This window comes from Panthera leo, chromosome F2 (genome assembly GCF_018350215.1).
Source record: "Panthera leo isolate Ple1 chromosome F2, P.leo_Ple1_pat1.1, whole genome shotgun sequence".
NCBI lineage: Eukaryota > Metazoa > Chordata > Mammalia > Carnivora > Felidae > Panthera > Panthera leo.
The window spans coordinates 58,890,395-59,467,110 of NC_056695.1; the positions used below are offsets into that span (position 1 = coordinate 58,890,395).

Below are 576,716 nucleotides of genomic sequence, written 5' to 3' on the forward strand. Positions count from 1 at the left end.
CCCCGCGTCAGGCTCTGGGCTGATGGCTCAGAGCCTGGAGCCTGCTTCCGATTCTGTGTCTCCCTCTCTCTCTGCCCCTCCCCCATTCATGCTCTGTCTCTCTCTGTCCCAAAAATAAATAAACGTTAAAAAAATTAAAAAAAAAAAAACTCTGAATCCATTATTGCCACAGATTTCCCATTCTAAACACTCAAGAAAGACACTTGCAAATTTGCAAATATAATGCAAATCAGACAAGACCAAAAACTGCATTAGAGCTCCTCAGTTAAACATTTCTGATCACCTGAGATAGTACGTGTGTGAACTGCAACAGTTCCTTTTTCATAAACTAGGAGCCTAGGTCTCTGGCATCCTTTTCTTATTGGCTCCCCTCCACCTCTTGTTTGGCCTCTCAAGTTTGGAGCCAATCTGCTTAAAGAAAAATTGATTTAAGAGGAGTCCAAAGAACTGACTTCAAAAAATAAACTTCTTGAAGAAATCCCAAGGCCTTGGCAAATAGATACAAAAATCTTTAATGTCTCTTACATGACTGAAAACTAACTCAACCAACTCTTCACCCTGCCAGGTTGTTCCTTAACACATCCCAGCATCATGATATAATAATCTCTTTAGCTTTGACTTGGAATATTTGTACTTCTCTTCTTTTTCATTTTCACAAATTAGATAGGGTTTGAGGAGGAAGACGGCAAGCTTCCTATTGTAATTGTGATATGCCTCTGTTGACACTCATTAAGTTTATTTTGTAAATTGAAACATTTTAACAAATCGATGGGCAACCTGGGAAAGACATTTTCCTATGAATTTTAACATCATTGCTAGAACTCAGGAGATTATCTTAAACATATGAAACCATTGGAAAGGGCCCTGATGACTAAGACACCAGGTCTGTGTTCCTACCTTTTTTTAAGCAATAGATTTTCTGAAACTCTAATATGTCATATGTATACAACTCCTATCTTTTTTTGAATTTTATCTCTATTTTGTGATTGCTGGACCTCAAACTCCTGCAAAGTTCTCATTTTGAAGATGCTGCTAAGGAATTCTCACATGACTTCATAAAAAAGTCTGATGATGTATTACTTTATTTTCCCCCACTTCTGGGTCCCCTATTGTTCTACCATTTATACACTCTTATCAAACACTAATACACTGTCTTGAGGTCACCGCCACCATACTTCTGCAAGGTGCTTCTGCTTTCTGCCTTTACCTGTCACCTCTCATGATTTTCTACCAAGAACTATCCTTATCCAGTTATTCTTGCTTCCTAGAGGGTTATCACCATCTCCTACTAGAAACCACTGCTAATCCTACTCTGATCTGATCCTAGGAGCCCTTTGATAGGATGTTCTGGGGCAAAGTGATCAGTTACTCTCTCCACTTGTTCTTCAGATGCTCTTTCAAAGTGGTTATAAGGCTGTGTATTTTGTTCTCTAATAACTACAGAAGTGTCAGTGAAACCACCATTTCAATCTCATGCAAAAATTTTATGACTCCTTGTCTTCCTTTCTCATCATTCTCTTAAGATAAGAGTGCATGGAGTACTGGGCCAAGAAACAAGTCTGAGTGAAGCCCACCTAGCTCAGCAGCATCTGTCCATTACAAAAATAAATGCTTTATGACCGGGGCACCTGGGTGGCTCAGTCACTTAAGCATCTGGCTTTTGGTCTCAGAGTAGGTCATGATCTCATGGTTGAGGGTTTGAGCCCCATGTCAGGCTCTGTGCTGATGGTGTGGAGCCTGCTTGGGATTCTCTGTCTCCCTTTCTCTCTGCCCCTCCCCATTCATATGCTCTCTCTCTTGCCTCTCTCTTTCTCTCCCTCTCTCAAAAATACAAAAATAAATGAGTAAATATTTTAAAAATAAAAAATAAAATAAATGCTTTATGACTAGGTCACATTTATCTACCTGACACGGAAACTTGTTTCTTCTTAGCTTCTTAAGCCAACAGACTTCTGATGAGACATGTGTTTTATCTGAATTACAATATTAAGCAAGGTTCAGGTTGAGGTTCATTATACATAAAGCAATGCAATTGGACATGATGAGCTGAAAGGGTTTGTGTAAACATGGCTCTCTACAGTCATCTACTCCTACACTCTTCTGTATTGAGTAATGCCTTCATATAACTTACATTCAGCTTAGTCTTATTTCCTTAAAAAGTTCCTTAAAATTCCTTAGTCTTATTTCCTTAAAAATTAACAATATGTTTGTTTCCAAAATATATATGTTTGTCATATTTATTTGGGACTGCTCCATATTTTGAAGGTCCTAGAAGGACCTCTGCGGAAAGATTATATCATGCACTTATGGTGCATGTATATGTTGAAAGAAGTGCTCTTTTCAAACACAAGGGTGGCATTAGTTAGGCAGCATCTAGGAATCTACTCAAATGAATTAGTAGTAGTAGTAATTAACTATGTGCCAGTTGCCATCCAAAGAACTTTATATGTGCTAAAAAAATAATCTTCACAACTCCATTGGAACATATCATTTTGGTTACCACTCTAAAGGTAGTGGTGTACAGATGAAGAAACTACGGCTAAAAAAAAGAGTAACTCCTTAAATTATTCAATGTTTAACTGATAGATCCTGGTTTTATCCAATCCGTTCTGTTCCTGACTAAAAGTTTTAAAAGTTTTAACCATTGTATTATATTACCCTACTATCTGTTGCCCAATACAAACATCACAGCAAGAGCAAGTAACATTGAAAAATGTGGGGGAATAATTGAATAACAGTAACTTATCCTGTCCTCAAGTAAAAGACCCACACTCTGAGAACAGATCTGAGGCTTTATATCAGTTACAAATAAGGGAAAATTGTCACCTGGAAGACAGGGCTTATACCTACATGGGTTTGGACATTAGACAGAGAACAGAGAGAACCCTAACTAGTAGAACCAGTGTAGATGGAAGATATTAGATCTCAGATTTTAAAAAAAAATGTCAGAGAAAATTAAAATACACATATAATTAATATATTAAAGTATGTGTGTGTGTATACATATATATATATATATATATATATATATATATATATATATATATATATATAACTGGGCGATTCTGTTGATTGAACACCAGACTCTGGATTTGGGCTCAGGTGATGATACCAGGTTCGTGGGATGGAACCCTGAATTGGGTTCCACGCTCAGTGTGGAATCTGCTTAAGATTCTCTCTCTCTCTCTCTCTCTCTCTCTCTGCCCCTGCCCTTCTCCCCCACTCGCACTCTCTCTGCAAAAAAAAAAAAAAGAAAAGAAAAAAAAAGAAAAAACCACCAGAAATATTTGTCAATAAAATATTATCATATGGACACTGTGAACTAAAGTCTTCCTCCTGACTCTATAATTTGCATAGGAGAGATTCTGCTTCATTAAAAAAAAATTGCTTAGGGGAAGCAATTGATAGATCACTGATAGATACGAGTAGTAAACTAGGGAATGTTGATTCTCATTTGTCAACTTTGAGGGATAAATTTCAGTCACTGTTACCTATATATATTCACTTCCTAGAGAACAAGTCTTCATGTCCAGAATATGTTAAATATCATAGCTATTTTCTCAATGCCCACTGAAAATTTAGAAGAGATATAGAGATGTAGACACAGTATTTTAGAAGGCTAGGCTCATGTTCAAAATATTACTGCCCCTCAGTAATACATGGTATGTGAATGTAATATAATACTGTAAAGGGGCCAGAAAATATATCATGAGGTACAGATAAAATCACTCTTTTTAAAAATTTAATTTTATTATTTTTATTTTTATTTTTATTTTAAAAAGAGAGAGAACCAGAGTGGGGAGAGGGGCAGAGGGATAGAGAGAAAGAATCCTAAGCAGGCTCCACGCTCAGCACAGAGCCTGGTGTGGGGCTTGATTCCACGACCCTGGGATCATGACCTGAGCCAAAATCAAGTCAGATGCTCAACCAACTGGGCCACCCAAGAGTGCCTTAATTTTATTTTATACCTGGAGAGATGAACATATTTTCGTGCAGAAGTTCTGGTGTTGGCAACCACTACCATTTAGAAATTCTTTCCAATTATTTGTAACTTGAAATCAGATTTAATTAAAACACTATTCTGAAGGGAAATATAAATATGTCTGTTGGAAAGAATAAGTGAAAAATAGACTGTGTTCATGTACAAAAAAAAATGTTGTACTACACAATGAACAAAATTAAGGAGTATTAAATGTCGATATTAAAGCCGAAGACAAAGACAGAAATAAATTTTCTTTAATCAAAGAGCAAAACTTATTTGCCTATAACTAAATAAATTCAAATGATAGGCATAAATTAAAACATAAGCTAAATTTAAAACATAGATAATATAAGAAAGAATAATAACCTTAATCTGAAATAAAGAATTTCCAAATATTTTTCCATATTGACCTATCATTTGTTTATTGTTATAGTTGGAGCTGAAAATTATCTGGCAAGCAATGCATTTATTTATTCATTATGTAAAGAAATACATAATGATACATGCTAAAGGGATTATACCAGGACTAGAGTTAAAATAATGGAAAAGACTACACTCTATCTGAAAGAAGATTATGATTTAACAAGGCATCTCTATCCCTGTGTTCTACATAGAACTGATTTTAAGAAAATTTTTAAGAAAATATATTTTGAGCACTATATGCTCAATCAAATTAAATATTTGATTATTTAACATCAAATCAATTAGTAAATATTGCTTTTACTCCCTCTCTTGAAATGTATTTTCTGATATGTGAATTAGCATCTTCTTTAGAAGTTAGCTCTTAAAAAGAAAAATTAAGAATACTCAAAATGACCCTTAAAAGTTTCCTAAATCTTTTACAGGATATAATAATATATATGGCTAAATTTATAGGTCATGTTGGAAGAAAATATATAGTCTAATGCTATTTCATTGTTTTCTTGGTAGAGGCTCACACGAAATGTTTGGCTTGAATTTAGACACCAAATTGTGTTGAAGATGTGTATCTTTAAACATTAGTTTCATATGCAAAGCTTCATATGCGTATGAAACTATATGTTTAACTATATGTAGTTTCATACATATATGAAACTATATGTAGTTTCATATGTAACATGGCCAACATATTGAAACATGAGTGGCAATTTAGACCAGTTCAGCCAAAAGCAAATTCCCATCTTCTAATTCAATTTTATTCTGGACAATGGAGAGGATCAGTAGGTGGAATCATGTACGATATTTATGTATTTTTTTCTTATATTTGTTTATATGGTTATTGTTTTATTTTCTTGTTTATCTACGTTCAGTGGTTGAAATCTTGCAAGTTGAATGTTTAATGAGATTTCCCTTTAATTAGAACTAATTTCTCCTTGCTTAACATGATGTTTGAAGATTTTCCTTGATCATAGAATTCATATGTGTGTGTATAGCACTTATTAATTATTCATAGAAATGGTGTCTCACAAAATTCAGTGACTTGAATGAATAAAATAAATGTATTAAATGAGCAACATGAATTTGCTGAAGTGGGAGAGAAAAGAAGAGCTGGAAATACTAGGTATTATATTTATTCCTAATTATAAATAATTTTAATACTCTTTGTTTTACTTTAAATTCCACAATTGACTGACACAAATATAGCCAGCTGATTTTTGCAAAGGTGTAAAGGCAATTAAATGTACAAAAAATTATCTATGCCATAAATGTTGCTAGAAAAATTGGACAATCACTTGAAGAGACAGAACTTCGACATATACTTTATATAAAAATTAACTCATAAAGGATCATAAACCTAAATATAAAATATGAAACTCCTAACTTTTAGAATAAAACATGGAAGAAAAATCTCTATGAACTTGGATGTGGCAATGAGTTTTTAGATGTAACATCAAATGTGTAATCCATAAAACATAAAAAATGATAGGGGCACCCTGGTGGCTCAGTTGGTTAAGCATTTGACTTCGACTCAGGTCACGATCTCGAGGTTGGTGAGTTTGAGCCCTGCGTCAGGCTCTGTGCTGACAGCTCAGAGCCTGGAGCCTGCTTCAGATTCTCTGTCTCACTTTCTCTTTGCCCCTCTGCCACTCATGCTCTGTCTTTCTCTCTCTCAAAAATAAACATTAAAAAGTTTTAAATGATAGAATATTTTATTATAAAAATGTAAGAGTTTTGGTCTTTAAAATATACTAAGAAAATGAAAAGACAATGCAGAGACTGGAAGGAAATGCTTACAACTCATATATTCTATAAGAGAGGTTTTTTTCCAGAATAAATATAAAAATAACACATAATACTCAATAGCAAGAACACAATGTATTTTAAAAGTAAAATACTAAAATCTAACAGATCTTTTCCCAAAAAATACGAAGAGATGGTAATTAAACATATGAAAAGATATCAAATATTAGGTAAATGTCATTAGGTAAATCCTAATTAATTCCACTAAGACAGAATACCACATACCTATTAAAATCATTAAATTTTTTTTTAAAAATGACAATATGTTCGTACTAATGAGGATGGAAGGCAATAAAAATTCCTATTCATCAATGGCAGAAATGCAAAATGGTTAAACCATTTTGGAAACAGTAAGGCAGTATATTATAAAGTGAAATATACAGTTATTGTATGACCCAGCCATCAAATTCCTTGTATTTACTCAAATGAGCCGAAATTTTATGTTCACACAAAAGCCTGTATGCAAATTGTCATAACTGCTTTATGTAAACAAGGTAATGGAAAAATGAACTGTGGTACATCCATACCTTGGAATACTACTCAGCAAATAAAAGGAATGGCTACTTATTCATGCAACAACATGAATGAACCTCGAATACATTTTGCTAAAAGAAAGATGCCAGGCCCTTAGCTAATGACTGGTACAGAAAAGTGAAAGCCAGGCTTCCACGTCATGAGTTAGGACAACTGTGGAAACATAATTTTCACTCTAGAGCTCTCCTGAGGGATTAGTCTGTGGTTAGGACTTTGCCCTGTATCTTGTTCTTGCTTGGATTTTCCCCCTTCCTTTTCCTGCCTCCTCTTGCTCATTTATAGATTTGCTCCTGAGAGTACTTCTTTAATGAATCACATGCATACAAATCCTTGTCTCAGTATCTGCTTCTAAGACAGTAAAATGAACTGAATTTAGAAGCTCTCTCTAAAAATTCCTTACTATTTTACATACTGATATTTCTTTAAGTGCACAGAGCATTTGTTGTTTGTATCTCATAAATATAGTAATACAATGAAGAGGCTTTATGTTATGTACTTAGCATATTTCTTGAAAAACAGTAACTTAAAAATTCTTAGTAAATGTAGACAAAAGGTAATTTTTGAATCTTAAAACAACTAAATCTGTTCCTTAATTTGATAATTCCAAGTATGTAATTAATGACCCTTCAATATTGTAAATGGAAAAAACTTATAAAGAAGGTTTTGCAATTCTTTAATATAAACTCGTGGATTCCAAAAAAGTAGATATCCTTTCTAATTTGCATACAATATAATAAGTTTATAAACAATGGAAAATACATGCAATTTAGACAAGAAGCAGTGAAAATAAGAGTAAAATATGCACAACCTGTCCACTTAGTTTTATTTTCCCTAATACTGCTTTAATGATCATATATAACTTCTATTAATTTATTTTAATAATCATTATTGGCTTATATTTATTTAAATTACAAAATAATTTGTATATGTAAATTGGTTTGATAAATATTCATGTAGCTTTAATATGGAATTCAATGTAAGAAAATATCAAATATTTTAGATAATGTGATAAACTTATGACATTTAATTCAAAGCAAACTAGCAATAACTACCATTTAATGGCATAGATTAAGTGATATTAACAAACCTCAGCAAATAATTACTGATGTCAAATCTAGGCACTTTGTTTCTCAACGTGTCATCAAGGGAAAAAGTATGAACCTGCTGTTTGAATAGAGATTCTGATTCAGTATGTCTTGTGTGGAAGTGTGGTGTCGGCATTCATATCAAGTACCATGGCTGATTTTTGCTCATTCTAGTGATGAAAATCTAAATATATCTATGCTGCCAATTTAATTTCTCCTCAGTTAAGACCATTGTTCTACCAAGTAAAAGAATCCTTACAGTTATCTGCATGGGTTGTGAAAACCTTGTTTCTTAGTACATTTAGAAGATATGATATCATGACATTATTTTCATCCTAAAAATACAAAATCCCAAGTGATTGCAAATTTTGAGAAACTAACATGCTCCACTTTTTATTTTATAAAAACTATCTGGTTGTCCTGCAATTGGTTTAAATTATGGTACCTCATGGCCTTGACACACAATTGCTACTTTTAGGGCATAATTTTGCAATATTATTATATTAAAATTCAATGTCTTTATATGTTCAATCAATTTAGTATACATGATTTAATAATTTATACAATTAGAATAAATAATTTCATTTATGTTGTTAAGAGTGCTATACAGACACTTCTCTATAATATATTGTGCTTAAAGTGCTGATTTGTGACTTCTGAGTGGTTTGTCCAAATTAATGTGAAATTTGTGTTGGGTCATTAATGTTTTTCTGTGTTACTTGGTAACCAAAAAAAAAAAAGTTTTAATATTGCAAATCATAAATCACTCACTTTCTAATTAAAAAAAAAAAAAAACCTGAACTCTTTGTGGCTCCAAATATAGTAGTGATCTTTAGTAGGTCTGAGTGTCAGTGGAGAGGACTGAATGTAAAATGCAAAGCCAAGGCTAGGCAGGAAAACAAGCGTGAGATTTCCAGGCAGGTTTTTAAGAGGTATTTTGTTTCCCAGAGGAAGAAAAATGTGTCAGCGGAAATGGGACGCTTTTAGGGATTAAGAATAAAAGGAAACTAGACAGAGAACTCCTGCAAGAGTGAAAAAAGGATAGAGAATAAATGATTATTAGTAACACAACATAAAGCTCTTTGTGGTTCTGTTTTGCTTGGCTCCTCACCCTTCCTATCCAGGAATGTCTCCAGCTGGGCTGCCCTCACTCTATTTACTAAAATAAAGCAGTTGTTTGATGAAATTATGCCAATACCCAGAGGGGGGTTCATTATAACTGTCTCTGACCAGTACAAGGTACTGTGAGGACTGAAATGTATTATTTGATCTTTAGAATAGTCTCCATAGCCTAATGTGAGATAGAATTTCGACAGCTCAAACACTCTTTCTCAAAATAATCAAAACAATCCATGAACCAAAGTTTTCCCGATTGCATTCCCCTTGGGGTGCAATTATCACAAAGTTCAGTTTTAGTTCTTGATTAAAACGTGAACTTGGATTTTATATCAACAATCAAGAAATATAACTGAAGAGAAGCTCCTATCTAGCATGGATCCCATTGATGGTGTGATGTTCTATGTGCCAATTTGAAAAGGCTAAAGTATGGGTTATTTAATTAGACACTAATCTAAGTGTGGCTGTGAAAATATTTTATGGATGTAGTTAACAACTGCAATCAGTCAACTTTAAGTAAAGATTACCCCTGATAATTCAGGTGGGCCTCATCCAATCAGGTGAAGGCCTTAGGAGCAAAGCGCTGAATTTTTCCAGAGAAGAAATTCTGCCTTAATACTACAGTATCAAATACTGGCTGAGTTTCCAATCTACTGATGTGCCCTATAAATTTCGGACTTGCCACCTCCCACAGTCATGTAACCATTTTTTTTAATCTCTCTCTTTACCTCTCTAAATCATGTTTATACGTATGTAGACAATCTGCTACTGGGTATTATGTTTCTCTGGAAAACCATGACTAATATAAGCAGCTATTTAAAATGCCAAATAATTATATATGTTAACCAGAAAAAATTAGATGTGTAAAAAAATCACTAAACATCCTCTTTCTTACCTCTATATCTAAACTAAATACTACAGATACAAATAACAGCAAAACAGATATAACGTGGGCAGAAAACCTTGAGTACCGGTCTCCATACACAAGGGCAGATGTGTATGTACCAGATACGCACATCCACACAGCCAAGTTGCTTTTTATATCCAGACTCTATTTAACGTTAGTGGTCACTGCGAGCTCTCTGAACACATTTTAATGGTTCTGAGTATTTTGGTCGATATAAGGAATAGAGTTGAGGAGGATCAACGACTGACATGTTTTAAAAGGACTCCAGAGAAGATAATATCGAAGAGATGATAAGGGAGCCGTGGCTAAGATGCACGAATAGGTTTTCCATGTAACTTTGACAGTAATGAATGGTACCTAATACCAGTTCTAGGTAAAGAATGCTCATGGTATATCCAAAAGAACAGAGAAGTCAGAGAAGCATGGAAACATTTGGCATTACTAAATGTCATAAAAGCAAGATGATAGAATAAAGAGCACAGAGTGTATCATTATTGAACTGTTTTACTTTCATTTTCAGAAAGCTATTAGCTTTTATCTTTACATTTAAACAACAATCTTAGTCTCAAAAGGCACCTAGTGAAGTCATGTTTTCTATTACTGTGCCTTCAGGTAAGTTTTCACCTAGATATAATCTCTTTATTTTATTCTGTATATAAAGAGCAAAAGACATTGACATGTTTCTTTGGTTCCTTCTGTCTGCGTTTAATATTCTCATCTTGTCTAGATTATATTTCAGTGGTTTTCATAGTGCAGTCAATGGATTCCTGTGTGTCTCTGAGATGTATTCAAGGTTTCATAAGGTCAAAACTATTTTCATCACAATACTGAGTCGTTATTGCTTTTTTTTCACTGGGTGTACTGATGGTGGAAAGGGAATTGGTGAGTGAAAGAGCATGACTTGAAACTGTGTTACTAAACTATGGTAGTCGTTTTATTTTTTACTCTCACACACTCACACGAAGAGAAAAAAAAAACAAAAAAACTTTTACTTAGGAATGTCCTGATGAAGCAGTTAAACATTAACTATACTAAATCCCTATCCCTGCCTATGTACTTTCTAAAATTCTTTGTAATTAAATGGAAAGCACACAAAAATGGTTCTGCCATGTTCTGAAATATAAGAGTTGGCTTGAGGAAAAGCACAGGTGCCATTGAGTTGCTGGCTGAACTAGCCACTTCTTTTGTAAAAGCAAATCGTTCTTACCTGAAAAACTGACCTGAAAAACTGACAATCAGTGGTTATTCAGGCTTGGGTATTAGGCTGACTTTTCTCACAAAAGAACAAAGTGACCCAGTCCTTTTAAGGAAAGCAACTGAAAAAATGGATTGCTCAGGATAGCGTTTGATCTCTCACGTGAAAGTTAGAGTTTTGAAAAACGTATCTGCCACTCCGAAACTTGCCAACACTTAAAGAATTTTCTGGTAAAATTGGTAGTGATATCAACAAAACCAATTTTCCACACTCTCTAGTAAAATGTGACAACATTTAGAAGATATGCAGAACAGTGAACTTTGCTTTCCAAACACTCAGTGATGATGGAACAAAATTAACCAAGGCTAAACAACATAGCACGAGTGCAAGAAAACCGAAGGATTTAATATAATACTCCCTTGAGAGGAGAGGAGACTTACTATAAATTGCAGCTATGACATCAAATAGAAATATTCACACTTATCTGAAAAGGCTATTGAGATATTTCTCACTTTTTCAATGGCATTCAAGTACCCCTTTAATCTTTTTTGAACAATTTAAGTCTTCTTCAACCACATATTTCTTCATATACTTCAACCAACACATATAGTGATATATTGAAGGTAGAAACAGACATTATAACCCAGATGTCTTCTAAAAGCCAAACATTAAAGAAATTTGGAAAATAAAATTCCAGTGTTTTTACTATTTGTTTCTATTTTCCAAAATATCTACATTATAAAAATATTATTTATGTTACCATATCATAAGTTTATTGTGTCACCTTAAAAGAATTAAGAAATATATTTAACGTTTCTATTTTAATATTTAATATAGTTAACATCAGTAGATGGTACCAAAACACAGAAAGAGCTCTTCAAAACAGTAAAAATTAATTTTATTAAATCTCCACCACTGTGTATATATCCTTTTAAAAATGCTATGCAATGAAATGGAAAGCACATCTAAAGTACTTCTGTTATGTGCTAAGCAATAATTTTTAGGCTGTGATTGGATCCTGAGAGCAATAAGTTTGTGAAAATATCCCATGACAGATTATTTTTTCAAAGGACATGGATTTGTGCTGGGTTCCATATTAGTGTCAATATTTATATATAGGAACCCTTTGCTATCTAAATGCTACCGAGTTAAATGTGAGTAAATTCCAAAATCCCTTGCTGTCTACATTCTTCCTGTTTCCTACCTACAACTCAAACATCAGCTATATCTGGATGACTAAGTAGTCTTTACTCTGCATACTCTTTAAATCCTTGCTCTCTGAAATAAAAAAACAGAATAGTTTTGGTGATTAAAGGTAGTTGTGTCTTAAAATATTGCCTTGCCTATTCCACTACTTTAAGATTTATGGTCATCTATAGTTTTGTCTGCCGGAGCACTCCAGCTCTCCAGGAATATTCCTTTGCAATTCAGTGCTATCGAGAGGCTTGTTTAGAGTCAGTATCTGGGGGGGCACCTGGGTGGCTCAGTCCGTTAAGCGGCTGTCTTCCGCTCAGGTCATGATCTCGCACTCCGTGAGTTCCAGCCCCGCATCAGGTCCGTGCAGAAAGCTCAGAGCCTGCAGCCTGCTTTAGATTCTGTGTCTCTCTCGCTCTGCCCCCCACACCCCCCGCTCATGCTCTGTCCCTGAGAAATGAATAAACCTTAAAAAAAGAAATTTAGAATGAGTATCTGTGTTCATACACAACAATGACCTCCCTTTTGCATTGCTGCTGAGGCTGTAGCAGGCACCCGCTGTCGGTTGAATTAGAGAAAAACCATCCATTGTTCTATTTGGACAAAATATCCTCGGTGGGTTTGATGCCCTCGAACAAAGGGAACTATTAACTCTAGAGCTTCCAGTTGTGATTTATCACAAGGGAAATGGGAAATCAAACAAGTAAGAGTCAGAAAGTGAAGGAAATGCACATGGAGCAAGAAAAGCAAGAATGAGAAATGAGGAAAAACAGCTTATTCTACTTTTGGGGTTCTTTCTGGTCTTATTCTTAAGAGATTGCCTATGTCTTTCTAATATCTCCAGTGGAAATCAAATTATCATAACTAATTAACTGCCAAAATTATCCATTATCCCCTCTGGTCTGGTTGTTACTTCAAAGTACACATTCAGTTTAAGGATCCTTGCGTAGAGGTGTATGAATGAGTAATGTAAAAACAGTTTTTGATAGGACCTCAAGTTTCTTTCTCCTCTGGTTTCCTTGTTTCCAGCATCCATCCCTGACAACTACTTCGCACAAGTTCCTCTTTGTTCATGTCCTCCTTGGCTTTGTTTATTTTTAGCATATATAAGTTTCTCTATTGCCTTCAGCTGCACCTATGACTTTCATTTCTATTGTGAGCTGGTTTTTCCCAAATTTGCACGTCCTACTCGGACTTCTCTTTTGACACAGAGATTCATTGAATTAACTGCTTACTGGACATATCCAAATGTTGCCATATAGAAGTCACAAGCTTTGCAGACTCAAAATTTAATTTGATAATTTCTCCCCAAGAACAACTCTTTCACTTCTACCCAATGAGTGCCTTCTCCACCTGCCTATTTCCTGAAAAGTAAAGCAGTTGAAATGCTTCTTGACATTAACAATCCCTTTCTGTAAAACTTTACCTATCCCATACTTTTATGTCCTAAAAACTGTTAATTCTGTCTCAACAATATATCTTGAACAACCTGTCCAACTCCACAGATTTTCATTATTTCTTACCTGGACAATCAAATGGGGACTAAATGATCTCACTGACTTTACTTTCCTATTTCTCTACTCCATTTTTTTTAGGCTATATTTATTACTTTGAGAGAGAAAGCATGTGCATGGGAGCAGGAGGGAGGCAGAGAGAGAATCCTAAGCAGGCTGTATGCTGTCAGCACAGATCCTGATGCACCAAAACCAAGAGATAGAGGCTTAACCAACTAAACTGCCCAAAATTGATTCTCAGGCCAAATCTGATCATGCCTCCTACTAGATTATATTTCTCCAGTGGCCTAGCATCACCACTATAAACATTTCAATCTAATGTCATAGTCTCTTATTTTTTTAATGTTTTTTTAAATTTATTTTTGAGAGAGAGAGAGAGAGGAAATGTGAGTGGGGGAGGGGTATAGAGAACGGGAGACACAGAATCTGAAGCAGGAATCAGGCTGTGAGCTGTCAGTACAGAGCCCAATGTGGGGCTCAAACTCACAAACTGTGAGATCATGATCTGAGCCAAAGTCAGATGCCCAACCGACTGAGCCACCCAGGCACCCCTAATGTTATGGTCTCTTAAATAGCTCTTTAAATTATTCAATAATTATTCAATTCTTATATAACATACAGTCTTATATTAGTTTCAGGTGTATGATATAATGATTCAACAAATCTTTTTTTTTATTTTTTTTTTAATGTTTATTTATTTTTGAGACAGAGAGAGACAGAGCATGAACAGGGGAGGGGCAGAGAGAGAGGGAGACACAGAATCTGAAACAGGCTCCAGGCTCTGAGCTGTCAGCACAGAGCCCGTCGCGGGGCTCAAACTCACAGACCGTGAGATCATGACCTGAGCCGAAGTCGGACGCTTAACCGACCGAGCCACCCAGGCGCCCCAATGATTCAACAAATCTATAAATTTCTCGGTGCTCCTCAAGATAATCGTACTCTTATTTTCCTTCATCTAGTTCACTCCTCCTCTCACCCACCTCTCCTCTGGTGACCATCAGTTTGTTCTCTATATTTGAGTCTGGTTTGTTTCATCTCTTTTTTTTTTCTTTTGTTCATTTGTTTTGTTTCTTCAATTCCACATGTAAGTGAAATTATATAGTGTTTGTCTTTGGCTGACTTACTTCACTTAGTATTAAATTCTCTGTGTCCATCCATGTTGTTGCGAATGGCAGGATTTCCTTCCTTTTTAAGTCTGAGAAATATTCCATTGTAGACATACCACATCTTGTGGTCTTGATGTTTCAGTCTTTTATTAGAGCAAATTTTCAAAGCAATTTATCAGATGCAGGTCACTGAATTGATCCTAAGAAAAGTAAAACAAACAAACATCCACGTATGGAAAAAAAAAAAAAAACAAAACACGGGCAAACTATATGCAGAAGAGGTTTTATATATACCACACACACGCTATAGAATGTGTATGTTCAAGTGCATACATGCATATATTGGAAGCTCTATAACATCATAACTGCTAGAAAACACCTGCTAAATAGGTAACACTGGCCTGAAGTCGAGAATTATCTGCTTACTCTGGAGTCAGAATTTTGCTGACACAGAGCAGCAAACATTAATGTGATCTGCTTTTGCTGTCAGCCAAATCACAGACCTTATAAATAATTTATGTTACAGATATTGCTGGCTACATAGTGCTCCTTCAATAAGTCTCCAGTTTAGGAAAACAAAAAACCAACCAAACAAACAACAACAACAACAAAACCCAACTCCAATGGTATTCTGACGTTTCGTAAAGAAACCTTAACACATCTCCACCCACACAAAAGATACACCCACCCACTGACCTATACTGAAAACTCTGCAAGAGAAAGGAGTATCAACTACCCTATGCCCAACACATACCACACCACCTGCCATAATTCAGAAGTTCAATGTATTTCGTAGATTAAATGAATGAATAAATTAATTGAAATAATACATTCCTGGGACACCTGGTGGCTCAGTTGGCTAAACATCTGACTCTGGATCTTGGCTGAGGTCATGATCTCCCGGTTCATGGGATCAAGCCCCACGTTGAGCTCTGCACTGACAGCACAGAGCCTGCTTGGGATACTCTCTCTCCCTCTTTCTCTGGCTCTCCCTTGCTCATGCTCTCTGTCTCTCACAATAAGTAAATGAACATTTCTTTTTAAAAATAAAAAAAAAGAAATAAAGCATTCCTGAAGGACTTAAACTATTTCTAAACCACTTTCTATGGCAACTGCACTCTTGAACCTTTGTCACAAATAAAAGATACATTGAAACAAGTTCTCTAACACCACATTATCTTTGTTTTCTTTTTTCTTTTTTTTTGACTTGAATAGCAGCCATGTACTGTCTGAAATGATACTAAGTTTCTAGTACTGTGAAAGCAAATTTACCCAATTTTAAGAGCAAGATATTTTAAGAAATGATGGTAATCTGACTATAGACAGACATAAAGTTTAGACAAAACAGAGAAAGAACTACAGAAGAAATGAAGCTTAAGAACAGTAGCCCTTAGTTCTGTTGTTTATTTGTTGGCTGATTTTAGGTTTTAAATCACAGACTTTTAAAATCAGACTTTCACCCAGGGAAACTGAGTCATTAGGCCACTGGTGGAGCCTCAGAATAGTTTTTTGTTTTGTTTTGTTTTTTAATAATAGATCTGAAGTGCAATGCAGTTTGGGCAATATTGCTTTCTGAAGACATTTTAACTGAAAGATATTTTCATAAACTTATTTCATTTATAAATATTTGCATCCCTAAAGTTTATCAATATTCATACAATACAGTATCACCCCTAACATGCCAGTAGAGAATGAACGGTTATGACTTTAAACACAGGGTCCTTATTAGGTTTTGTGATAATAATGTCAAATACTGTTTTTGCCAGGTTTTTCAACTACTTTGCTCTTATATTGTTGATGTATTTCTTCCACGTGACAACAGTTTGTTCCCAGGGCCTATGATTTCTTCATTTTAACTTACATGGCCACTCTAGATCTTGCTAAGAAAGTTCTATGTGATTTTTTTTTTCCATTTGAATGATCTGGCGTTAGCATCCCATGTTATTTAATTTTATAACCAAGTCAGAACTCTCTGACTTACTATTCTGCTTCCTTACTTTACTTGCTTTTTAAAGGAAAAAAAAATACTGGCAAAAGATTTTTTAGACATGACTAGAATATTCCAAAGTATCTCAAAGATGAAAACATATTTTTTTTTGTTGATGATATATGTTCCTTTTTATTCTTCTGGTGACATATCAAGGCACTTTCTTCAGGATAAACCATTAAATGTTAAATATAGAAGACAAAACCTTAAACATTTTTGGAGAAATGTTAATGTAAATTATACTTATGTATTTTATTTTTTATTTTTATTTTTTAATGTTTATTTATTTTTGAGAGAGTGGGGGGGGGGTGAGGGGTAGAGAGAGAGGAAGACACAGAATCCAAAGCGGGCTCCAGGCTCTGAGCTGTCAGCACAGAGCCTGAAGTGGGGCTTGAACCCACAAATCATGAGGTTATGACCTGAGTCGATGTTGGACGTTTAACCAATTGAGCCACCCAAGTGCCCTAAGTATAGCTTAGGCATTTTAAAAAGAATTTGCAACTTTCTCACTTCAATACCTTGTCTATTTACCGTCAAATTGATTGATTGCCCTGAATAAGATCAAATATTTCAGAACACTGGCAATTTGCTTGGGATTCACTTTTACATTTTGAACTGAATTTAATTCATGCAACTGGCCATGATGAGTCTGTAACTGGAGTGCTATTCCTTTTCCCTCTGTGAAGTAAACTTTTCCTCAGCACTTACACAATGTGGTGCTTAAGAAGGAAAACTGTCAGGAGCTTCATGACTTGGCATTATTTCAACCTTGAGATTGGAGGTATTCTCATCATATGCCATGTACAAACTTCTTTCTTTTTTGTTTGCTTCCTTTAGTTGTGAGAATATTAAAAGATCTATTCCAGGCATTCACTGGCCCCTGTGGCTTAAAAAGAAAAATGCAGAGGGGCACTTGGGTAGTTCAGTCAGTTAAGCCACTGACTTTTGGTTTTGGCTCAGGTCATGATCTTGTGGTTTTTGAGGTCAAGCCCCATATCAGGCTTCACAGCTGACAGTACAGAGCCTGCTTGGGATTCTCTCCCTCTCTCTCTCTCTCTCTCTCTCTCTCCACCCCCCCCCCTCTACTCACACTGTCTCTGCCTCTCTCAAGGTAAATAAATTTTTTTTAAAAAAAGAAAAACACAGAGAGATGATGCCACACACAGTTCCTCAATATATTTGTAAATCTTCAACACATCTCCACTGCAAAACTCTAGACACACTGAGTTCATTCATTTACTCCCATATCAGCTTGAAAATATCCTTTTATTTGGGGTACCTGGGTGGCTCTGTCAGCTGAGCATCTGACTCTTGGTTTCAGCTCAGGTCATGATCTTACAGTTTGTGACATGGAGCCCCCCCCCCCCCCCGCCCCCGCAATGTTAGGCTCTGGGTTCACAGTGCAGAGCCTGCTTGGGATTCTCTCACTCCCTCTCTTTCCGCCTCTCCCGCACTCACTCTCTCTCTCTCAAAATAAATAAATCAATAAACATAAATAAATAAACATAAAATTAAAAAAAAAAAAAGAAAATATCCTTTTATTCATCCGGCATAAGGCCTAAATCAAACATAGGTCCTCTTTCTCCTGACTCTTCATGTCTGTAGAGGTTGCTTTTGCTTAAATGGGCTTGAGTAATAGAATATAGAAGGGGCCCACAGCCACCCCATGGCTGAAGACAGACAGGTCCATCGGGCAACCCACCTCAGAATATCCATAGGCCCCAGCTGACCAAGTGGCTGCTTAAAACTAGGCACAGTTACCACAAGAGGGAGAATTCCATACATTGCCATACCTCCTCATGTTCCCCCTTTAAAAACAACGCACAGCCACTGCCCCCTTGCAGACAGCCTCTCCTCCAGCCTCTCCTCAGCTGTCCTGCCCTCTGTTCCCTTATGGTGCACTCCACTTCAACACCCCCTGGCAAGGCCTCTTCTTTGCTGTCCTGCCCACAGCAACCCTGCGGTGTATTCAACAAACTTCTATCTCCTTTGTTCTGCCTCAGGTGAATTCTTCCACCTCCCACGCCATTGGCTTGCACCCAATCATTGCCCCACATTTGAGAGCCTCCATCTGACAGAGAAATACCCCCCTTTAGATAGCAGAATGCCCACACCTTATTTCTGGTGATCAAAAGAGGTAAGAAAAGATCCACTCAAACACATAGTTTCTTCCTCAAGTCTGGTAGGATAGACTAGCATTTCATTTACTATGCTTTTTCATAAGCATTGCATATGTATTGAAAATATTTTCTCCATGAATAAATCTAATTCCATCACCCCCTAGGATACTACCTACTAACTCAACATTGTAGTCCTGGATCCATCTCCAAATCCTTAGTTCTCCAGAAAGTGACTTAGTTAAAGAGGCATTAAAATGAAATCTTAAACCTTAAATTAATGTACATTATATGAATTTTATGCTTGCTATTCCATAAGTTGTAGGAAAAGGCAGTTAACCAAATCCTAACCTCTAGCCTATGAATGAAGGGATCGGGCTGACTGCCATATCTGTCGTGTCACATCCTCCTTTTTTGGATGACTCCTATTTCCTAAGACAGCCCTTAATGAAATAATACACCAAAGTGAAAATAATTTCAACCTGTAAATCACCACGAGTGCAAAACATAACACTTCTGGACCCTGTACAGAGACATTTGAGTTGCCAAGATGAGATCGATCTATGTTCAGTAATTTGTATGTTTGAGTCCTGGAAGCAAAGCTGCATATAATATAGTTAGTTTAGGTCCTTATATATTTCCTTCTAATACTTCTATCATTTGCCATTTTCATCAGTTTGTGAAATTGCCCTCGGTAGAAAATGTTCTTCCTGTAGTATCCGTTGTTCCTCAATTTGTGAAGCTCACTATTGTTATATATAATTCCTGGCTCCTAATTACATGATCCAAACATGTGAATCACTTCTATTCTCCCAGTAATGGCAAATATTTTATCCAGTATTACCTGCATTTAAATGCCATTATAGTATAATTATCTCTGATACTCTATCACAGTGACACAAAACAAGGGCCCCATTCATTTTAAAGAGACATCACAATCTATATTATAATAAAAACTTCACATATTCCTGTAATTGATTATCACTCTTCATATTAACATTTTGTATACAGAGTAACTTATGTTTGTGGAGCTTCGCTCCAAGAAAATGGTTCTTGCACATAAATGGCTCTGAGACATGACTTCTAAGTTGTGTGACTAAGCTAGGATCTATATCTTCAAGCATTTTGCTTATTCCCCTTAAACACCATTTGGTATTTTCTTTTTATTTCTCTCCCTTTTTTTTCTGCTAATACAGATACCCCTATTTGCAAGACAACATTAAAAAATGTCCTGAAGTTGTGTTGTTCAGTGCACAGCAGTGGCGTTGGAAAATAAATAAAGGGCTGATAGACAAGAAAACCCTCCCAGTCACTCACAGTCAACTTCCCCTCCCCCAAATACTGTTCCCTCAATGTGAATTTCTAAGTTTCTTCGATTATGTTTATTATTCTACTTCTATCTACACACCTCCTCAAGAAAACATGCCTGGTGAAACAACAAGGAAAGTACAAGACGAACAGGTTGGCTAATTCTTTGCATTCTCAAGATCAAGAATTTAAAAAGAAAGATGTTAAACAGTGAACCATGGCTAAAGATTTGTCCTGGACTGCATTCTGTATTCAGAGACATGACTAAGTAATAATTTCCCCCACTTGAAATAAGTGTTCCTATTTTGCTAGAGATTTAGCCATAATTTAAAATACTCTTAAAAAAAAAATACTCTTTTGTCCTAAACTATTTACAGAAGAAATTTTAAAGCAAAGACTTTGCAACTGAAGAATTGACTGCATTTCTTTTATGTTTGCAATCCAAAACATTGAAATGTATGTCTAACATTAAGGTAGAAATGTACAATTTTCTGAAGATTAATTTCATGAGCAAAGCTAATCCATTGTTCAGTGTGTTACCCTCCTCTCTCTGTTCCCCTATCCCTCCACATCCATACTAATCTATAAGACATTATTCACCATTACCTGATTGAAGAAAATTTCCTAGTTCTGGCAAACATAAGCTCATGAAATCCCTAGAGATGAGTAGAAAAGACAAACTCTTTCACAAAGAATGAATTGTGAGTTGCTCCTATAAACTCGAAGTTGAAGAAAGGAACAGTTGTAATCATCTAACAATTATGTATCTGGGAAGAAACTGTTTCATAAAAATCACATGCCATTCAACCCTCTTGAGATATTATTCTTCATCTTGAAGTATATTCAAGGAGACGAAAATACAATGTGACCTTTACCAGAATGCTCACATTTTAAGATGCTCTATCCATTCCTGATTCTTTTCCTGTAGATCAGTCTTTTCTAGCAGCTGCTACGTTGCTGCAGTCCCTTTGCTTGACATCATTTTTCCAAGTGGTAATTTATTATCTCAGACTTCAGACTCACATTTGACTGAATCCTAAACGTATCAGATGCTAAACAATTCCTGAGGGATATTATGCATGTCACCTATAAGCCATTCTTTAAAGTACAGTGATTAAGCAACATCACCAAAGCATAGGCACTTTGCCAAACTACCATCATTAAAAAAAAAAATCGAGAGTTATTGCATTAAATACAGTGATTGTGAGTAAGATGTATACAAGAAATACTAGACAATTTGTACCAATAATCAAGAAACCTCTTGGGATTAAAGCAATTCTTTCCCAAAAGAAGGTCTCAGGGAAACTTTTAAGAATCAACACTTAGGTCTCTGCTTTACAGACAGACAGATTGTATTATCTTATTTACACAGTAGGTATTAGAATCTCAGTAGTATGGAAATATACGAGAGTTGTTTTCCACTGCCAGCACACTTAGGTGGTGGGCCAGATCCATTTCCACCCCCACGTTTTCACTTTTTTATCTGAGGGTAGAATGCTCACACCACATCGTGCATAATCTCTAGAATGACACAGCAATGCAGTTACTTGCCAAATTACCCGATTTCCGAGGACAATGAATCAGATGCTATCCTTGCCTCTGTAAAATGCGGGATGTTGTCTGAGCTATGTGTCAGTGGAAATGCTGTCAGGAAAATGTATCTGAGAACGTAAAGGAGATAATCAAAATATTTTGCGAGCAAAGCTGACTGTGCTCCTTCCATCTTTATCAACTCTCTTTCATAAAACAACAGAGCTTTGGAACAAATCTACGTCCATTTTATATCTTATCAAGTGAAATTGTCAAACTTTCTGTGACTGTAAGAGAACAACCATATTATTTCATGTTTAGTTTTCATTTCCGCATTTGCTTGTGATCCTCCCCTTACCCTCATGTCATGCTTTCTTCCCTGTCTCAGTGTGACATGGTAGGAGAGAGAAAAATTAGCGGGAGTGACATGAACTTGAAAGCCTTTCTTCATATATTTTCAATCACTTCAGGCTAAATTGTTTTAAGGGTGAATTCATTTTTTTTTCTCAAAAGACTAGAAAAAGCAAGATCAAAACGTATGGGTATGTCAAGCTGTATTTGAGTTTCATAATATCAGTGGTAATATAAAAATCTGTGCATTGTTCTAGTTTTTCTTCTGTGCCTCATATTTGCAGTCTCCTCTAATGACTGTTGGAACTTCTCAGTCAATGTGCAAGATGTAAAGGTTTTACTATTCCCCATGCCCCTGGAATGTAAAAGTTAGGTTTTAAATATTCAATGCTTGAAATGCCAAAATGTGTTGCTGGAAGAGGATATATAATCCCTTTTGCTGGAAATCTTTAAGAACAGAACAGACACCTCTCCTCCTGTGTTAGTTTAAATGTAGCTGTGCCCACAGGCAAGGAAAGACAGTAACTGACCTCTGGAGATACTTTTATGCTCTATGATTTACAAAATGGCTCTATACGATTTCAAGGTAGTGTGGACCTTCACATGCTTAGAAATTTATGAAAGTTGCCTAATTTATATAGCACATTTAAGAAACACATTTTAATGAATTGTAAAAGCCCTAGTCTCGATTTGTTAACTTGATTCAATAATCAAGTAATAATCATTGAATATCATAAATATTTGTGGTCAGATGAAGAAGGTGCCCACAAAAATATGCAAATTCCTGGAATCTGTGATTGTTAATTTTATTTGGAAAAGGGGTCTTTGCAGATGGGAATAAGGCTTGTGAAATGAACAATCCTGGATTAAAAGGGTAGACCCTAAATCCAGTAACAAATGTCCTTATAATAGGCAGAAAGAGACTGGAGATAGAAGAGGTGGAGACACAGAGAGGGGAGAAGGCAATACGAAGACCAAAGCAGAGATTGGAGTGACGCAGCCAAATGCCAAGGGGAGCCCCAGTATGCTGCACCAAAAAGAAGCTGAAGGGGCCAAGAATGGATTTTCCCCTAGGCCCCCAGAGAGAGTGAGGCCCTGACTGATTTATGATATCTAGCCTGCAGAATTGAGAATAAAATGCTGTTGGCTTAAGCCACTAAGATTGTGCTAATGTGTTACAAAAGCCAGAGGAAACTAATACATCATGCTTTAGGAAAATGTTAAATATGAATCTAAAATAATATGAGACAATCACACTGAATCATTTGCCTTTGCATAAATTTTATTATGCTTGTCATATTACTTATAGTTAAAAGATCTAATTAACAAATTTGATAGACTCTCTCTCTCTCTATATATATATATACACATATGTATACATATATATGTATACATACATATATACACATATATATGCATACATATATATATACATATATATGCATACATACATATATATATATACATACATATATACATATACATATATATATACATACATACATATACATATATATGTATGTATGCATATATATGTAAAAACTTCACAAAACCTATGCACTAAGTACTGTCAGGGAAGGAGACATTCCTCTGCACTATGGTCTTTCTATCTAGACCTAGAATCAAATTGACATGGGACAGATTAACAGGAAAAACTCAAATTTAATAGGCATACTATGGTGAATCCATATAGACATGAAATTCCAAGGACAGTGAAACAACATGAAGCTTATATGAGCTAAGGAGAGGGGTGGGAGTCTGAGGGTACAAAGGGGGGAAAAGCTCATTAACAAGAAAGTGAAAGATGTTTGGAAAAACAAGGTTGCTGTACTATGCAGGTAAGTTCCTTAGGTAAAGAGTAGTCTCTATTAATAGCTCTCTTCCTGGTACAGGCTCTCCTTTCCAATGTAAAGTTAGGTGGTTGAGGGGGAGGGAAAGCACTTTTCCTGCATCTGCTGGGTTTTGAATACTTTTACCTCAAAATCATCTTTATGTCAAAGTGGCGCATTTGGGGGCAGCATGCTCTGGGCCCCTATAGTACTCAACTTGGGAACTGGACCAGTATCGTCAACTGCTTATTTTGACTCTTTCCTTCCCCTTCTCCATTCCACCCCACCATCTCCCTAGAGGTTGTCATTAAGAAATTTGTGTCCGTTATTTCTTATATTTTTGTATTCCTTTATCCCATATTTATATTTCCATAAAATAAGATAAATGTTTACCCTTTTATAAGCATTTAAAAATGGTACATTCTGAATATAGTCTCCTACAACATGATTATTATGCAACATTATAGATATAAAGTTTATCTTTACCACAGTTTTAGTTCATTTATTTTCTTTGCTATACAACACTTCATTGTATATCTATATGTAAGGCTATTTGGGTTGTTTGTTTCCAATTTTTGATCCAATAAATGTACTATCATGAATATCCTCTAGTATATATCTCCTGGAGCATGTATACAAGGCTTCCTCTATAAATTTAGAAATGGAATTAATGGGTCATCAATAAATGCATTGCTTTCAAAGAGTGCACTAGAATTTAGAATTCTACCAGCAAGAACTGGTGTTTATTCATATCCCTGCCAACATTTGTAATTGTGAACCAGTTTTTTTATTCTAGTGACATAAAATAATATTGGTTTTGGTCTGAACTTTCATTTCTCTGATGTGAATAGAGTTGAGTGCATATGATATAAACCAAAGTCTCTCTGTGGCTGATAAGAGCTTATTTGTCCTGATCCCCAATTACTTCTCCTTCTTCATTTTATCAAGTCTTCTCTTGTTCCAGTTTAATTACACTAAGCTTCTTGTTGATCTATGAGTTTATCAAACACACTTGACATTCAGAGTCTTTGCTCCCAGGTTTCCTTCTGCCTGGAAAGTGTTTTTTTTTTTTCCCCCAACAACTTCATGATGTGCCTTTCATTGTTTTTTTCAGATCATTTCTCAAAGGTCACTTCTTACTGAGAACCTCCTTCGAATGGAAATCTCCTTACCCCTTTACCTTACCTTACCTTTTCTACTTTATTTTCTCCATTGCACTTATTTATTTCATTTATTTTTTGTCTGCCACCACTAGAATATGTTTTGTGAGAATAAAGAATCTATGTGCTTTTTCTGTAACAACATATATTACATCCAGAACACTGTTTAGTATACGTTGATGCTAAGTAAATATCTGGTGAATGAGTAAAGAAATGTTTCCTTTCTATATCTTTTGTTCATTTTTCTATTGTTTTGTTGTTATTAAGATTATGAATTTGTAGAAGCACTCAGTATTGTCATCACATGTACAAAATTCTTTGTTGATCATTTTTGGTGCAAACATTTCCCCCAACTTGTGATTTGCCTCTTTGACATCCCCACAGTGTACATTAATGAACCAAGGGGAGAGAGAGACAGGAGAGAGAGAGGAAGAGCGAGAGCTAATTTCATTGTAGTCAAATTTATCCTGTTCATAATACCCCTTCTTATGCTAAAGCCGTAAAAATATTTGTATATAATTTTCTTTGAGTTTTTTAAAGCTTGACCTTTCACGTTGATGGAATTGTTTGAGCATAGTGTGAGTGCTGTGACTTCTTTCCCTATATGGGTAATCACTTTTCTCTGCATCATATATTGACCAGTGTCTCTTTTCCTCTGGGGTCTGTAATGTCCCATATCTCAAAATTAAAGTTTTTCTATATGTATGGGACAATATCTGGGCTCTGTAATCTGTTCCTAGAGCCAATTTCACTATTCTAATACTAGTATTGTATGGGTTTAAATAATAATAATTAATAATAATTCTTGACAGTTAATAGAATATGTCTTATAAGCTTATTATTCTTTATCAAGAGTATCTTTGCTCTAATTGACCTTTGCTGACCCAGAAATTGTAGATAAAGCAATCAATTTTTCCCACTTTTATGAGAATTTTTGTAGGTTTTTAACTATAATTACATTGTGACTTCTCATCAGTTTTAGGACTATTGACAATGTTGTCCTATAAAGCACTTCTTTCTGTGGTTTTTACTTATATCTGTAATTATTTAGCAACATTTAAAACTATTTTTCGGGGCGCCTGGGTGGCTCGGTCGGTTAAGCGTCCGACTTCGGCTCAGGTCATGATCTTACAGTCTGTGAGTTCGAGCCCCGCGTCGGGCTCTGTGCTGACAGGTCAGAGCCTGGAGCCTGTTTCAGATTCTGTGTCTCCCTCTCTCTCTGCCCCTCCCCTGTTCATGCTCTGCCTCTCTCTGTCTCAAAAATAAATAAACGTTAAAAATTTTTTTTTTAAATAAAACTATTTTTCAATAAATCTTGAATTGTTCACCTGAGCTTAACCCAATTATATCATGATATATTCTTTATACATTACTGAGATCTACTAATATTTTGCTTAAGATTTTACATATTTAGGAATGACATTGGCCTATAATTTTTTCTCATACTTTTTTCTAGTTTTGATATCAATGATAAGTATTATGATGTAAACATCAGTTATAGTTTGGTTAGTTTTTTATATTCCCTGAAAGAGTTTAAGTAAGGTTGGAATATTTTTTTTTAGCTCAGGTAGAATTTTTCTGATAGAAAAACACCTGGCCTGCTGCTTAGAAGAATTATTTCTTTATATGGCATTAAAGACATTATTCAAATTACAATAAATAGGAAGAGGGAAGAAAAAAAAAAACTAAAAAAGCAGAAATGATTTAGCTAGTAAACAGAAAAAATAATTAAGGAGTGCAGACTATTCTTATCAACAAAATAGAGACACGCCATCCCATATGAAGAAAATGTTCTTTAAGAAAATAGTGAATTCTTACCATTGTTAAATTCCCAGTTGGATAAACAGTTTTCTAGGAAAATGTATGTTTCACAGTTTGAGTCAAGCAGAAAACACAAGTGGAAAAATGACCTGAAAAAAGACCTAAATTATTATTTATGATGCTAGCATTTAGTATCACTGAATTCAGAGCAGGAAATATACAGTTTAACTTCACCGGGAACTGGAACAAAAAAACATGAAGCTCAAAAGCACTTAGAGATTATCATTAATTCTCTCCATTTCTCCAATGCAACAGAATCTTTCATTTCTTTTTTCTCTGTATGCAACCTTCAGCCTTTTGGGTCTACAATCGCACTGTTCAGTACAATAGTTTTTATTTATTTAAATTTAAATTAATTAAAATTAAATGAAATTAGAAATTCAATTCCTCAGCCCCACTAGTCACATTTCAAATAATCAAGAGCCACCATAGCAGTAGATAGCAGCCATCATACTGAACAATGCTGATGTGGCACATTTGGAATAGTGAACATATGTAACCCTCCATCATCTACTTCATCATGAACATATCCAGCAGTGGCTGCTCAAACCCAACTTGATAGTAGTTCCTAAAGATACTAATGGCAACTTACTGAGTTCTGTGGTTTTCCAATTCTAAATTGCTGAGGAAGATAATTTGATGGTTCCAGTTGGGTCTACCAGCTGAATTTTATCTAATCAATTAAAGCAAAGCAACGGGTAGATTATATAATCGGAATATAACCAGGATATGATCTTTCACTGGGAACAATCTCAGAAAGAAACAGCTCAATGTGTATTGCAAAAGGTAATTAAAAAAGAGTATTAATGACTCAAATTTATTTAATGTTTAAAGCAATGTAAATTAGCTGCTAGATTTAACTAACAATATGGCTGCCAAATTGCTAGTTTTGTTTTGTGTTTTGTTTTTTAATATAACATCCAGTATTGGTAGGGTTGAGCCAAATGAACACTCATAATTTTCTAAATGCACTGTAATTTAATATAATATTGTTGAAGTGCAATTTTGTAATATTTGCCAAAAGCATTTTAAATGGCAGTATAAAGACCCAGGAATTTACACAAGAGAAATATTCAGAGAAGCATATAAAAGTTTATATAATTAAAATCTCTAAGTTTTCAGTTTTAACAGCTAACAATGAAAACAAATATAATGTTTATGTCAAAGTATAAGATGAATCCATACTATCCCATACTGGCAGAGAATAGGTGCCCAATTGATATGCATATAATAGCTAACATTTTTTGCTATTATTACTTTATGACACGTGGAAATACTGATGATACATTTCAAATAAGATTATAGAACTATAACTAAAAATAGAAAAAAAATTAGCTGGATGAGCATAATATTTATCTCTGGAAAGTGATATCATGGGCCGTTTTTTATTATGCCTTCATATATATGTTAGGTAAAAGCTAGATGTAAGCAGTGGAAGGAATGCCCTGAGGAACCTTCATTGACCTGAAAGATTTCAGAGTCCCAAGTCCTTGAGGGAGGAATGATAGAGTAGGCAGTTAGACACGAACTGGAGGCAAGGATGATGATATAAAGAGGTTACACTTTTGAAGCCCAGGGGCACAACATTCTGACCTTGTGGCTTCCAAGACCCTAGGGCTAACATACCAAGAGCCACAGGACCAGAGCATGCACTCTGGAAGAGGAGACCTCTACACCTCTGCCCCAGGGTGACCCTTACACCCATTATTTAATGGGGGTTACAGTCATCCCCAATGGGGAGGGGCTGCCATGACTAGTCTGGTACAAATCTTTTAGGATCAAAACTCCCCCTCCAAACCTGTGGGAGGAGTCCCCCAAATGATTGGAAGCAGCCTCCATTAGAGACCGCAAAAAATCCAATCCTAAAACAACCTAGAGACTGGTTCTACCTCAGGGAACCTGCTTGTTCTGCCCTAGAGAATATACTGTTGCTTTAATAAAACCATTTTCTGCTTTCACTTTGGAAGCCAGTCTCTAATTCTTTAGTGCATCGGTGCCAAGAGCCAGGACACAATGCTTTTCACGCTGACATATACATCAGCATTTTATTTCAACTTTGTATATAACGTGTGTTCTGTTTTTACAGTAATAAATTGCAATGTTATTTAAACCTCTATAGTCTAAAATGATAACCTTCTTGCATACCTGATAAAGTCTCTTTTATTACTCATTTTAAAAATTCATGAATGTTTACAATTCCAGAAATTTTTCATTGTTGGAAACAAATGTATCCTTTAAAAAAAAAAGTTTTCCTACAAGTGCATTTCTAATAAAACTGACAGAAGCGGAATATAATGATCTCTTAACACTTTGTTTGACCAATTTGAGTTCATTTTGTTGACCTTAAAAAAAAAAAAGAAAAGAAACAAAAGAAAAGAAAGAGAAAAAGATCTAGGGGTGCCTGGGTAGCTCAGTAGGTTGAGCATCCAACTTCACTTCTGGTCATGATCTCACCACTCATGAGTTCAAGCCCCGCATAGGGTTCTGTGCTGACAGCTCAGAACCTTGGTTGACCACAGGCAAGTCTGGAGAACAGAGGAGGGATTTGCTTTTATAGAGGAAAAAAGGAAGCTGGAGGGGCTGTTGTACCTTTTCACAGGCTGGATGTGGCAGCTTCTCATTGGCTGAACTGTTGCTGGGCAAGGAGAAACTTTTTTCTCCCTACACTAAGGTGTGTAAAGTAGGCTTCTCCCAGTTGGAGAATTCCAGATTTGCTTCTTAGGGGTGGTGGTAGTGCCTGAGAGGTCCCCTTTTAGGGATTCCCAACTCCGTTTTTATTTTATTTTCTTTTTCCCAACTCCATTTTTAATGAACTTTCCTTTATTTATTTTCACAATTACTTTGTTAGGGCTGCTGTAACTAAGTACCACTAATTAGGTAGCTTAAACAATGGAGATGTATCATTCCACAGCTCTGGGGGCTAGAAGTCCAAGGTCAAGGTATCAGCAGGGCTGGTTCCTGAGAAGCTGTGACAAAAAATATGTTCCATGACTCTTTCCTAGTTTCTGGTTGTTTTTGGACAATCTCTGGCATTTCTTGGCAACGGGTGCATCACCCTGATCTGCTTTCAATGTTACACGATGTTCTCTTTGTCCAAGTTTCCCGTTTCTATAAGGACATATTCATATTGGATTAGGGTTGCCTGAATGACATTAACTTGATCAACTAAAAATACCCTATTTCCAAATAAAGTCATATTCACAGGCACTGATGGTTAGAATTCAACATCTTTTGAGAGACAAAATTCAGGGGTGTCTGAGTGGCTCAGTCAGTTAAGCCCCATACTCTTGATTTTGGCTCAGGTCATGATCTCACGGTTCCTGGGTTCAAGAACTGCCTTGGGCTCTGCACGGTCAGGAAGGAACCTGCTTGGGATTCTCTCTCTACCTCTCTCTCTGCTCCTCCCCCACTCACTCACACGCTCTCTAAATAAATAAATAAATAAATAAAGATTTGAAGGGAAAAAAAGACTTCAGAGACAAAATTCAACCCATAACAGGGAGTAAACTAGAAGAAATAGCCCACTGCTGTTTCTACATCAGATATACAAAGTCATTCTAGTCAGAGCACTGATCAGCTACCACCACCATTATTCTCCAATTGTATGAGAGCTGATTCCCGAGGAAATCTGCTTTGTTCTCCCACTATTACAACACCTGACACCAACTCTATCACTCTACTCATTAAGGGACTAAGGTGTACCCAGAGAGAAAGGAAAATAGAGGGTAGAAATTTGCTCAGAATATGTAATCCCTTAGAGATGCAATTCCATTTGAGATACTGGGAAATGTCCATAGGAGTTCGCAGAGAGGGAAGGATTAACACCAAATTTCAGTAGGTAAACCAGATAAATGGGAGGTAAGCGAGTGGTGAATATAACATGTGGGCCACCATGTCAGAAATCTTGCTTATGAAAGAATGGTAATATTGAGGAAGTTGTTATGGAAGGTCAAAGTTTTTAATTTGGTTAGTTTTAAGTAGAAGAGAATTCAGTTGAGGATAGAGATATAATGAGAAAAGTGGAAATTGTGTTTTTAAAAAGGGGAAAATACATATGATAAAAATACATATGATAGAAATTCTAGATAGGAAGGGATTTACAGAAGTGGGACTATCAGTTGTGGACATAAGGAAAGCTAAAGTCTTTTTTTTTTTTTTAATTATTTTTCTTAATGTTTATTTATTTGAGAGAGAGAGAGAGAGAGAGAGAGAGAAGGGGAGGGCAGAGAGAGAGAAGGAGACACTGAATCCAAAGCAGGCTCCAGGCTCTGAGCTGTCAGCACAGAGCTGGACGAGGGTCTCAAACACAAACTGTGAGATCATGAGCTGAAGTCTGACACCTAACTGACTGAGCCACCCAGGCGCCCCAGGAAAGCTAAAGTCCTTTGCCCCTCTACTACAAAGAGGGCTCCCAGGCTTGCAAATGGCAGAAAATAAACAAGTGTTTCATTACAGAATTATTATTGCATATTTTTTATGTTTATATTTTGTATACATTTTGTCTCAAGTGGTATTTATCCCATGTCTTTGTAATCCCTGCAGTAGTAAGGTCACATGTAGGAATCTGATGAAAGATGATAAATCAAGGGCTAAAAGAATAGTGCTGTTAACACTCTGGATGTAGTTGTGATGATGCCTTGCAACTCTAAGATTTTTAGTAAATAAGTGATAATAAATGAAAAAGACTTTGGTGGCCTTATTCAGAAGCAAGGAGAGAGATTAAACTATCATTGTTAAAAAACTGTATTTTGTGTTTCTAAAGTGCTGTTTCCTAAGTGATATTAATTTTTAAATTACTTTCTAGTATGTATTGTATCTATCATAAACTATAGAGAATAGGGCTAGCAAACATTATTTCACATTGATCAAGTTTTATCGTTATCTCTAAATTACATTTATTTTTTTTTCGGAAACTTCTTTCTCTGCCACAGTACATTTCCATATGAATTACAATTTGAAAATGAGTATGCCCATGCAGCCATTGATTGAAAGGTAATTTGTAGAACACCTATAACCGCTATAGTCTGCTCTATTATCCTAAGCTGTCATTCAAACAGTATCTTCTGGTTACACTTAAGAGTCAGCTCTATTCTCCCTGATGACTGACAGTGCCATAGTGCTTCTTAAATACAGCATTTTGAATTTCACCTCAGGTTTTGAATAATTACACTATCTAATAGTTGACTAATCAGAGCCCAAAAGAGGATTTCTGAAAATGAACTGATATGAGCCTCCCTAGCTTGCTCCTCCAAAGGGCCTCTGTAAATGTAGCAAGCTTGACATTCATTTGAAAGTTGCTATTATTATAGGTAACATTAGCCATGAGCCAGAAAATGTGAATTCCCTTATTTGAAGAACATGTACTACTATTGCTACTAGAATTCCCCCAGAAGAGTATGAGATAATTCAACAATTTTCTGACAGCAAGCTATTTTTAATATTAAAATATAACGTGTTTTGAAATATATTAATCACATTAATGTTTATCTTAGGGATCATTTTTTTGTAAGATGGCCAATATACCCATTCTGTTAATATTTCTTTTCCTCTGTTGCCTTTGATAATAATTGAAATTTAACTTGTTACTGTTTTTTTCTTATGTTCATATTTATATGAAACAAGGGCTCCTGTACATATTTGTTTAGAAATTAACTGGTTATCATTAATTAGTTGTCACTTAGTATGTCACTAGCTTCATAACTTGAAAATAATGTTTGAAGAAAATCCGAAGAAATTAACGCCTTGAAATACTTTACTTTGCCAAAAGTGTTTTTAAAAAATGAAAATAATCAGGGGTGCCTGGGTGGGTCACTCAGTTGAGGATCCAACTCTTGATTTTGGTTCAGGTCATGAACCCAGGGTCTTGGGCTGAAGCCCTGTATTGGGCTCCATGCGGAGCATGGAACCTGCTTAAGATTCTCTCTCTCTCTCTTCTTCTGCCCCTCTCCCCTGTTCACCCTTTGTGTCATGCTCTCTTTCTCTAAAATTAAAAAGAAATAAAAATTTAAAATTTAAAAAATGAAGATAATCTTCTTAAAAAAACGTAAATAACTGCAAATAAAGGTGTCAAAGGTATAATAATCTGTGGCCAACCAAAATTGGGTTACTCTAGCCACCAGTATTGAAAACAGCACTATTCTTCATTTGCTCTACAAATTCTATACGTGATATTCTTGATTAAAAGTGAAATCTGAGGGGCGCCTGGGTGGCTCAGTCGGTTAAGTGTCCGACTTCCGCTCAGGTCATGATCTCGCGGTGCGTGAGTTCAAGCCCCGCCTGGGGCTCTGTGCTGACAGCTCAGAGCCTGGAGCCTGTTTGCGATTCTGTGTCTCCCTCTCTCTCTCTGACCCTCCCCTGTTCATGCTCTGTCTCTCTCTGTCTCAAAAATAAATAAACGTTTAAAAAAAAAAAAAGTGAAATCTGAAACTATACATTTTCAAGAACACTCCAGCAATATTTGAAGTTATGTATACTCTGAACATTTTAATTGCAACCAAAATGGTTAATTTAGAATAAATAAACCTAAATCTAAAAATGTATTGTTTACTCAGTATTTAGCATAAACATATATTTCTATTTGTATATTCTTGCATATGTATATTTATAAATAAGTATGTATAATATATATTTATTATATGTAATTATTAATTATATTTTGAATTTTATGTAAACCTGTATTTGTGTATAAATATGTATATAAATAATGTATACAGCATAAAATATACATAAAGATACATGATATTATTATTATATACATATTTGGGTATGTATATATGGTCTGTTGTGGCAGTCTGTTTCTAAGGTGGCTCCCAAAGACCCTCTCCTTTTAGTATTCTACTCTTATACATAATCCATACCCCTTAGTGTGGGCTGGACCTAGTAATTTACTTATGAATAGAATATGGTGAAAAGCTCAAAGATTAGGCAACAAGAAGACCTTGGCTTCTCTCTTGCTCACCTTCTCTTGTTCTCTTTCTTGCTTTGATGGAAGCCAGCTTTCATATAGTGAGCTTCCCTGCAGAGGGGCTCATGTGGCAAGTAACTGAGCAAGCCTCTGGCCACCAGCCAATGAGAAACTGAGTCTCTCACTTCAACCACCTCTAAAGAAATGAATCCTGTCAATGATAATAACTGAGCTGGGAAGCAAGTCCTTCCCTGCTTTCAAGCCCTGCAGCCTGTTATGCCTTCAGTTAAGATTACCATCTAGGCCATTACCTTGATTGCGGACCCTGAACCATAGAACCTGGCCAAGATATGGCTGAATTCCTGAGCAACAAAACTGTGAGATAACAGGCTGTTGTTTTAAGCCACTGCATTTTGGAATAATTTGTTATGCAGCAAAAGCTAACTTATGCATCTATGTATTTATCTACAAATGCACATAAAATGATATAAGTACCATTTATTGGGGGTTTTACTACCAACCCTCCCACTTACAAAGGTAGTAGTAAAAATCTTAGCTAAGTGTCATAAACTACTCTTGCTATTTATGTTCCTATAAATCGTTGCACAAATAAATTCAATTCTAGATAATGGGAAATGTAGGTTTTTCAAATGTGAACTGTGGAAAATTCTGTCATTAAAGCCTATAGATACCTTTTGGTGACTCCTCCTCTTTGCTGGTTCAACAATAACATAAATATTTTTAACCTTCTCTGACTTTGCAGGCTGAGTGCTATTTCAACATGTCTTAATTTCTTTTCTTAAAAAAAAAATTAGCCTCCTTCCTCCTGCTTCCCACCATGAAATGACATCCCTACTTCTTTTTTCAAACTCTGCTTCTGATGTAGCAGCATGATACTTTCCTTTTTAATTATATCATGTGTTCTTTTTTGTGTCTATGCTGACTTTGGAAAATTAATTCCTGGAGTTCATAGCTATATGCTTCAAAGATAGCCTTCTCAGAATGAAATAAAAAAGAAAGTGCAGAAATTCATTTCTCAATTCACATAATGATTCAATGTTTTAAGGAAACTCAAATTATGAATGCTTACAAATTGAAATATTCTGCTTTAGTTTTGGTGCAATAATACTAATGGTAAAAAGAATATCTATGAGCTTTGAATAATATTTATTAGCTTTCATATTTTTTCTCCTAATTAAAAATTCCATATTAGTAGTATTATTCTCATTTTTCACATGAAGAAACAAATGCGCAGAGATGTTAATTAACTCCTATAAGGTCACAAAGATGGTAAACAATTGTGTTAGAAACTGAATTGGCATACTGTGGGGTGCATGGTGGCTCAGTCATTTAAGTGTCCAATTTCACCTCAGGTCGTGATCTCGTGGTTTGAGGCTCAAGCCCCATATTGGGCTCTGTGCTGACAGTGTGGAGCCTGCTTAAGATGCTCTCTCTCTTCCTCTCTCTCTGCCCCTCCCCCACTGATGCTTTCTCTCTCTCTCAAAATAAATAAATAAACTTTAAAAAAAAGAAACTGAGGGGCGCTTGGGTGGCTCAGTTGGTTAAGGCTCTGACTTCAGCTCAGGTCCAGATCTCATGGTTTGTGGGTTCGAGCCCCGCATCGGGCTCTGTGCTGATGGCTGATGCTGACTCTAGTCCATGTGTATTCCTTTCCCCATAAAAATCCAGCACTGAATATCATGTGATCAAATTATGTTACTAACACCTCACATTTGTGTTCATTCACTGGCTTTCAAGGCCATTCGCTTTTACTTCCAAACTCATTTAGCTCCTGGCTTTTGTAATTATCTCCAACATCATTCATGTTTTAATTACTGTTACTTCGATACAGACAAGATGATTCTGCGGCAATTCTGTCAGTTCCTTAACTTCTGTCTTGTGATTCAATGCCAACCACTCATTTTCAAGTGTCATAACCTCCTAGAATTTATCAGTACCAGAATGTCAACTCTTCATTTTTTACTTTCCCATTTTCTAAAAAACAGCCAAAAAAAAAAAAAAAAAACAATATCAACAACAACAAAAACAAAAAAAAAACAAAAAAACACCTTATTTTTCTGGCTCACTTCCTCTATTTGTTAGTCCACCTCTGACAGTCCCTAGAATTCTTTAGTATCGTACTCTGGTATATTCACTTTTCAATGCACCTTCCCCCTCAGTGTCTTTCTTCCCTCCTTTTCCAGCTCAACAATCATTGTAGTTTCCTTGAAACAACAATCATTGTAGTTTCCTTGCGTTCTTAACTCTCTTGTTCTTTCTGTGCTTCCTCAAACTCTCATGGAAGAAATAGAATCCCAGTTAATGGCCTACTCATTGCCTTCACCCATCTAGCAGGATAACCTGCATTTATACTTTTAAAATATATTTAGAACCCAAGTACTTTTCAACACCTCCACAGCCATCACCCCATTCAGAGCCACCATCTTTTCTCACCCAGATTACCACAGGAGACTCTTAACTTGTCTCCTTATTTTCACCCTGGTTCTCCTACCATATGGACTCAACACAGTAACAATGGTTATCCCTTTAAAAATTATCATGTCACTCACCTGCACACACATGAGTGAGCACACACGCGCACGCACACGCACACACACACATGGACTGTCTCCCCACTTTACTCAAAGTAACATGAAATGTATTAAAATTATGTACAATTAAGGTGAACCTATGTCTTGGTTTACCCAAGAAAACTTCAGATTATGCCTATTTTCCTTGCATAGTTACTATTAATTCATATTTTCATTTTTAAAAAGGGTCTTAGTTTATGCAAATAACTATATTATTACTGTACACCCTTAAGTCCCTATAAAATCTACCTTACTTCCATTATTTCACCTCTGAATTCATGTCCTACTATCCACTTGTTTGATTACTTACCTTTGATTTCTCTCTTAATCATTACCCATGCCATGCTTAAATGCCTATATATATATATATATATATATGCACATATATATAAACATACATATATATTTAAAAATCTGTCTACCTCTATTAGAATATAAACTACTTAAAGGCACATATTTTCTATTTTATTATCTCATGTGTTCTAATATCCAAAACACTCTGCAAAAAAGGAATTTTATAATATACAATGAAACAAGACAAATAAGTTACCATAACCAAAAATCATCATTTTTTAGATTGAAAGGATCAACTCATCAATAATCATCCCAGCACATAAAAAAACCCTCTTATCAAACACAAAATATTTAAAATATTGTGTATAAAGGAATAGTCTTAAAACTCACACAGAAGGAATGACAGACAATTATAATCAAAGTTCATAAACAAAAATAATATAAGATCTTTTGTAGCCACTTCTAAAGTAGAAGAAAATTGAGAAAAAGTCTTAAATACTTTTAGGAAAATGTCCAATCTAATATTTTATCCCAAGACAACCCTTCCATCAAGCATTCATATTGAATAAGGATATTGCAAAGTATCTAAGGTCTCAAAATCTTACCTTTTATTCATCTTTTCTTCCGTACTTTGGGAGCTAGGACAGAAAGTGCTTCCCTAAAATAGTAAACCAAGAAAGAAGAACTAAGCAATAGATGATACACAAGAGGTAAGTGAATGCATATCTCAAGAGAATAGAGGGTGAAAATCCAAAGGTAGCAAATTTGAAATAGAGTGTGAAAACAGTGTTGAAATCGGACCAGGTTGGAGTATGGAGGTCTGGGGTTTTGATAGTCACTCAAGAAGGGTTGAGGCAATAGGCTACATATGCATAAGGAGCTGGAGCTGGTCTTCCTGAAGAAAATTAGGGGTCAGAGAAGTTATACCATCATGAAAAAAAGAGCTAGTAAAATTCTATCCACAAGCCTGAGCAAGAGAGAGGAAGCTTGACAACATTTCAAGACAATTACATGAAAATAAATAATTAACTGAGGAGAAATTGAAACCACGGACCTCAGATATGTATAGTATTCACGTGTTAATTCTTACAACTCATTGTATGTGAATCTTCAAGATGAGGAATTACTATCAAACTATTCCATAGCCTTGAGGCTTTTATCAGTAGAAACCATGAAAGGAATAAAAATGTGTCTCAAAAATGGAACAGACTGTGACAAAAAGTGGTAACTGGAACAGAATGTAAAGTCAAGGGAGGTTCCTGAATATAGAATAGACTTCAACCTATAGAGAGACAGAGAAATTGTGTTATAAATAAGGAACAGCTAAGTATACAGGTGAGTTGAGACTCAATAGTGAAATGATGGTTCTTTTCAAGTGGAAAGGGAAGGAACCAGAAAATAAGAAAGCAATCCTTCTTTTGTGACAGAAGAAAAGAGGCAGAGTATCAATGAAGATAATTAGCAAAAATATATTCATGCTATTGAAGTATATTTAAAAACATTTAGTCACTCAGACACTATTATGGAAGGTAATTGGTAAAAGATTAATGTGCTTGTAAATTTATTTTATAAAAACTTCTTATAATTATCTTTAAAAAGAGAGATTGAACTTCTAAAAATTAAACTGTAAAAAAAAAAAGAAACTACCATATGCAAGATTAATTTATTTAATAAGTGTTTATGAAGGACCCTACTATATGCCAGATATTCAATAAAATGATAACTGAATAAAGATAAAATGGTTGATAATTTGACTTCTATCTTTTTCATAATCAGTGCTAGCTTTTCTTGAATAATATTTGAATATTCTCTGAGGTGGAGGAATTGTGCAGATATTTCATGAGAAAATATATTTAGTTTGAAGATAAGATCAAAACACTTTATTCTGGAAAAATATCAAACCATATTAATGGAGAATGGTAGCTCCCACTTCCTATAATGATACCATCATAAGTTATACAATCTGAAATTGTAGAAATTATATTCAAATATGTTGACATTTACTTTTTGAAATGAAGTGAGAATCAGACCTGTTTTTCATTTTGTGTTATTTTTTCGTTGCAGAAATGAGCCATGGTATAAACAATGATTTGTTAAGATGTTGTCTGATACATTATATAATTATATTGTCACCAATCTCCCTTTAGCAATTATTCTTCCCACAAACATAAGAGAAGTCTTTCTTATGCAGCTTTATAAAAGGATAACAGGATATTATTAAGAGAAAATACACAACCTACACCTTTTCTTTAGTCTCACAAAAGATATTTCACTTAAATTATACAGGATACTTTCTGAAGACAAAGATTGTTTCAATAAATCATATTTCAGATAGAATGCATATAAAATCATGATTAAATTTCAAGATACAATATTTTCATTCCAAACCCTTACTGGGTTTGAAGTTATTATTGTATTGTAAAGAACCAAGATCAAAAAAATAATAATAAGTCTACTTATCATGATGGAAAAATGAGATAAAATTTTTAAAAAAAATCTATACAAATAAAAAATAAACAATCAAATGAATTTTTCAAAGTACTGCGTCTGAGAATAATTATATATATATATATATATATATATATATATGCATTTCAGAGCTACATTTCAAAGCTGTATTCTTAATATGAAAATGAAAACCAGACAGAACTTCCTGTTGAACCACTAAAGACTTAGAATCATATAATATGTATATACATATATATTAAGTATCCTTATTCATAAATCTTTGATTATTGCTTTTGAATGTATTCCTAAAATACACATACCTAAAACTATGTAATACCTAAAACTATATATATGGCTAAAGCTATATACATATCCAAAATTATGTATATCTAAAACTGTAACCGAAGCAACGTGAGTTCACTTCTTGGTGAGCCACAGACACACCAGGTGAGTTGTCGCACAAAGTAAACTTTATTTGCAGCAAATAAGGAGATCACGGGGAATAACTTCCAAAGCCATGACTCCCTGAGCAAGGGTGAATGGGTTCCTTTACCCAGGGTTAGGATGAATATTTAGGGAAGCCTTGTCACCATATGTAGAGACAGGCATAAGGCTGCGCCTGCACCTTAATGAGACATGCCTATTCATACATTGTATGTTATGTAGATGAGGCCTGTGTTCCTCCTTGGGCAGAGGTTTTACTATTATAATCTGGTAAAGGTTGTTGTGGGTCAGAGTCACTCTATGGTCCTTCTGTGCAGGTACAAGTTCAAGGTTTTGACCAAACTGGTCTGGGTGGTCTTGGCAGGTGGGAGATCTTCTCAGGAGAGTTGCTATCACTTGAGGAGTGGTTTTGGTTTCCATTTGTCTGAGTTAAGTGATAAACTGGAAAGAAGAGCTTAAGGAACAATGTGGGACAAAGGTCAGTGAGTACAAGCAGGTGGGTAGTGAAGGTCAGGTCTTGGGGTATAGCTGGTAAGAAAACTATATATGTTTAAAACTACATATATAATATTATATACAAAACATTATATATGTAATTATTTACATCTCAAAAAGGCAGAGAAAGAATTTATAATTGCAAGTTCTCTTTTTTAAAATTTTTTAATGTTTGGGGCACCTGGGTGGCTCAGTCGGTTGAGTATCCGACTTGGGCTCAGGTAATGATCTCACGGATCATTAGATTACATAACACATAACAACTGTTAGAAAGGTCAATATAAAGACACAATCAGTTTTCCTGTGACAAAGATCGACAACAAACACAAAAGTAATACAGAAGCATTTACATGACGCTAATATGACTGAGCAGTTTAAATTCATATAAAGTGTTTGGCGTCCAGAAGTTCCTGTTCTTTGTATTGTGTTATGGTTCTTACCAAGGAAAATTAAATTTCCAAGTATTTTGTGTAAATTCCTGCAAATTCATTTTCCTGGGTACGTACCTCTGTTATTGTCTCTGTCGCTGTATCATTATGTGACCTCTGACATGCTAATTAATCTTTCCTCTTTGCCTTCGCCTTTTCATCCATTAAATGTATATACAGGGAGATTTGTCAAGTTAGTGCAGATAGTAGTTCCATCAAAGCATCAAATTTCAAGCCAGAAGAAGAATACAACATAACAGTGGTGCCCAACAGCTCTGCTTTCAGGACCACTTTTATTTCTAACACCTGCACTTTACATCAAATTGCAAAGGACAGTTGCCTCTGGGAATAACTGGAGAATGTAAGTGTTCATGCTGACTCTTCAGCATTTGAGGATCGCGGTGTGAACAAAATAAATGTTAATTATTGTGGAAATGCAACATTAAATAGGCATTCTCAAATAAGTTGTCATTAGTGGGGGGGGGGTGCATGGGGTAATATGGAAAATACCACGGAAGGGCACAAACAAGTAAATAAAAACAGCATTTCCCAAGATGGATCAGTACAATATAATTTTCTGCTTAAAAAAAGAAAGGAAGGAGCAAAATCAGGAGATACATAAAGAAATACTGGCATGCATAGAAACAAATTTTTATTTGTGTGTCTCTACCTTCCTATGAGATGTGGCTGCCAGATTTTAAGTTACCTTTTTGAGACAAACACACAGATGAGGACACTTTGCAGAGCTGTGATGATCGATAGGATAGCTGCTAACCCCGTATGTCTACTCTGCTCTTGATGTGGCTAATCTGAATTGAGATGTAAGTATGCGGTGTAAGTATGAATTACACACCAAATTCAAGGCCTTCAGAAGAATGTAAGAGACCTGTCTTAGTCTGTTGGTCTGTTATAACAGAATACCATACACTGGGGTGGCTTCTAAATCTCAGAAAATTATTTCTCACAATTCTGGAGGCTGGAAAGTGCAAGATAAGACACTGATAGAGTGTCTGGTGAGAGCCTGTATCCTGTTCATAGACGGGCTGTCTTCTTGCCCTGTCCTCACATGGAAGCAGGGGTGAAGGAGCTTTCTGGAGTCTCTTATAATGACTCTAGTCCTATTCATGAGTGCTTCATCCTCATGACCTAATCACCTTCCAAAGATCCTACCTCAAAATACCATTACATAGGTTTCAAAATATAAACTTCGGGAGGACACAAATAAGTATTCAACCTGTAGCAAGATCTTGTCATATTTTTGTTATGTTCATTACATATTGAAACATTATTTTAGGTATATTGGTTTAGAATGCCATTAAAATTCATTTCTTCTGTTTCATTTTACTTTTTATGTGGCTATTGGAAAATTTTAAATGAAATTTGTAGCTGTCATTGTATTTCTGTTGTGCAGTGGTGTTATAGAAAGCGGAAGTTCCTGAGGGTGCTACCCAGAGGGTTTAGAGAGATGTTGAAGATGAGGCCTGAGAAAGTGAGTGTTGATAATCCCTCAACACATCAACATTCATGCCATAGAAGGCAAGACTGGTCCTTCTCTACCTCAGCTGTCACTGGTGAAAGTCATCCATAGATTGTGAGTTCGAGCCCCTGGTCTGGCTCTGTGCTGACAGCTCAGAGCCTAGAGCCTGCTTCGGATTCTGTGTCTCCCCATCTCTCGGCCCCCTCCCCTTGACAATGATTCATTCTCACCCTCAAAAAATAGTATTTCTTATACATTTTTAACCTATTAATTTCTAGTGTATATAGCAAGTATTCAGTAATCTTCTTTATTTTACTTCCTAGTCTGTGTATTGAGGAAAGTGATTATGCTTTACACACATCTCCATTCCCATACCTGCCATAATGTCTCATATATGGTACAAAAATGCCAATAAATACTGTTCAAATTAATACTTCACTTTGAAATTCTGTCTTGAAAAATTATATCTATATCTATATCTATATCTATCTATTCTATAGATATAGATATATCATTACCCTAAATTTAAATGCATTTATATAGAATATAGTTTTGAATAAATTTGTATATAATAAAATACAAACTTTATAATAGTAATTACTGGGTTTGAGCAACTTTAATTTACTTCTTTAAAAATACTGTATCACTGGGGTGCCTGGGTGGCTTAGACAGTTAAGCATCCAACTTCAGCTCAAGTCATGATCCCACGGTTTGTGGGCTTGGGCCCGCATCAGGCTCTGTGCTGACAGCTCGGAGCCTGGAGCCTGCTTCGGATTCTGTGTCTCCCTCTCTCTGCTCCTCCCCTGCTCATGCTCTGTCTCTCTCTGTCTCTCAAAAATGAATAAACGTTAAAAAAAATTTTTTTAATAAATAAACATTAAAAATTTTTTTAAATACTGTATCACTTAACTTCTCTACAATTAACAAATATGGTACAAGCAAGAACTTATCATGGCATTTTCCTTAAATTAAAAAAAACATCCAAACTTCCTTGTGTGAATGTATGATCTTTTATAAACTCAGGTCAAAATTCCCTGAATATATGGTGGGAGGGAAAATTGACTTATGCATGTTTCATTATTCACACAGCTGTCTTAATTACTAGTAAATTTGAAACAGTGAAGACTTATTTTTCTGTCATACACCCTTCAGCTATTTTTAACTTCTTTATCTTTTAACTGAAATTAAAAGAAAGTAGTTCTAATTTAATACAAAAGTTAATTGTTCAGCACATTCTGCCAGTCTGGTCTTAGGTCTGCAAGTACTTTGCCTGAAGCAATACAATTGTAGTTACTCAAAATACATACCATTTGGAGGATGTATGTATTTTAAGACTCACTTGGCAGAGGCTGGCCACAGAGTTACCTTCTGTTACAAGTATGTAATGATCCCTTCATTGAGCTAAGTATTATTTTTAGCGGTGTTAGTCTTCCATGGCTTGTAACAAAGAAGATAGAAAAAAAAAAATGACAAAAAATCGTGACTTTCCATTTTGTAACGTGTTACTATAAGGCACTACACTATATAGACTATACCACCCGGAGGACACAAGAGTAATAGGGAAAGGGTAAATTATTTTCCTTGGATATATTGCAGGTGTGTAATTTCTTAAGGAGGGGTGAGGGAAGAAGATATTCTGATAGCATTGTATCCAATATGCAGAAGGATTGTCAGGCCATCCTTTCAGAATTAAGTATCAAAGTTCAGAGGACTGAGTAAAATAAAAATCAATTGGAGGGGTGCTTGGATGGTTCAGTTGATTGGGTGCCAGACTCTTGATTTTGGCTCCAGTCATGATTCTAGGGTCATGGGATTGACCATGTCCAGCACTGGGCTGAGAGTGGAGTTTGCCTCAGATTCTCTCTCCCCCTCTGCCCTTCTCCACACTTGCTCTATCTGTCTCAAATAATAAAAAATAAAAAATCAATTTGAGACATTTTCTTCTCATTTATCCAGGACAAACTAAATGACTTTCATATATTCAGATTTGCTCTAATTAATATTTTCGATTTTTATATTCTTCAGATCTCAAAACTTCTTTGGTGTGGCCTACCAGTCCTGAAGATTTTTTAAAATTTTTGAATGCAAAGTTTAACTTTAACAGAGAATATGTCCATGCTAGATTACTAACCTTTCCTTTTATATCTTATTTTCTAAAAGCTCTTTTTATAATTTCTTCTAGTCTTTAAGCAATCTTTATGAAAGATATTAAAAATAAAGTGTTATAACAATAATAATAACAATAATAAGTATGCTTTCCTTTTTAGAGAAAGAAAAAAATGTTTCAAATTTCATAAAGGTGAACAGAATATAATTATGCTATCTATGCATCTTTCATAGGGATCTGTTTATTTAAATTTTTAAAAATAATAAAATGAGCTTTTTCATACAGCTTTGCTGCCAGACCACAGGTGACATAAAAACCACCACTAATCCTAAACCAAAATGGGAAAGGAAAGGACTCAAAGCAACATGTTTGTCATGGATATATACATTCAGGCAAGTCTATCACTACTGGTCATCTGACCTATTACTGAGGTGGGATCGACAAAGGAACTATAGAAAAAATTGAAGAAGGAGGCTGCTGAGAAAAAACCCTTGCAAGCATGCCTGGGTCTTGGGTAAACTGAGAGCCGAAAGTGGACATGGTATCGCCATTGATATGTCCCTGTGGAAATTTGAGACGAGCAAGCATTATGTGACCATCACCAATGCCCCAGGACACAGAGACTTCATCAAAAACATGCTTGCAGGCACATCTGAGGCTGACTGTACTGTTCTGCCTGTTGCTGCAGGTGTTGGTGAATTTGAAGCAGGTATCTCCAAGAATGAGCAAACCCGTGAGCATGCCCTTCTGGCTTCCACACCTGGCTGTGAAACTCCTACATGTTGGTGTTAACAAAATGGATTCCCTGAACCACCCTACAGAAGAGATACTGAAGAAGAAGAGATATGAGGAAATTGTTAAGGGATCAGCACCTACATTAAGAAAATTGGCTACAATCTGGACATAGCATTTGTGCCAATTTCTGGTTGGAATGCTGACAACCTGCTGGAGCCAAGGGCTAACGTGCCTTGGTTCAAGGGTTGGAAAGCCACCCATAAAGATGGCAATGCCAGTGGAACCACACTGCTTGAACCTCTGGATTGCATGCTGCCACCAACTCATCCAACCAACAAGTCCTTGTGTCTGCCCTTCCAGGACGTCTACAAAATTGGTGAAATCGGTACTGTCCCTGTGGGCCCAGTGGAGACTGGTGTTCTCAAACCCAGCGTGGTGGTGCCCTTTGCTCCAGTCAGTGTTACAACTGAAGCAAAATCTGTTGAAAGGCACCATGACGCTTTCCTGGTGACAACGTGGGCTTCAGTGTCAAGAACATATCTGTCAAAGATGTTTGTCATGGCAGTATGGCTGCTGACAGCAAAAATGAGCCACCATTGGAAACAGCTGGCTTGATGTCTCGGGTGATCATCCTGAACCATCCAGACCAAATCAGTGCTGGATAGGCACCTGTGCTGTGTTGTCACACAGCTCACATTACCTGAAAGTCTGCTGAGCTGAAGGAGAAGACTGATCATCATTCTGGGGAAAAAGCTGGAAGATGGCCCTAAGTCCTTGAAATCTGATGATCCTGCCATTGTTGATATGGTTCTTGGCAACCCTGTGTGTGTTTTGAGAGTTTCTCTCCTCTGAGCCGTTTTGCTGTTCGTGACATGAGACAGATGGTTGCTGTGGGTGTCATCAAAGCAGTGGACGAGAAGGCAGCTGGAGCTGGCAAGGTCACCAAGTCTTCCCAGAAAGCTCAGAAGGCTAAATCATATTATCTCCAATACCTGCCACCCCAATAGTAACAGTGGGGGAAGAGTGGTCTCAGGACTGTTTGTGTCAATCGGCCATTTAAGCTTGATAGAAAAGACTGGTTAATGATAACCATGCATCATAAAACCTCAGAAGAAAAAATGATTTCTGAACTGTGTGTGTGAGAGAGAGAGTTTTAAGTTATTAATTTTTAAAATCAGTACTTTTTTGATGGAAACAACTTGACCGAAAATCGTTTTACAAAATTTCAAGACCCATTAAAACAAATGCTTAATGAGAAAAAAAATAAGACGGGATTTTTGTTAATAAATTCTATTAATAATTCATGCTAATTAGTACCTTCAGTTTGTTTTCCGTTCCTTTTCTGGAACAGTTAATGTTCTCAGGTTATCCCAAATAGGTGGACAGCAAACGAAGCTTTAATGACTTTTTCCTAACATTATTTTGTTATTAAACAGGCTGCCTACTCAGAAATCTGAAATAAAATGTCACCATGGTTCAGAATTGGAAGCTCAGAGGAATTCCCAGGAAAGGTTTCTTTCACATGTGCTTCTCCAATGGAATTTTAGGAGCCATGCCCAACTCAGTTCCTCCTTCCCCTTAAGGTTTATTGCAAGATTCAACTTTGTCTTGGAAAACAAAGATGCAGGTGTTAGAAGCCAAGTCAGGTCAGAGTCAGGAGTTACCCTTGCTAGGACTCAAGTCACAACATTTCTTCTGAGTTGTAAGGAATTCATTCAGTGTGAGCTTCAACTAAACATAAGTGAAGAACAGAATGTGTGATGTTATTTGGCTAGCATACAACACTTTCACCAAGAAGGTTTAGATCATCAAATTAAATTCATTAAAGCCATAAAGGTCCTGATTTCACTAAATGTGCTTAGAGAATCTGATGTGTATGCTCTAGGCACCAGTCTAGGTGATAAGAATGCAATGTGAACAGGTCAGCGTGGACCTTATATTCACAAAGCTCAGGGGCCATTGGGGACTATAGGCATCAAATGATAATACAGCAGGATAAGCTGTTCATGGAAGAAAAACTCCCCAGCTAAATTTTGAGCTGTCAGGAAAGGCTGCAAGCACGCAGTACATAAGCTGAGGGACCTTCATGATGAATGGAGCAAGTCAGCTGAGTTATTGTCATGTGAGTGATACAAAGCAACATGGCAGTATCCTAAGATACGAAAGGAAGTAAACTGGAGTAATTTTGTCCAGGTATGGGTGGGAAGGAATGGAAGACAAAGACAAAGACTAGAGACAAGATCCCGTAGGATCTTGTCCACTAGGACGAGATCGTGAAGTTCCTCATAAACCATGCAAAGAAAGAATTTGCACTTTTTTGAAAATAATAGGAAACAACAAGCAGGTGAATCATGGGCTAAGATTTACATTTTAGGAAGACCCCTTTAATTAGAACAGGACCAAAGAGACAAAGCAAAGACTACTGAAGGAAAATAGGTAAGGAATGAAAGAGGTTTAGAGTCATGGTAAGGGAGGTGAGAGAAGAGAACAACAAACTTGAGCAATATTTAGGTGGCAGTATTAATACAATTTAGTGATTGATTAGCTTGGAGTGAAAGGGAAGAAAGAAACTCATGTTCTGTTTTCTGTCTTAAGTGATTGAGTGATATATTTACTGAGAGAGAGATCAAGGGAATGGCAGTTCTGGGAGAAAGATTGGGTCAGAAACAATGGTGAATTTATGTTTGGAAGTTTCATTCTCAATAGCTTTGAAACATCAACGTGAAGATGTCTACTTTAGGACTGGGTAAATAGTTCTGGACTTGGAGTTTAAAAAAAAAACTTAGAACAGCTTCTTGGGCTTTTGGCTACGATCAAGTGTAAAAAAAAAAACATAGAAATTATAGAGTTCATAACATACTGATTTTCATCCTGCCCACCCCATGCTTTTTTTTTTTTTTTTTTGGCAAATGAATCTTATGGGGGAGAAAATATTATTGTTATGCATACCTGTATTTTGTATTCAATGTGACATTTATATTTTCCATTTCCTGCCTTGTATCTCTTACCTAATTTTACAAAAGACTTCTTCACTCATATGATTACAGGGAATATTGATGATAGGATACACTAAAAATGCGACAGATTACTGGAGGTTCTTTAAAAAATATATTAATTATATCTTTCAAAATGAAGTCCCACAATTTTATGTGCTGCTTTTGAAATTCAAAAGTGATTCTAAAACATCTGTGATATAATTTATTCCAAACATCTCTGAATGAGGCTTTATTATCCCTATTTTATAGGTAAGATAAATGAATCTCCGTAAGGTTAAGCAGTATGACTAGCATAACACAGGTCATTTGTGAATTGAGCTGGAGCAAAACTAAATATGTCACTCAAGTCCAGTGATTTTCTTCTTCTCTCTCATAAGTTTTTTGTTGTTGTTGTTGTTTTAAAAGATATTTGACAGGTTTAGGTTCCCTGCAAAACTGAGAGGAAGCTTCAGGGTTTCCCGTATTCCCCACCCCAGGCATGCACAGCCTCACCTATTGTCAACATGCCCCACCAAAGTGGGACATTTGTTAACTATCCAAGAACCTACACTGACATATCGTAACCACCCCAAGTCCATTGTTTATGTCCTGGTTTACTCGTGGTGTTGTATATTCTGTGGTTTTAGAGAAATGTATAGTAACATGGGCCCATCATTACAGTATCATCCAGAGTATTTTCAATGCCCCCAAAATCCTCTGTGCTCCGCCTGTTTATCCCTTCATGCATCCCCAACCCCTGGTAACCACTGACCTTTTTTATTGTCTCCCTGATTTGGCCTTTTCCAGAATGTCATATAGCTGGAATTATACAGTATGTAGCCTTTTCAGATGGGCTTCTGTCCCTCAGTAGTACCCATTTAAGGTGACTCCATGTCTTTTCATGGCTTCCTAGCTCATTTCTATATAGTGCTTAATCACACTGCATCGTCTGGATGTGCTACGGAGTATTTATCCACTCAACTACTGAAAAGCATCTTGGTTCCTTCAGGTTTTGGCAATTATGAATAAAGGTGCTCTAAACATTCACAGGCAGGTGTTTGGGTGGACGTAAATTTTCAACCTCTTTGGGTAAATACCAGTGTGATTGCTGGATGGCAAAAGGTATGTTTAGTTTTTGTTTTTGTTTCTAAGAAACCGCCAGCTGTCTTTCAAAGTAGCTGAGCCCTTTTGTATTCCCGCCAGCAGTGAATAAGAGTTCCTACTTCTCCATATCCTCACTGGCATTGGGTTTTGTCGGTATTACAGATTTTGGCCATTCTAATATGTATGTAGTGGTATCTTGTTTTATTTTGTTTTCTTTTATTTTTTAAAAAACTTTTAATGTGTATTCATTTTTGAGAGAGAGAGAGAGAGAGAGCAGGGGAGGGGCAGAGAGAGGGAGACACAGAAACCAAAGCAGACTCCAGACTCTGAGCTGTCAGCACAGAGCCTGATGCGGGGCTTGAACTCCCAAACTGTGAGATCATGACCTGAACCAAAGTTGGACGCCCAACCAACTGAGCCACCCAGTCTCCCTGGTATCTTGTTTTAATTTGCATCTCCCTGATGACATATGTGGAACATTTTTTTTCACATGCTGATTTGCCATCTATATATCTTTTTTGGTGAGGTGTCTGTTAAGGTCTTTGGCTCACTTTAAAAAATTGGGTTGTTTTCCTACTTTTTTTTTTTTTTTAAGAGATAAAGTTTTGCTTCTTACCAATGAATTCTATTTGCAAGGTGGCTGGCCCACATGGGTAATGTCACTTGTAGAAATAAAATCACAGGTCCCCCAAAGTACTGAACTCAAAATAAATATTGGCAAGATAATTATTAAATCAAACCTAATTATGTAATCAATGAAAGGTTTATCTATTAAACTTATTTTACATAATATATAATTGTTTATCATATATGTACAGGCACACATATCTTTATACCAGGACTCATTGCTGGTTAACAATAAGTCTCTCTCTCTCTCTCTCTCTCTCACACACACACACACACACACACACACTAGTATAGCTTACATAGAATTTATATGGAATTTACAGAGATTTAATATCTTGCTTAAGTTTACCAATGGTTAAATGGTAAAGCTAGAATTCAAGCCCCATTCTTCTGGATCTGTATAAGCTATTTTGTTACACCAAAAATAATGCCATGATAATATTGGGAGAAAAAATAAGTGAAAAGTCCTATTTGGATTTTGGTTGGAAAAAATTTAGATATTTAATTTTGTTTCATAAAATGCTTCAATACAAAAAAAAAAAGTTTGCTGGCTTCACACTGTACTCCTATTATTTCATACTCTAAGAAGCAAACATTTCCTTTGGCTGTTCTTTTAGGGATTGCAAAATGAAAAACAAAATGTCTTTTTACTTCCTAAATATCAAAGTACAGAATAAATGCAACCATTTATATGCAACTCAACTGCATCAACTAACATATGGTCATTGTATTCTTTTGAATATTGCATCGGAAGATTGATCACCAACTGTCACCCACATGAACTGATTTGATGATCAAGATGGTCATATATAAAATGCTTGGTTACAGAATTTGGAAACCTCAACTGTTATAGCAATGAGTAAATCAAATGTTTCGTAGATCACACAGATAAATATTCATTCTAGTAACCTATCCCATTTCACTCTAAGGACAAATGCTTCTTCTTATTTCTTTATCCTGTATCATAATGCTTGTGCTCTCTCTCTCCCCCACTCCCTCCCTCTCTACCTATATATCTACCTGTATCTATCTATGTTATTTAGAATATGGGTTAGAGCCAATAAAGAAAATTCACCTCATTTAAATAATAAAGGGACTTTATTGGCTCATAAGCTGGAAAGTCTAGAGCAGAAGAAGACTCTGCTTGATCCACAGGTTGATATCTTTAAAGTTGCACATCCATTTGTTTGTAATTCTTTCAAATCTTCCTTTGCTATGTTGGCTTTAACCTTAGCCTGTCTTTCCTAATGGTTGTCAGGTGGCTGTCCATTTGGGCTACATGCATGCATTTATTTACTTACATCTAAAAGAAGAGCACTGCATCAAGTTGATAATTATTTATGAGAAGATACGGGCTTCCCTCCAGTTGAACTAAATTACGTCCACTGAACCAATCACTAGGGCCAGAGGAGCACCATCTGTTGGTTTATCTTAGTTTTAAACCATTGCCAAGCCTGAAACAATCACATTGACAATGTCAAGAACAACAGCAACAATAGAATTACTAAGATTCGCTTAATCAGGAGCATCCTGACTAGAGGTTAGGGTGGAATCCAGACTCAACCCTGTTTGAAACCTAAAAAAGTGTAACTTGGTCATCCAAAGTAAAACCTAGGCACTCGTTGTAAAGAGAAAGTATGGGATATGGAGATGCATCAACAAAAGTCCATCATTCACTCACTCATTCACTCATTCATTCACTTGTGCATTTATTAATTTATTCTATTCATTTATTTGCTCCTTCATCTTTCCAATTCTATGCATCTATCAATCATCTCTATTTACCACTCTATCTCATCCTTTTTCTATATATGTAGCATGCTTTATAGGTATGTAGTATGAACAGAGAAAAAAGAGGAATATTTCAAAGATACCCAGGAAAACTAAAGGCTCGAAATGATGTAAGTTATTGAGAACTATATTAATGCTCAATCTCAATTCAAATGGAAGAATGAAATTTTAAATGAGCACTACTCAAAAATGCTTATATTTATTTATTTGTTCATATATTTCCTGCTTATGTTTAATTTTGCTTGATACATGATACATAAAATAAAACATTCCATTATGTTCAATAAGTTACTCCTGAAATACCAGAATGATATTTACATTGTAAGCTCTATTGAATTTCACCATTATATGAACTCTCATAGAAGTACAGGACTAAAATTATAAGCATACACTGAGATATTAGTATTAATATTAGATATTCTTGTTGGAGAAGAAAAGCTGTCAACATAGGATCACTACTGAAATATAAATGAGACACCAAGACATTTTTCCAATCCTTATATTTTTTAAGGGTTCTCCAAAAATCTTAAAAAAATAATAATTTCAATGATTTACATTGTATGAAATTTTACATATAGAGGATAAGAAGAAATTTAGTGTCATGCTCTAGAATTTAAGGAAGTTAAAGGTTGAAGTAAAGCCACTTAATTATTAGTAAGTTTGAGGATTTGGTTAGTATGCTTAAGAAACAGAAAAAAAAAATTACCTAGTTGTTGAGAGAAGAACCAAATAAAGAAGTGGATATTTCAGTTGGAGGAGGGTCACATATATTTTGCTTTCACAACATATTAGATAAAAAAAGGTTTAGTTTTGAGGGATGAACAATTTGAGAGAGCTTGTTTCATTTGTTATTTAAATAGAGAAGTGTGTGTGTGGGGGTGGGTGTTTAGATCAAAGAACAAAAAGAATAACATTAAAAATAGAAAATAGAATGATGGGGGACAGGAAATTGCACAGGAAGAATTGTTTCTTCATTTGACCTGGTGGAGAAGGAAGCTTTCAAAGCAAAAAGATGTGTCTTTGAAACAGAAGAAAGAGAAAGCCTGGACATAATAAGTAATTTCAAGTTCAGAAAAGAGGAGAAAAAAAATGAAGAAATTCATTGAAATGGCCACAGAATTTCAGACAGTAGGATGCAGAATGCTCTGCTAATTGTCATATTAGAGGTAGAAAATTCCATGTAGTGAAATAGTGGAAAGACTGTTTTGAGTAATAAGGGATCAATGACCATGAAACTGAAAACCATCAGGTCCAAGTTAAAGGGAGGCGTCATAGGACAGGAGATTGCTGACAAACTGAGGAAGCTGGAAATGATTCAAATATGGAGGCCCTCACAAGCATAATCTTCTTATAAAGAGAGCAAGATAGGAGAAAAAGAAAAAAAAAAAGGAAAAGTAACAGATAAAAGAATCTATTAGTCCTCGAAGGGAGTTGAGCCTCTTATAAATTACATAGTGAAAACATCATAATTCTACCATTTAAATCAAATATATATTTTCAGACAGTATATGTTCTGATACCCCAAATAATTAATGAACTATTGACTTGTGCAAGTTGTTCTTTTCCGTTAAATGGATTCAGTGCTACAAGTATATTACAACTATTGCTACTCCAAACCTGTTTTCCTTCCTTCCTTCCTTCCTTCCTTCCTTCCTTCCTTCCCTCCTTCTTTCCTTCCTTCCTTCCTTCTCTCTTTCCATGCACAAATATTTTGAGTGCCAAATACATGCCAGTTTTTGAAACACATAGTACAGATTTGCAATTATCTCCAAGCTAAATAGTAAAGAAACAGACACAGACGCTTTGACTACAGAGTCGTAGGGTATGATAGTGACAAGCAGACAGTGTTATGGTAGAACATTAAATCTTGAAGGATGATATGACAGACTATAATATTGTTTACAAATAGCCTTTGTCTCCTCAGCTGGACCTTTCCTGAGACCCTTCCCTCACCCAATAACCTTGGCTATGTGATTTGTTTTTGCAATAAAATGTAGATGAAAGTGACAAGCAGAAGTTTTATAAGCCACTGCGATCACACCTATTTCTTTTATTTTTCTGCCACGGGACCCACAATGTCCTAGAGAACAGCCATTCCTTAAGCCTAGATCCCAGAATGTGGAGTACATGGAAGCAAGACCACAGCCTACCCACACAGACATGCCCATGAAAGAAAGGTAAATATTGGTAAGCTACTAAGACCCAGGCATTAAGGCCTGGTTAACATGGAGCTGAAAGCTCAATGCAAATATGTGCCAATAGTGAGAAATGGAAGGAAAGGTGAGGATAGGTGGGGGAGGGTGGTGGGGGAGAGGGATTGGCAGGAACCTGGTAAGTTTGTGCCTCGAGTCAAGGAGGCTTTCATTCTAAAAGCTATAGTCATTGAAAACAAAGACTCATGCATATAATCAGGTTACATTTTAAATGTGAAAGGAGTTGAAGTGTTTTGCTAATAGACTGAAGGAGAAATGTGACTGGAAACAGAAACTAAGTAGGAGGCTTTGTCACAATTTTATTCTGTGAGGGTTTTCCAGGTTGGGCCTGTTTGGCCACCACTCCTCCTACACATCTGCCCCCTCGCTCTTGACATTTCTTTATTTGCTGACCACTAATATTATTCAGTCTTCTTAGGGTGGCTAGGGTAACTCAGTCCCCAAAGATGCATTCCGAGTTATTGCTGATTCTTAGAAGTTTTCTTCAGTAAATTAGAAGAATGACTCTCCTCCACCAAAGCCAACTGATAAAGTACTTTCCTTATGGTTTTCCCCAGATCAGTTGCCTGAAGGAAAGTCTATGTGGTAAAGGCAGAGGGATACAAGGAACATTGTATCAGCATCAACAATCAAGGGGTGGGGGGAAGCAAAGCCTGAGTTTTGAGAGTCTCTCTTTGCCTCTGCAGCTGCCTTGGCATCATACTGCATGTGTCATTTTTGCATTTCACTTTGAACGTGAACTCTGCAGTCTGAGCAGGGACATCTACAAGCAGCTATAAGCATTACAGGAATTCACTTTTTGTTGTTGCCTAAGGGTGATCCAAGGGCTTGAAATCTGGAAAAGGCTTATTGTCCTGCTACAGGACCTGGGCTTTTTTATCTCATTCTGGTTGTAACCTGCTTGAAGCCAGAGAATGCGGGCAGGGATACTGTTACCTTTCTGAGCAACTCGGCAAGTTTTCTTGTAACATAAGAGCAAGCAGAGAAAAAGATAATGAAATTCAGCGTATGTTGGCTTAACTTTCAAAGATCTTCTGGAACAGAATTTCTTAAACTGTTTGTGGGCCTAGTTTATGTCCACTCTCATCAATCTATCATGCAGCAATACTTTAATAAAATTTAACAAAATGAACTGCTACGAAAACAATAATGACAAAGACATACAAAATACAAGTCTAGATTTTTTTAGATTCAGTAGACATAAAATTACTCTGTGTAATTTCTATAATAGTTTCTAAATATTTAATTTTAATTTTGGTATTAAATCATAGACTAAAAAAAGTTTACAGACAAGAACTGCTTTAAAAACAACTTCTTATTAAAATAAAAGAATAGTAGGGGAATCACATTATTTTTTTTTCAATATATGAAGTTTATTGTCAAATTGGTTTCCATACAACACCCAGTGCTTATCCCAAAAGGTGCCCTCCTCAATACCCATCACCCACCCTCCTCTCCCTCCCACCCCCCATCAACCCTCAGTTTGTTCTCAGTTTTTAAGAGTCTTTTATGCTTTGGCTCTCTTCCACTCTAACCTCTTTTTTTTTTTTTTCCTTCCCCTCCCCCATGGGTTTCTGTTAAGTTTCTCAGGATCCACATAAGAGTGAAACCATATGGTATCTGTCTTTCTCTGTATGGCTTATTTCACTTAGCATCACACTCTCCAGTTCCATCCATGTTGCTACAAAGGGCCGTATTTCATTCTTTCTCATTGCCACGTAGTACTCCATTGTGTATATAAACCACAATTTTTTTATCCATTCATCAGTTAATGGACATTTAGGCTCTTTGCATAATTTGGCTATTGTTGAGAGTGCTGCTATAAACATTGGGGTACAAGTGCCCCTATGCATCAGTACTCCTGTATCCCTTGGGTAAATTCCTAGCAGTGCTATTGCTGGGTCATAGGGTAGGTCTATTTTTAATTTTCTGAGGAACATCCACACTGCTTTCCAGAGTGGCTGCACCAGTTTGCATTCCCACCAACAGTGCAAGAGGGTTCCCATTTCTCCACATCCTCGCCAGCATCTATAGTCTCCTGATTTGTTCATTTTGGCCACTCTGACTGGCGTGAGGTGATATCTGAGTGTGGTGTTGATTTGTATTTCCCTGATGAGCAGCGACGTTGAGCATCTTTTCATGTGCCTGTTGGCCATCCGGATGTCTTCTTTAGAGAAGTGTCTATTCATGTTTTCTACCCATTTCTTCACTGGGTTATTTGTTTTTCAGGTGTGGAGTTTGGTGAACTCTTGATAGATTTTGGATCCTAGCCCTTTGTCCGATATGTCATTTGCAAATATCTTTTCCCATTCCGTTGGTTGCCTTTTAGTTTTGTTGGTTGTTTCCTTTGCTGTGCAGAAGCTTTTTATCTTCATAAGGTCCCAGTAGTTCATTTTTGCTTTTAGGGAATCACATTATTTAACATATTTTGGAACATAGAAAATTTACAGATTAAAATATCATGGAGGTAAGTTGTAAAACCAACCATCTAAAGACAGTTGTCCTGACAGCATTATTAATTACCTCTTATTAAAATTAAGCTCTCCATACTGATATCCTTACTGCCATATGGACATCTAATTTAGAATGAATCACTAGCCATATTTTATCAAAATAATGTTTTAAAAACAATATTTCAATTTAATTTTCTCAATTCCTGAAAGTTTCATTATCATTCATATATATTTTGTTCATAATGAATAAATACAGCAAAATGAAGAAACATGGAAATGGTTTAAAAATTCCAGTCTATTAAACAGAACCATAAAACCAAACTCTCTCTCATTTTTTTTTTTTTAATTTTAGAGAGAGAGAAAGAACATGAGGGAGGGAGAGGGGCAGATGGAGAGAGAAAGAGAGAGAGAGAGATTGAATCCCAAGCTGGCTCCACACTCAGCTCAGAACCCCACCTGGGACTAGAGGCGGGGCTTGATCCCACTGCCCTGACCATGACCTGAGCCAAAATCAAGAGTTGGTTGCTCAAGCAAGGGAGCCATCCAGGCACCCTGTTTTGTTTTTTTAATTTTTTAAATGTTTATTTATTTTTGAGAAAGAGAGAGAGAGAGAGGAGTGGGCGGGGAGTAGAGAGAGAGGGAGACACAGAATCTGAAGCAGGCTCCAGGCCCCTCACTGCCAGCACAGAGTCCAAGAGGGCTCAAACTCATGAACCCTGAGATCATGACCTGAGCCAAAGTTGGGTACTTAACCTACTGAGCCACCCAGGCACCCCCGAGTGCTTCTTCTTCTTCTTCTTTTTTTAATGAAGTTGCCTGAGTTCCTAAAAGCAAAGAACTGAAGAGTTAACTGAGCTTATTAGACAAATAAAATTGCCAAGATTTAAGCTCCTCCCCAAATTCATATATTGCTTCTATTTGGAATTGCTGTTGCGCTTGAAGTATGTATGATCTTAAATAATGAAAACTGTGTCACATTTTGCTCCTACTTATCTCTAAAGAGAATCAATAAGCCATGGTGATTAGCAACATTTCACTTGGTAGCATTAAAGTGCATTATGACCTTTACCAGTATGAAATCATTAATGATAATAATTGAAATGTTATGTTTATTTTTCTCCAGGATTCTGGCAGCGCCACTGAAAGCAGCAGTTAAGGCATTGGAGGAAATATAATTGAATTTCTCCATTGAGAAACCTCCACAGGAATGCTAATAATGTGTTTCAACATGTCATGTATCCTGTGTAATAATTCCTCATGAAGTTTCATGAGAGCTGCGTTTATAAATAACACCTGATAAATATGCTTTTAAGTTACACATAGAGTTCTGAAGCTGACGACTTGCAAAAAGACTGGAGGATGTTCATATATGCTTCAATGTTTCCACTAAAAAAGGATGCACTTTGTGTGGTCATAGAATAAGAATGGGATGGGATAAGGATACACAGTGGTCATCGGTGTGCTAGGGAGAGATAATCAGCAAACTTTTATCTAGTAATAAACAATGTCGTGGTGGGAGAGCATTTGATAGTCAGGGCTGCAGAAAGCTTTTCACTTCACTCCAGGAGCTACTACTGAGCAAGGGACGCTCAATTCTCTCAATTTTATCATAAGAAAATAAATTAAAAGTAGATAAGAAAATACCAACCACACGAACAACAGCAAACCTGTGGAGTGAAAATTTGTTAGCTGCCTAGGAGGAATTCAATAACGGGTAAGTTACTCTTTTTGGAAAAAGGCTGCTTCACACTGGGCCTCTGGGGACTGTGTGTTCATATGCCAGAGCACCTGCTATTAATTTCTTACATCCCATCTCAAGAAGAAAAATTCCTTTCTATGTCTTCCTCGCCTCTTACATCATGTTCTGGTAGGGGTATCTAAAAATAAACCAAGAAGACAGATAGTCAAGACACAGGAGTTTTTGAACAAAAATTCTCTATTAAGAACCCCTCAATTTTGTTATTTGAAAGGGCTCAAAAGTAACTTCAGGAAAATAAAAGGTTAATTTGATCAAGCCGTAAAGCTAGGAGGTGGTTGGGCTGCAACACAAATTTCATTCTGTCTTGACTTCAAAGCGCATTCAAAGAATCAACACTCTGTAACTATTTAGAAAATCTGCTTAAAAAGAACCTTCACACATGCTTCTTTAATTAAGCTATTTGCTAAGGGCTAGTTACAACAGTAAACATAATTTTCTCTAGCCCTTCATTTTATAGGCTAAATACACCATTTTCTTTCCCCGTTTTTTGAAGAATTGTTACCTTGGAAAATGGGCTTGACACTGTATCTTGAACATTCGACAACATCCCTAACATTCACCTCTGGATGGCATGTTCTTCATGCAAAAACATATCTTCTTGAAATACTTTCTCAAATGTTCATTTCTAAGTCTGCTTGTTAGAAGGAAAGTTTTTGACCAGTGCATTTGTTTCTTACGTGGAGACACATCAGAATTAATAGTGGGAAAGCAGATGGCTGAAGGAGTCCCCCCATGAGAGGCTCTCCCATTCTGCAGGACACACACGTTGTTGTAAAGGAATAAAATATGAGGGACAAGCTCATGGCACTCTGAAGTGAAAGCCAGGAAAGCACAGGCCAAGGAAAGGATCTTTATGTTGCCTGAAAAGCATTTCTCCTCAGGAATTGATTTTACTCTTGAGTCAATCCTTCGTATTATTACTTACGCCATTTGCTATTACGGCAATTACTCAACTTCAACAAAAGTTGAAAGGAAATGGAGGACTTTTTTTTTTCAATCAGATATATTAGGACAAGTCTCTTTATTATCAGAAAATTGGTACAAACTACTTTGCTATAAAACATTTTCCTAACGAGTGGCTAAGGTTTAGTATTTATAAAAGTTTGATTTGTTTTACTCTTTTCAAAAGACAATTTCATACTTTCTGTTCAAAAGCAACTTTTGTTGCATATTTTGCCCACTCACAATTTGAGTTGTAATAACTTGCTTCGGAAAATTAAGATATAGTTTTTTTCTATTTTGAAAAAATCATGGATTTGGAATTTAACTTGGCTGGAAAATTGCAATTGTCAATTTTATTGTGATTTCTGCCTCTTGGAAAAGCCGAAAAGAAATATATGCTGTGGTTATTTAATGCCCTCAAAATATACAGCATCTTTATTATTGATTCCTTCTGATTCAGTGTTAAATAGACCCTTTAACAATTCTATCTTAACCTAGAATTCAAACAAAAGACAAGATGCTGCAGAGGAGAGAGAACCAAACATCACATTGTGTAATGTGGTTTTCTTTTCTTTTTTTTTAATATGAAATTTATTGTCAAATTGGTTTCCATACAACACCCAGTGCTCATCCCAACAGGTGCCCTCCTCAATACCCATCACCCGCCCTCCCCTCCCTCCCACCCCCCATCAACCTTCAGTTTGTTCTCAGTTTTTAAGAGTCTCTTATGCTTTGGCTCCCTCCTTCTCTAACCTTTTTTTTTTTTTCCCTTCCCCTCCCCCTTGGTCTTCTGTTAAGTTTCTCAGGATTCACATAAAAGTGAAAACGTATGGTATCTGTCTTTCTCTGTATGACTTATTTCACTTAGCATAACACTCTCCAGTTCCCTCCACGTTGCTACAAAAGGCCATATCTCATTCTTTCTCATTGCCACGTAGTACTCCATTGTGTATATAAACACAATTTCTTCATCCATTCATCAGTTGATGGACATTTAGGCTCTTTGCATAATTTGGCTATTGTTGAGAGTGCTGCTATAAACATTGGGGTACAAGTGCCCCTATGCATCAGTACTCCTGTATCCCTTGGGTAAATTCCTAGCAGTGCTATTGCTGGGTCATAGGGTAGGTCTATTTTTAATTTTCTGAGGAACCTCCACACTGCTTTCCAGAGCAGCTGCACCAATTTGCATTCCCACCAACAGTGCAAGAGGGTTCCCATTTCTCCACATCCTCGCCAGCATCTATAGTCTCCTGATTTGTTCATTTTAGCTACTCTGACTGGTGTGAGGTGATATCTGAGTGTGGTTTTGATTTGTATTTATTTCCCTGATGAGGAGCGACGTTGAGCATCTTTTCATGTGCCTGTTGGCCATCCGGATGTCTTCTTTAGAGAAGTGTCTATTCAGTTTTCTGGCCATTTCTTCACTGGATTAATTTGTTTTTCGGGTGTGGTTTTCTAACCTACTTTGGGAAGTTCCTTCCCCTAGAAAGAGGAGGTAGTGTCAGTGGTGGTTTAGAAAAAGCAGAATGTTGTAGTCATAAGAAAGTATGGCCAAAGTCACAAGAATTTGGAATTTATCCCCTAATTCTTGGGTTGGTCATAGATACATGACTTCAGGGCAAATCAGTTAAGCTACCATTGATTTTCCTCATGATAATATATTAAAATGCTTATCTGAATTTATAGGGCCTGCATCCTTTTAACCCATTTTCCTACTTTCTTCAGCATCTTATGCATTTATATGTCTGATTATATATATATATGATATATATATATATATATATATATATATATATATATATATATATATATATATTTCAAGGCAGCAAGAGACCCTGGGCTTCCTTCATTAGCCTACAGGAAATGGACAACTTCTTATAGTGATAAAAATTAATCTTGTCTATCACCCCTGGTCATAAATGGAGGTACATTAAATTTTATAAAATGTAGAAAAATAAATAAAATACTAATTATATATGTAGCTAGTGCCCATGGCAGTGTAACTGTATGTAAAGACAGTTTTTTGATCTTCTATGAAAGAGGACATTAAATAATATATAAATTCTTTATAAAACATAGATCACCTAGGAATAAACATTCTTCAGACTTAGAGAAAAATGACAATTTTCTATGTCAATAAGAAATACAGGTCTGTCTCATGCCTTGAGAAACTGGATATTATTTCAAATCCAAATTTTCTTATTAACGTGTGTGCATGATTTTCTTTTCATTATAGAACATAGATATGCTAGAATATTATGAAATACGAGAGATTACAAATCTGTGTATTGGGACTTGCACAAAGCTGATTGTCTCAGAGATCTATTCTCCACAGTGGCACAGTAATTACCAGGAAAATCTACCAAATCCCTCCCACTCTCCTCTGGAGGTCTCTTTCCCAGACACACGCAGTTATCTGTCCATGATGCTCTTAATTGTGTGAGGAAAGACGCACTAGAAGTCCAGGTAGACAACCGGTATTCTCCAGCCCGGCCTCTGTCCCTTACAGGTGGGGATTCCTGCTTCATGCTTCTCAGACGTATCTACCGTGTCTGCAGCATCCCTGTAGTTCTGAGTCTTAAATAACAGTGTGGTATTTTTAGAACACCAGTATTCACTGCCTCTTGCCTATTTGTGTGTCCCTTACCTCCTTTCCTCCAGCCACACATGCAGAAGTCCTCATTCCCGATTGCTTTAGAAGGTCAGTCCCTGTTCACACTCATTTCCCTTGAGTTTATTCATCTAAAAGAACTGCTTACTTATTTCGTGATGTTGTTAGTCCCCCTCTGCCCTCCATTCACTCTGGGGGCAGAGTAGTCAACAGTTACAGCTGTGACTCCCAAACCGATTTTTTGTTATCTGAGCAAGCCTAATATCACACACAGTTGATTTAGCTTCTGTTCTCCTTTTCCAATGCACAATTACTCATTTTCTGAAAGGCAGGTAGAAGGTTCCTTCTAGGCTTGGCTTTTCTTTTCTTTTTTGCTTTTTTTCTTGCAGGTGATACTATTTCTGCACCTCAAACTATAGAGTGTCCAGGATTAACTTTACTCTTCAGGTACTGACTCAAGTCTTGGAGTCGTCCTGAGTGCATAAGTAAAAGGAGGGCCAGGGAGAGATTAATGGGACAAAACAAGTAACTTACCATTGGTATTTTGTTTACATATAAAACTATATTATGTATCCACATTTAGATTTGTTGGTGAATCCATGTTAGTTTATGTAACATTTAATAAAAGTAACAGATTTACAGTTTTTCAAAGGTCTCCATTTTTTATGAGAATCTTGGATTGTAATCTCAGTTTTGATGTCAACTGTTGTATGACAGTAGGTGAGTAGCTTAGTCTTCTTAAGAAGCATTTCTTTATCTATCACATAGGGTTTTAGGTTTCCTATTCTGCGGTTTAAAATTTCTATGACACTATGGTTCCCTGGGAACTACAAGGAATGAAGTGGCATGCATAAGCAAGGAGAAACACCCTGCCAATCGTTTCAGTTTGTGTAGGCAAAGAAGAAATTCTCCCATCCCACATTACTATACAGATGGGGTTGTAAAATCTGCTTTAATACATATTTTGACATGATGCTTGGGATGGTATGAAGATTTAAAATAAGGTTCCTGCCATGACGTTGTCTGAAGATGTTGCTCTATGTTGTGTTTTTATCTAACATCTAAGGAAGGGGGGAAATTTAATTGAGTTCCCAAAGTACTCAGTGCAACTCAGTTATATTTATATGCAATCATAAATTCTAGCATTCAATAAAATGGTGCATATTACACAGTTCTAACGGTTCTTAGAGGCTTACATACATCTCTTGTTCTAATAAAATTTTGGTTGCTATTTTGGGAGTAATTCCATGCTCCTAGAATTCCAATCAAATTTTGGTTTCCTCTTATTGATACTCAGTTTATTTCTAAGATATAGAGTTTTAACATTACCCTGTATGATACAATTTATACAATAATTTGTTGTCATATCATAGCCAAGACCACATTCATTAATTCGTGATTACTTAAAATACATTAACACTGGTGCAAAGATGCTTCTCACCTGCATAATTTCTAAGGAATACTATTTTTTAATTTGCACAAATTGTTTCAGACATTATGAGTTCCCAAAATAAGCAAGTTTATTACAATGTTTTGCTTACAGAAGCTATGTTTCAGAAAGTTGTGAGGAGTTTGATGACGTTTGGCTTGCTTGTTGCTCCATTTTTGGCTATTGTGTATATATATTTTTTTAATTTTTTAACGCTTATTTATTTTCGAGAGAGAGACAGAGCGTGAGTGAGGGAAGGGCAGGGAGAGAGGCAGACACAGAATCCGAAGCAGGCTCCAGGCTCTGAGCTGTCAGCACAGAGCCCGACGCGGGGCTCGAACCCACGAACCGTGGGATCATGACCTGAGCCGAGGTCGGACGCCCAAGCGACTGAGCCACCCAGGCACCCCTATTGTGTATATTTTTAATAGGAAAGTAAAATCCACAGGTTAACAAGAAGCTGATGACTCTGAGGGCAACCCCACACTTTGCTACCACATCTGTCATGTGGGTAACCGGCTGCAGCAATCACAGACCACACTCATTCTTTGCAATGCACTACTGTTTCACATTTCCCTACCTCCCCTGTGGTTGTTCCTTCTATCTTCCATGCCTTTTATGTCAAGGTCAACTAGAAAACTGCTACCTTGAAGGTTAATCTGAAATCTAATTTTCTAAGTCAAATATTGAAACCATCTAAGTAGTTTGGAATATTACAATAAAATATGGGATTCTAAAGAATTAGAGGCAGAGATATCTGTAGGTGATATGGGAGATTAGCAGATTTTGCTGCAAAAAGCAGATTATGTTTTGGAGACGCTGCTGCCCAGCCATGGTCAACCCCATGGTGTTTTTCCACAACGCGGTGGATGGCAAGCCCTTGGGCTACCATCGAGCTGTTTGCAGACAAAGTTCCAAAGACAACAGAAAACTTTCGTGCTCTAAGTACTAGGGAGAAAGGATTTGGCTATCAAGGTTCCTGCTTTCACAGGATTATTCTGGGGTTTATGCACTAGAGTGACGACTTCACTTGCCATAATGGCACTGGCACCAAATCCATCTATGGGAAGAATTTTTGATGAGAATTTCATCCTGAAGCATATGGCTCCTGGCATCTTGTCCATGGCAAATGGTGGACCCACCACAAACAGCTCCCAGTTTTTCATCTGCACTGCCAAGACTGGCTGGATGGCAAGCATGTGGTCTTTGGCAAGGTGAAAGAGGGCAGGAATATTGTGGAAGCCAAGGAATGCTTTGGATCCAAGAGTGGCAAGAAGATAACCATTGCCGACTGTGGATAAGTCTGAAAAAATTGACTTGTGTTTTATCTCAACTACCAGACCATTCCTTCTGTAGCTCAGGAAAGCACCCCTCCACCCCATTCTTCTGGAAATATCCTATAATCTTTGTACTCTACCTGCAGTTCTATGGGTTCCATATTTTCCTTATTTCCCTCCAAATCTAGCTGGATTGCAGAGCTAAGTTTCTGATGATGCAATAAAAATTGAACAGAAAAAAGCAAATTATGCTGACCTTTATGAAAAAAAGTACATGTCTACATTTCTATATATAGGCTACTAAAGAAAGCATTAGCAGTACTTGGATATAGGTAAAATGGAAACATTTCTTTTCATATACTTTTTTACTTGAATATTTTACTATATTCGTATATTCCTTTTCAATTAATAATGATTTAAAAATATCTTTCACACAGTTGTTTTTATTCCACTCCAGTAAAATTAATCATGACTTGCTTTTATCCTAAATTATTAGTCTCCAAATCCTTTGTGTCTAGTACTCTAATAAGAATTTTAAGGAACTTTATACCACTTGACATATTTTAAGAGGAACATCTAAAATTTCTCATTGAAAATGGAAATAGCTGCACAGACTTCGTGAACTGCTTCTCTCCTTTTGATTACAAGATTCTCTTTCCATCTTTGGCTTTAGATAGTGTGACTATAATGTATTTAGATGTGAATTCCTTTGAATTTTCCTTCTTGGAGTTTTTTAAGCTGCATGCATATGCAGATTAATATTTTTAATCAAATCCAGCAAGTTTGGGCTATTATATCTTCAAATACTCCTCCTGTTACTCTCTCCCCTCCCCTCTTTCTTATTCTTCTCCTTTTTTCTTCTTCCAGAAGTCACTTTAGACATACATTTTTATTCTTGGTAGTGCCCTGCAGGTCTATAAACCTCCATTTTTATATATATATTTTTTCTGGTTTTGGATCCTCAAATAAGACCGTCTCAATTGACCTGTGTTCAAGTTTTAATGTGTATTTATTTATTTTTGAGAGAGAGAGAGAGAGTGCACAGGCAGGGAAGAACAGAGAGAGAGAGAGAGAGAGAGAGAGACAGAATCTAAAGCAGGCTCCAGGCTCGGAGCTGTCAGCGCAGAGCCACAAACTGTGAGATCATGGTCAGATGCTTAACCTACTGAGCCACCCAGGAGCCCTCAAGTTTTAAATAATGTATCTTGGCAACAGCTCTGGAAATCAGAGGCCTTCCCACTTGCCAGGATTTGTTGTTGCTGCTTTTTGTTGTTGTTACTGCCACTATTTGTTTGCTCATTAGTGACTTTCTGTAATGAAACTAAAAAACTTTTTTTTTTTTTTTTTTTAGCCATTAGCTTCTTCATTGAGCACCAGATTTTCATCATGAGTCCCCATAGGAAGGTTTCAGATTCAACCAGACTCTGGTCCACAGTCCGAGGAGAGATACAGCATGCCGAAGTATTCACGTGGACAGAAACAGGGACACAGTCTTCAAGAGCAGCAGTAGCTGACTATGGGAACCCTGATCTTCCTTGAAGGAGTAAAGGTAGGAGTGTCGTTCCAGCCCCCAGAGTCAGGAAGGCTCCATCCACAGGGTGAGGGCTTGGAGAGGTGGCCGTGACGTCTTCAGGGACGCTGCCCTGCTGCAGCAGCCAAAGATGGCATCCCATAGGCTTTGTAGAGCAAATCAAGAAGCTTCCTCTTCTCATCTTCCGGGAGGAAAATGGACTTTGCCGCATTGATGTTCAGTCTCTTGAACTCCTCTTCAGTAAAGCCCATGTTCTGTTTGCTCATTAGTGACTTTCTTAGTGAACTAATTCTGTAAAGTCTAAATTCCCTGTCATACGTGGCCACTGAATTGCCTGCTTGATTATCTTGGTAATCTAATAATTTTACTGAAATATTCTTTTATTCTTTGAACTCTTTAAATCTCCCAACCTTTGCTGAAGGGCACTGAGCCTGTGTTTGTTTCAACTTTTAACATTCTGGTAGGGAGTCTACAGTTGCCCTAGGCAACTTATATAGAACCTCAAGATCAGCCAGAGGTAAGAGCGTAAGGCCTTTTCAGATCTTTCCTGAAGATGTCTGCATGTCCTTCTAGGTTTCCAGATTTATATAAGAGCTTTCAAAGCCCTTCAAGGCCATTCAATTCCTCCAGTTTTTCTCTTAGGGTTTCTTTTTCAGGCTTTTGTTAACTCCCATTGATGATGCCACCTCGGGCAGCTGTGAACTTAAAACAGTTGTTGCTGATTATTTTTTATAAATGCTCTGTAGGTAGAGATGTTCATAAAGAGTAAGCTCTCAGATTGAATAGAAACAAACCCTGAAAACTGAACTTTTCTGGGGAATTTTCAGATAAGCCAAATAACGCCAATTTTCTAGCATGATGCTTTTGGTGAACCTCAGATTTGTCTGTCCTGCCTCCCCCAGTGGCTACCAGGCTCCTGGTTTTCCTAGTTTCTGTAGTTGCAAGAATATTGGCTTCCAAAACTACCACAGAGATGTGGTGGGAGAGGAAATGATCAGGGCAAGGTAAAAGACAAGACTGGCTCTTACAGAGATTCCACTTTTTCTTTTTTTAAATAAATAATCATTGGATTTCTTAAGGCTTTCAGTTCATTTTAAGATTTCAGAAACAGTTGAATTTGCCCTTATGTGCAAGTGTTATATTTTTATAGGGGGCAGATATTGAGAGATCCTTATTCCACCATTCTAGAAGCTGCATCTCTAAATACTTTATAATTCAATTGAATGTGTGCTTCATTGGAAATGGTATATAATGATTTCTAGCAATGTGGCTGATGTGGTACTTGTCCCTTAGACTGACTTTCTTGCTCATATTTATGCTGTTTGTGCCTCTTCCTCAACTATGTTCATGATTTCTTTGAAGGAATGGGCCAGGCCTTATTTATTTTTTAATGCCACGAAACAGAGCATAGTAACTGTCCTGCAGGTGTTGAGTGAATGACTAAACAAATAGATGAAAATTTCACATTCCCTTTATTTTTGTCATACTGTATTTATAAACCCCCCTAAAAGTCCTCTCCAACATCATGTTGCATAATCTCTATTCAAGTTACACTGGTTTTCTTTTGTCTTCTTAAATGTATCTCTCCTCTCAAGATCTCCACAGATATTCTTTTCTCCTTAAATATTTTGCCTTGATTAAATTCTATTCATAATTCAAAGTATAATTCAATTCCACTTCTTTGGAAACACTTATATCTCTATATCTATATAGATATATCTCTACATCTATCTATATCTCTCTATATATCTACCATCTAATGTGCTAATTTAAAAGTTTAATATTCACTTCATATCTTATATCCTTCAGTTATATGGATAATAGCTATATACTATTGATTCTTGTTTAGCATTTAATGTACATTAACATTTTATAAATAGTAATGTCTCATTACAATTTCTAGTAGGTTGTCGTTTATCCATTAATTTGTACCACTGAGAAAAGAGAATTTATGTGTCAAGGTTATAAGACACTAAAAGACGGCATTTAATTATCCTATATTTGAATATGGAAGTTGAGAAAGAGCATGATATGGGACTAATGGACCAGCAAAAATGCAAAGTACCATTCAGCACTAAAGTAATTGGGCAGAACAGTGGAAAAGACTACGATAAAAAATTATTTCATTATTTTTAAAATTAAAGGGCAAGATAAGGTGGTCACTATCATAGGGTTATTAAGGTAAAACAAGCTGATCAGCACATTTCAAATGTAAAGTTATCAGCTAATCATCCAATGATTACCAATTTCTGAAGAGTACAAAAGAAAGCAATTTATTCTCACTTTATCAATCAAATCATGCAATCGAATGTTTTACCGAAGGAAAAACCTTCTTAATTTATTTTTATCTTTCCTTCATATAATTTAACCATCATGCATTGGTAGGCAAACTATAAGAAGATGGTAATTTTTATTTCATCTGCATAAGCATCAGGAAAAAAATGACTTTCTTATCAAAATAATGTTAAATGTCAAAGTCTTTCAAGCTTGACTACTAACATAGTGGTTGTTAATGTGAACCACAGACCCAATTATATCCTCAAATCTCTCTTACAAAAAAATTTTACTAGTAGAACTGTTACAAGCATGTTAGATCATAAACACCTAACAAAAAGTCAGCCTGAAGAGTGGTCTAGAAAGGAGAGGGAAAACATAACAGAGAGAAAATAGTTTTAAAAAAATCACAAAAACAAAGCTAAAAACATGCTTAAAAAGAAATATCTGAAGTAGCGAGTAAAGAAAAAAAAATCTCACATAAGGGAAAGGTCAGATGATTATACTTGGGGACCCATATGTCTTCAGTTTGCCTAAGACAAGGAAAGAAAAAAAGAGAGAATATTTAATGAACACTGATGAGCATGTAAGTGAAATACTTGTGCATAAAATTGATAAATACCAGATAAATGAATAGACAATGGATGGATAATAGATGCACAGATAGATAATTGGAATTTTGCTTCTGGACATGATTAGGTATCAGGGAGTAGTGATCCCCTGTAGCAAAAAAAAAAAAAAAAAAAAAAAAAAAAAGAAGCAACTAAAGGGGCACATCTAGGTGGTTTAGCCTGTTAAACTTCTGACTCTTGATTTTGGCTCTGGTCATGATCTCACAGTTCATGAGATCAAGCCCTGCATCAGGCTCTGTGCTGACAGTAAGAGGATGCTTGGGATTCTCTCTCTCCTGCTCTCTGCCATTCTCTCTCTCTCTCTCTCTCTCTCTCTCTCAAAATAAAAATAAATAACTAAAAACTTAAAAAATAATAAAATAAAATATTTTTTAAAAGGAAGCAAAGAGGAACCATTCACTTGCTCTAGCTTTCTCTCTGGATTCAATTTCTAGGATGTGTAAGCAGGAAGGGGAAAACCAAACAAGGCATAATAGTTTTAATGAATCAAATAACTGAGGCAGATGGGAATTGCATGGCGGGGTATTGAGAAGAAGGAGTATGCAATAAAAGAAGTCTCAGGAGTCCTTTCAAGTCTTTGCTGAAGACACGTAAGTATATGCATAGGGTGAAATCCACCAGTCTTAGCAGGAGTGATCAGAGAACTAGGAACTAAATGATTTCCAGAGCAATCATAGTTCTGGAAACTGAATTTCAGTCAGTCAGAGACCACAGTTTTCAAAGATCATGTGGGGCACTCATAGAGACCATAAAAAGGTCTTATGTTAGTGTACACATAACATCATATGGCTTAAAAACCAGCCTCCAATGGATAAAATTAAACCAAAGTAACTTAACTACCTGCCAAAACCAGCTCCGGTTCTCTTTCAAGAAAGATAACAAAATCTAGACACACAAAAAAACAAAATTCAAAATATCCAAGATCAAAGAAGAAAGAATGTGTAATGAACACCCAGGAGAAAAATTAGTCAATACACACACACAAACCCCAGAAATAACAGCTAGAGATTAAAATAGCTCTTATAACAATGTGCCACTACTTAAGGAAAAATATGGACATAATATGCAGAGAAATGGAAATATAAAATGAACCCTAAAATAACGTCTAGAGATGAAAAATACAGTATCTAAAAGGTAAAACTGACTACATGAGATTATAGGAGTTCAGTCACTGTAGGATAATAATCAATGAGCACATTGGTAGAAACTAACTGAAAAGAAAGAAATGCACTGAACAAAAATTGAATCACAATGACTGATAAACAGTATCTAGTGGTCCAACATACATGTATCTAGGCCAGAAAGCAGTAAGTGATGAGGGAATGAGGACAAAAACATTTCTGGAAGAAAAAAAAAAGTAGCTAATCCACTATGGAAAATAATATGCAGTTTCCTTAAAAAAATTAAAAACAGAACTGCATTATGATTACGTTTTCCACTTATGAGTATATATGCAAAGGAAATGGAAGTAGGATCTGGAAGAGATATCTGCACTCCATGTTAATTTCAGCATTACTGACAAGAGCCAAGATAGGGAAACAACCTAAATGTCCATCAACAGATGAATGAGGTAAAGAAAACATTGTATATACATACAATATTTGTATGCCATGTGTGACAATGTGGATGAATGTGGAGCACATTATGCAAAGTGAAATAAGCTGGATGCAAAAAGACAAATACTGCATGATCTCGGAGTATGATGATGGTTACTGTGGGCTGGGAGGAGGGGGAAATGAAGATATGTGGGTCAGTGGAAACATAATTTCAGTTATGCAAGATGAATAAGTTCCAGAGGCCTAATACGCAACACTGTGACCATAGTTAACACTACTTAATGGTAGATCTAAAATCTGCTAAGAGGGCGGATCTTAAGTGTTCCCATCACATACAGAAAAAGTAAAGCAAAGAGAAGGGAAGGGAGAGGAAGGGGAGGGAAAGGAAGATGGTAACTATCTGACGTGAGAGATATGTTAATTAGCTTGATTGTGGTAACTATTTCGCAAAGTAAATCTACATCAGATCACCAAATTTCCAACTTAAGTATGTACAGTTTTTAAGACTTTTTTTTTTTTAGCAGTTTTAAGTTCACAGCAAAATTGAGGGGAAGGTACCAAGAGTTCTCATATACTCCCTACACCCACACATGCATAGTCTCCATTATCAAGATTTCTCACTGGAGTGGTGGGTACATTTTTTAAAATTGAGGAACCTACACTGACATATAATCATCCAAAGACCATACTTTGCAATACAGTTCACTCTTGCTATTGTACACTCATGGGCTTGGACATGCCTTGTAACTATCAATAGAGTATCATACACAGTGTTTTCAGTGCCCCTAAGATCCTCTGTGTTCTGCCTATTCATCCCTTATCCTTGTCCCAATCCCTAGCAACCAATGGTCTTTTTTTTTTTTTTAGTATAGTTGACACACAATGTTACATCCTTTTCATGTGTACAACATAGTGATTAGACAAATCATTATACATTATGCTCTATTCACCACAAGTGTAGGTATGTTCTATCTTGACACATCATTATTACAATATCATTGACTATATTTCATAGGCTGTGACTTTTATTCCCATGACTTATTCATTCCATAACTGGAAGCCTGTATCTCCCACTCCCTTTTACCCATGTTGCCCAACCACTAATCTTTTTACTTTCTCCATAGTTTTACCTCTTCCAGAAGGGCATATAGTTGGAATTATACAACATACAGTATTTTAGTCTTTTCACAGTGGCTTCTTTCACTTAGTAATATGTATTTAAGGTTCCTCTAAGTCTTTTCATGGATGGATAGCCTATTTCTTTTTATTGTAGACCAACATTCCATTATCTGAATGTAGCAGTTGATTTATCCATTCACCTACTGAAAAAATTCTCAGTTGTTTCCAAGTTCCGGCAATTACAAATGAAGCTGCTATAGATATCCGTGTGCCGGCTTGTGTGTGGTCATAATTTCAGCTCTTTCCAGTAAATGCTTAGGAGTTTGACTGATATGGTAAGGAAATGTTGAATTTTGTAAGAAATCACCAACCTGTCTTTCACAATGGCTATACATTTTGCATTTCCATCAGCAACGAATGCAAGTTCCCCTTACTCCACACTTTCATCAACATTTGATATTATTAGGGCTCCAGTTGTGGGCCATTCCAATAGGCGGGTAGTGATATATCATTGTTATTTTTTTTAACGTTTATTTATTTTTGAGACAGAGAGAGACAGAGTGTGAGCAAGGGAGGGGCAGAGAGAAAGAGAGGGAGACACAGAATCTGAAGCAGGCTCCAGGCTCTGAGCTGTCAGCACAGAGCCCGACGTGGGGCTTGAACCCACAAACAGAGATCATGATCTGAGGCGAAGTCAGACGCTTAACCCACTGAGCCACCCAGGTGCTCCTCTCGTAGTTATTTTACTTTGCATTTCCCTGATGACATATGATGTGAAACATATGCATATTTACCATTTGTTTTTCTTCTTTGGTAAAGTTTCAGTTAAGGTCTCTGGCCTGTTTTTAATTTGTGTTGTATGTTTTCTTACTGTTGAGTTTTAAGTGTTATTTGTATATTTTGGATAACAGTCTTTTATCAGAGTTGCTCTTTGCAAATCTAATCTCCCATCAGTGGCTTGTCTTCTCATTCTCTTGACATTGTCTTTCACAGAGCAGAAGTTCCTAATTTTAATGATTTCCATCTTATCAATTCTTTCCTAAATGGACACTGCCTTTGGTGTTATATCTAAAAAGTTATCACCATATCCAAGGTCATCTAGATTTCCTTCTCTGAAATCTACAAGTTTTATGGTTTTGTGTTTTATGTTTAGGTCTGTGATCCATTCTGTGTTAACTTTTGTTAAAGATGTAAGGTCTGTGTCTAGATTTTCTTTTTGCAAGTAGATGTCTAGTTGTTCCAGCACTATTTGTTAAAAAGATAATCTTTGCTCCATTTTGTATTCCCTCTGCTCCTTTGTCAAATATCAATTTACTACATGTATTTGGGTGCATTTCTAAACTCTCTGTTCTTCCAACAATACCATATTCCTTGAGTACTGTGCCTTTACACTTTTTAATTGAATCTAATTGTAACTCTTCCTGATTATTTTTGTCCATTTCCATTATAATCTTAAATTGCTGATTCCGTTTGCATAATTTCTTCAAATGCCTGTTTAAAGATGTTTAATTCACTGTTAAGCATTGTGTGACACTCAGTTTTCTTTTGATCCTTAACTGTTTTCTTTGTGGGGTGGTTTCATCAGCTGAAATGTTTTGATTTGAAATTTTTTATAGAATTGTATGATTTAAGTTGATTGGTTTTTTCTCTTTGTAGAAGGCTGTTGACACTGGTTCTAGTTCAAGTACCCATTTCTTCTGTCAGTCCAGTGAAGTATGATAATTTTGTTGATTGGTGGAATGGTGAGGGGTATTTGTTTCTTTCATTCCTGTAAGAATTTTAATTTTCCCCTCTTCTTTCTTCTTTACTTCACTGTCACTTAAATATGGGGTACTTGCACCTCCCTATGTGTCTGATCTTCCCCATGACAGTGCTTCTCTGGGGTTCCCACCTGTATCCTGTACACCTGCAACCTCCTACTTTCCAGTGAGCGTTGTGAAGTATTGATTCCCAGACTTGCAGTCTGTTGGACCAAATGTTGGGCTGGGCTTTCTAGTGGTGATTTTGCCTATGTTTCATCTATGTTCTCCACCTTCTTCTTCTCTTTTCTCATATTCTGTTAAGTCCCCTCTCCCCTGACATGCGGGCATCTTGGGAAGAGTTCCGTTGGAATTTGGTGGTTGTAATAATCTCTGCCTCCAGGGATTTTTACAAAAGGTAGGCCATGTGTGTTTATCTCCTGGGATGTGCTCATTCTTTCTCCTTCTCCTCTCTCCATCTCTGCCTCTATCTCTTTATATCTTTCTCTCAGAAGATATAATGGCTGCCTCCATTATCCTCCAGACTCAGAAACTGTAGAAATGCGTTATTAAAAAATCCAACTTTAGTATAAAGCTTACGATTTTATTTCTAACATTTATTATTAACTTAAAAATAATTGAATAAGGCAGTATATACTTTAAACATTTATAATTACATATTTTTCAAATTTCCCCATAATTTACTTTATTAAATTGTCACAGGATTATATTTTACTAATAAGAGAACTGTAACTAGTCAGGGACTTGACTAAAGCCCAAGAATAGCAAAGATAGACTTAAACTGAGCCTTTTGAGCGTGAATTTATTTCTAATCCTGCTAGACAATAGCTCCCTGGGTCCAGACATCTAATTGAACAAAGTATTATTTTTTTTAGTGAATACTAATCTTTAAGATAACAAATTATTATTTTTTTAGTGAATACTAATCTTTAAGATAACAAATTATTATTTTTTTAGTGAATACTAAGCTTTAAGATAACAAATTCTGACCTCATTAACAGGGGCATTCACCCTAGTTCACCTTGGTTATGAAACTGTTTTTACTTCACCAGATGTCTGAGCATTGCTCTTAAATTCTTTATGTGTGTAAACATAAATAACAGAAAATTCTTTTTATTAAGGTTTATTGAAAAAAACGCAAGTGGCCTCAAAGTCCTCTACAAATAAAATTTTATTGGATTTCAGTCAGTAACTATGATATTATGAAACATAAAATACCTACCATAACTTTGCAAACCAAGAGTTATAATGATTTGTTTACTTGAAACAAAAAAAAACATTTAATTTGTCTCAAGTTCAAACTCACACGCCTGCCTGACTGTAATTTTTATTCCAAATATAACATTGAAAAGTAGCATCTCTTGTCACTTACTAGCCTTTGGGTCTCTGCTTTTATGTTTAATTTAATATCGACTTGTGACTTCTTTTCCTTTTATAGCTGATAACAAATTAAAATAAAATAATGATTTGCTTTTATTGCCAGACAAGATGCTAGATGTCCTATTTGCCATTCATAGTTTATAAGTAACAGCATGCTTTAATAAAAAGTTTAATAAAAACACAAACAAAAACTAAAATGTCAAAATGCTTACCTTTTGCCATAAAACCATTAGTTCTTACCACATCAAATCGAAGAACACATCACTGGTGTCTACATAATTCAAACAAATATTTTGACAAGTAGTAAACTCATGAAGGAAGCATTGTATGTTATAAAAATGAAGCATTTAGTGCTATAGAAAGAAAGTTTCTTGTCAAAACAATGTTCATCATGCAGTTGTCCAAAGGAGTCCCATAACTGGTGCTCACACTTTTATCTGCATAGCATGTGATTAGAAAACAAACAAACAAACAACAACAACGACAACAACAACAATAACAAACAGGGAAACCCAGGGGTGCCTGGGTGGCTCTGTTTCGGCTCAGGTCATTATCTAATGGTTGGTGAGTTCAAGCCCCGTGTTCAGCTCTGCACTGACAGGGCAGAACCTGCTTGGGATTCTCTCTCTGTCTCTCTTTCTGTCTCTCTCTTTCTGCCCCTCCCACACTCTCGCTCACTGTCTCTTAAATAAATAAAAAATTAAAAATCTAAAAATGCTAATTTGATGCTAAAATTGTTTTCAATTAGATATGAAATCCACATATATGTGGTTTGGCATAACTCTGATGGAAAAGAAAAGAAAAATTACGTTTTTGTCATTTTTAGGACTCTGAGTAAATACCAAAAAAACCCATGGTCCAGCCATTATTTGAAAATGAACAACTATTTGAACAATTGGTAAATTGAATATGTAAGTAGAATATTATTTCACAGAGTGACTAAATACAGCATGCTTAACTATTTTAATTGGTGGACCCAAGCCCCTAGGGTTTTTTAGCTCATATTAAAAATCCGTGTTTATTGTTCTGTCTGCCCGTTATGTCCCCCCAGTCAGTACCTCGGCTTCATGTTTTCTACCTTCAGCTCAGGAAAAGCTTTTAATATTATAATCAGCAAAAACAGCTATTTTTCCTCCTTACTTTTATTCTAATTTGAAAATGTCCTTCCCTATAAACTCATGTCTGTTAAACCTTAATAGTGAAATATTAAAGACAAATGAAAAGACATTTTTCAATTCCTTGTAAATATTGCCTAATATTAGGACTTTGTTTATGAAAAGTATTTAAATGTGTTGCATTTCAGAAGTATGCTAGTAAGTGCTATATTAGAAAAATCTAGGGGCGTCTGGGTGACTCAGCCCATTAAGCGTCTGACTTTGGCTCAGGTCATAATCTCATGTTCCAGAGTTCCAGCCCCGCATCGGGCTCTGTGCTGACAGCTCAGAGCCTGGAGCCTGCTTCGAATTCTGTTGTCTCCCTCTCCGTGCCCTTCCCCCACTTGCACTGCATCCCTCTCTCAAAAATAAATAAACATTAAAATTTTTTTTTTTTTAAAAAAAGAAAAATCTAGGTATCTGCTTCATTTGATTGCTTGTAAGGTTACTGTGTGTGTCTATTAATATCAGTGAACCAATTTTCCTATAATTCCACTGAAAGAATATCTTACACTATATACTAGCATTGCTAGAAAATATCTCCAAAAGGAGTAAACCAGAAAATCATATGTGGCTTTACTAGATTATAATAATCATTTTGCCCTTCATTATATTCACCACTGCAGAAAGAGCCTAAATTCTCATTGTCACTTTGAGCTCCCAGGTTCACTCATGCTTTTTCTTCTGTTTCAAAGATCTAACCCGAAACCAACAGCGTAGTATTTAAGAGTTCAGAATTTGAAAGCAGATGGCCAAGATTCAAATGTCTAGGTTACTTATCATTTCTGTATCTCACTTTCTTACATGTTAATTGGGAGGATAATAATAGTACCATGTCATAGAGTTGTGAGATGTAAATTACTTAACACATGTCATGTGGGTAGAATAGTGTCTGATGTACATGAAGTATGAAATTATTAGCTATAATTATGATCATGTTTTTAATTATGAAGATCAACCTCTTCTACATGATTTTGCCTTTTTTATTTCTAAAGGATTTCTATTTGGTTCTATTATCTACTGCTGCATAACAGAGTAGTAGATACTATTCATTTCTATATCCTCTCCAGCTATTACCCTATCTCAGGTCCCTATCTCTCTCTTCTTTTCACACCCAAATTTCTTTAAAGGATAGCTGAGGAACTCATCTGCCAACAATATCCTGGATACTTCAAAGCTACAGAGAACTATGATGCCCCTAAAAGAGGAACAGGGGCAGGACCTGGGGCACACTGTTTAACTCTGAGCTGATACCCATTATATCCTTTTTATTACTTGACTCCTTTTCCTCTGCCTCTCTCATTAAAGTCACTTTATCTCACCATATAATCTTAGGTACTTTCTTCCTCTTACTCATCTACAATCCAAACCCTCAAGGAATCTTATCTACTCCCTTGCTTCACCACAAATTGATATTTCTATAATTTCCAAATCAAGAATCCATCTAATTTTTTCCCAGGCTTCAAATCTCCACATGCTATTCAATACTTCCTCTATGTAACAGATGATTCAACATAAGACATCTAAAAATTCCAACTATTCAAGCACCCCATCACCAAATCTGATTCTTTTCCTACCTGATCTAACTCATTGCTTGCAACATCATGAATATATCTTTTCTTCCTTTCTAATTATTATAAAATAGCAGATATATAAAAAGCTATAAATAATAGCATAAAATATATAGTATACCACACCCAATTCAAGGAATAAACATGAAATTACTGAAGTCGTCTGTACTATATTACCTTTGCTAAACCCAGAAATAACCATTAGCCTGGAATTAAAGATTTTTTTTTTCTTGATGATAAACGTGTTAATGAACTCACTGATTCTTGATGTGTGGTTCAAAATAAATGAAGCTGAGTAGTGATTACATCATTTTAGTGGGTTTAAAATGGAGTTGAAGATACACCTCACATACTACATTGTATTTTATGCAGACTATTCATCTCTAGAACCCAGAGGGGGAAACTGCAGAATAACATAATCCTCATAAAGACTGTAGCAAGATAAATAAATAAATAAATAAATAAATAAATAAAATGTCAGAGTTGAGCAATAGGCTGTTACAACATAGAAGAGAAGCAAAATCTAAAAAGATGAAGTGCTGGGCTTTTCTTGTTAACACAAGTTCTTTTCGTAGGTCTGCGTGTATTTTCTATGTCCTTGGTCACGTTACTCACTCATAAAAGCTGCATAATATGGAGAATAATACTTCATGTAAACTGGATAAAGCACTTTACAAAATACTGGCCACCCACCAACTTCACAGGAAGATCCTGAGGAATAATGAGATCATGTTTGCCAGGTTTTATGAGATCCATGGATGAAAGCAGATATAAAAGTAAAAACTCCTGGAAGAAATTCTGCTGTGTTCTGAGCTATACATAGACAGGTATAGTGTCTATGCAAGAAGAATATGTAGTTTTATGTGCTAGCTGAACTGAAAGACATTGTGTGAAGTCAGGTGTATAAAGTAATGAAATAATACCAAGGAAATGAAGCCAACTGGAGGGCAGGGGGATCTTTCCCAGAAAGCTATAGTAGGTATTATTAAATACTAATTTTTCTTCTTTTGCATCAATTCCTTATTGAGGAACTGAGGTGCATTATATTTGCTTTAAATTAGTATGCGTTAACAAGGAAGGATAGTGTCCTACTTTTCTGAATCATTCTTTGCGAGGGTTCTGACCAAATACCTATTTCTGGTGAGGAAAGGCTATTTTTCTCACAGTATGATGGAGGACTAAAAATGGAATTTCAAAACTTCTATTGTTCATTCCAGTTTCCTGTTCATTGAGCCCATCTTTCCAAGTACATATGACAGGAAAAAGTTTCATAAAGTAAATCAAAATTTCTCAAGCTTTGTTCCATGAAGCATTAGATTGAGATGCTCCATGAAAAACAGTAAGACTCTAAGACCTAAATAAATGAGTTTAATGTTATTATTCCCATTGTTCACCACATGTTTTTTGTAACAAAATACGTAGTTAATATTTTACATATTAAAGTCTAAGAACTTGTGTTGTTCTAGAACACACATTCAAAATTAATCAAAACTTCTTATAGGTGTGACAGTAATTCTGGGCATTTAAGGAGCAAGCTTCAAATGCTTTGAAAATTTAGAAAACTAGGCACAGCAACTTAAGAATGGAAAAACGTGGTGGGTAAAATTAGATAGAACAAAATTATATGGAGAAAAAATTACAAATGCTTATATTTGGTGTGTTGGAGTAGAGTGAAAGTGTACATTTTTTTGTAAATAATTGGTTTAATCTATACTATTGTGTGGGAGATTTTGAATAATTTTCTTCTTTAATGTGTGCATTTGACAATGGGAAGAATAACCTGATGTTAGGTCTGAAAATAGTGTAGAAATAATAACTTCATCCTGAATAACTTAAAATTTAACAAAAAGAGTAATACATCTTATTCTATGGGCACACAGACACATCCACACATACAAATATAAACACCTAGACTTGATATATAGCAATTCATTTTCTTTCCTAACTACAAAATTAACAAGTTTTTCTTTAATAAGCACATAAGTCAACCATTCCAAGACTCTCAATAACGTAAAATGTTAATAGTGTTTTGATTATGTTTGAGTAATTTTTTTTCTTTCAAAAATATAACTGATGAAAAGATCAGCACTCAACATACAGCAAACTGGAAAATAAATTTGAAAATGTTTCATAAGTCACTTCTCAAATTTTAAAAGCCAGAAAAAAATAAAATTCAATAGTACTAGAGGAAAATGTATTTATTTGAAAATCAAAAGCATGACAAATAAAACTCCAAATAAATAAAATGTTGATGCTCAGATCATAATATTACAGGCAAAGTGTCTAAATTAGGAAGTTCATTATCCTCTTAGCATATATACTACATTATTAATATAGTATAGTATTCATTATTTTGGCTCCCAGAATGCTGAAAAAAGAGAAAGAATTGGTTCAGTAGTAAAAATTCAGTATCTGAACCCTCAACTCACTCAGTTTGCACCACATCCGTAAGTCTGAAGTTTCCTGTTATACACTGGTGCTGCGTTTTCTGTCTTATAACGCCATTGTGAGATTTAAAGCATCAAAAGCTCTAGTCTCAGTGTTAGAAGATCCAGGTGTTAGTTATACCCCTGGAAACTCAAAGCTTCATTTTATTTTTCTATAATGCAGAGATAAAGACACCCCTTCAAACACTTATGAGAACTAAAAAGGAAACATGGGGATTTAGTACTCTTAACTGTGAAGATCAAATCCAAATGTATATTGCACTTCTATTACTAACCTCAATTTTAAACCAAGTCTTACATGAAATCTTGATATTAAAAACAGGTCAAAATGGAACTAGTTATGGCAGAGCTACATTCCTGCTTCAAATTCTTCCAATCCTCGGATTCCTTCATCAGGAAGTTTCGTAAGACATCAAGATTCCCCCATCCCCAAAACAGCGTGAAAACAAGCTTTCCGTAACAAGTATTATTAATTTTTTATTCAAGTATAATTATAATCCAGTGTTTTATTAGTTTCAGGTTTACAATATAATGATTCAGCAATTCTATATATTGCTTAGAGCTCATCTGAATAAGTATATTCTTGGGGCACCTGGGTGGCTCAGTCAGTTAAGCGTCTGACTTTGGTTCAAGTCATGATCTCATAGGTTGTGAGTTCAAGCCCCTTATCAGGCTCTCTGCTATCAGCACAGAGCCCACTTCAGATCCTCTGTCCTCCTCTCTCTGTCCCTTCCCAGCTTATGCTCTTTCTCTCTTTCTCAAAAATAAATATTAAAAAATAAATCAAAGTATGAATAAGTATAGTCTTACCCCCCTTTATTTCACTCATCTTCCCACCTACCTCCTCTCTGGTAACCACCATTTGGTTCTCTATATTTAAGAGTACATTTTGTTGGTTTGTCTCTTTTTTTCTTTGTGCATTTGTTTCTCCAGATCTGGGCACATGCCACCATATCATCCTGCCTTTCCACTCTCACCAAGTTATGCTTGAGTTGTGAAGAGGTGTTACTTTAGGAATAAATAAGAACTAGAAGATTTCATAAAGACTAAAATAGATCATTTGATCAATAATGATTTGGAAAGGCACAAAAGCTTAATATACACATTTCTATTATGTTCATTTAAATAGTTATCTTTCTTTTCACTTAAGAGTTGAGTTAAATATCACTCCTGCATGTGAACAGTACCTTCCATTTGTTATTTTGTTCATCAACTCTCCCTCTGATTCATGGAAAGAAACATGACATCTTCAGTTGGGCAGAAATTCTTTCATTCAAAGACCATTATTCTGTATTGAAACAATGGAGCAAACCTGAATATTCTGATCTTTAATCCTCAATTTAGGGCCAGTACCTCTGGAGGCATGTGTGGGACTGCAGACTCCATTCTACCGGTGATCTTTGACACCTACACTTTTGCATATCAACACTCCAATTTGCAGTTTTGAGGCTGATGAAGTATATAAATTCCTTAATTAATGAGAACCATACACTTCACATCCCTGCTTTTCTTTTGATATTATAACTTTGCAGATGATTGCCAATCTCTTATATCATTTATTCCTTGTATTAATAAATAAAATCTTCAATATTAGTCACTATCAAAGACCTTAGAAGACAGGGTTAACCAGTGGGTTTGTGGGGCTCAATGTTGCTTGCAATAAAAAAATAAGTCCATCTTTTTTTTCTACCCTAATTTATATACCAGATTTTTATTACCATTTATGATATGATGTCTTGATGCATCCAGATCTTCTTCCAAGACCTATCACATTAATACTTAGATGGATCTCAGGAAGCCTTTAACTCACATACTGTTTTATAGGGGCACCATGATCTTGGAGCAAAGGTGTGCATCTCTGGTGAATTTGTGTTCTTTTTGGCCTACACTTCCAGTACCAAATTGTCTATCCATTAGAATTATCTTTGGCTCCATATATTAGATAACCAAATTATACTGCCTTAACCATATATGGCTTTATTTTCTTTCATAAACAATACAAACTGGTGCAACTACCAGAGGATATGATCAAGGAATCTTTCTCTTAATTCCACTTTCATTAATGTCTGTGTTTTGTCCAGCTCCTCACAGGAAGGATTTTTTATTTGGGGATAGCAGCTAATTCTTATGGGAAAAATGGTACAGCAGTATTTCTCCCATTAAAGCTTTAGTTTGGGATTAACATACCAAGATGATTGTTTTCTCAATTGGTTTCCAGAAATTTTTTTTTAAATATGATTCCAATGTTCAGAATTGACCGAAAGTGAAGTTGCACAATATTTGGAAGGTGAAAGTGAAACAGTATCCATTAAGTTCTGAAGGTTGCTATTGGTTAAATGTTGAGAGACAGACAAAGGTGGTGCCATTTTGTTCTTGCTGTCCCCAAGCCTGGTATTTGTATCTCCTCAGCTGCTAGCCAGGACAACCAACAGCACATGCAAACCACCATCAGATGTTTCACTGCAAATTTACAGAGTTAAGGCAAAAAAAGCAAACAATTTTCCATGGCCTTTGCCCTAGCCCTATATCTCAGCTGTACTGCAGCACCTGCATGTGCATAGCTTTCAGATTTCCATGTAAGGTCTGATTTATTCATCATAACAGGGTTAATGAATGACCTATCTTAGATAATTCTTCTTTTCAAACATTTACTTTCCTAATCTAATACTGACCTAGAGAAATAAAACATATTATAAAAGAATTCCATAAAAATTGTACCTCAACAAATTAGATAACCTACATAGAATTCACAAATTCCTTAAAATCATCAAATTACCAAAACTGACTCAAGAAGAAATAAAAAATCTAAACGGACCTATAACAAATAAAGACATTGAATCAGTAATTTAAAAAAATACCATGGGGCACCTGGGTGACTCAGTCGGTTAAGCCTCTGACTTTGGCTTAGGTCATGATCTCACGGTTTGTGGGTTTGAGCCCCGTTGGGCTCTGTGCTGACACCTCAGAACCTGGAGCCTGCTTCAGAACCTGGGTCTCCCTCTCTCTGACCCTCCCCTGCTTGCTCTCTCTCTCTCTCTCTCTCAAAAATAAATAAACATTTTAAAAAATCTTTTTTAAATCATGACAAAGAAAAGTCCAAGACCAATAAGTTCATTGGTGAATTCTTTCAAACATTTAAAGGATTAGTAGAAATCTTCGTAGATTTCTTAGTAGAAAACTCTTCCCAAAAAGTAGAAGAGGAGGTAGCACACCTTAACTCATTCTGAGGTCCCATTTACCCTGACACTAAAGTCAGACAAAGACAGTGCAAGAAAACTACACACCGTATTCCTTATGAATATAGATCCAACAATAGTCAACAATATGCCATCAAATTGAATCCAACAGCATATTAAGAGAAAAAGAAGATCTAAAATAAATAACACATATAAAGTGATTAACTTATCTAGCAGAGTATAAGCATTTAATAGTTGCCAGTAGTCATTATTATCATTATTCAATGTTTCTATTGAAGTCATCGTTATAATTTTTATATTTTATAGCACTGAGCCCACAGCCCAGCACATATGGTTATCTGTTGAGTTGGTATTGCTTATTTAAAGGCAAATGTATCTATCTTTGTGTGTGCCCAATACTGAAACAAAATCTATGGAATGATGGCATTGTTTACTAGACTATCCACTCCTGTAATAGAAGAATCTTTTTTATGTTTTTTAATTCCTTCAAACTAAAAATTGTTTGTGCATAATTATTGCTAATGCACGGTTGATGATATACAATACATGGCTATTTGAACAAATTAATGAACACACAGGTAAAAAATTTGGCTAAATTAGACTCCTTTATTCTTTAAAGTCAAAATAAGGCCTCGGTGTTGATAAATACTGATTTTTTTCTTCAAACTGTCAATAGTTTAATTAATAACATGTTATGATACCAGGAAGCCTCTTGGATGTGAGTTTACGAAGATCATTGGCCATGTTTTTTTCCTTGCATTTTCACACATTGCCAGTGACAGCCTGACAAGCACAGATGCTAAATAAGTGGGAATACAAGAATGACAGTAATTCAGCAAGTCAGTGACACAGGATGAGCCGATCTTTTGATAATGTTTTTCTGAGTTCTCTTTTTAAGCTCAAAGAAAATGCTACTAAATTGCATTTAAAAAAAAATCCAAGCAAACCACTGGATGAAAAACATAAATTTACATCAAGGCTCAAGAGTTAATCACCTTATATTATGAAACATTAAATCAAACAGAATGTTCAATAAAGGCAATGCCAAAGTTAACTGAATATTCTTTACTTGCTGAAAGAAAATCTTGCTTGAAACCAAAACAAACAAAACAAAACAAAATAAAAACCAAAAACCAAAAAACACCCCAGTTTTCATTTTAATGCCTTTACAAAGATTAAAGACTTTAAAAATATGATCATTACTTGAGGTAGAGAGCTTATTTGAATACTTCACAATAAACACTTTTATCATTTAGGGTTGTTTCCTTAGCACATTGACTAAATGCTTTTAAATATACTTTACACATTCTTTCTTAAATTTTTGAAGTCTTTATTTTAGTTTCAGTTAGTTAACATACAGTGTTATATTAGTTTCAAGTGTTACTTTTACACCTTCTTTACATACAAAGAGAGGAGCTGTGGATATCACTTGTTTTTAACTATTTCTTTAAAACAATGCATTTACAAAATGTAGCTAAAACTTCTGTGAAAAAGCTTTTTTCTTGCATAAAATGCAAAGAAAAGTACTATATTGTTTTTACCAATACCAAGACCCCTTTATAATAGCATGGACTTTTTGAGAACTATGATAAATAAAAGGAAGTTATTTATATCAGTTCTTCTTTCTCAGTTAGAGAGAACTTATATATACTATTTTGTCTTGCAGAATAACGTGGTAACTAATTAATGAATGTCTCCAATGGAGCTCCATAATGAATGGCCAGAAAATGGTTAATGTAGGAAAAAATAAGTCACCCTGCCTTGTTATTGCTTGATCTTTTCCTTAATTCAGGAATATATCTTAAGAGAAAATCCTTCCAAATTTCTCTGTAGAGTGATATAACTCTAATACACTAGACACATTAGGGAATATTTCCTTCATGGTTGTAAAATCTCTTTCACAGATATCTGTAGTATGGACACAACAGAGCAGGTCCTGAGAACTTCACTTTGCTGAAATAAAACTATTTCATTGATAGTTTTAAAATTTAAGGAATTTGTTTACTAAGTGAATTTTTATGCATAAAATCAACTTTCTATGCATTTTCAAAACATTAATAATCACATAAGTTTCTGAGATTCATTGATAACTTCCCCTACAGCATATCACTGAAACTCATATTTAAGTAGAAATCTATTAATTTTCACATCCTGAGACCAAGAATTATGCCTCTAAAAAGAATATATTTCTCTTTGGTAAGTATCATTGTGTTGTCTATCCTTCCTCGGGGTATATCTTCTCTTTTTATAGTATTTTTTGCTGTTGTCTATTTGGATTTGAGTAGTATAATGTCAAACACATATCACCAACTATTATTTAAATCTCCTTAAATTTGAATAACGTATAACTGCTTATAAAACTACATTTCTGACTCCTTTACCTTATACATTAGACTTTATGTGAGGAAAGCCCTTTTTCCATTCATAGCACATGCTTCAATTGGTAAGCATTTTAGAAAAAAGCAAAATAACCAATTCTACAAACTCAGTGCTTTAATTTAATTTGGAATATGGCTAATCAGGAAGATAAATTGAAGCATGCTGCATACAGAGCTCATCAAAATTCACATTGTTGGAAAAATTACTTTTCATTTGAAGATTAAATTTGTCTTTCTTAGGTTCAATTTTCAACAATTAGTTTGGCAACTTAGAGGTTAATGAGAAATTTGGTTGGAAAAATTCTACATGTTAGAAACTAATTTGCTAATTAATTATCATATGGAAAATGCTAAATGTCTATTTGAGATTATTATGAGACATTTTATCCTATCTCCAGTGTAATTTTTTTCTTTGTTGAAGTGTAATTGACAAATGTAATTGTAAGCTATTGAAAGTGTACAATGTGATAATTTGATAGATGTAAACATCGTGAAAGGATTCCCCATAAGGAGTTAACTAACACATCCATAACCTCCATAGTTAGCTTTTTATGTGTATGAGAGCCTTTAAGCTCTACTCTCTCAGCAAATTTCAATTATATAATACAGTGCTATCAACTATAGTCACTATGTTATACATTCGATACTCAGACCATATTCATCTTATAACTAAAAGTTTGTATCCTTTTACTAAATTCCCACTATTTTCCCTCACTCCAGCCTCTGGCAAACACTTTGCCACTCTCTGATTCTATGAATTCAACTTTTTTTTTTTTAATTCCACATATAAGCGATACCATGAAGTATTTGTTGTTCTCTGGTTCATTTCATTTAGCATAACGCCTTCCAGGTTCACCAATGTTGTCACAAGTGACAGGATTTCCTTCTTTTTAAAGGCTGAATAGTATTCCATTGTGTATATAGATATACCACATTTTCTTTATCCTTCATGTGTCAAAGGACACTTAGGTTGTTTCATTTCAGGCATTAATTCATCAAGAGGTTATAACATTTGTAAATGTTTATGTCCCCAACACCTAAAAATATGAAGCAATTATTAACAGATCTGAGGGGAGAGACAGACAGAAATACAATAATAGCAGGGGACTTTATTTTGGTTTTATATTCTTCAGCTCTGTTTAGGACATTTGTGTATTTTCTTCTCTTGTTGAAATTCTCATTTCGTTCATACATACGTTGCTCTCCTGGCCTTGGTGAGCATCTTTATAACTGTTATTTTGAACCCTCTATCAGGTAATCACTTATCTCTGTTTCATTAAGATCTGTTTCTGGAATGAGTCAGAGAAAGAAAAATACCATATGATTTCACTCATATGTGGAATTTAAGAAACAAAACAAATTGAGCAGAGGGAAAAGAGAGAGAGAAAGAGAGAGAGGCAAACAAAAAAACAGATTCTAAACTACAGAGAACAAACTGATGGTTACCAGACGGGAGGGAATGGGAGGAAGGGCTTAATAGGTGATGGGGATTAAGGAGTGCTCTCGTTGTGATGGGCATCTGGTATTGTGTGAAATGTTGAATGACTATATTGCACACTTGAAATTAATATTACAGGGTATGCTAATTAACTTGAACTTAAATAAAAAATAAAAAAAAAAAAGATTTGTTTCTGGATATTTATCTTGTCCTCTTATTTGGAACATATTCTTCATTTTCCTTGACGCTCTGTGTCGCTTTCTACACATTAGATAAAACAGCCAGCTCTCCCAGCCCTCACAGAGCAGTCTTGTGTAGGAGATGAACTCATCAATCAGCCTGTACGGAGCTCTGTTTTCTCTCAAACCTTTGTGTTGCGAGCCACCATTTTTGTACTTGGTGCCTCTCAGGAGTTTGGGATATGCCCAGACTCATCAGTGTCCCAAAGAGGAGGATCACTGTCTCTCCCAGATGGGATAAATATGGTAGGACAATATATAGTTATGTCCTTTCCAAAGAAAAAGCAGGAGATAGACTTTTTTGCTCCCTCTGTGCTGGGCCCAGGTTTACAGCTGTGGAGTGGTGGGGTGGAAATGGGGAAGGGACACCTGTGGCCATTTAGAACCGGTCCTTTGTTTGCTATGGTCCTGTGAGACTTGCTAATGCCAGCCCCTTTGGCTACTGGAGCCGGGAGATCTGGGTGCATGCAGTTCAGGTGGCAGTAGCAGAAGCTGGAGCACCAGATGTGTGTACTAGCTCCTTCCAGGGAAATAACCGGTGACTTGGTTTTATTACTGGGGTAAGCTGGGGAGAGAGGACCAGAGAGCTATCTGCTGGCTCCCCTGGTCTTTGAGGAGTATCACAGCCAGCTCCCAGGTTTTGCTAAATTAGAAGTCTAGCCCTCTGGCAACAGTTTGTAAAGCATTCAGATAAACTCCTTTCAGGGAAAGCCTGGGCGTTGGGTGGTTTTACCTGCTGCCTCTGCACTGAGCCCTAGGGAGATAGCTGTGATGTGTTAGCACACTCATTAAGAGTTGCTTTTGTTGTATATAGTCTTATGTGTCCCCCCACCTTGACCCCTGACACGAGTCTTTTTGGCTTTTAGAGCTAGGTATTTGGGAACCTGTCCCTTAGCGGGGAGACTTACAAGTTGGGGGTCTAGATGTGAGTCCAAGTTCTTCAATCCTGAGGGAGAAGTTGGAAATTGGGAGTTCCCTTAGGATTCCATGTCACTGTATTGTGGGTGGGGTTTACGGTGAGAGTTTGTCTCCGTCTTTCCTACCTGGTTCAAAGTGGGTATTTCCTCGTTCATTTGATGTTTATGAGTGGTTCAGCTAGTTTCCCCTTTCAGAGGGAATTTCTCCACATGTAGCTGTACATTCAGCGTGTCTATGGAAGGAAGGGAGCTCAGGAGTTTCCTTATGTCACCATCTTGGTCAACTTTTTTCCTGTGTAATTTTTCAAAAATGTTCTTCTAATTTGGAGAGTTTCATCCTTAGTGAGGGAGAAGACATACAGATTAAGCAATATATTAACAGTCTTATCTAAAATTGGGTGCTTATTCTACAACTTTTATTAATAAGATTTCTCCAGGGGCGCCTTGGTGGCTCGGTCAGTTAGGCGTCCGACTTCGGCTCAGGTCATGATCTCACAGTCTGTGAGTTCAAGCCCCATGTCGGGCTCTGTGCTGACAGCTCAGAGCCTGGAGCCTGCTTCGGATTCTGTGTCTCCCTCTCTCTCTGCCTCTCCCCTGTTCACGCTCTGTCTCTCTCTGTCTTAAAAATAAATAAACATTAAAAAAAAAATTTTTAATAAAAAAAAAAAGATTTCTCCAGTATAGTATGAATTTAATAAATCTTAGCTGGTATTGTTATTAACATTCTTACTGTTATTGGAGTTGTTACTGCCAAAGATCAAATAGCTAATAAATGATAAAGCTGGAATTAAAGTCCAAACAATCTAGGAGATTAAAATTAAGGGTCAAAATTGTAAGTAATATCCCAGTAGTAAGCATGTACAATATGAAAAATAAAACAAAACAGGTTTTTGTAGAAATTTTCTCTCACAAAATGTCTATATTGTGAGAAAATAAATTTAAAACTGGTATAGATTTAGATAAAGAACGCTGAACACTAATCTAAGACTGTGGGATTTGGGACTATTTTTTCCATGAGTAAAGGAACCATTAAAGATATTTTTAACAGAGGAATGGCTTACACACATTAGTATGTTTCATCTGGGATTGATGTTAATGATGGGTAGGAAACTTCTGAAAAATGAAATACAGAAGACCAATTAGAAAGGTATTGAAATAAGCCTATAAGACTTGATGCATTCACCTTCCAGTGTGGCTACGTTCCTACTGGGTATAAACCTCTCACAGATAATTATACAATCTGAAGAAATAAATGAGGCTTAAAGCAATTGGAACATGATCAAAAGCAGACAGATTCTAGAGGGGAGTCTAAATTTGGAAAAAGGGAATGACACTGAGTGAGCAACCATTTTTATGGCTGTTAGTCTAGGGGAAAGACAAGTCAGCATCAGTCGGGGAAACTAAAATAAAACTGAAGATTTTTCTGAACTGAAAAAACAGAAAGACTTCAGAACAACCTCAGCCACCAGAAATTAATTCAAAGACAGACAAAACCAAATGTGAGTAAGTAATAGAGCAACTGAAATCTCACACATAGTTTAATAGGAATGTTAATTGCACAACCACTGTTAAAAAAAATTAGTAGCTTCTTACATTCCTAAACATATATCTAACCTATAATGTAGTAGTTCCAGGGTGCCTGGGTGGCTCAGACAGTTGTGCGTCCAACTCTTGATTTTGCCTCAGGTCATGATCCCAGGGTCAAGAGACTGAGCCCCCAGTTGGGCTCCACACTGCCACACTGTGCATGGAGCCTGCCTGACTCTTTTCCTCTTCCATCTATCTGCTCCTCCCTCCCCCTCTTGCGTGCTCTCTCTCTCTCTTAAAAAATTTTTTTTTGGAGGGGGAGCGCCTGGGTGGCTCAGTTGGTTGAGTGCCCAACTTTGGTTCAGGTCATGATCTCCAGGTTAGTGGGTTGGAGCCCCATTTTGGGCTCTGTGCTGACAGCTCAGAGCCTGGAGCCTGTTTCAGATTCTGTGTCTCCCTCTCTCTCTGCCCCTCCCTCTCATACTCTCTCTCTCTCTCTCTCAAAATTAAACATTAGAAAAATTAAAAATGAAATAAAAATAAAAAAGAATTTTTTAATTAAAAAATAAAAATAAATAAATTGCTCATACCTTTAAAAAATGTAGCAGTTCCATCTCACAGTATATATGCAGGAAAAATGAAAACATATTCCTACATATAAGAAACTTCAGAGACTCTCATTCATACTAGCCCCAAACTGGAAACATCCTGGTGTCCAACAATAGAAGAATGGATAAACAAACTGTCATTTTTCATAAGGTGAATCAGGAATACAAACAACACCATGGATGAATCGGAAAAGAATCTTGCTGAGTGAAAGTCATCTTACATAAAGTACATAGAAAATAATCCCCAAGGCAAAACTAATATTGTGGGGAAAAAAATTAGAACTGTGGTTGACTCTGAAAGACAAGAGTCAGAACGGACTGGGAAGAAGCATGAGGGCACTTTCTGGGATGATGTTCATGTTCAGGATCTTGATAGCAGTTTGGATTGCACAGAATTTGTGCTTCACTCTTAAGATTTCTGGAAACCTCTGTGTGTGTGTGTGTATATATATATATATATATATATATATATAATCAAAAGTAATATATATCTTTTTATATATAATATATATTTCTATATCTGTATATATATATTTATATGGCATCGTTATTTGTATAACACAGTATCTGTGCCTGTATATATAGAACATCAAAGTAAAACTGGAAATCAAATATATATATATATACACATATAATGTTATGTCATTATATATCATTATATATATATGTATTACATCAAAAGTAAAACTAGAAAGCAGATATAAACTCTAAATATGCATGCTGGAATATAAAGAACAGATACTGCACTGATATTTGCAGTTTACTTTGAAATAATATGGATTGATGAATGGATTGAAGGATGGATAGATATATAGATATGTGATAAGCAACTGTAGCAAAATGTTAGTGACATAAATTAGGTGTCAGCCATGGGGGTTTTCACTGTGAAATTATTTCAATTTGCTTTTTTTTTTTGGTTTTTGTAATTAAAATATCCATAGTAAAAAACTGATGAGCGGTATAAGAGGGTAACATTGCTAATAAATAAAATTAATTACAATGTATTGAAATTTGCTACTTTACAAATGTTGTTAACCACGCCATCTCTTTCTCTATTATCTCACTTAATTATTAAAACAATGTGCAGCAGTTTTTATGATACCTATATTATAGATGAAAAAACCGGGACTTACACCTGGGCATAGAGTTAGTAAAACAAAGAACTCTGATAGGAATCTGTGTCTGTAAACCACAAAGCTTGCATCTTTAAATAAAACCCCTACACTAGAATTAAAGATTAAGAATTTGTGAAAGATAGTGAGATATAGTATTAGATAATACTATAATATGTCTGCAATTTATAGTTCACGAACTTGTAACGAGTTCAAATTTACTCAATCATAATGTCAATAACAAAAATAGACATAAAGGTTATAAAAGCTTATGTGGGTAGATAAAGTAGGAAGAGAAAATTACAAATTCAATTAAGACCATATTGAGTAATTGATGTAATTTTGATATCCAAGCAAAGATGTCTATCAGTAATAAGAAGTTTTCATAATGGAACTAAGAAACACACTAAGACTTCAAAATACATATTATAAATCACTTACATAGAAGTAGCTGTTAGAAGACATATATAAATGGAAAGATCTTCTGTGTTTGTAGATTGGAAGAATTAATATTGTTTAAATGTCCATACTACCCCCCAAAATCTACAGATTCAATACAATGTTTATCAAAATTCCAACAGCATTTTTCACAAAATAGAGTAAACAATCCTAAAATGTGTATGGAACCACAGAAGATCCCCAAAAGCCAAAGCAATGGTGAGAAAGAAGAACAAAGTAGTGACATCATGCTCCCTGATTTCAGACTATATTAAAAAGTTATAGTAATCATAAAACTCCTAAGAGAAAACATGCACACTAAACTCCTTGATAACAGTCTTGACTTGATTTCTTGGATCTGACTCCCAAGGCAAGGGCAACAAAAATACAAATAAACAGATGGAACTACATCAAACTAAAAATCTCTGTACAGAGATGGAAATCATCAACAAAATGAAAAGGCAACCGATGAATGGGAGAAGATATTTATAAATCATATTATCCTATTAGGGGTTAACACCCAACATATATGAAGAACTTACACAATTCAACTCCAAAAAAACCAAACAATTGGATTAAAAAATGGGCCAAGGACCTGAGTAACTTCCAAAGACATAAGATAGCCAACAGACAGACAAAAATGTGCTCAACATACCTAATCATCAGGGAAATGCAAATCAAAACCACCATGAGATATCACCTTACACCAGTTAGAATGGCTGAAGTCAAAATGACAAGAAATAATTAGTGTCAAAGAGGACAGAAGGAAAGGAACCCTTGCGCGCTGTTGGTGGGAATGTAAATTGGTGCAGCCACTATGGAAAACAGGACAGAGTCTCCTCAAAAAATTAAAAATAGAACTTACCACATGATCTAAGAATGCCACTTCTGGGTATTTATTGGAAGAAAACAAAACATTAATTCAAAAAGATTTATGTTCTCCTACATTCACTGCAGCACTGTTTACAATAGCCAAGATATGAAAGCAGTCGAAGTGTCCATTAATGGATGAATGGATAAAGAAGACGTGAGACATATATACAGTGAAATACTACTCAGTCATAAGAAAGAATGAAATCTTGTTATTTGCAACTACATGGAAGGACCTTGAGGGTGTTGTGCTAAGTAAAAGAAACCGGGAAAGACAAATACGGTTTTTCGTTTAAATGTGATATCTAAAAACCAAAACAAATGAACAAACAAAGCAAAATAAAATTCATAGGTGCAGAGAACAGATTGACAGTTGCCAGAAGGGAGGGGGGTTGAGGGAAAGGAAAATAGGTGAAGAGGATCAAGAGGGACAAACTTCCAGTCATAAAAGGATTAAGTCATGGGGATGTAATATATAGCATAGTGACTATAGTCGATGATATTGTATTATATATTTGTAAATTAGAAGAGTAAATCTTAGAACTTATCATAAGAAAAACTTTTTGTAACACTGTATGGTGAAAATTGTGATTATTTCTCAATGTATACAAACATCAAATTAATATGTTATACACTTAAAACTAATATAATATTATATATCAGTTATATGTTAATAAAAAAGAAGTAGCTGTTGACTATCGAAAGCCAGTGAGATTGGTTATTAGAGGAAATTACTTCAGTGTGAAAAAGAAATGAAGAGAAGAAAATATAAGGCAAAGAAAGGCCTGAAAAAGAAGGTAGAAGAAAACAAAATCAGAGGAAGAGAAGCCATGTGTGGGTCAGTACTCCCTTTACAAGAAATGTAACTCTATATTGGAGCACAGTGAAGTGATGAATTTGTATCAGGCAGAACATAACACTTCCAAGATGTTCTGAAATGTTCCGAAATGTCTGAAATATTTCCAAGATGTTCTGGAACGTTCTGAAATGTATGATTTAATCTCAGAAACAATAGCAAATGATCATCTCAAGAATCAGTTATGTCTATTTTATAAGGTACTATCTTAGAAAGTAAGAATACAAAGGTGAATACCAATGGATTCCTGAACTAGAATATATTATACTCGAGGAGGGATGAGGAATAAGGAATTAAATATCAATACTATGTTGGATCATGTACCAAGAGAAAACTATGGGAGTTAGTAAGCATATTCCCTTCTTGAAAGCAAAATCACATCCTTTCCTATGTAATCTCTGGCACAGACTTTCTGCAATGTGGTTCTTCACTGTATAGTTGTTAAGTTTAATCAGATTAATGTAATTCAGAGCCTAGTGGCATCAATAACATAGTTTTGAGATTCAAAATTACAGTGTTCATGTTTCTGACTAAATCCAGAAATGGAGGTAAAATCTGTATGATGCCTCTTTGGTTCATTCTGAAATCTGAGGTCCTATTGTTGACACAATGTCTACCGTTAGCAATAAAGTACTGGGTTTGCCAGGGCTCCTTGCTTTCTGTACACCATTTTGCAGAATTCAGTGCCAGAAACAGTACTCTATAACCACTTTCAATTCAATTCTACTTCATCAATGAAATTTTTTGAGTCTCAAGGCAAAGCTTTATACTGTACAGTCTAACAAATGACCTCAATTTTCTTCAAGTTTATTGCCAACGTGTAACCACTGACTCAGCATAACTATTCATCATCCTTTCTTATGATGAGTGAGTTTTCTGAATGCAGTTATCAGCATATGGCAGATTCTATATGACTGCTTCAAGGACTTTTGTAGAGGCTTGCATATGATTGAGAATTCATGAGCTGCTCCACACTTGTGTCTCCTCTCTGGATGTGCACATTTAGCAAATGATGCAGTGAGCTTTCAAGGGCTGGGCTGGAATTACTTACTGCTCCACAGTTTTCATTTTACCAGAAGCTTAAATGTCAAAAGGAATGTTCTCCACCATATAATCAAATGGCATCAAGGTGAAACACTTTTCTGATAATGAGAATATTTAATTTTTCAAGGGAAAGATTGTTTCTTCCCTATTAAAACTAATTGGAAAATTTACATCTGTTATTCCTTTAGCAACTAGAAGCTTCACAGTTTGTGTCTTTTTAGGGACATTATACTCTTGGATTTTAAATGTATGGCCAATTTCCCATATTTCTTTTCTTTTTTTCACTTTAAAGTTCCTAAAAGCACAGAAGATAATATTTTTGGTATCACTAAAAGCAACTAAGAAAGAATGCCTATCTTTGTAGAGAAGTGATATATTAATAATGTCAAATGAGACAGGTACTTAAAACTTTTTAATAATACTTGCTCATTCAGTATATAGTTTTTATATAACATCAGAATAACAATTATTATTTCCTGTTACGGCATTTTATGTCTACTGTCATCACACTAAAGTCCAGTTTTCAGGGGTGCCTGGGTGGCTCCATCAGTTAAGCGTCTGACTCTGGCTCAGGTCATGATCTTATGGTTCATGGGTTCAAGACTCACCTTGGGCTCTGTGCTGACAGCCCAGAGCCTGGAGCCTGCTTCAGATTCTGTCTCCCTCTCTCTCTGCCCCTCCCCCTTCACACCCTGTCTCTCTTTCTCTCAAAAATAAATATTAAAAAATAAAATAAAATCCAGTTTTTCTCTATATCCAAAAATCACACACACACACACACACACACACACACACACAGTTGACCTGTGAACTGCATGGGTCCACTTATATATATATTTTTACAGTACAGTACTGTAAATGTACTTTCCTTTATTATTTTCTTAATAACATTTTCTTTTTACTAGCTTATTATAAGAATACGGTATAAATATACAATATATACAAAATGTGTTAATCAACTGTTTATGTTACTAGTAAGGCTTCCAGTCAATAGTAGGCTATTTGTAATTAAGTTTGGGGAGTTTGGGAGTGAAATAGTATACACTATTTTTCACTGAATAGGGAGTTGGCACTCTAACCCTCACATTTTTCAAAGGTCAACAGTGCATATATTTATGTATGTATATACATATAGACACAGACAGAAACATAAAATTAGTTTCATATAGCTATATTTTATAGTCAAGTTTCATTACAGGGAATATATTTCTACCCTTTACCCTTTTATAGTACAGGGAGAATATGAGTTAATTTGGAAAGAAATTTCTAGTCTCAATAACAAGAAACTTTTATATGCATGGGAAGCTTTTTGCACTACATGAGAGTTAGATCTGTGCTTCCTAGAGCTTGAAAGGAAATTGGTCCCTAAATGTATTGCTAGTTAAAATTTCAGGGTTTTTGTTGCAACCAGGGCATAAACTTTTCAAATAACAGTAGGGTTTATAACCCTTAGTGTGAAACTTTAACAGGTCTGTGCCTAATGAATTTCTGGGAGACCAAATACAGGAAGCGGTTTGGGAGATTCAGTAGATAATGGCTGCCTTTGCAACCAGACACTAAACCAGGTTACCAGCACCTGGTGGTCTCATAATACTGATTTTTTTTGTGTGTGTGGTTGGTAAAGCATTTCTATAGTCATTCAAATTTTTTTGTTTTGTCTCATTTTACAAAGAATTATTTTTGATGAATAAAAATGTCAATGAACCAGCCATATGCTTTAAAAGCTATATCTATCTATATTCAAATACATATATATACAAATATGTGGGCATATCCATGAAACATCCTTAAGAAGAAAACAAAACTCTAACATCAGTGAATCCCTCACACAAAGAAAACATGGGAACTTGGAGACATTTTTAGGAAGATTTATATTTCACTGTGTATCTTAATTTGACTTCCAAATTCTGTATGCTGTGTATTTATAAAACAAATACAGTTTTACTATAAGTGTATCTAATCTTTTCCCTTTGTCTGATCTTGTATGCACTTTTTTTCTAAAAAACAATAAAGGGATTTGAAGCAAGTTTTCCTTTTAAATTTTATCGGAATCAGAATCATTTGTTCACTTTCTTGGTACTTTAGTTTATGTCAAATTCAACCACCTAATACTAAAGATAATGCTTTAGTTTACTCTGAGTACTTTACATTCTAAAACTCTAAGAACTTTCATGCCTATAACCCCATATTTTGGCCCCTTTACAGAATGTGACCCAGATACTGCCTATAAAACAATATGAAAATCTGAGAATAATGAAAATTACAAGCATGTTTTAATTGTAAAATTGACTATAAGACAGAAAATTACTTTTTTTTTTCTAATGGTACCTATGCAAAATGAAGCAAAGTGAAAATGTAACCACTTAGAAAGTTTTAGTCAAGATGCACGTATAGCAAATATTAATATGTCCAAGTCAATGAATCCTGTCTATCGCTGCACATTTTTCAAGAAAAAAAATAGCTGTAGAACTAATAGTAAACTGAAGAATCAAGAGGAGGAGGCAGTTCTGTGGTTATGAATGGTTAAGGTAAAACAACTGCTCCCCATTTTATGTTACTTCCATCTTCCATCCTTTGTCCAAAAAGCTAGGTTTGTTCTTTTTTTTTTTTTTTTTTTTTGGATCTCTTTATTTTTGTTTTCATTTGCCATTCCAACTGCATCCCATTAATGTCTTTGTCATATGCCTTTAAATATTCGTGTAGTACCTTGGCAATGATGGGGTTAAGCTCAAAAATCAGGCTCTCCCCGTTCTTCCTGTTCTTTTAATTCTTGTATTCTTCTTGGGCATAGGATGATCATACATGTCATTAGGACAGCCACTGATCTTAGACTCACATGTAAGGTTTCCTCCTAAATAACCCCGCGTGATCCTTGAAGGTGCATAAAATACAATACACATCTGATTGCGTGCTTCCCAAAATGGATTGGTTAGAGCTATTCCCCAGTTGGGGCACTCATCCAATGGGGGAACCACTCCCTTGGGATTGCGTCATGGATAAAGCTCATGAGAAAGTGTCCAGGATTATGTAGGAATTTCACACTTTTGTTTTTTCATGTCTCTCATTTGCCTTTACCCATGGGCTATTTGGCATTCTGGGTCCTGCTCTCAGATTAAAGGTACTTCTAGCTTAGATGAATGATGCCTAATATGATATAAAATAGCTGCCCTTTTTCAACAAAGGCCAGGACCTTCACCCTATCCATTAATACTAGATCTAGAGGCTTACAAAGGGTATTAATGATTGTCAAATATATCGACTCTCTCAAAATTGAAAGAGACAGCACCAATGTTTGCATCATTCAGTTCATCCACCAGCACCTACTGTAGCCTAGGTAGCAGTCGGGAAGGAAGGGGAGTGGACATCCCTATCCTTCAGAGTGCTCTAGAAGAGTGATGCCTCCTGCTACTCTGAACCCCAGGAACCTTTGGCGATATTCCTGATGGGATGCCGTTTGGAAGCCAAGGGGGGATTTTGGTAATGGACTCTTAGTTAATGTACTTTCCTCATTTTGTAGGATTTAACTATGGGATCAACTTCCTCAATCCCAAAGGATTCCCTCTTAGGCTGTCTTTTAACATGTTTGAGTCAATTTGGATTTAAAGAAAAAGTGCCAAACCCTACTTCCCACCCCAAATAATAAACATTCTACTATCCAGTTATCAACTGTTAATAGAAGATAGAAACCCAGTCCCCAGGGTACATAGCTCTCTCTTAAGCTCTTCTGCTCTCAGATCTTGAGAGTGTACTTTTTGCTTTAATAAATTTTCCCACTTCGGTTACTCGTCTGCTGTGCTGCATGTCTGTCCTTGAATTCCTTCTCCTTACAAGAACAAGAACCTTCAGCAATTCCTTTGGGTCTGGTGTGGGTCAAGTTCCCAGGAACCAGGGTCTCCCCAGTTCATCTGGCAACATCTTTTTGGCAACCACAAAAGGGTAAAGTAAGAGCGGACTGAGCAACTCTTCATCAGTGGGTCTCCAACTCGTGTCTTCCTTGTGTGGGATAGTTGCTTAGTTCACTGTTCTCTTTCTTATCTACCCGGCAAAAGGCCTAAAAAGCAAGCAAAAACCACTGGTTCACCAGATTAAATGCAATCTTAGTGCAGGGAGACTTCTGTCTCCCAATGAAACTCAGGGAAGGATGGGCAGGGGCTCTCTCTTTAGGAGGTATACTAGGCCTAAGAGGTCAGCAGGCTGGGGACACTCACCTGCACCAGGGATGATAGTTTGATGGTTCCAGGGAGATATCCCTGGGGCACAAACTATCCAAGGTGATGCTCTTGGGGTTCAGTAGGGACACCTCTAGGCCAGGAAACTGTCAATGTACATCTTTCTTCTAAATCCTGGATCCCATCTGACACCCCTTGGGATGCATCCTGAGAAACTGGAACTGGTTTGACCCTGACACTTTGTATGCTTCCTTCCTAAGTCTGCTTCTTTTGTCACACTGTTGGCTTCAATGTAAACTAGAGGAGGGGGAAGTATGACCAAAAAAATCCCATATAATCATGTCTTCATGGCCCTGTAACAAAATTTTGATCTGTCCATACTCCTTTAGGGGCCTGAGAACACCCATCTCTTCACCCTCTACCCCTCAATTCACCACCAGCTCAGCTGCCTCAGACCCTTCTACTTCTGTTAATCCACCATTTTACCTGTGTTCTGTCCTGTTCTCTATGTGTCCCCTCCTTGTCTCTCTTGCAAACAGGGTGCTGCTAAGATCTTATATATGCCTCCCTCTGTTTTTCCTGAAACACTCTTCTCTTTGTTTCTTCTTTTGTGTGTCAGATCTGAAATATACCTTGAGAGGACTGGATGAATATTGTCTGACTCTTGTATGGGGGTGGGGGGAGGGGTGTTGGTTGTTTCCTGGGTTAAGGGCTATGATAATTTGAGCCAAGTGTCTGGTTAGTCTGTCTCTGGATGGAGAATTTCAGGAATATTCCCAAGCAGCTGATGAAACTCCTTTTGTTTCAAGGAGGTTCCCCATCTTCTCTGGCCCAATACGGGCTGCCTATTTTCACCTTTTTGGGAGGGAAAAAAAACATGCCTCTGTTGATCTGTCTGGGTTTACGAGCTTTAGGACCGAGAGTCCTATTTCTTCTGTCTGTGCTTTTGTCTGCCTCCAGCCTTGCTGGTGGCACCTCACAACTTCTGCCTCCCCCTACCCCTCCTCCTGTTTGTGCACCACACTGGGCCCAGTTTACATTACTGGCTCCTGTACCATTTTCGGTGCCTCTGGCACCATTGGGTCCTTCTCCCCCAACTCTCACTATCAAGGAGCAAAAAGCATCCCAAGCTATTAGGCAACCTCCTTATGAGGTTCAAACCAAAGCACCTCCTAAATCAGCATGAAGGGGCCCAAGGGTTCCCTTGGACTGAAACCACCCGCTTCATATTGTCCCACAGGTGCCCCAAGTAAAATTCACAGTGGGGAACAAACCGATTGACTTTTCATGGGCACGAGTGCAACATATTCTGTATTAAAGCTAATTTCAGTTTGTTAGTTTAACTACGATAGACATGTCTTTAGAGTTATCAGTATTAAATATAAAACTTTTTACCAAGGTTTACTAAAAGTTAAACAAGCTCATGTTATCTTTGATGCAACTTTTCAGCAAAAGATGGCTTAAGATGATGGTTAATTTCTTGTCTCATAAGAGTTTTCAAGGGTAATTGTTCAGAACAAGTAGCTTGAATGAATAAAAATGTTTATACACAAAACTTATAAATAGCTTTTAAACTCTTTGGTAACTTAGAACTTTAAAATTTTGCTAAGTTAAATAACAAACTGGGTTGAACTCATTGTTTATCCAAGTCTTTTGCAAATAATATAAAGTACTAAAGCACTGATGATTGAACATAGATTTGTGCTTTAGCTTTTTATCATGGAGAAATTGAAGATACTTCAGTCTGTTGGTAAACATACTGTCTGCTTTATTGAAAGTTTGTACTATGGGAAGATATTGTTTTTAGAAATTATGCAATGTGTTCATAAATTTGCCAGCCTAAAGATAGTTCAAAATTGATTACTACTTAATTTTCACTGGAGACTAAGGTTGCTAAGTTAAAATTTGGGCATATCTAATTAAGACTGATGGAAATGATAAGGAAAACAACTCTGTATGTAGAAAGTAAGCAATGTGTAAAGAAGGTATGAGAAATTAAAATACATTTTGCTGAGGGAAAATGAAAGTAATTGTGTCCTAAAATGAGACTGGTTATTTAGAGAGAAAAGGCTTTGGACAAAACCTAAATGAAAAAGAAAGTTGTAGAAGGTTTGTGAAGGGAAACCTTTAGAAAAGAATTTTATATGTGGTCAGGACTAATATTAAAATAAATGGATATTAAAAGTACACTGGGGGGCGCCTGGGTGGCGCAGTCGGTTAAGCGTCCGACTTCAGCCAGGTCACGATCTCGCGGTCCGTGAGTTCGAGCCCCGCGTCAGGCTCTGGGCTGATGGCTCAGAGCCTGGAGCCTGTTTCCGATTCTGTATCTCCCCCTCTCTCTGCCCCTCCCCCGTTCATGCTCTGTCTCTCTCTGTCCCAAAAATAAATAAACGTTGAAAAAAAAAAAAAAAAAAAAAAAAAAAAAGTACACTGGTATAAGACTGAAATTCTACTTTTCTGCTAACAAAATCTGCTCTTCATACAAAGTTATACACAAAGTTTTTTTTTCTTCTTAACCTGCCCAGAAAACCGAAGCTTCTATGTTTTATCTATGAGTAGAAATTCAAAGAATTTGAAGAAACTTTTTAATGTGATACTCTCTGCCTGCTGCCTTGCCTTTGATTACTAAGTATATAACTATCAGCCTCACACACAAAAAAAGTGCAGCTCTTTCTGCCCATGGGTCCTGTCCCAGTACTACTTAAATAAACTTACTAAATTGCACTCTAAAAAAAAAAATTCTGTTGCCCCATTATGACAATAATTTATTAATCTATTTTTTGAAACTTTTAAAAAATTATTTCCAAATAGGTCATGAGAAAAGTTGATATTTTGCTGTATTGTAAATGGTGCTTTATTTTATATTTTATTTTCTAAGTGTGCATTCATAGTATTGAAAAAAACTTCATTATGTTCTTCAAACTGGCCTTTCCAGCAAAATTGCCTAAATTCACTATTAGTTTAACTAGTTTAAATAGATTGTGTGTTGTGTGTTAATTCTGTTTGACATTCCATATTATTAATTGTATCATCTCCAGTTAAGAATTTTATTACTTCCCTTCCAATCTTTAGGCCTCTTTTTTTGTTATATTATTTTGACCTCAATATCCATAATAAGATTGTATAGTAGCAGTGAAGATACTGAAAAAATGCTTTTTTCCTCCAAATTAAAGGGAACATAGGTAAACTTTCTAAGTATGATGTTCAATGTAAGTTTTTGGTAGCTAGTTTATCAAGTTGAAAAGTTGCTTGCTATTCCTAGTTTTCATTTTCTTATACAAATAAGTAAGGAATATTTTCAGATTCTTTTTCTTCTTCTTTTGAGATATAATCAAATTCCTTATATGTCAACTATTATAATGAATTCCACTGTTGTAGTTTTTAATGTTATTATTGGGAAATAGATCAGACATACAAATGAATGCATATACTATGTATTTTAAAGTTAAAAAAAAATTAATAAAACAAAGGTCCTGCTTCTAGTAATGGCAGAGTAACTTCTATTTGACAATCTCTCCTGCAGATAAAAATTCTGAACTCTGGACCAGATACACAATAACAACTGTCATTGAAGAGCAAACAAAAGAGAACAGAAACTGGAAGGTATCTGACCCTTAAAAGAAGGGAATAGTAAGAGAGATCCATGTTTATATGTCTTTTCAATGAGTGCAATCTCCATTCCACTCAATGCAAGACAGCTAGAATCTAAACAGAAATTACTGTCTTTTTTGCTCGAGAGTTATAGTAGGAAGTTTGGGGGTGCAGGAAACTCACAGAGGGAACCCCAAAAGAAAATAATCATAGGGGTGAAGCCCTGAAACCTGCATGTAAATGCCATCAAATCTGTGTCTCCTGAGTGCATTTTTAAGGGAAATTTCAAGGAACTCAATGATAAGCAACAGCTGGTAAGCTAAAAGAACTTAGAGCTTTCAGCTATGGCCAACCAACCAGATTTCTCAAAGAACAGACAAAAAAATAATAATAACATGAAACACAATTCTAGTGATTTGTGAGACAATATAAACAAGTCTAACATTCATGTGAAAAAGAGAAGTAGAGTGAGGCACAATATATGTTTAAATAAGTGATGACAGAAACTTCCCATATTTGACAAAAATCATAAATTTCTATAGATCCGAGAATAAAAAGAAAAAAAAAAAACACACCAAGGCACAAGATTCATGTTGCTGATAACCAAAGATACATTGAAAATCTTGAGAGCTACCAGAGAAAATGGTGCAATATATATATAGGGCAACAATAACAAAATAATATGCAATAATGAGTATTACTTTAATTATAATTTTAATTTTAATTTAATTAATATTTAATTAATTAATATTTAATTAATATAATTAATATTACTTTAATTATAATTACTTCTAATTACTTATTAGAAGTAATAGAAGACAAATGACAGTGGAATAACATCATTAAAGTTCTGAAATTAAAAAGAAATAAAAGCTTTTAATCCCAATTATGTAACAAAAAATATAGTTCAAAAGTACACAAAAAATTAAGATCAAGAAAAAAGGAATTTCTTATCAGCAAACTGGAACTCAAAAAATGTTCAAGTCATTCAGGATGAAGAGAAATGACATCAGAAAGAGATGCAGATTTACAGAAAAGAAGGAACATCAGAAATGATACATGTATGAATGAATATAAAATGTTACACATATATTTTTTAAATTTTTTAATGTTTACTTATTTTTGAGAGAGAGAGAGAGAGAGAGAGAGAGAGACAGAGACAGAGCACAAGTGGGGGAGAGGCAGAGAGAGGAGGAGACACAGAATCCGAAGCAGGCTCCAGGCTCCGAGCTGTCAGCACAGAGCCCGACGCAGGGCTCGAACTCACAGACTGTGAGATCATGACCTGAGCCGAAGTCGGACGCTCAACCGACTGAGCCACCCAGGCACCCCTGTTACCCATATATTTTTAAATTTTGTTTAGAATTTCACTTAAAACACAACTTGTAACACAATAATACGTAGTTTATTATGACTGCAGATATAATATAGGAAGCAATGACAGCATACAGGATGGATATAAATAGAAACTACCCAAATGTTCTTCAGTAGACAGATAAAAAAATGTGTTATACACATACAGTGGAATATTATTCAGCCTTTAAAAAGAAGTAAATTCTTCCATTTGTGATATAGATGAAACTGGAATACATTAGGCGAAATGAAATAATTCCATCACAGAAAGAAAAATACTGCATGATTACATTTATGTGAGCTATCTAGAATGGCCAAATTCACAGAAGCTGAGAATTCAGTGGTGATTGCTAGGGGATGGGGAGGGGGAAATCAGAAATTGTTGTTCAGTGGGTATAAGGTTACAGTTATACATGATGAATAAATTCTAGATATCTTCTATAAAATGAATGATGGCCTATCGCTAACACTACAGTGTTGTGTACTTGAAAATGTGCTAAGAGGTAGATGTCATGTTAAGTGTTACACCCACCAAACAAACAAACAAACAAAAAGGACAGGGTGCCATTTTGATTTTGGCTCAGGTCATGATCTCAGGGTTCCAGGCATGGTTTGGAGCCCCCATGTCAGCCTCGCCCCCTCCCCCCTCCCCGCCCCCAATCAGGGCCCACATCAGGCCCACATAGGGCTCCACACTGACAGTATGGAGCCTGTTTAGGATTCTCTCCCTCTCTCTCTGTCCCTCCCCTGCTGTCATGCATGCACACCCTTTCTCTCAAAATAAATAAATAAACATAAAAAAATAATAAAAAGGACATATGAAGTCTTTTGGAGATGATAGATATGTTTCTTTCCTTGATTGTGGTTATAGCATCACCAGTGGATGTATATTGCAACTCACCAAAGTGTATAATTAAATATGTGCAATTTTTATATATCAACTGTACCTTAATAAAGCTGAAAAAAATGAAACAGTACTACTGCAAAGTTGTAATGTTTTATATTGAGTCCTCTATTTTTAACTCTAAATTACTGTGGAAAACCAAAGACATATACTGTTATCATAATAGCAAAAATTAATATAATGCAAAAGGCAGAGATCATTAGATTGGATGTGAAACTTAGAACCAATGCTTTCTGAAAGAGGCAAACTTTATGTATCAAAACACAGATCTCTTAAAAGTAAAGAGATGAAAATATATATACTGTGCAAGCAGTAAGCATCAAAAAGCTGAAGGGGCTTCATTTTTCCATGCATATGTTCTCTTTTGACTTCTTGCTTTTCTCCCTTCCTGCCCTCTACCCTTCTTGCCATTCTTCCTTCCTTCTGCACTGATTCAGAGCAAAATTACTAGTTAAGCCATGTGTGGTTTGAGGCTATGCACCTATGTCGAGGCCAGGGGTCAGCAACCCAGCATGGAGTTTCAAAGCTCTGCAGGGTAAAGAGGGTCTCTGTCCAGGAGCAGAAAACACTGACTGGGAACATACCGGAGCAGGCTGAGTAGGACATCCACATGAGTGGTGGTAAAAGTCCCAAAGCAGGTTTCTGATTCCAAGCAAAGTAAGAATGTTTTCCAAGTGCTGGTGATGGATCATAACAATAACATGACTTACTAGACTTCAGTGTTACCTAAAAGCAAATAAATTCCTATATGAATGGGACACAGAAAAGAGGAGCACATAACCCTTGTAGTTATGAAAAATTAGAGGGAGAAATTTCCAGAAGCTAAAGAACTACAGAGTGATGGCAAAGGATAAAATAATTGTGCCAAGATGGAGGGTTCTGATAAAATTTTCCCTAAATTTACAGTTTTTCAAGATCCTGGGAATCCCTCCAATAATGGGAGTTTTTATACTGTGTAAGGTTTTTAAACCTTTTAAAGAGAGAAAGCTTTCTCTTTATTCCTAAAGCCCAATGTTTCATGTGTTTAAGATATATATTTATCTAGTTTTAGGACATTTCAGTCATATTTGGCAGCTGGGGAAAATACCTTACATAACTATATGCATAAGGTTCACTTTTTATTTATCAGCACATCCATCTGTTATCCACACAAAGAGTCAATATACATTTATGAAGTACTTTATTAAATCACCACGATAAGCAACAAAGAATAAAAACATGAACATTATTTTCTCTTGACATATCATTCTTGAGAATATCCAGGGTATCAATGATAAATACCATTTTGTTTGATTCTAAATCTGTATCCAATGCTGCCCTATGATATAAGGACCTTTAAAAAACATTAAAATACAATTTGGTTACTATCATTTGGTTATCCACTGCTTTTGTTGTTACCATTCTTGGTCCTTTTATAGCATACAATTGCCTACATTTGGTGTCAATACTTTCCCTCCTCCCACTCTCTGACTCAAATCAGGCAACCAGCTCTATCAATCTATTGAAAGACCTTTGTCAAGGTTGCCAATAGACTACCAGATTGTTACATCTTGATCAATTTTTAGCTCCCATCTCACTTAACACCCATTGACAACATTGGACACTCCCCTCATGATTCCTGGACATTATTCTTTCTTGGTTGTCCCTCTATTTCTTTGTTAGTGTTTTTGTTTGTTTTGTTTTGTTTTGTAGATCCTTCTTGTCCTCATGTCCTCTATAAATGGGCACAAACTTCAGATGCCTTCTCTTCCTAGATAATCTCATTCAGCCTCATGAAATTAAATAATATCTAAAATCATGATTCACAAATTTATTATTTCTAGCCTAGACATCTCACATAAACTTCTAACTTTTATAGCTAATTGCCTACTCAACGTCACTATTTGAATATCTATCTAGTGCTAAAACTAACTCTTGGTGAGTAGTAGCTTGCTACTATTGAATTCCTAAGATAGGCCTGAAGTTCAAGTCTTCACTATGGAACTTTGTGGAATAAATCACGGTAATTGCTCTCAAAAGATAACGGAGATCAAAGAAGGGAGCAAGATATGTGAGAATAGATAGTAGTAAAATGCTATAGGGATTCAGAGTAGACAGAGGTTAATTTTGGGTGGAGAGGTTGGTCAGTTTTCATAGTAGTAATGGATTTGAACTTAACCTTGAAGGAATGTTAAGTATTTTATAGTGAAAAATAGGGGAGAATCACCCCCACCAGGCTGTGTAAACAGGAGGAGTAAAGGCAAGAGGAATTTGGCATTTGGCATGTTTGAGAAATGATGAATGATTCAAAGTGATTAAACCATGAGACCAGTCCATGAGACCAGTCATAGCTGGTAAGGTAGATTGGAAGTTAAATTCTGAAAGTCTACTGTGAAATACTGGCCAAGAAGAAATAAAGAAACTTTTTCAGATAGGTGAGAGCAATTGAATAGGCAATCCCCCTTTAAGACAATGCTATATGCTTGCTGTTTTTCAATCCTGATACCCTCAGATGATACCTGTTTTTATGTAGGCTATTCCCCCTTCAATTGCAAATTCCTATTTTGCACTCACTTGCTACTCCTTTACTCCTGATAACTCCACCTCTGTCTTGCCTCTCACTTTTAAGTTTGTTATAAAATTAGTCCACTTGGACCATTGTTTTTCAGCTCTCTTTCACTATTACCCCTAAATTCAGCAAGAACTATCTATAACACTACGCAAAAAACGTTGAAACCCCCTTTGTACACTGTTCCAGAAACATAATGTATTTTACAAAACAGATATAGATATTTTATAGTTTCCATGGCTGAATTATTAATTTCTTAAATCTATCACATGTAAATGTAATTCCCCTTCATACCTGTCAACTCTGAGAGCTAGAATACAAAAAGTGTACTACTGTTGGAAGAGATTGTTGATTTCCTTTAAAATTAACCACCTCAACTAACCATATATTCCAAAAGTTTGGAGAGAATTCAAATTCCTGATCCAAAGGTAAAAATAGTCCCAATAAACTTGGTCTTTTATTCCAATCAGATCTTCACCTCTCCAGTGTGTTGGCTGCTTCATCTCATAGGATTCAAACATTCTGAGTCTCCCAGGAACAGAGAGCTTCAATGGTAACATATTAAGGAGACACAGATATTTCCCAAAATTGAAGATTTAATTTTGCCAAAGGATACATACTGGTTTCAATATTAATCTTTCTAGATTACAAAGTTTAAAAATACAGATGTCTATTGCACTGACACTATCTTCAAAGTAAAAGTTTATCAGCTTATGTAATAAAGAGCTGGCTTCACTTAAGGAAATGTTTACACAGTTTGAGTCACTGTCTGGAAGAGCAACGGAGGCACTCACACACTGAAAGAAGAGTCACACACGCAAACAAAAGAAATACGAACCAATGTGAAAAAAGATAATGATATAAATTGACTGAAGGAATATAGAAGAGAGTGTCAACCAATTTAAACAGGAGAGACTGAAGATTTTGCAGAGTAGTTAATTTGAACTGGGTCTTAAAGCCTTTGTGTGGGGGTTGGGGAGGTAGAAGAAATAAGGAAGGTAAAACAGGAATATGTGGGAAAATGTGGCACATTTAGGGAAAGTATATAATTAAGAATTTATCATACAGGGTGCGTTAGGAGGAGTCTAGGCAGGGATGTGCTGAACTTGGATCAACAAGTACGAGCATTGTATGTCATAAGGAAGAATTTCAACCTCATCCCAAAAGCAATAAAAAACTACTATAAGCTTTAATGCAACGAAGAAGAATAACTAGATTTGTGACATAGAGTGTTGCTTCTTATGGCAGAGACATGTGTATTAGTGGAGGTGGAAAAATCTGTAAAGATGATAAGTCCAGGCAGAGCATCAATGCAGGAGCTCAAGTATGGTGTTATGATAATGTGTAATAAGCAGACTTAAGTCAATAACCAGACTTAAGTCAAATTCAAGAGAATTTAAAAGAAAGATCCAAATAGTATATGATGGCAAACAAACAAAAACTGGATGCAGTTTGTGAATAATTGCTGAATAAGCTAATTGGTCAAAAGATAAAATGGACAGAGGGCAAATATCAATTATTTCAAATAAGCAAATTTGGGGGGCACCTGGGTGGCTCAGTCGGTTAAGCATCCGACTTTGGCTCAGGTCATGATCTCGCGGTTTGAGAGTTCGAGCCCCGCGTCGGGCTCTGTGGTGACAGCTCAGAGCCTGGAGCCTGTTTCCGATTCTGTGTCTCCCTCTCTCTCTGCCCCTCCCCTTTTCACACTCTGTCTCTCAATAATAAATAAACGTTAAAAAATTTTTTAAAAAAAGCAAATTTGGTACATGATGGTGTCACTGGTGATATAAGGTCAAGTAAAAGGATCTGTATTAATGTATGTGGCACAAAGTAGGAGAAAAGAGGAAGAGAATGGAGAAATCCCAAGTTGAGCTATTTTGGAGATATGTTTGGTCAAGTTCCATAATTGTGGGAGTTAATTTATAAATAGCAGGCTGAATTTTGCTTAATGTCAGTAAAATTTATCATAGTGTTTAAATCTATCATTGTCATTTTTAGACACAGCCTACTTTGAGCATATATATAGAATTTATAAATTAAATGAATACTCAAAGAAATAATAAGGTTATGTCAGTATTTGAATGCTACCTCAGCACATAATTCTCTGACATTGGTCAAAATCTTTATTTAGGTTCAGTTTGTCCTCTATAACGTAGGAAAACAATTCTTAACATGCGTCACTGAAAGGAATAAAGAACACTACATGTAAAACTCTTAGCCACTATGTCTAGCACAAAATGAGTACTCATTAGATAATATTTATTACTCTTAATAGAAAAGACCTTGAAAGATTTCTTAGTAAATTCTTACTGATATTTCCTGGAACTTAGCTAAATCAGAGTGGGAGGGTAAATTTTTTTCTATTGAAGGAATTAGAAAAAACAAACAATATTTTACAAGTGTTTCTTTGGGCAATGGACTTCATTATATTCTAAATTATAACCTTCCCTATCACCAAATAATACTCTTTCAGTGAACACTCAATAAATCACAGCTCACTCTCTTAAAAATGTGAATTCCAAATTTAGTTTTTTCTTGTTTCTTAATCTTTTCCATAGTATTATTTTACACACATATATGCCTCATTATTTCTACTATTCCTCAGAGATTCATTCCCTAGGATCATGGTCTTTGTTCTCTTGCCTTCTCCTTCTCTTTTAACAAGATTCTGTAAACCTTTATAGCTGTAGCTTATCCACACTTCCTTTCACACAATCCTTGCCAATTGGCTCCAAAAGTGTTTTTCTATGGCGCACTCAGAGACCAGGTTTTGCTGTGTCTCAAAATTTGAAAACCTCCCTGTGAAATGTATCTTAAGTTTTAGGTGGTCAAGAATATATTTTCATATTTAAATGGAATTCCCAAAATTTAAATTAAACTTGGTCATCACTGAATAAAAAAGGTGACTACGTCAAGTTCATCTGCTTCTTAGAAACCATTATTATTATTATTTGAAAATAATCTGTTTCCTTTGCAGTGTTCTCAACCCTGTCTGACTCAATGACTCCTTTAAAAACCATACTATAATGCCAAATCTATTATTCTAAAATTAAATTAAAAGATAATATATGCTACACATATACATAATTTTGTAACAATAGTAATGTCCTCTGTAATATAATGGGGGCTAAAAGAAAAATAATGTATAATTAAATTAAATGAACTTTAATATACAAATGCTCTGATATCACCACACTGGAAAACAAAATAAAGTGGCCACATATTTGCACATACTCATTTTATGAAAAATAGTATTAGAAGTAATGCCAATAAAAAAAGATTTATATTAGAATAAAAACTGTTGTTTTAATAAGTTAATAAAGGACCAGACTTTCTTGTGTATGGTAACAGAAAGAGGAAAAATAGCTTCATTTAAAGTAGAAATGTTATAGCAAGTTGAGAACTTTCAAAGTAGAGAAACCAAGAAATATAATGTCGTCCTAAATGACCTTATTGATAAGGAGAGTGTCTGCATGATTCCGTACGTTATGGCATAGCGTGTGTTATGTAAACAAGTCTTCTATCCTGAATTCTCACTACCTGTCAAGCATATATTGAGATTCTAGAACTTGGAAAAGATGAAAGGAAAATATTGATGAAGGGTTACAGAAGATGAGCTGGAAAGGAAAAGTAAGCTAAGAAGGTATAGGAAGTAAATTCCTCTGAACACATTTCGGAAGACTAAAATAAATAGGCAACCCCAAACAGGTGAACATTTCAATACGTAATGTTCACAATGTGTATTTTTAATGTTATAATTTTTAAGTGTATTGCAATTTTACTATTATTACGTTTCTTATGTTTCTTATTTAATACTATTTTGCTCAAATTTATTAAAATTGTGGTTTATGGGACTCAGTGGGTAACTATATGAATGACTAAGAAGACATTCAGAGCTATGTTAAAATTGGGAGAATTTTTCATTTTGTGACACCATCCCACTAATTTCAGTGGTGTTCCTCCAATAACTGTAGCAACCCAAATGCTTTTGCAGATTTCAAAAATGCTTTCTAGAAGAGGGGTAGTATCACCCATATTGAGAACACAACTATATCTTCAGCTCCTTTCTGAGATTTATAACATGGAAACTTTTTTAGAAGAATAGAGACAATGTGGATGAGTCTATTATAAAGAGGCAACAAGGCATATGGTTTCCTTAAATCAGACAAGTAAGGTTCAAACCCCAAATTTCCAAGTAAAAGTCTATGATATTGGCGATATTGGCCAAGTTAATTATCCTCACTGATGCTCTGTTCTTGGGTAACCAACCATCCTGGTTTGCTTGAGATTTTCCTGGTTTTAAAACTGAAAGACCCGGGGCGCCTGGGTGGCTCAGTCGGTTAGACGGCCAACTTCAGCTCAGGTCACAATCTCGCGGTCCGTGAGTTCGAGCCCCGCGTCGGGCTCTGTGCTGACAGCTCAGAGCCTGGAGCCTGTTTCAGATTCTGTGTCTCCCTCTCTCTCTGCCCCTCCCCTGTTCATGCTCTCTCTCTGTCTCAAAAAAAAAATAAATAAATAAAAAATAATTAAAAAAAATAAATAAAACTGAAAGACCCATGTCACAGGAAACCCTTAAGTCAAAGGCAAACCAAGCTGGATAGCTGGTTACCCTAATTTCCCCTATTGGCAAAATAGAATATCCTCATTAGATTTTTATGAAGTTGAGTCATAAATGAGAAAATATTTGAACACTACTTAAAACAAAGTCTAGCACATACAAACAAAATTGCACATACTATTATTATCATTATCATTATTTGATCCTAAATAGGCAATCAAGTAAAATAACTTGGAAAGTGAATATATGCTTTAATTTCAAAGCTAAAATCTCAATTTACATTTTCCTGTATATTGAGCACCTTAACATCTAGGCTAAATGATAAAATCTACAAAAGAACAATAGTAAGTGATAATTAATTAGTATTCTTATATATAGTGGAGACTCTTTTAACAAGTTTGACTATTTCATTTTACTTTCATAATTTTCTTATTTTTCTCATTAAAACAAACAGACTTAGTGATGTTAATATTTGCCAAAGATTACACAGTTATAAAACTGAAATAGGACACAAAACTTCACATTGATTGGACTCTCAATTCTTTGCTTTTTAAGCAACCTGCTCAATGGTCTCTTTTAAAATTCTTAATGCTTATATATTTTTGAGGGAGATAGAGGGGGGAGAGGCAGAGAGAGGGGGAGATACAGAATCTGAAGCAGGCTCAAGGCTCTGAGTTGTCAGCACAGAGGCCAACACAGGGTTCGAACTCGCAAACCGAGATATCATGATCATGACCTGACCTGAAGTCAGACACTTAAGCAACTGGGCCACCCATGCACCCCTCAAAGGCCTCTTTTAATGAAGGGAAAGGAAATTACAAATCGTTGAAATGAAGACCAAATTTCTCAGACTATGATACTAAAATGTTCAGCTTCCTCATTGTCATAAATTATACATTTATATTCCCGGTCAAATGTACCTTGCTAGTGAGCTTGAAAGAAGAGAAAGCAGAATCACCACACAGGATGGGAAAAGATTCTCAGATTCAATGATTCTTTGAAAATAGTATGTATCAATGAAATCCCAGCATTTCAGGTTATATTCCACCAGTAGCAGAGTCTGTGACAATCAGTTGAGAGTGTTTAGCTTATTTAAGTGTAATCCCAAGCAACACCAAGAAAGAAGAAATGTGAGAAAGGAAGAGGACAGCCAATAAAGAATGCACTATCAAGCCCAATATCACGAGGCAACTGGAAGCTTATCCTGCCAGGGAGCGCAAGGAGCCAGTGTAGAACATGTGACAGAGTTGTCCAGCGAAAGGTGACGGAGCTGGAGCATCAATCCAACAACCATCTCCAGTCACAAGCAGAAGGTAGCTCCCAGTAGACATTTACTCTCTACTATTTTTCTTCCAGAGCAGGCTTCGGCCACCAGAGAGAGCCCTCAGACAGTTGAAAATAGGTCAGGATGCACTAAAATACACAACCCAAGGAGATCTGGCCAGGCAACAACAGTGTCTGCTACACCATGGCAGTCTACTTATCTTTTCTCAATGCTACTTCTATTTGGACACATTCAAATACATTCTATTATCTACTCGGCCAGATACACTAAGGGATTTTAATTTTCTATGTCCTTGTTGAAGCTGTCCAGTCTTTGCTAAATCCCTCCATTTCTCTAGTTGGAAAAAGCATACTCTAAAAAACTTGTCTTAAATATAACCACTTCCATCCTCCTCTCTGGCTTCTCTGAGAAAAAAAGAAAAAAAAAAACACCTAATTTTTCACTTATGTTCTCTTCATATTATTCATGTCTTCTTTTTATATATATATAAACAAATTAGTATTTATGTATGTTTCTAAATCACTCAGAAGCTACCTGCCAATTTTGATCTATTTGAGAAGTTTCAAAGTACTATTTTGACACATTATATATATATGGTTACTTATACCTATACTACCTAGTACTTACCATGTGTTCAATAAAAGTCAAATTGGAACAAACATAATCATCTTAACCATTGAAATCTCAAATAATGGCCAAGTATTTTGAATACTAATGTAGATTTCTGTTCAATAAATGGTTAGTATAATATTGCCCATCGTTTAAAAATATTTACATGAGATTAATCTCAGAATAGCTTTTCCTGATTCCTAATTGTATATTTTAAAAAATTACTCATAGAATATATCTGAAAATTAATCCTCAGGTTAATTTTTCTGTATATTTTCACCTTTGTCTAGGTTGATTTACAAATATCACCATCTAGGCAGACAGTTTTTGGAATTTTCCTTTGAAAGTCTTCAGAATAAATATTTTTCAAAGCCTAAGGACACATAGGGACATACGTTTAATATTCTAAGGTTATTTTTCCGTAATTTTCAACAGATTTTTGTACAGAATATCAAACTTGTATTATGAAAGTGTTTCTCATGCCAACGCAATTCACTACTGATTTTCTTCAAATCTCAAATCTTGATCAAAGGCAAAGGACACCACAATGATTTCCCCTTCATTAAGCAAATAATTTTCTGTAAATAAACCACTAGATTAATTTTAAAGCTACTATTAGTTTACCTTAATGTAAGTAAGCTGTCTTTCACACTGAAATTTCTTGGTGTTTCAGAATTTATATCCAGAGGTACAATTGTAAAGGACAGGTTTATGTTTTTCTTCTAAGTATACCAAAGAGAAACAGAAACTTGGATGAGGAAGGACATGAAACATCATGTTTTGGTATAATATAATCACCATATAAATGATTTTTATTTAAAATAAAAAATTATTGGAAAGCTTTCCTAACCATTTCCACTAGATCTTTGTATCACCCTATTATGAGACGGTATAAAAATGTTAATCTATATACATTAAGATGCTTCTGACTTCAGCATGATGCATTTCATAATTTGACTTTATATTATGCATTATAATAATAAATTTGATTTCATATTTAAAAGATTAAATAAAATACAAAATTGTAGAATGTACAGCCAGAAAGATCTTAGTTCACCCCAACATTTTCATTTTACAAATAAAGAAGACGATGCCCTGAGAAGAGAAATTCTCGTAATATTGAAGGCTAAAAAAAAAGAAATTCTCATCCTTCTGGTCTCCTAATCACATTTATTTCAATACGCAACCTCCCCCTGATCTTTTCTTAAGTTAAGCCAATTAAGAAATCAGTCACAGGAGATGATAAGGGGCAGTCAAAATGGTTCAATGGATGTAATCTATCAATCCAATAACCACACTCTTTTTTCATGGGGAAGTATGAATAAGGAGCAGGAAGTGTTACTAGAATTATTGCCCTAGTGCAGTGGTTCTCAAACTTAGACTCAGGAATCTTTTAGACTCTTAAAACTACCAGGTACTCCAAACAGCTTTGATTTAACTAACTTTAAATCCATTGATAGAATATAGGAAATTTAAACTGAGAAATACTTAATTTAATTAATTGTTTAAAATAATAACAAACCTATTACATGTTAAAGTATGCTTTTTATGAAAAATACCTATATTTCAAAAAACAAAAAATACTTTTATATTTTCCCATATCTCTTTACTGTCTTCTGTAGTAGATGACTAGATTCTTATCATGAGAGAATGAGCGTGGAAAAAGAAAAATAACAACTTAATATTTTGAAAATCGTTTTGATCTCCTGGATCCTATGGAAAGGTCTCAAATCTTCATGGGTCCTAGACTGCACTTTGAGAGCCAGTGCATTAGTGGAAATCTCTGCACATAGAAATTGGAAGCTCCAGGAATGCAAACGTTCATTAACCACATGCAACACAACTACAGAAGCAGCTTGAGCTCTGGACTAAAAAGAATAAGATCCATAAACTCAATGACTTTTTATGAATCCCATAACCTTCCTGAAGTTGTTTTGTCAGACTTGTGATAAAGTTAATATATCAAAGGTTTATTTTAAAATACAAATGATATGATATCAAAATGCTATAAGTTTCTTAAAAATATTTTTCATAATCACTCACATTTTCATCCTATCATTTACTCACACAGAATCTTGTACTTTTACTGCAAAAAGTCTTATAGGTTTGTCTTTGGAAACCAATTCTTGTTATTTCTACATCTATTTCAGGTACTTACAAATTGTTACTTCCACTCCTTCCATAATATCCTTGATATTATAAGCAATGACAATAATAAATGAAATGCTAATATAACAAGACAAAAGTCTTTTCTTGCACTAAGTAAATGTTTCTTTCCATGTTCGCGGTATATTTTCAATAAATATCAAGTAGACAATAATATTAAAGAACAGAACATCATTGGTATTTGCTTTCAACTGAGGCTGTTAGCCTCATTTTCTTTTTCCTTGGAAGTTGTAGGAATATTTCATAGTTAGGAAGGATGCCCTGAGAACTCTTCCTGCCTTGAAAGTCAAAGGATTGGAAGTAAGACTAAATCAGACCACATATGTAAGTAAACTAATTTCCATCTACTTCATTAATCAAAGAGAAGTTTCCAAAGGACCAAATGATCTCTGGCTTAAAATATTATCCTGAGAGCAAACAGTCTGGGGACTGAAAACGGATTCATGAATTGGTGGGAAAAAAGTAGGCCAATAATAATAATCACTTAAATAATTTCAGGAGAGTCCAGAAACAAGATTTCAGAAAACTGAAATGGGAATGAAAAGGCACGATACAAGTGCCAAATGCAAATGATGGTGCCAGAACCTATGGCAGTGTGATAAGCAGGCTCAGAGCTGTAGGCTTTCCCTGGATTAGGGGACATCTGAGTATGTTCATGAGATAAGTAAAGGTAAAGACTGAAGGAAAAAAAAAATAAAAGAGTACTTAGTGGGCATATATTGTAAAATATCTATAACACAGACAACAATGTTAGCCTTGGGAACATGGAACATGAGTCCACCCTCTAATATTGAAAGAAAGAAGGAAATAAGTCACTCCTTTAATCAAAATTTATGTAGTGCCCGCCTATAGATGTCACTATATCTTGACTGTCAGTGATCACAACAGCCAAAACTCCTTGCTCTTGGGGCTTACGTTCTAGTTGGCACAAACCACCATTAAATTATTCAAAGTAATCATTCAATCAAAGGGAAAGAAAGAAAGAAAGAAAGAAAGAAAGAAAGAAAGAAAGAAAGAAAGAAAGAAAGAGGGAGGGAGGAACTGGTGGGGGAGTAAGGAGGAAGAAGGAAAGAAAGGAAAAAAAAAAGCTGGGACATCTGGGTGGCTCAGTTGGTTAAGCGATTAAGTGCAGACTCTTGGTTTTGACTCAGGTCACGATTTCATGGTTAGTGAGATCGAGCCCCATGTTGGGCTCCATGCCATCAGCGTCCTTGGAATTCTCTCTCCCTCCCTCTTTCTCTGCCCCTCCCCTGCTCATGCTCTCTCTCTCAAAATAAATAAACTTTAAAAAATTATTTAAAAAAAGAAAGAAAGAAAAGCAGGTAGAGAAAAGAGAAAGAGAGAAAAGGAGGGAGGAGAAGAGGGAGATAAAAAGAAATGGTAAATGTTATGGAAGATATTGTAGGGAATGGTGATCTAATTTTAAATAGGGAAGAGGTGCCCTTTGAACAAGGAATCTGAACAGACCTGAATGAAGACAAGGGTTAGCCATGTAAAAATCTGAGGTAAAAGAATTCCAGGCAGAGAAATGACCAGTGCAAAGTCCCTAAGGTGGGAGCATGGCTAATGTGTTAAAGCAAAAGCAAGGCAGTGAGACAGCTTAGAATGAGAAAGGGAAAGGGTAGTGGAGGGTGAAGTCAAAGTGATGATGAGGGTCTGGTTCATGGAGGATGTGACTGTCCATTTTAATATTTTTGGTTTTCATCTTGAGTGAAATGAGTAACTGTTGGAGAGTTCTGAACAGATTAGTTACACGAAAGGATTGCTTTATCTGCTGTGTGGAGAAGAGATTGTAGGGGTCAATGATAGAGTCAGAGAGACCATTAGGAGGCTGTTATAATAATGCAGGTGAGAGAAGATTGTGGCTGGAACCCAGATGGTAGCCATGGAGATGATCAGAAGTGGTGAGATTCTGGATATTTTCTCATTCTACCCTCACAGAATTTGCTGAAAGTTTTGATGTGAGGTGTGAAAGAAATAGAGGAGTCAGGAATGATTCACGAGCCTGAGGAAATTTATAAAGAGAGGGAAGAAAAAAATGGAATGAGTTGAAGTGATATGGACTTATACTTAACAGTAAAATATCTTTGAGGTCATATTCTAAGACAGAGTGTTAAGCAGTTCTAAGACAGTAAAATGTTTGAAACAGCTGCTGAGCAAAATCATATCGAAGTGGGATGAAAATTTTCCCACACTTTCTGAACTCTTTCAACCTACTCACCACTTTAGGGAGCACAGGGACATGGATGAGTCCCTTGACTGAAACCTCAGAATGACTATTCACACTACAACTCTGGGTGAGCTGGACCCAGTATATCTAATCCTTGAATACCTCCTGCCATTCACTACTCCATGACACTCATATGAGGCTACTTCTCTTCATTGACATAAACTAAACTCCATCCCTGGATGTCTGGCTTTTGCCTTCTGCCCCAACTAGTTTTTTCACGGAGGATAATTTTTTTTGAGTGATAGTAATCCCTTTCCAGAAATCCTTAAAAAAATCTAGGGAACAAAATGTTTGAGAAAACCCACTGACTCGTAGTTAAAATAATTGACATAGTTAAAATAAAAATTATTGGTCAAATATGTTGTTATTATTACCTGTGCAATATAAAATGTAAATTTATTGTTAGACTGTGTTGTACAAGATTTTTCATCTCCCAGAGTGATAGATATAAATATAAACAGCTATTATATACGACCTTGATGCGGAATTTGGTTGTAGTTACTACTATTCATGTAGCTAAGTCATCTTACTTCTACTATGGGATGTAAGGCTCAGCGTTCCAAACTGTAAGAGGAACAAAGCAGACATGTTAATAAAAAAGAACAAGTTTCTCTCTCCCAGAGCCCACTCATCACTCAGCATGTGTGACATCTCTTAATTTTCAAATCTGTAGACTGTGGGAAGAGTAGGAAAGAAAAAACATTATATATTTAGTTAAAATTTAATACAAAAAGATAAAAATATTGGCTCTTACAATTTCTGGACTAATTTCCAAACACATGAATCTCCTGTATCTAATTATTGATCTCAGAATTAAAACAAATCTTCAGTAATACCTTAAAACCTGGGTATTTTCATTGCTTAATCAGAAATTAATACACAGACTTATAAAATTATGAATTTAGTTCTAAAAGGATCTTTGGAGATTCCACTTCTTGATTTTGATTATGTGGTTTATTCATGTGTTCATTTAATTAAAAAAAACTTTTGAGCATCTATTGTATACCATTCATTGTGTGAGACACATTGAATAAGTAGTGAAAACAAGACACAAGACTCTCCCCAGGAGAGTTTTAGGACCAGTAGAAGAGGCAATTAATTAGAACCGTTACAAGACATGAAACTATAGAATACATAAGTTTCAGATTAACCAAAAAAGGGGCCTGAGTCGTAAAGGAACGTGTTTAAGAGGAGACCTTTAAGCTGAAGTCTAAAGAATGTTTAAGAATTAACCAGCTGAAGGTGTGAAACAAAGCCCAGTACATGTTAGAGTCTAGATAGGAGACTCTGAAAATCAGATAATTGTGACTCTAACAGCAGTTCCACAATGTGTACTTTTCAAAATGGCAAAGATTAGCAGATACTTATCCTCCTTCAGAATCTGGAATGGCATTGTGATATATTGGCTCTGAACTCTCCTCCATTTTTTTTCTAGGTTTATTTTGTTTTACCTTGATGTTAAAGCCCTAGAGCCACCCAGGTGCCCCTGTATGTTTTTTGTTTTTGTTTTTGTTTTGTTTTTTAATGGTGAGCTTATCTGGAGAGTGTGTTGTTCAGGGTGTGTGCTGGGATAATCTGAAGAAATTTTGAGGGTCTGTGTTGTAAATACTAGTCAGCAGTATTCAGTCCATTTGTGTTTATCGTTAATGGGAAACTAATGGATTTCACTGTTTTTGTGTCTATTTTCATGTCAATGTTTTAAATAATAAACATTTTATTCCTATGTCCATAAATGATCCAAATTTGATATGACAAAATAGTCACAGGTGACTCTAGTTCTATTCCAGATCTCAATAAATACAACGCTTTCAAGGGCATATTTTAAAATTCCTACTTCATGAATAGGACATTACTTTGGGCTTTATCTGTACTACTGAAGCTCATTTGCAGTTCCCTGCATCACCCAGGCTTCAGCCCTCAATTTCTCTCCCCAGGGATCTTGAACCCCCAAAACTCTAATGTCTATTTTAACTTTTTAAATTCCATTCTCTATTTAGCTTCAGCAATCTTCCAGCACCATCTTTGAGTTAACTTTTCATTTCTAGTATTTGATAATTTATCATTCTTGCTTTTGAGCTTAGATATGCACTCAATTATTTTAATGCATAGCTTTCTAATATAGAATTCTAAGTGTTCACATCTTGGTGTGAGGTAAACTCTCCCAATCAACACAGTCAATCAACACAATCCTCCATATCAACATGTCAACATGATCAAGTCTGGAGACAGGAAATCCTGTTTGGAGTATTACTCAAATTCATTATATATATATATATATATATATATATATATATATATATATATATAAATTCATTACTCAAATTCTATATATATATATATATATATATATATATATATATATATATGGTGTGTATATATATAATGTATATATATACTATATTCTATAATATATAGTAATGCCAAAGAATTAAAAGAAAAATTATCAGGTTATTCATTGGATTTTGAGTTTGAGAAAGAAGAGAAATTGGTCATGATTATGTTAATACTCCTGCAAATGGGATGACTGAGATGTCATTAACTAAAATAGGAAACATATGAGAAGGCTTAGGCTGGGAAAATTAGATTATAAGTTTCATTCTGGATACATTGATCTTGTTATCCCTTGAGACATCTATTCATAAACAGTTTGATATATGGTCTAATGCCTAGGAAGAGATTTGAACCGGATATCTTAAAAACTGGTAACAATCTGCATCTCATTTATAATTCAAATAAATTGAATGCGTTGAATCACCCAGCAGCATATGTAGATTGCAAAAAGAACAGATTTAAGGTAGAGTCCTGCATTATAGTGACATTTAAAATATGGCAAAGAACTGGAAAAGAAAACTAAAAAAGATCATTCTTACCAGTAGGAAGAAATGCAGAAAAAGATTATGACTAGACGCCCAAGGAATAAAATTTTCATAATGGAGGAAATATCAAAAAACAGTATAAAAACTTGCAGCTAAGCAAAATAAGGAGCAAAAGCTTCCTCTGTATATAGATACAACCACTGGTGAACTTGATTAGAAAAGTTTCAGGCAGGGGCGCCTGGGGGACTCAGTTGGTTAAACATCAGACTCTTGATTTTTTTTTTGTTTTACTGTTAATGATTTTATTTATTTTTTTAAATATATGAAATTTATTGTCAAATTGGTTTCCATACAACACCCAGTGCTTATCCCAATAGGTGCCCTCCTCAATACCCAGCACCCACCCTCCCCTCCCTCCCACCCCCCATCAGCCCTCAGTTTGTTCTCAGTTTTTAAGAGTCAGACTCTTGATTTTGACTCAGGCCATGATCTCATGGTTCAGGAGATCGAGCCCTGCATTGGACTCTGTGTTGACAGCATGACACCTGCTTGGGATTCTCTCTCTCTCTCTCTCTCTCTCTCCCCATCCCCTGCTCACACATGTGCTCTATTTCTCAAAATAAATAAATAAACACTAAAAAAAAGAAGTTTCAGTCAATCCTTAAGCAGTGAACTGCAAATTGCAATGGGATGGGGAAACAGAAATTTGAATTTGTGTAATATGAATTAATATTTGTGTAATATGAAAATGGAAATTTTTATTGTGGATAAAATTTTAATTTGTTAAACAATTAAAAATTAAGAGGACTTAATAAATGTTGATATATCGTAAGACTGAACATTGTAAGAGTTAATTCTCCTTAAACTGATCTATATATTTAATGAAATCAGAATAAAATTCTTACTAAGTTTTGTATTCTATGTAGAAATTTAGGAAACTCAGTGTACAATTTCTAGAGAGATGCAAAGGAGCTGGAAGGGTCACAATGAACTTGAAAAGGCTGGATAACTTACACTATTAGACACCTAACTTAATAAAACAGTAAGAAGTAAGACAGTGTATATTGGCACAAGATTGTGTCATCAAACAATGGAGAAAAAATAGAATTCCAAAACATACTCAGATTTTTATTTATAACAAAGGTGATGAAGTGGCATAGAAAGGAAGGGATGAACTTTTCAATAAATGGTGGTGGGTCAATTGAATATCCATATGGAAAAAGAAAAAACAAATTGCCCTTACTTCATAGCATTCACAGAAAATCAATTCCAGATGTGTTGTAGATCTAAACATGAAATGTAAAACAATAAAGCCTTTAGTAAACACTTAGAAGAATATTTCCATGACTTTGAAATACTCAGAATTTCTTAACTAGTACTCAAAATACATTAATCATGAGAGAAATTGATCAATTGGACTGGCATGGGACCCAACCCTGTATTTAATTTGCTAAAATAAGTGCCCCCTGTCCTGAAGAAATATTATATGGTATCCCATGTATGTGGATCAACTGCTTCAAATCACCTTGAATCGTAGTGCTGGCTGTGGACATGCAAGCAGAAAGGCAAATCCACACTCAAAATCCATGTCTATGTCTATGACAATGAACTGCTGACTCTTCCAAGATGGAAGGACTTGCAACCAACTAGCCAGGTGCCCCCTCAAGGAATAGTGACATATTTGTAATTCAGTGCTAGTCTCTGTTCCTGCAAGGTTCGTTATTTGGTAGCAGTGGTAACTAGGTCAGCCTTGGAAAGTGAAATCCCATGTCATGGAACCTATGCATAGCTACAATCTCTGCCATCATGGCTACTTTCATTGTGTACCCCTTGTTCCAGCATTGGAATAGTTGATGGCAAAGACTGGCTGGTCAACTGGCATTTTTGGGGGGCCTATATCATATTTAGTGCTTGTTCCATGGTTTGTGCCTTCTGGGTGGCATATGTATGCTATACAGATTCTTCATTCTTTGTTCCCATTCTCCTATGTCCATTTATATGCCTTTACCCCACACTTCCTTTTTCTCCATTTAAAAATTTTTAATTTTATTTTCTTCCAGGTTTCTGACGAGCTCTCAATACCATTTAGCACTGCCCATGAGTCTATATATATTACAATCTTTGGACACTTCTTCCACACAAATAGGATGGCAAGGGCATGACCTGAAGTTCTTCCTCGAGGGAGAATTATTCTTCACTAATCTCTTTCATGGCCACTCCTGAATGAGGCTGTGCTTTAGTTACTATCAAAGTTACTATCAAGTTTCAAACCAATCTTCTGTCAACTAACTTTGTTTATTTTTGCTCCCTCCTCTTTTAGTTAGTTACAAGAAACTCCACACATGGCTATGGTATAAGTGGAGGGAGGGACACTGGTGCAGACCTGGGATTCTTGGATATCTGCTCATGTTGCTTGCTTGGGCCCTCTGTTCCTGCTTGTGCTTGATCCCAGATAAACAACTTCCATTTTACAATGACTTATGTCTTGGCCCCTCAACTTTATGGAATGATGATTCTGACAGGATTCACTTCCTGATCACCATTAAGTGATGGCAGGGAACAGAGGGCAGGAGTCAACTTGTCCCTAATTAGGAACCATTGTTCTAGAGCAGCAATGATAACCAGCAATAGCTATTTGGTCCATTTTTTCTTATTGTTATGCTTTTCCTGCAATACCTGAGTCCCTCTCTTCCACCAGTCACATTCGCCCAGTTCACTACAGGTGAACATTTCAATAATTTGGCCATGGCTTTGTACCTGGGCTTGTCTGTGTTCTACCTATCACCAGTAAGGAAGTCTTCATGGCCAATCAAACAGTAGTGATCCAGTGCTGAAACCCCATTTTATCTCCTGTTTTCTTGGTACCAACTGTCACTGGTTGGGATATCTGGAAACAGACACTGAGACAAGATGTTTATTAGGGATCAGTATCTGTTAAGGGGAGGGGAAAGAAGCATGATTGGGAAGAGGGCCTAAACTGTGATGCAGGTCTGACATAACCTCAGCAAACCATGGGGGAGTGGTATATGGAGTGAGTCTTGCCCTTCAGAGTGTCCATTATTGGAAACAAATGGCCAGGCTTTTATACTCTGACCCTCAGCAGATGGAAGCTTCCTCAGAGAATATGTGAGCTCTCTAAAAAGTGGATCCCTGCAACCAAGGCAGACCCTGAAGATACTGAGAGCTGGAGGCTGTCTGCTGACCATACTTCCAGCAGCTGGTTGGCACGTCCCTCCTTGAAGAATATCTAGGTGGCACATCTCCACATTAACTATATACATATTTTTTTTCCACAAAATGGAAAGCTAGCTATACAGGAGTACAAATGAATAAGCAATTGTTATATGAAACCACATGAATCTTGTAAGTATAACACTGAGTGAAGGAGACCAGACCTTTCTGCAAAAAGGAAGACTATATACAGAATGAGTCTAAATACGTGCATTTCAAAAGTGGCAAAACCAACAGACATCGTTGAATGTCAATATAGTATTTATCTCCAAATGGTGAAATCCTAGGGATTATATGAGATCTTTCGGTGCACTGTTTATCTTCTATTTCTTTATCTGGGGGTGCAGATTACCACAACTAAATTCTCTTAATGATTGCACGTTTTTCTCAGCACATATAATACTTAAAAACTTTAAGAGAGTGTTAAAATATGGCTATTAAGTAGATGATAGAAATAGTATAGTAATTATGAATTTCTGTACTTAAAAGTCTTATTAGTTTACACTTCAGTGTTATAAAATTTCATAATGAAAATCACGGTACATCATTTAAGACTCAGTCATAAATTACATAGACCACAAACAATGGCTTAAATAAATGAAAACTTTATTTCTATCTCCTGCAAAAAGTTAGAGGCAAAAAGTTCAGAGGTGCCATATTAGCTCTGCTCCCCAGAGTCATAAGGGATGCAGCTCATTCTAGGTGATTATTTTCTATTCCTAAGGTAGGGACTTGTCCTCGGACACATGATAATGGATAAAATTGTAATAATAATATCCTATTTTATGCACTAAGACTGAGGAAGAAATAAATAGAAAGAAATAGGATATGAGTCAAATGTGATTTAAAGAAAGTTCTAAGAAACTGCCACAAGACTACAACCATACCTTAGAGATATTGTGGGTTTAGCTCCAGACGACTGCAATAAAGCAAATATCACAATAAAGGGAGCCAAATGAGTTTTTTCGGTTCCCCAATCCATATAAAAGTTATATTTACATTATACTCTAGTCTATTAAGTGTGAAATAGCCTTATGTCTAAAAACCAACATTCATTACTTAATTATAAATACTTTATTGCTTAAAAAATGGTAAACACCATCTGAGTTTTCACCAAGTTGTACATAATCTTTTTGCTGGTGGAGGGTCTTGTCTCGATGTGGATGGCTACTGACTGAATTGGTGGTGGTTGGTGAAGGCTGGGGAGGCTGTGGCAATTTCTTAAAATAAGACCACAATGAAGTTTGCCACACGGATTGACATTTCCTTTCACAAAAGACTTCTCTGTAGCATGAGATGCTGTCTTATAGCATTTTACACACAGTAAAACCTCTTTTAAAATTGGAGTCAATCAGCTCAAACTCTGCTGCTGCTTCATTAGCCAAGTTTATGTAATATTCTATATCCTTTGTTGTCATTTCAACCGTCTTCACAGAACCTTCACCAGGAGTAGATCCCACCTCCGAAACCACTTTCTTTGCTCAACCATAAAAGCAACATGAGATTTTTTTCCCACAAGATTGCAGCAACTCAGTTCCATCTTCAGGCTCCACTTGAAATTCACCTTCTCTTGCTCTTTCTACCACATCTGCAGTTTATTCCTCCACTGAGGTCTTAAACCCCCTGAAGTCATCCATGAGGATTGGAATCAACGTTTTCTAAATTTTGGAAAATCAAAATATCACGTTGATATTTTGGCCTCTTCCCACATGAATCACAAATGTTTTTAATGGCACCTAGAATGGTGAATCCTTTCCTGGATGTTTTCAATGTACTTTCCCCAAATCTATCAAAGGAATCACTATCTATGGCACTTACAGTCTTATGAAATATATTTCTTAAATAATAAGACTTAAAAGTTGAAATTAGTCTTTGATTCTTCGGCCGCAGAATGGATATTGTTAGCAGGCATGAAAACAACATTAATCCCACTGCACATCTGCCTCAGAGTTCTTGGGGGACCAGATGCATTGTACATGACTGGTAATGTTTTGGGAGGAATCTTTTTTCTGAGCAGTAGTTCTCAATGGTGGGCTTCTAATACTTAGTAAGCCATGTTGCAAATTGAGTGCTGTCATTAGTGTTTGTTGTTCCATTTCTACAGCACAGGCAGAGTAGATTTCACATAGTTCTTAAGAGCCCTTAGATTTTCAACATGGTAAATGAGCACTGGCTTTAATTTAAAGTCATCAGCTGCATTAGCCCCTACCAGGAATCAGCTTATCCTTTGAAGCTTTGAAGCCAGGCATTGACTTCTCCTTTCTAGCTAGGAAAGTTCTAGATGGTGTCTTCTTCCAACAGAAAGCTGTTTTGTCTATATTGAAAGTCTGTTTGGTGTTGCCACCTTCATTAATTATCTCAGCTAGATCTTCTGGATAACTCGCTGCAGCTTCTACATCAGCACTTGCTGCTTCACCCTGCACTTTCATGTTATGGAAGCGGCTTCTTTCCTTAAACTTAATGAACTAACCTCTGTTCACTGGGGTAGCACTTTTAATTTCCTTCAAGTACTCTTCCTTTTCATTCACAACTCAGCTAACTTTTTGGTGTAAGGGCTCTCTAGCTTTCTGCTTCAAATGGCTTTTGACATGCCTTCTTCACTAAGCTTAATCATTTCTAGTTTTTGATTTAAAGTGAAAGATGTGTGATTCTTAGAAACCATTGTAGGGTTATTAACTAATTTCAGTGTTGTTGGGTCTCAGGGAATAGGGAGACCTGAGAAGAGAAGGAGAGATGGTGGAATGGCTGGTTGGTGTAGCAGTCAGGACGCATACATTTATCAGTTAAGTCTGCTGTCCTAAATGGGTGTGGTTCTTGGTACCCCAAAACAATTACAATAGTAATATCAAAGATCACTGACCACAGGTCACCCTAACAGATATAATAATAAGGAAAAAGTCTGAAATATTGTGCGAATTACCAAATTGTGATACAGAGACCCAAAGTGAACAGATGCTGTTGGAAAAATGGGGCCAATACACTTGCTCAACGCAGGATTGCCATAAACCTTCAATTTGTAAAACAACAACAACAACAACTCCACAATAACTGCAAAGCTCAATAAAACAAGGTATGCCTGTATTTCTATTCATGCCTTTGGTCCCAAATTAGTCGCATGTCAATCACTTGGAACAAAGAGGTTTGGGAAATAAAAGATTTACTTTGAACAGTTATGTGCCCATTGAAAAACTGAGAGTTCTTTCACTCTGGAAGAAGGAGAAAACAGCTGTTTTTGTTCAGCCATCAATCTCTACAGCACAGGAGAAACTAACAATTTTTATGTTCCTGCTTTAAAAATAACAGTAGTGAGCTTTAAAATGTCATATTCACCCCAAAGAACTTTAGGAAAGAGTTAGCATGAATTATTCTAACATCACTTGGGAAAAAATGATCACCTGAGTGAAAGTGAGGTAATACAACATATAACTATGACCAAGGACTATGTCACTAATAGACTGTTATTAATTTTTAAAAGCACATTCTGTCACCAGCTGATTGCAAACATTTCTGAGGAGTGCCAAAGTTTCAGGAAACACAAAGTAATAGGTAGAGGAAAGTAGATGTTCTCACAGATATTACATTTCATTAGTTTAATCATATTGGAGAGTGCCCAAGAAAGTATACTTCCTTTATAATTTGTTAAGGTGAAAAAGTCATGTTCACCGAAAATTGCTCCTGATTTAACTCATCCTGAGATAAATATTCTGAAAAGCAGGGAAATATTTTACATTTCTCAGTTGAATTATAGCCACATGCATCGCACACATATAAGAAATGTAAATGTGGTGTAATGAAATGTATTTTTGAAATATGTAAGAAATTATTTTTCCATTTCTATAAAATTATACTTGAGTATCCTCCGCAATCGTCTGTCCTTCTCTACCTAGAATTTTATCTCCATTTCTTTAGAACTATATTTCTTGAAAATGATGACTTTCAACACTATTTCCACATCCTTACCTATCATTTGCTATTTCTGATTTTACAATCTGGTATCTTACGTACCAGTGTAGCACATCAGCTCTCACAAGTTCACCAGTTAATAATCAAATCTATCTGGTATTTTTTCAGCCTTTATTTTACAGATTAACTGTAGAATGTTTGATACTATTGACCACTCCTTCTGATCATTTATTCTTAAAATCCTGATCTTCCCCCTACAAACATCTCATACAATCTTCTCCATTTCACTTAATGGTGACTCCAAAATTTTGGTTACTCAAACTAAAATCCTTGGGAGTCATCTTAGATTGTCAGTTTCTCTTACACTCTTACTTCTAAGCCATGCAGAATTCCTCCTGGTTCCACCTTACATTTCATTCTCTCCACTGTAACCACTCCAGTCCATGGACAATACCTCTCACCTGACTGATTGCAAGGGCCTCCAAGTTGGTCTCCCTTCTTCTTCCTTTATTCTGTTACATAACTTAGCACTCAAAAAGTCTTCCAAAACATCGATCATACAACACCTCTCCTCAAAACCCTGAATTGGCTTCCAATTTCACTGCGAATATAAGTGAAAGTCTGTACAATGGTCTACAAAGCCCTGCAACGTCTGCCCCCTATTCCTGTTGCCTCTCTAAGCTTATAGCCAAACACCTTTGCATTTTTTTAGTGGCCAGCAAGCCTTCCTGCTACTATTAAAATATTGTGTTAGATTAATGTATTAGAAAACCTATTTTGATTGCCAGAAGGGAAACTTACTGACCAACCAAAGATCAGAAAATGCTAGCATGCTAGTGATCTCCAGAGCAACCAGAACAAATATTTAATGTTACCAGTACCCTTTCTCTCAACATGCCTTCTTTTTTTTCACATTGGCTTCATTTTCTCAGGCTGCCTTTCTCCACAGGTGGGAAATACGGCCTCCTGGCAGATGCTACACTCAGACCTTCCCAAGTTGAGCTCTCAGGTGAAAAACTCGAGGAAGACCTTTGACCAGTGTTATGGACTTCATATTTATATCTCCCCAAAATTCATATGTTAAAACAGCATTCCCGGTGTCATGGTATTCGGATACGGGTCCTTTGGGAGATAATTAGGTCATGAAGGTGGATATCACATGATAGGATTGATTAGTGCCCTTATTGGATACAGGAGACAGCTTGCTTTTTCTCCATGTGTCCATCATGTGAGGATACAAGAAGATGGCAAACCAGGAAGAGAATTCTCACCAAAAACAAATCTGCTGGCATCTTGACTGCTGGCACCACAGTTCCCAGAACTGGAAGAAGTAAGTTTTTTGCTTAAGTCACCCAGTCTATGGTAATTTGAGCTCTCCAAACAGACCAAACAACTAGGTTGGCTTGAAACATAGAAAGAGACTGAACTCAGGAAACAAATTCTTCTATTCAAATCCCATCTCTGTTACTTATTAACCATGTGACTTTGGAAAGTTATTTAATTTTTCTGGACCTTATAATTCCCAGTAGTAAAGTGTGGATAATAATAGTGCCTATCCAAAACAAATGTCATGAGATAAATGAATCTAAGTAAAGTGCTTAGAAATGCTATCAATCAACTGTGCAAGATTTTCCATGTCTATAGAATTGTATGTTTTAAATGAGAGAGGAGTATTTCCTAAAATTAAAAGGAGTTTCTATGCTCCAAAATTAAGAGTACAAGTTAGAGAAAAAACATCGACGGCTCTGAGAAAAATGTTCAACATTATATATTTATAATATATCACCATTGATGTCCTGAGATCTCACATAATCATGGTTTGGCACAAATTATAAATTGTGATTTTTTTAATTTTTAAAGATTCACAGAAGAAAGAACTGATTTTCTCTATTGATAGTAATAATATTTGTTGCAAAATCTTGACTTTATATGGGAACCATCTGAAAACACTAAAGGCTAAATATATGTCTGTGCAAAGGAAAACATTACTCAAGTGAGCACATTAACAGATGTCAGTAGTGTCTTGGAAAGCCTAAATCCATGGAGCTAGATCACTTAACAAATGACTGCTCAAATACTTAAATTATGCCAGCATAGCACAAAAGAAAGGGATTGGTGATTCTTTCATTGTCAGAATTTATAGTTAGCTGATTGGAAAGATTCAGGAGCTCCTGTTTGCCAGCAGTACAAGTATATTGTACTATGCTAAAAAAAGGTACAATAGTAGGAATAACGTAGGGGCTTGTGAAGCTCTGCCATTTGCCAAAAATTTATCATTCTCATTTTAGAATTCAAATGTTTACTGCTTTTACATTGTGTCTATTATGTAATAGTGTGTTAAAATCTAAGATTAGTTTAATTTGTTTCTCCTTGTGATTCCAACATAAAATGCTTATCAACAAGGCTCTCTACATGGTTATAATCTGAAGTAGCCAGATACCAGCAAGATATTTAATCCAAATACTGTACATGGAATTGTGGTTTCAGGGTGTCCACCAAAACATGGGATTTGATATTATGTATGAAAAGAATATAAGGATTTCAGATTATTATAAAGTTCATAAAGGTCATTATGGCTTTGCTAGACCCCCTTAAATTGAATACAGAAAATCAACACAGGAAAAATGAGTTGATTGAAAACGTGTACATGTATTTTCAGACGTGACAAAAAGGAATTCTGAGTATTTTCAGCAATATTATTCTGTTTGCGTTTGTGTGTGTACAGAACATGTAGGAATGTGCTTTCACACCTGCATAAATATATATTAAAAATCTCAGAGATGTTGATGGCTTCCACTAAATTAGCCACAAATATCAGGGTGTCAATTCCTTGTGACTGACTCTACATATTTTCAAGATGGCTGTAATGACATATCCACTCTACGGAATAGAATAGGTTTTAGTATGAAAATTAAAAGTTTAATAACAATAATAATAATTTTGTATTCATTTTTCACTGGATATTTTCAATATGTCTCATTCAAACAATAACAAATACTTACTAGATTATTATTTCTATATCTGTAGTAACTTGACTCATTATCTCCTCTGTTGGACAGTAAGATCCACAAGAATAAAAAGTCAATGTTGATTTTGTCCCCTTTTTACCATAGATTCATAGAGCACAGCCTCTGATTCAATAAATATCTGCTAAGTGAATAACCCTCCATGATATTGTCAATTAATTAATGATTCCAAAATAAAAGTAGCCTTCTCATGGACCCATGGTTATAAATAATCAATCTGGGATTAAAAGTCAGATAAAACTGAATACAGAATTAATGTTGTTTTTTTCCCCTACATAAACCCAAATGTATATGGTGTTAAAATATATAAAAATCTAACAGTTTTACCATTTAACGTGTGCAATTCCATGTCATTTAATACATTCACAATGGTGAGAAATTATCACCACTATCTAGTCCCAGGATACTTCATCATGTGACAAGGAAACCCATTCCCATTAAGCAGTGACTCCCAATCCCATCCTCCCCCAAACCCCTGCTAGTAATCTGCTTGTTTTCTCGATGAGTTTTTCTATTCTGGCTTTTTTTCACTCAGCATACTTGCATTGTTGATCCAATTTTCAACATTTATCAGTGTTTCATTTATTTTAATGGCTGAAATAACATCACATTGCACGGATGTACCACATTTTATTTATCCATTTAGCAGTTGATGGACGTGGGTTATTTCCACCTTTTTTTTTTTAATTTTTTTTGACGTTTATTTATTTTTGAGACAGAGAGAGACAGAGCATGAATGGGGGAGGGTCAGAGAGAGAGGGAGACACAGAATCTGAAACAGGCTCCAGGCTCTGAGCAGTCAGCACAGAGCCCGACACAGGGCTCGAACTCACGGACAGTGAGATCATGACCTGAGCTGAAGTCGGATGCTTAACCAACTGAGCCACCCAGGAGCCCCTATTTCCACCTTTTAATTATTACGAATAGTGCTGTGACAGACACTCATGTACAAGTTTTTTTTTTTTTTTTGAACAATAGTTTTTAACTCTTTGGGGTATATACAAGGAAAGAATTCCTCCTGAGTCCTGTGGTATTGATGTCTAATGTACTGTAAGTTCTAGTGATCTGCCATACAACAGAGTATCTATATTTACTAGTAATGTATTGTGCACTTTAAAATATATGAAGACAATAGATATGCTAAGTGTTTTTTTTCAACAAACAAAACAAAAAATACACACACAAAAAAAATCAAGGAAAGATGACAGATACATTAATTATCTTGATTATGGTAATGGTATTAAGGATGTATGTATATATCCAATGTCATTAAGATATATACATTAAATGTGTCCAATTTTGTATATAAATTATACTTCAATAAAGCATTAAACAACACTAGTGAGGATGTGTGTATGGGGCACAGAAATGAAAATTTTCACAGATATGAGGAAAAGTATGCCTACAAACTAAGATAAGTAGGAGAAAAGGAACATGATTTTAAGAAAGAATATTAGACATTTTTCCAAAAAAGACTTACAGATGACCAGTAGGTATATGAAAAGATACCCAGCATCACTAACCATCAGGGAAATGCAAATTAAAGCTGGGAGATATCGCCTCACATTTGTTAGGATGACTATTATCAAAATGACAAGAGATAACAAGTGTCAGGGTGTGGAGAAATGAGAACTCTTTTACACTGAGTTTGGAATATAGATTGATATACCATTATGGAAAAAAAATATAGGGTTTTCCCAAAAAAATTAAAAATAGAACAACCATAATATCCATCAGTCCCACTTCTGGTGTATATCAAAAAATATATAATTAATATCTTGAAGAAATATATTCACTTCCACATTCATTGCAGCCAATATTATTCACAATAGCCAAAACATGCAAACAACCCAAGTGTCCAGCAGCTGAATGGATAAAGAAAATATGGTATATACATATATAATGGAAAATTATTCAGCCATATTAAAAAAAGTAAATCCTGCTATGTGCAACACGGATGAACCTGGAGGACATTCTGCTAAATGAAATAAACCAAACACAGAAGGCAAAGTACTGTACAATCTCACTTACATGTGGAATCTAAAATCAAACTCACATAAGCAGAGAGTAGAATGGTAGTTGCTAGGGGCTGGGAAGTAGGGGGGTGAGGAAGTAGGCAGATGTTGGTCAAAAGGTACAAACTTTCAGTTATAAGATGCATAAGATCTGAAGATCTAATGAACAGCATGGTGACTTAGTCAATAATACTTGTGTACTTGAAATTTGCTAAGAGAATAGATATTAAATGTTCTTAGCCACACACAAAAAATGTCAACTATGTGAGGTGATGGCTGTGTTATTAGTTTGATTATGGCAATCATTTTACAATGTATATGTATATCAAATCATCATATTATACACCTTAAATACATGCAATTTTATTTGACCATTGTACATCAATAAAATTGGAAAAATAAATAAATGCCTTGATTAATTAAAAAATATTAAAAGTGAATCTGACTAAATTCAGGGGTCAGGAAAAAAAATTATATAAGGAAGTAGGCTTGAACTAAAAAATAAGTGAAGTGAGGAGGTTGAAAGAAGAATTTTCTGAGCAGGGTCTCCAACCCGTGTAAAAGCCCTGTGCAAGGATCTGAGGAAGTAAAAGGAGGCCAGTACATCTCAAGTTCAGAGGAAAAATTGGGGTTGGTATGAGATGTGGATGGATATGCAGAGTCCAGGCATATCATGGAGAATATGCTTGAGACACAGCTTCATTTGAGATATTTACTTTTTATCCAATGAACGATGACAGTTTCTGAAAGGTATTAAGTGTGGAACAGAGAGTAAAACCAACTTTGAGATTTTTAGAGATTATTCTGGTGATAACCTGTAAGACAGAATATAAGTAGATGAACATGGATGCAGTGAAATTAGTTAGAAATTTATTATATGACAAATTATGAATTGTGCCTGTCTGTACTTGTACCATCACAGCAGTGATGTGGGAAAACAAAATATGCACTATTTGGTGATTACTTGTAAATAGGGGCTGAAGGGAAAATAAGGGAAACATCCAAGTAAAGATGCCGCATTAAGAGTTAAATCTATTACAGTTCAGAAGAAAGGCATATAAAAAGTTGGAAGTTTTTAAAATACAGAAGATGACTGAAATCAAAGGTTTGACTAAGTTTAACTATGGAGAGAACATGGACTAAGGAGAGCCTTAAACCAATTTTTGTTTTTATATTTCCTTCTGTCATCTTCAATTTCTTTTCATAAGTGTTCCACGGTTTTCAGAGTATAGATCTTTTACCTCTGTATTTAGGTTTATTCCTAGGTATCTTATGGGTTTGGGTGCAACAAGCTTTTGCTTTTAATATTTAGTTACCAGTTAGAGGAAAATGAACTACCAACTAGAGGTTGACACAGAATTCCCAGACGATTAGGACTAAACCTACCAGAAAAGCACAGCATAATGAAAGCTTATGGGAGGAAAATAGACCAATTTTGAAATCAGTCCTTTGGATTTAGCAACATAGAGAGGGTTATTAACTTTAGGGAGAACTACTTCAGGAGTAGTAGATTAAGAAGTGAGTGAAGTAAGAAAAAACATGAGAAGAGTTTTGTTTTTTTTTTTTTTTGTTTTGTTTTTGTTTTTGTTTTTTTTTTTTGTTTGTTTTTTTTAAAGTATGGCTGTGAAGGGGAAATGGCGATTCAATGTTTTAGCAAGTTAAGGACCTATTGGTGGAAAGGATTCAATTGAGAGGGCATTGATATTTGGAGGAGACATGTCTAATGCACACTAGAGAGATTATCTTTCTATAGGAGAAGAAAGTAACGCATGCATAAAAGTAAAACATGCTATGACAGTAAGATTTTAGTAGTTTTGTAGTGGTAAGCAGCAAATGATAGCTTCATTTTTTTTTTTTTTTTTTTTTTCTGGAAAGTGTAATGAAAGACCATTTGAAAGGTGCTTCGAAAGGTAAAGATTTGCAAAGAAGGAGAGATCCCCAGGTGTGTCTCAATCTCTAGGAAATCTTTGCAAGTAGGCGAGGCAAGCTGGTCGCTGTAATCTGGTTCAATAGAATCCACTGGCGTGGAATTTTCCCATTTGAACACTGCTTTCCTAAATGTCATGTAATTAATACCAGTCAATTTGTTAAGTTAGAGCTCTCCATTTGCCGCGATTTTTTCTGACGGTTGCAAGTCCCAGATAAATTCTCATTTTCACGGATAACAAGCATCTCAGATACGGAGAGTATTAAACAAGATTAAAGGGCATGTGGACCCTGCACCGGCCAAGGGGCTGCCTTGCGCACCTCGCTGCGTGAGCACCCGCCTAGAGCCAGCATTGAAGCTACAAGATGGCTGACCAGGACCCGAGGGGAGGTAGCCCCTCCAACGAACGGTGGCCTCAGGCACGGGGGTTGTGGTCACCTCTCGCTTCAGGACACCCCCGGATGTAGTGAAGGGACCCTTGCGTCTCTGCGGCCCTGGGTGGCCAGCAAGCCGATGCCCCCCTTGCCGACTCTGGAGCCTCTCCTGGGCCAAAGTACCTCCTGTACTGCGGTGGTGTCTTGGAGCCCCTGCCCCGGTGCCCACGCGGTGCCTGCTGTGCCGCCGGTTTCGGGACCCACTCCCTTCACTGGCACCACGGATACCTTCATGAAGATTGTGAGACACGAGGTCACCAGTACCCTGTGGAGTGGCCTCCCAGCCCCCCGGTGGTGACTGTGCCGGCCACTGCTGTGTAGCTTCCCCATCAAAGACCTTTCCTTGCGGTCCGGCCCGGACTTCTGACCTCCCCGCACCCGTGGTGGCGGGGGCACTAGGCTGCGTGGGTACCCTGACTGTGATCAGCTCCCTGGAGCCGGTGAGGACAAAGCTTCAGGCTCAGCGCGTGTCACAGCATGGCTCGTGCCTGTGTTAGGGCCGCTGTGGCTCAGGGAGGCTGGCGCTCAGTGTGGATGGGCTGGGGCCCCCCTGCCCTTCGGGATGTGGCCTTGGCCTTTTCTGCTCTGCACTGGTGCGACGATGACTGGGTGGGCTCAGGCCAAAGGACCAGGCACCCGTGGGCGCCCACTGTGTGGCTGGTGACGTCTCAGGGATGGTGGCAGCGGTGCCCACTCTACTCTTTTCCACGGGGTGGAGACTCAAGGCCAGGTCGCAGCGGGAGCGCTGGAGGCCGTGAAAGTGACACCGGGCAGGCCCACTCCACCTGACTGCTGCCGCTGCAGAGGACCCAGCTGAGTCAGGCACTGGGGGGCTCTAACAGCTTCCTCTGGAGGATGAGGATCTTCAGGGCCACCCCCTCCTTCATGTGCCATCATGATCAGCTCTTTCGAGTTCAGTTTGGCAAAAGCTTCTTCCAGGGGCTCAATGGAAAACAGCCTGTAGGTTCTTAAAAGGAGCCAAGGTGCAAGGACCGCATCTCTTCTGAGGGTGAGGGTGCGGCAGGAGATGATGGAGCCAAGTGCCTATTCTCAGTACTGAGAAGAGGGGCCTCAGTTTCTCAATTAGGAGCACCGAGGGGAAGGGGCTGCCCCTCTGGGCCCGCCCAGGCCCCCCAACACAGCTTATTTCCTAGTGGTCCTCATTTCTGGCCCCAGAGAATGATCACTTTTCCAGCCAAGTTCAAGACCACATCTACTAACTGTCCCCTTCCCTCCACCATTTCTCTGTGTATTTGCTGTAACTGGGTCTATCCTCAAGAGACACAAAACCCTGGGCCTGGTGTAGTCCACACCCACACTCCTTGAATCTAAAAATGATGAATTTCTAGAAAGAAAGAAAGAAAGAAAGAAAGAAAGAAAGAAAGAAAGAAAGAAAGAAAAGGAAAGAGAAAGAAAGAAAGAGAAAAAAGAAAGAAAGAAAGAAAGAAAGAAAGAAAGAAAGAAAGAAAGAAAGAAAGAAAGAGCTTTACCTTGAACATCCTTCCTTGTCGTGTTCTGTTGGGAGCGTGTTCTCCCAAGTCTTTGCCTCTGTCTGGCCATTTCTGGAAAGACTCTACCATCTCAATCTTTAGGAATCTACTTTTAAGAAAAAGGAGATATTTTCCTTGTCTACTTCATATGCTTCATAAGTGACCAATAATATTCTCCATGATACATTTTGTATTCCTTTTTGTTACTCTGTTTAGTGTCAGAAGTCCACATACACCCTTCCAAGCTTTAAAAGATTCCAAGTAAAGAGTTGATGTAATATCTAGAATAACTGGCCCCCAAATATTTAGCCAGTTTTCAAATATATATATTCATATGTATTTATATAAATATATTTATATTTATATAATATTGGCCTAGAAGTTTCAAATAAATAATCTGAATTTTTGGCTGATTAATTATAAAGCTAAACATCTTCTTTCTTTAGAAATAAACTAGTATTAAATTTATACTATGTTATTCTTGAAGTCTAAGTGGGAGCAATTTTTTTAAATTTTTTAGAGGACCTAAGAAATGGAAATGGAGAAAATCATATTCAGTTCTCATTATGTAGCAAAAATATGTAGCTAAAATGGCTACTCATCTCTTAGAAACAAAATTCCTTTATTAATTATATGCCAATATTACAGTAATGCTTTGCTAACAGAGAAAAGAGTTTTGAAGCCAATAAAATAAAAACTACAATGAAGCTCAAATTTAAAAAAGATATGTGCACATGAAAATATCATCCAAATAAACGGAAACAAATTTCATGAGTTACCTATTATACTGTCACCTTTTATAAATAGGTTTTTCATGTTGTAACTCAAAGTTCAACATAATAATCTTATTTGGAGGGAAAATAGAGAAATTTATTCTATAAGTATATAAAACATTATCAGGAACAATTTAGAAAATTGTTTAGTGTTTAAGATGTGTTTTCATAAGTACCGAACTATCTCTGTGACAGGGATTTCCTTTTTCTTATTTATTTATTTGTTTAGAGAGCAGAGGAGAGGGGCAGAGAGAGAGAAAGAGAGAGAATCTTAAGCAGGATCCACGTTGAGCATGGAGCCCAAGCAGGGCTTCCTCCCATGACCGTGGGATCATGACCTGAGTCAAAATCAAGAATCGGATGGTTAACCAACTGAGCCATCCAGGTGCCCCAGGCAGGGATTTCTTAATATTAACATAATATCATGGTAATATACTCTCCACTACCTACTTATAGTAAATTTTTTCATTCCTCAAATTATCTAAATGGGAAACTGATATATTTTGTGTCTAAAAGAATGGCAAGAAAAGAAGTCCTATACATAAAATCAAGACTGTGGTCAGTGAACTAAGAATTTGCACCTGTGTATGATGTTGAGAAGATTTTGGAACCAGTGACTCCAGTTTCATATACCCCTTTCTATAGCACACAACTGGGTATAACAGTACTTTGTGAGGTTTTCCTTTCTTCTTGGAAATGGATCTATACGTATCATCATTCAATTAATGCAACACGCATGGCATTCACTATATACTACACACTGTGTTGAATATTACGCAGAGTGAAATTAGACATAGTTTTTGTCCTCCAAATTTCATAGCCTAATATATTAAAACTATTTCTGGGGGTCCATTGTTCTCTGTATCACACATAGAGAGTGGCCTCAATAATCAACTGGAATTCCTGAGTCATCTTCATGGTGCTTAACGCTCATTAAAATATTTATGTCAAGTGTTATGACTTCCCACTGTAAATAAGAAAAGATAACATTGGAGAGATTAAGGAAACTACCAAGGGGGAAAATGCCAGTAAGGAAATATCCAGGATTAGAAAACAGGTCTTATGATTCCATAATCTATGGATTATCGATTGTCAACAAATTCAGTTACCTTCATACAAGGATACATGTTACAAAAACTTCTGTCAGTATCTTTCCTCCATTCCTCTCTAAATCAATCTTACTCCTTATCAGGGCTCCTAGCCTAAAACCACACTAACTCCAAATCCCAGCCAGCCTTCCTATTATCACAGCATTCTTGATCCAGGCTGGGAGTAGAGTCAGCTGCATGTAAGTTTTCATAAAACAAATTCAGTTTAGTATAGTGTTTCAGGAATCTAAAGACCTCAGGGCCAGCTTTGGTCTAGAGGCTATTCTCATTACCATAGCAAAGTATGATCACAAAAGACCAGTAAATCTTATAAAGCATTTAAAAGAATAATAGACTGCCCCCCCCCCCCACCAAATAGATATAACCCTAAAATCCCCTATCTCCACATGTAGCCATGGAGATCACAAAACAGAAATGGGATTGAATTTGCCTTGGACAGTCTGTTTACACAAGGAAAATTTATTCAAGACCTGGAACTTCTCTTGGCACCTGACTGAGATTCTAAAATATTTTCCCTGAGCTCTGATCATGTACAACACTTCACACATGGATGATCATACGATCACACAAAGAGCCAGATCTCTCAGAAACCCCTGGAATGCCTAAAACCCTGTATGTGTATACATGATAAATCCAGAGAGTCTGAAGAGAAGGTCCCTTAATGCAGACTAGTAAATCTACATGGGGCTTAGTGAAATGTTTTGTCAATGAGATTTTCCTATGCATTTTTCCCGACCTTTTCTATAGCAAAACAGAAAACCCAGGAATATTAATATCTGGGCAAAATATCTTCAATGTAGGTGTAAAATTAATAATGGTGGGAAAGGCAAAGAAAAAGAGAGAATGGAGAACATATGCTTAGCCTCAGCCTCGTTTGCTTTCCCAAAACATGTTTTCAATACGATGATTCCTTGTGCAGCCTGAAAAATAATTCTGCAAGCTTTTTAACATCCATAAGATACAAGTTCTAATTGAGATAAAGCATAATAATATCTAGGAAAAGCATCATGGTGGTATTGCTTTGACAGTGCATTTGCCTAAACACTCTTTGTGCCCAAATGGGGATTTGATGTCCTTTTAGGTTTTCTGAAAGCTAGACTAATTAAAAGCATATATTAATTCAAGCCATATTACATATAAAATGTTCCAAATCTGTCTCTCAGCCCTGAAGGAGCACAATAAATTTAATCCTGTCTGCATCTGTGGGTGTGTTGTTTTGTAGTGATTCTGTAAATCTAAGAGGCAGCCTGTGGCTCATCTGTAATAGTAAATACCTCATTCACAAGGTTTTTCGTTATGCATAGTTTGTCTCCTGAAGGCATTTCACACAACAGGAGCCGTCTCTGATGAAAATACTTAATTCCTTAAAGCACCACAGTTCATAATAGTATGGGGAATTTTAACTATACAAGCTATAAAAATCTTAACAAATTGCCAGTAGCTACACCCTCACTGATGCATTTATTTCTTTACTTTCCAGGGTCACCCTGGTTAACCTAACCATTTAGATCAAAACATTGTATGGTAGCTGATGGATGACATGTTCCATTAAAGATGTTATGGGAAATAAGAAATAATTAAGTGCTACTCCATTCACCATAGTAGCTGGTATTAAATATTAGTACACCTGACCAAGAACTGTTCACCTAAGAACTTAATTGTAACAGATAACTTTATTTTGTGCATGAAATTTTGCTCCTCAAAATATGAGGCGCAATATCCAAGAAGGCTAAAACTGACCAAACACAGATGAAGTCAGAAAAACAAATACTACTTTTGGGTGAGACTAAAAGAGTATGCATTGCTGAATGTCAGAAATATATACAATCAGTTTTCATAATGGTGAGTTTATGGGTCTTTCTTTTGTCAAAGGACCACTGCATGACAATTGAGTCTTCTCTTGGAATTGCAAATACTGGTGTTGTCACTGAGAACACTGATACCCAGTCTTGCTATTATAAACCATGAGTATAAATTCTGCTCCTGGAATTTTGGTAAGCTTTCTGAAATGTGATCTGATTCCCTTCAATGAGCAGTTTTCAGCATGTTTACCTTCTGAGTTTTAATCTTGATAATGATCTAATTTCTTTACTCCAGATTCTGCCCAAACTTTCTTCTTTGGCATATCTAGTTTGCCCCAACCAGTTATTCATGACCAGGAGCAGTATTCCTTTCCAAGGACATGTGACAATGTCTGGATATACTTTTGATCACTACAGCTAGGAGGATGCTACCTGCATCTAGCGAGTGGAGGCCAGGAATGCTGTTAAATAGGCCACATTGCACAGGATAACCTCCCACATCAAAGCGGTATTCCGAATTTAAAAAGAAAAGGCAATAATGCTGAGGTTGACAAACCCTGATCTAGAAATGAATTTCCCCATTCTCCTGCCAAAATGGTTGCCAATTAGGAACAGGTTTATAATAAGAAGATAAAAAAGAAGAGATGTATAATGCACATTATATTTTTTAAACCCAGTATACTGTAGGAGGTCAAACTTTACAAGTAGGCAAATCTTATTATTAATTTAAATTTTATTGAGGTTAACATACACAGAGAAAAGTGCACAAGCCATAAATGTGAAGCTACCCAAAATTCCAAAATAAAACATCTAGGTAACCATAATCCTAACACAGAATGTTACCAAGACCCTAATAATGTCCTCTTAACTTTGAATATTCACCCGTGGACTCATTTCTGAGTTATTTTTTAAATTAATTTTTAATTTTTTAATGTTTTTTAAATTTATTTTTGACAGAGAGAGAAAGAGTGTGAGCGGGAGAGGGGCAGAGAGAGACTGAAACACAGAATCTGAAGCAGGCTCCAGGCTCTGAGCTGTCAGCACAGAGCCTGATGGGGGGCTTGAACTCACAAGCAGTGAGATCATGACCTGAGCCAAAGTCGGACCTTTAACCGACTGAGCCACCCAGGCACCCCTATTTATTTATTTTTGATAGAAAGGGAGAGAGACAGAGCGTGAGCAGGGGAGGGTCAGAGAGAGAGGGAGACACAGAATCTGAAGCAGGCTCCAGGCTCTGAGCTGTCAGCACAGAGCCCGACACAGGGCTCGAACTTGTGAACCGCGAGATCATGACCTGAGGGAAGTCAGTCGCTCAACCGACTGAGCCACCCAAGTGCCACTATGAGTTCTAAACTTACATATTCAACTGCCTCTTGACATAATGCCTTTCTACCAATTTTAGTGGAAAGTTGGAGAAGAAATACATAATTTTTTAGCACCATGTTAAGTCAGACAGGTTTATTTTAAAAGTAAACTTAAGGATATGGGGCGCCTGAGCAGCTCAGACAGTTAAGTGTCCAACTTTGACTCAGGTCATGATCTCGACATTTGTGAATTTGAGCCCCTCGTCGGGCTCTGTGCTGACAGCTCAGAGCCTGAAGCCTGCTAGTATTCTGTGTCTCCCTCTCTCTCTGCCCCTCCCCTGCTCATGCTCTCTCTCTCTCTCTCTCTCAAAAATAAACACTAAAAAAATTTTTAATTAAAAAAATAAATAAAAGTAAACTTAAGGATAAAGAGAAAAGTAACATCAAGTTAAAACACTATTGCACTACCATTTTTTTAAAACATAATCACTGATATATATTTAATCCATAGTTTTTGTGTCACCATAAATTATATTGTTGGATATATATATATATAATCAAAGTATTGTACATTTATCTTTTTAATGGATATCAGATCTCTCTCCAAAAATGCCATATCAATTCCCATTTAATTCTACAGTGTAGAAATATACTTTTCCTCTATATTCCCACCAGTCATAAGTGTATCAATACATAATACTTCACAATACTATTACATGCAAACCATACTTAGTTATATCTAGTGAATTTCAATGATACGCTGCTAAGAAATATTCTGAACGTATATAGCATATGATCCATCTATTGAAAATAAATTCAAGGCACATATGGGTATACATAGGGATGTAATTACTTAAGTTTAAAGTTATAGGAGAATACATACCAACTTACTGAAATCAGTTCATGAAGTAATGAGGGAAGAAAAGAAAAGTAGGCAGTGTGGGAGGTGGTGGTCTTAGTGTTTTTAGAAATAACTGAACAAATGCAAGCAAAATGCTAAAAATTTCAGCAAAAATTGATTGGTAAAAAAAGGAATATTCCAACACAAATTGAACGAAACATTTGTAGAAAGATCTGGAATTGTATTGGAATTCTCTTCCTAGTTAGACCCACTGGTTAAATATTGTTACAAATTCCTTAGGGAAGAGAAATAGGAGGCTGCCACCAGAAGCCACGTTCTGCCCTATATTTTTAGCTTTATATTAGTATCTGTTGTGCTGTGGGGTGTTATTATTAAAATATGTACCATAAAAAATATCCAGCTGCAGTTTTGTAGTCTTAGCCCACAGAGAGCACATAGATCGTGTCTCAACTCTTTTAATCCATTATTCTTAGTAGGATTCATGTGTTCACACAAATGTATGGAGAGATCATTCATTGCAGGTCGGCATTCCCGACATGATATTTGCCCCAGACACTAGCTGGAAGCTGGAAAAAAGGGTTCTCTAGGCAGATCTGCTTGGGAACTCTGAATGAAACAAAACTAAATAGATGGCTTTACTTTAGAGCTCTAATAGGCGATGTCTAATAAAATCCCCTAAGGGGAAAAATATGGAAAACTCGTAGTCCTCTTTTGAAGAAGCAGATATATGGAGATGGGTCTTGTGCTGACACAGCAAGACATTCGAGGTGCAGAACCAAACCATTAGAGCACTGAGATGTGCCTTGCTGAGAAGCCTTATAGAGTGGCAGGAGTTGTCTCTGGGTACTGATAAGGTTAGGGATATAACACATGGTGAGTTTGCTGTTCTGGCTCCTCTGACCTGCCAAATGCTTCAATCCATGTGGGCTGCTAAGACCAGTGACCTAGATGTGCCAACTGGAGGAATTAAGAGTCAACAGCTATTTACTTCTCCGCTGCAACTTTCTCCTTATATTTACCTTTTTCTCCTTTACTAGTTGTTTCTAGAGCAAACCAAAAGAAAGACAACAGATTTGGGGGCCCAGCAGGGACATCTCATAGATTTTAATATGCTATAGTGGATCACAGATTTCCAGGAAAGGGAGAATGTATACAGTACCTTACAGAATTTTTAGGAAGTTTTATTTATTTGTTTTGAGAGAGAGAGAGACAGAGAAAGAGGAAGAGAGACAGCATGCACGAGAGAGAGATTGAGGGAGAGGCAGAGAGAGAGAGAGAGAGGGAGAGAGAGAATACTTAGCAGGCTCTGCACTGTCAGCATGGGGGTTGTCGCAGGGCTTGATCTCACAAACCGTGAGATCATGGCCTGAGCCGAGATCAAGAGTCCCATGCTTAAGTGACTGTGCCATCCAGGTGCCCCAGCTTACACAATTTTTAACTACTGGATTTGTTAAGTCAGCCATACATTTCAAGGGCAAGCAATCATAGAGCACATTTTATGAAATAATGCCAAAATATAGTCAAATAATGTCTAAGAGTATTGCAGTAGCACAGGAGACCAATAAGAAAGCAGTGTTGGGGTGTCTGAGTGGCTCAGTCATTTGAGTTTGTGACTCGTGATTTCAGCTCAGGTCATGATCTCATGGTTCATGACATCAAGCCTGAGGCTATGTACTAACGGTGCAGAGCCTGCTTGCGTTCTCTCTCTCCCTCTCTCTGCCTCTCCCTCACACATTCTCTCTCTCTCTCAAAATAAAGAAACTTAAAAAAAATAAAAGTGTTGATGTGACTGGAAAAATATTTAGAAGATAATATTCACAGGACATACTATTAATAGAAAGGGAGAAGTAGGAATAGAATTTATGTGTTTGGTTTGGAAAGTTCAAGGTCAGTAAAATAGATCTTTCTGTTTTAATTTTTAATATATACTATTTATGTAAGACTAAAGAATACTTCTTTTCTTCCTATTTTGAATGATTTCTTTGACACATTATGATTCTACTTTTTAACTTAGTTCTGATATGGTCAAATGAAGCTGAAAATTTTTGCTTGCAGGGTAGTTAAATATAAATTAAAGCACCACACATCTGTATCATGCTTCCTTGTTATTTTCATCAATTTTGTGTTATTTGAGGCTAGTCTATACAGTCAAGTGTCAAGCCTGTCATTCAAATTTAAACATTTATTTCAGGCCTCTAACCCATATATTACAGTCATGCTTTTATTCTTTATAAAAAGCACCTGCAAAAAAAGGGTCATTGTAATAGATTTTAGTGTTAGTAAATTCAACTTATATGTGGAAGGATGAACGTTTGCTAAGATATGGTGTTGGTGATGGGTTGAAGTTAAGTGCATTAATAGAATGTTCTAGAAGTCATTTATTATACAAAAGATCTTCATGGTTATTAAAACCTATAGGAAATCAGTAAGTAATCTTACATTTGTATATTTTTTGGCCATGAATTTTTACTAGGATAAATTTATTTTTATTTTGACCATGATATTCAAAAAATGGTGTTTAGATCCCCATATTTGTTAACCACTCTAAATATGAATATAGCAAGCCTGAGACCTCAACACCAGTGCAGAGTTTTGCTTCTTAGAATGGGAGAACATGCACAATGGAACTGGAGGTTGCAGCTGGTTAACACAAATCAGTCCTTAAAAACCAATACAATGAGAAACCATCAACAAAATTAAAAAGCAACCTACTAAATGAGAAAATATATTTGTAAATCATATATCCAATATGGGATTGATATCCAACATATATGAAGAATTTATACAACCCAATAACAACAACAAAAATCCAAATGGGTAAAGGATATGAATAGACATTTTCCCAAAGAGAAATGGCCAAAAGATGGCCAACAGACACATGAAAGGATGCTCAACATCACTAATCATAAGAGAAATGCAAATAAAAACCACAATGAGATATCATTTGACACTTGTCAGAATGACTAGTATCAAAAAGACAAAAAAAAAAGAAAGAAAGAAAGAAAGAAAGAAAGAAAGAAAGAAAGAAAGAAAGAAACCCACATATGTTGGCAAGGATGTGGAGAAAAGGGAATCTTTGTGCATTCTTTGTGGAAATGTAAATTGATGCAGTCACTATGGAAAACAGTGTGGAGGCTTCCCCCCAAATTAAAACTGGAACTATCATATGATCCAGCAAGTCCACTTCTGGGTATTTGTCCAAAGAAAACAAAAACACAAATTCAAAAACATATATGCACCCCATGTTCATTGCAGCATTATTTGTAATAGCCTAGATAGGAAAGTCATCTGAATACTCACTGATGGATGAATGGATAAAGATGATGTGGCATACATTCATTCAATAGAATATTTACTCAGTCATAAAAAAGAATGAAATCTTGCCATTTGCAACAACATGGATGGGCCTTGAAGGTATTACAATAAATGAAGTAATTTGAACAGAAAAAGACAAATACTATATGATTTCACTTATATATGAGCCTCCCCCCCCCCCCAAAAAAAAAAGATAAAAGAAGGAAAAAAAAAGAAAAACCAACAAAACAAACTCAGATGCCGATAACAGATTGGTGGTTTCCAGAAGAAGGTATCTGGGGTGTGGGCAAAATGGGAAAAGGTGGTCAAGAGGTATAAACTTTCAGTAATAAAATAAATAAATCATATGGATGTAATGTACATCTTGGTGAATATATTCGAAAATATTATATTGCATATTATGTACCTTTATATGGTAAGGAATCTAGACTTCACGTGGTAATTATCTTGCTGTGTATACAGGTATCAAATCATTATTTGTACCTCCTGAAACTAATATATTGTGATAGGTCAATTATATCTCAATTAAAAAAAATATGAGACACCCCCTATGATGTCTTAACTTACAAGAGAAACTGTATCCCATGAAGAATTATTTTGACTGCTACAATGGGGTCATCAGATCAAAATCCCTGAGAGAAATCATTCTTACTGGGGTTTTCTTGAAGCAGAAGGCACATATTATAGATCACTGCCTCGATGCCTTCTGCCTACTAGAGAATATTTTGGACTTCAAGAAAACTCAAACTCCTACGGGAGAGATATGCACACTTACACATTATCAACATCAAACTCAAATCACTATCAACGTGAATATTTTTCAACATGTGTATCACTGTCATGTTACTAGTCCATTAAGTTAATTCTTTTGTTTAGGAGGTATTCATTGAGTATTGACTGTTTCCCTGGCCTTTTGAAGGATATACAATGGTAAGTTTCTGACTTCCTAGAGCTCACCTCCTGAGCTTAGTTGATTAGACAAATATTATAAACTTTAAAAATAAATAAATCATGAGGTACCTAAGTGGCTCAGTAAGTTAAGCGTCTGACTTTGGCTCAGGTCACAATCTTCGGTTCAGGAGTTTGAGCCCCATGGTCATGCTCTGTGCTGACATTCAGAGCCTAGAGCCTGCTTCAGATTCTGTTTCCCTCTTTCTCTCTGCCCCTCCCCCACTCATGCTCATGTGCTGTCTCTCTCTCAAAAATAAATATTTTTAAATAAATATTAATTTAAATATAAATAAATAAATCACGACACAATCCTCAATGAAAGTATAGACATATATAGGAAGCATATGATGAAGAAATAGATAAAATAAATGAGCGGGTATCTTTTTTATTTTGTGTGATTATGGAAGTTTTTTCAGAAGCAGTGAAATTTAAACCAAAATATATAATATGAAGGAAAAGTGGGTGTTTCAGAGGGAAAGACTGTGTATTTGAAGAATTTAAAGCAAATGTGGTTAGAGTATAGTGAGGTAGGGGAAATAGGGCATGAGATGTTCAAGTAGAAAGCAAGAGTTAAAGCAAGCAGGTCATGTTCATACTTAGTGGAAAGGGAATACTATGAGTTCATTTTAAGAATGGGAGTAATATGAGCCAGACATATGTACATGAACCTTTCTGACTGCCTTGGGGATATTGGAATATTAGAAAGTCAAACATAAAAATCCAGAAAACAGATACCCTAACAAACAAGGCAAAAGATCTGAAAGACACTTCGCCAAAGAAGATATATGATAAACACATGAAAAGACTCAAATTGTAATAACAAAATAAAAACTACCCAAATGTCCATCAACTGATAAACGGATAAAGAAGATGTGGTATATATTTAATATATGTAATCTTGACATTTGCAACGACATGGATGGAGCTAGTGTGTATTATGCTAAGTGAAATAAGTCAGTCAGAGAATGACAAATACCATATGATTTCACTCATATGTAGAATTCAAGAAACAAAACAGATGAACATATGAGGGCGGGGGAGAAGAAAAAACCATAAGAGACTGTTAAAAATATAGAACAAACTGAGGTTGATAGAGGGAGGTGGGTGGGGGCTGGGCTGGATGGGTTATGGGGATTAAGGAGGGAACTTGCTACGATGAGCACTGGGTGCTGTATGTAAGAGCTGAATAAGTGAATTCTACTCTTGAAACCACTATTGCATGTATGTTAACTAACTGGAATTTAAATAATCATTTGAAAACAAAAGAAATGAAAATTAAAACCATAATCAGATACAGCCATACACTTATTAGAAAGGCTAAAATCCAAAAAACCAACAAGACCTAATTTGGACAAGGATGTAGAACAGAAGGAACTCCCATTCAGTGGCAAAGGAATGCAAAATTGAATAGCCACTTTGGAAAACAAATTGGCAGAGTTTTGTTGTTTTTATTTTTAAGTTGTGCATAGACTTATACAACATAGCAATCATAAACCTAGGTATTCATCCAAATGAACTAAAAATTGATATTCACACAAAAATCTAAACATGAAAGTTTATAGCAGCTTTATTCATAACCACTAAAAACTACAAGCAACCAAATTTCTTTCAACAGAGGAATAAATAAGCTAACTGTGGTACATGCACACAATGTAATACCATTCATCAATAAATGGGAAAGAGCTATTGATTCATTCAACATGGATATATCTTAAATGCATTTTACTAAGTGAAAGAATCTGGGCCCAAAAGGTGACACATTACATGATCCCCCACCTTTTTTTTTGTATGACATTCTACATAAAGCAAAACTATAGAATGGAAAGCAGGTCAATGGTTGCCAGGGATTGATGTGGTGGGGAGGTTGACTATGAAGAGGACAAACATGGGAACGTTTATTTTTTATTTTTTATTTTAGTTTTTATATAATTTATTGTCAAATTAGCTAACATACAGTGTATACAGTGTGCTCTTGGCTTCGGGAGTAGATTCCTGTGATTCATCACTTAACATAAAACTCCCAGTGCTCATCCCAAAAAGTGGCCTCTTCAATGTCCATATCCATTTTTGCAAATATCCTCTCCCATTCCATTAGTCAGTTGTCTTTTAGTTTTGTTATCTCCTTTGCTGTGAAGAAGCTTTTAATCTTGATGAGGTCTCAATAGTTCATTTTTTTGCTTTTATTTCCCTTGCCTTCAGAGACTTGTCAAGTAAGAAGTTCCTGCGGCTGAGGTCAAAGAGGTTGTTGTTTTCTAGGATTTTGATGGTTTCCTGTCTCACATTTAGGTCTTTGATCCATTTTGAATTTATTTTTGTGTAGGGTGTAAGGAAGTGGTCCAGTTTCATTCTTCTGCATGTTGCTGTCCAGTTCTCCCAGCACCATTTGTGCTAAAGAGACTGTCTTTTTTCCACTGGATACTGCTTCATCAAAGATTAGTTGGCCATAGATTTGTGGGTCCATTTCTGGGTCCTCTATTCTATTCTACTAGCCTGTGTGTCTGTTTTTGTGCCAATACCACACTGTCTTGATGATTACAGCTCTGTAGTATAGGCTTAAGTCCGGGATTGTGATGCTTCCAGCTCTGGTTTTATTTTTCAACATTACTCTGGCTATTCGGGGTCTTTTGTGGTTCCATACAAATTTTAGGATTATTTGTTCTAGCTCTGAGAAGAATCCTGGTGCTATTTTGCTTGGGATTGCATTCAATGTGTAGATTGCTGTGGGTAGTATCAACATTTTAACAAGATTTGTTCTTCCAATCCATGAGCATGGAATGTTTTTCAATTTCTTTATGTCTTTTTCAATTTCTTTCATAAGCTTTCCATAGTTTTCAGTGACCATATCTTTTACCTCTTGGGTTAGTTTTATTCCTAAGTATTTTATAATTCTTTGTTCAATTGTAAATGGGATCGATACCTTGATACCTCTGTCTGTTGCTTTGTTATCGCCATATTGGATAAAGGGTTAGTATCCAAAATCTATAAAGAACTTACCAAACATGGGGACTCTTAGAATGATGGCACTATTCTGTATGGTGCTGAGGTTGGGACCCATGACTGTATATGTTTATCAAAACCCAAATGACTATGCATACAAAAGTGAAGTTCGAGGTGTTAAAAATAAATGTAGACACACACATGCATATACACACTAACCCAGGATGCAGTGCAGAATGTTTGACCACTGAATCTAAGTTTTAAATTGTATGACACAACTTCATTGAAATAGCTGTGGTGGAAAAGGGCTGACCTAAGGAACTTTGAAAGACAGTTTGATTGGGAACTGAAAGGGTAAAGACAAAAGGAACTGCTCATGAAGATTAGTCCTAAGAGCTCCAGAAAGAGTATATTTAAAAACTTTTTATACACTCCATAAAGTCAAAATATATTATATTTCTAAGGGGCACATGTTACTTTTCAAAATCAGTGAATTGGATAGGCAAAATTGGATTTATCGTATTAACAGAGTTAAGATACCTCAAAAATAAATATACGAGGCACTTAAAATTTGTGTGGTGCTGTGATTCAGTTTATTAAATAGTTTGAGATATTAGAGGTTGATGCTGTCTAGATTCATGTAGACAGCAATGGAAAGATGGGAAAGTAATCTACAGGCACTATTTTAGGCACACATATCAGAACCTGGTAGACTACTGTAAATTCAAGAATTAATAAGTAGGAAGATCCAACAATTGAACTCAAAAGATATTCTGTGACATGAAGATAGAGATTATCCTAACACTACAAAGTAAAACGAATGTTGGATAAATATTTACAACAGAAAACCAAAGAATAATCTAGGTTGTATCTGCATTATAGAAAAAAAAAAAAAGGAAAAAGAAGGAAGGTGGTAAGAAGGCTGGAGGGGGGAATATCAAATAAATGTGAGTTGATAAAACAAAGGAATCAGGTAACATAAATGGTAGCAATGAAAACAATATGAAAAGGGATAATGAGGGATAATGAAAAGGGATAATGAGGAAAATATTAAAAAAGAAAAACTATAGCCTATATTAAAAGCAATAATGATAAAATTTGAAATACAGACATTGAATTAGCAAACTAAAACCAAACTAGAAAAGATCTCAAGATAAAAAGAAAAAGAGAATCAGAATGAATATTTTAAAACAACAAAGGAAATGATAGTCAGGCAAATAAGACAGTCAAACCAAATAAGAGGTTGTCTAAGAAGGAACCAGATTAGATTTAAAAATGCAATAGAAGTCATATCACTGGAAGAAAGAACAAAACATTCTTCAGGTTCTTGACTAAATTAAGTATTAGAAACTTGTAGCAATTTGTACTATATCATCAACACAACATACCATTTTTTTTATACCTAAACCACTTTGACAAGAAAAATGGAATATATTTATGTCTTTACTACTATGATTAAAATATATACTGGTTTATAACATAATAATAGAAATTGAAAGAGTTCAATAATAGCTGAATGCTTCTAATGTGCCAAGCACTGCATTACCTTATTTGATCTTTCTTGCAAAACTAAGAAGTTGATACTTACTATACCTACATTATACATGAGCTATTAATATTTAAAGAGATCACTAAGTTTTCCATGGTAAAATGACTAACGTGTAGTTAAGCCGCAGTTCAAACTTGTCTACTCTTAAATCAGAGCTTTGAAATTCTACTCTATACTGTTTCTTGTATAAACTCTTTAAATATTAAGTACATTATCATTTCTCATTCATACATATAAAAAGCTATTACTCAGGTTGCTGTTTGGAATTCAGCTTACGTTTTTAAACTATATCAAACATTTTTATTCAATATCTTACATTGTATTTATGACTAGAAAATCCCTTGCCATCTGATTATGTTAATATCCATGTCAGATTTTGGGAAATATTTTAATATTTTATGCTGTAACTTATTTAGAAAATCAACCTGACATTTGTTCCAATGTATGCTGTGAAGTTGGGATATAAATTAATTATTAATCATGGATTAATTTTTCAATACTATTTATTTTATCACACACCCATTCCCTACTAGTTAGGAATTCTTGCATATAATTTATCAAATATTTTACACACTAGAATCGATAGAATCATTGATCAAAACACTTACTGATGTGCTCCAATAGCTGTGTAATGTACCTTTTCAATGTATTTGAATATCTAGAAGACACAGTTATACTTCTCTTTTCAAAATATTATGAGCTTACTGATCTGGTTTATTTTCCCAAGATAGATCTGTATTAAATCCTGAAATAGACCCTAACTACAGAACTAGTACTCTTAAACTCTTTATTACGTTGCTGTTTCTATGAGATAGATGATAGATAGATGTAGATAATAGATAAATTTATATTAATATATAACATATATTCCAAAAATGCACAAAATATATACACAGCTAAATGCATTATTGCAATTGGACTATCTCTATTGTCCAGGAACCTTTCTTGTGCCTCTTCCCAGTAACTATTCTCTCTTACAGAGAAGTAACTACTATCACGACTTCTAAAGCTGTAGGTTAGTTTGGTCTGATTTTTGACATTGTATACCTTATCTATATAAAACATATAATCTGTGTTGAATTTGTTTGGGCTTCCAAAATAAAATGCCATGACTGGGTGGCTTAACCAACATATTTTTTTTCTCATAGTTCTGTAGGCCAGAAGTCCAGGTTTCTTTTGAGGTCTCTCTCCCTGGCATATTGATGGCCATGTTCTCACTGCATGTCCTTGCTGCATGTTCTCATGTGTCCTTGCATGGTTTTTGTCTGTGGTGTGAGCATATCATTGGTATCTTATATAGATATTTATATATCTTGTTTAAGGCTTCCTTTATTTTATATCTGGCTTCTTCAACAGATTTATGAAATTTGTAAATGTTTCTCTTTGTAGCTTCATTTAATTCATTTTTATTCTTGCATATTATTCCCTTTTATTAATGTACCATTCACTTTTTAAATCTATTCTATTCGTAACACTTGGGTTTTCTTCCAATTTGGGATAATAAGAATATTTCAATTATGCACTTCTCATACAAGACTCTGGGTATGCCTGGGTAAATTTCTTGTTGAGTTTATACCTAAGATTGAAATTACTGAATCACAGATGACATGATCAGCCTCAGAAGATAAGCCAAACTCGTTTTCAAAACTGTAACAATTTGCATTCTCTCCAGCAGTACATGAGGTTTCCTGATATTCTATTTGTCTACCAATACTCGGTACCATCATTCTTATAATTAGGCAGTGACTCAGTGGTGAGTGTGACACGTTATCTCATCCATCTCTCTTTTAATTGGTATTTCCCACATCTTCTTCTATGTTTATTAGCTAACTGGAAGTCTTCTTTTGTTGAAGAGCTTGTTCAAGTATTTTGTGATCATTATATTGGAAGTCTTTTTTTTTTCTTATAAATCCATAGGAGTCCTTTTTCATGTTGGATACAAATTCTATCTATCACATGTATGAGTTGTAAATGTATTGTTTGCTTAGTAGCTTGTAATTTGACTCTCTTAATGGTATGTTTTGATGAACAGGAATGTAATTTAACTTATTTAATTTATCAACTTTCCCCTTTATGGTTAATGTTTTTTGTGAACTTTTAAAATGTTTTTCCTAATTCAAGGTTGTGAGAATACTTTTCTATGTCTTCAGAAGTTTTTTTGGCCTTTCACATTTAGAACTATAATCTGTATAATTCATTGACACAGTACCATTCACTAGAAAGGTCATCTATCACCTCTGTTCTGCAATGCTGCCTTTGTCATAAGGTAAGTGCTCAGACAGCTATCAAGCCACAAAAAGACACCGATGAATCTTAAATCACACTGATAAGTAAAAGAAACCAGTCTGAAAAAGCTGCATACTGTATAATTCCAATTATACAACTTTCCAGTAAGGCAAAAATATATAGATAGTAAAAAGATCAATGGTTCCCAGGGGTTGATGGACGAGAGTGAAATACAGGAGATATTTTAGGGCAGTGAAATCATTCTGTAGCATACAAATTGTAATAGTAAATAAAACAAATCAAACATTGCTACAACCGCAGAACTTTATAGCATGAGTGAATTTTAATGTATGTAGAGTTAAAAAATTGAGTACATCAGGGAATCCCAATATGGAATTTGGAATAAAAGAATCTACATGTGTTACAAACGTATGAAACAACCTCACTGAAGAGGGTGGGGAATAAGGTGTTGACCTCAGTACCTTTGGAAATGAGCGGGGTTTATAAGACTAAAGCAAAAGGAAGAGAATGTAAACATTTTACTGTAGGTGATAAAATTTTTCTATCCTATGGTTACTGTTTAACAATTCTGAAAACACTGTAAGTCTACTTAAACTGAACAATTAAGTAAACAGTAGATGGTGGGAGACGGGTTTTTCACTGGTGCAATGGGAGGTTAGAGAAATCCAAGAGGAAGAGCTTAGAATGATTCTTGAAATAACGATTTAGAGTTTGAGACATCAGTGTGAAGTCATGCTCAGCTTGACATAAAGATAGTTTCAAATGGAAGTATTTAGATATATGAATATATACAGAGGCCAACACACACATATACATGTCCTTGCTCTTTCAGCTGTGAAGGCCTGGAAGTAATGATACCCTAGTCACAACAAGTACACCAAGTGCCCAAATACTGGTTTCTGATACTACTTATTCTCCACTAAAAGAAGCCAGGGCTCCTTGGAGAAATGGACAATCTGAGAACTGGAGTAGGAAATATACAAGATGATCCTGGAGCACCTTGTGGTGACAGAAAATAGGAAAGTTCCAAGAAACAAGCAAACATATGACAAATAATAATGGAGTACGTTCAAGGGACAAAGGAATCAATGGAAAGAGCTCCCATGGTCCCAAGCTGGAACAATTTAAGCAATCACATAAAGCAGTACTAAATTTTAACCTCAAGTATAAAATACACACCCATGAGTCCATACTGAAATAAACAAATGATTTAGTAAATTAATAAATGGGAAGAAGAGAGACATCTCCCACTCGGAAGAATTTCAAATCATTGATGTAAATAAGTTACTCTCGATAAAAGACCATATAGCTCCTCATTCCTTAAGAGTGGGCTGCACATAGTGATTTTTCTCCCAGATAGCAGAGTGGGGGTAAGTGAAGGAAAAAAGAGTAACTTTACAGTGCAGAAATCTGATGAACAAACACTACCTCAACCCAGGTGATCAAGGTTAACATCAACATGGCAAGTCATATTGATACGAAGTGATGAGAATGATAATTCACCTCTCTGGTCTTCCTATTCACAACCTATAACCTCAGTCTAATCACAAGCAAAGTTTCAGACAACTGCGAATAAAGGGACAGTCTACAAAATACCTGACCAGTACTCCTCAAAACTGTCAAGGTCATCCAAAGCAAGGAAAGTCTGAAGAGCTGTCACAACCAAGAGAAGCTTAAGGAGACACAAATACTAAAATGTAATGTGGTATTCCAAATGTAATCCTGGAAGAGAAATGGACATTAAGAAAAAGCTGGAACACTTGAATAAATTATGGACTCTTGTTTCTAATAATATATTAATATTGGTTCATTAATTGTGAAAAACGTACTGTACCAATGTTAGATGTTTATAACAGAAGAAACTGTATATGGGTTTATAGGAAGTCTGGTGCTATCTTCAATATAATTCTACAGATCTAAAAACATTCTAAAATTAAAAAAAGTATTTTTTAAAAAAGAAATGAAAAGAATGAGGAAGAGATCTGATAAATGAAACAGAATGATTTCCAGGAGATATTTTTATGTGAAAAGGCAATTGCAAAATAGAATAGACAATATTCTATATTTTGGTTAAGGAAAGAGATGGGGCTCCTGGGTGTCTCAGTCGGTTAGCATCTGACTCCTGATTTCAGCTCAGGTCATGATCACACAGTTCATGGTATTGAGCCCTGTGTCAGGCTCTGTGCTGACAGTATGGAGCCTGCTTTGGGATTCTCTCTCTCCCTCTCTCTCTGCCTCTCCCCTGCTCATTCTTTCTTTCAAAATAAATAAATAAATAAAAAAGAAAGAGAGAGAAGCAGTAAATAATAACCATACTTTCGCCTGTCTCTATGAAAAGAAACACAAAAAGGATACAGCACCTAATAGTGATGTCAGTCACCTAGAAGGAGTGGGGTTGAAAAAGTGGATAAGAGTGAGTGACACTATTTCAAATTATTTTTATTTTTAATAATGTTGACTCTTGGATGAATTCTACTGATATTTTTAAAATTCCAGTAATAATAGGAAGAGGAAAACTACAAATGGAAACAAAGGAGCAAATGAACCCAACTGTATTTCAAATGAATAAAGATACCCAAATGGAATTAATATAAAAAAAAAAATGAATTGACACAATGACCTCGGTAAAAATTAAACAAAAAATGTTAGTGATTTTAATCTTCTAGCTTAATTCTACTGTTAAGAAAGAATTTGTGCTAAATAATTTCAAGTTTAATTAATACTATGTTCAGAAATTATACTTGATGAATTAACTCATCAGGAGTTTGTTGAAACTTTCTTAGGGCCCAATATGTTCAATTTTTCGCAAAAGTTCCAAAACAATATATATTATATTATGCATTAAAATTTCCTGAATGATTATGGATGGTTTTATTTCTCTAATAGTTCTTTGAATTTTTGCTTTATGTGAATTATATCACTTATATGTGAATAAATTATAAATTCTATATTATAAATTACAGATAAAAGTAAATGTTCATATATACATATAACATTTATATGTTATATATAATTCCATGTAGAATCTGGCATTTAGAATTGTTATAGCTTCTTGGTAAATCCATTATTTATTATGCAGTGGCCCTTAAAGTCAGTCTCCTTTGTCTAATATTAATGTAGAAAATAGCAGTTTTCTATGGTTAGTGTTTGCATGGGCTATATACTTCCTTATTTTTTCTTTCTTAAACTTTTAACCTATGGTCACGTATAGTGACTTTCTAAGATCATATAGTTGTTTATTTTTAATCTTGTTTGACAAATTTGCATTTAATTGAAATAACCTATTCATGGTAATTGTCATTTGGGATACTATTGAGTTTAACTCTCCATTTTACTATTGCTCCTTATTTGTACCAATTATTTTTCTTGCCTTCTTTTTCACAGATTAACTTTGTTATAACATTTTCTTTCTGTTAGCATGGTATCTATATACCTTGATTATCCAAGAGGTCATAATATGTACCCATGCTTTATTAATTAGTGCAAGGGTTTTAGAATACTTCAACCCTATTTTTTCTTGATTTTATACTATATCTGTCATGTATCTCAATTCTATGTCCATTTTAACATCCAGAAATTATTATTATCATTGCATTATTAGTTAATATCAATTTATGTTTACCCATATATTTAACATTTATATTGTTCTTCATTCCTTCCTGTATCTCCAAGCTTCTAAATGGACTCTTTTTCAGACTCTCTGGAATGTAGGCATGCTTATCTAATGGAAGTAAGAACCCAGAGAAAGCTTTGATTCTCTTCTTTTTTCTGTGAAGCAAATATGAAAGTACATATTATGCATCAAACTCCAACCCCCAATAAATATGACCCTGTATGTATCAGATTCTCACCAAATGAGCTACCCAACTAACAGGTGGAGAGTTTGAAATTTCCTCCCCCAGCACTTCATCCAAGGGTATAAAAATATGGATAATATTTTTTCAGCTGTATTGAGTCCAGAAAATAGAGACAAGAAGAAAGTTCTCTTCTTGACATTGTAATGTAATTTTTATTACTGTATGTATATTCTTTGAGAGGAGAAACTTTGCTTTATTTATATGTATAAATTATTGATGCCAAGCTCAAAATAAAGAGATGAAAATACCAGTAAAAACAGCATATTCTTATCTTATTTAATTTACATGTAGGAACAAGCAAAAGCCCTCATTTTAAAAAGCAGTTTCTTTTTTGTTGTTTGTTTTTGGTCATTTTTAATAGTCAGCATGTCTGTGTCTGGATGAAATTTCTGAAATATTAACCAGTAACTTTGATCTCTGCAGTCACTGTTGTTCCTGCTTAGCTTAACATTCCCAACCCATTGAATCACAGGTGTTCATTGCTTTGGGAAGCGTAGGTTATAGACCAGAACAAAAATATCTGTTGAGTTGAATGGATTTTCAACTCACATCAGACACAATAGACTGAAGGCAATTTCTGATTTGCAATAACCAGGCACTTCAGAAAAAGAAAAGTTTGCTTTGAATTTCAAAAAGGGCTTGGTTTGGCTTGGTTTGACACCAATCGGCTCATGATGCAGAACCTGAATTTTTGGATGATGAGGCTATTAACACTCATTGAAGAACACAGACAGGGTATAGGATCAGTTTTCCTGCTGCCTATATATATATATATACACACACACATATATATATGTATATATATATAGCAGTTTTCCTGCTGCCTATATAGGCAGCAGTTTTCCTGCTGCATATATAGGCATCTATATATGACTCATCTGGCATCTATATATGACCCTTCTATAGATGACTATAGTCATCTATATATGACTCAAAAAGTGGCTGAGTTGATAGAATATGAAAAAGGAGAAAGGGAACTGAAGCAATAGTGACTTGATATGGTCTTATCCTTAGCTCTCAGATGGTATTTAATTTTTTACTATGAGGTCCTGGATTATAGAGACTGACCTGAGAGGTTCAGGAATTTACAGGGAAAAAGAACTAGGCCCCCTTTGCCCGGAACCCTGGAGGTATGAAGACCTTCAATGGGCCATGCACCATGTTGATATGGCCAAAACAGAGGAGAAATTTTGGTAAGGTAGGTCATGAAAGAGTCTGACATTGTATCTACTCCTCCTTCATCCTAAAGTGTCCCCTGGATTCTATATTGTGTGAAGGGTCTCCAAGGGTTCCCACATGCCCTGGTGGAGGAGGGACTCCCAGAGTCTCCTCCCAGAGATTCCTCCCAGGGACTCCTCCCAGAGACTGCTGGCTCTCAAGTGCCTCTGGGAGCATCGATTGATGGGAAAAGTACACACTGTTTTGTGAAGGACCTATGCTTGCCTGAGTTAGAGATAGATTGGGGATAGATTCACACCTCCAGAGGCTTGTGTCACTACTGTATGTCAAGGCAGAGGCTTAGTCAGGTGACACACAAGCAGGCGGAGATGGTCAAGCTCCCAGGAACAAACATCATGAACTGACCTTGCTGACAAGTATAATATTAAGTTATAACAGCAGTGGGTGCAGTGGTAACAAAGGCAAAACTAGGCAGAAATTGTCCCCATGATGCTGGCCATAAAAATGACCAAGAAAGAACACGTGACATCACATGACATTGCCCAGTAACTATAATGTTACATAAGCTTCTGCTGAACACAGGTTCCACCAAAGGCAAGGAAAAGTAAGAATTAGGGAAAAAAACCTAAAAATGCTACTTACTCCAAAGAGACCCAGTTAATCTGGAAGTAACCAAGTCATTTATAATAAGCTAGTTTAATGTGATATTGCTGTTGGGAAGAAAATGGGGTTCAGGAGCTGCATGAATAATACAGAGAAATAAACACAGTTACATTTTTGCATATTTGAGTGTTGAGACAATGAATTATCAATCTTCTCTAAATCTAAATGGAAGAACTAGCAATAATTAACTCATTCTATCTGTACTAGGCATATCATACGTAAAAATGTCCTACAGCTTCTATATTGGAACCAATAGTAGAACATGACTATTTATCTTAAAATTGACTTTCAAATTCAGGATAGCCTCACCTAACTTCAATGAGAAAAAAAAAGGTAATTTATTCTGTTCTTCCCTTTTTTCTCCACTATTGCAGAATGCAATATAGTCATATGGAACTGTCTGAAAATTACAGTCAGGATTGCTTAAATCTGTATTTTGTACCTACACTTAAACTTTTATTTAAATTTTTGCTCTATTCCTTGATAAAAAAAAATCTATTATACATGCTTGTTAGATTTACCAAAATTGAATTAAAATATTTAAAAAAAAAATAAACATATAGCCAGTATAACCAATTCAAATATCTTTTCCACATTCACCACTAAGCAGTGAACACTGAATCAGCAGTAAATTTATGTCTCTCAGATCATTGCTCACCTTTGATTATATGTCACATTCTCTTTTCTGATTCCTGCAACTAAGACTTTACCATTTGCCTGTCCACTTCCCTCATTCATCATTCTGATTTTTACTTTTTATGTCTACTGATTTTGATTCAAATTTGTTCCATACCAAATGACATTTAAAGCCTGAAACAGAAATTGATCATACGAGACATGTATCATTTAATTTACTTTCAATAATCCCCACACTAATGGCTCAAAATAAGTTTACAATAAAAATTAAGGTAATGCTTGAGTATTAAGTGTTAAAATACACTTCATCATAAACCAACTTAAAGATAATTTTTTGAAAATAAAATAATAGCAATATAAATTTTAAAAACTAAGCTTTCCACACTTTCACTGACTGAAGATAATCAGTGACGTTGTAACAAGTCAAGGTTAGAATCTTTGACAGAAGCCTATGCTTCTGGGACACCTGGATGTCTCAGTTGGTTGAGCATCTGACTTCAGCTCAGGTCATGATCTCAAGGTTAGTGGGTTCGAGTCCCACATCGGGCTCTGCATTGGCAGTCTGGAGCCTGTTGGATTTTCTCTCTTCCTCCTTCTTTTGGACCCTCCCAAACTTGTGCTCTCTCTCTCTCTCTCTCAAAATAAATAAATAAAATTTAAAAATAAATAAATAAATAAATAAATAAATAAATAAATAAATAAAAAGAGGCCTATGCTTTTAGGGCTCCTGGTTCCTGACTTCAGAAGATTCACATTCTTTAGAAGCTATTTAATAGGATTTAAATTTTGTTTTTAAAACTGAGATCACCAAAGAAATTGCTACCCTACCTATGCACAGAGATAGGCTTAAGATTACAGAAAAGCAGACACAAAAATCTGCTCAAGGTGAAACTTTGGAGCTTCACCCATGTCTAGATAAGCAGCTGATGAAGACCTCAAGGTCTATTCCCTATAGAACAGCATTTCCAGTGCCTGGTAACAGAACATAGTAAGCGGTTTCAATTAACAGGTAAGAAAGAATAGCAGAGAGTAACAAACTTTTCAATCAATTTGAAAGAGAAAGAATAAAAGATGGAGTAGTAGCTTGAAAAGGGTTTAGGCCCCAGGAAAGGTGGTTTGTTAAGAACCGTACTAAGCAAGGCTAAGCTGTACTACAATAATGCAAGCCCAAATTCTCATAGGCTTAGTACCACAAGGACATTTTTTTGTTCACACTACATATCCACCCTGTTGGCTCCTCAGAGACTCAGGCTAATGTAGCAACTGCCTTCTTAAAGATCTCTAGCTGCTGGGTCACAGGAAAAAATAGAAATCTGGCAATAAAATGCTCATCAGGTAAGGCCTTATTTCACTTCTGCTTGTCACTCATTGTCTGTAACTCATTACCTGGCCCAACTGAACCAGCAAGAAACACAAAGTGAACTCTTGTATTTAACCTGGATCATGGAGAGCTAGAAATATCTGAAGACAGCACTAGGTGTTACCACTAAGAACTTGGAAGGAAAAAAAGACAATGGAGAGAAAATAAAATTGGAAAATGTGAGGGGAATTTTTGTTAGAACAAAGTACAAGAGCAGGGGAAGACATGAAATTTAGTGTCAAGATAAAGAGGTTGTCTTTCTCAGAGAGGACAGAACACAATGAAGAAAAAAACTGAGTTTAGAGGTGGAAGGGTTAGATGTAGAGAATATCTTATCTTAACACTCTCATGTTTCCTATGAAAGAAGTATTTGACTTAGAATAAAGGGAGCAATTAGGAAATAAGTCACTTAAAATACTGGTAAAGGTTTGGAAAATTGGTAAACACTGATGGGGTAGAAGCAAGTAAGAAGTGTTAAACAATACTTAGTATTGGGGACCCAACTGAGGTTTGGGACCATACCTTCCTTAGGCTGAATTCTTCAGTTTTAGGATAAGTGGCCCAGAAGCAGAAGCAAAGAAAGCAGCAAGTTATATTTATTCAAGGCTCAAGGCTGAAATGGTGAAAGCAAATAACATGTGAGGGTTGGGGTGAAATGCTTTGAAATTATAGACCATAACTGCCAAGGTTTTGGAAAAGAAAGAGAAGAATGGGAGATGCTTAGAGATGGAACACAGAAGAAGATCCTGAGATTGAAGGTTTCAAACAGATCAAAGAAAAAGGTTTCTGAGGGCAAAAAGGGCAAGAGTAAAATGATGGAAAATCATGATTCTTTTACATATATATTAAATTCATCATGATAATAAAGTTTGCCTAACAAACAGCTCCCAAATTTTATGGCTTAACATAATAGACATTTTCTTCCCTTACACACAATGGTTAATGGTGGGCTTCTTAAGTGAGACAGAATTCCTGGGCAGCTTTCTCTAAGCAGTGAAGTAAACGGGTCCAGGCTCCTTCTTATTTGTGACCTGACCAATTCATAATTCTTTGCTTTCAATAATGAAGGCAGGGAAGAGAGAGCACAGAAGATCACAAAGGCTGATTACTAGGACAGGTCTATATACCTTCTGCCAATAATTCTTGAGCCAAACCTACTTATCTTCACCTAAAAATAAATACATTCAGAAATGTCATCTTCTTATTTTCTAAGAAGGAAAATGAAAAATGGTATTGTAAACTTAGAATATTTTCTATTCCATGTCCTCCCATCTGGTCATAAACCATGTAATAGCCTTTCCTACATGTAGAAGACACTCACAATCTTCCCAAGGAGACAGCTCAAGTCCCCATTAGTCCCTGTAGCCAACTCAAAGTTTAAGATTTCTTATTTTTGCACAAACTTTCACATCAGGTTTACATGTAGTTCTTTGTCCATTAATCTAGAAACTTCAAAGAAAGCTTATTTGCCCATATCATCCCCCATGTTCATGAACATTCACAGACTCAATACACAATGGTGGAGTAGGGACGAATCTACTACAAGAACATTTTCATTTGGAAAACTAAGACTGGAAGACGCATTGTAGTTATTGGTCTGGATACTTATGAAATCCTACTGGGAAGACATCAAGAATGCCCCCTACCCTGAAGTTGAGGATGCCTTATAATAATGTTTTGATTCTGCTCATTGGAAGGAACATGTTGACCCATTGTTCTCAATGACTCCTGGCCCTGCCCTGAAATAGGATCCTTCTTGTCCATTATTTTCCTTGATCATATATGATATGTGTGTGTGTTGGTGGCATCTTCACCTCAGGACCATGGAGTTTTCAAAGCCTAAAGCTACTCATGGAAAGTTGCAGGCCTAAGGGATTTTTAAACTTGAAGAATTAAAGGCCTTATTAAATCAGGTATACATTTTTTTTTTTTCTTTTGCAGTATGATTCACTCACACCTACTGGGCTTCTAATCTATTTGCTTTTAGTCTCTGCCATGTGCGGGTAACCACACCCAGAGTTTTGCTTAGACCTTTCCAGACTCCCAGTCCTGACCCCCTTTCCTTTCTACTTTCATACCCTCTCTTATTAGCAGCTATCTTGAAGTTACCTGGAATAATAATTAGGAAGCCCACAACTTTAACTTGATCTTTTCCCTGAGTCACTTTATTAGCTTGTTTAGTTAAGATGGCTTACCTAGCTTTTGTTTCACAAAGCCTTTTAAAATTGTATTTCTTAATATTTAAGGCCTGAAAGATGTTGATTCCTTAACCCAATGAAGCTCAAAATGTCTATACCCTCTCTGTGATCTTTCCTGTCTGCCTCTAAACTGGTTAATTATCTCCCAAGTTCAAGTCTTGCCTTTATTAACCTACCAAATGTAGGTAGTAATAATCAACATACATTATTCTGTTTCTTTCTTACCTAGGGTTAACAGATAAGTACCCCTATAACCTGCCTCTCGAATTACTGCAGGCTACAATTTTGCCAATATTGTTTTCTACAGTCTCTACTATGAGATGGCGATTTTTCCAGAATCTGCTATCAATGTTCTTGCTGTTGTAGAAACACACTACTTCAAAGTACCAGTTTCTATAATTCTTACCAAAATTAATGCCTACCCAAAATCTCAGTGACTTGTCATAAGTAAAAGTGTGTATATATGTGTGTATGTATATACATGCACACACACATATGTATACACACATAATACATATACACACACACACAGAAGCACACACAGGTTCTTCTTAACCAGTACAAAGTCCAATGTGGTGTTTCTTATAGGATGATTCTCCTGCATAGCTGTCTCTCAAAACGTAATGCCAAAGATTATTGGGTTTTTTTTTTTTTTTTTTATCTTTTCTTGAGACCATCCACTGGGTAATCACACTCCTGAGCTGGATCCCATGCAGCTGGCCAGCCCAGAGGAAAAGAAAAAGAAGCACAGAAAATCGTGTGGGGATTTTACAGACAGAATGAGAAGTAATTACATCACTAGTAACCACATTGTACTGCCCAGAAATATTTATATGAGTCACCTGGATAGAAGGAGTCTTGGGAAATATGTCTTTATTTGGTCTCAAGAGGAAAATAAAATAAAGCATTAAACACATAGCAGTTCCCCTGGTACATATATACATATGATATACATTTATGTAAATATGTTTTGTTATAAATCATTTAAATATTCCCTAGTTCTTGCCTCAAAATATCACAAAAGTCTATTTTTAATTCTAATTCTTGTTAATTCTACTCAAAAGCTATTTTTAATTACTACTTCAGTTAGCATGAATTGCCTTCTGTATAGGAAAATTTAAAAAAAATCATGATTTCATTATTTTATATAATTTTACTACATAATCCAAAAAGTAATTAACGTATGAAAGAAGCAAAACGTAAGATGAAATGATAGCTTAAAAAATGGAAGTACAGAATTTCAATGACTTGTCCACTTTGAATTTACTTTTTTCTTCACGTTTGCTCTATGGTGATACTGAATCAACTAATTTGCCCCATCTCTTTTCACAGTTCAATTCGTACTGCTGATGCTGGTCCTATGAAAACAGATTAGTGTATCTCTGTATCAACAGTAACAAATTTCTGAAACCTTTGATACAAATAGCTTTCCATCTGTCCTGGGAATGACATGTTTTTATCCACGTCCATGTAAGAGATAAGAAAGAAGCTTCAAGAATCCTGGATCATGTTGCTGGTTATATGGAATGAATGAGGCTGACTACACTATCTGAACACTTTTATTTTACAGGAAATGGGGACCAGAGGAAGAGCAGACGGTATGCATTTCTAAAGGCTTTGTAATAAGCACATTTATATGTACTTGCAAATATACTCGATTGCACTGGCAAGCCCCGAAGAGTGTAGAATCAAGATGAAATGACATCCAATCAGACCATGTTTAATTATTACAACATTTTGATCTCTTCCACTTTATCATGAAATGACAGAATCTTTCAAGTTGAGTTTCTTCTTTCAAGAAATACCAGAAGCCTCTTAACAGACTTGCCTGATGTAGTCATGCCTACCCAGGACACCCTCCCTTTTGATTAACTCAAGGTCCATCTAGTTTGGGACTTCAGCAGCATTTAGACTAGACTGGCAGAGCAGAAAGTTAAGGCTGGACAGAGAAGGAATAGAAACAGAGGAGAATGGATGAATATGGGAAAAATAAATATGGCAAAGAATTAAAAACACAGGCATGGGATGCCTGGGTGGCACAGTCAGTTAAGTGTCTGACTTCGGCTCAGGTCATGATCTTGCAGTTCGTGAGTTCTAGGCCCACATCGGGCTCTCTGATGTCAGCACAGAACCCGCTTCAGACCCTCTGCCTCCCTCTCTCTCTGCCCCTCTCTCTCAAAAATAAAACAAACATTAAAAAATAAATGAATAAATAAAATAAAATAAAAGCACAGGCATACCTCATTTTATTGCACTGTGCTTTATTGCCCTCCATATATATTGTGTTTTTTTACAAATTGGAGGTCTGTGGCCATCCTTCATCAAGCAAGTCTATAAGCACTATTTTTCTAAAAGCATCTGATTACTTAATGTCTCTCTGTCACATTTTGGTAATTCTCGCAATATTTCAGACTTTTTTGTTATTATTATATTTGTTCTGGTGATCTGTGATCAGGGATTGTGATGCACTGAAAGCTCAACTAATGGTTAGCATTTTTTTGCAATGTTTTTAAATTAAGGCATATACATGTTTTAGACATAATGCTACTGCACACTTAATAGACTATAGCATAATGTAAACATAACTTTTATATGCACTGGGAAACAAAAAAATGCATCTGACTCACTTCATTGCAATTTCTCTTTATTGCAGTGGTCTGTAACCGAAGCTGCAATATCTCCAAGGTATGCATGTGATGAGAAAGGAGAGAGATGGGGAAAGATAGAGGGAAATGCTGAAGTGATGTCTTCAGGAGGCAAGAAAAGATAGGATTCAGAAGATAAATTAAGGACTTGGCCTTAGATAGAAACATAACCAATTCATCATAATAATAGCAGGAGCATATGGACATAATAATAATAATAGCTGAGCATATGGGCATCATTATAGGTAAGTGGATAGATGTGGTGTGGGGGTCTGAGGAAGTGCTCTTTGGCAAGGTCATTTTTTAGACAAGGTTTTCCGAAGGTGGCAAGTGTCTAATTAAGGAAGTGCTCCCAGGAGAAAGCTGTTGGGCGTTGGGGATGGAGAACAGAGAAGAAACAGCCAAGCAAATGTGCAATATTGGCAGTGTTCCCAAGAGTAGCTTCAGGATGATCCCACAGGGAAATGCTGCAGGGTAAATTTTATTTCAGAATTTCTGATGGTGAAAACGTCATGTGTGTGCTGTTTATACTCTTTCTTTTGTTTCTGTTCTTTCTGTTTCTGTTGGCAGGCAAGGTCGCATGGGCTTCATATATATATATACTTAGCAGTGTTAGCAAAATCCAAGAATCCAACACTTTGTGGCTCCATGGATGTCCAGAGCACAAGGCAGCCAGGTGTCTAGTGTGGGTTGTTACAGGAGCACTGAGGGACTAATGTGACAGGAGTGATGGCAGCCTCCTGGTCATGAAGAAGCAGCAGCCACCAGGGCTCCCGCCGTCAAGCTCTGGAACGCGGAGTAGTGCTCCCGAACGCTCACCTGACTCCACTTCTCTGGCCCACCCACTGGTTCTGGAAGACTTTTTTTTTTTTTTTTTTTTTTTTAAATTTTTTTTTCCAACATTTTTTATTTATTTTTGGGACAGAGAGAGACAGAGCATGAACGGGGGAGGGGCAGAGAGAGAGGGAGACACAGAATCGGAAACAGGCTCCAGGCTCCGAGCCATCAGCCCAGAGCCTGACGCGGGGCTCGAACTCACGGACCGCGAGATCGTGACCTGGCTGAAGTCGGACGCTTAACCGACTGCGCCACCCAGGCGCCCCTGGAAGACTTTTAATCACTTGTGGGGCATCTGGGTGGCTCAGTCAGTGCAGCATCTGATTCTTGGTGTCTGCTCAGGTCACGAGCTCGTGGTTCCTGAGTTTGAGCCCTGTGTTGGGGTCAGAGCTGACAGCAGAGAGCCTCACTCTCTCTCTCTCTCTCTCTCTCTCTCTCAAAAATAGACAGATAGATAGACAGACTTTTTAAAACTTATTTAAAAAGACTCATAATCACTTGTAACAAATCTTTAACTGTTTATCTTGGCCAAAATGGATTCAATTCTCTAACAAATACAGATATTTGTACTAGAATCTGCTCCAGTGATATTATAAATAGTATTATCTTTCACTTTTAAAAATATTTTAATTTGGATGGGAAATTATATCCTCGACAAAACTCATATTCCTCAGATTCTTCAGTATATACTTGTTAATTGACCAACTGTGTATCTTTACTGAACATGTTTCAAGGATTATAACAGCAAGACTGGGCTTTAGAATATACTGGGAACTTGGAGTGCCTGAGTGGCTTAGTTGGTTAGCATCTAACTTTGGCTCAAGTCATGATGAATTCAAGTCCCATACCGGGCTCTACATTGGTGGTGTGGAACCTGCTTGGGATTCTCTGTGTCCCCTTCTCTCTGCCCCTCCCTGCTTGTGCATGTTCTCTCTCTCTCTCAAAATAAATAAGTAAACTTAAAAAAAAACAGAATATACTGGGACCTCAAACGTTGGAGATAGAAGGGAGAGCACACCAAAATGTTTGATTCCAAGCCTGAGAAAACAATCAGAAAAAATCAATTCAAGGGAAATTCAGCAAAACAAAACAAACAAAACAAAACATAAGCTGTCCTGGACTCTAAAAAAAATATGAATTTCAGGAACTATTTAGAATAAGAAGATCCAGGAAAAATCTATATCAAAGAGACCAGTGAAATATGACAACTAAAAGAAGGTATGATGCTGATTAGATTCTGAATTATTTAGATCATAGTAAAACAATACAGGTTTAAGGATATTACTGAGACAAATACATTGTAATGTGAGCCCTATTTTTGATAATAGTATTGCACCAACATAAATTTTTTAATATGGTAAATATACTGTTTTGTTGTTTTTAGGAAATATATACAAAATATTTGAGTGAAAATCTTCATGTATGAAACTCACTCTCAAATATATACACATGCACACAGACATGTACAAACACAGACAGTAACCTACCCGCACATTCACACACACACACACACACACACACACACACACACTCTCTCTCTCTCTCTCTCTCTCTCTCTCTCTCTCACAGTGAAAGTTCAAATAAGAGGAATATTGCTAAAAACTGATGGGTGTGGGTAAGGAGTATATGTGGTTCATTGTACCATTTATCATAATTTCCTGAGCTGTTAAAATTTTTCAAAATAAAACACTGAAGAACAAAGATAATGTAAAAGGTAGCAACTCTGTAAAATTAAAGTCACAAATAACTACTAGGAAATATAATCTATAATCTTGTGTTTTATGCAAAGTAACACCTGAAGAGTACTGGATCTTTGGTTCTCAATTATCAACCCAACTAATAAAAGTTATTTTAATAAGTGACAATTACAAAATTACTTATTTATATCAGTTTGAGCTGGGCAATAAAATAAAACAACACAAAAAAACCCCCTGGCATAACTTAACCAACAAGGCACAGTTTCTGTTTACTTATGTGAGTAATGAGAGATACTTACCTTGGCTTCCAGAATTCATTGAGAAATTATATTTAAAATGTATCTATGCTTGTTATCTGGGTTTGGAGTGCAAGTTTTCATGTTACTTTTATTCTGAATATACTATGTATATCAATATATGTATATTAAATAATAACCTATTGATGCTGTTATTAATACATTTATATTAATGTATAAATAATTGTTTAAACAAATATTATTGTAGTACAATTATGTGCATCATCTATCTTAACATTCTTCCCATTTTTTACATTGACAAAACACAAAGTATTAGAAGATTCTACTTGTTCTCATTTTATTTTTTCTGAGATTATGTCCTATATTTCACTACATTTGAAGTTCTTTGTTTTAAACAATTACATGTATTTAAAAATCACTTTAAATTGAATGTTAGACTTTATAGACTATGATGAGAAGTATAGTGTGCATGTGATATTTTCATTAATTTGCTTAAAAGCCAAAAGTGGCACTGGATTATTTCACTAAAAAGTCACTTGCATTTTTTTCTTAAACTAGAAACACAATAGGTTTCAAGTCCTTAAGGGAATCTTAAGTCTATAAAGAAACTAGAGATATTTCTATGGAAACAAGCTTTAGCTTCTGGGAAAGTTGTAAATCAGAGTCTTTTGTGTAGAAAGATAGATTTGGTTTTTGCAAAACACAGCTGTCAGGTTACCAAAGTAGCTGATTTTTTGAAGTTTACAATTTTGACAGTATCAATTATTTTGCACTTTCTACTTCTCTCAAACTTTTATATTTCTATCCTTTTTTATCATTATTTCTTTTAACAGTGAGCAATTCTATAGCACTTCCATTTTGAAAAAAAACTGGCATCTATTGTGTAAAATTAACAATTTTCTCTCTACAGCTCTTCCTCAATTTACCACTGTCATTGATTTTGAATTGTTTTAAGAAACAGCAGAACTTTCTCCACACTTGAAATGGGTAAATTTTTGATAAGCTTCAGAATATTGGATGTTGTAGCTGTTCAAACAGGAGCAGAAAAGAATGTTCTCGAAAGTACTTTATTAGTTTGCTTTGTGAAAGAAAGTAACCAGTATATATTAAGCTCACATGTTTATTGTGAATTGAAACATCTATAGAAATAACTACATTCTGTTTTATTGTTTTGGGGGGAGGTTGCCTTTTTTTCTATTTCTGTAGATTGTTTTCGAAGTAGTAATACAGAAAATCTCACATATAATTTGTTGAATTGCATTCTGTTTAAGATAGCACTGATAGGGGCGCCTGGGTGGTTCACTCAGTTAAGCATCTGGCTCTTGGTTTGGGCTGAGGTCATGATCTCACAGATGGTGAGTTTGAGCCCTGCGTCGGACTCTGCACTGACATTGCAGAGCCTGCTTGGGATTCTCTCTCTGCCCCTCCTGTCCTCTCGAAAGAAAGAAAGAAAGAAAGAAAGAAAGAAAGAAAAGAAAGAAAAGAAGAGAAGAGAAGAGAAGAGAAAAGAAAAGAAAAGAAAAGAAAAGAAAAGAAAAGAAAAGAAAAAAGAAAAAGAAAAGGGAAAGAAGAGCAAGCAAGTACTGATATTCTTTCGCATTAACCAGTGACTAAAAAGATTAACACAAATCTAAAATCTGGTAAGAGGCTTTCAGGGAGTGTATAACAAAGTTAAAATAAAACAAATACTAGGATCTGTATTTCATAATAACAAGAACACTACAGGAGAGGACACAAAATCACAGTCAACAGTTAAAACATCTAAAAAACCTAACTATTTGTGTGTACATCCCCAATGATGATTTATGCTCCAAAATAACCACTTAATAAATTCAGGGAAATCTATTTTTTCTTATCTCTGAAAACCTTCCCCACCAGCTGATCATGCAGACTACCAAAACATTCCCATGTTTTTAATTGTGGCCAAAACAATAATAGGGATAAAGCAAATTTAAAATATCATTAAGGATAGAACTAAGGAATAGAAATAAGTTAAAACAATGAAAAGTGTAGAGAAGTGAAAGAACAAGTAGTAAGAATAAGAGAAAAAGTAAAAATACATGCTTGTGTCAAAAATAAGTATTCAACAGTCAAAGATATAGAGATTAAGCCAGTGAGAGGAAAAGCCACTTAGTGGAAGTATATTAAAGCCAGGGAGCCTGGGTAGCTCAGTAGTTTGAGCATCTGACTCTTAATTTCAGCTCAGCTCATGATCCCAGGGTCATGGGATTGAGCCCCACATCGGACTCCATGCTGAGTGTGGAGCCTGCATAAGAATCTCCCTCTTTCTCTCTCCCTCTCTCTGTCTCTCTCTCTCTGTCCCTCTTTGCCTGTCTTCCCAGCTTGCATGGTCTCTCTCTTTAAAATAAATAAAATAATTAAAAAACAAGCAAACAACAATAACAAAACTAATATAACAAGGTGGTTAAGGCACAGCAGATGAGGACCAACTGTAAAAGAACCAGTTCGTCATTTAGTGCCAAATGTGCTTAGACTAAAAATACTCCTTGTAATCTCTTTCCAATAATTATTTGCTGTGTGAACCGGCTCTTAAGATTGCTACTCTATTTCCTTTTGTATTTTGAAACACAGAATCAAGGGATCACCTTTCTTAATTTTTCTGTTCTCCATTGCTTTTAGAACAATGGCACACATTAGTAGCAAGACCACCATGACCCTGAATCAGTGGGACTTTACCTAGGCTCATCTCTCCAGACATCCTCACCCAGGCCACCTTGTCTTTGGTGCTCTAGTGGTTTGATTTCACCTCCTGAGTCACGCCATGTTGATGCTGAAAGTGGGGCTTTTGCACATGTTACCTATGTCTGCCATTTCCTCTGTTCCTCCCCTCATGTTTTCTAGTTAAATCCAAACTGTGCTAACATATCACCTTAATAATCTTGACCCTGAAGCAGTCACACCATATCATTAAACGTTCTCATTTCAAACTAAATTTCTGTCATGACATTAATTGTACTATTACAGTTAATTGTGTAATTCTCTAAGATCCAAAGCACTGAATATTCCAAGATTAGGAAAAAAAAAAAGTGTATATATTCCTCTTGAAATGGTAGTATGACAAGATCAAGAACATTTCTGCCTTTGCTTACCATTGCAACTTCTTTTTTTTTAATTTATTTTTTTAGTGATCTTTACCCCAACATGGAGCTTGAACTCACTACTGTGAGATCAAGAGTTGCATGCTCTTCCGAATCAGCCAGCCAGGCACCCCTTACCCTTGTTACCTTAATGCCTAATCCAGCAAGCATCCAGTTCTTGAGTCTGTGTTGAAAGAATGTCTCCATCACAAGTACCTTTTAGATTTTACCAAAAACAAACAACACTTGACCCCTATGTTTAGATGTCCTTCCAAATGTGCCTTTATTTTCTTTCTTACATGTATACATAAGTTTCAGTTTACGTTCATTATGATGTAAAGATAATGATGGCAAATTGGTTCTGTCCAAACAGGGTTCAGAATTCTGGGTAACAGAAAACGCTCTAGCTATTCTCAGTACAAATGCATTTAGTTCTGGTAATCTGGTGTTTACCCACCAACATTGTTCGTAGGACTGGAGCAGTTTCCAGGTTCCACTGTCAGATCTTATACCAGAAGAGGTTCATGTAATGAATTGTTATCTGGGCTATAGTCAGGAAGTTATGATCCCAGTGTGACTCCAGGTTACCTGAACATCACGCCCTGATGAACAGAAGTCACCCAGCTACCTTGACTTCTAGTCACTCTGCACCTTCAAGATTGTGTTATATCTGTCAACACTCTTTCCACTGATATCAGTTCCGCATTCAAATCTTGCACAAGACATCGGGAGCCTACATCAAGGGATTCTGGGAAATGCAGATGTAGTTCAGAGTTTTCTGGCCTCTATGGTACAGACAAGGCAAGAGAGGAGGAGACTTCAGCAGATGCTGAACAATCTAAAACATAATTTGCTTTGAGTTTCCTTGGATAATCAAAAAACAAAGGGGGGACCAATTATAACACTTTTAAAAATAAAGATGAGATTTTGAAATCTGTCTAAGTATTTTTCAAATACTCCAAGAAAATTTTTGTTAAGCATACTTAACACAGACAGACATTTATATTTTCACTTTGCCTCTTCAATCACTATTTAGGCTTATCAAACACAGGGAAGATTACTCTTTTCTCTTTTTTACATTGTCCCATACATTAGCTTAATCTGCTATGCGACTGTTTAAGGGGAAGTTATTTTGTCCTGATATACATAGACTCAAATCTTCTTTTATTACTATGAAATACAAATACAAATATAGTTAAAATTTTCTCCCTCCTTTCTTTTTTCCTTCATCCCTTTATTACTTTGTTCTTTCAACAAATATTATCTGAATTCTATGAGCCAAGATCTGGGCTAAGGGCTAGAAATATAAAAAGGAAACCAACACAATTCTCTTTTTCTGCAATTTAGTCTAGCAAGGAAAACAGACTAAATAAATATGTGACTATAAACAGACTAAATAAAAGTATGATTGGTAATATAGATAAGGAAAGTATAATATAATTATCAGTCAGATTACTGCCAGCAAAACAAGTCCTATGAAAAGCAACCCAAGAGAGGGACTTTAATATGGGGAATTGACCACAAAGGTATTAGAAAGGCTGAGGAGGCAAAATGCAACTGTGAGTCAACCGAAAATGGGCCACAGCACGAAGCTGCTATCACCCTAGAATTGGAAGGACTGATGGAGCGAAGGGAATTATAAGGGCCTATGGCTGAGCCAGCTGGTAAGAACTAACTGGTTTTGTAAGAGACATGCTCAGAAACACTGCCCAGAGCAGAGAGGAGGGGGAGGATAAATACCCTCTTTCTTCCTCCAAGCTTCCACAAGAGCCCCTATCAGCCAAACCCAACTGGGAGACTTTAATAAACATATAAATTTCAAGAGTTAAGAGCCTTGAAATACACACCGGAACAAGGGATGGACCGAAAGTGCATCTGAAAAGAAAGATGCAATTAACCAACACAGGGTATTATGAACGCATAGAAGTGGTCAAGGAATTCAGTGAGTGTCATTTAAATTGAGACCTACAGTTTGAATTTTAAATGTATCTAGGGAAGACTTGGGGAAAGAATGTATAGGGCAGAGAGAACACCATATCCAAATGCTTGAGAACAGAGAGTGGGGTACTATTCTCTCCTTCCAGTTTTAAAATCACATTTCAGAGAATCAAAATATACTTTATGTTATTAGAAGGAATAAGGCAAAACTGGTTCTTTTCTTGTCCATGCATACTTACATCCATTTTATTAGTTATGATAAGTAACATGGAGATTATTTTCTTAGCCCCTATTCCTTGAAGAAGCAAAAGAGAGGAAGAAGAGTGAGAGGGAGAAGAACAAAAGGAAAGTGAACCTCTTTTCAAATCCCTTAAAAATATATATTTAGCCTACATTTGTATGTAGAACATACATATTCTTTGACCTCTTTTGTGTTTACTAATGCATGATAATCATTTCCAAGTCGTCTCTGATGTTCTCTTTAAGCATCTAATTACTCTGAATCTTCGCCAATAAATTTTTATCATTTCCCTCAGGAAATAAATAAGGACTAATTAAAATGTGGTAACTTATTCTATCGATTATTTTTACTACATTCCTTCTTTACATGCAATGGCAGAGGCGGTGATATATATATATAGGAAAGTGACTTCCATAATAAATAGTAAATCTCATCACAGTAGACAATTTAGAACAGCAATTGTGCTTTATGGAAGAACCATAAATCCTTGCCTATAGTTCCCAGATAGAGTGATATTTTAAAACATGGTTTATCATCATCCCCAAATGCATGTTTTTTTCCAACTATCATTCATAAATTTTAGGTTTTGAAGTCCACAGCATAGAACTAGGAATAATAAATATGCATTCATACATGGTTAAAGAATGAGGATGCTTTCTTATTTCAACATGGGCTTTTATTGCATATGATCGACATAAAATTATTTCTACATTGCTTTCCTTTTTACTAGCCTTAACGTCAAAGTTTGAGTGAGTTACTCAAAACTTGAACAAAGGATTCAGTAGAGTCCCAAAGCAGTTAGCTGTGTTGGCAAAAACTGTTCCTTTCATGAACAATATTCTTGTCTGATGCTCAAAGCACAAGGCAATCAGCACATCTCCTGAGAACTCCATCAAAGTCAATCACCCTTTCTCCTCAAAAAGAGAAAGCTACCAAAAGGCACATAGCTTCTCTCCCAATAGTAAAATGGAACATTTCTCTAGATGTCACTTTTACCATATTAAAAAATCAGAATATGGGTGAGTTGAATACTAATGAAGAATTTTTTTGTTGTTTTTAGGAAGTTCCTCATGCCTAGAAAAACCAGTATGACAATAAACATAATCCTGTGCCCCACACGGAGAGCACTTATGAGAAGAAATAGAACATATAACCTTTAGTTTAGGGGAAAACAAGTTAATAATGTTTGTTGGCAAGCCCATATAAAAACTGGTATTAATCATTACAGATGGCGATTTAAACTAGAATAAAAACATTTTCTCCTAGTTAAAAAGAAACACAAGCAAACAAACATAACAAAAACTTGTGTAAGAACTAAAAACACTCTAGCACTTACTTTGGTAACTAGTCCAAAGAAAATTATAAAGAATCAAAACAAAATTCACAAAAAGTAACTTGGGTGAGGAGAGCTGGCTGTATGGTGCTTTTAGCTATGCTATTGCCTTTCTTGTTTATATTTCTATACTGAAGTAAAACGGGAGCACACAAAAATGCACAAATCTGAAGTGTAGCTTTATGACATTTTGCACATATGCACAATCATGTAACCACCACCCAGATTAAGAAAAAGAACATTTACACCACACCAACAGCTCCCCATTTACCAATCAGCACCATGTTCATTTTTCTGATTTTCAACTTCAAAGATTAGTCCTCGAACTAAAAATGGAGTTTTTGTGTATTAATTCTTTCACTGAACATTGTGTCTCTATGTTTCATTCATGTTTTGTTTGAATACATAACATTTGTTCTTTTTAATTGGATTGAGTATTCAATTTGCTGGGCATGCAACAATTTATTTATAAATTCTAGGCTTTATAAAAATTTGGGTTGCATCTAGTTGGGGCATGCAGTGACTTTTAAAAAATTACAAACTTTATAAAACCTAAGTGTCCAAAAATATGCCAATTTTAAGACATAATTAATGGATTCTTATGCAATCAGAAATATATATATATGTATACACACATATGTATACACACACACACACACACACATATATGAAATCTGTGTAGCAACATGGAAAATGTTAAGAAAAGATAAACCAAATACTAAATGGAATCTAACTTATGATTATAAATACATAAAATATGTGCTCAAATTAAAATAAACCAGATTATTTATATAAATGGAATCACTTAATTTGTTAGCATGTTTAGGTTACATGATATGTAGTAAAAGTCCTTCTAGTAGTTGTCTTTTCAGTAAATACATTTTAAGATTTAATCAACTTTCTTCAGATAAAATGTATACATACTAAAATTCATCCATTTAAAATATGTAGTCAAAGGGACACTTATCAAAAACAAACTAAAAAAACAGAAAGTCCTGCTAAATCCCCCAATATTAGTAAAATAAAATAAAAGTAAAATAAAATAAAATAAAAAGAATAAAATATGTAGTTCAAAAGATGTGACAGATATACAAACTGGTATAACAACCACCAGAATCAAGATATAAAACATTTTAGCCAACCAAAAAAAAAAAAATCCCACTCCTGTATCAACACAAATTTTAATCACAACATCTAATCATATTAATCAGTTTGCCTGTTCTGAATCTCATACAAATGTCTGATTTCTTTGATTCAGTATGTTTTTGAGATTCATCCAAGTTATTGTATGTGTTAATGGGATGTTTGTTTTTGTTGATTACTATCCTGTTTTAGTGGATATACAACAATTTATCCATTACCCGTTGATGGATATTTGGTTAATTTTTGGACCTTTAACAAATATGAATAAGGATATTTTAGACAATCATGTAAAACATTTTGGTTGGACATGTTTTATCTCTCCAAGTAAATCTTAAGAGTGGAATCTCTGGTGGTTTGAAGGTAAGTAAATGCTTAATTTCACAAGTAACTTCCAAAATACTTTCCAAAGTGGCCATACCACTTTGCAATCCTAATGATATATGAGTTCTAGTTGTTTACATTGCTGCAAATACTTATTATTAATCTTTTAACATTAGCCATTCTTATGGGTTCACACAGGAAAAGACATCTCCTCGGGGTTTAGATTTTCAATATTTCTCATATTAATGAATGACTTTGAAAATCTTTTCATGGTCCATTTTTAAAATGCATTATTTGTCTTATTATTGCATTGTAAAATTCCTTTATATATTCTGAATAAAGTTTTTTGTTACATGTATGTATGGGAAATATTTTCTACCTCTCTGTAGCTTGTCTATTTCATTACTCTAATGGTAGTTTTTGAAATGCAGAAATTTACGTTTTTATAAAATGCAGTTCATCGCTACTTTTCTTACTGTTTTTCCTTTCGTGTCCTGAGTAGGAAAGCTTTGCCTTCTCTAAATTTTCTTCTAAGTGGTCTCCTCAGTTTTAGGTTTGCATTCCGTTTAAAATTCTTTTTTTTTTTTTTTTAGACAGAGAGAGAGAGAGAAAGAACAAGCACAAGTGGGGAAGAGGCAGGGAGAGAGGGAGAGAAAGAATTCCAATCAGGTTCCATGCTCAGTGCTCATCATGGAGCCCAATGCAGGGCTCAAACCCACAACCCTGGGATCATGACCTGAGCCAAAATCAAGAGTCTGACCCTCAATTGACTGAGCCATCCAGGTGCTGCACCATCTAAAATTCTATTTTGTGAATTAGTCAAAATAAGAGAAAGTGTTTTTAAAAATACAGATATCTATCTAGTTATTCAAACACATTTCTTGGGAAAAAAAACTTTAAATTTAATCACTACAACTTTGTTGAAAACCTATTAAAATATACATATACAGTCTAGGTCTGGACTCTTTATTTTGCTATGGTGCTATACATGCCTAAATAAATTATTCTTAAAACTGCATAAGTGATTCTAGAAGTATCAAAGTTTTAGGAATCCCTCAGAAACTTCAAGAAGTCCATGAAGTCTTCCTAATAATATTAAGAAATTATTTTCCCTTTGCACTGTGAGTTACAGTGGTAACAGCAAAAAAAAAAAAAAAAAAAAAAAAAAAAAAAAAAATCGATCATGTCAGCGCAAATTGAGAAAGTGCATGAACTTGTATCAATATCCACTGCATCTGTATCAGCACACATTCCCAAGGAGAAAAATAAACTGCTCAACCATGTACTAAACTTTTTTTTTTTTTTTACATTCTATGGAAGAAATGGGAAGTACTCACAAAATAGTTCTGCTGCATACAAACAGATGCTCTTTGTCTTAAGGAAACATACTTGTGTAATGGTTAAAATTCGTAGCTGAACTAGTTGTTTTTTTCTTCCATGGAACATTATTTTTAATTAAAAAGATAATTGGCAGACAAACCATGATTATTTAGACTTAGGTATTTGTTAACATTTCTCTATGTACGCTTGCAAAATTTTTGTTTGTTTAGTATTCAGGAATTTAAGTACAATGTGTCCTGGCATGGAGTTCTTTGGGTTTATCTGGGGTTTGCTCAACTTCTTGTATCTGTAGATTTGGGTATTTCATCAAACTCAGAAAGGTTTTAGACGTTACCTCTTTGATAATCTTGTAGCTCCACCCCTTCTCCTCTCCTTGTAGTACTTTACAATATGACCGTTGGTTCTTTTTTCTCCTGAGACTCTATACATTTTTTTTCAATCTATTTACTCTCTGTTTTTCAGATTGAGTGAATTCTCTTGATCTATCCTCAAAGTCATCTAATCTATACTGTCATCCTGCTCTGATATTGAGACCAAGCAGCGAGGTTTTTTTCTTGTTTCTATTATGTTTCTCAGTGTTACAAATTACTACTTTACTTTCTTTTTCAAGTTCTCTTTCTTTGTTGAGATTTTCCATTTATTTCCAGAGGATTTGTCATTTATTATTGACGTAGTGTGTATAATGGCTGCTGTGAAATTGCTGACAGATAATTCTAACATCTGACTCATTTGGTTTGGGTGTCAACAGATTGTCTTCTCTTATTTAGTTGTGATGTTCCTGGATCATATTATGATGTGTGATTAAAAAAAATTATCTTTAACATTCTGCCTACTATGTGAAGAGACTTTGGGTCCCATTGGTTTGGATTTCACACACATGCCCTGGCCTACTTTTGTGGTCTGTGTTTCCAATGACTATTTAATTTTCAGAGCCTTTGCGGTATTGTTTTGGTCAGCTTGGTTTATCTGGTGCAACTGGGGTTTCTACTTATGTTCACTGGAGCTGCCAACCAATCAATAAGTAGTTATTGAGCAACTGTCTAGGAATATGTCGTAGGCAGCGGACACACTGCAGTAAATAAGGCAGCAAGACTCCTCTCTTTTAGGGTCTTATGTTGAAGTGGAAGAGAGAAAATACATATGTAAATAAGCAAATAATTGAGGAAATAGCTGAGGGAGAAAGAACCTACTTTAGAGGATGTGGTATGAAATGAACTCTCTGAGGAAAGCAAACTGGGATGAAAACCTGAATGAGAAGAGGAACCCAAAAATGGGGAAATTTGGAGAAGAATGTTCTAGGCAGAGGCAATGAGATACAAATGCCCTGAAAGTAGACAGAAATTGACATGATTATTATCAGGTAATGACAATGAATAGCTGGGTCTCAGTCCTACTGGAGACCAGCTGAAATTCAGAACTGTCTTTTCAGAGAATAAAGGAGAAGAAACCTATGTTGACAAATTACAAATCCCATCTCCTGAGGGTAAGCCCCATTGTACGAACTGCCTGCAGATCTATATGTAACTACGCACAGCCAAGGAAGAGCCTATGTTATGTAATCATAAAAACAAAAGGAGGAGAGAAAGATGACTGAATTATGGAATAATTTTCCTAGCTTCAAAACATCCTTTGACATTAAAAAGTGGAAATGTATATAAGAATGTTCAAGGACACTTATAGATAAATCTATTTAGAACTGTTCCGGCTAAAATATTAAGGTTTCCTACCTTATTGCAAATGTTCCCTAGAAGGTACAAGTCACATACATTTTATTTTCTATGCATTGGCTAAGTATGTTAACTCACAGTAAAAACAGTCTTTATTAAATTATATTAGTTATATTCGCATCAAACACTTCTGAGTTTTATGCAGCAGAATCTTAAAACCATCTTAATTCCCACTTAAGTATATAAACTCAATAGGTATGTATTGTATGATAAATCCTCATGACTGCCTGTGATTCACTTTTTGCAACATTCTTACTTTTTACAGATTTGTGGAAGTATAAACATTTTATTGTATATATTTCAAATTTTCAAATAAAATGAAAAGCACATGAGGTACAAATACCATTGATAAAAAAGTACACTTCATAAAGTTAATGTAACATTGGCCTATTATGCCCAGAGTAAGCAGTTCTTTTCAAACTATATACTTGAATTTTAAAAATGCAAGTACATAGAAGAAATGGTACAGAATAGTGTTATGGCACATCTCTGCAAGTAGAATTTAGAAATTTATATTCTTAATGACTCACCCACCAGCTGAGTAAACCCAAGCAAGGCATTTATTTTTTTAAATCGAAGTTACTCCCTCATTGTAACAAAGGGACAATAATTATATCTAATCTTCAGGGTTACTTTTAGGATTAAAATTGTATAATCCAATTTAAAGTACAATGGCTGGCACAATGTAAGTATTAAATGGATGTTAGCTGATTATGGTTATATCACCCTTCCTCAAGTTTCCTGAGTATGATGATGTGCATAGTGCTTTAAACATTTTGAACATTCCAGAAGGTGTGTGACAGTACATTCAGAAACCATTTCAAAAGGTTCCTGCCACTGGGGAAAGAAGCAAATACTGCTGTTGGTGTTTTTATGTCAACTAATAAACTTTATTTCTCCAAGGCTGACTAGGACATATAATCTGGTGTCTCTGTTGGTAAAGGTTTTCAGTGACTTTTCAGAAACTGTACAAAAGTCTACTTTTTATTAAGAAAATTGATCTCACATCTTAAAGGTCAACAAAGTAAAGACTTGATTTGGGTTCCTAAGAATCCCACAGAATAAGGTGCATGTAAGATAGTTTATCTACTTTATGAGTTAACTCCATCTGGATTTGCACCTGCGATTTCTGGGAGCCTGTACATTTAAAGCATGCACTTAAAATGCTAAAAACTTCAGCTATGAGGAATGGGGTTTTGAAATTACAAAATGTACTTTAAGGAAAGTCTTGTTTTAAGCCAACTGCATTCAGCAATAGAGGGTAAAAGTAGTTGTGGTGCAAAACAGGTGGCTGTGTGGAATTTCCTGGGACAGATCCACAGTGCTGTTCCCTTTAGCTAGAGAAGACACGAATGTGCTCATGTTCTGGCATCTAGCCAAGATCAAGAGCACTCTGTTGTCATATTCAACTTAGCCATCCAGTTCAAGCACATTTCTCCAATGCTTTACAAAAATAAAAATTTAATGCACAGAGTTCATGCACAGAGTTTAATGGCAGAGTGAATTCATGCTTTCATAGCTTCCCTAACTGAAACTTAATGAAATGAATAACATAATTAGAGATAAAAACTGCCTGTATACTTGGGAATTACGCCATATAATAAACTGAAGAATATCAGTCAGTTACAAAAAAAAATGTTGATAAAGCGGAGACACTGTGATTATCAAAGACATATTTCCAATTAGGAAGACTATGGTGTAAGAAGTAAGAAAAGAGGTTCTGAATGAGGTCTACTAGGAACTTCTAGCTGAGGGGATGAGGTTGGGGAGTAAACACATTACTGGGGGAGAAAAGCATCCTGTGGGACTAATTCTAGCACAGTGAAAGGGCAGGTGGATGGTAGAGATTGTTAACATACAGACATCCTAGGAAAGTCATGTTATTTTGTTTGAGCTGATTTTCTGCCAAAAAGAACAACCCTGGGTAGATGGGAAACTCTACACTGTAGCTTCTGACACAAATGACATAAGCAAGGAGAAATACTTGCATGTCTACACAGATATGGACTTTCATCTGGATGTTCAACTCCCTACCAATCCAAAGAGAGAAACCTCCAGGTCAGACTCCAGACCTGAAGAGAAATTTTGCTTGATTGACAGCCGCTAGTAGTAACCTCAGCTTCTTCTCTATATTACTCAATCAAATAAATGATTAAGAAGGTATATAAACCAGTAATTCCTGTACCTAAAATTTCATTCCTAAAGGACTAAGTGATACCTCTCAGAGAGGGAGCCAATGGAGAAGGGACGTGGGGAAATATCAAGAGCAATTTTTAAAAGACCACTCAAATCACTAACATTGTTCTTGAGCAAAGAGTGGGTTCTGATGTTTTTCTCCACTTAAAGTGAGTAAAGAAGATAAACCAGGATACTAATGCAAACGTTAAAAAAAAAACATGGCAGGCAAAAAAAAAACTGAGGAAGAAAAGGAAAAGCATGTAAATAACGAACATAATTACAGAGTAATTTTGGAATAAGTTATATAATAGTTGACACAACACATTTCGCTATACATCTGGGTATTGAATACTACGTGTTCAGGGAACCACAATGAGATCTCACCTCATACCTGTCAGAACGGCTAAAATCAACAAGACAAGAAACAACAGGTGTTGGCAAAGATGTGGAGAAAGCAGAACCCTCTTGTACTGTTGGTGGGAATGCAAACGGGTGCAGCCACTCTGGAAAACAGTATGGAGATTCCTCAAAAAGTTAAAAATAGAACTACCCTATGATCCAACCATCTTACTACTAGGTATTTAGTCAGAAGATGCAAAAATTCAAAGGGATACATTCATCCTGATGTTTATAGCAACATTATCTACAAAAGCCAAATTATGGAAACAGCCCAAGTGTCCATCACCTGATGAATGGATAAGGAAGATGTGATATAAATATACATTTCGGGATATTATTACTCATCCATAAAAAAAACAATGAAATCTTGTCATCTGCAATGACACGGATGCAGCTAGAGAGTATTATGCTAAGTGAAATAAGTCCAAGAAGAACAGACACCATATGATTTCACTCACATGTAAAATTTAAGAAACAAAACAGGGGCGCTTGGCTGGCTCTGTTGGTTGAGCGTCCTGACTTCAGCTCAAGTCATGATCTCACGATTCGTGAGTTCAAGCCCTGCGTCAGGGCTCTGTGATGACGGCTCAGAGCCTGGAGCCTGCTTTGGATTCTGTGTCTCCCGTCTCTCTCTGCCCCACCCCTACTCGTGCTCTGTCTCTGTCTCTCAATAATAAATGTTAATTTTTTTTATGTTTATTCATTTTTGAAAGACAGAGACAGAGCACGAGTAGGGGTGGGGCAGAGAGAGAGGGAGACACAGAATCGGAAGCAGGCTCCAGGCTCCGAGCTGTCAGCACAGAGCCCGTCACGGGGCTGGAACTCACGAACTGGGAGATCATGACCTGAGCCGAAGTCGGGTGCTCAACCGACTGAGCCACCCAGGCTCCCCAATAATAAATGTTAAAAAAAATTAAGAAACAAAACAAATGAGCAAAGGGTAAAAATAAGAGAGAGGGAGACAATCCAAGAAACAGACTCAACTATAGAGAACAAACTGAGGGTTACCAAAGGGGAAGTGGGTGGGGCGGTGGGTAAAATAGGTGATGAGAATTAAGGAGTGTCCTTGCTTTGATGAGCACTGGGTGTTGTATGAAAGTGTTGAATCTCTGTATTGTATGTCTGAAACTAATATCACACTGTATGTTAACTGGAATTTATATAAAAACTTTAAAAAAATAATAATTGAAGGTGAAAAGCAGTGTCAAACTTCAACCTCTCAGAAAATCATCCTGAACTAAAAATTATCCAATGGGAAACTGGACAGTGACATAGATAACACTTTCAGAAGGAAACAGATAGGGAAATTAAGATTCTAACATCTTTCAATGTATTTAAGTTATATGAAAATTATATGAGTTTGGATAGTGTTTGCTCCTCACTCCCAGCCCCATTTCAACCTTAAAAAGAGGTAAATTTTATTATCCCTTTCCAGTTGTAGTTTGCAAGGAATGTTCTGGCATATATCTGTACCTCCTTAATTGTGCCGCCACAGAAGATCTTATGGCTGTTCTGACTGGTGAGAGGACTGTGCACAAGAACCTCTATTTTACTAGTGGATTAGGTTACTTTGTCCAGAGACAGACCTCTTGTTCTTTTTTTCTTTTGCATCCTGAACTCAGGCACGGCATGTTCTGTGTTGCTCCCATTCTGCCTTTCTGTGTGTGGGCAGCATATGTCAAGCAGACCTGCTGTTCTCTTTACAGTAAGACTTTCTTTACGTCAACTTGGTTTTTCTAATTCAGGGAAAGGGACTACAAATACTTTGACTAGCCTCAATAGACTAGGCTGCATTCATCAACAGATTATCAGAACCCTTGTATTTTGATGGGTGATTTTCCATGATTATGAAGTAATAGTTTATTTTTAATTTGGCTAATGATCCTTGCATATCTATCCTACCAGATGAGAAGGTGAGGAAATCCTGAACCCAGATAGAGAATTCAGTCCCTATACCTGGGTAATCATTTTTTTTCAAAGATAAAAAAAGAAAAATTTTACCAACAAAAAGATTAAACTTTTCAAAGAAGTAAACTTCCGAAACAAAGGCAAACCCAACTCAGTAGAATAAAAGAATCCCCTTACTTCAGAAAAAAAAAAATTAATAGAGAATGCTGAACACAGTAAAATATTTTAGTACAGTTAATGGAGTACAAGGGTTAAAAAAGAACCCTGCAAGTATGTTTAAGTACAACAAAAATTCATCTGAAGACAAACAAACAAGAAAGCAGAATAATCATAGGACTTTTTACATCAGTTATTATGTCAGGAGCTAACTGAGCAACATCTAGAATTCTGATGGAAAATAAATATATCATCATTTGGGACTGAAGAAAATATGATATCCTTAGGTATGCATGAAGGAAATACTTATAGAATTTTGGTATCCATCCTGAAAAACACTCATGGATACATTATATTCAGCCAACAACAAGAAAAATAGAAATAAATATCAAGATGGGACAGTCATTGAAAAAAGGCTGATTTAAATAAAAAATTAATTGAAAATAATATCTGAACTAAGTGACAAAAGAATGTTTTAAAATTGTTTTTCTTTAATGTTTATTTTTGAGGCAGGGGGAGGGCCAGAGAGAGAGGGGAGACACAGAATCCAAAGCAGGCTCCAGGCTCTGAGCTGTCAGCACAGAGCCCGATGCAGGGCTCAAATTCACAAACCGAGAGATCATGACCTGAGCCAAAGTCAGATGCTTACCCGACTGAGCCACCCGGGCGCCCCAAGAATGTTTTAACATAAAGTATATTATAATTAACATTTTTGGAAGAGACATGAGACAATATGTAAAAATAATAGTAACTAGATGGCAGTAAATTAATGAAAATATCCAAGAAATCTGCCAATAAAAACATTTTGTTGGCAAGAAGTGTGCTATTTTCCTACTTCATGAGTGGAGTCAATAATACTGAATTTGATAAATTAATAAGCACAGATTTAAACATGCAAGTTTCAGGTGTTATCTTCCTTCACTATGTGCATTTAAATTTTCTCAGGTAGAGGGCAGGCAAAACAAACAAACAAACAAAAACAACCCATAAATCAAATTTCAAAAGTACAAAAACAAAGGACATAGAAGAAGCATAAGACAAAAGACCAAATGCATCTCTTGTAATAACAAAGATTCAGTAAGCTCTTAAACATTGTGGACCATGATAATATAACCAAAAAGATAGAAAACAATATACCATTTATAAGACAATCTTGTCTAAAAGAAACTGACTACAAAAAAAAAATGTAAAGGAATATATAATGATTTACCAAAGAAAAACAAACTAAACACTGCAAGGATCACATTATTTATCTGAAAGAGTTAAATTTCAAGCATTCTGCAGTAACTCAAACCAAGAAAATGACTTTAGTATAATAAAGGATCCTATACACAATCAAGATAAAACTATTCCTAATAAATATAGCATTGAAGTATATGGAGGAAAAACTAAGTAATATAAGGAACCAAAGTAGAATTTATAGACTAAAATTCCTAACTAGGCCAGTACAGAAAAATGTCTGTATGTATTTTATATATGTATGCATGTATGTATGTATGTATGTATGTATGTATGTATGTATATTTTGAGAGAGACAGCACGAGTAGGGGACGGGCTCAGCATGCAGCCCGATGCGGGGCTTAAACCCACCAGCCATGACCTGAGCCGAAACCAAGAGTCAGACACTTAACTGACTAAGCCACTCAGGTGTCCTTATTTTAAATTAGAATATACACATATATATGTAGGTATGTGTATACTCCATATGGAGTATATTTATATATCTGTATTCCACATAACATATTCCATGCACACTCACATACACACACTTTCTAAAAAGAAAGAGGAAAGGAGAGAAAATATCCTACTGAATTCTAAAAATGGACACATAATACAAAATATACTTCCTGACTGTGTTAAATGAAACCTAATATAAATAACAAAAATAGAAATAGAAATCAACTTCTCATGAATTATATGTATTACAAATTTGTAATTACAAATTATATGTATTACAAATATGTATTACAAATTATTAAAAACGGCAAAAAAGACAGATCTACAGACTAAGAGTTATTAAATCTAATATATTTTAAAGTGGTTATAATCAATAAAATGATATACTACTGCAAACATGTAGCAAAAAGCATATACTAGAAATTCATAATTTCATGCGGGTGGCAAAACTTAGGGAAAAAACAGTTAAACATCCACTGATAGGGGAAACTAATGATAGACCTCACAGATTCAATAAAGGATGTATCTTACACATACAACGAAATGGTATGTAACATTTTAAAATGCATTGGCTAGATAAAAGAGCGTTAAGTGGAAAAGTCCCTTGTTAGGCACAGAAGAGCTTGGGTAGTTATGCTGCATGATAAACCAAGAGAACTGTCGAATCCCTATGTTGTATACCTGAAACTAATTTAACATTACGTGTCAAATATATTTCAATTAAAAAAAAAAACAGGAAAACTGGAATTACTCCTGTTTATTATAATTGGCAATTAATCTCTAGCCCCCAGTACAACAGTGGGACCCAGATCTTTAGTTTTTGCATTTCTTTTGAGAAATTGATATAAACTATAGACCTTTTCTCTCTTGGAAATTTGAACTCGATTATAGGGTTCTGTGGACCCCTGATATTAAGAACCCTTGACACCAGCATATGACTGTGTGAATTCTGGGGTCACTATTTATGGGTTTGAATCCCATCATTCTGTTGTTCTATGTTATAGTGTCCTCATCTGTAAGATGGGGACTGCTCACCTCATGTAGTGGTTACAAGTATTGTGTGAGTTAATACACACCAAATGATTAGTAGCCAGAATATAGTAAGTGCTCAATGCACGTATGGGAATTTTCAGTAGCACAGTACTTGGTGTATAGTACAAGGTGTTACTATGTATTTCTTCAAGAAACAAATAACTGTTCTTATGTCTTTCTCAGGATTGTGAATATCAAATTATTAGCATGACTTTGGAAACAATACTTTGAATCATCTTTTTTTTTTTTAATTTTTTTTTTTCAATGTTTTTTATTTATTTTTGGGACAGAGAGAGACAGAGCATGAACGGGGGAGGGGCAGAGAGAGAGGGAGACACAGGATCGGAAACAGGCTCCAGGCTCCGAGCCATCAGCCCAGAGCCTGACGCGGGGCTCGAACTCACGGACCGCGAGATCGCGACCTGGCTGAAGTCGGACGCTTAACCGACTGCGCCACCCAGGCGCCCCTCATCTTTAGCATCAAAAAGGGAAATTAAAGAACAGATTATAACACATTGAAATGTAAGTAATCTCTGAATCCATAGAGAAGGGAACAATGTTTCTTTACATAAGAATGCAAGGTACCATAAGTACCATAAGCAGAATTAATGATAGAATTTATTTTTTTAATGAACATTTTGCAATTCCTGTGGAGGGAAAAATAGGGTCTCCCAAATATGTCTAGATCCTAATCCTTGGAGTCCTTGTACATCTTACCTCACATGGCAAAAGAGACCTTACAGATGTAATTAAATTAAGAACCCACAGATGGGAAGATCTTCTGGGATTGTCTGGGTGAACACAGTCTAATCACATGAAAAAGCAGAGAAATTTTACCACCTGTGGTCACTGGGAGATGCGACTGCGGGAAGAGGGGTCAATGAGGCATAATGTAAAAAGGACTCAACCTGTTGTCACTAATTTTGCAGATGGAGCAAGAAGGTGATGAGCCAGGGAATGAGGGTAGCCTTTAGAAGTTGGACAAAGTTGAGAAGACAGATTCTCCCCTAGAGCATCCAGGGATGGAATGCAGCCTTGATACCAAATACATTATTCCAGTGAGACCTGTGCTGACCTCTGACCTTCAGAACTATAAGATCATAAATTTGTAATGCCTTAGGCCACTAAATTTGTGGTACTTTGTCATGGCAAAAATAAAAATGCTAATTCACCCCCTGTATAATAATCAGCTCATCAAGGCTCAGCAATGGACGGCAAGAGCTTGGGCAAAATGTTGTTGACTAACAGGATAGTCATATGGTGCCAGAGTGTCACCCCCCAGATTACTCACCAGCACAAACAAAAGAATGCACCTTTACGTGGGAAGAGAATGGCATTTACTATCTTAATCAAGAGTTCAAACTTAGTACCTTTAATAAGGAGATATTCTTTTCTTAAAAATTATGTATGTATGTATGTATATATGTATGTATGTATGTATGTATGTATGTATGTGAGAGAGGGAGTGAGCAGGGGAGGGGCAGAGAAAGGGGGAGACAGAATCCCAAGCAGGCTCTGCACTGTCAGCACAGAGCCCAACACAGGGCTCAAACTCATGAGCCACGACATCATGACTTGAGCGGAAGTCACGGGTCAGGATGCTCAACTGACTGAGCCACCCAGGCACCCGAAGGGGATATTTTTATAGCATGTGTCTCCTGATATGATGCTCTATGGGGTTCACAACAGTCACATAAAATATTCTTGCCAAATGTTTTACCTGGATCTAATAAAACCTATAGACCTAACTTCCTTAATAAAATGCAGGAGGTTTTCAAAAGAAATATGAATAAACAGTCATATCCACAATGTGAGATATACCATAAAACAACTGGCCTTGAGAGTTTAAAAAGTCAGTGTAATAGAAAAAAATAGTGAGCCCATTCTGAATTAAAAGGGAATACAGACCTATGACAATCAAACGAGGTAGGTGAAATCTGACTGGATCCTGGATAATAAAAATGAAGGAGGAAGGGAGGCAGGGAGGGATGAGGAAGAAACGAAGGAAGGAAAGGAAGAAGAGAAAGAGAGAAGGAAGGAGGAACAGCTACAAAACATTTTAGAGATTCATTACTTATTAAAAATAAAATAACATATCCATGATTCCCACCAGCCACCCCTTTTCCAATTATGAATAAATGTATAAGTGTACTGTGGAAAAAGCATTGATTTGGAGCCATGGGATGTTGGTTCCAGTCGTTATTATGTTTATGGATGATTTAAGGAAAGGCACTTACTCTATCTGACCATCAGTGACCTTCACTGGATTAGGTTGGATAATGTCTACTGAACCTGAAACTTGTACCTTCCTTGACGCTTCTTTCAGGAGAAACTTTGGGAAGCTTTCCTTTGACGCTTAATTTTGGTGAACTTCAAATGACAAATTTCCTGGGTTTTACGAGTTTACTGTTCCTGTGTAACGAAAGACCACAAATGGAGTAGCTTCTGTCAACACAAATTTATTACCTCAGAGGTTCTGTAGGTCACAAGTCTGGACATAGTGTGGCTGAGTTTCTCTGCTCAGGGTCTCATGAGCTGAAATCAAAATGTTGGCTTGAGTTATAGTTCTCATCTTGGCTCAGAATTGTCTTCCAAGTTCACTGGTTGTTGGCAGACTTCATTTCCTCACAAGTTTAGGACTGAGGCCCTGTTATCCTTCTAGCAGTTGTCTGGGGTTAGCTCTCAGCTCCTCCATGCTGCCTGTAGTTCTCTACCGTGTGGCCGCCAAAGGCAATTCACAACATGAATGTTTGCTTTCTTCTAGGACACCTGGAGCCCGTCACTGCTACCTCTTCGGCCACCTGCCTGGAAAAGACTGCTTTGAAAGGATTTATGTGATTAGCTCAGGCCCACTGAATTAATCTTTCTACCATAAGGTCAACTGATTAATTATATCTGCAAAATCCCTTCTGACCTATAACATATCCTAACCGTGGGAGTAAAATTCATCATATTCAAAAAATGTGGGGATTATTCAGGACATGTTCACCGGGAAACAAGTGAATCCTGAGGTCCTTCTTAGAATTCTGTTTTCCATGCCTATCTCAAATCCATTATATAAGAAAGTATAACGCATTCAATTGTCATAAGTATGTAGAAAGTATTTGGAAACATACGTAATTTTCTGTGGATATCATTAAAAATATTGAGTTAAACATATTTTTTATTTTGAAGTGGTAAAAACTAACTCAGCTTCTATAAAGACTTAAAACCCAAGAGTATCATAAGAGGAAATAAAATTATGACAAATACAGATCAACACATCAGATCAATAAAGTAATTTATTTGGAATCTTTGCAAAAGTACATTCTATCATATGTTAAGAGCAATGTCCTACCAGGTACAAAATGTTCAGATAAAAGAAAAAATAAACCACACCTTTTTAAAGATTTTAGGAATTGTTTAAAAGAATTCATGAATGTGAACGATCAATACAGGCAAAGGCATTCATTGTGATTAAAAAACAATTTAAATGATTACAGGGGCTTATGATTTAAAGACATATCCTCAAAGTGTTTGGTGAGTATTTTTTGCTATAGGCAAACATAGCATTTATTCAATTTAAAATTAAGGAGGGGAGTTCTGTTTATAAATGATAGGAGATGGGTGACAAAGACAAGGAGACAAACAAAATTTAGATGCAAAAGGGCATATAAAATATATCCATTTAACAAAAATGGAAAGCTGCTGTGCCAAGTGCTAGGGACACCTCTATAAGAAAAAAAAAAAAGAACGTTTTAGGAGAAAAGACAGACATTGGTCAAAACTTTAATGTTGAGTATTGTGAATGATAAAGTTTGGTATGCCTTCGTAGCATATAACACTGAAACTTATTTGAATAAATGATCACTGCAATTGGAACCAGGAAAATTGTATTTAAAAATAACTTTGTGTCCTTTTGTAATTATTTTTTACTCTACATTAAATTCAATGGTGAAGGTGAGGTGATATAATAATATGGAAACAAACTGTGTTCTTGATTTTAAAAAATAGTGAAATGTTAAATGAGATGTGTCTGGGTCTCATTTTCAGGGCTAGGCGACGATTGATAATACCATCAAATACAGTGATCCTCTATTTTAACATCAAACACATTTTGAGATTTTCATATTGGGCTTTTAAAGGAAAAGACAGAGATTAAAGCAGAGTGCAAACCTTTTTTAACTAGCTTGAAACAACTGAGCCCAACAGTTATAAAAGCATAGATGCTCAGAGTTAACGCACAGTTTAAAGACCCTCCATTCCCATCCCCCACACACAGAAAATCCAAGTGTCCTTCAACATGTGCTGAGATGTCATCAATCAAGGCACACTCTGCGTACCCTGCAGCAACATCCGAGTTCTACTTGAATGTTCTTTACATACTGTCCAAATTACTCTGTCTCTATGCTATGTCATTGATTCCACTTCTACCTCTTGTATTTCTGGTATCTCTTATTCTACCTAACAGACTATTGAATTTTTAAAAAAAATTTTTAGCATTTATCTATTTTTGAGACAGAGAGAGAGTTGACGGGGATCAAGAGAGGGAGACAGAGGATCCCCAGCAGGCTCTGCGCTGTAAGCACAGAGCCCGATGTGGGGGCTCGGATTCACAAACCTCGTGAGATCATGACCTGAGCCAAAACCAAGAGTCGGAGGCTTAACAGACTGAGCCACCCAGGCACCCCCTGACCATTGAATGTTTTTTAATTAGCTTCCTTTATTTTTTTTTTATTTATTTATTTTTGAGAGACAGAGAGAGACAGAGCATGAGTGGGGGAGGGGCAGAGAGTGAGGGAGACACAGAATCTGAAGCAGGCTCCAGATTCGACACAGGGCTTGAACTCACAAATTGTTGAGATCATGGCCTGAGCTGCAGTTGGACGCTTAAATGACTGAGCCACCCAGGCGCCCCTAGCTTCTTTTCTACATTATTTTTCTTTCCCAAAGTAAATATCCCATTTTCACCAGCAATCAGACATAATTTTTTGCTGTTAAATATTACCATGTTAGCTTTAGATCGCGGTTTTAGCATACAGAGATCTTTTGAAACACCATTATAATTGAACATTTTCTGCTTCTGTAAATTTGCTAAGAATATCTTTATAATATTATCCAATAAATCAATAGCAGTAAGACAATCACAAGGCAGACTCTGATGCACATCTTTGGATTACTGCTTTGCAACTGAAATCATTTCAACTATTAGCGTGCTTTTAGGACACTAGAATTATTCCAACTCTTCCAAAATGGAAATAATATTCAGCTTAATAAATGTCTTATTGAAGTCTAGATACCATATGCCTATTACTTCACTAATCTACTCCAATAGTTAAGCAAAATGAAGCTATTTAGATATGCTTTGTCATTGTTGTAGCACCTCAATGCCCTTTGATGCCGAGATCAAACATTGTTCTAAAACCCACTACAAATAGCTATCACAGACCCCTGTCCCCTTTGAGGCTAACATTGATTTAATCATTTTATCACAGAAAACATAGGTTTGGACATGCATCGTGGCAGTGAAGTAGCAAAATACTGAGGAAAAAAAAAAAGGCTTTGAGGTTGTAGCTAGCTAATTGATAAGAATGCAGATGAACTCTATCCTTTGCAAAATTCATCCAGTAACATGTCTCTTTAGAAAGCAGCCTTGTGCAAGGCTGGGGTTTTCTGATGCATAAAGATGTGCTCTAAAAATGCCACGGAGGTGGAACACTCATTGTGGTTGTCAATGGAACGTCCTGTTGGTAACCCCTGTGGAAATCACAAAGTTCCCAAGCACACTGAGTCATGAAGGTCACCCTGCATAAATCTGTCTACATTCATGAGTTGCTACTGCTAACTGCCACCAAGTCAAGCTCATGCCGTGCTGCTTAAATGGCAGACCTCATTGGATGAAATCCCAGCTACTACATTCTCAGTTCTTGTTATTTATCTTTAAGGCAGTACAGTGTCTACTGAGAAACATGCCCTTGAGCATTTGCATATCTGAAATGGCATTTGTTACTGTGCCTAAAATTTGAAAGAAGCATCTATTACTGGGGCATACACATTTCAAAGGAAAAATACTGGTTACAGCTCCTTCTATAGAGATATGACAGAGTTAGCACATTCTCGGTCTCTTGCAACAATGACAAATTGAAATAGCTAGGTAAAGAACTGTAGTTCTTCTATGCCCTGACAACTAAAGATGATAATTTTTATATCAAAATAATAATAGTTATCCTGTGGTATATGTTTTACATATTTCCCAGCTTAAAACTTCTTTGAAGCATTATTTATTTTTAAGACGTAATTATGGGGAAGATACTAATTTTCCCATTTTATATATAATGAAACACATTCAGAAAGGCTAAGATACTTGTTCAAGTCACACCATGAGGAGATGTATTTAAGATCTGCTCCAAATGCAATGCCTTTTCAATTATGGTTCTCTGAGTTTCAAGATTACAGATATGTAATTTGTATAATCACAAAAGCATTTTAAAATAACCCAATCATTTATATGCTATTGAATTATGTCCTTTACTTGTCAGGATATATTTTATTTTAACCATGCAATTATTAGGTACATATAATCGATCTGTGAATATCATTTCCTACCACATTAATCTAGGCTCTAGCTTTATTGTATCATTTGAGATATATTCTGTTATTGAAAAATCACTTGTAGAGTGCTTGGGTGGCTCAGTTGGTAGAGCATCCAACACTTGACCTCAGAGTCGTGAGTTCAATTCCCGCACTGGAGCTACTTCAAAACTTTTTTTTTTTTACATTTATTTATTTTGGAGAGACAGAGAGATACAGAGCATGAGCAGGGGAGGGGCAGAGAGAAAGAGGAAGACACAGAATCTGAAGCAGGCTCCAGGTTCTGAGAGGTCAGCACAGAACCCGACACGGGGCTTGAACCCACGAACTGCAAGATCATGACCTTAGCCAAAGTTGGATGCTTAACTGACTGAGCCACCCAGGTACCCCTGGAGCCACTTAAAAAAGAAAGAAAGGAAAGAAAGAAAGAAAGAAAGAAAGAAAGAAAGAAAGAAAGATCAATTGCAATATAGTGTTTAAATACTGATTGTCCAAACACGTCATGTTATAAATTAATATTATGTAAGTATTCAAATTGAATTCCTGAGTACTTCAGCCTGAAAAACTAAATTCATGACAATAAGAAAAACTCAGGCTAAAAAAAAAAATACTAGAATGTTAACAAAAACAAAACAAGAATGTGAAAGGCAAGAGAGAGGAAAGGACAAAAATTTAATCTGTAAATGATAGATGCCTCCAAAAAAGGGAATGCAGCAAATAAAATAGAATGTTCAAAGATAGAATGAAAAGAAAAGCACTTACTGAAAAAGGACCCAAATCTGCAGATCAAAAAGGCTTAATATTACATAATGGTTAAGAAATGAGATTTTGATGAGTTGTACTGAGTCCTGACTCATCTTGGCTTTGGGTAAGTTATTAAAATCCTCAAAGCTTCACTTTTCCCACATATAAACATCATGTTGTCCTGAGGATCAAATGAGATCACACTTGTAAATGGCTTAATGAAGTTTTTTGGCATATTAAAAGTGTTTAATACATATTTGTGCTCATCATTATGATGACGACAGTGATGATATTTAAGTTATGATAGACCTGCAGAAAATATTGATTTAAAATAATAAACATCTATTTTCTATTGAGATGTCTAACGTTGAAGAACTTTGTAAACATTCTGGCAGAAAAAAATAAAAACAAAAATAAAACACTGCATAATGGAAACTTTACTGGAAAGGAATTGTGGGTCTGAGAAATATTCAGCATGTTTATTTCTTTCTGTGAATCCAGACAAAAAGTCGTTTATATGAAATTTTACAACACATTCTAAATTAATGGAAACATTTATTCAATAAATGGTATATCCATTTGAAGAAAACATGAAATATATAATATCTCATTTTAGAAACATACATAAAATTCCAAATAGATTCAAACCACTAAAGTGTTTAAAGAAGATACAGGAGAATATTTCTGTAATACTGATGTGAAACGAAAAGATGGACTTAACTATGTATTAAAACTTCTCGTGGGAATGCCTGGGTGGCTCAGGCAGCTAAACATCTGACTCTTGATTTCAGCTCAGGCTGTGATCTCATGGTTTGTGAGTTCAAGCCCCATGTCAGGCTCTGTGTTGACAGCATGGAGCCTGCTTGGGATTCTCCTTCTCTCCCTCTCTCTCTGCCCCTCCCCTGCTCACATTCACTGTCTCTCTTTCATTCTCAAAATAAATAAACTAACTAAATAAATAAAACTTCTTGTGACAAAAAATACCATGACCAAAGTTAAAAGATAACAAACCAGACAAATACTGAATACAGCAAAGTGTACTTGTTACTACTACATAGAGTCTTTATTGGTCATTAAAATAAAAAGGGACAAAAGAAACACATTGGCAATTAACAAGTGAGGAAAAACAAACAGCAAACCTATTAGTCAACCTTAGCAGTAATTTAAAAATATGAAAAGTAAAATGAGTTTAGTCACCTGTCAGATTAGCAAAAGAAAAATTATTTGTAATGGCCAATGATGTTATGAGAAAAATAGCTAGTTTTGTTTTTTTTTCTTTTCAATAGATTTTATTTTTAGAGAAATTTTAGGTTCATAACAAAATTGGGCAGAAATTACAAGGTTTCCATATACCTTCTGCCCCTACCACACAGCTTTCCCCATTATGTCCATCCTGAAACACAGATGGTACATTTATTGTAACTGATGAACCTACATGGACATAACTTTATCAGCTAAATCAGTAGTTTACATTAAGGTTAACTCTTAGCATTTTATGGGTTTTGGCAAATATATAATGACATGTATCCATCATGATAGTACCATACAAAATTTCACTGCTCCAAAAATTACCTCTGCTCTGTTTATTCATGCCTCTCTATCCTCTAACTCCTAACAAAATTTAATCTGTTTATTGTGTTCATCATTTTGCATTTTCCAGAATGTCATATAGTTGGAACCATATACTATGTAGCCTTTTTACATTGGCTTCTTTAACTTAGCAATATTCATTTAAGGCTCTTTCATATATTTCATATGATAGGTCATTTCTTTATAGCATGGAATAATAGTCCACTGTCTGAATATATCACAGTTTATTTATCCATTCACCTATTGAAGGATGTTTGGGTTGTTCCAAATATTGGCAATTACTAACATAACTGCTAAAAATACAAAAAGTACTTTAATTTTCTCACTGTATATACATAAAGAAGTGTGTGTGTGTGTGCATGTGTGGGTCTATATATATATACATATATATATATATATATATATATATATATATAGAGAGAGAGAGAGAGAGAGAGAGAGAGAGAGAGAGAGAGGAAAACCTTGGTTTGCAAGCATAATTCATTCCAGAAATATGCTTATAATCCAAAGCACTTGTATATCAAAGCAAATTTCCCCATAAGAAATAATGGAAACTCAGATGATTCATTCCACAACCCAAAAATATTCATATAAAAATGCTTATAATACTATAATACAAAATAATAAAGAAAATACAAAATATAAAGAAAAATAAACAAATTAACCTTTACTTAAGAGGTCGGTGTACAAGGCCTTTGCCTTCTCGCACATAAAATTCTCACTCACAGTATCACATGCTAGTTGTTTCTCGTTTATCCAAACCAAATGCAACTTTTCTACATCTTCCACAACACGTGCCTGTTGCTTTGATATTCCTGTGACTCCTTTTGCTCCATCTAGCCCCCTTATTTATTCCTTCTTCTTTAATATTGAGCAAATGGTCAACGTAGACTTCTTATAAAATCTTGCAATTTCAGCCACTTGCATACCTTGTTCATACTTCTCAATGATTTCCTTCTTAACTTCTACCATAATCATCTCCTTCTTCTTACCACCTTTCTTTTCAACGTTTTTCTGCCTGAGGGCCATTGTATATATTCACGTGGATGTTGACTATAGTACAGTTATTAATAAACTCTTGTCATATACTGTATTTAATGTAACTGACAATAAGGCAACAGAGGAAAGGGTCTGTTTCTGCAAGCAGCCTGACCTAAATGAAGCAAATCATTTGTAAGCTTACCCTTGTAAGAAAAGCAAAGGACTGTCCACAGGTGCTTTGAAGTGACAAAAAATACACTAGTGCCAGTTGTGGGCACCTTCCAACGTTCTGAAAAATCACTGATTTCTGTCAAACACCATGGCCTAAGACTGAGCATCTGAGCATGGGAGACGATCACCCACAATCCCACAGCAAGAGAGAAAGAGAAGAAACATTGGTTCAGGTTGAGATCATGTGATGTTTGGCATCACATACTACTCGTATTGAGAGACATCATTTGTTTATCAAGTTAGAATTATTAGAAATGTTTGCTTGTGTTGTGGAACACTCGCAGAACAAGTTACTCACAACCCAAGGTTTTACTGCATTTATATCACATGCATCTGTCTTACCATTTGAATCATTTGCAGAAATCTTGACACTTTAAATATTTTAATTTGTAGGTCTTAATAACCAGGACATTCTCTACATAACCAAAGTACATAAATGCATTATCCCCTCAAGAAATTGAGTATTGTACTACTTACTCAATTACATAATATAAATTTTTTATTTACATATCACAAACGGTCTCCTAATTATGTCATAAGTGCTTTTCTGTTTCTGGATACAAGATTCAATCAAGGATTACACAATTCAATTTAGTTGCCATGCCTCTTTAAACTAAAACAGTCTCCCAGAACCCATGTTTGTTTTTATTTTCTTCCCAACACTGACATTTTAAAAAATCTAGGCTACTGGGTTTGCAAATGTTTCTTAACTTGGATTTGCTTGTTTTTTTCATCACTGCGGGCAACATTACCACATATGTGATACTGTGCCTTCTCAGTGCTTGTCAGTAGGACCATGGTATCAGTTTAAGACAGGATTGGTGATATTAAAATTTAATCATTTGGGGAGTCTGTAGATTTGTCTAGTATAAAGAAACTTTTTTTATCTTATCCTCCTACAACAAACAAGCAGTCTGTGGGGCAATATTGAGACTATGGAAATAATTTGCTCCGTAACAATTGTTCACCCAATAATTCCTGTATCCATGAAGATCATCTAAATTAATTATTTCAATGGGAAATAATTATAATGTGACTTATTTCTATCATTCCTTCTTCATTTATTAATTTTTACTTTATGTAAAAGGGTTTTCTTTTCTGCCAGCCCTCAACACTACTATAGTACTATTACTGAATTATAGATTCTTTTACATTCATTGTGTTATATATAAAACACTGTTATTAATCTTTTTGATGCTCAAATTGTCAGTATTTGGACAGTGAGAGCCATTTAATCTTTCTGCTTAATTACTTTATGATGAAAATACTGCAGTTAGAGTACTAAAGAGAGTAATAGAATTATTCCTAAAGTACTTTTAAATTGCACCATTTTTTAAAAAATCACACACGTATAATAAATTAAATATTATTTGCTATTCTGGGCCAAAATTGTGACAGTGTGATTTGCTGGAATATGGAGATTCATGGTACCATTTTTTCCAATCTGTAAGATGTGACCTGGGGGAAGCGGATGCTAAAGAAGGGTTTTAGCAATGTCAGTGTGGTCTCTCCAGCAAGACAAGATTGAGAAGGACCACAGTCATTTATCCTTTTTGCCAGGTAATAGCTGCTTTAAATGAATTGCTGCAATATTGCAAGTATATGTTACATATCCCATTCCTTATTTCAGACAATAGAGAAGCAAGTATACCAGGTACATTAATATAACAAATTGCAGGTAGAGGATATTAGGTGTGTGTTATGAAGCCACAAAGGAAATACTTTTTCTACAGTTTAGAAATGTAATCTATGGATAGTAAGAAAAAGGTTATATAACAGTATTTTTGTGTTTTCATACAGAATTTTGCAATTGAGAATGGAAAGGGGAGACCAGATCTTGTAATAATTAGAAAAGAATGGCAAAAAAAAAAATAAACAAAAGCTAATTCCAAAATTTTGAGCCTGGAAAATTAAAATAATCTATCCAACATTTTGAAGTGATCACTTACTGTGTATTAGACACTTTACTAGGTGTTGGACAATGTTTCAATGAGTAGGATACAAAAATTACCTTAGAAGAGCTCAGTGTCTAAAGAAAGACAACAAAGGTTAACACTAACTTTAAAAGAATATGGTTAGTACTTAAATAAATACATATACAACACTGAATGAGCATACAGAGAAGGTAACTAACTATATCTGAAGGGGGGATGGGGTAAGCAAAAAATAGTAAAATAAAATCAGAAAACATGACATTTATGTCTTCAAAGATGTTTCTGATTTGCCACATAAAGGGGACATTCTACATAGAGTAAAATAAGAGTATCAATTGACTGCATAGAAAGATTAGATGATTAGATAGATAGAGATAGATAAAAATTAAGAGAGGGAAAATAAATGAATAATAATTTTGTTTAATGGAAACAAAGAATACCTAGGAAAAAGGCTGGAAAGGTATTTTTTTTACCAGAACTTTTTACCAGGAAATGATGCTTAATAAAAAGCAAAAAAACAGCCTTTGCAGTGGAACAGGTGATCAATGAAGAGGGTCTGTTCAATACAGCAGTAGTTTAAGAGATTGATTCAACAAGATATGTAAAACAGTTCACTTTAATCACCATTTATTGAGAACCAGACACGAAGTACTTGGAGTTCAAAGAGCACTATTATTAATAAAATTACTCCAGATAATAGTCACTATCAAGTACTGATGCACTATGTGAGGCATTTTGAGTGCACAAAATGTAATCCTTATAACAACCCTGTTCTATGGGGAGAGTGCACATCTTCACTGTGTAATGAAATGAATGTGTAATGTAATGAAAACTGAGGGCACAGTCTAGGAACTGCCAGGAGTAAATGAGAAATCCAAGAAAGAGAGAGAAAGAGGAGGGGAGAGGAGGGGAGAAGAGAGAGAGAGGGGGGAGGGCTAAATCTTATAGTAGGAATGAAAAAATTACAAAAAACATCAAGGAACTATCTATCAGCTATAGAATTGGTATGGTCCTTTTGGAAAAAAAAAAAAGTTAAGGGGCACCTGGGTGGCTCAGTTGGTTAAGCGTCCAACTTCAGCTTAGGTCATGAGCTCATGGCTCGTGAGTTCAAGCCCTGCATCGGACTCTGTGCTGACAGCTCAGGGCCTGGAACCTGTTTCATATTCTGTGTCTCCCTCTGTCTCTGCCCCTCCCCTGCTCATGCTCTGTTTCTCTCTCTCTCAAAAATAAATAAACATTAAAAAATTTTAAGAAAGAAAGAAAAAGTTGAGAAAAATCTCTGATTACTATAGATGATATTTTGTTTTCCTTATTAATACTAAAAATGAAATTTCAGGAAACTATCAATAATCATTAAAGAAAATTATTGTATTGAGAGATCTACCTATACTCCTTAAAAACATGTATTCTTATATTAGTTTGCATTCTTTCCCATTTAGATTGTTGATTCCTTCAGAGTCCACTGAATGAATTAGATTATATAAAATACACATAAGAAATGGTTAATAATATTTCCAAGAGTGATAGAACATATTAGTAAAAATAGAAGTTCCTAAATTTGAACAAGAAGTACAGTTACAAGTTCTACATCACAGGGAAGATGGTTAGTAGGGTATAAAATAAGCATTTTTTTAGTGTTTATTTTATTTATTTTGACAGAGAAAGAGAGAGAGAGCAGGGGAGGGGCAGAGAGAGAGGAAGAGAGAGCACCCAAGCAGGCTCCAGACTATCAGTGCAGAGCTGAAATCAAGTGTCAGATGCTTAGCTGACTGAGCCACCCAGTCGCCCCTAAAATAGACACTTTTAAAAGCTTTCCTATATTCAGAATTCTATGTATAAACCTTGCCCTAAGATTTAAAGAAGAAGAAGAAGAAGAAGAAGAAGAAGAAGAAGAAGAAGAAGAAAGGAAAACACTGAGCCATAAAGAGATTAGTACTCATATAAAAATAAATATTGTTTATTAATTCTTAAAAACTGACAGTCTAGTTCAAATGGTAGTCAAGAACATGACAGCCTTGAGATGGAAAGGTGGGTACATAACGTTGCTGTCCAACCTAGTATTTGTCTTCTTGGAAGTGAGGTAGAGCCGAGCTGCTGCCAAATTAAAATAAAATAAACTGTGAAATGGGTAAATGGATTTTTAGGCCCTACCACTAGACTTCAGCTATGACTCATTATCATTTGGTACCAAAACAATTATGCATACGTTTAAGTGCAGGTAGAAATAATTCTACTGTATATGATGTACCACACTAAACTCTGTGATTTTCACTCAGTCTTACATTTACTGCAACGTGGTCATTCAGTTACATAGACATGTTTTCACAAGCAAAAAAAAAAAATGTAGAAAACATCACTGTCGATATATTTCAATTTCCAAACAAATGTCTTTTAACAAGGAAAGAGATGATTAAAATGTTGGCACATTCAAGTATTACAACTGAAATAGATATTGGTACATTTTAGATATGTCACTGTCAAGATATTTGGGGTTTCAATACATGATCATAAATTATAATTAGATTTTCTCATGTTTTTACCTTTAGCGAATTGTAGAAAAATAGTGCAGACATTTAAAAGACAGGCATTTATGTTCATGCATGGTGCTCATAAAGGGAGTCCCTTTGACTATATTTGAGATTTCAACTGTCCAGCCACCAAAATCCATTCCATATGCCAACAATAATATCTTCAAAATTTCATAGCATGAAGTCATTTTCAAATTCTCCACAATGGAGTGTAATAATCTGCTAAACATTGCCAAATACTATGAAGACAAAAATGATTTTTGATTTATATGGCATAAAATGATGTTGCAAACATATTTTAATATTCTAGATATATGTTACAAAACATATTTAAAACTATGAATCCAAAATGTTACTTTGTTGTTGTTTGCGAAATATTGTCCCCCGTTATACCATAACATCTATTACGTACTCCATCTTTTGAGCTCTTTCACCAGCACGTAATTCAATATTCCTTCCAATGAACATGACTACTGTATCTGTCAGCTCAGTACATCCAGAAATTTTCATAAATCAGGGAGTACTTTATTTATTTTTTATTATTTTATTTTTTAAAGACTTTTTTAAAGTATTTTTTTTAATTTTATTTTTTTAGGGGGAGGAGCAGAGAGAAAGGGAGACGTAGAATCCGAAGCAGGCTCCAGGCTCTGAGCTGTCACCACAGAGCCTGACGCAGGGCTCAAACTTATGAACACAAGACCATGACCTGAGCCGAAGTCGGATGCTTAACTGACTGAGCCACCCAGGCGCCCATTAAATAGTTTTTTTTTTTTTTAAGTTTATTTTGAGAGGGAGAGAGAGAGGGAGAGAGAGAGAGAAAGAGAGAGAACAGCAGGGGAGGGGCAGGGAAAGAGGGAGAGAGAGAATCCCAAGCAGTCTCTGCTCTGACAGCAGATCTCACCAACTGAGAAGATCATGACCTGAGTTGAAAACAAGAGTCAGATGACTAACCAACCGAGCCACCCAGGCACCCCAGTCAGGGAATATTTTAGATCATAGCCACAGAAACAAAAGTGCTACACACTTAAGTATATTTCAACTTACTATAGTATGGCAGTGTTTCACTTTATAAAATGTTTATAGCACATACTAGTCTTACAATAAGTTAATCGGATAGATAGTACAGGAATCTCCAGTCTTGTTTTATAGATGAGGAAATTTAAAACCAAATGATCAACTGACTTCTTCAAGGTCACACAACAAAATAGTGCAAGGATCAAATCAGGTCTCCTGACAACACTGGGTTCGTTCTATCACACTACAGAAACAATACATCTCATTCTCTACTAGAGTTAGTGTTTCAGAAAAGGCCTCAGCACTTTCTTAAAATTGGTTTAGTAAACAAAGTGCATCAGTGATGGCGATTTTAAAAAAGAGAAAGGGTTATTGTCATCTTAAAACAAAGTCTAGTTTGCCAGATTTCTATGTTAATTTCTGTTACCAACCTGATTATACCAACATTTAATGCCTACCTGCAGACATGGAATATACATTAGTACAGCATCATTGTGTACCATCGCTCTTGTGTACAGAATAATAAAGGAACAGTACGACTCAGCAGGTTAAGCAATGAGCTAGAAACTTCAGGCTCTGTGAATTCTAATCTCCAGTACCTTGGTGACTCCTGATAGCTAAAACATAAGAATTCAACTGGTTAAATCTCATCTGTAGTTAAATTGAGTCCATTTGGTTCAGGAAAAAGGCTATAGTTTGGGTAATAATTTTTTTTGAATGTTCTTCCTCCCTCTTGTATTCTCTAGACAACAACTAACCTACTGATGACCTAAGAATCCCCTGTTGCGAGATGATTACAGTTAAAATTCCCCAACAGGAATGCCAATATAAAAAAGGGTTGTGTGTGACAAAGCTGTATCTATCCCCAGCAGATGGCCCATAGTAACAGTGCTCTGGTGATCTGATCGATTCCTATTATAAATAATTTTGGAAAACAAATGCTTTCTCTACATGCAGAGTTCTAAAACCATTCCCGTAAGCAAAGTTAGGATAATTTGCTCTTTGCGTTCTTACTCCTTCCTAACGCGCTACAGCTGCTACAAAGAAAGTAACCACCCTTTGCCCTCTCCCAATTAAAAAAAACAAACAAACAAAACAAGCAAACAAAACCCCTCTCTTTCCAACCTCTACTTAACATAACTCATAAAAATATCGGATCATTTAGATGAGAAACAGACAGAATGATGCGCAGGGAAAGAAAATGGAGGCAATATTCCAAAACCTCATATTTGGGGAAAGGACTGGTGGAAGCAGAGATTGGAGATAAAATTAAAAGCTAGATTTCAGAGATGCCTACTTCAGCAGAGGGGACAGAAGTAGGAGAGGTTAAGGCGAAAATGAGTAAATGGACAAGCAGTGAGTTGAAACACTCATGAGAATCCCCATCCCTCCCTCCCTCTGATTCTAAATCAAAGCAAAGAGGACTGGGGTTAAAAACTCAGTGATAATTCACACTAGGATGATGTGTGTCATTTTGTGATATTTATCTTCCTTTGAAGCCTGCTTAATTTTTTAATGAGGCTGTACAAATTTAAATGAACAATAGTTTTTATTTTTAATTGGTGAAAAAATGTATTTTTTTTTAATTTTTGTATTTCATCTGTATATCCTGCATTTATCACTAAGTCTAACATTCTTTCTAGAAGGTGAGCAGGCTGTGTGCATGATCAAACAGATATTCAATAAGGGCTGGTCAGAATGCTTCTATTCAAGAAAAAATACATGGATTTAGTCATTATTATTTCTCCTCCTTTCCTTTCTTCTTTCTTTTAGTGATTCAAGAAACATTTATTATGTGTATAAGTGTCAGTGTCTTGGGTTTAAATATAAGATGCTGATGGTTCCTTCATTTTCCTCTGTACCTAGCTAGCAGTTTTATCCAGAGAAACTGAGGAATGAACCAAAATCCGTGATTAGGCTTTGCGTCTCTCCACCAACACTTATGAATATTATCTCTGATAGCTTCTTAGTGTTGCAAAGCAATTAAAGGAATTCTCCCAACCCACCATGGGAAAAGAAATGTTAGTGCCTTTCTGGACACACAGGCAGAAGAGCCAAACTATGAGGTGCCTTAGTTTCCAATGATAACTTGAAATGCAAATTTCTATGTAAGATCTATGGCCTCATCAATGATGATGCTATATACTGAAGTGGTTTGCTAAAATTTTTATATACCCAATTTTGCAAAGTTTTGACATAAGAAGTGATAGCCTTAAATCTATATTATCAGGACCAGCTCTCAGACTTGCCACATATGTGGGGCACTTGTCCATCCCATCCATAATCCTCCCCTGTGTACTATGAGCATCTTAAAATTATATAACTGATATACAAAATAGTGTGTAGGCACTATTTTATACCAAACCCTCACTTAATATTTTATCAATAGCCAACATAATTTTGAAATTTTACAGAGAAGTTATCTCATATGTAGCCTCTGAATTATGGAAATAATATCCCAATTTATTATACCCAGTGATTCAGACATGTGAAAATATTTTCATAGACCTCTTGAACTAGAAGTATTAGAATCACAAACTTTGCAGGTACTAAAATTGAGGAGAGAAAAGACTCTGAGGATCAATGATCAGCTTCCACATATTTCTCTCACACATTTAACGCAGTGCTGAATAGTGAATATTCACAAGTTCTCCAAACATAGTCAAATAATGCTTAGTGCGGGGGGCAGGTGGGACAGATATACAAAGTGTAAATATTAATGAACGTCATTGTAAACTTTTAAAAATGCCACAGGTGGAAAAAGAGGTTCCTATTTAAAAATATAATAATAATGAGGCCAATTTTAGGGTAATGATAGTTAAGTTGAGATTTTCAAGTTGAGTAGGAATTAGTGCAGGGTGATTATGGGCTGGAGGGAGGATACAGGGTTGAGAAGGATTCTTTCCTGTTGGAGAGAAAGGCCTATGCAAATGTCCTGATAGGTCATAGCAGCTGGTGCATTAGAAAAACTGAAAGTAGACTGTTTCAGCTTTGAACAACTGGGGAAATAGTGTGAAAAGAATTTGAATTGCGAAGCAGAAGCCAAATTACACAAATTAACATGAAGGCCATGTTAAAGAGTCACATTTAAAAAATTCCAATTACTAAGAAATTTTGGTACTAAGAGGACACTAAGAGTGTCCAATAAAGCTTCCTTATAGACACTGAAGGAAAGGAGTTACATTTTTTTCTCTCCAGCCAGTGTCAAATAACGTTTTCTCTTTATGAGTATGCTACAAGGAAATACAACAATTGCAACCACTGGTTTTTAAATCGAGGAAACGTATCACCTTTATCAGAACACAATAAACACCATACACCATAGTGTAGTGTCAGGAACACTACACACAGTAGCCAAAGATAAGATCGGTTGTTCTCAGCTGTGGGCAATTTTGCCCCTCAGAGAACATTTGGCAGTGTCTGGAGATAGCTTTGGTTGTCAAACTTCGGGAGAAGGGGTTGCTACTCACTACAGGGTAGAAGCCAAAGATGTTGCTAAACATCATACAGTGCATAGGTCCCCACAACAAAGAACTTTAAGTCCAGAATGTCAATAGTACCGAGGTTGAGAAACTGCTGTTGATCAGCAGCACTGTCACTGGAGTACTGGTGTCTTCCCACACACTCCCTCTTCTGTAAACATTTCATGGTTATTAGTGACCACGAGTGGATCCAAGGTTGAGGACATCTTGGACCCTTCCATGGTGAGGTAGACATGGCTGTATAATGCAAAGCAATTTTAGGCTTGAATCAGCTATACTGCTGGTGCCAAAATTAAACTCTGATAATTAAAATGGCTAAAGGAGAGTCATAACATATAGTATAAGCAATACCAATGTTTGCAGGGACTAAGAATGAAATAAGCTGGAGTTCAGGGACCAAGGGAATTCTTAGGTTGGCTGCATCAAATTAGGTAGTGATTGGCTGGCCTTATGCTGATGAACGTGATATACTGAAAAGATGGAATTAGATTTACCATTCAATGAAAAGTGTTTAGAACTCTGTGTGTCTGCATGCATGAGTGTGTGGGGGGTTTAAATATTTGCAATAAAGCACACTTTGGGAACTGCCAACTACTCTATGGTCTTTAATCTAAAATACGTTTTGTAAGCTAGCAGATTAAAAGTATTTGTTTTCATTTTATAAATGACAGTTTGAAAGGTTATATACTCTATTGTGTGTCCAGATCGTGATAACTTGAAATGCAAATTCCAATGTAAGATCTATTGCAGTAGTAAAGGAAACAAGGACTATAACAAAGTGATCACAAGGTTTTCTGTAGCGTATGGAAAGGACATTTCAATTCTATAAGGTGATAAGAACTTGTCACAGAAACTGTGCTTCCGGGTTTCTCTTAGTCACAGTCAAAACTAGTTTATAAAGACTTAAACCAAGTAGTGAGAAAATACACCTAAAATATCAAACTCAGAGCCAAAATCTCAATCTATTTCTATAGGAAACATGTTAAAAGAAGCAGTCTTACCAGGATGGCAAATTCAGGCTGCTTAAAGGTTGAAAAGATTTTAACATGCACTAGAAATTTTTCTGAGTAATAATTATTTCTTCATCACTGAACTTAAGGAAAAAAATGCTAATTTTTAAAAATTGTTCCTTCTCCATAAAAAATGAAACAAATAGACAAGTGTTGGCTTGAAAACTCAGGAGCTTCCCAGGTGAAATCTGAAATGACCGCAGTATATGGAAGGCAAGGAGAGACTGATGAAAAGAAGCAGACCACTCCAGATAGGTAGGTGGCCAAGTTCAGTAAGCAAAGGAACTTAAATACTAGGCTTGTCTTGGGCAGTACCAGAAGGGGTAATCTCCATGCCTGCCTGCCAGAATCTTAAAAGTTTATATAAAGGCCTTGACTGGGTCCAGTCACATATACTGACCAGGTTATTTCAACAACACAAAGCTGTGACCTTGAAAACAGCTCCCACTGTGGGAAAGGTGAATGGAACGCACATTCCAAGGACAAAGGTGAGGATGAAGATCCATGGATTGCCCGGAGCCAGCTCTCAGATCAACCAGTGGTCACATCCTCTCATGACTGCCTCCAACAAAGAGATGTGTTTTTTTTTATATACTGAAGGTTGACATTAAACTGAAATAATTCATAGAAACTGAAAATATAATAACCGACTTGAAAAATAATTCAATAGAGGTTTTCTTCCCAAATAATTTTAGAACTAAAATAGTGATTACAATTAACTATTTGTTACCATTTAAACTGCTGAAAAATGTGATTTACATCCAAATTAGTTATTGTACATTTTAAAGGCATATTACAAAAAATTAAACATTAAAAATAAAACTCAATGTTACATATGTTTATTTATGAATAATTAGTATCTCTAAATGACCAAGTTACGGCCTCTCTAAAAATGTTTTCATAATTATGTGATGTGAGAGTAAAACAAAAACTTAAAATAGAAACTTCACTAACTTGAAACAATTAATTATTTATAGATCTTAGTATCTTTGAACTTTCCTTCACCCACAATATCTTTTTTTCCCCATAATATCTTTATAAAATATTGGTCTCAGCACTTCTCTAGCATCTATTGGTTAAATGTTCAATTACTGTCATGTGATAATACCTTGACTTCTTTCCTGTCTGTTTCATTAGGTTGATTGTTTCTATGAGGGATGGGGCCCACTACTCATGTTGGCTTCCAAAGACTGATTATAGTTAGTGATTAATACACGTTGGCTGACTACACATCTTATTCTGATAGATACTTCATTTTGCTATTCTGAACCTACTCATCTCCTGTTTGTATCCTGCTATTTATGAACTGTATCTATAGGCACCTTTGTTTTCTGACTTATGTTTGGGTTTGGACAATAGGAGACAACAGCAGGTGACTGAAGGGCACGAAGAAAGTGAGGTCAGGGTATTTCTTCCTCTGGCTCCCTACCTGTCAAAGAAACCTTCTCCTGTGTATTTGCTCCCCTCATATGGCTATTGTTTCTGGGATATATAAACCATTTCATTTCCACTAGCTTTTGTATTACCCATGATGGGTTGGTGCATTTGCCTTATATTTTTCTAAGGAAGCAGAATCTGGAGAGCTGTGAATAATTCCCATTCTTAACCAATGTAGAATTACAGTAAAAGTCATCTGGTAAGCATATAATTATATGCTTTCTCAAGGACTAATGAGGTGGAAGTTTTAGCAACATACATTCAACTAATATTGAAAGTCAGTTTTAGTTAAAGACTAATATTAAATTAAATTTTGTCATCCCTGCACTTCTACATGAAAAAGAGAAATTTCGGGTTTTGACTGTGGTGTGCTCTGATAGCCCTCGAGTTCCTCCTTTATTTTCTGGTAAGAAAAAGGCAAATTATAATGAGACCAGTTTACACTAAGTTTAAGAAATTAAATCATAACTGCCCATACATGTCCTCATGCAGATGATACTTTGTCCTAATTAACTGAAAACTAGATTTGTTTTCTTTCACATAAGTCGTTTTTTTTCTTTTCTTTTTTCTTTTCTTTTCTTTTTTCTTTTCTTTTCTTTTCCTTCTTCCTTTCTTTACTTCTCATTCTTCCTTCCTTTTCTTTCTTTCTTTCTTTCTTTCTTTCTTTCTTTCTTTCTTTCTTTCTTTCTTTCCTTCTTTCTTTCTTTCTTTCACTAGGCTTCATGCCCAGTGTGGAGCCCAACATGAGGCTTGAACTCAAGACCCTGAGATCAAGAACTGAGCTGAGATCAAGAGTCACACACTCAACTGACTGAGTCACCCAGGTGCCCCTAACTTTCCACATAAGTCTAATAATTTCCCATCATATAAAGGATCAAGAATTTTAGATAATAATGATAATACATCAAATACATACACATTTCATATCATAAGTGAATTGAGCACAATTTTTAAGCTCTGATTTTAACAGAATCATGAGTTTTTGAATAATATTTTTTTAGTACTCATCAATCTGAGAAGTGGTCAGCACTAGGGAAGTCTGATTAATACTTTTCTATTCTTTATTATGCTGCCGTAAAATCAGATTTAGAATTGACTGGACTAGAATGCTAAACTCTTTGCTCTCCAGATGGCAGTCAGGTAACATTAGGTCAATTAATGCACCTCTTCCCACCCACAATTTTCTCATCAATAAAATGAAAATAAACATGATTATCTCACAAATATGTTATAAGGAATATTTGAAATGATGTATATAAAATGCTCAGAGCAGTTACTGGCACAAATAAGTAGTCCAAACAATGATAATGATCATTATTATTATTATTTTTGGTTTCTATAGGGGTTTCTACACCATGCCAGAGATCAGCTGATTATTTTTTTTCTCCAGATATGGCACTTTGTTCACAGCTACAGAGATAGCTCTCCTTAGGCTTTCACTTTCCCTGGATCTTGCCAATTTAGAACAAAACTAAAACCAAAGGTGTATAAGAAGGCATCCTGCAGAAACCTCTTTCTAAGTTTTTTTAGGGTCATAGGTTCTATGAACTTTAAATTTTTTTCAATATTCTTTTTTCATTTAAATTCGTTAGTTAACATATAGTGTAGTATCAGTTTCACGAGTAGAACTCAGTGATTTATCACTTACATATAACACTCAGTGCTCATCACAACAAATGCTTCCTAAAACCCACCACCCATTTAGCCCATCCCCCAATCCACCTCCATTCCAGCAATCCTCAGTGGGTTCTCTGTATTTAAGGGTCACTTATGCTTTGCTTCCCTCTTTGCTTTTATCTTATTTTTCCTTCTTTTCCCCTATGTTCATCTGTTTTGTTTCTTAAATTCCACATATCAGTGAAATCATATGGTATTTGTCTTTCTCTGACTTATTTTGTTTAGCATAATACACTCTAATTCCATCCATGTTGTGGCAAATGGAAATATTTCATTCTTTTTGATCACTAATATTCCATTGTATATATATATATACCACATCTTCTTTATCAATTCACCAATCAAAGGACATTTGGGTTCCTTCCATAATTTGGCTTGTTGAAAGTGCTGCTATAAACATTGGGGTTCATGAGCCCTTTTGAACTAGCATTTTTATACCCTTTGGATAAATACCTAGTAGTGCAACTGCTGGGTCATAGGGTAATTATATTTTTAATTTTTTGAGGAACCTCCCCCACTGTTTTCCAGAGTGGTTGCACCAGTTTTCATTCCCACCAGCAGTACAACAGTGTCCCCCTTTCTTCACTTCCTCGCCAGTATCTGTTGTTTCCTGAGTTGTTAATTCTAGGCATTCTGACTGGTGTGAGGTGGTATCTCATTGTGGTTTTGATTTGTATTTTTCTGATGGTGAATGAGGTTGAGCATCTTTTCATGTGTTTGTTAGCCATCTGTATTTCTTTGGAAAAGTGTCTATTCATGTCTTCTTCCCATTTTCCTTTGAATATCTACTTTATGTTTTCTGTTTGAAAATGTGCATTAAGCCCCCCTATTCTAAAAGTTCTAGCTAAAGTGGGAACAAGCTAATTTTTTAAAGCATTAACTAATAAAGGCAAAAGGATAGAGAAAAAAAGAAACCAACAAAAAAATTTTCAAAGGCAGTAAGTAGATGGAGGGGTACTAACTCACTAATTTTATCAGAGGAAGCAGATTCCATATTTAGCAGTAGTGAAAGCCAAGAAATTACCAAGGTTATGTTGAAGAGTCCCCAAAGGCTAAAAAGTTAATGGCACCAAGTCCCTCTAGAATTGATCATGAAGAGACCAAAAAACAGGTAGATTGGTTAAATGTCTGTTTATAAAGTAATCAGACACCAACTCCACATGGCTATTGACTACCAGTCTTCCACTATGATGTAAGACTAAAGGCTCAGTCTCTGGAGATGATAAAATAAATATTCTCTAGATTTCAGAAGTTGGGGTATTAAACTGAAAATAATAGAACTGAGTAAATTTGACTAGTGAATACTGAGGCTTCTAAATTCTTTCCCTCATATATCTCTTGAAACACTGGAAATTCAACTTCTAAGAGGAAAACTGATATAGTGTTCTGTGAGCAATCTGTCCAATTAAAGGAAAAAAAAATATTGGAAAAAAAGTGCCCCCAACATGGTCCATATTATCCTTTAGGTAAGCCCAAAGTCCTTCAAGTCACAGAATTTCTGACCAGTGCTCCTGTGCCTAATATTTAAATAGACAAAATTGAATTACCAAATATTTGAGGAAAGCATTCAGTATGAGGGATATAAACCAAAACAAGCAAATAAACAAAAACAACTTGGAGGAAACCTATATTATGCAAAGGTAAGACAACTTTACAAACATTTGTAAATTTTTTATAACAAAGAAATTGTTATAGCAGGAATTAAAAACTCAACAGATTTGGTTACTAAAGTTGGGAATTATCCAGAATCAAAAACAAAATAGAGAAGAAACATGGAAAACAGAAAAGACAGAGAAAATGTAGAGGACCAGTTTAGAGCAATGAAATAGATAAGTAATTGGAGTAAATGAAAGAAAGAGAAGGCAGAAAATAGGACATGATCAAGTAATTACTCCCAGCACTGAATCACATGAATTTCTAGATTGAAATGGCCCAGAAGGAGCCCAGAAAAGAATGAATGAATAGGGACTACACTGAAACACAACGTTGTGAAATTTTAGGACATTAGGAGCAAAAGAAAAAGTTGTTGACTTTCAGAGAGAGAGCAAGAGCAAATGAAATAGAAGACACAGAGACAGACCTCATACAAAGGAACAAGAATAACAATGAAATCTAGAAAAAAAATGGAGCCAAGTTTCCAAAATTCTGAGAGAAAATTATATCCAAATTAAATTCTGTTTCTACAAAAACTAATAATTAAATGTGAAGCTAGAATAAAAAATAGATATTTCCTAAGCCTTCTTTCTCCAGAAGATACTAAAGGTCTTCCATCAAATCCAGGCAGTAAACCAAGAAAGAAGATTCAGGATACACAGTAAGGGAATCCCCATCACATTGCTAGAAGATCCCTGAACATCAGCTTCTTTGTTTTATTTCTTCCCATAAGGCATCTGCCCAGACTCTACACTTGAGTTTGCAGTTTGTATATGTCTCCTATTTCTGTTTTTGAATGAATGTAAAAAGGAGACGGGGAAAAAATACAACCGTGCAGACATATTTATACCATTAATTTCATTAATGGCTTTCTTTTTATGATAAATGCACTATCTTAGCATTACTGCAATTAATCCAACTTGGCATGGCTTCTATTAGCATTTATAATTTGATTATCTCATTTCATCAATGTTAGCAAATAAGATTAGCTCATAATTTTCTTTCTTGAATTATTTTTTGTCAGGTATTGTCACAAATATGTAATATAATGCTGACCTCATAAATTGGCTTAAATATCATTCTGTCTTTTTCTATCTTTTGCAAAATCTATTACACCCTCTGACAAAATTTCTGGATCTGAGGGGTGTGTGTGTGTATTAATTTTGATGGTAGAAAGTATTTTTTATTTGCTGATGCATTTTTTAATGATATAAAGGTACACAGGATTTGTTTTATCTAGAATCAATTTTGACAAAATATATTCTCCTAGGAATTTATGCATTTTGTCTAAAATTTCAAACTTATTAATGCAGTATGCTCTGTTATATAAGATTTTATACATTTTCCATTCTTAATGTTGTTTGCTTACTTGCTAGAGACATGTTTATCATTAGTAGTACTATATTATAGATTTATAAGTAATCCATGTGTATTAGTATTGTCCAATACCGTCTTTCGAATATATCGATCCTTAATATTACATATATGTATGTATGTATATAATCTATATAGATGGAGTTTTGTTTTTTCTTATAGAAGTTTGTGTGTTTTCTATTATAAATATTTGTGGATATAAATATTCTTCTTAAATATTGCATAAAATTCAATCTTCTAGGTTTTAAGGTTTTGTGTTTTTTCGGTAACTTAATTGGAAAATATAAGGATATCATGAAGAACATTCAAATTCTCTTGACCCAGAATTATCAATTGTTAATATTTTATCTATATTTGTTTTATTATTTGTACTTATTTTCCCTTTGAACTATTTGAAAGTAAGTCACATACAATATGCCCTCCTCCTCCTAAATATTCAGTATTGTATAGGTTGAGAATAAGGATATTCACATATATAAACACATTATTATTCAAATAAGAAAATCTAACATGGTAGTCTCTATTCAAATTTGGCCAATTATCAATAATGCCCTATATAACATTTTTCCCAATCCCAGGTCAAATCAAAAATCAGGTATTGATTTTAGTTATCATATCACTTTAGTCACTAATAAATTTGGCTAATAATTTTCTAAAGGAAAACTTTTTTCACATATCCAGAGTATATTTTATACTACAGAAATGAACACCTTGCATGTGACAAGATAAAGAGAATTGGAAGACTCACTTTTTAAAACATAATTTAATTAGCTCAAGAAATATATATAATTAGCCAAACTCAATGCATTCAAGTCACAATACAGAGAATTTTCTCTTTAAAGGAATGCCCATCTCCAGATACTTAATGACTTCTATGTATACATTCAGAACTTTGAAGGTAATGAAAATAAATGATCTTTCCTCTTTTGCTAAGTAACTTTCAAAACTAAAATATCTTTTTTTCTTTTATCAAGGTATTAACCAAATTAATATATTAAATTATATATTTGATGATGCTTTCATTTGCATTCAACTATTAAATATTAAAACAGTAAATATTTTCACAGAAGAGAATTTTTTAAATATTAGAATCATGAAAATTAGACAATGAAAAACAAGGTTGTGAGTTATGCATTTTTAAAAGGAAAATAAGCTCTAATTTATGGTGACATACTGCCTGGCTGGTAGACAACAATAATATGAAACCTTAAATACCAGACTCTGGCGCTCATAAGTGGACCTTGACCACCCAAGTGGAGGTTAGAGTTGAAAAACTATGTAATCAGGATAGTAAAAAATAGCAATAAATGAAGCTGTCATTTATTGAGCACTATGAACTAGGCACTGTGTCAAGTCCTATTTATGTATTTTATTACTAAAATCTCCCCAGTGGCCATAGGAAATAGTTCCATTTTACTGGAGAATATATTGAGATCCATAAAAGTTGAACAATTTGAAAAGGTGATCTAATGGTCTATCATGCTTCATAGGGATCATGTCAGAGATCTGGTCAATATCCATATCTCCCAAGGGATGGCATTCCTCAGAGTTCAAAATGGCCCTAAGCTCTAGGCATTAGATTAGAGAAAGGGAGAAGGATACAAGCAAAAGAAGGTTTCTAGCTAATACATGGGAGCTTCTATTAATGTCATCTTTGGCTTGAATTAGTCATACGACCACATCTAGATGCAAGAAAGGCTGTGAAGTAAAGTCTTCATTCTATCATGTAGCTATATTTCCAGCTAAAATTTTGATAATGAAAAGAAAGGGAAACAGATATTGGGGATACACATTAGCCTATACCAGATGATCTATGGGTTATTGGAAAATAAAAGACTAAATACTAAAAATGAAACCTGATCCTGATATACTAGTAGTCAATACTGGTATCATTCTCTTGAAAGTCTCTTTTTTAAGTCTGTTTGAAACAATGAAACTAAAATTGCTGAAGAAATCTGAGACTATACCTAAAAGAGACAACTCAATGAACATAAACCATAGGTTTCTCCATGAAGCAAAAACACATAATTTAAGTAACGATAATCATACTGTTTAGTTCTGTCTGTCCTTTAATATAATCTGAAGTCTAAGCACTAAAATGGTAAACTGCCTGAATTTTTGTATGAATGCATGCTCTTGTTATAATAAGAAATGATTATTGGAAGTTTAATGCTGGGAAACCATATTGAGGGTTTTAAATACATCAGAAATCTCTCGCCAAAATAAAGTACGTGAAATTCACCCTGATTTGGCACACTCCTAAGAATAACATGAGGCGGTTTCTATGCACGTGATTAGCACAGCCTTTGGCACTATTATGATTAAGTGTTACACAATTCATGATGTCACACTACTCTCCAGGAAAGAAGAAGAAAAAAACAAAAAAGATAAATTCTGTGTGCCTTTTGGGACACAATTAACAAAGAATTGAAGGATATTCCAGTCCAAGTCTCTGCTGGAAAATGGAAAAGACAAATGACAAGGAAAAAAGAAAAAAGTAAGGAAATATAAGAACGTTTTCCAAAGCTTATTACATGGATGAGGAGTACACCATGGGAAAAAAAAATAATTGTAAAATCCTGGGAAAAACAAGTAACACAAGTCACCTCAGTATAAAAAACTTCTATGAGAACTTTGAATATGCTGACAGGTGTTATCTTTCACCGGGAGTGTGTACTGATGAAGTGCGGACCAAATTATCTGAATTCAGAACATGCTCCCTCAGAATAATTAGTGCAATTAGTATTTAGTGGGTCACCTGTTCAGAAAACATTGCTCCTGGGACTTCATATACCACTGCTGACCACCCATCTTCCTTCTGTTAACCTGAGTACCGAATCTCTCTTCTTCTGAAGTGAGAACTCCACCTTTCACTCCTCAAAATGCCCTCCTCCGCCAATGTCCCTCCGAAGATCCTCCCTTACATGTTGTCAGGAACCACCTTTGCTCCAACCCATTCTTCCTAATCCCTTAAATATTTCTCTGTATTTTCCTGAATAACTTGTGTTAGGACTACATGCAATCCCTAAACAGATTTCTTTCTTTTTTTTTTTCAACGTTTTTTATTTATTTTTGGGACAGAGAGAGACAGAGCATGAACGGGGGAGGGTCAGAGAGAGAGAGAGACACAGAATCGGAAACAGGCTCCAGGCTCCGAGCCATCAACCCAGAGCCTGACGCGGGGCTCAAACTCACGGACCGCGAGATCGTGACCTGGCTGAAGTCGGACGCTTAACCGACTGCGCCACCCAGGCGCCCCAGATTTCTTTCTTAAATGAAGGTGTATGCCATAAACATCCAAACCTGAATATAGGAGAATAGTGAAAGTCATCAAATTATATCAGGAAATTGAAGATGGAGCCAGACTTGAAGCTAAGTGGCAAGCCAGATGTCACCAGCAGGGAATACGCAAAATATGAAGAATAGGACAGTTTCTAATTCTTCTTGGGACATCAGTTGGAATAAGGGTATGTGAAAAGTGAATTATGTAGAGTGTGTGTGTGTGTGTGTGTGTGTACTCATTGGCATTGTTCCTTATCTACCTTCTCTATTATGAAGATTATGTTTTCTGATTTTTAATCATCCCTTGAATTTATGCCATGAAAAAAAATCAGTAACAAATTTGTACTGAAAAATTGGTGAATTAATTCTATTGATAATATGTGGGCTCTGTTTAACATGAATTGAAGAATAATAAAAAAGGTATTTATGAAATGAAGTTATTCATCAAATGCCTTAAATTATTTATTTTAAAATACTCTGGTTTATCAAGCAGTATTTGAAAAATTAACATGGACTCAACACTATGTTGGATGTTATGGAAAGAAGATGAGTAAGCCATAACCGCTGCCCACAAAAACTCCTTAATCTAGTATGTGAGGGGGAGGGAAATAGTAAGTATAAAGCTAAATGTAATAAAACGTGAAAAGGTTGACGTGCTGACATAAAGGTGGCCTGAACAAAGTGTTACTGGACTACTGTGCCAGTAGGAAGGAGAAGTGATTTTGCTGAGCCAGGGTAGAAGATCTGGAAGATATCCACAAAGATGGCAACATGTAAGCTATGACTTGAAGGGAAAAGTAAAGACTTACTCTCTGAGGAAGAGATGACAGGAGGCTATAAGAATAATGATGAGGGCAGTACAAGTGAATGAAACAGTTGAGCAGGGCAAGTAGAATAGTCACCTTGCAAAATGTCCAAACACAATAGCTCCCCTGCATTTTCCTTTTATACAAATGTATTTGCAAGTAAACTGAATAAATGAGCTACAAATGGGAGGTGACAAAGAGACAGAGGGCTGGTACAGGAGTGTGTCTGACAGGTAACTTTCAGAATGTGAAGGATTCCACTTGCATAATTATAATTATGCATAACTCTAAAGTCAATGACTCTTCTATATGAAAAAAAAAAGATCAATGAGAGAAAAAGTTGACTAGTTGGACTTCATTAACCTTAAAATTAAAAACATATCTGTGAAAAATGCTGATAAGAGAACGAGAAAACAAGCCTGGGAGGGAAAAAAAAAAAAAAAAAAACTATAAAAAAAAGTAAGTGATAAAAACACGGATCTAAAATACACACACCAATAAATATGTGAGGTGATAGATATTTTAATTAGCTTCACTGTGGTAAACATTTCTCAATGTAGACTTACATCAAAACATCACATTATATGCAATTTTGATTTGTCAATTAAATATATGCAATTTTGATTTGTCAATTACACCTTATTAAGATGAGAAAAAAATTAAATGAAAAATACCCAAAAAACACTTAAAACTCAAAATCAACTCATTTTAAAAGAGTTTAAAAGATCTGAGCACACACCTCACTAGAGAAGGTATACATACAGATGGAAAATAAACTTAAAAAAATACTTGACGTAATTTGTCACGAGAGAAATACAAATTAAAATAACAAAGCAATACCTCTATACATTTGTAGGTGGCTAATTAAAAAAAAACAACAAGAACAACACTGAAAATACCAATGGCTGGTGAGAAGGCAAAGCAACAGAACTCAGTCTGAGTCATTGCTGGTGAGAATGCAAGAATTTGGTCCCCTAAGAAGACAGCTTGGCAGTTTCTTATAAAGCTAAACAGATCTGGAGAACACCAAGATTTTGGGAAATAGATGAAGTGAAATTAGCAACAAACACTGAAAATAAACCTGTATGTTCACAGTCCACCTTGCTGCTCCTCTCCAACTTTGAGATCAGACCTTGGCCTCCACCTAACTAATAAGCAAGTAGGGGTTTCTTATACAACATTAGGTGGATTACAGAATCTTGGAAAGGCTAGGGAACTACTATACACTGAGCTTCCAGAAACAACTTTGATGGAGGTGCAGGCGAGACTCCAGACCCACATGCAGTCAGAAAATGATCACCAAAACAGCTAAACCCAAAACCGCCTTTGCACTTCCCAGTGCCAGTAAAATAAAGGCCTCATTCCTGGCCTCTGCTGTAGTATAATTATATTGTGAAGCAGTGTCTCTGCTTGTATCTGAGTGGGAGGACCTAAACTGCATGATCATGCATATGCTCCATAATAGAAAAGGGAAGCTAGGAAATAAAGGGCTTAGTTTGCCTATTTGTTTTTTCCTTTGTTTGCCTGAAGATCCAAAGTGCATTCTGAGAAACTATCAAAATGTAAACAGTCTCCGAAAAATGTTCAGTGGCCGAAACAACCGATGTCCTTGCCCAGGTGCAATGTGTGAGAATGAGAGAAGCAGCAAATCTATACTTTGGTGTTCTCTTATTATAAACAAAAGCACGGAAGTCATATTGGCTGAATAGTCTAAAATTCTGTCAGCACACTGATATAGCATAAGCCAATTTTGCAGCTGAAAACTAATCTGGTATACTCTGATACACTCATTAGATAAGGTAATGCTGCTCTTTTTGTTTGTTTGTTTCTTTGTTTTTGAGAGACAGAGAGAGACAGGGGATGAGTGGGGAGGGGAAGAGAGTGAGAGACACAGAATCTGAAGCAGGTTCCAGGCTCTGAGCCAACAGCACAGAGCCTGACAAGGGGCTCGAATGCAGAAACTGTGAGATCATGGCCTGAGCTGAAGTCAGAGGCTTAACTGGCTGAGTCACCCAGCCGCCCCAAGGTAATGCTGTTCTAAGTTTTAAACAGGCCAATGTGTAACTCCATCAGTAATATAGTTGTAGTTTTATATAGCTATATTCGATCTTCAAATTTTTGGAATTAAGATGGTTGAGCAATTTTTTTAAATCACCAATATTAAGAGAAAGTTCCCCTGACATAATTGCTGGAGGAATGTATTTAGAAAAACAATTGGGTTCACTTCTGATAATTGTTTCTCTATTGGTTCACTTCACTTAATATGAGATCTAGCACTATTGAAATCAGTGTTTCTATTTACATCTCTAAGAAGATGTGGGATATTTAAAAACTTTAATAGACTTTTCTTTTGGGATCAGATATATCCCCTCAAACCATATAGCCAGAATTTTTAGGCTTGTAAAATATACATAATGAAGAACGTGTAATGCAGATAATAGATAAAACTTATGCAATATCAAGATACCCAACTGGAGTTACCTCATAAAATTTTCCAGAAAATGTCAACTCTCACAAATTCCATTTTTACTGTTACAAATAAAACTATACTTTGGGGGCCTAAACCCACAGGTAATGTGTTTTGGGGGCCCCCAAACCCATAAACCTGAGATTAGTTAGGATCAGATCATTCGCTTTCTATGGCCATTTGGAAATTCTTATTCTTGGTGCCGTGAGATCAGGTCAGACAGTCCTATTTCTTCTTAATTAGACAATTGCCATATGAATAATGATTTAGGAGACTCTATAGCAACTTTCAACAACTTGATTTTCATACACAAGTATTTAATGGTCAGTGACCTTAGATTCTGAGTACCTAATGGGTGAATCAAACACAACTCTTTTAATACAAACAAAACAATGACAGAAACAACAAAAACAGAATCAGTAGTTACATTTCAATAGCCAGCTTGCCGTGGCTGCTGCTCAGATGGTGTAAGTAGGGTGTTATCCATTTTTACTCAGAAGGTTCAGAAATGTTGGAGAGAGCAGTCACACCTCTAAGATAGGAAATAATAACCGTTTGCTTTTGACCAAGAACAGTCTCACTTTGTCAAGTGTCCTGTTCTTCAGAAGAGAAATTCGCTCAAGGCAGTCTGTTAGTCTACTCTAACAATTAAGCTAATAAAATAAGAAGTAACTAAAGTACTTTTTGTTCTTCTGATTCACTGAAATAACAAAATGAAGAGGCCTTCCAGGAACGCTGCGAGTTTTTCCAGTAAAACTCTAATTTGAAGCTCTTATCCATAAGGTTAAGGCCAAAGCTGCATATAAGTGTTCTTTAAGCTTTTCTAAAGTACTTTAAAAAATACTTTTATTTATTAAAAAAAAAAAGTAGCCACATATGATGCCAGATTTAAACAAATATATATATTTTTCAATACTTAACCCTGGTATACAATAGATAAAAATACTGTTAAAACAAAATTCACAGAAAAATAAAGGAAATAAGAAAAATTTGAGATTCAGAGTAAGCAAAAACAACTCTTGGAACTTAATAAATGTTATTTTTTTAAGATGTCAGTAACTCATAGTTTATTTTAAATGTCAGAATCTCACTCTTGCCCATTATTTTATGATATTTTTATAAAAAAAATTCCTTTCAGTGTATGGTCATAAAATTAGAGATAGGAAATTTTTACAATACTGAAATCACATGTTACACCAATCTGAACCAATTGCTTTTTCCATTTCCAATTTTTATCCAAGTCATAAATGCACATGGCAGAAATAAAATTTTACAGACGGCTTTATAATATGTCCTACACCTCGCAAACGCAAGGCTTGTTTCCCTGTGGTAACTATTTTTAATTGTCTCTGCTTTGAGTTTCTTTTGGTAGTTAGCTCCTTAACTTTAATAACCAACATAAATTTTTATTTGTTACTGTGTCATTTTAAGTCTTTTTAAAGAAAAGGATTTAACTCACACAATCCCCTCTCCCTTCCCAAAGCTGGTATTTTAAATGCCCGTTCTCTCTCAACTCTACCTAAATCTTTTGTTTGGTTGACCTCTATATGTTCATTATGAAAACAATGTGCCTCATTCCTTTGACATAGTTTACTCATCCTATCCTATCTGCCATATTTTTAGCTCCACCTTTATTTTTAAATTGCCATAATTGAAAGATAATATTTACATTCTCTTCTCTCATCACATTGTTAAGTACTCTATATTTTGGCTGAGGTCACCTCAAAAGTTGAAAGCAAATACGGGGCATCTGGGTGGCTCAGTGGGTTAAGCATCTGACTCTTGGTTTCAGCCCAGGTCATGATTTCATGGCTTTGTGGATTTGGGCCCTGCTTCAGGCTCTGTGCCGACAGTGCGGAGCCTGCTTGGGATTCTCTCTCTCTCCCTCTCTCTTTGCCCCTCCCCGTTGTGCTGTCTTTATCTTTCTCAAAATAAATAAACTTTAAAAAATTTTTTAAAAAGTTGAAAGCAAATAAACAGCACTATTGGGGGAATATTTACTCTCCGGTGCTTGCATTTGGAAAGACCTTCCCTAAAACATTGATCTCTCTCCTTCCCCTAACTTCTCACCATATGAAGAATGACTTACCGCACAGGCAAGTCTGGAAGGGAAACAATATGCTAAGGACAGTTCCTCCTATCTTAGTCTGTTAGAGCTGCTAGAACACAAATACCACAGACTAGATGACTTAAACAGCAAACATTTATTTCTCACAGTTCTGGAGGCCAAGAAATCCAAGATGGAGGCACTGGCATTTGGTATCTGGTGAGAGACCCCTTCCTGATTCATTGCTGGCAGTCCTCCCACTGTTTCTCACATGGCAGAAGGAACACAATGCTCTCTACAGTCGCTTTTATAAAGACACAAATCCCATTCATGAGGATCCCACCCTCAGGACCTAATCAATTCCCAAAGGCCTTACCTCAAAATGCCATCTCAATGAGGATTTAGACACACACACACACACACACACACACACACACACACACAAACAAATACACACAAACACACACACACAGAGTCTTAAGATAGCTCTGTAAATGTAAAAACTGTGGGGTGATACTTCAGAAATTGAAACTGCCATATTCATTAAGCATAGTAAGACAGTCAGGGCCTTGAACATTTAAAAGATGTTGAGATCAGTGCTTGTCAGGAATCAAGAAAGAGGGGAGAGGTTAATGACAAAGGAGACATTTAGAGAAACTTCCCGGGTGAAGGACCAGTCTATACCATACTGTGGTAGTAGACTCCTGATTCAATCCATTGTCAAACCCATAAACAGATGGAATAGGAGAAAATATCTGCAAGCCATTTATCTGATAAGGGGATAATCTCCAAAATATTTAAGGAACTTCTATAATTTGATAGCAAAACAAAAAAGAAAAAAAGTAACTGAATTAAAAAAAAAAATGGGGTAAGGACTTGAATAGACATTTCTCCAAAGAAGATACACAGATGACCTCCAGGTACATGAAAAGATGCTCAATATCATTAATCAACAGGAAAATGCAAATCAAAACCACGAGATGATTATCACTTCACACCTGGTAGAATGGCCATTATCAAACAACAATAAAAAAAAAAACCTTACAAAGGATAGTAAGTGTTGGCAAGGTTGTGGAGAAACTGAAACCTTTGTACACTGTTGGTGGGAATGTAAAATCATGTAGCCACGACACAAAACAGTGCAGAGGTGAGGCACCTGCGTGGCTCAGTCGGTTAAGCGTCTGACTTCAGCTCAGGTCATGATCTCACGGTTTGTGAGTTAGAGCCCTGCATCAGGCTCTGTGGTCATGGCTCAGAGCCTGGAGCCTGCTTTGGATTCTCCCTCTCTCTCTTCCCCTCCCCTGCTCACGCTCTGTCTCTCTCTGTCTCTCAAAAATAAATAAAAATGCTAAAAAAAAAAAAAAAGCAGTGCAGAGGTTCCTCAAAAGATTTTAAAAATAATTACCATATGATATACTATATATACATATATATATATACTACTTTTGTATATATGCTATTTTATATATACTATTTTTATATCCGCATACTATTTTTATATCTGTGTATATAAATATGTATCGATGTATAAAAATATGGAGGTTCCTCCAAAAATATTTTTAAATTACTAAATGTTACATACATGCTATCTTGTATATAAATTATTCATATATACCTTTACTTATAGTATTTTTATACCTTTATACTATTTTTATCTATACTGTTTACATATACTATTTTTATATATTACTTTAATAGACACACTATTATATTACTATCTTAATATATACACTATTTTATATATAAATATTGGAGGACAGTCATATTTAAAGTTTTATTCAGTTGATAGCCTTCATTATACTCTAAGTTAATATTATAGAAAATAAAAAGAAGACATTTGGAAATTCTACTGAAAGTTCAGAATTCATTAATTGGAACAGAAATATAAACAAGTCTCAGAAAACAATCATAATAATACTTAATATTCGAGATGTACTCTTCCTTGAGATAATTAATTTGCAGTTATGATTCATGAACTGTTCCATATTTTTCTGCCACACTTTTGTATCATATGTGCAACAAACAAAAAAATTCCTAGCTATGCCTATGAGCACACAGGAATTTTCCATAAATTTTCAGCAATTCCACTTGTGGTTATATGTTGAAAAGACCTGAATCTCAAAGAGATATCTTTACTCCTATGTTCACTGGAGCACCATTCACAATAGCTAAAATATGGGGGGGGACTATCCATCAATGGATTAATGGACCAAAAAATGTGGTACATGCAAGCATTTGGAATATTATTCAGTCTTAATAAAGAAGAAAATCCTGTAATACATAACAACACTGATGAGCCTGGAGGACAATATGCTAAGTGAAATAAGCCAATCACAGATATTGCACGATTCCACTCATATAGGGTCTATAAATTAGTAAAACTCAGGAAAGCAACAAATAGAAATGTGTTGCCAGGGAGTGGGGGAGGGGAAATGGGCAGTTGCTGATCAATGGATATGAAATTTAAATTATACAAGATGAGTCAGTTTTAGACATACACTGCACAACAGTGTGCCTACAGACAACACTGTATTGTACACTTAAAAATCTTTCAAGAGTGGGCTGGCCTGCATGACTTGGTCAGTTAAGTGTCGGACTTCAGCTCAGGTCATGATCTCGTGTGCGATTCATGAGTTCAAGTCCCATGTTGGGCTCTGTGCTGACAGCTCAGAGCCTGGATTCTGCTTCAGATTCTGTGTCTCCCTCTCTCTCTCTACCCCTCTTCCGCTCACACTCGGTCTCTCTCTCTTTCTCTCTCTCTCTCTCTCTCAAAAATAAACATTAAAATTTTTTTAATTATTAAAAAAAATCTGTTAAGAGGGTAAATCTCATGTTAAATGTCCTTATCACAATAAATCTTTTTAAGTGTCCATTTAAATAACAAACAAACAAAACTGTACATCACAAAGAGTGTGTTTTAATGTATGCAAAATTTTAAAAAAATCAGCAAGTATGTTGGGGATCCCAGGATGGGATGAAGACTGTGGTAAATTAATTATATTATGAACATAAGACACAACTGTGCTGAAGGAAGTGAGGGTAAAAAAGGAGCTGACCTAATTGTAATGCTAGGTATTTACCCAAAGGATACAAAAATACTGATTCAAAGGGATACATGCACCCTGATGTTTACAGCAGCATTATGAACAATAGCCAAATTATGGAAACAGGCCAAATGTCCTACAACTGATGAATGGATAAAGAAATTGTGGCTCAGCTGGTTAAGTGTCAGACTCTTGGTTTTGGCTCAGGTCATGATCTCACAGTTCATGAGTTCGAGCCTGGGATTCTCTCTCTCCCTCTCTTTCTCTCTTTCTCTCTCTCCCCCTGCCCTTCCCCCACTCATTTTTTCTCTGTCTCTCTCAATTAAAAAAAATAGAAAGAAATAGTATATATATACTATTACCCAGCCATAAAGAAGAATGAAATCGGGGCGCCTGGGTGGCGCAGTCGGTTGAGCGTCCGACTTCAGCCAGGTCACGATCTCGCGGTCCGTGAGTTCGAGCCCCGCGTCAGGCTCTGGGCCGATGGCTCAGAGCCTGGAGCCTGTTTCCGATTCTGTGTCTCCCTCTCTCTCTGCCCCTCCCCCGTTCATGCTCTGTCTCTCTCTGTCCCAAAAATAAATTAAAAAAAAAAAACGTTGAAAAAAAAAATTTAAAAAAAAAAAAAAAAGAAGAATGAAATCATGCCATTTGTAACAATGTGGAAGGAGCTAGAGAGTATTATGCTAAGTCAGTCAGAGAAGGATAAATACCTTATCATTTCACTCATATGTAGAATTTAAGAAACAAATCAGATGAACATGGTGGGGGAAAAAGAGGCAAACCAGGAGAAGAAACTGAGGGTTGCTGGAGGAAGGTGGATGAGGGGTATGGGTTATATAGGTGATGGGGATTGAGGAGTACACCTGTTCTGATGAGCACTGGATGTTGTATGTAAGGGACAAACCACTAATTCTACACACCTGAAACTAATATTATACTGTATGTTAAGTAACTGGAATTTAAATAAAAACTTGTAAAAAAAAAAAAAAAAAGGAGCTGACCTAAGTAACTTTGGTAAATGATATTATCACTGGAAACTGTAAGACTAGAGACAAAAGAAGTATACAACACTATACTCCACAAATTTCTTTCTCTCCGGGTGAAGATTAACAATTCTGAAACTTAACTTACGTGCATACTGGGGTTGACCAAATAAGTAAATGGATATTGGAGACAGGGAACTGGGTTTCTCACTGTCAGAGAGGGAAAACAAAGATAAGTACTAAAGATCAAAATGACCCTGTGGTATTGCATTGGAGTCAGAGACATTAGCATAAATAGATGTTTAGCATCTACAGATGCTATATGTTTAGCATATACAGATTTATTTTAATAAGTCTGTACATTTATTTTATTAATTTATTTGAATAAATTTATTTTAATAAATAATTAATCCCTGGGTTAGTGCACAGACATATGTTACCCAGCTCTGTGTGCTGACAAGACAAGGAGCAAGGGCGTCCTAGTAACAACAAGCACACCCATTGCTCAGACCCTGCTGTCTAAGTGCCACGTTCCAATAAAGGAAAGAAAAGCTACCTGGGAAAAATGAAGCAGAAATAACATGAGATGAACCCATGGCATTTTGCGGTATCAGGAAGTTAGAATGGCTCAAAAAACACAAAAGATGGCGACATTTCCAAAAGATATAGTAGCCAACCTGAAAGAAACTCCCATTAGCAAAAGCTAAAACAATTTACAAACTAAATGTTAACATAAAATACAATGTAAATATATGTGCATTCATCATGATATGAGTAAATGATCGAATAAGTAAATAAACTGGCAGAGGAAGGAGAAAACTCTTCCTTAAGAATTCCACACAATATATATATAGATAGTCTCCCCCTACCCCCTGCCCTTTTCAGGAATTAGAACAAAACTCCCACCTCTGAAGTGTGGGCTGTGCATAGAGATTTTGTTTCAAGAAGGACAGAAGAGAGTAACTTTATAGTGGAGGAGTCCGACAGGAACCACTTTAACCAAATATGGAAAAACAACAACGCAACCCCAAATTGTAGAAACCCCAGAATATTCTTCCAAATACCTGACCAGATTCCTCAAAACTGTCAAGGTCAAGGAAAAATTAAGGAACTGTCACAGAGGAGAATGGGGAAACATGACAATTAATATCAGTGTGTACCCTGGATGGATTCCTGGAAGACGAAAAGGACACCAGTGCAAAAGTGGTGACACTCAAATAAAGTCTGGAGTTTAAAAATAATAACAATGTATCAACATGAGTTTCTTATTTTTGACAAATGTACCAAAATAATATAAAATAACAGTGAAGTAAACTGGGTGAGGAGTATACAGAAACTCTCTGCACTATTTTTGCAACTTCTCTGTAAATCTAAAATTATTCCAAATACAATGTTTATAAAAAAAAATAGATGATGAGATACAGGAATTTTGGCAGAAGCTTTCATCTTTACTACATGTCCAGAAACAATAAATATAGCTTCAGGTGAAGATTCTGCTAAGAGTGATTCTCCTGATGGGTGTAGAAATAAAAAAAATGTGAAGGGAATCCTTCCCTAGGAGACACATTTCATTAACTTAAAAATTCCATACCAAGAGGCAGTGGAAACAGCATTTTGTACTAAAAACACTTGCTCACAAGAAATTGTCATTAGTCAGCTCCCAAAGCAAACACAACACAACAGTTTAAGGAAAATTGAGATTTATAGAGAAAATGGTTAGTTTTTTGTTTTATTTTGTTTTTTGTTTTTCTAAATGTTTATTTATTTTTGAGAGAGAGAGAGAGACAGAGCATGAACAGGGGAGGGGCAGAGAGAGACAGGGAGACACAGAATCTGAAGCAAGCTCTAGGCTCTGAGCTGTCAGCACAGAGCCTGACACAGGGCTTGAACTCGTTAACCACAATATCATGACCTAAGCTGAATTTGGACACTTAACTGACTGAGCCAACCAGGCACCTCAATTAGAGGTTCTGATGAACCTTTTCTAGAGGAAAAAGAAAGAAAAAGAAAATTCTCAAGGTTTCCACTGTTGCAAATTTGTAAACTTTTCAAGAAAGGCTCATAGTCTGTATTGCCCGTAATAAAAAGGATCTCACAGATGGCTAAGTTTCATCTCCGGATATAGGGAATACACAAGGTCAACAAGATCTATCACAATGTAAGATCACAAGTCATTGAATCTGAAGCATTGGTCCATACTATATGTCATCTCAGTGAAGATGAAGTTTTCCTCCAAACACCCCCTCTCTCTACCTATGCACTAGAGTTTTTGCTATAGTCTTCAACAGCACCAAGTACTAGAAACCGAGCATATGGATTTTACCTGGTATAATTAAATCTAGTAACTAAGCATTAGCTTATCTAAATTTTGTGTTAATACTGTGATAGCCTAATGTGCCCTAGTAACTCTGATTCTTTTTTTTTTTATTTCCCTAAATGAGGCACGTGTATTACTTGAAGTTTATTTTCTGCTAGTCTTTCCTAAGAATAGAAGACTGACCAAGGTCTCTGTAGAGATAACTGGATTATCAGCATGCCTGCTAAAATATTTCATTTTTAGGTTAAAACATAAGGGACTTCTGGACTTTAAGATTCTGGATCCTAAAGTCCCAGGACGCAGAGGGCTATACAGAGAGCATTATTCAACTTCCAAGAGTGTTACAAGTTTTCCCCAGAGAGATGGTTCAATTTATCTAACAAAAAATCATGTGATTTTCTGACTAGGAATAAGGGCGAGGCTGCCAGCAACGCCCTCTTTCCTCTTCCCTGTCACAGGTTGGGGTGTCTGGAAATTAGACTCCAAGAAAGAGACTAGAGGCAGTTAATGCAGGGTGTTTACTAAAAAGCATCCTTGGGAACAACACCTGTGGGAGGAAGGAGAAGGAGAACTGGGTGGGGAGAAGTCAAACTTCAAGGGCAACTCTACAGGGAGCTCAGGATTAAAAATGGCTCCTCAGGTTTGTACTGAATGGAGTCAAAGTCTGCCTTTTCATCTCCACCTCAGTCACTGGATGTGGGCCTCCCTGAGGAAAAGCACGAAGGAGCAAGGCAGTTTTCTGCAGCAGAGGCAACCCTTAAGGGCTGGCTGTGATCTGACTGCACTCCGTTAAGCCAAGGCAAAGGAGTGCTTTCTTAAAGAGGGTCTCAAGGGTGCATCCCTGTATCTACCACACCCCCCCCAGCACTCCAAGCCTACTTCCTGGAAAAATCCTTTGTAAACAGATTTCCATGCTCAATTACCGATATTTTATCTGCATCTAACAATGTTCATGAGCATTCAAGTGTTTCAGACAACTTTATCAGACACTTGGATTATTATCGTTGTTGGTTTGTCAGTATAAATATGACAAGATGAATATCAATGTACCAGGATCTTATCTTATATCCTCCACAGTGCCAAACACATTACTATGCTCTATACTGACACTCAGTGAATATCTGAAGATGGTCCAACACAAAAGAATTAACATGGTTATAAATTTAGAGAAACATGGTTCCAAATCCCACTTTGATCAATTATTACCTCTGTAGTTTAAATCTTTCTCTTCATCTGAAAAAAAGGAGTGCTAAATGATAATAAGTAACAAATCAATAATACAAAGAATGCCTGTTCTATTTACTATGCAGAGTACTTTGAGTAACTAATAATATCATATATAAATGTTAACCTTTTTTAAATGTCCCTTCCCTTGTGTACCAGGCACTGTTAAGGAGCTGTGAATGCATTCACTCACTTACTCCTTAAAACAAGGAGTGTTTTTTAACATCACTGGTTATGCAGGTTAAGAAACTGAGTGACAGGAAATAATTTTCTCAGGGTTAGAGAACTAATGAGTATCAGAGCAAGGATGTGAACTCTGATCTGCTCTCACAAAGTACTACATCATACTGCCTCCCCTTAAGTATTGTTCTTTACAGTCTGAATGCACCAATGTTAGTTATTATTAAGTCAATGAATATATAGTTGATCTTTCATAATCATTATACATACTGAGAAGCAAAATCATATATGTTCATTAAACTATTTATTCCCCAAATCCATTGAGCTCCTAATATATACTAGGCACTTATCAAAATGAAGATGGTAGAGTAGTGAATAAAACAGAAATCCCCTTACGCACGCAGATTATATCCTTGTGGGGAAAACAATAAAATTACAAAAAAGTAAAATACACAGTATATTATATACCTTAGATAAAGAAGAGTGCTAAAAAGAAAACAATTAAACGGGAAAGTTGTTACAGTGTCAGTGCCTAAATATTTTGAGTTGAATTTTGAGTAGAATTTAAATTCTCAATCAGAGCTTAGCATAGATCTTAGCAAAAAGTAGATTCTCAATTATGTTCATCATTTTAATGTAAAAAAGTAAAGAAAGAACATAATTCAACAATAATCATAGATATAATGATGATATAGCAGTGTTAATTTTAATTGCAATTTATGGTAATTATTTTCTATGGAAGAAACTACTTCAAACAGGTGCAGGTTTTATCATTTAAGCAAATTTGAGCAATAGGAAGAAATACCACTTCATCAAAGATTTCACAAACATAAAATACAGTTTTAAATTACACATTTTATCATAATGTGCCTAAAAATTATATTAGGTTCTTATATAATCTTCTTCCATTTTTTAAGTTTAGCAATTTCCTCTTCTAATGTTTGAGAATGTAGGGAATTGCTGACTCTGTGCTATCACACTCACAATGTAGAGTTTCGATGATTGTTTTCTATTTGAGTGTACTCTCTATTTAGTTTCAGGATTGTAATATGCACTATATAAACTGTACACTAATAACTGCTATCACTTATATAATGCTTACTATTTGCTTAGCACTGTTCTATATCCTTTCACATGTATTTTCTAATGTATTTTTATAACAGTGCCTAGTTGTATTATAAGTATCCAATTTTACACATTTAGAAACTAAGAGAGAGAGTGGTTGTGCACAAAAGGTATATCAATTAGTCTGATCAAAGACACCATGATCTTAGTTATTATATCAGTCTGCCCCTCTTCAAAAAGAAATCCTACACAACTTCCAATTTACGGTTTATTGAAGTATAATATTTTCTCAGCAGGTGCTATTTTCTTTATCCTTAAAAAAAATATGGCATTTTTATAAGTCTTACATGTGATAAAGACACTTGGAAGGGAAGCAAAAATAACATAAAAACAGGAAGGGAGACAAACCCTAAGAGACTCTTAAACACAGAGAACAAACTGAGGGTTGCTGGTGGGGTGTTGGGTGGGGGGATGGGCTAAAGGGATGATGGCCATTAAGGAAGGAACTTGTTGGGATGAGCACTGGGTGTTATATGTAAGTGATGAATCACTGAATTCTATTCCTGAAATCATTATTACACTATACGTTAACTAACTTGGATTTAAATAAAATAAAATAAAATAAAATAAAATAAAATAAAATAAAATAAAATAAAGTAAAATAGAATAAAACTAAATAAAATATAAATTTTATAAATTTATAATTAAATAAATTATATTAAAAATTAAAAGTAATAGATACTCAAACACATCACTAATTATTTTCCTATTATCTTGAGGTTATTTGTATCTATTGTATCTGCAGGACAGAAATACAATTTCTGGTGTGCTACTTACTGCACATGCCTTTCCAATTTTACATCCAGTGACGTAGTGTTGGTAGCCTGAAATTGGCTATGGTGAGAGTATTTATGCCATGAAAATCAAAATTTATTTATTATTTTGTTGACTGCCTACACTTTAAAAAGTGATGAAAAATGTTAATAAAGTATATGAAATTGAAAAAATATGGTATTTTTATAAGTCTTATATGTCATAAAGACAGTTTGTTAAAACAACAAAAGAAGTCCTTTGAAGAGTTCTGGTTCTGAGAAAACGGAATACACATACCACACCCTGTTTTTCTCATCGAATACAACTATAAATCCCAGACAGAATGCATGGAACAGCTACTTGAGAACCCTGAAAAGTAAATGGTAGCAGCTGGAAGGGAAATAGAGATCAGAATTTTTCAAGTTCCCTTGAAATGGAAGTAAGTTTATTTATTTATTTTTCTCCGCCAAAGGTAGCTTAAAACCCAGACATGTGCCCTAAATGCAGATAAAAAAAGTTTTAAGGAAAGCTCTGTTTCTGGTCCAAGCAACAGGAAAGGGATTCTCAGTGAGTCAGGGAGAAAGAAGGAAATCTTCTGTTGATTTTTTTTCCCCTTCCTTACCACCCTAACACCTTGGCAGCATCATGGCAGCAGTGACAGCAAAGTCATGGCCTTCATAGTGAGTAGTTACGGAAAACTCTAAGAGGGAGAGAATCCTCTCTGACCAGAAAAACTATGGTTCAAAGAATCTTAGGCAAATTCCTGTTGCTTTTCTTGTTTCTCTGTTCCCACACTATAGTACATGCATAGCAGAGCAAGGAAACTCAAAATATAAAATATAATATAAAATGAAAATATAAATGAAAATACTAAGAAAATTAAAATAATACAAAAGAAGTTGGCAAGGAGAAATAGAACAAACATAAAGAGAGGCATAGCAAACCAAAATAATTAATAAATAATAATAATATTGGTAGTAAACAAAACAGCAAACATTAGAGTAAGTGTAAATGACCTAAGTACTCCAATTAAAAGATAGTATGATTGGATTAAAAACTCAATTATTATTTTGCACATTTCTGACAGACCAATGAAATCAAATGATAAACGGAGTATCTTACAAAGCAATAAGTTTACAGAATTGTCAAAGACACATCATACAAGATTCAAAGGGGACTTTAAAACTCATAATGCTGTCACAGCAATTTTTATAAAAAGTACAAATTTTTAAAAACATTTATGGTAGAATAAAGGTTTCATTTCTTACAGAATAGTGCCAATATCACAAAGCGTGATTGGCCATGCGATCTTACAAAATAATTAATCTTTAGCAGCTGCCCATTGGTGGAAAGAAATCCAAATGAAATCATCTCTTCTATTTCATTCAGCAAAGATACTCTTTTGAAAGAAATTGATGAGATGGCAAAAGATTTTTGAAAATTAGCTGTGTAACAACAACTGCAGTCAAGCAAATTTTAAGTTCAATGGGAGGAACATCCTGGATGATAATATGCATTTCTGCTTGCATAAAATTACTGAAACTGAATACAAAAGGTTTATCTGTGTTTAACAACCTAAAAAATAATTGCATTAAAAGACATCCTTTTCCAGTGTCATTACTGTACAACAAATGAAACATGAACAAGAGGAATGGCTATTCAGCCAAATGAGTTTATCAGCAACTTTTCAAAAGGACTACCAGGAGTTTTATCAATTCACAGCATTCTTCCTCAAAAACAGTCACCAAGTATCTTAGTGACAGATCCCATAAATCAGTTATTTGGTATTCAGCATTATTCATACATTTGAGTAACACCTTTTTCTTCTTTAGAGTCCAGATAGGGTACTGTACTCCCACTTTTGTCTGGAACTTTTTCATTTAGTACTTTATTCTACTTATGAATTTCATTTCAAAATTGTCAAAGGGCCATTATAATTTATTATAAGATGAATGATTTAGGCTGACAAGATTGAGAGCCACAATCCCATAATCCTCCAAAGAGCATATTTATATCATTTTAAAACATTTTCCAAATTTTATCATCTTTTAATGTTTTAATTTTTTTTTTTTTTGTAGTTTCAAGTTTTTGCTTAAATTCAGTTAGTTAAGGGGCGCCTGGGTGGCTCAGTCAGTTAAGCATCGGCTTCAGCTCAGGCCATGATCTCACGGTTTGTGAGTTCGAGCCCCCTGTTGGGCTCTGTGCTGACAGCTCAGAGCCTGAAGGTTGCTTCAGATTCTGTGTCTCCCTCTCTCTCTGCTTGCACTCTCTCTCTCAAAAATAAATAAGCATTTAAAATTTTTTTTAAAAAATCCAGTTAGTTAACATACAGTGTAATATTGGTTTCAGATGTAGAATTTAGTGACTCATCATTTACACACAATATCCAGTGCTTATCACAAATGCCCTCCTTAATACTCATCACCCATTTAACCCATCCCCCCTTCCTCACCTCCTTTCCAGCAACCCTAGGTTTGTTCTCTATAGTTAAGAGTCTGTTTTATGGTTTGCCTCTCTCTTACCCGCCCCCCATATCTATTTGTTTTGTTTCTTAAATTCCACATGAGTGAAAGAAATCATATGGTATTTCTATTTCTTTGACTGACTTATTTCACTTAGCATAATACTCTCTAGCTCCATCCAGGTCATTGTAAATGGCACGGCTGAGTAACATTCCATTGTATATATTGCAAATTGTATCATCTTTTTAAAAAATCTCATTATCAGATAAATTTTTAATTCTTTAATTACTAACATGTTTTTTTTGTACATTTATCAGTCATTTGTATTTCTCCTCTGAATTATCTTTCAGGATTATCAGTTTGATCAGTGAATTTGAGTTTTATTTATATCTAATTTATAAGTACTGTATATATTACATATGTTAAGTTTTAATCATAATTATAGCAATATTTTTCTTTAAAAAATTTAAAAATTTTTTAATTTTTTTATTTTTGAGAGAGAGACAGAGTGTGAATGGTCGTGAGGGGCAGAAATAAAGGCAGACACAGAATCTGAAATGGGCTCCAGGTTCTTGAGCTATCAGCACAGAGCCAGTGCTGGGTTTGAAATCACAAACTGGGAGATCATGATCTGAGCTGAAGTCAGACACTCTACAACCGAGCAACCCAGGTGCCTCGCAAATATTTCTCTTTATGCATCTCTGATATTTTAATACCAGTGGTGATTTTGTTGTTTGGAGGGATGCCAAATATATCATACATTATTTATTAATACCTTCACTGTATTTATCCTTAGGAATTCCTCACTTAGGTTTACAAATACATCAACTTTTTTTTGTTTTTCATTTATAGTTTTATCTAATGACTTCAACTTGACTTGTCTTTTAGCATTTATTGTACTGAAAAATGTAAGATGTGATTCCAACTTGATTTATTTTCTCACATAATTTCTCTATTTACTCCTTTAAACCCTTAGATATAGGGTTTGTTTCTATATTTCTTTTCCTCAGTGATCCACTGATCCTTGTACTGTTAACACAGTGTATTACCTACTGTGCTTGAAGATAACTACTTAGTATCTGAAAGCTCATGGCTCCTTTATCATTATTCTTTCTTCACAACCACAACCATTGCTTTCTCAATCATTACATTTTGATGTATTTTGGGATAGTCATCCCAAGTTTATAAAAACAGAAAAGGCCATCAAAACAAAAGACTTAAATGATCAACCTAAGAATCAGAAGGTAGTACTGAGACCCATCTGTGTGGATAGCGTACATAGATATAGGATCTTCTTTTCAAACAAAGAAACCAAGAAGTTTGCCATTCCAAATGCATTCTTCCAGCTGCTGATATAATTTTTGACGAATATAGACTCTGAAACAGTCTATTCCATACCATCTGCATCTCAACTTTGACAAGTTTTATGGTAACAGGGTGACTGATGAACAGGTAACATGGGACCAGTGGTTTCAACATAATTGTAACACATCATTCATTAGATTGTCAAAGTCTCCTTCCAGATATCAATCTGCCGGTTTAATAAAAGAAGTGAAAAATCAAGACCCATTATTACCCCTACATGAGAGCCCTCTGGGAGGAGAGGAAATTCCTCACCTAGTGCACAAGGATATTCTGTAATGAGCAGCAGCCATGCCCATGAAGTGAAGGTCGGACCTATGGCATCAAATCCTCTGTCACTTTTCTTCACAGACACCCACTAAAAGCCTCAAGGCAGCATTTTAAAGCAGGAAAGTACTCCAGCAATGGTTAATGAAACTATGATTTTTCCCCCCATGGGGAATACCTTCTGAACTAGAAAACAGGCAAAACTAGTCCATTAACTCTCCTTTGAGAGGGGTGTGCTTTTGCGGCTTCATAAAAATAGCAGTGTGGAGTTGGAAAAGAATAAAAAGTCTCAGACTTGAAATACTAAAATGCACACACTTAGTAATCAGTTTAACGGATGCTTTGTAAGTAAAGGGATGGCACATAAACGTATATTTCTGAGAAATTAGTGTAAAACCCACATTACATGAATAAGGAAGAACATGCCCAGAAGCAAGGATATGACAGTTATTTACCTTTTCCTATGGCACCTCTGCATTTACTAAAGGCACAAATACAGAGCAACAAAACTCACTTGCCCTGTGGGCAGGTTTGGGAGCATATTTGAACTCTGCTTTCTGGTTTCACGTTAGTTCCATTCAAATCTTGAGCATTCTTTTCTTGTGATGAGAAACTATATATTGTTTGAATACAGAACCGACTGCAGAAGACTTTATATACAGAGAACTGACACAATTCACATCAATATGAATGATGCTTTGCTCAGGAAAAGGGCCCCTGAGGTGTGAAAGGTGAAAATTTCCTCACTCTACACATCCTGAATATGCTATCTTCTGAAAGGAAAGGAGAAAAGAGAAAACTAATGTTTTTCTGCATATTAAAAAAAGAGGAACTGGGAGTTTCTGAACACATTAAAAAAAAGAAGGAGTTATGTGTACTAAAAAAAAAATATGTGAAAATTGTAGAAAGAGAAAATACCTGAGCAAAAAACTGGAGGCTAAAACATTGATTACAAAATGGCTTTACTGTTCTATGCAGCTTAACTAAACTTTAGACAGGCTTCCTCCCGGACTGTAGGCCCCTGACCTCACTTTTCTTACAGTATTTCCTTTAGAAAACTTCCAATTATACATTTTTTCCCCTGTTCCTTTGAAATGTAAATCTCCTCCCAGGCTATACCAGTTTAACCAACCAGATACATCTTTCTTAAGAAGCTGGAAGGCAAGCCTCTGAAATATAATCCTTTTAGAAAGATAGAGTTCCGATTTCCCAGCCTTTATGGGAGAGTAGGAGCCTAACTCTGATAAGCAGAAATTAGCCAATTAGTAAAATAAACACAGGTGGCCTAAGCACACCTGGCCAACCAACCTCCTGAAGACCCCTGGTGCCTTCCCACTAGCACCACCTAGTGCTTGAAACTTTCCCACCTTCTGTTTCAAAAGTTGAGTCCTCCCACCTTTAGTATAGGCAGAGTTCAATCTCCTAGTTCGATCATCTTGAAAAAATTCTTTCTTGACTGTTTAACGCTCTGGCATAATTTTTCTTTGACACTGGGGAGAAAGTAAACTGGTGATGATTTGCAGTAGTGAAGAAACCTAAACAAGAAATGTGTAATATCTGATTGCAAATGATTTCTGTGCCATCCTAAAATGGGCTACCTCCCAAGGAAATCTACAGTAGTGACTGCTACCCACATCCGCCCTTTTTAGTGGTTCTCTGGAAGGCAGATAGCGTTTCTTTCACAGGAATGAACTTTATGGAAGAATGGGAAGAAGAATGAGGTATATCCTGACTCTAGAGAACATAAGCACTACCTTAATTATTCAAGAATTCTTGGTAACGACTACCCAAAAGTATGGAATTGGAGATAAAGAGTGACTCCAGAAAGGTCTCCTGACTCTGGAGAACATAAGCACTACCCTGATTATTCAAGAATTCTTGGTAATGACTACCCAAAAGTATGGCATTGGAGATAAAGGTGAATGATCTGGAGAATTTCTGTCAGGGAACATTAAGTATGCACTTTATATGCACAAATCTTCTGCCTCCGATTACGTATTGGAGCATCCAGTCTCAGTTGTGAAATTGCTAAGGAGGATCCCTTGCCTGAATAAGCTCTGCAAAATACTGATCATGAGCTATTTGTTACCAGGAAAGGCTTCTCTTTATACTTAAACTGTCAGTGCAACTATCTCTTTCTATCACTGCCTCCTGCACCTGTGTTCAAAGCTCTGGGTCAGTAGATGGGACATTTTTATATTACTCACTTTGGGATAGGGAAAATAATTTCCAGGTTACAATCTGAACTATAGTGGGTAACCCTATTTGGCAGGAACCATGACACCATAGCCCTTCCTGTGTGACATCATTATATACACAATATCCACTGTGGCCCAAGAAGCTCATAAGTTTTTATTGTCTATTTCCCAACTGTTGTAGAATTATTAGTAATAACTCTGAGGGAGGAGAATAAAATATGAAGAAGCCAGGCAGCCATCAAAACTTCATTATAAAAGAGAGACTATTTCACTATAAGGAAGGCATATCTTTGAAAAAATTCATTTGGTGTTTTTCTAATATTCAAAAGAACATATCGTTTGTAGTTCCAAGTTTGGTGATATGCCGTCTAGAAAATGAAATAATTAACCTGGTTGATATCTAAGCTCCCTTCCAAGTCTAAATGTCTTTTCTAACAACTTGTGTGTCTCGATTCTTTCGTTCCCTCCTTTCTTTCCTCCCTCACTTCCACCCTCCATCCCACCTTCTTTCCTTCCCTTCCTTCTTCCATTCCTTCCACCTTCCTTCACAATGGCAAGTGCAGTATTTTCTATACCTCAAAACAATTTATTGGTGGTAAGCCACAAAGTGTTTAGAAAATACAAAGAAAATATTATAACCTTCATTGTCAACAGTGCAAACACAGTTAAAATATTCTAGAAGGGGAACATCAGCTTGGTTTCTCTATAGTGGTTGTATGTTATTCCCTAGTGAGACACAGATTTCCAGCTGGCAGAGGCAAACAGATTATTTTGAGTGTACAGTATTAATTTAGTGCAATTACTATGATTAATGTTTTTAGAACAAAATTGTAATGTTTTTCTAATGAATAAAGCTGAAACATTTATCTTATAATAATGTTGTAGTATTGTATTAATATAAAGTGGAACAGAAAATAAACTAGAGAAGCACAGAACAGCCAAACCATAAATCTAAACACCAAGAAATTTGCTTTTAAACATCATTACCTCACTACTATAAAATTTCCTAAACTGAAATGTAGAAAGTTTATTTGATATTTCCAATAGATATACAATTTCCTGAGGCTTAAATTTAATTTCCAGAAATTAGAACTATATGAATGAAAAAAAAATCCCAGTAAAAAGGTATAGTTACAGATCAAAGCAATTAAAATAGCATCATTCTATAATGAGAGATATAGATGAGACAGTGTGATACTTACAAATACTAAAAAGTAATAGGCATTTGTTTCTATGTAGAATTTATCTTTAATGAAAAAAGAATGGATTGCAGTGCAGTGGTTAAGAACTTGGTTTCTGCAGTCAGGGAGTTTAAGCTACATGTTAATCTCTGTGGGCTTTTGCAAATTATTGAAATTCTCTAAATCAATGATCTTAAAACTTGGACTCTTGAGTGTACACAAAGACTTTCCAAGGGAATTAATGGCAAGGGTGACTTAAGAAAGTCACTTTCCAGAACCTCAACTATGTGCTTCCCAGCAATGTAGTCCTAGTCAAGGTACCAGGCAAGGTCTCCTTCCCTACCTCCTCGACTGCAATTCTCCTTCTTTTAGTTGACAAGGGAAAGTTCTCATCCAACCCAATCCTTCTTTGGAAAATTGTCCTGAGCTTTAAAAACTACAGGAGTACCAAATGGACAATTTAAATAGCTTGTGTTGGTGAAGCCTCTTTAAATAAGGCTTAACCCTCTTAAACCCACTGTGGATTTAGAGCATTGTATTATATTTTACAAAGTAAAAGTGTGACACTGGAAATGAAACGTTTTGGTCTTTGTTGGAAATTCTGAAAGCACCTCAGTTCACCCAGGTGAGACTAGCAAGTCTCCAGCCTTTCTCCTTTCTCTATATCAATCCTTCTCTCTGTCTCCCTCTCTTAACTGTTCACAACTATTTACAAATAGAAGTCCTAGTGGTCCTTTTGAAGTAAATAAATGAGATTAAAAAAAAAACTTTTTAAACATTTATTTATTTTTGAGAGGTGGGGGGACAGGCAGAGCATGAGCAGGGGAGGGCTGAGAGAGAAGGAGACACAGAATCCGAAGCAGGCTCCAGGCTCTGAGCTGTCAGCACAGAGCCTGACGTGGGGCTCGAACTCATGAGCTATGAGATCATGACCTGAGCCAAAGTCAGATGCTTAACTGACTGAGCCACCCAGGTGCCCCAATACGTGAGATTAATTTGCAATTAGTAGCTTACATTCATTCATAAGCTAAGATTAACTTACTTTTAAAAAATAATTGTTTTTCTGGAATAGGTTGAAATGGGTCTTTGGAATATCATTGGCTTTATTACTTGTATAATCAAAGCTAATCTTTATAGACAGTAAAGAGAAAATACTTCTGTTCAGTCCATCCTAGATGATATACTAACAAGTTAAATAATCATATTTTTTAGCATGCAAATTAATAAGATTTCACTAAAGTTCCCCAATGTGAGAAGCTGTTATATTTGTTCCTCATTGGACAAAATAAAGTAAGGACACACGAAACCCCTGGGAATGTATTACATTTCATGTTATTGAATAAAAGTACAAGAAAAGGTTCTTGAACCTTCTATGATTTCTTGGTAAATTTATCATGTTGCGAAATGACATAATTTCCAGCAAATAAAAGTTACAAAATAATGTTAACCTCTATTTGTTTTTGTTCTTGTTGTTGCTCTGCTTTTGTTTTTTTGGCTGTGTGTATATCTTGTTTGGGAACATTGCTCTTTCAGTTTATCTTGGTGAAAACACAAGCACACCATTCGAACTGTGCTCAAAACAATTCAGTCCTTTTACTGTTTTTGTGGCTTAAAACGTATGCTTAATATCCACATTTTCCATACGTTATTGCTACAGAAAACATGGAATAATTAAAAAATTGCTGTTTTAAAAAAAAAGGAAACCCCTTAGAGCTTTTGAAAGAATCATCAGAGTGTGATTTTTGAAATTTAAAATGTTCTCACTAAATATTTTACGCTATCCTGTTGCATAATATAGTGACAGAAAGCAATGCCTTGACTATATATATCCAAAGTCATCTGAGTTGCTTGCATGATGTTTCTCTCTACTTAATAAGCTTCATGTATGAGACAAAAGTCCACAGGGAATCGGTAATACCTCTTGCTTCCATTTTGTTTAGTCCAAGTACAGAAGAAAGAAGAAATACAGTATGTGGACCTCTGACTTTTGTGTACAAAATAGAGTTCTTTATTAAAACAGCAGCATGTGTTCTCTAGCTGCTTACAAAGTGATAGGTATAAGCATAGAGAGAACTGTAGAGTAAGAGTACGCATCTATAAAAACAGAATTTTAATATCTGCTTGATTATTTTTGTAAATTAAATGAGTCTAGTGGCTGGTACTGTCCAGGGAAAGTCCAATAAATAATGGTTATTGTGGATAATCCCCTCTTAACTTGATATAACTACATCTCATGTTATGGAAAATCTTTTAATGTGCCATAGAGCAACCTAATTTTGCATCGGAATCACCCTCGGAGTCCTTTAAAAGCAAACTGCAGAATTTTGAGACGCAGAACCAGGAACTCTGAGGTTGGCTCTCTAAACTTTGATCCCCTGGTCATTTTTGGACCAATGTGTAGGAAGCTATGGTTCCAGACATTTAAGTAGTCATAGATGCCTTTACAAGTAAGCCTCCTTCCATAATGCTTAGCATTGATTAGATTTCAGACTTCTTAATGCATGCCCAGAATTAAAATTTTTTTTAAGTTTATTTATTTGAGAGAGACAGAGAGAGAGTGTGTGTGTATAGGGGAGGGGCAGAGAGAGAGAGGGAGAGAGAGAATCTCAAGCAGGCCCCATGCTGTCATCACAGAGCCCAACGTGGGGCTGGAACTCACAAATAGTGAGATCATGCCTGAGCTGAAATCAAGTCAGACGCTTAACCAACTGAGCTACCCAGGTGCCCCAAAACTTTTTAAAGTGTAGAAGTACCAGAAGATCTTACAAGTTTAAATAACCTAAAGTTTTTAAAGGTAAATAATTTTAATATTTTGTTGTACATACTTTTTGTCTTTTTCTGTGTTCTATGAATATGTATGAGAATTAGCATGAAGAGGCAATATCTCATGGAATATCATCAAATCTAAGATGCCAATGATTTTACTGTTCAGCATTATTTTATGAAATATTAAAAGAAAAAAAAGCTGAGTATTAAAACTTGACAAACTGCTTTCTTAATACACAGTTTTTATTAGGTTTATTGCAAGTACTATTTTAGACTTATTAAGGCACAAATGATATATGACCCAATCACCTTGGGCACTGTCAGCATTAATTTTGTGTTATGTCAGAGAATGGGAAAGTTTTGTTAGCATTTCCTGTCTGCTTAAACGTTCCTACCTGTTTCGTTTTTTTTCATCAACTGAGCAACATGTTGCTGAAGGCTATGCAGCCTGTGCTGAAAGTCAGCAGGAATTTTCTGTGAAATTTAAAAGTGATGCTCTAATGATAGTTTTATGTTATGCGTGATTCTTTGACACTAGCCGTTCACTGCTTACAACTGTCTTCCATCTATTAAATGAGATTAGGAAATCTCTTCTTTCAGTTCCCATTCTTGTCTGGTAATGATACCTTCTTTTCCAGATGTTCCAGTAACAAACGTATCACAGATTCATCTACTTATTGGGAACTTCTTTTCTTAAGGCATGTAAAGCTCCTTATTGTTGATTTACAAGGATCATAGAGCAAGTATCTGTTGAATTTCAGTAGATGATATCTTTTGGTTTTCAAAAGCAGCTGCAATTTATAGACATATCAACAATGTATTGACTTACAGTCCTCCATGTATTTGTCAACACATGGCAGTGTTAGTAATTTTATTTTTATTTACTTAAAAAATTGTTTTATTTATTTAAGTTTATTTATTTTGAGAGAGACAGAGACAGTGCAAATGGGGGATGGGCAGAGAGAGAGAGGGAGAGAGAGAATCCCAAACAGGTTCTGCACTGGCAGTGCGGAGTCCCATTCAGGATTCAAACTCACGAGCCATGAGATCATGAGCTGAGCCAAAACCGAGAGTCAGATGCTTAACCGACTGAGCCACCCAGGTCCCTCAGTAATTTTATTTTTTACCTTTTCTGGTGGTTGTGTAATCATATTTGATTCTTCATCAACTTACACTTTCCTAATTATTATTATCTGGGTATTAATGAGATTAACCAGCATTTTAAATGTTTCTTAAACATTTTCATAAAATCTCTTTTGAAGTACCAGTTCATTTCTTATGGCCATTTTTCTCTTGGACTTTTTCTTACTGACTTATGGGAACTATTCACAGTTTCAGAAACTATGAAGTTTCAGAAAACAAGCACTTTTTATTATATGCATTGCAAATATCTTCTCCCAATCAGTCGCTTGTCTTTTCACTATCTTATTCCTGTCTTTCAATAAACAGAATTTCTTAATTTTATTGGACTGTAGCTTATGAATATTGTCCTTTATGGTTAGCTGTGTTTTTGTGTGTGTGTTTTGTTAAAGAAACATTTTCTTAACTCCCCCTTCCCTCCCACCAAGAAAGGTAATTTTCTACCTTATTTTACAGTGGAATTACTTGTTTCCCTTTTACATTTAGTTTCATTCCACTTCGGGTAAAGTGTGAAGTAGGGGTCAAATTTATTTTACTTTTTTTTTCATTCACATATCCAATAATCCAACATTATGTATTCATAGTCTTTTTCTCACTGCTCTGAAAATTCGCCTTTGTTTTATATTGTGTTTCTGTTTTCTGTTATTGGATTCTAATTTTGCTTCATTTCCCTATTTTTCTATCCTTATGCCAACAACTGTCTTAACTTACACTAGTTTTGTAACGTCTTGGTATCTATCAGAGCAAGTTTTCTCACTTTTTTATTCTACTTGAGAATTTCCTGGCTAGTCTTGAATGTTTGTGATTCTATACAGATTTTAGAATAAGGTTTTTAAACTCTGGAAAGAAATGTTGGCGTTTGAAGGTAATCTGAAGAGAACTGATGTTTTGAAATACTGAATCTTCCAATCCATGAAAAGTTTTGTCTGTTACTACATTTATATCTAAATTATTACATTTACATCTATTTTTTAATTTTCCCATATTCATGGTTTACATGCTTCCTTGTAGAGATTTTGCACACCTTAGTGAAATTTATTCCCATGTTTTGCTTTTTAAATATTTTTGAAGTTACTATAAGTGATACATTTTTAATGTCCATAGGATTGTTAGTGAAGTTGCCTTTTTTGTTTCTCCCACTGGTTTTGTTTCCCTTGTTTTTTTTAATGTTCTTCAGTTTATCCAGGTGCTTAAGAATGTTTCAGTGTTTTCAAAGAATCAGCTTTTAGTTTTGCTAGGTCTCTATAATGTATGTTTTTTTTCTATGTTAATAATTTTGGTTCTTAACATTTATAATTTCTTTTCTTCTATTTTCTTTAGGTGTCATTTGTTGCCATTTCCCAAGTTATTTAGAGCAGTGCTTAGTTCACTAATTTTCCCATTCACCTTTTCTGGTATAAAGCCGTACATTATTTTTTTTCTTCTAGTAGCTTTAAGTGCACTCCAAATTTTTGGCATATAGCGTTTTGTTGTCACTCAGCTCAAAATATTTTCTAATTTTCATTTTAATTCATTCTTTGACATGTAAATCATTGTAGAAGTCAATTTTTAAATTTCCAAATATTTAGGGATTTCCTAGTAATCTTTTTTTATGATTCAGAGCTTGTTTATATTGACTTCAATTTTTACTGAACTAGAAGCAGAATGTACAGTTAACGAGAAAGTATAGAGACATACCAAAGGGTTGGCTTGTTGGGTGTCAGTAAGCTGGTGATGAAATTTGGATTCCATTGAAAAGCCAAAATATGTATTACAGGGTTTTTATTATGTTTTGTTTTGTTTTTTAACTCACATCAGTTTAAAATGAAATATTATTTTTAATTATTCCATGAGATTACTTGCAAAATCACATTGAAATAAGATGATAAGAAAAAATATCTTATGGTATCTTATGGTATGTTTTTTTCTTTTTAAAGGCTCAAAATCATTAGGGTAGTAGACTTTGGAGAATAAATCCTTCCTAATTCTTTATGTTGTGGTATAGATATACTGACCCATTTACTCATTTATTTGGCCAGTATTTGTTGAGCCTCTACTATGTGTCATGCATTTTTTAAATAACTGTGATAAAGAGAGCTAGTGTCTCCTTCCTTGTGGAGCTTAAGGTCTGACAGGTATTGGGAACAGAGTCAAAAATAAGCCAGGGTATTATTTGGTTTGGGTCTGTTCTAAAAAGCATAGCCATGTATATATGCTAAGACTTCCTTAGGAAAAAATTATATGGTACATACAATTTAATAAACTCAAATTTTACAATCAAAATGTCTTTCTAGCATGCAAAGAGGACTTAACCATGTGTAGAAATAATTATTTCTTTATGCAGCATAGAATTTGGACTTTGAAAATACATTACTTAAAACAGTCAGAAATTATTACTATTGGAGTTAATTTTGCACAGATTTGCATCATTTAGGCAGAAGCTGAAAATGTCGTAAGGGAGTTTAAGAGTATATTGTATTCCATTTCTTAATGCCTCATGAGAGTTGCACCTTAAGACAAATTGTACATGATCACCTGCTAAATCTACCAGTCAACTTTTCACTCCATTCTTTAACAACAGGGAATGTAAGCCCTTATAATCAATATCAATAAATAGCAATATTATCAATACAAAATAGCAGTTGGAGGGTGTGTAGACTACCAAGTTAAGTGGAAAAAAACATAAGTCAAGTAATAAAATCTATTTCCTTTCCATCTTGCTATAAGGTAAATTTGAATAAAACTAAGTAAAAAATATGCATTAAAGGAAGAAAATAGGACAAAGTACAGTCATTCTTCATTATTACAGATTCCATAATTACAAATTCACCTATTCACAGGGCACCTGGGTGGCTCAGTTGGTTAAGTGTCTGACTCTTGATTTGGGCTCAGGTCATGATCTCACCATTCGTGGGATCAAGCCCCATGTCAGGCTCTGTGCTGACAGCGAGAAGCCTGCTTGGGATTCTCACTCTGTCTCTCCCTGTCCCTCCCCACCTCTCTCTCAAAATAAATAATATTACAAAAAAATTCACCTCACTAAAATGCATTTGCACCTCTACAATCAATAATCAAAGCTGTTTCAAGGTCATTCATAGACATGTATAGGATATCAAAAAATTTGAGTTACCTTTAGAGCAAGTTCCCAATGGAGGTCAAACAAGATGATGTTCTGTCTTCTTGTTTCAGCTCTCCTTCTGATTATCTTCTTTGCCATTTATTTGGTGCCACATTATTTGCAATTTTAGGCTTCTTCTTGGTGATTTTACTGTTTAAAATGGTCTCCAAAGCATAGTGCTGAAGTTTTCCTAAGCATAAGAATGATACATGTGTTAGATAAGTTTCATTCAAACATGAATTATAGTGTTGTGGCTGAGTCCAAGGCTAATGAATCAATAACATCTATTAAATAAAATGTTTTTAGATAGAAACACACAAAAACCTCTATATACTGATTAGTTGACAACAATACAACCAGAGACTCTTAGGAAACTAATCTTACATTTCACCTAGGAGTAACGGCTCGTTGTTCATTAATTCATCATTCCTAATAAGTTTATAGAATATGACTACTGTGAATATGAAAATCAGCTGCATTTTGGTAGGAAATGTGAAGACAAAAGTTTGGTGAGCATCTGACAAATCTATACACGATGCTACTTAAGAGCACCCAGTTTTAGCCAAAAGTTTTTTATTGTCACAGTCAAGGAAAAAACAAACAAACAAAAACTCAAACATGGCTTAGAGATGGAGAATAAAATGAAGCGAGAATTTGTCTCTAGGGGATCCAGAAGAAGAGAAAATAGAAGCTGAGGCATCTAATCCTTTAAATAACTTTGAAAGCTAGTCCAAAGATTTCCACTTCAACAAAGTTCACTAGACTTCTTGAAAAGGGGATTCAGTTCCCACTGGATTCATCATTATCCCACCCTGGGTGGTTTAAGATATTGAAATTTTCCTTTTGCATAAAAAGACATTTATTTTTTTTAATTGGCGTACATTTTTTTTTTTTACTGATTTCACAAATAGTAACCCAACCTTGTCTATATATATATAGTCAAAACTCATCCAATGCCAAACATCAAGTACAGCATGTTTTACACACTAGGTCTCTACAAATATTTGTTGAATTTATGAATTAGTGAAAAATGATGTATACACATTTGGGATTCAGGGGTGGAGACAGATATTTATGGCCATCAAGAGTCTATTTTTTTAAGCACAATTCATGCTCAGCAGGAAGCTCAACGTGGGGCTTGAATTCACAACCCCCCACAAGTGAAGACCTGAGCTGTGATCAAGAGTCAGATGCTTAACTGACTGAGTTACCCTGGCGCCCCTCAAGAGGCTATTTTTACAGTCATGATACCGAAGCAGTTCATCAGGAAAGTCATTTCAAAGAAGTGATCTGCTATGCAGAAAGAACTCCAGCCAAAAATAAGCTAATTAAAATGTCTTCCTTTCTGTAAATAAATAATAAATATTTGATGAGAAATCTCAACTGTTCAAAGCAAAATCACCTAGATGCTATACATGGATCCTCCCTAAATCAATTTTTAAAAAAGAATCAAATTGACTAAGAAATGTATAATCCCTGGGGTGCCTGGGTGGCTCAGTCAGTTAAGCATCCAGGTCTTGGTTTCGGCTCAGGTCATGATCTCTGCTTCATGAGTTCATGCCCCATGTCAAGCTCTGTGTGGGCAGTGCAGAGCTTGCTTGAGATTCTCTCACCTTCTCTCTCTGCCCCTCCCTGCTCACTTTCTCTGTCTCACGTGCGTGCACTCTCTCACTCTCTTGCTCTCTCTCTCCAACATAAATAAAGTTAAAAAAATTAAAAACAAAAAAAGACATGTATAATCCCCTCTAGAAAGAGTCATCTTGCTATTGAACAGTGGACTACTGTCTTAACATTTTCATCAGTTTAAAACCACAAATAGCTGGGCAAATGATTAGATCTGATTAGGAGTCCATTCTCATTAGAGCTATGAAGAAATTAATAGGCTTCTCAATATATCAATTGTGAGCTTCAAAGAAAGGGTAAGGTTGTTGGGAAATTAACACTGGCATGAACCAGAACTGGAAATGATTTGTAAACTGAGAAGTTAAAATCAGAAACAGAAGACAGCCTTTGTGTTTGAGAGAGATAGTAACATAATGTGCATTTGTTTTAGAACATGGATGGACAAATTCTGATCCTTGGATCAAATCTAGCCAATAGCCTGTAGTTATAGTTTTACTGAAACACAGCCATAATTACTCATTTATGCATTATCTTTGACTACTTTCTCACTACAACAGCAGATTGACTAGTTAAATAAGTACCTTATGGCCCTCAGAGCTTAAAATATTGACCATATGGATCTTTAAAGAAAAAGTTTGTCAACCAACTCCTGTCCTACACTAATATCTATCTCTTATGTAGAATTAAGAATAAGGCTCCAAATATTCTGTCCCATTTACTTTTTCTTTGCAGATGTTTTCAATAATTTCTTAATACTAAGTATAATGCATAATGTAAAATATCAAATTTGATTTCCATTGAATAAGGCTTCCTTCCTTTTTACTAAATAGATATTAGATCCTTGTACATTCTGCTTTTACTTTTAGCATCTATCCTATAACAAACTGTATTGTTTTATTAAACCGAATATTTCTGATACTAACCGCAGAAAATTAGATTGAGAAAACAGAATACTGTATAATATGAATAATATATAATACAATTATGTGATTTGAGTCTCTTTCTTTTTCTATTTTCATTTTTCACCTCATGGATCTAGCAGCTGATGCCAAAAAATTAAAAATAATAGTATAATTGCTTGTCTCTGACCCAAGTTTGTTGTCCACTTTATTATCAGTTTTGCTGGAGCTTCAGTTTCTTATTTCTAATACAGTATATTACTTTTTAAAATAATGCTTCATTTTGTTCAAATTGATTTGAAAAGATGTGTTGCTTTCACTTTTGAGTGTAATTTTTCCCTTGAACCCTGAAATTATAATTATATTTAATATCTTTCAGTGTATTAAGTTATACTGCCCTTACAGAAGAAACATAATCTCCTTCTTAGAAAGAAATCAAACTCTTAGAGAAATATAGGTTAAATTATTTAGAGTAAGTGAAGAAACAAAACTCCAACCCAATATTTAGTATTACATTTTGCCAAATATCGTATTATAATGACACAAGAAAGAATGATATGAAGCACATAATGAAAACACAGAGCACATAGTATGTGGGTTACCATAGAGTTTGGTAAGCTGTACACAAACTGATAGCCTGAACTTATTGAAGATGTAAATTGAAGGACACAGAATTATGTTGGCCAAGAGAAATACTATTCAGATTTGATTGTCAAGTGTTATTTTTTTGAAGTGAAATTAAGAATATGCAAATAAGTTTTGCATTTTCTCAATGTTTTTGACGATCTGAAAAAATGTAATTGAATGGAACTTGAATGGAATATAATAAAGTGAACTTCTCCTGTTGTCTGAGAATTCCTGTTGAAGATTAAAAAAAAAAAAACCAATAGCTAATAAGCTTCTCTACATTCTGAAGAGGAGCTTTTAGGCATTAGTCACAAGATTTACTAAGATTTGACCAGATCTGCTTCCTTCACTCTCCCTACCCCTTGTAGCCAAATAAAAGAAAGACTCAAGTCCATCAGAGGAAAGAATTTATCTGAGTGTTCAGTTAGATGGTTATTAAAAATATGGTAATAGTCTCTGTGCCAAACAAAGCTAGTTGGGTTCTGAGAGAATCATATACAGAAATTTAGGGAGTATACTGAAGGTAAGGCTTACATGACATTCCCCACATGGATGGTTGTTGAGTTGGAGAAACTTATGCCATGGTGCTGGAATGACTTGGTTGGGAGAATTTGGGGACAAGACTGGCACATTTCTCCTTGTTTGCAGGCATAATGTGAATGTAGAAGCCAAAAGGTTACCTTCCTCCATATGTTTCTGAAAATTTGATTCCAGATAGAGCAGTCACAGAAAAATGGAACAAGAGAGGGAAACACTGGGAGTGCCATACATGCCTACTTTTTAGTGTGATAAGAATCAGGGTTGACATAAAATATAGGATGCCCAGTTAAGTGTGAATTTCTGGTAGACAACAAATAATCTTTAATGTAAACATGTCCTCAATATTTTCATGGAACATACTTATTTTAAAATATTTTTCCTTGGGGCGCCTGAGTGGCTCAGTCGGTTGAGCATCCGACTTCGGCTCAGGTCATGATCTCAGAGTTCGAGAGTTCGAGCCCCGCGTTGGGCTCTGTGCTGACAGCTCAGAGCCTGAAGCCTGCTTCAGATTCTGTGTCTCCCTCCGTCTGCCCCTTCCCCACTCATGCTCTGTCTCTCCCTGTCTCTCAAAAATGAATAAACGTTAAACAAAAATTTTTAATTAAAAAAATATATTTTTTTCCTTGTTTACCTGAAATTGATTTGGGCTAATCAATGCATGAAAGTGGCCAGAAAACCTGTCACTTCTATTCAGATGTACTCAAGGTTCAGAGAAGAAACTTCTAAAATGGAATTAAAGACAATGGTTAAGGAAATACTCACTAATATCCTGTTTACCGCCCACATCTATCATTCAGATTCATCAATAACTTGGTTATATATGAAAATAAGTTATCAAGTGGGCTTTTCTAAATTCTGGATGTTAAGTTGATGCCCTTTATTTTTATTTGCTAAATATCACAAGCCTAGCTACAATGCATGCATGAATTAGTTAAAATATGATTACTTGCTATGACAAACTCCAAAATGTATAACGGTTTTTGTATGATAGAATTTATTTCTTATAAATAAGAATTTATTTATAAAAATTACAAAAGGAGCTTATAAAAATTACAAAGGAGCAAGAAACTATTCTTTAATTGGATCTAGATTTATTTCATCTTATGGTCCATCATTTTCAAAGGTGTCTTCCTAGATCTCTGTCCTTAGCTGCCTCAAGGAGGCAGATGTGAAAAGAATATGGAGGACTGTACATGAGAAGTTCTAGTGAGCTAACCTTGGAAATAGCACCGCACTCATATTTTGTTGGCTAGAACTCAGCAGTATATCCACATCAAATTCAAGGAAAGCTAGGAAATGCAGGAATAGCTCTGTATCCAGGAAGAAAAGAAAATGGATTTGGTATACAAGTAGCCAATCTCTAGCACACTGAATTCCCATCTACCAGTGGAAATTCTGGAAATTACTTCACCCAAAGCTTCTTTAAATGACCATGTCCAAGAAAGCATTTTCCATAGAGAAGAGACTGATCTGTACTGTACTGTATAGCCCTACTGTAAACTGTAGTGTATACCAGTGGGTGAAGGCAAAATGGAGCTACAGAAGGACTTCTGGTGATTAGACAAAGTATACGTCCCATATCAGTAAATTATTCAATATGAGTATCCCAGTGGATAATTCCCATAAGCCCACAAATACAACCCAAAAGAAATTCACATTAGGACACCTGTAATACTACCATATTCTTTACTCCTCTTTCATTAATGCCTTTTCATCCCTGCATGGAACCGGGAATACAGGGAAAGAAGATAGCCAGGGTGAAAAACAGATTATGCATCTACACTGCAAGTCAGGCCAATCTAAGAGGTAGGAAAAAATGGGAAATTAACATCTTTCAATTGAATGTGAGAATGAATTTATTTGATTTGGGCTAATCAATGCATGAAAGTGGCCAGAAAGCCTGTCACTTCTATTCAGATGTACTCAAAGTTCAGAGAAGAAAGTTCTAAAATGGAATTAGAGACAATGGTTAATGAAAAACTCATTAATGTCCTATTTATAGACTACATCTATTATTAAGATTCCTTAATAACTTGGTTATATATGAAAATAAGTTATCAAGTGGGCTTTTCTAAATTCTGGATGTTTCTAGCCTCAAATAATACCTATTAGTAATCAACGAGTGTTTCCTTGGAAGCAAACCTTTTAGTTTTTGGCTTATTTGTTTTATTTTTAGTCCTACTGAATTTTAAATAACAATGTATCTTATATATAATTGAATTCCAGTCAGTAACAGCTGAAGTATAGAACTAGACGGAAGTTTTGTTTCATGTTGTCTGGTGCAGATTGATCCCAGGGGCCAAAAGCGCTAATACAAGACTTGATTACAGGGAAAAACAAAACAAAAAGAAAAGAAAAGAAAAGAAAAGAAAAGAAAAGAAAAGAAAAGAAAAGAAAAGAAAAGAAAAGAAAGAGGAAGGGAGTTGTGAAAATTAGCAATAAAGACTTGCTACAAATCATAACTGCTAATAAAAGGCCACAGTTGTTGTTCTGATATCATTGGCTTATATCATATAAAATTCCCCTGGGTTGTGCTTAAAATGTTTTAAATTTCAAACTAGGGTTATTAAAACTTAACAGAGAGTACTTATATTTTTTAAAGTATGATAAATATTTTACTGCAAACTGTTTTCATATATATGAAAATAACATGATCCAAAGATAATATTTTTGTTGTATTTCATTGTTGTAACTCACCTCTTAAACAATTCCCAAGTTCTGTAAATAACTAGCTAAGACACAATACTCAAAAAAATAAAAGCAATAATTAGACAAGAATTCCACCAGGGTATGTCTGTAATTTATCCCTTACGTGGAAAGATACTGGCTTTTAGTTTTGCACAAAATAGGTGTTCAAGAAATGTCTTAAATATTGATGCCTAATCATTTTTATAAAAATTAATGTGTTTGAAGCTACAATTAGCAGAAAATAAATAAGTATTGTAAAGAATGCAGATCAGCTTTATGTTACAGTATTCTTAATGTTACCAGAGTCCATTTATTAAAAAGTAAAAGAAGTCACATTTTTCAACTTTTTTTTGTAATCTTCACCATGTCTCCTTAAAAATCATCTATTTTGTAAATTTAAATTTGTAAAGCCTCTATGGAAAACAGTATGGAGTTTATTCAAAAAATTGAAAATAGAACTACGACATATGATCCAGCAATCTCACTTCTAGATACAGAGTTGATCGTTGAATGACATAGGTTTGAACCGTACATGTTTACTTATATACAGATTTTTTTCAATAACTATAGTACTATAAATGCATTTGTCTCTTCCTTATGATTTTCTCAATAACATTTTCCTTTCTCTATCTTACTTTATTGTAATACTACAGTAAATAGTACACATAACACAGAAAATATGTGTTAATCAACTGTTTTCTGCTTCCGGTCAACAGCAGGCTACTTGTAGTTAAGTTTTTGGGGAGTCAAAAGTTATATGTGGATTTTTGACTCCCTGGGGACTGGCCCCTCACCCTTGTGTTGTTCAAGTGTCATTTTCCAAAGAAAATGAAATAATTATCTCAAAGATAGATCTCTACTCCTGTTTGTCAGAGCATTATTCACAATAGCCAAAATTTGGCAAAAAACTAAGTGTCCATCAACAAGAGAACAGACCAAGAAAATGCTGTACATATATACAATAGAATATTATTCACCCTTTAAAAAAAGGAAATCCTATCATTTGCAACAACGTAGATGAACTGGAGGATGTTAAGGTAAGCAAGATTATCCAGACAGAGAAACATAAACACTGCCTGGTATCACTTACATGTATATTCTAAAAAAATGTCAAACTTACTGAAGCAGAGAGTAAACCAATAGTTTCGAGGGGCTGTGGGGTGGAAGACATAGGTAGAGGTTGGAGTTGATAAAAGTTATAGTTCACCTACAAGATGAGTAAAGTCTAAGGACCTAATGTATAACATGGTGACTATATAGTGGGTAACACTCTGTTGTTTAACTGTAATTGGTGAGAGAGTAAAACTTAAATGTGTTCACCAAAAAAAGAGGAAAAAGCAAATATGTGGGGTGATGGATGTATTAACTGACTTGATAAAGGAATCCTTTCACAATGTATACGTGTATCAAACCATCACCTTGTGGTCTTTAAATGGCTTATAATGTCATGTGTCAATTATATCTCAATAAAGCTGAAAAATGTCATCTGTTTTAATAAGTTGATTATCAATTGCTAAAAAAATGTGCAGAGCAGGTATTCAATGACTCCATCAGATTAAAGGGTCATCATATCCTACTACTTTCTAAGAAATCACTTGGGAAGGCAGTATGAACACCAAAAGGATATAAAATTTGTCAATTAAGAATTAGATTTGTAAGAGAGAGAGAGAGGGAGAGAGAGAGAGAGAGAGATTTATTTGTAAAGTTTATGGTCTTATGAGACCAGAGTGACTAAAAAATAGACTGATTTCTCCTAGCCTCTTGTTTCTCACAGTCTTAGGTTCATTCTCCTCATTCAGCACCTAATCAAATAATGGGCAGAAATAGTAATGCATGGTCAAAATGCAAGCATGATTTTACCAAAGCATGGTTTTTAGAGACAAACTGCCTGGGTTCAAATCTTGGCTTTTCTATCCACTAGTTACTTGACACTCACAAATTACTTAAACTTTCTGAGCCTCGTTTTCTCATAGTTACAAGGAAAATAATGTTGTGAGGATTGAGTAACATATATAAAACCACCTGAAAGAGCCCAGAATATAGTAAACACTATGTAATTGTTAGCACTTCTCACCTTTGCAACTTAACCTACCTTTGCTTACTTCTCTGTATCTACTTCCATTGATTTTTTTCAATAGTAACCATTTTTAAGTATACAGTACAGTGGCATTAATTGCCCTCAATGTTGTGCAACCATCACTATTAACTAATTCAAAACCTTTTTCATTCCAAACAGAAACTCTAAAAACATTAAACAATAAGTCCTCATTCGTCCCTTCCTTTATCCCCTAGTAAACTTTATTTGTAACTGTGGGTTTATTTAAAAATTATAAAAACTTCATTCAATGCAATCCCATCAAAATTGCACCAGCATTCTTCTCAAAGCTAGAACAAGCATCCTAAAATTCATATGGAACCACAAAAGGCCCCGAATAGCCAAAGTAATTTTGAAGAAGAAGACCAAAGCAGGAGGCATCACAATCCCAGACTTTAGCCTCTACTACAAAGCTGTAATCATCAAAACAGCATGGTATTAGCACAAAAACAGACACATAGACCAATGGAATAGAATAGAAACCCCAGAACTAGACCCACAAAAGTATGGCCAACTAATCTTTGACAAAGCAGGAAAGGATATCCAATGGAAAAAAGACAGTCTCTTTAACAAATGGTGTAGGAGAACTGGACAGCAACATGCAGAAGGTTGAAACTAGACCACTTTCTCACACCATTCACAAAAATAAACTCAAAATGGATAAAGGACCTGAATGTGAGACAGGAAACCATCAAAACCCTAGAGGAGAAAGCAGGAAAAGACCTCTCTGACCTCAGCCATAGCAATTTCTTACTTGACACATCCCCAAAGGCAAGGGAATTAAAAGCAAAAATGAACTATTGGGACCTCATGAAGATAAAAAGCTTCTGCACTGCAAAGGAAACAATCAACAAAACTAAAAGGCAACCAATGGAATGGGAAAAGATATTTGCAAATGACATATCAGACAAAGGTCTAGTATCCAAAATCTATAAAGAGCTCACCAAACTCCACACCCGAAAAATAAATAATCCAGTGAAGAAATGGGCAGAAAACATGAATAGACACTTCTCTAAAGAAGACATCCCGATGGCCAACAGGCACATGAAAAGATGCTCAATGTCGCTCCTCATCAGGGAAATACAAATCAAAACCACACTCAGATATCACCTCACGCCAGAGTGGCCAAAATGAACAAATCAGGAGACTATAGATACTGGAGAGGGAGAAAGAGGAACCCTCTTGCACTGTTGGTGGGAATGCAAACTGGTGCAGCCACTCTGGAAAACAGTGTGGAGGTTCCTCAGAAAATTAAAAATAGACCTATCCTATGACCCAGCAGTAGCACTGCTAGGAATTTACTGAAGGGATACAGGAGTACTGATGCATAGGGGCACTTGTACCCCAATGTTTATAGCAGCACTCTCAACAATAGCCAAATTATGGAAAGAGCCTAAATGTCTATCAACTGATGGATAAAGAAATTGTGGTTTATATACACAATGGAATACTACGTGGCAATGAGAAAGAATGAAATCTGGCCTTTTGTAGCAATGTGGATGGAACTGAAGAGTGTTATGCTAAGTGAAATAAATCATACAGAGAAAGACAGATACCATATGTTTTCACTCTTACGTGGATCCTGAGAAACTTAACAGAAACCCATGGGGGAGGGGAAGGGAAAAAAAAAAAAAAAGAGGTTAGAGTGTGAGAGAGCCAAAGCAAAAGAGACTCTTAAAAACTGAGAACAAACTGAGGGTTGATGGGGGGGTGGGAGGGAGGGAAGGGTAAGTGATGGGCATTGAAGAGGGCATCTTTTGGGGTGAGCACTGGGTGTTGTATGGAAACCAATTTGACAATAAATTTCATGTATTAAAAAAATTTTAAAAAATTATAAAAAATTATTTTTATTACGTATAATAAGCAATATTTTTAAAAATTTTTGATGTTTATTTTTTTTGGGAGAGAGAGAGAGAGAGAGAGAGAGAGAGAATGAGAGGGGGAGGAGCAGAGAGGGAGAAAGAATCCCAAGCAGGCTTCCGCTCAGCCTGACGTGGTGATATATCTCACAGCTGTGAGATCATGACCTGAGCTGAAATCAAGAGTTGGACACTTAACCAACTGAGCCGCCCAGGTGCCCCCATACAATAAGCAATCTTTAACTTAAAGTTTAAACTTTCACATAAAGCGTTTTTTTTTTAATTGTTTTTAAAATGTTCACATTTTAAAAGATCAAAAAAAAAGCTGAATATGTCTTTCAGTACAGGTCCATGCTTAATTATTCACATCTCAAAGCTGTTTTGAAAAGACTAAAAAATGGCTGAAAATAATTTACAATTGGCAATGATTAAAATCTCCTTGTCTTTGGAAGGGCATAGTAATGACTCATATGAATTTAAAGTTATAAGCATTTAACAGTTTAATCAAGCATGTAGTTTTTACCAGAATACAAAAGGTCTTAAATTGTCACTACAGTTGTTTTTGGAATGATTATTTTATCAGGAAAAGCATTCTTCACCAAAACCACAGCATTAATTTTCAAATGCTCTTTTTGGAGAGTTTTGGACTTTCAACTTTGAACAGAACTGCATTTAATTTCTGTATCTCTTGCATATGGAGTACATCATAGACTCCATCAGGCCATTCACAAGATGAGCAACACGCAGAACAATGAGGCCAGTCTCTTCCTATGTCGCTAACGAGAAGCACACAAGGTGAATATGAAAAATAATGATAATATCTGTTGCAAGCAATCTTGTTTCAAACATTTTCTTCAGTTGCTTCACAGAGCCCAGTGAAAAGTTCACACTGGTCAATGCAGCAATTCTTCCTAGGGTATAAAACAATACAAAAAGTTTTATGCCACCAGAAAGGAATAGCAATCCAGTTCCAAGGATAAAACAACAATAACAAAAAAGAAATGCTGCATACAAAGCATCTGCCAAACCATTTCAATCTGATATTGAAACTACAGGACAGGGCATCCAGGACCTTTTCAGTCCGGCCCTGCTCTTTGTCATCCTGGTAACTGAGGACCCTCTCCAGTGTCTCCATGGCCATTTTCCCAAGCTGTTTTGACAGCCATTCCTTTGCCCGCCCTTCCTGCCTAGCAAAAAAACTCCTAGTAATCTTTAATTTACTTTCCGTCTCCATGAATTTGCCTATTCTAGATATTTCACTGAATAGAATCATACAATAATTGTCCTTTTATGTATGATTTATTTCACTTAAAGCAGTGTTTCCAAGGTTTGTGCATTAGAATCCATTCCTCTTTAAGGCTTAATAATATTCCATTATATGTATATACAACATTTGGCTTATGCATCCCTCTACTGATGGATACATGGGGCGTTTCCATTTTTTGACTACAGTTACTAATGCTGCAATAAACATTGGCATAAAAATAGATCCCTATTTTCAATTTGGGGGGTTATAACTTGGAGTGGAATGGCTGGGTCAAATAGCAACTCATTATTTAGCTTTTTTTGAAAAACACCCAAACTATTCCCATACTAACCTTCCCATGATTTTTCATTCCCACCAGCAGTGTACCAGGGTTCCAGTTTCTCCACATCATTACGAACTCTTGTTATTTTCTAGTTTTTTTTTTCTTTCATTACATCCATCCCAGCACATGTGAAGTGAAATCTTATTGTTTCGATTTGTATTTCCCTAGTGACTAAAGATGTTGAATATGTCTTCATGTTCTTATAAGCTATTTGTATGTTTTTGGAGAAATATCTGTTCGAATCCTTTCTCCATTGTTTTGTCTTTCTGCTGTCCAGCTTTAAGAGTTCTTTATATGTATATTGGGGCACCTGGATGGCTCAGTCGGTTAAGCGTCCGACTTCAGCCCAGGTCATGATCTTGCAGTTTGTGAGTTCGAGTCCCACGCTGGGCTCTGTGCTGACAGCTCAGAGCCTAGAGCCTGGTTAGGATTCTGTGTTTCCCTCTCTCAATGCCCCTCCCTTATTCACACTCTGTCTCTCTCTCCTTCAAAAATAAATAAACATTAAAAATTTTTGTTTTAATAAAAAAGTTCTTTATATATATATTTAATATTAAATACTTATCAGATATATAATTTGCAAACATTTTCTCCCACTTTCTAGGTTATCTTTTCAGTTCCTTGAAAATATCCTTTAATACACAAAATGTTTAAATTTTGATGAAATTCAATGGATCTTTTTTCTGTTGTGGCTATGCTTTTGGTGTCATATTTAAGAATTGGTCACTGGGGCGCCTGGGTGGCTCAGTCGGTTAAGCGTCAGACGTCAGCTCAGGTCATGATCTCATGGTTTGTGGGTCTGAGCCCCACAACCAGCTTTCTGCTGTCAGTGCCCAAGCCTGCTTCAGACCCTCTGTCCCCCTCTCTCTGCCCCTCCACAACTTGTGCACACTCTCTCTCTCTCTCTCTCAAAAATAGACATTAAGAAAAAAAAAAAAAAGAATTAGTTGCCAATTCTAAAGTCATGAAGATTTATCCTTATATTTTTTCTAAGAGTTTTATGGTTTTAGCACTTATATTTACAGTGTTTATCCATTTTTAGTTAATTTTTGTATATGATATAAGGTAGGTGTCCAACAAAATTCCTTTGCATGTAGAAATCCAATTGTGCCAGCACCATTATTGAAGAGACAACAGATCCTCCTTAATTTACAGTGGGGTTCTGACCTGATAAACCCATTATAAGTTGAAAAAATCATATGCTAAAAATGCATTTGAGACACCTAATCTGCTGAGCATCATACCTTAATCTAGCCTAATTTAAATGTGCTCATAACACATTATCCTACAGTTAGGCAAAATCATCTAACACAAAGCCTATTTTATAATAAATGTTGAATACTTTATATCATTTGTTAAATACGGTGCTGAAAGTGAAAAATAGAATGGTCATGTGGGTACAGAATGGTTGTAAGTGTATCAGGTGTTTACCCTCATTGTTATCTGGCTGAGTGGGAGATATATAGCTCACTACCACTGCCCAGCATTACAAGATAGTTTTTTTACCGCATATCACTAGCCCAGGAGAAGATCAAACTTTCAGATTCCAAGTACAGGTTCTACTGATTGTGTACCATTTTTGCACCATCATAAAGTCAAAAAATCATGAGGTTGAACCATTATAAGTCAGGGACCATCTCTAATCTTTTCCCATTGAGTGGACAAAGGCACCCTGGTCAAAAATCAGTTGGACATAGCTGTATGTTTTTATTTCTGTACTCTCAATTCTAGTCCATTGATCTATTATTAATCCATATTCTTGCTATAAGTTTTGAAAGTAGAAAGTGTGAACTATCCATCTCTGTTCTTGTTTTTCAAAATGTTTTGGCTATTTGGGACTTCTTGCAATTTCATAAGAATTTGAGTGTTGATTTTCCATTTCTTCAAAAAAAGTTGTTCAAATTTTTATAAAAATTGCATTGAGTCTATAGATTGCTTTGAGCAACAATGACATCCTAACAATATTACATATTCCTACCCAAGAACATGAAATGTTTTTCCATTTATTAGGTCTTCTGATTTTTGTTTGTTCATCTTGTACAACTTTGCTGAATTTGTTTATTTGCTCCAATAGATTTCTTGCTGATTTTTTTAAAAAAGACTGCTCTCATTTTATCTCTACAATCCTTTATTTCCTACTTACAATTTTAAAAATAAATATTCTTAATTTGGATCTCCCTATGAAATTCAAGAGAGTCCAGGAACCACCGAAAATATCAGGACAAATTTAGTATGTATGTTCAATTTTCTGAAGAATGGGTTAACTGCTTGCATAGTAACATAGATGGTTGTGATAATCAGTCCCTCCTCTCAAAAAAAGTTACAATCTGTTGTTATAAAGGGAAATCAACATGGTCAGAAATTTTAAAAATTCCCTTTGTTAAATTACTGGAAAATAATGGGTGGATTATGATTATGACAGAAAATTCAGACTATTAATCTTCTTTGTTAAATAAAATATATACGCATCCATGTTTCCATTTCTCTTGATTTAGAAGGGAACAGAATAAATTATATTCTGTATGAAGATTTTTAGATTCTTTACAACAAAAACATTATCAACTGGATAAGCATGTATTAAATATACATATTTCCTTTCAGCACCTCGGTTTTTGTGTAAATATAAAGCAGTAATTTAAGAATTGCTTGAGCAATGGAAGCAGCGACAAGTGCACACTAACTAGAAACGCCATTTTGGCAGCTCCAGCCTGGACCTACTGATCTGAAACTCGGGGATGAGGCCACGCAATCTGTGTCTTAATAAGAAGATTCCGAAGCAGAGTAAAGTCTGAGACCCACTAGTAAATAAAGACAATAAAACGTCCATGACCTCAGCTGAATGGCTTCTCTACTTACCCACTTTAATTTCCCAAAGCCAACATCAGATCAGAGGAATTGATTATACCCAATATTCAACAAATGTTTTATTCTGCATAGGCAACTCTTACCAAATTAAACCCTAAGCTATATTCTGGGAACAAAGAAAAAAAAAAAGGTAAAGCATCTGCACTCAGGGAGCAATAAACCTACATAAAAAGCCCTTTGAATCACTGATAAGCTAAGGGCTATAGCAGAGTTATGCCCAGGAAGTGCCACTAGAACCTAGGAGAGTTCTAGCTTAGAACCTAGTTCTGGCTGTCTAGGTGGAATAGGCAGGGATGGTCGAAAGTTACTCAGAGGAAGGGAACTAAGCTGGGTTTTAAAGAATGAAACGAAATTTTCCAGAATGACAGCGGGTGAAGGGCATTTCTTATAGGGGTAATTATGCATGCAAATATGATACAGCAAGATTATGTGAAGGTTTGGGAAATACCATGTCTATGTATAGTGCACATAGAAGCTGACTGTGCATGGCCAAAAAAAGAAATTGAAGAGATAATAAAGCCTGGATCATAAAGAACCTTGACTACCTTGCTTAGGTAGGTGCATTGATCAAATAGGCAGTGTGTGTCAAGGAAGCATACTAGGCCAGAAAGGAAAACAAAGATCCTTGGATTTTAGAATAATGATTTTGCCAGCTGATTACATGATGACTAGGAAAGTTATCATGTTAGATCGTTGTTAGATATTTACTGCAATAATTCGCTAAGACATCTAAAGCGAAACAGTAGTTTAGACACATATCAGTACGAATTTGTTCCCAGCACTAGAATTTGTAGTTTGGCTTGAATTTCCTATTACTTACAACATGTCAGCAATGTCTGTATTGTCATAAGAGGTGGAAATTCTCAAACAATTGTCTTAAAGATCTCAGTAAAGAATGCAGTGAGTCTATTACAAAGTGTTTGTTTTAAGTCAAATGAAGAAACATGTCTGCACAGCTGACTTTTTCATTTTTATCCAAATTAGCCATTTCAAGGCACCTTTGAAATATACTTAGAAGCACTTACTGAATAATTGGTTTATAAATATGACCCATATGGTCCTCAGTTTAGGACAGAAGAGAATAAATCACTTTTGTTCAAAATAGTAATTGTAGCTTTAATAGCATGGAATTTTCAAGATGAACACACCATTTTCTTTGTTCTCACCAAACCTATATTTACAGTCAATTGATTATTTTCAAATTTGGTTCTCTGTCTTATTTCCTCATAAAAATAACCATTTGTACAAGTGAAAATAACATTTCTCTCCTTTTCTCTTGTTATTCTTCCTTCCTAATATTTCTATCACACTGACTCAGAGCCTTTAAATAAAACAATGATCTTCTTCCCTCTTTTGTTCTCTCTTCCTTTCTAATTGCTTGGGCCTGTAGATTCAAGGGATTTCTGTAGCTAGGAGTATAGGAGTCGCCTCCCAAATGCCCGGAGAAACTCCTATGATAGGCAGCAAGAGCCCATGAAGGGCTAGCTATCATATGTAGCTAGAGCAGAGAAGACCAAAGGATATCACCATGAAATTGCAAAATCTACACTGATTTCTGATTAATCTGATGGAATATAGTATTTTGGGAAATCTAAACTCTTGAAGAAATATTAGCATTTTAATAATGAAAGGAGGTAAATTATTTAATAAGTTAAGAAAAATTATACGAACTTATAAATAAACCAAAAAGAGGTATGCATGTCCTTTCAAAGTTATACTGGAATATTGTCTAATAGGCCCATGTAAAGATTATGTAATTATCTAGGCCTGTGTGCCTTTATTTGACTCGCTGTGTACTATTAGGTTTCAGAGTCTAAGGAGTTACATGTTAACTTGTGGATTTATGTCCGGTACAGGTGCGAATTATTTGTCTGATAGAAAAGACAGTCCCGAAGACTGCAGTTTTGTTGCCTTATTGAACAGTAATCTGTTTTATATCTTGCTGTGTTCTCAGTTGGCAGAAGGGGCTGGGAATATCTCTGGAGGCTCTTTCATGAGGCACTAATTCCATTCATGAGGTTCTGCCCTCACGACCTAATCACCACCGCCCACCCTTGAAAGTCGCACATCCTAATAACATCATCTTTGGGAATTAGGATTCAATTTATGAATTTTGGGAGAACACACTCAAACTATAACAGAGTCTGCAAATATTCATATATGGCTTTTGTTGTGTCAACTTGGCTGGGATAAAATACTTTCTCCAGAACTGCCTTTCTAGTCTGATTCTACATAAGGTAGACGACAAGAAATACTGTTCATGAGAGCTGCAGGACAGAAGGAAGCCTTAGCCATTCTGCAGCATGAACCCGTGTTCTCCCAGTTCTCCAGTCAAACACCAACCTAGGCACTGCCAGGAAAAGCTTCTGCAGATATAAATGAAGTACTTAATCAGTTCACTTAAATTAGAGAGATTTGTGGGCCTGACTTGTTCTTAGGGAGGCTTTCCCAGAAGACACACCTAGGCCCTGCTGAGTTCCGGCCTGCTCCCAATCATTCTTCTCTGACTGCCTTGCACGAATAGCTTTGGCCCAGGCCTGTGGGAGCCAGCCTGCTTGTGATCTTCCCTTCCTGGCTTTCTTGACATGTTTCAGATTTGCTTCACCAGTCCCCAAAATTTATAAGCCATTCTTGAAATAAAAAAAAAAAAATATATGTGTTTGGGAAAGGGAAGGGCATATCCATATATCTTACTTACTTCGCTTACCTGGTTGAACCCTGATTAATAAACCCCATTAGTGAGTTAAATAAACCTTTGCCACGCTTACTCCATATTTGTATGAGAGGAATTTTTTTCAACCTTCAAAGACTTTCACTTTGACAAGGTAAAATGTGAACAGCAGCAATAGTTCTTTTGGGCTCTGCTAACCTTAAGATAAGAAACCAAATACTGTGTCTATTTGTAACAAAGATGTTAATGTCTAATGATTCAAAAAGCAACTAGTAGTGGGTTGTAAGAGTGACACCATCAAAGAATGATCTTATATAATTATTAGTAGTAGTATCATTATTTTTGTTAATATTATTTAGAAATAATATTGTTTAGAAAGTAGTTTACTTAATTTCTTATTTAGCTTAAGGAATCCAGTTCAATTTTGGGGAGTAACTTTGCAAGGATTTTTTCAAACAAGATATTCTAGAGCTAGAATGTTCACTGACAATGGCTTATTTTGCTTATCACCCACTTGATCTGATTGCTTTAGGCACAATAACAGACACAAAGAAGAAAAAAAAAAAAAAGGAACAAAATGACCAGGAAAACTGCTGTGGTCAAATGCTGAATCCTATCAGTCAGTTGAAATCAGCAAGACAGAATGGCAACCAAGAAGGAACTCTGGGAAAGGCCAACTATTTATATTAAGTGTTTCTGTCAATTGAGTCAAAAACATGACTCATGATGACTTTTGGCAGCTACAGGGACAGAAAAGATTATTATTTTTTCCAAATGTGTCCTTGGAGAGTTGCATCTGGTGAATAAGCATCCTTTTAAAATAGCCCTTGAGATTAGAAGAGGATGGGCTAAGAGAGGGATGATAATTAAAAATTGGAAGACATGCAAGTGAGTAAGCAAATGGGGAAAAAAATGACACAGATGAAAAGAGAAAAAAATAACAGGGAAAAGATTCTCTCTCGAATCACTGCCCTACACCACAGAGAGGAAAGCAACCAGTCTGTGGGATTTTCTGCTGGTGACTCAACAGAGGCGTGATTAGTTGTAGCTCAGATACGGACAAGGCCTGTGAGCCAAGTAGGGCCCTTACTAGACAGGGAGGGGAGACGGCAGGCCTCCACTCCTTGTGACTGAAAGAGGAAGGGTGTAGTCTGTTTGCACTTATCCTGCATTTCATCACTTCGACTTGTGATGTTTTCATTCACTTTAAAAAAATGATGAAGTGATCCCCAATGGGTGTGTTTCACTTTCGAAACAATAAAGACGTCTGTTTTTTTGGTGATGCTGGAAGAACAAATTTTCACCAACTGCTTTTTCCACATTACACAGGGAGGGTATTCAATATCCAAGTGGGTGGCTCCCTCAAAGGGACCAATTTTGGAAACCCCCACCTAGAAAAACAGTTTGGATTTTTATGGTTCTTTTCATCCAAACGTCTCAAGGGATTACCAAGCAAAATATGAGATCCCTGACCATATTTTGAGGTGGTAGCTGACGGGGCTTGTGGACACCCCCTTGGCAGACTAAAAAATGGCCAGAATGAGGGTACCCAGGCAGAAAATAACAGGAGAACCAAGAATAAAAACCAATAGAACCAATAGATCCTATGCCTCAAATTTGTTCTGCCCTTAAAACTTTTGTACATCTCTGTCATAACAATCATCTCATTGTGATTACACACAAAATAATACCCCTTTAGTAAAATACTGCCACTACCTATGTGTCCGTATGTATCATTACTTCCTGAAAGAGCCTCACATTTTCAAGGTCCAAGGCAATTTCCAAGATATATATTACAGAATCCCGAATATATCATAATATTTTTTACCTTTAATAATAGTAAGATTCTTGTGGGTGATATTAATTTACTTGTGTGATTAACAGTAATTTGGAGAACTAACTATGCATATAAGAATTATAGGGTTTTATTTCACTATAAATTGAACTTTCAGTAGAATATGCCATTTGGCTTTATTTTGCAAGTGGATTATTTAAAGTTGACAAATGGGAGGAAAAAAGATTAGCAAATACATCTTTTATATTCTTGAAATAGCTGTACTTTATTTTAAAAATGATTTTTTTTTCTACATTTCCAAATAACCCTTTTTGTATTTCACTGTACCATTGACTATAATTCAAGCTGACTATAAGCTTGAGAGTTTTCCCAAGAATAGGGTAAATCAATTAGCATGGGTCTTATTCAGCCACTAGAAATGCAAAACAAATATCAAGAATATTAAGTACACTCCCTCCAAGTTCCAGAGCTCAGATTCAAAATATACCACTCATGACCTAAAGGACATATCATCAAATGGGCTGCAGAGAAAGCTCTTCTTTGTAATGTTAGTAAAAATCTCTGACAAATCAGTCTCCGTTCCAAGTTTCAGGAAATTCTTCATATACATATTTCAATATATTTGAAACACTAAATCTAGAATTGAATACCGTTAAATAGTTCATATTTGTTTTCTTGAATTTCAATATGTAGCCAGTGCCAAAAAGCCTCTGGGTGTGTGTACAAAATTTGTAAAAATACATAAAAACCTACTGAACCAAAACCACAGTGGAACTCACAATAACTTTCCAGACAGCATAATTCACCACTTAGTCACTGGGGAATGCCAATCTCAAAAGATAGATTTTATATCAGGCCAAGAAGATCAACAAAAATAAGCCCTTCTTAGATCAGGAACAAAAGGGAAAGTCCAATTCTAATGGCCTTAAAACAATACTAGTATTAATGATAATAATAACAAGTTAACTGTCCAGTCTAGTGTGCCAACATTTAACTAAAAGACTCTTTTAGAAGTGCCTGGATAGCTCAGTCAGTAAAGTGTCAGACTTCGGCTCAGGTTACGATGTCATGGTTGGTGGGTTTGAGCCCCACATCAGGTTCTGTGCTGACAGCTCAGAGCCTAGAGCCTGCTTTGGGTTCTGTGTCTCTCTCTCTCTCTCTCTCTCTGCCCCTCTTCTGCTTGCGCTCTGTCTCTCAAAAATAAATAAACGTTTAAAAAAAATTTGTTTAAAGACTTTTTTAAGCATTGTATCTTTTGAAATAATACTGAATAAGAATATTAGAGTATATGGTATTAACCGCTTTCTATTTATTACACATTGAGCTCGACAGTTCTTCCTGATTTCATATTAGATTAGCAGAGAAACAAAATTAAATGCATTTAGCCACATGAGAGCATTATAGTGAGTTATTGACTCTTTCTTACCCCTCTGTCCTGAGCCCAGGTAAAGAACACAAGAAGCACCATCCACTCTTGTCTGCAACACATATCCTTGGTTTCGTCTCTGTCTCCTTCCCATCGCCCTCATTCAGACAGAAGGTATCTCACGTGGGCAGCCACACCAGTTCTTCTCTTTGGCTTCCTCTCTTCTGTTTCTGCTCTACTTCGTTGTCCCTCTGCCACTACAGTTTCTCAGTTTGGTCTCTCCTCAGCAGTTAAGCTTTTCCTTAAAAAAATGATAATCAGATCACTTCATCCTCTAGCTTATAAAGTCTTGTAGCTTCTTACTGCACATAGAATAAAATCCAATTCCCCCAAGAACCTACACAATACGTATGTGGTACCTGCCAACTTCTCTCTGGTGCATACATATACAACCCACAAGGACTCCAGTGTGACAGTGAAATGCTGAAGTTAGTATGATTTATTAGTTGTTTAGGCTCCTGTTCCTTTAAATACATACACATATATAAATCTAAGAAAGTATATTGTGAATGTGGATTTCAGGTGGCTTAGGAGAACTATCTCATAATAAAAAAAGATAAAACATGGAAAGTTATATTAGGTATGTTAGGCATAAATATGAAACCCTGGATATCCATTTCACCCACTATGTCATTTTGTGCCTTACCTCTGCAACAACAAATACAGAACTTTCATGCAAATAACTCATAGAAGTCTATTCTTAGGAGCTTAGGGCAGTTAAAATTAAAATGAAATAGATTATAAAGAATAGCAGAAGAATACTGTGCCATATTACAAGAAATCAAAGGGCCTAGGTTCTAGTCTGCTTTTGCCAATTTTGTGATCTTGGGGGAAAATAATGTCTTAGACTCCACTCCTTTGTATATAACATGATTACCATAACTAGACCACTTCCGTATCCTTCACAAATGTATTACTGTGTGACTCTACAAATAAACGAGATGCGTGAATGTGTACAGAATGACAGTTTGACATTAAACTCCCTTTTTTTTCCCCTCCATTCCTATTACCCTTACCCTTTCTTCAGTATTAAAGTGGTAGGAATATCAGCCCAGTAGGGCATTCAAGTACAGCTTAGAACAAAGAACTCAATTGAGAAGCTAAATAGATTTTGAAACTCAAAACAAACACAATTGTTTAAAAGCCAAAGAGTTATTCATATGTAAGATCCTCAGCATTTATTATGGGGGCAGTTTTCAGTTTGTGGTTTTGAATTACAAAAAAAAAAAAAAAAGTCTTGTCTTGGAATAACAGGAAGCAGAGCCTAGAGGAACAAATAAAGTCTATGAAACAAGCATAGAGTAAAAGCAGATTGAGAATGATGACCAAACAGCAGCTTCCCTGCCATACAGGAAAGAGCTAGTAAAACACACATGTGCTCACACACACTTCTGGATAAGGAAGAGTTTGGAGAATATTAGAAGGCAACACTTTAAGGTTTAGATGCTTTCTGGGTCCCTGAGAAGACAGCCAGAATCCCACACTTTTGAGTTCCAGACCTGTTGACTTGGGGGAGTAAAGAAAATGGTATCTAAATGCCCAGAAGGGATTGACAAAATCCAGTGGAGAGAATTTATATCTTTCTTCACAGGAAAACATCCAAAGAAAAATTCTAGCTCCTCAAACTTTAGAGAGCTACCCATATGTCAAAGCACAACTGGAGATTAGAAATGACTGGTGTTTCCATGGATGAGTCTAAGGTCATGCCTTACAAAGTTCATCAGGACTAAAGTTGGCAGAGAGAGCAGATGAGAAGACATAACCCCAAGGGGTGGGGGGAAGGTACAAGTACACTCAGAGCATCTTTAGACTGAATGGACTTTGGCCAAGAGTTGGGACAGGGGAACAGACCACATGAACAGAGACCACAAAGGACCAAGGAAGGGAGCTGTGGGTTTCAATCTACAGAGCCCCCAGATTAAATGGGAAGGAATACCACAGTACAGGAATGACCAAACAGTGGCACTTATGTCAGACTCCCTCGGGAGGAAAATTATGTTTGTAATTCAGAAGTGACTTAGTTATCTAAAGTACTACATTAAGCACCTTATGCCATCTGTGAAAATAGGAGTTCGGCAACCAAGTTAAATTCACCCATTAAAAAATGAAGACAAAACTAATTCACATAAATTACACAACTGAATGGTGACACAAAACATCTGAACTCTTATAAATGTGCATCAGAGTATCTGAAAGATTAAAGTGCACTTTGGGGCGCCTGGGTGGCGCAGTCGGTTAAGCCTCCGACTTCAGCCAGGTCACGATCTCGCGGTCCGTGAGTTCGAGCCCCGCGTCAGGCTCTGGGCCGATGGCTCGGAGCCTGGAGCCTGTTTCCGATTCTGTGTCTCCCTCTCTCTCTGCCCCTCCCCCGTTCATGCTCTGTCTCTCTCTGTCCCAAAAAATAAATAAAAAACGTTGAAAAAAAAAAAAATTAAAAAAAAAAAAGATTAAAGTGCACTTTAATCTGTTGTCGTTGTTATTGTTATTACTATTACTATTAAAATGTAGTTGGATTGAAAATACATTTTATGAGTGTATTTAAAATAAGAGGTCACAAGAAATTAAATCAGAAACATTAACTATAACATAATTATATAGCATAATCCACTAACTCAAGATTGTCTATAATAAGGTATTAAAGACACTTAAGAGATTTACTCTTATACACTGGTGCTAATTAAAAGTTCATATACATTATCATTGTATTTCTCAATCAACCTTGATTCTATTTACTTCACAAATTCTTGGAGTCATTAAGACTTACTGTAAGGACCCAGAAGAATTATTCAGTCTTCCTTCTAACAATGTGAAGAACAGTTAAGAATAGAAATGAAAATTGTCTTTTGATTGTGTGCCGAGTGTAGAATTGTCAAGATTCTATGGGAAAATGGGGAGGGGGGGAAGGTAGAGGATGAAAAAGGGGTATCTATTGCTGTGTTCCAATTGTTTGAGAGATTGTTGTTTTATCAGAAATATACTCTGACAAGATATGTAAACTAAGTAAAACAACTATTCAGGAATAATATCAATAGCTAAAGCATTGTATGTGAAGAATTTTCAGTTCTTCAGAAATAGTCTGCCAACATGTTTCAGTTGCCAAATCTTATAAAACATAGTCTTTCCTGAATATTTTGAAAAATACTTGCAATAGCTATATTCCATGAAATCTCATTTAACTGATAACAGCTCATTCAAAAGGGTGTAATTTGAAATAAAGTTTCAAAGTTACAGAAATACATGTAAGGAAACCAAATGGCTACTCACCAGTTGTGAAACTATGCTGTTTCTCTATATGTGAACACCAAAAAGACCACATTCAATGTTCTAAGATCACTTCATGATATAATTGCTTTATACATTTAAATGCCTTCACACTAAAACCCAATCACCAGGACGAAAATAATTACCAGGTGGTCTCATTTGGTTATCAAGGTCACTGTAATAAATGGGCTAACCCTGAAATTTTTATTCATGAGAAACAACATGAGAATTACAACTATATAATGGAAAAAAAAAACTTTAGAAATATTGCTCTATTTTGTTGATACTAACATTTTACTTTAGTATCTTCTCAAAAAACATAAATAGGTAATTTTAAAAGATTATTCTAAGTTAATAAGAAAAATGAATATCTGCCAGAAGTTCTATTTTTATTTTTTAGAATTATTTTATTTTTCTGAATTTATAATGAATGCACAGGGAAGAGAGTTCAAATGATATTAAAGTGTATACAGGGGCGCCTGGGTGGCTCAGTCGGTTGAGCGTCTGACTTCAGCTCAGGTCACGATCTCGCAGTCCGTGAGTTCGAGCCCCGCATCGGGCTCTGGGCTGATGGCTCAGAGCCTGGAGCCTGCTTCCGATTCTGTGTCTCCCTCTCTCTCTGCCCCTCCCCCATTCATGCTCTAGTCTCTCTCTGTCCCAAAAATAAATAAACGTAAAACAAAAAAAAAAATTTAAAGTGTATACAATAAAAAATTATTTTCTTTGCCACTCCTACCCAGCTTTTCTTCTTAAAGTCAACCACTGTAACTAGTTCCTTGGCTATCCTTCCATAGATGTCAGGTACACATATAATTACATACATGTAGAATTCTTTTCTAACATATAAATATTAGCATGATAAGGAGCCTTTTCTATGTGTTGAATTTTTTTCATGTAATATAAATAGAAGATTTCACTGCGTATAAAGCTTTCTTATTCTTTTTAATGTCTGAATGGCATTATATTGGACAGATTTACAATAATTTATTTGAGCAGTCCCCAGTAATGCACACATTTTGGTACTGCAATGGCTGCTCTTACACACATTATTCTGTGCATGTGAAAGTATATCTTAATACAAATCCCTAAAAATTGAACTGCTGGAACAGAGGACATGTATTTCCATTTGTGATTAGATGAATAAACCTTCACTTAATTCCAGTTATATCAATGTATGCTCCCATTTAAAATATAAAAGAGTCTATTTCCCCATATTATAGGGTTTAGAACTTATTTACTGCAATTTTGTAAAGTACCAAATTGACTTCATTTGCCTACCCCTGCAAAATGTTCTTAAAAAAGAAGAAAAAATACAAACATGAATTATTAGTTTTGAAAAGATAGCATGTTTTCTTTCAATAAAACCAAATATAATCTCCAAACCTGAATTTTTCTTTGAATGGATAAACTGATGTCATTTATCACAAAGCCAAGTTATTTAAGACTAATAATTCTCCAAATTTCAGCATCATTGCAAATAAATCAAAATAAAATAACTTCAATATGAATGGAAATAGTACAATCAGAAGAAAGCTATGCAGTTCCTCATGTATATTTTAGAAACTAGACAACGCTAGCAATCAATTTACGATTATTCAACGAACATCAAATATTTAATTCCATTTGTCCCAATTTAGTTATTTTCTCAACATTTTACGTCTTTTTTCTAAGAAAAGAAACCTAGGATTTTAGTTCCGTCACATAAAGTACACTCTTAGAGATTAAAAGAAAAATCTTCAGCAAACTTTTTCTTCATTCAATACTTCTTTCTTTTCAGTAACTTTTTTGAACAAATTTGTGAACTCCTACATAAAAATAGTACTCTCAACTTTAGTACCTGAGAAATTCCAAGACTTAAAATGCTTGATTAAGATTTACTTGTTCAACAATATTTTCCTTTAAACAAAATCACATTTTACATTTAATCAATGAAAAGGATCAAGTTGACAAATATATTTTTGCCATATTATGACTCAGTATGAAGTTTTTAGATTCAAAACAGCCATATAGCTTTAAAATAACCTGGATGTCTTTTGACCTGCTAATATTTTTCTCTTTGTTCATAAGATGGGATTAAATATTAAAACAAGGAGAAAAGAACTTTTTCATTCGAATATGATTGCAAATAAATTTCACTGCTCGCAATTATACTTAGTTGCTACTTATTTTTCTCTAGGTTGGTTACCCTCTCTTACATTTCTTTTTGAGTTGCTGTGGCTCTGATATACCCCCAGCAGGTTTAACCTCATGCTTTGAAACATAAGGCATCAGAGTTCGGTGAAACTCCTTGGCTATCAAAAGTGTTCCTAAAAAGAACTGCTTGACTGAAATTTGTCCCTCTTAGAGACTCAAGAAAAGGCATGCACAAAGCTGACTTTCCCAGCCTATTCAGACTTCAGTGGCACTGCATATGAAGATCTGGCAGAGGTACCAGCTTGACCTATCTTCGACCAGTGCTGGGGCAAAGGAATATTCAGGCATGACAAGAGAATAGTAGCTGGAGGTCGGCTGCACCAAGGAATATGAATGAGGCTCTCTCTCAGTAGAAGAAAGGAGGGATGCCTGGGGGGATGAGATGGAAAGAAGAGCCTGGGGTTGTATTTCTAAATTGCTCCAGAAGCCCAAACCCAAGGATCCCTGTCTGAGCAAAAGCTGAAACATTTTCATGATCAGCCCCAGCATCTCATACAATATTTAATCCTTCTCCTTAGTGGCTGTGTATTAGCCCTATTCTTGCAGTCAGGTTTCATTATATGGAAATAATTTTTTGAAAATTTCTTACAGTTAGAATTTTTAGATATCAATATTTTGCAATTCATAAAAGTATGTTGGTGCCTTTGGCTTTTACCATAGTACATGGCGCTTAGAGCATTTAAAAACATCGGCTAAGACCTTTATCGTTTCTAAACCTACTGTGCACTGTCTATATTTTCTCACTAAAACCTATAAGCAGCAAGGTTGTCTTTCTAAAATGAGGTCTTATTAGCTCTCTTCCAACCTCACTGCCATCATTTGGTCCTTACCACCAAGAAATAAAGTCCAAACTCCAGACTATTTAATATAATATTCAGGATCTAGCTCCAATTAACTTCTAAGTCGTACCTCTCTCTATCCACCTATCATAAATTTTGCACTGTAGACATTAAACACTTCTTTAAGTTCCTCAAACATAACATTTTTTAAATATAACTTTGTGTAAGTATTCTTACCAGTCTACCTACTATACTCTTATTATGTCTTTAAAGTAAGTCATACGTCCCTGCGCCCCTCTTCTGTGAGGCCTCAAATAATTACTATGGGAAAATTAATAACTTCTACTAAAACCTCACAAGGCTACTAGAGATTGTGTTAACTTGTATTGTAATTATTTCTTTCTATGTGTTTACCCTTCATTAAAATGTTGGTTAATTTTCAGGAATTTATTTTCTATTTGCATGCATAATGCCTACATAACACCGGACCCCTGGTAGGTAATCAATAAATGTGTGTTGCATTGGATGAATAAACAATATATTAAATACACAAATAAAGTAAAACTGCACAGAAGATCTACACAGTTAAATATTTTTCTGGTAGAAGGCTGCCTTATTTTTAATGCCCCAACTTTATAGAAAATGTGTCTCTTAACACAGTATTTTCAGCCAATATTTATATAGAAAAAATTACATTTATGTCTCTAAAGCCCAATATGACATTTTTTAACAAATTGCAAGGGGAAAAGTAATTTTCCAAATAGAATTGATAGAATGTTGGAATAGCATGGACATTTTGAGGAGCTAGCCAAATCTCAACAAAGGGGTATTCATCTTAGATGTTGCTGGCACTAAGAAATGCCATGTTACTGCAAACAAACTGTTTTTTAATAGGCATATCAGTTACATTTGGTGATCTGGAAGAAATGTTTGAAATATTTAACAGGTACTTATATATAAAAAATATACCGTTTTTTGTTAAAGAAATTGGGGGTTTGTGGCTGACCTGTAATTCATTATATTATTTCCCATTTAAAATAATGGGAAATTATGGGTTAGCATTTTCATTCAGATGTTCTGAGTTTGAGGAACAGATTATTGTTAATACATGGGAGACAGCTATATGAAATGAGATAGTTAATACATTCAACTCAGTGTACTGTTTACTGTGAGAAATATAAAGGTGACTTGTGCCCTGTCTTCAAGTTGCTTACAGTTTAGTTCATGAGAAAGATGAGAGGATCACAGTTAATTTTCATTTCCAATGTTAACTCAAGAAATTGTAGTGGCTCTATACTGTGCTGTGATAGTAAGGATTCCTCGGCAATGGCCCAGCTTGAGAGAATGCCATGATGATTAGTGATGTTCATAACAGAAATATACTTGCCATCACTACTGTAGGGATTCACAGGAAAAAGAAAGCACTTCAAGTTGAAGTGATAAATTAAAATCTCCTGAAAGAGAGACATCCTGAAAGAGATGACACTTAGGCTGGGCAGGATAATTTTAGGTATGAGAGTGGAAAGAAGTCATCAAAGTGAAGCAGTGCCAGAAGAAAGCTTGGAAGAGAAAGGACTGGGAAAATTCAGTGAAAGCAAGTAGTCAAGTTGGTTGGAGCCAAATGCATTCTTCTTGTCCTCAAAATGAGGCCACAGGGTAGCTCCTCAGGAAGTCTCTTTCTTCTTGACACAAATGACCAATGATAAAGTCTCTTCTATGGAATAGCAGTCTCATAGCTTGAAAAATCAAAACTGAGAGCTAAAAATTCCCAGTATATGGGAGGAACTAATGCTAATTTTAAGACAAAATGTACTAAGTGAAGAAAAAAAAAGAAAAAAATCTTGGCATACCTCTGATGCAATTAATGAAATATGGACTGGATAAAATAAAATATAAAGCACTGTAGGCAATAATCTAATCCATAGGGAGTAGCAATTTTAAAAAAAAAAGAGAAATTTTAGATGAGAGGAAATTACAGAGTTGCTACCCTTCAAAAGGTTAGCTCAGCAAGAGAAAGAAATTATTTCTAATTGCTGATAGAATAAAGTTCCAAAAACCTCAGAGAAGTTTCAACAATAGCTTTCCAGAAAACATTATGCATCCCACATAATTTTTACAAACTTCCTAGGAATTACACATACTGGGGTATTAGTCCTGATGGAAACACTAATACTTCAGGATCATTCCTAAGTTGGCCTCAGAATTGCCTTCATGAAAAGGAACAAGAGAAAGTAAATTCAGGGGGAATGGAGGAGAGGCTTACCAGGAGAACTAAATTTGTTTTAGGTATCAATCAATTTACTACTTTTATTTGATCACTTCTTGGTCTTTCCTGTATTAAAAAAAAAAATCTTGGCCTCATTCTTAGCCTCTTACCAGTCTCCTCTCAAGCTAACAGTAATTTTTACAGGCCATAAATTGCTTCTGTGCATATCAACTGTCTTGTACATGACCTAATAAATGAAATCTGATTCTTTTCTATCTTAACCATTCTTCTCTCCACTGTTCATTCAATGCTCCAATGCCTATTGTAATGGTCTGAGTTCAACCAGAGTAACAGAAGCAGGAGGAGATATATACTAAGAGATATATTGCAAATAAATGGTTTCTATAATCATGCAAACTGGCTAGGCAAGTCTAAAATCTACACAGTGGGCCTTCAGAAATGGTAGGCTGAAACTTTCCACCATGGCCTGAAGCTACTGTCCATAGGCAGAATTTCATCTTCTCTCAGGAAATTTCAGCTTTTAAAGTCCTTTCCAATCATTGAATTGGCCAACTAACATCATCTAGGATAATCTCCGTTACTAAGAGTCAACTGATTATAGAGTTTAAGTACATCTAAAAATTCCTTCATGCCAACATATTAATTAATGTTTGACTGAAAACTTAGACTAGTTGATAGTCAAATAAAACCATCATGGCCACATCCTTGTTAACTTAACACCCACATATCTCATTAAACCATACTTACTATTAAAATTAAACACTAAGTCTTATTTCCATTTAACATGATCCAGAAAAGAAGTCAAAGCCCTCCCCTAATGTTCAATCTTCTTTGATATCCTATAATATAAATGCTGTGATATAAAATTAACTAGCCACGCAGAGTTGTTATTTATAACCACCTTCTTCCACTGCCAATTCTTTATTCATCTGTACTCAGGAACCATGTCAGCTGGTTATGGTTCTTTGCATGGTAGGGTGACGCAAAACCTCAGTCATGAAGGTTCTGACCCATTAGCATTCCTGCCTGAATTGGGTTTAGTTTTCTATTGATTTTAATCACAGGACCTGGTAAAATATATCCTAATGGATTTCCTGTGTGCCAGACATAATCTTCCATACTTCCATTTTGTAGTAGCAATTTTCCCTTGGCAATTAATATGAATCATCCCAGTCAGTATAGTAGCTCCCTTCTTTAAATGTTGATTCAATGGGGTAAGGACCACGAAGTGGGTGGGTGACAGCCTCAACTTCCCATCCAACAGTTTAATTATTGTCTCTTCTGGTAGAAGCATTCCTCTCAATGGAATTAAGTCCTCTAGATCTGCAGAGCATAAGGTTGTGGGGACTGCAAGCAAAGATTTTGCTAGTGGAAATTTTCCTGGGGGAACACTAGGGGTAACAGAGAATGGTGCCACTCTCATTTCTATGCTTTTATTCCTGGACCAGTGGATCCTGACTAAGGAAGAAATGGTACTATAAACTGGATGCTTATTTAGAGCATACACAGCCTCTTGCAAGGCATTGCCCTAACCCTATAAATATGGTCACCTAGTTGGCATGGCACTCGATCGAGTCTTTAAAATGTCATTTCACCATTATATTAAGCCAGCTGCTTACCATAGGGAACATAGTAAGATAAGTGAATTCCATGAGCATGGGCTCACTGCTGTACTTCTTTAGCTGTGAAGTGAGTTCTTTGATCAGAAACAATGTTGTGTGGAATTTGATGATGTGCAATAAAGCATTCTATTAGTCTGCAGATGGTAATTTTGACAGAAGCATTAGGTGCAAAGAAAGCAAATCCATATCTAGATAAGTGTCTATTGTAGTAAGAACAATGTTATCAATCTGCATCAGTTAGCTGGCTGATCATCCTGAGAAATGGTACCATACTGAAAATTCAGTGTTGGTCTCTGTTGCTGACAGATTAGAATTTAGCAGTGACTATAGTAAGGTCAGCTTCAGTGAATGGAAGTCCATGTTGTTGAGGCTATGCATAACCTGCATCCACTATGGCCCCTTTGTTCAGGATCCCATTGGACAATGACAAGAATAGGAAAAGAAACTTACTAATATCCACAAAACTGGTCTTCCTCCTCTGTCGAGGTCATTCTTCGATGAGCATTAACAAAGGATACAAATGTCTTCGAAAATCTTTGCCCATTCAGAAGGGTCTATCTATAAATCCCTTTTCCAGTCTTCCTTGTCATGAATTTTCTAACCATATTTCTTCCAAGTCCCTGACCAACCAAAGCATTTGTCAGAATCCATGAATAGGCATAGACTTCTAAGTCTGGCCATTTCTTTTTCCAGGCAAAATAAATAACCAGGTGCACTGCTCAAAGTGCTATGTCCACTAGGAGGAACTCCTTTTACCATTCTCCTTCAGGAATATCCCAGAGAGGGCTATAGCAATGGAGCTGACAACTTTCAAATGGTGCGTACATATGGTGCAGAACCATCTGTAAACCAGGCCTAAATTTTCTCTCCCTCAGGCACCTGGTCACAGGAAATTTCCCATAAGGTCAAAAGTGCAAGCCGAGAGTTAGAAAGCAATGAGCAGGAATAGGGGTCTTGTGCATTTTGCCTACTTCCTCATGAACCTTATTCCTACCGGGCCTACTCAAGCATTATCTCATCCATACCACCTTTCATTTCATAATGGAATGCTACTGTGCCAACCTAATGGCTTTGTGTGTCAAACAACACCCAGTTCACAATGGAAAGTTCAGTTCACATGATAACTTGGTGGCCCATGGTTAAGCATTAAATATCTAGTATGGCCCAGGATAGATATACATACATACATACATACATACATACATACATACATACATACATACACACACACATCTATATTTTGTTTCCCTGAAGAATCCTGACTAATACAGACCCTTTCAATAAATTTGGCCTAATTCAATTTTATATTCCTTTCCCCATTATTCCATACCCATAATATCCATTCTCACACATACTCTCTAGATTTCTATCTATATAAATTGGCCAGGGGTGGGGTTGGGGGGGCACCAAGCAGTTAATGCTGCTCTTTTGTGTAGTGCAGTATACCTTCTGACAGGTCACGCTTTTTCCTCATCCTTTGCAGGCTGCTGGGACTTGAGTCTGGCTACAGGTCTAAAAACAAAGATGGTGGTGTAGGCAGAACATAAGGAGAATCAGTAGTGCTTTGTAAGGCAACTACTGCAGAGGAGACCATCGAGTTTAGCTTCAGGCTAAAGACTAATAACCTCCTCATAAGTGAATATTCTACAAATATTCTAAAAAAATTTGTTAGTCTTATCAAATACACTCACAAATACACATACATACACACATATATAATCCATCCTATAATTTAACATCTTCTACATATTTCTGGTAACACACTCCTCTACTCTGAGATGTATTGGAGACTTAAAAAATCACTAAATGATTATGAAACTGTTTCTAGACATTTTTCATTAACTAAGTTTTCATGTTCTACTACAAATCATCAAAAAGGAAGAACAAAGGCTCAGATGGGAATATGTGGAAGTTATTACTTTATAAGAGTCCAAATCCAGCTATAAAATGCATATTCTTTGAGGTAATTCATCTTTGTTTTATACAAATTTATATTCTACTTTCTCTTTACCCATATCAGTGGTTCATTTCTTACTTCTCTCATCAATCAGCGTTATCACAATACATTGTCTCCTTTATACATCAGAAGCTCTCAATAGACTTTAAAATGTTATTTTCTGTCTTGTTTTCACAAGATTCATCTTTACTATCCCTTTGCATTGAGATGTATATATTTTTATATAATATATATTTTGAGTAATTCATATAAACGAGAACAAGATTTTAAAAAACCTCTATTCATACATAAGTCAATATGTACAAGGCACTATACTAATCATATGAAAATGAGGGAGAGTGAGCAACAAAGAGACTTCCTTCCTTCTAAAATCATATTGTAGAGTTTGTGTGAAAGATCACATTACTACAATATCGTCTCTGTCTTTATTGGAAAAGACAGATATGTAAGCATATGTAGTCATGGGAGGGAAAATAAAGCATTAGAATAGAGATGTGTATAGACTGCCATGACCATGTGTGGTAGACAGAATTCTAAGATGGTTCCCTAGGCTCCCATCTGCTGGTACACGAGCCCTGTATAATCCCTTCCTCTTTAGTCGTAGCCAGATATGAGTGTATGAGTGGATATCACTCCCATGATTGTTTTATTTTAAAGCTGAAGGGATTTTGCAGATTTGATTAAATCCTGAATCAACGGGCTTTAGTTAACCAAATGAGAGATTATCCTAGTGGGCCCGAGTTCATCAATTTAGCTCTTACAGAACTCAACTGCTCAAAACAGCAGTAGACACTCTCTTCTGTCTCTTCTGTTGTCCTTGAAGAAGCAAACCATCATGTTGTGGAAAGGACGATGGACCAGGAAGTTGAAGGTCCCTCTGGGAGTTGAGAGCCTCAGTCCTACAACCACAAGGCACTGAACTCTCTAGCACCTACATGAGCTTAGAAGAGGGCTCTGAGCTCCAAATGAGAATCCAACTTGGCTGACACTTTGACTTTGACCTTGTGAGAGCAACTCTGAATGAGAATTCAGCTACAGTATGCCTAAACTTGCAACCTACAAAAAGTGTACTTTAACAAATGGATATTGTTTAAGCACTTTGAAAGCTAAGTTTGTAATAATTTATTATTCAGCAGTAGAAAATAAACACATCTTGCAAAGGGGAAAGTAAATAATTCAAAATGAAATTACCAATGTTTCTTTTTAAGATAATTTTCCAAACTGATCAGAAGCCTTTTCTGGGTGCTTTTTCTTTTGATCCCAGCCATTAGTGCTGATTGGAAGCATTTCCTGTCTTCTCAAAAGAGATGTGCCATTAGACATACCTACAGTGAAACAGGCAGCCAGGAAAATCAGAAAGAGTCTCAGCTCTGCTGAAATCTACTGAGGAAAGAGAAGAGCAAGCCAGCCTTGAGTGTTGCCACAGGCTTGCTTGTCTGAGATTTCAGAGTCTATATTCTTTCTAATCAGGCTTTGTCTCTTTCATCATTCAGACACAAATTCCATGAATTCAATAAGCCAAAGGTTTGAGAATGATTTGGGAAGTTTGCATATTATTGGAAAAGGTTTATCTTTTAAAGGAATTCCTTAAGTTGGTGGAGGTCATTTATCTCTAATAACATGTTTTCTCCACTCCAAATATGGATGCCTAACTTCCTTATGTATGGATTAGAGGCTACATGCATTTGATTATTTACTCTGTACCTTCTCAGGCTGAGTTGTCTAGAAAGGCATTCTTATTTTAGTTCATGGACAGTTGCAATTGCTCTTCTTATACAAATGAACATAACTCCAAGTTAATATGTAGTATTTAAAGATCTTTGATTTTAAATGGACCATATAATCCAATGGAATTGTTACAAACTATGCTTATTTCTGGATTAATTTTAAACCCAATCATTTAATTCCACTAAAGATAATCTTTCAATAGTTCCCATCATTCAAACAGTGCTATCCAATATAGTAGCTACTAGTTTCATGCAACTATTTAAATCTAATTTAAATTAAGCAAAAATAATAATGGCCTCAGTCTCACCAGCACCTTTTAAACTGTTCAGTAACCATAGGTGGCTAGTGTCTGCTTTAGACAATGCAAGTTATAGAACATTTCCAACATTGCAGAAAGGTTTATTAAACACTGCTGAATTAACCCCAGATTCCCAGGCAATATGTTTAAGCTTTTCATAGTTTTATCTCGTCTGTTTTCTTAATCTAATTTCCCTCTTTCTGCCACAGTTAGCCAGGGCTCTAACCATTCTAAATTACTTACCTTTGACAAATAGGATATTATTTAACTTTTGTATATGCCTTTTTCAGGGTCATTAGTACCATTCATTCTCTTGTCTGCCTGATGAATTTCTGCTATTCTTTAACACTCAGCCCAGATATCACCTCCAATAAAATACCTTTCTTGATATTATCGATCACAGAAAGTATTTTCTCCTTTGTACTACCATGATGCCTTATTCAGACCTTGATTATAGTAATTTTATATGGGTGCCATTCCTTCATATGGGCTTGTCCTATTATTATTGATCATGAGCCTCTAGAGGAAAGGGGCCTTGTTCTTCTCATTTTTTATACCCTCTATGCCACGTATTGGCAGAACTTATTAATTTAAACATTCATACACTTATTTTCTTCATAGTATTTTCTTTTTTTTTAATTAATTTTTTTTTGAGAGAGAGAGAGAGCGTGAGCAGGGAAGGGGCAGAGAGAGAAGGGAACAGAGGATCCGAAGCAGGATCTGCATCAATATACTGACAGCAGAGAGCCTGATGCAGGTCTCGAACTCATGAACCGTGAGATCATGACCTGAGCTGATGTCAGATGCGCAACTGACTGAGCCATCCAGGTGCCCTTTCACACTATTTTCTGATTGAGTGGGTGTGGGGCAATAATTTCATACACTGATTTTGGAAAGAACCCAAAATAATTCTTATGCTACTCATAAAAAGTTGACCTAACATGAAGGAAGCTACAATAAGACAAAGGACAGAGCAAGAAACTTCCTTAAACAAGAAATATGGCTTGGCAGATAGTGAAATGTGTAAATAATTTGTAGATGTATGCTTCTTGAAAATTAAAATTCTATAAAATTAAATAACATATTAAGTAGAAAGCTGACTATATATTATATGTCATATTATATATATATGTCATATATATATGACATATATATATTATATATATATGTCATATATATATATTATATATATATATTATATATAATACATACACACACACACACACACACACACACACACACACACACAGATCTATTACAGTCCCACGGTTCTTGTCTCCCAGAGAAAGTGGTAGGTACTCAGAAATTTGAGTGAGGCTATTGAGTTTCCCTCCATAATTTGGTGGGCTGGGGGAAGGGACAGCTTTCCAGTGCATTTTAATTCCATCACTGTATATGTGATCAACCTCAATTGATAATATACTCACTTGGACATTTTTTTAAATGCACAATTTTAAATATACAATTCTTTCCATCATGCTGTTCTGTGTCATTCCAAAAAGGGACTAACTGAAAAAAGAGAAATAAACTCTATGCTGTGCTATTGGTAAATGTTGCACTTATAGTTATGAATAAAAATATTGTTTTCACTGTCTCAATTTTAGTCATACTTTTTGTTTGTTTGTTTTGGTAGCCTTTAAAAAAATCAAAATGCTCTAGTAACTTCCTCTGGCAAAAGCAGAAGAGCTCCACAGATTATAGTCTAGCTGCCTGCCATCAGTCACAGAGTTGGAAAGGCCCTCTAGCACACAACGCCATCTGAGTGACGCAGAAGAGCCCTTTTCAAGGGTCTTGGAACATGCAATCACTTGGCTGCCATCAAATATTTCTAGAGGAAAGGAATCCTCAAGTCCAATAGACCAGAGGGTCTTCTGGCTCTGCCAAGAAGAGTGACAGAGGCTATAAAACTGTCTGCTCTCCTCCTCTGCTAAATGTCTTGCCAGAAATCACACAGACTCAGAGCTGTTGAAAATACGGCTGCTTTATTTCAAAACGCACCCTGCAAGGGATGCCGCTTCCTACTCTCTCGCTCCATCTACTGGAGCTTACTCAAAACACTGATGTGGTTAACATTCAGCTAAGAAAATTATGTTCCAGCATACCTCTCATTCGCCTGTTGTTTCCCCCTTGAGAATAAAATCCTCAAGAAGCAAAGAGTCTGACAGGCAGAAGTTTGAATTTGTTCGCAGAATATTCTTTTAAGAAGAAAAGAACAAATGGACAGGTTGAATAAGGTGAAATTCATTGTGGGCACCATATTCACATTCTTAGCTTCTCCTCCCGAATTTTTGCCTTTTTTTTCCCAGAACTTCTCTCCTTTTTAAAATTTACTGTGTAATTTGTGGTAATCATACTAGTAATTTGCAGTGGGGGGAACTGGTCATGGATTTGAAGTCAAATGACAAAAATTCAGTTCTGGGGGCACCTAGGTGGCTCAGCTGGTTGAGCAATGGATTCCTGATTTCGACTCAGGTCACAATATCATGGCTCATTGAGTTCAAGCCCTGTATGGAGCTCTGTGCTGACAGTGTGAAGACTGCTTGGGATTCTCTCTCTCTCCCTCTCTCTCTCCCTCTTTCCTGCTCACATTCTCTCTCAAAATAAATAAACTTAAAAAAAAATTGAGTTCTGACCTGCATGCCTTAATTAATATGAGAGATTCACCAATGTTCTTAAAGTAAGAGAGATGTTCTTACTTATGGGGATTGCATTAAAAACTCTGATGTGACACAAGGTAAGGGAAGCAACAATAATACAAAAACAGGAAGAGGGACAAAATATAAGAGACTCTTAAATATGGAGAACAAAGAGCGGGGTTATTGGAGGGGGGATGGGCTAAATGGGTAAGGGACATTAAGGTATCTACTCCTAAAGTCATTGTTGCACTATATGCTAACTAACTTAGATGTAAATTAAAAAAAAAAAAACCCTCTGGGGTGACAAAAGAGGTAGTCTACAACATCTAAAGTATCCCTGGGGCACCTGGGTGGCTCAGTGGGTTGAGCGTCCAACTTCAGCTCAGGTCATGATCTCGCAGCTGTGATTTTGAGCCTCACGTCGGGCTCTGTGATAACAAACAGCTCAGAGCCTGGAGCCTGCTTCAGATTCTGTATCTCCCTCTCTCTCACCCCCTCACCTGCTCATGTTCTGCCTCTCTCTGTCTCTCAAAAATAAATACATGTTCAAAAAAATTTTTAAGTAGCCCTAATTATGGAACCCCCACCCTCAATTCTGACCTCTACTACTCTCCTATTTCCTTCTTCAATTTGCCTATGACCTTCATTTTTTAATTATTATTAATAGACTTTTTTTAGAGATTAGGCTTAAAAACTGAACAAAGGACAGAGATTTCCCATACATCTCCTCCAGCCCCCTTAGTTTCCCTTACGATTAACATCTTTCATTAGTGTAACACATTTGTTATAATTGATGAACTACTATCAATGCCACATTATTAACTGGAGTCCACGGTTTCCATTAGGGTCCACTCATTGTGTTGTACAGTTCTGCAGAGTTTGACAAACTCATAATATCAGGTATCCACCAATACAGTATCGGGAGGAATAGTTTCACTGCCCCCAAGTCCCCTTTGCTCCATTTATTTATCCCCCATAATCACTGATGACCACTGATCTTTTTTACTGTCTCTATAGTTTTGTGTTTTCCAGCATGTCATATAATTGGAATCATACAGTATATAGCCTTTTCTAATTGCCATTTTTCACTTAAAATTTTCATTTAAGGTTCTTCTTTGTCTTTGTGTGATTTGATAACTCCATTCTTTTCATTGTTAAATATATATTCCATTGTATGGATGTACCACAGTTTGTTTATCCATTCACCTATTGAAGATCATTGGGTTGCATTCAAGTCTTGGCAATTATGAATAAAGCTGCTATAAACATTTATGCGCAAGTTTTGTGTGGTAGGACTATGTTTAGCTTTATCAAAGACTCCCAAACTTTCTTCCAAAGTGGCTGTACCATCAGCAATGAATGAGAGTTCCTGTTGCGCTATATCTTCACCAGCATTTGGTATTACCAGTGTTTGTATTTTACCCATTCTATACGTGTGTAGGAACTTCTTATTTTCACTCCCTCTTCTAAGGGTTCTCAGAGTTTCACCATGATCTCTGCAGTGCTGTCTGCCCCTGAGGACCCCTATAAGACTCAGAGCATCTTAATGAATAAATCCAACTTTGTTCATCTCTGTATCTCCAGTGATTAGAAGGTTTGGCATGTAGAAGGTCCCATTCAGTGAATGCAATCTCCTGACATCAATTTTTCTGTCCTCAATGTCCTTGGAACCAGTCTCTGTCTAGCCACATCATTCTGAGCACCTCATTTTGTGGCTGTATGACCTTGGGCAAGTCACATAATCTATCTGAATGTACTATTTTTTTAATCTGAAAATAGAACTTTCAATATGCTCCTTGACAATCTTAAAGATTTAGTAAAGATTAAATGAGTCAATATGAAGCTGCTTTGTATGATGCACATACAGAAATCAATTTTTTTATTGCTATGCACACATATTGGGAAACCACCTAATTCAGAAGCACAAAAAATCTGCCTATTTCAAAATGTCTCACTTCCCTCTGTTCTGGAATACATTATATTACACAAGCATGCGTGCATGCACGCGCATGTGCGCACACACACACACACACACACACACACACAACTAGTGTCTTAATTGAATACATAGGCCGAATCATGGTAATATTTGAGAAAATGTCTACATAAATGATAATGCACACCAAATACTTGCTCCTAACTATAATATTAGGATAATTATTTTAAATTCAAAAAAGTAAAGTGTATTATTTATTCTTTTAGTTACTTTGTATGACCAAATATCTGATGATAATAGAAGCAGTTGGTATGAAAAATAGGTGTTGGGGTTTGGTAATGACAGCAACTAAGGATTTCTGGTAGGACTGGCTTCAGTGTTGCCTGTTTCTCTTCTTGCTTACTAGCAGTGTTTTGACATTCTTCTGTTCCTTCTATCCCATCCTTGTACCACTACAGTTTTGATTGAGTTGTTTCTTTGAATAAGACCCTTTGTTATTATCTGAGAGGCACCTTTGTTTATCTACAGTTATGAAAATTGTCATTATGAAAATTAATGACATCAGTAATGCTAAATATTGCTCATGTGACCTTGTAAGTCAGTGAAACTATGCTTCCTATATTCTAAAGACTGTTATAATATTGTCCAAACCCATGGGATCTGGGGTGAGGATAACCATATGATTTTTTTTCTGGATCATAATGACTCCAAATATGGGGTAAGTATGTAGACTTGTCAATCTTTAAACTCACAGGTATTTAAGGCATGATCAGTTGGCTTAGGCACCTTCATGAGATCCAAACCCAAACAGATTTGCAATAGACTCTGCCTCCAAGACTATCAGGAAAAGAAGAGCTATTGAATTGAGGCCTCAAAGAAGCTGACTTACTAACAAGGGGAGTTCTAAACCCCTAAAATGTCACTGGCATTGTCCTTCTCAGTTTTTGTTTGTCCTAAACATACACATCTCTGCTTTCCCAACATTACTGAGGATATTTTCAATGGATTTGCAATTATTTTCTTTTATCATATGTCTGACATCTATATGTTCTTTAAGAAATTAAATATTAATCTACACAGCACTCCTTAAAGGTTATCTGTATGTGTTGCTCTGGTTGGCTTTTAAGATTGTTCACTTTGTCTTTGGTATGCTGAAATTTCACTTTTATGTGCTCCAGTTGGAATTATTATTATTTCCAGTGCTCTTTGAGATCCATTGGGAATCTTAAATCTGTTTCTTCCTCAGTTCAGACAGTTCAATAAATACTTTATTCATTACCTTTTTATGTATTGCCTCTTCCCTATTTTCTCCATCTCCTCCTGGAACACCATTTAATCATACTTTAGAACTCATCACATACTCTTCCTTGTCTCTTAATCTGTCCTACCTATTTCCCATCTTTACACTTCTCTGTGCTAATTTACAGATAATTTCTTCTAAATAATCTTTCAGTTCCTCTTCTCTCTTCAACTATGGTTAATCTTCTTTTACAATTATCCATTGAGGTTATACTTTTATTTATTGCATTTTTTTAATTTCTAGAAGTTATTTTTTTAATAAAATCTTTTGGCCTTTTTCATACTTTTCTATATGTAGATATTTTCAAGTTCATCTTTTTATTTTTTAAACACAGTAGTATAGTTTATACTCTGTCTCTAAGAAGTCTAGTATTTGTAACCTTCGTGGGTATATCTCTGTTACTTTTTATTTCTGCCGATTCTGGCATATAATGCCAGAAATCCTTATGTGCTTGGTATTTTTAACTGTGTGCTGCTCATAGTCTTGATAAATTATGTATGTGGATATTTTGGAGATTCAAAAAAAAAAAAAAGGGAGGGATCCTTCCTCTATAGATCTGCCTGGTTTCTTACAGGGACCTAGGGGTACTACAACTGTCCAGCCACTTTAAAATGTATTCACAATCTGTAGATTATTTTGTAACCAGCAGATAATTATTAATTTGGACTGCAGATGTGTTATTCAAGTGGGCTATGATTATAGTTTCTTAGGGTGCTTTCTGCCCCTCTATTCTACACAACTCTAAGTCAACTTTGTCTGATGTTCTGGGGGTGGAAGGCAGATTTGCTTCTGATTTACCAATATTCTAATGCTATTACTCTCTGAAGCCCCATCTTAATGTAGGAAGAATCTCATATCAGATTTCTTATCATGGGTGATTGGTAGGCCTTGGGCTATAACTTCTATTCTCCTCAAGTTTAAACCATCAAAACTAAAGAAAGTGCAAATTAGCATTGATTAATAATTGCCTTTGTGGCAAAAATAGCTCCACTACTCCTTTACTCTTGGGTTCCAGGTTTTCCTTAGACTTGGCTTGGTAATTCCTTACTACCTCAACAGCTTTCTGATGGTTTTTGAAAGGTAGTAATAAAATATTTTATCCAGCATCTGTTGTTGGTTTCAATGGGAGGATTAGTTTGAATAACCCAACCTGCTATATCCCTGGAAACAGAACGAGACATGCAACATTTTCTAAACAAATTGCTTAAATTGAGTTTGAATCTAAGTCTGATTCAAAGTGGAACAGGACACTTTGTAAAAACAAACCTGGCCAGAAATTAAATTCATGAACCCACCCCAGGGTTTCAGAAATAGTAATACTATTATTCTGTAATAAGTATGTACTGGCAAGAACTTTGCAGTGTGCTTTTCAGGGAATCAAAGTACAGCTGAAAACCAAATTTTAAAAAATCAACTCTGTGCGATTTTCATAATTGTAGATAGAGAAACAAAGGTGCCTCTCAGATAATAACAAAGGGTCTTATTCAAAGAAACAACTCAATCAAAACTGTAGTGGTACAAGGATGGGATAGAAGGAACAGAAGAATGTCAAAACACTGCTAGTAAGCAAGAAGAGAAACAGGCAACACTGAAGCCAGTCCTACCAGAAATCCTTCGTCTCATAACTGAAGCTTTTGCCCATTCCATGATAATGAAACATTACAACTTTATATCACTCAAAAGTTTACTTTTGTTATATAACCCTAGTTAATTTAGACTAAGTTATGTATGTCTCTTTACTAAAGTTTGAGTTCAGTTGTCTTTTTACCAATCCTCTTGGACTCTTTAATAAACATTCCCAGCTAAAGAGTGTATGCAGGTAGGGCCACAGGTAAATATCTGTACCTACAGAGTTGTGCTTTTTCCAGAATGACACCAAGCCAGGCTTATTTCTGGCTGGCTATCTACAAGATTAAGATACAGATATATAAACGAAAAGAAGTCTGGTGTGTTTCTGTTTGTTTGTTTTGTTTTATGCTCTGGGCAGGAGAGGAGCATGTGAGATTGATTCTCCAGCGCAAATATCAGTCCTTTGGGAGTTCTATAATTATGTAATGTACACGTTTCTTTCCGTTCATCTCTATTTTTTAAAATTCTGCTATCTAAATGTTTGACCTCTAAGAGATGGCATATTAAAAAGCTTAATCATAACATTTCAAGTTAAAATGGCTTTTTATGGAAAACTTCATTACTTGAAAGGCTTTGTCATCCACTTTCTTGATCAAAATAGGTAGTGACCTGTAAAGCAGCCAAGAAATTTATACTTGGAGTGGCTTTTTCCTGATGGATGAAGGAGCAGGCAAAGATTCTTCCTGGTAAAGTGTGGGCGGATAATTTTATGTGACAACCACATTATGAATGAGGCAATATGAGCATGAAGTAGTTCACAGCATTTACTTCTATCAAGTTCTGCTGATTAAAAAACCAAGGTGTGGTTCAAAAATTATCTGAGCCTCCAATAACTTTTGGCTTCTCTATAAGTCAGACTACATGAGAATACACTAGAGGCTCTGGAAAGGAAGCCATGTCATCATTGGCAAGAAGAATTCTAGAATTGGCCCCAGTTGGCTTAACTGAGCCTTCCAATGCAGCATGAAGGATGGAACTGGTGCATGTAATGGCATGAAGCCTCATATATTAAAACTGAGGATCACTCAAAGCAGTTGTAAGCTTTATCAGAAATCCTAGATACAGGCATCTTTTCAAGATCTCAAGCACTGAAAGGATCTTTTGTAATATTGCATACTGGATAACAAACATTGTTGTCATCAGCAGGTTTGGATCTTCTGGGAGTCTGTATTCTGTCAAGGCCTTTGGCAGAGATTCAGGTAAAGAAACATTTACTTTAAAATGATTAATGATTCCCAACTCTACTTTGCCAAGGACCACGCTTTTTGTCCTCTCTTTTTAGTCATTGATCCTGAAACACTTCTGCAACTTACTCAGCTTTCAAATTAACATGTATACTTTGAAAAATATACATACTTGATTAGATCTTTCTTTTCCCTGGAAACTGACCATGGCAGACTCTCTTGGACAAGTACTGTATAAATATCTATTTAATCAGTATTATTATTTGAATGCTGTAATTTAATTAGTCCATTTCTAAACCACATTTATGAGCCAGCTGGTAAAGCCAGGATTCCAAGATATGACCTTTATTTGATAGGGTTTTAATAATACAGTTACTGTAACAGTGTGTAGCACCACATATTACACAGTAATACCATTAAACTGTTCCACAGTAAACAATATAATATCTAAGATTCATTTTTTCCCCAGTACATGTGACCCAGAACTAGGAAGGCAAAATCTCAGATGGTTATAAATATAAACTCAGTTATAATTCACTCATATTAGTAATGAAATATACTTAAATCTTTCAAGCAAGTGAAAATTTTTGCCTCACATCTCTTTGTCTTAAATGTGCTTTGCTGTGATGGAAGGTTTTTTTTTTTTTTCTCTCCCTTTAAGTAGGAGAAATAAGGGAATAGAAGTACTGTATTGTGTTTTGGTGGGTTTATGAATGTGTGTGTGTGTGTGTGTGTGTGTGTGTGTGTGTGTTTCCTGAAATAACCAGTTAATAAAATAATGCAATTATTAACATAACTTACTACATTTTCATTCAAATATATATTTAGGTCTCTCAAGTTAGAAAAGAGTTTAATTTTTGTTTGGGGTGAACTGAAAAACTTAAACTACACGAAACTATTTTTGGGGAGTCAAAATTTCTCATCACTGTTTATTTGTAAGAAAAAAGACTGGTTGAGAGAAATAATTTACAGGACATCCACAAACCAGCAAAATTTGATAGGAAAACTTGTTTAATTCCAGGAAGTAGACAATCCATGCTTGGCTTCCTGGTATGCTGAGGCAATTTACATAAACTTTTTAAAGCATCTATCAAACTAACAACTTATCCACATGATGCTGACATTCTACAATTAAGAATTATAAAAACTCTCCACCTTTACTGTCTTTTGACTTGTACTTATATTATAAAAAGCAATTTTTAAAACAGATCTATTGCAAATAAAACCTTAAAATCTCCCCCTTACAAAAACAATTCTCACATCCATGAATGGATGCATGTATTCTTATTAATCAGCCATTACTGGATTTCTTTTTTAGACTGCAGTATGTTTTTATTACTTAGATTATTCCACAAGCATTTATTAAGCATTTTTTGTAATAAACCCTGTTCTAGATATGGGAATTTGGCAATAAACATATAAAAACTCCTATGTCAAGAAACTTGTGAAGGTATTTGATGATTTTTTTTCAAATGTTTATTTATTTGAGAAAGAGAGAGAGTGCACAAGCAGGAAAAAGGCAGAGAAAGAGGGAAAGAAAGAGAAAGGGAGAGATTCCCATTCTCCTGCAAGGGAGAGAATCCCAAGCAGGCTCAGTGCTGTCAGCGCAGAGCCTGACCCAGGGCCCAAACTCACAAACCATGAGATCATGACCTGAGCCAAAATGAAGAGTTGGATGCTTAACTGATAACCATCCAGGCACCCCAAGTATTTGATAATTTATAGCAGAGGTCCACAACTATGGTTCCTGAGTCATATCTGAGCCACTATTCTTTTTTTTTTTTTTTTTAACAACTTTACTAAGCTATCATTAAAAATAAAGAACTTCAGGGGCACCTGGATGGCTCAGTCAGTTAAGCACCTGACTTCAGCTCAGGTCATGATCTCACGGTCTGTGAGTTTGAGCCCCGCGTGGGGCTCTGTGCTGACAGTACAGAGCCTGGAGCCTGTTTCAGATTCTGTGTCTCCCTCTCTCTCTGACCCTCCCATTCATGCTGTGTCACTCTCTGTCTCAAAAATAAACATTAAAAATTTTTTTAAAGAAAGTACTTCATATATTTAATGTGCAGAATTTGAAGAGTTTGAACATACGCAAATACCCATGACACTTCACCACAGTTAAGGTAACAGATATATCCAACACCTCTGAAACTTTCCATGTGCCCTTTTGTTCGTTTGTTTTGTTGTGTTGTTGTTGGAAAAGCATTTCACGAGAGCTCTATCTTCTTAACAAATTCCAAAGTGAACAATACCACACTGTTAACTATAGGCACGGTGTTGTACAGCAGATTTCTAGAGTTTATTCAATGAGCATAACTGAAACTTTTTACCCATTGAACAACCACTCCTCTTTTCCCCTCCCCTCAGCCCCTAGCAACCACCACTGTATTATCTACTTCTATGAGTGGCTATTTTAGATGTCTCCTATGAGCAGAAATCGCAGTATTCTTCTGTGATAGGCTGATTTCATTTAACATGTTGTTTGAAGTTATCTTCTTTTTTAAGGCTGAATAATGGATATGCCACATTTTCTTTATTTATTCATCTGTTGATGTTTACTTGGATTGTTTCCATTTCTTAGCTATTACAAATAGTGCTACAGTGAACATAAGAGTGAAGATAATATCTCTTCAAAATCCTGATTTTAATATTTTGGATGTGTACCCAGAAGTAGGGTTGTTAGATCATATGATAGTTCTTTTAAAAAAAAATCTTTAATAAACCCCATATTGTTTTCTATAATTGCTATTTTGTCTTCCCACTACAGTGTACAAGGTTCAAATTTCTCCACAGGCTTACCAGTACTTATCTTTGGCTTTTTGGTAATGGCCATCCTATCAGGTATGAGGTGATTTCTCATTATAATTTTACATTCCCTTGATAATTAGTGACATAGAGCATCTTTCATGTATCTGTTGGCCATTTGTACATCTTCTTTGGAGAAACGTCTGTTCAAGTCCATTGTCCATTTTTAATGGAGTTATTTCCATTTTGTAGTTGAGTTGCAGGATTTCCTTATATACTTTGGAAATTAACTCCTTACCAGATATATGACTTGCAAACATTTTCTATCATTCTGTAGGTTGACTTTTCATTCTTTGTTGGTTGGTTGTTTTCTTTGCTCTGCAGAAGCCTTTCAGTTTCATGTAGCCCCACTTGTCTATTTTTGCTTTGTTGCCTGTGCTTTTGGTGCCACATCTAAAAATCACTGCCAAGACCTAAGTCAAGAGACTTTGCCCTATGTTTTCTCTTATGATTTTTACAGTTTCAGGTGTTATGTTTAAGTATTCAATACTTTTTGGGCAGATTTTTGTAAATGTTGTAAGATAATATTATGATCACATTATTTTGCATGCAGATATCTAGTTTTCCCATCACCATTTGCTGAAAAGAATATCCTTTCCCCTTAGTTAATTCTTGGCACACTTATCAAAGATCAACTGACTGTACATGCATGGGTTTATTTCTGCGTTCTCTATTCTATTCCATTTGTTGATCTGTCTGTATCCATGCCAGTACCATACTGTTTTAATTACTGTAGCTTTGTAGTATATTTTGAAATCATAAAGTGTGAGGCCTCCGGGGTTGTTCTCCTTTCTCAATATTGCTTTGACTCTTTGGGGTATTCTTTATGAGTCCACATGAATTTGGAGATTTTTTCTATTTCTGTAAAAAGTGCCACTAGGATTTTGATGTCTATTGCATCAAATGTGTAGGTTGCTCTGAGCTGTGTGAACATTTTAACAATTTTAAGTCTTCTACTGCATAACCATGGGATGCTTTCCTATTTTTGGTTCTCTTTTATTAGTTTCACCAATATTTTGCAGTTTCCAGTGTATAAGTCTTTTATTCCTTGATTAAATTTATTCCTAAGTATGTTTTATGTTATTGTAAATAGGATTTCTTTCTTCATTTATCTTTCTGATATTTCTTTATTATTGCATAGAAATGCAAATGATTTTTATGTCGGTCCTGTATCCTGTAACTTTACTGAATTCATTTATTAGTTTTAACATGTTTTTCGTGGGATCCTTAAAGTTTTCTACATATAGAATTATCTTATCTGCAACAGACATCATTTTACTTTATCCTTTCTGATTTAAATGAATTAATTTCTTTTTCTTGCCTGGTTGCTCTGGCTAGAATTTCCAATACTATGCTGAATAGAAGTGGTGAGAATGGGTTTCCTTTCTTTTTCCTGATAGTAGAGAAAAAGCTTTCAGTTTATCACGAGTATGATGTCAGCTGTGGGTTTTTCACATACGGACTTTATTATGTTGAAGTCTGTTGCTTCCATGCCTAGTGTTTTTCATGAAAAAGTGTTGAATTTTGTTAAATTATTTTTCTGCAACTATTGAGATAACCCTGTGATTCTTATATTTAATTCTATTAATGTGACACATTTATTGATGTCTGTATATTGAAACACATTTGCATCTCAAGAATAAATCTTACTTGATCATGACATATGATCCTTTTAATGTAGTGACTTAGTTTGCTAGCATTTTGTTGAGAATTTTTGCATCTATGTTAATCAAGGGCATTGACCTGCAATTTTCTTTTTTCTCATAGTTTTGTCTGGCTTTGCGATCAGGGTAATTCTGGCCTCATAAAATTTATTTGGAAGTGTTTTCTCCACTTCATTTTTTTGGAAGAGTTTGGAAAGAATTGGCATTAATTCTTCTTTAAATGTTTGGTAGAATTCACTAGCGAAGCCATCTGGTCCTGGACTTTTCTATGTTGGAAGGTTTTTATTACTGATCAATTCCCTTTTTCATTAGTGGTCTGTTCAGGCCTTCTTTTTCTTCATGATTCAGTCCTGGTAGGTTGTGTATCTAGCAATTTATCCATTTCCTCTGGTATCCAGATTGTAGGCAAATAACTGTTACAGTAGCCTCTTATGATGCTTTTTATTTCTGTGGCATTACTTGTAATGTCTCCTCTTTCATTTCTGATTTTATTAATTTAAATCTGCTTTTTCTCTAGCTAAGTATTTGTCAATTTTGCTTACCTTTTCCAAAAACCAACTCTTGGTTTCATTGATCTTTTCTATTGTTTTTATAGCGCCTATTTCCTTATTTTTGCTCCAATATTTAGTATTTCCTTCCTTAATTTTAGACTTTTTTCCCTAGTTCCTTGAAGTATAAATTTAGGGGTTTTTTTGTTTTGTTTTGTTTTGTTTTGAGACCTATCTTTTTTAATGTGGGTGTGTAGTGCCATAAAATTCCCTCTTATTACCACTTTTTCTGTGTCCCATAAGTTTTTTTTTTAATTTTTTTTAACGTTTTTTATTTGTTTTTGAGACAGAAAGAGACAGAGCATGAACAGGGGAGGGGCAGAGAGAGAGGGAGACACAGAATCGGAAGCAGGCTCCAGACTCCGAGCCATCAGCCCAGAGCCCGACGCGGGGCTCGAACTCACGGACAACGAGATCGTGACCTGAGCTGAAGTCGGACGCTTAACTGACTGAGCCACCCAGGCGCCCCTGTGTCCCATAAATTTTGATATCTTGTATTTTAATTTTCATTTGCCTCACGGCATTCTTCTGATTTCTCCTTTGATTTCTTCTTTGACTCATTGGTTGTTCTTGGTTGTTCAACAGTGTGTTGCTTAATTTCCATGTATTTGTGAGTTTCTCTTCTCTTATTGATTCCTAGTCTCATAGCATTATGGTTGGAAAAGATATTTGGTATAATTTCAGTCCCCTTCAATTTGTTAAGACTTGCCTTATGACCAAACATGGAATCTATCCAGGACAACGTTCCATGTGTGCTTGAGGAAAATATATATTCTACTGCCGTTAGAGGGAAAGTTCTGAATATGTTTGTTAGGTTAATTTGATCTACAGTGTTGTTCAAGTCAGCTGTTTCTTTATTGATTTTCTTCCTGGATGCTGTATCAATTATTGAAAATTTGGTATTGATGTCTCCTACTATTATTGCATTGGTATGAATTTCTCCCTTCAGTTCTATTAGTTTTTGCTATATATATTTTGGTGTTCTGATGTTGGGTGCATATATATTTATAATTGTTATATATTCCTGATGAATATCCTTTTATCATTATATAATATCCTTTTTGGTGCCTTGTGACAGTTTTTGATTTAAAGTATATTTTGTCTGATATAAGTAAAACCACCTCTGCTCTCTTCTGATTACCATTTACATTGAGTATCTTTTTCCACCCACCATCAATTTCAGCCTATGTGGGTCCTTAATTCTAAAGCAAGTCCCTTGTAGGCAACATGTAGTTGGGTCTTATTTTATTATCCATCAGCCATGCTATGTCTTTTGATCAGGAAATTTATTCCATTTATTTTTAAAGTAATCAGTCTTAGGGGAAAACTTACTATTGCAATTTCGTTCATTGTTCTCTGTTTTGTAGTTTTTTTGCTCATCTTTTCTTCTCTTGCTATCCTTCTTTGTGTTTTATTGATTTATTGTAATCATATATTTTTATTCCTTTCCTTTTGTGTATATTCTGTATGTATTTTTATAGTTATCATAGGGCTTACATAAAACAACTTATAACCGCCTATTTTAAACCAATAACAAATTAACTTCAATAGCATGCAAAAACTGTACTCTTTTTACTTCCCCTGCCTAACACACTTTATGTTATTGAAATCACAAATTACATCCTTTATATTATGAATTTAATCAATTTTATAGTCATATTTAATGTTTTTTATCTTCATGCTAAAATTAATAGTGATTTATATACCACCATTACAGTATTACAATATTCTGCATTTATTTTTATATTTATCATTACCAGCGCTCATGTACTTTTATGCTGTTTAGAATCCTTACATTTCAATTTGAGAACTCCGTTTAGTATTTCTTATAAAGCAAATTATAGCATGAACTCCCTCACTTTCTATTTGTCTGGGAAAGTCTTTATCTCACCTTCATTTTTGAAGAAATGTTTTGGTATATAGAGTATTATTGTTTGGTAGCTTTTTTCCTTTCAGCACTTTAAACATATCACCCAACTCCTGGCCTGCTAAGAAATCCGCTGATAGTCTTATGAGGGCTCCCTTGTAGGTGACAAATTTTCTTTTGCAATTTTCAAAATTCACTTTGTGTTTGACCTTTGTCAATTAGCTCATAATGTATCTTCATGTAGACTTCTTTAGATTTATCCTATTTGATATCCTTTCTGTTTTATGAATCTGAACATCCTCTTCCATCCCTCAATTTGGGAAGCATTTCACTCTATCATTTATCACGATGTATTCATTCATCCATCTAACAATATTGAGTGTCTAGTATAAGCAAGTATTATCCTAGTTTAATGCATAGAGATCACTCCTGTCTGCTGGAATGTCAGTATCTAACGGAATATCAAAAATGTCAACTTACTTCCAATTTCAGTTTTCTCTGTGATTGGGATTCATAAAGAGCTTTTTGCAACATAAACACAATTAAAAGACAATAAAGACTGAGAATTCTGTAGTTCTTAATTGTACAAAGTGGTCATCATTTTCTTAGTTTGACAGGTGCTTTTGAAAGCATCAGCTCATCGCTAAGCACAGAGTTAGTTAACAGACACATGATTTATGAATAAATCATTAAACAGATGGTCAGTAAACACCCCTTTTGACCTGAGCTATTCATTTTACAGTTCTCTCTTATAGATTTCTCTCTTGCAAACAAAGATAGACTTATTGGTAACAAGACACTTCAAGAATCCACTGCCCTTCCAAAAATTTTAAGGCTGCAGATGGTACATTAAGGACCTCCACATATCATGCATTCAATTAATATATCTGAGGTCCTCCAGTCTAGGAGACACCTCTTCCTCAGAGACTCTGATCCCCCAAGAAATAGTGCTGATCAGAATTTCCTAACGGCTACCTGCTTCTCAGCAATTTTCTTTCTCTTGTTCTCTTATTATTTTGCGGGAAAAACCTACTGTTTATTTACAAGATGAAATTTTTAAAGGTAATGACCACAAAAACCTTTAAAAAGATTTTAAAAAGATATTCTGATGGCCATCATCAAAACCAGTATTTCTATTAAATTGCTAACACCGCATAACAGAGTTCTAGCAAACATGATGTACTTTGGCCATGTACAAATAAAGCCGGAATAAGCAAAAATGTGTAGAAGAAATATTTTCTTTTTCTGATGAACCAGAGCCTTTGAATGCCTCAATTTGTAACATACTGATTTAACATTAGCCTCATACTAGACTTTTTATGAAGAACACAGGACCAAAATGCAATTCTGTGATGCCACACCTGGCACCTTTTTAAAATCATAAAGCAATGGGAGAGGCCTCATAGAAGAAACCAGAAAAATAAAAGCGTATGCAAACTGCATCACCTCCATGTAAGTCACCCATCTTCCAGCATTTTTATGTCTGCCTCGTTACCAGACTTATTTAGACTGCAGAACCGCTGGGTGGAGGTCACGTCCATCTCTGCGTCATGGATAGTTTTTCATACATGGTAAGTACTTAGGAAACATTTTCTAGTACTAATGATTCAAGAAAACAAATCACAAACAGTACAGCCTGTTGCACTACATGTTTATTTACTAGTCCTCTCTAAAGTATAGGTTATTATTTTGGAACCTGTACTTCTACCTTATTTAATGCATATTCCTAGACAAGAAGGAATTTCACACCATTCTGAAATATACTCTGTGCCTGCAACTTCGGTGCAACCAGATACCACGTGAGTTTTCACCTTAACTCTTATTGGTACTTTCTCAAAGTTTAATATATGTCTGTTCCAGGTATGGTCACATTTTTTCAGAGTCTCTTCAGGTCCTGCTTGGGTTTTAATATTTTGCATCAAAAATCATTTCCATGTAACATATGATCTACTCCCAAACTTGTGAATAATGCAATTTTATAAGCTTCTTTAAAGAAGCTCACATTTCACTGCTTGGCTGACAAAGCTTTATGGAAATTGTTGCTTAGAAGTTTCTAGTCACTTTTACTAGAAGCTTGACACTGATATCTTGGCTTCGCCTATTCATATGGTTCATAAAACTTTAGTTCCCACAAAGTATCCTGACATTTCTAAGTCAGTTTGGGTTCCTTGCATTTTCCATTAACTAAATGGAATTTTTAAACAGAGGCATTATTGTATTAATTAGTTTTGATGAAAAAAATAAAAATATACAGTTACTCAAAAAATATTTTAACTTTTAAACAGTGTGCTTAGCTTTCTACATATTTTACTTCCTTACCAAAATCCAGACAACTTTAGGTGAATGGAAAGGAAGAATCCATGAAGGGGGCAGTTTTTAACACGGTTTCTGAAAATTTCATAGAATAAACACGAAGCTGATGTAGGTGGCAAGTGTAAGTGTGGAAGTGGAGGGCTGATGTAAGCAAGGTGCTCATATCCCAATATGAGCAAATCTTTCAAGGAAACACAGCACAGGAAATATTCAAAAGAAATCATTAAGACAACATGCAATGCAAGGGGGTGTCAGGATCAGAAAAGGTAGGTTTAAGTCAAAACTTGGTAGTAATTAAGAAGGTGTGAAGAGAGAAAAGCAGGATTATCCGGCGAATAAATACTGAAGCTCCCATTACCTTGCAGTGGGCCGACAGAGACCCCCTCACTCCCCCACCTCAGTGAGGGGTGCATTTGAGCTCAGCTTCCCTTGGCCATGAGGGCCCTCCCTTTCATACAACTCTCTGAAGAGCTGGTATAGACTCTCATATTGAACTCTGACTCATCCCTCTAGCAAAGGTCTTCTCCCACGTGCACAACCAGGCAGGAGCTCAGCAAAGGGACAGTTACCCACAGCTGTAACACAAACCCGTACTGTATCCAGAAGTACCCTGTCCTCAAAGAATCTCTCTGGAGAATGATGAGATATCAGGGACTATGGTCTTCTCTTGCTTAACCCTGATATAGGTTTCCTTACGTTATACTCATACCCCCCAGAACATTATGGAATTCTCCCTAACCCACATGTCTGTGGTTGCTGTTTATCTGTAATCACTATACATCACCATCAATTTCTGAGCAGTGCAATTTCATTACAAAAGCATTCACTATCCTGAAAGGAGTGTACATGAGAAAGAAGCAGCTGGAATCAAGGGGATAAGCCAGGAGCTAGGTCAGATTATAAGACATGAGAAACACTAAACTGAAAATACAATGGTATTGTTGCCCTTAACTGTGGGTCATAATAAAATCAATGCTTAACTATTAAGAATGAAACATGTGGCAAAACTTCAATACATGTTCTAGGTTTTCTGATAGAAAAACCCTGGAAAGGTTCATCAAGACTGAACAATTTTCATCTTTATGACATGCCTGTTTTGCAGTACTCTGAGGATAGGCGTAACTGCTCATGGGCAACCCACTCTCGGTGTGAGGCCGGTGCTTTCTAGATGAAAAGCCACAGGAATATTAAACATGGCAGTGACAAGGAGCATGAAACAGAGGAGAGGACTAAAGGGTGTGGGAGTAAAACTGACCTTAGAAGGGCATTAATTGGAAAAGTAGAAGGGCAAGGAAGAGAATTATGACTCTCTGTTCTGAAAGTGGTTGACGGGAATCAGTAACAGAACTATAATGGCATGCCCAGAGAAGCAAAGAATACAAGGAGAAAGAAAGGGCAGAGGAGGAGAAAGACGAGGAGAAACAGAAGGAAAAGAATAACAATAATATTATTACTGCAGTTAACATTTATTGAGCACTTACAAAGTGCCAAGAACACTTCTAAGCACTTTATTTGCATTTCCTCAAATGTCTCTGCATGTGATTATTCACAGAAGGACCAACTGCTATACATGAGCATATTTATGGCTGTACATATGTTCTTTGCGTCTCACTTGCACATATATGGAATTTTTGCAGAAATGCGTGGCTGTATTTCTCTCCCACACATAGTGACATTTAAGTTCTTAGGTGCCTGGGTCAATTGCTCCGGCCACATGAAATATAACTCTTACCCCTGAGGACTTTCTATTACATCGCTAAAATGGAAGATTCTGTAGAGCAATGCTACAGCCAGCAGCATTCTGTCCTCGATTTCTGGCTTCAAAGGAGAGAATATTAGTTAGTATCTATGTGAAATGGGTTCATTGGTGCTTTTGGAGCTGGACCTCCTGGGCCACGATATGCATGTAGTCCCCTCTCATAATTTTATCTGCCGACCCAAATACAAGTGAGTGGTTGTTAGTCCAGTGGTTACTGATCATTCCCTAGTGTTGTTTTTGTTTGTTTGTTTTTGTCTTCCTAAGAAATTGCCTACTTGGCTTCTCTACTTAAGTGTGAAAACACCAGACAACTAACAAATCCCAAACAATTTCCGTATCATCCACCTACTTGCAGACACTGTTCTGTGTTCCTCAACAGAGTAGTCCCTTCTCTCTTGATTCTTCCACTACAGAAAGTAGAAAACCTAAATATAGGCATTTCTCATTTAATATTACTAATTCATTTCTGAAAACTAAGCCATGCCAAACAGGAGCTTATTTCCCATTATTTTAAATGGCAAAGTTATAATATGAAACATATTAATGCGAAACCCCAATCAATTTCCTAAAACATAAATAAACACGTATACCCAAAACACCCATTTCTATGTAACTAATAAACTAACATGTTATGTCATAAAATATTAAAATATTACTTATTAGTCTCTAAAAAATAACATCTTAAGAAACATGTACAGAAACATGAAATTTATAATACAGGATGACAGGATACACTGCAGTAAATAAATTAGTTGAAAAAACCGCAACAAAATTTTCAGTGAAAAGTAAAGCAGTTTCTTATGATGACATATTACTTGTCAAGTCAGGTAGAGATTTAAAACTTGACGAATGTTGAGAAGGGAGGAGGAGGAGGAAAGTTGCAAAGTCACTATTTGTCGTTAGTTGTGGCAGATGATGGTGTCAACAAATGAGTAGAAAAGCACCAATTTCAGATATTCCAGTAATTTATTTACTTTTCATACTTAAAAATACACTTATTTACTTTGAGAAAATGCATGCATGCACAAGCAGGGTGGGGGCTGCAGAGACAGGGAAGAGAGAGAATGCCAAGCAGGCTCCACGCTGTCAGCACAGAGTCCGACACGGGGCTCAATCCCATGAACCGTGACTTCATGACCTGAGCCAAAACCAAGAACCAGACATTTAGCCGACTGAACAACGCAGGCACCCCTCCAGTCATTTGTTTCTATATTAAAAACCCAGTGGCTTAAAAGACGAATTCATAATTCTCCTAACCCTGCTCAACATCTACCTAACTACCCTGAACTAATTCAGTCTACAAAGTGTAAGATTCTTTCCTCCAATTTGTATTGTGCAAAATTAAGAAAGCAATCCAATTTGGCCACGCTCCTTGCTTATTCTGATAGGCTCTTTTAGGAAAAGCAGTGGCACCGCCTCACTGCCATGATAAGCTGCTATTCCCAACGCCAGGGCCTTGCTGATCACAAATGACCCACACAGACTGGCATTCATGGGCTCTTGTAGCAGAGACTCAGTCATCTCTCAGGAGGTTCTTTTCCAGGACCCATGCCAATCTCACAACTGGCAAACTCTCATCCTCTGCTCACTATCAGCAAAAACGCTCTAAACTTCTTGATATACTCTGTGAACCTGCACCAAGTTCATGGAACAAGTCTCTTCCTTTCACCTGATAGAACACCATATAACCCCATCTCTACATGCCTTGAAAAAATACAGGTTCTTTCTTTCTGTAGCTGACAGTGGAATCAAGAAAAGCTGATTGTCTTTGGTTTGGTTCCTTTCTAACGCACTCTGTACTCTTTAATTATTGTTTATAGTATAGACAAACATAGGTTTAAACTGTAAATAATATCATCCTCTTATCTTAAGAGCTTCAGTGACTTTCCATTAAAATCAAGACCGAAATACTAAACAGGACCCATGAAGTCTTAGCGGCTCTGCCCCCAAACTTCCCCTTCCCCTTTCTCTTTAGTTCCAGCCCTTCTGGCTAGCTTCCTGATCCACACAACACTGATTGGCACATGATGGTCTGTCCACTTTTCTCCAGTCCTCACCATCTCTTCCCTGCCAGTGACTCAATGTATCTATTTAATGTCCACTCATCTTTGATCTCAGCTTAGATAATACTTTCTAAGGAAAATTCCCTACTCTTCCATCTCCAATGCTTTATTAAGTCACTGTTAAACGTTGTAATCATTACCCTCCCTGTACCTTTTCTTCACAGCACTTAAAATATTTTGTGGTTATACTTTTGTTTGGATGATTCTTGTTTTCACGTCTTTCCTATTACTCCATAAACTCGATGAGAATGAGGAATCAGATCTGCTTACTTTCCTTGATTTTTCAGTATCTAGCATGTGTCTGGCACATAACAATGTCTAATTAACAATAATGAGCTAGTGTTAAGCATGAACCAGTGTGGCTCATAGAATATTCCCAGTAATGGTAAAGTCTGACCCTGCTGTTTGTGTTCCACATTTTTTTCCTCTGGTCTGAGACCTTCACTTCTTGGGTCAGGATCCATAGTAGTAAGACTTCATCTTTGCTTACATTAACACTGAATGCCTCTATTTGTTAACCCCTCAAATACCTATTTACACATTGTTGCATTGTCCTAAATTAAGTATTTTGTGTCTGCCATCTGTCTCTTCTGGTCTGTCTGGTTAAAAAAAAAAAAAAAAAATGTTTTTCTGCTCCAATGATGTGATCTCTCTAAGTGTGGAAGAGTTTCTAAAGGCCTTCTGGTGGGAGGAGTTCTTTCCTGCTCAGAGACTAAGGGAGGCACAGATTCTCCATTTGGGCAGCAACCACAACACTTATTGCATAGCATCATTAAAACCTCCCAAGGCAACAGTAGCTGGGAGGCTTTCTGTTTAATCACTTCATACCCAATAAAGTGTACATTACACAATATTTTCATAATGCCATGGTAACCTAATGAGTCATCTTCCATTATAGGCAAGAATACTTGTGTCCGTGATCAGGGCACAGGATGGAGGCATACTGACAGATTCTTACCAACTTTCCTTTTTTTAGACTTCATGATAACCACCATAACATTTGTCCAAGTCACTGAAGCAACAACTTGATCCTTGCAAAATACTTTCATTATGTGTTATGATCTTCACGTTTTAAAATTATTTCAAATTGATTGCACTTAAGGAGACCAGACCTCTGATGACATTGTGAAAGTTCTTAATCTCATCAATAAAATATCTCCAGTTTATGATGAAGGATGGGTGACTTGTGGGAAGTTTTCCTTCATATAATGATTGGATTAGCTGTGATCACAGAGATGCCCTTTTCCTGACATGGATTTCCTATTGGCTTCCTGATCTGTTGTCAGTCATTTCTTGTTCTGAAATGTGTCATTTTCCACAATTAATATTTTCATTCTCTATTTTACTGACAGCAATAAAAAGTAGGTTATATACTACATTATTCACTAGACCTATTAGGATAATGTTTTTGATACACAAATCCACCCAATCTCTGGTTAATTTGTTCTCTATCATGCTTTACATCCTGATTTAGTTTGTTAGTTTGTCTGACTGGTAGAAATACTAAAGAAGATATAATTATTTATTTTAAAATTTCAAAATGTAATTGAGAATAAGCAAATAAATCAAGAAAACATAATACATAATTTAGCACCAATTTTGTGGAATAACAGTACTAGAGAAGTTCAGAGAAAAGGAAGGTCAAGGAAATTTGAAGAAGACAGCAGATTTGGGGGAAGAATAAGTAAATTTTAACTGAACCTAAAAAGGGATACAGAGTGTTGAGATTTACTGAAGGAGTAAAGGGAGGAGCAGCAAGCAATCCAACTGAAATAAATTATGGGGATACAAGGACAAAGACACAAAGAAAAAAGTGTGATCAAGGGACAGTGAAATGGAGTGAGTGGAACAAATAACAACCACGACTGGGATTAAAGTTACAAGTACAACACTTGACTGACTTTTACCAAAGAGCAGAATATGAAATTCCTATTCCATTAACATTTTCTGTGTGTTAGCATAGGAAGTAATAGATAGTGAAGCCAACCCAGGAAAATCTGGTTTAAAATACTAGGTGTACTACTTCCTGGCTGTGAAACCTTAGGTAATTATTTAACTTCTATAAGTACCAGTTGTCTCATTTGTAAAGCAGGGGAGGGGGGAGGTTTCCTTGTGAGTTCATCGTGATTATCATACAAGACAATGCATTTAAAGGATTTAAACACTCATTATTTATCAGCTGTCCTTATTATATCCCACTAATAAGTTCCCAACACCCAGAGCAGTGTCTGGCATATATTAAGTTCCCAATATGTTTTTATTAATCAAATAAGTTATTACTGCTAAAACTTTCCCAAATAGCGCATTTATTCCTCAAGACTCACATTTGTTTAACAGGTAAAAGAGTAAAGGTGGTTCAAAGAAACAACCTCACCTAGTAATAAAATAAACACAAATTCAAAGAATTGTTAGTTAATAGTGTCATCTTCATATGAGTCACACATGTTGAACAAAGAGATAATAAATAGAGCAAACAACAAAATCAGCCATGAAATAAGAATTTCTGATTATATATGCTACAAGGAACAAATTGTAGCTCTAACACACACCTGGTAGTAAACTCACTGTAATTTCCAAAGAGGCATTCGAGAATGAAGAACATCCCTTCACCTCTACCCACACCCACACACATATTACCAAAAGTTGTGCAAAGAAATGTAATTCAGTATTACCATACATTTTCAAATGGTTCTTCAGTTCCTATGATTAGTACATATGTTTAAGTAGGATGGTCAAGTTAATCCTTCTTAAATAGTAAACTAAAACTAAATTTAGCAACATTTTGAAATACGGAATCAAAGTGTCCAAATATAAAATATGAGATGTAGAAAGTTTATTATTACCATGTTTTCACTTGTATTACCTAGAAACGATAAAAAGTTGGTCTATGAATATATGACAAATTGAAGAAGAAATCTGGTAACTAAATCAGCTTCTTGCATTTCAAATATCAGTGCGAAGAGGGCCAGATGGTGAATTGAAAATCTGCATGAGTATTGACTTTTAATGAAAACACTTACATGCTCTTCATGGCCACAATTAGTATAGCTTCTCTGCTCTCCTCCCTTGATGCCAGGACCTTGTTAGATTGACCTCTTATGTCAATAAAACCAGCTTGAAGTTCACATGCAAACACATTCATAGCAAGCAACCTCCCTAGTTAGTTAGGAAGGTTAATCAAGGTAAAGCCCTTGGTAGAGGCAGGATATTTATTTCTAAATTGAAAAGTCCTCTTGATATTAAAGCTTGGAGGGAAAAATATTTGCTAACCCTATAATATTGAATCACCATCAAGCAAGGGAAGTGGTTCTGCATATTTCATACGTGAAAAGAAAATATTTGGTATTCATTCAATTTTTCGCTCTAGGTCCTATCTCAGAGACTTTGTGCATATATGAATGGAGAAAAAAATACTTAAATTAGTATGATACCATTCCAACAAGGCTTTCCTTACTTTCCTCCTGGAGGCTTTCTTTTTTTTCCCCTTTCTTTTCTTTTTTTTTTTTTTCTTTCTTTTCTTTTCTTTTTTTTTTTTTTTTTTTTTTCTGCTCTTAAAAAATTAAAAGAATATTCAGGACAAAGAACACCAGTACTCAGACTTTTACGCTTCATAAAAACCTCATCTGAACAGCTGGTGCTCGGAGCTGTTGGAGAAAGATGGACATCTGCTATATAGATATCTTGCTTTAACTAATATTAGTTTTCTTAACATTGTAAGTAATATGGATTGGGATTTCCATCTGTCCAGGTTCTTGGTGTAAATATGAGCATTGGAGCTTTCTGACTTTTCTTCCTCAATATTCACTTTCACAATATGGCAAAATGAGAAAGAGCTGAAAAACCAGTAACAGGTCTTGTACAGCACAGAAAGGAGCAAGGAAACCTGCATTTAAAACGGAAGATAATATTTCACCAATAAGGGCATTGAAACCCATCAACTCTCCTTCTCAATTCGAAGACGTGAGGATCTCATAAACGTGTAGCACCTTCAGGATAATACTGTCTCTAACAGGATTTTCAGACTCAGTGCATGTGTGTTTTGATATCTACCCTATCCAGAAATGGATTTCTTTGTACAGTTTTCTCTTGCACCAACATCACAAGCAGCTAAAACCATTTCACAGAGGATGAAACAACCCTAACCAATACCTTCTAAGGGTGGTATTCTGTCAAATTTACATCAGAAAATGTAATAAAATCACAAGGGAACAAGCAAATGAATGTTGTGACAATAACTGCTATCAAATCAAGGAAGAAGGCATTCATTCCAGGGGGGAAAATCTATAAAAACTTGATGGAAAAAGTAAAACTCCAGTTAGACTTAGAAGACCAGAAAAGTGGAACATTACAGCATTCCAGTGTGGATGGCAGGGAGAAAGTCATGTGAGACAGAAAAAAGAAAGAAAAAAAAATATATATATATATATATATATTATATATATATATAATTTATTATATTATTTATTATATTATTATTATATATATATAAAATATCCTTTTCTTCTTGGTCCCCGAAAACTGTATTGTGTACCTACTGTGAATCCCCTAGCACCCTGCCCGGCAGAGGCAGAATGGGAGTAGAAAATATCCCCTATCACTAAAACTTATTTAGTGATTAGCCTGAGAGAAAATATCTTCTATTTACAGAGACATACAGATAAAGTGAATGGTATAAATGCTGGGTGATATGGTTTGTCTTAGGAAACTTTATGCAAGGAAAGTTTAGTATGATCTTCATTCTTTTTTTTTTTTAATTTCGATGGGTAGAGAACAAAAAGGAGGATGTAATTTTAAATGGGGAAGATATATGAGGTGGGGGGAAGCTGTAGGTAGTAGGGAACACAGGAGCCCAGGCGGTAGAGACATTAAGATCACGGGCTCTGCTGTCAGCATGGCTTGAATACCACCTTCCGATATACTAGCATGTGACTTAGCACAAATGATTCGATATCCCTGTTCCTCATTTTAATGGCATACAAAACGGGATAATAATAGTACTGACTTCTAAATATTGTTACACAAAATTAGTAAATACAAAGAACTCAGATAAACTCCTGTTACATCACAAGTATTCAATGAAAATGAATCAGAAGCAGCAGATAAGCTTGTTAAATGAACAAGAGTGCAACAAAGTGTGAATTGATGCCAGTAAGGGGACGATAAGCAAACAAACCCAGATTGAGTAGAGGTGGTGAGGACTATTACTTGGAAGGATCCTGTCAGAGCCAAGATTACTTTGTTTCAGGTTCCCTTCCCCCTTACTATTTATGCTCTGTAAAGCCACAGAAGGCATAGGGTCAAGCAAGGAGTGGATACAAATAAGGCCTCCCAATTGAGACCTACCCACCTTTGCATTCTAGTTCCAGCCCTCAGGCTGTTCCAACTTGACCTTGGAAATTTGTGTATACCTCAGATTTCTCAGTCAAAAATCAGGAATATAACAGAGTCTACCTCAAAGTGTTGCTGCAAATGTTAAAAAAAGATAATGCCTGGATAATTTATTACTACAGTGACTAGAACACAGTGTTTAGTAAATAATGACTTGATTATCTTTCTGATCTCTCCTCCTTTTCTTCATGAGAGGAGCATTGACAGTATAAATAAATAATTATTTGGGTGTGTATGTGGGGCTGCAGGTGGGATGGGTTTTAGGGAGACACTGGCCCCCAGGTAGAAAACTGCATTTAAACAGATTTGAAATGATGAAGTCTAATGAACAGACAACAGTGTAATTATAAAAAGGCAAGGACAGGAGAGATAAAAGATATGTTAAAGGATGAATCAATTAATTGTCTGAGGTTGCCTGAATAACTATAGGGTATAAAGACCAACAGGTATGTGGATTCCAATTAGCAGCAAAACAAGGCACTACTGACTGAATCACTAGTCGATAATGACCTCAAACAGCTAGAAGATCTATACAATAACTTACAGTTTTCCTACGCACTACTTCAGTTGATGCCCATAATACTTTTATAATGTGAATCTTATTGTGTTTCTTATTTTATAGGTAAAGGAAAAAATATATTCCTAGAAAGGAAGGAAACGCTCCCAAGGGACCATAGGCCAGTACGTGGTAAAATCGGAACTCTGATTCTGGTTTCTGATTTGAAATTTCATGGTCTTTACGTTATATTATTGCCTTTCTGGAAATCAGGTTGTCTCTAAGGCCTTGTCTGAGTAATTCAATTATGATGAAATTGTTGATGGGTTTTCCAATATTGAAAATTGAATTGGACCAACTGACTTTTTCCGTCATTCTTGACTCAGATTCAGTAAGAGTGTAAATCTCCTGGGGTTGGTCTGTGTTTCCTCAGAAAAACTGAACGCAGGGATTGCCTTCAGTCCACAGGCATCACTTTGGATGCAAATCAAGAGTTCTTTGTTTAACTGGTTGTTTCAAACTGGCACAATTTGCCTGACCTTCCTTGCTCTAGTCTTGAATCAGGAGAGAAGCAGACATGATTAGAATGTTGTCTAGCAGAGTGATTCTCAAAGTATGGTCTCCAGCAGCAATGGCATTCTCTGATAATATATTTGACATACAAATTCTCAATCAAGCCCCTTTCCAGTCTGAATAAATCAGAAACATGGGGTGAGGCGCAATCACCTGTGTTTTAACAAGTCTTGCAGTGATGTTTGTTGCACATTAAATTTGAGAACCACTGATTATTGAAGAACACCTTACAAAAGCGTAAGTTTCACAGCCTAAACTACGCTTCTTCAGCACAGTATTCAGATCTTCCAGATGACAATTATCCAATAAACATTCAATAAATCAGTGAATAAAGTTCACACATGGCAGGCAGTGACACTATCTGCAGTTTTAAAACTCACGTGTATCTTTATTTTCATATTTGCAGGTTGTAGAATTTGTTTTCTATACCTTGACAAAATTTTTTTAAGTATTTATTATGCTGGTTGTCAATGTATTGCTGCTAGAAATCAATAACTGGCATGCTTATGAACTGAGAGTAGTCAAGCAGAAAAAAGATCATCTGGACACGGTGCCTCAGAAAAGATAAAAATTAAAGAAATACTGAAGTCAGTATTTGCATGAAATAAGTAAAAATTAAAATAATTAGTAAGAAATTTATAATTGCATGTATTTTTCCACTTATGTAGTATTATTAATCTATAATAAATTAACATACTTCAAAGAGGGCCATGAAGGTGATTAAGACAGTGAAATCAAATTATCTAAACAAATTAAGATACAAAGTCTCTTAAAGAAGTTTCCCCAATGACCATATCCCCTATATTTATACCATTGCATTGTTCCTTCCCATAGTGAATTTGGTCTGAGCCTGTGTAAAAAACAGAATAAGTAGAAGAACTGCTTGGTTTCTGAAGCCAGGTCACAAGTAGCCTTGTAGCTTCTACCCAGGTTTCTTAAAATAACATTGAGGGTCATCGGCCAACCACAGATACAGTCCAACTCTCTTGAGACCACCATTTTTTTTAAAAAAAGCCAAACTAGCCATATGGAGAAGTCATGGAGACAGAGTAGTCGCCCAGGCAGCTTCCGGGTGCTCTAGCTAAGCCAACTAAGGCACTAGCCATGTGAACGAAGCATCTGTCTTAGATATCCAGATCTACTAAGCCTTCAAATAACTCTCCTCAGCCATCAAGCAACAGCAACCTCAAAACAGACTCAGTGGGAAGAATGCACATGAGTCTAGCCAGTCCATGAAACTGTGAGAGAGAATGATAAAATGCTGTTTTAAGCCACTAAGTTTTGGTGTGGCCCTCTACACATCAATAGATAACAGAAGCACTAAGTTTCATTTAAAAGAAACTTTATGTTAATAATCACAGCGATAAAATATAAACATAGGTGAATATGAGTCTGATTTTACTACTTGTTATTATTTCTATCCATCTCCTGTCAAAGTCACATAAATTTAGATTTGCCACTCAAATATGCAGAAATACACAACAAATTCTATCGCTTTTGCCCATGCAATTTGATCAACAGAAACCTGGCAAAAACTGAATTTCATACCAGAGAACTGATGCAGCTACGTGTACACAATTTCACTCATTGAGCTCTGAGCTATAAGAGAGGGGGAAAAAATAAGAACAGCACAGCAGGTAACAAAGCTTAGAATATAAATGAGGATGGCTGAAAGACAACTCTAAATAAATGGTGTGCTTGAGGAGGTTAATATGCTTAATAAGATATAAACGCATTTATATTTTTATTCATACCACTACTCTTTGCACATTGTTAGATCATGGATAAAGAGAAGCTACTCCTCTTTATCATTTGCTGTTAACGATATTCAGCCACTGCTTCTGTCAACTCCACATTGCTGTTAGGGAGAAAATGTGCAAGGAAAAGGTGATAATGTACAGTCTTGTTTTGTATATTAGAATATAAATCACAGCAAAGAACCAGATTGTTGTTAGAATATTATTAGCATGGCTCACACAATACACAATAATAAATCCATCTACTCTGCATAGGTGAATACCAAGAAACAAGTGCCATATCGTATGTAGTTTGGTTATCTGCATCACCCATGTAACAGAGTTTTATTGATGATATAATTAATATTTGGGATTTGCCATTCAGAAGCTGCTTGATTTATCAATCTAAGATTTTCTTTAAAAGAAGACATTTATCCTAGGTCAAAGCAAACTATTTTTCTGGACCAATGGGTATCTGTTTCATCCTTGCAAACTTTATCCCAGAGAGGCAATGTGGGATAACTGAATGAGCTTGTACCAAGAGTTGGAAAGCATCATTCATTTCCCCAATACTGTCAAGTCCTTACTAAATAGCAGACACCATGTTGGATGTTGAGAGGCACAGCCCCTGTCCATGTGGGTTTTAACACTACCACGTTCTAGTTCTGATCCCACTGTAAAGAATTTATAGGAATGAGAAGTCATGTGACCTTAAACACAATAGTTAAAGAGTGATTTTGGGTTGTCATCTGTGAAAAAATGAGATTGATTAGGTGACTGCCACTATATCATCATTCCAATATTTTGAGGCAAACTTCTTCCTGAAGTTCTGAACAAACTTTGTTTTTATCAAAATATGTTCCATGATTCAACACAAGAAAAATAACAATAATCCTCTTTTTAACTGAGTTATAATAGTTTATTAAATTTTAAATCCTATTTCTGTTTTTAATATATTTTTACTTTAATATATTTTTACTTTTGTTTCTCCTTTAAACATCATATTGTCTAAAAAGCTTCCTGGGGACACCTGGGTGGCTCAGTCAGTTAGTTAAGTGTTGGACTTTGGCTCAGGTCATGATCTCACGGTTGGTGGTTCAACCTCTGCATCATGCTCTGTGCTGACAGTTCAGAGCCTGGAGCTTGCTTCAGATTCTGTGTCCTCCTCTCTCTCTGCTCCTCCCCTACTCATGCTGGGTCTCTCTCTCTCTCTCTCTCCCTCTCTCCCTCCCTTGAAAAAATATAAAATTTTTAAAAAAATTAAAAAACAGCTATACTTTTGAAATATAAAAGGAAACTTTTTGCTCAATGAAACAAAATAGGATAAATACAGAATATGAAAAACAAAAATTCAAACTGATGTCATGGTTTATGTATGATCTCTTTTCTGGACTGGGAAAGTCCAAATGTGGAGGAGTGAACAATATATCTTAGCAGCAATATTATCTTTAAGACTTGTTTTCTTTAAGGTGCCTACCTAATAAATTTGAAAACCCAGAGTATTTCATAATCAAGTAAGTCAAAACTCTAGGAACAAAACTACTGTAACTCTTTTTAACAGGCAACTATGTGTCTTGCTGTTGGTTATAATTTTGTTTGCACATAATACACAAAACTAGTAATTATTCACCAACAGAGGCAATTAAAGTTCATCCCCACCATGAAATTACTCCTAAGCAACAAGGTCGTTCCCCTATGCAGATTTACTTAAAAAGATTTAAATTGTGTCTAGTTTAAATGCTACTAAGTCAACAAAAATTATGTGTTGGGCAGCACTGCACTACCGATTACAAGTTACGCGTGCATTAAATTGCCATGAAATATCAATAAAGCCTCTTGTGCATATACATTCCAGCCTAAAATGTATTGGTTTTACCCCAGAGATGCAGGCTCAATTTCTCCCATAGAAAGTCTCATTAAGGGATATTAGGGTAACTCTTCATTCTTTCCATCTAGTTCCAGATAGTACTTCACAGAAAGAATTAATAGCACCCTGTGTGCAGCACCAGTCAGTATTCAGAATAACGATGATGTTGCTGTACAAAAAGTGATTTTTTTCTTTTCCCTATACTATTACCCTGCTGTCTGTTGCCTTCATTTTCCTTAAATTGCTTACAGTTTCATTTCACAACGGTAGGCTTATTTGCTACTGAAAACACTTACGTGCACGCACGCACACACACACACACACACACACACGCAATTTTGTCCCTGTGAAAAACACCAAGAATATCTAGTCAAGGCATAAATTATTAAACAAGATCTTAGAAATTTTTCTTCATTAAATTTTAATTCTTGTTGATTTAATCATACACGTTTAATCACCATAATAATGATGTGCATGCACTTAAGGAAAATTGCACAATAAGCACAAAAATGAAAGATTAGCCTCTGGTAATATTTTCAAGCAATAGTAGAAAAAAAGGAAGAAAAATAAAACTGAATATAAAAATACTACAAAGACTAATGTAAACCTAGAAAACCAAGAAGGCATTTAATACATACTCATATCAGTATGGAACTATTCCAATAATATAGCCACTGATGGTTTACAATCATGTAGTTTATAAATGTCTTTGGTGATAAAGTCTATATTTCTGCCCTCAGAAGATTATTTTATGGTTCAATTCCTAGTATTATAAGAAGGTTTTTGCTAACTACCTTATTTCAAGTTTACTGGCAATGGGTAACACTGATTCACTCATTACTATTTATAGATTTCGAATTATTGTGACTAGTTTTCTTATCATTCCTCTGATGCAAGTTAACCAAAGAAATATATGTGTATGCATGTAAGTATGTATGTATGTATATATGTATGCAGATGTGTGCATGTTCTATAATGCCAACACACCCATACTCACACGTACGTGCATGCATATACATATACTTGAGAGAAAGGAGACCCAAACTAAAATCAGTTTCACTTAGTTGTCAACCAGAGCTAGGTTTAATATCAACTAGCTTTGCAACATTATTCATGGTTGAGAATATGCAGGGAAAAACATTTATTTTTCTCTCAAGAATATTTCCATTTAACATGTACAATTAACATAATCATAGCCTCATATGTGGAAAACAGAGCAAAAAATGTAGTGGCATTCTGTCATCTCTGCTTCCAATGCCAATAATTATAGAAGATTGAACACTTGGTGAGGGAGGGGAAAATATTTTAAATATGTCAACTCAAAGAAATAGAATGAAAACAACTTTATTTGCTGCAATCTCTGTGTAACTACATTTCATCAAACCTAAGTTACATTAGAAGGCAACTGGACTTCGTAATCCCTTGGCCATACCAGGTTTATTTATTAAAAATTTATTAATTTTTAAATGCAAGAATAAGTTAATTTTTCTGGAAAGAAAAAATATTCAGGCAGGCATAAGCAGCACAGTAAGCAGTGTCCTGAAAATAAGCGCTAACTTTGTAGGAAACACTACTATGGTGTCACCTACTCAAGATCACCCTTTTAACCAGATATTTGGAGCGTCATCTTTGGTGACCTGAGACCATACTCTCCTTTCTCTTTCAATTGCCCCAGTGTTACTGAGGCCTAATTAATAGGGTTGACCTCCAAGTCCCCAAGTACTGAATGATCCCGGAGTGTCTGGTAACATACAAGTCTTAGTGCTAATGACACATCTAAAGTATGGACTCGGATGTCCATTTCAGGCACAAGGACAAAAGGCTGGGGAATGCAAGAAGTAACTGGATGTTTGGAAGTCATATGTGCCAAACTCATGCTTCTGGGAAACTTATCAATTCAACAATTTAGTAAAAATTGACATTTACGATATGCTGAGTGCTGAGACCATAGCAGTGAACAATCAGGCCACGTACCTATCTTACGGACTTGAGATCCTATACAAAGCTGTCACCATAACAAGTTATTTCAAACCACCAGAAAGCTGACTATGGAACTCTAAATAGGATCCACTGTATTTCTGAGGGATAAGCACCTCCACAATCTGCTATGGCAGTTCTTTCTGTTAATACAACTGCAAGAAGCTAGCAGGGGTAAAGCAAGCCCAGGATAGTTTGTAGTGCCCTCAATTCCAAGTTCAGCCATTAGACTTTCATAAACTCCATACCCTGAAAATGGTCTTAGATTCCTTTGTGTTTCTTCCTCAAACTATTTCCTCTCCTTTCTACCAGCTCTGAACTTGCATCTCTGGTTACTTTAATAAGGCATTCATCTCTTAGGTTTCTGAATTACCTCAAGTCCCAGGTGTACTTCACTCTCCTTCAGCCTATTACCTTCCAAAGTACACAGAGCACCTAAAACGACTCCCTTCAAAATCATGAATAAGAGGTTAGGGAGCTATTTACTTCCTCCTCTTCTTCCCTTCTCTTTGATTCCCTTTCTTCCCTTCCTAAATCTGCTCATCTCCTTATCTCCTTTTCTCATTTCTCCTTTATCCTCCTACTACACTTCCTCTTTATTTTTTTTCTCTCTCTCCATATTTGATTCGAAAGATGCTCCTTGCTCCTCTGTATCTTTGAATGCACCCTCTATCCATTCCTACCATCAAATTTCTACCCCATTATTTTGTATCAGAACTTTAATCTTATTTCACAAACAAGACATAGAACATCACATGACAAGAAAAAAGATTCAGTTTCTGTTACTTTTTCAAACTGTTTCTAGCAAAATGTTAATAGGTTTAAAAAACAAAGCAGAAAAAAAAGAAAGAAGGATGGGGCGCCTGGGTGGCTCAGTCGGCTGGGCATCCGACTTCGGCTCAGGTCATGATCTCGCAGTCTGTGAGTTCGAGCCCTGCATCGGGCTCTGTGCTCAGAGCCTGCAGCCTGTTTCAGATTCTGTGTCTCCCTCTCTCTCTGACCCTCCCCCATTCATGCTCTGTCTCTCTCTGTCTCAAAAATAAATAAACGTAAAAAAAAAAAAATGTAAAAAAAAAAAGAAAGAAGGAAAGAAAGAAAGAAAGAGAGAGAGAGAAAGAAAGAAAGAAAGAAAGAAAGAAAAAAGAGAGAAAGAATGCACGCACTCCAGAGGAAGTCTAAGTCACAAATAGGTGCGTTTTCAATGGGTATTGCCAAGTCTTTAAACAAAAGAGAAGAAAGCTCCAGTATTAACATAACTCTAATCTGCTAGGGCAAACCAGACACCTTTTAAGTGCATTACTTACAAGTTGGAAAATCCAAAGATAAACTATAGGTATGTTCCAATGCCAAAGTCCTCAGTGGAATTCTCTTCCCTTATTTTATTTTTTATTTTTTGGTAAACTGAGAAAAACAGACACATATCATAAAAGCATTTTTAATACATTCAAGAATGTAACTATCACCAGGGCTTACTCAGCCACAAGGAGGAATTCTAATATCTCATTCTTTTGTAGTTCCGTTATCCTATTCAGAATGCTCACCACCTTGCTACAATAAATGCATTGTATTTTCAGTTGTGTAGCAGATCCGAGTGATAGCTTCTAAATCCCTAAGTTTTCACATCCTGTCTCTCAGAAATTCTTGCTGCCACAGGAATATCTTTCAGTCTGTTCAGTCTCATATCAGCAGTGACACCCAGTGGATGGAAACATCTCAAACAAGCGGACTCTCAGCTCGCTCTCTCTCTCTCTCTCTCTCTCTCTCTCTCTCTGTCCCCTACCCCACCTCATCTCTCCAGGGAAAGATTTTTGTAAGTGCTTTGTTTCTCTGACCTCCTTATGGCTCTCCACAGGAAAATAATTTATCAGATTGCCTAATGCCAGCCAGGTTTTCTTTAAATTTACTCAAATTAGAAAGCCTCAGACATTTCCTTTGCACTGAAGACATTTAAACCCATCAAAATATGTTCCAACTAATCTGATATTTGGTTTCTAGAAATAAAATCAGATATACAAGTATAGGGATAAAAGAGGAGAGAGGTGTTCAATTAATTTCCTACATTTTGCACTTTTAAAAACTGTAATTGCCAGCAGAAATCATGCCTTCATTATTTATTCATAGCAAGTCATTCAGAGCATATTAAACTAAATTGTGAGGAAAAAGTAATATAAACTGTAGACTAAATTTAACTTCATTCCAAATGATGGCTATCAGTAAAAATGTATCCACTTTTTCTAATGCAACTATTTTATTAAAATTAAGTAGTTCAGCTGGTCTCACAGGATGAAATAAATGGCCTTCTCTGGACAGAAACTAACAAGATATAAATCTGTAAAAAGCCTCTTAAACATAGCCAAAAACTGGTTTGTGCAGTATTTTGTAATAGAATGGCTTGAAAATCAGACAAAATTTTGTTTTATGTGAAAAACAAACTGGTTTTTTTTTTTCTGTACAGTAACAGCCAAAGAAGATATTGCTCACTTTTAAGGAGACCACTGTCCAGAATCAAGCACTAGGACAGGAGCTCTTAATTACTTAAATGTAAGTCAAGGACGCACCTACTAGGACAGATTGGTGCTGGTGCCGGTGCTGGTGGAATCAACAGAACATTTTCTAACTTTATCAAAATTACTACCCTCTACAATCCCTGGTTTTCAAAGAGGTTTTCTAACACAGAACTGGATTAATTTGCATAAAGAATGGAGGGGATTTGGGAAAGAAAGGAATATGCAGGTCTTCTTAGAGTGGTCATCACCAAAGTTAGGAAAAGTCAGTAAGCTCTTTGAAGTAAAATTACCTTGAGGAAACAGGAGGTTGTACTGGTGACCCAGGTTCAAGAAAAGGGATATACTGGGGCACCTGGGCAGCTCAGTTGGTTAAGCATCTGACTCTTGATTTCAGCTCAGGTCATGATCTCATGATTCATGAGTTTGAACCCCGCATCGGGCTCTGTGCTGGCAGTACAGAGCCTTCTTGGGATTCTCTCTGTCTCCCCCTCTCTCTGCTCCCCTCTGCTTGCAATTTCTCTCTCTCTCTCTCAAAATAAATAAACCTTAAAAAAAGAAAAAGGATATAATTATTGAGAAATGGTTGATTTGGTTTGGCATAGTTTATGCACATTGCTTTAAGTTTATATATACCTAGGTCCTGTGACATGGAAACTGAGCGTGGAAGTATGACATTACATGTTGCAACATGGTGCCTAACACAGGACAACATAAGCCAGCAGGAATGGGTCCATTGGATTCTACAGGACAGTTATGCAAAAGTGTCACCATATGGCAGAAAGAAGGAACAGGGTTTATGGGCTAAGACTCCTCTTATCCAGGCCATTCCAAAAGACTGTGCATTTCACAAGGCACCAACATCCGGGGGTGGGGGGACATCTTTAATGGTGTCTTTTCAGTGATGGGAGTAAAATGTAGGCCTCCAGCCTAACTCTAGGAGCAGCAGGAGAGAGGCAAGTCCGACATAATCCCTATGAATCCACAGGGTCATATACACACACAAATGGAGGAGCACAATCTCCTTCACTCACTGGAGCAGCTGATCTTGGCTCTTTCTTAGCTTCAGCCCCCTCCTGAGGTTGCTTCCCTCACCTATTCACAGCTCCTAGACACCCAATTCTATACCTGCTTTCACTCCACTTTGAATGTGATGGGTTGCTTTAATTGAGAGGGCATATGTGTGCACAGCCTCCATGGCTCTAAAAAGCTCTCCTGGGCCAGGTTGTGCAATAATACATTCATTTAAAACAAGTTTTATTTTCACTTGAGGAAAGCAAATTTTATTTTCACTTTTATAATGCTCACAAAAGGTATCGCCCAAGTTAATTATAGCTTGGTCCTTACTAATTTTTGTTTGCAAACTAGGCTAACCCTCTTTAGATTAAGTCTCCTGCTATGTAGAGGGGGGAAAAAAAACAAAAACAAAAACCTGAGAATTTGAAGGAAAGGTCTTCTAATGTAAATTCATTTGTAATAATCTATTTTTTTTTAATTTTTGACATTTATTCATTTTTGAGAGACAGAGAGAGACAGAGTGTGAGTGAGGGAGAGGCAGAGAGAGGGAGACACAGAATCTAAAGCAGGCTCCAGGCTCTGATCTGTCAGCACAGAGCCCGACGCAGGGCTCGAGCTCACTGACCTCGAGATCATGACCCCAGCTGAAGTCAGACGCTTAACCGACTGAGCCACCCAGCGACCCATGTAAATAAATTTCTAATTAGGCATGTGACACTCAGGAAAAAAACAAAACAAACAAAAGAGTTATTGGAACAGTGACTGGAGAAATAAAAGAGATAGAGCCATTTTGTACTTAAATAGTACAGGCTATACCATCTATCCATGCTGTCATTCCTTCGTCAAACATTTATTTAGCTCCTACTGTGTGTCAGTCAAGGTGACCAATGTTGGGGATCAAAGATAAACAAATATCTTCTCTGCCTTATTGACCTCCAAGCTGTTATAAGTGTATATGGGACAGGAGGAGGGGGAAATAGTTACAAATCTTTTCCCTAACATGATCTACCTATGTTGGTCTCAACATAGCTTGATCACCCTTCTTTCCATCTCCTATTATGTATTTAGTCATCCTGTATTTCTTTGATCTTTATCCATTTAAAAATGAACAGTGAGAGGGGCGCCTGGGTGGCTCCGTCAGTTAAGTGTCCGACTTTGACTCAGGTCATGATCTCACAGTTCGTGGGTTCGAGCCCCGCACCTGGCTCTGTGCTGACAGCTTGGAGCCTGGAGCCTGCTTCAGATTCCGTGTCTCCCCCTCTCTCTCTGTCCCTCCCCCACTCACACTCTGTCTCTCTCAAAAATAAATAAAATGTTAAAAAAAATTTTTTTAAATGAAGAGTGAGAGTGAGAGACTCACGCCACTTTTATTCAACATAGCACTAGAATTCCTAGCCACAGCAAAAGTACATAAAAGGCCTCTATACTGTTAAGGACAAGTTAAACTGTCACTATTTACAGATGACATGATAGTATATGTAGAAAACCCTAAAGCCTCTACCAAGACAACATTAGAAGTAATAAATTAATTCAGTAAAGTTGCAGGATATAAAATTAATACTCATAAACCAGTTGTATTTCTATACACTAATAATGAAGCAAAAAGAGAAATTAAGAAAATAATTCCACTTACAATTGCACTAAAAAGAATAAAATGCTTAGGAATAAATCTAACTAAGGAGATAAAAAACCTAGGGTCTGAAAACTATAAAACATTGATGAAAGAAATCAAGACACAAACAGACAAAAAGATATTCCATGCTCATGGACTGGGAAAATTAATATTGTTAAAATGTCCATACTACTCAAAGCAACCTACAGATTCAATGTAATCTCTATCAAAATATCAACAGCATTTCTCACAGAACTAGAACAAATAACACTAAAGTTTGTATGGAATTATAAAAGACTCTGAATCGCCAAAGCAATATTGAAAAATAAGAACAAAGCTGATGGTACCACAATCCCCAATTTCAAGATATACTACAAACCTGTAGTAATCAAAACCGTATGGTATTGGCACAAAAACAGACACATAGGTCAACAGTAGAGAATAGAGAGCTCAGAAATAAATCCACATATATAGGGTCAACTACCCTATGACAAAGGTCTCTGCAATAAATGGTCCTGGGAAACCTGGACAGCTATATGCAAAAGAATGAAACTAGACTACTTTCTTACACTATACCCAAAAGTAAACTCAGAATGGATGAAAGACCTACATGTGAGACCTAAAACCATTAAGATACTAGAAGAAAATATGGCAGTAATTCTTTGACATCAGTCACAGCAATATTTTTCTATACATGCCTCCTCAGGCAAGGTAAACAAAAGCAAAAATAAACTATTGGGACTACATTTTAAAAAAAACAAAATAAAAACAAAAAAAAACAAAAACAAAACTTCTGCACAGCAAAGGAAGCCATCAACAAAACAACATGGCAACCTACCAAATGGGAGAAGATATTTGCAAATGACATATTTGATCAGGGGTTAATAGCCAAAGTATACAAAGAATTTATACAACTTAACAACAACAACAACAACAGCAAAAACCCAAATAATCCAATTTAAACATTGGCAGAGGACCTGAATAGACATTTTTCCAAAGAGGGCATACAGGTGGCCAACAGACACATGAAAAGGTGCTCAACATTACTCATCATTAGGGGAATGCAAATCAGGACTACCATGAATATCACCTTATACCTGTCAGAAAGGCTGGAATCAAGAAAACAAGAAATAACAAGGGTTGGCAAGGATGTGGAGAAAAAAGGAATCTTGGTGCACTGTTAATAGGAATGTAAACTACTAAGGCTACTGTGGAAAACAGTATGGAGGTTCCTCAAAAAAAGTAAAAATAGAAAAAGCATAAGATCCAATAATTCCACTCCTAGGTATTTACCCAAAGAAAATGAAACACTAATTCAAAAATATATATGCACCCCTATGCTTATTACAGCATTATTTACCATTGCAGAGATATGGAAGCAGCCCAAGTGTCCATTTATAGATGAATGGATAAAGAAGATGTGGAATATATACATGGTGGAGTATTACTCAGCCATAAAAAGGAGGAGATCTTGCCATTTGTTAAAACATGGGACCTATAGAGTATTATCCTAAGTGAAATAAATCAGAGAAAGACAAATAACATATGATTTCACTTATATGTAGAATCTAAAAAACAAAACAAATGAATAAACAAGCAAACAAAAAGCAGAATCGGACCTATAAATAAGAGAACAAACTGATGGTTGCCAGAAGGGAAGAATGGGTGGATGGGCAAAATGGGTAAAGGAGAGTGGGAGGTATGGGCTTTCAGTCATGGAATGAGTAAGTCAATGGGAATAAAGGTACAGCATAAGGAATAGAGTCAAAGGTACTGTAATAAAATTGCATGATGACAGATGACAGCTATACTTGTACGTATAAAGTTCTTGAAACACTAAGTTGCACACCTGAAACCAATGTAATCTCATGCATCAACTATATTCAAATTTTTAAAAATGGAGAGTGGGTATAAATCAATTAATTCATATGTCAAGTCGTTAGAAATTTTTTTTTCCTTTTGACAAAGTTAGGTTTATTTAATAGACTTTATTTTTTAGAGCAGTTTTAGGTTCACAGTACAACTGGGCAGAAGATCCAGAGATTTCCTATATACTCCCTACCTCCACACATGCATAGTCTCTCCTGTTACCAACATCCTTTACTGGGATAGTACATTTATTAAAACTGAGGAACCACACTGACACAACACTATCATGCAAAGTCCGTAGTTTACATTAGGGTTCACTCTTGGTGTTGTACTCATTCTATGGTTTGGACAAATGCATAATGACATGTATCCACTATTCGCAAAGTATGTTTTTATCAAGGGAGATTTGTGGATCCTGATATCCTAAGGACTCAAACAGCCCAGTTATCAAAAAAGGCATTGAAAAAGAAGGAAGAACTACAAAGGGAAGGAAGAAAGGAAACATGAGCAAGGGAGAAAAAAGACGAGGAAGAGATGAGGCAGAGGAAGAATAGGAAAAAGCTACGGCACACTAACTTGACCTGCTTTAATTATTGCCACGAGTGGCCCAGGTAAATTGAAAAATCCTAGAAAAATGTACTGTAGACTTGGCCCAGGAAACTACAAAGGCACCATTTACCTACATGAATGGTAAACATCAGTTGGAAATCATTGATACAGGCAAACATTTGTAGGCCTTGTGAAAAGAAACTTTTAAAACTTCACATCAAAAATAGGACACAGGAATGTGAATACTATTTTAGATTAGCGCCAAAAAGATGCAGAAATTGTTAGACTGAAACTGTTTTCGTGTTTTAAGTTTTTTGATTTTGGTTTGTTTTGTGAACTTTTTATGAAACTATGAGACATTATTTTCAAATACACAAATAAGGGGCGCCTGGGTGGCTCCGTCGGTTAAATCTGTTCAGGTCATGATCTCACAGTTTGTGAGTTTGAGCCCCGCATTGGGCTTTTCACTGATGGCCTGAAGCCTGCTTTGGATTCTGTGTGTGTGTCTCTCTCTCTGCCCCTTCCCCACCTCACACTCTGTCTCTCCCTCTCTCTGAGAGATAAACAAACATTAATTTTTTTAATACAAAAATAGTAAGTACACAGCTTAATGAATTTTTATAAAATAAACACACTCACATGACAGGTGCCCAGATCAAGAACAGGAACATTATCAGCACCCTAAATGCCAGTCACAAACTCCCTTTTACTCACTACTCCCTCAGGGGTAAACATAGCTTGTCTTCAAGCATCATAGACTAATTTTTAAATTACATACAAATGGAATTATATAGTATGTATTCTTTTGGATTCTGACTGCTTTTGTCTGATGTTTCTGAGACCTGTCCATGTTATTGGAAAGAGGTAAAGTTTGTTCATTCTCAATGTTATACAGTATTTCACTGCATGAATACACCACAGAGTATTCAACAATTCTGGTAATGATCAAAGCTAATGTTTTTAATAACTGCTATCACATTTGGAAAAAAAACCCACTTTTTTCATTTTTCCAATAATTTTTTTTGAAGTATATTCAAATGGGCAAAGAACATTGCCATATACATACTAGTTCTTAATTAGATTAATTATTTAAAAGGTATATTCAGAAGCGGAAGTTGGAAAAGAAACTTCCTGTCTCAACACACATACACACACACACACACACACACACACACACACACACACAAACACACATGCTGAGTGAAAGAAAGGGCAGCAGATACAGGTCTGTATGCTGAGTAAACAGTGTGGGAAGGAAAGCAGGGCTGCCAAACCATGTTTGAAACCAATGGAGTCAAGCCCATGTTGGGAAAAAGATTTATGACTGACACCACTTTCCCTAAAACACAAATATATGGAGGTCAATAACGACTCTTATGAAACTCATGGACTTATTATAAACAATTTTCTTCGTGAATAATAAAGAATTCCTTCTAACTCAGGAAACGTCCTGAAATCTACAGAAGAAGAAAAGTATAGAAGTTGGTTTGGGTGGGTTTGTTTTGTATCTCCGTGTTTATTTATGCTTATCTCCACACATGCACACACTGTACATAGGCTGAGAACTAAGCTGCAGAGGTTCCTCTACAAAACGAGGGAGTCAGATAACTACTTTTCTTTATTTAATTGGGGGAAAAAAGGTCTGTTTTGCAAAATATCTGTAACATGCAATTAATCTGGAAAAAATGTAAGTTTACAAAGGTTGCCTTTATAAAAGTGTGCATTTGTACTACTGGCCTCCAGAGGAGGTCGGATCTTAGTTTAAGCTGATGATGGACTCTGTCCTGTAGTGCCATAGCACTAAAATCTCTGTTGATGACTCATTAGTTCTGTGGACTGGCCATTTCCTGTTCCACTATACTCATAAGCCACTAATGTTCTGGGTTAGCCTGGTACATGTAATCAGACTTTGTAGAGCTCAGGGGACCTCAGTTGTCTGAAGCAAAGTTGAGAATTTGCTTACCCCCACTTTGTTACAATGAATCTGGATTTAATGTGTGTCCCTGAGATGTCCAATTTAGCTGTCTACACAGCCTGAAAAGAACACAGTTTACTAATTCTCCACCTCCGTTTTTGCCTGTATGTGTGTGCACACGTAAGTTAACACAAATTTTATCTATAGAAGCAGACATTACTAAGTTCAAGAAGAAAATCAAACATTACTCTCCCTTACCTTCTTTTCCAAAGATTTATGATTGAAATAAAAATAAGACCTATTATATTTTAAGATCAAAAAATTTTATACTTTATGGGAGAGAACTGTCAATGTACATCCCTCCCAGCATATTCTTACTAAAGAAGTCCTTCTGTACAAAAGGAAAGGGACTTAGCCAATTTTTAAATAACATATATGTACTTTCAAATAAGTTTCTTTTGACTACAGTGATTATTCTGTCCTCTCTTGGAGAGAAGTTCATTTGAAGTAAGTTTATGAATCAATTCACTCCTGTGTACTTATTCTCTTTTAGCCAAAATGTTGCCTCAATTCTTTTAATTACTTTGTCATATATTGATAATATTATAGAAACAAATGCAATGATTTCCAGAACTGAGTAGGTGAAGGAAGAAGCTGAAAATGAAAATAACTTTTCCTTGCTCTCTTTAGACCATTAGGATGGGAAACAGAATAAACCACTGTTCCTTCCAAATCACAAAAATAAAATAATATCATTTCTACTTGTACTCTACTGAGCTGGTCTTAAATCTGGGCATTGGTCACAGAATACAGAAGGCAGATTGGTTATTGTGGAAGGGTTTTTGTGGAGTTAGTGTCTGGAGACCAAATGCTTTCACACATTTCACTAGTCCCTATGCCAAACCTTATGTGTGAGCCAATTCATATTTAGTAACTAATGAGGACTTTTCCATTCGTTCTTTGCAAATTCATTCATTTGCTCAGATTTCATACCATGATCAGATGATACATACAAAATTAAGAGAATTTAAGTTACCATCAAGATAATTCAAAGTACATAAAACATTTTCCTGATATTCTCGGGTAACTGAAGCAACATTAAAATATTCCTTCAATCTGAAGGAATTGTTTCCTCTAGTCTCCCTTTCACTTGTAAATTATTGGTGAATCCATGGGGAGGACAGGATTAGCACCTCTGCTTCTGCAAACGCAGCTGGTGCTCTTTGCTAACACCCTGCCAAAAAGTTGGGAAGTCTACTTGGCTGTATAGTCTGAAGGCTGTGGTCACTAGAAAAAAAATTCCAGTCACTAATTGTTCCAGTTACTACTGCTGAGTCGCAAAATTAATCCGAAGCTGAGTGGCTCTAATTGATCTTTTTTTTACTCCCACAGAGTCTGTAGGACAAGAATTTATTTAGACAGGAAACAGCAGAAATGGATTGTCTCTGGTTCACAATATCTAGGGTTTCCTTGGGAAAGCCTAAATGGGGATGACTCACAGGCTGGGAGCTAGAGTCATGTGAAGATTTGCTCACTTACTCGTATGGCACGTGGGTGGGGAGACTGGTGTTGCCTTCAGGAGCACCTATATATGGCTTCTCCACTGGATTTGGGTTCATCCCAGCATGGTGGCTTCTGGGGAGGTGGGATTGTTGCATGGTAGCTTGAGTCTCCATATACAAGAACGTAAGTGAACAAGGGAGAAACAGCATTACCTTTATGACCCAGTCCCAGAAGTCACATGGTATCACATCAGGAATGTTCTACCTGCTAACATAGTCAAAAGCTCAACCAAAATTCTTTATAACTATGACAGTCATCCTAAGATGGTGGCAAATATGAAAGATATTTTCTCCATGTATTTGTACAAACAGGCTTTTCTTGATATCTTCTGAAGATATCCTTAAACATGCCTTTTCAAGACATCAAGAGAAGCCAGACAAGCACTAGTTTTCAGGTTACATTCAGCTTATGACAAAATAATTATTTGGAAACTTTAAAATTTTACAACCTACCAAAAGATAGCCTATCCTACTTATTTGGACTGAACGGAAAGCTGTTGTCTGAATTATACAAGGTCCACTAATTTATTTTGCACTTTGATGGCTGCGCAAAAGTTGTTACAGTTTTTTGTTGTTGTTTTTTCTCAATCTGTAGTTTCCATTTTGCTTGTAATTTATTTCTTTTCTGAAACCAAAGAAGATTATCTAGGTTTACAGTCAAACATTGTTGAAAATCCCCAAGAGTATATAGTTATGACCCAATGTATCTTTCTATTTGGACATTTCCAGCAAGATTGGTTATCTCTTCAAAAAAAAAAAAAGGAAAGAAAGAGAGGGAAGTAAGAGCCTACATGTTAAAATATCTACTATTTATGTATCACTTAATATTATAATAACTTCTATACAAGGGGCAAAGAGAAGATTATATGAATGAGAAAATCATAACGAGCTTTCCTTTACTTCTTGCATTACTAAATCTACATGGAGATAACATTCTAATTTTAAAGGATATCACAATCCTGGAGGCCCCACAATTTCTTAGGGCTCTGTGTAACCTTATGGCATAGAACGATTAGGTTTCAGATATGTAATTTTTTTCCAGAAATGCCAAGCTGATAAACATCTGAAATTTCAACACAGCTGTTCTGAGTGATTTCCTTATTTTCTATAATCACATTGAGAAATCAAAATTGGCGGAGAATATTTAGAACACTTTTTCTCTCCTATTTAATAGCCTGTTTGAGAATCTCTGGTAGCACTGCTTCTAAGGGAGGTGGAAGGAGAGTTGTCTTTTTCATGATTGTCACTATGTACTTTGGGGCTTTAATGGAGGGTCTTCTGATATTTGCCTTTAATGTTCTTTGTTTCATGGCTGGCATCATCTCATGTACATCTTAGAAGAGGATTTATTTTGAAACTTAACCTACCTCTACCTCCTCAATGAAAGCAAATAGTTGAGGCCATTATTCAGGTTATTTAGGCCCCAAATCATTTTTGTCTCCATTTAAAAAATATTTCCGGTATCTGATTCCATTTCAGCAACATTTTTACTGATTAGGTAATTTAAAGAATGAAAAGGACAGGGGCGCCTGGGTGGCTCAGTTGGTTGGGCGGCCGACTTCGGCTCAGGTCATGATCTCATGGTCCGTGAGTTCGAGCCCCGTGTCGGGCTCTGTGCTGACAGCTCAGAGCCTGGAGCCTGTTTCAGATTCTGTGTCTCCCTCTCTCTGGCCCTCCCCCGTTTATGCTCTGTCTCTCTCTGTCTCAAAAATAAATAAACGTTAAAAAAAAAAATTTAAAAAAAAAAGAATGAAAAGGACAACATTTAAACATGCCAGTAACTGCTTTGAAAGCCTAAACTGGACTGTTAACATATTCTTTGACTTTTCTTTTGCATTCTTCTATTATATCCCTGTTCCCATAACAATCTCTTATGCTACCACACATAATTTCTCATGTAGAGGAGCAGACACCAGCATTTTTATCAGAACATAGGGTTCTATTTACCAGATAATGGACATGATAATTCCTGAAGCTTTCCCTACCTGTAATACAACAATAAAGCTAGGGACTCCTTCCTAGGGTATTAATGGAATCAAATGACATAATATGAATGAAAACACTTTGTAAATAGAAACGGGCCATGAAATGGTAATTGATTCAAGGTCCAAGGCCCAACACGGCTGTATATTTTAGGTACAAGTTTGTTAACAGAGGGTTCCTGTGAGTAACATGTATAAAGGAAAAGTACAACAAGCGATAAAGTATTTTCCCATGCATTCATTCATGCAGTATGCTAGGAGAAACAAAAACAAGGGCAAGTTAGATTAGACTGAGGAGTGAGCTAAGATTTGAAGGATACATACATGTTAACACACTGAAGAGAGGAGAAGAGCAAGTGTGAATACCTTCAATCTCAAAAGAGTTTAATGCATATAATGACTCAAAGAAGCTATGACTCCCTATATTCACCTGTCTCTGATGGTGGGGGTGGCAGTTGGCCCTGTGTCTTCCCCTCTCTTACAGATCCAAGAAGAGTTGTTGTTTCAGTCTGATCAGTTTTTTACTTATTAGGATGGAGTGGCAATTTCCAAGCTACTATGGGGGAAGAAGACTTTCCTCTGCTCCGTGGTTCTTCTAGCTGGACTCAGAATCAAACTGACCAGGAGAAAACCAAATTTAATAGGCAGAGGTACAGCAGATTCACACAGACATCAAATTCCAAAGACAATGAGGCAACAGGAAGTTTAAATGAGCTAAGGAGAGGGGTAGGGGCCTAAAAATACAAAGGAGATAAAGCTCATGAGCAAGAAGGTGAAAGGAGATGTTTTGGAAAAACAAGATTGTTCTGTTATGCAGATAAGTTCCTTAGATAAAGGGTAGTCTCTGTTAATACTTCTCTTCCTGTTACAGGCTCTCCTTTCCAATGTAAATTTAGGCAGTTATGGGGGAGGCAGAGATCCTTTCCTGCATCTCCTGGGTTTCTATTACTTTTAACTGGAAATAACCTTTATGCCCAAGTGGCCCATCTTGGGGCGGCCTGCCCTAGGTCCCTACACTCCTTCCATGTGGAACCAGAAATGGGAAATCCTGACCTTTCCTTTCTTTCTACTCACCCCACCTATTTTCTACTGGCAGTATTCACTGTAGTTTCTCTGGCCACACAGCTCCTGGCCTTGTGCTTCTATCCCTGATCACAGTCTTCCTTGGGTTCTGTGATTTCCCTGATGATGAAGGAATGGATGGCTGAGAGCAAAGTGCTGAAAAATCCAACCCTCCCTTCATTTCATGGTGTCAACCTCTGTTAGCACATAGATTATTTTTTTAATAAGAATCTTTCTAGAGTGCTTTGAGATTACTAAAATTCAGCCTGTTGTTTTGAACCCACCTTCTGTTAGAGGTGAAGTAAGAGTCTGTCCACAGTCTAGAGACATGATATGCACATGAAGATGGCAAAAGCAAGGCAAGACACTGACTGGTTCAGATCAGGCTTGAGCGTCCTTTGAAATGATGTGCTCTAGGAGCTTGAACCACATGTAGGAAGGGGAGAAATCAAGCACGAGGTTGGAACTTGCACACTGAGCCCAGGCAATCAGTGGCTATTGACATTGACAGGTTTGAGGAGTGGGGAAGCCAGAGGTTACTGGGCAGAAAGAGTACCTAGTTATAACAGTACCTCATTGAGGAGTGATCATAAGCAAACTTGGGATAAGATGTGTCCTCCACAGGGCATTGGAAAGGTGAGAGAGATAATTATTGTGCCTAACAGTTTGTTAATAGCAAAGTAATAGAAATATGTTATCTATTTTTTTTTTCATCAAACCTCTCTCAAGGTAAGAGAGCACGTCATCCTCATGATACTATTCCTTGCATGCAAAATACATCATCTAGATGACCCCAAGGAAATGTCTGTGGAATTCAATTATGAATCTTTTCTCAGTCTGGGCAGTTAACTGACAGGAAAGTTAACAGAACAAAGTTGGCTCTGTTGCCTTTTTACATTAAATTGTGATGTGTTGGGGCACTTGGGTGGCTCAGCTGGCTAAGCATTTGACTCTTGATTTCAGCTCAGGTCATGATCTCATGATTTGCAAGATGCAGCCCCGTGTGGGGCTCTACACTGATGGCGTGGAGCCTGCCTAGGAGTCTCTCTTTGCCCCTCCCCCATTCACATAGGTGCTCATGCACCCTCTCCCTCTCTCCCCCTCTCCAAATAAACTTGAAAAAAGAAATTTTTTCATTGTGATGTGTTGCAGTATAGTATAGTGTAGTGTAGTGCAGTATAATATCCATTCCTCCTAACCTCATAGGCTTTGAATATCCACTGTAATGTAGAAATTAGGGGGAGTAACAGAGAGAGTAACAGAGCTAGAGAGAGGTTTTTCTTAGTGACAACTAACAGCAATCTTTCTGGAAACAAAAAGTGAGGACTAAGAAGGGTTAAAAAACAGCCCAGGATTTGCATAGGCACAAGATACATTTTCATCAGAATTCTAGGGCAGGTAGGATGTAAGTGAATGGGGTAGTTGCTTGCTAGAAAAGATATTAAAGCTTTAATAAGGCAGGTCCCTATGAAAAGAGCTGGAGCTGCTCTTGGCCCCTTTTCATGAGGGTTCATGCCACAGGCAGGATATATATTTGTCTCCAAAAAGAGAAAACAGAGATGGAAAACAGCGTGTTTCAGTTGTACCTACTGCACATAACCCCCACATATGATCACTGAAGTAACTAAAATAATGTTCTGCTTGTTGAGATTCCATTTCTTTTAATGGCCATCAAGTGGCAGTGCTTTGTACCCAAATGGACAATGTGAAAGAAGGTAACCTAAGGTTATAGTTTTGTAACCATCACAGAAGGACACACATTTCTAAAATTGAGAAATTAAAAGTTTGAGCCAGGTTTATCCAATCACCAGGAACAGGAAAATCCTCATATACGTGGTACCACACATAGCCACATCTCCCAGGTTTTGGCTAATATTCAGCCACTTTACCTGACCCCACTATCCTAAATAATATAAAACAGTAAATATGTTTTACAGATTAAAAATGAAGATAATCTATTATATGTCTTTTAAAGCCCTTTTGCTTATTATTAATCCATATCAGGAGCATAGCATTTATAAAGTAGAAAATTCTGAAAACTTTTTTATGGACAACCTGACATGGGCCCCATTCGACTTTCATTCATTGACTTTAACCGGAACATACATTCCACTCTGATTTAAAAAAAAAAAAAGTGTTCGGCTAGAAGACCCAGATATTTATTTGGACGCGTGAAGGCTTTCTAACATATCATTGTTTAGAAAGCTGAATTTTAAGAATTGATACTTGGCAAATGCTTTTAACAAGTAGACACCCTGAGAGTACTTTATTCGCCATGTCTAATCATTTTCTCTTTCTTTTATTATATAAATTACAGAGAGACATAATGAGAAATAATCTGTAGGCATTAGAAAGAAATACAATTTAAGTTTTAACTATTGAAAAAAGCTACAATATCACTGTGGATGCCAGTGGCATATAGTAATAAAAGGATTATCACTCCTTTGACCCCTGCTGAATACATAATTAAGTTCTGATGGTTGCAGAAATTTAAATTACCTACACTTTGAAACCATTAGTACCTAGCACCAAATACATGATTTTTATAAGCTGACTTTGTCAGCTTTTTCAATGAAATTCCACAGGTATTTCTACCCATTGAAATGTAAGGGAAAGACTGCTTTTTCATGAATAAAGGGCCTTGGGAGGAGAAGCTACAATAAAATGGAAAAAGCACTAAACCAAGAACTAAAAGGTACACATCTTTGTCCTTATTCTACCACTGGAATACTCAATGATTTTGGACAATATATCCTGCTTCTTTCTAATCTTTCATGCTTTTAGTTTTTATATCTTCAGCATTATGTTTTAAAAAAATATTAGGGAAACAAAAAAGGTAGAAGGAGGAGAAGGAAGGAGAGGGAGAGGAAGGAAAAAGGAGGAAGTGGTGGAGGAGAAGGAGGGGGAAGAGGAGGAGGAGGGGGAGGAGGGGGAGGAGGGGGAGGAGGGGGATGGACAATCATGAAGTACACAACTGCTGATGTTTCTTCTATTTCTCAGATGATACCAAACTCTAGAAACAAGCAAAGTCCCTGATAATGTGAAAGATGATGTTATGCAGAGCACTTATCAAAGTAACACAAATATTATTTTACAATGTAAAATTAAAAATATTTTTACAATGGAGATTAATTTCCTCCAATGTAATAGTAGATAAGAGAGAAGGTGGGTGCAAACGTAGATAGATCTATACATTTGGTGTTGAGAAAATGTTGGTAAGTCCCGGCTAATGGCTTCCTTTTCTTCTCTAGTTTCTACGTAAATGATTTTGCACAACATACTTCTCCAAGTTTCCGTTTCCCCTTGTATGCACAGGATAATAGGACAGAACACATTTGAAAAAGACTAATACCCATTGTAGGTACTCAGTGAATTTCCGTGGGAGAATAGAGGAAGAACTGTTTTCTTCAGATTCAAGCCAGGACAACAGAAGAATAAAAAGAGTTATCATGGGAGTCTTAATATGCTGAGAACGAATACCTGAGAGTGAGCGGAATTGCAAAAAGACGAGGCAAGGGTATTCAGGCCAACAGGATAGGTACACAGTATACATGGGCAATGGCAACGCATTTGCTACAGCTGGATGGTATGCTGTAGGGGTGGCACCAAGAGGAAGCACACTAATCCACGGCCATGTTCCAAATCTATAGCACAGTTTAAGTTTTACCTTGTAAACTTGAGCTCACTCTCCAATACAGTAGCCACCAGCCACAGGCGGCTCTTGAGCACTTGCAACGTGGCCAGTGTGACAGAGAAACTGAATTTTTAATTTTATTTTATTTCAGTTACTTAAATTTTAAAGCTGAAGCAATGTAAACTTCTTGTTTTTGTCATTAAACATAACTTCATTTGGAGGCAAAACTTCATTTTACCTTAAACCTTGAAAATGTAGCATCCTAGTTGAGATATGTTAAGCGTAAAATACATATTGGATCTTGAAAACATAGTCCAAAAAACTGAAGTATTAATAATTCTCAAAGTAATTACATGTTGACATGATACTATTTTGAATATATTGGGTTAAACAGATCATTAATTGACCTTACCTGATTCTTTTTACTTTTTTAATGTGGCTACTAGAAAATTTAAATTACATATGTAGCCCTCAAATTTCTTTTTTTTAAGTTTATTTATTTATTGTCAGAGAGAGAGAGAGAGAGAGAGCATGTGTGTGCACACAGGAGCATGGGGGAGGGGTACACAGAGGTGGACAGAGAGAATCCCAAGCAGGCTCCATGCTGAGGATGCAGGGCTTGATCTCACAACTGTGAGATCATGACCTGAGCTGAAGTCAAGAGTTGGATGCTTAACTGGCTGAGCCACCCAGATGCACCCTCATTATATTTCTATTAGACAACAGTGCTATAGATAATGGGAAGACATTTTATTCAAAGAAGAGACATTTTCAGATGTCTATTTTACAAAGAAAACTTTATATCAATATTGGAGAATCAATTTAACATTTATGATGTTACAGGCTAAATGACCACTTTGGAGTCTGCTGTAATTGTTTAGGCAAGAAAAAATAAAGGGTCTGGATAAAATAGGAAGGGGATGAATTTTCAAAAATATGTAAGAAATATGACAATGGGGTCTGGGGATTAAATGAGGTAAACAGAGATTAAGGCATATAAAGCCAGGAGACAGCTTCAATAATGAGAGGATGACAGACTATGGAATGCTACAGAAAACATGATTGAAATGTTGCTCTAGTTGCCTTCTCCATTAGCTTTGCTTATTACTTCTCTAAATTATTGCAAAAGGTTGCAAAAGATTCTTTTTTTGAATTTTTATTTTTTTTTTGAGAGATAGAGTGAGACAGAACAGGAGTGGGGAAGGAGCAGAGAGAGAGGGAGACACATACTCCAAAGCAGGCTCCAGGCTCTGAGCTGTCAGCACAGAGCCTGACACGGGGCTTGAACCCACAAACTGAGATCATGACCTGAGCCAAAGTAGGACTCTTAACTGACTGAGCCACCCAGGTGCCCTGCAAAAGGTTAATTGTTTTCTCAGTCTTCAGGTTTTAACTCCTAGCAAGTCCATGGATGGGCTGCAACCAATGACACCTAAAATTACATTAAAAAAAAAAAGAAATTGGTAGGTATGTGCATTTTTGTGCATTTTTCTGGGAACAAGTATTATCATTTTTACTATATTCTAAATGGAGGTAATACCCACCTTCCCCCTAAAAGAAAATTAGAGGTTATTGCTCTAGGATCCATGTAAATTAAGAAACCCTGGTTAGAGAGAGGCAAGAAATTAACACATAGTCTTGGAGAATATCCACTTTTATATGAGAGAAAGTGATAATGTAGAAATAGACTAAAGTCCCCTCCTCAAAATACAACTGAAAAATACACGGAAGTTTTTCCTAAGTTTTTAACTTAAAATGATTGTTAACTAGCCAGAGTACTTCATCGTTTGTGTGAATGGTTCCCATGAAAATATTATTTAGATCATGCTTTCTTAAATATCTAAGATACAGTATCTGCTAACTTATCTGTATCTAGAAGTAAGATCTCCATTTTTAAATACCACTTCCTGCCCTGAAGCCGGGAAGTGTCTGGCTGGAACATCTGTGAAATAATTGGCTACTACTCAGCAGCTATCTAGATGGCCCGGCGTCCTGGGAGCTGGAGCTGGTCGTTTCAAAACAATGCAGTGCCTGAGTTGTACCCCCATGGGCAGCTGAGAATTTAAATGGATTTCAGGTGCAGAGGTAGTATCACTTACCATTGAAGACTTATAACAAGAACAAGCTTCAGACCTGGGAAAATTCAAAGTAAACAGAACGGATCTAATCATGATGAGCCAAGCCATAGCCTTGTAAACTACAGACCCAGAAAACTGTACGGATCACTTTAGACTGACACGATGCACTCATCATAAAGTACTCATTGAATAATTAGTCTATATCTAAGAGAAGGCAACATAAGTTTTCTTCAACACAGCTTTTCCCAACATGCTTGCTCAAGCTTAAGAATCCAAAAGGACACCATGTGGGTTTGTGACAAATTTTTGCTGTGGTGTAGACCGTCTGGTAGTTAAAGGAGCACAGGTGTGTGAAGGGGAGGTAAGGATTGAAGTGAGGAAACTTTGGTCTGAGCGCCTGTTCCACGGTCATCAGGCACGCGCTCTGAGAGCTTCAGCCTTCAACCTTCCTTTCAGGAGACCAGACAAAAAGACATTGAATTCTCTTCCTTTCCTGCCTTTCTAAGATATAGTATCAGGACCTCTGGCTAATAGAAAAATTAACAGTGTGCATGGCTCAGATCCTTGCTTAGGTAGCTTAAAGGTGAGCACTGTACCTTAATATTAGTTCTAGTTCAGGGATAGCTAAATGTCTTATGTTTAACCATAAACTTAATCCAGTTATTTTTACTCTCACTTGGTCCCTAAAATTGAGTTTCTCATCACTTACACAAATCACAACATGGAAGAAAAATACGTAAGTTTTTTTTAAATGTAAAAGTTATAAGATAACCATAAAAAGTTAGTAAAAATTTGTTTCCATGTGTTCATATTTTCAGCTAGTGTATATATATTATATGTATTATTTATATATATATATTTATATATTTAATTCACCTCCTACATATATACATAAGCTCTTTATCCAAAATGCTTATTTTGTATAGATTATTTTAATTTGTTTAATCTAAGTCGTAAACTGTGAACTGCTAGTGGTAGTAACCATTTTATGTCACTAGGCCCCACATATATGAAGGTCACTGTGGAAGCATATTACTGATACTGTATTTCATCCTCACCATTAGTGATGTCACTTCCCTTATATAACATATGAGAATATGCAGTCCAATGTTAAGTAGCAGATAAGTTGCATAACCAGGATTTAAACAAAAATCTGTCTGACTCTCAACTCCCGTGACCTTTTCATTTTGCAATTCCTCCTTTCCTACTTTATGGACTGTTTTTCTCATCTGTCATTTCTATAAGCAATTCAACACTGCATGTGCTCTGAGCCTTATCTGTAGGGGTTACATAAGAGCTTCCTTCGTGGTCTTTGAACAAGACCTCTACTGAATTATATCAGCATTGACTTCCTTGGGGGGGAAATTATTCATATCTACTAGTATTTGGAATTTCCCAACTTTTACATAATTAAGAAAGAATTTTGGAAAATAATTGGAAAATTCAAAATTTCCCAATGAGTTATTTTACTATAATGGTGACCAAAGATCATTCAACTTCTGCTTCAATCTTTTTTGGTGGAAGGAGATCAATACTTAAGGGCAATTCATTCCAATAAGGTGAATTTCTAGATATTTAGAAATTATAACTATGGAATGAATAGTGTATATATATTTATGACTTCAAAGCCTCAATTTTAATCTAGTCTTCTCACCTAAACTTCAGAACTATATACCCAAACATCAACTAATCCCTCTATATGCTTAGATTATTCAGAAGCAATGAAAACTCAGTATATTTCAAAGTAAATCCATTTTCTTTCTTCATAGCTGCTCTTCTAGTGTTTCCTAACTCAGGAAATGCTTCTTACCTCCAGAAATGATACCTTTTATCCACACAGTTTCTCAAGACAAAATGCTGAAGTTGTCTCTCATTTCTTAACACTCCCCCCAAAATGACAAATCTTGTGATTCTACCAACTAAAAAACCTTTGACCCTGTCTCCTCTATTTTTACTAATACCACCATAAAAGTAAATCATTGCTGGTTTTCTTCAACTGTCTTTTAATTGATTTCTCTTCAGGCTTTTAAAAACAGGTTGAGCACATAAATTTAAGCCAAACAGATTGAAACTTGAAGCCAGAGGTCACCGTGATTGAAGCCAGAGGACTCATTCCATGATTATATAAGCAAATTCCATGAGACCATGAGAAGTCAGTCACTAACTAGGATGCCATGCAGTAACAAGTACTAAGAACTGGTAAACTGAATAGATTTTCCACAAGTAGGCCTGAGCCACTTGGTAGAGTGAGACTCCAGAAACTTTGGGTTAATTCAGGGAACGAGCGGGAGGCCTTAAAAATATACACATTGAATTTGTTTTTTAAACAGTAATGAAGTCTTGATTATGTAAATAATAATATTATAATAGTAATAATATTAAATGTTATATAGTAATTACTGCATCCTTACTTACTGAATCAGGGCAAATTATTTAAATTTAAATTTAAGTTATTTTCAGGGCACCTGGGTGGCTCAGTCGGTTAAATGTCTGACTTCAGCTCAGGTCATGATCTCACAGTTCATGGGCTCAGGCCCCGCGTCAGGCTCTGTGCTGAGAGCTCAGAGCCTGGAGCCTGTTCAGGTCCTGTGTCTCCCTCTCTCTTGGCCCCTCCCTCCCACTCGCACTCTGTGTCTCTGTCTCTCTCTCTCTGTCCCTCTCTCTCTCAAAAATAAGTAAACATTAAAGAAAATTATTTTCATCATGCTTGAATAACTAAAGCTCCCATATTTACTACAACAGCCTATCTTCAGGCCCCTCACAATGTAATAAAAAATAAACGACTATGTTTTTGATACTCATAGTAGAGTTTCTTGCTCTTTACACCCAAACCAATCCTTAACCAATATCCCTGCATTGGTTCCCTTATTTTGCTCCTATGTGAAATGATTTTCTTCTTATCTAAAACATGTTACTCACTTACTATAGACTAACAATTGTCAATTTTCTAGTGCCCTACTATTATTTAGTCTACCATAATTCAAATATCATACCACAGTAATCATATCTTACTATGTTTTCAAAAATTTTAAATATTAACTTCTGAGGCTGAGATATGACAGAAAGTAAAATAGCCAGGAAAATATATAAACAAATAAAAGAGAGAGAGGTATACATAGTGCAACTCCTTGGGAATTTTTCAACACAATAAATTAAACAATAAGTGAATCTACTTGGTGTAAGATTACTTAATGAGAGAAATGAATAGTCAATATATACTTGAAATTTCCTATCTTGTATTCACCCAATATCAGTTGAATCCAATCCAGCAACCAATTATTTTGATGTTAGTATTTACTAAATATATATTTAAGCCCTTTCATATGGGAAAACCTTCCATTTGATTTGATAAAACATAAACAATCTAGGACAAAATCCTATCAAGGGCAATTCTGCTTGAATTATACATACTTCTTTCTCCCAAGGAAACATATTCTTTCATTCATCTCTTTTTAATAGGATTAGTCAACTATTGCTACAGGATTTTGCAGCTGAATTTTTTAAAAGTCTATTAATTTTCACTGAAATCAAAATAACCAGTCAATCCATCTTCACCAGTGCCATTAACCTCATCCCCACTACTGCCAGAGTCAGTCTTTATAACTAAAAGTGGAGATGGAAGAAAGGATTTTTTGCCTCAAATATTTAGAAACTTATATTAAAGCAATTGTTAAAAATCAATCATCCCCAAAGCCACTGTATTGCACAACTCCAAAGGGCACCATTCATAGAGAATAGCCCACTAGGGTTCCAAATACACCATTCTTTCCTGTAAGATCTTTTCTGCAATTCAGCTAGGGACAATTCCACAATTGACTTTTCTGTCTCACCCTTAGAACAATGTCTTCAGTGGCAGAGGTCATGTCTTTATCTTTGTATCATCATTATCATGATACACTGGTTGGCACAGAATACACAAAGATTATTCTCTGAACTGAATACAAACTTCTGTCTGTATTTCAAAGCATCAATCAGAGAGCTAGTTTGGAGATTCTAGCTAGCATCAACATCTTTTATCTGATAAGGTTGACCAGGACCTAATGCAGCACCTTAGGAAGCAAATACATGGAATCTGTATAAAGGCAAGGGCTGCCAAACTTGGCATAAGACATAAAATCAACCCTGAGAACCCGTGGAAGGCAGGTGGCTTAAGCTGAACCTCCTTCAGATCCATAGTCAAACAGAGTCACTCGACCTTCTAGTCAACTTTCTCTAAAACAGTTAATTCTCCTCTCAAATTTGCACATCAATTCACCATGTAGTTTTAATTTTTCAGTCCTAATTTTTCAGTTTTAGTTGCCAATTTATCAGCTGCCCACGTAAGACAATCCTTCCACTCCTGCATCACTGAAACTCATGCAGCATTTCAAATTGGTAGCGCTCATCTAACAGCTCATGGTGAAAAATATTACCATACACTCCAGACACTAATTTTAGGGAAAGAAATCACTGCTCTAATTTCTGACTTGATTTCTGAAAGGGCACTGAGGTTAAAAATAAAAAATATTGTTTTATTAAAACATTCACCTTTACTACTGTAGATAACATCATAGTTTTACATCTTTCTGCTCTCCCCACGACTGAGAAAGCATTGTCCTCCATTTGTGTTTTCCAAATGCAATAATAGGAAGCAACCAAATCACACTTTAGAGTGTGTTGCTTTTCCTCTAAAGCTGAGAGGAAAGGGGCAGGGGGTGGGGGAGAGGGGGCTCCTCTTGGATTCACACATAAGGAATACAAAGTTTCAAAGTCCAAAGTTCCATGAAATTATGATGTCAGAACTGGAAAAGACTGATATACACTTGTTGGTTAGCCACACTTTGACGGGTCTAGAGAGCAAGGGCATATGAGAGTTTCTTGTCATTAGGAACCATCAGTTGAGAAGTTCACTTCAAACTTGTGATCCCAACAGAGTGGGTAGCTACGTTGCTGGCCACCAACACGGTTAAGAAAGAATACAACAAACCAGAGAGATACAGGTAAATGTTCCTGGTTAAGAAAGCTTTAAGAAATCTCCAGAAATGCTGTATGAAAATACCACCTTCGAATAGCCATCAACCGTAGAAAACACAAATGCCAGATCGTAACAGCATCTGTAAACTAAGAACATTGTGCCTCCTACCTCTCTTTGCCCTCAGCCTTAAACTCAGAGGAACCAAAAGACAGCCTAGGATGCAATAGGAAATAGCTAAGGGGAGACACACAAAGAGGAGAAATAGAGAAGTCATGCATAATCCTCTATCCCACTGCCAGCATCCTGCCTAATGAAAGGCAGAGTTTGGGGAGGTTAAGTATTAGGTTTAAGAAGAGTTCATGATATTGAGTTTTATATGGGCCTGGACATTTACTGAAGGAGATTATATGTTTGTCCAGAATTTATTGAAATTTTATGATCAGAAAATCACCAAAAAAGTAACTGGACATGTCCTAAATTTCTCTCAAAGTACAGAAAATATTTGCTCCCCAATCCCCCTCCCAAGCAAGTTTGAATAGGTCTTGAAAATAAAGTTTTTGTTTTTTTAGTTTCCTGTCAATTTCTATTCTTTCAACCTAATGACTTCAATAAGAGTGATGTTTCTTTTTTAATGTTTATTTAAACATTAAACATGCTCAGACAGAGCATGAGCAGGGGAAGGGAAGAGAGAGAGACACACAGAATCTGCAGCAGGCTCCAGGCTCCGAGCTGTCAGCACAGGGCCTGATGTGGGGCTCGAACTCACAAGCCCTGAGATAGTGACCTAAGCTGAAGTCAGAGGCTTAACCTAGTGAGCCACCCAGGCGCCCCATAACAGTAATGCGTAAAGGCATAGAGATATCTGAGATGAGGTCCTCTTGAGGATCTAGAAGTGGATCCATATAAGTGAAAACTTTATAAACTTTTTTAAAGTTCAAAATTAAAGTATGTCTCTTAGTGGGCTCTGATAGGTCTGGAAATACCTAGAAATCCAGGCTAGCCTCACAAAAGATCCATTTCTGTTTATAGAATGTACTATGGTTTACCTAACTATCATAGACCAACTCTTCCTTTAAACAGAATCCTGTTTTTCCAGGTATCCATCCCTCCTGAACATGTCCCTATATTCATAGGCAGGTGAACACCTCCCCAAATTCTAGGTAAGTCCAAACTAATCAGGGAAATCCAATTCCCTTGCCTGTATGGATTATAGTTACCTATTTTGCTATGGGTTGTAAGGAATGGCCTTTTAGAGCAAATATCTCTGAGGAAGATTTTCAGAATCTGGATATTATTGTCGATGAATACAGAAAACTGATTATACTAACTCTCTGCTAATGGTGACCCATGCAAAATATGAGGTATTTACTAGGCTCAGATAACCTTTTGGCTTGCCTCTAAGTCTTGGGCTATCTAGGCGACCATTTCTCTTCGTGTAGTTGACATATTTTATATTACTGTTGTCAAATCAAGTATTCCTAATCTAATAATGAGAAGATATGCAAGATCATGGAGAACTATTTCTCCCACCAGTATCAGAAAAGTTGCTCCTTTAGTATCATCCAGAAGTAGGCCATGGGAGACTGGCAGGGAGCCCTGGAAAATTTGTACTGACTATGTAATAACACCCAGGGTTCAAGCAATGGATACTGAAGTCAGATAGTCAAATGTTCTCTTTCCATTTAGGAAAAACTATTTGGGAATAACTTGGCTAGCTGGGAAAGTATTACCTCAAGTTACAAGAGTTAATTGGCCATTGGTTATTCTCTGCCCAGGAGGATATAATTTTTATTTGGACTTTGAAAAGGTTGATATCTATGGCTGCAGACTGATGGACAAGAAAGCCAAACTAGGCCTTCAGCAATGCTCCTAAGACTCTTTGAGTTGCCAAATGTCTCAGTGTAGAAAGCTAACATTCTGAGTCAGGGATATGTTAGACAGGTGAGACTGAAAGAGAACAAGGTGAGGAAGTTTGGTCTTGTAAACAATAGTGAGCTTAAACAATGTGTTTAAACCTGTGTGTTTAGACTGAAAAGGACTCAAAGAAGGAACAAGGGCACAAGACTTAAGTAAAGAGCAAAAACCTGCAGGTCTTCATGAGAAAGGAAAACTGGGAATACTGAATGAAAGAACTAAGTGAATGTACTTTGACTTTTACATTTTTTTTTTTGTAAATTTAATATCCGAATGTGGGAAATTTCCTTCTGTTGTATACAGATTCCTATTTGCTTGCATTACAGAAAGTCATCTTAATACAATTTTAATGGGTTCATTTTTACTTTATGCACCATTAATTCTGATAAATGTTGAGTTCAGGTTCATGTCAAAAAGAAGACTAGATATACATGACTAGATATACATACAGAATAGAAGGAAATGCTGACCAGCTATCATTTACCTTGGGCACTTTCCTTCATACAGATAGCAACTGCCATCATTATTCGCATCTTAGGAAGAAGGGTCACAATTCCTCCTGTGTCTTCTAGGTCTAAAGTCACACTGATAGGCGAGCAGTGGCACAGATTTTACCCAAGTGTAGAGAACACATATGTTTAGACAGCTGAATACCTGACAATGACTAGTTATGGAACACAAATTACCAAACTAATTTCTTTGGCTCCCGTTTACATCTATCGTTAAGTCATTATTTCATCTTATATTAGATATTATCCTTTAAAATTCAATGATGCTACTAAAATCGTTACTGAAGATGGATTTATTTTGTAACCAAGAAACTTAATTTTCGTGACAGCAGAGATTGAGTATAATCGAAACTGTCTCTTCAGCATCTTACAGTTAGTGGGTGCATAGTAAGTGCATATTAAACGTTTGATAGACAAGTAAATAAATGCATGTTTATTTGATTTAGAGTTATAGTTATCAACAGTCTCACCTACAGTTTAGGTAAATTAGTTTTCTCAATAGAATAATAGAATACTATTTTTTGGTGCTAATAGCTATTTATTTCAGCACATGTAAGAGAACCTGAGTTAAACAGGATATATTTTCAACATGTGCTGTTGCATTGGAAGATCATGCTTACAGTTGACAACCTTCTTGCTTCCAGTAAAATAATGCAAATATTAAATATGTGAACTCCAGAAGATCTCAAATGGTACAAACAAACACAGTAGTGAACTCTCGAGTGAGATTTCCCTTCATATTGGGAAGACGACTAATACCCGCTACTGTATTAATTTACAGAAGATGTTTTTAGATGAGAAAATAGGTGTGAAGCATTTGAGAAAGGTGATATATAACCACAAAGTGTCATTATAATATTCAAGCTGGTATTTTGATTTTTGTGTCTCTAGAAATTCTGTTTTTTCTTCTGTAACAAATCCTTGAATAATTTTCCAAGATTGCTGCACAGTTATTCCCACGTATCAGATCTAATAGCCCATATGCTACTTAGGAAACATTAGCACTTTCCTACAGAAATACTCACTAACACATGATGCAAACTTCTGTAGCATTAGTTCGCAGGTGGAAAATATGTTATAAAGACATATGAGCCCATTTTTAAGACATTTTAAATTGACTTTTTAATTTTAATCATTTTTAAGTTATTTTGTTCTTTTATGTGGGAGGACAAAACACTCTTGCACACTTCTGAGGCAACACAGCACAAAAATTTAATGTAACAACCCCTTGGAATTTAAAAAAGAATTTAGAAAAACATGTAATTCTCAAACACAGGTGACAATCTCAGTTTTCCCACAAAAATCTGTTCTCAGTACAGTAGACTGCACTTGTAACTGGAGAAGTACGACCACTGGAGGGAGGACATTCAACTCAGGGACAATGAAACAAGTAAGTGTAATGCTAACAATACCAATAGAAAAAAAGCTGCAAGAGTTTTCTCTGGAATTTTTCTAAGTGTTTTCATGTGTTGCCTCACTTAGTTCTCAGCGCAATTCTACGGGATGATGCTACTATTCTGCCCATTTTATAGCCCAGGAACTAAACTTGAGAAAGGTTATCACTTGCCCCAATTCAGGGAACTAATATCTGGAAGAGCTGCTATTCGAAGCCACCACTGGCCGACCAGAGCCTGGGCTCTGTCACTCTGCATTATTGCCTATCAGCATTTTTTTTTTTTTTTTAATGTCAATGCAGAGTTCTTCAACTTATGGGATAAAAAGTATAAATCCTGAAGAAGATGTTTTTAAGTAAATTGTATTTTTGTCATATTAAAAGAAAATTCCTGCAATGGACATTTCACTCCTGGAAAGAAAGTACTATACGTAACAGAACTCAAGTCACTGTTGTAGTTCACAATCTGCCAGCAGATCAGAGCCTTTACTGTGAGTTGTGCCATTATCATGACTCATAACCCAGGTGTAAGAGGTTAAGTGTGTTTGTGTTTATAGTTCAATACCAATGTTCCTATGAATTAGACCTGCATTTACACTTCCTGCTAGTCTGGCCCTTTTCAGCTGAGAACTGTCTATGCAGAAATCAAGGCCAGAGAGCTAAGAAGTTATTTACAAAGTAAGGAATAGTTGGTAGGTAGTGGGGAGTTTTGCTTTGGCTGAATTAACCTATGTAAAAATATGTGTTACATTTGGGAAGCAAGAAAACATACATAATCATTATAATCATTCATTTATCAATATTTATGGGGAACTTACCAGGTTTCAGGCCTTACCTATAGTAGGTACTGAGCAGATAAAGTCCCTGCTTCCATGGAGCTAACTATTCTAATTGCCTACTAAGAAGTATGCAATTCTAATTTTAAATATGTAATTACCGGGGCACCTGGGTGGCTCAGTCGGTTGACTGTCCAACTTCAGCTCAGGTCATGATCTCATGGCTTGTGGGTTCGAGCCCCCCGTCGGGCTCTGTGCTGACAGTTCGGAGCCTGGAGCCTGCTTCGGATTCTGTGCCTCCCTCTCTCTCTGCCCCAACCTACTCGGATTCTGTCTCTGTCTCTCTCAAAAATAAATGAACATTAATAAATAAATAAATAAATAAATAAATAAATAAAGTACCTAACAGCAACAGGGAATAAACTAGCAAATATCATGTCAAACAGTGACAAACACAAAAAAGGTAGATGTCTTGTAACATGGATACCCTTTATCACATAGAGATAAAAGAAGGCCTCTCAGATAAAGTGACATTTTAACAGGTGCCTGAAAAAAGACACAGCATGAGCCAGGCTGACACAAGGAAAAAAATATCCCAGGCAGAAGAAATAGTAAGTACCAGAGTCCAAAAGTGAGACCAGGCTTTGTATACTCATAAAACCCATAGGGGTTTGTCATGGCCAGAACAGAGCTAGGTGGGCTTGAGGGAAATGGCGGAAGAGGGGTAGTATTGGGAGACTGGGTAATGGGGACAAGTGTGAGGACGGAGAGGTCAGATCTTGTACGGCCATAAAGGGTCACAGTCAAGACTCTGAATTTTTCACCAGTGTGAAACAGGAAACCATTGAATTTTGAGTGGAGGGACAGTTAAGATCTGACTTATGCTTTAAAAGGCTCACTCTGGAAGCTATGTCACAAACAGTCTGTAGAGCAGCAAGAGTGGAAACAGAGAAAAGAATTAGGGAGCAATTGCAATGATCCTGTCAAGAAACGGAGGGACTAGGGGCGCCTGAGTGGCTCAGTCAGTTAAACGGCCGACTTCGGCTCAGGTCATGATCTCGCAGGTGGGTTCGAGCCCCGCGTCGGGCTCTGTGTTGACAGCTCAGAGCCTGGAGCCTGTTTCAGATTCTGTGTCTCCCTCTTTCTCTGACCCTCCCCTGTTCATGTTCTCTCTCTCTCTCTCTCTCTCTCTCTCTGTCTCAAAAATAAATAAACGTTAACAAAAAATTAAAAAAAAAAAAGAAACGGAGGGACTCAAGTGAGGGAAGCAGTGGTGGAAGGCGAGAAGTACTCTGAAAGCAGAAACATGTGAAGGCTAGGGTGACAAGGTACAATGACAGCTTGGATGTGAGCTGTGACAGAAAGAAAGGAATCAAAGGTGACTGAGGTTTTGACATGAGTAACTGAAAAATGGATTTGCCACATTCTGAGACAGGACAGATTATGAGAAGAGGGGGTAGAAGATAAAGAGAAATGCAAGCTTGTTTTTGAACTTATTAATTTCTGATGTTTGTTACATATTCAAGTAGTTGTGAATATACAAGTTCAAAATGCAGGTGAGCAGTCCACGCTGGAGATACAAAATTTGGAGCCATTAGCTTTAGATAGTTAAAAGCCTTAGGTATGAACAAGATCGTTTCCAAAGTGAATACAGATGGAGAATAGTAAAGGTCCAAGGACTGAGCCCTGAGGAATCCAATATTTAAAGACCATAAAGTCGAGAGAGAGAATCTAGTGAAGTTCAGAGGAGCCAAGAAACTGGAGGCCATGTGAACAAAGTGACTGAAGAAAAGCAGACAGTGACAAACTTAGTCAAATACATCTCATAGGTCCTTTCACCTAAGGACTGAGAAACAACCATTGAACATGACATTTTATAGATCCTGGTGATCAATGTTGGGCAGCTTTAGTTCACAGGTGGGGAAGAATTGGGACTGGCATGAATTCAGGAGAGATCTGAAGGAGACAAGCTGGCAACAGCACATACAGTCACAGCATGGTGACTACATTTTCCTAACAAAAATCCAGGATATATGGTTTCATATATCATCTGTTAGGAGTCAGGAGTCATTTAAGCTTAAAACTGTTCCAGCAAGTCGAAGACCTGTACTGTTAGGTTACAATGAAGCACACTTACATTTGGCTTTCCTTTTATAGAGCAAACCCAGTGTAACTTTATCTTCGCAAATCCTCTGTTCCTGAAGACAGCTTGTCACAGCAGGCATCCCATGGTGGATTGATAAATGTCTATCACAAGCTTTAGTCATTGTATGATTTAGTAGGATGTCTCCTGAAGCAGAAGGCCAAATACTATTTCTAAATTTAAACTACCCTACATATGATGTTTATGCAAGTGTGCATACTACCACATTTTCTGCCCATGAATAATGCATGTCCTATGCAATTTGAGTCCAAAATAAGAAAAAAAATGCTAAACATCTAATAGTCTAAATGCAAGAATAAAACTTCTGTGCTTGGTAATAAAAGCCTTAAAGTAAAGAAGATACTGGGTTAATTCTACACAAATAATAAGAATAATGAACAAGGGTAAAACATTTTCTCCACCTTTCTCTTGTTATATTTCTCCCGCCATTCATTTCTGTGATTGTTCAAGTAAGTGAATCTTCCTCTAAAACCATAAGGCCAAGTGTTCTTTTTTTTTTTTTTTTTGAGCACTAGACAATGAATGGGTCATTCTTGACCAACGTTAAATGGCACAGGCAGTGGGAAGCATACACAGCTGGAATCAAGAGATGTAGATCTGGTTAGTACACACATCGCTAATGCTTCTTTATTGCAAATATGTCAGACAAACTCAGTCCAGTCTGGATCATACAAAAATTATGTGATTAGAAATTTAGGTTCAAAAGGAAAATTCAATTTTCACTATCAAGATGTAGGATTACTTGTAATTGATTATTTTAATTGACTGACTCACTTGTCAGCCAGAGCTCAATACTCTGTGGTAGCTACCAATTAAAAAGTCCCTGTGCCCACTGCCTCTAGAGGAATGTACCCTGGATTCAGCTGTCAGGACACCAGGGATTGTTTTAGCTCTGTGATATACCAGGTAAGTGACATTTTATAGGTTACGTAACCTCAAGTTCTAGTTCTACTATCTAGCAACTAATAACATCATACTTGTTGTATGTGTGCTCGAGAGAGACAGACTTATGTGAGATAATATGCTCTATAATCAGTTTCCTGGTGTGTCCTCAGACACTGCCATTTATTCCTGTCCTTTGTCTTATATTTCTTTCTCCTTTCTGCTCAAAGTAATTTAACCTAAATCTGTCCCTTGTCCACACATCCTCCTCCATCTTTTGTTTCCTTTCTCCCTTGTACAGCCTTTTATTAAAGTTCTCCACATGTTCCTATTCCCCACCCTCTCCTCTTCTCGACACATTTTCCATACAACTCTTGACAATAAATCTTACTTATCTGTTGAACAAGTACCTACAAATGAAACTCCATCAACAGAAATTTATTAATATTAACCCAACACTCACTTTTTCTCTTATATTCCTATTTCACACATTTATGACTTATGCAACAGGAAGCAGTATGCATCCTGTTGCTCAAACCATAAACCTTGGAAAATAAACTCAACATGCCCCCTTCCTCAACCCACTACAATTAATATATCACCACATGCTATTCATTCTACCTCTGCACTTCTATTACCTTCTCTCTAATGTCATAGTTACATTGAGTTACATGCTCAATCATTTATTGTCTGGATTCTCCCAGAAGCCTCCTAATGGCTCCTTGCAAGCATTCTTGCCCCTGCTCAATGTATTAACTGTGTCAAATCAGAGTAAAATTTCTAAATGCAATCTGATCATGTCTTCCTCCTAATGGCTTCTTATTTCCTATTTCCCTATTTCCTTAGAAAAGAATCTAAATTTCTTGACATTAAGTTTGGCTTCAAAAGCCAATTTTGATCTAGATAGTACTAATCTCTCTACTCTCAATCCTTGCCATGTCCCTTCTAGAAGCTGTACACTAATGAGTTAGAATTATTAATCATTTTCCCCTCTTAGTTCTTGCAGGTGGGGGGGAGGCACATACCATGTTCTCCCATCCCTAGACTTTCACATTTGATGATCTTCCCAGGCAGTATTATCCTAAATTTGGTACAAGTGCCCACATCATGAAATCTTCTCAGTTAGTATAGGAGAATATCTACCACTTCCTACATTATGATGACACTGACCATACATTCTGAGATCCATGTTATATATCTATTGAGTTTACTTGGATACCTTAGAATTTCATAGTGCTTGACACTTAGTAACCAATTAATTAAAAAGTCTGATAGGGCTGTCTGGGTGGCTCAGTTGGTTAAGACTCCAACTTCTGCTCATGATCTCACAGTTCGTGGGTTCGAGCCCCATGTCAGGCTCTGTGCTGACAGCTCAGAGCCTAGAGCCTGCTTCAGATTCTGTGTCTCCCTCTCTCTCTCTCTCTGTCCCTCCCTGACTCGAGATCTCTCTCTCTCTCTCTCTCTCTCTCTCTGTGTCTCTCTCTCTCAAAAATAAATAAACATTAAAAATTTTTTTAAGTCTGGGAAAGAACTGTATAAATTGTTAAGCATTATATAATTCAAAGTAATAATATTACCTTACTAAAATTCTTATAAAAGATAGGTATAGACATTTAAATTTCATTAAATCTACTGCCACATTATTTAATTTACTATTTACATTTATGTTTGATGAGGAGCAACGAATTACAAACAACTTTAACTCAAAAAACTTCTTTTCTGATTTTGTCTGTTGAGATTACAATTACACTGCCATTATATGTAACATCCATTTATTCATGATTTACAAGATACACAGACGCTTACTTCTTTTTTTTTTAGAATAATCTGAAAATAAAGGCATATTTTGTTCTTTACAATGAATAATATAATGGAGGGCTTCTGTGAAGTTTAATATGTCATTTTTCAAAATTCAATAGTAGTTCATATAAACACAGAAAGAAATTGCAATTTTCAGGAACCCTGAAGCAAATTCTTTTAAAAAGGGAATTATCTGTGGACAAATAATCAACTTCAGTTTCAGTTTGGTGGGAAAAAAATTTCTCTAGTTTGTTTTCCCAAAGAATTTCCTATCTATATTGTGCCCCAAAACTCATTAGTGACTTGGTTCATGATAAAGAATAAGTACAAATGTAATTAGCTACTACATACATTTAAAATGCATGACTGAATATATCATTTAATAAGTTACTGCAACCTACTTAAAGCTCTCATGGAAGCCTTTAAAATGTTATAGTTCTTCATAAAATCTCTTCTTCTTAGGGAGCAATTTAGACTATGTTCATACAACTTGCCTAAAAACTATGCATTTGGATTCTGGAATATACTGTAAAATCAACAGTAGGTATTTAATTCAACCATTGCCTCATCAAACACAGTTTTCTTCTGAAGTTATTGAAAACAAAATAAAACCGTAATGGAAAACAAAAGCTATAAATAAAATAACTTAAAAAGTAGTATTTCTGTCATCTATTTTTGAGTAACAAATCATCCCGAAATTGAGTGGCTTCAAACAACAATAATTATTTCTCATGCCTCTGTGAGTTGACTGGGATTATTAGCAGGCTGGATGGTTCTTTTGTAACTGAAGTCCTTCATGGGTCTATATGCAAATGGGAGCTCAAATGGGGCAAGAATACCCAAGAATGCCCTCTCCTCCATGGTCTCTTTTCATATCAACCTCTCATCATTCAATATCTAGCCTGATTTACAGAAATGGCTGTAAATTCTGGTTCCAAGAAACAAGCCCCAACATTCAAGTGCTCTAACAAGCCTCACACTTGCAAATGTCCCACTGGCCAAAGCAAGTCACAGACCCAAGCCAAAAGCCAATATGAGACCATACTACACAAAGTCCTCACAACTGGAAAACACGACCTTTAGGGGATACCAGTGTAAGTCAACCATAGAGAGTTTAAGCTTGTATATTTATGTTGTCTAATCATTTATTAGAAGTCAAATCTCTACTCTCCATCAGCTGCAATACAAACATAATATAGACAATCTTAAAGCATAAGACACTTACTTCCTATAGTCTTATCCTACAACTTAAGTAATAAAAACTTTGAAGTCTACATTTTATAAATAATGGGTTTTTATATGAATTTACATTTACTTTTCCTTAAAGTCCTGAAGCTTCAAACATAACTTCATCTGTGTCCTTAAACTCTATTCTAAAATTTAAATTTTACCAGTCTTTAAATTGTTTTCATTTTGAAATTTAACTTTGTGTGGTATCATATTCCTTAATATTGGATGAAAGAAAAATAAATTTAACATTTGCCTTTATTTAGAAGTCATAGCAGCATATTCCCTACTTGGAAGGAACTTGATGTTTCAGTGCCAAAAGGGCTTTATTATGCAACCTTTCCCAGTCTTCTTAAACAACCATACTGAGGTTTTGTCAGAACACTTTCCATCCATTCAGCAATGCTGTCTTCTTTTCTTTTTTAATTTTTAATGTTTTATTTATTTTTGAGAGAGAGAGAGAGCACAAGTAGAGGAGGAGCAGACAGAGAGGGAGACACAGAATCCAAAGCAGGCTCCAGGCTCTGAGCTGTCAGTGCAGAGCCCAACGTAGGGCTTGAACTCACGAATCACAAGATCATGACCTAAGCTGAAGTTGGACGCTTAACCAATTGAGCACCCAGGCACCCCAACAGTGGTATCTTCTTGAAATCAGAGTTGAAAGACCCGAGAAAGACCAGAAGAAATACTGGTTGAGTTGATTCTCTTCTACCATTTCAACAGTTCCTGGAATTACAAAAAGTCTTCCCATGTAAATAAGAAGAAATTAGAGTACTTTTCTTTAAAACAAAGATTGCATACCTGTTGTCTTAAGCTTTCTTGCCACCCTTGCCATAGCCCCTTTTATTTTTTTAAATTGTTTTAATGTTTATTTACTTTTGAGAGAGGAGTGTAAGTGGGCAAGGGGCAGAGACAGGGAGACACAGAATCCAATGCAGGCTCCAGGCTCTGAGCTCTCAGCATAGAGACGGACGTGGGGCTCAAACTCATGAACTATGAGATGATGACCTGAGCCGAAGTCAGATGCTTAAGTGACTAAGCCACCCAGGTGTCCCACCCTAGTCCCTTTTAAAACAACAGTAGGGTTGCCTGGCTAGCTCAGTCAGCACAGCTTGTAACTCTTGATCTTGGGGTTGTGAGTTCGAGCCACACACTGGGCATAGAGATTACGTAAATGAATTACTAAACAATGAAATTAAGAATAGGGAAGGATTCTAAAGGATGCTGAGTTACCTTAATTTTCCTTTGACTCTATAAGTGCCATAAAATTATGCCAGGTACTTCGTTTTTCAAAATGTGTTTCAATATATAAAATTGAGAGGTTTGCTACCTCAAAAGCAGCCCATTTCATCTTTGAATAGCACTGCCCTTTAGAACTTTATTTCTCATGAAATAAAAATATATCCCTACATAACTGGTACACATTAATTGGAGTTTAATCCTGGGGCCACACAAAACGAGTCTAATCCTGCATACATGGTTTCTCTGTTCAACAATACAGCTGGTACATAGTAGGTACTCAATAAATGTTTGTCCAAGTGAGACAGAGACAGAATCAGAAAGCTGACATTTATGGAATGTTTATAATATACTAAACACTGCATTAACCTCCTTAAATGCTATTCATTACATCATATGAACGCATTTATCAGACTTTTTCCTCTGCATGCTGCAGCATTTTCTCCTCCAGACTAAACAGCCACAGATTCTTCAACTACTCTGAATGTAACTTTGTCATCATGGATTGAATTATGTTCCCCCCAAATTCAGATGTTGAAGTCCTAAAGCCCAGTATGCCCGAATGTGGCCTCATTTGGAGATAATGTCATTTCAAATGTAATCCAGTTAAAAATGGAGTCTTTGGAATGGGCTCTAATCCAATATGACTGGGATCCTTACAAAAAGCGGAACTTTGGACACAGAGACACATATGGAGGGAAGATAATGACAAGAGACACAAGGAGAAGATGGCATCTGCAAAGCAAGAGAGTCCTGAAAAAGATTCTTCCCTCAGAGCTCTTCTCTCAGAGCCCTCAGAATGAATCAACCCTGCCAATACCTTGATCTTGGACTTCCAGCCTCCAGAACTGTGAGATAATAAATTTCTGTTGTTTAGCCCACCTAGTTTGTGGTACTTTGTTATAGTAGCCCTAGAATGATAACACACTGGTCTTCTCATGATTTGTGGTCCATACTCTTAAGAATACTGATGAAAATATAGTATCTACCATTTATGCAATACAAGAACATCAAAAATATTATTATCCCCTTTAATACTGAAGAGATCAGTGCAAAAATATATTACGTATCTTTATTTTAGAGATGGAGAAATGGAAATAGAGAGGTTGAGAGATTTTCCCAGTGTCCTACAAGTAAGCAGCAGAACCACGATTTACACTAGTGAGCCCAAAGTCACTGCATTTAATCTTTATACTGCTCCAGTTTGATTATAGGCTTCTAAAATTATCATGATTAGAAATAAGCATTGGCACTTCATTTGGAAACTTGTTTGTCCTGTTACTTGACGGCAACTTCGATCTATTCATTATAACTTTTCTATATATTTTCTAGACAATTAGGCATTTACTACACATATTTTGATAAAAGAACAAAACCCTAAAGAATCACTAAACTCCCTCCTACTATCCTGGACGCTTTTTAACTTAACACATTGGACTTCAAGCATACAGATCTAATTGTAAGCATACAGATTATATTTATAATGAATTACATACAGAATTTTAATTTGTCAGGTAATATTCCCAATCACCATTGAATGATCTGCAGTTCTTTGGAGTGATTCTTCCCCTGTTATTCCATTATGATCTTGGTGGACAATCAAGTGGACCTCAACCTACAGAATGGTACCCAAGCTACAAAAATCGTTCTCTCTTTTTCCCTCTGAAATTTGATTCCTGGGGGGAGGGGGGGTGGGGGGAATGCAAGGACAGAAGATGGTTGGAAACAGGCTAGAGTACAGACAGAACCTTAAAGAGATTGTCCAGATATTCTCACTAATGAGCTACTAGAGTTGTTCCAAATTGACTTTCTTCCAAGGGTCTAGTTTTTCAGCATGTCCTTCTGTGAATTATCTATCACTGTTACAATAAACTATCTTGTAGTATTAAATAAATTAATCTGAACCAATGGCTGTTGCTTGAAACAAAGAAATAGAAACAAGTTAGAACAGGTGATTTTCCTCAGAGAGCTTTCATGGTATCCCAGGAGAAAAAAGTTACCGGAGAATAAAACAGACTAGCACTTTGATTCAGGCAACTGGCCAGAATAGAAAAAAATCTATAAACTTGAAAACTGCCTAGAAGTATGATTTTGGATACTAGAGCTGCCTGGTAAGAAAGTGGGCAGCCCCAGGGGCGCCTGGGTGGCTAAGCCGGTTAAGCATCCGACTTCAGCTCAGGTCATGATCTCACGGTCTGTGAGTTCGAGCCCCTCGTGGGGCTCTGTGCTGACAGCTCAGAGCCTGAAGGCTGCTTCAGATTCTGTGTCTCCTTCTCTCTCTGCCCCTCCCCTGCTCATACTCTGTCTCTGTCTCAAAAAAAAAAAAAAAAAAGTGGCCAGCCCCAATAAAATGTGAATGATATTCTGATCTTCTTTTTGCTTAGATACCAAAAATAATACCACATTTAATTCAGAATTATAGTATATCTGAATATGAAGCAGAATATTCTAACACTACTAGAAGAAATTGGGTGGAATTATATGAACTGTAAACTTGCATCTGTTAACAAGACTTCAGCAATTAGAGCGACCTGAATTCTCTCTGCCTCTAGAAAAATCTCTTGACTTAAAGTATTCTACATTATGAGTTTGAAACCGTGATCTCCTGAGCCAGTGTCACCTGTCACTGACACAGAACCTTCTTCACCCTGACTTTACAATTTCATATGGTGCCTTAGGCTCGTCACTTTGGTCTGACACAACCTGCTTCTAGTCTCCTGAGTTTCAGACAACTTTGCTTTTCTTTAGTTACTATTCTCTGTGTTTCTGAATCTCAGGTGGGAGCACAGCCCTAATTGCTCTTTGTGCTACAGTCAGACTCTGACAAACCTCTTCACAGTGATTTAGTGGGATTGCCCTGAGCCTCTTCCTCCAGGACAGAAAATCACTTCGGAACCACAACTTTATTTGCAACCTTTTATCAAGCAATTCACTGGAGCATACTGTTTTGATACTGACACAGAAACGCGAGTACAGTGGAGGTCTTTTCACTGAATCTGTGAGGTGACCGCATAAAATCAGCCTGCAGAAAATGTGGCCAGAAGGCGAGACATGATGAGGTGTGTCCAAGGCTGGGCCTGCCAGGGCACGTCAGGTGGAATGAAGGCTCTCACTATATCTGTTCCCCACCACAAGGGCACAATTTGTCCCAGGGCTGCTGCATAAAAACAGCCAAAGGAGGCATTTAGAGTGATATATGAAAAGACGAATTATAAAGTTTGTGTGTTGATATTTTCAGAGAAATTCTAAACTTCAGCAAGTGATGACACTCCATCAATATCCTTCAGTAAGAGGCATCTAGACACTAATGAATAAGTACGCAATAAAGGCTTTCCATATGCACAGACTACAGTAATTAATTTAGGAAAAAGTATCTGAAGTAATACCTGCTTATCTGAAGTAAATGAAAAGTTAGATGTATTTTTTTTCTCAGGCATAAATATAAGCACAAAATCACTTTACTTTATTTTTTTATTTTTTTACTTTCTTGCTTGGGTCAAGGAGAAATTTGCCTTTTCAGAAAAACTATGTTTAGGACACGCCCGGGTCAGTCTGGTGATGTATTGTTTGAGGAAGAACCAAATGATGGGTAACTACTGAGGGACCGACATACTCGGAAAAGCACGGTTCTGACGACTTGGCACCTAATCGTCTTGGTGTTGCTGCTATTGTCGTAAAAAGAAAAAAAAAAAAGACATTTAAGTGTAGGTACAGTATGTTTGCTCCTCCAAGTTTTCTCTCACACATACAAGTATAACTGGAAAACTCAGCTTCTGTTGTCAGCCATTTTCTTGTCACTCCCTGGATCACAACCAGAGATCGTTCCATGCTATCATTTCAAAGCAGAAATACTGGTTAACTAGGAGCCAGATGCAAAATTCCCATTTGTTAGCACCAGCATGTTCCACAAACCTCCGCCCTGTCTCTTTCTTTTCTTTGAAATGAAAAAAAAAAAAAAAACCCACAAGTTTTAATGCCATTTTCTACTTAAATTGTCATACCTACCCGACTCATATTGTAAAAATCTAATTTCATGGGGATGTAGCTGTCAAATGAGACAGTGTCTACAAGCTCATTTGCTGAAAACTTTTAAAGAAATGTCCATGGACTCCAATTCACTGCATTAAACTTTTAACTTATCAAAAATCTTTTGCTTAGTTTTTAACCTTTGTGAGGAGCATGATGAGTCACTGTCATCAACTCACTGAAATATTCAAGCAGAAAGCAGGTAGGTCTACCTACTGGGAAGTGATGGGCAATTTTCTCAATGCCAACCTCCTGATGACAGTCAGCGTTCTTCCTAATGAAACTTGGAATAATCTAGCAACCCCAAAGTTGCCAAGAATAAAGTTTCCAACTTAGAATATTTTTCATTTTTTAAAAATATCTCCAACCTGTAATCTTTAGACATACATACAGTCCTCTCCTTACAACTGCATGACTGTTCTGCCATCTGCTTAGAGAGGTTGATGACTGAATCATTTAATCCAACAATGATGCCTACCAAGAAACTAAGTCTCAGAACCAAGTGGCACAGGTAGACACCAGAATGCGGACTTGTAGGATCACAAACCATTCTCAGAAGTGAGAAATGCCACCAGTCATTAGAATGAAATAGAGATCAGTCACAACAAGAGCCTAAGCTCTCAAATCATAAGAAATATAATTTGAAAAGACTTCTAAAAGCACCAAAGTATATAAGTGAATAGCATTTAGATACAGTAAGATTAATAGTTTTTAAGTTAGCCATCTTGGAAGAAAAACTTTAAAGCTTCTAACTATTTGAATAAAGCCCACACTAAAAAGAATTCAGATATTTAATCATGCAAAATTATGAAAATGTGCTACAGTTTATTTACAAGCAAGCTACAATGTTATAGAAACTATTTCTGATAAATGCATAGTTATTCATGTATGATTATGGAAAACCTACCCTAGTTTCTGTGTGCCTAAATTTCCTCATCTGTAAATTAAAATTATGCTATCTATACCATAAAATCGCTATAAAAATTAATGGAGTTAATATATACAGAATAGCCTCTGGTACACTACAAGTGTTTTATAAGTACTTTCTGTGACAGTGATAATTTTGCTATTCATGATATCATTATGTAGCAGTACATTCAGCAAATACTGAACAACTTCTCTGTCTACACTCTGTTCAAATGCTGACAATTCATGGTGAACAAGACAGACAAAGTTCTTGCTCTCATGCAGCTAATACTATGTGGTGAGGAGAAGAAGGCCATTCCACATATGGACAGAGAGGTTTCTTTCTACCAAAGCAACTCCTAATTCGTTTTACCTGTACAGTAATGAATGGACATAGGGAACTCGTGTGTGCAGCAAGGAAATGTTACAGGACTATTCTTTGTTGTTGTTGTTGTTGTTGTTGTCGTCGTCGTCATTGTCACAGGACTTTTCAACAGCTATGCACTAGTAAAAGTTTAACATCCTGCTCTTCAAGAAACAACAATAAAAAAGCTCTAGTTTGTCGCATCTGCTAACTTCCGTGGGAAAAATACTCCCACCGTGGCCAATTTCAAGCAGGCAATGTGACATGACAAAATGCTGGAGGTGTGAACAGATATACAGTGGCATACCATTACCCAGTATTTCTAAGATAGACATATGTGAAAATACCTCCAAGAGAGAATAGTAAAATGTAGTATAACAATTAGGAAGTGATAAGTTTTGAGACTTTATGACTCTTGTTTTTATTGTAATTTAACCGTACACTTATATAATTTCATTCTTATTAATGGTTATTTTTAACAACCAGCTCACAAAATTTCTGATATTTTTAACAATTAGCTCTCATGAATCAGTATAACCAGTACAACTACACCAATGCTTCCCAAACACCATCCCACCTAAAAGAGAATTTTGAGCATCTGTTATTATGTAACTGAGCAAGGTAAAGTAGATAGTCAACATTTGGAGAGAGACTGCGGAGTCTGAGTTTTGAAATATCACAAAAACTTACAGAAATAGATGGTATTAACATTTCTGTATTCAAACAGAAAGGCTTTGCAAATGTTTCCACTTAACTGATTTCTCTTATGCCGTACCACACGGTGACAATGTGTCTTATTAATAGAAAACAGGTAGATGAACCAACCCTGGGCTCAAACAGGTCAACTGAAAACACAATGAGGAAAGGGGATTAGATAAGGCTGGGGTTTAGTCTAGGTATTGGTATGGATCCAGAAAGACAATTTTGAGCCTAAAACCTTAGCCCACGCACCTACAGCAAGCAATCACAGGAGTTCTGATAAAATGAGCACATGTTTTATGATCCAGCAGCCTTTAATGTAGACCCTTAGGGAATGTCCTGCCAAAATATATGGAAAGAATAAAATTTCAGAATATGGACAGGACACTGAATGAAATGATACAGCCTTTATGTTTTTAGAACTTCCCACCTAAACATAAAGGTTAAAGAAATGCATCAGATTTGTTGGACTTAATCAGGGGATGGCCAAGTCTTTATATTTCAAAACTTCCCTCTTTTGGAATGAGAGGAATGTTCTCATGGTGGCCCACCACATAGATAAATTATACCTCTTGAAGAAAAAAAAATCAGTTTTGATCACAGAACAAACAGATCGCCAGGAGAGAAGGACCACCCTGCACAGAGGGACCCTTTAACAAGGAAGGCAGCTTGGAAAGTAAATCTGCCTATAATTTTTCTTAATAAGACAAACCCAATAAAATAAATTAACAGAAATCTAAAGCCATATAATTGTGGTTTTTTTCAATATTAAAGTGAGACTTTTTAAAATGTTTATTATTTATTTATTTATTTATTTATTTATTTATTTATTTATTTTGAGAGAGAGAGAGTATGGGGGAGGGCAGAGAGAGAATCCGTACCAGGCTATGCCTTGTCAGTGCAGAGCCCAATGCAGGGCTTGGTGTCACAAACCACCCTGAGATCATGACCTGAGCCAAAATCAAGAGTCAGACACTTAACTGAGTCACCAAGGAGCCTGGGATTTTTTTTTTTAATAATGGGTTTTTATTACTTTTGTTAACTACTTAGGTTTGTATGTTTCTATACAATTTACAAAGTTCATTAACATTCACTATATCAAATGATTCTCAGGAAAACATTAAGAGGTATTATCTACATTTGATAAATATGAAAACAGCCTCAGACATAAAAGGACTTACTCAAGAGTTCATCATCAGGAAAGCCAGAGAGCCTCACATACAGATTTTCTTGTACATGTCAAGAAAAGTGTTCAGAAATTTTTTTCTGGAAAGGGCCAGATAGAAATGATTTTCAGCACTGCAGGCAGTAAGCCTCTGTGGAGACAACTGAACTCTACTACTACTGTGTAAAAGCAGTCACAGGTGTGGTTGTGTTCCAATAAAACTTTATTTTCAAGAACCAAAAGGCCAGATTTGACCTGCGTGTCTGGCCATAGGTTGCTGACACCTGGTCTAGAAGAAAGAGATTAGATTTTTCAAGTAGAACTGAAACAGTTCAGATCTTACCACCTAAAACCTATGTGATAATGGGCAAGTTACTTAACCTCACTATACCTCCTTTCCTCATCAGTAAAATAATGATAATTACACCTACTTCACCAAGATATGAGAGTTAAATCTGGTAACATGGATAGCACTCAACACCTTGCCCAGCCCCGCTGTAAGTGTTCACGACATGTTGACAGCCTCCTCCCTTCCTTCCCACATTTCATTTTTCTGGAAAATATCTGGTAAGTATCTCCTATACTAGAAATTTTTAATCCTCTGGAATATCCTGGACTCGGTTTCCCTTCTCACTTACTTTTCTCTTTTCTTCCTCTATATTTTTTAAGTAGAAATGTTCATATTATATTAGTTTCATAAAGCTGCCATAACAAGTTACCACAGACTGGGTAGCCGAAGACAAAGGAAATTTATTCTCTCACAGCTGCAGAGTCTTGAAGTCTGAAATGAAGGTGTCCACGGGGTCAGGCTCTAAGACTCTGAGGAGAATCCTTCTTTGCCTCTTTCTGGCTTCTGTTGTTAGCCGTCAACTCTTGTCATTCCTTGGCTTACGGCTGCTTCTCTCTGATCTCTCCTTGTCTTCACAAAACATTTTCCTCTTCTTGTAAGGACACCAGTCATACTGGATTAGGGCTCACCCTCATGACCTCATTTTAACTTCATTACCTCTGTAAAGACCCTATTTCCAAATAAGGTCGCATTCACTGGTACCAGGGGTTAGGACTTCAACATATTTTTGAGAGGGACACAATTTAACCCATAACACATCTATTATCTTCCTTGCATAGAATCTCTTGGCAGGCAGGCACACAAAAACAGATCAAGAGGAATAGATATAATTCGCGTTGATCTTTATGGCAAAACATAAGGGCTATATGTGATTTTTTAATTAACGGATTTCTCATACACAATACTCAGAATTATCAACAAATGATTATGTTTTGGTACTTAACTCTAAATTGAAAATTGTCTGCATGCCAAATAAAACAGCAGTCTGCCACTGTCTGACACACTATAGAAGTTCCCAGATATTACTTTAAGCAACACCAGAATTAGATATCTATTTACTTTTAATCATACATAAAATGAATTCTTTACTAGTTATATCAGCTAGGATTCTTTTTTTGCAAGTGACAAAAAAACAACTTAAACTGTTCAAATAATTAACCAGCTCTCTAGACTCACTTAATCTAAAAATGCTGAGGGATGTCAAGATTGATAAGTTTCTTTTTTTTTTTTATCCTTATTTTATTTAATAAATGAATTCTAAAATAGCTCTGCTGCAGTTTCACTTGTGACTAATTAAGGAAGGGTGGTTACAGAGGGAGAAATGAAGGAAGAGAGAAACATAGAATGGCTTTAAAAGGTGTTCCTGTATTATTTTCTCCTATTCAATCTATCTTTCATATTGCATTCAGAATATTCTTTAAAAAAAATTTTTTTTTACGTTTACTTATTTTTGAGAGAGCACGAGCAAGGGAGGGGCAGAGAGAGAGGGAGACTCAGAAACTGAAGCAGGCTCCAGGCTCTGAGCTGTCAGCACAGAGCCAGATGCTGGGCTTGAACACATGAATCATGAGAAGGATTGATAAGTTTCTACAGCTTTTAAAAAACAAAGTTTTCTGACTATTCCATTTTCTGTGTGTCAGCTTCCTTAGACTGCCTTCCCCTTTCTTCCTAACGCCGGCGATGCCTTGGGGTTTCTGTTCTCCTGTGTCCACACTGAAGCCAAGAGAGAAAGTTGTTTCCCAAAATTTATCTCAGAGTTGCTGGGAATTATCTTTTTGGGAAACACGAACTAAATCCCTCTTACACCACAGTGGCTAAAATTAGCTCTAATGGTTGTTCTGGAACCAACAGCGAGTGCCAGATGATAACATACTCCACACCCCAATCTCTGAAGCAAAAAGAGCAGTCTCAAGTCACAGGGGTAGCTCCAGGTAAGGTAGATAGTTGGGGAAAAGCTGAGGGAGTTACTGAACTACTGGGAATAGATATTGCCAAATTTTGCTTTTCAAATCAGAGTTCAAACAGCAAGAGAGGTGTGTGTGTGTGTGTGTGTGTGTGTGTGTGTGTGCGCGCGCGCGCAGAGACAGAGGATGGGAAAAAGAGATTGATGTGTTCTATGGAATTGTTTCATGGTATTAATGTGGTAGTGGAGACTGGCTTAGCAAGTTGGAATCCTATAGGAAAGCCAGAAAGAGAAGACGATGAATACTCTGGAACCCTGTGAACACAGGTCGTTTGTAGTCTTTCTGAGAGAAGGCCTAAATCCTCTTTTAAAGGCTGACCTGATTAGGTCAGCCTCACCCAGTATACTTTCCTTTCCCATAGACTGAAGTCAACTGATTAGGAGTTACAATCATGTCTGTGCAATTCTTTCATTGCAGCACCTAGCTCAGTGTTTGAGGACTTGGAAGTGTAGCTCAGCCTAGCAAAGTTCACACATTGGAAAGCCATCAACAGTTGCTGAGACAATTAGTTCTCTATTTCAACTTAAAAAATTGTTCATTTTAGCTAGACCAATTTCCACCTAGGTAAAAGACTATATTCTCTGACCTCCCTTGCATCTTTATAAAGCTCTGTTTCTGGCTTCTAGACAATATGATATAAACAGAAGTACTATGTGGGATTTCTGGAATGTCACCTAAAAGAAAAAGAATAAACTTTTTTTTTTTCTTTTTGAGAGAGAGAGAGAGAGAGAGAGAGAGAGAGAGAGAGAGAAAGTGCATGCAGGGAGGGGGAGAGGGAGAGAGAATCTTAAGTAGGCTCCACACTCAGCACAGAGTCTGACATGGGGCTTGAACTCACTACTGTGAGATCATGACCCGAGCCAAAAAAGAGAGTTGGATAATTAATTAAGTGAGCCACCCAGGTGCCCCAAGACGGAGTAAGCTTCTGACGACTTTTGCTTTTCCTGCTGCCTGGACTTTTGATATGATGGGCAGAGTTCAAGCAGCCTCTTGAGCAATGTGGTTATATGCTAAATACAGCATAATAACATCAGAGAAGGAACCAGAATTCCTGATACCACTGAACTGTCACACTAGCTATGGACTTTTCTACTTCAGACATCTTCTACATGAGACAGAAGTGAACTTATACATTGTTTAATTTTGTTATTTGGGCATTTGTGTTAGAACCAGCCAAAACAAACCTCAATTAATACTGGGAAGAAATCACAACATCCACTAAACTGTGACAAAAATGAAACAACTTCTTGGGCATGTTGCCAAAATAATATTCTATCTCCAATTGAGAGGAAAATTAATTAATATCTCTGAATTTTAAGTTTAAAAAACAGGTATTTTTTTAACTTAATTTTTTTTTAAATTTATTTTTGAGAGAGAGAGAGAGAGAGAGACAGAGACAGAGACACAGAGTGAGAGTTGGGGAGGGGCAGAGAGCGAGGGAGACACAGAATCTAAAGCAGGCTCCAGGCTCTGAGATGTCAGCACAGAGCCTGATGTGGGGCTCAAACTCATGGACTGTGAGATCATGACCTGAGCTGAAGTTGGATGCTTAACCGACTGAGCCACTCAGGCATCCCGAAAAGCAGGTATTTTTGATTTTCATAGGTTGGAATACAGTCTAAAAACACAAGGGCAAAAGAAAAAAAAAAAGATACACTATTTGTAAAGCTGATATGCTAGGCTGCATCTAGAAGCAGGAAGGGCACTAATATGATTCCTCTAATTTAAAGGGTAGTTAACCTAATTGATGCAGGAAAGTTCAAATTATCCTGCACAGCCAATACCTCTGCTGTACTAGAGTTAGTAACATTATTAAGACAAAACCCAGGCCCTTTAACAAAAATTAAGTTGGCTTATTGTACTACAAACAAAGAAAATATAGCTTTTAATTTAATATAATTAGACAAAGAAGGTATCAATTCTTTTCTTGAAATATCTATAAATTAAGTTTTAAATCTGTGTTTCGTTACATATACAGAAGATGAAAGCACTGAAACCAAATTATATCACAACCAAATTATATATGGAAAAAAATGAAGAAAAAGAAAGGAAGAAATTATTTTGTTTAGACTGCTATATTTCAAATGTCACCAAGTTTTACAAGTTCATAGATTATTCTTTAATTGTTATAACAAAAAATTATTTTACTATTCCTGTTTTGTTCTTGTTTAAATTTATGGAAATTACATAGGTTTGGTCTCATTAAAGTTTGACCCTAGGTGTATGACTGCTTAACTTTATTTTTTTGAAAGGATTCATGCATCCATCATTAAGCAAATTTCTGTGATTGACTCCAACTTTTAGATCAAGGTTCAATTTGGTCAATGGCCTTCATCAAGACAAAGGAAAACAAAATGACTCAATGTGAAACTGATGAATGTCTGAGAGGCTCTCTCGTGCTTTTTATATGAAAATGAAAGACTGCACTTCAATAAGTCACAGCTTACAGGAGGCTACACCGAACAAAAGCCAGCCTCTATTATTCCACCGGGGCCTTGTATTGGCTAGTTATAAAGGTTAGCCAATTGAAAAATCTGTGTCCTACTGATTTACATAGAATCTCCTGCTGTCAACTTTGTTGACTTTGTTTATTTGTTGTTGTTGTTGTTTTTGTTTTTTTACTTTAATAGTCTTAAATATTTAATCTAAAAAACCTTTGTATAAAGACTGTTGTGCAGGGGCGCCTGGGTGGCTCAGTCAGTTAAGCATTCAACTCAGGTTCGGCTCAGGTCATGAACTCATGGTTCACGGGTTTGAGCCCCGCATCAAGCTCTTTGCTAACAGCTCAGAGCCTGGAGCCTGCTTTGGATTCTGTGTCTCCCTCTCTCTCTCTCTGCCCCTCCCCTGCTCACATTCTGTCTCTCTCAAAATAAATAAACATTAAAAAAATTTTTTTTTAAAAGATGGTTGTGCAAATGCTTTCTAAAGCACACTGTCAAAGAAAAATGTGTGTACATTCTGTAAAAGGGATTTTCTTACCGTCTCTTCAGAGAATAAATTATAAACACACCTTCTCTTTTAAACCACAAATCACTATTGGCAAAGTCTATAAAGTCTTACAATCACTCAGACTCCAGATGAATCAATCCAAACCTCCTAATACAAAATATACACATTTTATACAAATTTTTTAATAAATTGGTTGTTCTATATCCCAGATGGCTGTGCAATTTTTGGCTCATAACAAGGTAGCAGTTTTTTAATTGGCCTTTGAGAGATGCTGAAATTTTTACTGCATGGATTGGCCTTCTTAATAGCATCTGTGACTTTGCATGGCTCAAAGTCTGAAGACAATTTTTTATTAGAGCAGACTAATTACTCCTTTCTATGGAAAAGTTAAAATTTGATCTGTCTGATTGGAACAGAGTTAGACTGACAATGATTCTGTTATTGAAAGATACAGCAAATTTTCCATCACTGTGGGTTTCTGACAGTGGCAAATGACTAACTACAAAAATAAAAAAATCACACGCAACACACACACACACAAAATAATAAAATCAAAATGTCATTTATAGACTTTCAGTTTCAGCTATGATATGGAAAGAGTTTGCAAGTTGTCACTCTTGTCCTTGTAAGAGGAAAGAGCAAGACAAACTGAAAATCAACACGTTTTCTTGGATTCATCAGAAAACTGAAGGCACAGGGCAAACTGCCACCTTAAAATCTGGAAAGACAGTCACACCCAGAGAGATGCAACAACCAAGACCGATTTACCTGGAACAGAAGCTGCTGGAGCCATCAACTGGTAGGAAAATTTAAATGGTATCTGTGAGGAATTGCATGAGGCTGAGCATAGCCTAGAGTGAGAGTAAGGAATTCCTGGGGCCTGCAGTCTTAAGAAGGCCTGCTGTTTGTGGATTTTCTGTACAAGAACCCCAACAGGTTCATATGGCAAAGATCTAACAAACATATCCTCAAGGCTCTGAGAGGGGGAATGGAAGAATGATCATAAAATACACCCAATGTCTTTGCCACAGCATAGGCCTATGCTCCAAGGGAAAAGACCACAGGACCTTATCACTCTTGAGGGAAGGGCCTTCTTCTCAATCCAGCCACCTAAAGGCTTTGTTTCTCATGGCGGGGAGGGGAACAGATAAAGTCAATAGGGTTTGGGGCTTCAAGGAAATACTTTAGAAACCCAATCTGGAATGAAGTAGGATAGCCTGACAATTCAAATGTTACTAGAATACTATAAACAACACTGTGCCCAGAAATTTGATAAATAGGAAAAATGGATCAGTATCTTAAAAGACACAAACTACCAATTCTCATACAAGGAGAAATAGATTACCTGAATAGCCCTATGTCTATTAAAGAAAATGAATCGATAATAAATAACCTTATAGAAAAGAACATTCAAGGTTCTGATTGTTTTACTTATGAGTTCTTACCAAACAATATCGTTATCAAACAATGAGGGAGAAAATAATACCAATTCTCCACAGAGAAATAGAAAATATGAGTGAATACTTCCTAAAACATTTCATGAAGCCATCGTTACTCTAATACCTACAAAAAAGGAAAAGACATTACAAGACATAAAAAATATAAACTGGTATCTCTCACAAACATAAATTCAAAAATTATCAATAAAATATTAGCAAATCAAATCCAATAATATATAAAAATATTACACACCACAACCAGCTGGGATTTATTGCAAGCATGCAAGTCTGGTTCAACAATTAAAAAGTATCTATGTAAACTTCCATATTACTGAGCTCAAGAAAAAAGTCATCTGCTCAAATTAATTGAGGTAATAAAAACACTTGAAAAATCCAAACCCTTTCTAGACAGGAAGATTAAATTAAAGATCTAAGTTCTATGTGCTTGAAGAATTAAATCTAAAAGCAATGGTTCCAGTATTACTTGCTTTCACAAGGAAGCACAGTTGTATCAGGTATTTCTGGTCAATAATAGCCCATCGATCAATTAGTTGAATTGAACTGTCCTGTTTGAAATGTAAATATGATAGATATCTTAAAAATCCTTTCCACTATAAATACCTATAATTACTAAAAAAAAATATGGCAAATATTATGTTGAAGGCTTATTTCATAACATTTAATGAAATATCCAAGCTCACATGTAAATGAGTGGTATAATCAAAGGACAAGGTAAGAGAAAACCAAAGTGGTCAACATTAAGTTGCTCTGGGGAACTGTTAATGCTAGTAATTTCAGTGCTTGAATGCAAGTGACAAGGTCACTTTTGAGAAATTGACAAGGTCCAATTGAGAAATTGGAATTAAAAGTTAGAGATACATAGCAGATATATTCACATACATGTACACATACGGTCAAAGCCAAGACATGGAGGAACAGACTGGAAAAAAAATTACATTCACAACAAAGGAAATAAAAACAAAATCTTCATTTGTGCTCCTAATAGAAAAAATATATCTCCTGGGGCACCTAAGTGGCTCAGTTGTTAGGTGTCTGACTTCGGCTCAGGTCATGATCTCACAGATGGTGGGTTCGAGCCCCGCGTTGGACTCTGGGCTGACAGCTTGGAGCCCAGAGCCCGCTTCAGATTCGGAGTCTCCCTCTCTCTCTGCCCCTCCCCTGCTCACCCTGTCACTCTCCCTCTCTCTCAAAAATAAACATTAAATTTTTTTTTAAAAAAAGAAAAAATATATCTCTTAAAAATTAAAAGACACAAATTCTTGACTTATGTAGTTCTGAGTTTTAGTTACAATCTTCCCATTATTTGGGAACTACATGGTTAAAATTTACGGAAAACCTTTCTAACCAATCAGTGATGGCCTGAGGCTCCTGGCAGAGGCACAAAACAAACAAACAAACAAACAAACAAACAAAGCTGGAAGGAAGTTCACAGAACTCAGACCACAAGATACAGTTTTTCTCTCCTTCTTTCTGTCTCTCCCTCTCTTTGCCTCCCTCTCTATCTCTCTCTTTCTCTGTCTCTCTCTCTCTCCCCCTGCTCATCTCCTCTTTTTTTGTCTTTCTCTCTCATACACACAATCCCATTCAAGATGAATCCAAAGTCAGAAACTGTAAAATGTACAAAGATATATCCACCAGGAGTGAACAATTAGCATTAAAAAGCAGCAAAATTATAAGTTCAAGAATTTGAAATTACAGAACAACCTGAAAGAAAAAAAAAATTATTTAAATAATTAAAGAAAAAAACTACAGAAGTAAAATATGCAAATTTTTAAAACTACACAGGAATGGAAATGTAGAAAATAGATACTACAATGCAAAACAAATAGCTACATTAAGCAACAAAACTGACCCAGCTAAAATGGATTACATAAACTGGGAGATAAAAATGTGGAAATCACACATATGCAATAAGGAGAAATAAGACATACCACATAGGAAAAAGAAGTTACAATATGTACAGGAAAAATGAGAAGAGCCAACATACACAGACAGAATAAAGAAGAAAGGAATATGGCACTAAAATAAAAGATAATCGCTGAAGGTTGTCCAGATATTATAAATCTTAAGTCATTAGCATCAAGAGAAAACAATTTTCAAAGATGCTAAACAAAAACAATCCTATAATTAGACACAGCATGAGGAAACTACAGAAAACTTAAAGAAATGGGGAAAAAAAAAAAAACTTAAAAGTTACCAGGAAATACCTCTGAAAACAGGCTTTGCCACAGCAACAATATCTTCAACGTGTTAAGACAAAATAATTTTAAGCTAAAAATTCTACTCACATTAAATTGTAATTAAACACTGAGAATATAAAATATATCCCAACAAAGATGGAATTTTCCATTCACAAACTCTTGCTGAAAAATATTAAAGGATTTGCTTGAGGGGCAAATGCAATAAAGCCATAGGAAAAAAGGAATTAAAGCAATGAATATTTAAAAATTGTACACATTTTTAAAAATAAAAAAATACAATATAAAAACAATAAATACTTTTGGTTTATTAATGAGGTGAACTAAAATACAGGAAAAGCAATAGCATGTAAAACAGAAATGGGAGTATTGAGAGTTAATGGCTAGTTCATGGTTAGGAAGTGGGAAAAAGTAGAGGGAGTGATGAACTATACACATTGTTGAGTCATGGATGCAATTTAACAATATCCATGTAGCCAGTGGAGAAAAAAAATCAATATATATGCTTACATTAGTCAGTGTTCTCCAGAGCAACGCATACATATACAGAGAGAGATGTGTAGAGATTTTATATCTATCAATCTATCTATCTATCAGTCTGTCTAGAGAGACAGAGAGAGAGAGAGAGAGAGAGAGAGATGTTTTAAGGAATTGGTTCATGCAACTTTGGAGGCCTGATGCATCCAAAAATCCAATGCAGTAGGCTAGTAGTCTGGAGACTCAGGGGAAGAAATGCATGTCAAGTCCAAATGCAGTCTGCTGGCTGAATTCTGTTTTGCTAGGGGGTGCTCAGTCTTTGTTCTATTAAAAGCCTTCAACTGATTACATGAGGCCCATCCACATATGGAAAGTAATCTGCATTACTCAGAGTCTATAAATTTAAATGTTCCAAAAATCACCTTCACAGAAACATCCAGAATAATGTTTGACCAAATATCTGTGTACTGAGTCAACCCAGTCAAGTTGACATATAAATTTAACCATCACAACACCCAAATCCCTAGGGGAAACAAAAGAGAAACACAATGTTAACACAAGAAAATACAGGAAATGAGGAGAAAACCGTGAAATAAGTTAACAGTACAGTTTAGAAATGCACAAATATAAGTCCAAACATGACGTTAAAAACAAAATCTATAAATTGACTTAAATTAACAGTTAAAAATAGAAACTCAGAAAAACTTTTTATCTAGCAACACAGTGAAAAAAATAATCTAAAAGCCTTTCTTGCTGCAAACAACTAGATCCCACATAAAACACGCTTTTTATTGTAACCCTGTGCTTTCAGGAAGCAAGGAAAATCTCCTAGGGCCACCCACACACACACTGTGTTAAAAAAAACAAAGCTGAGTTCAAAATGGTTAGCAGTAAACACACTCAAAAGAAAGAGTTCTCTGAGGGCAAATGATTAAGTAAGCGCTACAAGAAGAATAATAATCATGGGGTAAGGGGCACAGTGAAGGAGCAAAACTTGAGACTCTTATATTAGGCCAGGGACCTTAAAAGGGAAGTAAACTGACCACAGGTTGGTAGCATCTCTATTTTATGGCCAAAGAAAACAGATATGAAAATCAACCAACTAGGAATCCCTCCAAAAATCCATAAAACAACCATTTTCAAACATTGAACAATATGTAGAACAAGCCTGGGATCCTTGAGAAGAAGAAGAAACCACATGAGATGAGAGATCTGTAATTGTCCTAGTCTGGGCCAGGAGAAACTTTCTGGACATGTAACAGGAAGGAGATCCCAAACAGAACACGTAGGCTCAATGAATTGAGGATTCAAAGACTGGAATTTGATGTGGCAGAGAGGAATGGAATTTGGCAGAAATTCAGGCAGAAAATCAGAGATGGAAGAGATACACAGAAAATTAGTCACAGAAATCTGCATTCCTATGAATCTGTGCTAAAATCTAAACTGTGCATGCACAGAATGTAACAAAATTTCCAGTGATCACAGGCTATTAGGAAACACTCAATTTCTAAGCAGTAAGTATGGAGAATCCTATTTGAACATTTGGGGCTTCTAGTAAACACTACACATCTTAATAGGAGAATAAAACTAGTTCTAGATTAAGACTATTCTAGACTCACTTTGACAAAGCGTAAACCGAGCCTCAAAAGTTAACCAACATGTAATTTAACTGTCTGCTGGAACAAATTCCAAAATTTCTGAAAGGAAAAAAATAAAATCCAGCGTCAACAACGTAAAATGCAAAGCATCTACTACCCAATGAAAAATTACTAGACATGAAAGAAGCAGGAAAATGTGACCTATCACCAGGAGAAAATTCAGTGTATAGACAGACAAGAAATGACAGAGATGATGGATTACCAGACAGGAATTAAGCAATAGTTTGCCTAAGTATGTACAAGGATTTAAAGGGAAATATGAACATAATAAGAAGTGAAGCCGAATATTTTCACAGTCATGTCTTAATTATTTATCTATTTATTTCATTTACTTACTTATTTACTTATTTTGAAGTAGCATCCATGCCCAGCGTGGGCCTTGAACTCACAACCCTGAGATCAAGAGTTGCATGCCCTATTGACTGAGCCAGCCAGGCACCTCTGAAACAGAATAATTTTAAAAGAACCAAAAAAAACTAGCAGAAAAGAAAAAACCTCTAAAATAAAAACTTCACTTGTTGCATTTAGCAGCAGGTTGCACACTGCCGAAGAAAGGACCAATGAATATAAAGACATAGCAATGGAGAATTTCCAGAGTGGAGGACAGAGAACAAAAAGGCAAAAAAAAAGAAAACAAAATTCAAAAACAAAGGGAAAAACAAAATAAAAAATTAACCCAAAGACTCAGCTATGTGTAGGAAAATATGAAGCAGAATACCATATAAGTCCAACAAGGGGAGAAGAGACAGAATAAACTGTGAAAAATTATGGCCGAAATCTTCCAAAATTGATAAAATCTACAAAGCCAGAGACTCAAGTAGTGCAGAGAAATGTAAATAGGACCAAACAAAGAAAACCACACAAAGGCACATCATTATCAAATTGCCAAAAACCAGTCAGAGGAAAAAAAAAGGCTCATTACAAAATATGAATCAATGTAAAGATTAACTAATTTCTCATCTGAAAAAACCCAAGCCAGAACACAATATAGTGACATCTTTATGTCATTGAAAGGAAAAATAAAGTTAAACTAGAATTTTATATCCAGTGAAAACATCTTTCTAAAATGAGAGCAACATGAAAAACGTTTCTGACAAACAAAAGCTGAGAGGATTTGTAATGAGAAAAAAAAAAAAAAAAAGTTACAGGAAGTTCTTCCAGTGGAAGGAAATCAACACCAGATGGAAACTTTTATCTACACAAATGAAGAGAGAGCACAGGAAATGATAAGTATATAAAAGACTTTTCTTCTTTTCAGTTTGTAAGTTTCATTAAAGATACACGTTAACACTATATAGTGGTGGTTTATAACATGTAGAGGGAAAATGCACAACAAAAATTGTACAAATGATAGAAGAAAAACTACAGTATACTATAATTATTACATTATAATGAAGTGTTTGATAGTAGTTGTAGATAAATTATGATAAGAAAAAAATACATATGGTAAACCCTAACCCACCATTTAAAAATAAATAAAACAAAAAAGAACAAATAAACCAATAGAAAAGATTAGACAAAATATTAAAAAGTACTAAAAATAAAACTGAAAAGTGCTAGAAAAGAGAAAAACAACAGTGACAGGGCAAATTAAAAACAAATAGCCTAACTGATGGCAGATAAATCCAACAACATCAACAATAACATTTTTTTTTAATGTTTATTTTTCAAAGAGAGAGACCATGTGAGCTGGAGAGGGGCAGAAAGACAGGGATTGAGGATCCTAGGCAGGCTCTGTGCTGATAGCAGAGAGCCCAATGTGGGCTCAAACTCAGGAATTGTGAGATCATGACCTGAGCCAAAGTTGGATGCTCAACCTACTGAACCACCCAGGTGCCCCAACATTGATTATAAATAATCTAAACACTCCAATTATAGGTAGAAATTGTAAGATTAGATTTTTAAAACAGCAATATCCAATTATATGTTGCTTGTAAGAAACACATTTTAATTAGTTGGCTTGGGATGGCATAACAAAACACCATAGACTGAATAGCTTAAACAACGAAATTTATTTTCTCACTCTTCTGGAGGCTGGAAGTCCAAGATTAAGCCATCTTCTCTCTGCATTTTCACATGGCCTTTGGTCTATGCATGTGCATGGAAAAAGGGAGAGCTCCCTGGCCATCTCCTCCTCTTTTCATAAGGACACCAGTCCTACTGAATTAGGATCCCACCTTTATTACTCCATTAATCATAATTATGTGCTTAAAGGTCCTATCCCCAAATGCAGTCACACTGGGGGCTTAAAACTTCAACATATAAATTTAGGGAGGACATAATTCAGTAGATTACACATCGGTACACTAAAAGTAGAATGATGGAAAAAAGAAATATCATGCAAACAATAATCACAAGTAAGGAGTAATAAAAATAATATTAGACAAAGTAGACCCCAGGAAGAGGAATATTATAAGTGATAAAACAGGACATTAATAATAATCAATTCATAATCTGATATGGTTTGAAGTGTTGGGGTTCAGAGCTGACAGCCAAGAATGAATTCTTGAGACATCTTCAGTGCAAAAAGGTGGTTGTACTAAAGTATGGAGATAGGACCCTTCAAGGACAGAAAAATGCTGCACTGGGGTTGTGACAGGTGATTGCTTATATACCTTCAAGTTAGGAGTGGCATAACTTTATGCCTTAAGTCTCTAAGGTATTTTGGAAACAAGGTTTCCAGGACCCTGAGGGGCTAGCTGCTATTAGGAAAAGGTCACTTATTACTGTTTAGTAAAAGCTCAGTCATGAGACCCTTCAGATGTATCTCAGTAGATCATAAGCTTGGAGTATGACTGCCAACATATCTCTTGGGTGAGTAGAGATAAAGGAAGTTTCCAAAGGAATTTTTATATGTTAAAATGGACTTACAGGATTCTGGGCGGGGGTCAGGCTAAAATTGTCTTTTGCCCTTAGCAAAGTGTCAACATCAAAGCAGCTGAGTTCCTAGAGGAATGTCAAGAACTTGTCAATGGGCTGTGATTTGCAAGGAAATTTAATTTTCTTCTTCTGCCTTGTTTCTCACATCATAACCAATATAAAGACATATGCACATAATTACTGTTTCAAAATAAATCAAGTGAAAACTGATAAATCACCAGAGAAATAAATAATATCCCAATTTCACTTGGAGATACTCCCACCGTTAATTAAACAGAAGACTAAAGATATAGAAAACTTAAACAATACTATCACTCAAATTTGTATCAATGATATTATAATAAATCACACAATAAGAGAAAACACATTCATAGTGAAAACACTTGGAACATTCAATAAGAGAGACCATAGTCTGTAGTATAAAAAGAAATCAATAAATTTAAAAGGATGAAATCATATGGATATGCTCTTTGATCATACAGCATTACATTGAAATTCAATATCAGAAAGTTGTTTGGGAAATTCCCCAAACATTTAAAAGTTAAGCAATACCCTTTTTAGAAATCCACTGGCTTATAAAGCAATTATAAGGGAAATCAGAAAATATTTTGAGCTGAATGCAAAGAAGCACAAAACATCAATATTTGTGGGCTGCAACTAAAGTGGTACTGAAGGAAGTAGCAGAGTAATAGTAAAAGTAAGTGAAAATAAATGTAACAACACATACCAAATAGATAAAATCAATAAAACCAAATGATAGTTGTAAGGTCAATGGAATTGGTAAACCCCAACTGTACTGATTAAGAAAAGCAGAAGTCTCAATTTACCAATATCACAAATGAATAAGGGGACATCACTAGAGATCTCACAGACTTTAAAAAATAATGTTATTAATAACTTTATGCCAATTACTTCGAAAAAGAACAAATGGACAGATTTTCTAAAATATGTAATTAAGATAATTTGACATTAGTTCAAGGATAAAAAGTTAAGCAATGGGACATCATAAAGAATCCAGTAATAGAGGCAAACACAACCTTGTGCATGTAGAGGTGGCATTGTACATGACTGGAGAATGGAAAAACATTACTCAATAACGGTGGGAAACAAAATTAAATTCTTAACTCACACGACATATAAAAAGCCATTCCCAGTGAACATGAGTTAATATAAAAATAATTTTTTTATAATTTTAGAGCACTTTTTGAAATAATATAGAACAAGAAAGAAACATATAAATGTGTAGTAACCTAAGAAATAAGCATCTATTTTGAAAGATTTACTCAAAAGAATATTAGCTAATGATTAAAATGACTTTTATAATCAATTATAGAATTTTTTTAGATGTTAACAATATTATGGTTAGAGAAAAACTACTTCACAAATTGAATATACACAGGGATTACATCCATGTAGAAGTAAAGCTTATGCAAGGAAAATATTAGAAGGAGAGGAAAATTCAACGATGGGTGACTTCTCTTCTATATACTTTTCTGTATTTTTCAAATTTTATGTGTAATTATGTAACAGAAATAGTCATTTTAAAAACCTTTTAGCTGCACTTGTGTAATCAGTATTTTTTGGAATTGCTTAGAAAAGGAAAACACATATGATTGACTTTCTTCTTTAGATACAGTTTATAGCCTGGTAGAAAACAATACATAAAACAATTAAAAATACTAGAAAATGGGGCACCTGAGGGGCCCAGTTAGTTAAGTGTCTAACTCTTGATCTCAGCTCAGGTCATGATCTCATGGTTTGTGAGTTCCAGCCCCATTTTGGGCTCTGCACTGACAGTTTGGAGCCTGCTTCAGATTCTCTCTTTCCCTCTCTCTCTCTGCCCCTCACCCACTTGTGCTCTCTCTCTCTCTCTCTCTCTAACTAAATAAATAAACCTTAAAAAAATACTAGAAAATACAATGTCTTATCATATTAGTATAGATAAGCATTCCAAAAATGCAAAAAATAAAAAGTGAATGGAATGGGCTAAAAAAGAGGCCAAGAAGTTTTATTTAAGAGGTGAGAACAGAGCAATATAACATTTGGATAAACCAAGAAGAAAGTGATTTTTCAGTAAAGTCTGAATGCATACTTCGTGATCAATATTCTACTAAATCATAAACAACTGGAAAGAAAGACTTATTAAGTGCTATAGCTATAATTCTTATTTTCTAAGTTAGAAGAACTCATAATCTGTCCTCTCTCTGATTCAGTTGAGAAATATACACTTTTGTTGGCTTTTTTTTTTAAGGTACTTAGGTTCTTTCAGTATTTTCATATATTGCCTAACTAAGGTACAACCAGTCACCATGTACCTTCAAATAATAACAACAAACTTCCTGCTCAAATGAAATCTCAAGGAGTCTAGTGGCTGTTCTATCCCAGAAACCTGACACATGGAAGTTATTCAATAAGTGAATAAATGGAGGTAGAAAAGATCAAACACACAAAAGTTAGTTTAGTGTATAGTATGTTTAATAAAATTAAAATCCATAAGAAATAAAAAAAAAGCACTGCTGATGAAAGAGGAAAATGAAAACAAGTGATCATTTTAAAATAAAAAGAATTCCAACACTAATTTCATTACTATTTAACTCTTCCCTCTAAATGTAACATAAATCAATACATTAACCCAGTTATTGCTTAAAATCTGCACATGAAAAGAAAGTTAAAATAAAGAAATACTTTTTAAAAAGTGGCATATAATTGTATAATTTGGGAATTTAATTACTATTATTCCAGAAAATGTTATAAAATATTTTTTGCGATTTATTCCTCAGTGGAAAATTAAATAATTTATCTCATTTCAATAGATTCATAAATTTTATTAATAAATTTAATAAATTTTATTATCATCTAATCCCATATCCTACCATCAGCCATATCTTCCTACATCCACATGGATGAAAATGTAATCTAATAGAGATGTCTCACATTCTTTAAGAAATCACTTTGATATCCAGTCTAAAGCTTTAGATTACTTTAGAACTTGTTTCAAATTCTCCAGTTGCATTAATTTAATTTAAATTGGATTTGTAAATGTGTTCCGTAAAGGTAAAAGACAAATAAGCTTTATTCTCAAAGACCCTGCCTGTTGCAGTTCCTCATACTTGCTTCCTTCACCCCCCAACCTATACAAAACATCTTCCAAATGTAAGCAGTGTTTTGCACCTGGGAAATACAGGCATGTGTGGAGAGTGGGAGGAGAATTCATCTGACAAGATTTAAAATAGAGTTCTCAGTTGTGGAGGATTTTGTTGATGGAGAAAGCTGGAATCTTCCCCTTCTGGTCAGCAAAGCAAATTAGGATGGTGTTGAAATTATATCTGTCTTGTCATCTCCCTGGCAGGACACCTCTTGATAGGGCCTTCTGTTCCTCCCATTTCTTGGCAGCCTCTGCCTTTGGGATGTCTGGAAATAATGGAACTTTCAAGACAAAATAATGGAGCCTGGCAGAGCTTCTGTAGTTCTTACTTAAAGATCTAAATCATATGTTTGCATCAGGTCATTTAAAGTAAACTTGAAGCAGTTGAATTGAAGCCTGAAATACAACCGCTTAGCAATAGAATTCAGGTTTGTCAGCTCTCTCTGCAATGGCAGTTTCTTCTAGAAAACAAGGGACTGCAGTATTTTGTTAAGTGTATCCTGTTGCTTTTAAAGCAAATGTTTCACACTTTAGGTAAGAAAAGATAAAATATCCAGACGGACAATTTGGTACCCATCATTAGAAGCAGATGCATGGCTTTTAAATGTGGCAGGGGATGGGATCTGCCTGTGTCTGGTTTTGCACTGTCCTTCATGGGCCAGATCTGAGTAGGAGCTCTTGCTGACTTTAACTCCAGAACAAACTCCTGTATGCAATTCCACAGAGCACAGAGCAAAACAGGAATGAGCTTTGTACTCTTCAGTGTCAGTATGATTCATGTAATATTCCCAAATACATGTTCTCTGAGTGCTTGGCCTCTTGAAGCAAAATTTTATATATCCCCCGATGAAGGCTAGATTTTATTGCTGGTGTTTTTCTGAGGCAACAGATTTAAGTAATGTCATTTTTGTAAGCACTGGAGGACCTCATTAAAGGCTTGCTTTTATTAGTTTCATTTTAGTCTTGAAAAAATATGACTGTATAAACTGAATTTCAAAAATATGCTGAGTGCAAGGAACCTTACACAAAGGAGTACACGTTGAATGGGTCCATTCATACGAAGTTCTACAACAGGCTAAACTAATCGATGAGAAATTATTTGTAAAGCCTTATGAGTGGGGATAAGATGTGCATTTTGATTTCTTTCAAAATATCTCCATTTGCAAATTCAGCGGGAGTGATAGCTGATACTCAAAAAGGATGCCTACTACCAGATAATTCTCAGCTAAGAGGTAACGAGCAAGGCATTTTTTACTTTAAGTTTTTTAACATTTTTTTTATTGTGGTAAAATACAGATAACATAAGATTCACTACTGTAATCATTTTGAAGTGTATGATTCAGTGGCACTAAGCACATTCACAATCTTGGGCAAACATCAGCAGTATCCAGTTCTAGAACTTTTTCTAGTGCAAAAGAAAATCTTGTATCCATTAAGCAGTCACTCCCCATTTTCTCCTCTTCCTAACATTATTTTTAAATGCATCTTTTTTTCTTTCACTCATCTATTAAATGACTGTGTTTTAAGTGCCTGTATGTCCTGGCATTGGGACAGAGAGGCAGAAGCCGCACTGTCCAAGACAGACACAGGGGTCCCTCCTATTGAAGGGATCCTTCCCCCACCCTGACCCAAGGGAAGGCAGTAAACAGAAGGGACAGAAACCAGGAGGTAAGAAGCTGGTGCTTACAAAGAGCAGCACTGACAACATAAAATTGCAGTATTTGTTTTCTAGAAATACTTTTTTAAATGCTCTTCCTTTAGAAGAAATTTTAGAAGCACAGACTTTCATGAAGAGTTTTCCGTTTACTTTGAAAGAAAGACTTTGAAGTATTTTGACAAATTACTTAGTGGCATCAGCAAAGGAAAGGGAATCAGGAACTTCTGATTCTATTCCTGTACACTGGTGACTTCCTTTGTGGGTTTAGGCAAATCACTTACTGTTTGCTGTGTTACTTATTGGGGTGTTCTTCTTTCTCAGAATGAGCAAAACAGTTCAATCTTCTAAATTGGAAGGGTTGTACAGAACGTACATTGTGGAATTTTCTGCAACGAGGGTAATAACCCACTTTCTGAATGACTGAGAGCCTCAGTATTTCTCAGCGTGATCTTTTTTGCCTGGGCTCATTGGCCTCCAAGCAAATCATGTTCAAAAGAGCATCGTTTGACAAATACTGATCATAATCACAAACCAAACAAGATTCTACACTTATTTTTAATGAGGAAGAGAACGGTCATGTTTGTCAGGCACAGAAGATCAACACCCACCCACCCACCCCACACGCAAACACGCACACATATACACACACATACTTTCCTCAGATTTTCCAGCCCAGTCCCAACTTCCAACATCAAGTCCCTTTGACAAAGTACGTGGCACAGATGTTGCTTCCCCTGGGCAACTCCTTCCCGTAGCTTCTCCTTACATTCTCATACGCTCATATTTCTAGTTTGTCACAGGCTCTTTAAAGGGAAGTATGGCAACAGACCAAAAAAATTTAATGAGTTAATTAAAACGGACTTACACTTTGATCTTGGCTATCTGCTTTTCGTATTTATCCTAAAAATACAACATTGTACACTAGTGGAAAAATAGATCTAAAAATTTTTATTGTAGCATATTTTAACTTAAAAACAACAGAAGTAGCTTAATACCATAAATAACCTGCATATATCCATGCAACTGATAATGTGTACATAAATATAATCAAAAACCAAATAGATTCCATACATACTAATATGGAATGATCATCATAACACGTTATTACAGAGATCATCTATTAAATGAAAAATTATTGAACACCTACTGTATTCCAGTACTTTTCCAAGTACTGGGCTATAGTAGAAAACAAAACGAAGTGTGTTTTCTAGGAGGAATACATAGACAATAAACAAACAAACAACTATGTTAGCTGGTAGTGCGTGCTTTGGAAAATCAGAGCTTAAGGAAAATAGGAAGAAAAGTAGCAACGTATAGGCCAGGTTAAGTTAGGTTATGCTGTGGTAACAAACCCCAATACATATCACTTATTGCTCACACCACAGTCCAGTGTAGTTATTGTTCAGGGATCCGTGATAGTGGGGTCTCCAGAAAGTTGTTACGGCAGGATGGAGGGAGAATGGAGGGTCACACACAGACTGTTCAGTGTTGGTCCTCATGTCACTTCTATTTACATTCTATTGACCAAAGCAGGTCACATAGCCTTGCCCAACTTCAAGGTAGAAAGGAAATGCAATCTCCCAGCCCTACCCCGTACCAGAATGGACCAGCAGATCCAAAACATGGGTGAGCCGGGGTAATGTCTACACAGGCTTATAGAGCTATTAATCAAGTCCTCCCTGATAAGGTGACGTTGGAGCAGGGATATGAAGGCAGTGAGAAAATTAACTGTGTGGACATCTGAAGGAAGAGCATTCTGGGCAGATGAAACAGCAGCGCATAGATTTGCAGGAATTATGACTAGGATGTATCAGGAGAGCAAGGAGCCTGGGCTGATTGAGTAAACGTGGGGGGTAATGATAATGATATTAAGATAATGCCATGGAAGTAGCAGAGATCCTGGCCCCACAGAGCCTTATGGACTACTTTAAGAATTTGGCTCTAATACTTAGTGAGATGAGCTAACAGCATGAGAATGACAAGATCTGTCTTGTTTTTAAAAGATCCTTCTGTCTGCCGTGGGAAGAATAAACTAGGGGCAGGAGGCAAAAGCTGAAGCAGGGAGACAAATGAGAAGGTGATTACAATAATTCACAAGAGATGACGGCTGGTGGGGATAAGGTGATGGCACAAGAGGATCAGAGGTGCTCAGATTCTGCATATACTGTAAGGAATAATGCACAATGGGGAAGAGGGGAAAAGATGATTAATAGTATACACAGTATGATACCATTTGTGTGAAAGAGAGGAAAACAAAAGTTTGACTATAGTTCCTTCTGGGCAATGACTGGCATTGAGAAGAAATATTTACTTTTATACCATTCTATATATTTTTCTTTCTTGCAATTAGCATTCATAACTTTTATTTTTAAAAAAATTTAACATTTATTCATTTTTTGATAGAGAGAGACAGAGCGTGAGTGGGGGAGGGGCAGAGAGAGAGGGAGACACAGAATCCGAAGCAGGCTCCAGGCTCCGAGCTGTCAGCACAGAGCCTGACGCGGGGCTCAAACTCACGGACTGTGAGATCATAGCATTGATAACTTTTAATAACCGAAAATAAACAAACTAGAAATGTGGCCCTTGAATGTTCACATTGTAAAAAGAAATGACTTCAAAATGTTATGAACTACAGGTTAGAATAGCGAAGGAATATATCCAAATTATTTGCACACAAATTTTTCAGTGAAAGAGCAGAGTACATTTAGGTTTGAAGAACTGTATCACAAAAACTGGATCCTCTCAATAACTCACAAATAGCTATTTGAAATTTACTCACTAGAACACTCATTCATTCACTCAACATACTATCATTAGGTACTTTACTATATGCCAGTAATTATATTAGATACTGGGTGAAATTAGATGAAAGCACAAAACAAATGTAGCCAGCTCAAGGTAAGTGTGCATAGTGCAAGATATCACTGCTTGAAAAAAATACAAAAAAGACTACTGTTGAGACTAGAAGTTAACAACTCAGAAGCAATTGGCATTCTATATTCAGCATTTCAAATTCTTATTAGACAATTGTGTCCTGTTTGAGGCTCCAAACTGCAAACAGATATGGAATCGTGGAGACTTTTCACAGGGGAACCATAGAGACAGCTAAAGAATTATGAAGTGATGCTTATGAGAAAAGGCCACAGAAACAGGATTCTTCAGCCTACAAAGAAGATGCGCATGGTGACTGAATATTGACCTTTAGCGTAGCCAACGGCTTTAAAGACCCTGACTCTTCTCTCCCTCACCCGGGAGGAGAAAATGAGGAAATGATTTGAAGGTGCAGTGGCAAGTCAGACACAGCAGAGTGAAGGTTGTCAGATACCGGTATGAAGGCATGACATTTCTTCCTCAGGGGGCTTGGTATTTAAGAAAAAGATCAATTTTCATCTGCCTAAATGGCTCCCCAAATCCCCTTCATCCTTCTGATTCTCTCTCTGGAGAAAGGGATTCCTTGACCTGGCTTAGCTATCCATTCCTATGCCAAATAGCCTTCAAGGTCAGGAAGCACTCTAATATAATTCACCTAAATAGATCCGGCTTCGACTTGAATCCATTTCCTCTTGCTCTGGCCTCAGTGGAGAGAAAGAAACATTTGTCATGAAGCTCCATTTCAGAACATTTCAAATAATTCAAGACAGCAATTTTGTGCTCTAGCCTTCCTTTCTAGCTAAATGATTTCAATTCCTTCAATATGTCACAAATTTTGCCCACCTTTTAATCTAGTTCACTATAGCATCAATCACAGTGCCTCCATTTATAGTAGTGAACTGAAGAGAAAATCTTCCAGAACCTCTCTGTTTTTCACATTTTTTTCTAAGCAAAGGAATAATCTCTGATTAAGGACCAGCACCTCTAGTCCCATATAATATCAAAAGCTGCAAAAGGGCATAATGTTTTTCTGCTTTTGAAGTTGAATGATCTGTTCAGCCAAAAATAAACTTCCATGATCCACACCTAGGAGGTCAGATTTTGTATTGAACTGTCTCTTCTAACTTCCTAAAACTTAAATGTGCGTGGTTCCTGGGTACGGCAGTCAAAAAAACTTTTTGCTTGCAAGTGCCACAAACTCAATTGGAGCTAACTTAGGACAAGAAGGGAGTTGATGTAAGCTATCCACAGAGGCCAGGTGCAGCTGAGTGTCAGCAATCGGAATACAAAACCAAACACACGAGGACTCTTTCCTCTTTGTCTCCTGACTCTGCTTCTCTCTGCAAGTCGGCCTCAATCTTTCCTCCCACTAACCACGTTCAGGAGACTTAAACTCTTAAATATCAGTTAAATTTGCCCCTTCCTCTCTGTTCTTAATTCAACAACCACCAATCTGTTCCTAATTATCTCCCACTGAGATTGATGCAAGGTCCCACTAAGAGACTCCCCTATCTTCATCCTCTTTTTTATAACCCATCTTACATTGCATCATGTCTCTCCTCTGGTTATAATCGCCCAACAGATCTTATCCTTTGCCTGGAAAATAAAATTCCAGATTATTAAAATGTTCAAGACCTTTCGTGACTCCACTATGGAGTATTCACTCAAAGAAATGAAAACACCAATTCGCAAGGATATATGCATCTCTGTGTTTATTGCAGCATTATTTACAATGGCCAAGATAGGGAAGCAGCCCAAGTTTCTATCCATAGATGAATGGATAAAGATGTGGTGTATATATGCAATGGAGTATTATTCAGCCATAAAAAAGAATGAAATCTTGCCATTTGCAACAACACAGATAGACCTAGAAGATGCAGTAATAAGTGAAATAAGTCAGAGAAAGACAAATACCATATGATTTCACTCATAAGTGGAATTTAAGAAACAAAACAAATGAACAAACAAAAAAAGAGACAAACCAAAAACCGACTCTTAAATACAGATAACAAACTTGTGGTTGCCAGAGGGAGGCTGGTGGAGGGAAGGATGCAGCAGGTAAAGCGGATTAACCTTCTTGATGAGAACCTTCTCTCACCTTCTTGATGAGAACTGAGAAATGCATACAATTGCTGAGTCACTATATTGTACACCTAAAACTAATATAGCACTGTATGCTGATTATACTTCAATAAAAAAAAAATTAGAACCACACTGAAAGAAAAAAAAGGCCTTTAATCATCAGCATACTTTGGATTTCTCTAGCTTCAATCACTCCTTATAATTTAAATACTCTCAGCTACTTGCACTTTCCTGTTTCTGCCAAAAAATACACATGACTGCTTCTGCCAGCACTTCAGTCTGGATGTTCCTCTCTACTTTGTCTACCAGGTCATTTATTTTTATCATCCTTCAAGATGCAATTCAAAAAATTAATTAATTAGTTAATTACATTTTTTAAACAAGATGCAACTCAAATTGGATACCTTGTTTTAATGCCTCCAGTCAGGGTTCCTATGAAAGAGGAAAGGGGTATTATTGTAATGTAATAAGTACTATTATATCATTCATTTTCCAATTATTTTATTTCATTTCATTATAAAGTTTATCTTCCCTGCTACAGTATGAACTCTCTGTGGGGGCAGAGTTGATGTCTTTTTCATCCTCAAATCTGACCCCATTACCTATAAGCTAACATGATCTCAATGTCTTCACTTCTAAATGGAATGATGATAACATTATTTACTCCAAAAGTTTATAAGAATTAAATGATCAACACGTATAAAGTACTTCGAATATAAAATTCCTGGCATGAGAAGTGCCTAATCAATGTCAGCTGTTGTTGTTGTTATCATCGTTATATATTTCTACCACTGTGCCTCTTTCACCGTAATACTCAATAAACGTTGGATGAATAAAGAGATGATATGACCAGTGTAAAAAGGAATAAAGGGATGAACCTATCTGGTGGTATCTGGATCTCCAGTAACTCTACTGCTTAAGCTTTGTAATTTCCCTGAAGTGTTTAAGTGCTACCTTCGGACTTCGTGGTAACCAACAGTTGTTGGTTAACAAAGAGATACTGCGTATCTTTGTTGGTAACAGAGAGAAACAAGTGATGTGTGAAAACATAGTTGGTGATGCCACTTGGGTTTCCACTGGCATGATACAGAGCCCTTCAAATACAGCTGCACCAGCTGACAATAGAGCTTTGGTTACTCATAGCAGGACCCTGCAGGGGGTAGATGCCCTTATCTCCCTTCAGAGCAATCTCCTCTCTCTTAGGGTCAAGACCTACTGGAAAGGAAAACTGACATTCAGACCACATAAGCTAGACAATCGCATCCCCTTTCCCTGCAAGTGTTCCCCATTCTATACTTCAACAGCACAGGGGGAAGATGATTATTCTTTTTGATGAAGTGTATACTAAATGCTTCAAATGGGCTACCTAACTGAATCTTTGTAATATTCCTAGGAGATGTCTTATCATTCTCAAATTACAAACCAAATACACTAATAAACAAAAATATATATCCTTTCCACTTTTTTGTGTTACTTCTCTGAAATACTTTTAAGAGAACAAAGGAAAAAAATAGGAAATACAGATGGGACTCATCTTGTGTGTTTATCCTCTTTCGGAATCAGAGAGATGGACTATGAAAACATCTAAAAATGCCTTTAGAAAGAAGCAAATAAGAGAGAGAAAAAGACAGAGAGAAGCTTGGTAGTACTTTCCAAGAAAGAGCAATTAACACAGCCATGAGAATAAAGGTGATGTCACTTGCACTCTGACTGTTCCTATTTTCCATACCTTTCTAGTGATAGTCCATATATAGAAGCCACAGATTTTGGAGTCAGATATTTTATTCTCACCTCTGCCAGTGTCTGTATGAATTTGGGCAAGCGTGTGTGTGTGTGTGTGTGTGTGTGTGTGTGTGCGCACGCGCTCACGCAAAAGAGACAGAGAAAGAAAATGTGTGTGTCTATGTAGTTCCTCCCTTCCCTCATAAATTTTCAAGATCTATCCATTTCATCACTGAGAAGAGAGGAAATAGCGATATACATATGTTGTAAATCTTGTGCCTTGTGTACTGGAAAATATCTGCAAGATAAACTAGTCTCATGTCCTCATTTTACAGAGTCAAAGTACTTAGAAAATGAATCTTACCAGTCTAAGTGTGTCTATGTTTTGTCTTCTCCCACAAAAAAAAAATTTCAGAAAACTTTGCTTTCTTCCCAAATATGATTAGTAAAAAGAATTCAAGGATACATAGCACAATTCCTTAATGTATATACATTCATAGCCGTTGTATAAGAACAAGTTATAAGCTAAACGGCAAGTGAGAACACAATCCCTTCCCATTGCTTCTCTCACTAATAAGGAGATCCAAATGGATTTCCTAATTTTTTTTTTTTCCTCTTCTCCTTAAGTGTCACGGAAGAAAAAAACACTAGTTTGGAAATAAGGTGATCTGGGTTTCAGTCACTGTGCCCACAGCCAATTTTGTGCCTTAAGAAAAGCATTTAATCTTTTTGTTCACAAAACAAAGGGCAGTTCAAACAATGGCATCTCAAGTTCTTCCAACTATTGGCCTTCCTTTCCCAAACTGGATTATCAGGTTTTTCTGGAGACCAAATTCTAATTTGATCTTGAGAAGTCCTTCAAGATATAAAGTCACTCACCACCACCCCACCCCCACTCCCCACAAAAGCCAAATGGTAACATACTTTGGCTGCTACCAAAATTATTCCCTGAATTCCTTTCAAAATAACTTTGTCGGTATAATAAAGGCACAGAGGTAGGTAGGAGAAAAGAGAAAGAATTTAGATTCTCTTAAAAAAAAAAAAAATTGGAGGTATGGGGAGCCTGGGTGGCTTGATCAGTTAGTTGGGCACCAATGCTTGATTTTGTCTCAGGCCATGATCCCAGGGTTGTGGGATTGAGCCCCACGTTGTGCTCCATGCTGAGCGTGGAGCCTGCTTAAGATCCTCTCTCTCTCTCTCTCTCTCTCTCTCTCTCTCTCTCTCTCTCTCCTGCAACTCTCCCCCACTCGTTCTACAATAAAAATAAATAAATAAAATAAAGTAGGAGGTGTGATACTCCCTCCATCAGATTCAAGGGTGATACCCATTAGGTGATATTGATCAAGGGTGATACTGATCAGAGATTTTAACACTACGATTCTGAAAGAACATGCTGGAAATATGCTCCTGGAGACCAAATGGGATATTGAGTGATGGCACAGCCTAGTATGGTTGTAAGTCATAACCCATGCAATTTTACTACTGAATGCAAAAGTAAAATCTTCAATCCAGGCAGATTCAAGCTCACTTCTCTGAGGGTTTGCCCATCCTCCATCCATAACCTCCAATGGCTGCTGCCAAGTCTCAGGCAGGTTTAGACGTGGCCCCTGCAAAAGGAAGGCATGGGCAGGACCTAGCAGAGGAAGCAGGGCTGGACCAACTTCAGTCCTCTCCCCAGACCTTTTCTGTCTCTTGGCTTTGTTTTTGTGTTGTGTTTTGTTTTTCATTACTTCCACCGCAGAAAAGCCTTAAGATTTACTGACTTTGCTTCTGATCAATTTATTTTTTCTTTAGAAAATCCACTCTCTCCTCTAAACTTTATTTTATAGCCCTCTCCTCAGATTCCCTTAATCCTTCAATAACATCTCACTCTCAACCACATAAACAAAACTGCATTTCATTTTTCATGCTCCCCTTATAAATGAGCAGATTCAAACTGAGACCTCAAGAGGAAGTGTCTGTTCTTTACTTTCATGAGACCTACATGCTTTGCAAAGTCTCCCCAAATTCTGATTTCACAGAATATAGCAATGCAGTTTTGAGACGCAGGTTTTCAGAATAACTGGTGTTAAATCCCAGCTCTGCCCCTAACAGTCTTGAGATCATGAGGAAGTTCACTCAGCCTCTCCAAGTCTGTTTACTCACCTCTAAAAGTGAAAGACAAATCCTTACTTTGGAGGGTTTAATGAGTATTTAATTTGATAACATAAATGGACTTAACACACAGTTCCTCACATGGTAAATATTTAGAAAATATTTTTCTAAAAATATTTTTTAAATACTTTTTAAAATATTTAATTTTTATGTTCTTACTACTGTTAATATGTGAAATTAAATAAGCCAATAAATATGAATCAAATGAGGCAAAGAAAAAAAAGGTATAGTTATTGTCCTCAAAGAATTTACAATCGAGATATGATACTATAGGGGAGGAAAAGTTATTTTTCCTCTCCCCTTCTAGGTTTTTGGCTGACTCCCCTATAATAAAAGACAGATTAAAAGGAAAAAAAAAACAAACCTCTTGTACACATGGGAGATATCCAGGAAAACTGAGTAACTCCCCCAAATGCCCCCAAACCACCACTTTAAAATCATCTCCAGCTAAAAAACAAAAAATGTCAAGGGAAGGGAAACCAGTTGTGGGAGGTTACCAGGAAAAGCACAGTAAACAAAGGTAAGTTTGTTATGCAGATTTAAGTCTGTTGCTTTCTCCACTGATAAGAGTTTCTAGAGGTTTAAGTTATCCTGCTCTTCAAGGTACAGAGAGAGAGACACCCTTAAACATAGAGATTTCTTGGGTACCTGGGTGGTTCAGTCAGTTAAGCAACAGACTTCAGCTCAGGTCATGATCTCATGGTTCATTGGTTCAAGCCCCGTGTTGGGTCTTGTGCTGACGGCTCAGAACCTGGAGCCTGCTTCAGATTCTGTGTCTCCCTCTCTCTCTGCCCCTTCCCTGCTCATTCTCTGTCTTTTCCTGTCTCTCAAAAATAAATAAATGTTTAAAAAAAAAAAGTTAAAAAAAATAGAGATTTCCCTTTTTTTAGTTTATTTATTTTGAGGAAGGGGGGGGGAGGGGCAGAGAGAGAAGGAGAGAGGGAATTCCAGGCAGCCTCTGCACTGTCAGCACAAAGCCCAACGAGGGGCTCAAAACCACAAACCGCAAGATCATGACCTGAGAGGAAGTTGGATGCTCAACCAACTGAGCCCCCCAAGTGTCTCTGGAGATGTCCCTTTTAAATGTAAAGGGCAACTTGTACTTGGTTTTCTGAGTTTTTCCTATATCTGTTGTTTCTAAAAATAACCAGCCTAGGGGTGCCAGGGTGGTTCAGTCACTTAGTGTGGGACTCTTGATTTCAGCTCAGGCAGATGTGCTGCTTAAGATTCTCACGAAAGAAAATAAAGAAAAAAGAAAAGAAAGAGAAAAGAAAACAAAAGAAAAAGGAAAAGAAAAAGTTTAAAAAAGAAAAAAAAAAAACAGCCTAAAATAGTCCTATGCCAAAGAGATATATTTTGGGGGCAAATTCTGATCCCCTTCAACACAATTTAAAAAGTTAAAATTTATTTGCCTATTTACATTGCTGGAAGGAGTTCATTTAAGAAAGATTAAACTGTTTTTGTAGATCCAAACAAGATCTACCACCAAGAATAACGTCTAACAGTAATAAGTACTCAATAAATATTTGAATAGATGAATAAATGTCTCTCTCTAAAAACTTTCTCTTGAATTAGGAGAGACTGGAAGATTTCCACATTTCCTCTCTCATGAGCCATCTGCCTGGACCAAATCCCACAAGCCTGCCAAGACTTTCTCATCAGCAGCTCCATTCCCTACCCTCTATTTATTCCCATGAGCTCCCAAACTGCTGAAAAGTGCAACTTTCAGTCAGAAAACGGATTATGTCCTCTGCCTGCTCACTTCGGTCTCATCAAGAGACTGGTATGATTATATGTCTTTGAAGTACAGCATCCTGGTCATGAAAGAGGTAGTACCTCTATCCTCTGGAAAAAACTGTCCCTATTACACTCTCAAATCCAATTTTGGGTGCCCATTTTGAAAGGAGCATTAAAGACAGAGACAGACAGAGAGAGAGAGAGAGAGAGAGAGAGAGAGAGAGAGAGAAGGTACTAAGTACCATGTAGTATTCTGGGCTAGATCTTGGAACAGAAAAGGGATTTAGCAGAAAATCTGGTCAAATCCCAGCAAAGTCTGTAACTGAGTCAATAATATTATATCCACATTAATTTGGCCAACTGTTTGGCATATGGTCGCAGCAGCTACAGTTGGGAGCCATACAGGGGTGACGGGTAAGGTAGCAGAGCACAGAGTAGTGGACGGTATCATCATAATAGCAAATATATATAGTGCTTAAACATAAAGTGCTCAAAGTGCCCTGTCTACATTAAATTTCTTAATCCTCATAATCGGTTACGAGGTAGGTACTACTGTTATACCCATTCTGTAGAAAAGGAAAGGGACGCTCAGAAAGTTTGAATTCTACTTTCCCAAGGTCAGCAAACTAGGAGGATGCAGAGCCAACATTAGGAAACTTGGCAGTTTAGCTCCCAATGCCGTGCTGTTAACACAAACCATCCTGCAGCTATGAAAAGACAGGGATGACTTGGGTTTTGATGCCAGCTCTGCCACTACCTAGTTGTGATAGCTTGAGCAATCACTTACATTTTTGAGCTTCAATTTTCTTATCTTTGGAAGACAATGGGTATTACAGCATAAATGGCAAATGATTAGACAAAAAAAAAAAAAAAAAAAGTAAGAAAACATAAACCACCAGCCATTTCTGCCAAAATGAGCTGATGTGGGAGCAATATCAACATGGGTAATTCACTGATTAACGTAATCAAAAAGCTCAGTAATTCAATGTTTTAAATATAAGTATAAGTCATCTAGCATTTTATAGTGTCACAAAAATAAAGCAGTTATGGCAATTAAATAGTTGACATAACTTAATGCCATAATAATTCATTAACCAAGTGAAAAGCTTTTGAACCGCATGTGCAAGGCAGACAATCAAAGCTGGCAAAACAGAGGTGAATAATCGGTGTTCTCTTCCCTCAATATTTGGAAAATGGTGACAGTTGGGGTGACATAAACTTAAAAGATAATTACCCAAAAAAAAAGATGATTTAGAAGGGACTAAGGAGGAAGGGTCATCTAATCCTGACAAGAGAAAAAAAAAAAAAAGTTTGGACGATAAGGAACTTTTTTTTTTTTTTTTTTTTTAGTTGGGAAGAGGGGACGAACATTCTAGGAAAAGAGATTTTTATATTCCCAGAAAAGACTGGGAAATGATGAAGAATTCTGAGAGGTCTATGCATCAGTTGTATGAAAGGAAATTGGAATGAGTGGGGGTAAGGCCATCTATACAAATAGAGCCTGATTATCAAAGACCAAGAAAGGGAATCAGATGAGATCTGTAAGCAGAAAACCATTTCGATTAGATTTGATTTTGAAGAATGGCATTAACTACACTATTGTACAATGACCTAATCAGGTCACATCTGGAACATTAGGTTCAATTATAAGTGTCCCACTTTGAGAAAAATATTGACAAATGGAAGCAATGCAGAGAGGCTACTGAGATGGCAAATGAGCTTAAAAACTCTAACTATTACAAGAGAACATATTTAACTAAATTTCCACTGTGTAGTGAAGAGCCTATCCCTAACCATGGATGCCAAACCCATCCCCCAAACAATTTCACCCAAATCCAACAGTAAAGTATCTTCATTTCTATGCATGGAAGCTTTATTTTTTGTAAGGGAGAATGCAGAATGTTGAGGTGGGTGCACGCATGTGAGAGAAGGGAGAAATCACTGACGAAGAAAGAGAAGAGAATAGCATCTGTAAGCCACCAGTCTTTGGATTAAGCAGAAATCTACTACAGAGAAAAGGGAAGAAATTGACAAAACTATTAAGGGGACTTCATGACATGACAGAGAGCTGCTTCTAGCATCTGAAGATAATATAAAACACAAAGAAAGAGAGACATGCCTCTTTTCCTTCTAGGTATGGTGCCCTGTACTATTTTTTGTAAATTTTGTAAACCTTGGGCTTTTCATGGTAAGTGGTGATAAAAGATATAGACAAGTGGAAGTCAAAGCAGGGCTGAAGCACATGGTCATACTGCTGAAAACCTTGAAAATTCCCTTGAGAATCTCCAGATAGAATGAAGGGTAATTTGAGAATGAGGGACAAAGTACCACGATATCACAGATGAAACCTATCAAGCCAATAGACAATTGGCTACCAACTAAAAATGTGGTTCACCCTAAAAGAGGTGGACTAAAACCACAGCACCACTGCTCCCTACAAGGTGGAAGAAGACGACAGACATAGGAAAGTTCCAAGTTCCATTGTGTGTGACTTTCAGTGAAAGTCAACTGAGGTTGAAAAATAAATGTCAAGGGACAAAAAATAGGCCAGGCAAGTTTAAATTTGAAGTTAATGTAGAAGAATCACTTTAGGAAGCCATGATGTCTCTAGGTGGCACAAAGAGAAAGTTGTAAGACTTTTACTAGTAACCCATCCTGTGCCCAAGTAAATAGTAACTTTATAGACACAGCAAAGCAGCACTGCATTAATTTTTATAAAAACAGGTACACACACACAAATACACACATACATACACGCAAGCACACAGCCACATTTCTCTGGGCTCCAAACACATGGAGGTTCTTTGTTGCACAATTTTCTCATTTCCTAAGACCACAAATCCCTAACACACACCCTCATGGCATTAACAGAATACTTCCTTTTGTTCACTCAGGGCAACTACAATTAAGCATGACCCTGTCATCACATGGCCTTGCTAACCCTGCTATCGGGACTCAGAATTTTAGAGTCAAGGGTTAGGCAAATTAACAAGACAGGTAGGAATGTGGGCAAGATTAGATGAGGTGTGTGTTCCCATCTAGCAGGTTGTTAGCTGTAGCACTCGACACGGATGTGCGATAGTTTGCTAGAGTTTGAGAACACTGACCTAAGAGACTGGTACTGCTAGTCCCTCAGGATGCTCACCACACAGTTACACAACCCCCACAAGGCATCTAAATCCTTGCTTCCAACCCAGAGACTAGAGTGAATACCTTGGGAGCTTCTGGCACACACAGCATGTGAGTTTGTCAGTGCAAATCCATATATTAAATATTAGTACAGCATATTTCTCTTATTCCCACCTTAAGAAACAAAAGCTACAACCTGATGGAGCAAATACGGCCTTTTGGAAACCACTGCTCTCCAAACCTTTTTGATTTTCTGCTACCTCACTAAAATTAACTGAAACGCATCCTTCATATGTTTGTTGGCTTATGTTGTATAGACATATAAAGCAACACTGTTAACTATAGTATAAAGTATGCACAAAAATATACATCAAATAAAAATGAAATAGATATTAAATGAATAACATTTGTAAATACTTTTACTTTGCTGCATTTATTAATGACACAATGTTAACAATGCTACATATAATGATACAAAATTAGTACATTAATAGTAAAAAAAATAGTACCCCGATAAATATAATAATAGTTTTTGATGTGTAATTATAAAGTCTGACATAGCTTAAAAGGAAATGTTATTAGAGTCTGAACATATCAATCAAAGAAGTGCATTGTTGGTGATTTCTCGTTCCCACGGATATTCAAAGTTTTCACAAGTTAATTGGGCTGATAAAATTCATCTTCTTACATAGTAAGGAAAAATTAATTCATCCAAATTAATACAAATGTGCTACACTTTTCTATTTTTAAGAAAATTGATTTCAAATTTATTAAAACGACTTTGGAAGCATTTTTAAAGATTCTTAAATTTTTTTTTTTTTTTTTTTTTTGCCACTTTCTCACTGTACAAAACGACAGATTTCTCTTACAGGAGACTTGCTTGCACACTATTTAACAACAAAATCCAAACAATTCCAAGCATCTTTTTTGAAAATACTCTCCCATAGCACATGTATTTTTTTTTTTTTTTTTTTAATCCTTTCTCATCATCACCTTCAGGGGAAACACTGCATAGGTACTGATTTTCGTGACTGTTAGTGTAGCCCCCTACCTAAGCTGTTAACCATCACAGAAAACTTACTCAGTTTGGGATTCTCCTCTTTTATGAAAGAAAAATGCATACCTGATCGTTACGTTCGTGGATGCTTTTAAGTATTATTGGATAGCGGCTAGGTGTCACCAATATCCATTCTCCTCTTTAGTAAAAGGATGTCACCAAACTTTAGCTGAGAACATGGACATGTAGCTAATGTTCACATTTCTCAGCTTTCTTCCAGCTGTGTGCGGCCATGGGGATCAGTTCTGGCAAACAGAAAGTGAGCTAAGCGAAGCAGGACGACCTTTCTCTTCCTCAGATCCCCTCTCCTGGATGGCTGGAAGGTGGACCTGGCACTGATTGGTCTTGAATTATGCAAATGAGAGGAACACCTTGAAGCGGCAGGGCCAGAAGAAGGAATCCGAGTCTTCAACCAACATTAAACTGCCATTCTAGCCCTGGATTGCACCATTTAGATTCTTTTATGAAAAAGAGAAGTAAAAGTTCTGCCATATTCTTTCTGTCCCACAATGGGCTGTCTTGAGCAACTGCACTTTGGAGAACCCTGCTTTGGATGAGCAACTGGCTAAAAATAAAAGTGCACCGAAAAGAGGGATCTAGGGAAAAGGCCGGATGTTCTACTCTTTCTTTCACTTTGTTTTTCTGGTTAATTTTGCCTCATAACTTAATTCCAGATAATTTAATTTGTTGAAGCACAGCTCTGTATAGTTTAAGAACCACTATACAGTCTCTCCCAAAATGCTACATTGGAAATATCTCATTCAAGTATTAATTTTTTTATGTTTATTTATTTTTGACAGAGAGAGAGACAGAGAGAGGGAACGAGCAGGGGAGGGGCAGAGAGAGAAGGTGACACAAAATCCGAAGCAGGCTCCAGGCTCTGAGCTGTAAGCACAGAGCCCAACATGGGACTTGAACTCAGAACAGTGAGATAATGACCTGAGCTGAAGTTGGACTCTTAACCAACTGAGCCACCCAGGCGCCCCTCGTTCACATATTATTTGAAGAAAGATTCATTTCATATTTTAAATATGTGTTGAAATATACTATGTGCATTCACTTTACCTCTCTTTTTATGTTTATTATTCCTTTATTCAGTTTTATCCTTTTCTGAAATGTACCATTTACTGTCCAATGTGTTTTTTTCTTCCATTTTAATACTAACTTCCATTTTTAATACTTACTGCTATAAGCATATTTTTCTCCTTAATGTGCCTTCTTTATAAGCTTTGTGTGACTAGACTCTGAGAAAATTTTTGAACTTTCTGTATAGATTTATTATATAGCTCTGAGAAAGCCTCATGCTTATTTTTAAATTTAAACTGATGATCCCCAACATAATTAGTCATCACATCTACCTGACCTCCAAATCTGTGCACCTGTACCTAACATAATACCTGAATATATCAAGGACAATAAAGCACAGGACACATTGCCTAGGTCTACATCCTTGCTCTATCATTTGCTAGCTGAATAAACTTGAGCCAACTGCTTCGTCTTTCCATGCATCCATTTCCCGGGAAATAAAATGAGGATAATAATAATCATGCTTAATTATAGGACTGCTGTGAGGATTAAATCATGTCAAGTGCTTAGAATAGTATCTGGCATACAGCAAGTGCTATAACTGTTATTATTTCAATCAACTATCTCATTAGATTTATCTCGGCTAGTCAGATATCTTTGAAAATCCGGCATTTATGGTTCCATATCAAGGTGTAAGCAGCACAGTTTTGGAAATTCAATCAACCAAGACATGTCAAAGTCAGAGAAGAAATGTTACCAGTAGACAAGGCCAATTTGTTTTCTCACCTAGGCAGAAGTCCCCAAACAACGTTTTACTGGAGCACAGTCACTGCCATTCAATGACACGATGGCTATGCCTGCTTTTGCACTACAACAGGGCTGTACTTGCAACAGACTGTATGGCCCACAAAGCCGAAACATATTTACAATCCCGCCCTTTACGAAAAAAGTTTGCCAGCTCTACTCCAGGTCATAGTTCATTGTTCTTATTTATTTATTTATTTATTTATTTATTTATTTATATTTAACAACAATAATGACAGCTGACCCCCTCATGTGCCTGAAAAGAACAGCTGTCTCTCTCACACCCTGAGAACACCTTTCTGTTCTCAGGGTCATCTCGGTCTACCTCTCAAGATGCACCACCACTATTATGAGGTTACTGTAACTGGCTTCTCATTTCCCATCATCTCAATACACTTCTGATGCCTTAAAGATGCTCATCTCTTGCTCACCTGTAGACAGGAAAATAGTAAGCATGGCCTGATAGGATAATAGTAAGGAAAGGAGAAGAATCAAAAAGGGTCGTAAAGGCAGTTGGTGTTCAGGCATAATAGTGAGCAGTGGTAGAGACAACCCACTTAATTTTAATGCGGGCTCCACAATTCAAAACCTCATGATCAACTGCCAAGAGGCTTTGTCCCAACTTAAGTCATACTACCCAAAAATATATATGTAAGAGGAATTCAGAAGTATTGGTTTTTCCTCTGAGATGGAAATGACTCCAGGGATTCTCTGACATGAGGGTCCTCAAAGGATGATGGTCTGCAGACCATCTTGAGACCTCTTCCCTGAGACCTCTTCAATGACTCAAAGAAGTTAAACTATTCTTATAATCCTACTAAGATATTTGTCTTTCTCGAGCTCATTTTCTCACAAGGACAATGAAGTTTTTGCAAAGGTTGCATGACACATAATACCACAACTCACTGAAGGTAGCTGTCTACATAATACTGTTGTTATCTTCTATTAAATCAGATATCAAAGACATTTGGAAAAGCAACTCTTATTAATTTTTTCCTAAAAAAGTACTTTTCTGAAATATTTTATTTATATTAATAAGTATTAGGCCTATTTTATCTTAAATTATTTAATAAATAGATAAGGTGGCCAATTTCCATGATGCAAATTTTCCCTTCATGGTTGATTTCATGCTACCAATGGTTTAATTACTTAACAAGTGGCTCTCACAACATAGACAGATTAGCACTACAACAATAACAACAAAAAGCTCTACAAGGCCCTAAGAACTTTCGGAGAATACTGGGGTCCCAGGACCACAGTGTTTTACAACTGCTGTTCTAATAACACCTTCGCTTTCCACAAGTAAGGCCGTGAGACTCAGATCTCCTTATCTGAAATAAGTGTCTGACCCCAGGTCATCAAAGTAATCAAGTGTAGAGCCTGGACTAGAATGCAATCCCCTTTGCTATTTCTCAAAGCTGAACTGGAAAGAAAAGGAATATTTTCCCAGCACAATTAAGCACCTAAACCTGATTTGATGTGAAAGACAAGAAAAGTATGGGGATGAGTCATAAAGAACAGAGAAGGAGAAAAATAATTTTCACTAGTAAGTCTCAAGATGGACAAAAGCCATATAAAACATAAGGATTTTTTTCAAATAAAATGATTCCAGAAATAAGCAAAATTAACAGAAAAAGTGGCCTCCTAAGACCAAAGCCTCTTTATTCCTTAAATCTCCATCCCTGGTGAAAATAATATTTTAACAAAGGGCATAATCCTTTCTGAAGTAATAAATCATGAGTCAAACACAGGGTGTTATACCTACAGTTCCCCTTTACTTGACGATAAGGGCACAACAGTCCACTTTGAAAGAGAACAATTACAGTTCGATGCCCTTAGGACACACTCTATGCACTTCATCGCAAATCAAAGTCAATCTCCAAAGGAGAGATATTCAATTCTATCTGTAGAATTAAGTCCTCATGTTTGTTCAACCACTTCCTAAAGAGAGGCACAGAAAAACCTTGGGTTGAACCTCCCTTATCTGAGTCAATCCAGGGTGTTCTCCAGATATAGTCAGATATATGCTTTATGATGCCATACTCCTATGAAAACCTATAAAGTACAAGACCAAGCTGACCTGGGGACAGCATAATAATAAATCCATATAAAATTTATAGCAACTTGTGGAACACAAGCCCAGTTCCTGTTGGTAAGTCATAGTGTCTCCCTTGAAATTCCATGTCTTTCTTGATCCAGTAGGTTTCATGGAAATGGAAAGTATGACAGACTTTCAGGAGCCAGATAAACATCTCAAACCACAGATCAAGACATTACTCTGATCACAACAGTTAGTGCCCCAAACTGCACTTCTTGTGTTAATACAGGATATTTAAAGAAATCACTGATAAGGACTACACAGTATCCAACTAAAACTAAAACATGAACAATCAAGAATAAATTCCAAAAATGTTTAGAAAGTTAACATTGCCTTCCAGAAATCAACATTAGAAAAGCCTTTAGAAGGTTAGGCTGAACAAAAATTATTTGTTTCTACTCCTCTCTCTAAAATAACCATTCCATCATACTTTGTGTTTTGTTTTCATAAAACTGATCATAGTCTGAAAAACATATGTATATTTTCTTGTGTTTTTTTTTTTAAATCTCTTCACCCACTCACAGAATATAAACTATGAGAACAGGAGTTATATCCCCAGAAAGTGGAACAATGCCTACCACACGTAGGATCTTAATAAATATCTGTTGAATGCACAAATGTATGAACCCAAGGTCAATCTCTCCTCTATTCAATTTTCCCTTGTCTTCTGTCTTCCAAATCTCACGTGAATGTTTCTCATTGGCAGACACTAAACTGGAACCATATGGAGACGGGGGGCTTGGGAAATGCAGTTCCTTATTTTCCCCTGCCTAAGAATGTGTTGGTGGTGAACCTAAGCTGAAAATAGATGATCTGTCATGAGGGGTTTGGATGCTGGGTCTCACCCCAGGCTCCCATTGTGCTACTTGAACAAGATGGTTGTAAAAAGTCTTCTAATATCTCCAGAGCTCCATCAGACATAAATGCAAAAGCACTATTCTCCTATAGGAAAAGACTCCAAAAGTTTGCAAGCAACAAAAGGGAACAGTGACAGAGTCCTCCTGGACAGGCATTATATATATAACCGAAGTGATACTGAATTCCTTATGAACAGAAACCAGAAGTAAAATACAGTAGGGCAGAACAAAGAAGGGCGGTGGTGGTGGTGAGTTTAATTGTATTCTGTTGCTTAATGAGCACCACTCCTGATGTCAGAACAGGCAGGAAAGGGGTCTGGTGTGAGCTACATGCAGGTGTGTAAGTAGCTAATGGAAGTGACAGCTAAGATGACTGTAACCAGGGTGTTGAAAAATGAATTATCCATGTGGTTTAAATGGGCCAGATGATATATTGGAACACCATGTGGTTTAACACAAAGCATGGCATTCAAGATGGAAGATTCAAATCCTAATCCTGGCTCTCACACAGACCACTTTTCCGAAACTGAATGAGTCATTTAAACCACACCATGCTGTGGTTTCTCTCTCAGTCAAATCAGTGCAGTGAAATGTATTGCCCAGTCACAACACAGGATGTTGCGAGGAAACTAGGGAGGTAACAACAAAAGTAGCCTATTCTGAACACTGCAAGGTGCATGTGTTGTGCAAAATAATGGCTCTTATGTGTGACTGTCAAGGTTAAGAATTAATTCACTTTTCAAACTGAAATCCTATTTTTCTAAACTGGTGCAATGCATTAGAACTATTACCCTTCACTGCTTGAATTCTGCATTCCCTCCCTTTATATGAATTTACATTACATACCACAAACATCCAGAATTAGAGAATTCATTTTAGTTATAGCAACTCTTGCCAATAATTTGCAGTGTTTTACCATAGCCTGCAAGATCCCCTCTGGCCAGAAATATGCATCCTTGTCCCTGTATTCACAATCTTATATTTAGTCCTTGCCAACAGGCCGTTTAGGTTGCTCCAAATCAAATAAACCCTGAAGCCCACACAGTAAGTATTAGATCATTACTGAGCAGGCGGTACACAGGCTGGAGGTGCAAACAAAACTCATGGCAAAAGGGAATCACCAGACCTGAAATTAGACACAGAGGCAATTATGCCAAAGTGGCGAAAGCACCAGACAAGGAGTCAAATAACTGAAGTTAAATGCCAGCTCTGTCACTTGTACTATGACCTTGGTCGATCTTAAACAGGACTTTGGATCTCAACTATAAAATTGGAATAATAGATTATGCCAGGCAACCGAAGGCGAGAGGGCACACATGACTCAATTCAGCAAGTACGGTTTCTGTAAGAGGAAAAGCTTAGAGCCACACTGCTTAGGGCTTAATTCTAGCTCTAATGCTAACCATACGACCTTGAGTGAGGTACTTAACCTCTCTGTGCCTCCGTTCTCTTATCTCTAAAACAGCAAAGAGTGGCTACATCACAGTGAGGTGAGGACTCAGTGAATTAACCTGCGTAAACCACCCAGTCTGTGGCACATGGTCACATTTAATAAACGCTGCCTATTATTACTGTGTGCCGGGCACAGAGGATCCGTAGATCAAATATAATATTGTCCATGCCCAAAAGAAGTCAGAATATATATATGTCTTCCAAGATCTTTGTCAGATTCACGACCCCCTTCATTTTAGTTAATTTTAGTTTTGCTTTTTCACTTCTTGGTTTGTTCCTTACAGCAAAGGTAATTTCATAAAACTTGGGTGTTTATTGCAAAGAGGTTCCTCGTCTGCCATTGCAAGCTCTCCCTCCCCCCCAAGAAATACTCATCGGTGACAGTGGTACTAATTCCCTCTACTGCAACTGCTGGATCACAGAGGACAAACCGCCATGGGACCAGGAGCAAGAGCAGTGACAGATGTACCAAAATCAAAGCAGTTTTTACAACCTTGCCAGAAAAAAGACAAGGGTGGCAAATACAAGAAAAAAGTTACTTTTATTCTTTCACTGAATCTGTTCTTTACTGAAGAGTCTCATGAGTGAGGAACAAAAACCAAGTTAATGAACTCTAAATGAAAGACACTGTGAAATGCTATTATTATGGTAGGTTTCATAATCCCATATTCCATAGCAATGACTATAAACCATTTGCCCTCTTTCTCAAACTTCTAGCCCTCCTACTAAGCTCTTCTCTCTCACCGAAGGCACCATGTTTCTATGAAAGACACCACACTGGCTTCCCATCACTAAATGTATAAATTTACCTTGGTCAGTTTTCCTCCTATCCTTTATTTTTGTACATCATTCTTATGTAAATGGAAGAACTGTACCTTTTTCTCACAAAGGCTACACCTGTGTAATCAATCCCATCCCATACTCGACTTCTCCCACATTTAATTACTGCTATCCTTTCCTGTAGTTACACTGTCCCCTTCCACTGGTTCCTCCAGTTCAGCATATAAACTTAATCAAGGGTTCCAAATTGTAAAATGTAAAAAGAAAAAAAAGAAAAAAAGAAGTGTTCTCTCAGTCCCACATACTCTTCTAACTTCAACCCTATCTTTCTCATCTTTTTAAAAGCCACAATTCCAAAGCAGTTATCTACAAGTGACAGTGCTATTTCTTCACTTCTCTTTTTCACTTTAACTCATTCAAAGCAGGCTTCTGCTCCGCTGAAACCGTTCTTGCTGAAATATCCAATCATCTCCATCTATATCTCTAAGTCCAACACACTCCTTCTCAGTTTTTAGTAATCTTGACCTGTCAATGGCCCCCGACCTTGTTAACCACTTCCTCCTTTAAACACACACACACTTTTCACTCAGTGTCATCACAGCACAAACTCTTGCTTTTCCATCTAGTTCTTTAGCTGCTTTACTCAGGTCTCTCTGTGAGCTCTTCCTCTGCTACCCATTTCCTAAACTTCAAAGTTTACCAGCACTACCCCCCAAGACTCCATGCTCATCTCTCTCCCCACACCTCCCTAAGTGATCCCACATATATCCAAGGCTTCAGTAAATCTCACCTCTAGTCCAGACTCAACTTGTCTGATCTTTAGATCCATAATATCCTCAAATTCGTCGTCTACAACTCTGCTGGCGATGTCTCACAGGCATCTCAAAATTAGTTTTCCAAGACTAATCAGAGCATCTCCATTGACACAAGTGCCCAAACCAGCACTTGGGGAATAATCCTTAACTCTACCCTCTTACTCCTTGCATCCAATCTATAATCAAATAACTTCAATTTCCTCATTTATTGGCTCAAACATCATTCCCTAATAGCCTTCTTCGTATCCAAAGACTTAAGTAGTTCCCTTCTCTTTCCCTACACTATATGGTCCTACACATAGCTTCCCTTCTCCAATGCCATTACATGGAAATCCAAATCATCATTTCCTTCTGCTCATGTTTCACATTCATGATATTAGAATTTACACAGTATCTGTCCTCCCCACTAAGCAACTTGGGTTGCATGGACAGCTGTCCTCACAAATCTGCTTAGCCTATCTGAACTCCTCTCTGCAGATAATACCTTTTTCAATAATGCAGGATACTAACTACCAATACACAAAATAGAATATATGACACCGAATGGACGTACGTACATGCATACACCTACACAGACCATGAACCTCAACTAATAATGAAGTATTAGTGATCCACAAATATATCTTAGAAATTAATGCTCGTGTGATTTGCTCACTTCTGCCTACCCTTCTCCTGCTGTTCAGCAACCAGGTCATCTCCTCCATTATGCCACTTTGCACACTTTAGCCACTCAAGAAATATTATTCCCCTCTTCCTCACAGCTCACAAAGCCCTCTGTTTTAACCCAGAGTTGGTTCAAGTCCCCCTTTCTAGGGCAATATTTTCTTATTTTTCTTTGATTTGTCTATCATCTAGCGGAAAGCCAGATACAAATGTGCTGAAATTATTTATTTATTAATTGAAATGGGAAAAACTAGAAAAGAAGCAACTCATTCATTAATCTAAAAACTAAAAATAAAGATTTCAGTCTTATCTTTCATAATGTTGGTAGAATGTTTAAGAAATTTCCTTAAATCTCAGTAAGTGAATATTCATGAACCAAGGGCAATATCATGTCTTCTCTGAGGAAAAACATACATTATTCCTTATTGGAAAATGAAAGAAAAGTAATAATTAAAGATTAACGCTAACCAATGTGAAAAAATAAAACTGACACGTATGACTAACTTTTTGAAAAAAATAAGTAATAGGCCAATTCCCTTAGGCTTTTCCTAAAAACACATAATGGAAATTATTTAAAGACACTCAAAAAAATTCAGGAAAAACATTGTCTTCACATATAATATTAATGGCCTAATGATATTAAAAATACTTTAGTACTGTCAGAGCCAGGGCAAGCATATACAGTCTTACAGGAGTTGTGCCTAATACTAAGAAATCACATAAGGAGCATCATCCTCTTCCCTTCTGCCAGGTGTTTGGAGAATACTGCTAATTTTGTTGAAGGAAATCATGTTATACTTAAACTGGTTAAACTCCAAACATGTATTGACATTAAATAGCTGGTAATGATGAAGCAAAGATTATGAAACAACCTCTTTTTTCAGAGTCTGTCTGGGTGAGGACACATAAAAGTAAAGAAATAGCTTCAATAGACTTGTTTCTGTAAGTAACAAAAAAGTAACACAAGGAGAGAGCCTAATGAATGGTAAGGATGAATGGTTCAGAACTGCCTAAGATAAGTGATGACCACTGAATAAAGCATGGAAATTTGCTTAAATGTTTTATTTATTTATTGTCAAAGTGATGCATTTTAATTGTTGAACACTGGAAAGTACAGAATAAAATAATACCTGTAATCTAATACCACCACCTAGAGTTACACATGATAAAATTTTAGACTTTCTTCCATTATTTTGTATCTTCTTTATGTCACTGGCTAACACTATACCTTGTAACTGTGTTCTTTGACAACACATGCAGTAGGGACTTGAAACAACCTGGTGAACTTGAAATGCTTATAGTAAGCTTCAAATCGTTTTGCAAATGTGATTTTTATAGAATGTCATATTAAGTTATTTGCTATAACACACTAGACCATCCTGTCATGGTGGGATTTTTTTTTTCCGGTTTTGAATACCCTAGATATTAGAAACACAATTCTAATAAAGGGTTGTCTTCATAAATCTTTCTTCTTCCTCATTTAAAATGAGAATTTGTACAGAAATCACAGAGGAAAGAATGTTATCTTTTTTAAAAGATGAACAGAGTTTTCATTGAATAATCAACATTCAACACATGCCTGATGACAGGACAGGTATTTTAGGCCTCTGGAAGAGAATGTACAAAAGCACACAATATTGACACATAATAGGGGTTTAAAATTCATAAGCACATTGTCTTGCTAATCCATAAAGATAAGTCAGGTGAGGAGGGATGGGGGATGAAGCTGAAGAAGTACATAGGAACCAGATCATGAATACACTTTTATGCCATGATCAGTAACTTATCTTTTATCCTGAAGGCAATGGAAATTCAATAAATGTTTGCTCAATGTAATTGATTTACTCACTAAGGAAGAGTTTGCTTCCCTAAGTAAATAAGACTAATAATGGGATATCCAGCAAGGGCCCAGGTGAAAATATTCTTTCTTCAGTAAGTATATCTTATTTTCCCAGCCGAAATTAGAGTAAGCCCTCTCCCAACTCATTCCAGACATCTAATTAGTTAATTAATCCAAAAAAAAAAAAAAATTATAGCCACGAGTATTTTTTACATGCTCATATACATGGAATGTTAATGTTAAAACTTAGACAAATGTGGGCACCCGGGTGGCTCAATGGGTGAAGCGTCAGGCTCTTGATCTCAGTTCAGGGCATGATCTCACGGTTTGGTTCGTGGGTTCAAGCCCCACCTTAGGCTCTTTGCTGTCAGCGCAGAGACTGCTTGGGATTCTTTCTCTTTCCCTCTCTCTCTGCCGCTTCCTACTACCCCCTCTCAAAATAAATAAATAAACTTAAAAAAAATTAGACAAATGCTAGTTACAAACTTTTCTTCAACTAGTGATCTGCTGATTAGAGTTCTACCTCCTGACCCTTTGTATACCACACATCCATAATTCATACTATAGGATACCCATATTTTATTTCTTCAAGATGGAGCAAGATGTTTAAAATGTGAAAAGCATTCTAAATGCAGTGAGAAATTCTGTCCTTGAAAATTATCAATGTTATATTTTATGAATTTTCCCAACTTTCAGAATTTTCAGTTCAATAGTGAATTTTTCTTAGCAAGTCATGTATCGATTCCTAAAAATTCATTCTACTTAAATGTCATTGTAAAAAAAAATTTCTTTCAAAACCTACATTCATTAGTTTAATATTGAATGTTTTAAGTACTCTTATTAATCAGTGAAACTGGTTTAATCAGGTTGGGTTTACTTGGCAGCTCAATCAGATTTACGACGGACTCAATGGGAATTCAACACAAATGAAGCACAAGTGCAGAGGTGCTAGGGGGCAGAGTGGTTAGCCTGCAGTAGACGTTAGTGTGCCTTCCAAAGGGAATGTAGGGTGCCGGCAAGCCATGCAAACCTCTCAAGTGGAGTTCTGTCAAGGGAGTTACTGATACAATTTCTTTTTACCAAATTTCCAAATCTGAAACTCTCATCACTATCTACCCAAATATATGATGACTTAGGTACATGATTTTTCCCCCTTGAAAAAATACATTTCTGGTATTTCTTTGGGTTAGCATTAGAAGCTTTCATCAAATTTGTATCTCATTGTTGGTAAAGCCAAAAAGGTCGAACCAATTCCCCGTGGACTTCAAAAACTATAAATATTGTTCAAATTAATAGACTTCATATGTATCCTATTACTACTTTGTGGGGGCTGCCCCACATATACTTTAGTCAATTAAATTCATCTACGTAACACATGTGATTTTTATGACTGGGTGACTTAATAGTTTTTTTAATGTAATGATCACATAAAAGGGATAATACAGAAAATCCTCCAGGACAATTGGGACCAGACAGCCCTGAGCTGCTTTCTCCATCTTTGCATACTCCCACCCTACATACTCTCCATACTTCCTACTCTGATCCCTGAAAACTGTTGCAACCAGTCTATGTGGCTCTGGAAGCCAGAGGGCCTGGCCAACCGGACGCATGAGTGGAGGATAGAAAGAGACAGTGGCCAGGAAATTTTGATCCCCACTTCTACCTCATCTCAGCAGTGAAGTTTTAGCAGTGACTGTGTCTCCTGACAACTATATCTCCTGTGAGTTATCCAGTTTTCAGAGGTTAGTCCACACTGGGCTCCAGAAAAACCATGTCCTATATCGGTCCCATCAGTTCATGGTTATTAACGGCTTTCTTGGGGGCCTTAACATCCGTTATTGATTCTCTTAACCCTACCCACCTTGTGTAAATAGTCCCTCAACCAATTTTCTTCAAGATACAAGGTGAGTATGGATTCTGTTTCCTGTCAGGACCCAGGCTGATACAACCACCAACTATCAGTCTATAAATCCTTGCATTAAGTTTCTGTTATACAAAGAAACTTAAAAGGTTTTGCTTTTATTCCTACTTGATTTATGTTGCATTTAGGTCAAGCTGAGAACCTAGAGGGGGGAAAAAGTACTCTGGGTGTTTCACACAACTTGAAAAATAATTTCACAGTACTTCTCAAAAATTTATCATGATTCTACCCTTTGACCCAGAAATTCCACTAGTTAGGCTTTATCATTTAGTAATACTAACGTAAGTGTTTAATGATACATCTCAGGGATCACAAACTAAATGGCTCACAAGACCCAGGCAGGTGCTCTAAATGAGGAAAGGCTGTCAGGTTCAATGTGATAGAGAAGGCAGGGACTGTGGCAAGTGGCATATATGGGAATTTATCATTGCTGCAGCCTCTACTCTGCCAAGCTAGTTACTGCAATTCAAGAACTAGACTCAGTGGTTATTGATCTTTAGATTTTCTAAGAGAATCCAAAAACCTGGATTTTCATCTATGTTCTCTTGATTTATAAATGTTGACTCAATTAAAAAAAATTTAAACAACTTGGAGCCAAAACCAGATGAATCTGCACTCGTAAGGTGATCCTCAGGGGTCCAGTTTTTGAACTTTGATGGATATTTAAGAATGTTATTTGCTGCATTATTTGAAATAGCAAACATTTAGAGACAGACTAAATGGCTATCACGAGATAGATTTTATGATACATACCTTCCAGGGACTAGTTTGTTGCAATTACAAGAACTAGGCAGATCTAGATGCATGAACCCAAAAGGATATGCTATGTATAGTTGACTTATTTTTTGAAGTAATTTGGAAAATAATGCAAAAGCAATGATCTGATATTTTAAAGGAGATTGTATAATGCAATTGTATGTGTATGAGTAACAATCTGGAAAAATACACATCAGACTGCAAATGGTGGCTTGACTATGGTCAGTGGGAATGGAGATGAAGGAGGTATATTTACCTTTTTATTTCTTCTTTTTATTACTTTTTCACAATAAGATTGTCATATATATGTAATTAAAATAAAATAAGATTTAGCTAAGTTTCCGAAACTTTATTCACCAAATAGCTTTGAAGAATTTTAGTCCATCGGGAACTACAGCAAAAATAAATAGTCAATAGTCAATAAATATTGGCTATTCAGTTGTGCCAGGAACACTTCTAACAGATGTACATGTATTAAGTCAGCTGAATTTCACAACAACCTTTTAGAGGAAGTTGTTTGTATTTTCCCCATTTAACTGCTGAGAAAAATGAGGCACACAAAAAGTTTACGTACCTTACCCGAAGTCACAAAGCTAATAAGTTGTGGAGCTGGGAATCAAACTATTGGTTTAGCTCAAGAACCCAAACATTTAACTCCCACAATACTGCCTAAATGTTGTGCATGAAGCACCAGTAATACAAGAATGGTTCAATATGAAAAAAAAAGTTGGTGTTGTTCAAGGTATTATTCATAAATTATGTAAATGTTAGTTATCAAAAAAACTCCAATAATATTTAATTCAAGATAAAATAGATCTTTTTATTGGAAAGCAAACAACCCACAAAAAATTTTCTGTATCTCTAGTGTATAAGTTTTTACCAAGGCCTAAGAATTCATAGATTTATCTTTAATCTAAAACAGCCCATAACTGTCCTTGAAATATTCAGCCAAGAAAGAAACACTCCAGTTTCTAAGATGTCTTGTGATAGATGCCAAACCCATGATTTAAGAGAAGTTAAGGTAATTTTACCTTCTGTGGAGAAGAGAAGAGTTTAGTTGACCTTGTAAGCTCAAAGAAGAATAAAGGGGAGCAAAATCTCCTGAAGACACACATGCCTTAAAATATCAGATGCTCCTCTTGTTAAGTATGACCACAGTGGGCATGTCTATGAAGAGTCATACACTGTTTGGCCATATGGGCTTGGTACACAGCAGGCAGTATGTGAGAACATGCTAGAGTGACTTCAGAATTTTCCCTCCACAGGTTTCTACACTTTGTGCCACTCCAACCAACTTTAGTCAAGGCAGGGCTGAATTTTGACCAGAAGAAAGATTATAACTTTGTCATTAATATTTTCCAGGAAGTGGCATTTTTCTGGCAAGAGCCATGCTCTTGTTAAGGTTACATCAGTATTTATATTTACACATTTAGCAAGGGATGACGTTTGGCATTTCTTTCTTCTGTTCTCAAGCACTGATAATTTTTACCCCAATTCACTCAAACATACAGAGTTTATCTGCAAGACATTTTCAAGGTACTGAAACATATTACTCTTTGTTCTTGTTTTTGCTTTTGCTTTCATAATAAAGATAACTAGATATATTACATAGTTGCTTTATATGGGAAATCCCTTAAGTTGTTAAAATTGATTCCTTCAATGCCTTCCTTATACATAAGAGGAAAAGAATGTATAAGAAAGTAACCCATTACCAAATTACAAATTGCCACAGGGACATGACAAATAAGGGAGGAAAGGGAAGATTTCCGTGCCAAATTCTACCAAAAAACCTGAATTCACTCAAGGGACAAAATGGAGCAACAAAGTTAAAACTAACAGAGGGATAACAGTTTAAGAGACTAACCATTTTATTTCCTTGTTCTCCTCTCAGCCTCTTCCCCCACGATCAACCTCTTTGGGCCACAAAACACAAGGCCATTTCCCAGGGGTAAGTGTATGGGTGCTAGAAGATAAATAGCTAAGACCAAAGCTTTACTTACATCAAGGCCCAGAGTTGACAGACTGCCAGATGATACATGAAGCAAAGAACCAGTTCAAGAAAAAAACAGATGAAGACGAAGAAGGAGAGAGCTACCTCCCCAATGAAGTCTCATCACACTTGCAAACCAAAATGAAAGTTAACAGACATGCAAGAATAAAATACCTCAGGATATTCAATTCTAGGATTCTACATACCAGAGTTAGTCCTTCAAGCAGCCTTGACTAATGGGTTTCCCTACTTACTACTTTCTTTGAAAAGCCAATAGAGCACTGGCAGCCCCAGAAGTTTCTTCAGGACCAAGAATTCCAGGGTTTATTATAAGTTTCGATCTCCTCTCACTCCATTCCAAAGGTTCCTAAAATGTTGATGGAGTGGTGGAATCGTGTGCTCTCTTTAGGATGCTTTAAATACTATGGACCCCTTCTCCCAGGAAAATGTACCTGCAACAGCATTTAGCCATAATTTCAGGGTGACTGCTGATGTCCACTCACTATCCTCCCATGTTGTAAACCACAGCCTGGGATAGGTGCAAAAAAAAAAAAAAAATAACACAAAGCCCTACATTTATAGTTTTAACTACAACCTAAAGGCAGGTGACTACAAAATCTAGAACTCAGACCTCATTCATAACGTCCAGAAACATAACCACCTGAGGAATTCCATAGAAGCTAGGTCCAAATTGTGTGAACTATTTAAGCACATGTACTTCATTTACTTGGGCTTGCATCACAACTCCACCTACAGTACCTGTGATTCCTCATAATAATGGTATATATCTTATTAGGTTGGATAACGAGTAAATATGTTTCTTTGTGAAAAACACTTGGTGCAATATCAAGTTAATGCCCAAAACATTACATTATCATCATGAGTATTATTAGCATTATTAACACAATATTAATAATATTAATTTGATATTTGTAAAATATCATCAATTCCCTAAAAACCAACTTGGCCTCCTGCATTTCATATCTTGATTAACTGCAGCAAAACTTACTTAATTGTCTAAATCAAAAACCTACAGGGGTGCTGGGGTGGCTCAGTCGGTTAAGCATCTGACTCTTGATTTTGGCTCAGGTCAAGATCTCACAGTTCATGAGATCAAGCCCAGCATCAGGCTCCATGCTGGAACCTGTGTGGATGCTCTCTCCCCTGCTCTCTCTGTATGTTCCCCTCAAAATAAATAAATAAACAAAAAAACCCTTACAAAATATCTTCTTAATCACCTCCTCTCCACTCTACCCTCACCTGGCTTATTCCCTGCCAATACAAATAACTCTTTCTCTTGTCAAAATCCTATTCACTATGTTATGTCCCATTCAACTATTTACTTTTCACCAAAAGTACATTTCTATCTCTCACCCTAATCCTCCTCTCTACTAACTTTATTGATAATTCCTGCTTTCTTAAAAAATACTGATTAAATATCATACCTTTAGAAATATTTTCATAATACCCACCCCACCAAATCAGACCGAATTACTTATTCTTCTTTGTGTTCCTTCCTGTGAATGCCAATGACACACCTGCCCTACAGACAATAGAAATGATGGTCACAATATACTGTATCAGTTAGTCCTCTTGTCTATATGAGCAACCATTAGGGACTATGTCATGTTTAGCTCAGTGAATCTAGATCAATCACAGTTCCTAGCAAAAATTAAGCACTTGCAAAGTTTTATTAAAATATACGTGGAGACAATCAAGGATACTGCTTTTGATCGTAAATAAAATATACCTTAACAGTCATCCTCCCCAACTCTGATAATATCTCTGAGTAGGAATGTAATTTAAGAAAACTTCCTAACCATTCCTGGGAATGGAAAAATTGGAACTTCATCAGTGAGGTATTGTTTCAAAGGAAAGCAATTATGCCCCAAAAGTTGAAGTGACACTGTTCTTCTCCCTATCAGTTATACAATTATGGAATTTTGCCTACAATAACCAATTGCTTATAAGACAACACGGTACAGGACTAGAGACTGTGATTATGGTCAACAAATCTCTTCAACTTCTTAATGTCCCTGTTTATCTGATGATGGGTTTTCCCAAAAACAGCTCTTACATTTTATAAAGATTTCTCATCACAATATACCACATTAGGCCATTTTTAGAACAAAATATTACGCATATAGACATTACTGTTGCACTCTCCAAATTCTGAGATAACATGCCTGAATACATGTCCTTCACCACTATCAACTTAAAGGCAAAAATAAGAAATGTCTAAAAAGAAAAGCTTCAAAATGCATCTCTAACTTTCTGGCATCGGACAAAATTAAGTTACAGAATTTAACCAAAGGGGAAAATATTTCTAAACTGAATCTATTTGTTATATACTGGTTTAAAATTCAAAACTGCCAACATATTCTGTTTACTCCCTTGGCATCTGTTGCATCTGCCAACTGGTGGCCAAAAATTAGAGCAGACTTAACTAATTAGAAGGGTCCCCATCTGGTAGCTGAACTTCTTGTTTATGCTTCCTTTACATTCTAAGTACAGAGATTCGAACCAGAACTTCTGTGGTTTGTAGCAGAGGAGGCTCTCTCTGGCCAGCCTACTTGCTTATTGTCCTGCTGAGCTGAACTTGGCACAGATGGGAATGTTCTCTCTATTTTATGGACTCCCTTTCTGTGCTCCCCTTGGGATGGCTCTTCGCCGCAAGAGTTTCCATTGTCTCTCAAAACACTTTTCCATTCATTTTTATCTCTGTAGGCCTGGATCTAAGACTATGAGTACTTTATTGACAAATAGCATTCACGATTTGGTAAAGCTAATACTATCCTTCCTAAGAATAAAAATAAAGGAAAAGATTAAAGGAAAACATCATAGTGTAGTGTGTTTTTTCACAGCTTTTATTGAATCATTGTGAGTGTATTTTCATAATGAAGTAAACTCCTGGCAGAATCATGCAGCAGTCTCAATCTTGGGCTTTGAGTAGGGACTTCTATTGGAATTTTGGCCCTGCCTGCTATTAGTCGTGTGTCCCTCAGCAGGTTGACCTACCTCAGTTTCCTCATATGCAAATTTAAAATATTTTAAGTGCTGCTTCATAGAATGATGAGAATCAAATAAAAAAATATGTGCTAAGTGTTTACACCACTACATAACATAAAGAAAACCCACCAAGGACCTATTATTATTGCAAATAGAGGTCTAAAAATTTTTAAGTAAAAATAGCTTTTGAAGTATTATACATGTTGCAACATTTGGTTGCTTTGAAGCTCAGTCATTTTATTATATTTTTTAAGTTCTCCTAGAAGTATGTTGATTTCCCCAAGCATATTCCAGTCTGTATAAGAGGAAGATTAGAAACACGCCAGGTGGCAAGAGAAAGCAAGAGTTCAATTACTATATTATGAAGTGAAACAGAATGACTGTATTCATTTTGCCACATTTTGCCTGTTTTCCAATGTTAGTTTTTCCCTCTAAGTATACATGAAGTGATAGAAAATGTAGAAACAAACTTGGAGAGACTGAGGAGTTGCTGAACATCTATTAAAAACCGACTATGTGCCAGAATTGTTTTAAGCCCTGGAAATATCTATCTTCAAAGAGTTCACATTTTGTGGGATCCAGGTATATGAATAAATAAATACTTTTTTAATGTTTATTTATTTTTTTGAGAGAGAGACAGAGTGAGCACAAGTGAGGGAGGGGCAGAGAGAGGGAGACACAGAATCCAAAGCAGACTCCAGGCTCTGAGCTGTCAGCACAGAGCCTAACACAGGGCTCAAACTCCCAAGCTGCGAGATCATGACCTGAGCTGAAGTAGGATGCCCAACTGACTGAGCCACCCAGTGGCCCCAAATAAATACTTTTCTATGTAAGTAACCTTAAGCCTATATTTTAATGTCTGAAAACACTTAGGAGAAGTGACTTCTGAGATGAATTTTAAAGGATTCATAGAAGTTAGTAGAACTCCATAGGATGGTTGAAAGGCATTCCAGTTTAAAAACAAGCAGTGTAAATTCAATCATGGAGTTGAGAAACAGTATGATGTTCTGTGGATTGATAAAAAACAGCTTAGAATTACTGGAACTTAATGTACATGGCAGAAAGCATCACAGTGATCAATTACAGAAGATCTTATGTAGGAGTTCATCCTACAATAGTAATGAGAAACTACTGAAGGGTTTAAAGCTATAAAGTGCCACAGACAAATCTTCTTTTAAATTATCTTCAGCGGCATTGATAACAGGTCTGAAGGAATAGGCAAGATGAATTTTTGCAACTTGAGCATTAACTAAGTAAAAGACAACCTCAGCTAGGGCAGTAATAGTTTGAATGAAGTAGCTATGATAGACCTTCAGAACCTTCAGAACTGATGGAAATATGGAGGCCTCATTGATTAATCAGATCTGGGGCATGTGCCCATGTAGTGAGGGAGAAATATAATACCTGCATTTGTAGTTGGGTAACTAGGGGAATAGTGAGGTCAAGGTCACCCATTATACTAGAGAACAGAGGAAGAGAAGTTAGGCCAAGCAGCAAGATAAGGGGTTCAACTAAATTTGGAGTGCCTATCACCCATGGGGGCACGAAAGGAGCAAATTGGTTATAATTAAAATAATGTGAATGAATGAGATTATCCAGAAAATTTGTAGAATGAAAAAAAAAAAGAGTAGTCGAGGGATGAAAATACAGGAAGAAAATGATTTTTTTGTGAGCAAAAAGTTTCAGTAAGCAAAAGAGGAAGAAAAATCCACAAAGATACCAGAGAAGAAATAGAGAAAAGAGCCAAGAGGGAATAGAATCATGGAAGTTGAACACATAAAAGCATTAGAAAAAGGACAACAGTTGACAAATGTCTAGTGGAGATCTCAAGGGAGAAGCTAAGAACTAAAATGTGTTTGGATCAGCCTGGACTTTGGAGTTAGACAAACTTGGGTTCAAGTCCATTGTCCACAACTTACCATTTGTGTGACCTGGACAAGTTTCCAAATCTGTAACAATGGTACACTATATCTCCTTCTAAGACCTGCTGGGAAGACTAAATAGAACAATGCAAACAAAGCACCAGTACTGGATAAATATAAATTATATAATCATGTCTCAATAGGGATATCTATTTAGATTATTGTTTCTCCTAAAATGTTAGTACCATAAAATGATAACATAGTTTAAATATTCCAGTTGAAAGATTAATGGTGTGATCTCTACCTATTTCACTATGAGAATTCTGTGTTGTTTCCCCAAACACCTGTATATACCCAAGCATATGTATTAATGAATGAGGCATAATTAAAAAGGTGATTCATGGTAAATTTTTATAATTACAGGTCTAATGCTTAATCAATCTAGATAATATCTTTAAATATATTGAAAATTACAGAATTACAATCATGCTTTGATGGAGCTTTGACGAAGGATTTACCACAATTTTTGTAAGAATTTCAAACATTTAAAAGTAGTTTGGCTCTAAAGTGGAAACAATAGTTCCCTTGCCTGTCCAAATCCTCTATTCTCATACCCTTAAATTTAGATACAAACTACCTGTCACAGTTGCTCTCAGAAAGAAGTCAAGCAGAAAAACATGAAACAAATAAGAACCAAAGGAAGCATACTATATAATACATATGCAGACATAATTTGAGTGTTGCCAGATCAAATGTATTATATTGGTCCTATAAGGTACCCCAAAAGACTCTGCCCCCAAGAAACATACACTCTAGTAGCGGGAGCATGACATTTCAAGAGATGAAGAGATCATATCAGCATGAACCCTCAGAGAAGACTTCAAGAGGAAGATTTTATCAGAGATGAAATATTAAATAAAGGATAAGTTGTTTCATTCAACAGTATGTATGGTGGATTTGCCATAAGTTGATTTATTCAATGATACATATTGTGTGTCTTTGTGGCAGACAATGTTTTTGAGGTTGAGGAATTGATTAGGGGCAATCCTTGTCTGTTCAGCATCAACTGAATCAGTTCTAGAGAGAGGAAGCTATCTATGCAATGATCTGAGGCTTTCCATTGAGTTATTAAACAACAGAGCAAGAGAAAATTAAATATTTTAAATAGAATATTTAAAAACATCTTGTAGTAAGAATAAAATCTTGAATATTTTAAAAGTTAGTAAAATTATAACTCATTTTATATCACTACAATTGATACACTTCACAGCTTTCTTACTATTTCCTTGTCAGCAGCCTTTAACACAATTTGTCAAAATTAAATGAGTAATGGATGACCCAAGAACTTAACATACTGTGTGGCCACTGTTATGCTCCCTACATAGTAGTTTGGATCATCCTTAATTTCTATGGGAAATAAATCCTGCACAGTTAACTTTTAAAAAAGAATAACAAAGACATTGACAGAACCCTGTTACTGTGCACAGGGACCTCCTAGACCCACTGCAGGTCATGAAATTTTACCAATGTGGTGACAACTGTGTTTGCACCAATGAACTATGTCTAGAAAGGGAGTTATCAGTGCAGCCTTTTTGATCTCTTTAGCTGTTTGGATCTTAGGATAGTAGTTGCTATCAATATTTCAAGAAGCAAGCCCACAACTACCCAAACACAGCATAGGCACAACTGACTGGTCATCAATGGAACTGCAGATTTAAGACATCCTGCAATAAGATTCAAAAAATACTTTTTAAAAATCTTTTAGGTGCATTTTAATTTTTTAATGTTTACTTATTTTTGAGAGACAGAGAGACAGAGCATGAGCCAGAGAGGGGCAGAGAGAGAGGGAGACACAGAATCTGAAGCAGGCTCCAGGCTCTGAGCTGTCAGCACAGAGCCCAATGTGGGGGCTTGGACCCACAAACTGTGAGATCATGACCTGAGCCAAAGCTGGACACTCAACTGACTGAGCCACCCAGGAGCTCCAAGGTGCATTTTTATTTTTGTATAATGTAACGCTTTTTAAATTGTAAATAAAAATACATAATGAAATATTAGGCCAAACCACATTAAACTGCCATTTTATAGCTCAAAGACAATTTCATATTGTCTAACCTAATATATGACCTGGAAAATATCATCATTAAATATTGCAAATATAACACCAGACCCATGTATCCAGCTGCCAAAGGAATAAAAACATACCAATATGGTTGAACCCCTTACCAACACAATTAAATTCCTCAGCCAAACAGGTGAACACTCTTACCTGCATGCCCCTTTCTGATCTCAATCCCACCTCCCCAGCACTGCCATGGAGGTAACAACTATTTTGAATAAGTGGTTATTCTTACAAGCATTCTTTATACACAACTCAACAGTGCCTTCATGGTCATTCTTACAGTTTCCTTAAGCATATGCACAAGAGTTAAGATAATATCAAAGAGTGGAGGTGCCGGTTTATTAGCATATGTATACTTGTCTCACTGAATATTGCTGATGTTCCTCCAATGTGGCTGTTCTAATTTATATTCTTACTAGCCAAGAGTTCACATGGCTCCACATGCACCAACACATCATTACCAAGTATCTTAACTGTTTCCTATCTGAAGGGTGTAAAATGGTCTGTCATTATAGATTTAATCTATCTTCCTGTTTACCAGTAATCTAATTACTCATTAGGTATAAATGTAGTTTTCAAACTGTATATATAATCTAGGCTTATGAACTATCTAGGCATGTCTATAGGGCTAGAGAAGGAGACCACTTGAAATCTATTTGAATGTGAGGTCTGGGAATCTCTTGAAAGATGGGGAATTCTTGCACACACATCTAGTATAAGGCCATCTGGATAATATCTAAGGGAACAAAATGAGTCTGGAAATTGTTTATGATAGAAGCTAATGGTTTCCACCATTCCCTTCTCTGGATTAACCTCAAGGACTTATGAATAAATCCTGGAGTGAAAACAAAAAACAAAACAGGAGTGTGTTTTTGAATCTCTAATCTAAATCTCTAAGTCACTGGAAGAAGTTCAAGGTCAAAAGGCTTTGTAGCTCCTGTAAGAGGGTGCATTACAAGTAGCATATACCTGTTGTCTGCCATTTTCCTTTCTTCTCCCACTCTGGACTTGGCCAACGCTCTATGACTCCAGTGCTCTTTGGGCCTCCTTTGTGGCTAAGCACACCAATTGCCAGGCCCATAGGAAGGTATCAAGTAGTATACTTTCCAGTTTTTCTGTTCCAGATGTGGAGCTAGTTTGGCTTCTTCTTAGACTACTCTGTTCTCTACTTCAACTTCTCTCTTTCCATTGCCTCCCATCTTTAACAATGAAACAAAGTATCCCCTTACACACATAAGAAAGAGTATACAAGCAGAAGGAAAGAATACCCGGCATCATGTTCCCATGTACTTCGGTGTAAATTTTAATTAATGTACCCAAATAGGCAAAACAGTAATTATACTACCTTAATTATGATGGTTGATTTCAAGAGACTACGAGTATGAAAGGAAGAAAACACACAGAAGAAAATATAGTTACACTTAACATTTTGCTCCTGTTTGTGGTTATTCAACACACCTTACATCTAAGTCCCGCTCCTCAGACTATGAGCACTTTCAGGGCTGACAGCAACACTTGTGTCCTTTGCGTCTTAAGGCCCCACATATGGCACCACAGGTCCCCAGCAAGTATTTGTGAATAGCAATAACAGCCAACACTTTGAAGTCCACATAATTACGTGGATATCTTAAAGAACTGACTCATCCTTTTTTTTTTTTTTTTTTGCATAAGAAAAGCCGATTTCTGTTAAGTAGTAAGTAACCCAACATATTAAATCACTCTTCTTTGAAAGAAAAGATAGGAGATGAAAAAGGAATGTGATTATTTTTATTTAGAAAAATATGAAAAAATCAAACATTTTTAAAAAGGCCTTCAAATAACAATGATAGACCATTTGGGGAGATTATTATGATCCAAGCACTAGTTTCTGTTTCTCTCTCTCTCTCCCCCTTCTTCTTTTCCTCTGCCCCCCCCCCCCATCTCTCCCCACCCTCCTCCCCCAATGCAGCCCTGATGTTCATATCCCATTTGCGAAAGCAAAATAAGGTCCTTTAATCTTCTTTTAGTGACTTTCTACCACTACCTATTAAATGATCTGGGAGTCTGACACAAGTGGCACCTCCAAGGTTCTCCTCCCAAATATTCTCAGGTATCTTTTACTTTTGGAGCTGGTTACTTAGTATCATTCTCAGCCCTACACCCATCCTTTTGTCTTCTAATTTGTAGTACTGGGGCTAGGATTTTGTGAACCACATTTTTCAGGCTCCCTTACCTTTAAGCCTGTCCTAGTAGGAAATCCTTAATAATAAGCAAGAGAAATGGAAAAAGCATGTTTCTCTGTTCTCTCCCTCTCTCTTTCTTCCCTTCACTCCCCCCCAGCCCCTCCCCCGCCTCATATTCTTTCCTGTCTTGCAGCTTCTAGCACCAGGTCTGGAAGTTGTAGCAACTAATGAAAACCTAGCCTTTGCCTCAGTGCCCCTCCTCCACACTCTCAGGGTGCACTGTTTGCCCTGGGTTTTAGTGCACCATCTGCTTTCTTGTTTCCCAGAGCTAGGAGTGGTTCTCACTATTATTTTTTTCTGGATTACCTCATTTCCCCTTTTCACTTCCTTAGTCCTTTCAACACTATGTAACCAATTGCCTCTATTAAATTCCCTCTGTTTCAAACACTTAAAGTGTTTTCTATTTTTCTGACTGGACCTTGGCTGATGCATCTGTCTATTAATCAGTCCACCTCAATCTTCTGCTGCCTTTCCAGGAGCATGGGAACTCAAAAACATCCCTCCATACAAGAATCTGCAAACTCCTGGTAATATAAATATTACACTTATTCACACACACACACACACACACACACACACACACACACACACACACTTTAAAGAGTATTCTCAGAGAAGTAAATCTTAACTTCATCTATGAAAAAATATGTATATGTACACACACAGATGTCCATATGGACTAACAATTATCATTTGGTTGAGAACTTTAATGGCTCTTACTTACATTTTCATATTAAAAGCATGTATCATTTTAGAACGCTACTTTCATTTTTAAATAAGTTCAAATATCTTGAGAGCACACGAATATGCTATAAAAATTTTATACATATTAATTATATTAATTGGACAAAATATATAAACAGGATATAAAATATTATATATAATGTGAAATGTGAATACAAAGTGCCTTTCTTATAACAGACTTAATAAATGTTTATTAAAATGATAGTTTATATTATTAAATTTCAATTTTGTTATATTAGTTACATTGTCATTTCTTCTGCTAAAGTAAACTTCCATAACTGTGATCAATTCTACTCTAAGACATCCTTGCATACACTAATCTGATACCAACTGGAGTACACAATAAATAAACAAAAGACTTTGAATCAAAAGAAAATAAAGCACCATTTGTAAGACTGGCAATTACTTCTCCTGGGCACCTGTTCACTATCACTGAACAGCAGGATACTGCATGACTCCAAACAACATCTAAAAAGAGGAATAAAGCAATGTCCACAGACCAGGTTAAAAACTGAGTGACTCCATTTTGCTGGTTTGCGTTGCAAACTTGATGCTATTTAGATGTATTTTTTATAGTGTGTTAATAACAGTAATAAAAAAAAGAGGAAAAAATGACAACATACAGCTATGGTGTAATAAGCAGATGGTGGCTGGAGATGGGCTGTTCTCTAACTGTTCCCATCCTTTTCCAGATCATGATCAGTAAAAGGAATAAACATTTGTGTTCCCCTAGTCTGCAATAATATTCCAAATATAAGGTTCAGAACCTCAGTGCCTTACCACATGGAAATTCTATGCAATATATTTTTACCATTCTAAATTTAGAACTGTTAATCCAAAGAGTAAGTGGTGATTTAGAAAGTTTCAGGAGTGTCATTCTTTTGGAATTATAGGCAGAGCTTACCTACTGCCTCCATTAGTAACAACTAAACAAAAACATAATTTATGTAATTTATTTAAAAAGATATATTTTTATTCCTCTAAACAGTTATTTGGTGATAACTAATTTTAATAAACATCATAATGGGGCACCCGGGTGGCTCAGATGGTTGAGCATCCAACCGATTCTTGATTTTAGCTCAGCTCATGATCCCAGGGTTGTGGGATCAAGCCCTGCTTTGGGCTCCAAGCTAAGTGTGGACCCTGCTTAAGATTCTGTCTCTGTCTGTCTGTCTGTCTCTCTCTCTCCATCTGCCCTTCTCCCCCACTCACACTCTCTCTAAAATAAAAAAAAGAATTAAAAATGAAAAATCATAATGGAATATATCAGTCATAAATATCAGTGTACATATTTGTCATCTGGTTTATGGTATTTTTGGTGACATGCATGGGAACTAATCTTTGAAATCCATTTGGGGACATATTTCTATTCGGGGACATATTTAGACAAACATATACTGTACATCAAATAGATTCACCTGATCATAGTGAACTTGTGATCTGTGCTTAGTAGTTGGTTTTGTGCTGTACAAATCAACACCTGTTCTAATTATCTTCATAACACCTAGATTTAATACATTATTGACATCCCATTTTATTAGGCCATTACAAGAAAAACCGTAGCATAGAGAAGCTGACCTTTTCCATTCCCACAGCATTGTTTCTGAAAATCTGCCTGAATTGCATGTACCACTCTCTGTCATCAATAATGCTCCTGAAGTCCTCATGCCCTCTTTCATTTTCTCCATTTTCTACCCTGGTCATAGTGTCTGACATAAATTGCCGAAGTATAAAGGATTGCTATGCATATAACATGATAGCTGTGGGGCTGATTGGTATTTAACCTAGCATACAACTTTAAGTCAGTCTCCTCTTCCATGACCACTGCTACTGTCTCAGCTCAAACTCTGCTAAGTTTTCATCTGGTTTCCTGTAACAGCTGCCAAACAATTTACCCTCCTTTTGTCCACAGCCTATTGTGTCCCTATCAAGTCAGACTACACTGGGGTAGTCTTTTTAAGAGGAAATTCTCATCTTATTACACTCTTTGCTTCAAAAGTTTCCCTACTCAGTATTTAATAAAACTACCCTTTATATTCATTTCTGACCTTCTATCTTCCTATACCACTACATCTTGCTTAGTTGCTGGCAATTTTCAAACACTTCACAATGTTTCATGCTGCTGTGTTTTGTTCAGGTTTTTGTTCATTTTTTGTTTTGGTTTGGTGAAATTCTGTTGGTCTTTTAAAATTTAGCTCTAATATGAGCTTCTCTCTGAAAACTCTCTTGGTGCCTGTTTACAAACAATCACTCTGTCCTTAACAACCCTTATACACACCTGTGTTTATCTGTCTGCTTCTCATAGTAGACTGTGAACCGCTTGAGGCCAGGGACTATGTCTAATCTGTGTCTGATTTGTCTCTGTAATCCCTACAATCGAGCAGTGTATGCCCTTTACACATGTGTGCTAATTGAGTACACTGAAATAGCTCTAACTACTAAATTTCAAACATCATTAAAGCAATAAAGGAAAAATCTTTTGATTTGGAAGTTTCACACTTGAAGGCAAAATATGTATATAGCTGCTGAATCATAAACCTAGTGTACATCTATACTTCTTATATACATATGGCAGTGGACATTTGCTGGGTATCTTCCCAGCACATATTTACTTTCCTCTCCTTTTACTGATGATGCTCTGGGTTTCCCAGCTGTGTGGTTTGGATGGAATTAATTTGTGTCCATCTAATGAAGTAAGCCTTGCTTTCCTTCCTCTCAGAAGAAAACCTCATCATCTGGCCACAGTCATTGGTTCAGATGCATGGCATAAGTCAAGTCAGTCAAAGCCAATGAAATCAATTTTGGGATTCTATGTGACTTACCAGGAAAGTGAATTTTTGTTCTCATGTGGATACAAGTGAGAAAAGACATAACCCAAGGAAATAAAGCAATCACTCTCTGGCATGGAGTAAATAACCTGCTTTGGAATAGAGCCAACATTGAGAAATCAGAGCCAAATATACACAGACTCTAAACCCTGGGAAATATATGTATGAACTATGAACCAAGCTGTTCCTGTTTATTCCCAGCTGAATATTTTTAACTTTTATACCATTTTTAGAGCAGTTTTAAGTAAAATTACATATGTAAAATTGTAATTTACATAATTTCTGTAAAATTCTATAGAAAAATTATACAGAAAGTCCTGAGAGTTTCCATTATTGCATTTTCTCTGCACATAGTTTATCCTATTATTAACATCTTGCATTAGTGTGGCATACACTATATTAGGGTTCACTCTTCGTGTGGTATAGTTGTATGGGTTTTGATGAATATCCAATTCATGTATGCACCATTACAATATATTACAGAATAGTTCACTGCTCTAAAAATCTCCCATGCTCTATTATCCATCTCTCTCCCTCCCTCCACACTCCTAGCAACCACTGATCGCTTTATTGTCTCCATAGTTTGGCCTTTTCCAGAGTATCCTATAGTTAAATCATACAAAATTTAATCTTTTAAGACTCTCTTTCACTTAGCAATACACAATCAAGATTTTCCATATCTTTTTATGCCTTAAAAATACCCAATTTCTTTTTATTACTAAAAAATATTCTAGCGTTTGGACTTCCCACTGTTTGTCCATTCACCTACGAATGAACATCTTGGTTGCTTTTAAATTTGGGTTATGAATTAAGCCACCATCAACATTCATGTGAAGGTTTTTGTGTGGAATAATTTTCAACTAGTTGGATAAATATCTAGGAGTACAATTGCTAGATCATAGAATAAGCCTACATTTAGCTTCATAAAAAACTGCCAAAGTGTCTTCCAAAGGCTATACCATTTTGCACTTATTAGCAATCAATGAGCATTCATGTTATTTACATCCTCACCAACATTTGTTTCCTTTAGTTCTTAAGCCAGCTTTACTGTAATTTTTCAGTTACTTATAACCGATAAAATTCTATCTGAGAGAGAAAGCATAAGAACAAAAAGGGGAGAAACACAAAGCCATGACAGCATAATACAAGGATCCATGTCTGTAGTACCCAGATTAGAATTCTAGTTCTTTCATTTATTAAATGTGTGATTTTGGACAAGTTATTTAACCCCCTTAAATTGCAGTAGTTTTCTTACTGGTATAGAAAATGAAAGAAATGGTTCTTCCCACGACTGTGGTAAACCCTGAACACAAATGACAATGTAATGATCACAGCATTTAAAAAGGTCAAGAGTTAGATTATCACCCTGGAAATTAGGAAAAAATGTAAGTGAGAAGAAACAGAGGTATATTGTTAAATTATCTTTTCTTATGAACCTTAGATCAATTTAATTTCCTCTTTTGCTTTCTTAGCCTGTACCCACCCCTGCCCCCCAAAAGGAAGAAAGCTAAGGCATAAGTCTCAGAGATCTCTCTTCCAAAATGGTAGATCCGAACTCTAGGTCTTTTTGCTTGCCCCCACTTGATTCACCCCTAAGTATTTTTTTAAGTTTATTTATTTATTATTAAGAGAAAGAGTGTGTGTGAGTGGGGCAGGGGCAGAGAGAGAGAGGGGACAGAAGATCTGCAGTAGGCTCTGCGCTGAGAGCAGAAAGCCCAATGTGGGGCTTGAACTCACGAACCATGAGATCATGACCTAGGTCACAGGCAGACTCTTAACCGACTGAGCCACCCTGGGACACCCCCCCACCCTTAAATATTTAATATAGTATTTAATGAAGCATAAAGTTATCAGTTTTGTGTTCCTACATATTGATATGTGAACAGTAATATATTTGCTTTTAAGAAAAGAAAACATAAAATGAAAAGATAATGCTTAATTTTTTTTACAAAATGGGTTTGTTTCCTCTGCACAAATAGAAAAATCGGTGAGGAGACATTTTACTCTTACCTAGGTATTTTCTTCCCAAATATCTTCTTCACCTCTTCCCAAATGTTCCTTTCCTTCTCAATAATATTTTGCCTTCAAGAAATATATCTTTACTCAATAATCTTTTGGCTCTCTTGCAGAGTCCCTACCCACAAAACTTTATGTGTTCTCTTACCTTCCTCAGGCCAAATATAAGAGTAATGTAGTTGAAGTATTAAAATATTTCAATATGTATTCCAAATTCTTGAGTGAGGTCTTCAGTAGACAAGTCAATCAAAATGCAAATCTATCAAGTGGCTATTTTTCCTAAGTACATTGTAGGAATTTCTGGGAAGCTACAAAGAACTACAGAAAAGAAAATCTCTGAGTCTTTGTCTCTATTGTTTTTGATGTTCACTTTTCTTAGGAATTCCATATGCTCTGGTTAACTCTTTAGCCCACATAATTGTTGGTTTCTCATACTTTCATATTTCTAAAAAGCTGACCTCTTCTTTTTTCTTTTACTCTTCTCTGCTAGACATTAGCTTTTTATTTATTTATGACCATCAGTAAAGTTTATAATTACAAAAACTGCTAAAATCTAGGTCATAGTAAACTACAAAAAATATTCTAAAACATGACATAACTGTAAGTCACTGCACTTTGATAATGTGTAGGTGGTACTCAGCCAAGCAACTAATAACAAATGTATGAAAACGTATCAACAAACAGTGACTACCCATTATGTGCCAGGAACTATTACATTAGATATGAGAGATACCAAGCTAAACAGAGTCCATTCTCTCAAGAAGTTGACCGTCTGGTAGAATGTGACAGGCATAAAAGAACAACATGTTTGTGTACTGTATCAGTCAGTGTCTAACCAGGACACTAAAAATCACATTAAGTACAACAGAAGAATTTAATGCAGGGAATTGTTAGATGGGTGATGGAAGAAGTGAGAGAAAAAGAACAAATAAGTAAACCAGAGATCAACATCAGCAGGAAGTCCCTCAATCACTGAAAAAACAAAGGAACCAGAATCCTCTAGCAGAAATGAACCATTGCAGACCAATCAAGTGAGAGCTGGAGCCATGGAGGGAACAGAGCTCCTGCAAGAAAAGCAGTCTAAGGCAGAGAAGAAGAGGGAAATATCTTGACCTTCTCAGGCTCTCTTTTAGATTTTCAGCCAATGAACCAAATCAAATTGGAATCTAGCTCCCATGGGAACCTGAGAAATTTACTAGACAATAGTCAAGCTCACTACAACACAGAGCAGAGAAAGGGAAAGGCTCAGAATAGCTCACAGGACCACCGGACCAGAAATGGCAAATATACTATGATAAAAGTCTCAGTAAGGTAGAGTGGAGGTATAAAAGAACTGATCAATCCTAGAGTGAAAGAGAGGAAAGAGAAGTAAATTGCTCATACTAGTATCTCAGAATGGATATAAGAAGGAGGGGAGGAGGGAGGGAGGGAGGGAGGGAGGGAGGGAAGGAAGGAAGGAAGGAAGGAAGGAAGGAAGGAAGGAAGGAGGGAAGGAGGGAGGGAAGGAAGGAAGGGAGGGAAGAAGGAAGGGAGGGAGGGAAATAAGTCATTTAATCTTGAACCTAATTTAAAAAAGGGCGACGGGGGCGGGGGAGGCACCTGGATAGCTCAGTCCGTTGAGCATTCAACTCTTGATTTTGGCTCAGGTCATGATCCCAGATCATGGGATTGAGACCTGTGTCAGGCTTCTCTCCCCCACCCCCCCTCCACCCCCACTGCACTGTTCAAGTACACTCTCTCTCTTTCTCTCAAAAAATACATAAATAAATAAACAAATAAATAAATAGTACCTACAATTTCATCAATTCTGTTAGTGAATAAGAAATTTTAGATATAAAGATGTAAATTGCCACAGAGAGAACATTTCTCTCTGTATGAGGGTAAAAGCTAAGGGAATGTCACCATTAGATAGAAACTGCTCTCTTACTTAGTGCTCTAATAATCACACATGAAGACAGAAAAATAAGAGCCCAGCTCATAAAAGGGAAACTAAAAAATTTACCCTTTAGGTTCCAGGGCTTCAAGGAATGATGGTGGTGATTCAAGATCTATAAAGGAAACTTTCATTCTAACTGTTCATTACAGCATGCTAAGCTAAACCCAAAAAGAAATCCAAGTGTCAAGCCTTTTACATATCATAATTTATTTCATGCCCAAATCCTGGCAAGAATCAATAAAAGAAAGGAAAAGTGTTGGGGGCATGAGCTGTAGAAGAAACTAAATGAGGCAGAGCCCCAAAGCTTCAAAAACCACAATGGAACATGACCGTTAAGAGTCTGTGTCTATTCAGCACAAAGCACAATAGCCAAGAAGAAAATAAATTGACAATCAATAACCTTAAATTCTGAAATCGCCTGAGAACTTTGAACAATGATATTTATCTTTCCTTTTTAAAGCCATGCACAACACGGTCACAGAGTCGCGTGGAAACCACAACCTAGAAAATTTTATCTTCCCTACCGACCTCACAAATCTTATTTTGCCTTGTGCCACAGGCACTACCATGGCCATATGCATCTCTTGATGTGAGAAACATGCACCTGAAAACACTGGAACTAAAGGTGGCAGTGCACTATAATTCTGTCCGTGTGTATTTATTTATTTATTTATTTATTTATTTATCCCGATATTTCTTTTTCCAAAATATGCCTGTTGAACACAGAAACACAAATCAGTACTTTCGATCTCTCAAATCTATTGTTTATGTCCTCCTCTGGTTTTGGCTTCTTTTTTCAACGTTTTTTTTTTTTTTTTTTTTTTTTTTGGGACAGAGAGAGACAGAGCATGAACGGGGGAGGGGCAGAGAGAGAGGGAGACACAGAATCAGAAACAGGCTCCAGGCTCCGAGCCATCAGCCCAGAGCCTGACGCGGGGCTCGAACTCACAGACCGCGAGATCGTGACCTGGCTGAAGTCGGACGCTTAACCGACTGCGCCACCCAGGCGCCCCGGTTTTGGCTTCTTGTAGGAAAAACTTAAAATTCTCAAAAAGTTTAAAGAATTCACATTGTCAAAAACAGTTTACATGAGGCCAGCAGATCTTTCATTGAGAAAAGAAAAGCTTTCCAATATTTAATACTAAATCTCTGGATTTCATTATTGCCTCCTTTGTATTCAGCTTGTCTCTCAAAATTGTTAAGAGCCCTAAAGACTTTCTCATGGTCATAAGCACCCATTTAGAAAGCATTTTTCTTAGTTAGTGGACAAGAAAATGGTATATTGATATTATAACTGTGTCTGCAAATAAGAAATTCCAACGCTCTTATTGGAGGATTAGGAAGAGTGTCAGAGAGATGCCTGCCTTAAATAGACCCTCAGTCTTATCCAACATTTGCAGAAGAAAGGATATTTAAGATATTTTTAAAGATGACTTTGCACACTTAAAGTAGGTAAAACAAATAAATGGAGAGAAACTTTCTCTAAGGAACCTGTTTCTATGAAATGATTCAGAAGTGAGGCTTACTACAGACAAGGTTTTGTTTCAACACGACAGGACAATTGCAGTGTACTTAAATTTGGAGGTTGTACAGCTGTTAAACTAACTGACCATTCCAATCTAATTTATCCTAATGTGCTCGCCGTGACTCCAACTGTTTGTCAGAGTACTACCGTAGGGTTCAAAAATGTCCAAGAGAAAAAGCTGCCAAGATTTCTCAGAGCCCCCTGTGTTCATTTTCACCCAAAGAGTTGACCACTTTCTATAGAAACAGAGAATGTGGAAAGACAAAAGTGGAGAAGGACATGGAATGTGAAAAGATCACCTGGTTCAATCCCTCCAACTAGTGAATGTCTGAATCATCCAGAACAAATACCTAGTTTCTTGAAGACCTGAGAGAGGGAAGGGATAGGAGAGAAGGGAAAGATTTATTGAGTGCCTAATAAATGTAATCTCAACATCTGTAATATCCCTTGATACTGAATTCCATCACCCTCACATTAAAAAATTTCTTCATATTTGAATCTTTCTTCCCTTATTTTTACTATAATTTATTATATTTTTATTGTCCAGAATTATAGAGAGTAACTGTTCAGCAAACCTCAATTTCATATGTTAGTACAGATGACAACCAAAACCAAAACACCATTTGTACTTCCCTAAGCCCACAAACCAACCTTGTTGTTCTTTACATAACCATTTAATTATTTTCAGTATCTTGTAAGTTTTCATTTTCCACATCCTTTTAAAAATAGGAAAATATAATTAAGATTACTTCACGGCCTTCTTGTCTGTTGTATTCTTTTCTCTACATAAAATCAAATAGGCTGATTCCCACAATGGCATCACATTGCTGACTCATTCTGAGTTTACTCATCCAGGCCCCAAGTCCTTTCATTTTGTTCTTATGCACAGACACTTCTCCCCCAAATTATATTTATAATGTTTACTTTTTTGTCCCTAAGTAACTGAGCAAACATATTGTGGTTATAGCCAGGGGATGTTAAGAATGAAAGACAACAGGTTTTAGAGAATCACACTGAGAATTAGTTCCCTCCAGCGCCAAATTTTAAGAACAAGTTTCAAAACTTTTGTAATCAATTTTGATAAATTTGCCCAGTTTTTTTTTTGTTTTAATGTCTCCTTGATAAAGGTACAAATCTGAAGGTGATCAACAAATTATTTCAGCTGATCTTAGTTCTTTAGAGAAGATATGACATATAGGCAGAATTGTACTTTAAGGGAGTAAGGATTTGCAAAAATAAATGAATAAATAAAAAGGATTGATTGATAAAAATTCTTATCATGGATAACATCTGGGAATGCTATGAAAGGAAATATAAACTTTGGTATACAAGAGACAGAACGCTAGCTCCTTACAGCCTCTAGGTAGCTTTCAAAGCCAACATAGGTGAACGTTTCTACATCTAGAAACAAGTAATAAAAAAATTCAACCTTAGATCAAAGTTAAATGGATATTCCCTCGGAAGGAGGTATGTGCCGCAATAAAACTGATCTCTAGGGGATATATACCAATTGGGAAGTATACCCAGTTTAAAATAAATATAAGAAAGTCATAATTATATTAACTATAAGAGACAGCCATTATTTTTATCTAGTAGGGTTATTTCCGACTTGTATACTGAGACATTGGTTGACTTATTCTCATAAAATCTAAGGATATACACTTTTTCCAGACTGATTGGAATTGATCGGTACTTTATTTAGCAAACTGCAGGAACTCAAACTTTACCCCTTCTTTGACCCCCCCATTCACTTAGTCTTTCAAGCTCAAAACTCCAAATATTATTTATGTAAACTTTTACTTCATTCCATATGGTCAGTTGTTACTCAGATTTGTCAAAATTGAACTTGAGTTGTTTTGTATTTAATACTTCCTTTCTTCCAATAACCAATACATGTGGTACCTTCCTAATCTCAATAGTCTGCTAATCATTTTAACAGTTCTCAGGTGATCTTTTGGTAGCAGCCAGTCTTCTTTTTGCTGCTAAAGTGATATCTAAAAAAAATTATAGACTTACTTTCTTGTACAAAATGTTTTTTTGGCTTCTGTAGTACTTAGGACACTGAGCTACAAATTACAGAAAACTCAACTGTGTAAGAAAACTTCATCACATGACTTCACATACACACTTGGGAGACTAGGAATCATAGTCTTTATCTGGGCAGCCATGGAGAAGCTGAAGCGAGGGATAAGTCTGTCCATCACTGAACAGATAGAAAGACAGTTCCTGGTAACAATTAGCAATCTGCATAGTCACACACACACAAAAACTTTGTTTTTTTGGTTTCATTTTGTTTTTAAATGACCCTAGTAATAGTATTTTTAGATTGAAAGAACTGTAGTATGATTGGTCTAGCAACATTTTTTTGAAAACTATGCTCTACTGAGGCTCTATATTCAGCCAAGATGCTCTCAGACTGCCCCTGGGGCAAAAAGTGGTTGAGCAATAAGAATTCTGGGCCCTTAATTCCTCTTCAACAGGAGTAGCATTATATACCCCACCTCTATACCACACAAGTTAATCACAGACATTTTCTCATCCTGGAATAAATAAATATTTTTCTTGACAAGCCCATCTCCATTACTTAAGCAATTTTTTTAAGGTTAGATTGTATTGAAAGCATAAAATTGAAACTCTTCTCAGATATTATTCAATAAGATAAAGGAAAACTGGAAAAAAATGTCCTAGTGAGTATGCGAGGAAAAAAAATTCTATTTGCAATGTAAGAAGAGAATTTTTCTATTTGGAATACAGAGACGAATGTGATTTATAGATAGGTATGATCAAAAAATAGGGAAGGGCAACTCTGGTCTGAATTTAACATTAGATCCCACTATTTTTACCTTCCTGACGAGTATTTATGACTTCCTATTAAGTCTTACAGCGCTGTAGGGGACAGGGAATGATATTCTTTGGATTCCCCAAACCTTCTCCACACCCATCAGCTTAATTTTTTTACCCCTGTCTGCTACATGTTTCTTGGTATTTAGAATCTTAGGACATTGTCAATAGGAAAGAAAGCTGACCTCTGATGACTAGCACACAGTTTTACAATTTCAATTCCAAGTGAACACCCACTCAATCCCTTTGACGGTAATCCTTGCCAAAGCTTTAAGACATAGGGTGAAATCTCCCAAGGCTAGAACTTTTTCTTGGCAGAGGAACATCAAGGGGATGGAAAATGCTTTGAAAAAAGGACCTAAGTTTTTTGGGGTTTTGTGTGTGTGTTTTTTTAATTTTTACACATTAAAGCTTTATCTTTTCTTTGCCAAGTGCTTCTTCAAGGTTCGGCCTGCAATGTCTAAAGGATAGTGCCTTGTGAGAATTTGCTACAATGGAATTTGTTAAAGGACTTCATGTGGTTATACCTTCAGAGATAGCCTAAAGGCCCTGGCACTCATATTCCCAACCTGGCTCCAGTGATTTCTGCGCTCCTCGGCTCGTCTTCTCAGAGTTCAGGTACAAAATCCACATTGCTATAATAATTTCTCTGAATTTTTTTGCCTTAAAATTTCACTCCGTCATTTGTGATTATCCAGTTTTTCCATTCTCAAAACTTACATTATTTCTAAGTTTATTTCTTTTGCATTTTATCACAGCACCCATTAAATTCTAGATACATGAAGAAAAATTATAAACAAACCAGCTATTTCTTCTGGCTGTACTCCTCTGCCATATTAACCCTGTGTGAGGATTTTTTGGGCCAAATTCAGCACCTTTTTTTTTTTTCCTATTCTAGCCTTTATTGTCTTTGTTCTATTACTTCTCATTCGGGGCTTCCACAATAATAATTTGTTATTCTACTCCATATAGGTCCCTGTTATTTGTTCCTTAACCTTCATCCTCAAACCTGTAACTGGATAGGTTTTTTTATTAAAAATTTGGGTGGGTGTTTATTATGTAGTATGATTGATCTAGAACACATACTGAATTTGTTGAGCCCCCTCCAGAGAAAATACTTCATTTTAGTAAACTGTCCATATTTATTAATATTTCTACTCTACCCAAATAGTGGAGAGGTAAAACAATAGCTCTCCAAGGCAGGGCGTCTCAAGAATTGAGGAAATTTTGTGAAGGTAAGTATCCCCAGGTAACCAGTATCAAGGGGGAGGAATGTTGGTTTCAAATAACCTACTCTTCAGTAACCCTACTTCTTCCTTTTCTGAGACCCAATCCCTCATCTCCCTCTCATGACTCAAGGGCATAAGGATTAGAACAGTTCCATACCATCTAATTTGTGAAAACTAATTAAATATGTAAATAGCATTTCATAGAGTGAAGATCAAAGATATGAAACAAGTACCAGAAAATATTTTCCTTTTTAAAATAAGGTAAATATGGGGAGCCTGGGTGACTCAGTCAGTTAAGCATCCAACTTCAGCTCAGGTCATGATCTCACAGTTTGTGAGTTCAAGCCCCACATGGGGCTCTGTGCTGACAGCTCGGAGCCTAGAGCCTCCTTCAGACTCTGTGTCTCCTCTCTCTGCCCCTTCCCCGTTCTCTGTCTCATTCTCTCAAAAATAAACAAACATTTAAAAATTAATTAATTAATTAATCAAAGCAAATACATTGTATAAAGCAAAACAGAAGTATCCACTACTATTGTAACTAACAACTGTCAAGGAAATTAAAACATCAATGGGCAAGTTTATCATGTGAAATGATTTGGAAAATTCAGAACTTTTGGTTTAAGAACTTTTTGGTTAAGATATTAGAGTGATCATATTTATTGTCCAAGATGGGACCCTTGAAAAAGTGAAATAAAGCACTATGAATAATTATGTTGAATGACAGGTATAAACTGAGACTGTCTCTAAACAAATTGAGTCATAAGATCATTCTAAAAAAACTACAGATAAACTACATACACTTAGATATAAATACAGCCCCTATTCCGTAACTACTTTCCTTTTTTAAGTTTTATTTTATTTATTTCAAGAGAGAGATAGAGAGCAAGTTGGGGAGGGAAGAAAGAGAGGGAGACAGAATCCCAAGCAGGTTCTGTGCCGATGTGGGGCTCAAATCCACGAACCATGAGATCATGCCCTGATCTCTTGAAATCAAAAGTCGGACACTTAACCGATTGAGCCACCTCGGCACCCCACAACTACTTTTTAATAAAATTGATGTAAGATCCCCAGATAACATAAAGTAGAAAGAAAAATAAGATAAATTACAAGGAAACAAGCTTTTATAAAAAGTATGAAAAAGCAGACAAAAGAACTACCATTATAATAGGGAATAAACAATCAGTATTCTAGAATGGAAAAGACAGTGGACAATTGGAATAAAAGAAGTATCTTGATTTCTCTTTCAACTGAAAATAAAATTGAATTATAAAATGGAGAGAATTTAAAAATAATCTCTACTCCAGGTCAGCATGATTAAATTAAAAATAAAAGTATAAGTTGATAATTTTAGAGTATTGGTTATTTATCTGATAGTTTAGTCATTAGCAATGATTAAGACTTCTATGGAATGAACCCTAGGCTGATAGACTCAGGGACACATTAACTACTGCATACCTGGTTAACAGTTTACACATTTCCAGGATATGAGCACGCACATAATTTATTAACAGGCTTAAGAAATTTTTCCTATTAACTAAAAGAGTGGAAATGCATGAAAACAAAAATACTTCTTATAAATATTTATAACCTAAAACATTTACTCAATGCCTGTTTTCACATGAAAATAGGCTAGAATTTGTCCTAAGAAATTACTAACAGCTACTCCTTGTTCACAAACAGCAATGTTCATTTCTTCTGTAAAGGAGAAGCCAATAAAAATTGTAAAAATCACAGAATTCTAGAATAGAAAAAAAAATCATAATTGCTTTTGTAGCTATAAATATAATAAATCCATCATTAAGAAAGTATTCAACCTAAACAATATTGAAATATGTTTGGATCATTAATAATAGCATAATGTTTTTTAATCTAACATACTATGCATATTTGCTCTATTTAGAAAGGCTTGTAAAACAAAACTATGATACTCATTAGCATTGGAACAAAATTCAAATACTTAAAATGACACTCAAAGTTATTTCTACTTTAAAGACTCTGTCCTTGTTTACATAATCTCACCTGTGCTTAGCAAGCCATAAACAAATATTTCATTCTCTAATAAATAAATTTGAATTTATGGTGAAAACATTAAAAAATCTATTTAGGATCCCTAGCTTCTAACTCAATTTTTAGAACCAAGCAAAGTTACAGTGTCCTTTATTTTTGTTTTTGCTGTGAATTCTTTGCAGCAAACACTAATAACAGAATTTCCTATGTAAAATTAGATATTTTTCATATAGATATAAGCCGAGTTTCTTATTTTTCATTGATATAAGGAATAAAATGTGTTCTATTTTCCCTAGTATATCAACATCAATAAGTCATTACTTCCTTCATCAGAAAAAATTAATACAAATGAACTCATAGAAAATAAGGGAGTGCTATTGAGTTGGGTGTTTTTCTTAAAGATCAGTAATTTACCACAAGTTCTGAATGCAGATATTTTTAATCTGAAACTCTATGGTATTGACATCAAATAGGTTTTAATGCTAATAAACTTGCCAAGATTTTTTGGTTTTACACAAATAATTGACTCTAGGGTCTCATGAAATGATTTTTTTTTTCCATTTTATTTTGCTTTGTTTTAATTTTAAAATCTTTGTTTTGTGGTTCTAAAGTACTGTGACTTCAGGAATGATAAGCTGCCCCTCCCCCAATTTGGGGCCTGTTTAAACCTCCCTAGGTCTCACCAAAGCACTGTGGTTAAAACAGGCATGATTTGGTGGGACCATTAATTTGTTTGAGGCTATAATTTTTGTTCCAGTAACTAACACTTCATTAAGTTGAAATAGTTTCATTATGAAAGGAAATATTCACAGAGAATTTAACCAATGAATGGAAAATTACTAAGTTTCCAACCAGCTTGATTCAGATGAAATGTAAAGCTTATTAATAAAATTGGTTTATGTTTTGAATTTTTTAAATTTTTTAACCATAGGAGAATGAAGACAAGAGGTATGTGTAAGCTTTCAAGTTTACCACAGAGAAGCAAAAATGGCATATAAAAATACTTAATTACTCTTTTAAAATGTGTCAGCCTCTTTTTCACTGAAATTAAATGCAAATATATGTTTTGTTTTCCTTAAAATATATATGGTATATCCTGGACTTTATATTCTTATTTAAGCACAGAAATGCAGTCTTGTTTCATTTAATTCATTCATTTCATAGCTATTTACTGAGCACCCACTTTGATCAAAGCACTGAACTAGAGCACCGAGGCAGAAAACCCCAACATCTGTCCTTCTCTCAGGAACTAATGTTACAGGCAGTGATACAGAAATTACATAACCAAAGTCAAGTTATTTCATTATAGTCATGATAAGTGGCATGAAGGTGAAGTCCAGGATACTAAGAATGTTTCTCTGAAGAAATATCGCTTAAATTCACATCTGAAGAAATATCACTTAAATTCACATCTTAAATTCCTCCTAGGTAAAGGAGGAAGATAGGAAAGATAATTCATAAGAACAGACCCCTGAGGTGGAAAATAGCATGACTCATTTGAAAAAATGAAAAGGAAAAAGGGATGGGGGGGGGGAGGGCGGGTCTTCAACCTGGAACACAAAGAACCAAGTGGAAAAGAGTGCTGACTCTGGAGTCAGACAGTTTGGATTCAAATCCTGCCTCCATTGCCACTTCCACATTATATGATTTCGAGAAACTTCAATTTCCTCATCTATACGATGGAGATAATAACAGTATTGACTCTATAGTTGTTACAGATTAAATAGTTAACACACTTAAAAGTTTATGGTGGTGCCAGGCACCTAGGAAATGCTACAAAAATACTAGTTCTTATTAAGATTGGCATAACTCTAACCAGAGCCTAAATATTATGTTATTTATTGCACTTCTCCTTCTCTGAACATACTGAATCCTCAGTTATACAGTGGACCGGGAACAAGAATTCTTCATATTCCCACTGTAAAAATTGCACAATGTACAGCAAACGGACATCGTAGCCAAAGCACCACCATACATTTTCAAAACATCCTTTGCAAAGATCTCTAAAACTAGTCCCAGAAAATTCAGCTTTTCTTGTGGTGGTGGTGGTCATTATCATTTTTTGGCTTAGTTTTGCTTTAACAATGCTAAATTTTTAAGACGGGGGAACATTCTGAATCTTACAGTAAACATTCTTTTATATTTATTTTTTTTAATTTTCTTAATGTTTATTTATTTTTGAGAGAGAGAGCACAAGCAGGGAGGGGAAGAGAGAGAGGGAGACACAGAATCTGAAGCAAGCTCCAGGCTCTCACCTGTCAGCACAGAGCCCAATGCAGGGCTCAGACTCAAGAACTGAGATCATGACCTTACCTAAAGCCTAACGCTTAACTGACTGAGCCACCCAGGGTCCCCCTTTTATATATATGTATTTTTAAATGCAGTCTTATGGTATGAAGGTAGGGTCTATAATAACAGAAAAATGCCATGTAAACATACTTACATATCTTTGAACCAAACTGTAAATTTAAGCTTTAATGTTGATTTTCACAGTTTTGTTCTTTTCTTGTCCTTCTTCCTTTCTTCCTATTTTTATTCATCCCTTACTATGTAGCTAACATAAACTATACCTTCTTTATGTCTTTTGAGTCTTGGTCATTCAAATCTAGTTAGATACTTCTTATCTTGTTAGTCAATTATTTTTCCTTTCTTGTTCATCTCTGAAGACAATAATATTTAGGCCTCCCAATTGTAAAGGGATTAGCAAAGCCAGTGATTTTAGTGTCATTTGTTATATGTGCAGGAGATGACTGCAGCCCTATTCTCTGACCTGAGGTCATAAAGTTCTCACATGTAGCCTATTAATACAGAATTTACTACAGAGACCAGCAAACCCACTGATAGTGATGCTCACAGTCCAAGTACTTATCTGACATTCCTAGTGCAACAGAAATTCAGACTCTGGATAAATCCCTCTATGCTCTCCTGGAAAGATTCCCAGCTTTACTGATATTCACTCAGGAAGAGATTCAGGATTTTTCTAAATTTATCCAAAAATGAAACTTCTCAGGGGAATGACTATAATCCATTTATAGTCTGGCTCTGCTTGAACATCTATCCTGAAATCTGCCTACAATCATCAAAGACTAAAAGTATTCACTCCTGAAGCCCAAACTAATACTTGCCTTATTTGGTTTCCAAATTCTGTGTTAGGGCTCTCAAATGTTCACTAAGGCTGCTAAGACCCATAAGCTTCCCCAGCTATCTTATTTCCAAATGTGATGCTTTTTAAATTATATGCTACATCATGAATTACCTCATTTCTGTTTTCAGTTCTATGCTTTTTCCTGATTATAAAATTAATAATCAGATCATTATGAAAAATTAAGCAGAATAACATATATCCATCATCACCCACTTCCCCAAGAAGATTTATTGCATTTCCGCACATTTCCTCTCTAAATTTCTAATGCTATTTAAATAAAAGTGAATTTATTTCCTCATGCAGTTAAACTCCATAAAAATATTTCTCTATTCAAAATGAAGTCTATGAAGAGTCTATATCCACCTGTCCTTCCCCTAATAGAACACACGAATTTTTCTTGAATCTTTGTAGCATTTTAAAATATAAAGAGGGACATACATTTTACTGATGTCACCATTTCCAGGGCAATATATTTTTCCAGTTTATTTTCTTTCTCTTTTATTTATTTTATTTTATTATTTTTAATGAATATAATTTATTGTCAAATTGGCTTACATACAACACCCAGTGCTCATCCCAACAAGTGCCCTCTTCAATGCCCATCACCCATTTCCCTCTTCTCTACCTTTAGTTTGTTCTCTGTATTTAATAGTCTCTATTCTTCTAGCTGAAAAAGTATGAGAAAGTTACATATTAAAATCAATAACCCTCTTCAGACAGTAGGAGAGAAAGATGTCTTAGTTGAACAAAGACACAAGCTATTATCCTTTCTATATTTCTGCATTTAGAGAAAAAAAACATATAAAAAGAAGGCATTAAGCTCTCCTTGAATTTTTACTTTGCCAAAAAAATTTGCCATCATGGTTAAATTATATTTCATAATTCTGGGGTTTTTAAAGTTAAATCACACACCAAGTAATTGTGGTTGAATGTGGATCCACCCATTCAGGGCTTTTTTGTAAACACATACAATTATCTAAAGTGCATTAACCACGACTATTTGTTCTGTGAGGAAACAGCATTTTTTCTGAGTGTCACATATGAAAATATGATAACATTCAGATAAAGGCTAAAGTTGTGGTCTGATTTCTAAAATGCAGAAGCAATTTCACCACAAGGGGTCACGTCTACAAAAAGCAAACTTAAATGAAGAGGACGGAATGACTTTGTGGTCATCTAGTAAGTTTTGCTCTCCACTGGGGTTTATTCACAGAAACAGCATAACTTTGTAGAAACAAGGTCCATGGTCAAGAGATTCTCTTATACTTCCTTTTATATTCTTTATCTTAGGTTGACCAGAAGAACAGATAATTCCTAAAGAAATGATTTTCAGTTTTTTTTTTTCTTTTTCCTCTGATATCCACAGATCATGGAAAAGATACACACTGGAATAGAAGTGGAGTATTACAATTATTCCAAATAACTATCAAACCTAACAACTTTAGGGCCATGACAGTTACTGATCTACAATCTTCAATATGTTTAAAACCTCACCCAATTTACATATGAGATTTCTCCTTAACCATCAGGAAAACTAGCCAAAGAGTTAATACTTCTATGCAAGTTTGGTCTGTCTAATGTTCTATCCAGTTTCTAATACAGAGTGAAAAAGTGAGGTACTGAAGTAGGTGTGGGAAAGATTCACGATTGGTAGGTAGAGAGGAAAATTCATTGAAATAAGTCACACTTTGCTTATCTTATCTTATGGGATTGACTTTTTGACCAATATTGTCTGGATTATCCATCAACACTACTTCTCCTTCCTCATTTTTTCATCATGTTAAATAATGATCTTCACCTTTTCAGCATGTAGACAAGTGGTCTACACATTGGGATATGTGGTTCAAAATCAGTCATTAAGGTATGGGGAGAATTAGTAAAACTTCTATTCAATATTAATTTGTATTGAAAAAAATAATTTAAATTGCCTCAGTAAAATTTACAATGTAATTTGACTTTGTCATGGGTATATAATGTATAAATGAACATATAATTATGAGGAATATATACTCTATGCATTTTTACTATAGAGGCAAAGAATAAGCAAAGTTTGAAAACAATTGTCTCTGCCAACTAATATTGTTATATTAGAGAATGTTCCTGAGAAAGTAAGCAAAAACTCCTCTGGCCCACCCCTGACTGTCTTCTACAGAAGTGGAGATATGTTCCCAGAAGACACCTCATAAAATAAGGTATGCTTCTATAAGGGGCTTCTTTGTGAGATGGGTTTCTTGCCTGAGAGGGGAGTTTTCTGGCTACATTGCTAAAGAGCTTTTATGTTGGTCCAGTCTTCAAGATGACCCCACCTTCCAGGATTTCCATGCTTGTGTAGTTCCCTTCCCCCTTAACTAGGGCTGACCTGTGCAACCCACAGAATACTGAATAAATTACCACATGCAACTTCCAAAAACTAGGTTTTAAAAAACATTATGATTTCCGCTTTGCATTCTTGGATCACTTACTCTGGGAAAGCCAGTTGCTTTGCCATGAATATATTGAAGCAGACCTATGGTGAGAATGTAAGACTTCCTAGATTATCTAGCAAGAAACTGATGAGTCATGGCAGTACCCAACAAGGAATTAAGATTTGTTAGCAACAGCTAGCAAGAAACTGATGCTTCTGCAAACAGCTATGTGAGTGAAACATCCTGGAAGCAAATTTACAGCTTCAGTCAGGTCTTCAGATGATTATGGACCCACCCAACATCTTGACTACAACCTGGGGAAAGGTCCCGAGCCAGAAAGACCTAGCTCCACTACTTCCAAATTACTCACCCACAGAAACTCTGAGCTAATAAACGTTATTGTTTTCAGCTTCTAACTTTTATGGTAATTTGTGATTCAGCAATACATAATTAATACAATTTTGTTCAATCATCACTATTCTAACAGAGACTATACACACATCCACACATTGGACCATATTAAAATAATGATGAGGCGCCTGGGTGGCTCAGTCAGTTAAACATCTGACTTCAGCTCAGGTCATGATCTCACAGTTGGTGAGTTCGAGCCCCACATCAGGCTCTGTGCTAATAGATGAGCCTGGAGCCTGCTTCAGTTTCTGTGTCTCCCTCTTCCTCTGCCCATACCTCACTCACACTCTGTCTTTCTGTCTCTCAAAAATAAACATTAAAAAAATAAAATAATGATAAAAATAAGTCCCCTTCTGTACATTTGACATTATAATATTTGTAAAAAGCAGAAAAGGAACACTGATGAGTAAGCTTGAGGAAAATGAGTCAAACTTTCTGTGAAATTTCTATTTGAAATTTCTATTCTATTTCAAAGTGAAATATTGTTTCATTTTCCCAAATGTTGCGAACATTCTAGTCAATTAAATTGTCCTTAATTCTAAAATGTCACAGAGACATAACTCTCTGGTCTTCCACTATTTGACAGTGAAAATAACAGAATTTAGTTCCTTCTTCTCTAAGATCTATGTATATTGTTGGCTTTTCATGTTACTTTCTTTTTGAACTCTGAATAAAAACTGTTTCAATACAGCTACATAACATATTCTCAACGGCACGTAAATATATCGTTTAATCTATACTGATCTCACATAATCTAAAAAGATTTCCCTTTTAGTTTTCCAAATATCCTTTTAATCCTCTCTCAGCAAACTAAATGATTCTTGAAGGAGAACAGGTTTTGCTTTTCTTTTGTTGCTCCTTAGTAACTAGAAATAAGTTTTGCATATAGTAAGGGCTTGATCAATAAATTTGGTTAATAGAAAAAAACAGTAGACTTTGGCAAGAAATTATACTAATATCTAATATAGTCAAATAGAGTATCTCTTAGCAAAGATAAAATTATTCTATGGGTCAAACAATGAACATACCAGCATAATAATGCACCATAAATCTCTTGGTCATGAACAGCATGCTGGCCTTATATTACAGTATCAGTATCAATCTCCACCAAATTAAACTTTTATAATCAAAGTTTATAGCTATAATGTAGAGCCAACTGACCTTTAAATAGGAAGAAATTCAAATATATGTCTGATTTTATTTCATACTACTAAAAATACTGATCATCTAGGATAAGCAGGATTACAAGGCATCTTACTTACACTTGAATTTCAAGCTTTTCTGGCCAGAGTTTCTGTAGGAGGCCTACAGTGTCCTTATGAGGCCCTTCAGCTGCCCATCTGACACACTGGTGATTAGACCAGAAGCTTCCCAATAGGTCCCATCCATCAGCTGACCTGAGACCTACAATGCAGGGAGACAAGATTGATTGGGCCAATCCATTCTTGTGTCATAATTTTGAATTTGTTAAACAAGGGGGTCATGTACACTAAATAGTTGTGACGGCCACCTGGGTCACAGGTGAACTCATGAGAAAGATAGAAAGGGAAAATACAATATAGCAGACTCAAGTAAAAGTGAAGAGAGAGTCCTTGAGACCCCTGAGAAGTGAGATCAGAGGCTTAGTTGTTGCCTTTATTATTTCTGATTCCATTTCACATAAAGTTTGACTGTACCTCCACACCTGTTCCTCTGTATCTTTAAGCTAACTCCTACTCCTTTTCAACCTGAGCAACTCTGAGTGGTTTTTGTTCCTTGCTCCATCAAAAACATTGGCTATAACATTCCTTTAGGCTAAATATAGAAGTGAATGGGAATATTAAATCAGTAAAGTAGCATCAGTGAAGATGCAGAGCTACTTGAGAGGAATAAAAATGAGATAAACCTCAATTTACTCTTCTTGTTTAAAGAAGCTTTTTCATGGCAATCTCATTACCCTCACAGATTCAACTACTAGAGAGAGACGATTCCCAAATCTAATCTTCAACCCAGAATCATCCCCTGAGAAATTCAGATAGCCTCCTAGACCTGTCTACCTAAATTTATAATGACATTTTATATTCAACAAGTTAAAATTCAAGACCATCATTTCCCCTTAGTTAATTCTGCTTCAGTATTTTCTATCTTGAGTAACCACCATCTTACTCAAGCTAAAATTTAAATTCACCTTTGACATCTTTTACATCATTTACATTTCACTATTCTCCCTGCCCTTACACACCTACTTTCCAAGGGTTGACAACTGACCTGTTTAACATCCCTCAAATATGCATGTTCTTCCTCATTTCCAGCATTACCGCCCTAGGTTATCATTCCTCCTCTGATGCAGCCAAAACAGAGGTAAATACATTCACATACCTGTGCTTTGGTACATACGACTAGAAATCAAACTATTAGTCATGGAAACTTCCTCTCCTCTCTAAATTGAAGTAAGGATTGGAGATGGCATAAGTGTCATTTTCTCCTCATTGCTGCTTCCAAACCATTTTCTTCTCCTTTCTTTCTAAAATCACCCATTGTTTCCACCATGATAAATCTCATGTCATTAGTTATTCATCTAATTCATCTACCAACCCTCATTTTTGCTATCAATTCACTCCTAAGTCTTTGTCTTGATTTCTTAGTGATTTTATTGTTGGTGCACTCAACACAACTTCTGTCATATTTCTTGGTGATTTCAACCTTTACCTACATCTTCCCAACACCCTGGCATCAAGTGGCATTGACTTCCTCTCCTCCAGTGATATTTTCGTCAGCCACAGCTCAACCTTACACTACCAAAAAAGGCATATCCTTCACTGTCTGAACTGTAAACACCCCTTATCTCATCATCAATTCTCCTATATTCCTTTCACTCCATCTGGTATACAATTCTAAAACTCCTTTACCAACACCTGGACCCTCCACTGATCCTAATAACATTTCATGCTTTTCATTCTCCTCATTTTATCCTTACCCAATTTATATTATACTACATATCATTAGAACCACTTTCTTGCATATGCCCTAAATTCTTTGGCCTCTCTCTCCTACCATTTTGCTGGCCTTGAAAGATCTCAAGCCCTGAAGAAATTCAATTCTTCATATATTCTGCGCTATCCCCAAGGAGCTGAATGTGGTGGGAAACAGCACACATCCATTAAGCTCAAGTGGGACCTTAAAATTATATGAAAACTTATTTCTTTTCCCCAATTGATTTACTCTCCTAGTCTCCCAAATAACTTTCATACTTTCTCCCGTTTCCTCAAACTTTCAGCACATCCTCTCTGCTTGCCACTCTCTGCTAAGAGAGCAGAATCAGTCAGACGAGAAGCTCCATTTGCACATGTACTAAACTGCCTACATCTGAACCCATACACTTTGTCTTTACTCCTTCTAGAATAAATAAAATTATCAGTGTACAACTGATGGTCTGTCTCTCCATGTGAGCACTAGAGCCTAACTCCCTGTCTCTACTCAAGAATATCATTCTAGGGGCAGCTGGGTGGCTCAGTCAGTTGAGTGTCTGACTTTGGCTCAGGTTGTGATCTCATGGTCGTGAATTCGAGCCCCACATCTGGCTCTGTGCTGACAGCTTGGGAGCCTGGAGCCTGCTTCAGGTTCTGTGTCTCCATCTCTCTCTGCCCGTCCCCCACTCTCATTCTGTCTCTCTCACTCTCAAAAATAAATAAACATTAAAAAAAGAATATTATTCTAGCAATATTCTCCCCCTTTCCTGCCCTGTCAATTTGTTTTCCTCTACTGGGTAATTCCAACAGATTATAAATATGCTGTAACATACCCTATCTTACAAAACAACTCTCCTTTGGGGTGCACATTCCAGCTCTGCTACTGCCCCATGTCCTTACTCCTTTATACAGTCACGTTCTTTAAAAGAGTGGTTTATCATTTCTCATCTCTAGCTCCAATTTTTCTTCCTATTTTCTCTTCAACCTATGTCAGTAAGGCTTTCACTACTACCAGGTCTCCATTTAAATGTCATCAATGAACTGCACATTGCCAAATCCAGCCATGATTTTTTACTTCTTATCTTACATGAGCTACCTACAGTATTTATACTCTCTCCTTCTTGAAATATTTTCTTGCCTTGTTTTTAGGGACTCCACAGATTCTTAGTTTGCTTTCTATCTCTTCAGACTGTTTTTCTGGTTTCCATCCACCTTGTTCCCCAAGAATTAGTCTTTGGACTTCTCCTATACCTACAATTACTCCCTAAGGTAGAATGTTACCCAATATCAAGACTTTATATACACATGCTGATGTAGCTCTAATTCTGTATCTCAGGGTTTCACTTACATCCTTAAATCTGATTTGCTCAACATACTCATGGTTTTAGATTTGGCATCTCAAACCCCAAATCATACACCTAATATCCTCCTACTCCCCGAATAATACCATTCTACTTGAATTCTTCATCATAACATTAAATAATAATTTCACCTATCCTGTTTCTTAGATGAAAATGTTGAAAATATTTATTATCTTCTCTCATTCTCTCACATATACATCCAAGCTATCTACAAATAGCTTGTTAGTGAAATTCTGTTAGTGAAAAACCCAAAATATATTTAAAATATTATCAGTCTCCTATGGTGCTCTTTGCTTTTTCTTTGCTACCTACAGTTTACTCTCTAATGATTAACCAGAAACAACCTTTAAAAAATTAAATTATAACATAACTTTTCTACTCCAAACCTTTTGAGGGCTTCTCACTTTACTAGGAGTTAAACCAGAAGCTTTACAGTGGCCTATAAGGCCCACCATGATTAATGCTGCCTCCCTCTATGACCACTATATAGTCATATTATTGTCCAATCTATGACCTCTCTGACTTCTAAATGTGGCAAACACACATTTGCTGTTCCTAATAATATATATTATATATAATATATAATAATATAATTTAGATATATATAATATCTAATATATATATTAGATGTATATAATATAACAATATAATATAATATAACAATATATATATTAGATATATATAGATATATTTAGATATACTTAGATATATATACTTTAGATACATATATCTCTTTCTTATAGTCTCTGCTCAAATATCTATAGATAGGACCTTCCCTGATCACCTTACCTAAAACAGCAAACTTTGCTTTAGGCAGACCTCTTCCTGTTTACTCCTCTTTATTTCTCTCCATAGAACTTATGAGAATCTGACAGATTATATGTTTTTATTTGACCATTTTCTATCTCCTTCAAATCAAATACATATTTCAAAAGGACAAGAAATTTATTTGGTAATGGCTTCCTTTAATACCTATTTAATACCTCACATATTAAGCAATGAATATTTATTGAATTGAATGATGAGTGAATAAATGGATTCAAGAGAAGCACAATGCAAACACTGGTATGTGAAAGGCATTTTGCCTGTGGACTTTACAACATTTTAATGCAGTAAAATTTTCGAAATGTATCTAAAGTAAATACAATGAAAGTTTTCAGACAATCTCCTATCAAGTCTTTCAACATGGATCAATAGCCTAAATAACAATAATTTTACAAGAGGCTAATCAAATGTAGCCTACATACACAGTTTTCTGATAATCTGGCTTAATTTAAAAACCAAGTTTCAGTTTCCGGATAAATAGAAGGAAATCTTTCAGGATCACAATTTATCCAAATAAATTTGGGGATGTATTAGCTGTGAGATTGAAGATACAATATATTCTGATAGGGACATAGGGGTATAACAATCTGCTGAACCCATCAGCCAAGTACAAAGTAGGATTGCTCTCCTCTTGTGGAAGTTGAGAAACTTTAAAATATTCAATGTATAAATAAAAGACCAAACCATTTTTGCCCATATTTGATCTAAGGGAACATCCATGGATAAGGCCAAAGTTTCCCAAACAACTATTGTGAATTTACTCCAGTACACATGGATTTTCTAGTCCTTAAAATGCCACATTACAAAAAAACACAGACAGGGACTCCTGGGTGGCTCAGCTGGTTGAGAGTGTCCAACTTCAGTTCAGGTCATGACCTCGCAGTTCAGGACTTTGAGCCCCACTTCGGGCTCTGTGCTGACAGCTCAGAGCCTGGAGCCTGCTTCAGATTCTGTTCCCCTCTCTCTCTCTGCCCCTCCCCCACTCTCACCCTGTCTCTCTCTCACGAATAAATAAACATTTAAAAAAATTAAAGAGGGGTGCCAGGGTGGCTCCATTGGTTAAGCATTCGACTTCAGCTCAGGTCATGATCTCGCACTTCGTGAGTTTGAGCCCTGCATCAGGCTGTATGCTGACAGCTCAGAGCCTGGAACCTGCTTTGGATTCTGTGTCTCCCTCTCTCTCTCTGCCTCTCCCCTGCTCGCACTCTGTCTCTCTCTCTCAAAAATAAATAAACATTAGAAAAATTTTTTTAATTAAAGAAAAAACACAAAGATTTTAACATGAAAAAATTTTTTCAAGATTTTTTTTCTTAATGTTTATTTTAGAAAGAGAGAGAAAGAACATGATCAGGGGAGGGGCAGGGAGGCAGTGACAGACAATCTGAAGTGGGCTCTGTGCGGACAGCAGACAGCCTGATGTGAGGCTTGAACTCACAAACCATGAGATCATGGCCTGAGCCAAAGTCAGATGCTTAGCCAACTAAGCCATCCAGGCACCCCAGAATCTTTTTTGTTCGTTTATTTATTTATTTATTTATTTAGAGAGAAAGAGATAGCACAAGCTGGGGAAGGACAGAGAGAAAGTGAAGAGAGAATCCCAAGCAAGCTCCACACTGTCAGTGCAAAGCCCAATGTGGGGCTTGACCTCAAGAACCATGAGATCATGACCTGAGCTGAAATCAAGAGTTTGATGCCCAACTGATTGAGCCACCCAGGTGCCCAAACATGAAAAAAAATTTTTTTAAAAAGAGTATTATACAGTATCAACACTGATCAATAAAAAAAAGAAAAATGAACAAAATGACTCCACAAACACATGAATCCATGTTAAAATGTTGGCAAAATAAGTCTTTCTTTGAGTTGTTTTGCTGTTAAGATTATAACTATGAAATGATTAAGAGATAGAGAACCTCTATCAAGTAATATGAGATGAGTTTGGGCAAGTTAAACTATTCATTCTACTGGTTATTTCTTACCAGAACCATCTCTTTAAGAGCTGTCCTTTTTCTGGAAAAGAAAATCACATCTCCTGTGCATAGATATACCAACACATATAAATGATATAATAAGCAAGTAAAATTTTTTATCTATAAACTAGGATAAGGGTGCCTGGGTGGTTCAGCAGTTAAGTATCCAACTCCTGATTTCAGCTCAGGTCATGATATCAAGGTAGTAAGTCCCACGTTGGGCTCTGTACCAGGCATAGGGCCTGCACAAGATTTTCTCTCTGCCTCTCCCCCGCTCATGCTCTCTCTTTCTCCCTCTCTCTCAAAAAACAAACAAAAAACAAAAACAAAAACAAACAACAAAAAAAAAACAACTAGGATAAATGAATTCATATTAAAATAAAGAAAGAAAAGCACAAGTATGACTTTATTATTTTACCTTGACTTAAAGTCCAAGTTAACCTCTATAGAGTTTACTAAATACTTGGTATTGTATCAAGTAGTTTTCAAAAGAAATTCTATTTTAATCTAATGAAAGAGCCCATTGACAGATGAGATAACAGAGGCTCAGAGACTGTATGTAAATTGCCCCAGATTACAGAGTTAATAAATGGAAGAGCCAGTACCTAAACTCAAAACGACTACCTCTGGAGCTGGGGCTTTTAAGCAAGGCAGTCTCCACCCTGCCATGACTATAGATGTGGATATCCTCATAGCAATTAAATGAAATTGTAAGAAAGCAAAAAAGCAATCCAAAAACTATAGGGAAATTGTATCATAACCTAAACATGAGGAGAGAAAACAGGATGAAACCCTGAGGCAAGCTTAGAGGTAGCAATGATTGAATAATGTCCTCTGAAGGTCAGCAATAGTGAAGATTTATTAGTTCTGACACTGTCACCTTATCCCAGAGATGGACAGGAAAACCTGTTTTTGGAACAAAGAAGAAAAACAATAGAAAGAGAAAGCCCATTTGGGAAACAAAGAGGAAAAACAATAATAGAAAGAGGTCCAGAGATAGTTTCTCAGAGGAATTGATCCTTGAAGGATAAGAAGCATTGCCAGCAAGTCAAGAGAAGGAAGGGCATTCCAAAGAAGAAAACAAAGGCAAAAGCGGGGTTTGATGAAGGAGAAAATACAGCAACGTCAGGAAATAGAAGGGATGGCTACGGAGGGAAGGATTTCTTGAGAGAAGTAATACCAGAAAGGAGACTAGTTGAGCTGCTAAAAATGTTTCCACATTTCTTTTTTTTTTTAATGTTTATTTATTTTTGAGAGACAGAGAGAGAGAGAGAGAGAGAGAGAGAGAGAGAGAGAGAGAGACAGGGCATGCATGGGGGAGGGGCAGAGAGAGCAGGAGACACAGAATCTGAAGCAGGCTCCAGGCTCTGAGCTGTCAGCACAGAGCCCAACATGGGGATCAAACTCAAGAACTGTGAGATCATGACCTGAGCCGAAGAAGTCGGATGTTTAATCCACTGAGCTACCCAGACGTCCCAATGTTTCCACGTTTCTAAATTTATATTTATAAATTCCTCTCTGCAGGTAACACTTTGTATACCTAACCCTAGATATAAAATAGAAAAATTCTGAAATTTGTCTAAAAGGCAGAGAATCTCTACGAATATGCAAACCACCTGATGCTGGACAGGTTCTGGGAGAACTTGAAAGGGATCCATGTGATTGAAATGATGAAGATAAAAACAGAACTGGAAAAGGCAGAAAAGAAATTGAATAAGAGAAAAATGGAAATGAGCTAGAAGGCCTATCATTTTTTTTTTTTTTTTTTTTTTTTTTTTTTTTTTTTTTTTTTTGGCCTAAAGGAGAAGAGCATGATTAAAAGAGCTAGAACTAGGCAAAGTTTGTTTTTATTTTTATTTTTACCAGATCTAGATCTATCTGATGACAGATGCTTTTAAATCATGAATTGTGGTCAGTCTTTTCTAATCTTAAATCCTCAAGTCTTTTGAAATTTACCATTAATGGCTGACTATAATTAATGCAGCAGTAGATTAGTTAATGCTGTGAAACTGTCATGACGTAGGAGGGACAGCACATACAAGGTTGGAGCCTCAGTGCTGTGGGCTGATGGAGAAGAGCAAATAACCCAGACTAGAAAAGTGCTTACCAACCCAGAAGGGTTTTGCTCACAAAAAGATAGCTTTGTCTGTCAAAATCTGGCTTCACCTGAGCTAATATTAATATCCAAGGCTTTCAATCTATTGTTGTCAGTATAGTAGCAAGACTTTCCAGTCTATTCTACTATGTAAGGGCAGCTGCTTACCTGGACTGAAAAATTATGGTTTGATTGGCAGAAAGAAAGCATTTGTCATCCTGGGAGAACTGTACCTGTATCAATGGTGCTGTTTCCAATCATATCCATTAATTATATTAAGATACCCTGCCCAGTTTAGAATGACCTGGAGAAATAGGTAAAACTGAGCCTGCAGAGGACAAAAAGCTCTGAACACAATGAAAGCAGTATCTGATGACAGTTCCTTCTTGGCTTTTTTCTTGTTATTTCATTCTTACTCTATTACTATCTTTATGAACACTGTTACTAGCGTCTGCAGCTAAATGGTAAGTTTTCAAGGAAGAAGACCTCCACTCACAGGTTATCATATTCATTTCACAGCACCTAGCCCTTAATAGGTACACAACTTATGCTGATCCACTCTGTAAACATAAAGCCTCTAAAGAATGAAAAAAAGAAAGATTAAAGAGTGACATCGGCAAGATGGTAGGATAGGAAGCCCCAGGCTCTCCTTCTTCCACAGAAACACTGGTTCAACAGCAATACATGGACCCACTCTTTGAGAAATCCAAAAGCCAGTTAAAAGCATCCTGCACCCCAGGTGAATGTCGAACCAGCTACATTGAAGCTGGTAAGAAAATTTTTGGAACTTCCTCTCTTTATATATATATATTTTTTAAGATTTTTTAGTTTTAAGTCATCTTCACACCCAACGTGGGGCTCCAACTTACAACCCTGAAAAAAAGAGTCACATGCTCTAACCAACTAAGCCAGCCATAGTCTCCCTCGAACTCTCTCGAACTCTCGAACTCTCTCACCATAGTCTCTCTACCCAACACAAGGGCTATGATCAGGAGGAAACTCCAAGCTCCTAGCTTCTCTGAGGGAAAGAGGCTGACTGGGGAATGAGGACTGCCCAAAGGATTGTCTTCTGTCTCACTGTGTTAGAGTGATGTCGGGACCCAGCATAATCTAGATGTCAGGGGGCGATTGAGAACAATAACAACAAAAAGGTGGATAGCAAGCATTCTGCTGCTTCAGAGGACCCATGGTAGAGCAGACAAAGGCTTTTATATAGGTTAGTGGCCTCTTCCTCAGGGGAAAAAGATGAGGGAGCATGTGTTCAGAGTTCCAGGTCTGAGAGACCAATTTCTGTCCAGCCCAATTTGGGGAACTGATGTGACCTGACATAATCTAAATGCCTAGAGATTGTTGAGAACAAAAAAAAAGGGGGGGGGGGTTCACACTGGTGCTTCAAGGACCTGAGGTACAGCAGACAGACACCAGAGGGAGCAAGAGATTACAAACTCCTAAAGAAAAAAGAAACCAGCATATCCCTTTAATTAGGAATCTTAACAAAGGACTTGTTTGTGTACATTCATAATCAGAGACACATCCACAGAAAAGTTGTGGGAGGCCCCAAGAATCTCTCTAGCTGGACTGATTGATGAAAGTCCTTCCCTGTATGGAGCCGGTCCATAAAGACCAGGAAAGGTGACTGCTTTTTAAAATGCATGGATACCAACACAAAGTTACAAGGAATATGACAAATCAAGGGAAAATGGCCCAATCAAAGGAACAAAATAAATCTCTAAAAATAGACACAAAAGAAACAAAGTTATATGAATTACCTGACAAAAACTCCAAATAACTGCTGTAAAAATGGTTAAGCTAAGGAAAATGATATGTGAACAAAAGGAAAATTTCAATGAAGAGACAGAAAATATAAGCAAAACCAAGAAAATTTTGGAGCTAAGAATGCAATTAGTAAACTGAAAAATTTGTTCAATGGGATGATATATTCCAAGCACTGGGGAAAACAAAAACAAAAACACAAACAAAAAAAAACCAAAAAACAAAAAACCTGCCAACCGAGAATACTGTATCCAGCATAAATGTCTTTCAAAAATGAAGGAGAGATTTACCTGGGTGAACAAAAATTGTTGGAGTTCATCACCATTAGACCTGCCTTACAAGAAATGCTAAAGGGAGTCCTTGAAGATTAAATGAAACAAAAAACAAAAAACAAAAAAACAACAACCACTAAACGGCAACACAAAAGCATATGAAAGTATAATGCTTACTGTTAAGGTAAATATATACAAATAAATACAGATACTGTAATGAGAAAAATAGAAACACAATAACAGTAGGAGATTTCAATACTCCACTTTCAATAAGGGATAGTTCCTATCCATTTCAGATAGTACATCAATAAAGAAACAGAGAATTTGCACAACATTACAAGCCAAATGAACCTAACAGACATACATAGTACAATCCACATAACGACAGCAGAATATATATTTTTCTCAAGTGCACATGGAACATTATCCAGGATAGATCAGTATGTTAGGCCACAAAACAAGTCTTAACAAAATTTAGTAAGATTAAATTTCTGACTACAATGGAATAAAATTAGAAATCAAACCAGGAGAAAAACCAAAAAATTTACAAAGATATGGAAATTAAATAACATACTCTTGAACAACTAATGGGTCAAAGAAGAAATGAAAGAGAAATTAGAAAATTTATTAGACAAAAACACAACATAACAAAACTTATAATATTCAGGAAAAGGTGTACTAAGAGGGAAGTTTACAACCATAAATACCTACATTACAAAAACAAATATTTCAAACAACCTAACTTTACACCTCAAAGAACTAATATAAAAAAGAACAAATTAAGTTCATAGTTAGCAGAAAGAAGGAAATAATAAAGATCAAGGCAGAAATAAATGAAATAGAGAATAGAAAATTTAAAAGTCAACAAAACTGAGCTGTTTTTTTTAAAAGATCAACAAAATTAACAAACTTTAGCTGGACTAAGAAAAAAAAGGAGAAAACTCTTGCAAATGACATATCGGACAAAGGGCTATTATCCAAAATCTATAAAGAGCTCACCAAACTCCACACCCGAAAAACAAATAACCCAGTGAAGAAATGGGCAGAAAACATGAATAGACACTTCTCTAAAGAAGACATCCAGATGGCCAACAGGCACATGAAAAGATGTTCAACATCGCTCCTTATCAGGGAAATACAAATCAAAACCACACTCAGATATCACCTCACGCCAGTCAGAGTGGCCAAAATGAACAAATCAGGAGACTATAGATGCTGGAGAGGATGTGGAGAAACGGGAACCCTCTTGCACTGTTAGTGGGAATGCAAATTGGTGCAGCCGCTCTGGAAAGCAGTGTGGAGGTTCCTCAGAAAATTAAAAACAGACCTACCCTATGACCCAGCAGTAGCACTGCTAGGAATTTACCCAAGGGATACAAGAGTACTGATGCATAGGGGCACGTGTACCCCAATGTTTATAGCAGCACTCTCAACAATAGCCAAATCATGGAAAGAGCCTAAATGTCCATCAACTGATGAATGAATAAAGAAATTGTGGTTTATATACACAATGGAATACTACGTGGCAATGAGAAAGAATGAAATATGGCCTTTTGTAGCAACGTGGATGGAACTGGAGAGTGTGATGCTAAGTGAAATAAGCCATACAGAGAAAGACAGATACCATATGGTTTCACTCCTATGTGGATCTTGAGAAACTTAACAGAAACCCATGGGGGAGGGGAAGGAAAAAAAAAAAAAAAGAGGTTAGAGTGGGAGAGAGCCAAAGCATAAGAGACTCTTAAAAACTGAGAACAAACTGAGGGTTGATGGGGGGTGGTAGGGAGGGGAGGGTGGGTGATGGGTATTGAGGAGGGCACCTTTTGGGATGAGCACTGGGTGTTGTATGGAAACTAATCTGACAATAAATTTCATATATTGAAAAAAAAAAGGAGAAAACTCAATAAAATCAGAAATGAAAGAGGAAACATTACAACTAATGCTACATAAATAAAAAGTACTATAAGAGACTACGATGAACATTTTTATGCCAATAAACTAGATAACCTAGAAGAATGGATAAATTCCTAAAAACATATAACCTACTAAGACTGTGTCCTGAGGAACTAGAAAATCTGAACAGATCTGTAACTAGTAAGGAAATTGAATCAGTAATCAAAAACCTCCCCAAAAAGAAAAGCCTAGGACCAGGTGTCTTTACTCATGAATTCTACCAAACATCTAAAGAAGAATTAATCCTTCTCAAATTTTTCCCAAAAAACGGAAGAGTGGAAAATACTTCCAAACTCATTTTATAAGGCCAGCATTATTACCCTGATACCAAAGCTAGAAAAAGACACCTGAAGAAAACTACAGACCAATATCCCTGATGAAGAGAGATACAAAAATCTCAACAAAATACTAGCAAACCAATTCAACAACACATTAAGATTATACATCACAACATAGTGGGATTTATCCCTAAGCTGCAAGGATAATGCAGCATATGAAAATCAATCAATGTGGCACACCACATTGAAAGAAAAGAGGGGAAAAATCACATGATCATCTCAATTAACACAGGGAAATAATGTGACAAAATTGAACACTATTCAGGATAAAAATATTCAATAAACTAGGAACAGAAAGAAATTAATTCAACATAATAAAGGATATATACAAAACCCCAAGTGAATATCATATTCAATGTTGAAAAAATTAGTGTTCATCTAAGATCAGAAACAAGGCAAGGATGCTTCTCATCACTTTTATTCAACATAGTACTGAAAATACTAGCCAGAGAAATTAGGCAAGAAAAAGAAACAAAAGGCAACCAAATCAGAAAGGAAATACAATCATCATTATTCACAGATGACATGATCAAATATGTAGAAAACCCTAAAGATTTCACAAACTATTAGAATAAATAAATTTAATAAAGTTGCAGAATATAAAACAACACATGAAAATGAATTATATTTCCATATACTAAAAACAAACAATCCAAAAGGAAAATAAGAAAACAATAATATCAGAAAAAATAAAATTCTTAGGAACAAACTTAACTAAGGAGGCAAAAGACTTGTATACTGAAAACTAGAAAACTGTGCTGTAAGAAATTAAGATACATACAGTAGAAAGACATCTGTGTTCATGAATTGGAAGACTTAATATTATGTAAATGTCTACATTATCTAAAACAATCTACAGATTCAATGCAATACTTATCAAATCTCAATGGCATTTTTTACAGAAATAGGAAAAGTAGTCCTAAAATTCATATGGAAGGCCCAAAAGACCCAGAATAGCCAAGATATTCTTGAGAAAGTAAATAAAACTGAAGGCCTCTAGTCCTTGATTTCAAAATATATCATGAAGCTACAATAATCAAAACAGTATGGTACTAGCATAAAGATGGGCATACAGACCAACAGAGGAGAGAACCTAGTAATAACTCTCTATATATACTGTTAACTGATATTCAACAAGGCTGCCAAGAATACCAATGGGAAAACAATAATATTTTATTTTTTGTAACTTTCTTAAAATATTTATTTCTTTTTGAGAGAGAGAGAGCGAGAGAGAGCAGGGGAGGGGCAGAGAGAGGGAGACACAGAATCTAAAGCAGGCTCCAGGTTCCAAGCTGTAAGTACAGAGCCCAATGTGGGGCTTGAATCCACAAACTGCAAGATTATGACCTGAGCCAAAACCAAGAGTCAGACGCTTAACCCACTGAACCACCCAGGCTTCCCTACCTTTTTAATAAACAGTGTTGTGAGAATTGGATATTTAAATGCAAATTAATGAAAGAAGACCCTTACATCCCTCAGAAAAATCAACTCAAAACAAACAAACTCAAATATGACACCTGAAACTCAAATTCTTAAAACATAGGGGGAAAGCTTCATAATAATGATTTTGGCAGTGATTTCTTGGATAGGACACTAAAAAGCACAGGCAACAAAAGCAAAAACAGACAAGTGGGATTACATTAAACTAAAACAAACAAACAAAAAAACAAAAAGCAAAAACTGCACAGAAAAAAAAAATCAACAGTGAAAAGGCAACCTATGAAATGGGAGAAAATACTGATAAAGAATTGAATATACATTATATATATATATATATATATATATATATATATATATATAAAATATATACAATTCCCATAACTCAGTAGAAAGAAGCAATCCACATAAAAAATGGGCAAAATATTTGAATAGATATTTCTCGAAAAAAAGATACACAAATGGCCAACAGGTATATGAAAAGATGATCAACCTCACTAACCATCAGAAAAATACAAACCATAAATACAATGAGATACTACCTCACACCTGCTAGGATGGCTATTTAAAAAAGAAAAAGAAAATAAGTATTGGTGAGAATGTGGAAAAACTGAAAACTTTAAACACTGTTGATGGAAATTAAAATGGTGAAGCCACTGTAAGTAATATGGAGGTTCCCAAAACATTAAAAATAAGACTACTATGTCTTAGCAATCCCACTTCTTAGTATTTATCCAAAGGATTTGAAATCAGGATCTCAAAGTTATATTTGCACTAGCATGTTTGTTGCAGCATAATTCACAGCAGCCAAGAGGGGAAAAACAACGTAACCATCTACAGATGAATGGATAAAGAAAATGCAGTATATACATACAATGGAATGTTATGCAGCAATATAAAATAAGTAAATCCTGTCATATGTTACAACACTGATGAACCTTGAGGATATTATGGTAAGTAAAATAAACCATTCAAAAAAGCACAAATACTGCATGATCCCACTCACATGAGGTATTCAAAGTAGTCAAACTCATTTAACCAGAAAGATGGTTGTCAGGAGCTGAAAGAAGAGAAAATGGGAAGTAACGACTTAATGCATATAAAGTTTCAGCCATGCAAGATGAAAAAGCTCTAGAGATTCACTGTACAACACTGTGCTTAAAGTTTACAATTTTACCACAATAAAAAAAAGACAAAGGATTTTAAAATCATCATGGGAATCAGTGAGATGAATATGGATTCACAGCTACCATTTTGGAACTCTAGAAAGAGAGGACTCTCCTAAAATTAAATGAAATTAAGGCAAATAATAAACTATATAAAATTTTTAATTATGCTTAGGGAAGTAGTTACCTGAAAATGCAGTTCAGGTGAAAAACATATAAATTCAAGAATTATTTCAACAAATTAGCAGAAAATAATAACCTCAGATGAAATTAGCTGAAATTTCATACTTTTCCCTAAACATCTGAAGTTGACATCACAAAGGATAATGTGCTCTCCAAAAAAAAAAAAAAAACCTCTCCTGATGAACTTGACCTCTGTGTAGTTCAGTAATTTTTATTACAAGGTCACTTAGACAAGTTGAATAAAAAGCCAGGAAGAATAATACTGACACAGAGATGAAATAAGGAAGGAAACTTTCCAGCGCTTGAAAAGTTTTATGCTCAAAAGTGCTGATGACACAGCAGGAATTAAACCTTTATCCCTGAAGCTAGGTCTGGTTAATATTTCATGGAGTCACCTCTCTTCAGAAGCAACCAAATTAATTCAGTGGCTACACTGAGATCTGAGAGCACACAGCTTCCTCACATACACGCTTTACAGAGGCCCAGCTTCCTGTGAAAGCTGCTGGAGCTCTGTCAACACAAGGGAGTCGCCCTGTGGAAGATCCTGTAATGCCATGCTGGTAGCAAACAAAAGCAGGGAACATACTTTGTAGAACAGCCCCAGGAAAACTAATACAACCAACATATACCCCAGATCCCTGTCAATCACTGAATTTCAACATCTATCTATCTATCTATCTATCTATCTATCTATCTCCAGCAGATCTCCCTTCCAAATGAAATTCTATTTGAAAATCCAATATATAAAACCGGAAAAAGTGGATTTAATCAGATTGAAATGAGAGGGGGAATTCAGAGCTCTGCTTACCCCCCTCCTTGGTTTCCCTGTACCTATAGGGTCTCTTACATTTTTGCCAAACTCCAGGGCTTTGCAGAACACAGTTTGAAATAGTAATAGAAGTGAACCATTTATGAAGCTTTAAACGTTTATATTTTTTTAAGACTGGGAATAAAGATCATTAAGTATTTTCATATAAATGAAACAAAGCCTAGACAATGTTCACAAAAAAAAAAAAAAAAAAAATTAAGCAAAAATATCCTTCCCGGTTGTCAATCCACTTGCTAGGTAGCTGACCCAGAAAAGCTATGGAGTACGATAGGAAAAATGATTTAGCTACTTATTCAAGAAACATTTCATAGCATCTCTGATCCACCAGGCACGGACAGGTCTTGGGGATATAAAGACAACTGGTAGGGCCCAGAGTTCAAAAGCTTTTGTGCACAAAATTGGGTCACATTTATTTAACACTGCTCTATAAATCTCAACATTTCGAGACCCATCAGCCTGATTGGCAGGAGCCGACTCTTTAAGGGTCCCCTCCCAAATGCTTCTGGAAATCCCTCAGGATACTTTCATGTGTCTACCAAGGATATATGGTTGTCTCTTCCTGCCGGCAGGCTGGGAACTCACCTACGCTGCTGAAGGCTCCAAGTCACAAAAACGGCAACCTCAGTAACCCTCTGAAAATGCTGCTGTCCACCTGCCTTAACTCGCGCATAGCCTATGATGTTGCTGGGGAAAGGAGAAACCTTCCCAAGTTACCCATTCTCTTTGCCTACTATATCCTCAGAAACATGAGTTTAACCTGATTTATAGGGAACTGCGAAAATGGCTCCATAAGGACCTTGTGATTTGGGGGTAGGAGTGGGTTTTCAGAACACCCTTAATACCTGGGCGTTAAGTTTATAGATGATATGGAAACATCCTAGAATATTAGCCCTCCCTTGTTAATGGGAGGAGAAAAAAGCATATGGAAGATTTATCAGTGAGCTTTTTATCTGCTGCCTAAGTAGAAAAGATACTCATGACAAGCACATTAGGAATTTCCAATACGTCTTTCAGAGCAGGCTGTTACTATTTACAGATTTATACGAAATCCTAGAACTACTTGGAAAAGTGTCAAAATGTCTACCCAAGCTCTCCAAAATCACTTTACACTCAAAATGTGAAGGCTCATTCAATTTTCTAATATAATAAAAGTACATATTTTTCTTTTAATTGTATTTCTTTCTGTAAAAATGTTCTGTCAATGTATTCCAAAGGAAGCCATATACTTAGAGTATAGGAGTAACGGGGCCTAAATGAGTCACAGGGCCTAGCCCCCAAAGCTAGAAATTTCATGAAAGAGGAGAATGTTAATTTATCCACAAGGAGAGTAAATAACAGAGGCAGAATAACATGATCAATTAATTCTATTTCCTTGGTACTATCATGCCAGGAAGGGTGCAACCAGGATGGATGGCAAGTGTGATTGTGAAGGTAGACTGAATCTGTCAGAAATGACCAAGTGGGAAGATGAAGGAAGAGAGTTTGGTAATGTTTTAAAGAATTATGAAGCAGGATCAAGAGGCTAAGAATGTCATTCTAAATGCAAAGAGTAACTGCAGAGAGGAAACACAGCATTATTATGAAATGCATGAGAAAGAAACAAACCAAAATTCTGGGTGGCTGGCTCAAGCACTACTTAAAGTACAAAAGAAAAATGAGAGGATTGTAGAGGGTATAGCTGGGTATTAATCTTATATTTGATTATAAAGAGCTTTACAAAGTAATCTAAAAAATGAGTGAGAAAGATTGTTCCTCTTATACTGACATACATTTAGTTAAAAGTATATCATGATATTCTACTAAATAAAAGATAATTTGTCAACTTGGAAAGAAAACTATAAAAGAACTGAAATTGTTTAATAAAGTTTAAAGAAAAGACATGTTAAATGCATGTTGGGCTTCAAAGAAATAAGAGAGACAATAGTAGCAAAGATGTGCATTTTAATGACCAAATGAGCCAGAGCTAAATATTATAAATTCTGGCATTAGGAAACACGTAAGTGAAAAGTGGGTAACTAAAAACTGAAGAACTCACTGTTTAAAAATGACTTAACTTGAAAAACTTAAATTGCAATTATGTAACATTCAGGTCCTGAATATAACAAAAGCCTGCACAGCACATCTGAAGTCCCTAGTTCCCATTTGGATTTGCAGGTCTAGATTTTTTTTTCTTTCACAAGCTTACAGATGTCACCAGTTCTTTTCAATTGATTAATGTTTTAAAATACTTATGAAGTAGAAATTTTTGGCTGAACGTCTAATGAAATTGCATGAATTAACAAAATACAGTAAGCAAGCCTCAATCAAATACAAAGTAGTGTGATTTTATTTCTACTAAACTCAGACTTGGGACATAAAGTAACTGTTTCTGAGAACATTTTTTCCTAAATGTTCTAGGATCATTTAGAGCAAAGAAATAATAAGGATGCCATAATTAAATGAATTCAAAAAATACTTAAAGGGACAGTTTATACAGAACAGAGAGCAGCATAGACATACTATCCACTTAAGAGGTAAGAAAAATCTGATACCTTCTTCGTGGCTTGGGCTAGAGTCTCAGTTTGGTGATCTAAAGCAAGTATCTATGCGTAGAGATGTCGCTTCATCTACAGCACTAAAACCCCAGTTAAAATTTTCCTCACTGGTATGCTGTTACTGGTATGCCATTAAGAGTAAGGGCTTTAGCAACTGAATACAAGCTCTTCCTTAAAATAAGACCTCTGAAAGACAAGACTTTGTGCTTTTTGTTAACCACACAGTACATAAAAGAGTGACTAGCATACAAATATTCAATAAATATTTAAATGCATAATGCATGGAAACAGAAAAGAACTCCTATCCAGGTCTCCTTCAATCTACAAGAAATAAAGCCTAACAGTGACTCTATATGTTATCCACTACTTTATTTATATTTTCTAATTACTGTATTTATATTCTCAGTCTGAGTCATCTCTTAGAGAAGTTTCCTGTTTCATAACTGCTTCCTTTCATTTATTCTAACTGTGTATGTTTTGTGCAACAAGAGGTACCTTTCCTGCAGGAATCTCAGGAGTGACACAGCATGAAGGATTATCGGCAATCACAGTTTCCCCATTCTTCAAAATCCCTGGAGTTCTCTTCAAATTCTCCACTAACTTCTTGGATATTACCTCTCACCAAGGGTCACTAGGGATGCACTAACTCCCACTTACCTCTGCATCAATTGGAACTAATTCTTCCCCAGGTGACTGTAGTATACCCCACCCCAGGCCAACTGAATCCGAACCTCTGGAGAAGACCCAAGCATTTCATTTTTTTAATCTCCCCTCACCCCCCCAGTGATTACATTGTGCATCCAATGTGGCAAACCACTACTTCACTTGACTAGTGTTTCTCAACCTTTAGTGTGCATATGAATTACCAGGAACCTTATTAAATAACTGCAAATGCTGACCCAGGAGTTCTGAGTTAAGGACCTGAGATTCTGCCTTTCAAACAAGCTCCAGGTGATGCTGCTGCTGCTACAGACCATATTTAAGAGTAGCAAAGTGCCCTTTAAACTTCCTGGAAGAGGGGAGATTCTTTTTTCCTCCCCATTTCTGTGGTCCACAGAGGTAGTGACCAATTCAACATTTTTTTTTTTTTTTTTTAAAATCTTACACTCTTCCTAAGCCCCCTTTGCTGCTTTTGTCTCAATAGATCCTGATGATCCTTTCATTTTGGCATTTTGCTCTTGGAAAAACTACTTTCACTTCTCTGAGGGAAGGAACAGGATAACATTCCCAGAAAAACTCTTCCAGAAGATGAGAGAAAATATTTTGTCTGTAGCAAATGCATGGAATAAAATCAACACAGTTAAGTTTCCATGTTAAGGTAATCTCAAAGCCTCTACCCAGCTACAGTTTGTAAATTTGAAGGTCCCATTCTATGTCCTATAAGATGGAGTCATGAAAAGAATTTGTCATTAGAGAGGGAGGGGGGTGCTTATAAGACTGAATCCTGTGTTTTAAAGTACACTCTCTCTGATAAAACATCTTCTCTCTTGATCTCTGCATCGCTCTCCTACTATAATCATTTTTAAAGTACCTTTATAATAGTATTTCTCAATTCCTAAGGCACTTTTTAAAAGTAGCAAAGCCAAAGTCCAAACCCAACAAAATTAATTAAAATTTATATAAAAAATAAAATTAAAATAATAATAAAATTTAAAAAGCAGCAACCCCAAGACCCCAACTAGAACAACTGATTCAGTCCCCTGAGAAGAGGTCTGACCATCCATGATTTCTTTAACTCCCCACTCATGCACACAGTGGGTTACAAACAATTGATACAGATGGAGAGGAAAGTTACACTAAGGACTTTTGGGCCCCCTACATTTGGGCCTCCAAAAGGAGGCCTCCAATGGAAACTGAAGAGTAAACAAAGCTCAAAAGATTTTGAAAGTGCCTTTCATAAAACTCAACATTCAATCATAATTTTTTTTAAAAAATTAAACAAAAAAATGAAAGAGAATATTCTTTAACCTGATAAAATATTCTGCCAAAACCTACAGCAAATATCATATCAAATAATGAAACTTTATAAATATAACTTTTAAAATAAAGTATAATTTAAGGATTCCCCTATTGCTGTTATTATTTAACAGTGTGCTGAAAGTCCTACCTAGAGACTAAAGGAAGAAAAAGAAAGAGGTATATTTAGAAAAGCAATTTTAAAAACGCTTATTATGTGTAAACAATATAATGATGCTCATGGAAAATCTAGAGAGAAAATTTTAGATCCCATAAGACACTTCAGAACAGTTTTTGAATATAAGGGCAACATTTTTTTTTTAAACATCATTAACATTACTATTCAACAGCTCTAACAGTAATTGCAAAATTTTTCAAAAATTTGAAAAATTACCACTAATAAAAACATGATAAATTATAGTATTATATAATGGAATAAAGTTTAGCATTATAAACAATAAATTATTGCTATACATGTCAACAGGGATAGATTATAAAAATATAATTTTGGAAAGTTTCATAATAAAGCATTCCGAATGACACAATTTATTAATGTCTATAAGCAAATAAGCAATATATAAATATGTTTATTAATATACATGTGATAAAAGTAATGTAAAGGAGAATGAGAACTATATTGAATTAAAAGAACAACTAACTTCAGATAACTGTTGCCTGCCTCAGGTAAAAGAGGGAAATGAAAATAGGAGAAGAGTAAGAAAGGGAGTTTTAACTAGTGTTTATAGTATTTCCTTTAAAAAAAAAAAAAAACCCAAAGCAAGTAGGAAATCAAAACATGGGCCTTGCTATGAATATTTATAATATTATCCTCTGTGCTTTTTGATATGCATGAGACATATTGCAATAAATATTATTTTTAAAACAGTGGTGAGAAATGTAGGAGGATAACCATGGTCACAGGGAAGCACAGAACATGGGGAAGAAGGTATTTTCAGCAAGAAGGTATCTTAGTCCCTTTGGTCTGCTACAATAAAGTACCATAGGATTATTAAACAATAGAAATTCATTTCTCACAGTTCTGGAGGCTGGGAAGTCCAAGATCAAGGCACTAGCGCATTTGGTGTCTGATGAGAGTCTTCTGGCTATAATTTTACTAGGTAGAAAAGGCATAGGTCTCTAGGGTCTCCTTTATAAAAGCACTAATCCCATTCATGAGGGCTCCATCCTCATGACCTAATCCCTCCCAAAGGCCCCACCTCCTAATACCACCACCTTGGTGGTCAGGATTTCAACGTAAGAATTTGGTGGGAGGACAGAAACATTCAGTCCATAGCAGAAGGTCTATAGTGTCAAGGGGGGCATTTGATTATGTGGTTAAAAGCTCAATGATTCATTAATAGACATTTAAACAGAGTGGATAAAACCTTGGAAACTAGTATCAGATGGACAGGAGTTTGAGTTTCTACTTGACCACTTAGCTGTGTGGACAGAGTCAACCCTAACTTCACTAATTCCCCACATTTTCTTCTGTAAATGTTAGTAACAATAGTTCCTACTTGAGGGATTATTTTGAAGATCAAATGAGATAACATATATAAAGAATTTATTATGAATATTGATGACCCAGTCGTTTCCTTTACCTCTCACCGGCTTGAGTCAGTTTTATGAAATAACCTTACAAGAACAACAAATCCAATCCAATTGGGATCCATGTATGCTTCTGAAGAATTTTTAGTATCTTTAGAAAAGCGGAGCAGGAGAGAAAGACTTTGGAGGCAGATAAATGGGGCTTCTTGTCTAGGCTCCTCCATCTAAGTTACTTAAATCTCTCTGTTTTCTTTCCAAGATTAAAACAATGGAGATAATAAAAAAATTTTCACAAATTTGTCATTAGTGCTGAATGACACAAAGTATGTAAGACTGACAGTATCTACCATAAACCATAAAAGAGTTGCTCCATAAATGTCCATTGTCTTTGTAAAGACAAGAATAATAGGAAATGTGAGAATAAGTCACTAGAATGGGTAACTGAATGCCAAAGTGGGTGGTACAGGTAAGTGTTACAGGAAGCAAGAATCTGAAGTGTGTAAGGATTGACTACCTTTTTTTCTGGTAGAATTATTCCAAAGGTGTAATACTTCTCAAGTCTAGGCAAAATTGCTTGTTTAAGGAAGTAACAAAATAAAATTCTTCCTTTGTCTCTTGAATTTTTGGCTCATTACCTTTGAGAATCTTCTTCATCAATCTTCTGAAACAGGATCCCTTCAGGCTTCATTCTCGTATCTTATCTAGTTCAACAAACCAGTTGTCTTATCTTTTCCTGTTTTAATCTGGAGATTTCCAGGCATATTTGCCTAAATTTTCATGCTTCATTTGCAAGGCAGTAAACTGTTGTTCAATAAGGCTTGGCTGCAGACTCTGCAAGGGTGCGGGATTAGTCTGGAGTCCTCTGAAAGAGTAGAGATAACCTCGCCAAGGGAGGCTTATCTGGCTTGTTTATACAAATCAAAAACAAGTTGCTGAACAAGGGTTTATCTCAACCAGGGGAGCTACTTGAACAATTCAGATAACTTCCTATTTGCCAACCAACTTTCTGTTATCAGGAAATGCTATACCAAGAGGCTGACTGTGTAAAATATGTGGAAATTTTCAGCATGCATTTATATTCCAGCTAGAAAGATGATGTTGTTTAAAGAACAGACAAGTGTTGAAATGCTATTAAAAGTGTACAAAGTATCCAGCAGTCAAAAGCCAGAGCAAGCTGACACAGATAGGCTCATATATCAACAGTACTGTGACTTTTTGTTTGTCTTTATCACAACTTGGTGTATAAAGAGCCATTTGAAACTGGGGTAGTTGCCATTTCCCTCTTTCTTTGAAAAGGTGTATTTCTCGGAGTCAAAATATGGCTGATTGATGCTCTCTATGTAAGAATTTTCTATTTAGTAGTGTTCCCTGAAATCTCCAAGAAATTCAGAAGAGGCATTTAGAACTCCTCAAGATCAAAAGTTCCTGCAAAATTTGAGGGGGTGGAGAAGGACAGGAATCCTAAAGACTTCAAAAGAAAGAGAAAAAACATGGTCATTTTCAGCAATGGAATTGACTACAAAAAATAAAAGTGGTTTATCCAAACAAAGAGGAAGGTGAAAAGCAGATCCTGCTTCCTGGGTCAGACTTTGGTGAGCAGGATCCTGCATTGCAAGGAGAATATCACAGAGTAGAGGGAAAAATATTATACGGAGATATAGAAATGCCGAAAAAGGGGGCACTTAGGTGGCTCAGTCGGTTGAGCATCTGACTTCGGCTCAGGTCATGGTCTTGTGGTTTGTGGGTTCAAGCCCCTTGTCAGGCCCCGTGCTGACAGTTCAGAGCCTGGAGCCTGCTTTGGATTCTGTTTCCCTCTCTCTCTGCCCCTCCCCGCTCACATGCTGTTGTCTCTCTCTCTCTTTCTCTCTCTCTCTCTCTCTCTCTCCTCCCCCCCAAAAGAAAAAATAAACATTAAAAAAAAAAATTAAGAGTGGCGCCTGGGTGACTCAGTCGGTTGGTTAAGCGTCCGACTTTGGCTCAGGTCATGATCTCACAGTTCGTGGGTTCGAGCCCCACATCGGGCTCTGTGCTGACAGCTCAGAGCCTGGAGCCTGCTTCCAATCCTGTGTCTCCCTCTTTCTCTGTCCCTCCTCCACTCACACTCTCTCTCAAAAATACATAAACATTAAAAAAATTTTTTTTTGAATTTTAAGAAATGTTGAATAAAGAAGGCTAAGGTCTGACTGGGAGGAAGCAAATGAACTTGGGCACAGCTCTGCAGGAAGTTTAATAAAGTTGCCTCAGACTTGGTAACTATGAACAGCAGGCCTAATCTAGCATTTAATCGAGACTTCTAACTGTCACAGGAACAAGAAGTTGGAGGAAATGCTGAACAGTAAAAATAAACAATACTGAGTCTTTTGTATGTGGCAAACCACAGATAGACCAATTCTGCTTCTGGTGGGCTTTCACCATGCAAAGGGAATCAGTTCTATATGACACAAGACAGTTTTTTTTTTTTTTTAATCAGTTGGCAGTAAATTTGGATAATAAAGATGAGCCTCTGTATTTGAATACATTTATGAAATCAGATTGACAAAATGTAGAAAAGGTGTAAAGGAATGAGGCAGTAAATGGCTAAATCATTTACCAACAGAAAGTCTGAGAGAACAGTGAAACTTTTAGGCAAATGTAAATTTATACTTGGGAGCTGCGAGACTCTTAAAATATCTATGAAAGAAATTTTTACCTGTGAAAAGTCATTCTAAGTCTCTTATGTGGGATATAAATTCTTAGCTTGACTACATGCTAGAATTCAGGTATGGTTCAAAAACAAGAGTATGAACCAGGAGGAAGAATGTAACCTGAAACAGGTTACCTCGCGCTCTGAGACTCGGTTTCGCCCTAACTGCTAAATGGGAATGATATTGATCTCTTGAGGTTGTTGTGATGATTAAACAAGAATATTTATAAATACTCTGGCACTTCCTTGGCAGAGAGTAGATGCTCAACAACTGGAGTCAGTCTTTATTAATATTATCATCACTATTACCAAAATAATAACTCATTTGGCCCCCAGACCTAAGATACAAGAAACTATGCCTGAATTCTAAGGGAAGGATCTATGATTAAAACAGAGATAAACACTAACAAATTTTCTAAAGAAAAATGGCATGGTTCCGTGAGAGCAAGCAGTGTCGACAGCATTAATGCTCACATGCCAGCAGGGTTCCGGGCTGTGAAGCAGGAACAGGGTCAATCAGGGAAAAGCTAGTTAGGATGCCATGGCACCAAAGTGACTGCAGGAAGTATCCAACACAGCACTAAAAATCAATGACTTACTTGCTGAGCTATTTCTTTTTCAGTTCTTTTCATTCCTAATCAATTCAAGGAGAAAGCATCAGTATACAGTAAAACCTCTGCCTTTTTAACATTTCTCTAATGACTCATCTCCCTATTAACAAAAAGAGAACAGAACTCAGGTCTAGAGTTTTTATGGGTAGGAGTCTCTACCTAGAATTTACTGACATGATTTGTTTTCACAGTATTTACTCTTTGACTAAATACTCTTTGGCTGTCTTTTATTTACAATTTTATTTACAAAGGCAATCTTATTGCCTTTCCAATTAGGGTAGTGATAAAGAATTTTCCTTCAAATTACCGACATGTGTATAAAAAATATAAGTGTATGCAAAGGAAAATATTAAGTAAACCACTGTCCATTAGCTGTATGTTTTTGGTGAGGTTGCTTCAACTTTCTGTGTTTGACGTTCTTATTTATTACATGGGATAATAATTGTAGTTACCTCACAGGGGTTTAAAAGGATTAATCCAATAACATATGTGAGGTGCTTAAGAGAATGCGTATACAGGCTTATTAAAAACTTGCTATGATTTTAGAGGAAGTATATTCTTGAGTTCAAGGCATGGTCCATCATTCTATGTAACCAATCTTCACATTTAAGAGTCTGGTTTTCCAAATCATCTTCTAAAGAGGGGGTAACTTTAGGGGGCCTGGGTGTCTCAGTTAAGCCTCCTGCACTTGATTTCAATTCAGGTCATGATCTCATGGTTTGTGAGATCGAGCCCTTCATTGGGCTTTGCGTTAACAGCGCGAAGCCTGCTTGGGATTCCATCTGCCTGTCCCCTGCTCACATACACTCTCTCTCTCCCCCTCTCTCTCAAAATAAATAAATAAACATTTTTTTAAAGGTTAAAAAAGGAGTGAGTTAATGCTATTATTAACTAAATAGTACAAAACACATACGTACATATCGTATACAGAGTTATCAATTATTTCCCTCCCAATAATTGATACTTTTAAAAATAAAGCAGGGGGGCACCTGGGTGGCTCGGTCGGTTAAGTGTCCGACTTCAGCTCAGGTCATGATCTCACAGACCGTGAGTTCGAGCCCCGCGTCGGGCTCTGGGCTGATGGCTCAGAGCCTGGAGCCTGCTTCCGATTCTGTGTCTCCCTCTCTGTCTGCCCCTCCCCCGTTCATGCTTTGTCTCTCTCTGTCTCAAAAATAAACGTAAAAAAAAAATTTAAAAAAAAAAAAAAAAAAAAAAAAAGCAGGGCCATAGAGTATATCAGAAAAGAACAATATGTGATTGAATGATAACCAAATTAACACCAAGCATCCCAGAAATCACACAATATGCTTCTGAGTTCTCAGAGGCTAAAAAGAAGTAAAGAGAAAAATGTAATTGAAAACTGCAGAGAAAGGAAGGCAGAGAAAGAAAGAACTCTACCAAAGGGTTCCTTTTAGAGTATTATACCATTGAGGGTCTTTGGTTGCAAGCCAAAGAAACGGACTCTGACTAACATAAGCAAGTTGATTTTTTTTTTTTTTTTTTTTTTGAAAAGTAATTGAGGAAGGTTGAAGAACCAGGCTTGAGAATGTGCAGGAGCAAAGGTAGCTCAAGAGGCCTTGAAATAGAAATAGTATCAAATGAGAAAAAAGCTCCTTAGGATGCTGCTATATAGAGAGAACCGAATTCAAGCCATTTCTTTTCTTTTGGTTAAAATTTCATTCAGTTAAAATTTCATATTTAGAAAGAAAGAATCTTATTAGTCTAGCTCATGTCAGGTACCTTCTCTATAGAGATATCAAAAATGTTACCAATCTCATCAGAATATATCTAATGGGAAAAAAACTATTTTAATAAGGGAATCCAAGGTTCTAGTAAGATGGGAAAATGGATACTAAACAGCCAAAGAAAACACACGGCCAATACAAGAAGGATTAAGTACAGGCCAAAACTTTCATCCACAATACCTCTCAAGACTATCTTTTACATAGCCATTGTTTCTGATTTATATTTAACCCCAAAACACAAGTAAAAAAAAAACCAGGGTGACATGAAGAAAGAACACTCTCATAACTTCTCACCTTTGCTGGATTTTTGATTTGCTCCTAAAGATCACCCTAATTTTTGCCACAGGAGGCTGACCTAGATGGACTTCATCAATAGGCTCCTTGCCTTCTGAAATCCATCTGGATTTATCCAATGGCAGGGACTGGACGTTGCAGAAGTCATAAAGTTCAGAGTATTTATCCTTTTACCTCCCCACTGCACTGAAACACATAAATCAATCCCTTCATCATGTCCCATCATCAAAATTTATAGCTACATGGGAATTCTGGGGAAGATGGCAGAGTAGGAAGACCCTAACCTCACCTTTTCTCATGGATACAATTAGATAATACATACATCAGTGTAAATAGCCCAGAAAATGAGCCAAAGACTAGCAGAACAGACTCCACAACTAAATGTAGAGAACAGGCCACATCGAACAGAAACGTGGTGGGGAACTAAACCCCACAGCTCTAGCCACCAAAGGGAGAGAGCCATGGGCATAGAGAAGGGTGAGGAACAGACTATCACACCTGGGAGCCTGCACAGGAAGATGAATCCCCGTAACATTTGGTTTTGAAAATCAGAGGGGCTGAATTTGCTGATTTCTTGCAGCAAGCAGGACATATAGCCTAGAACTTTAGACATCAGGCAGCTTGGCTCTGAGAGAGCCCAGATCATGATAGGATGCTGAGTTCCTACCCTTAAAGACAGAGCACAACAAACAGCCATGGGAAATACAGCATAGGAGCAGCAGTTTGAAAACATCTGGACCATACAGGAGGGAGAGTTACTTACTAATCTCAGAGTTCCCTGAGGGACTTCTCCAGAAACAAAGGAACTAGCAGGTACCATTTTCCTCCTCCACCCCCCAGCATAAACACACAGCTACCAGCAAGAAGCAGCACTGCTCCAGCATTCACTACCTAACTTGTTTACACTGTATCCTGTCCTCTCCAGCCAGGCCTGCCTTACTCCCAGTGCTGTAGGTCCCTGCCCCTAGAATACCTATACAGATGCCAATACGGCATCTCCCAAATGCATGCTTTATGGGTCCTCGGTCCCAGCAGGGTAGCTGGTCACCTCCCGCAGAGGATGCATGCACCTTATTAAAACTGCATCCTCCAGCCTGCATAGACTTTGTGGAGCAAAAGACCAGTCCTGGTCTCCACAGTGGCTGTGCATCCCCATTAACCAGCACCACCTTGTTAAACGTTGCACACTCCATCCACTACTTTCAAAAACAAGAGATATAGCTGACTTCCCTAACACATAGAAAGAGACATAGAGAGCTAGGCAAAGTGAAGAGACAGAGGTCTCATATGAAAGAAGAGGACAATATCACAGCAAGAGACCTAAGTGAAACAAAGATAAGTAATATGCCTAATAGATAGCAAATTTAAATTAATGATCATAAAGATACTCAATGCACTTGAGAAAGAATGGAGGGTATCAGTGATACCCTTAACACAGAGATAAAAAAGAATCAGAGATGAAGAACACAGTAATTGAAATTAAAAATACACTAGATGGAATAAAGAGCAGGCTATAACATGCAGAAGAATGAACCAGTGACCTGGAGACCAGAGTAATGGAAAGTAATCAAACTGAGAGTGAGAAAAAAAAATATGCAAAATGGAAATAGAGAGCTCAGTAACTCCATCAAGCATAATAACATTTGCATTATAGGGATCTCAGAAGAACAGAGAGAAAAGGGAGCAGAAAATTTGGTTGAAGAAATAATAGCTGAAAACTTTCTAAATTTGTGGAGAAGGAAACATAAATTCAGGTACAAGAGATACAGAGATCCCCTTCCAAAAAACAACCCAAGAAGTTCCAAACAAAGACACATAGTAACTAAAATGGCAAAAGGTAGTGATAAAGAATTTTAAAAGCAGTAAGACAAAAGAAAAAGGTTATACACAAAGGAAACAACAAAAGGCTATCAGGGAATTCTTCAACAGAAACTTTGCAGGTAAGAAGAGAGTAACATTATATAGTCAAAGTGTGAAAAGGAGAAAGAAAAAAATCTGCAGCAAAGAAAACTATCCAGAAAGGCTATCATTCAGAATAAGAGAGATAAAGAGTTTCCCAGACTGTTGCTGGGTGGCTCAGTTGGTTAAGTGTCCAACTCTTGGTTTTACTCAGGTCATGATCTCATGGTGCATGTGTTTGAGCCCCACATCGGGCTCTCTGCTGTCAGCATGGAGCCCACTTTGGATCCTCTGTTTGCCTTTCTCTGTCCCTCCCTTGCTTGCACGTGTTCTCTCTCTCTCAAAAGTAAATAAACGTTAAAAAAAAAAAGTTCCCCACACAAAAAAAGGAAAGGACTTTATGACCACCAGATCTCAAAGAGGACTCTTTGAGTGAAAAGTAAGACCATAAGTAAGAGTAAGAAAAGAAGTAAGCACAAAGCAGTAAAAATAAGTATACCCACAATAATCAAAGGATTCACAAAATAAAAGGAAGTAAAGTATGACATCATATATGTAAAACATGGAGAGTAGAACAGTAAGTAATAGGTTCAAATGTAAGAAACTATCAACTGAAGATAGACTACTATATGCAGAAGATGTTATATACAAACCTAATGATAACCATAATTCAAACACCAGTAATAAATACTCAAAAAAATAAGGAGAAAGTAAATCACTAAAGAAAACCAACTTATGATAAGAGAAGGGAGCAAGAGAAGAAAGAAACAAAGAAGATTCGCAAAAACAAATACAAGACAAAAAAAGTGGCAATAAATATATATCAATAATTACTTAGAATATAAATGAATTAAATGCTCGAACCAAAAGACACAGGGTGACAGAATGGATAAAATGACAAGACCCATCTGTATGCTGCCTACAAAAGACTCACTTCAGACCTAAAGACACATGCAGATTGAAAATGAGGAGATGGAAAAACATTTATCATGCAAATGTATGTGAAAAGAAAGCTGCGTGGGGTAGCAATACTTGGACAAAATTGACTTTAAAACAAAGACTGTAACAAGAGACAAAGATACTATACAATCATTAGTGGACAATCCAACAAGAAGACATTAACATTGTAAATCTTTATACACCCAATATAAGAGCACCCAAACATAGAAAACAGTTAATAACAAATATAAAAGAACTAATCAATAGTAATGCAATAATAGTAAGAGACTTTACACTCTACTTACATCAGTGGTAGATCATCTAAACAGAAAATTTTTAAGGAAACGGTGGCTCGAATGACACACTGGACCAGATGTATTTAGTAGATATTTCAGAACATTCCATCCTAAAACAGCAGAATACACATTCTTTTCAAGTGTCCATGCAACACTTTCCAGAATAGATCACATATTAGGTCACAAAACAAGTCTCAACAATTTTAAAAAGATCAGTTATATGATGCATCTTTTCTGACCACAACACAATTAAACTAGAAATCAACCACAAGAAAAAAATCTGGGATGAGAATAGCTACATGCAGATTAAATAACATGCTACTAAACAACGAATAGGTCATCCAAGAAATCAAAGAATAAATTTAAAAAAAATACATGGAGATAAATGAAAATGAAACAACCCAAAATCTTTGGGATGCAGCAAAAATGGTTCTAAGAGGGAAATTTATAGCAATACAGGCTTACCTCAAGAAGCAAGAAAAATCTCAAATAAACAATTTAACCTTACACCTAAAATAGCTAGACAAAGAAGAACAAACAAAACTCAAATCTAGCAGAAGAGAGGAAATAATAAAGATTAGAACAGACACAAATTATATAGAAACTAAAAACCAATAGAACAAATCAATGAAACCAGGGACCAGTTCTTTGAAATAATCAACAAAACTGATAAACTCATCCTAGAAACATATAACCTAAGAAAACTGAAACAGGAAGAAACAGAAATTGAATCAGTAGTCAAAAAACTACCCTCCCCCAACCAAAAATCTCCTAACAAACAAAAGTCCAGGACTAGATGGCTTTCACAGGCAAATTCTACCAAACATTTAAGAAGGGTTACTATCTATTCTTCTCAAGCTATCCCAAAAAATAGAAGACAAAGGAAAACTTCCGAATTTATTCTATGAGGCCAGCATTACCATGATTCCAAAATCAGATAAATACACACAAAAAAAGGAGAACTACAGGCCAGTATCTCTAACAAACATAGATGCAAAAAACCTCAACAAAATACTAGCAAACCAAATCCAAAAATACATTTAAAAAATCATTCACCATGATCAAGTGGGATTTATTCCTGGGATGCAAGGAATATTCACAATATTTGCAAATCAATCAATGTAATACATCACATATGATCATTTTAATAGATGCAGAAAAAGCATTCAACAGAGTACAACATCCATTCATGATAAAAACCCTCAACAAAGTAGAGGGAACATACCTCCACATAATAAAAGTTTTATATGAAAAACCCACAGCAACATCTTATGCAATGGGAAAAAACTGAGAGCCTCTCCCCTAATGTCAAAACATGACAAGGAAATCCATTCGCACCCCTTATATTCAGCATGGTACAAGTCCTAGCCACAGCAATCAGACAGGAGAAAGGAATAAAAAACATCCAAATTGGCAAAGAAAAAGTAAAGTGAAAGTAAAACTTTCACTATCTGCAGATGACATGACATTATATACAGAAAACCCTAAAGAATCCACCAGAAAGTTGCTAAAACTCATAAATGAATTCAGTAAGACTAAAGGATAAAAAAAAAAAAACAGTGTACAGAAATGAAGCAGCAGAGGGGCGACTGGGTGGATCAGTTGACTGAGTGTCCAACTTCAGCTCAGGTCATAATCTCACAGTTCCTGAGTCTGAACCCAACATTGCGCTCACTGCTATGAGTGCGGAGCCCACTTTGGATCCTCTGTCCCCCTCTCTCTCTGCACCCCCCCACTCTCTCTCCCTCAAAAATAAACATTTTTAAAACATAATGAAGGAGCATAATGAGAAGTTTGGAAAACAATTTCATTTGCAGATGCACCAAAATAGTAAAATACCAGGAATAAACTTAACCAAAGAGGTGAAAGACCTATACTCTGAAAACTATAAAACACTGATGAAAGAAATTTAAGAGGACACAAAAAAATGGAGACATTTCATGCTCATGAATTGGAAGAACAAAAATTATTAGTGTCCATACTACCCAAAACAATCTATACATTTAATGCAATCCCTATCAAAATACAACAGCATTTTTCACAGAACTAGAACAATCCTAAAATGTGTATAGAACTACAAAAGATCCTGAACAGCCAAAACAGTCTTGAAAAACAAAAACAAACAAACAAACAAAAAAACAGAATTGGGAGTATCACATTCCAACTTCATGTTATATCACAAAACTACAGTAATCAAAACAGTATGGTACTGGCACAAAAATAGACACAAAGATCACTAGAACAGAATACCAAACCCAGAAACACACTCACAATTATATGGTCAATTAATCTTCAACAAAGGAGGAAAGATTATGCAATGGGAAAAAGACAATCTTCTCAACAAATGTGGGGAAAACTGGACAGCTACATGCAAAGGAAAGAAACTGGGCCACTTTCTTACATCATACACAAAAATAAACTCAAAATGGATTAATAACCTAAATGTGAACCCTGAAACCATAAAAATCCTATAAAAGAGCACAGGCAGTAATTTCTCTGACATCAGCCATAACAAATTCTTTCCAGATATGCCTCGTGAGGCAAGGGAAACAAAAGCAAAAATAAATTATTGGGACTACATCAAAATAAAAAGCTTCTGCACAGAAAAAAAACGACTAATGAAACTAAAAGTCAATCTATGGAATGGGAGAAGATATGTGCAAATGATGTATGGGATAAAGGGTTAATATCCAAAATATATAAAATAATTTATAAAACTCAACATTCAAAACACAAATAATCCAATTAAAAATGGACTGAAGACATGAACAGACATTTCTCCAAAGAAGACATCCAGATGGCCAACAGACACATGAAAAGATGCTCAGCATCACTAATTATCAGGGAAATGCAAATCAAAAGCACAATGAGATAATACCTCACACCTGTCAGAATGGCTAAAATCAAAAACACAAGAAACAACAGGTATTGGAGAGGATGTGGAGAAATAGGCACCCTCATGCATGCTGGTGGGAATACAAACTGATATAGCCACTGTGGAAAACAGTATGGAGGTTCCTCAAAAAATTTAAAATAGAACTGTCCTATGATCTAGTAATTGCACTACTGGGAATCTACTCAAAGAATACAAAAACACGAATTCAAAGGGATACATGAACCCTTACATTTATTTCAGCATTGTTTACAATAGCCAAATTATGGAAGCAACTTAAATGTCCACCAAGAGATGAATGGATGAAGATATGGTATCTATATACAAAGGAATAGCATTCAGCCATAAAAAAAGAATGAAATCCTGCCATGTGCAATACCATAGATGGATCTAGAGAGTACAATGCTGAGGGAAATAAGCCAGTAAGAAAAAGATAAATATCAAATGATTTTACTCATATGTGGAATTTAAGAAACAAGACATAAGGAAACAACAAAACAAAAAAAAAAACTATTTTTTAAGTATATGGGGATTTTTTTAAGTTTATTTATTTTATGTGTGTATGTGTGTGTGTGTACATGTGTGTGTACATGCATGTGGGGGTGAGAGAGAGAGAGAGAGAGAGAGAGAGAGAGAGAATCTCAGCAGGCTCTGCACTGTCAGTACAGAGTCTGATGCAGGGCTCGATCCCATGAACCATAAGATCATGACCAGAGCTGAAACCAAGAGTCAGACACTTAACTGACTGAGGCACCCAGGCACCCCCAAAGACTCTTAAGTATAAAGAGTAAACAAAGAGTTACGAGAGGGGAGGTGAATGGGGGGATAGGTGAACTAGGTGAAGGGAATAAAGAGTACACTTGATTAAAAAACAATTATGGCTACTTGAAGGCAGCCTATAAGTACCTTGTCTAGGTTCTAGTAATTGTTGTCCCCTTAGTCCTTCAGATCCAGGTCTGATAATGGTTCTTCACTTTTACTGGCCCCCACACTATCCCTTGCTGGTTCTCCCAAACCAGCCCACACTTTTATAAACATTTCCATTTTTGTTTTTCTTTTTTCTCTTTTGGAGAGAAAGAGAGAGGGAGGGAAAGAGAGAGAATATGACTGAGCGGGGGAGGGGTGGAGAGAGAGGGAGAGAGAGAATCCCAAGGAGGCTCCACACTATAAGCACAGTGCCCAGTGCAGGGCTCAAGTTCCCGAACTGTGAGATCACGACCTATGCTAAAATCAAGAGTCAGACACTTAACCAACGGAACCACCCAGACACCCCTAAACAGTTCCTTTTTTCAAGAGTCGATTGCAAATTTAAGAGTTCGACACGGTTTTCTAGGGTCCTAAAATGACACATCTTTCCTTGAGTATCACTTCAAAGATGCTCTTTCCAAACAAAATATTTTCCTTGTTTGTTGATATAAAAAATACTTACAATAGAAGGATGAGAAGCATTTTATCCTATAAAGTTTAAAAGTTTCATATTTTATGTATTCACTGATTGATACACACTTCACCTCTGTCTAAAATTATGATACAAAAGAACTAAGAGAAAAAGAGATAAGGTTGTAAGTTAATAAATAGATAATAAAAAATCAATAATGATAGCATAAAGGTGGCAACTATGTGAGTTAACTTGTGGACAGAGTTAGGGTTCAGATTCTGGGCAGTCAAAGCAAAAATATCTTAATAACAGTTTACATTAGAAAACAAAAAAATTAAAGTGCAATTATAAATGGTATTATACTATGACTAAATTTCACTGCACTAAAGGTAAAAACTATAGGCAAAGTTCAATGAACTGAAGTCAGCTCTTTATTTAAGTGTGTTTTTAATAGAGTGGCAAGAGGGGAAGACAGGAAGAAGGGCATGTGAACACTGTGTGGGGAGAATGCTTACCAAGGGAGCAATGGGCCAAATATTGAGGGATTGGGAGGAATAGAACACATATCAGAGAGGTCATTAATTTTCTGAGGGCTCATCTTTCCATTTTACAAAATGGAAATAAGTAGAAAACTGAGCAGAAATGCCCAGCTCTGTGCTGACAGCTCAGAGCCTGGAGCCTGCTTCAGATTCTGTGTCTCCCTCTCTCTCAGCCCCAACCCCCCCCCCCCCCCACACTCACACATGCTTTCTCTCTCTCTCTTTCTCTATCTCTCTCTCAAAAATAAACATTGAAAATTAAAAAAAAAAAAAGAAATGCCCAGCAATTTGCTATATTTCTGCTAATACATAGTGCATTCTCTGAGGATCTATAAAGATTTTTGTCTGGGGCTTAGATTTTTTTGCTTGTTAACTTATTTTTTTAAAAAACATGGTCAAACTCATTGGTGAGGACACTTTACACTGATAAGATTTCTAAGAATTTTTTTAAATGCTTATTTATTTTTGAGAGAGAAAGAGAGAGCCACTCATGCAGAGGGCTGGGGCAGAGAGGGAGGGAGGAAGAGGGGGGAGGGGGGGGGGAGGGAGAAAGAGAGAGAGAGAGAGAGAGAGAGAGAGAGAGAGAGGTTTCAAAACAGGCTCTGAGCTGACAGCACTGAGCCCAATGTGGGGCTTGAACTGATGAACCGTGAGATCATGACCTGAGCTGAAGTCGGAGGCTTAACCTAGTGAGCCACCCAGGTGCCCCTACACTAATAAGATTTCCAATATGAAGCTTCACTATAAACAATTTTATGTGATTTATAAAAAAAGCATTTCTATCCAAATTCCAATGACTATACCAAACACTGTTGATTAGGTAAACCAATTCTCCTAATTCCTCAGATAACAGAGGTTCAGGCAGAGAGTACAATATCCTCAGAGTTCTCAATGACAACAGAGGAAGGAGTAGGTCTATCTCTAATGCTTCAGCCCAAAAAAATTTAGGCTTAAATTTTTTAAGTTAAAAGCAAGATAACACACTGCTAAACGTGTTTAGTTTTACTAACTTCTTACCAACTTACAGAATTGACTCAAATACAGACGTACTGGACTCTGTGAAGTTCCACACCAGAATACAAGGTGCTGGTAGATCTAACTCCTACCCCATCCCCTGGCGTTCCCCCTTTTTCTCACTGCTCTGACTCCACCCCTGACTATGAAGGGGTCTCATGCACATATGTGTTGTTGTGGACTGAATATTTGCTTCCCCCCAAAATCCATATGTTGAAACCTCAAACTCCAGTGTGGCTGTATTTGAAGTAAGGAAGTAATCAAGTTAATGAGCTCATGAGGGCAGGGCCCTGATCCAATAGGATTAGTGCCCTTGTAAGAAGAGCCATCAGAGAGCTCTTTCTCTCCCTCCCCCTGCCCCCATCTCTCCACAATCCCCTTCCCACACACACTGATGAAAGGTCACGTGAGGACATAAGGGGAAGATGGCCCTCTGCAAGCGAGGAAGAGAGCCCTCAGCAGAAACCAAAGTGGTCAGAACCTTGATCTTGGACTTCTGACCTCCAAAGTGAAAGAAAATAAGTTTCTGTTTTTTACACCACCCAATATACGGTATTTTATTATGGCAGCCTGAATAGACCAAGGCATATGCAAACATCCAACACTACATATCCAAGCTCTGTCCACACTCCCCACAAACAGCAACCCTTTGGTCACCCCTTGTACCTAGAGGTTTGCACAGTGACAACACAGAATGCCATCCAGAGGTCATCCCTGAACACAGAACCACTTGACCAGGGAATTTAGGAATTATGAGCACCCAGAATGTGGTCTGAAAGAACAGGCACAAGCTCTAGGAGGGCATGCACCCTCACTCCCAGGAATCCTCAACCTGTAGAGAGAAGTATGAATAAGGGAGGCCCAGGGGATCCTCTCATAAAATGTGGGGCTAATGCTCAGACCTTACATATAGAGACTCAAACGTGATGGGGCGTCTGGGTGGGTCAGTCAGCTAGGCGTCTGACTTCGGCCCAGGTCATGATCTCACAGCTTGTGGTGGTTCATGCCCCACGTCGGGCTCCGTGCAAACAGCTCAGAGCCTGGAGCCTGCTTCAGATTCTGTGTCTCCCTCTCCCTCTGTCTCTCCCCGCTCACACTCTGTCTCTCTCTCTCAAAAAAAAAATAAATAAACATGAAGAAATTTAAGAAAAAAGAGACAGAGAGACTCAAATGTGAAGGCTGTGGTGCCTTGGGAAATCAGTATTTTCTCTTCCAAATTTCTGGTGATTCTGATGAGCATGCCCCATTGGAAAACACTGTTCTAGAGAGGAAGTATCGTGTAGTGGTTAAATGCATGGCTAAATGTGGCTAAGTGAATTATAATCCAAAATGTCTGTTTCTGAATGCCTTGAATTTTTTTTTAATGCTTTCCCCATCAAGTGCTAGGCATGGAACTCCACACAAATTACTTACCTATGTCTGATTTCCTCACAGTCAAATGGGATAAATACAGTACCTATTTCATATGGTTGTTATGTGAATGAAATGAGCAAATAGTACAAAACACTTCTACATGTGTCTAACTCATAATAAAAAAAAAAAAAAGAAAGAAAGAAAAGTTAATAAGTCTTCACTCCTGTTTGAAATAATCACAGAAACAGTGCACAGGGGAAAAATATATACAATTAATATAATTTTTATATCTATATATCTCAAATCAATTAACAAACTTTGCCAATTCTGTATAGGTAAGATATTTAAACGAATATCTAATATAAGATTTTTGACAGTTTAGAAACTTTAAGTCTTCCATATGTTCTCCCTATATTCATTATCTTTCTTCTTCATTAATTCTAATTGAAACTTGGTGTGGCAGCAATTGGGCTGCCGAGGGGATAAAATCGTTCTCTGCAGAGTGTGAAAGTCATTCTATGTCTGCTAGTAAACTTCTGTTAGGAAAAGCGCAAAGTCCACATGCACCTTGAAGAATTCCCCAATGCTAGGATTACCAAATTGTCCTATAAAAGGAGACCTTACTACTTGTTTCCAGCATACTAAATTCCTAATGACTATCCCCCCATGCTGCCATGGAAAAGACATGCTTATTCTCACAGACTGGGCAAATGCCTATTCAGAACACATATCTAAAAAAGTATGCAGGCTAATGAAATAATATTTCAGATCTCACATTTCCATGTGGCAGAACAGGAATAGAAAGAAATCCTCCTAAAGCTGGTACTGACATTCCCAGATGTGCAGCCATTAACACATGCTAAAACAGGCTTTTTAAAGAGTCTATGCATTTTTCTCCAAAGGAATATAAAATACTGTTCTCCAAAGCAGCCCCGTAATACTATGTCCTCCTTAACTTAGGAGTTATCAAAGCAGAAGAGATGTTCTGGAACATTGCCACTGTCATGAATGCCCGGAGTGGGGGGGGGGGGGGGGGGGCGGAGAGGGGGAAGGCGGCCATGTAAATCAGTGTGGTACTTATGTTCCTTTTGGTTCTTCTGAGTTATTAGAGAACCATACAATATTGATTTAGGGTAGGATCAGCCTAGAGTAGTCTATGCATCATTGAAAAATTTAGTTAAGGGCCTGTTTATCCTTTCTTGTTTACTGCCACCTAACACATCTTCTGGTGATAAAGACGGGAGTCTGTCAAAAAGCTCAGTGATGGGGCGCCTGGGTGGCGCAGTCGGTTAAGCGTCCGACTTCAGCCAGGTCACCATCTCGCGGTCTGTGAGTTCGAGCCCCGCGTCAGGCTCTGGGCTGATGGCTCGGAGCCTGGAGCCTGTTTCCGATTCTGTGTCTCCCTCTCTCTCTGCCCCTCCCCCGTTCATGCTCTGTCTCTCTCTGTCCCAAAACTAAAATAAAAAACGTTGAAAAAAAATTTAAAAAAAAAAAAGCTCAGTGAAAACAAGCAGTATAAATCCACTCTCCAGAAGTACTTGTAAACTATTAAATGCAGCCTCTACCTAGACCAGGAGTACATGCTGTGCGTGAAATGACTCCTTTGTGGAGTAAAGGAGTCATCCAACCTTTCAAAATGTATTAAAATGAAGTCCAGACACTATAATAATTTACATCACCTAGAGTCAAAAGCTGTTGATTATTCACCAGAGAATGAAGCGAAAAGAATCATTCCATAAAGCCTTAGGGCCCTGCTATATTTACCATAGTACTCACAAATGCCAAGTTCACGGTAAGTTTTGATTCCTACTGTAACTTATCAAAAGTCACTGAAGGTATATTAACAAATACATTTTCTTAGAAGCTTCTTTGACAAAGTTTCTGAGCTCATCATTCACTCGTTAAGACTAAACTAAGGACCACTGAGTACACAATTACGTGTGAATGTGTGAATGTGTAAATTTCTCAGTAAGTGTATACTATGCATAAAAATATGTCTGAGTCATCACTGTATCCCAACTCCTTAGTGCAGTAGCTAGCCCAAAATAGACTCTTGATTATTAAACTAAAACATAATAAATGTCTACTCAATAATAGGGAAGACACTGGTGCTCGCCACTAGCTTTATTTTCATTGAAACAGTTTTACTATATGACACTGTCAACAGATTCCTCAAATGGCAAATTAAAAGAGTGTGGTAGACTGATTATATTAATGCCCCCCCCCCCAATTCACCCCTTTCTGTGTTCTTGTCTTTTATCATATAAGCTTATAATCTCCCCAGCTTTGACATGGGGCTTGATCATGTAACGGCTTTGGCTAAATAAATGTTTAGTTTATGGTCGTATGCCACAGAAGACTTGTGATTGTTTGTTAGACAGCATTTGGAGCTAGTTTAGTCCTTCCACATTTTGTATGTGTGCTAAGTCTTTTGGAAGTTAGAATTAGACTTTCTGCTCTAAAGCAGGAAAAGTAGAAAGTTTGGCATCTATTCCACCTATGTCATTCCTGGGGTTTAATTGTTGGTAAAGTTCTACATAATACAATTATAATCTCCTTTTCCATCTTTAGTATTCAATGCCATACCATTTTTTAACCTCAAAATACCTACACTGCTACAAAAGATCTACATTGCTAAAAAAAAAAAAAAAAAAAAAAAAAAAAACAAAAAACAAAAAAAACAAAACATGTAAGCAATGCTACCAGATAATGAATGTGAAGCAGGACATGCATGCTTTCCTTTCAGTCGTGGAATGAGATTTTCCTAAAAACAAGATGGCTTCAAGAGAGCAAATGCTCACCTCTCACAATAAATGCCATGTTCAGAGTTAAATTATGCACAAGCTGACAAAGCAGCTCTAGTGTCATCCTAGAAGAAGGACATCATACTTCTGTTCAGGAGTTGTATTGATCACGAACTTTGACAATATTATTTTGTTTTCCTAAGTCAAGCAAATACTCTCTATCATATAGTGTAGAAATGTCTTTTTTCAGTGTTTATGCTTCTAATGGACTCTGAGCTCCTTAAGGGTAGAGGTTGGGTTTTATTTGTCTGTATTGAGAAGGTACTTGATACCAGTTACTTACTATTAGCCAAATGAATGGCTAGATGATTAAGTACACACTCATCTCTCAAGGTTCTCCTGAAATAGCCTGGTTAACTGTCATGGGAAGGGTAAAATGTAAAAGGGCAGAGAACTGAAACTAGATCCATCTATGGAAGGCAAGGCATCTTGCCAATGTACTCAGCTCCAGGCCCTCAAGTTTCAACAAGAATCAGCACTGTGGCAGCTTGCCTTGTCGATCTGCATTTAGACAGGTGAGTGCACTACTACATGTAACTCTCTTGGCTATTTTTTAACACAAGTCTAGTCCTTATTGGGAATCATAATTGCTCCTGTCTTGATAATCTGATCAGACTGTGAATTCCTTATACATTCATTTATCCATTCATTTATCTATGAATATATTGAGCCCATTTGTATGTTCCCGATTTTCTCCAAGAATGCTCAATGAGAGGGTGAGTGAGATCTTTAAACAAATAATTTTAAAATATAATAGTAACTGCAATACCAGAAGACCGTGGAACCTCTTTTTAGAGGAGATGACATTTCTGCTGAAATTTTAAAAAATGAAAAGGAGTTAATTCAATTCCACATTGGGTCCTCACTATATGTTGGGATATGGGAATACTGAAGTTAATAGGAAACATAAGATTGTTTCCCTAATGTGGCTCATCATCTTAATCATGTAGTAACAGACAGAAGAGCAATCACAGTATGTTTCATCAAATGGTATTAGGAAATCATCACGCCTAATAAAAAGAAAAAAGAAAAATGAATAGGATCTTTTCTTATTCATCTTTCTGCTATAGAACTAATTGATACAGTTCCTGGTATATGGTTCAAATAACAAAATCTTAATCAATAAATGGAAGTCACAAACTCTGTGTTACAAGGTCCAAGATTCACTGGCCTAAATAGGATATGATTGGCTAACCCAGCCTTAGTCTGGGTTATGGTCTGAAAATAATATAACTATTAGGAAAATTTTACCTAGAGCTCAGGCATCCATAATGCAGCCTACAACTCAGTAAAATACACTGTCCCTCTGAATGCATATCGGAATTGAAAAAGACGGGGAATGTGAAATGGTAACAATAGCCCAGGTAGAAATCAGAAGCCACTCTAGGTAAAGAAGAGGGACAATAATGCAGGGGGCTGAATATACTGGTAATTAAAGAGCTGAAAGGCTAAGCAGAGGATTGTGAGGCCACCCAGACTTAGCAGCAGCATGAAACTGCTACCATTCCTAAGGATGGAAGGAACAAGGGAGCTGGAGCCTCCTGCTGGAAGGTGGAAACAATTCAGCTACCTGGTGGGAAACAAAGCCTCTTTGGAAAGTTCTCCACCCACAGTGGGACCACTAAGGAGAAAGCAGCACTGCTAGGGATGATAACTGAAGCACAGATAGACACAGAAGGGGAGAAGTACTCAGGTTCAGTGGTGTGCTGATAAATCAAGTTCTTCCTCTGCAAAATATCCCCAATTTGTAGTGTTTGTCAACTTCTATGGTGTAAATACTTCTAACATGGCTGATTTCAAAGTACTAAGAGTTAACAACCTGCACGAAAAATTAATGAGTATTTCACAATCTATTCTTGCCATCCGGCATGAGCTTTCTTCAGCACACTGTCACTTCTCCTCCTGTCTCTTCCACCAGAGCTGCCTTCCTTGAAGCCAGGGAAAAAGGGAGCCTGAGAAATGTATAAAATATTTGTGGAACCTGGGCGCAGCATTCACAGGGATTACAATGTTGACCTCTAAGGAGTGCCATTCACACACATTTTATTCCTTGCGAATATTGCCCCTGGAATTGTGCACCTTTCTGCTCTGCATATGCTCAACACAAAAATATCTCTACGTTTTCTGGCTGCAGGAACCACTGAAAAAATAAAAATAAAAGTAAACTTCAAAGGAAAGCTTTGCTCTAGAATCATCTGGTATTGGCCTTTTGGTTATGTCAATAAGGATTCATCAGGGTTCAGAAAGTGTAGGAAGCAGTGATTTTTTTTTCCTGAACTGTAACTGCTAAAGTGAAATTCCACTTTTATGCCCTAAGGAAAACACTTAGCTTTTATAGCTACAGAGGCTATTTAATGGTGTTACATATGGACTGTCAGGATGCCCATGATTTATGCACTGTGTGGGAAAGGCTTTTCAAATTTAACTCAATATCAAGTTATTCTTTCCACCAAATGCAACAAGGGTATAAAATCATCCTGTCACTGTCACAGCCTGGCAAAAAAAAAAAAAAAAAAAACACTGAGTAAGTTGAGACATGATTCATCCTACCTTTTGCCTTTTTAAGGTGAAAGCTTGTCTTTGATTGCTATTTATGCCTATACTGGATGTTATTTCTGAGTTTTTCTTTAGGCTTTCAGAAGTTTATGCCATGTATGTATGACCTCCCAAGAAGTCTTAAAATATGTGTCAGTGGGATCATTCCTTCCCTTCATTCGCTTATTCTAAAATACAAAGAAATTCTGTCTGAAATTAAAGTAGTAATGGATTCAGTTTGGGCAAGGGTTTATCTTCAAACAGCTGGGATCTTAAAACAAGTACTACCATTGATTTTGTTTTTAATAGCCATCATTTTCCCCAGGCTTCCTCTGGGAAAGGATTTGAAAGGAGTTGAGGTTTTCCACTTACATTAGATTGAGCAGTTCAATTCAGCTCTGTTTTTATGTCTTGGAGCTATCTTGGGGATTACTTTTATGCGATTCTAAAATGCTCACGATTAAGACAATGGATTCATTTTTTACATTATCATAGGCATACTATATTCAATAAATATTTATTAATATTCCTATCTCAGAAAAATCTCAGCATGTAAAAGAAAAAAAAAAAAACTAGCTAGGTATACAAAGACTTTTCTGAAGTACCAGTTTGGTAGAAGTTGATTGCTATGGGATCTGAATGTCCCATGCAGGACTAACAAGTACAATACTCACAACTCCATAATTAATATTGGGAAAGCTAGGAAATGGATGTAGAAAATATATTAGACTGTAATATGTGTGAATCTAGTAATTTAAAATAATCAAAACATATAAAAATAATAACATTTGCTTTACAGTCTTAAAAGCCAATCCATTGAGACTGTTTTAGAAGACTTAATGATTAAATGAGTTTTTCGTGTTGGTTTTTTTTGTTGTTGTTGTTGTTTTCGGAGACAGAGCAAGCACATGCACAAGTGGGGGAAGGGCAAAGGCAGGGGGAGAGAGAAAGAATCTTAAGCAAGTCCCATGCTCAGTGCAGAGCCCAATGCAGGCCTCCATCCCACAACCCCGGGATCATGACCTTTTCGGAAATTAAGAGTCAGATGCTCAACTGCCTGAACCACCCAGGCACCCCCGGAGTTAATGATTTAGATATTCTAATATAAGGTATTCTCACATTACTTGCACCTTTGTTTTCTGTTTTGAATACATTTTTCTACCTAATGAACCACTGTAACTTCCAAATTGTATATCAAGTGCCCAGAATAGACCTTTGTCAGAAGATGTCTGGGTGCACTCATATGCATGAGCACACATCCATTTTTAGGCAATCTGCATGGTAGTGCTCATTTGCTTTCTCCCCTTAAGAAATTTTTTAATTTTGTATGTTCTGTTGCCAACTTTGCCAGCACTTTTCTATGAAACCCTAAACAATTAAGTTAATGAACTTATTTTAGTTAACTTATTTACAAAAGGGAAAAATAATATTGACATAAATCACAATGTAAGTGAGAGAAGTTATCAAGGAAATTATTTTCCAGCAACCTGAAAAAAGCAAATGAAATCAGTGTCCATTCAGAGTTTTTCTGAGACTTTTAGATCATTTATCTTTCCAGAGTGACTAAGTCTTGACTTAGTCAAGTGACAACTAAAGTAACTTTAAAAGTGATTCAGTCCCATAATTTATGTAGTCATATACTATATAAAAATATTAGATCAATCATCAAATAGATAAATTATCATTGCTAAGAGTATGTGTTGGAGAGTATGTGTGTTTGTTAGGTAACACGTGACAAATATTAACGATCGAAAAAGATACTATGCCCACCCATGACATTTCATTTCAATTTAAACCATGTATATTCCCATTGCTGCCCTTGCTGTATTTTTTCTATTGTTGTTTTCTTTTCCCCATAAAAGAAGAATCACATTTGTATGCAGTTCCAATTACTACTGGGGTTTTTCTGAAATTTAATTCTAAACACGTGCAGAAAATATTACAACCTTCATTTCCCAATTTAAAGCAGCTTTTCTGATACAGTTCATCTCATCTCATAAATCTCCACACCTCAAAGAAATTCCTACAGGTGCAACAAGGTCAAAATTCAAGCCAAATGTTATCTTTCTTTCAGGTTAATAGCTTTACTAGCATTCTCATTCTACATCATTCTTTCAGGTAGAAATTTTAAATATAAGCATATTTAGCTATTTAATCATATATTTACATTTTTCTCAGGCTTTCTTATTTTATTTTTATGTATGTGTTTGTGTTCTCTTTTAATGAACTATTCACAATACCAAACAGTAATTAAATTTCAGATACTTATGTGAACACATAAGGTTGGAAATTATTTTCCTGGGACTAGTGGAATAGTTTCCCAGCAGGGTTTTATCTATTATTTGCTATTAATGAATAAGTAGTGCAACAAAATCAAGAAAAAGTTAAAATGTGTGTGTTGACATAAGTTGCCATTTAAAAATTCCAAATCTTTCTTTATGAAAAGCGAACATAATTTATATAGAAATCTGTAGAATCTCAGAGGTTATGTGCAAATCCCCACAGCACTTTCAGAGAAAGACTTAAACATAACAATTGGCATTGTTTGTGGTTACAGGGCAGTTAATCTCTTTGATGGATCCTTAGGCACAGAAAGAAAATTGACATTGCTAAGATTTTATGGTTTCCTTCCTTTCTTACCTAACATCTTTGCATTGATAACTTTATAGTATCGGTGCTATAGGGTTTTTTTCCTTTTAATAGTAGAGGAAAAGGGTAATATTAAGCATATCTAAATCCATTCAGTATGTATGATGTTTAATCAGACTGATGGACAAAATACAGCAGTAACCAATAAGAATGGAAACTGTCTGTAAATGACTCATGGAAACCAGGTGAATATCAGCCTTGGCAAAGGTTTATAATGTCAGAGAAATATTTCCAGAAACCCAAAGACTTGTAGTTCTCTATTCCTGCCTACAAATACATTCCTGACCTCTGAGGTTTAAAGAGCTAGATAAAATATACATACACACAGTCTTAAAAGTATCTAAGTGGAGGGGCGCCTGGGTGGCTCAGTCGGTTGGGCGGCCGACTTCGGCCCAGGTCATGATCTCGCGGTCCGTGAGTTCGAGCTCCGCGTCGGGCTCTGTGCCGACAGCTCGGAGCCTGGAGCCTGTTTCAGATTCTGTGTCTCCCTCTCTCTGACCCTCCCCCGTTCATGCTTTGTCTCTCTCTGTCTCAAAAATAAATAAACGCTAAAAAAAAAAAAAAAAAAAAAAAAAAAAAAGTAAGTGGCAACAAAGAGACAATACAATACAAATTATCAGGCCCAAAGGCAAGGGAAATTGAGGACTAACAGAGAAAGCTGGTTTGGAATCTGCTTTTGTCCTAAGAGAATTTGTTGATCCAGGGAAATTATAACATTTGTTTTGTCAACTTCACCAGGAAGAGGGGACAGAAATCAAACCAGGCATGTATATGGTGGGAAGCTGAGCTGAACAGGAAACTTAGCCCAATGGACGATAATCTTAAAGTGAGGATGAAGTATATCCTACTTGGATTTATATTTAGATTTTCATCTCCTACGTTATCCAGGAAGATTTTAAATCTTGAAAATGGATTAAGTCAGTATTGGAAGTTGTGACTACAGTCTTCTAGCAAAAACCAATGCCAATCTTCTCTGGACAAAAGTATTTCCATTACAGACTTCAATTTATTTCTGAAAAGATTTTTATCAAATACATTGTGCAGCACACAGCTAAAGATGATGAGTCACACAAGGATAGTAGTCCTCATGAGCAAGAACCAACAAAAATAACAAACAACCGTGACATACTTACAGAGAATTCAGATTTTAGATATAAATGCATATTATACAATAAACAATCCTATGTCTATATTTAAACAACTAAGACACTGACTATAAAACTATAAGCTATAAAATGTGACATCAAAGATTTAAAAACAAAATATATATTCTAGAATAGAAAACAGAATAAATAAGTAACTCAGTGGTCATGTTTCAAAGGTAAACTAAATACAGATAAGGAGAGAATTATTGAATTGAAATATAGGTTTGAAGAAAGCATTCTGAGTGCTGCATAAAGACAAAAATATAGAAAATAGGGAAAAAGGGTGAAAGACTACTGTGAGAAAGTAATCAAAATTCAGAAGAAGAGAATTAAGGATCAAATAGAGACATTATTTAAAGAGAAAATAACTAAAAACTTTGAAAATGTTTTAAAATTAATTTAGACATCAATACAAATATGTAAGAGTCTCCAAGAGATCCCAAGTAGATTAACTAAATTAAATGGGAGGTTTAAATTCTAATATATAATAAATTATATTAAAGATAAATATACTATGTATTTTAGTTGAATCACAGATCACCAAAACTAGATTATGAAAAAGATACACATGAAACCTAAGGATACAGAGAGACTAAAAGTAAAATACTATAACCTGCCCTATCAGATCACTTCATAGAACAGGTGTTGAAAATATTTTCCTAATGATCTGTATTTGTCCACTTGACTGTGATCTCAAAAAGGTTAGAATAATATCTAGTTTATAATCTAGCACTTAGTAGTATATAAAAGATTAGGTCAAAAGTAAAACCTGGTAGGGGCACCTGGGTGGCTCAGTCAGTTAAGCATCTGACTTCAGCTCAGGTCATGGTCTCATGGTTTGTGAGTTCGAGCCCCACATCGGGCTCTGTGCTAACAGCTCAGAGCCTGGAACCAGCTTCGGATTCTGTGTCTCCTTCTCTCTCTGCCCCTCTCTTGCTCTCTCTCAAAAATAAATAAACACTAAAAAAATAAAATTAAAAAAAAAAGTAAAACCTAGCTATATTATATCAGCAAATAAATATAAATGCTAAAAATTTTCAATAAAAAGCAAAAATTTTTAGGGGCGCCTGGGTGGCTCAGTCGGTTAAGTGTCTGATTTCGGATCAAGTCATGATCTCACGATTCGATTCGTGGGTTTGAGTCCTCTGTCAGGCTCTGTGCTGACAGCTCAGAGCCTGGAGCTTGCTTCAGATTCTCTGTCTCCCTCCTTCTCTGCCCCTCCCTGACTTGTGCATGCTTTCTGCCTCTCTCAAAAATAAAAAATAAACATGAAAAAAGCAAAAATTTTCATATCAGTTTTTGAGATTGTAGAATTTCTATTGACCTATGTCCAATTCACTGACTCTTTCTTCTATTATCTCAAATTCACTACTGATTCCCTCTAGTGAATTGTTAAATCTGATTTAGCAAATTTTCAATAAAAAGTTATGTAGTATGACCAGGTAAGTTGTTTTAGTAATGCCAGAGTATTTCAGTATTATAAAATCAAGTGACATATTTACTACATCAAAAATTACAGAAAAACTAAATATCAATAAAAGCTAAAAAGACATTTCATTAAAGAAAAAAAAAGATTAACACTGTTAAAACCCCTTAAAAGAAAGAGGAAACTAGGGGCTCTTGGGTGGCTCATTCCATTAAGCATCCCACTCTTTTTTTTATTTGATATTTATTTATTTTTGAGAGAGAGAGAGAAAGAGAGAGAGAGGCAGAGCACAAGCAGGGGAGGGGCAGAAGTCAGACACTTAACCAACTGAGCCACCCAGGCACCCCGCTTCCCAATCTTAATTTCGGCTCAGGTTATGATCTTACTGTTCCTGAGTTTGAGCCCTGTACCCAGCTTGTATGTTTGGGATACTCTCTCTTTCTCCCTCTCTCTCTGCCCCTCTCCTGGTCCCTCTCTCAAAATAAATAAATAAACTTTAAAAAAAAAAAAAAGGAGGAAACTAAATATGATTGAGGACTACTGAAAACCAGGAACAAATAGTACTCTAGTAAAACACTAAAAACATTTTTATTTTTTCTATTCCATCAGTTGTTAGTACCATTATGAATGTCCTAGCAAATGCAGTAAGAAAAGAATTATTACAAAAATCATAAGAAAGATAAAATACTGTTGTTTGTTTTCTGGTGGTATGATTATTCATAGAGAACACTTGTAAGAATCCAGTTAAAACACAAAACAAACCAACGAGAAAGTCCTCAAAGAATTAACAAGAGAATTAGGTAAGGTAACTGCACAGTAAGCAATAATAAGCTATAAAAAAACTTTGTCAATAGCTTTTCCTCTATATAAACAATAACACGGAAATGGAAATGAAAAAAATATTTTATTCATCATGCCAACAACCATAGAACATTTGGTAATGTATTTATGGAGAAATAAAAACCTTTATGAAGAAAACTAATATATCTTTTTGCAAAATTTTAAAGCTAAATTATTAAACTGAAAATCGTTTTTAAAGGATATAACAAAGCTAGATCCATGGAAAGACATACCATGTTCTTTGATGAGGACTTAATATGAATTAAATTCAATTTCCTCAAAATTAACTTATATTCAATATAATTCTAGTTACAATGTTAATATTACTTAGGACTTTGGAACTATTACTTTTGAACTATGTTCAAATGCATTTGGAAAAATAAATATCTGGAAAGTGCCAAAAAAAAGGTGATGAGAAAAAAAATCAGGAGGACTAGCTACACCGGAAACCATAACATGCTATAAAACCACTGAAAATATCAACACGGTATTCATGAGGAATAGGCAAATACAAAACATAGAAAATTTCAAAATAATTCTCCTTTATATGATAATGTAATGTATGTCAAAGGCAAATTTCTATTCAATGACTTATCTAAGCTACTACATGCTGCTTTTATAACTGGCTAAATATCTGGATAAAAAAACTTGAACCCTTATCTCAACATACAAAAAAAATAAATTTCAAATGGATTAAAGACAAAAATGTTTAAGTTTTAAAATAAAAGTTTCTAGAACACAGTAACAACAATGTAAAGCTTATAGAAACCATCTTAATTAAGACAATACTTAGAAGTTATAAAAAAATGTGTATTTAGGCATATTTGATTCTAAGTGACATGAAACATTTGACTGTAAGACATATCTGAAACTGAACTCTTAACATCTTACTTCTCTAAACCTACTCTTCCACATTTTCATTTGCTCAGAGCAAAAGGCTTAGAGTATCCCTCATACCCAATTTCAGGCAGCCAAGAAATCCATTTTCTCTGCATTTCAAACAGATCCAAAATCTGGCTTCTGACCATATTCACTCCTTATCTTGTATACACCATCATCATCTAAGGTCGGCACTGCTTCAACTGCAATTTCTAGTATCTCCTAACAACCCCCTTCATTCTCTTCTGATTCTTTCTCATCCAGTACCTACAATGATTATTTTAAAACAGAACTCAGGGGTGCCTGGGTGGCTCAGTTGGTTGAGCATCTGACTTCAGCTCAGGTCATGATCTCACAGTTCATGAGTTCAAGCCCCACATCAGGCTCCGTGCTGATAACTCAGAGCCTGAAACCTGCTTCAGATTCTGTGTCTGCCTCTCTCTCTGCCCCTCCTCTGCTCACACTGTGTCTCTCATTCTCAAAAATAAATATTGAAAATAATTTTAAAGCAGAACTCAGATCTTATCATTCCCCTATAAAAAACCTTGCAATACCTTCCCAATTCCCTCAGTATAAAAGTCACAGTCCTCACAGTTCCCCAACCTGGCCCCGTGCCCATTATTTCTCTAACTCATCCTATACTACTCGCTCGTTTGAGTCACTCTGTACCAATTACACCTGTCTCCTTGCTATTGTTCCCGCTGCACAGCAGCCTTAACACTGCTGTTTCTCCTTTCTGGAATGGTCTTCCCCTGCTATCCAAATGGCTCATTCCCTCTAATCCTATGACTGCTTACTGTTAATCTTCTCAAGGAGAAGTACCACCCTCTTTAAATGGTAACCACTGGCCAGCTCTCCACTCCCTGTGCTGTTTTTTTTTCTTTTTCACTTTTCTCTTTTTCCCAGAATCTACCATCTTTCACATGCACTATAATTTATTTATTTACATTAATTGTTTTTGCCTGCCTTTCCCCTCCCCCTCTACGAAAATGTAAGCTCCTTTATGTCAAGGATCTTTGTTTTCTATAGACTGATGGCTCTAGAACTGTGGAATAGGGTCTGCTACAACATAGGAGCTCAATAAACATTTTTCAGCGGATGGAAGAATAAATGAATCCTGTGCACTATCATAATAAAAGTCAATGGACAACAAATTAAGAAAACATACCAGCAGTGCACATGACAATTAAGTAAATTGATAGTTCTGTAGTTTGATCTTATAGTACCATAAATATGTATGTTTATATATTTATGAGTCTAGCTGTTGAGGAAAAGAGGGAGAGAAGGAGAAAAAAACTAACATGATGGTATGTGATTATTATTTGTTTTATTTCTCTCTTATGTTTTTAAATTTTTCAACTATAGGTAACCTTTAGTTATAACTTTAGTTATAATCTTTCCCTTATAATCAGGGAAATACAAACATTAACTCAAAAATAATTCAGTTGAATATCATTTCCACGAGCATTGTTTATCTGGTCACTCAGTCTGACTGAAATTCTCATTTTCTCAAATCCACAGCATATTTCCAGATATTTAAACCACAACTGTAGTCTAGTCCTATGGACTGTTAGTTCATCAAGGCACGGGGCCTTGCTTTACTTTTATGGGTCCTCACTATTCTCTGTAGGAATTCATTATATAAGCAAACCTCTGTCTCTGGATATGCTTTTGTTTCTCCAGCAGATAAGCTAGAGATTGTTTGGGGTTTTTTAGAGCTTTTTCTTTTTCTTCTATTCTTTATTTTGCTATACCACTTGATAAGTTTATTTAATTCTATATACTTAAATTCTGATCTTTGTGTTACTCATGAAATTCATATTTTCATGTCTTCCCGTTATGGCACACAGGAATTCATATGGATAATTTTTGTGTCATTCAAATAAGTCTCTAATTGTAATAATTTCAATTTTATAACAAAAGTAACACATATTCCCTGTAAGGGGAAAAGCAAATACTTGCCAAAGAAACAGCACTATTAATATTTTTGTACATATTCCTCTACTTTTCCCCTTTCGTATGATTAGATACTAAGATATTTAATTAGCTACCATAAAGTTAGAATCATAAACCAAATTTTCCTATCAATAATAAATTTTCCTATGTCAATTAATACATTTTTACAATATCATTTTAATGATTCTGTAGTATGCCATATTATGTCAAACATTAATGTTTTGCCTGTGTTTTTATTCTTCTGAGTAATGTGATTTTGTATATCCTACAGCTAATGCCTTATAAACATATATATTCTTAATTGTTTTTCTGGATAAATTCTTAGAAATTAAATTACTGATTCCAATGGATAGGGATGTTTTCAATCTTTTTCCTTGATCGTTAAAGGAATGATCAGCACTGGTAGAAAATCCTAGTGACTTTTCAATACCTTTGTGAGCTATGTGATAATACATAAAAAATGTTACTATTTAGATATTCTTTAGAATGAGCAATATTAAGTTGCCTTTTAAATTACTCAAAATCTAGTCATGGCCAGTCAGAAAATATCACAAATAGTTTCAACAATTAAATATGGTCTGTTGATATGTAAGGGATGAAGAGCTTTGAAATAAATCACAATTACATGGTGCTGTAAATGTATCTACTCAGTGCAGGAGTACAATTAGGCATCAAATTATATGGGAAAATGCAGTTGCATCTCAAGAAGGAGCCTAAGCCATAAAATCTGTTCCTGCTTGAGCCATTGTGTTCTACAAACCCTGGGGCTCTACAGTGGTTTCAGTGCTTTTCAGACTTTCTGCAAATTTGCCTCATTTTTACCTCACATCTCTCTCCATAATGCCCAACCTGTATGATACTCATTGCCATATTACCTTCATTAAATCCCCATTATGATCCCAAATATGAAATTCCTACTTGGGAAAAACTCCATAGTGAGTTGGGAGATTATAAAAGAAAATGCAAATAGAAATCACCTAGGTAGTTTGATGATAGCAAGGATAGAAGGAAATTTTGCTCTATTTTTCAACAGAAAATTCTTTCTTTTGGAAAGCAGTAGAGACTAATAGCAGGGAGCTGACCTTGAATAACGGAATGCTAGAGAAAGGATATATGGAAGACAACCCAAATCTGAGGTCCACTAAGAGATGTAGTTTCCACAGTGTCAGTAAAGACCAAAGGGGAGGAGGGGTATGGCAGCCACCAGGCCTTGACCAGGGCAAGAGAATAGAACAAGAAAGATACTAGTCATAGACACCAGCCATATATACAGACATATACAGACTTCAACAGCAGCCACAGCCGAAACAGGCTGACGTTCAAAGGCCAAGCTGGATCAACTCACCTCGAACACCTCAAACAGAGGTTACTGATAGCCAAAGAAGAACCAGAGTTCTGGTCTTCAAAATCATTTGCTTGTGTATCATCTCCTAAAAATTTTTAAAGGCTACTTATATTCTCACTCATTGTAAAAACTGTCATCTATAATTTTCCTAGTTTTAAACAGTTATAAAATATATCATTTCTAGTATATTACATACTGAATTTTAAAATAAACTTGTCACATCAGTCTTTTAAATGTATCCAATGAAATCTAAATACAATAGATTTATGCCATCTTCAGTTTAAAAAATTACATAAACTAGCTAGCTCTCCTTTAACAATCAGAAATTTTAAGAAATTATTCTTTTTTTCTTTGAACAGCTTTCATTTCAATTTCACTATAAAATGTAATCTGGGGTAATATTATTTTTCAGTCTATCATACATCATTATAACAAAAATATACATATATACCAAAATTCCACTTTTTTATCTTCCTGTGATCAAAATGCTCTGAGTTAAAAAAAAAAAAAAAAAAAAAAAAAAGTAGAGGACGCTGAGCTCACCGCGTCCTGCGGATCACTTAGATTCCACCCACACCTGCCTAAATAACCCAAAACACCACCAGAAGACTAGCAGAATGGATTCTCTGGAGCCAAGCGCAGACGAGAGGCCCACGGAAGAGGGTAGGAAGGGGGAGAGGCAGTGTGAGATATACGGACTGGCGGGAGGGCGTCGGGGTGGAGGGGCGTCCCGCCCACCAAGCAGAGCCCCCAAGTCTGGCTGGCAAAAGCAGAGGGGCTGGACAGAGTGTGTTCTGACAGCAAGCGGGACTTAACATCTGGAAGGTTATAAGTTAACAGCTCTGCTCAGATTGTGGGAGGGCTGGAGGACAACGGGAGGGAGAGTTGTTGAGCCCTGGATGACAGAACTCAGCTTGGCGGGTAACAAAGGCGCTCCCAGCGCCATCTCCCTCGCCCATCCCCCAGCCAAAATCCCAAAGGGAACTGGTTCTTGCCAGGGAACTTGCTGGCACCGCGCAAACACCAAACACTGTGCTTCTGCAGATCCATCCCTCCGTGGCAGGTCTGACTCCCTCCCGCAGGTCCCCTCCCGAAGTGGATCTCCAAAGGAAAAGCGAGCTGAGCCTGCCCCTCCCGCCTCTGTGCACCTTGCCGATCCACCTCAGCTAATACACCAGATCCCCAGCACCACAAGCCTGGCAGTGTGCAAGTAGCCCAGACGGACCACACCACCCCACAGTGATTCCCGCCCCTAGGAGAGGGGAAGAGAAGGCACACACCAGTCTGACTGTGGCCCCGGGGGCAGGACTGTGGCCCCGGGGGCAGGACTGTGGGCAGGGGACAGACATCAGGTCTGACTGCGGCCCCGCCCACCAACCCCAGTTATTCAAGACAGCACAGGTGAAGTGCCCCGCAGTTCTGCACCACTCCAGGGACTATCCAAAATGACCAAACAGAAGAATTCCCCTCAAAAAAACCTCCAGGAAATAACGACAGCTAATGAACTGATCAAAAACTATTTAAACAATATAACAGAAAGTGAATTTAGAATAATAGTCATAAAATTAATCGCTGGGCTTGAAAACAGTATAAAGGACAGCAGAGAATCTATTGCTACAGAGATCAAGGGACTAAGGAACACCCAGGAGGAGCTAAAAAAATGCTATTAATGAGCTGCAAAATAAAATGGAGACGACCACAGCTCGGATTGAAGAGGCAGAGAAGAGAATAGGTGAACTAGAAGATAAAATAATGGAAAAAGAAGAAGCTGAGAAAAAGAGAGATAAAAAAATCCAGGAGTATGAGGGGAAAATTAGAGAACTAAGTGATGCACTAAAGAGAAATAATCTACGCATAATTGGTATTCCAGAGGAGGAAGAGAGAGGGAAAGGTGTTGAAGGTGTACTTGAAGAAATAATAGCTGAGAACTTCCCTGATCTGGGGAAGGAAAAAGGCATTGAAATCCAAGAGGCACAGAGAACACCCTTCAGACGTGACTTGAATCGATCTTCTGCATGACATATCATAGTGAAACTGGCAAAGTACAAGGATAAAGAGAAAATTCTGAAAGCAGCTAGGGATAAATGTGCTCTAACATATAAAGGGAGACCTATAAGACTCATGACCGATCTCTCTACTGAAACTTGGCAGGCCAGAAAGGAATGGCACGAGATCTTCAATGTGATGAACAGAAAAAATATGTAGCTGAGAATCCTTTATCCAGCAAGTCTGTCATTTAGAATAGAAGGAGAGATAAAGGTCTTCCCAAATAAACAAAAACTGAAGGAATTCATCACCACTAAACCAGCCCTACAAGAGATCCTAAGGGGGATCCTGTGAGACAAAGTACCAGAGATATCGCTACAAGCATGAAACCTACAAACATCACAATGACTCTAAACTCATATCTTTCTATAATAACACTGAATGTAAATGGACTAAATGTGCCAACCAAAAGACATAGGGTATCAGAATGGATAAAAAAAACAAGACCCATCCATTTGCTATCTACAAGAGACTCATTTTAGACCTGAGTACACCTTCAGATTGAAAGTGAGAGAACTATTTATCATGCTACTGGAAGCCAAAAGAAAGCTGGAGTAGCCATACTTATATCAGACAAACTAGACTTTAAATTAAAGGCTGTAACAAGAGATGAAGAAGGGCATTATATAATAATTACAGGATCTATCCATCAAGAAGAACTAACAATTATAAATGTCTATGTGCCAAAAACTGGAGCCCCCAAATACATAAAACAACTAATTACAACATAAGCAACCTTACTGATAAGAATGTGGTAATTGCAGGGGACTTTTAACACCCCACTCACAGCAATGGATAGATCATCTAGGCACACGGTCAATAAAGAAACAAGGGCCCTGAATGATACATTGGATCAGATGGACTTGATAGATATATTTAGAACTCTGCATCCCAAAGGATCAGAATAAACTTTCTTCTTGAGTGCACATGGAACATTCTCGAAGATAGATCACATACTGGGTCACAAAATAGCCCTTTATGAGTATACAAGAATTGAGCTCATACCATACATACTTTCAGACCACAATGCTATGAAGCTTGAAATCAACCACAGGAAAGTCTGAAAACCTCCAAAAACATGGAGGTTAAAGAACACCCTACTAAAGAATGAATGGGTCCACCAGGCAATTAGAGAAGAAATTAAAAAATATATGGAAACAAATGAAAATGAAAATACAACAATCCAAATGCTTTGGGATGCAGCGAAGGCAGTCCTGAGAGGAAAATACATTGCAATCCAGGCCTATCTAGAGAAACAAGAAAAATCCCAACCACAACATCTAACAGCACACCTAAAGGAAACAGAAGAAGAACAGCAAAGACACCCCAAACCCAGCAGAAGAAGAGAAATAATAAAGATCAGAGCAGAAATAAACAATATAGAATCTAAAAAAACTGTAGAGCAGATCAATGAAACCAAGAGTTGTTTTTTTAAAAAAATAAACAAAATTGATAAACCTCTAGCCAGGCTTCTCAAAAAGAAAAGGGAGATGACCCAAATAGATAAAATCATGAATGAAAATGGAATTATTACAACCAATCCCTCAGAGATACAAGCAATGATCAGGGAATGCTATGAAAAATTATATGCCAACAAACTGGACAACCTGGAAGAAATGGACAAATTCCTAAACATTCACACGCTTCCAAAACTCAAACAGGAGGAAATAGAAAGCTTGAACAGACCCATAACCAGCGAAGAAATTGAATCAGTTATCAAAAATCTCCCAACAAATAAGAGTCCAGGACCAGATGGCTTCCCTGGGGAATTCTACCAGACATTTAAAGCAGAAATAATACCTATCCTTCTCAAGCTATTCCAAAAAATAAAAAGGGAAGGAAAACTTCCAGACTCATTCTATGAAGCCAGTATAACTTTGATTCCTAAACCAGAGACCCAGTAAAAAAAAGACAACTACAGTCCAATATCCCAGATGAATATGGATGCAAAAATTCTCAACAAGATACTAGCAAACTGAATTCAACAGCTTATAAAAAGAATTATTCACCATGATCAAGTGGGATTCATTCCTGGGATGCAGGGCTGGTTCAACATTCACAAATCAATCAATGTGATACATCACATTAATAAAAGAAAAGATAAGAACCATATGATCCTGTCAATCGATGCAGAAAAAGCATTTGAAAAAATTCAGCATCCTTTCTTAAGAAAAACCCTCAAGAAAGTCGGGGTAGAAGGAACATATTTAAACATCATAAAAGCCATTTATGAAAAGCCCACAGCTAATATCATCCTCAATGGGGAACAACTGAGAGCTTTCCCCCTGAGATCAGGAACACGACAGGGATGTCCACTCTCACCGTTGTTGTTTAACATACTGTTGGAAGTTCTAGCATCAGCAATCAGACAACAAAAGGAAATCAAAGGCATCAAAATTGGCAAAGATGAAGTCAAGCTTTCACTTTTTGCAGATGACATGATATTATACATGGAAAATCCGATAGACTCCACCAAAAGTCTGCTAGAACTGATGCATGAATTCAGCAAAGTTGCAGGATACAAAATCAATGTACAGAAATCAGTTGCATTCTTATACACTAACAATGAAGCAACAGAAAGACAAATAAAGAAACTGATCCCATTCACAATTGCACCAAGAAGCATAAAATACCTAGGAATAAGTCTAACCAAAGATGTAAAAGATCTGTATGCCGAAAACTATAGAAAGCTTATGAAGGAAATTGACGAAGATATAAAGAAATGGAAAAACATCCCGAGCTCATGGGTTGGGAGAATAAATATTGTCAAAATGTCAATACTACCCAAAGCTATCTACACATTCAATGCAATCCCAATCAAAATTGCACCAGCATTCTTCTCGAAGCTAGAACAAACAATCCTAAAATTCATATGGAACCACAAAAGGCCCCGAATAGCCAAAGTAATTTTGAAGAAGACCAAAGCAGGAGGCATCACAATCCCAGACTTTAGCCTCTACTACAAAGCTGTAATCATCAAGACAGCATGGTACTGGCACAAAAACAGACACATAGACCAATGGAATAGAATAGAAACCCCAGAACTAGACCCACAAAAGCATGGCCAACTAATCTTTGACAAAGCAGGAAAGAATATCCAACAGAAAAAAGACCGTCTCTTTAACAAATGGTGCTGGGAGAACTGGACAGCGACATGCAGAAGGATGAAACCAGACCACTTTCTCACACCATTCACAAAAATAAACTCAAAATGAATGAAGGACCGGAATGTGAGACAGGAAACCATCAAAACCCTAGAGGAGAAAGCAGGAAAAACCTCTCTGACCTCAGCCTCAGTAATTCCAAAGACAAGGGAATTAAAAGCAAAAATGAACTATTGGGACCCCATGAAGATAAAAAGCTTCTACACTGCAAAGGAAACAATCAACAAAACTAAATGAAAGCCAACAAAATGGGAAAAGACATTTGCAAATGACATATCGGACAAAGGGCTAGGATCCAAAATCTATAAAGAGCTCACCAAACTCCATACCCGAAAAACAAATAATCCAGTGAAGAAACGGGCAGAAAACATGAATAGACACTTCTCTAAAGAAGACATCTGGATGGCCAACAGGCACATGAAAAGATGCTCAACGTCACTCCTCATCAGGGAAATACAAATCAAAACCACACTCAGATATCACCTCACGCCAGTCAGAGTGGCCAAAATGAACAAATCAGGAGACTATAGATGCTGGCGAGGATGTGGAGAAACGGGAACCCTCTTGCACTGTTGGTGGGAATGCAAATTGGTGCAGCCACTCTGGAAAACAGTGTGGAGGTTCCTCAAAAAATTAAAAATAGATCTACCCTATGACCCAGCAGTAGCACTGTTAGGAATTTACCCAAGGGATACAGGAGTACTGATGCATAGGGGCACTTGTACCTCAATGTTTATAGCAGCACTCTCAACAATAGCCAAATTGTGGGAAAAGCCTAAATGTCCATCAACTGATGAATGGATAAAGAAATTGTGGTTTATATACACAATGGTGTACTACATGGCAATGAGAAAGAATGAAATGTGGCCCTTTGTAGCAACATGGATGGAACTGGAGAGTGTTATGCTAAGTGAAATAAGCCATACAGAGAAAGACAGATACCATATGTTTTCACTCTTATGTGGATCCTGAGAAACTTAACAGAAACCCATGGGGGAGGGGAAGAAAAAAAAGAAAAAAAAGAGGTTAGAATGGGAGAGAGCACCAAAGCATAAGAGACTTAAAAACTGAGAACTGAGGGTTGATGGGGGGTGGCATGGAGGGGAGGGTAGGTGATGGGCACTGAAGAGGGCGTCTTTTGGGATGAGCACTGGGTGTTGTATAGAAACTAATTTGACAATAAATTTCATATAATAAAAAAATTAAAAAAACAAACACGGAGAAAAAATAAATAAAAATAAATAAAAAAATAAAAAATAAAGTAGAAAAAGTGCTATCAGTTGGGCCCAGTTAAAACAGAATATAAATTACATAATGGGATACTATGCAGCTTAAAAATCAACAATGAACCTATTTATTCACATACTCACATAGAGCATATCCTAAGGTATGTCACATGAAAAACAAGGAACAAAGTAATGTTAAAAGAGAAAGTAAAATAAGAATTTCTTTGTTATATTTGATCTTGTAGGCAGAAATGAAACAAAACAAACAAAAACCACTGAAAGTATTAAGAAAATACAAACAGACATCACATCACCTATGGTAAGTGTAGAGCTGGATACTAGACACAGGAGTCAAGAGAAAAATGGTCACTAACACTCCTGGATTTTGAACCAAGTGAATATTTGGCACAGACATACCTGTGTGTGTAATTATTACTGTAAACTATGGCAAACACTCTGAAATATTACAAATTTCAATAAATAAAACCATACAAATATATTTCAATGAAAATGTATCACTTATTGAAATAAATGAGGCTGGATTTTTCTAATTAGATTACACATATGTGAATAAATATTATTTATCACTACAATGTAACAGGACTAATTCTATTCCTACAATGCTTTTGCATAGTATAGCTTATTTACTCAGAAACCTTCTACACAACACAAAGAGTAGATGGGAGAAGAAACTTTGTATGGCCATTTCACTAATTTTTTGAAAATCTCTTTCCAAGTTTTATGTCAAAAATTCTGAAGTGAGCTATCATAAAAAGTAATTTTAATTACCTCTCATATGATAACTGAATTAACACTTCCTTTTGTTAGACCAAATAACTGGACAATGTTTACTATACAAAATGATTTGTTACCTGATTATTAGAGTCATTAACTGTTTCAATTTTGTAAAAGCACATAAAAGGACTGTGAAAAATCTTCAAAAACTACCACTGGGGTGCCTGAGTAGCTCAGTCGGTTAAGTGTCTTGAGTTCAGCTCAGGTCATCATCTCGTGGTGAGTTTGAGCCCCTACTTCAGATTCTCTGTCTTCCTCTCTCTGCTTCTCCCCTGCTTGCACTCTGTCTCGGTCTCTCTCTCAAAAATAAATAAACATTTAAAAAAATTTAAAAATAAATTAAAAAAGACTACCACGGAAACCTGTTAATCTTTTACTTAGAGGAACCTTATCTAAATACTAAGAAACGGTTGAGAATATAAAATAATTGTTAGTATCAATAATTTTCCCACTACACCATGTTTTTCTAATTTTTTTTTGAGAGAGAGGGAGAGCACACATGAGAAGGGGAAGGGGAGAGGGAGAGGGAGAGGGAGAGGGAGAGGGAGAGAAAGAGAAAAAGAATCTCAAGAAGGTTCCATACACAGTGCGGAACCCCATGCCTCTGGGATCATGACCTGAGCCAAAATCAAGAGTTGGATGCTCAACTGACAGCCACCCAGGCTTTTTAAAATTTTAATGTAATGTATTTTCCTTAAAAATCTGGTACAATCCTATCACAATTTGTTTTTTTAATTTAACACAGTATGAACAAAAGCACAATTCTTTAGGGCAATCAAATCAAGGTATACTTAGAATAAAATTAACATAAAGTTGTGTTTATATTCAGATAGTCTGATCCTCTCCTTTGAAATGAAATGGAGACCATTGTAACTGAGGGTGAATGCACACATTTGTTCTCCTATACAAAAACTCATTCTGTATATAAACTCAACTATAATTCAAATCAAGTTAGAAATCCTGAGAAACACTTACCCAGAGGCACACACAAACTTATACAGTCATGACCAATCCTCTAGAAGTTAGGTTTCCCACAGTTCTAGGTCTAGATCTTTCCTCACGATGGCCAAAGATTCTGAACGTGTAGATGATATCCCATCTCCCGTCAGTAAAATCGTAATGTTTTTCAAGTGTAATAGCTTGGAGTAGAAGCAACCCATGTAGTAGATTCAGCATTCGATAATTCCAGGCTTGTGTTCTGCATATACAGTAAGAGGCGAGCGTAGGCAAGAAGCACCCACTCTCGGGGCATTCAGCTTCGGCTCAGGTCACGATCTCACAGCTTGTGGATTTGAACCCTGTGTCAGGCTCTATGCTGATAGCACGAAGCCTGCGGGCCTGCTTCAGATTCTCTGTACCCCTCTCTCTCTCTGCCCCTGCCCCTCCCTCGAGCTCTCTTTCTCTCTCTGACTCTCTCTCAAAAATAAACAAACATGAAAAAAAAGAAGCACCCACTTCTAAACTAACTCATAGATGACAAGAAGACACAAAGAGTCCTCATTCTGAGAGTCTCGACCGAAAACTCACTGGAATCTACATTACTACTCTGGTCGAGGCAGTTTGTGAGAACCTGAAGAGGGTCATTAATGCAAGGGAAAAGCAGGGGATTTTAGACACCATTCTCAGAAACGTGACTATCGGAAGTGGCAGGGAGATGGGACAGAGGAAGGGAGGGCAGAAAAGGTATAGTTCACCCTTCGGCTTGAAACCATACTACCCTGCTGTTCAGCACACTGGGGTTTCCTTAGCACGGGACAGGTGAATGCTAATTGTTCCACCTCCGCCTAGAACCACAGAAAGCCCAGCCCTAAGAACCCTATCCACATATACACACAAAACATCCGAGCAATTCTAGACAGCCACATCATTTTGTTCCCCACAGATCACCAGTACCGCTGGCCTCCCCTCTCAACTGCCAAAGGATGGTTTGCGGGAACACGGTGATGTCTAGGGAGGAAGGCATTAGGACAGGCCCCAAAGTGAGATCCCCTTTTACAGATTTCTATCTGAGGAAAAACTGGCCTAAATGATGCTGCAATCTATACAGTTCCTATGATACCTCTTCTATAGAAATGTAAAGTCTCTGGGTTCAAACGTGCTCATTCCTTTTCCATAGCCTACAAAGTCCTCTTGCTGCTTCAAGAACGAAGGCCTGTCCTTAAGTAGGATATTCTTGGAAAAGACGAATGAATGTTTTCACAGTTGTCTTAACTAGGATCCAGTATTTGGACTAAGCCTTCTTCATAAAGGCAAAGAATCACTTCACATACCAACTTGTACTAGCTTCGTGTCTGCACCACCTATGGCACACCGGTCTCACACTTTCCAGACAAGATCCAGGGGCAAATAGGCAGGTTTCTCTCAATTAGGCACGTGGCTGTTTCCATGGTAACCAACACACCAGTTGGACCTGTTCCAGTGCAGCAATGAACTAAGACGGGTTCACCATTTACTCTCAGTGACCTCACATAATTTACAAATTCCAGAAAGTCCGAGGAGTCACTGGGAACGCTGTGCTTAGGCCATGTGACATACTAAAGGTGCCTGGATGGCTCAGTCGGTTAAGCATCCAACTTCAGCTCAGGTCATGATCTCGCGGTTCATAGGTTTCAGTCCTGCACTGGGCTCTGTGCTGACAGCTCAGAGTCTGGAGTCTGCTTCAGGTTCTCTGTTTCCCTCTCTCTCTGTCCTTCCCCCACCTGTGCTCTGTCTCTCTCTCAAGAATAAACACACATTAAAAAGGTTTTTTTTAATGCCACTACAACATTTTTAATGAAACAGTTTCATCTTTTCACATGTTTTCAATAAATGTTCTTTAAAATCTTACAGCTGCAGATTCAGTTTATTTAATTTACTTAAATGTCTGTCATATAACCTAATTGGAAAGGCTAATCTTTATTGTCAGATTCATTAGCCCAGTATGATTGACTTTCTTCTGGAAAATGTCTAACTTGTTATTTCTATTGAGATAAGCATACACATTCTCATGACAATGATCCACATCTGATACCTAATTCTAAGATAGGTAAGGCAGAGAGTCTTGCCAGAATTTGTTATCTACTTTAAATGAGTCACATAACATTGAGTATTTCTTACTAAATTTTCTGTGTTACTTTTACTATTTTCACCTTCCAGACAAGGCATTACTTGACAGTAGCCAAAGAATGTAACAGACAGAGCTTTGAATCAATAAAAAATCATCACTCCTATCGTCTCACCCTGTACTTTCTTAAGAGTATCTTGATAGAGACCAAAATACATTGCTTCTCCTATCACTATTCATCCTTGAAATATATACATATTAAGACAGAAATCTAGGACACTTGCCACAGGTTGTGTTGTTTTGTATAAAGGGCTCCATTTTTTGGAGCCCCGAAATGTTTTTACACCCAGAAGCAAGACACCAAAGTAAGATTCAGGATGCTTTACCTTTGTAAAGAGGAAAAGGACAACTGTGAAAGTGGAGGCAGGAAAAGTATAATACATCAACTGCAGGAGAGTTCTCAGACCAGTGCTAGCAAAGAAAACGTATGAAAGATGAGACTAACAGAAACTGTTCCCTTAAACACTTATTTTTGAGCCTGCCTCTTGCAAAGTCTTCATGTGTTCCAAGTGGTATATGTCTGGGGTGCTTATTCCTAGTTTACAGACCACCGTGCCAGAGAACAAGACTCCAAAGAACTCTATTTGAGGTCACAAGAGCATGTAAGCTTCCCTTTGTCTTGAGGAGAAAGGAAAGGAAGAAGATGAAAAACTGAGTATTTGCTAAAAATTAACCACGCTGTTTTGGGCAAGACCAAATTCTAAAATGGACGATACTCTGTTTCATTAAAGTAGCTGCATTAAGTTTTGTTGGCAACTGTAGAAATAGATTGTGATCACATCAGCAAGTTGGGTCAAGCTGTATGTCTGCATATTGTGTTTCTCAAATTCATGGATGAAATGATCTCTATTATGGTACAGGTCAGAAATAGACTTGGAGGCAAATTTTACTCAAGGTAATTAGTCCTAGGAGTCCCAGATGCTCTTCTATTAAAGGTTACAATATGAAAGGGAGAGGGGAGGATCTGTAATAGCAGAGCTTTTATTTATTTTCCTAAGGAATATGACACCAAGAAAGAAAAAAAAAAAAAGAACAACCTATAAAAAGATGAGTGTTCTGGTTAAAGCCAAAGTGGGGAGTCCAGATTCTCTTTACCCATCAGGCCTCCTCTTTAATGCTCAGATCTGTTCCTAAGCTCCTTCCCAGAGACCTAGGTGTCATGAGACATAACTGTGACATACCGGGCTATGCCAATTCTTCATGGACTTTGGGATCAAATGTGCAGCAAAGTCAACATTGAGAACAAAGCTGAGAACCTCGAAAAAGTAAAAAATAAATGTTTTCTGAAATAGCTGATTCAGCACTAAAAGAGTTAGGGAATTGGGCAGCCTAGGTTTGAATCCTAACTTGGATATTTTTGAGTTATATCAATAACTTAAATAATAAATTTGGCGAGTTACTAAACCCACCTGCATCTCAGTGATGACGTCTATGATCACCCAGTTCACAGGAGTGTCAGAAAACAGGCACCTAATACATACTGTATACCTGATGCATAGTAGAGGCTCAGCAACTGAGAGATAAATTGATGAGATTTAATAAAACTCAAAGACTTTTAATTAAGTTATGTTTAACAAGGTTCCCTTCTATGTATCTCTTCAGTTTCTCCCCTCTTTAATACACCAAATTTCTTCAAGATTGTTTGACTGCCCTCATCTTTGGGGGAGAGGAAGAAAAAGAGCATGTAAGTCTAGATTTTTTAATAATCTCAGAGAAAATAATCCTAGAGAGATGACTCAGGTCTAGAGAGAAGGGAGTAATGAAGCATTTGTATACATTTCTAACATATTTGATATCTCAGAGCACAGTAAAGCTCCAAATGATGAAAGAGAAGATGGATAGAGAGGGTCACACTACAGCAAAAGTAACAGTCTCGAAAAAAAATTAAAATTATTATAATAAATAACAGAAAGTCATTATTATGTTTCAAATTATCAACAAATAAACTACCTTCAACATTTTGTGTTTAAGAAATGAATTAAATCACCTTAGAAACAACACAATCAAAAGTATTTTATTTTTTAAAATCTTTGGTGCTTAAAGTATTTGGTTTCCTTTAGCCAGAAAATCAATTTACAGGCACTACACATTCATTCAAAAGTGACAGGAGGTACTGTAGCATAGTGCTAAGACAATGGTGTCCTGGAGGCATACTGCCCTATTTCAAACGCAGCCAAAGTAACGGAGTTCAAATCCCACCTATACTCATCCTTAACTATGCAACTTTGGGCAGGTAACTTTTAACCCTGTTCATGCTCACTTTACATATCTGTACAATCAACGGATTAATAAGGATAAATAACTCACAGGTTTATTGTAAGAAATGAGCAAGGTGGTCTAGGTAAATAATTCACAGGTTTGTTGTAAGAAATGAGCAAGATATTTAGTACCACTCCTGGAACTTAGTAAGAACTCAGCCAATACAGGATATTAGTGTTACTACCCATGCTGTCCTGCAGAGGAGGTGGAGGAAATACTAGTACCAGTATGGCTGCTAGTTTTCATATTATATTTAGGTATTTCCTTTCAACCATTTCAGATGTTTTCCACTAGTTCGCCAACAATATTATAATTTTCTTCATGGTAGCACCCATTTATCACTTTTTTAAAAATCTGCCACAATTCCTAGCACAGTTCTGGACTTGTATTAGACACTTAGTAAATATTTCTTGATTGATCGATATAACATATTCATTATAGTTGGATGAATATGAATTAATTTGCATTTCAACTCAACTACTTAAAAAAAAAACCCAACTTCACACTTGATATCTTCGTTTGCTCAACTCCACATTGCAAACAGCTAATTAGAGATGATGTGGCACTGTTTGAGTTTTGGCAGACTATAATCTGTGGATTTTAACACAACCAACTGCCTAATTTACATTGGTCCACATGCCAGGAAAATATATTCAAAGAATATTATTTGGTTAAAGAAAACCAGAGGAATGGACTCACCTAATTGTGACTTTTGGAGTCAAAAATTTAGATCAGAGAAATCGTTTTATTGATGCTTTCTTTTATACTGAGCTTTGTTTATGTCATAAATACCAAAGAAACAGTGTTTTGCCCCCAAGGATATTCACAGGTATAGCATCAGCCAAGTAAACATGTCATTAGTTGCGGTAATGTGTTCAACATTTTTCAATGTAATATGGAACAAAAACATTTCAGTTAAAAATAAATTTGAATTCTGATGTCCATGCAAATACCATTCTTAACATAAATTTTCAACTGAGAGCACTCTCTGTGGAAAAATTCAGAAGAAGCAATCAATACATGTTTGCTGAATTTGTTTTTGCTTTTTATTTTATTCATTACAATTAAAATTAGACAGCACTCCAATTTAACAAAATGGGATAATATAAAATAATACATCTCATCTTACTGAGTTATATATAGTTTACCTAAAACCATGGTATATACTTTGTCTTTTGTTTTGTTTTTGGACTGACCAGATGTAATTAGTATAGTTAAATCCATGTAAATTATCTTTCAAATTCAATTACACCAAGCAATATTATAGTGTAAATTATATAAATTAAACAGATGGCACAGATATTAGATAGACGATAGAAAGATTGATAGGTAGACAGACAGGTAACAGGCTGATTGAGACACAGAGGCAGAGATAAACCATTAATATAATCATTATTTGTAATAATTGACTTCCTCATGTCCTCTCTTCTTCATTCCATGTCCCTTCTATTTTTTTCATCCTTCTGAATACACTGAGGCAATATACAATTAGGTATACATAGATTTAATTATGTTAATTCTCTGATGTAGAAAATAAAGCCAGAAAAATTAGATCAGACTTTTTTAAGAAAAGAAAAGGTGAAGAGTAGAAAGGAAGTTGATAGAGAAATCAGAAAGACAGGTATGAAAAGAACTTGTACCTGTTTCTGACAAGCTGGAATGGGTGATTCAATATAGTGGCAGATATGAAGTATTGCTATTCTAATATGTACTCTACTCTTCCTCACCTGCTTCTGCTTATGTCAATAATATACTTACCTCCCCCAAATACAATTAAATCTCAGTCTTCCTTTCAAGCAAGAAAATCTAGGTCCTGATCAATGAGGTATCAGTGGGAGGGGATGGTTTAAACAGGGAGGAGCTTCTAGGAAGGAGACTTGGCAAAGGAAGAGATTCAACTGATATGTCCCTTTGCCCTTTTCCCTTATTATTCTTCCAGCCTAGAATAATGCTGGAGGCACAGCAGCCACCTTGTCACCATAAAGTGATAAACATTAAGATGAAACCCACATGATAAGGTTAGATAATGTCTACTGAGAAAAAAATTAGGGCTTTTTGAGGAAAAGAGGGGCACCCTCCACCTGCACACACATTTACACTTCTGTAGTCATTTCTACTTTTACTTCCTAGTTCTAATATTTTTATCTACTCCAAATCTATCCCTCTTGTTCTATTAGTGTGGTGGATTTCAGGGCTGGGGCTAGGTTGAAGCAAAATGAGATAAGTAGGGTACAAATTTTAAGGAAGTGCTCATTCAAGGGCAGTTATACAACATGAAAAGTGAATGTTTCTCTAAATTTTGACCACCATTATAGACTCACATTTTTCCCTGCACTTTATAACACTTATTGCAATTGCAAGTAAAAATCATTACTTTTTTTATGAATAGAGACATTAAAGGTTTTTTTATTGCTGTTTTAGAACTTTTTTTTTTTCCATTTGCAACAACATGGATGGACCTAGAGGGTATATAATGCTAAGTGAAATGTCAGAGAATGACAAATATCATATGATTTCACTCAGATGTGTAATTTAAGAAACAAATGAACAAACAGAAAAAAAGAGACAAAAAACCAGACTCGTAAGTACAAAGAACAAATGATAGTTGCCAGAGAGGAGGTGGGTAGGGGAATGGGTGAAATAGGTGAAGGGGATTAAGAGAGAGTATACTTATCTTTTTTTTTTTTTATTTTTTTTTTTTAACATTTATTTGTTTTTGAGACAGAGAGAGACAGAGCATGAACGGGGGGAGGGTCAGAGAGAGGGAGACACAGAATCTGAAGCAGGCTCCAGGCTCCGAGCTGTCAGCACAGAGCCTGACGCGGGGCTCGAACCCACGGACCGTGAGATCATGACCTGAGCTGAAGTCGGCCGCTCAACCCACTGAGCCACCCAGGCGCCCCAAGAGTATACTTATCTTGATGAGCAGTGAGAAATGTACAGAACTGCTGGATCACTATATTGTACACCCAAAACTAATGTAACACTGTATGTTAACTATACTTGAATAAAAATTATTTTTAAGTGGTTTTATTATGTTTTTCTGATTGTCACCTTGTTCTCCATCACTTATATGAAGGGAGGGACCTTGTTTGGATCACCCCTATGCCTAATAGAACAACATAAAATAGGTACACAAAAATGAACACTCTTTCTGTCTCAATTTTATTTGAGCTATGTAATGCCTAGAACAAAAAAAAAAAAAAAAAAATAGGTTTCAAGTAAGTCCACCTTTCAAAGTGATTCACCAGACCACCAAACAGGACTTGTAGCAGCCACAGACCAATTTGTGACAACCATATGAAAAGCTCAAAAGAGACAATGGAAGAAAACAGAACATAAGAAAGAGTTCTTCCCTCTCACCTTTCATCTACCAGAAGAGCTGCAAGAACACCACTAGAAAAATTAATATGCATTTCCTGGAGTTGAGTGCACACAACACAGCTGTCTGAAACACACCAGAGAACCTAAATTGCAAGAGCCTACGGCTCTCAGACGGGGTTGTGTTGGCAGTGAGGATAAATGACTTTTCTTGCCAGGCTAAAATCATTTTACATTCTTTGCATTCTTTACATTCAGGAAGAGGACTTCCTGAAATGATTACGTGACCCTAACAAAAAGGGTAGACCCATGATGCAAAGGGCAAGATGCCCAATGAGAGATGAATAATCCATATCACGGGACATTTTGGGTGAACATCCCAGTGGGAGATGTCTCAGAAGCAATAAAAGTGCTCCTAAAAGAATAATTCCCACAGGACTTTTCCTATCTCTCACATCTCCTTCCTATCCTTGCTCAACCTCTAATGCTGGGGGGAGAAAGAGGCAGCCTAGTGGTGAGAGGGTGGAATACAAAAGAGATAGTGTTGAAATGGAAAATCCCCCTTTCTGGCTGCAGGTTGCAGACTTCAGTCTGAAGTAGATCCTAGCTGAGGAAACATAATTTCCTATTAAGTTCAGAATTCTAATTTTACACTGAAGTGTAAATAACAGTTACACAATGAGCCGTTTTTTGTAAGTGGAAATTCCATGAAGATTTTTATTATGTGAACTGACTAGAAAAGTCACAGATCTGCCTCAAAAATTAACTCAAGGTATAAGAAAGAATAAGCCTAAAAGAATGGGTTTGAACACACAGTCATAATAAGGTAGAGGAATAAAAGTTACTTTCTAAGGAGTTTCTATGAAGTTACACTCTGTACACATGTATTCTTTCAACATAATGGTTATTTTTTAATGAATGAAAAATGAAAATTATCAATGTTCATTTTAGTAACTTATTGATGAATACAGGTACAGCACAGGATTTTAAATGGCAATCAGCTTTTCCTTTATGCTTTAAAATTATGTATGAAAATTATAGGGGCACTTGTACCCCAATGTTTACAGCAGCACTCTCAACAATAGCCAAATTATGGAAAGAGCCTAAATGTCCATCAACTGATGAATGGATAAAGAAATTGTGGTTCATATACACAATGGAGTACTACATGGCAATGAGAAAGAATGAAATGTGGCCCTTTGTAGCAACGTGGATGGAACTGGAGAGTGTGATGCTAAGTGAAATAAGCCATACAGAGAAAGACAGATACCATATGTTTTCACTCTTATATGGATCCTGAGAAACTTAACAGAAACCCATGAGGGAGGGGAAGGAAAAAAAAAGAGTTTAGAGTGGGAGAGAGCCAAAGCATAAGAGACTCTTAAAAACTGAGAACAAACTGAGGGTTGATGGGGGGTGGGAGGGAGAGGAGGGTGGGTGATGGGTATTGAGGAGGGCACCTTTTGGGATGAGCACTGGGTGTTGTATGGAAACCAATTTGGCAATAAATTTCATATATTGAAAAAATTAAAAAATAAATAAATAAATAAAATTATGTATGAAAATTAAATAAATTGATTATTTTTCTTGTATTATAAAATATGATAGATGGCTACATTTACTGCATTAATGACACTGAAAATTTGCAAGGCATTAAAATGTACACTTGTAAGCAGAATTAATAACTTGACTCTCTGACTTTTGTCTAGTTTATTATCCATGGCATACTCCATAGATCTAGAAAACTACTCCAGCCTTCATTAAAGTTTTAAACAGTTATGAAATAGCAATACCCACCACATGGTTTAAATATTTTATGCAACATCTTTAATCACCTCTTCATAATTTACAGTATAGATTGTAAAATCATTACAGATATACATTAATAATTAACATGTAATATTATCTTCTTATAAATATATGTCATAGATGCATTTAAATCCTTTGCTTACAAGGTGAATAACAGAGTTTCTTTTATGACTGCTATACACATTATAATTGTATTATAAATTTGTGTTTCATGCTTAGTTATCTAGGTCAGATTACTGTCACCTCTCAGTAAGCACCATGATATCTATTTTTTGGATTATACAGATGATTTCTCTTTGGTAATGTTAAGACTATTCACCAACATTCAAGTTTTCTTTCGGGATATATGGCAGGATTTCATTTTCCCATTTCTTCTGGGGATATGCATGGTGCTCTGACTTGCTTTAGCTAAAGAAATACAAGGCAAATCAATACGTTGTTCCAGATGGAAATTTTCAGAACACCAGTGCAATGCCCTGGATCTTGGAAGCACATGTCAAGATGCAACTTCTGTCAACCTTGGACCATGCCTTAGCATGTGTGCTTACCCACATTAGTCATGTAGCATGAGTGAGAAAAAAGTGTTCTTGCACTCAGACACAGCAATTTGGAAATTATTTATTCCTAAGCACACACAGCATAGACCAGGAGGTGGCAAAGTTTTTCTGTAAAGGGACAAACAGTAAGTCTTCTAGATTTTGTAGTCCATAAAGTCTCTGTTGCAAGATACTCAAGTCTGCCACTGAAATGAGAAAGTAGCCATAGGAGGTAAGTGTAAAGGAGTAGGCACAACTGTGTTCCAATAAAACTTTATTTACAGAAAATGTTGGTGCCCAAGTCAGGTTTGGTCTGTGGGACCCTAGTTTGCCCCTCCCTGGTCCAACCTTTCTTCTGTGATACAGTCTTATAATGAAGTCATGGGAAATCTATGGAGGCGAACTTCAAATCATGTATTTAATAGATTATTCTCATTTTTTTAAAGTTTTTTATTTAATCATGTGGTGCTCATCATGACAAGTAAACTCCTTAATCCCCATCACCTATTTCACCTCTCCCCCCGACCAACCTCTCCTCTGATAACCATTAGTTTGTTCTCTATAGTTAAGTCTCTGAGTCTTGGTTTGTGTCTCTCTCTTTTTTTTCCCTTTGCTTGTTTTGTTTTTTCAGTTCCACATATGAGTGAAATCATATGGTATTTGTCTTTCACTGACTTATTTCACTTAACATTATACTCTCTAGCTCCATCCATTTCATTGTAAAATAGAGAGATTTCATTCTTTTTTATGGCTGAATGTATTCTATTATATCCACCCACTTACCAACTGATTGATCGATAGATATATCATCTCTTCTTTATCCATTCATCAATTGATGGACACTTGGGCTGCTTCCATATCTTGGCCATTGTAAATAATGCTGGTATAAACACAGGGGTGCATGTATCCCTTGAATCAGTGTTTTCATATTCTTTGTGTAAATACCCAGTAATGCAGTTGCTAGATCGTAGGGTAATTCTATTTTTAACTTTTTGAGGAACCTCTATACTGTTTTCCAGAGTGGCTGCACCAGTTTGCATTCCCACCAATGGTGCATAAGCATTCTGTTTTCTCCACATCCTCACCACCAACTCTTGTTTCTTGTGTTTTTTATTTTAGCCATTCTGACAGGTGTGAGGTTATATCTCATTGTAGTTTTGATTTGCATTTCCTTGGTGATAAGTGATAATGGGCATTTTTTCATGTGTCTCTTGATCATCTATATGTCTTCTTTGGAGAAATGTCTGTTCATGTTTATGACTCCATCTTTTAATTGGATTGTTTTTTTGAGTATTGAGTTTTGTAAGTTCTTCATATATATACACATATATATATATAATATATAATATATATTATATATATATGGGATACTAATCCTTTATTGGATATGTCATTTGCAATTATCTCTTCCCATCCATTAGGTTGACTTTCAGTTTTGTTGACTGTTTCCTTCGCTGTGCAGAAGTGTTTTATTTTGATGTAGTCCAAATAGTTTATTTTTGCTTTTGTTTCCCTTGCGCCTCAGGGACCTATCTAGAAAAAAAAGCTGCTTCAGCCAGTATCAGAGATATTACTGCCTGTGCTCTTTTCTAGGATTTTACGGTTTTGGATCACACATTTAGGTCTTTAAACAATTTTGAATTTGTTTTTGTGTATGGTGTAAGAAAGTGGCCTGGTTTCATTCTTTTACATGTTGCTGTCCAGTTTTCCCAACACCATTTGTCGAACAGACTTCTTCCCATTGTATATTCTTTCCTGCTTTGTTGAAGATCACTTGACCATACAATTGTGGGTTTATTCCTGGATTTTCTATTCTGTTCTTTTGATCTATATGTCTATTTTTGTACTAGTACCATACTCCTTTGATTACTGCAGCTTTGTAACATAACCTGAAGTTTGGAACTGTGATGCCTCTAGTTTTACTTTTCTTTTTCAAGATTGCTTTGGCTGTTCAGGGTCTCTTGTGGTTACGTACACATTTTAGGATTGTTTATTCTAGTTCTGTGAAAAATGCTCTTGGTATTTTGATAGGGATTGAATTAAGTCTGTTGATTGCTTTGAGTAGTATAAACATTTTAACAATATTTGTTTTTCTAATCCATGAGTATGGAATGTCTTTCCATTTCTTTGTGTCATCTTCAGTTTCTTTCATGAATGTTTTATAGTTTTCAGAATATAAGTTTTTCACCTCTTTGGTTAGGTTTATTCCTAGGTACTTTATTTTTGGTGCAATTGTAAATGGGATTGTTTTCTTGTTTTCTCTTTCTGCTGCTTCATTATTTGTGTATAGAAATGCAACAGACTTCTTACATTTTGTATCCTGTGCCTTTACTAAATTCATTTATCAGTTCTAGCAGGTTTTTTTGGTGGAGGCTTCTGGTCTTTCTATGGATAGTATCATGTCATCCGCAAATAGTGAAAGTTTTACTTCTTCCTTACCAATTTGGATAATGCCTTTTATTTCTTTTTGTTGTCTGATTGCTGTGGCTAGGACTTCCATATCATGTTGAATAAAAGTAGTGAGAGTGAACATCCTTGTCTTGTTCCTGACTTTAGGGGAAAGGCTCTCAGTTTTTCCCCATTGAAGGTATGATCTTGGCTGTGGGTTTTTCATATACGGCCTTTATTATATGGAAGTATGTTCCCTCTAAACCTACTGTGTTGGTTTTTATCATGAATGGATATTATACTTTGTCAAATGCTTTTTCTGCATCTATTGAAATGGCTGTATGATTTTATCCTTTTTTTTTATTGATGTGATGTATTACATTGATTGATTTGTGAATACTGAACCAACCTCATATCCCAGGAATAAATCCCACTTGATCATGGTAAATGATTTTTTAAATGTATTGCTGAATTTGGTTTGATAGTATTTTGTTGAGGATTTTTGCATCTATGTTCATTAGAGACATTGGCCTGCAGTTCTCCTTTTCCATTGTGTCTTTACCTGGTTTTGATATCAAGGTAATGCTGGCCTCATCAAATGAATTCGAAAGTTTTTCTTCTTCTTCTATCTTTTGGGATAGTTTGAGAAGAATTGGTATTAACTCTTCTTTAAATGTTTGGTAGAATTTGCCTGTGAAGCCATCTGGTCCTGAACTTTTATTTATTGGGATTTTTTTGATTACTGATTCAACTTCACTGCTGGTAATAAGTCTGTTCAAATATTCTATTTCTTCCTGTCTCAGTTTTAGTAGGTTATATGTTTCTAGGGATTTATCCATTTCTTCTAGGTTATCCAATTTGTTCTCATACGGTTTTTCATAATAGTCTCTTGTAATTGTATTTCTGTGGTATTTGTTATTTCCCCTCTCTCATTTGTTATTTTATTTATTTGGGTCTTTTCTCTTTTTTCTTGATAAATCTGGCTAGATATTTAACAATTTTATTGATTTTTTTGAGAATTAGCTCATGGTTTCATTGATCTCTTCTATTGTTCAATTTCTATATAATTTACTTCTACTCTAATCTTTATTAGTTCCTCTCTTCTGCTGAATTTGGCTTTTTGTTGTTGTTGTCCTTCTAGATCCTTTAGAAATAATGGTAGGTTATTTATTTGAGAATTTGCTTGCTTTTTGAGGTAGGTCTGCATTACTATAAACTTCCTTCCTAGAACCACTCTTCCTGCATCCTTTTTTTTAAAAAATTTTTTTTAATGTTTATTTATTTTTGAGACAGAGAGAGACAGAGCATGAACGGGGGAGGGGCAGAGAGAGAGGGAGACACAGAATCTGAAGCAGGCTCCAGGCTCTGAGCCATCAGCCCAGAGCCCGACGTGGGGCTCGAACTCACGGACCGCAAGATCGTGACCTGAGTTGAAGTCGGACGCTTAACCGACTGAGCCACCCAGGCACCCCCTGCATCCTTTAAGTCTAAAATGAGTCTCTTGTAGGCACCCATTTAGATGGGTGTTGTTTTCATAACCATTCTGTCACCCAATGTCTTTTGACTAGAATGCTTAGTTCACTTACATTCAAGGTTATTTATTGATATTTATGTATTTACTGCCATTTTATTACTTGTTTTGTTGTTGTTCCTGAAGATTTTCTCTGATCCTTTCTTGTCTTTCTTTCTTTCGTGGTTTGCTGGTTTTCTTTAGTGATTTGTTTGAATTTCTTTCTTTCTCTTTTGCATATTTATTAGTTTTTGACTTGTGGTTACCATTAGGCTTGTATATAATATGTTCTACATATAACAATGCATATATTATGTTGATGGTTAGATTTAAAGAACCCATTCTTTACTCCTCTCCTCCCCACATTTTAGGTATATGGTGCGATATTTTACATCCTTTTATTTTGTAAGTTCCTTGACTGATTTTTTACAGAAATATTCATTTTTACTGCTTTTGTTTTTCCTACCTTCATATTGTCACTTTTGGTCTTTCCTTTCCTCTCAAAGAGTCCCCTTTAATATTTCTTGCAGGATTAGGTTAGTCATGAACTCCTTTAGTTTTTGTTTGTCTGTGTATCTCCTATTCTGAATGATAGCCTTGCTGGATAGAGTATTCTTGGGTGCAGGTTCTTCCCATTCAACACTTTGAATATATCATGCCACTCTTTTCTGGCTTGGAAAGTTTCTGCTGAAAAATCTGCTCATAGGCTTATGGGTTTTCCTTTGTATGTAACAGCCTTGTCTTGCTGCTTTTAATATTTTTTTTATGTATCACTATATTTTGCCATTTTAATTACAATATGTTTTGGTGTTGATCTGCTTTTATTGATTTTGCTAGAGGTTCTCTGTGCTTCCTGGATCTGGATGTCTATTTCCTTCTCCAGATTAGGGATGTTTTCAGCTTTATTTGTTCAAATAAATTCTCTGCCCCTTTTCACTCTCTTCTTTGTCTGGGCCTCCTATAATATAAATGCTATTACATTTACTGGAGTCACTGAGTTCCCTAAGTCTATTCTCATTTCACATAATTCTTTTTTCTCTCTTTATTCAGCTTAATTACTTTCCATTATTCTGTTTTCTGTGTCATTAATTCATTTCTCTTCTTCTTCCAGCATGCTGTTCATTCCATTAAGCATGTTTCTCATTTAATTTATTGAGCCCTTTATCTCTGCAACGTTATTCTTCATCACTGTGTTAATGGTCTCACTGATGTCCTCTACTCTTTTCTCAAGTCCAGTGAGTAGTCTTATTATCGTTGCTTTAAATTCTCCAACAGGCATGTTACTTATATCTGTCTCATTTATATCTCCAGCCACGGCCTTTTTCCTATTCTTTCATTCAGGACATATTCCTCTATCTTCTCATTTTGTCTAAGTCTCTGTGCCTGTTGTAAGAAAGTCGGCTAAATCTCCTGTTCTTGAGGGTAATGGCTTTATGAAGAAAAGGCCCTGTAGTGCCCTGTAGTGTAGTGTTCCCTGTTCCCAGGGCCTGCCACTGTGTGTTGCATGAATTCTGCTGTTGTGTCCTGGGGATTTTATCCTTCAGGTCTGTCTTCTACAGAGGCTTTCTTTGCCTATTATGGGAAGTGTCTGGTCCTTCACCCGAATGTGGTACATTTTAATTAGGTGTGCTCTGGTCTGCTTGTGAAATGAGACCTAGCACTACTGCCACCAGAATGGAAGCCTTGCAAAACACCCAGGTCAGGAGACACGGTGTTGACAGGGGTTTGGGCTGGTCTTGTGGGGAAGGGTTCCCCCTGCACTGGGACTGAAGTAAGTGTGACTGGAGAGGGTGGCTCTTCTCAAGTGTGTGGGGGTGCAGGGCTTGGTATAAATAAGTTAGGTAGCAAGTGTCAGTGATATGCTGGTTCCCTCAGGTGGCTCTGTGTTTATGCTGAGGGGTTGAAGAGCAATGAATGCTGCCTCTCTAGGACACACTGTGAGATCAGCAAATAACATCCCCAATGTGTGCCCCAGGTACTCTTCAGATTGCTGTTTCCATACTGTACATCTGTGGGCTGTGTGCCCGCCTTTTTTCCAAGAGCAGTCCCAATGTCCTGTGAGCTTTCTCAGAGTTAAGCATGCTGATATTTAAAACTCCAGGCTTTAAGCCCTGCTGGTTGCCAGAAGTCAGGAAATTCAGCCTCTTTTACTTTCCAAGCCAATTGCAATAAGGATTAATTTTCCTCGTGTGCTCTCATATGTTAGTCTGTCTCACCCTTCTCCTCAACCACAGCTCCCTCCCCACCACAGAGGCCACAATCCATGTTTCTCCTAAACTGTGTCTCCACACTTCCTACCTTCTTTGATGTGGTTTCTTCTCTACCTTTAGTTGAGGAGTTTGTTCTGCCAGTCTTCAGATTGATTTCTGGGGTAGTTAGGACGATTTGGTAGTTGTCTAGTTATATCCGTGAGAGAGGTGAGCCTAGGGTACTCCTACTCCACCACCATCTTCCCAGTCTCAGGATTCTTTCTACTCTCTGATTTTTTAAAATACATATTTGAATTTAAACTAGTACTCCCAATGAAGTTTTAAGATTCTTTGTGGTTTTCACTTTCCATGTATTTTCTAAATAACATTAGGACTGTGCCTAAGTTAAATAGAAAATAAACATGGTTCTACATCCTTGAATTGAAATGTCCAAATATTTCTCCTTTTTCTTGGCTAAATATAAATTTCTTGGCAAGATTTAGAAAACACTGTTTTTTTTATTTTAATTATTCACTTATAGGAAAATGTGCCATTGCCGTATTAGTCTTTACAGTTGGACAGAGATACAAATACAAATTTGCCTAAATTAAATTAGCCAGAACAGTTTCTTAATTGAACAGGAAGTCTTCAATGGTGTTATATATGTGGGAATATGATTACATATACCAAAGGTATGTGTTAAAGAATACATATTCACATTCATATACATTATTTACATACAAACATAGATACCTATAGATAAAATGACTAAAAGGAAAATAATTGAGAGAACATCTTTTCTTTCCAAAGGAACTATATCCTCTGAGTAAGCTGAATCAATAAATAAAATATAAATCCCTCTTATTCCTTGTGAATTAACATTGATTTTTTATTTTAATAAAATGTATTCATATTCCTCATTTTTTTCCCTCAGAGTAACTTCTTCATCAATATTTAAAATAAATGAAGTGAAAATGTTAAAAGTATATGAGGTATTTGAGCATTAGTGTAATAAGTAACCACATATTTCAATGAACATACTACTTTTTGGCTATAGCTATTAGACCTGTAAAGAAGTCATTATGTTTCATTTTACACAATTCAATGAATGGATTTTTGACAAGGCAAATTGTAATAATGCCTTTGGATCCATTACTTTTTTTTCCCCCATGTAAAAACCTCTCAGCATTGGGATTATTAGCATCATAGATTCTTATGCTTCTATAAGTGTTGATAAATTGGCTGGCCTGGAAGAATATTCAATTAAAATTTTTTAAATGATAAAAAAAATTAGGTCATAATATAGAATAAATGCTTCCAAAAGTCCTTAATTTTCATTGTGGTGGTTGTGAGCAGAGGTTAACAAAAGCAACTTAACACACTGAACCTGTGTATGTGTTGTGTATGTGTGTATGTGTGTGTAAATATAAGTCCTCCAAGCATGTAAAATATGCATTTGCTCTGATTTTCTAGATGCATCCTGAAAAAAATATTTACAGTCTGGTATTAAACCTATCAACATTGTGGGTTTTAATGGAAATGCTGCCCAGCCTTTCATGTACTATTCTAAATAATTAAAGATTTTTGAATTCCTGGTTTGGTTTTTAACCACGTAGATACATTTATTCCACTCATTAGCAGAACATCGTATAACATACCCCAAATTAACAAAATGCAAAGAATGTCATCCCAGCAGGAATCCTGGAACATGAAATGGATTTCTATCACTGTAATTTTTGTTAGGGCTCATTTGGGTATCCTCAATATGCTGTAGTAGTTACATTATGTGCCAAATTCTCTGGCTTAATCTTATGATTTTTCTCCATAACAGGGTAAAAAGAACTTACAAATAACAATGTGTGTGGATACTGTTGTTTTGTTTTCTTTTGATACTTTTCCCCTATGGGCTTGATTTGTAATTAAAATAAGGTTACTTAGATGGAGGTCTTAAAATTTTCCCCATTCTCTTTTATAGTTTAGAAAAATCTCTTTGTTTCTGAGGACTTGAAAAATCTTTATTACCAGAACTCAGATAAATATATTTTCTTGATAAGAGTTATAAATTTCTTTAAAACCTAGTGTTCCAATTGGATACGGTGATGTTATTAAAAAAAAACAAACTATGAGATATTAATTTTCAAACTACATGTTGTAAAGGGGAGGAGAATTTGCTACCCCAAGTCTCTTTGACACATGGATTATTTTGAAGTGATTATTTTTAAGAAACTGCAGATACAGGAGAAACTCTGAAAACCAAGTTAAAAATACCCTTTTATAAGAGACATATACATTTATAAAGGAAATCTGCATTTGTAAAGGTGTCCTCCCCCTCCACTAGTACTAGAAGGAGAAGGATGACTAACTAAATCTCCAGAAATTTATCAGTGACAAGGCAATGACTTACATTTGCATAACAACTTTAGCCTTATTACTTGTTACTGTGCTTTTCCTGGTAACTTCCCACTAACAGGCTTTTCCCCTACCTCCAACCTCCAACATCTTTTGTCATTAGTTGGAGATGGTATTCAAGGTACTGGCTTGGGCCATTTCTGGGAGTTACTCAGTTTTCCCGGGTATCTCCCAAGTAAAGGAGCTATGCAGGTTATTAAACTTCTGTTTGTTTTTCTCCTGTTAACCCCTTTTATTATGAAGCAGGGGGAGAGGAGTGTCTTGGCCTAGAACCAAGAGGCTAGAGGGAAAATTATGGTTTTCTGCCTTAAAGTTCAACCCATATAGTATCTGTTGAGTATATAAAAGTAAGAAAAGTAGTCTCCCTATTCTTCCTCTTATTTTTCCTCCTAAAAGTTCCTGGTTTTACTAATTATAATGATATAATTATGTGTGTGCATGTATTAAATGTATTATATAAAGAAGTCTTGTAACTTCACTTCGGTAACTACAATTTCCACATTTCTTGGTTTTAGTTAATACTTAACTGGATTTAATAACTTCTACTTGTTTTGTTTTTTTGGATTTCCTTTCCTGGATTCTTTGATTCATCTTTAGTTGAAAAATTTTGTTGTCAAGTTTTTCTTTCCAAGAAAGATATGTGGGTGCTTTCTAATTCTTCCTCACTTGAAAACAATCGCTTCTTACCATTTATACCTAAGGGGCAGCAAACAAAAACTGTGAGTGAAATCTATTTTTCCCCTGAAAAATTTGTATACATTGCTCTATCTCCAGGTTTTGAGCCCTAACTTTTTCCTATTGACCTGTTTTGTGTATTTTCCCTTACTTGAATGTCACAGAGTTCTTTCTTCATGATTAATATTGAATAACTTTACCACAATGTTTCCTGGCTTTCTTTTGCCAGGAAATATTCAAGTATTTCTTCATGTCAGGAATATTTCCTTAGGGGAAATTTTCATCGTTATCTGTTCTATTTGTTCTGAAGTCTTCTTTACCAATTATACTTTCCAAGTTATCTTCCATATCTATTACTCTATTATTATTTCTACAGTTTTCTTCTTTTAAATTTTGCTTCGTATGATCCCTCTCACTGATCTTCAGTTGATTTTTTTTATTTTATTGCATAAAATGTGATTTTTTTCCTGCATTGTTTACTCTTCAATTTCTTTCTGAATTTTGGTTAACATTTTTCTTTTTCTCTTTTCTCTCTCTCTTTTTTTTAAATATATATTCTTTGTGTTGCCTTCATCTGAATGTTTGTACTTCTTCTTTCAGTGGTAAATTAGAGATAAATCACACAGCCTACAAATGAAGAGCTTGGAATAATTTTGTCAGAATAGATCTTCTGTTTTCTTAGATAAATCCTTTAATGATATATGTTTATTCTTTATGTGACTTGTCCTTACATTCTTTTCTTCCTTTACATTTTTGTTACTTTGCAGCAGAATGGGTAGCATCCAGGGAGGACTATCATAGGTATTTCAAACAGAGTAGAACATGAATACAAATGTATGGGAAGGACAGGAAAAGCAACTAGGTGATGATAATGCTACACAGTGGTCACTAAATACAGGAAGCCACTCCCATCTCTAGGGCTAAAGAAGTAAACAGGAAAAAACGGTGTAACCCAGAGCCTATAAGTATACTGTCCCTGAGGCTGCTGGAATGACACTTCTGTCACTGCTGTGATTGGAGATTCCAATGCTGCTGCCAGTGCAGTCACTGCATTTGCCAATCACAATATTCTTCCAAACACTTTTATTCCAGGAGGCCCCAGTTACCTACAAAATACCACTTGCCAGAACAAAAATAACAAAAAAAAAAAAAATTCTCCTTTATCCTTACCTGTTCATCTCCTGTCAATACTTTCTATTGGAAGATCCTAACTGGAACCAACTGTCAAGGAAACCTCCGAAATATAGTTTATGGGTTTCCAATCCTTGTAAATACAGAAGAAAGCACAGAAAGGCAAAGTATGGCTGAGGTCCAAGAGACCAAAACTGGCATATGCAGTATCCACACATAATTCTGGTACTTGCACCCTTCTGGTTGCTGAATATACTTGAGTGTGCACAATATGGGGTGAAGTGAGAGACCGTGAACAGGTGCATATTGTAGCTCTGATCCACAGTTTCAGACTATTTCATTGGGAACATCTGTTTCAACAAAGCTATTGTTTCATTTTCTCTTATGTTTCCCTTCTGATTTTCTCTTTCCTCCAAAGAGGTTAGTATGTCTCAATTAGAACCACTTCAGTTACAAGCACTTTCTGTTGAGATTCGATGATAACTGCTCCTCCCTCCCTTCCTCACTTTCCTTTTGCTAAAAGGCTGTCATTGTGGCAGAGAAAACTAGTGCTCCCGAAATATCCAAATAGTCCCCACACAACCCCAATCTCCCTTGCAGATAGGATGAAAGCCATGTGGCCCTTTACACAGAACAGATTGTGAGCAGAAATAATATGTGTCACTTCCTCAAAGGACCCATTCCAGATGGCAAAGATAAAAGTGGAAAAGAGTTGTCTGACCTGTATCAAACTTTACACAAGCCAAAAAATTGTTAAGTCACTGAGAGTTGTAGGTTTTCCAATGTTGCTTCCCTTGACTAAGAAGATCTGATAGAATGAGCATCATGAGTCTACATCACAGTGGCTCTTCCAACTGGGTTTTACAGGAATGGTTTCCATTTATCCCATGGGCCACCCACACCCCTGGATTCCATTATTCTAATAAGTAGATCCTTATACAGATGTTTTTTAACAATTTAGGAAAATATTTTTCTTCTCTAGTTTTGAGAAAGAATGTGTCAACTCTTAGTATCTTCCTTCATTAACATACAGATTTAATAGTATAGAATACACCTGAGTTTTTGTTCTGGATTTGGAGCCACCTCCCTATATCATTGAAGATTTAATGGCCTCCATTTTTACCCTTCTTTTCTGTCTGTTTTTAAAAAGATTTTTATAGAAGGTAAGAGACAACTTTCTTCTCTACTATTTGCAACTCTTTCCTGCAATTCTATACTGAAATTTAGCATGTAGTATGATGTGAAATAGACCATGTCAATTCATATACATGCATTTCTATGGCCTCTCCCCTTCCATCCATCTTCAATATAAATCCTACACCCCCAAAAAACCTAAATAAACATATAAAATGACAGTCCCCCCAAAACTATGGTGAAATTATGCTTAAGAGAAGGGTCAGAATAGTTATGAGAGCAAATGAATAAACAAGAAATTCATTTAGAAAGTTGGGTAAAATACATTTTTGATATTTTTAATTTCCTTTCCTATTTTAAAAGAGCAGTTAAAATATGTTCACAAACCTTTTTGATAAGACATATGCTCACTGCTCTTGGTAGTTTTTCACACAATACACAGAGAAAAAAGAAAAGGTACTAGGTGTCTATGGGCAATCTAACAACAAATAACCATTGTAAACAGGTTAAGAGTTGTTTGAACAATAATTCTCCTATACATAAAATGAGTCTGTTTTAATCATATTATTACATGAAGTCACATTTTTTAATGGCTCATTGCTATATTTATATTAAGTGAGTATATTGATTGTTCTGTATTTCTGTAAATTTTGTCGGTCTTTGTATAGACAGGAAAAATAATAAAAGCAGGATGGAAATCTTATTAAATATGTAACATAACAAGAAATATGAATATATTACTTAGAGAAATTTGATTTGGACACTCTGTATATCATTTCATACTTCAATATTCTCACACTGAAGATATTAAATATTTAATTCCTGCCACCACCACCAACACACATCTGATTTCTTTTTTATCCTCAGCTAAAATTTTCTTAGCCACTGACCCAGCACTCACTACCGGGGCAACATCAACAATCCTCCAAATATTCATCTCCTCACTGCCCAAGATCTCCTTGTTACCACTTTGTAATTCATCCCACTATTAATTCTTCTTCTACTATCATTATTGAATCCATAGATAAGTTTAGTAACAGTTGTTCAGGTTAAATGACGGGAGTAGAATTCAAATCATAGTGGATGAGAGTGAAAATTGAGAAAATTGTGAACACAAGTAAGAGTAATTCTTATGAGAAGACTGGCTGAGAAGGGGAGGAGGACCATAATGGGGGGAGTAGGCATGAGATCCTGTGTTGTTGACTTGTTGTTGCTGTTTTGAAAAAGGAATATTTGGGCATATTTGAAAATGAGAAAAAAAAATCCTGGAGAAAGAGAGGGTAAACATATAGATAAGACAACGGGAGAGTAAAATGTATGGTTCCTGCAAAGGCAGGAAGTAATTCAATCCAAAGCTTTGGATTCTACCTCATTAAAAAGAAGAAAAAGCTCTTTTTTCTTCCTGGCAAGGAGAAAGAAATGATCAATACAACTCTGAGTGAGTCTCTAGTTGGTGGTGGTGAGTGCAAGGATTTTCTATGGAAGGCTGTGTTATCTGCCGAAAGTGACAAGGAGGAGATACATAGTGCTTAGGGCATCTAAGGAGGATGGAAAGGGTACAAAATTGCCACAGAAGACAACAGAACAGATATTTCACCAAAAAATATAGGGGAACGGACAACCAGTATTAAAAACTCATTTGAATGTGGTTGTTCCAAATTAATAATGGAATCAATGTGCCCTCTGGTGTGACCATCTCCAGTAATGCTCAGATGTTCTCAATGTTATCTGTACTAATAACCAGGTGTTATGAGTAACGGGGTTTGCTAGAAAAGAACTAGTATTTTTTAATAATAGTAACAAGCTACTGCAATGACAAAGTATAAAATTTGAGCTGGATAATAAGAAAAATAAAGAAAAAACTGGAAAAAGTAGATAGATTAACTACCACCTTGAAGAGGTGGATATAGCTTAAGCTGTATATTAATTCATCCCTGGCTACCTTAATTAAGCAGAAGGCTAGATTTTCTATAAAGAATGAGATCAGAGATATAACTTGAACCATTTTTCAAAGGTATAGGTTCCCTTTTACTACCTGAAATGTTTGTTTGAGAGTCAAATTCACAGTTTCACACTAAAGTTTGCATGTGTTTTTGTAAGTAGTAGGCATTAAAGAAATGTTTTAAAATTTTACTGAAACACATACTCTCAAATACACATTTCCTAAACAAAAGCATACAGCTATTTGCTGAAGTAATTACTAGTTCAAGTTGGGTGGCCTAAAGCTTTTCATCTGAAAGTTCCAACCAGCTCTGATTCTGTACATCAAATAACATTTGGTGTGGGTATACACACACATATATGGATATCTAATTAACATTATATATAAAGCCACAATAGTAGGCATTCCTTTATAATGAAAGGCACAATTCACTGTTTTAAAAAAAGAACAAAAATAAACAAACACAATAAAGACATTTACCCCCAATTTTAACTTCCTTGTATAATTTCATGAAGGTCCAAGGTTATTTTTGTTTTGTTCCTAAATCCCCATGAGCTTCTAGAATACGGTTAATACTAGTTTTTTTAAAAAGTAACTAATTTCCTTCAAATGTAGCACATGCAAAAAATATCAAATAGAGTCTTTACTATTATGTTTATGAACAGATAATAAAAATATTTCAAATAGTTTAGAAGTTTAAAAACTTACTTTTTAGGGATGCCTGGGTGGCTCAGTTGGTTAAGCATCTGACTTCAGCTCAGGCCATGATCTCATAGTTCATGGGTTTGAGGCCCGCGTCGGGCTCTGTGTTGACAGCTCAGAGCCTGGAGCCGGCATCAGATTCTGTCTCCCTCTCTCTCTGCTCCTCCCCCATTTGCATTCTGTCTCTTTCTCAAAAATAAATAAACATTAAAAAATTAAAAAAAAAATAAAAACTTACTTTTTAAAAATAGCTAAGATTCATTCTAAATTAAAGATATTAACTTGGTTGAGAAAAAAGGCTGAGATGGGATGATAAGGGAAAAAGACATTTCTAGATATATCATGGGACAAATTTACTTCTTATTCTTGTCTATCAGATCTTCCTTACTCAGGTAGATGTCTGGAAGGCAGTCTAGAGAATTCAACCATAAAGTGTTTTGTCTTCTCTCAATAGAATGTCTTTGTCCATTAATTTTTGAATTGATTTCTATAACCCTGGAGTTTGCCAAGGTAGCAATACATAAAGCAAATGAATGAAATCTTGGATACATGTAAAAATATTTGCTAGGCCAGTTAGTTTTCCTATAATCTGTTAACATCTGACAGTGTTCATTAAATGTGCAGATTATGCCTCTATTCAGTGAACTGGTTTCCATTTAATGATTTGTTTATTTAATGGAGGTCTATTGTTCTTCCCAGGAAATATAATATATCAAAATAATATTTGTTGAGTCTAGCAAAGCACTGACCCTCACTGGACATTAGCCAGTTAGCAGTAATGCATGCAACAGGAGAAAATAGATAGAATCACATATTCAAGCCATTAGAGTTGGAAGGAACCTTAGAGATTCTCAGGTTCAACCCATTCATTTTATGTAACAGGAAACTGAACCCAGAAGTGTCCAGCCAAAATTTGCACAAGTACTTATAAATTGGATCAGGACCAGAGCTGAAGTCTCAGACTCCACATCCAATAATCTTTCCTCCAACTGATGAGCAGAACAAGAAAAGGAATCCATTTTTTGTGACATACTAGCTCCATGAAATCTCATACAGTTTTATAACCTCTTCAACATACTGGAGAACTAAACTTGGAATTAGCACTACAAAGAGACTTATTATTTTCCCATTCTGAAAACATCACAGATATCATAAAGAATATAAACTTACAAACTTTAAAAAAATTTGCTTTAATGTTTATTTATTTCTGAGAGAGAGCACACACGGGAGCACGGGGGGTGGGGGTGGGTGGGCAGTGAGAGAGGGAGACACAGAAGTAGGCTCCAGGCTCTGTGCTGACAGCACTCAACTTGGGGCTCGAATCCACGAACAGTGAGATCATGACCTGAGCCAAAGTCAGACGCCTAATGAACTGAGGCACGAAGGTGCCCCTAAATTTACAAACTTTTAATATAAAATTATATATAACCATCACTTGGTCTTCAGATTATTCAAGGCATCGTATCTACTGAGATTTTAAATCAATATAGTGGGAAGCAAAAGTGCAACTGTCTAAATGGCTTTCGACTATTTCCTATTTATTAACTTATGATAAATTTTTACTTTTTAAGTTTTGACATTGAAGAATATTGTATATATTTCACCAACTCCACTATATTCATAAAGTATTCAGATGAAATAAGAATATCCAATATATCCTATTAATAGGATAACTATACAAGATTTTAACTTTACAGTCTGTTGTTATATGTGTATAGGATTGAATGTCACAGACATAAGTTGTGAAATATTTATGACTGTAACCTATACCAGGTTCTGTCCCTCTTCATCAACTTTGGGTACAAAATGAGGTCTAATTTCATATAATAATGCAGTTAAAAGAGCTAAGACACCATCTTAGATAAATTTTGTTTTTTCCTATTGTTATCTTTCCTGTGATACGTTCAATAGTCACCTAAGAGTGCTTATTAAGTTTGGGTCACCGTCAGTATGTAGGGGCAAAAAAACAAACAGGAAATCTTACCTATCCACCAGAGGGACCCATATATTACCACTGTTGTTAATGTGACTAATAATAATAATAGGGTCGCTGTTGAAAACAGGACTTGCAGTAACCCAGACTTTCCCGCCTACTGCTGACAACATCTAGGCACACTACACCAAAATACATCACTCAAGCAATCTAGTGCAATGTCTACTTTCTGCTGGAAGATTTCATACCACCTGAGCATAATTCATTACCAAAAGCAAATACAGTAAAATCCCTTTATACTGAAGGACACCACGACACTCTACAACAGTAGTTTCGTAGTGTGTAGCTTTCAGGAAGCAGGGACCCGAACCTCTTGCCCTAGGGCTGAACATAACTTGGCATCTTCCACCAATTTATAGGCCTAAGCTGCTAATATTAGGGTTCTTTCAGTTTACCCAAGACCTGTATACAAGATCAGTGTGGCTGGAACAGACAGGGTCTTAATTTCAAATTCATGATGTATCTGGTAGTAGCATATCCTCACAGTAAGTCAGGCTTTGGGGTGAAACATGGGCCACAGTACAGATGCTTCACTCCCGTCATTCCTTAAGGCCAACCCCTACACTCTCATTACTTTTTCATTCCCACACTTCACCCATCTCCTTCCCATATTCTTTTCTTTACTACTATATCATTTATAAGAGTTTGCAAATACGATATTCCAATTAAATTTTTTCTTCTCTGACCCTACTTCCCCCTCAATTTACATATCAATTTGTTAATTTTCTTCTTCGGCAAAAAGAATTGTGGGTTTTCAATGTTCTCAAGCAGTCTTTTCTAAGGTGGCTTAATGTCTGTATCACTCTAGATGTTGCCATTTTTAATGGTAGTTTTGCTTTCCTTTTGAAAGGAAAAAAGTATGTTCCAACATATTAGGCCCTATACTATGAAAACAAAAAAAATTATTGTTATCAGATAATTTACCTCATATGGATCTATGAAATGTTCTTTTAAAAACATAAATGGTTGAAGTTTATAAATACACTTATGGGGTTTATCTCTTATGCTTTCTTAGAAATAAAATGGGCAGAAGCTGTTTCTGCCTCTGCCAATGCCCCATGAACTTCAAGCTCTATTTTTTGTTTTCTTCTTTTAACATTTCCTAATACTTATTAAGAACCTACTATGTGTTTGGCCTTATAATGTCCTCTGGGAGAACAAAGATAGAAAGACAGCCCTAGCCCTAAAGATTTCATAGCCTAGACAAAAATAGGCAAACAAACAGCATGTATCACTAGTTAGGTACAAAGTATCACAGAAGCAGGGACTGATACTTGCAGGATGAATAGGCAATGACCAGGAGAGGTAGTACAGAAGGAGATATTCCAAGAGGTGAGAACAGCATTTGCAAATGCCAAGAAAAGGGTGAGGCTGGAAACAAAGTGTGTAAGTTGTTTCCTATTTGTAGAGTATAAAGTTTGAAGCAGAAATAGCCATATAATGTTGAGGAGAAAAGAATGGACAACAGCTTGAAAGCCTTCAATACTATGCTACTTTTGATTTTATTCTGTAGGTCAGTCATTCACAAATGGACAAAGGCTCTGGCAAGAAAATAGAATCACATGGGAACCCTTCTCTGAAAACACATGGTTACCATATGTGTTTTGAAAAATGTCTCAGATGATTGATACAGCATCTCCTCCTTTCCACCTAATTTGAAAAATCACTGCTGTGGATTATGGACAGCCATTGATGAATTCTGAGCAAGGAAATGAACAGAAATTTGCCTGATATCCAGATGTATAAGACTTCCACGGACATTGGAGGTCCAATGCCTTGTAAAGTGAATGCCTATCTTATAACTATATTTAGCGCTCTGACTAAATCCCCAAGATAGATCCAACTTCACAACACATTAAGCAGAAATGCAAGTATTTTGCAGAAAATTTCATAGAAAAGTTCAGAAAATAATTTGCTCCATACCATAGTAACATAATAAAAATTTCACATTACATATCTCAATTCCTCTCACTGCTGTTTTCTCATTCTTCCTTCTTTTTTCCTAGTTCCTGAAAAATCCCCTCTATCATCCTGGGCAGTTTAACTTTCTATCTTCATCTTGCATACCCCATTCAGAAAAACAAAAGCCTGGCAGCCATTATCTATTTTTCTTCAATCATTTCTCTTAGTTTCCCCCCTCTGTTATATGTAGTTTATCAAATTATCCAATCCTTTTCAAAAAGGAAAGGTTCTAAATTGTGGACATTTTTTCTGTATTTTTATACGTATTAGAAACATCAGGATAGTCATTTATTCATTCATTCATTTTCTAAACATTTCTTAAATACTTACTATATGCCAGTCTGTCTTAATTCATAGCTACAATCTAGTAATATGTCTTGCCATTGCTATCTCTCCAACCCATAAGAATGTCTTCATAACAGTGAAAACAATCATAAAAATACACAATTAGCATTTTTTTCAATTATGGAAGCACTATTATGAACTCTGAAAAAGCTTTTTCAAAAAACAGTCTTGGCTCTTGCATATATTTTTTTTAATGAAAATGTTCAGACTTCTATTTTCCAACAGCTCTCCTGCCCTCCTGCTTAGAGACAGAGATATGGAATGGTTATCCTTTCTGCCCTTCTCTCATACAAATAAGAGACTTCCCATTAATTACATACAGGCTTGCCATCAGTTTAAAAAAAAAAGTTTAATTCCTTTCTACATATGGGGAATTTATTTTAAAAAATCAGCAAGTTCTATATTTATAATTCCTTTAATAATTTCAGTCTCAAAATATAATAAATATACAAACAGCAAAGCAAAGGCATCTATCTAGTTGTAAATATCTTCTTCTCAACCAAAGACAGAAGGTTGAAATTCTACCCATGCCCTGTTTTCAAAATGTTGCACTGCCATTTTTGAAACTAATTTGGTGAGCCTCAGTGTAGGACATAGAGAGAAATTGCATTTACTCGGAACTGTTTCCTGGCGAAATTGTTTAGCCCTCCAACAATAAGAAGTTAGAGGAGGACATTGAATTACTCCCTCCTCAAATCTAAAGTTCCAGTTTGGAATGTTTTCCTAAGAAATATATTAATCTGAAGAATTTCATGTTAATATCTTTTATTTATCTACATGAAATGTTTGAATAATACATCAAAATTATCTTTAAGACAAAGCATGCTTTTTTAAAACTCCCTTCAGACAGAGAATACTTTAACATAGTTGTCTAGTTTTTGCATGTGATCCAATTCTGCTTTGAAGACAGCAGCTTTGGGTAACAGGCAACTATTTCAGGAAAACAGATTATTTAAAACTAGATTTTTTATGCCAGATTTTTTTTTTGTTGTTAAAATATTATACAAGCGAAGATATTTTAAAGAATAATCACATCCATCAAACAAAGGCATTAGAGAAGAAAAGCTAAGCATTTTCATTAAAACACTTTAGAACCCATTGCAGACTTTCCCCTGCCCCTTGATCCCTAAGTATATATACGCTAGGGGTGAAAGAAGTGATTTAAAATTCATTTTAAACAAACAAACAAAAAAAATCCGACTAGGTATGTGAACTGCTTTAAGTATTATAAACTCTTATCTTTGTGAAATATGGACAGTGTATAAGGTTTCTTGATTTAGCAAATAAAAATATAGGATGCCCAGTTAAATTTTGACTTTAGATAAGCAATGCACAAATTTTTAGTGTAAGTATACACCATGAAACTTTTGGGACATAATTATATTTTCAAAAATTACTTGCTACAGCCTGTATTGTTTCTGGCAACTCTAAGTACATGAATAAAGCATTGAGTCTTTAAAGAAAAATAATTGGATAAAATGCAAACCTTATGCTGCTTTGATGTTTGCTGAGTCACTTATAAATTGAAGGCCCATCCCGCTCACATCCTGGCATAAGGTGTTTGTGATTAATTTTAAAAGTTTGGACCTAGAGATCTGAGTGTTCTCAAGGTTCATGGAACTTAAGCAGCCAGGATACCACAGACTTCTGTATCTGTTTTAAACTCAAAACATAGACAAACCAGGAAAATCTGGTAGGTCTTCATTTTCCATTATAATTATTCATTACCACATTCCCTCCGAGTGGTACTGGAGACAATTCAGTGTAAAGAGAAGTGCTGAATTAATTTATCTAATTTTCCAAAATACCTGGCCACTTGACACATGTCCTTTACATATCTGATCGCTGTTTGCTCCTTACCTGAGCATAGCTCATTCTTGTTTCTCACTCCCTTATCTTCCACTTGCCCACATGCCTACGCAAATCCTACCCTGGCCTCAGTTACCCCATCAAGCCTTCCCCAACCATTTCTGTTCACAGTGATTTTCCCTATTCTGAGTTCTTCTAGCACCTTGTCATACAATAAGGTAAAGATTAAACACTCGTGAAGGTATAAGTGCATCTGGATGTACACACCTGCACACACAAAGCGACACAACCCTGCTAAAGACAATTCAATATCCCTTTCTAATTTTTCACTCCCTTGGGTGGTTTGCAGAGTGAGCGTCTATGAAGTACCTGTAAGCTTTGAAAAGATCAGGAAGGAAAGGAAAAGGGATGTTACAAGGTGAAATACACCTGGGTCCCACTGAGGTTCTTTCAGAAAAAAACAACATGTAAAAGATTTAAGTTATTTTGGCTATAGGACTAGGTTTTTTTGTTTTTGTTTTTGTTTTTTATTGCAACAGTACTCTAAGATTGTACCAAGTAAGGACCCACATCTATAAGATTACTTTCAGTTACCATCCTAATGATAACTAATAGAAAAACAGCCTTGAATGTATCTTATGCACAAGGTACTACTACTCTAAGTAGTCCACATGTTCAATCTCTTTTAATATCCAAGATAATTGGATAAAGTACTATCTCCTTTCCACAAATGAAGAAAATAAGATTCAGAGAGGTGTTATAAATGCCCCCACAGTCACACAGCACTTAGATTAATGCAGTTGAAACACACAGAGTGAGTTTACTATAATTCAGGCACGGAGCTAGATCTGAAGTGTCAAAACACAGAAGGAGTTGAAGGGGAAGAAGAGGAGGATGAGGAAGAAGGAAAAAAGGAAGAATAATAGGAAGAGGAAGAAGAACAAGAAGAGACAGTCCTTGGCCTCTCAAATCTTAGTCTATTAGGAATAATGTATGTGCAAATAAGTAAATATAATCATATAAAATATTATACAAAGATCATAAGATAAGATTAGTCTTATGGGAGATGAGGAGGAAGAGCAGAAGAGCTGATATATTCACAGGGGTGTTATAAAACAAGATCTGAATAAGAATCCATCAATATACAAGGTTGTAAGCACCCATGTATATATGAAGGCTTGTAACTATGAAAGCAAATGATGTGTTGGTAACACTCTGGTAAAATAAAGCTGGAAACATCTTTATGTTTTTATGTTTATATGTGTACCTTATACGCATATAAGGGGTCTTCAGTTGTGACATGGATGAGATGGGGAACATAATACCTCATTATTCAAAAATAAATCCACATTCCTCCATATAAAGTCCAAACTTCTAAGTCTGATGGTCAAAGCTTTGAAAAAACTGGCCTCGGCTGACCTTTAAAACTTTGTCTTCAAGTGCTCCTACAAATAAATATTCTTCTCCAAACATGTCAGTCTACTCATTCCTTCACAAAATATGCCATGCATACTTCCTCCTCTATGCTTTTGGCTGTCACTTTTGATATACGTAGAATACACACATGCACATACACAGTGTTCCTTCATTAAAGCTCAACTTAAAAGCTTAAAAGATTCTCTGTGAACGAATGAATAAAAGAACCCTACCAGGACAGATAATAGTTTCATGATTATACATACTAGAATACTGAAGGATCAAGAATTCCTTGAGAACAACATAGTCAAATGAAAATATTAATAGAACTTGGAAAACAGGCTAACGTACTTTCTTAGATAATTCACATGTCAGAAAAATATCATGTTACCAACCCAAGCCATGTCACAAAGGAGGGCTGATGACCTCAGTTGACACAAATAGGTCATGAAGGAAAATGAGCTGTAGTTGTTAGTGATTAGACTGGGACTGTCTGTAAAATTGTACCTGGGCAATAAGAACCTAAAGATGCCATCAAGTTGGCCTTTGGGTATCAGAGGAATAATCAGATGAAGACCATGTTCTGAACTTTAAGTGACACTGGAGATCCACAGAGATCAGAAATCGTGAGGCAACAAGTCAAAAGAATGGAGATAAATATTTCCTTATCTCCTTAAGATTTTCATCAAAACAGCCAGAGTCCCAGTCCTGCTAGATGAATGAGACAATTATTTCTAACAGTCTGTAAATAAGAAAAGCAATCACTGTTAACTTTTTTTTTTTAGTTTTAGATTATGGGACTTCATATTTTAACACCTTTCACTTGTAAAATTATTCATTCAACCATTCATTTATCCAATGTATTTTGAGTAACTAGTATGTACCAAGCACTAAGTGCTGGGAATATGACAAACAACATACACTTGATTCCTAGCCTCCACCAAGCTTATAATCTAGCAGGAAAGGCAGACACTGAACAAGTAAATGAAAATCGGATGAATAATTCTGAAGAAACAGTTCATATTGCTTGGGGAGTTTCAAGTAGTGTGCTTTAACTTGATACTCAACTTCAATTTTGCAGGAAGAGAATTAGATGGAATACCAATGGAAACTCAGTTGGCCTACCCAAGATTAATTGAGAGGAAGCTCAATGAAATACATGTTATTTCCCTATTCTAGACTTTAAAGTACAAAAGAAAATACTGCCCCTAATTGAGTCTCAAAATGCTTAGAAGAAAGGGGACAATTGGGTCAATTATTAAAGCCCAAGCCCTTATTTAATAGCTGAAAAGAATTAAGACCCAATGTGGTCACATGATGGGCCTCAGGCTACATAGCTCATAAACAGCAGAGCTAAAACTCAAATCCAGGTGTTAAGGCCCCTAAAGGAGTATTCCCTATACACTGTACAAGAGGAAGGCAAGTTAGTCTCACCATATTTCCTTGGTTTATATCTCACTCTAATATTTTTGAAATATTTTGGTAGGGGAGTGGTCATGGTTACAGGTTTTCTGAATTTGAGGAACAGAGATGAGAATATAGAAGTTCCAAGAAAGGGAATCTGAAAAGAAGGAAAGAAACCCAATGTAAGAAAATAGACCTATGGAGAGAAATAACCCTAGTTTAGTCAGGGACACAAAACGTGTCCCTCTTTCCCTTTCCAGCTTCTCCGACTATGGGGGCACAAAGGGGTGGCAAAAGGTTGGAGCAGATCTTAAGCTCTATCATAATTTCAACCAGCTCTCTTCAATATCCTTTAATACAGACAACTGAGTTTCTCAGGATTACAATCAAGTGTAATTTTTTTTTATCAGCTATGACATGAAATCTAAATAGAAATCCAGCCTTTGTTACTTGAAAGCATTTTTCAAGACAAGTTCTCTGGCACTATTTCCTTCCTACACCTCATCCTTCCAACTCCACTGCTTCCTCAGGACACACCTACTTGGAAATTCTGGAGCATGCAAGCCCGTGCTAGGAGGGAGAGTTGGTTCACTGGATGACCTATGTCATCGTGTACCTTGTTTGTACACTGGTGGAGGCCTTCCTTGGATTGACCCCCACCCAGTCACTGGCTGCTTAATTCCTCACCCTGGACAACCCCCATTTATGACCCGGATTCTACCTTTCAGCAGCAAAAGGAAACAAAGGGTTACCAGTTTAAAGAAGAGGCTTTCTCTTTGAAGCCCTTAATACCAAAGGTGGTGTTCAACATACATTCAGTAGGCAAGTTTGGGATCTTTTGTTTGTTGGTTTAATGTTTAACATTTCCTTAATATCTCTTCTTTTCATGGGCTTTAACCTTTTCCCTTTGATCTCTTTGTTTCTTTTTCAGAGAAGAGGAGCCCAGCTTCTGCCCACCCACCCAATTCACCACCCCTTTCAGCAGTATTCCCTGTGGCCCTTACAGCAGCTCCACAGATACTGGCACCCCTTCAGCAATGCCCTCCCCCCAGACTGTCCCCATTATACTTGTCATCTTCCTGATTAACACCTCCAACACTCATCCCCATTTTTAAGTACTTGTGAGAGCTTTGTTCCAAGAAGAGAGTTATGCTTTTGTGAAATTTCTCCCCAAAGCATACTTTACTGACCATCTTTCACCACATTTCCTTTAACAGCAAGCACTATTCATCCAATAGAAAACTCAGATGAGAAAATCATATGAAACCTCCACTTTAGGCACTTTGAGGAACTAACTAAATTATTTCAGACCATAAAGCATTACCTGGTATACTGAAGCGAAACTGTGTAAAAGCCCTACCTTCATTGACTGTTACTTGTTTTTTTTTCTCCACAAAGTGTTTTCACAGACATTATTTTATATAACTCTGTGAGGTAGGCAGGCCAGAAAAGAGAAGGAAACTAAGACTCAGAAGGTCGGAGTGATCTGCCAAGTCTCCATCAATTATTATAACTGAATATGGGAATGCCAACTGGTGAACAGTTCCGGCCTTGAGACTCCTGAGTCTCAGGTCTCCTCTACCTGCTACCCCGATGCCCCCACTGGGACCCTCAATTCCTTCCACAATGTCTGCTCTATGGGGTAGGCATCCTGGGTTATGGTCAACAGTTATTTCTGATTGTCCACACCTGATTTATACCTGCTGTTAAATGTCCACCATCAACATAGGAGCACTTTAAGCTAATTTTCAGGGTTTTTTTTGTTTTTTTTTTTTTGAGGGAGGCAGGGTCACAAAGCGGTGTAAGCTCCAGCTGCAAATCTGTGTGCATGCAAACTTGTGGTTAAGAATCTTCAAAGATCTTTTTCCCCTGCTCCCACCAAGAGGCAAGACTGGCATAGATAAGTATGCTTCAGCCTTGTGCTGTGTAAGCGTTTTTGTTCCTTAAAAATAGGCCATTCTTTGGGGTCCAAATTCTATACAGGATTTGCCTTCCTATCTCCCACTCTACGTGGGCCCTCAGCTTCGTTTCCTGTCCTCCACTAATATATGCCTTTTACAACTCACTCTAGATTATCAGTAATTAGAGCTGCTCGCAGACAAGTGCCAAATCTAGCACTTGCTTACACATCTGGACTTAAACATTTCTGGCCACTGAGGATTTCCTTTACCCTACTGCTAGTTCAGCCATGCTTTTAATAAGATTTAATATTTAATCCAGCGTTTTTTAGGTGTACGTTACTGAGAGGTGTTTCTCTGAATAGCTACATCTCCATAATGCCAGAAACAGAAGTCTTTGACCCATAATTTGTCATTTTGTCCTTTATTGGCTGCCAGATATGCCATATACAAATCTCAAGGAAAAATGAACTTGCAAAATTGGCATAGAAAAGTGGAGTTACATTTCATGATAGTGCATGGAAATGGACCCTAGGGGTGCAGGGATGCATGGGAGGCTGTGAAGTCACTGAAATTGCTATCATCTGGAAAAGATGATGTGATCATCAGCCAGACACATGGGTTTAAGCAAAGGAAAGTTTACACATTTATTAACTAAGGTTTTCTTTAGGAGAGAGGACTTTTTTTTTTTTAAGCTAGAGCAGCAGCTGTCATGGGAATTCTAGTAAAAGTACACTGCAGGAAGCAGGAACCATGGTGGGCCTCAAGCCAAAACAGATTGGGAACCACTAGTGTAGAGGAAAAACGCACTCATCTCATTTAGAAGACTGAGACAGTCTGATTTTCCCCTTTGTGCCAGGGAATACATGCTCCCTGAGGGACCAAAACAGAGACATTGCCTCCAGCTCTGCCAAGGTCACCTTTTAGGCAGATTTATTCTCAGGTGAGGGGAAAGATCCAGCTCCAGCTGCAATGTATTCTATTTGCCTGCCTGCTAACAGATTTGTTGAAGTGGAATTTCTTGCTCTATGTAAGTGGGAAAATCTCCTAAGGAATGAGGTAAAACAACAATATACAGAAACCATCTCAATCATAAGGTAGACGTGAAATATGCTGGAAAAGACAAACACCAACTAATGATTAGAAGACAACTGCACCAAAAAGTCTGGTGTAAAAAAAATACTGCATTTCGCTACTTTGCAAGCCAAGACCCCTCTCAGGCACAAAGGAAGAAACTCCCAGAAAGGTTAATTATAGGAAGAATTTTAGTGCATCAGAGAAATAAATTCATAGAAATTTCTTCATCTGTGAAATATTTATTGACCTTCAGCTATGTGCCAGGCATTGTTCTAACAAACTTATTCGTGAACAAAAACACAAATTGCTGTAGTTTGTAACATATTTTAGCACAGGTCTTGTGGATTTCTAATCATTTTTCTTTTGCTATATTTTACCACCTTCCATTCTTGGATTTCTCAGAGCTTTGCCCTTCCCTGTCCTGGATATACGTATGCCCTTGTGGATTTTGTGGCCAAGAATAGTTTCAGCAGGTTCTCAATCTACATGTAACTAGATGGAGAGGAAGGCCTCCATCCAGCTCCCATGGATTGGCCTTTGTGCCTGTGAGCTCACGTTCTCCCAAAAAAGATGATTCAGGATAACGATTCTGGCACATTATCTCATTAGGCCTCCTGATACTAAATGAAGAAGGCAGTTGAAAAATAACACTCCATTTCACAAGAGAGAAATCTGGGGCATGGAAAGGTTAAATAACTTCTCTAAATCAAACAGCCAGGAATTGGGCCTGGGACAAGGACAGAGATCTTTAAAATTCACATCACATTTTCCATCCCTTACATCGCACTGTCTTTAGATTAAGTTTAAAGAATTCTGGCAAAAATCAAGAATATTCAGAGAGAAAAACATAACTATTAAATAGAGTTGCTTATTTCAGAATATTGCTAAAATTTGGATATTGTCAACAGTAACCCAAGGTACAAAAAATCACATACAAATGTGTTTTATAAAACTAATTAGTATTTTCTTTAATTAGATAAACTGTAAGATCCTGTTAAAAAATGTTTACGTTCCAGATGTCTCCCCTAATAGTGATAATATAGCAACAACAAAACTCCACAAAATATTTCACAATATTGTGTTGCTATCTGAGCTTTTAAAATACAAACTTGGAAAATAAAATGCATAAAGGAAAAAGCAGAGGGAAACACATTTGTAAATAACCTGGACACATGAAGAAAAGAGATCAAGCTGAAACTGAATATCCAGCTGTGTAAACACATTTAGATACTTTTTAAAAATCTCAAATTGATGGTATTCACAAGGCCTTCCCAGCGCCAAATCATATACTTCACATTAATTCTTCTGTGATTCCACATCCTTTCCACACTGCATCAGTCTAAACTGTCTATTTCAGATGGAACCACTCGAATTCCATGAATGTTTTTGTTTAATCAAGTGAGCACTGTAAACTGTTGTTCTTGGTCATACACTCTACTCTTAAATAAAAATAAGATTTTTGAAGATGAAAGACTTGAGGTGCAGGTGCTAAATATTTGCAAATACTTTCATTACTCTCAGAGATCTGAATTACAAGTGGGGAAGTGGAGCCTTCATTAGTTTCAGTTCAGAAAAGAGTGCTAAATTCCACTAGTTGAAGGGAGAATAATTTTCTATCAAAAAAATAAAATGACGAGAAGAGAGACTTCCCAGAAGATTTCTGGGATTTCTGACTAAGAGCTTCAGGCAAGTCAGTAACCATTCTAGCCACATGTTGAAATTCTTCCGATTACATGAAATTAATGATAAGGAGAACCTATACACTGTATGGTATTGCAGTAGGCGTTCATTTAAACCGTCATTTGTAACCTTGATAACTACACTGACAATACCTATACTGATGAAACTGATTATAAGGCAAATTCACATCTGAGTTCTAACAGATGCAACTGCTTTATTGAATTCAACTTCTCTCTCACCCCAACACCCTATTTTGTTCAAATGGATGCTAACCTATCAAATCCAGGGGGGGGAAGTCTCATTTATAAATTGTGGTAACTTTACTTTGCACATTAATTTTCTGGCTTAGAACTACAACTACTGAAGCTAAATATGGTTGAAGTCACAATATTTATTCACTACAAATTCTGTGACTATCAAGCCTTTATTTTACCTGTTTCTTATGGAAGACTTCCCACCTCATGGTCTGTTACATCCATGGTGGCATATTTAAAAAATGTACTCAATTAAAATAACTATTTTCTCGATCACACGAAGGAAGGATTGCAAGATCTAACAAAAAAAATCCACAGTGCTTAGTTAAGTTTGAATTTCCGATAAACAATTACATACTTATACTAAAAATATTATTCATTGTTTATCGGAAATTCAAATTTAAGAATCTGTACTGTATTTTATCTGACAATCCTGGCTAGAAGGCATCACAAAACCAGTACTTATAACTATGGAAATTGTGAGATAATAGCCTGAATCTATTCACCCCAGACTGTACCTTCTTAAAGTGACCAAAACTCATCTTGCTTCCTTGTCATTTTTATGTTGCGATCAAAGTAGAGTATGGGATGATTAGGTGAATGAACTTTTGGACAAGTATAGTGAATACCTTTTCAAAATTTAATTTTAAAATCAAAGATGAAACTATATTTCTCCTAAACCGTTAAGCCTTTTTAAATGCGGCTTTAAGAATAATTTTAAGACTATTATTTTACAAAAAGGATGGTGTTAATGAAATCTATTCATCTTCTGAAAGGCATAAAAACTATTTATTAAAATTTTTTGAAGCAATATAAGAAAGAGCAGACAAGAATCTCTGTAATGTGGTAGTATTGATCAAATAAAATGTAAAAGTTTATGCCAACTCTAAGGGACAAATGATTATTAAAAATAAAATTAGTTGCACTTGCTTATCAAGGTTTTGCCATATACTATACAATTATACATACATGTATCAAATTTCCCCCCAGATACTAGGTTTTGGAATACCCATGATTTTCTTTTTAATATATATCATGTTGAGATACTTGGATCCATGTTTTTAAACATCTTTTCTTAAGAAACGAGCCCTTATAAATTAGGAAAGAAAAGTCTTTACGTTAAATATCTAAGAGTAGTTATCAAAATAATTAAATTTAACAGGCAAAAAAATGTCAAAATACAAAACTTTTCAGAGGTAAACTATTCCAAAGAGAGTACATTATCTGTACAACAATTCAAGTATGTATTATCAAGTGGGCCAGTGGTGCTTAATCCCATGGTTCCCTCAGTGGAGCCTTGTGAAATGCATCTCAGCACTGTTCACTTAGGGAATGGAAGGGGAAGCATTCACCCAGAGCTCTCATGCCCCAATGGTCAAGGATAATCAACTCCACTACACATATGGGTTGCTCAACCAGGCATACACATTGGTTTTAAAATCAAGTCCTGAGATTTTAGACACATATTTACATATATTTCAAAGTAAGGTGATTTTTGTCCAGTAATAGGAGTTAGACTATGTAGATGATTATTTAAAGCCTTTTCCAAGTATGATTCTATACTGAATGTATAGTGAACTTAATCAGTGGAATAAAGAAAATTTTAATTGGGCATTTTCTCCATTTACAAAACAAAGAGCATGATGATTTAACAAACTTGAACTCAAGAAGACATCACCAAGACAGCAGTGTTGGGGACTCCTCCAGCCTCTATCCCCCTATGAAGATCAACGATTAGCTAGCTATACGTGAACAAAAACAGCTCTGAGATTGCTCGACTTTGAACAAACTCCAACAACACAGTGTAAGAACAAACCTGAGTATAACCACCCAAAAAGGAATGGAAGAACAGATTCATTTTACCGGCTTCATTCCCGACACCCAGCACTGCCTGGCGAAAAGAGAGAAATTCCCAGCTGGAGATTCCGTCTCCAGGAAGGGAGAGCAAGTGACAGACGTGCTTCCAAAGCCATTCAGGCCCTACGTAAAGGACCTCTTTGGGTTTCACCCTAACCAGAGACGGGCAAAGCTGAGACCTACAGCGACAGCTAGGAACAGGAAAGAAGTTCAGAGGCGACCAATATCAGCCACACAGTGGGCGCGACCCAGATTCACAGTTACCTGCTCTGCTGAGAAGCCCAGCAGCTTTCCCTTCTGAAGAAGCCAACCAGCGACCGCGTGCAGGCTTCACCTGGTTTCACCCCACAGGTTTTCAAGTTCACAGACACCAGCCGCCCGAGTCCGTCACCACTGGCTCCGCTGCCCTCACGCCCAGCCCGGAGTCCACACGGAGCCATCTCAGGCCTCTGCGGCTGCGCGAGTGCAAAATACCAGGCTTGACCCCCTGTCTGACCTCCACCACCGCGCGCATGCTCAGGACTAGCCTCTCCAGCTGTGGGCTGCACGCGCTGCGCCAACTCCTGACCTGGACCTCCATAGCGGGTGTGTGTGTGTGTGTGTGTGTGTGTGATGCCCTCTGACCTGGATGGCCAGAGCTGTGTGTATGTAGTCACAGAGTGCACCCCAACAGCCAAGACACCCACAGCTAACCTGTGGCTCACCTCCATGCAGCCCCTCTAGCTCTGTAACTACCCCCAGAGGCCGGGAGCCTTGTCTCCAGCCCCCAGTGCCATGCATGCGTGGGTGGTGAGACCCGGTGGCCACAGGAGTGCACCCAGATAGCCGGGGCTCCTATAGCTGCGAGTGTATCCAAAGTTGACCTTGGCCCTAGCTGCTGATCCTCCTCCTCACCACCGTGAGGCAAAGTGAATAAACCCTTTAGAATCTCTTTTAAAAAAAGGAAGACGGTTTTATTCAAGCTCAAGTTAGGACACCTGCCTGGGATACACAATCTTCACAGAGAAGAGAGTGCTCTGCTAAGGGAACATTTGGTGTAGGGTTACATACAATTTTTACATAAAAAGTTACAAACTAGTACACGACATTGCAGAAAGTTGGAGACCTTAAGTTTCTAGTATATGTATGACTTTAATCTTGTGGGAACCAGGGAAGTTTCTTTTTCTTATCTTTTGTGTTCAGAAGGCTCCTTTTTGGTTGTTTTCTTTAACAAAACAGATGTACAATGTGTGCTTGGGGCAGAAATAGAACCCATGCTTTGAGGTTTTGCCGAGTCATTTTGACCTTGGTAAATGTTAAAGTATAGCTTCCCTGGGAGCCCAGGAGCAAGGCCTACAGACATTAAAAGCTGAAAATTTCCTTTATCACTACATAGGCACCTCCAGGTGGTCCCCACAGCTGAGTGTGTATACACCACCAGCTCTAGTCCACAATCAAGTGGGATTTATCTCTGAAATAAAAGGATGGTTCAACTTAATGCAAATCAATAAATGTGATACACCACCGCATCAATGGAATGAAAGACAACAATCACATGATCATTTAATAGATTTAGTAAAAGCATTTGACAAAATTCCACATCCTTTGATGATAAAAACTCTCAACAAATTAGGCATACAAGGAACATACCTCAACATAATAAAGGCTATATATGACAAAACCACAGGTAACATCATACTCAACAGTGAAAGTATTCAAAACCTGCTTCCAAAACCCTGAGTGAATAAACTTAGTAAAAACCAAACCATTGTGTTTCCTGCATAATTCGCTGTGAATTCACATGAGGAATATATCTATTATTTTCTATTATAATAATAACACAAAATTTTAGATAGTGCTATACACTTACCCCATCCTCCCCAGCATTTCTTGGGCATTTCACACCACTTATCATCCCCTGGACTAAATAGGAAAACCTCCCCTATTGACCAACCTCCATCTCCTACTTCTAGCCCCAAGTTGTGTTTGAATATGAATGACAGCAACTTAGGAATCCTGCATTTTAACATTACAGATTTTAGCTCAAGTATATGCACAATTTTCTTCCTCCCATATCTGTCTCTTCCTCCCCCGTGACTTCCTTAGTAATGGGTTTGTTTGTTTAGCATGCTCAACTCCCAGAGGAGAAATACCCATTATACAACACTCCCAAACACTTTAGAAAGCAGAATAGGAGAGTGAGCAAAATAATTAACCAGGAGTTAGACAGCTGAATTGTGGCTGTGTTTCTGCCCCTAATTACATACTTGACTTTAGATAAGTCAACTGAACTTTTTAATATACCAGGACTTGTTCAAACCTGATATAGCTTCTCTCTATGAAAAAATAGTTTTTATCTTTTAAAAATTGACATTAGAAAGTGATAGACATGGAGTGCCTGCTGACTCAGTTGGTTAAGTATCCGACTCTTGATTTTGGTTCAGGTCATGATCTCATGGTTGTAAGATCGAGATTTGTGTCAGGCTCCCACTGAGTGTGGAGCCTACTTCAGATTCTCTCCTTCTCCATCTCTGCCCCACCCCTCTCAAAATAAGTAAATAAATATGCATTTAAAAAAAGAAATTAACAGGTGATTGGTAGATTTCATTTATCACTGATTTGTTTTCCCCCCATGAAATTTACAATTTAGCAATGACTGGAAAATCATGTAAGAAGTATTGAACATATATAATTCAGCTTGTTTTCTATAAAGCTATTTAAATACAAAAATATAAGTATAGGAACAATGGTTATGTAATTGCAAATTTTCTCAATGTTGAAAGTATTTGTCAAAAAACGCATATTTTTCTAATGGATGCTAGTTTGTCAATTTACAAAAGCAGTTTCATTTGCAAATTGGTAGATACAACCTGCTCAAATGAAGAGAAAATTCTCAAGGGTGATTAGAATACAATGAAATTAATTTTATGTCTAATTATTATTGAGTCTAAAAGCAATTGGCTTTAAAACTACATAATAGGTTTATCTCACCATTTTTAAATTCAATTTTTGTGCTATTTAATTGTTTTTAAGTAATCTTTGCTAATTACATGAGATCACAGACTCATTCAAAGTAGTTTTAAATACATACATTTTTAAGCTCATATTTAACTTCTAAATTTTTTTAATGTTTATTTATTTTTGAGAAAGACAGACAGACAGAGTGCACGCAGGCAAGGGGCAGAGAGAAATAGAGACAGAATCTGAAGCAGGCTCCAGGATCTGAGCTGTCAGCACAGAGCCCCATGTGGGGCTCGAACTCATGAACCCCAAGATCATGACCTGAGCTTAGATAGGATGCTTAACCAACTGAGCCAGGCGCCCCTCATATTTAACTTTTAAAAAGATTCCCTGTGGTATAAGCTTCAAAAATAACTCAAACCACTTTTTCTACTTATGTAAATGGATGTTATTACATATGTCACCATATAGCTGAAGAAATATAAAGATAAATAAGATGTAGTCCCTGATTTTAAGCAGTTTATAAGCAAATGGAAATAGACAATAAAAACCCAGAAGACTACATTAATTTACCTAATAAGTGTTTATTAACCATTCAATATTTGCTAAGTGCTAAAGAGATATCAGTAAACAACAACAAACAAGCAAAACAACTACAAATATCTCTGCCTTTACAGACTTACATTATAATGGAGTGAGATAAAAAACAAAAAAGTAAAATATACCATATGTCAAGTGTTGATAAATGGTGTAGAGGAAAACAAAATAGAAAAGCGGGAGACGAGTTTTAGGGGTCAAAGAAAGCACCGAAAGGGTCATATTTGAACAAAAACCTGGAATGGGCAAGAAGTTGGCAAGGGCTATCAGCCTGAGGCACGAGCATACTGTTTTAAAGAAAATGTTGATGTGGCCGGAGCAGGTTGAGCAAATAGGCAGATTAGCAAGAGACGAAGCCAGTGAAGTAATAGGGAGGTCATAGCAAGGGGGTCCTTTTGGTGATGGTACATGTATTCATTGTCTATTGCTGCATAACCAAGTATCCCCAAAATTAGCAGCTGAACACATTAAATATGTATTATTTCACAAACATTCTATGGGTCAAAAATCCAGTAGTCATTTAGCTGGGTGCTCTGTCTCAGGTTCTCTTGGAAAGTTGCAGGGAAATATCTGCTAGGGCCACAGTCATCTGAAGATTGTCTCATTCACATGCCTGGTAGCATTGCTGGCTATTGTGAGGAGGCCTCAGTTCCTGTCCAGGTGTACCTCTACATAGGGATGCTTGAGTGTCCTCACAACATGGCAGCCAGCTTTCTCAGCGAGAGAAGGTAGGAGGCATAAACTACTGTGTCTTTTATTGCTTGCTCTCAGAAGTCACACAGTGTTATTTCTACAATGTCCTATTGATTGCATAGGTCAGCACTATTCAGTGGGGGAGGAAACTACATAGGGACATACATACCAGGAGACAAGAATCATGGAGGGCCATATTGTAGGCTGCTGTCTTGGTAGGGAATTTGGATTTATTTTGAATGAGATGGGAGGTTATCAGAAGCTTTTGAGCAAGTATTGACATCATTTAAGGTTTTGGGTTTTTTTTAGTTTATTTATTTATTTTGAGACAGAATGCATGTGCAAGTAAGCAGACATGAGTGGGGAAAGGACACAGAGAGAGGGAGAGAGATAGTCCTCAGCAGGTCCTGCACTATCTGTGCGGAGCCCAACACAGGGCTCCATCCCACAAACAGTGAGGTCATGACTTGAACCAAAATCAGAAGTTGGATGCTTAATCAACTGAGCCACAGACATAATTTAAGTTTTAAAAGGATTACTACAGTTCTTAGGTTGAGAATGGACACTAGTGGGACAGCATGGAGCCCAGGAGGTCAATTAGGTGGTTTTTACAATACCAGTGAGATGGCAGATTCAATAGTGATGGGGATTCGAGGGTCAGAAGTAATGAGGCTGTGGGTATAAAGAGGAGGAAGGTCAGAAGAGATCGAAGCTGAGATGTGACTCTGAGAGAAAAACAGACTGGGAAGAATTTTCGAGTGAATTATTGTGTGCTAAGTGACGTAAGGCCTCCTTGGTCTTTTTACAAATTCTTCAGTAAAATATTTAACTCCAGTTGCCTTTGGACTTTTTTTTTTTTTTCCGAGGGAATAAAATGTTGATTTCTGCTACAAGTCCAAGCAAGTCTCATGAGCAAGATATCCCAGAGCCTTCATTGGGTTCAGCCCACATCTGAGTTTATCTTTATCTGATGCAGAAAACCTTTTCCTGTTTCCCAGTCTCTCTGTTTAGAAATTGGATTCCTTTTATCTTATTTCTTTTCCTGAATTCCTAATTGCAAGTACACATCTGTTTCAGTTTCTCCCTTGCTCCTCTCATACTCCCAGCTAGCCAGTCTCCTCTCCCTTCCTCACCTAACACCTTGGTATTCCCATTTCCTCCTCCTAAACTACCTACCTACTCAACACCCAGCTATATCTTGTCCTAAGGGGGCTGTTTACATACAATTCAGTGTGGCTTCTTGGCTCGTTGTGATCTGCAAGCTGGCTCTTATATATATCCTAGAGGCAGACCTAGCTAAAGGAACTTAGGAGATATATGCTACTGGCTAGAACCTTTTTACAGTATTAGCGTTATATTATTTTATATATCATTGCTATTATATTACTATTATCTATCATTATCATAGGTAAAAGGTGTCAGGTTCTTACTATGTCATGCACTATATTAAATTTAATAGTATTATTTATGCATAAGGAAACCAAAGCTCAGTGAAGTAATTTGCCCAAAGTTACCAAACAGATGCGGGATTCCAGTCCAAGTGGGCTGATGCCAGACTACAAGTAACCACTACCATATTTTATATCACACTTAGCCATCTTTTAAGATTCAAAACTTTTAATAAATAATGACATTCTTATTCAGATGTAAAAATATAAAAAAGTGCTTATGTTTTGTTTTACTTTAATAAGGTGCAAGAGAGAACACACAAATAGGATTGGAGAGACTTGGAATATCATAAAAAGAATTTCTCAATCAATTGAAAAACAAGCTTCCATATATCACTTTTGTGAGAAAATCCAAAAAGCTAAAACTTAACCACATGGGTAAAATGTAAAAAGTTAAAAACAGACATTCATAATTCAGGTTGTCAGCTTCCAAAATTTCATCTTAGACTGGGTATTGCAAACTATACTGTGATGTCTTACAAGAGCATAAAAAAAGTTTTGATGGCCAGGGAAAAAGTGAAGTAAATTTGAATATAGTCAGCAATATAGGGAAAACTAAGATGGGGGGGGGGGCGCGCGGGGAAGAGAAGGAAGAAGAGGAGGAGGAGTTTATTTAGAAGCTTTTAAGTTCAGGAAGGCCTGGGGAAAGTGGTTGTGGAAACATTATTAATAGTGACAAATTGACATCATTGATTATGAAATTAATGGAAGTAGGAAGAACCTGTCTCCGAGCTTTTATCCAAAGATTTCAAATGTTTTAAAAGAGTCCAATGGTCAATTCTTTCCAAAGAGACTGATAAATTGAACATAATAAAAGCACAGATCAGGACCCTGTCAGCCAACATTCTGGGATCATTATGTTCTCCCCGAAGGATGACCCTTCTACCATGCTAGAAGCCTAAAGGCTGACAGCCACAAAATATTACTCTGTCTCTAATGATCCCAAGGATGATGTGACTCAGCTTCCAACCTACCTTCCCAGTGATTTCCTGTGCAAAGAGAAAGCTAGCTGGCAATAAATAACCCATTTGCCCATAGTCAGGGAGGACTACTTGACAACCAAATGAATAGAGATTATTTTGAAAATAGAGGAAAAATTACCCTTCACCAAGAAAAGACTGATAAATGAGACGCTTACACCGGTCTCAGTTAACCATTTAAAAAATAGGAACAGTCTGGATAGATCAGTTGGTGGTTAGACATAATCTCCAAACCATCTGTAGTGTCAGGCTCTGAAAAATCCATGAGGCACGGGAAAGCAAAAGGTACAGAAGCATACATACGACACAACAGAGAAGCTGTTAACAATAACTGCTCAGTTTTGTACACTGGGATAATACGGTTTCTCTTGGTGTTTCAATTGAGCATGAAAGTACTTGGCTGAATAAACATAGTTCAAAGAGCAAGATGTCTTTTTTTTAGCCCAAGTTAAACCTCGGTCACGTGTGATAAAGGAAGAGTGGCAAAACCTGAAACTCAGATTAACCCATTGTCACCCATTATGAAATCCAGTCTTGAGAGGCAATCCTTAAACCACCCAGTCAGGAGGAGTAAGGTGGTTGGGGAAACATTGGCTTAGAGGAACTCTTTTGAGGAAGGAGATAACCCAGTTTAGAACCCTGGAAGTCTATTGCTAATAAGTTTGAACAACGAATAGTTTGCAGTTGAAAGTCAATTTAGTAAAATTCTAATTAAATTTTCATCTTTAGAACAAGATAGAATCTTCATTACAGACTTTCTGCATATTAGTAGAGTTTCACAATGACTGAGCTTAATCTGTTTCCTATCTCTCAGATATCAAAATGGATTCAGCTTGACTGGAACTCTATGAATATATCTCTCAAAGATTTGACCTTCTGATATAGAAGAGGAGTGCTGTATTCAATAGTACATGAATAGCTACGTACTCCATATGAAAATCTCCATAATATTCTTGAAGAGATATAAAATATGAGTGGGTAGTAAATTAAGGACATAATGACCCCCATTATAGCAAAGGATTTTATAATGAGGTACTGGCAAATAGTACTACAATTTTTAACAAAAAATGACGAGAAACATTATCTTTACAAATAATGCAAGGCAAGAAAATGAGGATTGTTTGAAATTTTCCAACTCTGTGCCATCCAACCATTTTTCACATACATACACACTCACACACACACCACCCAAACCCCTGATTCAAGATGACTGGAAAGAAAAAATCTGAGCCTTTGGGCAAAGAGAATAGAGAGAAATGTTAAATGAAAATGTTAAAGTAAAAAAAAAGTTCTGACTCATACACTATTGATGAGAATATAGATTGGAATAGACTTTCTGAAGGGCAAATTGGCAATATTTATGAAAATTTAAAATGTGCTTCCTCCTTGACCCAATAATTCTATTTCTAGGATTCTAACCTAGAGAAATATTTGCAGGTGTACATAAAAGCACAAAAGAATGTTCATTATGTATTGCTTATTAAGCAGAATAACTGGAATCAAGCTAATGTCTATCAGTAGAGTGGTAGTTCAATTATGATAAATTTTCATCATGCAATACTATGCAAAGATTTAAGACAATAAGGAAAAGCTGTATGTTTCAATATTTGACTATCTCTAAGACATATTATTAAATGGAAAAAGGAAATGCAGAGATACTTAGATGCATATTATATTGATTCAAATCTATGTTTGTATTTACATGTGTATTACACATATGTAAATACATTTACAAGTATGTGTGAAAGCATGCTTTCAGTGATCACCTCTAGAGAGCAAAGTGGGTGTCTAGGGAAGAGGTAAAGTAAACTTTCATTTTTTTAATTTTATTAATGCCTACATTATTTAAACATTTTAAAAACAAGTATATAAAGATTATAAAGGGATATATTTTTCTTTAAGTTTCTTATTTATTTTGAGAGAGAGAGAGAGCACGAGCAGGCAAGGGGCTTCAGAGAGAGAACACAAGCAGGTGAGCACATCAGAGTTTCAAGCGAGGATGAAAAGTTGCAAAGCAAAGACAGCTTTGAACACTGGAGAAGAGGAAGGTGTTGGGTATTACTGGAGTGTGAATTTTTTATTCAAGAACCACCAGACAGGGGGAATTGAGCAGGATGAGTGAGATCATGAACAGTTTTAAATACCTTCTTTACGAATTGAGGATTTATCTTCAGGTGAAGGTCTGGCTCAAAGGATTTTAAGGAGGAAATTGATGAATAGATTAATGTTCTAGAAAGGTAACTCCAGAGGTGAGGCAGAACATAAGGTAGGTAGAAAAATAAGAAAGAGAAGAAGCAGAAGAAGCAGGAGAAGAAATAGAACGTTGGCATTGCCATGTGACTTGCCTTGGTCAACCTGGGCTCCAGAGTAAAGACAGGTGAAGCAGAGCTTACTGTGGACTGTGATAGACATGATATATACCACTTGCCATATTGATTAATACCACTGCATACTCCAGTCTATATTCAGTAGGTCTTGTACTCTTTTTCAATAATATTTATTTACTTTTGTTTTAAAAGATTGCCCTTTATAGGGGTGCCTGTTTGGTCAGATGGTTGAGTGTCCAACTCTTAGTTTCAGCTCAGGTCATGATCTCACAGTTTGTGGGTTTAAGCCCCACGTTGGGCTCCAAGCTACTGGTGCAGAGCCTGCTTGGGATTCTCTCTCTCCTTCTCTCAATGTCCCTCCTCTGCTGGCACTCTCTCTCTCAAAGTAAATAAATAATAAAACTTAAACAAACAAACAAAAAGAAAAAAACCTTGGCCTTCTCACTGACCTGACTTCATCACAAGAGATGGTAATTGCCAATTTATTTGCCTGTCTTTCCCCATGAAGCTTCATGACAGTGGGAACTAAATATTTCATCCTTATTGTTTCCTTATACCTAGCCCAGTACTTGGTGCCTACAGGTGTTTAAGGAATGTGAGTTAAAGAAATACTTTCAGTACCACTGAGTGGGAAGGATATAGGTAATCGTTCTGTGTGCCTCCTACCTGACATGCCTTCTCAATCCATGCACTTCCCCTTGACAGGGAAGTGGATTTTTGGACAGGATCAAAGGCTGCTGACATCATAAAGTCCTGATCAGATCTCAACCCTTTTGTCTAGGGCTCTGATCTCCACTTTCTCCAGGGTTAAATTGCAACTTGAATGGGCATCCCTGGATCAATCTGATGTCAAGAATGGTTATTACATAGAAACACTGGCACCTCTGTTCCCTTAGACAATTAAAACAATGCCAATGGGCTCTGAACTTTTCCCTCCCCATTGGACCACAGGCCATTCCCTTCAGGGCCCAGCCTAACCAATAGTTTGGGGCCATTACCTCAACACATCTTTCCATTTCACTGCCCTCACCAACCACCCAGGACCTGACCAATGGCGAGACTACATTCATGTTTCTACTTGAATAACTTGCAGTGATTTTTCTTCAATCCATATATGCTAGGAAATCGGAAAGTTTCCTTTTGAGAAGCTAAGCCTAAATAATAAGCCAAGATTGAGAGCAGTTGTGTCACACTTTCCTACAGATGCTGCCATCTAAGGCGCTACATTTTAAGCAACATCTGCATTCCATAGACTTCAACTACTTTACCTGGTTGACATTTTAAAGGGCATCTACAAGACTTTGATAACAGGCTTATGTTGGTAAGTTCAGTTATTTAACCTGTTTACACACCAAATCCGCCTGCCTTTGTTGGGTTTCTTACCCAATATTTTTACATCTAAAATCTGTAAAGTTATCGGGGCGCCTGGGTGGCTCAGTTGGTTAAGCATCCGACTTCGGTTCAGGTCATGATCTCACGGTTTGTGAGTTTGAGCCCCATGTCTAAATCTGTGCTGACAGCTCAGAGCCTGGAGCCTGCTTCAGATTCTATGTCTCCCTCTCTCTCTCTACCCCTCCTCAACTTGTGCTCTGTCTCTCTCTCTCTCTCTCAAAAGTAAATAAACATTTAAAAAAATAAAATAAAATCTATAAAGTTATAAAAGTAAATAAATTCTCTATTTCCTTCACAGCTTTTCTTACCATCTAACATATTTTATATTTTGCTAATTTATTTATCTTTTTGTTTCTACTATAATAGAAGCCCCAGGAAGGCAGAAATTTTTAGGTGCTTTGTTCTCTGCTCTGTCTCTCTCTCTGTCTCTCAAAAGTAAATAAACATTAAAAAATTTAAAAAAATAAAATCTATAAAGTTATAAAAGTAAATAAATTCTCTATTTCATTCACAGCTTTTTTTACCATCTAACATATTTTATATTTTGCTAATTTATTTATCTTTTTGTTTCTACTATAATAGAAGCCCCAGGAAGGCAGAAATTTTTAGTTGCTTTGTTCTCTTGCATATTTTTGGTGTCTAAAACAGTGCCCAGCTCCTTAAAGCCATTGGTATGTACACAAAGAAGGGAGGATGTATATAAAGAGCCAAGCAGCAATCTCTGCCATAGATTTTTATTCTGTTGATGCAGGCACATGGCCACACCTAGTATGAGGAATAACAGGAGTGGTATTTTTTTTAATCCCCACTGATTTTCATATGCAGCCAGACCTGAAAACCATTGTTACAAAGAATGTTTGGTTATTTTCCATTAAACAATGTCCATGTTTAGAAGAGTTTCTGATTCTCTCCTTGTCTTTGTCTCCTTCCCTGTGAGAAGAATTCCCAATGGGGTTGAGAATGAAATTTGGGGATGGAGGTGGACTCTGTTAAAAGCTCCTTACAGGCATGAGTAAACTTGAATCAATTTAGAAAATGATTTAATCAAGGAAATTATAAGCTATGATGAACCGTGATGACAAGCTCACATTTTTGCTTCTATTTTCTCTTTCATGCCATATATCTTACATTTGAAGTAGGACAAAGGAAGTAGCTTGAGAGACTAAGAACTATGATTTTGGGGCCCAGCCACATTGCTTTTCCTCCTCATAAGCTTTCTGTGTTGACTTCCATGACTTCTTTCAAATGAGATTTTTTTCTACCCTTAACATCCCAGAAGTACCAGAGAAGATAATCTGCATTTGAAACATGATACAATAGTTAAAAGTTTCTTTCCTTACTTTCTTAATATTTATTTTTTAAAACTTTTATAGACTATAGGGGGAATGGTAGCATTTTATTTTAGCCATTAATTCTTGCCTATTGAATAAAATTAAATTGCTCTGGTACCAAGAAGGCAATTCCTATCAAGCATAGCAGTTATGAATTTCAGTCTACAAATTCAGACAAAATCCTTTTTTTTTTAATTTTTATTAATTTTTGAGACAGAGAGAGACAGAGTATGACCCGGGGAGGGGCAGAGAGAGAGGGAGACACAGAATCCGAGGCAGGCTCCAGGCTCCGAGCCATCAGCACAGAGCACAAAGCAGGGCTCGAACTCATCAACCGCGAGATCATGACCTGAGCCAAAGTCAGATGCTCAACCGACTGAGCCACCCAGGTCCCCCAAAATCCTTCTTTTAAATGACAATCTAATATGAACTCCCATCTTGTTGGCATAGTAGATAGTTATTTTGGGGTTTCTGCTTCTAGGTTTTGGAGCTTTTACATAGTGCCAAGGCATTTGACAGAGAGAAGTCTCAAGGTTCTAGGATCTGCAAATCACCAGTCTTTGAAGTTATGTCTTGATGGCCCTGAAATAATCCTGCTACCTTCCAGCCCTGCTAGAGCATGAAAATATCTGAGCTGTTTAAATGGCTCATTACTCAGACATTCCACACCACCAAGCCCTTCTGAGGTCTTACCACAGCCCTGGACTCTGCTGGGCTCCCAAGTACAGGATTCCTCCCTCCAGGTTCCTCTGGTGTTTTCCTCTCAATATCTCTGCTCCATCCAGGCAAAATAATTCATCTTTTGCTTGCTTAATAGGCATCAGGCAAAGTCTTCTTAATGAATTGACACATTTGTAAACCGAGAGCCCTGAAGATACCCTTTTTTCTACTTTCTGATAGACTGCTTTCCTTCCCTGAGGCAATGAGGTTACTATGTGTTCGTGATGAGGGAGCATAAGGCAAGCTGACAGGCCACAGACACTGCCCCTCACCCCCAGTGGGGTATATTCCTCAGGCACTCCTGGCTGCCCAAGAACAAAGGAAAGGGGGAAAACAAACGGTTAACTGATAGAGCTCATAGTCCTGCAGGACCTAAGTCTCCATCACCCCTCCATAGTGATGTGGGAAACAAAAGCAGAAGGAAATGGCAGATATAACTAAATTTCCTTATAACCTGCAGCCCACTGACAAATACTTGAGGCTGGCAGAGTAAACCTTTTCTCCAGGAACTCCTTACCGTCGTAATGTTAATGCGTTGCTAGCGGTGGGGGGTGTGTGTGTGTGAACAACCTTAGCTTGACAATAGCTAGGCCTCCAGTATCCTATGAGTCTTCTTTAGTATATGAAAATCTCACTGGAAACTTCCCTTGGACTCTAGCTCATCCCCAACCCCATAGTATAAAACCAATCTCTCCTCATGGTCCAGAGCAGCTCTTCCTGCCCACGGGTCCTGTCCCCGTGCTTCAATAAAGTCACCTTTTTGCACCAAAGACACCTTGAAGAATTCTTTCTTGGCTGTGGGCTCCAGATCTCACGAATCCCACTATTGCCTCAAAGACCTCATCACTTAAAGGGGATGAAGTAAAAAGAAGTACAGAGAAAAAGGAAAATGCTTCATATTAAAGAAATATTATACTACTTCAAGAATAGATGGTGAAATTTCAAATAAAATGTTTTTTTCCCCACATGGTATTGACTTTTCAGCACTGGTTCTGCATCTAGATATGGTTTACCCATGTTGTAACTCCTAAGAAATGTGTTTCATTATTGTATTTCATCTACCTATACTTATCTCCATTTGAAATTCAGGACCTATTGTATGTATTTAATAAATATGTGTTGAACTGGAATGTAAAATCAATTTCATACAATCTAAAACCAAAAAGCTATAAGTAAGGCTGAAACATTCAGATGTGATAACAGATAGATAGATTGTGCAAAATTTATACTCAATTATATTAACCAGTTGGGAATTCAAATGATCAGGGAAATAATAAAGTTTCCACATTGATATAAACTAATCTGAAAAGACATAAATACCTACTAAGACAGTAAAGATGGGCACCATTTTCTAAGTTGGATCTGATTAACATGGTAGTTGTGTAGAGAAATAAGGATTTCATAGTGAAACAAGTTTGAGAAATGCTGCATATCATACCTAGACACTTAAAAAGCACATTAGCTTATTTATCTAAAGCCCCTGAGGAGCTGTGCAGAAAAGGAAGCAGGAAACTCTTTAGGTTTGCTTAAATTAGTATTTTTTTAAACTTGAGCATCTTCTCTCTCTCCCCCTCACCCCCTCTCTCTTTCTTCACACACACACACACACACACACACACACACACCCTATAATCATCTAATGAATAAAAACCTTGTGTTAAAAAAAATTACCTTTGGGCGCCTGGCTGGCTCAGTCAGTAGAGTATGTAACTCTTGATCTCAGGGTTGTAAGTTTGAGTCCCACACTGGGTGTAGAGATTGCCTAAAAATAAAAAAAAAAAAAATCTTGGGACACCTGGGATCAAGCCCTGTGTGGGGCTCCATTGTGGGCACAGAGCCTGCTTGGGATTCTCTCTCTGGTTCCCTCCACCCCTCTCCTGTTCACACTCCCTCTCTTTCTCTCAAAAATTAAATTTAATTAATTAAATTTAATTAAATTTAAAAATCTTAAAAATGGAAGATCATTATAAAAATTATGTTTGGATGTTACTCAATTTTAAATTCACAGTTTACTTGCCTCCAATTTTTTCTTAAGTTCTTTAATAACTTATCTTTCACCACAGAATGAACCTTATTCATTCTATCAAGAAACTACTAGTTGAATATTTGATAGGAAAGTGATGTGCAAAAATGGCTTAAAATGGTTGTCTTTAAAAATTTCTGTATATTATTTCTTTATTAAGGCTATTGTGTTTTCTTATTCCTGCCTCCTGGTTTCTGTGTTTTTAGAATGGGTATTCTTTCTTTTTTTCTTTTTTTTTTTTCTTTTTTTCTTCTTTCCTTCCTTTCTTCCTCTTCCTTCCTTTGTCCCTTTCTTTCTTCTTTTTTCTTTCTTTCTTTCTCTTTCTTTCTTTCTTTTTTTCTTTCTTCCTTCCTTTTTCTTTCTCTTTCTTTCTTTCTTTCTTTCTTTCTTTCTTTCTTTCTTTCTTTCTTCTCCTTCCTTCCTTCTTTCCTTCCTTCCTGTTTCTCCCTTCCTTCTTTCCTTCCCTTCTTTCATTCATACTCACTGACAGAGGAAATACCTTTATACTAAACTATAAAGACTTTGTGACCTAATTTTTTTTTTTTTTTTTTTTTTTTTTTTTTTTTTTTTTTTGTATGTGAGCAAGATTTTGAAGGGATTATAGGCAGGGCACCTGGGTGACTCAGTTGGTTAAGCAGCAGACTTAGGCTCAGGTCATGATCTTACAGCTCTTGAGTTCAAGCCCGGCCTCAGGCTCTGTGCTGACAGCTGAGAGCCTGGACCCTGATTTGGATTCTGTGTCTCCCTCTTTCTGCCCCTTCCCCAGCTGACACTCTGTCTCTCTCTCTCTCAGAAATAAACATTTAAAAAAATTTAAGAAGAGACTATAGGAGATAGCCCTGGTTTAAAAAAAAAAAAAAAAAAAGAACATATAATAGAGTTTTATCAACCAAAAAAAAAAAAAAAGATTTAGGCATCTTTCAGAATCCTTGTCAAAGTGACCAGAAGAGAAAGACATATCCACACAACAGTGGACCCCCTTTAGTCATTCACATTTCATTGGTGAACAGGTGTTTGGCTTTACTTTAAGTTCAGATATAAGAGCCAATTTCTTCCCCATTATAGTAATTTCCCTTTTTTCAGCTTTCTACTTTAACCTCTGGAGAAGTGAGCTCCTTCCCACTCTTTTTCAGTTAAGTGAAGGAAGTTCATCTGATTGGTGAGAACCTGATAGCCATGTGCCAAGTCCCAGGTGTGGGTAACTTTTCCTCTGGCATAGGAAGCAGGATCGGCTTTCTGTCCCAGAGACCACGTGGGTCTTTTCTTTCTATTCTCCATATGTAGACCAGTGTCACTCAAATTTTGATGGGCTCCAGAATCATTTGGAGGGCTTAATAAAACAGATTTTTGTGCCCCATCCCCAGAATTTTTTGATTCAGTAGTTTGGGATAGGGTCCAAGAGTTTGCCTTTGTAACAGGTTTCCAAGCGCTGTGGTCCTTGGATCCACTTTGAGAACCACTGTACTAGACAAAACAGAAATGGCCTTTTTTTCACTTATCCAGGTCTCTACCATCTCTGTTCTAGCATCTCCTCCTCTGGCTGGGCAGGTAATTCAGGTAAGTCTTTTATTTGTGCAGGTGATTTTTAATTCAAGGGGAAGCTAATAGCCTCATTTCCTTTTAGGAACTAAGCCAGTATCCTCCCACACAGGATTAACAGTGAATTTTGTACTTTGGATGATGAAACTGACACTTAACCAAGGTTTGGCTCATGTGCCTTTTTTTTTTTTTTTTTTTTTTGCAATTGATTAAAACTCTTAAGGGAGGTGGAGCAAGTGATTAGCTTGTTCTTTAGGTTTTCTCCTGGTCCCACCTTCCTCTTCTTCCATTGTAAAGCAAAAGATATTCCCCTGCCCAGCTACTCAGAGGTGGGTACATGTGATCTTTCTACATCTGCAGATTGCTAGGAATTCAAGCTTTTTCTAATAGAAGGTCCTTGTATCAGTGTAAGATATCCCAACGTCTATCTGTCTGCAGTAAGAGCTTTATGGAGACATTTTGTACATAAGCGGCAGGTGTTTTCATATCCATATATCATTTATAGTTTGCTGCCACCAGACCATGACAGCAGAATGCACATTTACCACAGAATGTAATGTGAAAAATTTTTTGATCCGTTTCCTGGTCTCCAAGCAGAATAATCAAAATTTTTCTCACTGTATTAAAAAAAAATAGAACAAAGATGGTAATTTAACAAATAAGAAAAGAAAAAGCAAAGCTTATTTTGTTTTTTTTTTAAATTGAGCTATAATTGGCATACAAGTATTTTTATTTACACAACATAAGGGTTTGATATATGTATACTTTGCTAAATGATTACCAAATTAACTAACAACCATCACCACCAATAGTTACAACATTTTTTTCTTGTGATGAAAAAATTTAGATCTACTCTCTTAGCAACTTTCAAATATACAATACCATGTTGTTAACTGTACTCACCATGATGTACATTATACTCCCAGGACTTGTTTATCTTATAACTGGAAGTTTGTTTCTTTCAACCAACTTCATCCATCATGTAAGCCTATTATATTTGCTGAAAAATGTGGGATATCACAAAACTGCCTATGTACCAATTGATTCTGTGAAAAAGAATGGTTATCATTTTTTCATGTGGTAACTTTAACTAGAATTTTGTTAAAGACTTTCCTGCCATTGAAATGGATATAGTTTTGCACGTATACAGATTTTGTATACACAGATATTCATTACATTATTTATAGAAGTGAAAAACTGAGATGTCTTAATTTTCACACACAATAAATACCCATAAGAATTTGTTGAGAAATTTTGTTCAGTGTTGATGTTGGAGGGGGCTGAAACAGGGAGAGAATTCAGTAATGCTGTGCTGGGAGAAGGGTTTCTTATTGTCTTTGTGTCACCCAAAATCACCTTTGAGAGTGTCTTCAGGCACTGTCTTGACTGTTTCACACATGATCTTAAAATATACTTAAAGATCATCAGTACAATGCAAATATATCTATATATGTATGTATCGGTCAATAATGGTACCATTTAGGGTGCCTGGATGGCTCAGTCAGTTAAACATCCGATTCTTAATTTCAGCTCAGGTCATGATCTCATGGAGCCTGCTTGGGATTCTTTCTCTCTCTCTCTCTATCTCTCTCTGCCCCTCCCTTGCTTGCATGCACACTCTCTATCTCAAAATAAATAACTAAACATTTAAAAATTAAAAACTGATAATGGTACCATTTATTTTACAGTGCTGAGTTGGTTTAATTATTCCACAGTTTGGGCCTGTTTAGAAAACATCTGATGAATTCAGTCATACCCCTATGCCATTTATAGTCTACTCCTCATCCTGTGTGATGATCTAATCTGTGTCTTCCAAGAATCCATTCACCCGCAACTTGGGGTGGGGAGTCACAATATTGTCTCCCATGGAGTGAAAATTGATTCTTGGGGGATGAAAACAATTATGGCGATGCCCCTCCAAAGACCACAGTAGAGAAATAGATATACATTATAATTGTGGTGTAAAAGTTTCATGAGGTGGCAAGGATTAGGAAAAATTCTTCAAAAAGTCTCCTTAGAGCATCAATAATGAAAAGAAAAAGGGCTATGAAACACTGCTCTAATGCATGACTTCTGTGTGAACACTAATTCACTCCCAAGACTGTGCTGTTCTTGTAACATTTATTGAGAACTTATATAATTAATTTGTGATGTTGGTATTATCATTCTGCCATTTACAGTGAGGCAGGAAGAGTTGTTTTGTTTTGTTTTTAATTAAGTTGCATGGCTAGTAAGTAGCAAAGCCAGTCAGTTCAGTCTGACTGAGTCAAGTTCAGGTTGACTGAATACACAACCGAGGTTTGCAAACATGATGCTCTCATTGAATTCAAAGGTTATTTGAACTCAAATAACTGTAAATCTAGTTCTTCCCCTGAGTTGCAGGCTCTTCTCTCCAACAAGTGAACCTAATCTTAATCTGATCTACTTGAATATTTCTCTGGCAACTCAAAATTTTTTTCTTTACTTAACTGATTTATTGTTCCATAATTGGCATACAATAAATAGCACAAAATGAAAGTGTATAAATTGTTAAGTGTTGGCAAATTATTCTCCCGTAAAACCAAGCTCCATAATAAAGATAAGGAATGTATTCATCACCCTCCAAATTTCCTCAAATTCCATTGTAATATCTCTGTCCAACTCCTTCCTAAGACTCTGAGTCACAACCACCACAAATTTGCTTTTTGTCCATGTTCACCATTCCCACAGTCCTTCATGGCTTATGTAGATCCAGATCCCCACCTGTTATCATCTCCTTCCACCTAGATTTCTTCTATTTCTTGTAGAGCAGTCTGCTAGAGATGAATTTTTATCTTTTATGTCTGAAAAAGTGTTCACTTCACTTTTGTTTTTCTGAAAGACAATTTCACTGAGTGTAGAATTCTAGGTGACAATGTTTTTTTTCTCATTATTTTAAAGCTGTTGCTCTACTCTCTCCTGCTCATGTTGTTTTTAAGAAGTCTATTGTCATTCTTATCTTTGGAATTGTACATATTTTGCCTTTTATCTATATCTATTTTTAATGTTTTTTTCTGTTATTAGTATTTCAAGTAATTTCGTTATGATGTGCCTTTGTGTAGTTTTCTTCATGTATTTTGTGTTTTGAATTCATTGAGCTTCTTGAATATATAGGTTTATAGTTTTCATCAAATTTGAAAATATTTCACAAGTTATTTCCTTAATATTTTTTCTCTCTCATTTTCCTCTCCTTGAGGGACCTTAGTTGTACAGCTGCAAGGCTTCTTGAAGGTTTCAGAATTATCACTCTGTTCATTTAATCTATTTTTTCTTTGGTTGCTTGTGCTTTTGGTATCATATCTAGAAAACATTAGCTAATCCCAAAAGCATAAAAATTTATACCTGAGTTTTCTTCTGATATTTTTAGTTTTAGCTTTTAAGTTTAGGTTTTGAATATATTTTGAGTTAATTTTTGTGTATGGTCTGTATTTCAACATTTTTTTCTTTTTGCATGTAGACATTTGATTATTCCAGAACCATTTGTTGCAAAGACTATTATTGCCTTCATTTATGTGTTGGTACTTCTGTTGAGAATCAGTTAATCATAAATGCAAGGGTTTGTTTTTGGACTCTTTTGTTGCATCAAGTCATTTATCTGTCCTCATGGCAGTACCTCGCTGTCTCGATTTCTGTAGCCTTATAGTGAGTATTGAAAATGGAAAGTTTAAATCCTCCAACTTTGTTTTTCTTTTTCATAATTGCTTTGGCTGTTCTGGATGCATTGAATTTTCATATGAATTTTAGGAGTAGCTTGTCAATTTTTGCACATAAGTCACCCTGAATTTTGATAGAGGTTGCACTGAATCTGTAAAACAAATTGGGTAGTACTGCCTCTTAATAATTTATGTCCTTTCAGTCTACAAATATGGGGTAGTTTTCCCTTTATTTGGGTCTTCTAATGTTTTATTTTTATTTTTTTGAGAGAGACAGAGACAGTGCATGAGTGGGGGAGGAGAAGAGAGAGAGGGAGACAGCATCTAAACCAGGCTCCAGACTCCGCAATGTCAGCACAGAGCCCAAGGTGGGGCTTGAACTCACTAACCATGAGATCATGACCTGAGCCGAAGTCAGACACTTAAATGACTGAGCCACCCAGGCACCCCTATTTAGGTCTTCTTAAAAATAAAGTATTTTATTCTTTCTGATGCTATGCTATTTTAAGTAAAATAGTTTTTGTTTTTAATTCTTTTTCAGGTAATTCATTGCTATCTATAGAAATATTCTTTATTTTTTATATGTTGTTTCATAACTTTGTTGGACTTATTTATTAGTGCTAATATAATTATTATTTTTAATTATTTATTATTGTTTTATAAAAATAAAAGTTTTTAGTGGAGTCATTAGGATTTGTTTTATGCACCAGATCATGTCATCTGGTAATATAGATAGTTTCACATTTTCCTTTCCAATCTGGATGCTCCTATTTTGTTTTCTTGCCTGACCTAAATTGGACATACAGTACAATGTTGAATAGATGTAGGAAGAGTAGACAGTCTTGTCTTGTTCCTGATGTTAGGGGGAAAGCATTGTGTCTTCTTTCACTATTTAGTATGATGCTGTGGGGTTTTTTTTAAATGTGTTAGGCTAACAGAGTTCCCAATCTTCCTAGTTTATTCAGTGTTTTTATCATGAAGAGGTGCTAAATATCTTCAAATGCTTTTTCTATATCTACCCAGATGATGATATAATTTTTGCCCTTTATTCTATTGATGTACTGTATTATATTGACTTATTTTTGTATGTTGAATCACCCTTACATTCTTGAGATAAATTCCACTTGGTCATGGTTGCAACAGATTCTTAACTGGTCTGTCTTCTTCCCATCTCAACCGCCTTCAAGCCATACTACCTATTACAGGTACCCATGTAAAATGCAAATCTTATTCATACTCTTTTATTAAACTCCTTTATCTTGATGACCTTTGGCATAAGACCCAAACTCAGCACAGCAGTAGATACTCCTTGACCTGACCTAGCAGGATCTCCAGACTGACTGCTTATCATTTCCTCCCTCCAAGCATTGTGAACTACTTGTCATTCCTCATCTATACAGTATTTATCTCCAAGTTCATTTCTCTGCACATGTTCCACTTAGAATGGTTTTCATCATTTTGTCTAGTTAATTCCTAATGATACATCAAACCTGATTTCGGGTATATGCTCCTCCCAGAAGCCGTTTCTCATGTTCATTATCCCAGTATGTAATACATCCTTGTCCTAGGTACTCAGTTTATCTCAATCATGGTATATATTGTGTCATATTAAGATTATTTCTTTATATGGAAGTTTCCAAGGGAGACTGTGAACTCCTTGAGGAAATGATCATGCCTTACTAATCTCTTCATTTCTGATGCCTGGTACAGGTCCTGACCTGTACTGACCACAGGATTTATGTTTGATACCTAAATGTACCTATGATGGAGGAGTAAATATAATGCATACTTTAAAGATTTATAAAATTCTTAAAAACTTATCATTAATTCCATTGCCAATACAGAAATTCTCGGTAGCACTTATCACAATCTTAAGTATTTGTATGTTATACATTTAACATCCAATCTCCCATGAGGGCAGAAACCATTTCTTTATTGTTCACTACCATATCCTCGGCACTTAGCACAGTGCTGTCACATGCTTGTTGTACGTACAAATGGACAAATAAATGATGATTCTTTTGCATGAAGGAATTATAATCAAAGTATCTTTCTTTTTTTTTTTTAATTTTTTTTTTCAACGTTTTTTTATTTATTTTTGGGACAGAGAGAGACAGAGCATGAATGGGGGAGGGGCAGAGAGAGAGGGAGACACAGAATCGGAAACAGGCTCCAGGCTCCGAGCCATTAGCCCAGAGCCTGACGCGGGGCTCGAACTCACGGACCGCGAGATCGTGACCTGGCCGAAGTCGGACGCTTAACCGACTGCGCGACCCAGGCGCCCCGTCAAAGTATCTTTCTAAAATAGATCATACTTGGTGGAAGTGAAGTATTAACCCTCTGGGTTACCTCACTATTATCTTTTCTGCCCTCAGATTGGCTGGTTTTAGCAGACTTGGAGTCCTAAAATCATGTAGTTTGACATGTAGTTTGGAATCCTCTAATTTCACACTTCACGCATTTGCTCTTCATTAGTGCATAATAACTTACTTCAGGTCCCGTTCTAGCTAATTTGTGTAAAGTAACTTTTTAGTGTATGAGATAGGTATAATTATTGTGGTAATCATTAGTGCCTTGTCGCTGCACATTTCAGCCTCCTTGTGCACGTGGTAAGATTGCACTATTGGCCTCGAAGCCACATCTGGCCAGTGATTTATGAGGGGAAGTGAAGTGGGTCATTTCTAGGTGAGTGCACTTGCCGGAGACAGCCTTCCTGAGCTCTTTCCCCTCTGGTATGGTGACTGGCAATATTCCAGACAGTGACCGCTGTATCTACCTGGGTCCTCGCATAAGCGTGATGCGGAGCAGAGGCCCCAGCTGATCTGTGATGAGCATGTAGTATTAGCAAAAAATAATCTTTTGTCGCTCGATAAAATTCAGACATGAGGGGTTTTACTGTAGCGCAGTCCACATCGGCATGACAGATCAAGTCACTGTCCCTGTTTATAGATGAAGAAACTGGGGTGGAGAGTGGCCAACTGAACCGGTTCCATCATACCACCAGTGTGACGTGGCCCCTGTGGGATTCCGATCAGGCAGTCTGCCCGCAGAATCTGCACTCTTAACCCTCTGCTTCACTGCTCGGCGTTAACATTAGCCATCTTCTGGCTGTGACACTTTTCCTCATGCACACGGAAACACACAGCTGCGTGTATTCAAAAGGAGAAGTGGATAATAGCATAAAGAACCGGTTTAATAGGGCCAAACCTCAGAGAACCATTTTTCTCTCCTGATTGAGTACTCTGTCATTTTAATGGGACAATCATAGTTTCACAAATCATTGAGTTAGGACAATTTCTGGGATAATTACCTTGTCAGTTAAATTTAAAAATATTGAAATTAAGGTTGAAGTTTGAAAATTATTCACAGCTTTTGCTTTCTCCTTGTTTTAGAAAACCACCAATAATGTCCAGAAATACATAAATACTCTGATACTGTAAACCTGAGATCAAATGAAGTGTAATCAATTTTTCACAGTGGTTAAAAGGCCCATGGAGAAAAGCACGGTTCAGCTGCCTCAGAGGCAGGGGCTTATTATTATAATATAAAGTCACTTCAGCATAGTTGCCAAAGTAAATTATTAAAAAAATTAGTAAAAACGAAGTCCTTTTTTTAAATGACCCTTTTGATGCTTATAGCATTAATGCACATAACATTCCTATAATTAATTACTCAGCTTTTTATCATGGAAACAAAAGGCGAGAAAAGATATGAAGTTTCTGAGATTATTTTCCCTACAGAAGAGCACCGTAGCATGAAGCCCCTTTTAGGAAGGGTCTTGGGCTGCACTGTCCTGCACAACAGCACTAACCACATATGGTTACTTAATTTAATAAAATACAAATAAAGTAACCAATTGCTCAGTCACACACTCAGCCACATTTCAAATGTGGCTCTCGTGGAGCGAGGCAGCCTACCAGCATGATGTGAGTGAAAAGAGGGGCATGTGCCAGGAAGTCCAGAGGAGGGAAATTTTCAGCACCCTGTTCAGGGAAGTTATGCTAGAGGTAATTTCTGATCTGAGTCTTGACAGTTCAGTAATGAGAAAGATAGGCAAATAAATGTGGGAAGCGCCCTCCTACCGGAGGCAACATTACAAGCAATGATGCGGACTTGAAAAGCCCTTGATGTGTTCGTGAAATTAGAACCTGTGTTTTTGCCAGGGAGTAACATGTGATGAGCTGTCAAGACCAATGGGGGCCCGGCACTGAAGGCTTTACGATGCAAAAACCCTTGTGTTTTATTCCGTAAACTAAGCAGGAAGCACGAAGGTCTTAAAGTAGGGGAATAACAAGGTCAGCTTTGCATTTTGCGGAGTTCACCTGGCAACCGTGTGGAAACTATATCCATGTAGGAGGCTATGACCTTGAACCAGAAGAAAGATGCCTCAACAGGGGCAGAGATGCAGAGAGTAGGTGACAGAGGAGAAGACTGCACAGCAGGTAAAATGAGCAGGTCTTGTTCAAAGATTGAATTTAAGTGTGAAGAAAAGGGAGCTAACTCAGATGGCTCTCAGGTGTTTATTACGAGGGTGTTAGCTACTGACACAGTAAATTAGAGGACAGAATGTATAGCTCCCCTAATACAAGCAATGTTTTTCGACAAACCCGAATAAATGTTGGATGGAAGAACTACGAAATTACTATGTTAAAAAACTGACACCACCACATTTTCCCCAGTGGAAGTTTGTCTATAACGTACGCCTTGGCCCAGATGATGCCACCCACCTCCAGACTCCAGACAAATCTCAGGGACACTTTTTTTTTTCATTCCTATTACCTCAAAAAAAAAAAAAAAAAAGTTGGTAGAAGCACATTAGAGAACTTCTTTGATTCTGATGTAGCTCATCTGTGAGGCCCACAAATGAGTAAGTCAAGATTAAACTTGGGTTTGACGTTTCTCATGTGTACATTTTAGTAACAGATTGTTCCCTGCATTCCTGGTCCTTGCTTATGTACATCCAAACCTTGACCCTTCATAATTTAATCAGTATTTATTTAGTGACTACTACGTCTAAAATAGTTTCGGTAGGTATTAAAGAAAGGAAAACAGTTCCAAAGAGTTCACATTTCAAAATATTCTCCAAATGTTACTTTTGTTGTTGTTGATGTTAAAACTTTTTCCTCTAGTAGACATTTTCAGAGTCATTACCAAGTGATTCCTTTTAATCCAAAAGAATGCCTATTGAATGCCCAATATTACTAGATACAATGTGAGGAACTAAGAACAAGGAATAAATGAGCTCTGTCTTTTCCAATCAAGCAATAGTCATTCTAATATATTTTACCTCCTTTTCCCTTCCCTGCCCTCTTCTGGTAGATATAAAAAGTTTTAAACAGACGATGGGCAAGTAGCTGGAGAAGAAATTGTCTGCAATTGGTATCTGTAACATCATCTCATTATTTAAAAAATAACGGCTAGATTAGCAAAGAGAAGTATAACTAGTAGTGGGTGGGAGAATCATTTTGATTTCCCAAGAGAAAAGTTGAGAATATCTTCTGCCCAAAGAGGCATTTTTGGTACACCCTGCAATGCTTTGGAAAAGAAGGAAGTGATAGTGATTTATAAAATATTGAGTGAGAGCAGAAAGCTTTTGTCTGAATTTTAGTCTTCTGTGATGCTTCCATGAGATACCACTTACTTCAAAATGTTAAAAAATACCTATTTATGTTTCCCCTTAAATATGCTTGGAATACCCGAGTTCTTATGTTCTCATGGGTTTTTTTTTTTTCCTTAAGGAATTTCTTATAATTGGTCAGAAGCTAGAAGTAGGGATCTTTCTTGAGTAATCTTGACTGTGGTGAATTTGATTCGAGTTATAAGTCTGGAAAATCAAATCAAATCATTTTTTACAAAAAGTACACTTCTGTTGTTTTATATAACTAATTCATAACACAACTCACAGGGAGAAGTAACTTCCATTTTTGAAAAGTTTATACTATGGAAAGATGCAAATGTTTTTAAATTTTTTCCAGATGCTTCTGTATTTGTTAAGAAAAAAATAACCAAATTGGGAAATGAGGCAAAAATAACTGCTTCACCTTTCAAGGTCATACCAAGCGTGATCTAAAAAGTTTGTTGTCGTTTACTCTCCCAGAGAATATAATTATTTATTATAACTATTTTACTTCTCTATAAAGTTACCTTATGGAAAACGGATCAGTCAGAATGATTTTCCTATCCAATGATGAAGGCAGTCTGAGAGGTTATGATCATTATTGCCCAACAAGACATGAACCATATTGCATGTAATTTAGTCATCTTATTCCAGCGTTCTTTCTTTTTGTCTTTCATATCCTTTTTTGAACCAGCTTTGTCCTATTGCTGGTTTCTTCGTTAAGGAGTTAATTAGAACTTTTGCATGTGCTCACTCCCCCTGTGAGAACGATGTTTTTGCTGTTCGTAACATTTTGAGAGTTATGTTCTGACAGTGTAAAAATATAAATAATGATCTAGTTTTATTTTCCACCAAACCCGTTATGATGGAACACCCTCCCTAAGGATCCCATCTGTAAGGATGTTGCCTATAACCAACAGCATTTCTAGAAATGTTTATGGATAAGGCCAACTTGATTTATGTATCATGGGAAATAGAAAATTAACAGGTGCCTAGAAAGTGCAGAGCTCAATTCTTTGCATGGAGGAATCTGCATAGGGCACCTGAAGAGCCAGCCAGCCTTGGCTCTCTAGCTTACCAAAAGATTGCCCTGGCGGTCTGCTTTTATAAACTTGGCATGGTGGGTAAGTGGTAGATGGTTGATTATATGTTAACCAACTTGCCGAAGTATTAACATATATTTATTTCTATTGATAAATATAGTCCATAAACAAACATGAATAAATGGGAAAAACACAGTTTAAAAAGGAAAATGAAGAATCTCTTTGATGGCTGATTGGATCCTAAATATTAATTATTAGTACCTCAAGTTTTTATATAATGGGAACTGTTTATAAAATTTTTCCAAGAATTCCATGAAAATTGTCCTGAAATAGAAGTCAGCATGTTAAAACAACTTTTAAATTAGTTGTTGCTGTCATCTCTCATGTCTTCCTTCCAAAGAATTTTTTTAAAACACAATCTAATATATTAATGTTTATAAAATGTTGAGTTATATTTCCTTAGTCTACTTTAAAATAATTAATTGTCAAAAATCATTGTGAACAGTGGTGTGTGTCAACAGGCAGTACTCTTTTCTCTTGGTGTTGATACCTTTAAAAATATTAAAAATGGATTTCTATGTAAAAGAGCATTCTATAATTGAGTTTATCAACAGAGCCGCATATTGGTGTTTGTCTTAAAAAGAACAATTCTTGTTAATTATAAAACACTTGAGAGTTTGTTTTTGAGGTTAAAGTGGTTGGGGCAAGAAAGCTAAAAGGAGGAAGTTTTAGTAGCTTCAACACTTGCTCACATGCGAGCACGGTCTGGGAAAGAGACATTCTGGAGAGGGCCTTGTTAAAATGCTGTGTTCATCTTTATACTCAGGTTATTGAAATGCAAATATGTCTACTCAGTTTGTTAAGGTGTTAAGCCCATAGATTTGAATCAAAGGAAATGCACCTGGAAGTTATACCAAATTTTAGTTTCATGAAATCATTTTTAAAAAGGCAAGGAAAAATCTAATGTCCTCAAAAGCAAATGACAATCCATTTCCTTCTGGACAATAAGATGCTAGTGAGGGAACAGGGTCTGGAAGGAGAATAGATGGCAGAGGATGCATAGGCATGAAGTGAGAAAGGCTCCCCCCTGCTTTTCGCCGTGGACAACTTTAACCAAAGATACCAAGAAAAGCTTAACTGCAGTCTTCAAATATGAGAGTGTCCAGGAAATGAGGGCCAGCTAGCACCAATTCAGAAAGAAGAGTTTCCACATAATTTGAGAATACTGAAGTCTCAGTTGCCATCATTGGCCAGTAATGTAAGTGTATCAGGCAATCTACTCCATGATTCTCAGTGATGGTAAACATTCACTACTGCCCATGAGGTAACTGGCCTTACCTTAACGTTTGCATGCATGTAGGAAATGTGAGGCCTGGATTACAGAGCAAAGACAGCTGGTGCTGGCAAAGAAAACTCACTGAGAAAAGAGCATTGACTGGGGTGCCTGGGTGGCTCAGTTGGTTAAGCGTTGGACTTCGGTTCAGGTCACGATCTCACAGGACGTGAGTTCCAGCCCCTCATGGGGCTCCATGCTGACAGTACCAGGGCCTGTTGGGGATTTTCTCTCTTTCCTTTGTCTCCCCATCCCCACCTACCGTGCACCTGCTCTCTCTCTCTCTCAATAAAATAAGTAAAAATAGTATTGGCTGATTACCGGATCACAAATTAAAGAACAATGCATTATAGGAAAAACCAAACAACTTTCATTCCTTTTTTTTTTTAATTTTTTTTAACGTTTATTTATTTTTGAGACAGAGAGAGACAGAGCATGAACAGGGGAGGGGCAGAGAGAAAGGGCGGCACAGAATCCGAAACAGGCTCCAGGCTCTGAGCTGTCAGCACAGAGCCCGACGCGGGGCTCAAACTCACGAACCGCGAGATCATGACGTGAGCCAAAGTCGGACGCTTAGCCAACTGAGCCACCCAGGCGCCCCCAACTTTCATTCTTTAAAACATCTGTGGGTCACTGAAGTTCACTTTACTTCAGTTTTCAAGTTTTGATTTTTTACTTTATTAGGTATCTAAGGTAAGATACCATTCTTTAAGTGCTTTCTTAGAAGTTAACACTGTAAGTTGAACCATTACCAAATACTAAAGCCTTTCCTGTGAACATATTAGCTATATTTAAAAGTCATAGCGGGAATAACAGAGAAGTTCTCCTCAAATTTCAACACAATTTTATTAAGATAATGGGAAGACTTTTTTGTCAAGGGTACTAAAATGAATGAAATGAAATGTAACAAGGAAAGGTTCAGAAAATGCCCCAAATGAAAAAAAAAAAACAACTTGTAACTAAGCAACCTTATATTTTAATCGACTGTACCTTTGTGGTATAATCAAGAGTATGCAGCAAATTTGAACTCTTTTGTGTCTTTTATACTGCTCGTGCACAGTTCTGAGTCCGGAATCAGTATGTGGCACACATGAATTAATTCACTCAAAAAAAATCAATCGCAGTCATAAGGAAAACCTGGTAAAAACCTGCCTCTTATTGGGTGTATCTTCAGGAAATGGTATTAAGAGAACTAAGAACGCTATACTTGCTGTGGTGTTGCTTATTAGCATAACAAGATCCATGTGTCTTTGAAAAATTGGAATTAAGAAAATGAGAAATAACATTTTGAACTAAACAAGATGAGTATGTTGGGGCAGATTTTTACAGAAGCAATTTTTAAAGTGAGATTCAAATACCATTTTCAGTTATGTGACAGTTTTCTGACTTTATCCAAATATCCACATGCCATTGGGATATAATGAAACAATATTGCCTTGTTTAATGTATAAGCAGCCTTGTTTCTGAGTGAAATGCTTTGAAGTTCTGAATGGGGTAATACGCAGAACAGTAGAGCCACAGGAAAAACATTTTGTCAAAAAAATAGAGCTTTTGGGCACTCCACTATCACAGCCACACATGTACCAACATCTGTGTCTACACAGTCTCTTTGCCAACTGTGACTATGAATGCGAACTGTCCTCTTCTCCACTTGGGCATAAGATTCTATCTCCTTCCACTCATTCACCTATCAAAGAACATCACTCCAGCTGTTTTCTCCTCTCTCTGGTAAGACGAATAAAGCCTTCCTTACTGCATCATCCTCCTTAGCAAAGGGACATGTTTTTCTTTCTCCATTCTAAAGCAAAACAACTTTCGACTGATTCAACATCTCTTGTCAGCTAGCATTCCTTTTTCCAATCCCCTTTATAGCAAAAAGCTCCCCAAATCCTTTGTACACTGTTTTCCAAACATCTCTTAAATGTACTCCATCAAGGGGCGCCTGGGTGGCTCAGTCGGTTAAGCGTCCGACGTTGGCTCAGGTCACGATCTCGCGGTTCATGAGTTCAAGCCCTGCATCGGGCCCTGTGCTGACAGCTCAGAGCCTGGAGCCTGCTTTGGATTCCGTGGCTCCCTCTCTCTCTGCCCCTCCCCTGCTTGTGCTCTGTCTCTCAAAAATAAACAAACGTCAAAGAAAAAAGTACTCCATCAGACTTTCCCATCCATGGCTCCAAACTGCTTCGGTCAGTGTGCTGCTGACCAGGGCCAGCTTCATGGGCATATGCAAGCTGTGCAGGTGCACAGGGTCCTGAGCTTCATTGAAAACTCTGATGGCACTGTCCTGAAATTTCTGAACAAGGGGATCTGCATGTTCAATTTGCCCTGCGCCCCACAAAGTATATAGCCCATCCTGCCAGAGACCATTTTCCTACTTGACCGATCAGCAGTATCTTCTCAGGTCAATTGCCCCCTGCCTCGTGATACATTTTTGTTTCCTTGGCTTCTAAGATAACTTCCTTTTGTTTTCCTTCTACCACACAGACAGCTTCCTCCTCAGTTTTTCTCACGAGTGTCTCCTCATTGCCCAGATTTCAAATACTGGGTGTATTCCCACCTGTTCCCTCCCTAGATTATCTCAGCCAGTCTCATAGTTTTGAACACTGTCTAGATGCTATGGCTAACTCCTAACTTCTAACTCCTAGGTCTAACCATCTATTTGACCTTTGGACCTTAACTGTAGCTAGTCCCCAGTTTCACTCCTTTCCCTCCCCACTCCAAATCCGATCCATCAAATCCATTCTTTCAGTTTGCTCAGATGAAAAATCTTAGAATAATTCTTGACTCTTCTCTTTGTCTCACACCCTGCATCCAGGCCATCTAGTTTGTTCTCCTTCTAAGATTATTTCTGGAATTTTAACTGCTTTTCTGTCCCTCTTATCTCTTGCAGGGATGACTAAGTTAGCGCCCAACTTGGTTTCCTTCTATCCTTGTATCCTCACCTCCTAGGATTTATTCCAAGCATCGAAGAGAATGATCCCATGAAAACATACGTCAAACAGCAATACTCTGCTCAAAACAGTAAAATACTTCCCTGCTTCAGACAGAATAAAAGCCACGCTCCACAGAGTGGCCTACAACATCCTAAATGATCTGATCTCCTCTTACGTCCATACTTTCACCTCTGAGTGAGTTTCTACATACTCTCCCTCTGGTTTACCTGCCTCAGTCACACTGGCTGCCTTGCTCTTTCTCAAGCTTACCAGACATACTCTCTCACCCTGGGGCCTTTGCATGAGCTATTCACTCTGCCATTTCCTCCTTTAAGTCTTCGCTCAAATGATGGCTGTACTGTTGGTTAGCTTAACGAATATGGCCTCCATCCCCTGCACTGCCCCTGAACTCTTTCTTCTCTAGTGCATACCTCACTTTCTAACATGAAACGCTATATATATGTTTGTTTACTGTGTGTAAGTTTATTGTCTGTCTCCCTTTCATACAAATAGAGGAGTTTGGGTCTGTTTTCTTTCACTGAGGCAGTCCAAATGCCTGGAATAGTACAAATACCAACATAATACTCAGTTGGCATTTGTTGAATGAATGCATGAAGCCTGGGTTTATACTACATGGGTCATCACCAACCAACCAACAAACAAGAATAATGGCAACGATAATTTCACTATAGAAAAAGAATTAAGGCAACTACAAACAATAAAGTTGCAGAAAATAATCCATCATAATGATATCAAATTGATCTTTGTAAACTAACTGGTGTATTTATGCTTTTTCAGATACATGAATCCACTGGGTAATATGTGTGCTACATAGAGAGAAAATATCTAAGGAGATTTAAGCTCTGAAGAAAACACCATTGGTTGTAGAGAACACGAAGTCTAAAAACTGGCTAATGTGTGAACACGATGAAGGCAGACATTGCTTTCACATAACAGGTGGTACATGTTCTGCGAAAAGGTCTGTGATGTATTCATGGGGTTTGAATTCTAAGTATTCCTGGGAAATTGCTTACAATTTAGTGCTTCTGCAGTTTTAATTTGGAAATTCACCTATTTATGGAAATAATTTAAAGAATTTCTATTGTATTTTTCTGCTAATAGCACTTGCTACCCCAGTCTCTACTTACCTGAAGAAAAGAGTTAATATTTTGTTAAAATATTATATATTTGTTAAATTATATATATATATAAAATATAATATATAACAATATTACATTATTGTTGCTATTAAACAGAAAGTTGGAAGAAGTGGTTGTTACCTCCTATACAAGTATTTTAACATTCACGGAAGGTGACTTTCAGATTACTGACATCCTAAACATATTGGAGAACAGTTTTATAAAACTAGCAATAAGGGGGCAACTGGGTGGCTCAGACAACTTAAGCGTCTGACTCTTGAGTTCGGCTCAGGTCATGATCTCACAGTTGGTGAGTTTGAGCCCCGCACTGGGCTCTGCGCTGACAGAGGAGAGCCTGCTTGGGATTCTGTCTCCCTCTCTCTCTGCCCCTCCTCCACTTGCTATCTCTTGCTCAAAATAAATCAAAATACACTTCAAAAAAATCATTAAAACTAGCAATAAGATTTCATTATACACATTTGCATTTAAAGAAAATCCTGAAATTATTCATTAAAATTATCAACTATAACATGAAAAAGCCCCTCCCTCCCCATCACCTGTTAATGCTTTACTTTTCTACTGCTGTTAATTTCACTCAAACACCTGACATGAAGAGGGCTACAAGGACATCTTGGACGTTACTGGACATTAACTGTAGCAACTTTTAATAGTTTGGGAAATGTCTTAGTTCGCACCAGTGTGGTAAAAAAAGGAAAATCGTACTCGGGGTTACAATGACGGAGAACAAAAGTACAAACTAATTAGCAGTACGCTCAAAAAAAAAAAAAAAAAAAAAAAAGAAGGCTTGTTTGTCTTCTGTGCAAATGTTTCTCGTCTTAAGCAAATTTGGCTCTGAAAGAATCAGGCAGGTGCTGCTGCCACGGTGCTTTCGGGTTTCCTGGCAGAGCTGGAGGTGCACTGGGACCGGAGACAAAACCCAGAGGAACCACAGCTAACCTCAGCCCTTTGCCCAATTTCCTCCCTGCCAGTTACCAGAGTTCACTATTGTTCAAGCTCCAGGGGTCACACATTGCCTGTCTCGGGTGGAATTTATTCTGAACAAGTGTTTTGCTTGGCTTGCAATATTAAAAAAGAAAGAAAGAAAGAAAGAAAGAAAGAAAGAAAGAAAGAAAGAAAGAAAGAAAGAAAGAAAGAAAGAAAAAAAGTCAGTCACTGACATTAAAAATTAGGAGATTTCGCATAAAATTACCTTTGTCCAGTTTTTCTTAAAAACTGAAAATCTGCAACCCAAGTCAGCTTGGCACTGTTCTTAAGAGACGGGGAAAGGCTACCTTTCATCCAGCCCTCCAGTTCCCAAGGTCTCCACCCGGCTGGCTCACCCACACAAGCCACTTGCCTGTTTCTTTTGTGTGACTGAGTTTCTGACCCCTGCTCTACCCTCACAGAGATGGTAAGGTGAGGACTCACAGTGCTAACTTGATCTTCTTTCCCCTCAAACAAGCGTAAACAGCCAATGCTTACAGAGTTCTTTCTGAATGGGATTCTGACAGTTCCGGGTGAGAACAAAGTGGATTCAACTTTACGTGAAACGTGCTCCCTGACAGAAAAACCAAGTTGTACATAAAGAAATCATATTAAGTGATTTCGACTCCACTCTTATCTAGAGAATGTTGCCTCCAGCTGTGAAGCTTCTTACCATTATGAAAGCACCTCAAAGTCTCTACTCTGTTTTCCAAGCAAGAGAAAAGAGAAAGAGCTAGAAAAACAAATAATAAAAGGATTTGTTAAATTGAGGCTCACAAAAATTAGAAGTAAGGTTGTGTAAGGAGGGTAGATACTAATTCATTTGAAATTTTCAAAACAAATCTTCGAAGCAGTTAAGTTATTTAAATACTGTAAGTCCTGTCTTCTTTGTGTTTTTCTTTCTGGTTAAAAATACTTGGGTGGGGGCATTTGGGTGGCTCAATCTGTTGAGCACCGGGACTCTTGATTTTGGCTCAGGTCATGATCTCATCGTTCCTGAGATTGAGCCCTGAATGATCAAGCACTACACTTAGTGTGGGGCCTACTTGAAATTCTCTCTCTCTCTCTCTCTCTCTCTCTCTCTCTCTTTCTCTGCTCCTCTCCTGCTCATGGGCTCTCACTCTCTCTCTAAATAAATAAATAAACTTAAAAAAACCCCCAAAAAACTACTTAGGTGAATTTACCCATGTCATTTTCCTACCTGGGTTTCTGATTGCTTTTGCCACTTCTCTCTTTCAAAATCATCCTTTACGAACCCTCCTCTGATTAATTTCATTTTAAGCAAACAATGTGTGTAATATATTAATATATTAATATGAATTTATGGAGATTATCAGGATCTTCACATCATATGTGGGTACACTGAAATGAATCAAAGTTAAACTTCAAACACAGTTTTTATATATCGTAAAACAATCATTACCCAATACTCAACACTCAATACTTAATAAATGTTTTTGAAATAAACACAGTTTTTCTTGTTAACCCTCCTCAAGAAACTTATATATTTTTTCTTTTATACAAGATCTATCAATAAAAGATTGGTTAAAGAAAAAAAAAAGCAAAGCAAAACAAGCTGAGAGACTCCAGGACTTTTCAATCTTAGTCTTATTTTTGAGAACGGTGATTTGATTTCACCATCTCAACTCATCAGAGCCTGTCTACATGTCACAATGGTCTGTGTTTCCTATTTCTACGTGCATGAAAGTGAATCCATATAAACCATACCAACGCCATTATATATAACTGGTGGTAAAACTTTATTATTCAAGTTTAGATGTAACAGACATCTTTGCTGCCTGAAGATTGTTTGCATAAGAAATACACCAAGAACATGTTTGTGAGTAGAAATGAACATGCACTATGAAAACAAAATTAAATAAAACAAAAAAAATTCCATGTGTTGTAAGAACAGACTATTATAGCCAACATTCTAATATTCAAATCAGGACTACAAATTGAATTTTTTCTTAGCAACATGAAATCATTCCATATGAAAGACATTTTCTGCTGGTGAATATTGCTGTAAGTTAATTTTACATTGGCATTTTGAGATGTTTCCCGACCCCGTCCCACCCACCCCCCCCCCCATTCCATGTTGTCAAACAGTCCACCCTAAGGAATTTGGCATTTCTTACTGTGATATTTGCCTTGTTGGTAGCCATTAAGAAACTATGGTTTTATCAGCCTTGTAATAGTTTTGCCTCTTCATAGTCAACACTATAGGCTGCTTGGTATGATATTTACAGCTCATCTTTTTAAGAAACATGACCCCAACCTTTTCTGGCCCTTGGGAACTGAGAGTTTAAATAAGCCCCTTGGCCATATAATAATACTTGGCATTCTCATGGTGCCTTTCAACCAAGGATCTCAAAGTGCTTTACAAAACAAGTACTACATTACCATTATTATTATTATTATTAATATTATTATTATTAATATATTTTTTTCCATTTTACAGGTGAGGAACCTGAGGAACGAAAAGAAAAAGTGATTTGCTGCAGGTCATATAACGAAAAACAACCAGGGGTAGAATCAGGATCCAGTTTGGGGACTTATGGGTCCTGAAGGACCATCTTCTCTGATGAAGGCTATACGTTATTTCCATGTAAAATTACTCTCGCTTTTCTCTGGTGTAGGACGGAGTGAAGCTTACAGCTCTACCTTTCCTTTCAAGAGAACCACACGTTATCCAGTTTCCATGTGTGGATCAATGTTGAATTTCACATTTTCTTCATCCCTGACTTCACACACTTCTGCCCTAGCATCTTTCAGAGGTCTTAATTACTGCAAATAATTGTGGATGATTTCTCAACAATTGCACCGCTATCAGGAACGTGTGAATCAGCTATGAAACAGTAATGGAAAACCAAAAGGAAGTGCTCTCCAAATAAGCCATCTCTCTGCCCTTGGCCAAGTCTTTTGGAAAATAACCCAGCCCTTCAAAGTCCCAATGCATGTCTTTCTACCTTGTCTCATTTACAGCTGCCTACTCATAGAATTCCACCTGACACTACCTACCTTTGGTTAGCATATTTTGTTTCATATTCTGGTTGAATTTCAATTCCACCATTTTTTCCTGTGATCTAGGGACAGTCAGCAAGCTCTCACCTACTTGCTTACCAAAGATGCCTTGCATTTTTTGCCATGGCCCTCAACCCAAAGACCGTGAGCTCATGTAAACTTTAGGGAAAAGCCTGGCATACAGCACAGAAACTGACCACCAGCTTCTTTACTCCATGTTTCCACCACTGGATGACAGATATCCCCACTCTAGAATTGCGCTAATGTTCACTAACTAAATAGGCAGGCAGTTCAGAAGTCTCAAGACAGGTCACCTTGTGATGTTTTGCAGCCACACAGCAGAAGGCTAATAATTATTTTAATAGCAGTATTGATACTTTTCGATTTATTGAGAAAAATGTATATCCTCAGGCATTTTAAAATATATATACATTTAATATTTTTGGAGCTGTATTTGCATTGGATCATAATAGATTATGTGCACATGTGCAATCATAAACATAATGTGCTACCACAGGCTTCAACAAAGAGCTGTTAAAGATAATCACTTTTTTTTCTTCTCATTAATATTACCTTAGAAAAGAATCCCCATGCTTGTTTTCTAAAATCTACCTTTACTAAAAGAGAACAGTTTAGAATAAAACATCACTATCTTAAAAGTTGATTTTTTAAAAGAACATCTCAATATGTCATGTAGAAAGAATGGGCACACTCTTTTCCTTTTGAACTACAGAGTTAACATGTTAAGGTTTAGAGCTCCATCCTTTTCTCATACACTTAGAGTCCTGTAGTGTCTCTCAATCCACATCCTTCCAAGGTGGGCTGGCTCATGATTTTTCTATCCCAAACAACAGTATGAATATATGGGTGAGAGAGGAAGAAAGAAAGAGTAAGGAAAGGAAGAATGAATGCATGAGCTGGTCCTGACCTAAAATTTGACCCAAAACTTGATTCAAAATAGAGACAAGTAATTTCAAAAGACTTACAGTTTTTCAATGGTATACAATTTTAGCTGGCATATAGTTTTCATCATAGGGGAAGCCTTTTCCAAGAGGGGAAATTCCTAAATCATCTTGAAAGTCCTTAAAAAAAAGGATAAGTACCTAAATAGCTCATTTAATATCACATTTTAAGGCAAAATCATTTGGAAACCTTAAAACCAAATTAAAATAACAACCAACCACTTTTGTAATATATTTTGTAAGATGGAACAAAGGCTTTCAGAAGTCAAAAACCAGGGGGTATTTTAGTGTCACAGTAAGTTTTCATCTTTTTAAAAAAAGCCCAACCTCTTCTCCATCAAAATATGTATAATAATGAAAACAAAAATGAAAATAAAATAATCAATAATAAAAGAATATGGAAGATCTATCGTGTCAATGCTATCCAAGAATATTCTACCAAAAGTAGACTGACCATAAATATTTCAAGAATAGTGATATGTATTTTCCAATGCTAATCGTTACTACTATGTCTGTCTTGAGAAAACAAAAATCAGTTGAA

General features: G+C 36.3%; 1 long non-coding RNA gene and 4 pseudogenes across 2 annotated transcripts; 3 read left to right on the forward strand and 2 right to left on the reverse strand.

Moving 5' to 3' along the window:
- Positions 1–44,482: 44,482 nt before the first annotated feature.
- Positions 44,483–45,886, forward strand: LOC122210603 (annotated as a pseudogene).
- Positions 45,887–63,618: 17,732 nt separating this feature from the next.
- On the forward strand, positions 63,619–64,087 carry LOC122210604 (annotated as a pseudogene).
- A 70,720-nt stretch (positions 64,088–134,807) lies between these two features.
- Positions 134,808–136,265, forward strand: LOC122210929 (annotated as a pseudogene).
- Positions 136,266–189,526: 53,261 nt separating this feature from the next.
- On the reverse strand, positions 189,527–438,438 carry LOC122211156. 2 transcript variants are annotated; one of them, XR_006198524.1, is made up of 3 exons: positions 438,303–438,438; positions 245,975–246,152; positions 189,527–189,854 (listed from the first exon to the last, which is right to left on the reverse strand). It is a non-coding gene; the product is annotated as an uncharacterized LOC122211156 (long non-coding RNA). The 2 variants fall into 2 exon arrangements; XR_006198523.1 differs by lacking the exon at positions 438,303–438,438 and adding an exon at positions 266,640–266,870.
- On the reverse strand, positions 256,944–257,428 carry LOC122211155 (annotated as a pseudogene).
- Positions 438,439–576,716: the final 138,278 nt, after the last annotated feature.